Source organism: Dermochelys coriacea, chromosome 5 (genome assembly GCF_009764565.3).
Source record: "Dermochelys coriacea isolate rDerCor1 chromosome 5, rDerCor1.pri.v4, whole genome shotgun sequence".
Classification (NCBI taxonomy): domain Eukaryota; kingdom Metazoa; phylum Chordata; order Testudines; family Dermochelyidae; genus Dermochelys; species Dermochelys coriacea.
In genome coordinates, this window is record NC_050072.1 from 105,466,553 (window position 1) to 106,043,268 (window position 576,716).

The window sequence follows — 576,716 nt, forward strand, 5'->3', positions numbered from 1 at the left end:
TGCCATTTAAGTCCAGATGCTAATGAGCTGCTTGAAGCCCTTAGTGAAGCTGAAGCCCTGGTGGGATTCTTTGGCATTCCCCTCCGTTTCTCTCCAGTGGGGCCTGAGCCGTTCGGTATATGCAGGGAATACCTAACCTGCACAAAAGATAGCCAGGACTGAGTAGGTTGGGAATTTTTCAGGGGTGCATGCGTAAAGTGTGTGTATGTCCAACCCAGAATACCTCAATAGCTCAATCGTTAGTGCACTCACCTGGGTTGTGGATGACCCAGATTCAAATAATTGCTTTGTCTGATTCAGAGCAGAGACTTAGGTGCAAGCCCAACTTAGGCAGAGCAGGGATTCTGGTTCTCCTGCAGCCCTCGTGCACTAACCACTAGGCTATTGGCTAGAATGGGGTGGGGTCAGTCTCTCTCTCTCTTCCTCCTCTCCTCTCAGCCTAGACACCTAACTCCAGGAGAAGGTTCACACTTGAGAATCCCACACAGAGAGAGATGCCTAGCCTCCAGCCTGTCAAGTGCCTAAGGCCCAGATCAATGGGAGTTAGGTGCTTAATTACCTTTGAGGATCTGGCCTAAGCTCCACCCCTTTTTTCTGCATTTCACTTCTGGCTAGCTTAGGTGGCTCTGTGCTCAGTTTACTGGCTTTGGAGAATCCATTTCCTAGTGCCCTATCTCTCCCTGTACAATTAATGGGGAATCTGGGCACCTAACTAGGGTACAGAATTATTCTAATGAGCAGGGTGCCTACGAATTAGGCATTACAACACTAAATACTCTTGTGACTCTAGCTTTTAGGACCTCTAACATTTTGTTGTCATAAGCAACCTGCTATGACTACATTAAAGATGTTCTTGACTCCACTCCTGTTTTCTTATATTTTAACATGTACTGTATAAAACAAAAACCAAGGAACTTGTAGCAGGTCATGGAAAGGGATTTGGTGTCTGTACAAAGAAAAGCAGTACTTGTGGCACCTTAGAGACCAACAAATTTATTAGAGCATAAGCTTTCGTGAGCTACATCGTGAGCTCACGAAAGCTTATGCTCTAATAAATTTGTTAGTCTCTAAGGTGCCACAAGTACTGCTTTTCTTTTTGCGAATACAGACTAACACGGCTGCTACTCTGAAAGGTGTCTGTACAGAAATGCTCAAGGTAGCTGAATGTACTGTTGCACTTTCTCAGGCTGCAATTACAAACTTCCTCTTCCCTACTCCTATAGGAAGAAACAAAAGAATAACTTCAACCCCTTCCCTCCAGTTGAGCATTCACACATCCACTCATCATGGTCCTGATTATCTTGTCAGTTGTGCAGGTACAACTCCCAGTGAAGTCACTAGGAGTCACATGGATAGAACCAACAGAATAATCAGGTCCTATTGTTGCCAACCCATCAGCAACAACAGCCTCTTAATGGCAGTGCTCTTGTGAATGATATTTCTGTAGTTTAGTAAATAACTTACCTAAGAAGCTACACATAATTGAGTGAAAAAACCTACAGGAATGGAATACATTTTACTGATTTTAATAAATACTAGAGATGGACTCAAGCTGCAATTTACAGCTTTAGCATTAAGTAAAGGGTCTTTGAATGCAGAGTTTGACCTATTAACAAATAGAGGCTTTTTGCAAAAGTGAGAGTCAGATCTTGATTTGGATAATTTTAATGCCCTCAAAGTTTGGGGTGTTCTGAAGAAAGTTTTTGGTTTGGGATCAAGTCTTAATAAACCGCATGTAGATCAAACAGTTATATACAGAACTCTTGTTAGTAAGACAACAAAAAGGTTCTTGGTGGGTGATTTTTTTCACCCCACTATGCAGAATGTATATGTTAAAACAGAGTGAAAAGGAGAATAAATATATTTTACCTGCTTATTTTTCTTTTGTAAATTAATCAGGTCATTCCCAGTCTATTGGCCATGTCTGTGCCAATCACACACAGTTTTAATTTATATAATCCATTCAGTTTCAATCTATTTTGTGTCCATTGAGATATAAAATGCTTGTAGCTTTTAGTTTAGATCAATGTATTTTAATAATACTAGAATTCATTTTTAATAGGAAAAATACATACAAAGAACCAGTGTATCCCTGGCAATATTTTATTTTTATTGAAAATACAGGATCAAAGTTATAATTGGTATGAGCTGGCACCACTCATTACTTCAATGCACAGTTGAATTTGGCCTACAGAGCGCAGAGGGCATAAGCACATACCAATGGTGCCATATACTTCTGTTGGTTAAACATTGGCTTTGATCCATACACTTCATTCTCTAGGTTGCTATTTTTGTACTGGGACTTTCCAAATAGATACATTAGTTTTAGATGTGGAGGTTGACATACCTCAAAGAGACAATGCCTTGTGACAGCTTCCCCCCCTCTCTAGGGTTCCTTGAAAAGAACTAATATAGTTGTTGTACTACAGAAATTACTATTAATGAGAAATCATATTGTGCCATTGATTTATTAGTTAAAGCTGCTCACTGAAAGCAATTAATTCTGCATGGCACAGTATAGTCCCAGCTAGTCAGTGATATTCTCATTAACTGCTGTTGTTTCTGGGGTGAAGGAGAACGTATTTAGTGATGATTTCCAGTTACTGACCTCTTCCTTTGTCGATGTGGCAGCAGACAGACATGTGAAAGAAGCACCACTTCGAGCATTCTAGAAGACAGAGGTGGATACATCTCAGCTATTGCTTATTCATGTTAAATTTACATAAAGTTTTTTTAATCTTTAGTAATACAAAGAATTTGTTAGCTTGATTACATACACAAACCCCAACCGTTTTGCATGTACTGTTGCTATGTTATGCATGACCAAGAAGCATGCATACTGCGGGGTGGAGTGGAGGGGGAAACAGAGGGGGCAGGGGTAAAAAAGAAAAAGAAAGAAAAACTTGACGTCTGAGCATAACTACATGCCTATATTTGTGTGTGTAGCTGTTTGCATGCACAAATCGGCAGAATGCATGTGAAAATGCCTGTTTGGGTTAATGTCTTCTGTACCCAGTAAGTCTGATAAAAACAGCTGAACCCGAACAGTATCCAGATAGGTCGGGCTTTTTAAGTAAAACCCTGATGGTTACCATTTTGAGCCCACCTCTCGTCTCTTCTTCATGATTAAGGGGTTAAATGATAAATGACTATCAGAGCAATATTTAAAGGGTGCAAACAGCAACAGGGTAGATGATTTGATAGAACTGATCAAAAAAGATACTGTTGAGAATGATGTTATATTCAGTGAAGTGAAATTTAAGATGTATAGCTAGGGGAAAAAAGCATGTCTGAATGCTAATGGCTGTTTTTTCATAGATCTGCTGCATTGTTTGCTACCTCAGCACTGGCATCTGGTGTTTTCACATAATATGACAAGGAAATTCAACAGAGTGGAGTTCACCCTATGTTAAAAAGACGCCTCTCTTTATGTAAACCATTATATTGGTGAATCTGCTTAGTATAAATTAGGCATCCAAGTATTTACATTGGGAAGCTTCAGAAGGTCAAGCTTATGATGATGACAGATTAAGCAAATTGGTTTGGTAGTGTTTCTCAAGACATTCAATATAGCTGCACCCACCAGTTAATAGGCAGACTAAATATTTGACAGCCCTGTGCTATTGCCACAAGATACAGAAATCCCCTATAATCAAGAACAAAAATGAATTCTGGGACATATTAGGGCTAATCCCAAGTGTGAGAATGCAAGGTGCTACCATGTTGGGGTCTCATTTAGACTCCTGGGGAGGGCTTCAAACTTGCAGAAAAATTTATAACAGGCACAAGAAAGATATGAGTTATTGTAACAGATATTCCTAACCTCCAGACAAAGGGCACAGGGATTATTACAGGCCTGAAAGAGGGAAGGTGGGAACATTGTAGCAGAAAGGCTAATTTTATATCCTGTTACACTGGAGCATTTATCTGTTCTGGGTGGCACATGCAGTACTACTGAGCTGAAAACAGAGACCTGTGCTTTCACATCTGTCCAGCAAATCAGGTTTGCTGAGCCAGTAATCTCACTAAGGCCTTTACATTACACCAGCAAGGTAGAGGTATAGAGCCCGAGATTCCTCAGAAATCTTGGCCATTCCATAAACCCTATAAGTGAGAGGTGATGATTCAATAACCCCAGAGGCCTTGACATCAGACCAACACATTAGAATGCCTAAGCCAGTGAATTCGCAGATACACATGCTGAGAGCAACCCAGCAAGCTAGAGGTGCTGAGCCAGTGAGTTCAGAAAGCCCTGTGCCATAGTATCAGCCCACAAGCTAAACGTACTGATCCAATGACTCAGAGACCTGTGCCCTGAAATCAAGATTCGCTAATCCAGTATCCTCAAGAAGGCCTGTGCCCTGATGTCAGCTCAGCGAGCTAGAAGTGCTGAGCCAGTGACTTCATAGAAATCTGTACTTGGACATCATTAATCATCTCAGCAGGAAAGAAGTCCTGAATCAGTGAACTCAGTGCCCTTTCTCTTAATAATCAGCCAATCAAGCTAAAAGTGCTCAGCCAGTGACATCACAGAGCCATGTCCCTTCGCATCACCCTAGTATGCAAGAAGTGCTTATTCAATGACCTCCCAAGGCCTACGCCTTGACATAAACTCAGAACGCTGAGTGATAGACTCATGGAAAAGCAGGATTAGAGGGGATCTCGACAGGTCATCTAGTCCAGTTCCCTGCACTGAGTCAGTAACTTTCAAAGGTCTACAGCCTTGCCTTCAGTCCAGCAAGCTATAGTTGTTCAGCCTGTTAACCACAGAGAGAGCTGTCACTTGATATCAGTCCAGCAATCTAGAGTTGCAGAGTAGTGATCTCTTTTACCTTGGCATCACTCTAACAAGCTAGAAATGGTGAGCAGGGGTTAAATTAAGGGAGACATTGTTCCTCTTAAAGAAAAGGAGTACTTGTGGCACCTTAAAGACTAACAAATTTATTTGAGCATAAGCTTTCATGAGCTACTGCTCACTTCATTGGATGCATATTTCTTTTTGCGAATACAGACTAACACGGCTGCTACTCTGAAACCTGTCATTATTCCTCTTGTCTCTCTCTGCTCCCTTTCCTCCCAAGCTTGCGGGGTTGAGGGGAGGAGAAAGCTCCTGCCCCCTCCTTCACTGTTGGTGAAATTAGAACAAATCAGGAAGGAAAGTCCATTGTGGGAACAGCTGGAGGAGCTAGTGTTCAGCTAAACTGTTTTATGCAAGTGGATCCCTGTTTCCAGGATTGAGGCCTTAATTTATACCAGTACTGATCCACTATCCCTTATTGATCATAAATAATACTTTCCATAACTTCAGTCTTATGAGATAGTATTCCCAGTAATAATGTTTTACCATGACAGAAGTGAGAACCCAGTCTTTACATGGGAAGAGATAATTTTGTATCTAAAATAAGAGACATCTTTTGTGGTAAGGGATATATCTTATAGACCACTTCCAACAGGAGGCTTGTCTTTTGCTATCCAGCTCTAACAATGCTTCAGTCTCCATTTCCTTACTGAGGAAAAACAAAATTCAATAGACAAGCTTTACATTTAGTCCCAAGACTCAAATAGAGGTAGCACCAAAAGTGCTTCTCATTTGTTAGTAAGGAAACATTTGTCTCAGACAAATGACCAGGCCACGCTAGTAGATCATGTGTTCATCACAGTACTTCATCCTTTATAAGTATGGGCCTGACTTGCTAAGGGACTCAATCTTTTTCCAGGACCCACTTCATCAATTATAGTAATCTGGTACATGACCGGTACTGATTTACAAATTCAGATATTGGTTGGAGAGCCTTCTCAACAGCAGGCAGAAAGTTTTTGAAGAGTGCTACCCTTATTGTCAGGTTATGCTGCAAGACTCACCTCTTTGTCACAGGAGTCTCTAAAGAAGTATAATAGAAAATGACTCACTAACACACTAAAAGGCAGAAGTCTATATCACGAGAAAGATGTAGAGCAGTCCTCACTGTTTTCCATAATCCATGTATAGTGACTAGATAATACAAGGAAATACTACAGAAATGCCAGTTGATGTAGACAATGAATTCAGATAATAGGGCACATCACACATCGAGGAGGAAGAAAAGACTAATTACAGCAATGCCTTGAAAATAAAATTACATATTGTAGCAGTGCTTTAGAAGTTAAATCAAGAAGAGTAAAGCTAAATTAATAAAACTACACTATATGGCAGGGCTTAATAAGCGGAATAAAAAAAAAGTGGCACATACAACGTAACAAATTGTTTGCTCGAGATATATCAGAGATGAATTTCTCACTGTAACTGCACTGACCAGGGTGAAAGAAATATGTGGCAGAAAAATCAGTTTCCTTGGTGCACTTTCATTTTAGAGGCAAAGAAATGTTGCCTCATTCATACCACCATTTGGACTGTATAGAGCTGTCATAACATATTTTATGGCTTCCTGCCTAGATCTGGCAGTTCCCTGGGCCAAACTTCATAGGCATCCTCTACACAGGGGACAGGCCTATGGTTGTAACCTTATTGTATCAAAGTGGTTGACTGCCTGACTTAAGTTTGACTTAACAAAACCTTTCCAGTTATGTGTGATAAACATTTAAGCCGCATCAGATTAAAAAGATGTATTTGTTCTAACAGCAGGAAAGTGGAAACTGCCATCTGTTGCTACACCACACAAATTTTCAAGTAGTAGCTTCAGCAATAGACAAACCAGTAGCGTGACTGCGAGTGTGCACACCTGCACGAGTGCATGACGGAGAGCCATATTATTGTGGAAAGCCACAACAGAGAGACGACTTCTGCTTTTGGTTTCAACACTCAAATAAAGTCAGTCACCAATTTCAGCCAGGAGCCCTGTCTGGAGAACAAGTACGTGGATCCCAGACAGGTGGGCTCTCTCGCACGAAGATGCAGACAAGAAAAAACAAGGATTCTCACAAAAATAATTGGTTTCAGAGTAGCGGCCGCGTTCGTCTGTATTCGCAAAAAGAAAAGGAGTACTTGTGGCACCTTAGAGACTAACACATTTATTTGAGCATAAGCTTTCGTGAGCTACAGCTCACTTCATCGGATGCATACAAAGCATCCTTTTCTTTTTTACAAAAATAATTGCCGTATTTCTATTTCATCTCTTGCTGTGGACAGCAGCCGCGGCAGGGGGGTTGTCTGGGAGGCCACACCGTGGAACGGGTCGCACTTGCAAGGGTTTCTCCAGAAGCATAAGAACTTTTTATTTAAGACCCAGGCGCCTAGCTGGTGCAGAAATCCATGTGTGCAGCTAGCACAGCTCCTTCATCTGCCCTCAGCTACTGGGCTTGGTAAACTGGGCCCTGCCCACAGCGAGCGCCAGCCAGCTCTACCAGGGCTGCTGGCACAGTTTTTTTTTGGGGGGGGGGGGGCTGAGAGCCATTGGACCACACCATAAACCCTCTATCCAATGGAAACTCAGGGGGTGCTACAGGGTCCCCCCCGCCCCGCATCCCTAATTCCCGCATCTGTGATGAGCTCTACAGGCAGGGCCGGGCTCTGTTCGAGGTCCCGAGGTGCCCTGGGGGCGGGCGCAGCCTCACCTGCCCCTCCCGGAGAGGCCGGCGGCAGCAGGGCCAGGCACCTGGCCTGGCTGCCTACCCCCACTCGGGGCGCTGCGGCCCCAGGAGCCCGCGCGCGCGGCTTCTATTGGCCGAACAGAGACCCGCTAGCCGCTTCTCCCGCTCATTGCCCAGCAGCAGATCCGGCCTCACGTGACCTTCTCTAGGTGGTCCCACGGGCAGTTTCAGTTATTGTCCAGGGTCCCTTTATGTCACTCCTCACCCCCTCCCGTCAGAAACATTTTCTTACACATGCGCAGTGCTCTTCCCGGAAATACGGTGAAGAGGACTCGCGGGCGGGCTTCCCGTGTCACGTGACGCTCCCGGCTCGCCTCCGTTCTCGCCGTCCCTACAGGAGGGTCTGCGCATGCGCAGAAAACAGCTGTCATCCGCGCACGGAAGAAGCCCGGAAAGCAAAGCAAAGCAGGGAGCTAGCGAGCGAGTGAGGGGGAGGGCGGCCGCTCCCCTGACCCTGCCGGGCCGTTAACTTCCCCGTCCAGGTACAGTCCGTGGGGCCGGGCCGGAGCGCACAGACCCCCGCTGGGGGCCGAGGCTGAGGCCGGGCCCGGGGGTCCGGCTGGGGGGGGGGAGCCCGCAGGGGAGGCCCCTGAGGGGAGCAGGCAGGGGCTGGAGCCCGCTGCGGGAGCGCGGTGGCGCAGGGAGCAGCGGGGTTGCCTGGGGAGGGGAGGCCGGTGCACGCAGCACTTAGGTGGGGATGCCGCTGCCACCTGCTCGCGGGAGGGGCCGGGAGTATGTGTGACCAGGGCTGTGTTTGGTGAAGCAGGGATGAGTCCCCGGGGACCAGGGCACAGCTTGTGTGTGTGGGGAGGGGCCGGTGGTGGCTTCCTGTGAGCAGCCCTGGCCCCGCGGAGAGACGGGCCGGGGGGTGCGTGTGGGTCCCGGCTCTCTATGCCATGTTCACTGTCTGCACCCCAAACCGACAGGTGGTAGGGTGCTGCACGTGCCGAACAGGACGTGGGGGGGGGGGATCACACAGGAAACCAGCCCGCTTGCCCCAGCTGTCACTGTGGCTGCTGCCCTTGTGCACGCTGCAGCTGGGCTGGGTGCATCTGCTAGTTCGGCAGATAAATGGAAGGAAGCGAGGGGCAAATGCAGTTCCTGTGTCGCACGTTGAGTTGTTTGGATTTTGTATTCACAAACATGCCATTGTATTTTAAAACAAGTGTTTTCATAACATTAATGTGAAAAACAAATCAGACTGCATGTGTGACTTCTTGTGTGATTGCACTTCCGAGTTGGATATGGGCATGTGTGTAGACCTGGATAACCTACCGTTGGGAAAGATTCCATTTAAAAAAAGTAGTGAAATGAACACAGCAGGTGTATCACTTTGGCCCCAATTCTACAATGAGTTCAGCATGGGTTGGTCCCCTACTGAAGTCGGTGGTGCTACATGTGGACACAGATGTCTGTCCAAATAATATTAATCCTTACCTTTTATAGAGTGGTTTTCATTCGTAGATATCGAAGTGCTTTACAAAGGAAGTAAAATTCCCATTTTACAGATGGGGGAAACTGAGACACAGAGAGTTGAAATGACTTGCCCAAGGTCACCCTGCAGGCCAGTGTCTGAGCCAGGAATAGAATCTGGCTCTCTGAGTGCTAATTGGTTACTCTATCCACTGGGCCATACTGAATCCCTTACAGGACTGGAACCTTCAGGAAGTGTTTTGGATCCTCTATTCTGGGATGTATTGTGGATTCTATTGCTTTGCTTTGTGAAATAGCAATATTTTGTATAGAAAAAGATAATTTTTAAAATCAGGCTTGGTAAATGAAACTAGCAGGTGTCTGATAAAAATAATCAATTAATTTAACAGTGAATAGTATTAGATTAAGGAGGTGCTGTTTTGACTTGAATTGTGACACTTTTTAAAAAGCCATGTAATTTCACAGATTTTTCATGTATGGATTTGAATACAGTTTTCTGACTGTCCTATTCTCTCTATCATATTCTTGGGATTTTTTTTTTTCAAATGGTACATTTTTCTGTTCTTGCAGTTTCTGTAAACTATAGGTGCAATAGTACAATATATACATTTCTTCTTGTTGATATTTCAGTGAAAGTTAAACAATACAAGACCACAGTGACACCTATGTGATAGTACTAAGCTAAGTGGTTGACCAGAGATTGTAGTTCAGAGATAGGGTTCCTGTTTATCATTGTCAAAAAAAATCATAAGCAAACTTTCAACAGAATGTACCAAAGGATTTTTTTGTAATAACTGCAAAAACTAGGAAGAAAATGATTACCATATTCTGAATTAATTATCATTTTAGGCTCCAGTCCTACAACTGGCTCTGTGTGGGTACATGCATTCACCTATGCAGAGCAAATTGCAGGATTGGGACTTTAAATTCTACATTATCAATCTACTTGAAAGTCAGAAAATAAAGGTAAAATCTTCCTCTCCTCTCTTGTTCAAATAATCCTTTTAGGTTCATTTGGATTACTCACATGAGTGAAATGAGTGGGGTTTGATCCTAAATCAGTAAAAGCATCATTGACTTCAAGGTCTGGTTAAAATTAACATTTTTTACTTTGAACATTTCTGCTAGTTTGTAATGCATTTTAATGAAGAGAACTGATCTTATTTCTTTATATAAAGAAAAAATTCTTCCTGTTGATTGATTTTGAATGTTTATATCATTTCAGAGACTGAAGGATCCACCTTCGATGTTCTTAAATAAGTAGTTTTTAAAAGTGTAATTTCTGTCCCTACTTTTAAAAATTAGTTTCTTCCATTATTGCTGCTATCAGGTAGCTGACATAACTATAATTTGTAAGCTGATATATTTTATGCAAAGCAAAGGGGTGGTAGTGATAGTGTAGTGGCTTGATTTAAAAAAAAAAAGAGAGAAACAAAATGGCACAGTGCAATTTTTCTTGGCTGCATTTTTTACTAAGATATTGAGTATGATGATGTACATATTTGTAAAATTGTTTCTCTGTCAGTGTCTATACTTTGGTAACCAGTAAACTGTTTTACTGCAAAAACACAACTCCCAAATGTAGACAAAAGTGTGATTTGCAAAGTTTACTTTCCTTTGCTTGAAATTGGGGTAAACTGAACCGGTGTTATTCATGGCTACCCTTGTCTCCACTTGAATTTGTGCTGGGATAGCTATGCCAGGTGCTGGCCACTGGTGACTGAACTGTGGCCAATCCCTGGTAATAAAACCTATGCTACATAACCGGGATTTGCTTTTTTGGGATGTCTCCCAGGAAATGATTTTAGTTTAATAATAAAGAATGGTCATGATTAAGCCATAATCGGGTCAGATTTAGCATACATTGCACTTAATGGGGAAACATTTAGCCAGTATGAAAAGATGCTAAAATATGAAATTCTAAGATTTGGCCTTCTAATCGTAGATTGCAGTGTAAATATTAAAAGAAGAAAATGAAGTGTAGTGAATTAGTTTTTTGCTTGCGTCTCTGTTTAATACAGTATTTTTTCATTAAGGGTCTGACTTGTTTAAAATTCAGACCCTTAATGACAAAATACTGTATTAAACATAAATATACAAATACCACAGTTATACATTCAAATCAGTAAATTATGCAGGCAAATGCTAATTATTATTTTAGATTGTTTAAAATGTGTCCTCTTTCAACTGGAGCAGCTGCTTAATTGTACTGTTTCATGTTTCTTTAATGAATTAATTCAAGTTGTCTTCTATTGGGATTTGACTATATTTTCTGTATCTGATGGTGAACATAGCTTGGTTTTAGATACATGAGGTGGTGAACTGTTTTTAAATGTAGTTTAAATAAAAATGATGTTTGAAAATGATTTTTGGTTTTGGCTGAGGTGTGTGTGTATATATAGAACTTTAGAGTAGTTAACATTTTTTTATTATTTTCTTACTATTTGATTAAAATCTTTGAAGATCATTTCAATGATGATAGTGAATAAGAATTGTTCTTGGGACGACCATAACATATTTTCGAAAACAAAAATGTAAATAGTATAACAGTGAGGAACTTGTTGCTTTTTGGTATTTTTATGTTCGTTTCATGTCTACAACAAAACAGTAAACAACTGACAGAAAATAACTCTTTAGTATGCTGTTGCATTTTAAAAAAATGCCTCCCCCTTCCCTTCCGTAGAATCAGAAATTAGCAAGCTTAAATACTGGATATTCTAGAACAAGAACTTAATTAATTATTCTTGCATATTTCAGACATGCAATAAAGGGATTTTATAAGCAGTTTCATACTGATGGGTCTAAAGTGCACTATAAAACTATGCTGCTTTTTTGGAGCAGCAAATTGTTATGGAGCTCTGTAGGTTTCTTAGATGTATTGCATTTAGAACATAAGAACGGCCGTACTGGGTCAGACCAAAGGTCCATCCAGCCCAGTATCCTGTCTACCGACAGTGGCCAATGCCAGGTGCCCCAGAGGGAGTGAACCTAACAGGTAATGATCTAGTGATCTCTCTCCTGCCATCCATCTCCACCCTCTGACATACAGAGGCTAGGGACACTATTTGTTACCCATCCTGGCTAATAGCCATTAGTGGACTTAACCTCTGTGAATTTATCCAGTTCTTTTAAACCCTGATATAGTCTTAGCCTTCACAACCTCCTCAGACAAGGAGTTCCACAGCTTGACTGTGCGCAGAGTGAAGAAGAACTTCCTTTTCTTTGTTTTAAACCTGCTGCCATTAATTTCATTTGTGGCCCCTAGTTCTTATATTATGGGAACAAGTAAATAACTTTCTTTATTCACTTTCTCCACACCACTCATGATTTTATATACCTCTATCATATCCCCCCTAAATCTCCTCTTTTCCAAGCTGAAAAGTCCCAGCCTCTTTAATCTCTCCTCATATAGGACCCATTCCAAACCCCTAATTATTTTAGTTGCCTTTCTCTGAACCTTTTCTAATGCCAGTATATCTTTTTTTTGAGATGAGGAGATCACATCTATATGCAGTATTCAAGATGTGGGCGTACTGTGGATTTATGTAAGGGCAGTAAGATATTCTCCATCTTATTCTCTATCCCTTTTTTAATGATTCCTGACATCCTGTTTGCTTTTTTGACTGCCGCTGCACACTGCGTGGACGTCTTCAGAGAACTATCCATGATGACTCCAAGATCTTTTTCCTGATTAGTTGTAGCTAAATTAGCCCCCACCATATTGTATGTATAGTTGGGGCTATTTTTTCCAGTGTGCATTACTTTACATTTATCCACATTAAATTTCATTTTCCATTTTGTTGCCCAATCACTTAGTTTTGTGAGATCTTTTTGAAGTTCTTCACAGTCTGCTTTGGTCTTAACTATCTTGAGCAGTTTAATATCATCTGCAAACTTTGTCACCTTGCTGTTTACCCCTTTCTCCAGATCATTTATGAATAGGTAGAATAGGATTGGTCCTAGGACTGACCCCTGGGGAACATCACCAGTTACCGCTTTCCATTCTGAAAATGTACCATTTATTCCTGCCCTTCGTTCCGTGTCTTTTAACCAGTTCTCAATCCATGAAAGGATCTTCCCTCTTATCCCATGACAACTTAATTTACATAAGAGCCTTTGGTGAGGGACCTTTTCAAAGGCTTTCTGGAAATCTAAGTACACTATGTCTACTGGATCCCCCTTGTCCACGTGTTTTTTGACCCCCTCAAAGAACTCTAATAGATTAGTAAGACATGATCTCCCTTTACAGAAACTATGTTGACCTTTGCACAACAATTTTATGTTCTTCTATGTGTCTGACAATTTTATTCTTTACTATTGTTTCAACTAATCTGCCCAGTACTTACGTTAGACTTACTGGTCTGTAATTGCCAGGATCACCTTTTGAGCCCTTCCTAAATATTGGCGTTACATTAGCTATCTTCCAGTCATTGGGTATGGAAGCTGATTTAAAGGATGGGTTACAAACCATAGTTAATAGTTTCACAATTTCACATTTGAGTTCTTTCAGAAGTTTTGGGTGTGTGCCATCTGGTCCCAGTGACTTGTTACTGCTAAGTTTCTCAGTTAATTCCAAAAGCTCCTCTAGTGACAGTTCAGTCTGTGACAATTCCTCAGAACTGTCACCTACAAAATATGGCTCAGGTTGGGAATCTCCCTAACATCCTCAGGTGTGAAGACTGAAGCGAAGAATTCATTTAGTTTCTCTGTGATGACTTTATCGTCTTATGTGCTTCTTTTGTATCTCAATTGTCCAGGGAACCCCCCCTATCTCCCCCGGTTGTTTAGCCAGCTTCCTGCTTAGGATGTGCTTAAAAAAACATTTTGTTACTACCTTTTGAGTTTTTGGGTAGCTGTTCTTCAAACTCCTTTTTGGCTTTTCTTATTACATTTTTACATTTACTGTGGCAGTGTTTATGCTCCTTTCTATTTACCTCACTAGGATTTGACTTCCACTTTTTAAAATATGCCTTTTTATCTCTTACTGCTTCTTTTACATGGTTGTTAAGCCACAGTGGCTCTTTTTTACTTCTTTTACTGTGTTTTTGAATTTGGGGTATACATTTAAGTTGAGCTTCTATTATGGTGTCTTTGAAAAGCGTCCATACAGCTTGCTGGGATTTCACTCTTATCACTGTACCTTTTAATTTCTGTTTTACTAACCTCCTCGTTTTTTGCATAGTTCCCTTTTCTGAAATTAAATGCCACAATGTCGGGCTGTTGAGGTGTTCTTCCTACCACAGGAATGTTAAATGGTCACTATTTCCAAGCGGTCCTGTTATAGTTACCTCTTGGACCAGATCCTGCACTCCATTCAGTACTAAATTGAGAATTGTCTCTCCCCTTGTGGGTTCCTGTACCAGCTGCTCCAAGAAGCAGTCATATAAAGTATTGAGAAATTTTGTCTCTGCATTTCATCCAGACATGACATGTACCCAGTCAATATGGGGATATTGATATTGATATTTAATTGGTTAAAAGATGTGTAATTATAAATGCTAAAAGAGAAGGAGTACTTGTGGCACCTTAGAGACTAACAAATTTAGCTGTAGCTCACGGAAGCTTATGCTCAAATAAATTTGTTAGTCTCTAAGGTGCCACAAGTACTCCTTTTCTTTTTGCGAATACAGACTAACATGGCTGCTACTCTGAAACCTATAAATGCTAAATAAAGACCTGATGCTGCATACTTAAATGCTTAAATACATGAGTAGCTCCAATGACTTCAAAGGAACTTCTCATGTACTTAAAGATAAGGCATGGATAAGTTTTTTGCAGGACTTGAGACTAACTTTTGGGTAAAAATAAAGAAACATTCTCAGGTTAAAATAATATTTAAAGCAAATTTTCCTGTCAGTAATTTAAGAAGTTAAAATATGAGTTTGAATTTTGAATGTGTTTTGTTCAGGTTAAAACAACTGCATAATGCAAAAAGGAGAAAGTGAAAGTAAATTTACTTCTATCTATAGTTCTCATCAGTTTCACTTTCTGGTTCTCAAACAGTGGCAGAACACTACAATCGCAAATCCAAAACCAACTTTTTTTAAAAAAAGAAGAGAATGAAGTGTAAAAATATAATTAAGAAGGCCAAAAAAAGAATTTGAAGAACAGCTACCCAAAGACTCAAAATAATGGCAATTTTTTTTTTAAAGTACATCGGAAACAGGAAGCCTGCTAAACAACCAGTGGTGCCACTGGACAATTGAGATGCTAAAGGAGCACTCAAGGACAATAAGGCTGTTGCAGTGAAACTAAATGAATTCTTTGTGTCGGTCTTCACGGTTAAGGATGTGAGGGAGATTCCCAAACTATTTTTTTTTTTTTTAGGTGACAAATCTGAGAAACTGTCCCAGATTGAGGTGTCATTAGAGGAAGTTTTGGAACAAATTGATAAACTAAACAGTAATAAGTCACCAGGACCAGATGGTATTCACCCAAGAGTTCTGAAGGAACTCAAATGTGAAATTGCAGAGCTTCTAACTGTTGTCTGTAACCCATCATTTAAATCAGCTTCTGTACCAAATGACTGGAGGATAGCTAATGTGATGCCAATTTTTAAAAAAGGCTCCAGATAGGATTGCCAATTTTGGTTGGACATATTCCTGGAGACTTAATCACATGACATAATGTTTAATTAAAGATTAATCTTTAATTCCTGGAGACTCCAGGCCAATCCTGGAAATTTGGCAACCCTAGCTCCAGAGGTGATCCTGGCAATTACAGGCCAGTAAGCCCAAATTCAGTACCGGGCAAACTGGTTGAAACGATAGTAAAGAACAAAATTGTCGGACACATAGATGAACAAAATTTGTTGGGGAAGAGTCAACATGGTTTTAGTAAAGGGAAATCATGCCTCATGCATCTACTAGAATTCTTTGAGGGGATTAACAAGCAAGTGGACAAGGGGCATCCAGTGGATATAGTGCACTTAGATTTTCAGAAAGCCTTTGACAAGGTCCCTCACCAAAGGCTCTTCTGCAAAGTAAGCTGTCATGGGATAAGAGGGAAGGTCCTCTTATGTATTGGTAACTGGTTAAAAGATAGGAAACAAAGGGTAGGAATAAATTGTCAGTTTTCAGAATGGAGAGAGGTAAATAGTGGTGTCCCCCCAGGGCTTGTACTGGGACCAGTCCTATTCAACACATTCATAAATGATCTAGAAAAAGGGGTGAACAGTGAGGTGGCAAAATTTGCAGATGATACAAAACTACTCAAGATAGTTAAGTCCCAGGAAGACTGCAAATGAAATTCACTGTTGATAAATGCAAAATAATGCACATTGGAAAACATAATCCCAACTATACATATAAAATGATGGGGTCTAAATTAGCTATTACCACTCAAGAAAGAAATCTTGGTGTCATTGTGCATAGTTCTCTGAAAACATCCACTCAGTGTGCAACGGCAGTCAAAAAAGCAAACAATGTTGGGAATCATTAAGAAAGGGATAGATAATAAGACATAAAATATCATATTGGCTCTATAAATCGATGGTATGCTCCCATCTTGAATACTGCGTGCAGATATGGTCGCCCCATCTCACAAAAGATATATTGGAATTGGAAAAGTTTCAGAAAAAGGCAAAATAAATGATTAGGGGTATGGGATGGCTTCTGTATGAGGAGAGATTAGTAAGACTGGGACTTTTCAGCTTGGAAAAGATGACTAAGGGAGGATATGATAGAGGTCTATAAAATCATGACTGGTGTAGAAAAAGTAAATAAGGAAGTGTTGTTTACTCCTTCTCATTACATAAGAACTAGGGATCACCAAATGAAATGAATGGGCAGCAGATTTAAAACAAACAAAAGGAAGTATTTTTTTCATTCAATGGACAGTCAACCTGTGGAACTCCTTGCCAGAAGATATTGTGAAGGCGAAGGCTATAACAGGGTTCAAAAAAGAACTAGGTAAGTTCATGGAGGATAGATCTATCAATGTCGATAAGCCAGGATGGACAGGGATGGTATCCCTAGCCTCTGTTTGCAGAAGCTGGGAATGTCTCCTTCTCTAAAGTACATTACCTTTCAGCAAGAGTATGCCAAATCTGTGTGCATGGCTGGGCTGTAAAATGGTGCCCTTCTTGCATACAAAATGCTTTGAGACCCACTGAGAATTAGCAGTATGTAATTGCAAAGTATAATTAACCCAGGATTCCTAATTTTCAATCCTCTGCTTTAATCACTCCTTTCCCAGAGACAGGAATTCTGCTATCTAACCTTCTAACTGTTGTTTAGCAAAGACTTGCATATGATAGAACTATTTTCTCCATTTTTCTTTCAAAAAGTCCATTTAAAAGCTATGCTAAAAGCATATTAGGGTGTAAAATGACGGTCTCAAAATTTAGGAAATATCAGAATTAAGCTATACCATGCAACCCTAATTCTGCTCCTTTATGCATATGTATTATGACACAGTCTTTAACTTTAACTGTGATCATGTATAATTGTTTTCCCACTGCTTTGTTCAGTGCATGGGATGCACAGTGAGTGAGGCAGGGACTGAAGGAAGAGAAAGAAGAGTTTTGTGATCAAGATGCTGGCCTGGGATCTGTGATAACTGGGTTTTATCCCTGTCTCTGCTTACATTTCCTACATGATGAATGAAAACTTTTGGATATGATCATAGAATTATGTGATTCTCTTTTGTTGGGTGCCCTATTTGAGACTCCAGGGATTGATTTTTTTTGTTTGAAGTTCTCAACACTCTCTCAATTCCAGTTGAAATTAGTGGGACCTGTGAGATGATCACCTCTGAAAAAATCAAGAATTAAGTTCAGCATTCAGTTACTGAGTGTGACATTCCCCAAGATGCAGCTTGAACTGCTGTGTCCCTTTAGCTCTCCAGCCTAGGATCCCTTTTACACTGCTTTGCTAGTGATCAGCAAACCTCTCCAGGCTCTGCTCACTCACAACCACCAGCATGTAAAGTCACTCCCAGATGAATATATGAATGCTATGCCCAGCCATCCATGAATAGATACAAGGCAATATCCGCCCATCCCTCAGTCCCAACCTTGCCCCCCAGAAATTTGCATCTTGTATTGTTCAGTTGCCCCCTGGACCATACAAGATCATGAATTAGTCTGTCATTCCAACAAATGTAAAGAATATGTACCAGCCCTGTTGATCTGAGTATAGATTTTCCAAACACTTGAATCAAAGACACTGATTTAGATAAAACAGTAAAAACAAGTTTATTTACACGAGAGAGAGATTTTAAGTGATTTACAAGTGATAAGGAATAAAAGTCAAAGGTGGTTACAAAAGAAATAAAAAGGTAAACATGCAAGCTAATTCCTAAACTTTACTAAGACTAATAAGTTTAAAAACAAAAAGGTTTCTCTACAAAACTTGCAACAGTTTGTACCGGTGGGAAAAACCTCCACGCCAGGACCATTCCCCCAATTCAGTGGTGTCTTTCAAGCAATCTTGCTGCCATGTAGAAAAGAGGGAAGAGAGGTGATAAGGCGGTCACTGCCTCTCCTTTTTATACTGACCGTTTGTACTAGAAAAGTCTTTGATGGGTCATGGGATCAGGCAGTTCCATGGTGTACGTGAACTGCCAACTGTCCTTGAGATGAATTGTAAATTTCTTGTTTACAACTCCTCTGCTGGTGAATCTTCGATTAAGCAGGTAATGGACGTTTAGCACTTAGCTGGCGTGCTATTGTGCCTTTGTCTTTGAGAAAATGGTCCAAGGGCGTTACCCAGAATTACAATATATTTCAATAACAAACTTATAACAAGATATCACAATTTTATGTGCAGTGATGTTACACATTTCATCAGGATAATTTTAGGTTTCAGAGTAGCAGCCATGTTAGTCTGTTTTCGCAAAAAGAAAAGGAGTACTTGTGGCACCTTAGAGGCTAACAACTTTATTTGAGCATAAGCTTTCATGAGTTACAGCTCACTTCATCGGATAATAATATTTAGCAGATTTCAGTTTTCAAACGATACCCCACTTTTATATGGTTATGATATATTGTGTCCAAAGTATTCCTTGTGAGATGTGTGGGTGTACAAGGTGTCACAGTGAGGTACCCAAAATAGGTGGTCACTTACAAGTTTTGGCTTTAATCTCCCTGTGCCTTGGCTCCTTACTTGTAAAATGTGGTATTAATTCTCTCTAAAGAAGTATTTTGAAGATAAATTCATGAATGTTCCTGAGGCACTCTTATGTATAATGTGGTGGTGAGTGTTATAGAAAAGCTCATGAAGACATTCTTGAAAAAATCCTTATTCAATGAAAGGTTTAGATGGTGTGCAGTAAATAAGATGCGTCCCCTTTTGAATGAAGAGGATAAAAATAAATATTGAGCAGCGGCCTCATTCACTGCGCATTGCCCATCCTGTGTGGTGAGTGAAGTAAATGTCCATGCAGGGAAAAAAACATCATGTGATAATGTAAGGAAAGACTGTATCATAATGCATACTTACAAAAAGGCAGAATTAAGGTTGTGTGTGCTACCTGGATTCTGGCCTTTCCTAACTTTTGAATGGTTCATTCTGCAATGTTAAGAGTGCTTTTTAATATAGTTTTTTTGTGTGGAATTAATATTTATTTTGTTTTTCCCTTTTGGTAGGGCTTGAAAAATCCATTCACAATGGGCTAGGAGGCAACTTTTTCCTTAATGATGTGTAGGGAGTAGGATGTTTGCCAGCACTTAAAAAATGTATCAGGTACCTACTAGCTACAGGGAGATATAAAAGACAAAGTGTACATGTGTATGGAGTGTCTTTCCATTGGCAATGCTCAGGGCAGTGCCCTGGTGAAAAAGCCAGTCTCTGGGAGAACCATATGTAAGTGACTTAGCAGAAATAAGACAACAGTAATCAGCAAGAGCAAAACTTTTTCAGCATAAATTAAAGACAAACAACAAGAATTCTCCAATCTGGGGTTCACTGATCACTGGATCTAGACCTCTGCCTTTTTATAGGTACTTTTTTCCACATGGCTGACAAGCAGCCATTCTTATAGCTCCTTATCAAATCATGTGTGTAAGGGGAGAAGAAGATGACCTTTTGCATCCGATGAAGTGAGCTGTAGCTCACGAAAGCTTATGCTCAAATAAATTTGTTAGTCTCTAAGGTGCCACAAGTCCTCCTTTTCTAGAGGGAAATTCTACACCTCTCAAATTTTCATCCCAGTAATATTAATAGATTCATAAACTCCAAGGCTAGAGGGGACCATTGTGACCATCTAGTCTGACCTGCTGTATAACACAGGCACAGAACTTCCCCAAAAGAATTCTTTTTGAACTGTTATGGGTTTAGAGCTGCTCATAGTAAGTTCTGAATCCTATATGTTCTGTGTGTTTGTCTGATTGTTGTAAGGGATGTTACTGTATGAATGTCAGTTTAGTTTAATAGTAGGCTATTGGAAAAAGCAAGCAGGAAGACAAAAATAATGACTCAAGATAAGAAGACATCCCTCGACAAACCTTCCAGGAGGGTTAAGAGACAATGCTTGAACTTTTGACTATGAAGGGTCTACTTTTCAGGCTCCAGCCAAGTTACGCGGCTTGTTTTGGTAATGCTGGCAACCAAGAGATAGAAAGAACCATAAACAGTTAAAAGGACTCTCTCTGTCCAGAAGTGAGGAAGTTGTTTGGGAGCTGTTCACAGAGTACAGATTTATGCAAAAACACACCTGCTTGGTGCCTGCAGAAGCTGGCTCTTCCTAAGCTTCCAGGGTGCTGGTAACCTTTAGGTATGATGGACATGTGTGTAGACCAGGGGTGGGGAAACTTTTTGCCCTGAGGGCCACATCAGGGTTGCGAAACTGAATGAATGGAGGGCCAGGTAGGGAATGCTGTACCTCCCCAAACAGCCTGGCCCCTGCCCCCTATCTGCCCCTCCCACTTCCACTTCCTACCCCCTGACTGCCCCCCTCAGAACCTCCCAGCCCATCCAATCCTCCCTGCTCCTTGTCTCTTGACTACCCCCTTCTGGGACCCCAACCCCTATCCAATCCCCCCTGCTCCCTGTCCCCTGACTGCCCTGACCCCTATCCACACCCCTGCCCCCCGTCCCCGACCGCTTCTCCCCCCACAGAACCTCCACCCCATCCAACCACCCCCTGCTCTCCGTCCCCTGACTGCCCCCTGGGTCTTCCTGCCCCTTATCCCGTCCCCTTACCATGCTGCTTAGAGCAGCAGGAGCTTGCAGCCCCGCTGCACAGCTAGAGCCAGCCCCGCCACCACGTTGTCTGGCAGGACTGATGGGCCAGAGTGCTGCCTGCACGGCAAGCTGAGGCTGTGGGGGACAGAAGGGGAGGGGCCAGGGGCTAGCCTCACTGTCTGGGGGCTCAAGGGCTGGGCAGGACGGTCCCGCGGGCCATAGTTTGCCGACCACCTTTAATTGTGTTAAGAACCTTTTTTTTTTTTTTTTGTTATGCCTTGTTCCTACTGTTAAGAATAAACAATACTTTGGCTTAAAAAGGCTGTCTGGTCACTGTACTTACCATGGATAACAGGTCCCTAAGGAAAGTACTGCAGATGCTGAACCCAGTTGGATCTGCTGGGTAAGCACAGTGGGTAATGTAGCCTAGGACTCCTTCTAAGAGTGGGAAGATGGTATGATTCCATTCCAGAAAACATAAAGCCACAAGGTCTTTTACCTCGGGGTGTGTTCAAAGAGACCAGAGAAGGGTTAGAATTTACCTAGCCCTGTAACCATGACAGGGTCCACAGGGTCTTCTGTAGTACCAACCACAGAGGCCTTGGGCGGAGATAATGCCATTCTCTTTTTTCCCACCTTCCACAGACTCGCATGGATTTCCTTATGCCTAATCTATTTGAGTTTGATGGTAGATTTGCATTATAGCATCTGTTTGTGGAAAATCTTTTCTCTTGGTTACTGTCTAGCTGTGAAGAAAGTATATTAGGACCTTTAGAAAATCCTAAAACCCAACACATTGGAATTTATCATGCCTTTTGGGAGAAATATATTATAAAGTTGGCTCTTTTTAATTAGTAGTAATGGAGTAAAGGCACTTTGTGGAGAGGAAAGTCATGTCATTAAGGAGGAACCCGGGGGGGGGGGGGTTATATTAATTTTGCAGGAAAGCTTTCAGTTTTATTTTTACCCTGGTACTTTATTACATCAGTCAGCTGATGTACTAGATTTTTTGAAGGTATGGGAAACTCACAATATCTCCAGGTTGTCTAATAAATAAATAAGGCCTAATTTTGGAAATACTGTGTGTGGGGGGGGGAAAGTTCACATAATTGTTGGCCTTGTCAAAAAAGATCAAGTGCCATAAGTATGAAGTGCATCAGAGATGTACAGTGTGGTCACAACAAGGAAACAACATTTCTGAAAAATGTACTGTTGATGGTAATATACTTTTGAACACCCATGTTCTTTCATATAGTGTTAGCTACATCTTCATAGCAAGTTTCTTATGGCCATCTCCGCACATGAATCATAGAATATCAGGGTTGGAAGGGACTTCAGGAGGTCATCTAGTCCAACCCCCTGCTCAAAGCAGGACCAATCCCCAACTAAATCATGCCAGCCAGGGTTTTGTGAAGCCTGACCTTAAAAACTTCTAAGGAAGGAGATTCTACCACCTCCCTAGATAACACATTCCAGTGTTTTACCACCCTCCTAGTGAAAAAGTTTTTCCTAATATCCAACCTAAACCTCCCCCACTGCAACTTGAGACCATTACTCCTTGTTCTGTCATCTGCTACCACTGAGAACAGTCTAGATCCATCCTTTTTGGAATCCACTTTCAGGTAGTTGAAAGCAGCTATCAATTCCCCCCTCATTTCTTCTCTTCCGCAGACTAAACAATCCCAGTCCCCTCAGCCTCTCCTCATAAATCATGTGTTCCAGCCCCCTAATAGTTTTTGTTGCACTCCGCTGGACTCTTTCCAATTTTTCCACATCCTTCTTGTAGTGTGGGGCCCAAAACTGGACACAGTACTCCAGATGAGGCCTCACCAATGTCGAATAGAGGGGAACGATCAAGTCCCTCGATCTGCTGGCAATGCCCCTACTTATACATCCCAAAATGCCATTGGCCTTCTTGGCAACAAGGGCACACTGTTGACTCATATCCAGCTTCTCATCCACTGTAACCCCTAGGTCCTCTTCTGCAGAACTGCTGCCTAGCCATTGGTCCCTAGTCTTTAGCAGTGCATGGGATTCTTCCGTCCTAAGTGCAGGACTCTGTACTTGTCCTTGTTGAACCTCATCAGATTTCTTTTGGCCCAATCCTCTGATTTGTCTAGGGCCCCCTGTATCCTATCCCTACCCTCCAGCGTATCTACCTCTCCTCCCAGTTTAGTGTTTAGTGGTTTTACAAAAGGTAGATCGTGCCAAACCAACCTAATCTCCTTTTTTGAAAAAGTAACAGATTTTTTAGATAAAGGAAATGAGTGGATCTAATTTACCTAGATTTCTGTAAGGCATTTGATACCGTGCCACATGGGGAATTATTAGTTAAATTGGAGAAGATGGGGATCAATATGAACATCAAAAGGTGGATAAGAAATTCGTTAAAGGGGAGACTGCAACGAGTCCTACTGAAAGGCAAACTGTCAGATTGGAGGGAGGTTACCAGTGGAGTTCCTCAGGGATCGGTTTTGGGACCAATCCTTTTTATTACTGACCTTGGTACAAAAAGTGGGAGTGTGCTAATAAAGTTTGCAGATGATACAAAGCTGGGAGGTATTGCCAATTCAGAGAAGGATCGGGATATTATACAGGAGGATCTGGATGACCTTGTAAACTGGAGTAATAGTAATAGGATGAAATTTAATAGTGAGAAGTGTAAGGTTATGCATTTAGGGATTAATAACAAGAATTTTAGTTATAAATTGGGGGCACATCAATTAGAAGTAACAGAAGAGGAGAAAGACCTTGGAGTATTGGTTGATCATAGGATGACTATGAGCTGCCAATGTGATATGGCTGTGAAAAAAGCTAATGCAGTTTTGGGATGCATCAGGAGAGGCATTTCCAGTAGGGACAAGGAGGTTTTAGTACCGTTATACAAGGCACTGGTGAGACCTCACCTAGAATACTGTGTGCAGTTCTGGTCTCCCATGTTTAAAAAGGATGAATTCAAACTGGAGCAGGTACAGAGAAGGGCTACAAGGATGATCCGAGGAATGGAAAACTTGTCTTATGAAAGGAGACTTAAGGAGCTTGGCTTGTTTATCCTAACTAAAAGAAGGTTGAGGGGAGATATGATTGCTCTCTATAAATATATCAGAGGGATAAATTCAGGAGAGGGAGAGGAATTATTTCAGCTCAGCACCAATGTGGACACAAGAACAAATGGGTATAAACTGGCCACCAGGAAGTTTAGACTTGAAATCAGACAAAGGTTTCTAACCATCAGAGGAGTGAAGTTTTGGAATAGCCTTCCAACGGAAGCAGTGGGGGCAAAAGATCTATCTGGTTTTAAGATTCTACTTGATAAGTTTATGGAGGAGATGGTATGATGGGATAATGGGATTTTGGTAAGTAATTGATCTTTAAATATTCAGGGTAAATAGGCCTAATCCCCTGAGATGGGATATTAGATGGATGGGATCTGAGTTACCCAGGAAAGAATTTTCTGTAGTATGTGGCTGGTGAATCTTGCCCATATGCTCAGGGTTTAGCTGATTGCCATATTTGGGGTCGGGAAGGAATTTTCCTCCAGGGCAGATTGGAGAGGCCCTGGAGGTTTTTCGCCTTCCTCTGTAGCATGGGGCATGGGTGACTTGAGGGAGGCTTCTCTGCTCCTTGAAGTCTTTAAACCATGATTTAAGGACTTCAATAGCGCAGACATAGGTGAGGTTTTTCATAGGAGTGGGTGGGTGCGATTCTGTGGCCTGCACTGTGCAGGAGGTCGGACTAGATGATCAGAATGGTCCCTTCTGACCTTAGTATCTATGAATCTGCAAACTTGCTGAGGGTGCAATCCACACCATCCTCCAGCTCATTTATGAAGATCATTTATGGTCATGTGACATCCATATGCTAAATACAGCTATTTCTTACATACAAATTTTAGCAGTAGGGAAGTATTTTATTTGTCTTTTGATGTAGTTTAGCAGCTGGAAACAGGGAAAAGAAGATAGAACCTTGTGACCTGTCAGTTTCCCATGTAGCACTTAGAGTTAGAAGACTAATGTGACTGAAAGATACTGTTGTACTCGACCAGCTTGATATACTGAATCTGTCATTTAGTGGTATTTCATTTGTAAGAATAAAACATATAGGAGGATTGCCAGAAAGACTGTCATGTTAATGTCTAATAAATATAATATAATCATATTTTTAAGAGGGCTGTCAAACAATTAAAAATAATTGCAATTAATCATGAGATTAAAAAAATTAATTGCAGTTTTAATTCCACAAATGTTTATAATTTGATATTTATTATTATTTAACAGTGCAAGTTTTTCTACATTTTCAAAGATATTTATTTCAATTGCAACAAAGACGCACACTGTAGAGTGCTCACTTTATATTATTTTTGTTTACAAATATTTGCACTGTAAAAAGGGGCAGTCTACAAGCCCAAGCATACAAATGTTTAGCATATTTGGAATGTAAATACCTTGCAACATGGCTACAACATTGCCATGTGAATGCCTCTTCTCACTTTCAGGTGACATTGTAAATAAGAAGAGAGCAGGATTATCTCCTGTAAATGTAAACGAACTTGTTTGTCTTAGCGACTGGCTGAATAAGAAGTTGGACTGAATGGACTTATAGGCTCAACAGTTTTACATTGTTTTGTTTTTGAGTGCAATTATGTTTTAAAAAAAATTCTACATTTGTAAGTTGCACTTTCATGATAAAAAAAACTTTGCACTACAGCAGAGGCTCTCAACCTTTTTCTTGCTGAGGCCCCCCTCAACATACTATAAAAATGCCAGGGCCTAGTGGGGGGGACCTCTGGGCACAGGCATAGTTTTACTTCTATTCGTGGCCGGGGGGGGCCGGCGGCGGCAAGGGCTGGTGGGGCTCGAGCCAGCTCCACACAGCGGGGTCCAGGGAGGGAGCACCCCCCCAACTCACTCAGGAGGCCACCCAGCATGTCTGGGTTGTGGGGGAACACAACCAAAAATATAATTCAAAGTGGGGACTCGGGTAAGAAGTTTGAAAATCACTCAGGGTGTAGGGAGGAGGTAGCTAGGGGCTGTGTGCTGGTACAGGGGTAGCTCAGGGTGCAGGCAGGGGATAGATAGGGGCTGTGTGCAGGCAGAGGGGTAGCTCAGGATGCAGGGAGGGGATAGCTAAGAGCTGTGTGAAGTGAGGGGAGTAGCCCAGGGTGCAGGGGGTTAACTGGGGCTGTGTGTAGGCAGGGAAGTAGCTCAGGGTACAGGCAGTGGGAAGGTAGGGACTGTGTACAGGTTGGGGGGGAGGCTCCCGGTGCAGCTTTCAGCTTCGGGTCGGGAGTGGGGGAGGCTGGGGCTCCTAGCTTCAGTCCCCCGTTGCTCCTGGCTTGGTGGGGTGGGAGGAGGTTTGCCGGCTTCAGCCCCACGCCACTCCCGGCTTCAGGGAGGGGGTGCCCGCTGGCTTCAGCCCTGCATCGCTCCTGGCTTCAGCGCTGGGGCTCGAGGCACCGGGTTTCAGCCCTCTGGCTCCGCGGCCCCCCTGAACCATTGCACTACAGTATTTGTAAGAGGTGAATTGAAAAATACTATTTCTTTGTTTTATCTTTTTTACAGAGCAAATATATATACTTAAAAATAATAAAGTAAAGTGAACACTGTACACTTTGTATTCTGGATTGTAATTGAAAATCAGTGTATTTGAAAATGTAGAAAAACATCAAAATATTTATAATTTAATTTGGTAAATTCTATTATTGTTTTTAATAGTGTGATTAAAACTGCTATTAATCGCGATTAAGTTTTTTAATCAAGTTAATTTGTTTTGAGTTAAATGCTTGACATAACTGTGATTGACAGCCCTAATTTTTCAATAACATACTATTGATTTTTTTTTTTAACTGTTTGTATCCCAGAGTGCAATTTAGACCTAGTTCAGCATGCTATTTGTGCTACCAGCATTATGAGACTGTTAGCTCTGGCAATGAACCTTCTCTGAAATTTCAGGGGTGGGTTTGTTTGTTCTGAGCTAAAGTTTTCAGCAGTATTTGAGGTTGTAGCAGGGCACTCACAGTAAAGTTAATGAGTTCCACATGTAAGTCTGCATGGAAAAAAATCCCTCTTAAAGTTAGGGGTAGGAAGAAAAAATAAAAATGATTACTTTTGATTTTTTTTTCTTGCCCATTTCCAAAATCAACTGTTTTAAAATGTCTTTTCACACCATTAGTAAAAGGTGTAGAGGAATAATGTTTATGGGTTTAATTCTGCTCATGTTGAAATCAATTAACTTTTCATGGGTCATTGGTAAATTTTTTTAAAAATATTATTTTTCCAATCAAGATAAGGAAATCAAACCTGAAAATGAGTTTGCTGCCTATTCAAATTTTTACAAATAAAAATGGAGAAATGCATTTTATAGTCTAAAATGCATTTTTAAAGCAATTTTGCATCTGTATTTCTATTTAGCCATGTAGGTCAACCACTAAAACCCCATACATTCAGATTTTATATTAAAATTCCCAATTGAATCTTTATATATCAGAGAAGGGTAAAATAATTTTATATCTTAACATTTTTAGGAATGTGCAAACTTTTTAACTGACGGCCATTACATTTCTGATGGGTGTCAACCAAACCATGATGTTTATTTTAGAAGGATTGTACATTTTTTTTAAAAGAAAATATTTGAAGATTTAACAAGATCAAATATGTATGTGTGGCAGCCAAATACAATAAATAGTGACTTAAGAATTCCTAATCAGTTCATAAGTTCTGGTTTTGCTGTTTCAAAGTAAGGTGCACAGACTTCATCCACTTAATTTTCATGTGAGCATTTAGTTCCATAATTAAAAAGATATTTTTCAAAAAAATGTTGAAGTTGTTTACATTTTGCAGAGTTTAAGATGGACCCATTTTCCAATTTTTGGCAGAATTGTTCATGTTAATCAACATTTTAAATCAAAATCATTTGGACCAACTCAGTTAACAAATCTGTATTTATATGCCTCCCTCTGTGCATGGAAGAACTTCCTGTTTCTGTCTGCCAGTTCCAGTCCCACTTCTCTCCTTCCAATCCCTCCCCACCCCAAATTAATACTTTCTTGGGTTATGTCTACTCCATAGCGGCACAGCTGCACCAATGCTTCTGGGGAAGATGCTCTAAGCTGACAGGAGAGAGCTTTCTTGTCAACTTAATTTCTGCCTTCACGAGAGGTGGTACCCATATCAGTGAGAGAAGCTCTCCCCCCATCCCCCCATAGCGCTGTCCACACTGGTGCTTAGATTGGTATAATTTAGGTTGCTCAGGATTGTGGATTATTCACACCCCTGAGTGAAGTAAGTTATACCATAATTATTTGTGGTGTAAACGTAGCCTTTGTAAACTCCCAGCCATAATTGATGTTCTGTTGTCATATGTGCCCTGCAAATATCACTAATAAGGAGAAGATGGAAAGAAGATGGGGAAACTGCTACTAAATAACCTGAGAGCTATGTGAATTGAAGTGATGGTTTGCTAAGAGCCACTGTCTCTAAATTTGTCAGTCTCTAAGGTGCCACAAGTTACTCCTTTTCTTTTTTGCGAATACAGACTAACACGGCTGCTACTCTGAAACCTGTCTCTCTCTCATGCCTTCCTTCCTTTTCTCATCAACTCTGGAATTTACTGCTTTGTAGTAAGAAGAAAAGGAGTACTTGTGGCACCTTAGAGACTAACAAATTTATTTGAGCATAAGCTTTCATGAGCATCCAATGAAGTGAGCTGTAGCTCATGAAAGCTTATGCTCAAATAAATTTGTTAGTCTCTAAGGTGCCACAAGTACTCCTTTTCTCTTTGCGAATATAGACTTACACGGCTGCTACTCTGAAACCTGCTTTGTAGTGTGGCTAATTTAGATAGACCCTCCCATTTTGTGTGTCCGAGGGGTTAACTGCTGTGGATGTAGTAATGAAATCATCTGGATCTAATTAACAAAACTGTGGTGTCATGGTATTGCTATGAAACCTGCAGCTTAATCTTTGCCTCCCGGTACACTAGCTGATGGCTGTGTGTGTGGAGCATGGCAGCAGTCGTGGGACAGGTTCTCTCTATTTTTGCATGTCTTGCACAGCGCTCTCTCAAATCCAGAAGCCAAGCCCAGCCTCACGTACTCATGAAAGGAAAATTGCAACTGATGGCATTTTGGGAAGAGTGCTGACTTCCAGACTTGCATAGGGTAGGCAGCAAAATTCTACGGATGTACAGGTGGAAGCTGGGATCAGAGTAGCAATCAGTTCATTGTGCCTAAGAAGACAGAAGAGAAGTGATAGAACTTCCAAGCTCTCCCATTTCTTCTCTAGGGAAGTGTGGGAGAAGGAATATTGTGAGAGGTAATCCTATTCTGGAGTTCAAGATTATAGGTTTTGTGCAATTATAATTCCAGAATAAACTTGTCAGTGGTATCACTGGTTTCAGAGTAGCAGCCGTGTTAGTCTGTATTTGCAAAAAGAAAAGGAGTACTTGTGGCACCTTAGAGACTAACAAATTTATTTGAGCATAAGCTTTCGTGAGCTACAGAGGTATCACTGTTGTTCATTCAACTTAATAGGGCACACGACAGATGTTAGGTGACATTGGTGTCTGGGGCATTATGTGCAGTTTGTTTTAAAATGAGTGTCAAAATCAATTTCCAAATTTGAGTTTTACTAAGTTAACTTTTGAAGTCATATTATCCTGTTTTGGTTTTCCAAATGCAAAACAAGTTACCATGGGGAGAAGGGGAAAGCTGTGATTAGCAAAACAAAATGGTTGCACCAGTAGATGCTATTAAATAGCTTGACAGCTTTGAGTGTGTGGCAAAGGAGTGTGCGTAACAAAAGGTGATCCTCCTGGCTCCCTTTCTTAGAGAGAAATCACAGCTGGCTCACAGGAATTTGGACATGTGAGATTCAGGTAACTATGACTGAATGTAGAGGCCCTTTCTTTTTTTTTTTTATGATATTAAAAAAAGAAATGTAACTGTAGATTCTTCTCTTGGTCCGTTTTTCATGATTGATGAATGTATGTGTGTGTGATTAAATGCACAATATGGTACACTTCTGTTCTAAGATGTAAGTAATTACCCTCATTTAGCAGGCCAGACCCTGATTTTTGTCAAGAAACTCAGTTTACTGTGTTTCCCTTCCCTCTTTTTTCTTTGGCAGTTTCCCTTTAGTTTGGTATAGGCAGATTTCATCATCTGTTTAATTTGGTAATTAATATATGTATCAACATGAAGCAAATCACTTAAAAAAAACAAAAAGAAAAGGAGTACTTGTGGCACCTTAGAGACTAACAAATTTATTGGAGCATAAGCTTTTGTGAGCTACAGCTCACTTCATCGGATGCATTCAGTGGAAAATACAGTGGGGAGATTAAAATACACAAAGAACATGAAACAATGGGTGTTACCATACACACTGTAAGGTGAGCTATTACCAGCAGGAGGGGGACGGGATGGGACGGGGACCTTTTATAGTGATGATCAAGGTGGGCCATTTCTAGCAATTGACAAGAACCTCTGAGGAACGGTGGGGGGGAAATAAACATGGGGAAATAGTTTTACTTTGTGTAATGACACATCCGCTCCCAGTCTTTATTCAAGCCTGAGCTGATTGTATCCAGTTTGCAAATTAATTCCAATTCAGCAATCTCTTGTTGGAGTCTGTTTTTGAAGTTTTTTTGTTGAAGAATTGCCACTTTTAGGTCTGTAATCAAGTGACCGGAGAGATTGAAGTGTTCTCCGACTGGTTTTTGAACGTTATAATTCTTGATGTCTGATTTGTGTCCATTTATTCTTTTACGTAGAGACTGTCCGGTTTGGCCAATGTACATGGTAGAAGGGCATTGCTGGCACATGATGGCATATATCACATTGGTAGATGTGCAGGTGAACGAGCCTCTGAGAGTGTGGCTGATGTAATGGCTGATCTAAGGCCCTGTGATGGTGTCTCCTGAATAGATATGTGGACACAGTTGGCAACAGGCTCTGTTGCAAGGATAGGTTCCTGGGTCAGTGGTTCTGTTGTGTGGTGAGTATTTGCTTCAGATTGGGGGGCTGTCTGTAAGCAAGGACTGGCCTGTCTCCCAGGATCTGTGAGAGTGATGGGTCGTCCTTCAGGATAGGTTGTAGATCCTTGATGTTGCGTTGGAGAGGTTTTAGTTGGGGGCTGAAGGTGATGGCTGTGGCATTCTGTTATTTTCTTTGTTGGGCCTGTCCTGTAGTAGGTGACTTCTGGGTACTCTTCTGGCTCTGTCAATCTGTTTCTTCACTTCAGCAGGTGGGTATTGAAGTTGTAGGAATGCTTGATAGAGATCTTGTAGGTGTTTGTCTCTGTCTGAGGGGTTGGAGCAAATGCAGTTGTATTGTAGAGCTTGGCTGTAGACAATAGATCGTGTGGTGTGGTCTGGATGAAAGCTGGAGGCATGGAGGTAGGCATAGCAGTCAGTAAGTTTCCGGTACAGGGTGGTGTTTATGTGACCATCGCTTATTAGCACTGTAGTGTCCAGGAAGTGGATCTCTTGTGTGGACTGGTCCAGGCTGAGGATGATGGTGGGATGGAAATTGTTGAAATTATGGTGGAATTCCTTAAGGGCTTCTTTTCCATGGGTCCAGATGATGAAGATGTCATCAATGTAGTGCAAGTAGAGTAGGGGCATTAGGGGATGAGAGCTGAGGAAGTATTGTTCTAAGTCAGCCATAAAAATGTTGGCATACTGTGGGGCCATGTGGGTAGCCATCGCAGTGCGACTGATTTGAAGGTATACATTGTCCCCAAATGTGAAATAGTTATGGGTGAGGACAAAGTCACAAAGTTCAGCCACCAGGTTTGCCGTGACAGTATCGGGGATACTGTTCCTGACAGCTTGTAGTCCATCTTTGTGTGGAATGTTGGTGTAGAGGGCTTCTTCATCCACAGTGGCCAGGATGGTGTTTTCAGGAAGACCACCGATGGATTGTAGTTTCCTCAGGAAGTCAGTGGTGTCTCAAAGATAGCTGGGAGTGCTGGTAGCGTAGGACCTGAGGAGGGAGTCTACATAGCCAGACAATCCTGCTGTTAGGGTGCCAATGCATGAGATGATGGGGCATCCAGGTTTCCAGGTTTATGGATCTTGGGTAGCAGATAGAATACCCCAGGTCGAGATTCCAGGGATGGATCTGCGGATTTGTTCTTGTGCTTTTTCAAGGAGTTTCTTGAGCAAATGTTGTAGTTTCGTTTGTAACCCTTAGTGTGATCAGAGGGTAATGGCTTGTAGAAAGTGGTGTTGGAGAGCTGCCTAGCAGCCTCTTGTTCATATTCTGACCTATTCATGATTACGACAGCACCTCCTTTGTCAGCCTTTTTGATTATGATGTCAGAGTTGTTTCTGAGGCTGTGTATGGCGTTGTGTTCTGCACGGCTGAGGTTATGGGGCAAGTTATGCTGCTTTTCCACAATTTCAGCCGGTGCACGTTGGTGGAAGCATTCTATGTAGAAGACCAGTCTGTTGTTTCGACCTTCAGGAGGAGCCCACCCAGAATCCTTCTTTTTGTAGTGTTGGTAGGAAGATCTCTGTGGGTTAGTATGTTGTTCAGAGGTATGTTGGAAATATTCCTTGAGTCTGAGACGTCGAAAATAGGATTCTGGGTCACCACAGAACTGTATCATGTTCGTGGGGGTGGAGGGTCAGAAGGAGAGCCCCGAGATAGGACAGATTCTTCTGCTGGGCTAAGAGTATATAGTTGGATAGATTAACAATATTGCGGGGTGGGTTAAGGGAACCACTGTTGTGGCCCCTTGTGACATGTAGTAGTTTAGATAGTTTAGTGTCCTTTTTCTTTTGTAGAGAAGCGAAGTGTGTGTTGTAAATGGCTTGTCTAGTTTTTGTAAAATCCAGCCACGAGGAAGTTCGTGTGGAAGGTTGTTTTTTTTTTTTTTATGAGTATCCAGTTTTGAGAGCTCATTCTTAAACTTTCCCTGTTTGCTGTAGAGGATGTTCATCAGGTGGTTCCGCAGTTTCTTTGAGAGTGATCACCGATGGATTGTAGTTTCCTCAGGAAGTCAGTGGTGTCTGATTATCACTACAAAAGGTCCCCCCCCCCCGCTCTCCTGCTGGTAATAGCTCACCTTACCTGATTGCTCTCTTTACAGTGTGTATGGTAACACCCATTGTTTCATGTTCTCTGTGTATATAAATCTCCCCACTGTATTTTTCCACTGCATGCATCCGATGAAGTGAGCTGTAGCTCGCGAAAGCTTATGCTCAAATAAATTTGTTAGTCTCTAAGGTGCCACAAGTACTCCTTTTTCTTTTTGCGGATACAGACTAACACGGCTGCTACTCTGAAACCTAAAAAAACTCAGTTTGTCAGTCCTGTACACACCAGTTACTTCTGCACTCAAACAGGGAGACTTTTTGTAAAAGCGCACACACAAAAATTCCCACTGCCAGCAAAACAAGTGAAAGATCATTTTTGCATCTTAGATTATGTTAAAATGGGTAATATTCACCCTAAAATTTGTTTCTTTTTGCTTTGGGTAAATGAATGTTTCAAGTGCTGTAGTTAATTTCGACATTTTAAAATATTCATCATTAGGCTTCAGAGTCAACTTTTTGAGCTTAATGTGAGCAGCTCATACTTCCTTGAGCTATCATTTCAGGCTGTCCTTAGACAGGCAAACATTGCTTTATTGATTTACTCTTGGCTGTAGTTTTCAAGATTTCATTTGCAGCTACAAGGGCTAGAAAGTTTTTTAAGTTTAGGTTCTGGACCACAATTTTTCAGAAACTCAAAAATTATTTTGTTTTGCCAGACAAGAGTAAGCTATACTGTTATAGGCAGTTTCATAGTGGTATAAGTGCATCTATACTAGGGAGATTTTGACACGTTAACTGTGTTGGCAAGAAGTCACTCTGCCCTGGCTGTAAAGCAGTTAAATAATTCACAAATCATAAAAAGAGCATGTTAGGGGGCTTATTCCTTCACCCACTTACTTCCCTGGTCCTTCTCGCATGAACGGAGAGCAACAATACCCGAAGTCCAAAGGTGCAAACAAATTCGATGTTTATTGGGGTGAACTTCCAGCAAGCAAGATTCCAGTTCCTTTCCTTAGTGTCCCCCTTCCCAGCTTTGACACCACAGAGTCTTACACTTGTGTCCCTGTTCCCATTCCTGCCCTTAGCCAAACATGAATCTAGTTTCCCCACCCCCATTCCCTGTCCCCATTTCCCCCTTTAGCAAAACATGATTCCAATTTCCCCCCCATTCCCTGTTCCCATTTCATCCCCCCCACTTCCTGACTGACTGCAGACTATATAGTAAAACTTGAATTCTGCTTAGCTATACCTTAACCAATCATTTTACTGAAATTTAACTAACCAATATTTAACTAACATATTGTAACATGATCATGTAACCAATTATATCCCACCACCTTAATTAGTTTACACCCAGCAAAATTAATTATACAGCAGACAGGAACAATCACAGAACCAGACAGAGATTATACAGACAAACAGTCGCAAAATGGGAACTATAATGACAAAACAATACAGAAGTGAGGATTTCACATCCCAGCTATTGATAAGTGAGTTCTTGCCAGACAGATGCTATCAAACTAAGTTTCCTTTTACATTTTTCTAGGCACTTCCCTTTCTCTGGAGGCGATAGGCATTATCAGGATAGAATTGTATTCCTAACAGCCCAATAACACCTTATTTCAATGTAAAAAGAAAAGGAGTACTTGTGGCACCCTAGAGACTAACAAATTTATTTGAGCATAAGCTTTTGTGAGCTACAGCTCACTTCATCGGATGCTCATGAAAGCTTATGCTCAAATAAATTTGTTAGTCTCTAAGGTGCCACAAGTACTCCTTTTCTTTTTGTGAATACAGACTAACACGGCTGCTACTCTGAAACCTGTCATTATTTCAATGTGACTAGTTTGGAATGTGAGGATGTGACCAGTCGCTTCCCAGCTTATGGCTGCCTCTGCTGCTTAGCCAAAGGCCTTAGCCTAAGAACAGGGCTTCAGACTGTCACAGTAAGAGAAGGACCTTACACTGGCAGATAGCGACTTTGATTCTTTCTTTTATACCTCTATAACTAGCCAAGTGATAAGAATACACCTAAATTCTTAGAGTCTAGGCCTTTACAGACAGTCCTGAATATCTGTATCCTAACAGAGCAGATTGAAAATTTAAAACATAAAAAGCTAGTATATGAAACGTAATGATTTTACCATGTACTGCATGCTACTTTTAATCTGTCCTCCTTAAACTTCAGAGGAAATGCATTATAATCCACTTAAACATCTCCCTCATATATACTATGCCTATGCCTTACCTAATAACGGTAAGTAAATAGGAGAAATCTCTTTGGGTTGCTTTTCTGTGGAAGAGGGAAAAAAGGTAGGTTGGCAGTTCGTTTCCATCAGAACAAACTACCTGGGCTTGCCTCTTTGAGGACTGAACACTGGTCATTGAGTAGGAAACTAGGCAGTGGAAAGAGAGGCAATTGGGATACGGCAGGCTCTTTGAAAGGGGGATCTCATACTGTCAGCAAACCAAAAAAATTTGTTGAGCAACAAATTCTGATGTATGCATCCGACTGCTTGGCTGAAACTTAGCTGTCAATTATGGCTATAGGGTGGGTGTCTGGTACAAATCAGGTTCAGTGAAATGCAGTTTAGTGATGTGTTTGGGGCCTGATCCTGCTTCCACAGACTTTACTATAAATAGGATCAGACCCCTAGCATTAATTTTCTGTCCTATGTTATAACAGGAGGATTTTGAGTCTCATATAGTCCTTTTTAAATAAGATGCCAGTTGGCAAATTTATTCACAGTAGTTAAATTCTGTACTGTGCAATTCTGTTTACTTCAAGCTATTTCTTTATTATGGCTTGTTGTTAAGATTTAATTCATTAAATTGTTTAATGTTTTGATTGCTCTATATATGATTTATATTTGAAGAGGCTCATGAAATAAAAGTATGTATATCTTAGAAAAATTTATTGACTGGCTGACTGACAGGTATTTCGATAGTACTGTTTTATCTCTCTGAGATTTGGCTAATTAGGCCCAGACTTGAAACATTTATCTGACACTAATTAGCTGGAGGACTAAACTTGCTAGACAGTGTTAGTTACAAAAGACCATGATTAAACCCAACATAAGAATGGCCCTACTGGGTCAGACCAAAGGTCCATCTAGCCTAGTTTCCTGTCTTTTGACAGTGGCCAGTGCCAGTGCCCCAGAGGGAATGAACAGAACAGGTAATCATCATCACATGAATATTCAAGGCTGTAGGAGAAAATTATTGATATTAGGCCTGATTTTGTAAGCATTTGCACATGTAAATAACTTCAGTCATTTGAGTAGGCACACTGACGTCAATTGGACTATCCATGATGGTAAATTTATTCATGTCTAAGGGCTTGTGGGATTGGGCCAATATATTGAGTTATTTGTGGGATAAATTGAGATTATGTAAATAAGAACTGTAGGATTATGCGCACACTCAAGGAGGTAGTTATGTTTCCATTACCTGTCTTGAGTGCTTACTTGTGCAACTGAAACATCTTATTAACACATTTGTTTATGTGGAATACTGTATATAATTTAGCTGAAATAGATGCTCTACTCCAGTGGTTCTCAACTCTGGTCCACCGCTTGTTCAGGGAAAGTCCCTGGCGGGCTGGGTCGGTTTGTTTACCTGCCACATCCGCAGGTTCTGCTGATCATGGCTCCCATTGGCCACGGTTCGCTGCTCCAGGCCAGTGGGGGCTGCGGGAAGGGTGGCTAGCATGTCCCTCTTCCCGCGCTGCTTTCTGCAGCCTCCATTGGCCTGGAGCGGCGAACCATGGCCAGTGGGAGCCGCGATCAGCTGGACCTGCGGACATGGCAGGTAAACAAACCGACCCAGCCCACCAGGAGCTTACCCTGAACAAGCAGTGGATCAGAGTTGAGAACCACTGCTCCACTCACTAAGTGTACTTAGATGAAGTTGCGTAATTGACTACTCTGGAGTGAGACAGCAAATAATCACCTGGCAAACTCCAGCTCTTTTTAATTTAGTTTATTACAAAACTCATTTCAGGCTGATACCTCAGTAGGAGGGTTTGGGGCAATGCTTAGTCAACAGATAAATGAATAAGAACAAGATATACTTTATAGTATAGTAGCAGAAAAGTCTTTTTCCATATAGAAGGAAAAAATTGCAATGATTTTTAAAATGTATTGCTGTAAAATAACCTATGAAGTCATTTGTGCTTTTTTGTGTAAGTTGAAGGAAAACAACTGTTTAACAGTATACAGGAATGCTATACAAAAATCTAGGACAAGATATATAATGAATTTTATGGGTGTGGCTACACTGCAGTAAAACACCTGCGGCTGGCCCATGTCAGTTGACTCGGGCTTATGGAACTCTGGCTGTATGGCTATATAATTGCAGTGGAGACATTCAGGGCTCTCCCCTCTTGTGAGCCCAAACATCTACGCAATTTAAAACCGCATAGCCAGAGACCCACAAGCCTGAGTCAGCTGACAGGGCCCAGTTGCGGATGTTTCATTGCCTGTAGACGTGCCCTATATGTTACACTGAAGTTACTAGTTATTATTAGGGCTGTCGATTTAATCGCAGTTAACTCATGCAATTAATGCAAAAAAAGTAATCACAATTAATTGCAGTTTTAATCGCACTGTTAAACAATAGAATACCAATTGAAATTTATTAAATATTTTGGATGTTTTTCTACATTTTCATATATATATATATATTGTATTCTGTGTTGTAATTGAAATCAAAGTATATTTTTTTATTACAAATATTTGCACTGTAAAAATGATAAACAAAATAAATTAGTATTTTTCAGTTCACTTCATACAAGTACTGTAGTACAATCTCTTTGTCGTGAAAGTGCAATTTACAAATGTGGATTTTTTTTTTTTTTGGTAACATAACTGCACTCAAAAACAAAACAATGTAAAACTTCAGAGCCTACAAGTCCACTCAGTCCTCCCTACTTCTTCTTCATCCAATTGCTAAGACAAACAAGTTTGTGTACATTTACAGGAGATAATACTGCCCTCTTCTCATTTTCTGGTGACACTGTAAATAGGAACAGGCATTTTCATGGCACTTTTGTAGATGGCATTGCAAGGTATTTCCCTGCCAGATATGCTAAACATTTGTATGCCCCTTCACGCTTCGGCCACCATTCTAGAGGATGTGCTTCCATGCTGATGACGCTTGTAAAAAAAATAAAATAAAATAAAATGTGTTAATTAAATTTGTGATTGAACTTTTTGGGGGAGAGTTGTATGTCCCCTGCTCTGTTTTACCTGCATTCTGCCATATATTTCATGTTATAGCAGTCTTGGATGATGACTCAGCACATGTGGTTCGTTCTAAGAACACTTTCACTGCAGATTTGACAAAACACAAAAGATACCAAAGTGAGATTTCTAAAGATGGCTACAGCACTTGACCCAGGGTTTAAGAATCTGAAGTGCATTCCAAAATTTGACAGGGATGAGGTATGGCGCAGAAGTCTTAAAAGAGCAACACTCCGCAGCCAAAACTACAGAACCCGAACCACCAAAAAGAAAATCAACCTTCTGCTGGTGCTGTCTGACTCAGATAATGAAAATGAACATGCGTTGATCTGCACTGCTTTGGATTGTTATCGAGTAGAACCAATCATCAGCATGGATGCATGTCCCCTAGAGTGGTGATTGAAGCATGAGGGGACATAAGAATCTTTAGCAAGTCTGGCGAATAAATATCTTGAGATGCTAGCTATAACAGTGCCATGAAAACGCCAGTTCTCACTTTCAGGTGACATTGTAAACTAGAAGTGGGCAGCATTATCTCCTGCAAATGTATACAAACTTGTTTGTCAGAGGGATTGGCTGAACAAGAAGTAGGACTGAGTGGATTTGCAGGCTCTAAAATTTTAGAATGTTTTATTTTTGAATGCAGGTATTTTTGTACATAATTCTTCATTTGTAAGTTCAACTTTTGTGATAAAGAGATTGCGCTACAGTACTTGTGTTAGGTGAATTGAAAAATACTTTTTTTTTTTTTTTGGTGCAAATACTTGTAATCAAAAATATATATAAGGTGAGCACTGTATGCTTTGTATTCTGTGTTGTAATTGAAATCAATATATTTGAAAATATAGAAAACACCCAAATATTTAAATTAATGGTATTCTATTATTGTTTAACTGTGCGATTAAAAAAAATAATTGTTTGACAGTCCTCGTTATTATATGATGTCTCATAATTTGCCTGTAATGAAGCCACACCATTTTAATTCCCAGAGCTGTTCATAGGATCTCTTTGTATGTAGTACAGTTAGGTAGCATATGTACTCTTAGGTAGCGTATGCATTTACAATAGATTTCAGACTGTTTGAGAAAGTATAGAATGATGAGTAAGAAGGGAATATTAATTTTCCTGTGGGCTTGAGGGAATGAAGTAGAGTGGATCTGTATTCTGTAGAGGTAATCTGTAAGCCATGTTAATGAGACAATTTTTTTAAATTGTCTGAAGGTGAAGGCTTGAAAATCAAATGGATACACAGAGCTCAAATATCCAGTAAGACCTCTTTCCAGTGATACTTTGCTGCCAGTGCGGGCTTATAAATAGCAAATATCCACCATTATGTATATATTGCAATGGTGGGCACGAACACACATCAGGCCATATGTGCATGTCATTTAGCATAGTTGTATGTAGCTTTTTAAATTCAGTTATCTGCACTAGAATGTGGGTTTTTTATATACATGTTAATAATTGACACCAAATATAATTTCTTTTTTCCTTCAGCCACCTTCTACAACAGCTCTGACAAATGAACTTAATTTCTCCTATTGTTACTACTAGTAGCGGGAGATCAGAAGTCAGAATGGTGGGGCTGTTGCTCCTTATATGTTAACGATTTACAACGCCACTACTCACTTGTTTCTAATCTTCATTGGGTGGAAGCAACCTTTTTGCTGGTAATTAAATTTTTCCTGTTGAGATTGCAACAATGTGTACTGATGGTCAAAGAAATTGTGTTTGTCTGAATTTCTCTTGGATTCCACCATCTGAAAATCCACTTCTCCAAGAATCTCTCTTCCTCTTGTCTTTATCCATTTACCTCCACAGCCTCCCTTTAATGAGCTACAGTTTCATGTTTCACCTCGTCATTGTTTTAATTTTATTTTATGGAAGAATTGATCCTGAAAACTCTGGAGATTAAATGAAATGCTCATATGAGTAAAATAACTCATGCTTAAGTGCTTGCAGGATCAGGCCAGTAGATTGGAAACTTTTTGTATCTTATATCATTTGAGGCACTTTGTAAATGTCTGGTACTTTATAATTGATTTTAATCTCTTTTTCTCTTTCTCTTTTTCTCTTTTTGTCTACACTTGTTGGTAGGAGGAAGTAAAAGAAGGAATTGAAGATACAAATTCACAGGTAACAAATTGCCCTTTTTTTTTCCCTATAGTATTCTTTCTCTTGCCCTGCAATACAGAGATTTTTATTTTATGTGAAGCAATTGATTTTGCTGTCTGTCTGTCTCTGATTCTGAGTTAAGATACTGATTCTGAGGACAAATTCTGGTGCTGACTTTTTAGTAAATTTTCCCCTCATTGAGTAAATTGGGCATTAACCTTCTGGTCTTAGATGTCTATGTCCATCCTTTCACTAAAAGAAAAGAAAAGGAGTACTTGTGGCACCTTAGAGACTAACAAATTTATTTGAGCTTTTGTGAGCTATAGCTCACTTCATTGGATGCATGTAGCTCACGAAAGCTTATGCTCAAATAAATTTGTTAGTCTCTAAGATGCCACAAGTACTCCTTTTTCTTTTTGTGAATACAAACTAACACGGCTGCTACTCTGAATCCTTTCACTGTATTTGTTTGGCCAGTAAAGTTGGAAGATACCAGCAAACTAAAAGTTAATTCTTCAAGGCAGCCATAGGAACGTCTAGAAGGCAGTGCTCATTTGGGGCTTAACTTTTGAGTCCTTGACTTTGAAACCTTACTATGGTTTTAATGTGTTGTGGATTGGTTTTGGATGTAATTGTATGTACATGCTATTTTGCTTGGATAGCAGAGATTGCGGAGAATGAAATCCCATCTGCAGTATACTCACCAAGACACCATCTGGGGGGATAGAGGAAGTGCTGTGCCTGCAAACAACTGTAACAATGGCTGTTGCTACTGCTCTAGCTATAATATGCATCAACACGTGCATAGAACATGTGATCGTGCCGAGTGGTACAAAGACATCAGCGTAAGTTTGTAGGATAGGTACATTACCCATGAGTGATGAGTAGCCATCTCAAAGTGCAATTAGGACCTCTTACACTGAATCATTTGTTGCCTTGTTTATGCCACATTCTAAAACAGGCTTTCTGTAGAGAAAGTTTTTAGTGGTTTTAAAAGTTAGGTTGGTAGTATCTTTTTGTCGTCTTCTACTTGTAAAGCCACGCTGCCTTACTACCATGAATCCAACTGTATAGGCAGAGGAAGAGGATAGTATAAGTATAAAAAGGAAAATCACCTTTTTTCCCTCCCCAATGGTACACACGCATGCTGAATGAGGACAAAGCTTAAAGATAAATGAATTTGAAATATTTGCTGATTACAGGTGTGTTCTAACTATGTGAATGACCTGTAAACTGAAAATATCTCAAACATATAAAATCACAATAGAAGCAGAGTATAAGTTTGCAGAGTTCAGTTATTGAGAAATGTTTCTATCCCAGCAGTAAAGGACGAGTAAACACATTCTTAACATATCAAAATACTAGATTCTTTATATGTAGTATAATATGACATAACCAAGTATATATTTCTAGTCTCAATCTGCTCCTTGAAATATTTCCAAACTCTCAAAAATGTATAATTACTGCTTGATAAGTTATCATAGTGATTGCAATTAACGGATTAACATCTGCTCACTAGCTGAGACTTGAATATTGGTTTCCTTCCCATACAGAAGATAAACTTAGAAACAACTTCTGAAAGGGAGAGAAGCTGTTCTCAAGCCACAGACACTGAATAAAGATGAAAAAAATTAATGCATGAACTAGCTAGCAAGGGAAATGAATGAACAAAGCCCCCACAACTTTTGTATCATCTGAACTTTAGCAGCAATTTTCTCTTTACTACAGTCGTGGAAGAGGACATGAAAGAGATGCAGTCTTTAGCGCTAATGGTATAGGTCTGTTAATAGCTTTTAACAATTAACAGATAATCAATAAAGCTTTGTTCTGGTGTCACTTGTTAACATCTATATTTGTTTCAGGGATTTCTATTATCTTCTGCACTAAGATGATATCTGTGTAGGGAATTCATACTATGTAGGTAGTATTTATTTATTTTTTTACATAGCACCTCTCAAAAGTATCAGTGGGTCTGATCCCAATTTCCATTGACTTCAATTGGAATTGGACCAAGTCCAAGGTGCTGCACTATTTTATGGAGCTGTTGGTAATGACACCATACTTAAGGCTGACCTTGGTCTCCCATATTAAGCCCTGATTTTCTTTCCCCCCTCTCCCCTTTCTGACTTTTGTTTGCAGTAACAGATTTGTTTGCAAACTAGGATGCTGAAAATAAGGGTGAGAAGAATTTTTTCCAAAGATTGTGGAAATGCAGGATTAAAGATGTATTACTTTTGATTAAGCAACATATAAACAAGTCTTAAATTTATTCCCAGCGTCATGACTCTTTGGCCCATGTGCTCTCAATAGAGGCACCTGATTGCACAGCAGCTCTTCATGTGCAGAGCCCAGGATGACTCTTCCATATTGGGTATTTCCTAGGAGAAAACTCTTTAGGAATTTTCATTCTTACGGGCTGGCCAATGATCCAGCTGAGGAAGGGAATCTGCTGATCATGTTGAGCCAGTCTTGCCCCTGAACTACAAGCAAAGATAAGCACTGAGAATGGGCACAAATTGAGGAATGATAACATGGTCAGCTCTACTGGCTGACAAATAGGTTAAGGGACTTGCCTAAGGGCACAGACGAGGTTGCTGGAGCAGATGAGATTAAAAATTCAGAAGTTCTCACTCTCAACCACTATTTGCTGGGCCACAGTCCTTCCCAAGCAGCAGCCATAAAGAGAGATTTGTGGGGTGGAGAGGAGAGGATACCACAGCTGACAATGGAGAGGGCGAGGAAGGAAAAGCAAAGATGTCCCCAAGGTTTGCAATAAGCAGCAGGCATGAAGCCACTGTAGCAGTGGCAGCAAGACTGGAAAGAGTGGGATTATCCAAGGAGTGACTGTAGAGTACTAGGAGTATCTTACTGAGGTGGAGGGCAGAGCAGGGAAGGGCCTTCATGTGCTTTGCTTGCCAATACCAACTGCTCTGTGCCACCAGCCAGCCAGCTAACCTACCAGCTTGTTGAAGGCTCCAAGACTATCCAATAAGAGCCCTCCTCTTAGAGGTTCTGCCCCATTCTCTTAAACTTGCAACATGGTAACCGCAGAGTTCGTGGCCTGCCTTTGGGTCCTTGCCAACAATCCCATAATCGTGATTCTTAATTGCCTTAATTCCAATTAATTTCAATATTCATTATTTGTTTTTTCATGACAGATTCCAGTGCATGAGAACAGATATTTACTGCTCATGGAAGCCACACATTTAGCACAGCATGTTTAAAAATGCTAACAAATTGAGCTAAGATATTTTAATATGGAAACTGGATTAACTTTCTCTTTCATAGCTGTGATCACATATATTGTTACACTTTGAGCTAGAATTAGGATTATGTGGCTGGTGTTGAATGATGATGCTTTAAAATAGTATTTTACAGAGCAAAAAGGTGACAATCTTGAATTATAACATGATGTAATTTTTTTTCCTGGCTATGCTTTTGCATAGGGCAAAAGAGGAACGATGACCTACAGTGAACTGATCTTGCTAATAACAGTCCAGTTTCTTTTTGTGCTCTACAATGCAAATTCTCTAAAAAGTCAATCAAAGGTTGAATTATTTTATTACATTCTGCCATGAGGTATGCAACATGCCTCAGTTGCAAACCCACAAAGTATACCTTTGATCCCACAAGTGCTCTGTACAGGTGATGGAGTCTGTACTAGCCGATCTAATTGCAGGACTGGTGTTAGTTTCTGTAGCAGAAGCATAAATATATGAAAACCACATAAGTGGCTACTCATTTCATGAGTATTATATCTTTGTATGAGAGACAAGAATATATTTTTTGTTGCTTTTAATTAAATGAAATAAATTAATTCCTCTTTTTAGTGACAAAACATATGGGGGTAGGGAGAGAGGACTTGTCCTGTTTCTCTCTGCCTTTGATATATATATATATATATATATATATATATATATATATATATATATATATATATATATATATAATACTTTAAAACCTATTAAAAGAAACAAAGGGGAAGGAAAGTCTAGGGGTTAAGGAGTCAGACAATCTGGGTTCAGTTCTTGACTGTGCAATAAATTTCTGGTGTGACCTTGGACACGTCAATTAATCTGTCTGTGTCTCAATTCCCCATGTGTAAAATGGGAATAAGGAGACTTCACTGCCAAACAGGAGTATTGTGAGGTGTTTGGGGTCTGTGGTGATGGGGGTGCCATGTAAATACCTAAGAAAGAGAAAGTTACAGTGTACCAGAGATGAACCAGCACAAGCAGATGTTGCTATAATATTGAGGGATAAGTTTAGAAAGTATATTATTATAAAGACAAACAATGAGGGGCTAGATTGTGCAACTGTTAATCATGATTGGGTTCACCAGGGTGGATAATGGCTGAACAACCTAGTCCTACTTTTATATTATGTTCTTGTAACCAGCCTGGGAGATAGCATTTCAAAAGCATTCATTCCAGGTAGGAGTAGATATATTGATATATTTTTGGAAACTATTTTCATTGAAGGATTTTTCATTTCAATATACATTATACTTATTAATAACTTATTTAATTTTTAGCAGGACTGATATTGAGCCACAATGGCAGCTGTAGTCTCGGACAGTCCTCCAAACCCAAGCTGCAAAATTATGACTTTTAGGCCTTCAATGGATGAATTCAGGGAGTTCAACAAATACTTAGCATACATGGAATCAAAAGGCGCTCATCGTGCTGGACTTGCAAAGGTAAACATCTTTTACATAAAACAACTATTTTCTTAAACATTTGCCTTTTGCAAAACTGATGTGTTAAATTTTAATAATTTTTCAAATGGTTCTCCTGTGATAGCTATTAATATGTCCCTTTTTAACCAAAGTTAAATGGAATAGCTCACGTTGCATATAAACAAAGAAAAAAGAAAATGTATATTGTCCTCCACATACTCTCAAATTATCATCTATTTGCTATTATTATCACATGGAATGTGAAAAGAAAATCTCTGTTTGAGGCTGGCTAAGTTAGTGCTCAGCAGCACAGTCCAAAATAGAGAATTCATAATATATATCAGGGGATCCAGTATTCCAAATATAGGAATCCACCGTGCAAACACTTAAAGGTGTGTGTAACTTTACTGACATGAATTATTTCACTGAAGTCAGTGGGTCTACTTATGAATAAAATGAAGCACATTCTTAAGTGTTTATAGAATCTGGGCCATCATAGGATTTCAAATTGTTGATTTTTTAAATTGTAATCATTCTACCTCCTGGTTAACAAAAGTAAGGCATGGAAACCATGCAAAAGCTACTGTAGCATTGCCTCTTGGCTGAGCAATGGTTGATTCCGGCCCATGTAGCTAGTCAGTTTCCATTAATGGAGAGAAACTGTCACAACTTCAGTTTGGTGTAACTTACTTATTTACATGAGGAATATATTCTTATCTATGCTATATACATTAGTCCTGTTTACTCTTTATGTAGTCCTGCAGTCTGAGGATCATAGGGGAGGAAATACAACCATGCACATGCAGATCTGGGAACCTCAGCTCGGTCATTCGGATTAGTCACTAGGAACCCTGAGTTGCAAACCAAGAACACTCAAAAATCATCAGAATGGCTTAAAATGAGATTTATAAAGAAAAAATAACCAACTTTGGGTTCTTATTTGCTTTCTGTGTTTTGAGCCTTGAGGATGCACTTGGGTCACATCTCGAAACTTTTCTCTGCGAGAATGAAGGCTAGAAACTTTTCTTTTAAATGAAAATCCCAATGACTAGATTGGGCAACTCATTTGTTACAGACATAGATAAGCATATGATATAAAAGTACATATTGATGTTGTATTGTCCCCACCACCTTCTGTGCTCACTTTGTTTTGAAACAAATAGGGACCTACTCTGAGGGTTTGCTGCATGGTATTAATCACTGCAATTGGACTACTTATATGTTTAACATTAAGCATGTGCTTCAGTGTTTGCTGGACCAAAGCCAGAGCACTCAACACCTTGCCAGCATCAAGTCCTAAGATGGCTGGGGAACAGGAAGCTTTCTGATTAGCAATAATTGAGCTAGCAGAGAGTGAAGGGATAGTGCAACTTGTTTTGGATTGTTCAGTATATTGACTTGCCTCCTTGATCCCCAAAATCTTAGCATCTTAGGTTTGTGGGGGTATAAATGTCCAGGGGTATGATAAACTCTTCTTGGAGCCATGATGCCACCTGACTTTTTCCTACCATCAAAGGATCCACATTGTGGTGATCTTTCTTCCAGTCAGCATGGGCTAGATACAGTTTTCTGAGACCTTTCATTGCCTCTCTCACAGTGAAGGCAAGGCCTGGTTACTAGAGAGTAAAGGAAGATGCCCTCTTTCCTCAATGTGCTTTGTACTGCCTTGTCAATGCTTTCAGTCCCTGTCAGGGAGCAAGAAGATACTGGGGTTTAGGGGTGATTGCACTTCTCATTCAGTTTTTGGGCAGGCTGATTGGGATGGTTTTTCTACTGTCAGTGAAGAATTTCTAAAGAGTGAAAAAATATTTTAAAAACAAAAGGTCAAACTCGCTTTGCCTTTCAACTGTAAATAAAACTGAGCTGTTTTACAGTATGAGTTTCTGTTAAAATCCTGAATTAATATTCTTAAAGACATTAAATGAAAGTGTAAGCCACTTGCTAAAACCTATTAGGAGATAAGGACTTTTTCTGTTTTGATTGTGCTCTAAACATAATCCTTTCTTCCCTGAGTAAATCTTTTTCTCAGTGAACTATTTTACTCGATGTTACATTTAGATTAATGTTATGTCTGATAGCATGTTGTCTATTTAGTGACATTCGTTAGAGTAACATCTGTAGTGGCTCTCAGGAGGGAGGCTGTCACACAGGGAGATAGCAGACACTGAGGTTGTGGTGAGGCTGGAGGTGTGTAACGGGAGAAAGTTAATGAGATCTGGAACTGGTGAGCTAATTTAACAAACAAAGAAAATTAGCAGTTTAAAGACACCTGAGACCTGAGTGCTTTGTGTTTTTGGACTGGGTATCAGGGAGAATGTCAGTAATTTTATGACTTGCAATTCCAGGATCTGTTACAAAGATAGCAGCAACTGAGAGCATGCTGGGTACAGCAACTTTTCTCATGTCAGCTATAAGAAAAGAGTCACTTTGTGTTTCTGAAAATATTAACATTTTTCTTTCAAGACACACAAACTCAATATTAACTGTTTTTAATTTTGCACTGAAATTCCCAAAGGCATCAGACTTGCTGTTCTCTCATTTTCATTTCTTCGACCGCTTCAGGGAAGGGAGTGATGACACTGAGAACCTTTGTTAATTTTAATATGGTAGTGGCCCTCTGCGTTCAGGTGTTCTGCATTTAAGAAAACATCCTACCATAATAATGGAGAGATTGTGAGCTTTGATCAGTCAAGCACATTATGTGACAAGAAATATGGCCCCAGGCATCAATTCTTTGTTTCTTTCCAGATTCTTTCCTGGCCTTGTTTTTTCCACCAAATGCATCCAATGAAGTGAGCTGTAGCTCACGAAAGCTTATGCTCTAATAAATTTGTTAGTCTCTAAGGTGCCACAAGTACTCCTTTTCTTTTTGCGAATACAGACTAGCACGGCTGCTACTCTGAAACCTTTCCTGGCCTAATTTACTCCCATCCAGGCTTTGGATCTCACTCTGTAACCACAGTTGGAAATGCTGGTGACCCATCCTACATATGATATATTAAAATATCTTTCCCTGCTTGTCCAACTCTTTTTTTGAGGGGTGGAGAGAGAGTTCTGTCCTTTTCAACATTAAAATACCCTGTTGAAAAATAGAGGGAGCCCTGAGAAACAGGACTGACATAATTATATTATTATTATTATTAAATAATCATTTGTATATCCCTGAGGTAAGTGGGAAAGCGGGATACCGGGAGGAAGCACAGGCAGGAAGGTCTGTGAGGGGAGGGCTCCTGCCTCATACTGGGAATGAGGGGCGATCAACAGGTTATCTCAAGTGCTTATATACAAATGCACAAAGCCTTGGAAACAAGCAGGGAGAACTGGAGGTCCTGGTGATGTCAAGGAATTATGACGTGATTGGAATAACAGAGACTTGGTGGGATAACTCACATGACTGGAGTACAGTCATGGATGGTTATAAACTGTTCAGGAAGGACAGGCAGGGCAGAAAAGGTGGGGGAGTAGCACTGTATGTAAGGGAGCAGTATGACTGCTCAGAGCTCCGGTACGAAACTGTGGAAAAACCTGAGTGTCTCTGGATTAAGTTTAGAAGTGTGTGCAACAAGAGTGATGTCATGGTGGGAGTCTGCTATAGACCACCGGACCAGGGGGATGAGGTGGATGAGGCTTTCTTCCGGCAACTCACGGAAGCTACTAGATCGCATGCCCTGATTCTCATGGGTGACTTTAATTTTCCTGATATCTGCTGGGAGAGCAATACAGCGGTGCATAGACAATCCAGGAAGTTTTTGGAAAGCGTAGGGGACAATTTCCTGGTGCAAGTGCTAGGGGAGCCAACTAGGGGGAGCGCTTTTCTTGACCTGCTGCTCACAAACCAGGTAGAATTAGTGGGGGAAGCAAAAGTGGATGGGAATCTGGGAGGCAGTGACCATGAGTTGGTTGAATTCAGGATCCTGACGCAGGGAAGAAAGGTAAGCAGCAGGATACGGACCCTGGACTTCAGGAAAGCAGACTTTGACTCCCTCAGGGAACAGATGGCCAGGATCCCCTGGGGGACTAACATGAAAGGGAAGGGAGTCCAGGAGAGCTGGCTGTATTTCAAGGAATCCCTGTTGAGGTTACAGGGACAAACCATCCCGATGAGTCGAAAGAATAGTAAATATGGCAGGCGACCAGCTTGGCTTAATGGTGAAATCCTAGCGGATCTTAAACATAAAAAAGAAGCTTACAAGAAGTGGAAGGTTGGACATATGACCAGGGAAGAGTATAAAAATATTGCTCGGGCATGTAGGAAAGATATCAGGAGGGCCAAATCGCACCTGGAGCTGCAGCTAGCAAGAGATGTCAAGAGTAACAAGAAGGGTTTCTTCAGGTATGTTGGCAACAAGAAGAAAGCCAAGGAAAGTGTGGGCCCCTTACTGAATGAGGGAGGCAAGCTAGTGACAGAGGATGTGGAAAAAGCTAATGTACTCAATGCTTTTTTTGCCTCTGTTTTCACTAACAAGGTCAGCTCCCAGACTGCTGAGCTGGGCAACACAAAATGGGGAAGAGATGGCCAGCCCTCTGTAGAGATAGAGGTGGTTAGGGACTATTTAGAAAAGCTGGACGTGCACAAGTCCATGGGGCCGGACGAATTGCATCCGAGAGTGCTGAAGGAATTGGCGGCTGTGATTGCAGAGCCCTTGGCCATTATCTTTGAAAACTCGTGGCGAACGGGGGAAGTCCCGGATGACTGGAAAAAGGCTAATGTAGTGCCCATCTTTAAAAAAGGGAAGAAGGAGGATCCTGGGAACTACAGGCCAGTCAGCCTCACCTCAGTCCCTGGAAAAATCATGGAGCAGGTCCTCAAAGAATCAATCCTGAAGCACTTAGAGGAGAGGAAAGTGATCAGGAACAGTCAGCATGGATTCACCAAGGGAAGGTCATGCCTGACTAATCTAATCGCCTTTTATGATGAGATTACTGGTTCTGTGGATGAAGGGAAAGCAGTGGATGTATTGTTTCTTGACTTTAGCAAAGCTTTTGACACGGTCTCCCACAGCATTCTTGTCAGCAAGTTAAGGAAGTATGGGCTGGATGAATGCACTATAAGGTGGGTAGAAAGCTGGCTAGATTGTCGGGCTCAACGGGTAGTGATCAATGGCTCCATGTCTAGTTGGCAGCCGGTGTCAAGTGGAGTGCCCCAGGGGTCGGTCCTGGGGCCCGTTTTGTTCAATATCTTCATAAATGATCTGGAGGATGGTGTGGATTGCACTCTCAGCAAATTTGCGGATGATACTAAACTGGGAGGAGTGGTAGATACGCTGGAGGGGAGGGATAGGATACAGAAGGACCTAGACAAATTGGAGGATTGGGCCAAAAGAAATCTAATGAGGTTCAATAAGGATAAATGCAGGGTCCTGCACTTAGGATGGAAGAATCCAATGCACCGCTACAGACTAGGGACCGAATGGCTCGGCAGCAGTTCTGCGGAAAAGGACCTAGGGGTGACAGTGGACGAGAAGCTGGATATGAGTCAGCAGTGTGCCCTTGTTGCCAAGAAGGCCAATGGCATTTTGGGTTGTATAAGTAGGGGCATAGCGAGCAGATCGAGGGACGTGATCGTTCCCCTCTATTCGACACTGGTGAGGCCTCATCTGGAGTACTGTGTCCAGTTTTGGGCCCCACACTACAGGAAGGATGTGGATAAATTGGAAAGAGTACAACGAAGGGCAACGAAAATGATTAGGGGTCTAGAGCACATGACTTATGAGGAGAGGCTGAGGGAGCTGGGATTGTTTAGTCTGCAGAAGAGAAGAATGAGGGGGGATTTGATAGCTGCTTTCAACTACCTGAAAGGGGGTTTCAAAGAGGATGGCTCTAGACTGTTCTCAATGGTAGCAGATGACAGAACGAGGAGTAATGGTCTCAAGTTGCAATGGGGGAGGTTTAGATTGGATATTAGGAAAAACTTTTTCACTAAGAGGGTGGTGAAACACTGGAATGCGTTACCTAGGGAGGTGGTAGAATCTCCTTCCTTAGAGGTTTTTAAGGTCAGGCTTGACAAAGCCCTGGCTGGGATGATTTAACTGGGACTTGGTCCTGCTTTGAGGAGGGGGTTGGACTAGATGACCTTCTGGGGTCCCTTCCAACCCTGATATTCTATGATTCTATGAATTGAAATGAGCGGAGAGGGTGGAAGAACAGAGAGTAAGAACAAGCTGTGTCATTTTGTGTTCTTTCAAATGATTGTGCACATAATATATATTCTACTTCCGGGTTTTATGAACCCAGAGTATGCGAGTCAGAGACCTTCAGCTAGCAGTATCCATTGGGGTGGCGCATGTGCTCTGCACATCCTTGTGCCTTGAATTGAGGGCAGAAAGGGAAGGGCCACACTGATCCATCTCTCACTGCCTGTGATTACAAGTTTGAGCGCTCTGCCATACCTCAAGCTCATGGTCCCTTTTTCCAGCTTATCAGTGGGGAAGTTTTCTTTTGTTCTTGGGAGATGCCTAAGTACTGCATTAATGTACAGAAATCACTGGATTGAAGCATGAGACCTTGCTTATTTTGAACTATCAGGCACTCTTGTTGAAATACGACTTTATTAATTTGGACTCCAGGGCAAAATTCTTACAAAAGGTTCCTTGGGACTTGAGAAATGCGTTTAACTCTCTAGTTACAGAGGGCCTCCTGGTTGCTGGCATTTCTTTATGGCAGCTCTTGACTTGGTGGATACAGCTCCAGGTTGATTGCAACAGTCATCACTATGCGGTAAATTATTCTACCACCATGCGTCTGGCATCTCTAGGGAGGCACAAAACATGGTGGAAGACTTGCCACTTAAAGGCTGCAACTTATTCACAGACAAAATAGATGAGACATTACACTCACTTGAAGACTCCAGAGCAACACTTTGTTCCTGAGGATGTCCCCCAACCCCAAGAAGAAGTCATTATAGGCCTCAAATGCACATATATGGCACCAGCTGCTGAGTTTCCCAAGAGATGTTTTCACCTATACCCCCTGTGGGTTCTTGCCATCCAGGCCCCTGTACTTCAAAGCAGCAGTTTTGACGGGTTTGTCAAGAGCAGAGTGGCAATCATTGAGAATCTTTCAATCTTGTGCCCTGTCACAGGGTCTGTGCCGGCACTCCCACTTTTATGCCTCCACCCTGTGTTTAGGCTGGTATAATAAAGAGTCCCACCACCTTCTTCAGTGGTTTCACCTTTGTGTCTTTTTATTTACAGTGTTCTTGTGCAGTCCCAATTCCCCCAACAACATTTACACCTCAGACCCCTCCCAGGGTCTTCTGGCCCTTGAGGTTCCTTCCAGTAGGTAAGGAGACAGAGAAACAGCCCTCCCGTCTCCTCCCAGGCCACCCGCTCTGAGGTTTTCCCAGGGCTTTTATAGCCCTCCCAGTCTTTAGCCCAACTGTTCCCACTCGGCCCAGCTTGTTGCTCTGAGGTACCCCTCATTAGGGCTTACAGCTGGGCTCCCTGCTGCATACCCATGTCTCTCTACCTGGCCTTTTGACCACAAAGCTGTCTGCAGCCAGCATTTTGGCAGGGCTTTAAAGGGGTTTTACCCTTGCCCTGCCACATGTCCCCTCTTTGGCAACCAGCTGTTCCACTTCCTCAGTGTCTCCATAACTATAGTCCAGTGAGTTTGACGCTGTGAGACTGAGTTACAGCATTCAACTTTAGTCCTTGCCCTACCCTACCCATCTTCCCTGTCATTGTTCAGGAACTTCTTTCCTAAGACCATACTGCTTCAGGAGGTACAGTATCTTTTAAATCTTGGAGCTAGAGAGGAGGTCCTTTTATTGCACAGGAGAAGGGAGTTCTACTCCTCATATTTCATCATACCCAGAGGGAGGCCTATCTTGTGCTTAAGAAAGTTAAGCACTTTTATCAGGAAGATAAAATTCCGGGTGGTTTCTCTTGCTTCTGGTTTGGGGCCAGTTCAACCAACAGGTAATGGACCACATCCACCAGACTCAACCCTATTTGCTCAGCTGGGTCTAAAAATAAAACAGAGCAGTTGATTTTGTCACCAATGCAAAAAATCAAGTTCATTGAGGCCATTCTTGATTCTATGACTCCAGCAACCTACCTGCTTCAAGAAAAGTTCTGGTCCATTTTGAACCTCTGCACAAGACTAAAAACCAACCTCAAGACATCAGTGAGAGCTAATTTGAGGCTGTTGGGACACAAAGCATCCAGCATATATGTGACTCAGCCTGCCAGACTTCATCTTAGATGCATACAAAGCTGGTTGAAGTTTCTGTTGACGAAACAGACAGCTTCTGGACATGCTTGTTCATGCATCTGTTTAGGTTCTAGCATCCTTAGACTGGTGGATGAATCTGGACCAGATGGAATTTGTCCATCTTTGAGGGGATACACTAGTCTCTCAGTGGCCCCCCAAGCACTGGGCTTTGATATTGGCACTATATTTGATGGGGCAGTCAGTCAGTCTATCACAACCAGGACCAAGAACAGGCCAAGGACAACAAGCAAGAGAAAGCTGCTATCTAGACTATTTAGATATCACTGAAGAGATGCATCTTTGACACTGGTAAACTAGGTGTCAAATCTTGCCAAGGCTGTAGGCATCAGCTGAGCACTGACAAATTCATAACTGGAAACAGACCAGCTCATCTGTATGTTAATATTGTTCAAGATGGGTTTTAGGTCCCATCTGACCGATTTAAAGGCAGGCATGAGACATGGACACTAATCTGTAACACCTGCTTGTGAGGAGCCACATTTAGAAGTTCCCTCCAGGAGTGCCAAGCTGCCTGCTCAATCAGGGTCAACCCTGGGAGAACAATGGGATAGGGATAGGGTGAGCTCTGCTTGAGCATCTGTCCTATACATCAGTCGTCTGAAAAAGGTTCCTCAGGGAGATTCTAGTGCCATATTGTAACCAAATCTACCTTCAACAAAGAAGGATGCCCCCGAGGCCAGCACAGTGACCTGTTAACTCCTGTGGGCAGCAAGGACATATAAGAAAAGAATACCCCCGATGGAATCTCAATATGCCTGAAGCTGGACTGTAGAGAACATGCTCATGAATAAAACTCCCCACAAATTGACAGTACCAGTCTGAGTACCAGGGAAGGGAGTATAAGGACTTGTAGATTCTGGGTGCAGCCAGATAGTAGTTCAAACCTAGCTGGCTGGGTAAGATGGTGCTCCAAGAGAGGCAATCTGTGTACAGCTCATACTGGTGATGGTTACAGTGAACTGTGGGAGCGTACACTGAAATCCTCACAGTGGCTCAGGCTGGTGAATTGATGGAATAATAGGATGTAGTTTGCAAGTGTGTTTTATTTACTTTTACTTTTATTTATCAACATTAAATATATCTGAGCTGAATATTTACTCTTTGTCTGGAAGGCAAAAACTGGATAAATACCGTAAAATGTAGCATGCTGTGACTGTCATCTGAGAATGAGTGACAGTCAATGTATCCGTTAAGATGCCCTATTTCATAGATTTGTAACTTGTCTGTGAACACTGTTTTGGTGTTGAAAGAGCTTGGCCCACAGCAATATAATTTAAAAAAAAATCTGTGGTCTTTTTTAATGTGTATGAATGATTTAAAAATAAGACTTGGCTTTTTTTCCCCCCAGCTTCTGAATGTACCAAAGCATTATATCAATATGTAAATATCTGGGTAGAATATCAATATCTTGAAGAGTATGATACAGGTTAGAGGGTGTGTGTATACTGTATCCTCTAGTTTTTACATTAGCCTAAGGCGCATCTGTGGGTAAAAAGATGATGAATAAGGTGGAGGGGCAGGAGTTGGGCACTGGGTTGTCATCACTCTGTTTCTCTTATTTGCCATGATGTAATGAAGCATAGTTGCAGAGTGTCATTACACAGAAAGATTGAACATGGGTAGGAAGTCCACATTGCTATCTAATTTTTGTGGTTCAGTGCTACAGTGGTTTGCAGGGATTGGGAGAGAAGCACGCAGGCTTCAGGACCCCTCCACCCCCCCCCCGCGCGCGCGCGCGCGCACACACACACACACACTGTATAAGCTGTTAAAACTTCTAAATTGTCAAGCAAGACTCTCTTTTGAAGTTTACTTAAATACAAATCAAAACCAATTCCCTTCCACAGAAGGCCATTTATTCCTTCCCTCAGCAAGGAATGTCTCCATGCCAAAGTGCCATTTTCAAACTTCAGCCACTTACAGCCCTGCTCCAAAAAGTCAGATTTTTTTTTTAATGGGGGAAAGTGCATTTTTTTTCCTCACTCTCTTTTCACATAGCAGTGTTTGAACTGTTTTGAGAGAAAGGATGGTCTAGTGATTGGGACACTATCTTAGACTTTGGGAGATCTGTTCAATTTCCCAGCTCCTGTGTGATTTTGGGCAACTCATTTAGTCCATCTGTGTGCCCCAGTTCCCTATCTGTAAAAATGAGGATAATAATATTTCCATACCTCACAGAGGTATTGTGAGGATAAATACATTAAAAAGATTGTGAAGTATTTGGAGATCTACTCATGAAGAGTGCAATACAAGTGCTAGATATTATTATTATTTATTATTTTGCTCAATAATGGAACAGATACTAAGCATAGAGAATTTCAGATCCAAAGGGGTGGTTTAACATCATTATGCATATGAGCAAAGAATGGATTAGAATGGAAATGGTCCTGCAATCTTAATATAAAGATTATCAGGTACCTGCTAATGGTATTTGGGAGGGGGGTCTGATCTTGCTTCTGTTGAAGTCATTGGAAAAACTCTTGTGGCCTCCAGTGGCAGTAGGATTTTCTCTGATGGTAACACTAGTTCGTGACTGGGACATTTGCACGCTGTAAATTAGTTCATTTGAAGTTTAATGTTTCAGGGGTGTGTTTGTACCTCAATTGTTTGTTGGCAAGACAGCCCTGCTGCAATTTACTTACAGAAAAAACAATACACGTAGGATGAAGTGGAAGTACATTTATGTTCCCTGGCTTTTCCACTCTTGCATGTCACTCCTCCCTTGCGCACACATGCATGCATGCGCTCTCTTGCTTTCTCTCCCCCATTTAAAATAAGTTATAAGGATACATTTTCCAGCTCAACTTTGTTCATCTAATAGTTTCCAGAGTTTTTTTTTGAACACCCCTCAAATCTCTCTTTGTATATCATTCCAGAGCTGCTGCCAGCAGCAGTGCAGAAATAAGGATGGCACTGTATGGTATTGCCACCCTTACTTCTGCGCTGCTGCCTGGAGAGTTTGGGTCCTCAGTCACCACTCTTTGGCCACCCAGTTCTAAAGGCAGCAGCGCAGAAGTAAGGGTGGCAATACCATACCAGGCCATCCTTGCTTCTGCTGGCGGGGTGCTGCCTTCAGAGCTGGCGCTCCTGGCCAACAACTGCCGCTCTCCAGCCACCCGCTCTGAAAGCAGTGCAGAAGTAAGGACGGCAAAACCACTACCCTAAAATAACCTTGCGACCCTCCTGCAACTCCCTTTTAAGTCAGGACTCCCAGTTTGAGAAACACTGGTCTCCCCTATGAAATCTGTATAGTAAGGGTAAAAGCACACAAAAGGCCAGATTTCACGGTCCATGACATGTTTTTTATGGCCATGAATTTGGTAGAGCCTTCCGAATAACCAATATTCAGGGTTGGCCCCCTTCAGCTTAACATCCAGGATTCTGTCCACTTCCAAATATTCTCACGCTTCCCCACAAGAAGACATAAAAGGTACACTTGAAGGATATTTGAGAGTATGAAGACTTAAGGTCTCCCCTTCTTCCTGTAGGCTATTAGGGTTCATCAGTCACCTCCCAAGTCTCTCTAATTCCTGGCCCTTTTGAGTCTCTAGCCATAAATTGTGACAAAATTACAAACTCCTATAATACTCTCTTATAGAAATAGAAGGATTTATTGGAATATTGCAAGTAAGAACATCAGCACACACAGGCAGTATTTAACTTCCTTCTAGGTCCGTCAAACCAGGTCAACATAATATCAGAACAAATAACCACAATAAAATAAAGATTCAGCACCATCTGTTGGTGAAGGTGCTGTCAGCACTGATCATTACAACTTTCCCTCTTTTGGTTTAATAGGAGTTTGAAAACAATAACTAAAATTTTATCATCATTGTAACTCCTAGGAATCCAGGTAGTCTGCCATCCTCACAGGTTTCCCTGTTAGGCTGCCTCCTTGAGTCCTGTATTCAGTCATGGAGATGTCACTTGTAAAAGAATCTCTAGATTATCAGCAAGTATAGGGTTCATGTTCTCCAGGTTAGGCATATCTGGTGGGCATAGATAGTCTTTTGAAGACTGCAGTGTGGTGAAGTCGTGAGGACGTACTCCTCCACAACCAGTTTCCCATTACAAGTTATAGAAATCTGCTGGTGAATTTCTAAATCCTCCTCTGAGGTTGTTGAATAACCTCAGTGTTTGCCCTCCCCTTTCTTTCAATAAGTTGTGCTTCAATTCTCAGTGTACTAGAAAGGGGTAAGCTCTCACTTTTTGTATCGGCAAGGATAAACTGTTTTATTTTCTTAAGTGTTGTGTAAGGTCGTCCTGAAAAGGAGGACATTTGAGGGGTTTTTTTCCTGGCTGATTTTTCCTGGTGCATAGCCACATGTTTTTTCTTCCTGGATTGGCACATGGGAACTTTTTCCTGGCACCTTTCTTCTGGCTTATCCATTCCTCCACCTTCTGAAATGCTGTGTGCGCTCAGGTCACTGGTATAAGACTCTCTGCCTGTGTAGGTGCAGGAGGTCTTGCTGTTTCTTGCTGAACATCAAGTCATATGCAAGCATGGTTTTGCGAGTCCAAAAATAATCTGAGAGAGAGTGATGAACAGCTGAGTGTCAGCTAGTGGTGTATGCAAAGACCAGAAGTGTCTGTATATCCCAGTCTCATTGGTCTTCAGTAATAGTATGAGCATGGAACCAATGGTGCTGTTTACTCTCTCCATTCTTCCATTACCTGTAGAGCAGGCAACACCAGACCTCACTTCAGGTATGTTATCGGGAGTTGTCAGCAAACCTCATGTAATAACAGTGATTGAAATTCCTTCCCTGATCATTTGAAAGGCAGCTGACGGGTTGGGGTGGGGGCGGCAGGCAATCTGCAACATTATGTGTTTTATTAATGCAGCTGTAACTGCCTCAGGCCTTTTAGCCTTCAGTGGCTTTGCCACCACATATTTTTACATGATGTCATACGCTATCAGCAAATAATGATTTCAACTGGTGTGTTTCTGGTTGTAATCCTTCTAAGACAATCATTATGAACTCCCAGGGCTTACTAGATTGGGGCATATCCCCTAAAAGGAATTCTGCCTCTCCTTGCCGATGCTTACCTGTCACAGGTAAGCCAGGAAAGTACCAAATCCTTAACATCTGCAGACAAAAAAAAAAAATCTGTCGAATACCTGGTTCAGAGTTTTTTCTCACCCCAGGCAGCCTGCTGCTTTGATGTCGTGAAGACACTCCAGTACTGCTCTCTGCAAGCTTGCTGACAAGACAACACTGACAGGCCTGGAAAATCATACACCAGCAAGTGGGTAGCTGGATCAATGGAAAATTGTTCCTGAATTGCTTTGAACCTCTCCAGTCTGCATCTCATTTGGTAGATCTTTTAGCACACCAGAATAATTCAGGGTCCTTAGACTGTTCTTGCCAGATGTCATCACACAATCAGTCTGAGTCTATTCTCACTGTCCTCATTCAGCTTAGAGCATCCACAGCCATATATTTCTTTACATGTTTATGGTGTACTATATGAATTCTGAACCTAGTAAATATGGATGATTGGCCCAAAGGGCCTCCACAATAACCAGACATTCCAGTACTCACGGTGTCTGCTATGTGGAGAAGTGGTAGCTATCTTGGACTCTTTAGTTATGTCTCTTGTATTCAGTACATATTCTTAAGTCTCCATTGGGCTTTTTCATGATTATAATTGGGGATCTCAAGGTGATATAGATGGTCCAAGCAGGACATCCTCCAGCATGCAATTTAACATTCTTTAGGATTTGCCTCACAGGAACAGTCCCTTGCTTAAGGGATGTTGCACCTGATCATATCTCCCAAGCCTCCCATTATTCTTGGAGAACACACCAGCATACCTTAAGAATAGCTGTTTTAATTACTTCCTTCCATTGTCTTCTATGGATGCTTCTGTCAGCAACTTCTGGTTTCCCTGGTGTAGCTTCCCTCTGCTTGAGCAATTCTGTCTCCCATGGGCTTTGCCTCCTCATTACCTGCAAATGTCATATGGGAACTACTTGGGAGACTGTTGCTCTTATTTGACTCATGGGACTTCTGCAAATATCTTGCACTAGGACTCTTAAGTTTTTAGCCACTTCACTAGCAAGCATTTCTTGAAGCATAGCATTTGTTATAAAGGAATCACCCTGTGTCTGAGAATTAATAGCTGATACCTTTAAGGAGATCCCAGCTTCTGCTTCCACATTTGTAACTCTGCACATAATCTGGTCCATACATTTATCCAGTATGTTATCTTCCTTCACCAGCGGGTTATGAAATTCCTCTGTTAAACAATTTATAAACTGACTTTTCACACAGGATTCTCTCACGTTCTGTCACTGGACATAGGTCCTTCTCTGCTTTGCCAGTACCAGATCCGCTGTTGATGGTTCTGCTTTACTCAAGCTATCTCTCAGACTGTGAGGGGGCAGGGAAAGCCTATTAAACAGGCTCCTCAATGCAAATAAAGTATGCAGGGATTCCCCTTCCTCTTACTCCAATCTTGTCATTCCCTCCAGTATTTCAAAAACAGATCTCTCCTAGAAGTCATATAAGTGTTTGTGTAATTGTCTGTAAGATCCATGATTCACACTGGGAAGCTTCTGGTAAAAAGCTTTAGCATCATCATTCAAAAACACTGCTATGTTCTGTGGTGCTTTCTCATCAATCCACTCATTCACAGAGAGTAGCAGCTCAAAGTCTATCGAGTACTCACAGATTCCAGTTTCATCTGCATGACCACTGAGAAGAAACTTAGGCAAAAGTGTTTTTGCCATCTTGAAGCTGCTACCACTAATTGCAACACCAGCTTATAAAAATCAAAGGATTTTTTGGGAACACTGCAAGTAACAACTCCAGGCTTCCCAGCAGTCCCAGGTTTGACTGTCCTGCTTTGACCTCCAAAGCCCTCTGGTAGTTGAAGCAGAACATTTCTTGTATTCAAGGCCATCCAGAGAAGGGGAGTTCAAAGAGGCGGTTTGCTCTAGACTCACCTGTTTGAGAGTTTTCCCAAGCTGAGTGGTGTTGTGACTGGCACACAAGGTCGTAGCTCCACTGACATTTGGCCCCACTGCCTCTCTGTCTACACAGGGGCAGACAGGCCAAACCTGAATGGTCCCACTTTAGCCATTTGAAAGGTTGCGAGGTGTGCCACTCCGACACGTGGAGGCAGGACTTTACTTCTCTTAGCCCCCTCCCCCCGCCAAAAAGACAACAACTTAACCTAAATAAAGATACATGTGGAAGTGAGATACTGATCATTCTTTTTCTTTGATTCCTGTCCATCAGCCCAGCATTGTCGATGGGATCAGATGAAGTCTTTTCCATTCTTCATTCAGTTTCTATGCTCTGATGTTTTCCAAGAATTCAACCAGGAATCCTTGGCATGCACTTGGAGAGCCAGATGTATCCTTCACTAGTGGTTGCTGCCACTAGCTATCCTCACTAGATTTTGCGTGCCAGCTGAGGCCAGGTCCTGAAGTCTGGCCCTGTGGTACACATGCAGCTACTTGGAGCCTCTAATGAGAGTTAAGTAATGTGCCAGGACCATCTGTAAGCAAACTACCCTTTACAGGTGTGGCTATCTACTATGTAGAGGAGCTACCTGTTGAACTCACCCCATATACCTTGCACTTATCATTACAATCCACTCATATATACATACAGCTGTAACTTCCTGTTCTTACTCTTATTAACTCAAAATTGCACCTCCGGGAATGGGATGCTATGATGAATGTGAATTTCCCTCCCCATCCTAGATGCTTGGTCATTCTTGCCCCCAAGGGAAAAATCCTTCCCACTACCAAGAGGTAGTGATTGATCAGACCCACGGTATCTTAGGAACACTTTTTTTTGACTATATCTCCCTTCTAGGGCAGGCCAGCAACCACAGCAGAATGACTGCTGGATGCCACGAGGGCTTCATGTACAGTCAGATGCAGGGAGGAAGAGGGGCGGCAGCAGCATGAGAGACAATCCGCTTGTTCTTCCCCATCCCCTAAAATAGGTTCTTACCTCATTCAGTGAGATCCTCCTGCTGCCTCAGTTTCCTTCCTTCCTTCCTTCCTTTCCCAGGAAAAGAAAACTCCCCAAATCTTTTATGCTTTAGAATTTCTCTCCCTTTTTGGAGTCCGGTTTGTTAACATAAACGAACAGTTGAACTCAAAGACACAATTGCCTTGCCCTCTTCTCCAGGCTCACCAGTCCGTTATGCCTCTCCTGAGCTCCTAATTCCCACTTCAGGGTTTTGCTCCTCCCCTCTCTGCACATAGCTCCAGCAAAGCCTTTTTCTCTGGCTGCTAAGTAGAGTTGACGCCACCCCCCCCCCCATCCTCTCTGACCCTAGCTCTTTTCTGGATCCCCTGCAGGTGGGGCTTAATTTTTTCTCTCTGCTCTTTACTCTTTTATCAGGACATCAGGCCCTCTCCAGAGAGCCATCCCATGATTTTCCTCTCTTTGGGGGAGAAGACTCCCGCTTATAGATAGCCAACCCCAGCTACCCTTATGCAATGCCCAGTCACCTGACCTACCATCAATCCAAGCTCAAACCCATCACCTGAGAGTCAGGTAATTGGGCACCGCTCCCACTAATGGGGCAGCACACCCTGTAACATCCCTGCCCCATATCTTGGGAAAGCTGTACAGAATATTCTTAATCACGATGAGAACTCCTTTTTGGCTTTAACAAGTAATATCACATCAAACATCATAATAACCAACCCTTAGCTATCTCCTTGTTGTAACATCCCACCTTCTTGCTGCTTCAGTCATGTTCAGTAAAACAGGACTTTTACCAGAACATAGCAGGCGTAAGGGCTTTCTGTTCCTTAGAGAGCAGACTCTGGTACAAGCATACCCTTCAGAATCAAGCGTGCTCCTTACTGAAATCCAATTTTTTTCTCCCACATATACCAAAGTCTGCACCTTTGTGCTTATGGCCCCTAACAAATTCTGTAGACCAACATGCTTTTGTTCTTCAACCACCAACAGAATTTTTTCAAAGGCATTCTCCCTCTGGATTTCTTTCTCCTCTATCGTGGAATTTTGGTCCTTTGCCTTGACCCACTTATGCAGGTGTTCTATTTCTGGATCTCCTGACAGTCTAATGAAACATCCCTCCTGCAGAGGCATGTTTCACTTTAAATGTCAGCACTGTATTATTGCTGATCATTTTATCATATGCGATGAGGAAGTGGAAGGTAGTGATGCTCACAGAGAGGGGGAGCTGTGAGTTGCTTTAGGGAAAAAAATGCAGAGGGAAGGAGGAGAGAGTAAGAGGTAGGGGAGGGGGAGAGAAACTGTGAAAAGAAGAGACACAAAGGCCTGATAGTGTGATGATCCTAACAGTGAGCCTATTTTTCCAGTGAGTGATGCTGAATGTGATAAGTTTGTGAGGAAATAATACACAATGATAACTAAAAGTTTAATTACTAAATAAAGGCCATATTCTACCTTTGATCTTTTTGCAAACTGATTATTAAAATCAATGGGAGATTGAGGGGAATATGTAGTCCTAAATGTATACCTCTGTTATGATAGATAGCTACCCAAAAAAGGAGAGCCATACATATATATAGAAATGAGAACTCTGCTTTCAGAAAGTGCCAAATGAGAGAGCATAGTACATACTGAAGGAGGAATAAAGCCTGAATGTTGCACTGTCTTCGTTTTAGTCCAGTGTTTCTCAAATGCAGCCACCAAGGCCTTTTCTTGTGGCCACAGGCTCTTGGGCTGTGATTGGGGGTTGGGGGGCAGGCTGCATGACCTAGTGGAAAGGGTACTTTACTGAGAATCAAGAGACTTTTAGGTTCTGTCCTCAGGTCTGCCATTGAACTACTTACCTTAGGCAAGTCACTTAATTTCTGTCTCTGTTCCCTGTCTCCAGCCTTTGTCGATCATGTCTATTTAGATGATAGTCTTCAGAGCAGGGACTCTCTCACTACAGTGAGAGCGCATAGCACAGTGAGGTCCCAATCTCAGGTGGGCTCGCTAAGCACCACTGTAATACAATTAAACAATAAATGTGCTCCAGTTTGCTGAAGGAGGATACTTTGGACATTATTCACAAAAATATTTCATGCTGCATATTGCTAAAAACAAAACACTATTGACCTTGAATTAAACAAAAGAATGCAAATGCTGGTTTTTAATATTCATGTTGTGGAGCCAAACCTACAAGTTCATGCCTAATAGTAAGGAAAATGGAAATCTCTATGCACATACTTGATTTTTATGCATACATTTTGAATGCACGGCTTCTCTGCTTCCAAAGCAGTGTTTTGTGTATTTTGTGCATGTAACTTGTTAAGATTTTGTGTGAAAACATTAATGGAAACTACAAGACTAGACAGTTGAACACTCTTATTTCTTTAAGAAGAGGAAACATTGGGCCCAATGTTGCAGTCCCTAGATGGCCAAAGGTCACATGAAAGATAATAATAATAATAATAATAAATTTAAAAAAAAAAAGGAAAGAAAAGAAAATGTGAGTTTTAACCATGTAGGAAGTGCAGGATTAAACTATTACATTTTAATTAGAAATATTAACTATGCCTTTAACAAGAAATGGTTATTTGCTAAAAACATTTTCTTTGATTGTCTAAATTTGTATTTCCTACATGTTCTAGGTTTGTGCAGTTCAAGTGGGTTAGGTTTAAAATTTGACCATGTTGTTATGTGGAGACAATGAATGATCTTCAGATCTCAGATGCATTCTAAAATTCCATACTCTGACTAAGGTATTTTAAAGATAAACAAAAATCAATAGCCACTTTTATATATAACCCTAAAATGTTTGCATTTTGAAGAAACAGCCTGGTATCAGAGGGAATACAGATTAATTCTTAAACTCATCCAAGATTTTTGTTAGCTGATGCTAATGCACATAATGTAGAAATAACGAACAATGCCATGCTTGCTGTGTGCTGCTTACAAAAACTAAACAAATACTTTCAATGTTTGTAGCATATAAAAAGACAAAACTAAAAGTGAGGGGAAAGAGGTGGAAATGTCTTCAGTCTTTAAATAATAACAATACAAATATAAGAAGTTTATATATAAAGAACTCTACATAAACAATAGGTATTGCAGTGTTTTAAAAAATGTCTTGTTGACAAAGTAGTGAATTAAAAGATAAATAGACAATATTTGGAATGTAGAGATATTTCCATTTGGGCTGTAATAATATATAAAACATCTTTTCAAAACTACCTAATACCCTAAAACAAGACACTTGGATGAGACCATTTGGTGAACTCCAGCTTCTGTAAAATTCCTGATGACTGTGAATAGCATGGTGCATGCTTGAGAGTCATAGCAGAACTTGGAATCAGATGGTGTGAATCAAGGGAACCTGAAACGAAAAAAACCCAAAACTTTACAATCAATTGGGGCTTGTATACACACAGTTTTTGTACTTAGTTTTATTACATAAATTTATGGGAATAAACTCTGTTTAAGACAACCCAGTATATCTGCATCCACATGAGGGGTTGTACCAATTTAACAAATTTGGTTTTAAAAAAAAAATCATGCCCCTAAATGAAATAGTTTAATTGGAATAAAAATTGTGTAAGATTTACTGAATAACCCAGATAGGAAGATAGAGAGAGGCATTTAGCAAATAACTCTATACTTCTATTTAGTTTTAAAAAATATCGAAGAGGTTATGTTTAAATTTGATGGTACACAATGTTCATGGACAACAAGATTTTTTAACTTAATTAAATCTTTAAATCTTTTGGTCAGATCTGCTAAGTTTTCTGTATTAGATTTACTTGTTTCTTCATCCACTTCAAAAGTATTTTTAACATCAGCAGTAGCTATGCTGATTTGTGTATTGCTCTGACTTTTCAGGTGATCCCCCCCAAGGAGTGGAAGCCGAGAAAACATTACGATGACATTGATGATTTAGTGATTCCAGCTCCAATTCAGCAGATGGTCACTGGTCAGTCAGGACTTTTCACTCAGTACAACATTCAGAAAAAGCCAATGACTGTGAAAGAGTTCAGGCAACTGGCCAACAGTGACAAGTATGTATATTCAGTATTCTCTTTGGAAAGGAGAATGTGTAAACTTTTCCCCTCACTGTGTTTTTTTTTTTTTACCTTTTTAGGCACCAGGTGATTTTTATGTTTATACTTACTTACTGAAGGCCATCCTTGTCCATATTCTAGGAGTTGGTAGAAGGCACTACTCAGTGCTTAGAGTGGTCTGAAAAAAATGGAGAGTCGGTCATCACCCCAACATCTGTCCATCCCCCTGTCCTCAAATCAGTTTTTCTCCCACTCCTCACATCTGTTCTGTCCCATTTCTGCCAGACATTCTGCCCCCACCAGGCCCCAAGTCAGTTTTACCCCCATATTTCTACTGCCCCCTTTAATGCCCACATCAGTTCTGCCCCCTCTTGCAGCACCTGGAATTCTTCAGCCCCTCCCACAGGCCTAACGGAAGGGAGACTGCAACGGAGACCCTTCCCAGGCCAGGTGCTGCTGCTGCACGGAGGGAGAGCAGAGGGGGAAGGAGCAGAGGAGCTGTCTTTTTGCTCTTATGAGGGTGGGGAAGGAGGAGGTGGAACTGCCCTGAGTGAACTGCTCTGAGTGGGTGTGATCTTTCTGCTCACTCCTCCCCCACCACCATGAATGGTGCGGGCTCCTGAGGGAAAGGGAAATAACTGTCTGCCTCTTGCAGCATCCCTGATTGGCTGCTCTTCCCCAGGAGGCAGACAAGTGGGTAAAGTAGCCAACTAGAAGGCTTTTCCTCCAAGGCGATACTAAAAGAGTGCACTTCTGCAAGTGGGCTCACTTTTTAGAAATTTAATTTCCTGTGTCTGTGACCCCTTATGATGCAGCATACTTTAAATTCTGGTGATAATGACATCTGTTTAGATTGCTATGATCATTTGTTTTAAGTCCTCACATCTGCATAGGGGGATAGAAAATATAACGTGTACATATAAAAATTATAGAATATAAAATGCCATGTAGTGAAATAATAGGGTGACCAGATGTCCTGATTTTATAGGGACAGTCCCGATATTTGGGGCTTTGTCTTATATAGGCGTCTGTTATCCCCCACCCCCGTCCCGATTTTTCATACTTGCTGTCTGGTCACCTTATGAAATAATGAGTAACCATGCACTTACATAGGATATCCCACGAGTGCCAACAGAACCTTAATTCTGCACACACCATAATATTTCAGAAATATTTGTAGTTACAATTGTTTTATCCCGCTACCTATAAAATCGTATTGCTATGTTATATTTAATAAGGTATATGAGTTAGGAGTACTTAAGTTTCCTAGGTTGTTCCATTCTTCTTAAAACAATGTAATAGCAGAAGCTCCTAAGCTTTCTTTAAAGAAGATTTTCCCTCTCTTCAAAGAAGTCAGGTTTCTGTGGAGGCCAGCTTCCTTTCTATGGGCATATCTCTGTGACACTAAATTGCTTTCCCCTTCATTTGGGATACCAGATGAGCATACCCTGAACATTGGTGTCATCTTAACATGACTGAAGGGCTCTAGTCTGAGTGATGAACAGCATTTAAGAAAACCCCTGGTCTGTAGTCCTGGTTACTCATGGATTGCTGGGGTCCAACTCCTGTTTGCTGAGAGACAGTCAGCTCACCATGAGGCTCTTCTTCCATCCTTCTTAATAGAGGCTGCGTCAGTTGCATGGCCTCCTGCTTCCTGTACTTCCAAGTTTTCTTCCAAGCAATCTGAACAGAAAGAGCTTGCAGAGTTGATCTGAAACTCTCTCCCCTCTCCCAAGTTGTTGCATTTATGGAAGCAATTTTCCCTTCCTTAAGACTTTTTCTAAATAAGGGAGTACTGTGGCCAGACATCCTGAGGAAAAGGTTTTGGCAGAGTAGTCTGCATGGCAATAGTAATAGAAGCATGCTCCCTCTATGGGAAGTTAGAAGAATCTTCCCAGGCCACAGAAAAGGATGTTAAAATGTCCCATGCATCTGGGACAACCAAAGGGATGAAGACAAGATCCTCCAAAGATTTCTGACAACTGGAAGAACTGGTCCACTTCTCCCAAAAAAGCTTTATCTGGGAGAGGGAGAAAGGAAAGCAAGGTCCACAGGAGCATTGGGATTCCTCCCCTTTCTTCTGGCCAGGGATACTAAATGGCAGAACACTTGCCTTTTGACCTGTTGGGAATAATCTGCAGGACCCATTTCTGCTAGGACCAGCAGGTGTGTGCACACTCCTTGGTGTCTATGCTCCTGCAGTACAGGGGTAGGAACTGGTGACCATATTGCCTATTAACAGTAGTGCCTCTTCACCAGCCTAGGAAATGTGGTAGGCTAAAATGGAGGATGGGGTGGTGAAGAGAGACTGTGTGAGGACTACCAACTAATAATGGATTGACTCTTTCAAGAGCCTTGGGTGACAACAATCACACTTAATGGCCTAATCAGAACAGGCAGTAGAAGTTCCTTCCATCTGTTGAGACAGGAACAAATGATCTGGGTGGCACAGGACTAATAGCGACATAAATACTGTGAAAGAAATTACCCAGTGTTACTTTGAAAGCATTGCTACTATGAAACCTATGGGTTTAGGACTATTGAATATGAGAAAGGACTAAAGAGTGTGAAACTGATATATTTATCTAAAAGTAGTTGGTCTGCAAAATCAAGTATAAAGCACATCACGAACGAGGATGTTGGGAGACATCCAAACCGTGAAAGTGAAAGGACAACTTGTCAATTGAGATCCTTTGAAATGTTGCCTTTAATTTCATTCTCCCTCTGCAGATACTGCACTCCAAGGTATATAGATTATGAAGATCTGGAGCGTAAATACTGGAAGAATTTAACCTTTGTGGCACCGATCTATGGAGCAGATATCAATGGGAGCATTTATGATGAAGTATGTGTAGTTTTATACATGTCATTCCCCCTTCCCCAACCCTGGCCAAAAGGTTAGTTAATGTTGCACTCTTGTATTGCAGCTAGGAACCAGGTATCTCTTGACAATTGTCTCTCAAGAGCCCCACTTTTGAGTTGCGCATGCCCTTAGTATGATGTGCTTTAGACACACTTGGGAGGCAGTGTGCCCCCTTATGAACCTGAACACTGATAGAGGGGTATATGGTCTCATGGGCTCAACAACCCTTCGCTAAGCATTTCTGGTGTCTGTAAGGCCTTGCTGCAGCAGCGCTTTTTTTTTTTTTTTTTGGATAAACTAGTTTGTCTAGTTACAATCTTTAAAAAGTATAGTCCTATTTTTGTTTGTTTGTGCAGTGTCAGCTCCGTTACACATTCCCAGCCCCCTCAGCGCTTTTTGTTGTTGTTTCTGCCCTGTTGATTTCCAGTGAGTGGGATTGCGGGCATTCAAATCTAAATCCACCCTAATTGATAGTCTGCCAGATTTGGAGAAAAAAATCAGGTTGTAAGTGGCGCACATCATGCGATGGGATGGTGTCTAGGGCAGACCAGCACTCTGATGTTTTATGCCCCCGTCACTGTGGTATTTGAATGTCTGATATGTTGTTAAGATGGACATTCCCTGAAAAGGTGTTCTACATGTGCAAGCTTCTGCCATCTTCAAATATGAGTGCTACCTGAAACTCCTTCTCTGTGAGGAGGTATCAAAACTCACCTGAACTAGTCCTTCTCCACATCAGTGCTAAAGAAAATTATTTCCTGTAGTGATTCTGTTGCTGGTTTGTTTCCCCTTGACTTTGAGTTCTGAGATGAGTGTGGTGCTTTAGACTTGGTGGGCCTGGGATGATTATTAGTTCACATTTCATTCTTCTAGACTTCTTAATTCCTCTTCTGTCTTTCTCTTCTTGGCTCTGAGCTGCTTGGATTCGCTCACCTTGTCACTCAGAAGCAATCTTAGTCTGAGGAAGGGGCTTGGATCTGAGGACTGTCAAGGTCAACTTTGATTTCATCTGGAATGGGATCAGAGGTTCACCCCAAAGTCCTTTGGACTTGTGAGTTTCCCAGAAAGTTTGATTGACCTTAGGTCTGAGGAACCTGCACGAGTCAGATCGTTCTCTTCCGAGATGGCTATGTACCAATCCTCTTACTGGCCTCAGGAATCATTCTACCCTCTGGACATCTCCAGTTGTTGAGGTTCCTTCTTTTCATCCCCTCAGGTGTTATCCAACTCTGTGCTTCTCTTGTGAGGAACGTTAACATAGTTTTAACTAACATTCTTCAGTTTTGGATTATGGATTACTTGAAAAAGCTTCATTTTTTCCAAGTGCTTCACCTTAGTAGATTAGTTGCAATACTGTTTTCACAGCTGGATAGGTCTCTGGCTGCATAGAAGTGCCCTCAGAGTAACTACCTATTTCTGATTGAAATAGTGGAGAAAAGGAAATTTCTAGAGGAAGTAGGATTTTGCTGGTTGTTGACACAAGTGACTATGGGTAACAAGTGACAGTACAGCTCTCATTATACAGTAAGAGAATGTGAAATATCTATCCGAATCAATTTTGCTACTTAGAGAACCATCCAAGAAACTGCATAATAACCTAAGGGAGTAGTTAAGCAATGAGACTATCAAGAAAGGAGAAGCAAAATTATCTTTGTAAGAATACATGCGCTTCTCCAATTTACTGGATGAATCCTTCCTTCATAAGGGTCTGCTCTGAGAGAGGAGTGGAACCCTGGTCTTTCTTGTATGCCATGTGGGGAGCTTCCGGGAAACCGTTCTGTGTTCTCTCTACTTTTTGGTAGTTCTTCTTATTACTTCTTGCCATGTTCTCTGCTATCTTTGTAATCACTAGGAGAAGTAGTGTATAACTTGGGCCTTGTCTACACTAAAGGGAAAAGTCAATCTAAGCTACGCAATTTGAGTTACGTGAATAGGGTAACTCAAATCGACGTAGTTTAGATCTACTTACTGCGGGGTCCACATTATGCGGTGTCGACAGGAGATGCTCTCCCATTGACTCCCTTTACTCTTTTCGATCAGGTGGAGTACAGGAGTCGACGGGAGAGTGATTGGTGGTTGATTTAGCGCAGTGGTTCTCAAATTTTTGTACTGGGGACCGCTTTCACATAGCAAGCCTCTGAGTGCAACCCCCCCCTTATAAATTAAAAACATATTAACACCATTATAAATGCTGGAGGAAAAGTGGGGTTTAGGGTGGAGGCTGACAGCTTGCAACCCCCCAAGTAATAACCTTATGACCCCCTTAGAGGTCCCAACCCCCAGTTTGAGAATCCCTAATTTAACAGGCCTTCACTAGACCCACTAAATCGACCGCCGATGCATCAATCGCCACAATATTGATCCTCCGGAAAGTGTAGACAAGCCATGTGACAGAGGGTTTGTCAAAAAACAAATTGCTTAAGGGAGTTTAATGAGAGCCCTGACCAAAATTAGAATACAACCAGCCAAGATGGTCTGAAAGTCGGTATCTGAACTAGGGTAGTTAAGTCTTCGAAAGCTATTCATTATCAGTGAAAGATATTTGTATCCCCAGTGGTCCATCTCATGGAGAAAGCAGTGCATGTAAACCCTATTATGTATGCATGTAACTGGAGAAAACTGTTTTTGAAAGTTAGGATAGCAGCACTGGATCAGGGAGGATTTGATAAGAGAACTCTCTAGACACATAAAAAGTTTGTTGTTCTCTGGACAGCAAGAGATGCAGACAATCTGACCAAAAGGGGGCAGAGAGAAAGGATTGCTTTCAAAAGTTAGAAGCTTTCACTTTTCTTATTTTCCTCTCTAACTAAACTGGGAACGATTTCTCTAGTTTTTCTTTGAGAAGTGTGAATCTATTACATGAACCATTTTTTTTGTTTTTAATTCCATTTTCTCTGAGGTTTTAATATCGTTAAAATAACTGTCACATGGGTAACATCACACCAGCATCTCCAGAGTGAAATGAACCCCGTCATGTCTAAGGGAGAGGTGCAGAAGGGAAAAGAGTTTCTGGAACTTGTACCACCTCTCAGCTTTGGTCGAGACATGTGGACTAAGATTTCCTGTCCCAATGAGTTGTGTTTTCATTACACTGCAACAAGTGAATACAAGGGGAGAGGCCAGAAGACCAAGGAGGAGATGAGAATTATGAAAACACAGAAATAGAATTGGTGGAGACTGATAGTGGGAAGACAATAAACTGGGAGATGATTAGAAGTGGGGACAAATGGCCAGGGAGGAAAAGAAATAAAATAGCAGCCTGTGGAATAAAAGCAATACCATTTAAAAAAAAAAAAAGCAGGGGGAGGAATAGTGGTTGAAGGAATAGACGGGGGGGGGGGGGGGAACAGGAGAGAGAGGAAGGGCCAACACATGGTGTAATGGAGCAACCATGCCAGGACAAGGCGCAAGGGGATCTGGAGGAAAGTGAGAGGTGATGCCTGGCACCAAGTCATTGCTGGGAGGAGGTTCCAACTAGAAAAGCTGGGGAATCATTGATAAAAATGGAAATTATTTTTTTAGACAGAACTTTTATTTCCCAAATTACTCTTTGTCCGCCAGATGGTGCTCTTGGGCAACTAATGTGCTGAAGGCCGAGCTGGGGAGAAACCTCTTGACTAGATTTAGAATCTAGAGATTGCTTTTGCGTGTTTGTCCATTTCAGAGATTTTTATTTATGCAGAAAGAATGGATGTAGTATCCCTACCTACAATTGTGGGCAAACAGTGAAAGAAAGGGAAAGGTACGATTAATTTCTCATAACAAACTATTTGTGATAATGGAAACAAATGTTTGTATTTTGTAAAGTTAGGGAAACTATTGCAGACAACATGCTGCAAGCATTGAATTTACTGTAAAACAATAAGGCAAATATCTCAAAGCATTTCCATTTAAAAAAAATAAAGCCAGCTGAAGGCACATATTTATTCATGGATTTAGTGTTGCATCTTTGCTTTACTGATGTTTCCATGCCCTGTAAGCATGCACTCCGATCTTCAAAATTAGTGGCAAAAGCTGCAGCAATGCAGCCCCTTGCTCTTTTGTTTATAAAACAAAAAAATAAAAACAGTTGCCATCTAGCTGTCTGGTTTTGAATAGGATTTGTCTGTTTTGCACAATGACTTTCATATTCTATTAGCAAAGCTATCTCTCTGAAGCTGTGTACACCCCCAATTTTAACTTTTTTAAAATTAATTAAAAACTGACAATTTGTTGTATTTCTGAAATCCAAGACCTTGCTGGTGTTATGGGAGAGAGCAATTGAAATGACATTGCAGTATATTAACAAGTGGTGTTATTTTTTTCCTTTTTAAGTCAAAGGATAATGAGGATTTAGAAGAAGGGACACAACTGTAAACTCTGTTACATGGAATAAAAAATAGGAAAGGGAGCAAAGCGATAAACACATTTTTTTGAGTTCTGGCAACCAACCTAAAGGAAGCAAACTTTGCTCTCGTGATTTATTATATTACCAGAACCCCTTGAATGTATTTATAGCGTTGTATTTCATGGTTAACTGTCTCTGTTTTGTTCACAGATTCAATTATTTATAAATTAGGAAATATCCTAAAGTAGTAACTGTTGTGAAAACACACTGTGGGTTTATAGAAAAGAAATTCAACGTATATGGCTTAGTGTTAGGTCGAAGTATTATGCCATACTTACACATCTTTTATTGTTTTTATATTTAATTACAGGACTTTGTAAGATAAGGACAACCCAGCTGACTCAAGAAATAATTTAGGGAGGCATTCCACTAAAGGATAGATTACAAGGATTGTATTTATGTTAAGGTCACCACTGTCTGTACTTTTATAGGTGAATTGGGAAACCTTTTTACATTTCGTAGACAAGAGTTCAAGGTTCTGTTTTTCTGTGGCCACCATGTCATCTGACCTTGATAAAAGTGCTTGTGCCTGGTCTACACAAGAGTTTACACTGTTAATAATAATAATTAATATTAATAATTAATAAACAGCACCAATGTGGCTAGTTGCAGTGTTACTGAAAATTGAATAAGACATTTTCTACTGTGGACACACCTATGGGGAAAAAGAGGCATGGGAGAGAGGGAATCAACATCACCAATCATGCCTCTCCTGGGATTAAATTAGCTAAATATTTAGACTCTGTGATTGGCTGTCATGACTGTCACAAGTGCTTTACCAATTATTAGAGGGTGGGACAGAAAGAAATGCCTAAAACAAGAACAGAAAGGTAGATGAAAGACTGGGGCAGAGCATCACTGATTGGCTCATGGTCGAACATACTTCCAGCTGGTGTGTGTATTTATTTGTTATGGTAATCCTAAATCTTAATATTCAGGCTGTCACAATTTAGGGATTGTAAACAGTTAAAATATTTGTTTCAAAGGCTACATTTGAAGGGGCCTTTTGTTACGATTTACTGTTATTTCAAGGAGACTGGGACATAAACTTTTATTAATGGTTAGGGGATGCCAAGGGTATTACAGTAGTTCTGTAAACATGGTGTTAGTGGGTTCATAAATGAAACTGAAAGTTGGCTCTCTTTTTTTGGCCCAATCCAATAAAATTAAATCTTGGGATACCATGTAAGGTCCAACACCCTCCCTATTCATTACATCACCCTGCTTTCTCTTATCAGGAGAGTTGAGGCTGGCATTGTTGGGAGAGAAAAGTAAGTGTAGGACATCTCTAAAAGAAATGAAATCTGAGCTGGCCAGAGTCGAAGCTGAGACCAATCAATTCTTTCTCCCCAAAATTCCATCCAATCTCAGCCAGGCACACCTAGCCTCTTCAGAAATTCACAGACTGCAGAGAGTGAGTGTCTCTGCCCAAGTGCTTCTCATGCTCTGTGTGGGTGGCTGGGAAAGAGCCTTCTAACCCCCATTCATGGGAACTCTGTTCTCAAGATACAGAGACAGCAAGAATCCCAATTTCTTGCTTCAAAATGAGCCCCCTGAGAACTGTCTTCCCCCCACCCCGCCTCCCCACCCAGGAATGTTTCTTACATTTAACCCTACAGGACAGTTTCCATGCTATACTCCTTATAAAATAGTTTCCCTTCAAAAATAAAGCTTACATGAAGAGAAACTTCCAGTAAGTACCACACTGATCAGGTTTCAGAGTAGCAGCCGTGTTAGTCTGTAACCGCAAAAAGAAAAGGAGAACTTGTGGCACCTTAGAGACTAACAAATGTATCTGAGCATAAGCTTTCGTGAGCTACAGCTCACTTCATCAGATGCATGCAGCGGAAAATACCGTGGGGAGATTTTATATACACAGAGAACATGAAACAATGGGTATTACCATACACACTGTAACGAGAGATCAGGTAAGGTGAGCTATTACCAGTAGGAGAGGGAAAAAAAATCTTTTGTAGTGATACTCAAGGTGGGCCATTTCCAGCAATTGACAAGAACAACTGAGGAACAGGGGAGGTGGAGGGGGGGAGGAGACATGGGGAAATAGTTTTACTTTGTGTAATGACACATCCACTCTAGATTGGAACAGAATTGTGCAAGGCCTTGAAAATAAGAAGTTTGAATATGATACAGAGAGCAAGGTAGAGCCAGTGGATAGATTCGAAGGGGGAACTGACATGGTCAAACAATGGGTGAGGAAGACAATTTGTTCAATAGCATTTTGTAGGAAATTAAGAGACAGAAAAATGTACATCAAAGAGCGTAGATTGATTGATTGATTATTTATTTATTTATTTATTTGTATTATTGTAGCACCTAGGAGTAGCAGTCATGGATCAGAACTCAAATGTGTTAGGCACTGTACATACAGAGAACAAAAAAGACAGTCCCTGCCTAAAAGATCTTACAATTTAAGAAGAGGAAATTGTGTTGTCGTATACCCTGGGTCTGCAGGGTGTAAAGAAAGGGTTTCTTTGTTTGCATGATAGTGTTTGCAAAGACTTGCATGGTTCAACTGTTCTTAACAGTTGACAGTTTAGTGAATTCTTTCTGTCTCCGTTTAGTTAGTGAATTGAGTTATTCTTATTGTGAAGAATTTTCATGTTGCTTTCCATGCAAAATTTGCTCATATTGGGGCTGAGCACTCTGCTGTATTGAGGGGCCAAATGCTGTGTGATCTCTGTTTGATTTTCAGCCACTGTTGCATACTAAGGTAGTGGAGACGCGTGCCACAACCTGCAACTTAGACCTTTGTCCTTTCTGACTGTAGAAAGCTAGCAGGGATGTATTTGGTTAATTTTTAGTTGCATTCCTTAGCATTTCCCTGCGTGGGGAGAGGGAACGGTTTCAGTGTCTCTTAAAGACAGAACAAGGAGTAATGGTCTCAAGTTGCAGTGGAGAAGGTTTAGGTTGGATATTAGGAAAAACTTTTTCACTAGGAGGGTGGTGAAGCACTGGAATGCGTTACCTAGGGAGGTGGTGGACTTTCCTTCCTTTTGAGGTTTTTAAGGTCAGGCTTGACAAAAAGCCCTGGTTGGGATGATTTAGTTGGAGATTGGTCCTGCTTTAAGCAGGGGGTTGGACTAGATGCCCTCCTGAGGTCCCTTCCAACCCTGATATTCTGTGATAAAGAAGCGAGTGTGTGGCCCAGGCTCAAGATATCTACTCTTGATGCCAACAGTGTGGCTATCAACCTGTCCCATCTCTAGTTTTTGGGGAAGGTCACTGAAAAGATTATGGCAGGGCAAATGTAGCAGTTTGTTGATTCTACAGACTTCCTTGGCTCCCAGTCAATCTGGTTATAGGCCTGGATCTGGAGTAGAAATTGTGCTGATTGCAGTTTGTTGATGATCTCCTAGTAGTGGTCTATACTGTTTGTTCTAGATTAGTCAACAACCTTTAAACGCACTTAACCATGAGATTTTGTTGTTTTATTTGCAGACACAATCAGGGATGGATGCACCAGCTCTTCAATGGTTCCGTTCCTATCTTTTTGAGAGAACACAAAGTGTATTTATGGGTAATTGTTTCTCTACTTTGAGGGCTCTCCCTTGTCGAATGAGTGCCACAAGGGCTATGTTGTCAGCTCTCTTGTCAGCTAAATGCAAGATGGAACAGATTGTTTACATAAGTATAATATCATCCTGGGACTGAAGTGGCCACAACTACACTGCATGCAGCTAGCTGGCAACAATTCAGTCCACACTAAGATAATGTTGGAGGGTTAGGAGAAGCAGCTGGAACAATGATGGGCAACCGCCATGGCGAACTTCAGCCATTGGGAGCTGTGGGCAGCCGTGCCTGCGGAAGGTCAACGTAAACACTATCTCACGGCCTGCCAGCGGATTACCCTGACGGGCCGCAGGTTGCCCACCATTGAGCTGGAAGAACTGATAGAACTTATATCAGCACCCCTCTTTTAAGGGAGTGTAATTGCCATTTGTTAAGCAAGTGTGAAACTTGAGGGTCTTGTTAGATCCTGGGCTGCTCTTAGAAGCCTGAGTAGTGGTTTTAAACAAGAGTGCTGCTTCCATCTCTGTCTGGTAACACAGAAGCAACATTTTCTCACCAACACAGAGACCTTGCCACAGTTATTCATGTCTTTGTCATTTCAAGATTAGATTCCTGTAATAAACTCTACATTAGACTATTCAGAGGCTGAAACTCATGCAGAATGTAGCAGCCTGCATATCGACAGAGTTGTACAATGGGAGCACATTAAACCAGTGATCTGCATCGACTCCTAAAAAGCTTCCAGGTGGGATTCAGAAGTTTGCTTTCAACCTAGAAAGTCCTAAATGGTTTGGGATCTGGTTACATGAGAGAAGACTTTCTTCCTATGATATACCATATAACATTTGAAATCAGCAGAGACATTTGAGCAGGATGTTGGGCATGCCTGGAAGGATGAGAAATACTTGGAAGGATGTGGCAGATGAAGGATGGGAGCAATGTTCCCTCTAATTTTTGACAGGCCATGTGTGCAAAATATGTCTTCTGTGCAAATTTTTGTGCGCGTGATGTTTCGCCGTGAGCGCAGGGTTTAGGATCTGTGAAGAGTCATCTTCTTCGTATGGCTGATGTAAATGTAGAGCAACATCTACAATTTTATTTTTAGATGGTTAAGCCAGATAATTGCGTCTGGAGTAGTAGAGTGTATTGCTGTGATATCTCATTCATATTTGTAAATCAGGCATTAAGTTGTTATATGTTCCATGGTCTGCTCTGGGTGATCACCGTCGCACACTGGAGAGTCTTTAATTTTCCATTTGTGCAGCACGTATCCACATCTTCCATGGTTTGTGTGGATACGGTTTAGGGTTACCTATGAACTTTGTGGAAGATCGAAGTCATGAATCCTCTGCGTCAGGTCTTTCACGAGGTGCTTATTTGTGATTTCTTGTGGACTCCATTCAACTTTCCAAATTTCATCAGGGTTGAAGTTGCATTGTTGAAGGTTAAATGCGTGGGTTCAAAAGAGCTTACTTGACTTCAAGGTGGTGGTGAGGGATGTTGTTGATGTCCTGGTGGATGGGAAGACGTTCATTCTCCACAATCCTCTGAAATCCCAGAAGGTTGTGGCATCATGGCAAATGGATGGGGGAGCAATGTGTGACAGCATGGGCAGCCAGGGTGTTGGGGTCAACTTGAGGGTTCCAGTGATGCACCGCATTGTAGTGTTCAGTTGGACATCAACAAGTCGAATGTGGCTACTTCTGGTCCATACTGTTACACTGTTCTTGGCTATGGAGTACATGAGGGCCATTGCTGATGTCTGTGACTTTGCAGGTGCTTCCTAGCTTGTGCTTGCCGGGTTTTGGATCAGGCTGATCCTTGTCTTCATCTTGGCAGCTACCTTCTTCAGATGGTTATGGAAGGTTAGCATGCAATCCAGCTTCATTCCAAGATAGATCAGAGTGGGGTCATGTCACACAGTGGCTGCAGAAGGTCACTTTTAGGATGTGCTTAGCGTTCCTGTTATCAAGATGGAATGCAGTGACTGTTTTGTGAGGATTTTGCTTGAGCCTCCATTTCTGGAACTATTCCTTCCTGGTGTTTAGATCCCTGTTCAAGGTGGACTCAATATCACTGAAGGTGGCTGCTTATGTTGCCAGGCAAGGTCATCCGCCTATGCAAATTTGCATGACTTTGTTGGAGGCACATTGCTCGTGCAAACATTAAAGCATTGGCTCGAGTACTGAGCCTTGTGGCAGTTCACTGTTGAGGAACCAGGGCGAACTGACTTCGTTGCCCAAGTGGACACGTAGCCGCCTATTGCTCAGGATAGACCATAGCAGGCTTTGTGTCTTGAGGCAGGGGATGATCTTTGCGAGCTTCAGCATCAAGCCTTAAATCCAGACTCTATCATAGGCCAATGACAGGTCTACAAAGGCTGTATTGGTCTGAAAATTCCTCTGGAATCTGGCCTTGATGTTAAAAATAAATAAATAAATAAATAGATTCTTTGTTATGGAATAAGATAACCAGGGAGAAAAGAAATAATAAATAAATAAAATAAATATAAAAATAAAAATAAATAAAAAATAATCTGTTACTGCACATCTTTGTCCCTTAGGTCAGACTGCCTGATGTGTTTTCTGAAAAAAAAACACCCATTACATTTGACAAATATGCTCCTAAAATATATGTAGAGATTAGAAATATTTTCATATAAATAATTTTTATTGCCATTAAAGAACAGTTTTATAATCTAGGTTAGCTCCAGAAAGATGTTAAATAAAAATATTAACTCTCAGTTTTCCCCAAATGCCCAGAATAATTATTGATTGTATTCTCTCCACATGCTAAGGATGACGACTAAATGGATTCTAACTGCCTTTCTACAATCAAGTGGCTGTCTACTAAACATTACATATGAATGAGCCTGGGTACTGTTAATTTAATGTTGGATATTAAATATAAAATAGCTAGTTGAATTTTGAGAGGTATTCTTATTAAGAGTTGAGATGTTGGAGCTGAGTGACACTTTTAGAGCTCCTGTTTTCTTTGCTGTCAATGTTGCAGTTGTGAGCATTAAACACAGTTACATTGTTGTCAATGGTTTCAGAGTAGCAGCCGTGTTAGTCTGTATTCGCAAAAAGAAAAGGAGTACTGGTGGCACCTTAGAGACTAACAAATTTATTAGAGCATAAGCTTTCGAGTGAGCTGTAGCTCACGAAAGCTTATGCTCTAATAAATTTGTTAGTCTCTAAGGTGCCACCAGTACTCCTTCTATTGTTGTCAATGAGACTTGACTCCATATTATACTGAGCGAATGTTTTGCTTGGAAATGTTTGGAATACCAAAACAGTATTTTCCATTTTATAAAGTAACATCTTGCAACATTACAGTTGCAGAAATAAAACTGATTTTCTTGTATATTCAAAGAGCATTAAAAATAATTTAAAACTGGCCAAAATATTTTTAGATCATCATTAGCTAATAACCACCTAAATTGTTTTTGTCCAAACTCTATCAACATGTCCTCCCTGGCTGAGAACTTTCATGCTATGCATGAATTTATCTTGAATAAATGCAAATAGATCATATATAGGATGAAGGAGTTGTATATTTTGTATATTCCGCACTCATTGGTTTTCTATGTTCATATGGAAATTTGGCCTTGTATTTGGAAGAAACCTGGCAGTGTGTCGATTGGTAGTGGCGAGGAAAGTGCCAGAAAGCCACAGATACAGTAAATTAGTATCAGATAAATTGGTGACTCAGAATAGTATGAGGAATTAAGATAGGGCTATAAAAAGAATAAATCTTAATGCTTTGTTGGTTATTTGTAAGAGAACAACATTATGGAAGCACAATGGAATCTCCATGATTAAGGTTGTTTTCAGTTTTCCACTTAAAGCAGATATTCAGTGTCTTTGTTCCTTAGAAAGAACACAGTGCATCTTCCCTAAATTTACAGCATATAATCTGTGAACAAAGATTTTATTTTCTAGGGATTTTCAAGTAAATCTGTTAATTAATTTGAGTAAAAATTAATTACATTTGGTCCTTTAAGTTTATTTGAGTCTCATGATTTTTATATTCTGCATACAATTACTAATTTGAAATTGGCACTTTTTTTAGCAGCATCTAAGGGAAAAACTATTTCTTAAGTTTATAGCTAGGTTAATTTTTGCAATATTGACAATACTCCTTATAACTGTCTGTTTCTTCATCACATATATTTTTGTCACCTTTCTACACCAGAATCTGGGCTTTTATTTAAAATAATTTTATTTAAGCCTTTGTGGTTTTGAAGAAAATCTTGCAAACCTGAACTGAGAGAGTTTTATTTGCTGGTTGGTCCTGTAATTTATTTTTTAAATTTTTTTTTAATTTTCTGGCTGGCATAAACTCATTTCGTAAAAACCAGGATCTTTGTGAATGTGCACCTCCAGCTTAGTGGCCCACGTTGTTCTTTATTAAAGTAGCCATTATGGTCAGAGATCCTTCCTAAAGCTAAGAAGCTCAGAAGTTTATACACAGAATCACTACTTTGTGTATCAGTTAAGGTTGCTGCACATGTCACACACAACCTCCAAAGCAAGGGAATGAAAATGAAGATACTTAATGATTCATACCCTCTCCTCCTCTACTCAGAGATGCTGCCTCACCGACTGCATGACCACCAGACATCACAGACAATGTATCACAACCTTAATTCGGCACAGTAGGGATGCTGGTATTTCAGCACTCCTTTCCCCAAACTTGAGTGAGAGCTTCAGACTAAAAACGTGGTGTTGCTTAACTGTGAGCATGTGTTTAAGTCCTGTTATCGTCAGGATAAACGCATGTTTAAGTGCTGTTCTAAATAGGGATGCTTTCTTGAGTTGGGGCCTAAATTATTTTGCTTGAATGTCCTGGTGTTCTGTATCTCTATATATCTAGTAATTTCTACCTTACTGGTACTCCTGATTGCTGTTATAATAAAATGTGATTTCCTTCTCTTTACTTTTAGGGAATAGCTCTGATCTTAGTTAGTTATTTTACATCACACACAGTGATGTATCTTAGCATCTGAGATGAGAATTGCTCTTAATGGATAAATATAAAATACAGCAAAAACAACACGTAAGACTTTAAATACAGAATTCCTATGGATTATAATGATGGTAAAGTGACTGAAATTCCATGCAGTTCTTCAGAAGATTTCCCCTTTAGTATTTTATTGTCCAATATTTTATTGTAATTAAAAATGTTTCTGAAGTGACTTAGTGATTTTATTTTTTTCATCCTTTACAGAGCAATGTTAAACTTTCAGAGGTAAATAAAGTAATGTATGTTTTAAGTTACTGTTTGTTAAACACTTTCATATTGCATGATTTTACTTTGGAACTGAATAAAATGTGCATCCATATCTTTTTGAACAGGGTCCTAGCTTGTAGGTATATACCTACAAAAGAGTTTTATTCTCTTTGGCTATTATTTTTAATGTAGCTGCACTTATAGTCCCTGTCAGGATCGGGGTCCCAATGAATTAGATGTTGTACAAATCTCTAGGACAATGTTTTCTCTGCTCTGAAGATCTTGCAATCTTAGGGCCTGATCCAAAGCCCATTATATTCAATAGGAGTCTTTCAGTTGACTTCAGCAGGCCCCCTATGTGCTTATAATATTGTACTTGCGTATTAATATATTGCAGCATTAGATCAGGTTTATACCACTTAATTAGTAATATTAAGTGTATGTATTGTACCATTGAAATTTCTTGATAATTGATTGTGTTATTTTTCATTCCTCTCCAATTAAAATACCTTTTGGAATCATTTCAGCAGATTGTGTTTTCATTTGGTAGTCATATTATTTTTAGTATTTATTAATGTATTTTATGTCTTTGTTTCAGGATATTGATGAATGGAATATTGCCCATCTCAATACAATATTGGACGTTGTGGGTGAAGACTGTGGAATTTCTATTGAGGGTGTAAATACCCCCTATCTCTATTTTGGCATGTGGAAAACAACATTTGCATGGCACACTGAAGATATGGATCTCTACAGTATTAATTATCTCCACTTTGGAGAGCCGAAGTCATGGCAAGTTTAATTTTTTTTTATGAAAGGTCATTTTGAAAGATGTGGTAGAATTCCATTTAAACAACAAGATAAGAGCAATCTGGTGGGCAGCTCAGAAAGTAATGAAATTTGAGTCTTGTGATTGAAGGAGAATGGCCTTAATAATATAAACTTCTCCTTTTAAAGGAAATGGCTAAAAAGAAAAATAATCTGAGACTCAAAAGAAAAAACAATAGTTAAATAACAGGCATTACTTGAATCAGGAAACCCAGGATACTATTTGAGAGAACTCTTATTAGGGCCTCATTGAAATCATTGGGACAGATTTAGTGTCTTAAGCCCGTGTCAGCAAAGTAGGTAAGCATGTTGTTCATTTAAATGTATAACCAGACCTCTGAAGTCAATGAGATTGCTTAAGTGTTTTATTGAATTAGGTCTGTATTATCCACCTCTACACAGCAGAGTCCACATGAGTGGAGACTGATTGATCAAGGTGCATCTTAACTGTGATGCCCACAGCCAGAGAGATTCTCTCTCCTGGACTGTTAACTGGATAGTCTTTTGGTAGTGTGAGGAGACAACTAGGTGCGTGTGCGTGCGTGCTTGTATAAAGAGAGAGATTTTTCATTCTCATGATTTTAGTTGAAAATACTGGTGACCAGAAAGGTGGTGGAAATAATTCATATTATGGTATGTTGGTTGCTTTATCATATGCTAAAGCTGTACATAGTGCATGTCATCCCTATGTAGGTGCCGATTTATTTCTCGTCATCCAGTTATGATGATGGAATGTTTGCAGGTGATGTTCACTAATGGTGTTATTGAAATTATGTCCATGCATTCAGTCACTTCTGGATTAGGAGAAAGAACTGTGACATTTTAAATATATAAGCTGGCAAACTGATCAACATACTAAAAATATTGCAAAAGCACAGTAGGAAAAGCAATGTTTTCTAGATTCTAGTTCTAGTCTAAATGCTTTGCATTTAAATACAAGACAGTGGAGCTCTTGTTACTGAGAACGTAAAGAGGACCAGGACCATAACTTCAAATCATCTGCGTAGAATATTTCTGAGTTTTGCATCATTGAATAGTACATTTTGTTTGAAATGATTGGTTTAATAAATTCAAGTATACTATGACTTCATTGTAGAAAAGAAAGATGGACTTTTCAGATACAACATTGATGGATGGATATATGAAAAACTACCTAAATAGGCAACTCTCCTTTAAACACAAAGTTTTTATGTTCGATCCCAAGAAATATGAAAGTAATTCAGAAAGCAGTTTTGCAAAACACTTAATATTGAAAAATTCCAACCAGCAAAGACACTTACTTAATCCTTAATCCTAATAGAACATGGACATGTTCTGGCAAGAGTTTAGCAAAGTTCTGATTAGTGAGTTTTAAAATATTTTAAAGCAAGTTTTAAGATTTGTGCTGAATGCCCCTCTAGTCTACAAATAGGTTTTGAGTCTTCCAAATAACTAAATAAAATTTTAAAAGAAATGGGAGCTAGGCACTCAACTCCCATTGATTTTTTTTCAGTGAGAGTTGAGTACCTAACTGCCCTTTGTGACTTTGAAAATCTCCCCTCTAAAACACATTGTGTATTGCTATTATATGGTAAATGGAGACCGTTTATAAATAATAGAAAAATATTTAGTTTCTTTATCATTCTTTGAGCATAAGTACTTAATAGAGCCACGTTAATTTTATAAATGTATTTACATTAAATTTAAGTACAGTTGAGTTCAGTAAATATTAAAAGCTAAAGGCATTTTGACAGTCATAATTAGATGATGCTCAGCTGCATCAAAAGTACTACAAAATGAACTATAATGACAGTTGACTCATTTGGTTGCTGAGCAACTGGAGGCACAGATCATGACACTGACAAACGCCTGTGTTAGTGTAATGGTTTAGAATGAAAGCCATGAAATGGAGGAAGCAGATGGGCCTAGAATGAAGGGGTCAGAGTTTAGAGGGCCACTGTATTCCTCCCTGAGGTCCTTCAAGGGTATCCACTTAAAGGTTACTGGCTCCTAGCCATCTTCTCTCTTGGGCTGACACTCCTCTCTCTCTCTCTCTCTCTCTCTCTCTCTCTCTCTCTCTCTCTGCATTCTGACTGGAGGTTTTGAAGGCTGCTCAGAGTTTTGAACATAATTTTGAGGGTTCTGTTAAACCTCTGAAGAGCTGTTAAGTCTGGGGGTGATAAGAATCTGACCGAAATTGTTGAACTCCACATTTCTGTCACAGTCCTTCATGCAGATCTGAATAAAGTTTGCCCACTGATCAGTCAGAATCTCACAGGGAAACATCATCTGGCTGAATAATGCTGGCAAAGCCACTTTGTCTATCTCCATAAAGGATAGAACTACTAGTTCTGGGTATTGGGTGGCACAATCTGTTATTATCAGAATATACTTTATCCTGTCCAGGTAATTTTGCTAAGGATTTCCTCCTCCAGCCCACCACTTAATTCAGAGATCACTAGCAAATGCTACTTTGGTGAATCTAAGATTGAAAAATAATTTACTAAGATAAAGTATCTTGGCTTTTAATTGTGACGAGAGCCTTCTATCTCTTTTAAGGGCCAAGACTGACAGATTATGGAACTAGCATGCCTCAAATATGTTGACCACAATGGCAGCAATTGGGGAACGTGGAGCTAATTTCTGAAAGTATCCTGTGGATAAATTCTGCACCGTATTCATTATACAGTTCAATTCTCAATATTTATGTGAATAAGAGTCTGTGTAAATTGTATATCTTGATTCCACAACTGCAATTGACATACCCACATGTAGCCCAGTGGTGCTCTGTGCAGGAACAGGTGTGTGCTGCATCTAGTCAGTTGCAAGATCAGGGCCAAAATGAATATGTGTGTGAGTGTTTAAATGTATAATATTTCTTTATGGAGTTATTTTTTTGCTTTAGGATCTGTAATGCCTGAAAATTGTCTAACGCAGAAAATAATTTGAAGGGGAACGGGGAAAGAATGGAAAATTAAAGAAAACATGGGAAACAGTGCAGGAGCTGGGGGAAAGAGAAAAAGAAACAGTGAGGGGACAGTTACTAGATTTGAGGGTACGATTTATTATTGTAATAGATTTTTTTTTTTGCTAGTAGTTGTCATTTTTATTACCATAAGTTTTCCTTTGCAGTCTTTTCTGAAAAAATGTGGAATTCTATAAAATAGTTATTTTACTATAAATTTATATTCATGACAATTATTTAAATGGTGCTTTATATTCTTTGATTTCCTTATAGAACATTCTTAGTTACCTAGCAAAGTTGTTTGAATGATTAATGGTTTACTTAGCCCATATATTTAAGGGAGTGGCTTGGTGACTTGGAGTTCACAACAGTTTGTGTTGGATACTTGTTCACATTACAAAAGGCCTTTTCTGCTGGCTGTTGTAAGGTGTTTTTATCTCTTCCCCTCCCGCCCCCCCACCCCATGTGGTTAATATTTTTAGGTCACAGGATAAAGCTGATCCACAGGATGGTATGCTGGGAGAATTTGTGTCTAGACTAATAAATTGAGAACTTTTGCTTATGGCCTAAGTATTGAACTGCACTTGGAGCTAAACCCAAGTTTTGGAAAACATTCCTACAGAGCAGACATTAGCATCTGTATAATGTGATTCTGTGTGTCACTCTGAAGCCTAAACCATCTCTTGAGTTAGTATGATGTGATGGAAACAGCTACACGCATGGTTGAGAATTCTTTTTGTTCAGAATATCACCAAGTTCAATCACTGGGCTTCATGGTCTGTTCTGGTCCAGTTTTTAAGTTTCAGAACATTTTGACTTCACAAATTACCCTTGTATGGTGTACAGCTGCAGAAATGCATGTATCTGTACAGTGCCATGAGTCCTAAGCCATTGTGATATCAGAGGTAACTCAAGCAATCACTCATACTTTGTATGCAACAGTTTAATTGGTTGTATGAGGGATACTGCACAGAGGGTGGACTACTTGGCCCAGCTGCCACACTTGTGCACCTAATTGCCACCTGCACAAATCAACATACAAAAACACAAGCAGCATACAGAACCCCAAACATACATAGCTCCTACTGCAGCACTGCCCTGTTTGCCACCTGCACAAATCCATACAACTCTCCCAGCACAACACAACCAGCATGCACAATAACCCCAAACACAAACAGCCTCCTCACTGCAGCGTACACTCCTCGTTTGCTACTTGCACTAATCTTCTAACACAACCCTGCCCCAAACAGATCAACAGTACCACCCACACAACTGCACAATCAACACACACTAAACCCAAACATCACTCTGAAGCTTAGAATGTCTGCTGAATCAGTGTGAAGCAATGGAAACAGTTACCTGCATGGTTTAGAGCTCTTTTTGTTCAGAAAATCACCAGGTTCAATCATCACTGGTATTCATTGTCTGTCACTGTCCAGTTTTTAAATTCTCTGCCATTTTTGGCTTTTTTACACACATGCCAGTGTGACAGCTTGGGATGCCAGTTACTAGACTAGTATAAAGGCAGAATACTGAACAGCATATGAAGATTGGAGCCATGTAGAAGATGCATATGATGCTCCAAGGTATAATATATGTTCATAAATCCAAAAAATTTGAATAGGGCCTTTAAATTTTGGAAAACATTCTAGGCACATTAAGTATCTGAAATCAGTTTATTCTTGCTGCTGTTATCTGACTCATGTAAAATAGTGGTGAAGGTAGATACTTCTCAGATCTGGAAGGACTAAAATGATATAAATCTCACTGAAGAATATTAGTGAAGGATACATGAAAGTGTTGATTAAACAGGAGCAAAGCAATTATTTTCATGGCAGTTTGGATATTTTGAATTCTGTTGTAGCAAGACTACTTTCATTTTTATTTGTTAGAGAAAAGCCTGTGTGTAAGGTATATTTAAGATTGTTGTTTAGACAGGACTATTTTTGGAATTGTACTCATTTTGTCTGTTTGTGTTTGACTATTGGGATTTGGAATTTTTGTCATATATGGAGTTAAATCCTTTATTTTCTGTTAAAAAGAACATGGCATAAACTAACATGACAATGTACTTAGATAAATACAGAATGAATGGGTCCTCAATTTGTAGCAAGGCATTTTCAGTGGCAGTCCTACTGGTCTTCACACTGTAACTCCTGTGAATGAACTGGGAATGGCAGGATAATACATTACTATATGATTTGTTCTATATATCACAAAATACTCTGGAGAGAGGCTCAGTCATAAGATAAAGAGAAGAGTAAGCGTCAGAAAGGGAAAGTGACTCCATAACTTTGAGAGAGCAGGGAAAATAGACCAGAGAGCTGAATGGAGGGAACATAGGAAGCCAGGATTGGAGGAGCAGGGTGAATGAGTCTTAGCTCAGGAGTAAATGCATGGGAGGTCAGAGGAATTGAATGAAGCAAGTCCACAGGGAAGTCTGAAAGAAAGAATTTGAATTGGATTCTTAGATGACTAAAAGCCAATAAAGATGACCAAGAACTTGGAGATATTGGGCAGCTCTTCTTTCTGGAGCAAGAGAGTATTCTGATTGCAAGTGTTCTGATCCTCTGAAGATAGCATGAGATTCTGCTATGCACACAAGAGGAGGGTGCAGAGGGACTGGGTTGTGGCTGGAGCCACACACTTTTTCCTGCTGCCCCTCTTCTCACACAGCTAGAATCAGCATCTTCTAATAGGAACTGTGATTGCAACCCAAGTGATTGCAGGTGTCCCAGACAATTGCTGGCCAGCCCCTGTTAGGGTGATAAGGTGAGGGAAGCTCCTCTGCCCTTGTGGATTAGGGAAGGCTTCAGATTTAAGGTATCGATTTCGGGGGAAGCATTGTTCAGATCATCGTTCTGGAATTGGTGATTCTTACAAAGAAGAAGTAGGAGAGAGAAAGCTCATTCAAGATGATGCCTAAGATTTCTGGCCTAGGGAGCAAAGTTGTCTGAGTTAAGGAGAAAGATGACAGAGTTAGGCATAGAGGAGCAGATGTGGGCATGTCTCAGAAAGAGAGTAAAAGTCCCTGAAGGACATTTCAGTCCTTCAGGAATAGGATGCTTTGGTGTAACCGGCAGCTGACAAAGTCAAGGCAAGAAAGCGGGGAATCCTCCTCCTCATCATCATCATCATAAAACCTCTCTTTTACGTAGTGCTTTTCATCAGTAGATCTCAAAGGACTTCACAAAGGAGGTAAGTAACGTTATTCCTATTTTACACATGGGGTAACTGAGAGACAGAAAGGTGACATGGGTAGGAGCTGGGAGTCATCCATACAGAATTGATATACACAACTGATAGCAATGACGTGTCAAATGGAGAAAAGACAGATGTGGCATCTGTTCATTAGTCAACTTTTATAGCTAGCAAAAAAATGTACGTGGGAGCCAATAGAGCGAAGAAGGATAGAGCCCTGAGACACTCTTTAGCATGTAGAGTGGAAGTAACATGTACATCTTTCATGAATGAAGGAAATGGTTGAATTCAAATTAGAGAAAGAGATTATTAGACATACTGGTTTCTTGTTAGAATTTTTAGGAAGGTGTGTGATAACTAACACCAAAAGTCACAGCCATCAAGTGGGAAGGGAACCATCATAAGCAAAAGTGTTGGTTTACTAATGTATCTGGAGAAGGGCAGTCTCAATATGAAAGGGTCAACGCCCAGTTTGAAGTCAGTCAGACATGTTGTGCTAGAGAAGGTGGCTGGAATGGTGAAAGAAGGTCACCTTCTCCCAAACTTTGCTGAGGAATTGAGTTTGGAAACTGGATATCTTTTGATGAGCAAGAAATGATCAAATAAGGTATTTTTGTTTAAAGAGCTAATAGCAGTTTTGAAAAAGACCTGGCAAGTTACAGAAAGTGTAGTGCTTTTTAAGCACAGTGATTATAAGGAGTCAGAAGACAAAACTTGAGGTTGGAAGGGAGTCCAGGTAGGCTAGCGAGGTAGGCTTTTGCTCATGGATCAGATTTTGTTGAGGACAATATTGGGATTGATGGGAAAAGATACATGAAATGAAAGGATGTCTCTTTGTAGGTGAATCAAGAGACAATGAGGTGCTTGGGCTCAAAGCAGTAGGATGGGTGATATTGATTTTCTAAAGGAATAGCATAGCAAACGGTTCATATTGCTCAGTGGACAGAGAGAGGTTGGGAGGGGGGATTGGGCCAGTGATTTAGAATTAGGCTGAATCAACTGCTTTGATAAAATGTGGAGGACGATGAACTAAGCTAATAATCAACCAATGACTTTAAAGTTAATTTAATAAATTTTTACTGGCTTAAAGCTTTGGAATTTTTTAATGCTAATCATACCAAGGAAATCCTCAGCTGTTTTATTCCCCCAACCCTCCATCATCACATAAACTAGTATTACAGTGCAGTAGCTTGGTAAAATGTCACATTGAATTAGCTTGAATCTAATGGCATTTTCCACTATCTGTGGAAATATCTGCTTTAGTAACCATGGAACCATACTGTTTATATCCAGTTTCTTGTTACAAAGATAAGAATAATTGGGTGAATACAAAAGGCTGTTTCACATCAGCCTGATGCCTATATTGTCATTTAGTTGTTACATTTTTTATGTAGTAAAGCACATTTTGAAAATTTGATCATTCTTTGTTTCATCTGTTTGTTTGCATTATTACTATAAATTGTTCTATTTTTAAAAACTGTGTTATGCTTAAACCTGATGGACAGCTTCTCTGTAGTTTTTATTTAAAACCATTACAATTATCTGGGCACTCTGCACAGATCAACAATTTTCCATCCATATATATATATAGTCACCAGATGGTGGTATGCAATATGTTGACATTTGTTTTAATACTAAATCGATACAAATTTAATTTCCAATGTAATGACCGCCTACACTTGTATAACTTTCAGTGCTAAATAAAGTACTTATCACACATCACAAAAATTAAATCAGTGACATCCCTCCATTTTGTTAATTACTTGGGTATAATTTGTAAAATGGAAGTAATGAAGAACACTGTCGAATAAATGAAAATTCACTATAAAGATATTTAATGTTAAGACTATTTTAACATTTTTAATTGCATAAAAACCATCCATGCAAGGTATTCTATTTTCTCATTTCCTACATAGGGACTTACCAAAGTGTCCTGGATTCCTACAAAATGTTTAACCTGCATTTGTAGGTTTATTATTACCAGTACATAAGATTGCCCAATTATTATTATTAGGATCTGGGTTAAAACTTGTAATACAAAAGTACTTCGCTGATATCCCTCTTCTCTGGCTTAGAGTGACTTAAACGGGTAGTGCAGTCTATGTTGCTCATTCAGCTCATGGCTTTTTTGGTGAGAGTGCCAAACAAACTGCTGGCTAAAGTTGTTTAATATAATAAATATCTTATACGGACTCTTTTTGGGTTCTGCCAAATCACAAGTGAAGTTAAGTTCATCATTTGTTTTTGTTAGGAACTGCATAATCTTTGGAATTTGCTGTTTTTAAAAAACTTTCCTCAAAATACACTGCTAAAACAGCAGTCTCCTCTTAGTTTAGTATAGAATTAAGTATTGGGGCCTGAGTAGTTTACATATGACTTTGTTCTTCTTATCATGGATAACTTCAGCAAGTTCATTTATTGTAGTTTATATAATACCTTTCAGCCTTTGCGATATAGTTTTATAAAGATTCTTTCATGCTAGTGCCCATATAATTAATTTGAGTGGGTGGTGCAAAATATATGATGGTGATGCAGATCCCATACAGAAGCCCCATACATACTTAAATCTTTTTTTTAGTGTTGCATACTGCGTAAACAGCTAACATTGCTTTGAATTCCTTCTCTGGGACTTTCCCAACCCTATGGAATACTCTCCTGAGGACTGATCTACTTTTTTGGGATGTCAAAACTTTCTCCTTTTAAATTTTTCATGCTGAACTTAATTCTTGTAAAAACAGAAAAGGTAACAATACTGACAAGCACAGAATGATGCTTATGCTAAGCACAGGCAAGCTGCAGGCAAAGGAATGAAAATTCTGTACACTGGCCTTAAGGACAAATCATCTGCGACTTGGAAAAGCAAGCTTTTGATCAGCTGATAGTTACATGCACACAGTAGTTGGCTTCTGAGTTTCCATAAAGGTTACTAAAGGTATGGGTTCTGAATTGAAAATAAAGTGTTAACACTGAAATTTTGTTAGTTGCGCAATGTGTAGAATTCTGAACCGTTTCAAGAATACATTTTATAGCAAGGTTAAGACAACTATGTGGAAACCTTTACTTTCTAGAAGATTAAGGACTGGGCTCCCTATTTGTTTATGATTCAGCAGCTATTAACTACACTGCCATTTATGACAGTTCCTAGAGTCTAGAATTTATGAGTAGAGTCTAAAACTCCACAATTTCAGCCAGCTGTTTTCCTCCTCCATATACTTGTCAAAATGTAATGCCCATGAAAATGCTGTATTGGCAGTACTGAAGAGTGAAGTCCTTATTTTATCCATAAAACAGATACAGCGCAGACAGTAGCAATTGAAGTTTTCTCTCCATCCTGAAACAGACCTCAGTGCTGAGCTTGAGGGGCAAGAGGTTTTCCAGTCTCCATGAAAAGTCATTCTTTGGCTATTCTGTTGATAATCCTAATAATATGGACCAGTTGGTGGTGGCTCTTTGGTTGTTTGGAGAAGTAATGAAATCCCCCTCTCATTTTACATAGGCCTCTAGACACACCTCATGTGTGAACAACTCTCCCTCTCTAAGCATGACTACATTGGAAATGATGAACTAGCCTCTAATACTAATTACCAGTCCCCTGAGCAATCATGTTCGCTGATCAGTGGGCTATGGAAAAATTTAATGCAAGGTTCTGAACAAACATAGTGCCTCCAAAATAATCAGTTTTAGAGTTACAGTAGCACTACAAGTTAAGGTAAAAAAATGGTACTAGTAATATTCAATATATATTACGAAAGTACATTCTTTGGCTATAATATCTGGATCAATTAAAGCTCATTTCTTTGGGTGTTAGTGCATATAATTACATCCCAAAACATAAAGAAAAATTAACCTTAAATTGCAAAAATCTGCCTAGCTTCTTACACTGTCACCCACCATTCCTATAAAAATATTTAATGGTCTCTGTTAGTTTTGGCATTTTAAAAATAAAACTTATCTTACAAGCTGAACTTCTCTGCTATTTTTTTCCTTTTTCATGTAATAACTTTGTACTTTTCAGTGCAAAACCCCATCTGTTTATTCTAACTGCCTGAGCTGTCTTACCTTATTTGAGTTGCAGCCTAGTTAAACTGCATTCCTGATGTCTTGGTTTTCTGCCTGTGGTGTCTGGGACAAAGGAGAGGTAAGCAAGTGTGGAAGCCAGTTCAGTACATGGAAATGAAAGGATGCACCAGTCTCATGTTCTCAGAAACTGTTTTGAATTTTGCACTTGTTTGCCTCTTCTTTTGTTTGTTGCTGAAGATCTCTGGGTTCCTCAGTACAGTAGAATCTCAGAGTTATGAACACCTCGGGAATGGAGGTTGTCCATAACTCTAAAATGGTCCATAACTCTGAACAAGACTGTAGGTACTTCAGCCACAGGGGAATTGGTGCTACAGCTGCAGGGGTCAGGGCTCCCGGCGGGGGCCTCAGGGCTTCTGTCCCCTGGGAGCACGAGAGCTCAGAGCTTTTAGATCTGGGGGGAGTGCTGGGGCTTGGGGCTTCAGCCCCATGGCTCCGTTCCCAGCTTCTGCCCCACGGGAGGTACTGGGGATCAGGACTTGAGTTACAGGGGGAGCACTGGGGCTGAAAACAGTGCTCTCCTTATAGCTAAAGTCCCGGTGACCCCCGTGGGGTTGAAGCTGGAACGGATCCATGGGGCTGAATCCCTGAGCCTGGGCACCCCCCATGGGACTGAAGCCCAAGCCCCAGTGCTCCCCCCGGTCTTGCTCCCAAGGGTTAGAAGTCCCCAGCTGCACTCCTCCCCACCCCGAACACTGACACCCCCCTCCCGCGGCTGCAGCCCCATCCACCCCATGGCTGAAGCCATGAGCCCCAGGGCTAAAGCCCTGAGGCAGTACAGTATTGCTGGGGGTGGGGGTGGGGAGGAGATTTGTCTCCACTGCTGCCTGATTGATGACTTCTGGTTTTTACAGCATGTCTGGTTGTACATTGTTAGTTTGTAGAATACTGCAAGTGGTCAGCTCAAAATTCATGGGAAGCATGTTTTCCTAACTAAACTGCTATATTTTTAAAACCTCTGTATTTGAAACTACAGCTCGTATCTTTGTGCATGAAAATGAGGGACTTGCCATCATAGAGCTGTGGCTTTGAGGAGAGGTAAAATATACTGCAAGTTTCCTTCTTGGGGGACACAGACTAAAGATCTGTTGGAAAATTTGGCCTAAATCTCAGTGATGTTGATACATCTGTCCATTACGTGGTATTGGCAGCATGGCTTAGCTGGTTGCTTTGCTGCCATTGGCTCCTTGTTTGCAGCTGCAGTCTGACAGCTGTCATTGGGTTTACAGATAATGTAGGGGAAAGTAAATGATTTCCATGCTATGGAAGTGAAACAGGCCAGTTTTTCAAGGGCAGCATGCAGCGTAGATATACCTCACTATCACATGCACCTCATGATTGCTACAGCAGGAGCTACCAGTGGTTAAGCAGTGGCCAGAGCAGTTTGTGGAACCATCTTTGCCCTCTGCTCTGACTTCTGGGATGATTTTCGTTCAATTAGTGAATGTTTACTGCCCTACATGTCACTGTTCCTCTGAGTAAACTAACTCTCTGATGGGATTTCTCCTCACTTTTTCTTTTTAATCAGAATTTTCAAATTGGAGCAAACTTGGATATAGAAACTTTATACAAACAGTGTCTTGGAGAGTAGATTTTCCAGCCGATTTTTTGCTATTATCAAATAACTTTTCTCTAGTTTCTTTTAGCACTTTCACTTTTTCTAAGGGTCTTATCTTCAACACGTTTTAACATATTCTAAAATTCTAGTGTAGACAAGGCAGTGTAATCTTTAATGTGTGCTAAACTGGACAGGCTGAAGCCTGCTAGTATTCCACTACACTACAATTTTAGAAAGTATTAGTTAGAATGTGTTAAATAACATACTCTAACAACATACCTCTAAATCTTTCTCCAGACCGAACCCTAATGGATGCTGACTAAGGTTTCTGCAGACTCATCTTGGTGCCTTTGTTTAATAAAAGCTAGAACAGGAATATAGTAAATGTCATAGGCATTATGGAAAGCTAAGGAGCCTAGGTTTGATCTATACAAAAATAGCACCACTAATTTTTAACCTAAATATTGCTGAATATATAGGGCATTAATTATGCTGCAAAATAGAATACAAGTGTCATCGCAGAAAGTAAAAATGTATATTACACTTTATTTCCCCAAATCAATATTTTCATTTTATAACCTTTAACATAAGTTAGAAAGCGACATGCCTTCAAGTTAAGAAGAAATTAAAGTAACTTTTATGTTATATAATTACAAACATTAATGGTTGGGCTGAATAAAAGTATTCAATTTAAAGCAAATTGATTTTATGGCAGAAAATATTAGGACTTGTTAATCAACATCCAAAATAATGGGAAGATGTATTTTAAAAACATAGATGACATCTACATTTGCATTGCTTTATAGATAAATTTAATTTTATTCTGTGGAAAAGCTAAAAATGGATGAAAAGGAGTGTGATGTAATGCAAGGCAAGGTAAAGTTGCTGAAGATGCTGCCTTCTGACCTAACTGTCCTTATTAAATAAATAATGTAACCTAGAGCTAAAGATCAAATGGAACACAGGAAAATTTACTTCAGTGTCTGGAGCATGTCCAGAATTTGAAAAGAGCACACAAAAGGGATTGTGAGAGGATTGTGATATTCTTTTTTGGCCTAGTCAGCATTGCAGTTGGCTTGGGTAGGCAGTGGTGTTCCTTCTCCTTGTATTCCCTGATGGGTTCTGGGGAGAACAGCAGGGAAAAGAAAATTGACAAAATCCAAGAGTCACAAGCAAATGCATAAGCATTTCTATAAAGCATCTATTACTATAAACTAAACAGGGACTGGAGATCTGATGTCAGACCCTTAAGAAACCCAGAAATTAAGTGAAAGAGCCCAAGATTTTTTGCCTTCCTCTCTCATGAATGGTAGACTGCACGCAAAGGTAATTTACAGAAAGCTGAGGGCTGTGGTTCCAGTGGTCTATCCCCATTTCTGTTCTATTTTTTTCCCCCTCAATGCAGTCTTGCTTCCTGATTAATCAGTTCTTCTAAATGTTGCAGTGTGATCCTTACTCCATTATTAGGCATTCTACAAAAGGGAGAGACTACCTCAGGAGCCAGGCACCTGGTGTCCCTGGCTCCTAAACACAGTGGCACAACTATGGATTGCCTCTTACACATAAAGTCTCAGTTTTACCATATGATATTGCACTGGCTATCAATGCATTTTTAGTTCATTTTGAAAAAAATCTATATACCTTTAATTTGAGAGCTTCCTCAGATACTTTCCCAGCTTTCTTTGAAAGACTGAATATTCCCAACACTAGATCCTGGACTCCAGGCTGAGATGAATGAGCCAGATCTTGGATTACATAACACACAAGGTATTTTTCTCTTCCGTAAGGGGATGACTTAAGTCTTAACAAACAGGCATAGCAGAAATATTATAATTGTTTATTGCAAAGTAGAATTCAGACTTGTATTGGGCAGAGGGTTGTGTGGGCAGAGGGCAAAGTTATAAATTCACTCATATAAAAGAAAAACAATCTAGAAGGGGACACTCTGAAACATTTTCAGGGTTACCCCGGTTATCCTGGGTGAATTACTGCCACCTGTTTACAGTGGGAGGGAGCTCTGTTTGTACACCACCAGGGTTACCAGGGTCCCCATTTACTAGGACCACAGGCACTTCACTCCAGGCTCTGCGAGCCCTATTCTTTCCCTGTGGAAGCTAGCAATTTACACACTCCATTGGGTTACATTTAAGTGTCCAGTTCCCTACCTTCTGGGCACCTGCAATATACACATATTTGTTGTCTCTGTGGCAACAGTGCACTTTGGGTCATTGGTTTAGTAAAGGAATGTTTAACTGTATTATGCTGTTAAGAACACAAGAACGGTCATACTGGGTCAGACCAAAGGTCCATGTAGCCCAGTATCCTGTCTTCTAAGAGTAGCCAATGTCAGGTGCCCCAGAGGGAATAAACAGAACAGGTAATCAAGTGATCCATCCCCTGTTGCCCATTCCCAGCTTCTGGCAAACAGAAGCTAGGGACATCCCTGCCCATGCTGGCTAATAGCTATTGATGGACCTATCCTCCATGAATTTATCTAGTTCTTTTTTTGAATGCTTGGCCTTCACAACATCCTCTGGCAAAGAGTTCCATAAGTTGATTGTGCGTTGTGTGAAAAAATACTTCCTTTTGTTTGTTTTAAACCTGCTGCCTATTAATCTCATATAGTGGCCTCTAATCCTTATGTTATGAGAAGGAGTAAACAACACTTCCTTATCTACTTTCTCTACACCAGTCATGATTTTATAGACCTCAATCATATGTCCCCTTAGCCGTCTTTTTTTCCAAGCTGAAAAGTCCCAGTTTTATTAATCTCTGCTCATATGGAAGCCATTCCATACCCCTAATAATTTTTGTTGCCCTTTTCTGAACCTTTTCCAATTCCAATATATCTTTTTTGAGATGGGGCAACCACATCTGCACGCAGTATTAAAGATGCGGATGTACCATGGATTTATATACAGGCAATATGATATTATCTGTCTTGTTTATCCTTTTCTTAATGATTCCCAACATTCTGTTTGCTTTTTTGACCGCCACTGCACATTGAGTGGATGTTTTTAGAGGACTATCCACAATGACTCCAAGATCTTTCTTTAGTGGTAACAGCTAATTTAGACGCCATCATTTTATATGTATAGTTGGGATTCTGTTTTCCAACGTGGATTACTTTGCATTTATCAACAATGAATTTCATGTGCCATTTTGTTGCCCAGTCACCCAATTTTGAGAGATCCTTTTGTATCTCTTCGCAGTCTGCCTTGGATTTAACTATCTTGAGTAGTTTTGGATCATCTTCAAATTTTGCCACCTCACTGTTTACCCCTTTTTCCAGATCATTTATGAATATGTTGAATAGGACTGGGCCCAGTACAGATTCCTGGGGGACACCACAATTTACTTCACTCCATTCTGAAAACTGACTATTTATTCCTACCCTTTTGTTTCCTATCTTTTAACCAGTTACCAATCCATGAGAGAACCTTCCCTCTTATCCCACAATAGCTTACTTTGCTTAAGAGCCTTTGGTGAGGGACCTCATCAAAGGCTTTCTGAAAATCTAAATACACTATATCCACTGGATCCCCCTTGTCCACATGCTTGTTGACCCCCTCAAAGAATTCTAGTAGATGGGTGAGGCATGATTTCCCTTTATAAAAACCATGTTGACTATTCCCCAACAAATTATGTTCATCTATTTGACAATTTTGTTCTTTACTGTAGTTTGCCCGGTACTGAAGTCAGGCGTGTACGGTCTGTAATTGCCAGGGTCCTCTCTGGAGCCCTTTTTAAAAAATTGGCGTCACATTAGCTATCCTCCAGTCATTTGGTACAGAAACTGATTTAAATGATAGGTTACAGACTAGTTGTTAGTCCTGTAATTTCACATCTGAATTTCTTCGACTCTTGGGTGAATACGATCTGGTCTGTTGACTGTTTAGTTTATCAATTTATTCCAAAACCTCCTCTAATGACACCTCAATCTGGGACAGTTTCTCAGATTTGTCACCTAAAAAGAATAGCTTAGGTTTGGGAATATTCCTCACATCGTCAACTAGGAAGACTGATGCAAAGAATTCATTTAATTTCTCTGCAATAGCCTTATCCTTTAACATCTCAATTGTCCAGTGGCCCCACTGGTTGTTTAGCAGGCTTCCTGCTTCCGATGTCCTTAAATTTTTTTTTTTTTTTGCTATTATTTTGTGTCTTTGGCTAGCTGTACTTCACATTCTTTTTTGGCCTTCCAAATTATATTTTTACACAATTATATTTTATATTTGGTGGCAGTGTGTATAAAATACTTTATTTAAATGAATATATACCAGACTTTACAAATCATTAAAGGATCTTGTGATTAAAACATCTGGGGACTAGTCCATGTCTTGGACAGAAGTATGTGGTATGGTGTGAGGAGTAACCTAGAGAACAGAAACAGAAGGAACAAAGCAATAAAAATTGCAGGATGTCATCAAAATGCTGTTTTTCAGTGCCCCAGAGAACGTCAGCTTTGACAAGCCTTCAGAATGGATAGATTGAAAAAAATATTTTGCAAGATTTTGCATTGCTACCAAGCACCATAAAGAAAGTGGAAATATACAGGTATCTTCTTTATGCTATGAGGAAGCAAGCGGAGCTGTCTTTAAATCCTTTGACTGTACTGCAGATAGTCAAAAAGATTACTATGAAAGGATTCTGGCTATGTTTGATGCTTACTTTATACCTGAGAGAAATGTGGTTTATGAAAGAGCATGTTTACACCAGAGAATTCAAGAACCAGGGGCAAATGGTGAATGTGTTATAAGAGCTCTGCATACATTGGCTGAAAACTGTGATTTTTGGGAATGCAAAACATGAGTATATCGGAGACAGGCTGATTGTTGGGTTAACAGATAAAACATTTTCACAGCAACCACCGTTGTAAAGAGATTTAACCTTAGCCACAGCTATACAGAGCAAAGCAGCCTGAGCTGATGAAACTGCAGAACCTAGAGCAACTTAACAAGCTTGTAAAACCTGACACTAGCTTAGAAACTATAAACAGACACTTGAGTGTTAAAAATCATTACTACAAAACCCCTGAGGCAAGGAGAGAGAATTCCTAGGCTAAAAGGGACAAATTCCAGCCTACATGCAGATGGTATAGGAAAAAGTCATATTCCAAGGGCAATGTTCCCTCTAAATTTTTCCATCCATGTGTGGAATAAATTTTGTTATGTGCACAGTGCAGATGTGCGCCACCAGTAGAAACAAAAAACCTAGATATAATATATATGTTTAAAAAGTTATCATAGGGCTACTTGCTCCAGCCAGGACAGGTTAGGTATTTTAGAACTCACTACTCAAAGAATTAAATTCAAGTGTAAGAGAAATAAAAATCATGAAATGCATAGACCAGTCAAAACACTAAAGTAACACACTTCGAAAGAATAAAATTACAGAGAATATATGTGCATTGCAGGAAGTACCAAGAAGTAACAACAATAATACAGGTATGTGTTGCGAGGTGAATGTGACTGTGTGTGTGTGTGTGTGTGTGTGTGTGAGAGAGAGAGACTGACTCTGTGTGTGCTGGCTGCTGGGGAAGTTTCTGAGAGATGTTGTGCACCGTCTCTTTAAGGCTGTCCTTAAGCTCTCCTGCTCTGTCCTGAGCCCTGTTGTCTCCCCTCCCCTCCCCTGCTCTGTGGTACATGAGCAGAAGGAAGAGGGTGGGAGGAGAAGAGAGAGAGAGGGAGAGAGAGAGTGTGTGTATGTGAGTGAGAGCTGGCTGCTGGGGAAAGCTCAGAAACAGTGCACTGTCTCTTTAAGAAAGGCATTCAGTCACTCTCACCATTCACTGCAGCAGCTCCTAGTCTTCTTGAGCCAGGCTGTGTCCCCTCTCCCCTGCTCTGTGGAGATGGGATACAGGCACAGGGGGAGGTGGACACCCTGACAATCAGCACCCTTCTCCCCACTCCTGCACAGTCTACAGGAGGGTCCGAGAGCAGCTGCAGGATGAAGGGAGGGGGGAGGGCACCTGAACACATGCTGCTGGCTGTGCGGACTCTGCTAATCAGCTGGACAGCATTTGAATCTCTCCTGGGCAGCTGCCCAAGCAGGCAGCTTACAGGGAACACAGCCCAAGAGATAATGCATGTCCAGTCAGAGGTGTATGGTGTAATAATTGCACGAAATATGGACATTCTGCTGCTATTTGCCGCACCAAAGCGGTCAGGGAATTGACTCATATTACAGACAATGAAGAGCCATTTCTTCTGGGATCTATCACTTGTGATGACGTGGAGTCTGCCTGGAGAGTGAAATTGAATATTCATGGCAAGACTTAACTTAAAACTGACTTAGGTGCTGAAGGGATTAGAAGGGACTGAAAATCACCTTCAATGCTTTCTAGAGCTGAGGTCACCTGATACAGCTCCAACTAGCTCTGGAGGTTTTCTGATCTATATGGGCCAGTTCACCACAGAAAAAATTTACAAAGTCAAAAGCTATGTATTCAGTGTGTATGTGATCAAAGGACCACAGAACAGCAGCCTTCTCAGCTGCAGCTTGGCACCTATGATGGGCCTAGTGAGAAAGGTGGAAGAACTCGATGGAATATTTGATGATACTGGAGTTTTGAAAGGAGATCCAGTACAAATAACTTTAAGAGACAATGCTGAACGATCTAGTGTACATACACCTTGCAGAATTTATATCTCATTACTTCATAAAGTGGAAACTGAGTTAGAGAATGGAGTGGATTGGTTTAATAGAGAAAATCTCTGAGCCAACAGCGTGGTGTGCCCAAATGGTACCAGTAATAAAGAAAAATGATTAAAAATATGAATCTGTGTGGATCTTAAAAGACTTAATGAAGCTGTTGTGAGAGAAAAATATATCCTTTCAGTATGGGATGATTTCCTCTCCGAAGTGAAAGAAGCTACAGTATTTTCCAAGTTGGATGCCTTGAGATGATTCTAGCAGATTCCTTTAGAATTTGGTTTCAAAGATTACCTTTTGGGGCACGTGAAATGTTCCAAAGAAACATGGCAGAACTGCTAACAAACACAAATGGAGTTGTAGTTTTCATATATGATATTCTGATATATCTGATTCAATGGAAGAACATAACAAAATCCTCAATGAAGTCCTATACCTAATTAGTCCATCTTGAAAAATAACACAAATCGAGTTTTGGGGACACACAAACAAAAATGGAACCAGCCATAATCCTGAGAAAGTAAAAGCAATTTGAGAATTGAAGACACCAACTAATATATCAGAATTGAGACATATATTGGGGATGTTAATTACCTTGGTCAATACCCAGAAGACCTTTCTACTATGACAGAACTACCGAATTAATTGTTAAAGTCCAGCATATCTTGTCTGTGCGGGCAACAGCTCCCACCTTTTCACCACTAGAATAAGAGTATGGTTGGGTGTTTTGAGGGGCCTCTGTGGGTATTGTGCGAGCCACCTCTTGGGGAATGGAAAAGAATTTTTCTTTCACTGGCATATTGGCCTGGGCTGGATGTTTTTCTTTTAACCTTCCCCACAACAACCCAATGATTGGCTAGGACATAAAGTTCATGTCATCTCAATTTTGCAGGTATCCAGTGCAAATACTCATTCAGTAGGGGGCCTGATTCCCTGATATACCAGAATTTAGGGAAAGGCATCCCCTAAAGAAGCTGGGGCAAAGGGCTGTGGCTCCTGTGACGAGACAACCCCATTTCCCCTGCCTTTTAGCTTTCATATGAAGGGAGGATGGTAGGGTCCCAGCAATGGTGCTAAGACAACGTTATCAGGGTGGAGGAATGGGGAGCTGATGGTAGCCCTCTGCCAGGTGGAAGAGATTATGGAAGGAAGGCTGACTTGCTCTGGAAAATTTTATTGTTGGATAGATCTCTCATGCATTTAAGTTAATAAAGTTACAGCCTAGTTAACCACTTCCCTTGTCTTTCTTTCTGAATGTCTGGGACAATTGACTTCAGGTCAATGAGCAAATACAGTTTTGCAGTAATGATGTGTTTCTGATATGCACCTAACATTATCCACATGCTAATGTAAGTGGTTAGATGCTGTGTTTCATGTTGTACACCAGTCACTTCACAAATATGATCTTCCTGTCTGAGTATACTATATGGGTGAATGGATTTTCCAGGAATGGTCTTAATCTAAGTAGAGAATCTCTTCTTTAATAGGGGCTTTAGTTTTCTGTAGAGTACCAACACTTTTGGTTGTACTTTATGGAGTTGTGTAGTTTAATGATTTACAGTACACTACACAGCACTATATACAGTAATTTGTATGCTTTGGGCTGTGAAAGATGTGAGTATATATTTTAAATTATAGTGTACACACTGCTGTATGTGTAATATGGGATAGAGGACAGAGAGACATATAAGCAGTTTGTAAGGACAAACATTGAGAGAAAGAGATTCAATTTTAGGAAGGTAATGAGATGCTACTAAAGCTGCAGTAAGTGAGCAGAATAAAGTTGGAAGTCTCCCCATTGTCATTTCCATTTACAGTACTTCTGAAGTGGGCATGAGCTCTGTTACAATTGTTGTAACTTGAGGATGCTGGCTATCTTGATGGAAGAATCATCTTATATTTGAATGGGGCCCACTGAGTAGTGGTTAAGTGTGTATGTGAATGAGGGGTTGTGGTTGGGAGAAGTCAGGAATAGGCCTCTTATAGCTTGTGGTTAGGAGAAGTCAGGAATTGAACCTCTTGTTATAGCTTGTTCACTTACTGTGCTTTTTCAATTAAACTATAATAGTTTTCAATTCCTTAACATTTAGAAATAGAAATTAAACTGTTAAAATATGGTGTAGAGGTGAATGTGGCTAGGATGGGGCTTAAAGGATTTTAAGACCTCCAAACTGGAAAAAAACCATTAGTTTCGCAGATAGGCGGACTGTGGGGAGGGGAGAAGAATCCTAGATGTGAGTCACATTTACCATGTGCAGAATAGTAAAATGTTTTTTTCTATGCTTACCACTTGGCATTTGAAACCAAAAACAATTCAAGGTGCACTGATCATTTCAGTGGTGATATTTGTGCATGAATGAGCAGAGATTGAAAATTACATAGGTCATTGGTCTAGTACTCTATATTTAGTCTGAGAACATCACCAAAAAGGAACTTCTGGCCTAAGAGACCAATGATTGATTCCAGATCCAGTATCTTGTGAACCACTGGGGATAGAAATGAATACTGTGTCCCAGAGTGTACTCTGCTTCCCAGTAGTCAACCTCATTATTTTCTTGTCCTGGCAGGTCATGAGAAACTGAATCATAAATTCACACAATTCTGATTACATCTTGATTTTAGGCATTCAGGCCAATTCTGACTTGATTTTAGTGATTGCCATTTGAGAAATGTCCCATAGTGTCACAGGGGCACTGATTTGAGTCACCTGCGGAGGACTGTCTGGTCTCATGGCTGACTGGACAGTTATGGGCCACTGTCTTAAAGTAAGCCTTTTGACTGGTTGATTATACTACTGCTGCACAGACCACTTACTGGACCTCTGTCTGTGGGGATGCTACTTGATACCCCAATTTAGCAAAGCACTTAAGTATAGTTTAAATTTACCATGAGAACTTGAGTCATTTCATTGAGTTTGTGGAATTGAGAGAGGTAATTTTAAATTGGACTCCATGTAATTTTATTTGAAAAATTACTATATATATTTGGTTTAGAGAAACAGATGCTATGAGCTGAGAGCTGATTTAGTCTTTGATATTGAAATCAGATGATTTATGTTTAATTCGGTTTAGGGGTCACCTGCGGTCAGGTGAGCAATGCTTTTCCCTCTTTGCTATGGGCTGCTGAATTTTTTGTTTTATGGTGGCTGTTTCCAATAAAGTTGAAGCCACTGTGCCATATTCTCTGGAATTGTTGTCGTTCTACTTAAAAGACATACCCATAGCTGAATTATTTTATGGAAGTAAGTGACGCCCACATTTTATGATCCAATATATTAACTGGTCGTGGCTAGGAAAGCTTAAGTGAACAATTGTGTGTACTTTCATGGTTAATTAACTTTTCCAAGCGATGATCTTGGACCAGTGATCAGAAAGTCAACTGCCAGTTCAAAATTTTTTCTATTATTTGCCAGTTTAACTCCTACTTTCAAAGTACTTCTTATATAATTTGGCTGTTGGACCAATCTGAAAACATTTGTATATGGAATAGGTTGATAAATACATACTTGATGATTTTCACCTGATCAAAGCCACATGTTTATTCTGTATAGAGGATATCAAACACAGCCAAACTCTGCCGTAAAAATGTAAAGTGAAATAGAAGCTGATTGTGCACACACCTCAGATATGCTATTGAATTCAAAAATTACAAGCTAATTAACATCTATGGTAAATCTGTGAAGTAAATAACAAGATGCTAATTCATTTTTATATTATACCGTGAGCTGCTAAATTAAGAAAGGAAGAATAATCTTCCTGCATTAAAGTAATCTTAAATTTTCAAGTTGCAATAAACACTAAAAAAGAATGGGATACTACCAGTGCTTTTTCTTCTCACAGATCTGTTGTGACTAGACTTTAATAAAATTTTTAAAAAAATTTTCTTGAAATCAAAGATTGAAATATTTCCAAATACAGTATTTTCATAAATGTAATAAATATTGCATTTATGAATGCATATTTCTTTGAATTATAAACTGATTTAAATGTAATGATTTATGACTAAAATAAACTCTCATTCCTGCAACTCAACTACAAAGAACAAACATGAAAAGTGCATCTTAAATTCATATTTTTCAGTTGAACTCTTATTTTGTGAAACAATCAAAGAAAATAATCCTAGATGAAAGTTATGTTGCTTTGGTGTATGTGTTAGTCTTATTTGGAAATAAAAGTAAAAATATATATCTGTATTTCTTTCAACTGGAATAACTGTATACAGATATAATTGCATACAAGTATTGCCAAACTCTAGAGATTCAAAAAAGTATTGGTGACTAAAACATTCTTAAACTACAATTTATATTATATTAATCAGTTTTTAAAACTGAGTAAAATAAAGTAAAATAAAGCACCTTCTTTTCTTAAAAGTAAATCAACTCCTAGTTTTTCCTCATGTTGTTTTACTGTGTACTTTATATTAATAACCATATTTAGTCTCTTTTCTTTCAGATATTTTATCCATGCAGAATTATTATTGTTTCATAATTGTAGCACTAAACATTTAATCCTTTTCTTTGTGTACATTTTAGGTATGCTATCCCTCCAGAACATGGAAAACGGCTTGAAAGACTAGCTCAAGGTAATATTTTCAACATTTCTAATTAAAGATGTTTGTTTCAAAGGTCCTTGATTTTCAGGAGTTTCTTTGATTTTAGGTAAAATAATTTTACAATCTCAGCTCTCCTGATTTAATATGGTTTCATCCTCCTTAAAATGGTGGCATCTAAAATGCCTGAAACATGGTAGATGAATATTATGCAAAACATTTGTGTGTGTGTGTGCGTGCATGTGTGCGTGTGAAGGGGGGTGGGGCGGAATTTAAAAGCAATTGAAGCTTGGTTTTTAAAACTTAATCTTTTTCTTGACTTATTTTTTTTTTACTATATTATAGATACTGGTTTTGTCTCCAGATTAAAATTGAGAATTATGGATAAACAAATAATTTTACCCATTTCTGGGACTGGTACCACATGAGCTGTAGCTCTTTGAGATGATATTTTCACCAATTACATTTGAAATAGAGTTGAGCATGTTTTAGTCCGGTGCTGTAGGCCAAAGATATTTGTTTATAGGTTTAAATATTTGGTTTAAAGAGCATGATCAGATGCAAATTTCCAAAAGTATATGTACGTTTTTGTTTATACACAAATTGTGTGTGCAAAAGAATCTGATGCTTATGTGCAAGTAAGGCATTTGCGTGCACACATACAATTATGCATACATTTGGGTTTTATTCTCCCTTGAGTTAATTCTACACTAGCCCCTGAGAACAGTAATATGTGGCATAGGTGAACTGAATTATTGACACATAATACCAATGTCCTGTGTATTTGTGATCATTAAACCATGGTACCGTGGCCAAATTCCATCTTGGCTAATTACTTTCTACCTACTTAAATTCCCTTTGTAGTTCCAGTTGAGAGAGCTTTCCTCATTTTCTCCTTTTCAGATTCCATTTAGCCTTATTGCTGGTGCAGGAGGCCTGCTATTTACCACCTTAGAGTTCACTGCAGTTCATTTGTGAAGTGAGTGATCCTTAGTATAGGAAGGACTGGCAGAGTCTCCTATTATTGAGGTTGCCTGACACTTCCCATTATAAGACATTGTGTTCAGTTACTTATAACTTGGCAAAACTTTTACCATTTGGTCTGAATTTTTCCATTTTTGTAGTCTGCCTCAGGCTGGTTGTAGGGTTTTTGTTGTTTTGAAATTAAAAAAACAAAACAAGCAAAAAGGTTGAGCCATTTGCAAGAACGAGACTAGGGAATTATATGTTGTTTTGCCCATGTTTAAAAAAGTCCTGAGACTTTTTTTTTTTAAATTCTCTAGTGCATCCAGATGGTTGAGCAGAGACAGGAAATTTATTAGGGTGTGGGGGAGTGGCCTTTGTGACAGGGATATGCCTTTTGCAGTCCCTGTGAAAATTTGCCCAAGTTATAAACTTTTATAAAAAAAAAATATATATATAAAATAAAATTGCTGCTTGCACATGCTCAGTAGAGGCTTCTTCAATTTAAACAGGTAAAATCTTAGAAGATTCCATCCACATGAGAGACAAGCTTTCAAGCTACGCAGATTATGACTGGAGAGTCAATCTCACTCTCTTTCCCTGGCCCAATGACTATTCATTGCCATGAATGTAAATAATTATTGTTTGCTGTGTGATAGCTGTGCTGGTGTCAGGATATTGGAGAGACGAGGTGGGTGTGGTAATATATTTTATTGAACCAACTGGTCTCTTCACCAACAGAAATTGGTTCCATAAAAGATGTTAGTTCACCCACCTTGTCTCTCTAATAGTCATTGAGCCAGGAAAAGAGAACGAGAATGATTCTGTAGTTGGTTATTGGGGCACTTACGTAGGAGGTTGGAGACACAGGTTCAGGCTCCAATGATTATTAAATTACTTGTACACAGCGGAACAGCTTCAATAGGAGAGATTGAGAATGACTGATACCGGAATATTCTATAGACCTGTGGTTAGGGCACTCACCTGAGAGATGAGACCCATGTTCAAATCCCGTTTTTCTCATCAGGCAGAGGAAGGAATTGAACCCAGGTCTTCCACTTGGCTAAAGGTTATAAGGGAGTTATAACTCTGTTATAACATGCTGTTATATGTTATAACATGCTGTTATAACATGCTGTTGCTGCCTCCTCCTGTTCAACATGAATTCACAAATAGTTTTGGGTTGCCAAAACTGCATTTTTCAGTGAATAGTTTATTCACTGAAAAAATTTCGCTCAGCTCTGCTTCTGTCAGGATTATCCTTTAAAAATGGAAAATGCAGCTTTTTGAATGAATGAAATAGGGCAGGTAAAGACTTTGCACTTTTTCTCTCTTGTGTTGGGCTTTCTTTTAAGGCTTGAGCCAAAGCCTATTGAAGATGCTGGGAAGACTCTTGTTGACTTCAGTGGTCTTTGGAATAGGTCCTAAGAGATACCAGTTCTGTAGATTACATAAGAAGTTTATTCACCCCAACATAATATTTGGTTTTGGCTGTTAGTTTAACAGACATTAAAGGTGACTATCCCACCACATTTTTTCACTTGTTTCAGTTTGTTCAATTCTCCATCAAATTTTAAAAATGAACTCCAAGAATTACTTTCACTTAAAATCATATGGACAATTATAGAGACTAGTTAAACGTTTGTAGTTTTATTATGAAAGTTTTGGCATACTAATAACTATAAAGCTGGTATGTTATAGTAGTCCAATACATTACATTAATAATACCAACATAATTGTAATCTTGAATTTCTGGCAGGAACGAACTATTCTCGTGAATGTTAAAGTGGATGAGTCCCTGGGTCTGGATAGTAGATTAGAATAGGACCTGGAAGGTGATTACATGTGTATGTAAGGATTATAGTAATGAACTTTTTACTCCCTCTGACTATATATTCCCATATTTTCTTTAATAATTGCTCCATAATTCCTTATTATTTTGTTGCTAGTAGAATTTGAGAAGGAGACATCTGTGATCTTCATGATGTAGTTACTATCCATTAAAACATGATCAAAGTTTTAAAGTAAGCTGTTTTAAAATGATGTAAAAGTCATGTCAGCCACATGGCTGCAATTTATCTAACCAGTAAAGGTTAATAAACTTAGAGGATGATGAGGACTTCAGTCTTAATTATATGTTTATTCAAAACTCTTTTTGTGGCATAATTTTTGTGGAAATGCAATAGCTAAAAAGCTGCATGATTCAGACGTTTAGTCTTCCTGACCAGATGCTTACTGAATTAATTGAATTCTCTTAAATAATTAAAATAAAATAATGCATTAAATGTGATGAAGCATTACAGGTTGTCTAGGTCAAGGCAGTACAGGATACATAAGGTTGAAGAAAGGCTAGGATATTTTCCATTATCTTGTCTGCACATCATAATTATCACACTTGCCTTTTATGCATGAATGCTTTCCTCTTTGGTTTCCATTGATACCTTGATTGACTGTGGCACCTACAAATATTTTATCTGAAAGACTTTAGACTTGCATCTAATAAAGGCAGCAGTTGATTTCGCCCTTCGGCTGCTTTCTCATTTATGTAGTTTTTTTTTTCAATTTTATCTAGACCTAAATGTAACAAAAATCTCAAGTGAGCTGTTACTGCAATTTTTAAACTTGTTGTTATGTTCATCAGTAATACCATAGCATTCATAAGGATTTTTGGTTGACAAAGTTGGTTGGAAAATAGAGGCAGAGCAGCAAATCATAAATGACAGTTTGGAAAATTTTCAGGTTCTTTAAATAGATTCCTTAATTGTATAGGCTATTTTAGAAAAGAGATGAGATCTATCTGTGATGTTCAATTATGTTATGCAAAGGTACTAAAGCAGAATGCAGTATACTGTAAGTAATTTGTGAAGAATGTTTCAAAACTACAGTGTATATAGTATAAGCTGATCTATTTAATACAGAAGTTCATAGCTATCATTTATGAATAAAATTATAAATAGTTCTTGACATGCAACTTAATGCAGAACTTGATATATCTGTATCTGTCCATGTCTATCTGTTTGTCACCTCAGGCTTGCAAAAACTGAAAATTTGTGGCTGCTGAAGAGTTAAAGCTTTTGTCAAACGACAATTTTATTTTAGTCAAAGTTAGTAAAGATGGAAATGAATAGATAACAAACTTTAGATTATTACATATGCATCTGTGTATAACAACACTCATTTCATTGCAAGCAGCACTTTCTATCTTCTGTGATTGAAATAGTCTGTACTTATACAGAGCGTTACTGTCTTCCAGAGGTCACTATGACCATATATGCTTATCCTCCTAATGCTTCATTTTTTCTTGTAGTCTGGAAAATATCAACCTTCAAAGGGTTAATACATTACAAATTGATTATATGTTAACATTTTAATTTAAACCCACCAAGAAAAAATAATCATAGCTATGTCTGTCTTTCCTTCCTTAACTGACATTGACAAAGGAGCACTAGATGGGGGAATGCAGACCATAAGTGAAGTTAGTTGAGCTAAAGATGGGGAGACAATCTTTATTCTGAATTTTTTTTCTTTAGTCACTTTAAATTTTGAACTTTGCCACTATGATGATATAATTTTTGTATTTCTAATTTAAATCAATAAACTAATCACAGAAATACTGCAAGTCCATATAAAGTATCAGGCTAAAGCAGAATATATGCGTATTAATGTGTAGTAAGGATCCTAAGTGTCTGTTAATTAATGCACAGGTCAGAATAGTTAAAAAATTGACCTGATTACAGGGAAAGTCAAGACAGCTATATAAAATTAAAAAATAATATATAGATGCTCCCCCCACTTATGCAATCATTCCGTTCCGGAAAGCCTTGCGTAACTTGAATTTTGCGTAAGTCGGAAATGTATACCTGTACGTTACGCAAAAATTTCCGTGACTCGAAAATCCTATTTCTGGTTTATGGAGATTTTTCCATAAGTGTGAATTTGTGTAAGTCGGGTCTTGTGTAACCCGGGGAGCATCTGTATAATAAATGAGAGAAAGGGGAAGTTTATAGTAAAGAATACAAATCAGAAATTAGGCATTGTAGAAAATTGATGAGGGAAGCAAAGAGACACGTGGAGAAATCTATGTTCAACAGGGTTAAGAACAATAAGGAACAAAAAGAATCCTGACAATGGCATTGGTCCATTGCTTGTTGGAAATGGTAGAATTATCAATAATAAAGCAGAAAAGGCAGAGATGTTGAATAAATATTTTGTGTTTGGGTAAAAACAGATGATATAGTCTCATCATATAGTAATGATAACACTCCTTCCATTCCACTATTATCTATGGAGGATGTTAAACAGAAGCTACTAAAGTTGGACACTTTTAAACCAGCAGGTCCAGATAACTGGCATCCAGGAGTTTTAAAAAAGCTGGCTGAAGAGCTAACTGGACCGTTAATGTTGATTTTTTCAGTAAGTCTGAGGAAGTTCCAGAAGACTGGAAGAAAACTAATGTGCCATTTTTTAAAAATGGCAAACAGGAAGACCTGAGTAATTATAGGCTTGTCAGTCTATCATCTATCCTGGGCAAGATAGGGGAGTGGCTGATATGGGACTTCTTTAATAAAGAATTCAAGGAGAATAACATAATTAATTCAAATCAACATGGGTTTATGGAAGATAACCAACATCTTGTTTTGATGAGATTACGAGTGTGGTTGCTAAAGGTAATAGTGTTGACATAATATACGTAGACTTTTGTAAGGCATTTGACATTAGATTAAAAATTAACATGACATAAATTAAATGGATTAAAAGCTAGCTAAAATTGTAAATGGGGAAATGGCATCGAGTAGGTGTATTTCCAGGCAGTGGCACTGGGACTGAGGGGGCCATGGGCCCAGGGCCCTCCCATTTTTTGGAAGTGGTGGGGCCTATCCTGTCCACTTTTTGCCAGGGCGGACCCTGCCCTCTTCCCCTCCTCCTCACTTTAGGCCCCACCCTCCCCGGCCAGGCCTCTGTGGAGCCCAGGCAGCTGTGAGGAGCCGTGCGGACCCTCCAACTCCCCAGTATGCGGGGGGCTGAGAGCAGCCACTGTCCCATGTCCTTGCTCCCCGGGCTCTGCTCCTGGCCAAGGGCAGGTGGAGGTGGAGGGTCCATGTCTCCATGCCGGCTCCCCACAACTGCCTGCATGGCTCTCCCCAATCCAGCTCCGGGTTGAGGGAGGGGCAGGGGCTTGGAGCTGTAGCCCAGCCACAGTAAGTGCTGCATGGGCAGCTGTGAGGAGCCATAGACCCTCCACCTTCCTTGGGCTGGGAACCTGGGGGGCAGGAACATGGGCCAGGGGCTGCTTGGGCCCCTCACATCATGGGCAAGTGGAGGGTCTGCTGTGGCTCTCCACAGTTGCCCACGTGGCTCTTATCATGGCTGGGCTGTGGCTCTGAGCCCTGCCCCCCCCGGCCAGAGTTGGGTTGGGGAGAGCTACGCAGGCAGTTGTGGGGAGCCTACGTCCCTCCACCTGCCATGGGCAGGGGACCTAGGATGGGTAGGGGGCCATTTTTGGCCCCACGCTGGGTGAGAGGGGTGGGCTTTCTGGCCCCTGCTTAGGCGTGGCCTGGGGGGCAGGGCCTTGTGGCTGTGGGGCCCCCTGGCCCCCCACTTTTGGGAGGGCTCCAGTGTCCTTGTTTCCACTATGGTTCCACACGGATTGGTTCTTGCCCCAATGCTATTCAACTCATGGGTCATTACATAAAGTAAAACTATTTCCCCATGTTATTTCTCCCCCCCCCCATTGTTCCTCAGACGTTCTTGTTAACTGCTGGAAATGGTCCACCTTGATTATCACCACAAAAGGTTTTCCTCCTTTCCCCCCCTCCTTCCTGCTGGTAATAGCTCATCTTAAGTGATCACTCTCCTTACAGTGTGTATGATAAAACCCATTGTTTCATGTTGTGTGTGTGTGTGTGTGTGTGCATATATAAATCTCCCCACTATATTTTCCACCGAATGCATCCGATGAAGTGAGCTGAATCAATCAATGTAGCACAAGTAGAGTAGGGGCATTAGGGGACGAGAGTTGAGGAAGTGTTGTTCTAAGTCAGCCATAAAAATGTTGGCATACTGTGGGGCCATGCAGGTACCCATCGCAGTGCCGCTGATTTGAAGGTATACATTGTCCCCAAATGTGAAATAGTTATGGGTGAGGACAAAGTCACAAAGTTCAGCCACCAGGTTAGCCGTGACATTATCGGGGATACTGTTCCTGACGGCTTGTAGCCCATCTTTGTGTGGAATGTTGGTGTAGAGGGCTTCTACATCCACGGTGACTAGGATGGTGATTTTAGGAAGATCACCAATGGATTGTAGTTTCCTCAGGAAGTCAGTGGTGTCTCAAAGATAGCTTGGAGTGCTGGTAGCATAGGGCCTGAGGAGGGAGTCTACATAGCCAGACAATCCTGCTGTCATGGTGCCAATGCCTGAGATGATGGGGCGTCCAGGATTTCCAGGTTTATGGATCTTGGGTAGCAGATAGAATACCCCAGGTTGGGGTTCCAGGGGTGTGTCTGTGCGGATTTGTTCTTGTGCTTTTTCAGGGAGTTTCTTGAGCAAATGTTGTAGTTTCTTTTGGTAACCCTCAGTGGGATCAGAGGGTAATGGCTTGTAGAAAGTGGCGTTGGAGAGCTGCCTTGAAGCCTCTTGTTCATATTCCTACCAATTCATGATGATGACAGCACCTCCTTTGTCAGCCTTTTTGATTATGATGTCAGAGTTGTTTCTGAGGCTGTGTATGGCATTGTGTTCTGCACGGCTGAGGTTATGGGGTAAGTGATGCTGCTTTTCCACAATTTCAGCCGGTGCACGTTGGTGGAAGCACTCTATGTAGAAGACCAGTCTGTTGTTTCGACCTTCAGGAGGAGTCCACCCAGAATCCTTCTTTTTGTAGTGTTGGTAGGAAGGTCCCTGTGAGTTAATACGTTGGTTAGAGGTGTGTTGGAAATATTCCTTGAGTCGGAGATGTCGAAAATAGGATTCTAGGTCACCACAGAACTGTGTCATGTTCGTGGGGGTGGAGGGGCAAAGGGAGAGGCCCTGAGATAGGACAGAGTCTTCTGCTGGGCTAAGAGTATATAGTTGGATAGATTAACAATATTGCGGGGTGGGTTAAGGGAACCACTGTTGTGGCCCCTTGTGACATGTAGTAGTTTAGATAGTTTAGTGTCCTTTTTCTTTTGTAGAGAAGCAAAGTGTGTGTTGTAGATGGCTTGTCTAGTTTTTGTAAAGTCCAGCCACGAGTAAGTTTGTGTGGAAGGTTGATTCTTTGAGAGTATCCAGTTTTGAGAGCTCATTCTTGATGTTGGAGAGATGCAGTCCATCCAAATAAAACAGCCCTAACTTGTGGGGAATCCAGTCATACCCGAAGGTCTGGCCACCAACAGTGCAAGTGAAATTCTTGTCTAATGGGCAATATTACTCCCGCTCTGGTACATCTTACTGTGGATGTTGGTGTCCCTTTACCCCTGCCATTAGAGAAGTTTTGAATACACCAGTCTGGTTCTTGGGAACATAGGAAACAATGCAACTCAATCCTGTTGCACTCTAACTTTCAATTATACGCTTAGCCATTCCACCAAATGATTGTGCTAAATTTGTCTGTCCTTGATGCGTTAACCTCTTTAGGTATGTGCTCTCAGTCACTGCCCACTGTTGTTGTTGTTTTTTTTCCCCACCCTTGTGTCTTGAGTTGATTATGCTTTTACTATAGTGGGTCTCGGTGTAGAGTTTACTTTTTTTTAATTTTTATTATTCCCAAGAGTTTTTGATTTGATCACTCTCGGTCCCAATTGATTTCTTCTCCCCCGCCAAACCTTAACATCACCTTTTGACAGTTTTGTTACTCTTTTACGGGGTTCATGTCAATGTATTGTAAATTACTTTATTATGTTGTACAACACCCTGGGCATTATAGCACGTAGTAAGTGGGGCTTTTAAAATCAGGATTATTATGCTTGTATTATATTGTCATGATTGCAACATGACAACTGAAATGCATGTGCTGAGGCTCATTGGTATTTATCTGAGTAGCTCACCAGTAGTTTGCTAGGCAGCGTGGCCAAATAAATTGGTGAAACTGCATTGTAAGGGCTGCTGTTTTAATTAAAAAAAAAAAGTCTTTGGGTTTTACTTACAATTCCAAAAGGGAGAAAAATTATACGGTTGTTGGAAAAAAATTAGTCAGCACTAAATTTTAATAAAATGTGACACAATAATTAGTCCCTTCAAATTCAAAGGAATCTTAATAGATTTCCTAGTTCTTGTGTAGTGAAAGATCTGTATGACAACTTCACATCTTAATTGAACCTCATATCCTTTATCTAAGAAACTTTTTGTTGTTGGGGTTGGGGAGTCAGCTAGAAAGGAATGCACAATTGATATGCTTACTGGAACATGCCCAGGCAGACATGTTAAGGTGATTGTTCTGTAGTCTTTAAGAGACCCTAATAGTCATAGAATCATAGAATCATAGAATATCAGGGTTGGAAGGGACCCCAGAAGGTCATCTAGTCCAACCCCCTGCTCAAAGCAGGACCAAGTCCCAGTTAAATCATCCCAGCTAGGGCTTTGTCAAGCCTGACCTTAAAAACCTCTAAGGAAGGAGATTCTACCACCTCCCTAGGTAACGCATTCCAGTGGTTCACCACCCTCTTAGTGAAAAAGTTTTTCCTAATATCCAATCTAAACCTCCCCCATTGCAACTTGAGACCATTACTCCTCGTTCTGTCATCTGCTACCATTGAGAACAGTCTAGAGCCATCCTCTTTGAAACCCCCTTTCAGGTAGTTGAAAGCAGCTATCAAATCCCCCCTCATTCTTCTCTTCTGCAGACTAAACAATCCCAGCTCCCTCAGCCTCTCCTCATAAGTCATGTGCTCTAGACCCCTAATCATTTTCGTTGCCCTTCGTTGTACTCTTTCCAATTTATCCACATCCTTCCTGTAGTGTGGGGCCCAAAACTGGACACAGTACTCCAGATGAGGCCTCACCAGTGTCGAATAGAGGGGAACGATCACGTCCCTCGATCTGCTCGCTATGCCCCTACTTATACAACCCAAAATGCCATTGGCCTTCTTGGCAACAAGGGCACACTGCTGACTCATATCCAGCTTCTCGTCCACTGTCACCCCTAGGTCCTTTTCCGCAGAACTGCTGCCGAGCCATTCGGTCCCTAGTCTGTAGCGGTGCATTGGATTCTTCCATCCTAAGTGCAGGACCCTGCATTTATCCTTATTGAACCTCATTAGATTTCTTTTGGCCCAATCCTCCAATTTGTCTAGGTCCTTCTGTATCCTATCCCTCCCCTCCAGCGTATCTACCACTCCTCCCAGTTTAGTATCATCCGCAAATTTGCTGAGAGTGCAATCCACACCATCCTCCAGATCATTTATGAAGATATTGAACAAAACGGGCCCCAGGACCGACCCCTGGGGCACTCCACTTGACACCGGCTGCCAACTAGACATGGAGCCATTGATCACTACCCGTTGAGCCCAACAATCTAGCCAGCTTTCTACCCACCTTATAGTGCATTCATCCAGCCCATACTTCCTTAACTTGCTGACAAGAATGCTGTGGGAGACCGTGTCAAAAGCTTTGCTAAAGTCAAGAAACAATACATCCACTGCTTTCCCTTCATCCACAGAACCAGTAATCTCATCATAAAAGGCGATTAGATTAGTCAGGCATGACCTTCCCTTGGTGAATCCATGCTGACTGTTCCTGATCACTTTCCTCTCCTCTAAGTGCTTCAGGATTGATTCTTTGAGGACCTGCTCCATGATTTTTCCAGGGACTGAGGTGAGGCTGACCGGCCTGTAGTTCCCAGGATCCTCCTTCTTCCCTTTTTTAAAGATGGGCACTACATTAGCCTTTTTCCAGTCATCCGGGACTTCCCCCGTTCGCCACGAGTTTTCAAAGATAATGGCCAAGGGCTCTGCAATCACAGCCGCCAATTCCTTCAGCACTCTCGGATGCAATTCGTCCGGCCCCATGGACTTGTGCACGTCCAGCTTTTCTAAATAGTCCCTAACCACCTCTATCTCTACAGAGGGCTGGCCATCTCTTCCCCATTTTGTGTTGCCCAGCACAGCAGTCTGGGAGCTGACCTTGTTAGTGAAAACAGAGGCAAAAAAAGCATTGAGTACATTAGCTTTTTCCACATCCTCTGTCACTAGCTTGCCTCCCTCATTCAGTAAGGGGCCCACACTTTCCTTGGCTTTCTTCTTGTTGCCAACATACCTGAAGAAACCCTTCTTGTTACTCTTGACATCTCTTGCTAGCTGCAGCTCCAGGTGCGATTTGGCCCTCCTGATATCTTTCCTACATGCCCGAGCAATATTTTTATACTCTTCCCTGGTCATATGTCCAACCTTCCACTTCTTGTAAGCTTCTTTTTTATGTTTAAGATCCGCTAGGATTTCACCATTAAGCCAAGCTGGTCGCCTGCCATATTTACTATTCTTTCGACTCATCGGGATGGTTTGTCCCTGTAACCTCAACAGGGATTCCTTGAAATACAGCCAGCTCTCCTGGACTCCCTTCCCTTTCATGTTAGTCCCCCAGGGGATCCTGGCCATCTGTTCCCTGAGGGAGTCAAAGTCTGCTTTCCTGAAGTCCAGGGTCCGTATCCTGCTGCTTACCTTTCTTCCCTGCGTCAGGATCCTGAACTCAACCAACTCATGGTCACTGCCTCCCAGATTCCCATCCACTTTTGCTTCCCCCACTAATTCTACCCGGTTTGTGAGCAGCAGGTCAAGAAAAGCGCTCCCCCTAGTTGGCTCCCCTAGCACTTGCACCAGGAAATTGTCCCCTACGCTTTCCAAAAACTTCCTGGATTGTCTATGCACCGCTGTATTGCTCTCCCAGCAGATATCAGGAAAATTAAAGTCACCCATGAGAATCAGGGCATGCGATCTAGTAGCTTCCGTGAGTTGCCGGAAGAAAGCCTCATCCACCTCATCCCCCTGGTCCGGTGGTCTATAGCAGACTCCCACCATGACATCACTCTTGTTGCACACACTTCTAAACTTAATCCAGAGACACTCAGGTTTTTCCACAGTTTCGTACCGGAGCTCTGAGCAGTCATACTGCTCCCTTACATACAGTGCTACTCCCCCACCTTTTCTGCCCTGCCTGTCCTTCTTGAACAGTTTATAACCATCCATGACTGTACTCCAGTCATGTGAGTTATCCCACCAAGTCTCTGTTATTCCAATCACGTCATAATTCCTTGACATCACCAGGACCTCCAGTTCTCCCTGCTTGTTTCCAAGGCTTTGTGCATTTGTATATAAGCACTTGAGATAACCTGTTGATCGCCCCTCATTCCCAGTATGAGGCAGGAGCCCTCCCCTCACAGACCTTCCTGCCTGTGCTTCCTCCCGGTATCCCGCTTTCCCACTTACCTCAGGGCTTTGGTCTCCTTCCCCCGGTGAACCTAGTTTAAAGCCCTCCTCACTAGGTTAGCCAGCCTGCTGGCAAAGATGTTCTTCCCTCTCTTCGTAAGATGGAGCCCGTCTCTGCCCAGCACTCCTCCTTCATGGAACACCATCCCATGGTCAAAGAATCCAAAGCCTTCTCTCCGACACCACCTGCGTAGCCATTCGTTGACCTCCACGATTCGACGGTCCCTACCCAGGCCTTTTCCTTCCACGGGGAGGATGGACGAGAACACCACTTGCACCTCCAACTCCTTTATCCTTCTTCCCAGAGCCACATAGTCCGCAGTGATCCGCTCAAGGTCATTCTTGGCAGTATCATTGGTGCCCACGTGGAGAAGCAGGAAGTCCTTCATTTGAGAATAGACATGGAGACTAAAACAGGTTGAGGGTGTAGATTGGGGGTGGACTGGTTATTCTGAGAGAATGTTGCCCTAAATTTGTTCATTATTTTTAAGACATGAAGAGTATTAAGATAGCTGAATTGGATGATTGGAAATGTCTTGTTAAAGAGTGAACATGCTCCAAGGAAATAACCATCTTTTTGAATGGCAAAAGAATCTCTGCATGTGCTCTCTCTCTCTCTCATATAGAGTTGACAGAAGAGTCCAGATATTTCAATGTCTTGTACCTAAGTTTAGTGCCGGTCCAGTAATGCTTTCTATAGTATTTTTAAGCATGTATGTTTATTTTTACCTATCCTTTCATTTAATGACTTTTTCGTTCTTTTTTTATGCAGTTGCCAATAAAACATTATTTTGCTCAAGACAAATGGAATTCAGTTTGGACATTTTGTAATTTTTGGGCAGTTTTTGGTTGGTGACCCACAGAGGGCAAAAGTTCTCTAACTTCTCAAGAGGCCTGGAGTATAGAGCTCTAAGCCTACTCATTTGAATCCCCATGATTTTTCCAACTCCCCATATTTTCCCCATAGATTCCTAAGGTTGTGCAGACATAAAGTGTCACACTCTATATAAACAAAATCTAGTAGCTGTTCTGAATCGCTATCGTTTGTTATAAAGACTTGTTTTTACTCTGTAAATTAATATTGTGGATGTACTCTTGTACATTGAAAACAAGACTTTGTTTTCAAATGGCTTTACATTTAACATGTGACTGGAAATTATTTTGGAGGACCTATTAGGAGTCCGTGATGGAGCAGAATAGCAATTGAGGAGAAGATTTAAAGAAATAAGAGTCTGAAGTTAATAATCTAAATTTATTTTTAGATACCTAAACAGTGCTGGGCATCTTGGTCCCATTCACTACTCAGCAATTTTTTTTTTAATTGGGTCTCATATTTAGATGCCCAAATATGGATATATCCTATTTATGAAAATATTGCCTTTAGTTTCCAACCCATTTAAATTTGAACTATTTTACATTGTACACAATGATTTTGGTGAAATGATAGAGGGCATAATTTTAGAGGTTCATTATAAATATAACTTATAAACTGATACAGAGTATGTAATACACTGCACATTACCTTCCTTCAGTGGTTTTCCAATTTAAGTTAACTTATGGCCAGTCACCACATTTGTTTGGGCCCTGATTACAAATCCATATAGAAAGAGAATTAAATAGATTCTTCTTTCATCATTGATTTTAATTTAAAATGTAATTCATGTAATGTAGTACAAACCTACAGATTTTAAAAGTTTGATGGGTTCATTTAAAATGAACTGCTAAGAAATATCTTTTAGTATTGGCATATCTGTTGACAATCTTCTCATTCATGATATAGTCCCTTAAAGAAAAATGTGGAGTGTTACATAGGAGTTTAGTGGATGAATAAAATGGACTTTTATTGACATTCATTTTCCTTTCTCTTTCATGCACTGGTGTGATGAGCAGATTTTTGTAATTAAATGGTAACTTGTCCTAACTCATTTATCTATCGTTTCCTTTGTGTTAGTATACGAGAGAAAACTGATCAGAATGTGGTTATCAGTGGGGGAAAATGACAATTACTTTTGTTATGTGAATATGACAAAGGGAAAATGTGTTTTGTCCCTGTAAGCCAGTTATATCATAAAATACAGATTTGGTTTTTATTCATTTATGTAAGTACCACATTATGACAAAATTTACAAACTGTAATATTTTACCAACCCCTTCCATCCTGTTTCATGGTCATATACTTTTTTCTTTGCAGTAGTGCCTTCCTAATTCATGATTCCCCAGTTAACAAACCCATTAATTTTCATAAAACAGCAAACATTTCACCTTATATCTAATAGCAGGGTGCTTAGTGAAATCTTCTATACTTAACATGAGACGGAACGGTCTCTTGGTTAAAGCAGATGTGTGGAAGGTAGGACTTCTAGATTCTGCTCCTGAATTGGCCCCAAAATTTGCTGTGTGACCATTGGAAAGTCATGTAACTTTTCTGTGCCTGTTTCCCTTTCTGCAGAAACAGGGAGATCTTTATAAAGTGCTTTGGGATAGTTGTATGATAGATGCTATATAAGTGCAATTAATTATTGTTGCTAAGATATCAATAATTTTGCAAAACATACTCTATTATGAAGGTAGTATAAATAATAAACTAAATTGAAATGGCCGAAATGAATTATTTTGAAATGATCTGCCTTGGGTATTTTAAAATATAAGTTGTTGTTTTTTTGATTGCTAACCATGTGAATTTCAGTGATCCTCAGTAGATCTCTGTCATTAGTGCCATGTACTTTTCTGCTGTAAAGACTTTCTCATAATTGCTGATCATTGAGTAACTAAGGGGTAAACAGAATTGTCGTCTTTATAATTTGCTTACTCCTCTCACCTGGTTCATTTGGTGGTAATGTTACAATCCAGTCTTTGTAGCGCTATATTTTATTTCCATTATGTCACATTTTGATGTCACAAACCAGTTTCTACCATCGCCGAATGAACTGAGCTAGAGGACTAGACTGATTATAAACAATTAAGATAGTATTTAACATTTAAATAGCTCTCTCTGTCTGTAGAACTCAAAGAACTTTCCATTTTACATGTGGGGAAAGTGAGGTGCAGAGAGATGAGTGACTTGCCTAAGATTAAAGAGGAAGTAGGTAGAGAGTCTTGGAACAAAACCCAGACCTTCAGAAAGGAGGGTGACTTTGTTTTTAGTGATGGAAACCAACTTCTTTCTCCTCCCGCTAGAGCAGGGGTGGGCAAACTTTTTAGTCCAAGGGCCACATCTGGGTATGGAAATTGTATGGCTGTGGTTCCCAGCCAATGGGAGCTGCGGGGATGGCGCTTGGGGTGCGGGGAATGTGTGGGGCCCCCTGGCTTCCCCAGTGCATAAGAGCCAGAGGGGGGACATGCCGTTGCTTCTGGGAGCTGTGCAGAGCCCTGGAACACGTGGAGCGGGGCAAGCCCCAGACCCTGCTCTCCAGTGGGAGCTCAAGGACCAGATTAAAATGTCTGAAGGGCCGGATATGGCGTCTGGGCCATAGCGTGCCCACCCTGCTCTAGAGCAACATTGCTATCTGATCTATATACATTTCGTATTTGGGGGTGAGGTTTGAATTAACCTTAATTTTTAAACAAAATACTGCTATGTGCTGAGCCAACATATTACGTCAGTTGTTTGCTGATGACATTTACCCTATCAGGAGGCATGTGGCACAAATATTCAGTGCTGGCTGTCAGTCAGATTGGTAGGAAACACTTCAGCTAGCCATTGAGCATCAACCATTATCACGGTAAAGAAATGGCTTGAACTACTGCTTCCATAACCTCCAAGCTGTATATAAATATAGTTGAAAAATTAGGGTTAGCCTTGAAGAAAGCAACATCAGGGAGTAAGAATTGAAGATTCAAGAAATGATGCGTCAACTTGTTTGAGATGGAAAAATATTTTATTTTAATATTTTAATTCCTTGGAGTAATTGTGTTTCCTCAATAAACTGGAAACACTGTAAACACATAAAATCCAACAAGTGAGGCCCAAATTATTATTGAAGTATTTCTTTCTCTCATTTTAAACCTAAATTCTAGCAAAATATAAGATCTGAAAACCAGGCTAATTTATATAGCTTTGTTTTTCATGTAGATATCACTGTTAATTGACAATGATGAGAAAGGAATTTCAACAAAAGTATGCAACTATATAGTTTATTGTGCTTTAAACAAAATACTGTTAAAGTGTCCTGTTCTTGTTTTAATTGAAGAAAACTGACTTTGCTTATTTTGTCTTATTAGGATTCTTCCCAAGCAGCTCTCAAGGGTGTGATGCTTTTCTTCGCCACAAGATGACACTGATTTCTCCCTCAATATTGAAAAAATATGGAATTCCTTTTGACAAGGTACAGTAGAATTTATTTTAATGATGTGCCTCTGTGCGTAGTATCCAGATATGTGTAGATACAAAGGCAAAGCAAAACAGTAACTTTTTATTCAGGCCCAGATTCCAAATTACTGTTGTTAAAACAAGCTTCTGGGCGGTTGGGTTGTTTCCTTGGTTTGGTCAGGGATTTTCAAAGAAGCCTAAGGGGGAGTTAGGTTGCCAAATCCCGTTGAAATGCAATATAATTATATTAATATGAAACAGCTTGGAAAAATTAAAAGCTTTTCTGTTCCAAACTCATTTAGTAATATCTTAATTTTTGAAGCCATCAACAGTCCATTATGTAATATTTTTTGATATTTGGTAAATACAAATTTATTTAGATTGGTACTACTACATTAATTCATACCACTTTTAAATAGTGGTATTAAATCATGTTGTGTTGGGACAAAACTTCTTAAAGAAATGTTTATATGGACCATGCTTTATTGTTTTCTTTGTATGTAATGCAGTATTATTTTTATTGGCATTTTGTGGTAATAAATTTCAGATGAAAATACACGATGGAATAAATGTTTGAAAATTTATTTATTATGAAACTTTTTAATGCAACTTAGTAGAGGTAGTTAGAAATACCGAAAAAAAAATCAGATGCTCCTTTTCTGGGTGACAGATTATTTTCAACAAAATTTAGTGCATATATTATTCTTTTGCTTTGTGCTGTTGATAGTGACTGAGTGAAAAAGGGTATACAGCATGAACATTTTATATAAAGCAGGAGAAATGAAAGAAGAACTTTGGCTTGATTAAAAAAAAAAAATCTCCTTTTGGGTTTGAGAAGGATTAAGTACTTAGCTGCTTGAAAAACATTTAAAATACTCTGTGTATCCTCCTCTCCACTTGATTTTTCTTCCCATGATCCTAGCTCTTCTCTACCTAAAAGCTTTTTTACTTGTGACTAGGTGTGTACTTCTATGGGTGTGAGGCAGTGAAAGTGTATTGTTTTTTTTAAAGCGGCATCAACTTATGCCAAGATTCATTCAGCAGCTTGGTGAGCCTGACTTAGCTCCCGTTGCTGGACATTTGTTTGTCTGATATTTAAATTTAGCAGCCTCTGATCATTATACAGTTATGATCATTGTATAGATTCTAGATTTCCCACCTCCAGACTTTTCTAAAGTATATAGAGGAGTCCAACAATAAGCCTGTATATTTTTCTGTCTCAAAATCCACTTGCAGAATAAGCCCATCCGTTTTTGTTTATGATTGTTATCTCTATTTATTTTTACATATGTGATTTATTTACGTATAGGTAGCAGGAGGATTTATGTATATATGCTCAGCTGCTCAATTTTACACTCTCTAGATCAGGGGTAGGCAAACGTTTTGGGCCAAGGGCCACATCTGGATGGGGAAATGGTATGCAGGGCCGGGGGAGGGGGTTGGGGTGCAGGAGGGTGTGTGGGGTGTGGGAGGGGGTGCGGTGTGCAGGAACAGACTCAGGGCAAAGGATTGGGGCAGAGGAGGGGTGTGGGGTATTTGAGGGGGCTCAGGGCAGGGGGTTGGGATGCAGGAGGGGTGCGGGGTGTGACGGGGGCTCAGGGCAGGTAATTGGGGTGCAGGAGAGGTGCGAGGTGCAGGCAGGGGGCTTAGGGCAGGGAATTTGGGGGGCAGGGTGCAGGAGTGGTTCGGGCTTCAGCCCGGCACTGCTTACCTAAAGCAGCTCCGGGGTGTCTGGCCCTGGCCCCACGCCGCACCGCTCCAGGAAGTGACCAGAACCATTTCCCTGCGCAGCCCCTGGGGGAGGAGGGGGCACGGGGCTCCACGCGCTGCCCTTGCCACGCCTCCAGGTCCCTCCACCGAAGCTCCCATTGGCCACGGTTCCCTGTTCCCAGCCAGTGGTAGCTGCAGGGGGCGGTGCCTGGAGGCAAAGGCAATGCATGAAGTCCTCTGCCCCTGGGGCCCCAGGGACGTGGTGCCAGCCTCTTCTGAGAGCGGCATGGGGCCTGCTGTACCACGGGGGGCAATCTCACAGGCTGAATCCAAAGCCCTGAGGGGCCCGATCTGGCCCGCGAGCCGTAGTTTGCCCACCCCTGCTCTAGATTGTATGGCTACGTAGGGCCTCCTATCTCATTCAGTTTAGATTTATGGGATATTATTAAGTGAGGTCATGAGAAATAATGTAACTACTGATTCTTTTCATATCCTTGTAATTTATCACTAATGGGTCAAATAAAATCATGGAATTTAGATCTATTGTTTTGGATTTAATGAACATTAATTTAAGCAGTATATTTTTCAGCATATGGAAATGGTAAAAGCATAAAGTTTAATAACTTGCTGGCAGATTTGTTTTTAACATTGTCAGGCTTGTGTCTGGGTTAGGTAGGCGAGTCCAGAGCAATAAGGTCGGTTGCTTTATTTCAGTGTCTTGGACTTTCTCATTTTCTATTTTTAAAAATGTGTTAGAAATAGTTAAATAGAATAAATTTAGTTCTGTCACCTACTGCTAGGAAGAAGCAGCCTGTACCAGAGTGCAGTTTTAATTAATGGGAATCAGTGAGAATGTGAATAGAAAGAATCAGGCTGTGATCTCTCGTGGCTTGCTGTGATAGAACTGGAAACGTGCTGAACACTGATAAGCCAGCCTACGCCTACCAGGTGACAGCTGAACTGTCGCTTATTGCAATAGAACACCTGCTAAACTGTCATCAGTAGGGGGGTGCATGACAAGATACATTTGGGAATTGCTGGCACTGAGAATGTTCTTTCTTATACATCCATGCAACACGATCTGAAAACTCCAATCACAGCCATTGTGTGCGTTTGTGTGCTATATATTTACACACATGCTTATGTGTATATAAAGCATCCAATTGCTTCACATTTATGCTGGAATCGTAAGATGGTTTATATATTTGTATATAAAGTATGACTTTTTTCATTCTTTAATCTTATCTCAATGTAGTTTTTTTACTATCTTCTCCCTCCCCCCCCCCCCATTCTGGCCCAAAAGATGATATCAAGAACATGCCAATATCTGGAGTGCCATTCCTTTCGGTTTCTTGTTGCATACAAACAGAGAATGCACACACAACATTTATATGATTGTGAGAACAGAGTTTTGTGTATATGTAGGGTCAAAATGAGGAAATTAAATACAAAAACTGTTAGTATTATGCTTGAAAGTTTAAGATATTAAAGGTAATATACATTTCTACAGAAGTGTAGTGTGACCTCTAGTTATGGTGCTATGTAAAAGTTAACTAACTTTGAACTTTGTCTTTTACTGTATTTAAAAGCACAACCACAATGTTGCCTTAATATAGTGTCTTTTCATTTTTGTGAGTTTCTCATCTGAGTATTGTTTAGGCAAAGCATTATTAGACCCACAGAAGACGTCCTTCTAATGACTAAGGTCTCCTTGTCTTCCATTAACCAATAACCACTGCTTGATGCCCAAACATCTGCCCTTAAGTTCACAACACATAGCTTCTTTCCACTGGGCCTATTTTCTGACCTAAATTTAGTGTCAAGGGGCATGTCAAATGGAGTATATAGATTTTTTGTTCACTGCTTTGCTCACTAATGCCATGAAGTAGCGCCTGTCAGCCAGTTGGAGAGGATGTGGCTGGGCCATCTGTTCAGCAGCCTCCAGTGAGCTCATCCTTGCTGCAGCCTTTGATGGCTGGGGTCTAGTGGAGCTCCCAGTGGAAAGTAAAACTAATTGGTGGGAACTCTTGGGGATTGCAAGCAGTGGTTCTGCTGCCCGTCCTCCGTTGATAAATCTCCCCATGAGTGTAGCAGACCCAAACAGCACATAGAGGTGCACATTACTCCACTAGCAAAAGAGAATCCTGCCCAGTATCACTAACTTTATTCCACTGTTTTCTGTAAATTTATATTGCTTGCTGTTCACATCTGGTATTCAACTTTAACTGTTCATATGAAAATAACTATACTGTACAAAATATAGTTTTCAGAGTAGCAGCCGTGTTAGTCTGTATTCGCAAAAAGAAAAGGAGTACTTGTGGCACCTTAGAGACTAACAAATTGACAAATTAACAAAATGAATTTGTTAGTCTCTAAGGTGCCACAAGTACTCCTTTTCTTTTTGCAAAATATAGTTGTATCTTTTGTGGTGTCATTGTTTTTTCCCTAGCTATAACTTAATCTACTGAATCACTGGACTGCAGTCTCTTTCCACTGACTCACTCTTCATTGTATTTTGTAAGGAAAAGTGATCCTTTGGATAAATCCTTGTTTACTGCATAAAGTGGTGTTAAAGCTTCACTGCCCAGTACTATTTGAATACCTTTTCCCAGACCTGAGGCTTTCCATGTTAAGCCATTCCCCACACCTTCTAAGTAGAGTTCTAGTAGTGTGCTGTAGCAACATCCTTTCAATATCCTTAATACCTTTCAAACCCCCTCAGTAAAATAAGTGTTAATGGAGCGTTAGGAAGGAGATTTTAATGGCACAAAGTTTAGGACATTCATTACATCATTTAGAATACAAAGAGTCTTCAGCATGATTAGTTATTGTAAAGTTGTAGCAGTGATGTTTCACAAAAAGTGTGGTTCTTCTTCCTTGAAAAAGATTTTGAAGAAATGGCACCTATTCTTTTATTATTCAGTAATAGAAGGTGTGAAAACTAAATTAGCTCCTCATTTATACATGTATAGTCTCACTGTTTTCAGAATAGGTTGTCAGTGACACCTGTGAAACCTAATTAGCATTAAATGGGTCAGGCACTGAAAAGTTGTGTGGGAATGGGAAAGGGAGGGGGAAAAATCCCCCTCTATCCTAGCTCAATAACATGGAGCATCTGTGGCACCATTCCAGAGAAGATACTTAAGGCCTGTGGATGAAGTAGCCTTCCCAGCCATTGCAGTATGCCCCCTCTATTGGGGAAGGTAGCAGCAGATCTTTGACCCACACCTTCCCCTACTGGCTGCCACCGTGCCTTGTCTGGCCACTTCAAATCTTATGCTCTCTACTCATTGCCCCCCATGTATTGTTAATAGGGGTCGTCTGGTTTTGTAGAAGAGGGAACATGATTTGCTCCCTTGTGAACACTTTCTGAATTTGTGGCCTACTCTAATGTGGGGATACTGATGGGTCAGAAGTTTATTTCAAAATGTAGTTAGTAACGTTTCCTCAGGTCTGCCTGTATTTAATCCAAATTGAATGCTATGTGCAAATGTCTGTTTTGACATCAGCAAATATAATTTTCATTTCTTTAATAAGAGAAGGTCTTTTTTTAAATAGGTTATTTGTGGTTTTTTCTTGTTATGTAGATCACACAGGAGGCAGGGGAATTTATGATAACCTTCCCATATGGATACCATGCAGGATTTAACCATGGTTTCAACTGTGCAGAATCAACAAACTTTGCCACAATCAGATGGATTGATTATGGAAAAGTAGCTAAATTGGTAAGTAATACTACAAAAATAATGCCTGAATTCAATGTCTCCTTTGGTTATTCCTTAATGATAAGCTTAGGAAACAGAGAAGATGAAGAGGGAGAAGAACAATTAAGTCATTTTGTACATATCCTGTCAATGCAGTAATATTCCATATTGTGCATTTACTAGCATATTATAACACTTGCAGTACATGTATTTGTTATTGTAGTAGATTTTATATATGACTTAATGTGTATATTGTATGTTAAAAATCTTTATTTTTCAGGAGATATTTTTATGTAGGTTTATACAAGGCCATATAAATTGAGAATTATGTTTGGAAGGGAGACACAGAATTCATTTCTGTTCTTCTGAAACCCTATACATTTTAGTCTGAGGCAGCTTGGAAATCCCCTTATTCAAGTCACATACAGCAATTCTGCTCCCTTATAGAATTTTATATGCATCTTGGAAAACATGCCACAGACTTGAGGGGTAATGTGCCTGTTCAAAAGAAGACAAAGATCAATAAGAGGGCTGAACTAAATGAGCAAATTAAACTTCAATCTGTAAATTTTAATTTTTTTTTAAATGTTGGCAATATTTTGTGATAAATTAAATATGCTCCTAGAGTGGGAATGTTTCATAATTTAAAATCACTAATATATTTTACAAAAAAGCAGTTTCGAGTCACTGTTTTAGTCTATGCAGCTATAGTATTGTAGCTATGTCAACCCAAGGATATTATAGAGACAAGGTGGGAGAGATAATATCTTTTATTGGACCAAGTTCTGTTTGTGAGAGAGACAAACTTTTGAGCTATGCAGTGTAGCTCAAAAGCCTTTCTCTGATCAACAGAAATTGGTCCAATAAAAGATATTGCCTCACCCAACTTGTTCCTACTATTTTAATCTGAAATTTTGCATATGCTGCATATATTTTACATTCTGTTCACATATAGCATTTGGGTAATGTACTGAATCAGACATGTATGTTTTGTTCAGCAAAAGATCATTAATGTTGTACAGTATTTTATATGATCTCTCTACTATTAAAAAGTATGTATTATAAGAGCATTGTTTAGGATGCTTTGATAGATATGTAATATGGAGCCACTTTCCAGACTGAGATATTCTGTACCGACAACAACAGCATCTACAAATTGTGTACGTGTTACATTAGCTAATGAGATGACAAGTGAATTCACTTCAAAAGCAAACATGGGAGGAGGCGGGGTTGCAACAATGTATTCCAGGAAGAGTACGGAGTTAAATACTTGGAATTGGAAGAAGACCTTGAGAATATTTTCTACTAGCAGAACTTCTTGATTTTAGGCACTATTGACTATAATTGTGAATGAGATTGATGAGTGGGTTTCAAGAGGTAAAAGGCCTGAAAATGATCCAGTGTTTCACGTAGTCTATACATAGACATTTACTGTGATGAAAGTAATAAAAACATCAATAAGAATTTAAAATGTTCAGCTAGGTCTTCACTTTTAATGCACAACTTACATTCATGATAGGTAATTAATAAGGCACTGATTTTTAATACTGATTTTTAAGAATCTATATATTTAGTAGCTCGGTGGTTCAAAAGATAGTAAAATGAACCACCGTGTAGAAGACTTGAGTTTAACATAACTCTGGGAGTCAAATTCAAATGTGGGGTAAGATGATGCGTTGAAAAGTTAGTGGAGTTTCTCTCTTAGTCCGGAATTTGGTTCTAATTTTTGGCTAGGAGGTCTTGGTTCATTCGGTCCATTTTGAGTATTCTTTGTCCATGGAAAAAGCAGTCATTGAAATACACTGACTTCCATGCTGTGTACTGAAGCTGTAATACCATGTTCATGTATTGTATAAGAAGGTAAAATGGCTTCAGGGTGTTTGTAATCAATTCAAAGTGTCTGAAATCTTCCAAATACTATTTGAATCAATAATAATAAGAATATTTGCTATGGAGAAATCTTAGGGATTGTAGTTGAGTGTGAATCCCAGTTCCTGTGACTAGAGGCCACAGTCATGAATTGCACTCTTCGTTTTACTATAGATAATAAAAAATGTCAGAATTAAAGCCTGGCTCATTGAACATTTTGCTTCATTTTTTAATTAATCAGGAAAGACTTGGAAGCAGTATTAGCCAAATAAAACATATCTCAGGGTATTGCAAACCTTTCAACAGAAGTTACATAATTATACAAAGCTAATGAAAACAAAACAATTAGATAATTATTTATAATGACATTTATTGGTATTTGTTCATGCCATACAAATAAGATAGAAGTTGATGGAATGTTTCAGAGTTGATGGAATGTTAAGGAAATGCATGTTACTGTTTTTAATGTTCCAATATTAATTGTAAAACAAGATACATTAGGGAAATATCAAGTTACAACTTTACCTGTTATATCTGATATTTAAAGTCATCATATTTGAAACAAAGGCATGTGGGAAACAGGTGTGGAGGAGCACACCATTTATTAAAAGGGATACTCTATGTCCTAGTAAAGAGGAGAGGATAGAAGTTGATGAAGTACAGGTTGTAACTGAAGAGAAACAGCGAAATAGAGTCCCATTCAATGAAGGGAGAGAACTAAATATTGACAAATTTTCATATACAAATGCTAGAAGACTAATCCTAAGATGGGAGGAGTTGAGCTCCTGGTATTAAATGAGGATATTGATATAATAGGTATCATAGAAATTTGGTGGAATGATGATAATCAATGGGACACAGTAATATCAGGGTACAAAATATATAGGAATGACAGAGTAGGTTGTGCTAGTGGGGGAATGGCACTATATATGAAAGAAAGCGTAGAGTAAAAATCTTAAATGAATCAAACTGTACCATAAAGTCTCTCTGAATAGAAATTACATGCTTGAACAATAAAACTATAGCAGCATGACAGTGATTGTGAAATGCTCACGGAGATTAGAGAGGCTACAAAAACAGATTTCAGAATAGCAGCCGTGTTAGTCTGAATTTGCAAAAAGAAAAGGAGTACTTGTGGCACCTTTGAGACTAACAAATTTATTTGAGCATAAGCTTTCATGAGCTACAGCTCACTTCATCGGATGCATTTGGTGGAAAATACAGTGGGGAGATTTATATATACACACACACAGAGAAATCTCCCCACTGTATTTTCCACCAAATGCATCCGATGAAGTGAGCTGTAGCTCACAAAAGCTTATGCTCAAATAAATTAGTTAGTCTCTAAGGTGCCACAAGTACTCCTTTTCTTTTTACAAAAACAGAAAACCCAATAATAAAAAGGGAAGAGGGAAGGTCCTCTCATAGATTGGTAACTGATTAAAAGATAGGAAGCAAAGGGTAGGAATATATTGTAAGTTTTCACAATGTAAGGAGGTAAATAGTGGGGTCTCCTAAGGATCTGTACTGAAACCTGTGCTGTTGGATGTATTCATAAATGATCTTGAAAAAGTTATACAGTGAGGTGGTAAAATTTACAGATGATACAAATTTACTCAAATAGTTAAGTGCAAAGCTGACTGCAAAGAGTTACAAAGGGATCTCACAAAACTGGACAACAAAATGGCAGATGAAATTCAGTGTTGATAAGTGCAAAGTAATACACATTGGGAAAAATAATTCCAACTATCTATAAAAAATGGATGGGGTCTAAATTAGCTGTTATCACTCAAGAAAGGAATCTTGGGGTCATTCATGGATAGTTCTCAGAAAACTTCTCCTCAATGTGCAGCTCCAGTCAAAAAAAGCTAACAGAACGTTAGGAACCATTAGGAAAGGTATAGTTAATGAGAGAGAATATATTACCACTATATAAATCTCTGGTTTGCCCACACCTTGAATGCTGTGTGCAGTTCTGGTTGCCCCATCTCAAAAAAGACATATTAGAATTGGAAAAGGTACAGAGAAGGGCAACAAAAATGATTTTAGGGGTACGGAACAGCTTCCGGACATGGATAGATTAAAAAGACTGGGACTGTTCTTCTTAGAAAAGAGATGAGTGTACGTTGGGGGGTGGGGTGGGTATGATAGAAATCTATAAAATCATGACTGGTGTGGAGAAAGTGAATAGGGAAGTGTTATTTACCCCTTCACATAACACAAGAACCGAGATCATTCAATGAAATTAATAGGCGGCAGGTTTAAAACAAACATAAGAAAGTACTTATTTGCACAATATACAGTCAACGTGTGAAACTCATTGCCATGTGTTGTGAAGACCAAAAGTATAAATGGTTTTAAAAAAGACTTAGATAAGCTCATAGAGGATAGGTCTGAATGACCTGAATAATAGGTCTGAATGGCTATTAGCCAAGGTGGTCAGGGAAGCAACCCCCTGCTCCAGGTTTCTCTAAACCTCGGACTGCCAGAAGCTGGAACTAGATGACAGAGGATGGATCTCTTGGTTTGTTGTTGTCTTTGCTTCATTCTCTCTGTAGCATCTGGCACTGTCCACTGTCAGAAGACCCTGTGTGGCCATTCTTATGTTCTTATATAAATAAAAATAGAGAAAACAGTGCATTTTGTTAACTGTTCTTGCATTATATTTGTATAACAGTTTTAAAGCATGCATGAAATACCAGAGCCTTTGCAAACTGAAAAATACTGTTTCTTGGTCTTCTGTTAGGCAGGAAATGGAAAATGGGAAAATCTATAGTTGCTTGTACTGGAATTCCAGAGAAATTTTCCAAAAATGTCAATTAATTTAAAAAGAATAAGAAATCCTCTCTGCTTCAGAAGGCTATTGTCATGTTAGTAGGTTATAACCACTATTATAATATTATTACAGCATTTAATAAAACAAGCCACACAGTTCTATGTTGCAATTTATGGTTCTCCAGGCTGGCGTGGCTCACTGATGTTGAAGTTTAATCTGTTGCTTCTTCTCTGTCTGTACGTGATACGTTCATGATTTTTAATTGGGGGGAAAAAAGTTTTGGATCTAAATACAATTTCCAGACTACTGTTACATTTTTCTCTTTAATATGTATTATATTGGAGATGCCTTTCTGGTGTCAGTGAAACACGGTAATCTAGGTCAGTAGAATATAGTGTTCACCTGCAAGGCTTTTGTGTACTGAAGACTTATTTTCCCAACAAGGCAGTTCTGAGTTACTTACAGCTATATTATTGTCTATGCCACTTCCCCTCCAAAAAACCCAAATGAAACAAAAAGCAAACAAAAAAAACCAGAGCTACAGCCTTCCTCCTTTTTTTGTCTGAACGATAGCTAGATATGTAATAGCATACAGTTTTTTTTTTAATTGAAGCTATAGTAAATACTAAAGTTAAAGAACAGTATTATTGTCCAAAAGAAAATGCCATGAGGTGGAGGGCCCAATGAAATAAATTGCTTACATAAATTGAAGTTTTAAATGGGTCATGCCTTTAAAGAGGGAGGCATGTTTTGAACACAGAACTAGAGGAGACAAACTCCTAAATTCCAGTTCTTGCTCTGAAACAGACTGATTCTGTGGCCTTGGGGAAATCCCTGAACTCACTGTCTCAGTTTCCTCATATGTACATCTACCTCCAACAACCCTGTTTTAGCTGGGGCTGTCTTTATTAAAGTCCTGGGGAATATGATAACTGCACCTCCTTCCCAAAGGCTGTAGTGCTGCACGAGGACTGCATGTGAGAAGGCAGGAGGCCAGGTGGAGAGGCTGCACCCTTTGTCTGCTGTCTCAGGTATTTCTTTCTACTGTAGTCTCAGTGCAGTGAACAGAGTGGTTATATCTGTGGAGGCAGGTATGGCGTCTGGCACAGGTGAGAGAGACAAGTGGTTTGAGGGGCACAGTTGACACATGGTAGATTGCACAGATTTGGACAGGGGACAGAAGAGATGGTTAAAGGGGATAAAGGAAAATAGATAGAGATAGAGAAAAGGGTGGAGCATTCCAAACCTCCCCCTGCCCTAGAAGAGAGAGGACAGAAATCACATTAACCTCTCCCCACTGATCCTCTGGGAGGAGAGAGAGATGCCAGAGACGGAAGTGGGCCTGGCATCCATCCTGATGGTGCTTGGAGGAGTGGGAGGGGAGCAGGTTGTTTGTGAAATGGGTTTAAGTGTTCAGATACTATAATGACAGGAGCTAGAGAAAACCCTAAGATTAGATAAAACTTACTGTATTTATCTCATGGTAGGTCATGTAAGTTAGTTAGTTATGTTTGTAATGTGCTGTGAAGATGAGAAGTGTACCATACATTTTAAGTATTACTAATATAGTCATCCTATAGCTTCAGTTTCTGGAATTTAAATATTTATACCAAAATTTAAAGGGTATGAAAGAAGGCAGGTGCGACATTTCTTCAGACTAATGTCTTATTATTTACCTAATGGAGCTTACGTTTATCTGAGTAGGCTGGAACTCCTTGCTGTTCTGCAAACAACATTTTAAGCTAACGTACTCCAGTGCATTTTGTTAATGTTGGTAAAACAGATGAACCAGTGTCAATTAGTTTGTATGTTTTGCTGGGATCTACTTTAATTTGTGCTGAGTAGGCAACTTGTGTGCTGAAGTAAGGGCAATGTTCAAGTGTTAAAGTTGCTGAATATAAACGTTTACACACCATTTTGATTAATTTTTTTGTATTCTACAAAATAAAATCCCTTCTGGGGTGATTGGATAAAAGATATTCACTTTAATCCAAGAATGAATTTGTATGTCTCTCTTTTAGCCAAGATTTAATGATATATAGCTGTGTGGGGGAAACAATTCTAGGTAATCCATATGCAATCAACTAACATTCAAATCTTTTTCAGTCTTGACCATCACATATTTTGATTTTCCTTGTTTATCACAGTTTAAAGATATTTGAATTTTTTTTCTGACTCCTGCAAGTGAGGGATCGCTTTTCCCCAAAACAGTTATTAATTATAGGCAACTATTTTCAGGACTGTTGTGGAAAACAATTACTTAAAACACCTTTTACCTATTTAAGTATTTATTCCATGCTCATCACTGTGGTATTTGAGAACCTTATCTATATAATTCATTCATGATTCTCTTGTGTGCCTGTCAGTGTTAGTTGCACTCACCTCTGGACATGTTAGAATTTTTATAACCCTTTCTATGTATTAGTTTTTGAGCTGTCATGTTACTCATGTGACCTTGGGTATGAGAGGATAACTTGGAATTAAACAGAAAGAGCTCAGATGGCAAATTGAGTGACATCTTCTGGAATTACATACTGTAGTTTGACTTGTCTTGCACTAAGGCTGGTTTGGGAGTTTGTATAATGATCTGGCACTGATAGTATGTTACTGAAATATATTTATAAGAAGCTGTCTTGGCTTGTATTGATCCCATCATTTTTTCCGTATTACTTCCCCATTAAATAATGTATTGAAAAATGGACTTTTTTATCAGAATTAATTGACTTTTAGAGTGAATTCCATGGTTGCCCTCAGGAAAAAAAAATTACAGATGGAGTCCTTTCATTTTCTTTGTGTACTTTAGGAAATTTATGTAAAATTTACCCAGAAAAATGCATCATCCATTTAATTGTAATGGAAAGGTGATTAGGTGATATGCTAAAATCTGGAGAATCAGTCATGATTTCCACCTTCTCTCCAAATGAAAATACTCATGGAGAAGACCAGTAAATGCTACCTCTCATACTGAGGTGCTAGAGTTTAGAAGCAGACTGAAAAAATGTTCAAAACAAGATTGTGTACTTTTATCTACTGATGTATTTTCTCTACATTGCATTTCTCGTCTCTGCTGTTTATTAGGGTTGTTAATTGAAAAACGAGCCCAGGAACAAAAACTCTTTTCCCTTTCTTTTTCCTGTTTGCAGAGCCGGGGGGGGGGGTGAGCTAAGCTTGGGAACTCTCTAGACCTTGCAGGGAGGACTCTCTTAAGGAGAAAAGGTTCCGTGTAGCTCCTCCTTAACTCAACCACATGGGTTAAGATAGAAGGAAGGTCACAGGACAGAGCCAGTCCTGGGATAAAAGGACTCTGGCCTTCTCCCTGGCAAGAGCAGAGAGAGATGGAGAGTAAAAACCTTTGTTGTATTGCTTCTGAATACAGGTGATTTCATCAGACTTTCCTTTCTTCAGTTTGGACATTTTTTCTTCTCCGCTGTTTACTCCAATTTCTTCCTCCACTGTCCTTCCACTGCAGCTTCATTCTCTATGGCCTCCATGCACCTCTTCATCTCTTCTCAACCCTTTCCTCTGTCGTTCCATCCCCTCAACTTCCCAAATCAACATCTCGACCACCAACCCCTCCCCCCCAAAGGTGGAGAAAATATGACATTTGCTAACCATTACCCATATCATGCTGCTTGGTGCATCCCTTTCCCTTACCCCTCCTCTATCTAGCCTATTTAAATTATATAGTCCTTGTGGCAGGATGATCTCTTTCTATTTTATAGCACGGTGGGAACCCAATTTAAGTGGGACCTTCAGTTGTCACTATGATACAAAAATAATAATAACTATGTGTAAAATGCAAGGATTTGTCATGGTCCTTCCTTAGGGCCCAGTCCTGCAAACAAAGAAGCCAGTGGGACTACTCATGTGAATAGTGTGTTTGCAGGACTGAGTGCTTAAGTGTGAAATCCCATATAAAGGTAATTTGAAACTGGGGTCAGTGCATGCCCGTGATTGAATGGATCAGAACTATTGAAAAAGAGAAATATAGGGTCATTGGCTTCAGTGGAGATTCATTGTCTTACATCTGGTCTCATTTTGGTTCTTAGTGATGGTGGGTTTTTTTTAAAGAGCATATCTGGAACATAAATTGTTTTTAGGAAAACAAAATGCCTATTTTAAATTCCCAGCTGGAGATATTCATAGCTCTTACCTTGGAAATTTCCTCCTCCTGAGAGCAAGTGCCTGCAGCCACCTTTGAAGCTTAGTTTACTGTTTAAAAATTATATTTGAACACAGCCAAAGTGCAAATGAATTAATTCCAAAATGGTGGATTTGAGCATTTCTGAACCAAACGTGGAAAATAAGTGTTTTGAGGGAAGAAAACACTTGGTAACAAATCAACATACAGTTTTTATATAATAGTCATTATAGCCTGTGTATAAATGTACTGTCAAACACTTATGACTTTAAAGAAAGAAAACAGCATACTTTGCCAGTACCTTTCTTCATTGCTTTTGCTATTGAAGTAGGTATTTTGAAAAAAAAATTGTTTCTGTCACTTCCGAATACTACCCCCTCCTCCTCAATCAAGAAGCGAGAACCTAGTTTGTTTATTTATGATCTCAGTGTTTTGCTATGAAAATGATTGTGCTGGCACAAATTCAACATTCTGACTTTGTAGTGAGGTGCTGGAGTAGGCTGTAAAAGAGAAACACCTTAGCTGAATTAAATCTTTTTTAATCAGCAAAAGGGGAAGGAAAAGTGTAAAAATATGTAACAGATGACTGTCCTGTGTGATTTTATTTTCAAGGTTGTCCCCAGCATGAAAGTTGTCCTTTAAAATTTACTCCCCTTTTTAATGCCTTCATATTGGCAGAAATGCTTCTTGGCACCTTATAGGAAGAACAGACGTAGCTAGATATCTAGCTTTTGTGATGTGTTATCCCATGGTAGTTATAGGTGTACTATGTTTTTTAAAAGCACAACTCTGTCTCTCTGTTAATGTGAACTTTCTCTTTTACAGTTCTACAATTCTTATTTGATCTTATAACAAATGCCATAATAGAAAAGGAGTACTTGTGGCGCCTTAGAGACTAACAAATTTATTGGAGCATAAGCTTTCGTGAGCTACAGCTCACTTCGTCGGATTCATTCAGTGGAAAACATTCCAGTATTTTCCACTGAATGCATCCGATGAAGTGAGCTGTAGCTCACAAAAGCTTATGCTCCAATAAATTTGTTAGTCTCTAAGGTGCCACAAATACTCCTTTTCTTTTGGCGAATACAGACTAACACGGCTGCTACTCTGAAAAATGCCATAATATTCCATAATGGCGTCACAACTCATCAGCATGGAAATGTAACTGGTCTCATTTTGGTAAAATAAGATCCAGCCCCAAAACTCACCCATTCTTCAACCTGAAACAAACCTGAAAGCATTTTTTTCAGTTCTGAAGACACATTACAGGAGCATAGGAATTGTAATGTTTAGCGTAGACCAGTGGTTCTCAATCTGTGGTTCTCAGCATGCAGCTGCAGCCCATGTGACATCCTCACGGCCACATATATTCTGTGGATGTGGGCCACATAACCCATAGAGAGCTTCATATGTGGCCCACAATGGTAAATAGGTTGAGAACCACTGTCATAGACAGTACTTCCGCCAGTAGATGGTGTCATATCCTTATCTTAGCGGTAAGTTATCTTCCCTGTCATGTTGTTGTTGTTGTTGTTTGTTGTTGATCTTACCTAGGGGATAATTGGAAGGTCAATCCTGCCTTTGTGTTCTGGAGTTGGTTCTTGCAGTAAATGTCTGTGGTTCTTATAGTGAGAGTTACAAAATCCTATGAGGGCACATCAGTGGGGTATCATGAGAGAATTTGCACTATAGCTGCTGTGCTGTACCTCTTCAGTTGGAGGAAAGATAATGCCATTTTCCAGGGCTGTCAGTTCCACAGTTTTCCATCATTAAACTCTCTTTAAACAAGAATTGGAAGAACTTTACTAAAGATATGAAAAGAAGTTAAAGGGACATCATCATGGCGGATGTCCTAAATTTCACCTTACATCAATCCACCTACCCAAAAATACATTGTTCCTTTAAAACATACTGTTGAACAAAGTGTGCTTTACACTTAAAAGTTCGGTCAGCATAGGCTTCAGCTACACTATGAGCTAAGGGTGTGAGTCCCAGGTTACATATACATACTTGCGCTAGTTCTCATCAAGCTAACATGAGTATAAAAAGCAGTATGGCCATGGTAGCATGGGCAATGTCAGCATGCACAAACCTGCCTGAAATCAACGGTACGTAATCGGCACAGCTAAACTGCCAATGCTACCGTGATTAAGTTAACATTTATACTTGTGCTAGCAAAGTGAAAACTAGCACGAGTACGTGTACATGAGCTGGGAATCTTGCCCCTTGCTCATGGTGTAGACATAGATATAGATAGCTACATTGGTCAGGGGTTTAAAAATCCACACCCTGACTGACATAGCAATGCTGGCCCAACCCCCATGTAGGTGCTGGTGTGTCAATGGAAGAATGCTGCCATCAATGTATCTAACTTTGTTCTAGAAAGTGGTGTTCCTGCAATCATGGAAAAACCCCTTTCATTGCTGTAGGCTGCATCTGCACTATGGGGTTATGCCGACATAGCTGTGTCAACAGAGGTATGCCAGACTAGTCCCTGGAGAGTAGATACAGCCTATCTCTGACATAGTTTTGTGTAAACTTCATATCACTTTTCTTTGTTTCAAAGTAACATGAGGAAAAATGTTAAGGTCACTATAGTTCATCTTTATATTTAGTGTCTTTTGAGTATATGTTGAAAGGGTCAGTGTAGGGGTCTTTTGTATTTTTTTTTAATTGACTGTAGCACATCAAAGAAAAACTCTGCAAACCTTTTCTACTGGAGTCACAGACTCCTTAAATACTATTCCTTCATTTCCTGAAATTAAGTTCATCATTACTCATGCATATTCTGCAGCAGTCGCTGTTTAGAGCCCTGTTTTCTGTGGATAGATTGGATCAAAGTGCTGGCCTGCAGGTTGTATTTCATTTTTTCCCTTTGGTGGGATGAAGTGCAGTTGTTTTGATGTTAGGTTTGATGGATTTGTTTGCCACTGCATTCATTAGCTTCACATCAAAAAACTGACAGGCTGTTAAATGAAACTTTGGCTTAGATTTTCAGCTTGACTGTTTGGAGACATTTGTGAAGATATTTTTGTTTTTGTGTTGCAGCAGCCTCAAGCACTTATGAGTGTCTCAAAGGGAAGAAAAGTTATTTACTATACTGATTTCATTGAGTAAAAAAATCATTGTCTTGAGGACAGTTATATCTAGCGTACGCTATCCAAAATATTATATGATTGTTACATAAATTGAGAGATGTATATGTATGAATAAATATATCTATACATTTGTAAGAAAGGGCGTAATCACTACCACACAATAGGCATTTTTCTAGCCCTAACATTATTATTTTTTATCCTGTGACATTAAGGCAAAAGATGCAATGGTTCAGTGTAGTTTTAAAAAAAAAAATTTACATACAGATCACTCAAAACTGATGCAGTTCTAATATTTGACAGTCAATATTCTCTACTGAAGCAGGTTCATGAATGATTAATCTGTCATCTACTTTTTATAGTTTGAGTAGTTACCTAGCTCAGATGTCTGTAACTTTTCTTTTTTGTTTAGTATTTTTTTTTTTGGTTTGGTGCTGGATCTTGGTACATTTAATACTCATAACAGTGGTGTCAGGGATAATTTAGGATTTATACAATTTAAGATGTCCGCTTTTCCAAAAATCAGAGTTAGGCTCTGTATGACTTGGTTTTTGTGGAACGTGATGAAGATTCAGGAACCACTGACATGGGGAAGGCTCTAGGGAGCCCCCATGCATTCCTCTATGGCAGTATTTAGATATTTTGCCTTAGAATGAATAATGTTTCCACGAATATATGGTTAGCTGGCACTAATGTTGCATTGCTGGCACAGAGCAAGAAAATATACATAGTATTTAACCCTACTATGGGGGCAACTGTGTTTTAGTGAAACTAGCATGCCACCTTATGCTAACTTGGTATTGTGCTTGCTCATAAGTGCCTGCAGCTAAGACATCATATGTGTGCATCAGTTATGTGTCATAGGACCACTAAGTGCAGAATTTCAAGCAGGAAACATTGAAATTAATGGCTTACATTGGTTGCCTAACAGTTTCGCAGGAAGTGCTGTTGCTGTATCTTCTTAATTCAGGATTAGCATTGAAAAGTACCTTCACTTTTTCTGCTATCTAAAGCAAGTTGAGCATGGATGGAGATATTGTAGTAAGGTCTCCAGTCCTTTCTCTCTCCATCTGACAACTAAGCAGTACTTTGGGATAGCTGACTTCCTGATGGACAATGTGAAATGGTGGGAAGGTTCCTTTCATAGGGTTCCTTTCACAGGTAAAACATTAAACATTTATTTATCATTTCTACATCAGTACAGTGCTGGTCCATACAAAACAATTACGTAATATAACCTCCTCTCCACTCTCCCACAATATGAATAAAAATATGGGTAGCTTAGGTTTGAAAAAAATTGAGAAAGTAAGTATGAGTGAGTGAAAAGTATTATGCCTGCCTAGTTTAAGGAAACACCATGTAGACTCATCCATAGTTGTGGATATCTACATACTGAAATAAATGCACCTGTTTTTATTGTAACAACTGATCCTAGAAATAAAAAATGTGACTCTATACATAGGGAACAGTCAAATAAATGTTTTTACACCATATATTCAAATAAATACCCTATATATACAAGTAAAGAAAGATGGGAAAGTGAAAAGAACTAGCATTGCTAGATTGCTCATGTAATTGTACATAATTTAGCCTGATTTTATGCATGAACATGGGAATGCACATGTATATGACAAGTGAAAGTGATATTTCTATGATACACTGGTGAGTGATTAATTTATCATGCACCTTTGACCACCTCCATTGCTGTCTGCTTTCTAATCCACCTTCCCTTTTTCATCCTCACCACAAACTTGGATTTCCTTCCAAAATTTGCACCTGTCCAAGGCCCATGATGGGTAAGACTGGAGAATATTTTCTCTATATACAAATATCATGACTTAAAGTCTGTTACCTTGTTACCCTGCAGGGCTAGAAACAGGAGTGTTATACCACTGAAAAGTGGAGACAGACAATTTCCCAATGGGACACACTTCACTCACTTCTAGCTCTGGAATGGCTTGATATATTTCACTTCAAAATTATTATAATTTTAGGTACAAAAAAGCTGTTTTAGGTCATTTATATGGGATTTTATGACTCCTTCTGGTTCCTGTATAGTTTAGCTCATGATAACTAAGGCACTTGTCTTTATAAATAGAGGGATTTAAAGAAATAGTCTCCATAATTTTTTTTAAAAACACCATAGATTTCCAAAATAGATTTTCTCTAACATATGAGGCATATACTGAATACATGACAGAATGGTGTGATATAAATGTTTTATCTCCACTCTTTGGGATGATCTGTCTTGCTTGTCACTGCCATTCGTGGTTTAATTCCTTAAAGAGGCTTATGAAGGGAAACATTAACATATGCCTTTATAAAATACAGATTTTTTTGTGTGTAAATCTGAATAATAAATAATGAGAGAGTATACACTTCAAAGTGGATTTTACATTTTGGAGTACATTCACAGAACTATGAATGAGCAGAAGTGATAGAATCTGGTTTTTTGTTTTGGTTTTGGTTTTTTTAGCTGGTTCTAAGTGTAAAATACTGTAGAAGTTTCATTTATCGATGTAACAAATGCACTGAGCTGACAGATTTTGTGCAAAACTAACAGACTTTCAGGAGCTATTGTTTTATGGCAGTACTAAGCAAAGAATAGAGGGGTTTTTTTCTTACAATAAGTCAATAGTTTGCAATAAACTTGTCTTTTCAGAATACCATTTGTATGAAATGTTGGGAAAAGTCAATGTAATTTTTCTCTTCTTCCACTCCTACAGCATGTAAATTGTAGTTATCCTTGACTTCGTTGAGAGAAACTATTTTGAATGACTGGTCTTTTCTCCATACATTGATGTCACAGCTGTAAAGAAATATTCTTCCTAGCCTACTATTTTTCAAAGAAATAGAATTAGAGCTCCAAAAATTCTTCTTTGATAAATTTATTTGAACTTGGCAAAAAAGGTGTGACAGTGCAATTAGAGTGTATATCTACATCCATTGCTTTGGAGTGAAAGTTGTTTTAATACCTATTGACTACACTCTTCTGTCTTAAGGGTTAGAGAAATTTCCATCCCTGTTAGAGTTACTCCATATTAATCATTTCCATTATGTGATCATCTGTTCTAAAGGACAAAAATGGACTTTGCAATCTTAATGTTCTTCTAACTATTTTGGTTCTGATTTCCTAACTATATTAAAAAAAACAACAACAATCCCCAAAACAAACCAAAAAACCCTGACCACCACCCCCCAAAAGCTAGAAATTCCCATCATGTGGAATCATGTTGACTGAACCCTCAACTTCAGTCATCGGCAGAGTTGAGATCTTTAGATTCATAGTACAGACATCTGTCACTTGAGCTAACTCAGTAATTGGTAGTAGGAGTAGGCTGCTTTTCTTATTTTTATTCACCAGACACACTAGAGGAAAATGAGACATGCACTTTGCCATGGGCTCACCAGGAATTTTCTGACAGCAGAGGAATGTTAGAGACTCTGTGTTAGACGACTCCATGTCCATGGGGACTGTTATGCCTCTGTGCCTCCTGAAGACCTCAGTTGCTCTTTGTGCCTGTCCTCTCCAACCCTACCTCCTGTCTCTATCACTCTCTCCTCCCATTCACCCTCCTTCTCTACTGAAATCCTCTGCAACCATCCAATCACTGCCCCCATCCCTCTCTGCTCTTGTCCAACCTCCCACAGCCTAGGTTTGCCCCCTCGCATTTTGCTTCTATCCACCATCTTCAGGTTTGGGTACAGGCGCCCTCCTCTTCTGTTCTTCCCAACCTCCAACTCCTGTAACTCACTCAAGTCCCTGTCCCCCTGAATTTCCCATCTCTTTGCACACTATCTAGACTGCTGCTTCCTTCTCTTTCTCGCTGTCTGTGGACCAGCCGGGGGAGCACTGAAAGCACAGATGAGATAGTCTTCGTGCTCTCAATTCACGGGACTAATGCCACAGCACCCCTTCCTGTCTGGAGGAGCAATTGTAAGGAATGTTCTGCTCACCCCTGCAGCCCTGGGCTGGAGCATGCCCAGTTCGGACAGCATCTGTGGAGAAGTTAGCTATCAAACTCTAACAAATCTCTACTGAGCATCAACAAACAGATTTTTTTGAGGCTAATAAATTGGCAAAGCAAAAGGCACCCCAGGTGAGTCTCTGCCAAATACCAAGCCATTGCTCCAGAGCATGGAGGCTTTAGAGCTTCTGAACCAAATGGCTGTAAAAAAAATTTTTAACATGAGCAAAACAATGTATTTTCCCCTGCTCTTGTTCTGTAAAACAGGTGAGTTCTTTTAGCTGAAACTTTCACTCCCCACAAAAAACAAACAAAAAAATCTCAAACTTCAGCATAAGGCAGACACCTGCCATGAGAAGTTTCAGCTGGAAGAGCTAAAGTTTGGCAAAGTTATAAGGAACTGAAATCAGGATCTTATAGTGGAAAGTGTCAGGCAACCTTAACTGTAAGGTGTGCTCCCGCTCTGCCTATAAAAAAAAAAAATTCACTAATTTATTCAAAAATCTCTTCTCACTTTTGTCTGATCAGGATTTTTGAATAGTCCTTAGTCCTCCTTGCATTACAGATCCCCTCACACCCTTAACATAAACACAAGCCTTCTGGTCTATTGGGAGAAATGAGGTTCTGTTTTATTATCTGATAATGTTAATGTACAATGATTACTTTAGTCCAGAAGCTTGAATTGCTTCTCATTTATACTACTATGAATCTGAACTAACTAAATCCTTTGGAGTCACTGGAGTTGTACCAACGTAAAACTGGTGTATCTGAAAGAAGCTTCAGGTGCAAGATTAATTTCCAGTTTCCATTTTATCTCTTCTTTCTACTTTATAGTTCATAATTTTTCAAATTATAGCAAATTTTTCCATGCTTGAAATAAGAGAGGCAAATTGTTTGGGGTTGAAGGGCAAAGGGATTTGAACACTAATCATAAAGCCCTTTTAATTTTTTTTTAAACATGGAAAAAATTCCCTTATGTTCATAACTACAAGCATCAAACTTTAAGCTTGGCTTGTTTTATAGCACAATCAATTTGGAATGATATAAATCTGAAAAAACAAAAAACTTTACATGATATTTGAAAGGTGGCACATTTGTGTACATGAGTTAGAATGCGTTTTATTCCTTTACCTCAAACAGTTCAGAATTGTGGTCGCACAGTTAGGCTCTGATCGAGCAAAGCACTTAAGGATGTATAACTTTAGGCATCTGAGTAAGCCCATTTACTTCACTCAGATAAAGACTAACCACAAAAGTCCTAACCCACATGAATGAATATAGTTTCTTAAAACTTGATGGGTTTTTCTCCTAAAAAATTATATCCTTTGTTGTTTTTGAATCATTGATTTTGATGTGAATACTTAAGTGCTTTTCTCGATTGGAAATTTAATGCTACCTTTTTCTGTGGTCTCCTGATATCAGATATCTGTTTCATTTCCTTTTCCTTTTTTTTTTCTCTAAGGGGAGATGTCTTTTCCATTAAGATTATTTTCATTACCAATATGTAAGGAACAGAAATGATCAGAAATAGTATGTCAAGGGAAGTGTTAAAAGGTAGTTTCAGTATCACTAAAGAATAACTCAGATGGCAAACAGAATTTTAATGTGAAGAAAGTGATTTATAAAAATAGGAGAATTCACTCCTTTTTCTTAGGGGAAACGCTTTGGCTGAAATTACAAAACAATTTTCAATTAGCAGTAGACTGGGTAAAGTTAGAGAGGACTCAAAAGAAAGGCAGTGTACAAATGTATCTACTGTGTAGTCCTGAGTAGTGCTAATGATCAGATTTTTCACCCTAATGTATTAAATGATGGACAGTTGAACTTTGCTTTCGCTCTATGTTAGTGGAGAAAATAGTGTTTACATCGAAGTCTTTTTTAGTTCTTCAGTACATCCTGCATGGTCAGAAATTGCCATGAAATGACAGGAAAAGTCAAAGTAGAAAATAATGTGGAAAATCATTTGTTTGTATTGCTGTAAAAAGCAGAATATTTTGCTTCAAAATTTCCAGTATTTCTTGAAAATAAAAGGTAGTAGAAAAGGAAAAACTGTTGGTGCTTTGGAAACATTTACTTTTCTTTGCCAAAAAAAAAAAGTGTGTGTTGCTTGGAGTGCATTTGTGAAAGTTTATGGTTTATTCCCTTAGGAATTTCACCAGTTTTGCTGCATAAATGGTGAAACTTCAGTCTTGACCAAATTAAAAGATCTCAGTTTTTTCTTTGTGAGAATCGATAGTTTGCATAATTCGAGGTCCAGAAACTAGAGCATTTCATGTGGTGCAAAATAGCCAACCTATTAAATGCTGAGACAATATTCAGATGATCATTTTATGTTAGGAACAATTTAATGATCACTCAGCCCCACCCCAGAAGATTATCTTGTTGATAATGTCTTCATAAAGTCGGTCTCACTTCTACTTATGGATGTTATAAATATTCTTGTTTTGGAATCTGAGGACCAACATTTGGATTCTCTTTAAATCTCTTGATTTAAATGAAGCATTTAAATCAAGATTGGATGCCTTTTTCCAAAAGACATACTTCAGCCAGAAGTTACAGGCTTGATACAGGACTTACTGGGTGAAACTTTTTGGATTTGTTTATGCAGGAGGTTAGACTAGATAATCATTGTGGTCCTTTATCACCTAAAAATCATGGAATGTATTTCCTGCTTTGTTTAATCTGATAGTGAGAATGGAACTGGATAGCCAGTAACTCCTTAGTTTGCATTACTTATCAACAGTTTGTGCTATGCAATTCCTCATGCAGAGCATTAAGGGGAGGAGTATTTTTTGTTAGCTTGGAGTAATTTTTCTTACCAATTGGGTGAAATTCTGTTGTTACACTGGTGCAGTAGTGGTGTCAAATTTATTCCAATGTGGTCTTTGTGTGCGCCTCCTAATCTTCAGTGGAAGCAGGTTGTGGCCTTCTATTTCTAATATATATTCTTCAAATTTTATTTTAGCTATGTTTATTATATCTTGTAGACAACAATAAAAACATTAAATATAGCTTAAAATGATGTGTGTGTGGGAGGAGGGCGGGGGGTGTCATAGCTGAGAAACTGTTACTGGAAGTTGAAAGGCAAATATTGTCTTTTTATTGGGTTTTTATTTTGTACTGATACACACTGTAGAAACCAGGACTCTCAATTTTGCAGCTGGGAATGAGGTATAGTACAGAAGCAGAATATGATTTCTTAGACTTATAACTTTTAAAATCTGCTGGCAGCACTTTGGTGGAGAGTTGGAGAGGAAATATTTTGAGGTATTATTGAAGTAAGCGTATTTTAAATAACAGCAAGTACTTTAAAGTTTTCCATTAGGCTTGTAAGCTTGGAAGGAGAGAGAGAAGGAACTCAATTGCCAGGTGTGTTACTCTAACCCTGTGGTTCTCAAACTTCATTGCAATGCAGCCCCCCTTCTGACAACAAAAATTACTACATGACCCCAGGAGAGGGCCTGAAATCTGAGCCCATCCGAGCCCTGCTGCCCCAGGTGGGGTGGGGTCAAAACCAAAGCCCTGCTACCCCATGCTCAGGGGCCAAAGCCAAAACCCAAGGGCTTCAGCTCTGGGTGGTGGGGCTCAGGCTTCAGCTTCAGCCCTGGGTGCCAGCGAGTCTAACGCCAGCCCTGGTGACTCCATTAAGATGGGGTCGGGGGACACAGTTTGAGAACCGGTGGTCTAACCTCTCCTGTTTTTAGTGAAGATCTAAATTTGACATGGTCAAATGGAAGGTAATTGCAATCAAGTAAATAAATAGCTATACATCTATGTTTTATTGCTAATAACAATTATCAATCGCATAGGGCCGTAGCTTGTATCTGTTATTGAAGTGACTAGTTCTCATCCCAGTAGTACCTTTGATTGTAATAGATTCCTTACCTGAATAAGGATTGCAGGGTCGGGCTCTTTGTATATAAAATCAGAAATGTATCAAACATTCCAGTTGCATGGTGGATTTACCTGGGTCTCACATTATGCCCTATGATTAGACTGGGAGAGTTGTATATGCTGTCCGCCCCCCCCCCCCAGGTATTTTCCTGGAAATTTCTTCTGCTTTTCAGGTTGCAATGCTGCTAGCAATATTGCTTGAATGTATGCATGTAGGCACAGGGAGAATTCACTGGGATCAGATTTGTGTGCTTTTCAGGTTTGGAACAAATCATACCTTCATTTCAGTTTATTTTCTGATTTCTAGCTCTTGTGTTGTTCAGATTATTCTGTGTCACTGCTCTGCTATCCCCAGCTAGTTTTGATGAGAGCTGATGCAAACATACAATGCTTCTTGATTACCAGATTCAGACCCATTTAATTGGCATTCATTTGAGAACTGAGTTACTCTGAGCCTCTCTATTGATAATTGGCATCCTCTCCATCATGTTCTGGTTTCCCAAAGTCTGAAGTGCAACCTCTACAGTGTTGGCCAGCATCTAAAATGCAGTTTTAGCTGGAGTATAGCTCTGTTTAAGCTCTTTGTTCTGCAAACCTTTTTTAGCATTGTAGAGCTGTTCTTTGGCCTTGGGGATCCCAGAGCACAGTCAGGAAACCAACTCTGCAGATTCTGAAGTCTGCACCCAGGAATTGGGGGTTTCTGAATGCAGACCTCAAAGCCCACAGGGCCTCTTTCCTAGCGCTTTTAAATGCAAGCCTTTTGGAAAATTGGATGTGTACTGTATGTAATTTGTACCTGTAATTCTTTAAAGCTTGTAAATTTATTTGTGAGCTTTCTAGATGAAATCCCCTGTGTTAATATAAGATCATTACCATTTAGCTTATTTGTAAATACCAACAATGTTTTGGTTGACATAATGATTGTACTTGTTATGCTTTTTCTAGATCTTTATATTCTCAAAACAATAACATTTCTCTAAAGGAAAATAATTGCATATCTGTGTCTTTGGTGGAAATGTTTATAGTGAAAATCCAATGATATCTTGCCATTTGTTACCAACATTTTCCATCATCTGCTTAATGAAAATTAAATGCTGTATGTGACTATAACAATGGTTAGGAGTAGGTGTACACACAGAGGAAGGGAAGGAGGAGAAGGAAGGCTGTGAGCCATTCATCAATAGTAATATTGCACAAATATCTGTAATGAGTGATAAGTGAAATCTTGACAGCATTTTGAAAGCAGGGCAGATTCACAGCTCTAAATCCAGAGCATTCTGCAAAGGAGATAAAATATGGTATGGTATCTGGTAAGGAAATTTTTGTTTATGGATGTTCTACACCAGTTTTCCGGCTTAAGACCTATTACTACAATTCACATTACTAGCATATATGTCAGGGAGAGGCCAATTTTATATTCAGAAATGGAGAAGTCTTAGCACTAAATTGATTTTAAAATCTTGAGAAAAGTGGTAATGCATTAATCCATACATTGAGGTTCCTGGCAGAAGCAGCTATAGTTGTAAAAATAAAAGAGCTAACAGCAGGATGGGCAGATGGATTGCTTTACATATTTCCTTGGATCCCTCACATTCATTCAGTCTTAACTCCAACAAAAACAGAGGCTGCAAGAATAAAAGGAGGGAAGCTAATTTACAACATTCAGCAGTTCCTTCTGGCCAGATTGCTGAGAGGAGGATTCTAAGGAGTTGTTGCTTATCTATAACGATGCATATTGTCACACTTGGGTTTCTCCAAAGAAAGATACCACTACACCATATGTTGCAGCAGAGAGCCAAATTTGCAAACTTCTGAACAGAAAGCAATCAGTAGTGTGGCACATGTAGATGATTTCTTTTAAAGGTCAACTAGTGTCTCATTTTTCACTCTGATAAACAGTTCAAAATAGTCAAAGAGCATATTTCAGACATTTCAGAATTTTTTCCACTGGTGTACATTAGAATCTGGTGATCATGCTAGTTTCAGTATGAATATTTGCCATTATTTGTAAGTTCTGTTAGGGGGATCCGGCTGATTCTCTGGTAACCTTATTGTTTTGCAGATTCACCATGTTGTAAGTTGACCTTCTGTTGCTCTGATTTTATTAAAAAATAAAATAAGTCAACCAACTGTTACCTACAGTATAAACATTGGTGATATCTGACACAGTGTGAAAATGCTTCTTTTGCGATGTATATTTGAGACATTCAGAGGGTACAGTTTCTCAAAATAGTGTTGGTTTATTTACTAGAGAGCTTTTCAAGGGATGTTGCCTACATCACCACAATGGGTCCTGTGCCTGGAGCAGAAAAAAACTGGTATTCTGGGGCTCTTCTGTACTGTGGCATTACATACTGTTTCAGGCAGGTTCTCCCCTTTTTCCTCCTTTCCCCTTTGGCCATGACATGTTTGTGTATGTTTGTGGGCTGCCTAGCGACTGATAGATCCTATAACTCTGGCCCCTGGGAGTTCATATAGGAAGCTGCTGCTGGATGTTGTCATGGTTTACCAGTATCCCATCCTTACCCTAATTGTCACGTTTTGAGTGTGGTCAATTTATATGGGGCTGTTGCATGTTATGAGGGCTGCTGTTTTGTTTTGTATCTAAGCAGGTCACCTGTTGGGTTGGGAAGGAATTTTCTCCTACTGAAGATTGGTCAATCAGTTGTGTTTTGGTTTTTTGCTTTGTGCAAAGCATTTCATAGTACTGGCTGGGAGTTTAATGCGTTTTGCATGTTGTGTGGTGGGTGGCCAGTGTGTTCAAGGTAGTTGCGGAAGCTATTTCCTAATCCTGAGGATATCTTTGGGGACTAGATTTTGATTGCATTTGTGGTTGGTTGGGCACAAGGGTGGAGGGCTTCAAAGGCAATTGCATACTGGCCCATCCCTTAAATAGTCCTCAACTATCATACAGGAAAAAGGTGGGTGGTAAAGATTATGGCGTCAGTCATAATTCCATGATATTGTTAAGGGGTTGGCTGTAATGGTAGTCTCTCCTGTTTGTGGTGGCCATGGGTGCCATTAGGTTATGCTGTTCTAGGCCAGTTGATTGACAAATTGAATGCTTATTAACCCTATTTTTTCTTCACAGTATATATTCTGTAGAACATTAACAAAATTGTGGTGTTCGCTATAATCATGCTAATTGTGTCTGCTTCTTATTCCCAGCAGTGTCTAGGCAATCTAGTTATTCTTGGCAGCTTGTTTAGAATGGGTTTCTGTCCCAGGGTAGCCCATGATCATTCTGGTGTTTGAGTTCAGTGAACGGATGCTATTAACAAAGGGCAACTTGGAGAATGATCTACTGGTTTTACTGCTTATTTATTCTTCTATGCATCACATGTGTCCAGGTGAATTACATCCACTATCCTCTAATTGGCATTATTTCTTCATTACAGAGAAGTAATAGCTATTTCTGTGTTCTTGTCTGAAAGCAATTGGGAACAGATCATACAGAAATGTTAAAAGAAATTATGTACCCTAAGTTCCACAGCAACTGGGACAAATGAGAGAAGTGTATTTGCAATGCTGGGGGAAATATTCAGATTTACCAAGTCTGGGTGGATTTATTAGTTAACATAAAGTTGGAACTAGCTCACATTTTTTTCAAGGTTAGTGGGCCATATTTTCTTTAATCACATGCCTCTGGGTTTCCTGGATCAGCTGGGACAAGAAGCAAAAATACCACGAGAGAATCTATTCCTGCAGCCTTTCTGACCTGGCCAAAACAAAATCCTAATATTCCAATGTGAGAGTTTGTTTTTTCAAGATACTTTAGAGAAAACGTATTTTGATAAGCATCCAAACTTAACCAAACCCAGATCGTAAGCTTAGCCCTGCTTTTCAAAGATACTGAGCATTCACAATTGCTACTGAATTCATAGGGACCTGTGAGTGCTTCAGGTTCAGACAGTGGTTTTTTTAATATCCTAAGCATTAGTTTGCTGATAACTAACTGAAATACACTTCTTCTAAAATCTGTACAGTACATTTAATTGTTCAAGGAAAGTGCCAAATATATTTTTGTAGGCAAGTCGGTAATTTCCGTGAGATATATTTTTCTGTCATGTACACCCCAAAAGAGCTTGTCTCTGTAAGTGGAGAGAAGTAATATCTTCAGTAGAGCCATTCAGTCACTTTGAACAGCATGGCACACAATAATGAGATGTGCTATAGATAAGCTGATGCATTTGTACAGAACCAGCACTTAGACCAAACTTCACTTGATTTTTCCTTGTGTTGTAAGTGGACTACATGCAACAGAAGCTATACTTTATTCTATAAAGATAATGTAGCTAACATAAAATTGCTCATTTGGAATAATGTGAAATTATATTTCACAGCTGTGCTGCTCATAAAATTTGTTACAAAACATTTTGAGTTTGGAAAACTTTGAATTCACAGAAAACAAATGTAATGTGAAATCTTTCATTAAATCTTGCCATATTTAAATCATGTATTGATTATACTGCTGCAGTGCAGTTGGGTTTTTATATTTAATTAGGATTTGGTAATTTTGTTTTACCTTCTAGAGCTATTCAGAAAATGACTGTGGAGAAAATTCATGTTAATTAAATTAGCATTTTATGTATATTTATTAAAAACAAAATCAGACCATAATTTTATTTTTTTTTTGGGAGGGGTAGGGTGAAGGGTAAATAAAATAAACATTCCTTACAAACAAGACAATATAGTTTCCGTCTCACTGGAAGGATCTTTGGAGCAGCCTGCTGCCCAGCTAGACCCCTCATGCTGCAGGGATCATCCTGGGTGTGACTGCCTCTATAGTAGTGGTGAGCAGCCACCACTGCTCTACAGTCTAGCAACACTTGCTTCCAAAATGGCTCCAGTGATTAGCATTACACATGAGTCGCATCATACGCGCATTTAACTTACGCGAATTCAACTATATGCGCTTGGCAAAAAAAAGAAAAATAACAAGATACCTGTAAATAGGGCAGGCGATGCCGCCCACCATTCCACTCCTCTGGAGAGAGCACGAGATGGGGGATGTGAATCTGCTGTTCCCTCAGTCCGTCTCAGTTCCCGCTTGCCTCTCACAGTGTGAGCATCTCACTGCGCTGAGTGTGATTCTAGAGTTTAAAGATACTGTACGTATTTTTCGTACAACATGGCCCCTAAACACAAGCCAACTACTTCATCTGGTGCTCAACCGAAGAAACAGAGATCTGTTCCAACGCTGGAGGAAAAACTGGCTGTGTTGGACTTAATGAGCGATGGTATGTCGGTCTCCAATGTGGCGCGTAAATATGGCCTCAACAAAACTAGCATCTGTGCCATCAAGATTCAGGAGAGAGAAATTCGTCAAGCTGTGGCATCAAGTGCTCCAGTAACTGCTAAGGTGACAAGCCAGGTGCATGATAAGACTTTAGTGAAGACTAAAAAGGCATTACACTTATGGCTGGAAGACGTGAACCGTAAATGTGTGCCTATTGATGGCAATACGTTGTGAGAAAAGGCTCTTAGCCTCTCCGTGCTGTTCAAACCTCCCGCTGAAGGGGGATAGGCTTCTAATGAGAAGGAATTCAAAGCCAGCCAAGGTTGGCCTAACAGTTTTAGGAACAGCTTCAACCTCAAAAACATGCAGACAACTGGTGAAGCTGCATCTGTCAATAAAGAGGCTGCAAAAGCCTACCCCGAACAATTAAAGAAAATCATAGAAGAAAAGGGCTATCTTCCGGAACAAGTTTTTAATGCTGACCGAGACTGGGCTCTTCTGGAAAAAAAATGCCCAACTACTCTTACACTTCAAAATCAGAAAGACAAGCCTCTGGCTTCAAAGCAGCTAAAGACCATGTGACTGTGTTGTTTTGTGGCAATGCGTCTGGGCATTTAATAAAACCGGGCTTGCTCTACAGAGCTGCAAATCCCCGTGCCCTAAAAGGCAAGAACACAAATCTCCTGCCTGCATTCTGGCAATCAAATAAAAAGGCTTGGGTGACGGCAGCATTATTTCTGGATTGGTTCCACAAGTGTTTCATTCCAGAGGTCAAGTGGTACCTCGAAGAGAAAGGACTTGACTTTAAAGTGTTGCTGATCATAGACAATGCTCCTGGCCACCCTGCTGCACTACAGTTTGTGCATAACGACATTGAAGTCATCTTTCTCCCCCCCCCCATACCACCTCCAACCTCTCGACCAAGGCGTGATTCGATGTTTCAAGGCCATGTACACGAAGGTTACATTCTCACGGATACGTAGCGCTATGGATGCTGATCCCAATCTTAATGTGATGGAGTGTTGGAAGTCCTTTAACTCTGCCGATTGCATCACTTTTATATTAAACAGACAATGGATGCAATCAAGCCTGAAACAGTCAATGCATGTTGGCGAAACCTATGGAAAGAATGTGTGAATGATTTTAAGGGTTTTCCGACCATTGACAAAGAAGTGAAACACATTGTTCAGGTGGCTAGGCAAGTGGGTGGTGATGGCTTTGTTGACATCCTTGAGGAAGAAATTGAAGAATTAATTGAGAGCCACAGAGAAACATTGACTAACGAAGAGTGAGAGGAACTAATAAAATTGTCTACAAACGATGAAGATGATGACGACGGACAGGAAGAATCAGCAAGTTGGAATCTTCATAAATTTGCTGCAGTGTTCCAAGCAGTGAAACACTTGAATGATTTAATTTCTGAATACAGTCCGTTGTATGGAATGAAGCCTCAAAATCGCACGTAGTATTACGGACGATTTGAGACTGTATCAAGAAATGTTTGAGCAGCTCAAGAGACAACAGATACAGTTGCCGATCACAATGTTTTTCCAGGAAAAACAACCAGCAGCAGATGAGCCTACGCAATCAACTTCTTGAGCTGAACCAGAGCCAACCACTTCGTCTACAACTCGCTCTCCGTCACCTCCGTCTCCTGGATCGACATCAAGCCCTGATGGCCCCCTGTATTTACCCCCTGTAATTAAAAATACAGTATTGTAAAATTATATTTTGCAGATGTACTCTATTAGATACTGTACATTACTGTATACATATTACTGTACAGGGTTGTATACACCAAACCATGTACAGTATACTGTATTTTATGGGCAATTTAAGGGATTTTCAAGGGTAATTTTGACTATACGCGATTTTCGCCTTACACACTGACTTTAGAACCTAACCCCTGCGTAAGATGCAACTCCACTGTACATTGCCCTTAGAAATCTTTCCCTGTCTCTCCCAGGGGCTGAGTGTGCTAGAGCTCTAGAGCTCTTAGTCATTGTCTTTCAGGGCAGAGTTGAAGGCTGGAATTCAGCCTTGGACTTGGTTGCCCTCATAAGAGTTTCTCTGACTAATACTAGGCCACCTCATAATACTATAGTCATAGTACTATAGCATGCAGAAAACCATTCCAGAATGAAAAATTCATTGTATTATGTCAAACTCACCAAGTAACATTTGTATTACATAATCTTTGGACCTTTTAGAGTTTATAAACGATTATAGCTTTTTTCTTTTGTAGTTGACACGTCTGTAGTTGTATTATTAGCTGGTAAACTATTATAATTGATTAAGAAAAATTAAGTACATATATCTATGCACAGATATAGGTAGGTGGACCGAGGGTAGACTCCTGGGTCTGTTTGGGGGTGGGGGATGGGAAGAGGGAATAAAGTGAGGTTGGTTACATTTATGGACCTCTGTAGAAAGAAGGGCTGCTGAAGGGAATTGAGCTACTAACTTGACAGATAGATGCAATGCCATTAGCACAGCAAGCTACAGATGCTGAATAAATGACCTTACAGAAGCCTGTGCCTAGGCATCATCCCAGCAAGACAGAAGTGTTGAGGCATTTGCCTCAAAGGGTTTGGGTAAAATCTGGTCCCACTGAAGTCAATGGGAGTTTTGCCATTGACTTCAAGCGAGGCCAGGATTTCACCCCGTGTAGCTTGACATCAGTCCAGCCAGATAGAAATGCTGAGACAGGAACTTCAAGGCAGCCTCTGTTCTGACATGATTAGTGCAAGCTGGTGGTACTCAGCCAGTAATTTAGAAAGGCCCATGACTTGACATCAACCCATCAATGTAGAGATGCTGAGCCAGTGAGGCCTTGGTTTTATTGTTGAAAATTATTTACATTGGAATGGTCCTGTCCGTTCTCTCTGTGCTCATGGCACTCTGTGCAATATATGGGTGAGGAAGATGGTTAGTAGCAAAAGACTGTTCATCTCCACAGGTCTGTACTCTGTGTGCTTGTTCACATGCATACTTATTTGGCTGGCTACGAGTCTGCTTGGGTCCATCAGCTCCCTTCAGACACATTCATGTCTAACTTATGCCATGTATCATCTTACAAAGTAATATTTCACCATGTGACACGTCTGTGATGACGTGCTCACAGGAAGTGGTGAACTCCCTCTGTTATTTTGATCTTCATTAAGCACTGCCTAAGATAGGTCAATCTAAATGCGGGTGTTATGCTACTGCCCATTACTATAGTATCTGAGTGCCTGCCACATACAATCAATAGTAGTAGCGACAGCATGCTCAAATACTGCAGTGATCTGGGCCATATCAGTCTCTAGATTGATTAGATTTAGGAGCACAGTATTGTAGTGAGGATTTGTATTATTAAGATGTTGTTTTTACTAATATACTACAGTGTATTTAGTTGCATGTTATAAAATATTAACATAAATAAAACTAAATTACCATACAATTCTCAAAATAAATGAGCGAAGTACCTGTCATGCATTATTCTTGCTTATTTGCTGCTTTTGTTCACTTATTTATTAATGCCTCCCAAAAAACTAATTCACAATGGGTCTTCCAATCATTAGTGTGAATTAATGATGATCTAATGTATTTTTCATCCAGTGTAGACATTAACTGTGGTACTACCATTTGAAACAGCTAAAAATTATATTACAAATATAGTCTGTACACAATTTTTAAAAAAGTTACTAAGGCTCTTACATTTTTTTTAATTCTGAAAGAGCATTAACAGCCTGCACATTTTCATGTTAAAAATATAATTCATAGTGCAAACAAAGAATGTTCCCCTTTACCTGCTTTTCACTCTTTTATCATTTATAAATGGAATAAGAGATGGTTTTGAATATTTTAAAAGAAATTTGGCCTTGGATTACAACTTCTGTGTCAGGTTTTAGCCCCAAGCAAATTGTTACAGCCAAGTTACAAACTCTTGACAACAGAAGTGTATGATGAAAAGACTGATGGATTCCTTTTTATTTTTTTGCACTTTTTATGTGACACCATTTTTGAGCTTTGTTGATCCACAAAGAAAGAAAATACTATATTTAAAGTTGACAAGGTTAAACATATTGCAATATAGGACATTAAAAATCTTCTAAAGTAAGTTACGAGAGGGACACAGCCACCATAAGAACTTTCTCATAGCAGGAGGCATTCCTGAACAAGTTTAAAATAGGTGTATGTGCTGCTGTCTTCTTACAAGTTGTTGCATCTGAGCATGTTAATGTTAATAATTTGTCAGTTAATTTAATGGGATTTTTTTAATACTTCTCTTATTTTAATTTCCTCCACGAAGAGTCTGATCATTGATGTTTTGCAGTTGAACAAAGCAGATGTACAGAGATCTGCTGACAGTACTGTATATGCGCCAATAAATCTAATGGCAGGAAGAGTCTGCATCAGCCTGAGTGTTTGTATCTATCATGTTCCCTAGTTGCTTGGTAAATTTACAGCAAGCAAAAAGATAAATATGGCCATTTCAAGTCATTTCTTACATCACCGTTTTAGTTCACATGTAGATTAATCACTGGAGTTGAATTTAGTATAGTGGAAAGTCTGAAGGCTTTTGACAAATAGCTTTGAAGAAGGAAGAGCACAAGGTCAGGCTACATACATAATTGTTATTTCTCAAGGGCTCTCCAGTATGTAAGGCCTCATATGATTTCTTGTCATTTGGAATTGTAACTGAAGTAGAATGAGAGATGTTGGATTCTAAGTTTTACTTTTGTTCAGTGTGTTCTAAGTTTCTTACAGCACCATTGTTTAACTTATGTCACTGTCTTATAAACTTTATTTCTACTTCATGGTAATCTATTTCAGACAAAAACTTTGCATACAAGACTTCTGCTGGGTTTGGCTGGACCATTTTTAAATTACAAAAAGTGGGACTAAAAACTGCTTTGACTCAACTGGTTTTTTTTTCCTATATAAAAATACATTCATTTTGAAGCTAATATTTTATAATCTATTTGGTTCTCCGTTTGCTAATGTGTCCCAGAGCACATGCGATTTGTATTCCTTGGTCACCAGGGCCAAGCAGAGTTGATGTCAGGTGTGCTGAGGCAGCAGTCTTTCACTCTTAAAGAAAGTGATTTGGGAGTCAGAATAACAGGTGATCTGTGTAGCTGAGCAAGTCCTTTAATTGTATCCACCTTTATAAAGTTGGTTGAGATCATCAGTTAAAATGTGCTATATACCTGCAAATTATAATTAACACACAGTCTTTGAGGAAGGACAGTTCGGGCATTGTGGGGAGGAGAACCTGTTCAAAGATGCAGGGAAGGTGCTAAGATCATGAAAGAGGGAGGGAGGAGTTTTGGGTCTGTATTCAGCCTAATCTGAAACTAAAAAATGATTTGAGGATGGGTGAATGGTCAGTTTGATTTTTATTTTTTATGAACTAGGATGGCTTATTATAAATTTGTGTTGGTGGCCTGCTGTGGAAGTATCTTCTTGCAATGTTGACAATTTTAAAAATAAGAGGTTGCTGTTAGGACAGGAAAACCTGTGGCAAGCTTTGTGATGGGGTGTTTACCCCACACCAGAAAGGAAGGGGTTAAAAGCAGCCCAAGGAGGCTCTGTAGGGAACAGCCAATCAGGCTGCTGGGAGCTCAAGGAGTGGGCACTGTCTCTTGAACGCTGAGAGACCTGCAGCACCTTGGACAGAGCAACTGCTGGCAGAGACAGGGGAGCCAAAGGAGTTCCTGGCTGGCTTCTGGGACTGTGTAATTGCATACCTTGAGGAAAGACAAAGCAGGTGCTGGGGGCCACGGGGAAGTGGCCCAGGGAGACATAGCAGCAGTGAGAGGAATAAGCGGCAGGAGGAGGCTGCTATTTACAGGATCCCTGGGCCAGAACTCACAGTAGTGGATGGACCTGGGTCCATCCCCCCCACCTCCATTTGCCAACTGGGGAAGTGGCTGGACTATAAAACTGGGAGATACGTCCCCCAGAAGGGGGAAAACATGGATGGTGCCACAGCCAAGAGGGCCAAGTCATGAAGAAGACACTGTGGGACTTAAACTGAGGCGGGTCTGCAGGTGGAGAGGACAATGGGAGAGGTACCACCAGGAAAGGGAGCACTGGCTGAGAGAGCTAATCCCCGAGAAGGCCAGTAGGAGGAACCGTTCTGGTGAGTGGACTCTATAACAGGCAATTCATAGTATGCCTTAGACTGGACACCATGGAATTTTCAAACTACAGGAAGTTATCTTGCGTTGTTTTCTTTCTTATGCACCAGCTTACAGGTAAATGGCTTTGTGTTATGCACTGTCAACAGTATAATCTTTAACAGTGTCCATGGTGCTCACACACCCAGTGTGCCAAGCTCTGCCAAGACAGACCTTCACAAACAGCAATATGACAGGTCTCCCCTTTCTTTCTGACTAATTTTGTGAAGCATTCTGACTTTGTGACAGTAAAAAACCTCAAAGATGCAAACACCCGAGTTACAGCTTGACCAGTCAACCGGACACCAAGTGACACCTGAAGTAACCAATCAGGCAGCAGCAGAGACAAAAAAAAAATACTGTGCATGTATTGCATCTTAAAGATGGGCACATCTGGGCTGCCTGTCCCCACCTCCACACGTAGGGCAGCCACTTACTGCTCCCAGCACAAGGCAGGCAGAGCCAGCCAGCTGAGCAGGAGCAGTGCTGCGGTCTGCACTGCTTTCACACCTCCCCACCACTGGGAGGGGGCTATGCTGTTTTTAGGGGAGGGTGATGCACTGTTCTCTCACACTCGCGCACACACACACTCCTCTGCGGGGAGGGGGACAAGCTTGCAAACTCATGCCTGAACTGAGTAGGGAGGTCAGCTGCTGCTGAAGCCTGGCCTGGAGTGTCAGCTGCTGGATCTGTGCTTTGTTCAGCGTTACGAACATTTCAGAGTTACGGACATCCTCCATTCCCGAGGAGTCCGTAACTCTGAGGTTCTACTGTAATTATCAGGAGAAATTCATGGTCTCTTGGTCAGTGTTGGTTTTGACTTCTCTACTCACTTCCTATTGTTGAATACTAAAGACAGCTGCTTCAAACACAAAGAAGAGACCATTGACAACTATGTTGGATCTTACTGTTTTATAAAGGCCTCCAGCCAAGAAATATTTAAGCAAAGTTGGATCGTTTAAAATAATGAAGAGAAGATTAACAGTGATTGATTTAAGACACAATTGAAACTGGCACCATCTGACTAAGAACTATTGAAAGTTAGGTATGAAATGACTAATTCACTTAAGTGTTAACAACATGCTCAAGACTCTAGCTGAGGATATTCTTAATCTTTTGATTTATCATATCAGCTTTGGACTAGCTGGATGCCCTGCTATAGAGACTTTAAATGTAGGGAGTCCCTATCTTTACTTAACAATTGAAATGTGTTTATATGGTCTGGGACACTTTTCCAGGTAAGTTCCCTGATTGCAATTTGTAGCAAAATGAATAAGTTTCATTTTTAAGTCATTTATTTGAAAATATTTTTCTGGAGTGTCCTCCATATGTTTCTACAGAAAGGAGGACCATTACCACACTCCAGTCTCCACCCAGTTACCTCCCACCCATACCCTCACGCTTCAAGTCCCTACATTGAGGCAATCTTATTTCTCTTTTGAGTCTCATTTAGAGCCTTCAAATATCACAGTTAGCTAGAGGGATCACTTTAGACCAACTGGAGGCACATCATGCCCAGCCACTTCTTCACTTGGGGGATGAGTGTGGTAACTTTGTTGTTTCCTCATATAGATAACTAAATAGTTTTAACCAGGCCCATCTGCAACATGTCCAGAATTTTGCCTTGGTGATTATTTGTAATTTCTGAACTCATTTTGCTCTGACAACTAGTAAATACTGCTGGGTCCTGGGAAAGATAGGTTTTCAGTATCTTGGGATAAAAGCTGCATGGATATGTATGATGAGAAGCTGTCTCTTTTAGGTCTACAGTTGTTCATTATGGGAGGAAAATGAGGTTAACGATAGTCTGTCTCCTTTCTAGTAAATAGGAAGGTTTTATTATTTAAAGGTATGAAGTGATATTAGAAAAGACTTCTGGAAATGGCTTAAAAATAGAGATCTGAAATCCTTAAATTCACTGATGCCGGAGGGTGCTGTAACTGCTTGTTAGTAATTTTCTCATTGTTATTGATTAACATGTAACTTTGGTTTGTTGGGTTGAAGGCCTTGGAAGCCAGTTGTCTAGGTGTAGAACTTGGCACTGGAAGCCAGATAACTTTATCTAATATCACACTTCAGGATCTCAGAATTTCCTGATTGACTGACTGTGTAGATTACAGATCTCTTTCACTTACCTCTAAAGATTCAGATGTTGGCCAGTTTGGGAAACTGGATATTAGATTAGATGGATCTGCTGTCTAATCCAGTATGAAATATATTTTGTTCCCAAGCCAGTGCCTTCTCGTAACTCATCTCTGAGGCCTAGGGGAAAAGGAGTAGGTTTAGGTAGGGGACTGCTTCCCATTTTTATCTAGTATATATTTGGTTTAAATTGGGTGAAGTGATTGAAGTGATGCTGGTTGGCAGAGAGAAGAGTTTAGTAGGGTTTCTCGTACTAAACTCTTCTCTGCTCTTCTTCTGGTGAGCAGGAGTGGTCAGGAATCCCCTAATTCATTTTAGACTATAGCTAAAAGATTGTGCCCACTCTTCTCAAATATAGACTTTTACTATAGTCATTTATGCGATTGTCTTGAGACTAGATTACTGTAATGCACACTACTTGGGACTACTTGTGAAGGGTATTTGGAAGCTTCAACTAGTGTAAAAGGCAGCTGTCTACCACATAATTAGTATGCTCTGTACTCTGTGCTGGCCAGCCACTTTGCTCCTTGGTGAAATTCAAGGTGGTGTTTTCTATTGACAAAGCCCTAACTACTCTAGATCTCTGTTCTTTCAAAGTTCAACTCTTCCCTTACACCTTGCCACAACAGAGGCATTTGAAAGAAATGCTGTGGCTATCTGTTACAAAGGCACAGTTCATGAAAGCTGTCACTGCATCATTTTCAGTGATATGCCTTTGTCTCTAGAATTGGATATCACTGGATGTATCAATGCTCAAACTAACTTTTGAGTGAAATGTACATCTCTTACTTCAGACTTTCCACTTAGGGCAGGTCTTTGGAATCACTTGATACGTATCCAGCTGGATGCTATTTTCCATTTCTGGTCCTCTGAGGACATCAGAGATTTGCTAAATAAATGCTCCTCATTGGTGGGAAGATGTAGTTTGTTACAGCTATTGTTATTCTATCCAACTATACTCTTAGCCCAGCAGAAGAATCTGTCCTATCTCGGGGCCTCTCCTTTTGCCCCTCCACCCCCACAAACATGATACAGTTCTGTGGTGACCTAGAATCCTATTTTCGACGTCTCAGACTCAAGGAATATTTCCAACACACCTCTGACCAACATATTAACCCACAGAGACCTTCCTGCCAACACTACAAAAAGGAGGATTCTGGGTGGACTCCTCCTGAAGGTCGAAACAGCAGCCTGGATTTCTACATAGACTGCTTCCGCCGACGTGCACGAGCTGAAATTGTGGAAAAGCAGCATCGCTTACCCCATAACCTCAGCCATGCAGAACACAGTGCCATCCACAGCCTCAGAAACAACTCTGACATCATAATCAAAAAGGCTGACAAAGGAGGTGCTGTCGTCATCATGAATAAGTCGGAGTATGAACAAGAGGCTACTAGGCAGCTCTCCAACACCACTTTCTACAAGCCATTACCCTCTGATCCCACTGAGAGTTACCAAAAGAAACTACAGCATTTGCTCAAGAAACTCCCTGAAAAAGCACAAGAACAAATCCGCACAGACACACCCCTGGAGCCCCGACCTGGGGTATTCTATCTGCTACCCAAGATCTCAGGATCTCATCTCAGACATTGGCACCCTGACAGCAGGATTGTCTGGCTATGTAGACTCCCTCCTCAGGCCCTTCGTTACCAGCACTCCCAGCTATCTTCGAGACACCACTGACTTCCTGAGGAAACTACAGTCCATTGGTGATCTTCCTAAAAACACCACCATCCTAGCCACTATGGATGTAGAAGCCCTCTACACCAACATTCCACACAAAGATGGACTACAAGCCGTCAGGAACAGTATCCCTGATACTGTCACGACTACCCTGGTGGCTGAACTTTGTGACTTTGTCCTGACCCATAACTATTTCACATTTGGGGACAATGTATACCTTCAAATCAGCGGCACTGCGATGGGTACCCGCATGACCCCACAGTATGCCAACATTTTTATGGCTGACTTAGAACAACGCTTCCTCAGCTCTCGTCCCCTAATGCCCCTACTCTACTTGCGCTACATTGATGACATCTTCATCATCTGGACCCATGGAAAAGAAGCTCTTGAGGAATTCCACCAGGATTTCAACAATTTCCATCCCACCATCAACCTCAGCCTGGACCAGTCCACACAAGAGATCCACTTCCTGGACACTACGGTGCTAATAAGCAATGGTCACATAAACACCACCCTATATCGGAAACCTACTGACCGCTATTCCTACCTACATGCCTCTAGCTTTCATCCAGATCATACCACTCGATCCATTGTCTACAGCCAAGCGCTACGATATAACCGCATTTGCTCCAACCCCTCAGACAGAGACAAACACCTACAAGATCTCTATCATTCATTCCTACAACTACAATACCCACCTGCTGAAGTGAAGAAACAGATTGACAGAGCCAGAAGAGTACCCAGAAGTCACCTACTACAGGACAGGCCCAACAAAGAAAACAACAGAACGCCACTAGCCATCACCTTCAGCCCCCAACTAAAACCTCTCCAACGCATCATCAAGGATCTACAACCTATCCTGAAGGACGACCCATCACTCTCACAGATCTTGGGAGACAGACCAGTCCTTGCTTACAGACAGCCCCCCAATCTGAAGCAAATACTCACCAGCAACCACACACCACACAACAGAACCACTAACCCAGGAACCTATCCTTGCAACAAAGCCTGTTGCCAACTCTGTCCACATATCTATTCAGGGGACACCATCATAGGGCCTAATCATATCAGCCACACTATCAGAGGCTCATTCACCTGCGCATCTACCAATGTGATATATGCCATCATGTTCCAGCAATGCCCCTCTGCCATGTACATTGGCCAAACTGGACAGTCTCTACGTAAAAGAATGAATGGACACAAATCAGACGTCAAGAATTATAACATTCAAAAACCAGTTGGAGAACACTTCAATCGCTCTGGTCACTCGATCACAGACCTAAGAGTGGCTATACTTCAACAGAAAAGCTTCAAAAACAGACTCCAACGAGAGACTGCTGAATTGGAATTAATTTGCAAACTGGATACAATTAACTTAGGCTTGAATAGAGACTGGGAATGGATGAGTCATTACACAAAGTAAAACTATTTCCCCATGGTATTTCTCCCTCCCACCCCACCCCCCACTGTTCCTCTGATATTCTTGTTAACTGCTGGAATTAGCCTACCTTGCTTGGTTTCAGAGTAGCAGCCGTGTTAGTCTGTATTCGCAAAAAGAAAAGGAGTACTTGTGGCACCTTAGAGACTAACAAATTTATTAGAGCATAAGCTTTCGTGAGCTGCATCCGATGAAGTGAGCTGTAGCTCACGAAAGCTTATGCTCTAATAAATTTGTTAGTCTCTAAGGTGCCACAAGTACTCCTTTTCTTCCTACCTTGCTTGTCACCATGAAAGGTTTTCCTCCTTCCCCCCCTGCTGCTGGTGATGGCTTATCTTAAGTGATCACTCTCCTTACAGTGTGTATGATAAACCCATTGTTTCATGTTCTCTGTGTGTGTGTATATAAATCTCTCCTCTGTTTTTTCCACCAAATGCATCCGATGAAGTGAGCTGTAGCTCACGAAAGCTTATGCTCTAATAAATTTGTTAGTCTCTAAGGTGCCACAAGTACTCCTTTTCTTTTTGTTACAGCTGTGGCTTGTACAAGTGCATCCAGATAACTGCTTACCACCATGGCATCTGAGTTGATAAGTTCTAGGAACATCACAGAAAGTATTATTATTGCCATTATTTATTTTATAGTTCCCACAAGCATGGTAAGTGCTTCAGAGAAACCCATAGACACCCATTGGTACCTGCCCAGAAAAGCCTGCAATCTAAATGATGCACTTGACAATCAAAAGAGGATAAAACCACTAGAGAGGGGAGGTAAGGGACAAGGAAGGACATAGGTTTTGGAAATATGATTACGCTGCCATGCAGCTTAGGCAAACGTGTATTTTGGTGGTTCTAAAAATAGTTTGCTTTAAATTTAAAGTGTAGAGATGATCATGGTTTGTAGGTGATACTACAGAAGTGAACTTTTAGTAGTGATTTGAAAGATGCAATTGCAGAGGCTTGATTATTGTTTAGAAGAGCATTAAAAGCATAAGGACAGCATGGAGGAAAGAACTGGAGACATTTGAGGGAGAAGATAGTAAAAGGGTTACTGAGACTTGTATTGACAATGGAGCAGAGACGTCCAACTGTGAGGAATCTAGGTCAGAGATAAACAGGGACTATATGATGTAGGGCCTGAAGCCCTCCTCCTGCAACTGGACTTATGCAGATGCAAGGATCTGTCCATGTGGATCTAATTGTGGGGTTGCAATCTTAATTAGGTTTTTTCCATATTTAGGATAATAACAAAGAACATTTTTGTTGCAAACTGTGGCATGGGACCTAGCACGTAGGGCACGACTACAGACAAAGCTGATATCGGAAAGATTGCTGGTGGTGGTGGTTGTTTTTTTTTTTTTTTCCTGGGGATTAAGTAGTGTGTGCATATTATCCCAGGTAAAATACAAAGATGAAACATTGAGTTCTAGGTTCAGGCAATTATTGTCCCCCTCTCCTAGATCATAATGGCAGAGACCCTATGCTCTTGTTCATTGTGTAGAATTCCCTTAAAAGAGAAACATTGACAGACAATTTAAAAAGAAATAAAATAAAATATGCTTCTCCCTCTGTAAACCATTCCTCTCTTCTTGTATAGTAACTGCTTGTTTACTCCAACCTCTAGTTTTAGCAGTGCCACTTATCTCAAATTTTAGTGGGTATGTTACGATAATTGTCCACATTGAAAGATAATAGTGTATGTGCCAAAGAAGTTCAGTTACAGTGTGTCATGCTGCAGCATTGCAAACGGGCAAAAAGTCCAATTCTCTAGTGACAATCCTTGCCACAAATACTGCCAGAGTAAGGCACAGGGCCAGAAGATGAAGCTGATGCACTACTAGCTCTTGTGGCCTGCTGCACTTTGTTCTCTTCACCTTTCTCTCAGCCATTTCTCTTCCCTGTTTTGACTCCTTGGCACAGTGCAGCCCTCCAGTGTGGTCTGTTGCTAGTTGCATCTTCCCAGCTTGCAGTGTCGATGCTGAAAGTTTTTAAGTCCTTCTTGCAAATGTCCTTGAGTAGTGCAGTTTAATCCCTCCACCAGTACACGTTGATTGATTTGCTGTCTGCTATTTTAAAAAATAAAATAAAGTTAATGCAGGCTCCATGCTTTCTCTTGCCTTCTGACATAGTTCTTGCTTTACACATGAATGTCGCACACAAAAAATACTTGTGTCCTCAGTTAAATAAAAACCTCACATACTTTTCAGGCATTAGCAAGATGAAAATAATAAAAAATTATGATACTAAGTGACCATGCTTATTTCAGCATATTTAACTTGTTGACTCAGTGTGAATAACTTTTAAAATAAAATGATCATTGAATTTGGTTACAGTAGGGCACATTAGTTTAGATGAGTGGTGGGCAATTTGTGGCCCACGGGCCGCATGCGATCCATCAGGGTAAGCTGATTGTGGGCCGCAAGACATTTTATGGACGTTGACTGTCCGCAGGCACGGCCCCCCCGCAGCTCCCAGTGGCTGTGTTTGCCCACCACTGGTTTAGACCATCCTATAGATATTGCTTCCTTTCGTTTGTTGCTTTAAATCAGACGCCAAATGTTACTTTAATGTAGCCTTTTGTGATTGAAGAATATTACAGAAGAATACTGTGGTGAAAAGCAAAATTACAAAAACTTGAACTCTTATAGTTTTGTGTCGAACAATAGGGACAATGTATTGTTTTGTTTAGACAGTATTATTATTTTCTCTATACCGTACTTACATTTCTAGAAGAGGGTAGATAAATTACAAAGACCTTGTCTAGACTAGGATTTAAGATGTGATGTTAACTCTTAGCTCAATCTAATGAACATGTTCTTGAACTCTAGTCAGAACAAAACAATTGTACTTTAGCATGTAAGGAGTTTAGGGTACAACTGCTAAAGTCAGGATAAAGGTTTTAACCTGATCTAACATCCATGTAGATACAGTTTTTCAATTGAGTTAAACTAGTTGCATTCAGATAACCTTACTGAAAAAAACCTCTAGCAGTAGTCTAGACCAGGGGTTCTTGAGCTTTTTCTTTATAAGCCCGCCTCCCCAACATGCTATAAAAACTCCATTGCCCAGCTGTGCTACAACAGCTGTTTTTCTGCATATAAAAGCTAGGGCTGGTGTTACGGCGTAGTACGCAGGACAGTTGCCTGGGACCCCACACCACAGGGGGCATCGTGAAGCTAAATTGCTTAGGCTTTGACTTCAGCCTTAGGTGGTAGGACTCGGGGCCCCAGAGTGCAGTGCTGTGTGGCAGGCTTTGGCTTTCTGGCCTGGACCCTAGCGAGTCTTAGCCTGGCCATGCTTGGCGGATCCCCTGAAACCTGCTGACAGCCCCCCAGGGGGCCCTGGACCTTTAGTTGAGAACCACTGGTCTAGACAAGGCCAAAAAGAATCACATAATCTGTAATCCTCCAAAATACAAGGGGTCAGGCCAGATGATCCAAGTGGGCTTTCTGGCACCACGATTTAGTAGGAGTAGTAGTAGTAAATAATAATAATATACATTATTTGTTCACCACCATCTACATTTTGTTGCTGCTATATGAAATACAAGTATAAAAACAGAGGGCCTAAATCACTCTCACTGACACTTAGATCAAATGAGTTACATGAGTGCAAATCTAACTCAGAGATTATCTGAAGAAATAATATATAATTTATCAACTATAAATGTCTTTTTATCATAGTATTATTCTGCATAGATCTTTGAACATACTTTCTTAACCTCTCCTAAACATTTCTCCCTAAAAATTGCCCATTAAAAGTTGTATTCTATTTTATTTATTGTGTTCTAACTGTAGTAACATGCTGGATTCACTTGAAAGAGAAAACAACTATAATAAAATGCAATTTAAAATAATTTGAATGGCCCAACATTTTTTGTGGTAAGTAATTTCAGGTGGGATTCTGCAGATAAATTGTATTTTAGACTAGAATGAAGTTAGCTAAATATATTTTCTAACCCACGGAGCAGAAAAGTCTAAAATTGGATGTCCTCTTTCTTTATGTTTGTTCATATTGTTCTGTTTGTTGATGATCCTCTGCAAAGCAGAACTAACATTTGTGGTCTGTTGGAATTATATCATGGAAAAGCAAATACTTTAATTTCAGTACAACACATTGTTTTTAAAATATTTATTCAAAACAATCAATTGGGACCTAAACTTTAGTTTTCTATCTAATTATAGTAATTCATCAGCAGAGGGCAATATAACCTCATATATTTGTCTGGCAAAATTTAATTACTTGTTTTTTTTAATTTATTATTTCCAACTTTAAACTAAAAGAGCACCTTCAAGTAAATGCTAAGAAAAGATTATATGAACTTGATGAAAAAGCAATGAGCTGTAGCATTAGTATTCCTTATGCACTTTCACAAGGCTATGTAAGGTGTTCATTAGTTATTTACTATGGGAGATGCGCTTCAAATTCAGAGAGAGGCTGATAACTGAGCCCAGACTTCTGTGAAAATGGGGAAGTTTACTACCACTTGTTTGTCAAAAATGTAAGTTGCAGTTAGCTCTCCCATGTATTCTCTATTACTGATGTGTTCATTCATCAAGCAGTTCTGAGATAGATTTATGCCGTATTTCGGAGGTGTTTGGCTATCTCCTGTTATGTCTGCTTAGATTGTGCTGTAGAGTTCTCCCCCCCGCCCTTGAGAAGAGGCATAGAATTTATAACTTTGTGAATGGTTATACTAAATCACATATGATATCACTAAGACGGATTAAAAGAATTGCTGGGCTTACCTCAGCACAGAGGAGTCAAGTCTTCATTCCAGTGCATCGGCTCTATCATGGGTACTGTGGAAAAGACAACTTCGTTTACACACCTTTAGTAATAAAATGGACTTATGCAGGCTACAACCCTCCGAAAACATCCATCAGTTTACCAGTGTCTCTTAGCCCATGTTTATGAGCTAAAGTGTGTCATGCAAATATTATTTTGTTAGGCTAGATCTTTGATTCCTATCTTGCCTTTTAAACCTTCATTCCTCCAGCAAATGTCTGAAGTCAGAAAGTGGATGCGTACATGCAACAGTGATACCCGCCTCCCCCAACACTTACCTATTTCTGATGCTCCTGAGGGATATTCCGAAAGGCTTCAGACATATGGTTTCCTTGTTGTTCAACTGTCCTTTGAGCATCACATATTCAAAGTGTCTATTTTACTGTCCATATGTACACACATTTCCCATTAACAGCTTGAGAGAGACAGCATGGTATGTTGGTTTCAACATAGGATTAGGATCAGAAGACCTGAATTCTATTTCCAGCTGTGCCACTGACTTGGTGAGTGACCTTGGGCAATCACTCTCCCCTCCTCTATTTCCTCTTCTTTAAAACAGAGATAATGATGACCTATTTTTTTCAGAAGTGTTGTGAAGCTTAATCATTACTTGTAAAATGCTTTGGCAAGTAAAGTACAATACAAATTCTTATTATTGTTAACCGAAATTACAGTTACTCACATGTATCAATGGCAGAATAAATTATGAAGAAGTGTGTAGGTTCTGAGAGTGGTCTAATGTTTACAGTATAGGACATACACTTAGGAGATCCATGGTCTAGTCCCAGGTCTGTCATTGACTAGCTGTGTGACACTGGCCAAGTCAGTTCATCAGTTTTACCCACTGTAACATAGGAATAATCATTCTTCTTCACCTTTGCAAAGGACTTTGAGATGTTTAGAAAGCAAAGTTATTATTTATTATTATAATTTCCAAAATTGCATGCCTACAGCCATTCATAAGTTACTTGGAGAAATTTGAGTGTTTGTAGACAAAAATGGTGAATTATGAGTCTAGATTGCCAGTGTCATGCAAATTATAGTGACCACATGCACAAATTAGGGGAACAGTTTTTGAAATCCGGTCTTCTGCATCTAATTACTATGACCACATCTAATACAAAGATAGTTTTGTGGACACCTCACTCCAGTTCATTATTTTATAAGACCATAAAAATGGCCATACTGGGTCAGACCAAAGGTCCAACCAGCCCAGTGTCCTGGCTACCGACAAACAGAGGCTAGGGACACCATTCCTTACTCATCCTAGCTAATAGCCATTAATGGACTTAACCTTCATGAATGTATCTAGTTCTCTTTTAAACCCTGTTATAGTCCTAGCCTTCACAACCTCCTCGGGCAAGGAGTTCCAGAGGTGGACTGTGTGCAGAGTGAAGAAGAACTTCCTTTTATTTGTTTTAAACCTGCTACCCATTAATTTCATTTGGTGGCCCCTAGTTCTTGTATTATGGGAACAAGTAAATAACTTTTCCTTATTCACTTTCTCCACGCCACTCATGATTTTATATACCTCTATCATATCCCCCCCTTAGTCTCCTCTTTTCCAAGCTGAAAAGTCCTAGCCTCTTTAATTTCCCCTCATATGGGACCCATTCCAAACCCCTAATCATTTTAGTTGCCCTTTTCCAAACCTTTTCTAGTGCCAGTATATCTTTTTTGAGATGAGGGGACCACATCTGTACGCAGTATTCAAGATGTGGGCGTACCGTGGATTTATATGAGGGCAATAAGATATTCTCCATCTTATTCTCTATCCCTTTTTTAATGATTCCTAACATCCTGTTTGCTTTTTGACTGCTGCTGCACACTGCATAGATGTCTTCAGAGAACTATCCATGATGATGCCAAGTTCTTTCTCCTGATTAGTTGTCGCTAAATTAGCCCACACCATATTGTATGTATAGTTGGGGTTATTTTTTCCAATGTGCATTACTTTACATTTATCCACATTAAATTTCATTTTCCATTTTGTTGCCCAATCACTTAGTTTTGTGAGATCTTTTTGAAGTTCTTCACAGTCTGCTTTGGTCTTAACTGTCTTGAGCAGTTTAATATCATCTGCAAACTTTGCCACCTCACTGTTTACCCTTTTCTCCAGATCATTTATGAATAGGTTGAATAGGATTGGTCCATTTTAACACAGTTTAGCGGAGGGAAATAGGGAGAAGCCAGCACAATGGGTCAGATTCATGTCCACTGATTCAGTAGGCTTTAGATCAAGTCCTGTAGCAATCAATAGACCACCAGTTATTCATAGTGTGTTATTGAGGATATCCTTAATTCCTCAACACACAACTTCCATGTTTATAATTCTTGTAACTGATAAAATTTATGTATGCAGATTAAAGAAGGGCTAACTCTGCATCTTATCAGGTATTGCTAAGGCAAACACAGTGCAAGATTCTTTTCCTATTCTGAAAAAAAGCTTGTCTTTATTTAATAAAAGCATCTCCTGATTTATGTAAAGTTAGTCTAGTGAGAGCTCCCATGTTTGTAAGTGTATGATTATTAAAAATCAATGCTGTAACAGCCACGATTTCAGGATATGATATCTATAGCATCTTATCCTTTTCATATTTGATAAAGTTTAGCATGGAAAGGTGAAAAATGGCAACCTAAAAGAAAAGACTGGGAGAAGGAATAAAACTGAGTAGAGACTGGGAGCAATGAAAGCGGAGAAGGAAATGATGAGTAAGGGAGGGGAGAAAAAGCACATAAGATGTTAGAGTACTCATGATATGGGATTCCCCTTTCAAAATGTTTTCAGTTTGATCACTATTGAAGATTACATATATCACACAGAGAACTGTAACTTTCAAATACAATATAGAAATTGGGGGTCTGAAGTGAGCCACACTATGAAACCCTGTTGTTTAAAAGGAATATTAATCCCAAATGACCGCTGTGTGCTGATAGTGTTTCTGGTATAAGGCCACGTTAATATTACTAACTGATATCAGGTAAGTGTTACACTTGTCTGTATGTATTCATTGTGGTAGAAATAGGCTCTTGTGGCACTGGATCCTGTGGTGATGGACTTATTGAAATTGTGTAACAGTGCTTAGATTGAGGGATTTGAAGGATTATAAAGTTTTTGGCTGCTCTCAGGTAACTTCTCTTGGGGCTGAGTTTAGCCACTTGTAAAATAGGGATAATAATACCTACCTTACAAGGATTGTTGAGAAGCTTTAATATTTGTAAAACACTTTGCGATCTTTGGAAACCAAATTATGCATAAAGTGTTACCTGATATTACAACTTTCTTGGTCAAAATAAAGTTGAATTTCTAGTCATTCAGTGTCCTAAAACAATCTTATTAATAAAATGTGTTTATATCTGCACATATGAATATGTATGTACTGTTCCTTACTTAGTGTATCTGTGATATCGAACTAATGGCAGGAAATCTTTAAGCTGAAGAACTTGGGACAACTTTTGTTTCATTAAGCAACGTGTCATTGAAATATAAAAACTTGACAAATATGCGTACATAATTGCTTACTAATGAATTAAAGGAGATGTACTTATGTTTAAGTGTAGTCAATAAGTTTTCAACAAACATTGCTTGTAGCTTTTTAAGAAAGAGTGGAAATACAATGTGAAAAAGAACTTTGTAAATGGTTACTTCAGAGATGTTGAAGAACCTGATAGCCTTTCACTTTGCTTATCCTTTAGAACCTATTTGAAAACCAAAATAATGATGTCTAGTAGGGTTGCCAACAGTCCCTTATTACAATGGACATCCCTTATCTTTTCATCTCTAAACAACAAGTTTGGGATTTGCTGAGTGCTGTAAAAATCAGCGAGAAATACCCCTGGGGTATTGCTTGTTGTTGTTATGTTATTTTATTGTATGATATTATTTATTAATAATGGGAAGAGGTGTGGGGTGGGGGTGATAAGAAAACAGTCCCTTATTTTTGAAATACAATGTTGGCAACCCTAGCTTAGTAAACTCATCCATGAGAAATATGATGATATTTTGATCTGGGTCTCTCCTGTTATTTGGCAGACACAATGGTTAAACGGCATGAGCAAAGAACAAGCACAAAAAATCAGTGTCAAAGTCAAATGATGGACAGTCATATTTTTATTGTGAGCAGATTATCTAATTCAGACTGATTTTTATTTGTTAAATCTGGATCTCAGACTTCATTAAAGTGGTATAAGTATTAGGATAATATGATTATAATCTTATTTTAAGTTAAGGAATATAATGCTAATAGCTACAGGTGTGCTTTTTTTCTTAAATAGAAGCTCACAAGTTCATTTCTGTCATTATGTGATTTCTTTTTAATAAAAACTATTTTATCAATTTAGATGCATATTTTGAAATGTTAAGAGAATTTATTTGTAAAACTGTAAATCCTGAAATTTGATTTTTTCATTCTACAAGTTCATTTAAACTGGACAGGAACAGAACAAAGCAAGCCTACCTAACATTAAGATTGGACTTAAAATAAAAAATCAAAGCTCTTGCTCTGTCCGTAGCTCATCCTCTTGTTTATCTATTGCTGAAGTCTTAGAACAGTGTGTGTTATGTGTTACCTATAACTGAGTTAGAGTGAGAACTTAAGTCATTGATATGTACAGTATTATGTTAGGCCCACTCCTTCAAAACCTTGCTCAAATCAGTAATATTTACACAAGTGTCCCCCTTGTGGACAATGAGAATTATTCACATGTGTAGATGTTAATTGCCCTTGTATGCAAAAGTAAACAAACAAATTCCCAGACCTTCAATCTGTCTGTTCCAACAGCAGCAGAGGTTAGATCGGGGTTTTAGCGGGGACTGTCTTTTTGTTATGTCAGGTTTCAGAGTAGCAGCCCTGTTGGTCTGTATTTGCAAAAAGAAAACGAGTACTTGGGGCACCTTAGAGACTAACATTTATTTGAGCATAAGCTTTCGTGAGCTACAGCTCACTTAATCGGATGCATTCCTGCAAAATGCATCCGATGAAGTGAGCTGTAGCTCACGAAAGCTTATGCTCAAATAAATTTTAGTCTCTAAGGTGCCACAAGTACTCGTTTTCTTTTTTGTTATGTCTGCATAGTGCCTAGCACATTGGTGCCCTGGTCCATGACTCGGGCTCCTAAATGTTACCATAGTACAAATAGTAAATAATAATAATTAATACAAAGAGTGAATATTTAAATGCTTGCAAATGGCATAACGAGACAGGATGACTATATGTTCTTTTTATAAGAACAATCCCAGTAGATATTACTGATGGTTTTTTGTTGTTTTGTTTTTGCTATCATGGAACTGTAGATGGCAAAGAAAATACTTTCTTTCTATCCCATTGCTGATTGTTTTAGGAAATCCCTGAGAATAGGGTTTCTGAAAGGAAGGATCAGAATATAGAAACTAGGTTTAGTTCTCTGCACACTTTGTTGTTGCATATCTACTGCACCCCACCATCTTTACTAATATTAATATTGTATATGGATCTTTGACATATACCTGATAGAAAGGAAAGGCTACTGCAGAGCCATGAATTTGTACTGTGCAAATCTGTGGAAAGGGGACATTCTGCTGACCTGTGACAGAAATACAATAATACACAAGCTAATATAGCACCTCGATATTGTGGATGGACATGAAATTAATATAGATGGATAATCCAGACTGCATATTAAAGTTACACACTGACATATGCCTCATATGGGACCAATTGTGGCCCCTTATGCAAAGCCTAGTTAAATGGGCTTTGCATGTGGGAACACCTTCAGTGATATGGCTTAATGGATTTACCTGCATCTCCAAGGCCATTGAAGAAGTAGCTGCACTGGTTCTCCGTCTGTACGCTGTAGTGAGAGTTGCTACCTGTGTGTGCATCCTACTTAGCAATTTTTGGCCTGTAAATCCTGAGGAGTGCAGACTCCTTAGCCGTGCTCTCTTCCCTGCTTTCAGAATGTTTTTGGCAATCTCTGTTTTGTATGGGGTGAAAAGTATTGGGTTTGTTGTAAAAAGAACAGTGTGAAAAACAATTGCTTAGGATCTTCTAAAATTTCTTACGATTTGTCTGTCACTGACAAAATTGGCGATGGGAATCACAGGTGCAAAATGAACCCACACTTCAATTATGAATGTATCAAATTGTATAGCAGACATTTAAAAAAAGGATTCTGTTAGAACGGGGGTCGGCAACCTTTCAGAAGTGGTGTGCCAAGTCTTCACTGATTCACTCTGATTTAAGATTTCGTGTGCCAGTAATACATTTAAATGTTTTTAGAAGGTCTCTCTCTATATTATGTAACTAAACTATTGTTGTATGTAAAGTAAACAAGGTTTTTAAAATGTTTAAGAAGCTTCATTTAAAATTAAATTAAAATGCAGATCTTATCAGTTTAGTGCAGTGGTTCTTAACCTGGGGTGTACGCACCCCCTGGGGGTCAGAGATGTCCTTTCTGGGGGTGGTTGGATGGGTCAGGGGTTATGAGGGGGCAGTCAAGGGGCAGGAAGTGGGCCGGCTGTTTGGGGAGGCACAGGCTTCCCTACCCAGTGTATTACAGTGTAGTGTATTACATTTCTCCCCGTAGGAATGTGCTACTTATGGTGTACTACTTCTGGCTACCAGTCTTGGTGCTCCGCAAATAGCACATTCCTACGGGGAGAAATTTAATACACTACACTGCCGGACAGAACCCCAGACTGGCGGTGGGGTTCCGTCTGCCGGCTCCTGCCAGCCAGGGTCCTGGCAGCGGGCTGAGCAGGGGCAGTGGCCAGGACCCCAGCTGGCAGCAGCATGCCAGTAAAAATTGGCTCGCGTGCCGCCTTTGGTATGCGTGCCGCCGGTTGCTAACCCCTGTATTAGAGCTTTACCTTTAGATACTTTAAATATTGGATTAATATTAGTTTGGTATTACTTCAGACTAAAGTTTATAAAAAGGATTAAATTGTATCATGTTTGTCATACTTTCTAATTTTAATGTCCGCATTTTGTGACAGCTGATAACGAATTAATTTCCAATTCAAATTGTCTTCTGTGCCTGAATCTATTAGAGCATGTTAAGGAAATGTTATTTGGTGCATGTTCTCTAAGGCTATAGTCAGATGTTGGTGTGTTTTTTTTGCTTTGCTGTCTTAATGGAAAAAATCTCAACTTTTGCCGGGTTCCCTTACATTTTTTCATCAAATCATTATGCTCTTACAGAGGAAGCAGGTACCTGGGGGGAAATGGACAGCCTTTTACTCTATTTTGATAATATACAGAAGCAGAAGGAAGAACTCCTCCTAGTTGCAAGTTCAGAACAGTTACAGAAGAAAAAATGTGAACCAAACTTGACACTCCCTGGAGCCAGGCCACTCTGTGGTAGTTCCTGGTAGTTTATTCAATTTTATTATAAAACATAGTCCTTGTTATTGTAGAGGGGAAAATATGAATATGACAATTGAATGTACGCAATAAATTAAAGGTCATTGCAGTGAAGACTCTTTAAAGAGCAAACAAATGAAGTAATCTTATTATTCCACTTTTGCGGTTCCAATATGAGTCATTCAGGTTCAGTTCCAGATTTTGTATTCATTACCTTTTGTTTTCTTAATTCAACAGAAACTTGTAGGAGATTATTGAAATAAGAATTTCCAAGCCGACAAATACTTGTGATTATGTACTTAAGTGAGATCAGATTTTGTATACAACAAATATAGACCAAACAAGAACATAAACCTTCCACATATGTGGCTCTTAAAAAATTTATCATTGGGTAAGAGAGAAGGAAATAAAACAATCCTACCCCCCGAAACAGAATGTTGAAAATCTTCCAGAAATCAGTTAAATATGGGAATCTTGTTAGTACCACAGTATTTCTTCCGTGTCACAGAAACATTTTATTGAGCATCTGCTTTTTAATCAAAGATTAATTTCACTCCAAACAGTAATTTTCATCTAAAACATGTCTTGCTATAAAAAACATTATATATTGTGGTCCATTAACTAACTGCCTACTGCTATAAAGTAGATAAGAATTTTATCTTTTATAAAAGACTGTTTTTTGTTGTGTTTATATATTTTTTTTAAATTTGGCAGTAAAATGCTTTTGCGGGTTCGGCCGATCATGGCTCCCACTGGCCGCGGTTCGCTGCTCCAGGCCAATGGGGGCTGCAGGAAGCGGTGTGGGCCGAGGAATGTGCTGGCCGCCGCTTCCCACAGACCCCATTGGCCTGGAGTGGTGAACCGCGGCAAGTGAGAGCCGCGATCAGCCGAACCTGCGGAAGCGGCAAGTAAACAAACCGGCCCAGCTTGTCGGGGGCTTACCCTGGTGAGCCAGGTGCCAAAGGTTGCCGATTCCTGCATTAAACTAATATAACATATTAAATAAAATGAAAATTGAAATGTCGTCATTTCAAAATGAAATGTCCATTTCACTTCCAGTTCACGGTTCCACCCTTTGGCCTAGCATCTGTGCCAAGGGTTTTCACCAAATGCAAGGTATTGGTAGCAGCCTACCTCCACTGCTGGGATGTCCAGGTATACTTCTACCTGGATGACTGGTTGGTGTGGGGTTGTTTTCGTTAGCAAGTGGAGGAAAATATCCATTGAATGTTCCATCTGTTTTCATGCCTAGGCCTGGAAGTGAACAAGGAGAAATTGATCCTCACACACCTACAGAGAGTACAGTTTATCAGGGTAGTCTTGGATTCAACCTTATCCAGGGTTTTCTTTCCTGCTGCTACCAAGGTATCTAGCTATATGAGACCTCTTTAGGTCTTATGGGGTGGGGAATGCATCTGGGAGACCTGCAAGCTAAGGCTTGTGGTCCACGCTGGATGCCAGGCTGCACATCAACATTTTAGAATTACAGGCTATTGCCAGAGCATGCCACCAGTTTCTGTTTCATACAGAGCAGGACTATCCAAGTATTTACCAATAACAACACAATAGTGTCCTGCATCAACAAGGGGAAGGGGTGGGGGTCATCAGTTCAAACAGCCTGTGCCAGGAGACAGTAAGGTGCTAGAGATCCTGTATATGGAATTCCCTGACTCCCATAGTATCACACCAACAGGGGGTTCAGGATGGCTTGGTGGACTGACTGAGGTAGGATTCAGAGTAGCAGCGTGTTAGTCTGTATTCACAAAAAGAAAAGGAGTACTTGTGGCACCTTAGAGACTAACAAATTTATTTGAGCATAGGCTTTTGTGAGCTACAGCTCACTTCATCGGATGCAGTGAGCTGTAGCTCACGAAAGCTTATGCTCAAATAAATTTGTTAGTCTCTAAGGTGCCACAAGTACTCCTTTTCTTTTTTTGACTGAGGTAGGTCGTTCATCTTGGATCATAAACGGCCTCTCAATGTGATCATTTTAAGATCAGTATTTCAAATAGGAATATTATATCGGTGGACTTATTCACAATCTGTCAGTACAGGAAATGCTCCCTTTTTCTGTTTAAGGGCATGCCACAGCACCAGGTCCATCTGGGACATGCTTCTTTTCCCTGCTCTACACTTGCCCTTCCAGTGCTGCTGATTCCAAAGGTCATTTTCAAGCTTAAACAAGAGTGAGGCAAAATGATGATCATTGTACCAGCCTGGGCAAGGCAGCCAGAGTACATGGACGTGCAGAAGCTGTCTGTCAGAGAGCCCTTACCCTGCCTTTAATCAAGGACTTAATATCGGGTTAGTGTTGCACCTGAATCTTCAGTCATTACACCTCACAGCCTGATTACTCTGTGGCTAAATCTAGAGGAGGAACACTGTTCAGAAGCAGTCCAGAATGTCCTACTTACTAGTAGGAAACCATCTACAAGGTTTTAATGGGCAGTAGGTTTAAAACAAATAAAAGGAAGTTTTTCTTCCCATAGCGCACAGTAAACCTGTGGAACTCCTTGCCTGAGGAGGTTGTGAAGGCTAGGACTATAATGGGTTAAAAGAGAACTGGATAAATTCATGAAGGTTAAGTCCATTAATGGCTATTAGCCAGGATGGGTAAGGAATGGTGTCCCTAACCTCTGTCTGTCAGAGGGTGGAGATGGATGGCAGGAGAGCGATCACTTGATTATTACCTGTTAGGTTCACTCCCTCTGGGGCACCTGGCATTGCCCATTGTTGGCAGACAGGATACTGGGCTGGATGGACCTTTGATCTGACCCAGTATGGCCATTCTTATGTTCTTATGGTTACTTACTTTAGTAATGGAGTAAATTTAGTAAATGGAAGCATTTCTCTATCTGATGCATCTATGCAATCTATGATTCAAAGGATCTTGGACTATTTGTTATTCTAAAAGAGTCAGGTTTGGCGGTCAGCTCCATCAAAGTTCACCAAATTCAGCATTTCACCCCTGCTTTATCGATAGGATTGTGTGCTCTAACCCTAAGTGTGCCATGTCCCAAAAGGCCTAAAAAGATAGTTTCCACTTGTCAGAGACTCTACTCCACAGTGGGATTTGAATCTAGTGTTATCAGTCCTTATGGGTTCCCTTTTGTAGTGTTAGCCTTCTGTTCATTGTTGCACCTCCCAGTGACAGTGGCATTTCTAATAGCCATCACCTCAGCGAGGAGAGTAGGGAAGCTACATGACCTGGTAATGGAGCCTCCATGCATTGTTTTTTACAAGGACAAGTTATAGCTTAGGCCACACCCTAATTTTCTCTCCCAAGTAGTATTGGATTTCAGTCTCAATCAGTATATTTACATGACTTCTTGCCAAACCACATGCTAAAGCTTCACACTTTGGATATTCACCAACTGCTGACATTTTCTTTGGATAGATCAGTGTCCTTCTAGGTCTCTTGGCAGCTGTTCATCTCCTACAGAGAATGAAAGAGAGGGCATTCTCTAACAGTACAATGACTGTTCAAGTGGATCAGCAGTTGTATTTTCATGTGCTGCAAGATCAAAAGCATTGTGCCTCCAGAAAAGGTCTCGGAGCATTTAGTGAGAGCACGCTGTGGTCTGGTCTACACGACTGTGGTAAATTGATCTAACTTAAGCAACTTCAGTTATACTCAGAATTACGTGAATAACCTAACTGAAGTCGATGTAGTTAGATCCACTTACTGCAGGGGCTACACTGCGCTGTGTCAACGGGAGAGCGTTTCCCATTGACTTCCCTTATCCTTCTCAGGGAGATGGAGTACACAAATCGATGGGAGAGTGCTCTCCCATCAATTTAGCATGTCTTCACCAGACCCACTAAATTGACACTCGTTGCATCGATTGCAGCAGTGTTGATCTTCCAATAAGTGTAGACATGCCCTCAGTCTCCACTGTGTTGGTGAGAAATGTCCCTGTCATGGACATCTGTAGAATGACAATGTTCTCTTCAGGCCACATTTTTGCTAGACATTATGAGATTACTACTGCATCAAGATAAGATAAATCCCTCTTCTGATGAGACTCTTAGCCCTGGTCTACACTACGAGTTTAGATTGAATCAATTTAACCCTGCACCCATCCACACGACAAAGCCATTTTTGTCGACTTAAAGGGCTCTTAAAATCGATTTCTGTATTCCTCCCCAACAAGGGGATTAGCGCTGAAATTGACATCACCAGTCGAATTTGAGGTAGTGTGGATGCAATACGACAATACTGGCCTCCGGGAGCTATCCCAGAGTGCTCCATTGTGACTGCTCTGGACAGCACTTTCAACTCAGACGCTCTAGCCGGGTACACAGGAAAAGTCCGTGGAACTTTTGAATTTCATTCCTGTTTGGCCAGCGTGGCAGGCTCATTGGCATAGGTGACCATGCAGTCCCAGAATCATAAAAGAGCTTCCAGCATGGACCGAACAGGGCGTACTGGATCTGATCAAAGTATGGGGAGACAAATCCGTGCTATCAGAACTCAATTCCAAAAGACGAAATGCCAAAATATTTGCAAAAATCTCCAAGGGCATGAAGGACAGAGGCTACAACAGGGACCTACAGCAATGCCGCCTGAAAATTAAGGAGTTCAGGCAAGCCTACCAAAGAGGCAAACGGCCGCTCTGGGTCAGAGCCCCAGACATACTGTTTCTATGATGAGCTGCATGCAATTCTAGGGGGGACCCCATCACTACCCCCCCCGTCCGTGGACACCTGCAAGGGGGGAGTTTCATGCAACAGGGATGAGGATTTTGGGGATGAGGAAGATGAGGAGGAGGAGGAGGAGGAGGATAGCGCACAGCAGGCAAATGGAGAAACCATTCTCCCCGGCAGCCAGGAACTGTTTGTCACCCTGGAGCCAATATCCTCCCAACCTTCCCAAGGCGGGCTCCTGGACCATGAAGCTGGAGAAGGTACCTTTGTAAATATAATACATTCCACCCCAGAGGACTGCCCAAGCAACAGAAGGCTGGCATTCAATAAGTTTTGAAGTGCAGTGAGGCCTTGTCCTTCCCTCCTTCCCATCCTCCACCACCCCACCCGGTGCTTCCCTCCTCCCCCACCCCTCCCAGGCTACCTTGGCAGTTATCCCCCTATTTATGTGATGAATTAATAAAGAATGCATGATTTTGCAACAACAATGACTTTATTGCCTCTACAAGTGGTGATCGAAGTGGGGAGGGCGGTTGGCTTACAGGAAAATAGAGTGAACCAAGGGGGCAGGTTTTCATCAAGGAGAAATAAACAGAACTGTCACACTGTAGCCTGGCCAGTCATGAAACTGATTTTCAAAGCTTCCCTGATGCACAGCACACCCTGCTGTGCTGTTCTAATCACCCTGGTGTCTGGCTGTGCCTAATCAGCGGCCAGGCAATTTGCCTCAACCTCCCACCTTGCCATAAATGTCTCCCCTTTACTCTCACAGATTTTGTGGAGCACACGGCAAGCAACAATAACGATGGGAATATTGGTTTCGCTGAGGTCTAACAGTCAGTGAATTGCGCCAGCGCACTTTTAAATGTCCAAATGCACATTCTACCACCATTCTGCACTTGCTCAGCTTGTAGTTGAACAGCTCTTTACTACTGTTCAGGGTGCCTCTGTATGGCTTCATGAGCCATGGCATTAAGGGGTAGACTGGGTCCCCAAGGATAACTATAGGCATTTCAACATCCCCAACAGTTATTTTCTGGTCTGGGAAGAAAGTCCCTTCCTGCAGCATTTGTAACAGACCAGAGTTCCTGAAGATGCGAGTGTCATGTACCTTTCCCGGCCATCCCACGTTGATGTTGGTGGAATGTCTATTGTGATCCACCAGTACTTGCAGCACCATTGAAAAGTGCCCCTTTCAGTTTATGTACTGGCTGCCAAAGTGGTCCGGTCCCAAGATAGGTATATGCGTTCCGTCTATCGCCCCACCACAATTAGGGAATCCCATTGCAGCAAAGCCATCCACTATGACCTGCACATTTCCCAGAGTCATTACCCTTGATAGTAGCAGCTCAGTGATTGCATTGGCTACTTGGATCACAGCAGCCCCCACATTAGATTTGCCCACTCCAAATTGATTCCAGACTTTCCGGTAGCTGTCTGATGTTGCAAACATCCAGAGGGCTATCGCCACTTTCTTGTGAACTGTAGAGTTGCTCTCATCTTGGTATTCTTGTGCTTCAGGGTAGGGGAAAGCAAGTCGCAAAGTTCCATGAAAGTGCCCTTACGCCTGCGAAAGTTTTGCAGCCACTGGGAATCATCCCAGACCTTCCACACTATGCGGTCCCATCAGTCTGTGCTTGTTTCCCTGGCCCAGAATCGGCGTTCCACCGCATGAGCCTGCTCCTTTGCCACCAGGATGTCCAAATTGCCGGGGCCCGTGCTTTGAGAGAAGTCTGTGTCCATGTCCTCATCACTCTCATCACCGCGCTGCCATCGCTTCCTTGCCTGCTTTTGCAGGTTCTGGTTCTGCACATATTGCAAGATAATGTGCGAGGTGTTTACAATGCTCATAACTGCTGCGGTGATCTGAGCAGGCTCCATGCTTGTCGTGGTATGGAGTCTACAGGAGAGCAGAGTTGCAGCGGAAGCGGTGGAGGGCATCAGTTACTACCGCGCACATTTCCCGAGGAAGAACACACATCCCGGGAGCCCATGACAGACAACATGGAGAAATTCGCTATTGAGACAATAGCAAGCATTGGGAGCTTAACCCAGAATTCCAATGGGCGGCAGAGACTGCGGGAACTATGGGATAGCTACCCACAGTGCACCGCTCCGTAAGTTGATTGCTAGCTATGGTAGTGAGGACGCACTCTGCCAACTTAATGTGTTTAGTGTGGACATACGCAATCAACTATAAAATCAATTTCTAAAAATTGACTTCTATAAAATTGACCTAACTTCGTAGTGTAGACATATCCTTAGACCTGCCTCTGTTGGAAACTGCTTGGGAGTCACCTAGTGCAATGGACATATGCAATCACTCGAAGAAGAAAAAATGGTTATTCTTAGAGATGTGTTGCATGTGTCCATGATATGCCCCACCTACCTTCCCAACACATCATAGTCTTTCATCTGAGTCCAGTACAAAGGAACCAAAGGATGAGTTGAGCGACTCTGCCCATTATACTCTTGACTCAGAGTATAGAGAACACCAGGGTGCAGGTTTGGCCAGCTCTACAGATACCACTAGGGAAAACTCTAAATCATATGAATCTCAGGATCCTCATCTGTTACTGTTAGCGGGAGCTCATATTAAAAAGTGGGTGGGAAACAAGTGAAAAGGAATTGACCCTTCCTCTGAAGCAATGAAATGTATTCCTTTCTCTTCTACAAAGCAAGCAATTTTAAAATTCTTGTCCAAGCACCTGTAATGGAATAAGGAGTCTTTTTTTTTCTCTACCTCATTAGTTGAAATACACTCCAAATACTAAAAAGAAAAGGAGTACTTGTGGCACCTTGGAGACTAACAAATTTATTTGAGCATAAGCTTTACAGAGCTACAGCTCACTTTGAGAGAGAATACTGTAGTTATTGAATTCTAATGGCTGCTTGGTGATTTATATGAAGTGAGTTTGGTCTCAATCACATTTTTAATACACGGTTGTTGACACCATAAAACCATCATTCCAATAGGTGCCTTTGCTGGCAGTGTCAAAGGTTAGGTCTACTGTGCATCTGGGAATGTGAATTACAGTTCGGGTGGACAGACCTGTACTAGCTCTGCATGAGCTAGTGTGTTAAAAATATCAGTGTAGCTGGGGTAGTGTGGCAGCAGCTCGCGCTATCTGTTTGAGTATAAATTCACCCAGACCATTGGGTACATAGGCAGGTAGCCCAAACTCCTGTCCATGCTATACCCAACTGCAGTGCTCTTTTTGGTTTAATATGAGCACAGCTAGCCCAGTTGGGAAGCATGTTCCCAGCTGTAGTGTAGACCTAAAGAGGCCAAGGAGTAATATGGACTTGGGGGCTGGTACTCTCCTGTATACAAGTGTTCCCCCCAGAAGAGAATTGTTGCTTATAGCCAGAATGGGATAGGAAACTCTACACTTCCTCTGGCTGTCTTGTTCCTATTCTGTAAAGAGAGGTCTGGAATGTTGTCAGCCTAGTTCCTTTCACGAGCACAAAATTCACTTAAGGCTGAAATGTGTACTATGGGTTAAAGTGAACTTGAGCTACCTTTAGATGATATGCTGAGCCTGGACCTCGTTCATGCCCTTGTCACATAACGTATGTGTTATCTGTTATAATCATAAACTCCTGACCAATACCTAAGGGGGAGCTTAATAAAAACAGACCCTCTTTTTCTTGATTACAGATGTTAAATAAGCTAGGATTCAGTTGTGGCTTTTAGTCACAGCCCCAGGGAAATAGAGGGAGGTGTTTTGCCTCAGGGAGTCTGAATACCTGTCAGACTTGCTGGCCATGCAGAAGCTGCAATCAAACTGCTATACTCCTTTATGATGGTGCAACTTGCTTTCCCTTTTGTGTGTTCAGCCAGGTCTGCAGGCTGTTATTTGGGGTAGGAGGAGTAGGGGGATATGACTTCCTCATCCCCTTTTCTAAGAGCAAAAGGGCGTGAGAGAGAGAGAATACGAGACAAAAAGGGGGAACATAGTAAAGATAAAAAGAAAAGGAGTACTTGTGGCACCTTAGAGACTAACAAATTTATTAGAGCATAAGCTTTCGTGACCTACAGCTCACTTCATCGGATGCATTTGGATTTGTGGAAAAAACAGAGGGGAGATTTATATACACACACAGAGAACATGAAACAATGGGTTTATCATACACACTGTAAGGAGTGATCACTTAAGATAAGCCATCACCAGCAGCAGGGAGGGGAAAGAAGGAAAACCTTTCATGGTGACAAGCAAGGTAGGCTAATTCCAGCAGTTAACAAGAATATCTGAGGAACAGTGGGGGGTGGGGTGGGGGGGAGAAATACCATGGGGAAATAGTTTTACTTTGTGTAATGACTCATCCATTCCCAGTCTCTCTTCAAGCCTAAGTTAATTGTATCCAGTTTGCAAATTAATTCCAATTCAGCAGTCTCTCGTTGGAGCCTGTTTTTGAAGCTTTTTTGTCGAAGGATAGCCACTCTTAGGTCTGTAATCGAGTGACCAGAGAGATTGAAGTGTTCTCCGACTGGTTTTTGAATGTTATAATTCTTGACGTCTGATTTGTGTCCATTTATTCTTTTACGTAGAGACTGTCCGGTTTGGCCAATGTACATGGCAGAGGGGCATTGCTGGCACATGATGGCATATATCACATTGGTAGATGCGCAGGTGAACGAGCCTCTGATAGTGTGGCTGATGTGATTAGGCCCTATGATGGTATCCCCTGAATAGATATGTGGACAGAGTTGGCAATGCGCTTTGTTGCAAGGATAGGTTCCTGGGTTAGTGGTTCTGTTGTGTGGTGTGTGGTTGCTGGTGAGTATTTGCTTCAGATTGGGGGGCTGTCTGTAAGCAAGGACTGGCCTGTCTCCCAAGATCTGTGAGAGTGATGGGTCGTCCTTCAGGATAGGTTGTAGATCCTTGATGATGCGTTGGAGAGGTTTTAGTTGGGGGCTGAAGGTGATGGCTAGTGGTGTTCTGTTATTTTCTTAGTTGGGCCTGTCCTGTAGTAGGTGACTTCTGGGTACACTTCTGGCTCTGTCAATCTGGCTCACAAATCAGACGTCAAGAATTATAACATTCAAAAACCAGTTGGAGAACACTTCAATCTCTCTGGTCACTCGATTACAGACCTAAGAGTGGCTATCCTTCAACAAAAAAGCTTCAAAAACAGGCTCCAACGAGAGACTGCTGAATTGGAATTAATTTGCAAACTGGATACAATTAACTTAGGCTTGAATAGAGACTGGGAATGGATGAGTCATTACACAAAGTAAAACTATTTCCCCATGTTATTTCTCCCCCCCACCCCACCCCCCACTGTTCCTCAGATATTCTTGTTAACTGCTGGAATTAGCCTACCTTGCTTGTCACCATGAAAGGTTTTCCTCCTTTCCCCCCCCGCTGCTGGTGATGGCTTATCTTAAGTGATCACTCTCCTTACAGTGTGTATGATAAATCCATTGTTTCATGTTCTCTGTGTGTGTATATAAATCTCCCCTCTGTTTTTTTCACCAAATGCATGCGATGAAGTGAGCTGTAGTTCACGAAAGCTTATGCTCAAATAAATGTGTTAGTCTCTAAGGTGCCACAAGTACTCCTTTTCTTTTTGCGAATACAGACTAACACGGCTGCTACTCTGAAACCTGTCATTATAGTAAAGATAGAAAGGAGAGATAGGGAAGAGAAAAAATGGGCAGGAAAAGCAGCAACATCAATTGTACAGATGAATGGCATGAGGCAGTATGGGGGAGATACAGCCTTGATTTGTTCTTTTCTTTTCTTTTTTTTTTTTGGCTGTTTCACTCAGATTAAACAGATGTTAATACAATCTGCAGAGTTTGTTTGAATAACACCAGTGAGACTGGCTTTGGATAGAATGCATCTCTTATGCTTTTCCTTTTCATTCTGTTTTTTTGCACTGTTTCTTTTTCCTCAGCTCGCTTAACTTCATTGCCTAGTCAAAATCTGAAGTCTTGCTCTTTTGCTTTCTCCATGACTGCTTTTAGATTGTAAGGAAACAAATTACGTCTCCAAGAACAGCAGAAGCACTTGCATGTTGTTCTGGTGGTCTGTTTTCCTCCTTTCTCCCTTCTCTGTTCATGTCTGTTTTTTGGTCTTTCAATCATGCGTCTGATTTTGGGTTTGTCAGAAGAAAACCTTTCAAAATTCTTATTTCTAACCACATAGGAACAAACTGACTGTTTTTTTGTTTCATGCACACTGTTAGTTTTCACAATTTCCAATGTTTAATATTTAGAATGGAGCCTAATAATTATTTAGTCATTTTGCTTGGACTTCTTACTTAAGAGGAAATTAAGTTCCACAAATCTAAGGAAACATCCAAGCAATATTTGAGGGGCTTCTTTACCAGAGCTCATAAAGAGGGAGAAAAGTTTGCTACACATTTAATTATCACTGTATTATGAACTGTGTTTTACCAAAATGAAATTTGCAATAATTAGAATGAAAATGTAATTGAACCACATTCATTTTCAGTTACATGTAGCATGCGCTATTACATGTATAATTCTGCTAATATACATGTACTATAAACCACATATAATAGCTTCAGTTTATCATTCTTTTCTGAAGGAAGACCTGCATGGTGTAGCAGGGTGCGCAGGCCAGCACAGGTCCAGCATGCTCCTGTTGGACCTTCCAGCCCAAGACATGTTGTTCCAGGAGAGACTGGAGAACTGTAGACTAGTAGTAAAGAATGGTGGGAAAGGGGGTGTAAAGCATGCTGCTTAGTGTTGAGAGAGACCTCTGGGAAGTAGCAGTTTGTGAGGGAGGCCTCCAGTGACTGAGTTCTGGACATGGTCAGTAATGCTGTTCTTGGAGGGGGAGCTTGGTGAATTGCTTGGAAGGCCTATATTGTAGAAGCCTGAGAAATGGGATGGGAAGGAGGCCTAAGAGCCGGGAGGCAGAGTAGAGGTGGGGGAGCTGTAGAAACAAAGCACTGCATAACTGAGTTTGGAGTGAACAGCTGCTTCTCTTCACAAGGTTTCTAGGATGGAGCCCATGGTGAAGAGAAGGCATGAGCTCTCCATGGCCCTGTGGCAACATATAAAGGTGATATGGTTATACATCTGCAGTCAAGGGGAAGGAATTGTTAAACACATGTAACCAAGGGGAGATGGTCACAGAGCCATGGCCAAAGGAGGGTGAAGGATAGGGTTTGTGGATGTTTTGTTCCACTGGATTTTTCTTTACTGTGGAAGAGGAGGACTTTCTGTTGGTTTGTCAGAGTGCTGAACTGAATTAAACACATTAGCAAGGAAGAAAGGCTGAGGCAAGAGCCACACCCGCTGATGGAATGATGAGATGCTCTCGTTTGTAGATGTACCTGTGTGGCTCTTTGTCATCATTATTGTAAAGGCAAAAACTTAGAACAGTTGATTTGTATTTTAAAGATGTAAGTGTCACACCAGAAAGAAAGCACTTTTAACATTGGCTCTCATGGGAGACTTCAGTCACCCTGATATCTGCTGGGAAAGCAATACAGCGGTGCACAGACAATCCAGGAAGTTTTTGGGAAGTGTAGGGGACAATTTCCTGGTGCAAGTGCTGGAGGAACCAACTAGGGGCAGAGCTCTTCTTGACCTGCTGCTCACAAACCGGAAAGAATTTGTAAGGGAAGCAAAAGTGGATGGGAACCTGGGAGGCAGTGATCATGAGATGGTCGAGTTCAGGATCCTGACACAAGGAAGAAAGGAGAGCAGCAGAATATGGACCCTGGACTTCAGAAAAGCAGACTTTGACAACCACAGGGAACTGATGGGCAGGATCCCCTGGGAGAATAACATGAGGGGGAAAGGAGTCCAGGAGAACTGGCTGTATTTTAAAGAATCCTTATTGAGGTTACAGGGAAAACCATCCCGATGTTAAAAAGAATAGTAAATATGGCAGGCGACCAGCTTGGCTTAACAGTAAAAATCCTTGCTGATCTTAAACATAAAAAAACTTACAAGAAGTGGAAGATTGGACAAATGACTAGAGAAGAGTATAAAAATATTGCTTGGGCATGCAGGAGTGAAATCAGGAGGGCCAAATCACACCTGGAGTTGCAGCTAGCAAGAGATGTTAAGAGTAACAAGAAGGGTTTCTACAGGTATGTTAGCAACAAGAAGAAAGTCAAGGAAAGTGTGGGCCTCTTACTGAATGAGGGAGGCAACCTAGTGACAGAGGATGTGGAAAAAGCTAATGTACTCAATGCTTTTTTTGTCTCTGTCTTGACGAACAAGGTCAGCTCCCAGACTACTGCACTGGGCAGCACAGCATGGGGAGGAGGTGACCAGCCCTCTGTGGAGAAAGAAGTGGTTTGGGACTATTTAGAAAAGCTGGATGAGCACAAGTCCATGGGGCTGGATGCGCTGCATCCAAGAGTGCTAAAGGAGTTGGCGGATGTGATTGCAGAGCCATTGGCCATTATCTTTGAAAACTCATGGCGATCGGGGGAGGTCCCGGATGACTGGAAAAAGACTAATGTACTGCCCATCTTTAAAAAAGGGAAGAAGCAGGATCTTGGTAACTACAGACCAGTCAGCCTCACCTCAGTCCCTGGAAAAATCATGGAGCAGGTCCTCAAGGAATCAATTCTGAAGCACTTAGAGGAGAGGAAAGTGATCAGGAACAGTCAGCATGGATTCACCAAGGGCAAGTCATGCCTGATTGATCTAATTGCCTTCTATGATGAGATAACTGGCTCTGAGGATGAGGGGAAAGCAATGGACATGTTGTTCCTTGACTTTAGCAAAGCTTTTGACACGGTCTCCCACAGTATTCTTGCCAGCAAGTTAAAGTATGGGCTGGATGAATGGACTATAAGGTGGATAGAAAGCTGGCTAGATTGTCGGACTCAACGGATAGTGATCAATAGCTCCATGTCTAGTGGGCAGCTGGTATCAAGTGGAGTGCCCCAAGGGTCGATCCTGGGGTCAGTTTTGTTCAATATCTTCGTTAATGATCTGGAGGATGGCGTGGACTGCACCCTCAGCAAGTTTGCAGATGACACTAAACTGGGAGGAGAGGTAGATACACAGGAGGGTAGGGAATAGGATACAGAGGGACCTAGACAAGTTAGAGGATTGGGCCAAAAGATATCTGATGAGGTTCAACAAGGACAAGTACAGAGTCCTGCACTTAGGATGGAAGAATCCCATGCACCGCTAAAGACTAGGGACCGAATGGCTACGCAGCAGTTCTGCAGAAAAGGACATAGGGGTTACAGTGGACAAGAAGCTGGATATGAGTCAACTGTGTGGCCTTGTTGCCAACAAGGCCAATGGTATTTTGGGCTGTATAAGTAGGAGCATTGCCAGCAGACCGAGGGACGTAATTATTCCCCTCTACTTGACATTGGTGAGGCCTCATCTGGAGTACTGTGTTCAGTTTGGGCCCCACACTACAAGAAGGATGTGGAAAAATTGGAAAACGTCCAGCGGAGTGCAACAAAAATGATTAGGGGGCTGGAACACATGACTTATGAGGAGAGGCTGAGGGAACTGGGATTGTTTAGTCTGCAGAAGAGAAGAAATGAGGGGGGATTTGATAGCTGCTTTCAACTACCTGAAAGGGGATTCCAAAGAGGATGGATCTAGACTGTTCTCAGTGGTAGCAGATGACAGAATGAGGTGTAATGGTCTCAAGTTGCAGTGGGGGACGTTTAGGTTGGATATTAGGAAACTTTTTCACTAGGAGGGTGGTAAAACACTGGAATGCGTTATCTAGGGAGGTGGTGGAATCTCCTTCCTTAGAAGTTTTTAAGGTCAGACTTGACGAAGCCCTGGCTGGGATGATTTAGTTGGGGATTGTTCCTGCTTTGAGCAGGGGGTTGGACTAGATGACCTCTTGAGGTCCCTTCCAACCCTGATATTCTATGATTCTATGATTGCAGTATTGCTATTTGTATGACTTCACTGTTATGTTGAAATCCAGAGGCTATTTGTTACTTGCTTCTGCAGCCCTTAGCAATGGATGAAGACAACTCTTTATTTTTTATTTATAACCAAAAGTGCTGTAAATCATCACAACTTCATGCCTAAATTCCAGGAATAGCCCTCAAGTAGCCTTTGAATTGGTGGCTGGAGAAGCCTGAGAAAACAAAATTTCAGGTAAGAAAAATGATCGGAGTCTGACTATTGTACAGCCAAAATCTTCTTATCACATTTCATGTGTCGAAAGGGCAGAATGCCAGGCAGAGTATACATCCCTTTAACAACATTAAAAATGCAGTATTTTGCAGAAAGGATCAGGGTACATCAATCAGCAAGTTCAGAATACCGGCCCTTTTGATTTTTAATTGCACAGAAATAGTCTCCTTTGTGTTGTAATGGCTTACTGATAGGATTGAATATAGGACTTGTGGATTTTTGTGAAGACTAATTTATACAAAAATATAGCAGTGCTAAAGATATTCTGCATTTTTAAAGAATTCTCATTGTTATCTTCAGTACTAGAGAGTGAAAGAAAAAAGAATCCCTGATGCTTGATGGCATATTCTATAGGAGGAAATCATCTTGTTTGTGATATTTAGAAATTTCTTGATAATATCTTTTTAAATTATCAACATGTTTCCTTAGGTGCCTTGGGGAAGCCAGTGTTTACTTCATACAAAGCTCTCATATGGTAATTGAGAATTATCTTTCACATGGCTGTGGCCTTTGCCATTCAAATAAAATGTTCCATCGCTCATAGTAGGGAAAGTGTCATTAACTGGCAGTATGATGGTGTCTGCTTTGGACCAGTGGTAGTGAAGGGACAAGGGCACAAATATGTAAAGGTATTTAGGTTCTTAAAGTTACAGATAGACACATCATAGAATTTTCAAAAGTACTGAGGTACCTAACTCCCAATGGATTAGTTTCAGTGGGAGTTAACTAGCTTCTTGGATTTTCAAAAGCACCTATGTATGTAACTCCCATTGTAACTAATTCATTCGGAGTTAGGTGCCTAGGTGCTTTTGAAAATTCCACTGGGCATTTATCTGCATCTTTAGGCACCTAATACCTTTAAAAACCCTGGCCCAAAGTGAATTCATCCTTCAGACTGGGTAGGGCACACAGTTGCTTTTAAATTTTACACATCTCACTTGCTGAACAATATTATACTATAATGAACAATGTTATTTGGGAATGGAAAAGTTATTCATCATCTTAAAAATTAAATTGACACTGAAAACACATTTACACTAGTAATGTCTGTTAAAGATGTCTTTATTCACATGGCCAGAATGTGGTATAATTGTCAATTTTGTAAATGTTAAGATATAGGTCAGACCGAGCAAGTTTACAAGTCTTGTATCTTCTGTAGTTTCTGATTCACACAGGTGAGTAGCTGAAGTGTTTTGTTTGACGGTAAAAATGGCCTTTAACTGTTAAATTCTTCCACTATTTTTTTAAAGAAGTAATATGCTACTAAAACTACACTAGGCGTCAATTTTTGCCCAAAAATTTATTCATCAGCTATGACTGTAGTCCTAAGATTCTAAATTGACTAATGAATGGAGAGTTAAAGGTTACTTAGTATGATCGTTATCATTTGCGGCTTTAGTACATATCTGAACATGCATAAATTAAAACATCACAGTATGTGCATTTTATATTGGAACAAATGTCACTACCAGTTCCCCCATTATTAGGCTGTTTAATACTTCCCATTACGAAAGAGTCTTACAGCCTATTCTGAGAAGCTCTCTTACGTCCATCGTTCGCAGCAGGCTGTTGATATTCTGACTGGAGAGTGCCTTTGAGCTGTTGAACTTCCTTTTCTTTACCCTATAGAATTCCTTTCAGATTCGACAGATATACAAACTGATTAAAAATTGCCATTTCCCTCTCTCATTTGTGTTCCTCAGGACATTTTTGGCAGCCTGCCAGCAGCAACACATGCTGTGTTGAGAATGCCAGTGAGTAGGGAGGCAGGGGCATATAGGATAGAAGGGAGCTGTGCTGGGCATCCCCCTACCTGGAGGTTAGACATTTCTCACATGTGGGTGAACCTTTGAGATTGCTAGGCCTAGAGTTCAGGAATTTTTTGTGCCAGTAGATTTGGTTCCTTGTGCAGCATAATATAATTAAGATAATATGAAATCAAAGCACAAACATGTTTCTCCATACATTTTAGTTTTGTGTACTACACAGTGTTAAGTCTGTAGCTGTTTTCAGTCAGTGGCAGCTATTTCTATGATCAATGTGCTGATCACAAATGGTAGAAAAGAGCTAATTACATGAAAAAAGATTAAGATTGTTTGTTTTATTTTTCCAGAATCAGTGCTTCCAGTTCACTTATTCAAAAATGTCTCCAGCTTATATACCATATTTGGAAGTGTTTCCTTCCACACAAGAAGCTCAGTGTAGCAGTTGTAATACATTAGTGATTGTACCTGTTTATGGAAATGCTTTGAACTAAGATTAGCAATTAATTTGAATTTCCATTTTAGTTGTTGGAATGAAAAAGACTTGTCACAAGAACGTATACTGAGAAAAACAAATCAAATGTCTCTCTGTGCAGAGTATTTCACAGAAAGGTGCTTGTATGATGTTTGTCAAGGTTCCTTCCCCACTCTGAACAGATGTGGGGACCTGCATGAAAACCTCTGAAGCTTACTTGTACTAGCTTAGGTTAAAACTTGCCCAAGGTACAAACTATTTTACCCTTTGCCCTTGAACTTTCGCTGCCACCACCAAATGTCTAGCACCGGTTACTGGGAAAGAGTTGGTTTGGAACTGTCTTTTCCCCCCCCAAAATCCTCCCAAATCTTACCCCCCCCCCTTTTTCTGGGGAAGGTTTGATAAAAATCCTCACCAATTTGCATAGGTGACCACAGACCCAAACCCTTGGATCTTAAGAACAATGAAAAAAAGGATTCAGTTTCTTAAAAGAAAAATGTTAATAGAAGAAAAAGTAAAAAGAATTACCTCTGTAAAATCAGGGTGGTAAATACCTTATAGCCTTACTTACCTTACCTTATAGGGTAAGTAGATTCAAAACATAAAGAATCCCTCTAGGCAAAACCTTAAGTTACAAAAAGACACAAAGACAGGAATATCCATTCCACTCAGCACAGCTTATTTTCTCAGCCATTTAAAGAAATCATAATCTAACGCATATCTAGCTAGATTACTTACTAAATTCTAAGACTCCATTCCTGTTCTGTCCCCAGCAAAAAGCATTACCCAGACAGACCCAGACCCTTTGTTTCTCCCCACCCTCCAGCTTTGAAAGTATCTTGTCTCCTCATTGGTCATTGTGGTCAGGTGCCAACAAGGTTATCCTAGCTTCTAAACCCTTTACAGGTGAAAGGGGTTTTCATCTGGCCAGGAGGGATTTTAAAGGTGTTTACCCTTCCCTTTATATTGACGACAATGTTTGTCTTGAATTTTGAAACAATCCATGTATTTTGACTAGTCTGCATATCAATTAAATGATTCTCCATATTTTTTGTGATTTAGTTAAATTGGCTTCATATTAGGGAGACTAAAATGATATAGGTTGCAAATTCAAGCTCTCAAAGGTTAGGAAACGTTAGAATTAAGGTTGTCTGTGCAAACTGATCTGGCCCCTTTTTGCACATGCATTATGATACTATCTTTAATTACAGGATCACATATGGTTTTTTCCACAGTATCCGAGACTCACTCAGTAAATGCACAGATGTTCAATATTTCTTTTAGTCTCCTCATTTAATATATGGCTACCGACCTTATTGTACACTATCCAAACCCTGCAGTGAGTTAAAATATATTAATTTCATCCTGACTGTTCTTGTGGTGATCTCACCAGAACATCTCGATGCTTCACAAACATTAATTAATCTATTTTCACAACACTCTTGTGAAATGGGGGAGGGAAGGGGCATTATCTCCATTTTACAGCTGGGGAAGTGAGACACAACGAGATTATCGCCAAAGGTGTCTACTAATTTTGGGTGCCCAATTGGAGACACTTAGGGCCTGATATTTAAAGCTTCTTAGCAATTTGTAGTACTTTCATGTTCAAAGCAGAGCTCCAGTTGTATTCTGTTGCAGTTGTAAGTGCTCACCTCTTCTGCAAATCTGGCCTCAGATGTCTCATGATGAGCACTCAGAAATCGAGAAACATACGCTTAGTGGCCACCTGTGAAAACTTTGGCTTTATTGACTTGCTCAGCAATAAATAGGAACTCTGGAAGAGGCAGTATTCAGCTTCCTTAACCATGAGACCATCCTCATGGCTCCCTGCCTCATTCACTACACAGCTTTCAACAGCAAGTGGCAGGACCTGCTGCCACTTGTGGAGGGCAAGGAGCCGCAGTCTGTACTCCACTCTGGTTCCGTGGCCCATCAGGCATATTTGTTGGAGGCTCCTCCATGGATCCAAGAGCACAATTGTGTACCTGGAGCAGTTCATAAACTCCCCTGAGGAGACCTGTCTTTTCTGCAGTGAGAGGGAGACCCTGGCACACGTCTACATAAAGTGCATAAAGGGTTGCAGCCCCTTTCTGGCTCCTCCAGAATCTCTTACTGAGGTTCTGGCTACGCTTTTCCCCACACTTCCTGATTTATGTACACCTCACCCATGACCCCACAAAGTCATGAGACCTCCTCATCAACTTCCTCTTCCTGGCACTGGCCAAGTTGGCCATGCATCATACGAGGGAGAGCCGGTGCTAGCCCACTGGAGCCCTAAGCAGGAATATTTTTGGGCCCATTCCCACCACAATTCTAAAACAGGCAAGTTCTTATAATACAAAGCAAATAGGTGGCATCCTTCAGCTGCTTTGGGGCCCTACGGAAGATACCAGCAGAAGGAAGCTAGTTGGGGGATGCGGTGGTCTGTCACTGTGGGGCCTTTTTCTAATCCCTTCTCAGATCATGTCTCCAGGCAGAGGTCCTCTGGGCAGTGCCCACTGACTTATTAGATGCCTTTGAGGAGCAGTGAATGCTTTCAGAGGTTATATGTTTGGTGTTTCCTTCTGGTTCTCTGAATCTTGCCCTATGACCTTCATTCCCATCCCTGTTTTTTTCATTTGTTGTCTCCGGTAATTACTGGTGGCCTGGCTAAGGGGGAGGGCCTTTAGCTATGGGTGGGTGTAGGCCCACCATTCTCCCCCCCCAACCTACAGTAGGTACACAACTTCCAACATGAAGTGTTGTTAGTCTCTAAGGTGCCACAAGTACTCCTTTTCTTTTGACATGAAGTGGTGGGACTTGCTGCCAGTGCCAGAGGGCAAGGAGACCTGTAGGCCAGTCTGTACTCCACTCTGGTTCCACAGGCCACCAGGGATGTTTGTTGGAGTCTCCTCTGTGGAGCCATGATTATGGGCATGTACCTGGCACAATTCACAAACTCTCCTGAGACCTGTTCCATCTGCGACCAGAGGGAGACCCTGGCACACATCTGTGTAGAGTGCGTCAGGTTGCAGCACCTTTTCTGGCTCTTCCAGAACCTCTTATTCAGGTTTTGTCTGTATTTTTCCTTGCACCTCCTCACTCATGCTCATTCCAGCTGTGGCCCCACAAAGTCATGGGACCTCCTCATCAACCTCTTTCTGGCATTGGCCAAGCTGGCCATGTATCAATCCAGGAGAAGAGGACTGGACGAGGTGGGGGGTCCTTGTGACTGTGGGGCCCATTTTTGCACATTTGTCTAGTCGTGTCTCCAGGTGGAGTTCTTCTCAATGGTGTCCACTAGCTCCCTGGGTTCTTTTGAGGAACAGTGGGCACTTTCTGGGGTCCTCTGTTCAGTGTGCCCTTCTGGAACCCTGATTTTAAACCTATGATCCTCACTCCCATTTGTTGTCCCCTGGAATTAGTTGATCCCTGTGATTTTTTTTTCTGGTACTTTCCCCCAGTAGAGGGGGAAGCCCTTTTGGTTTACTAGATGGATCCCCTTTGGGGATCAATCATATACATGTGGACTAAATAGGCCTGGGCACTGAATGAGGCAGGATTTTCTTTGTTTTTTAAACAGATCAGAGAAACCCTGATTCTCTTTTCATGTTCATTAGGAAGTCGCATACAAAGTCCGGAGCTACATTAGTGCAACTTCACTGAAGTCAGAGGAGTTACTCCTGACTTACACTAAGGTATGTGAGAGAAGAATCAGGCCCATTGTTTCCAGTTATGTTTGAAAGCTTAAAACTGTTCCATAGTTTAGAATACAACATATCTTAAAGTGTTTGTCCACTTCATGGACACTATGGTGCTAATAAGCGATGGTCACATAAACACCACCCTATACCGGAAACCTACTGACGGCTATTCCTACCTACATGCCTCCAGCTTTCACCCAGATCACACCACACGATCCATTGTCTACAGTCAAGCTCTACGATACAACCGCATTTGTTCCAACCCCTCAGACAGAGACAAATGCCTACAAGATCTCTATCAAGCATTCTTACAACTATAATACCCACCTGCTGAAGTGAAGAAACAGATTGACAGAGCCAGAAGAGTACCCAGAAGTCACCTACTACAGGACAGGCCCAAAAAAGAACATAACAGAACGCCACTAGCCATCACCTTCAGCCCCCAACTAAAACCTCTCCAACGCATCATCAAGGATCTACAACCTATCCTGAAGGACGACCCATCACTCTCACAGATCTTGGGAGATAGGCCAGTCCTTGCTTACAGACAGCCCCCCAACCTGAAGCAAATACTCACCAGCAACCACACACCACAAAACAGAACTACTAACCCAGGAATCTGTCCTTGCAACAAAGCCCGTTGCCAACTCTGTCCACATATCTATTCGGGGACACCATCAGAGGGCCTAATCACATCAGCCACACTCTCAGAGGCTCGTTCACCTGCACATCTACCAATGTGATATATGCCAACATGTGCCAGCAATGCCCCTCTGCCATGTACATTGGTCAAACTGGACAGTCTCAATGTAAAAGAATAAATGGACACAAATCAGACATCAAGAATTATAACATTCAAAAACCAGTCGGAGAACACTTCAGTCTCTCTGGTTACTCGATTACAGACCTAAAAGTGGCAATTCTTCAACAAAAAACTTCAAAAACAGATGCAATGAGAGACTGCTGAATTGGAATTAATTTTCAAACTGGATACAATTAACTTAGGCTTGAATAGAGATTGGGAGTGGATGGGTCATTACACAAAATAAAACTATTTCCCCATGTTTATTTCCCCCTCCCCACCCCCAACTGTTCCTCAGACATTCTTGTCAACTGCTGGAAATGGCCCACCTTGATTATCACTACAAAAGGTTTTCTCCCCCCCCCCCCACTCTCCTGCTGATAATAGCTCATCTTAAGTGATCACTCTCCTTACAGTGTGTATGGTAACACCCATTGTTTCATATTCTCTGTGTATATAAAGCTCCCCACTGTGTTTTCCACTGAATGCATCCGATGAAGTAAGCTGTAGCTCACGAAAGCTTATGCTCAAATAAATTTGTTAGTCTCTAAGATGCCACAAGTACTCCTTTTCTTTGTGCACTTACTGTACATGTTTATTTCCTGGATTAGATTGTTCAGCCCCCATGTATAAGAATAGTCTTGCATCAGCATGTGAGCTTTGATATAAAAAAGCAATGAACATTAATAATTGTAATTACCCAGAAGCAGAAATAAGTAATGAAAATGTGCTCCAGGTAAGACTTGTAGATTCCTCTGGTCTGTTTAAAAACAAAGCACATCCTCACCACAATCCATGCTGAGTTTCTACAGTGTGATGTATCTTACTTTTTACCTATGTTTTCTTATCACCACCAATATTAGATATTTGTCAATTTAATTTTCTCCTGTGAAACACAACATAATCTTGATAAGTCCTAAGTATCTACAGTAATTTGTCTTCCATTTAGACTCCCTCGCTTGAAAGCATTTCAGGGAACTCTTTGCAAAGAGAAGTTGGATGATGCTCTCTTTGGAGCCACTTATTGTAACTTTGTAGCTAAATATCTGATAGGAGTCTCAAGAGAACATTCTATATAGAACTCCCTGCACAGGCTTTGCTGTGGCTAATTGTAATTTCTGTAGCAATTCCCAGACTCTGACAGCTTGAGGAGTACAAGACTAAATTTGGGAATAAACCCTTTACTGCTTTTTTGTTTTTTCTGTAGAACGGTTAGAACAAAATGATCATAATTCTTTATCTGACTTATGATAATATTCTGTTAGCTGGGGTGAAAATATTGTAGATCAACCAGACATACTATATTTAGCAGACATGCTGCTCAAAAAGAGCCCAGCAAAATTGAAAACTCAGAAATTAATTGACTATGCAAAATGTCAAATGGATCATTCCTGGTATTTGCAACAGCCTATAATCATTATTGCTAGTGCTGACTGCAGTGTCATATTCAGAGCAGCACCTATAAAAGAATTGCATATCATACTATAGCAGTAAGGGAGGGATACTAGAAATGAAAGAGGAAATGGATAGCTAGGTAAATACGTATGCCAATACCTAGCAACTGGGACGTAAATAGAGTCACAAGACAAAATGCATTTTGACAATAAATATAGGAACTATATTTTTTTCAAAAGGATTTGTTTTCTAGTAAAGCCAACCATTAATGATCTTATAAAATAAGAACTAACAATTTGTTTTCACTTGTTAAAGTACTTTATATTAACTGTTTATTATGTAAATTACTTACTAACAGACATTTATTTTAAAGAGAAATGGATTGAAGTATTTAATGGAGAAATTGTTGAGTAGATCTGGTTCCATACATTTCAGTTTATAATGGAAATTGTATTTTTTTTCTTTCTGATGTGTGGTTTACTCACTGTTGTTTGCACATCTGTATGATTAAAGAAAGCATTTTTTAATAATATCTGGGTTTTAATAATACCATCCTGGTTTATGTCTCTTGCGGTTGCATTTAAAAAGTCAGCAGTTGCCCACAGTCAACACAGTGTTATCTGAATTACCACAGTTGTTCTGCTGTTGGAAGTGTTGAATTTTTAATGGTAACCACAGTGTATTGCATACAGAAAACCTAATCGTGGTCTTGATTTTTTTTTTTTAAATTATCAGTTTAAATTTCAGTTTAGCATCTCAGGATACATCTGTATGGGAAAAGCACAAGCAAAAGAGTTAATTTCAATGTGCTTATCTCCTCTAAATTAGGAATTGGTGAAGATTTAAGATGACCAGTATATTATTTATGTATAGGAAATTTCTCACTCTCCCAACCAGATGCACTGATCAACTTAAAAGTGATCAGTGGAATGAGTTTCTGGTTTCAGAAATTATCATAAATTGATGGATTTTGCCAAAATGCCTTGTTTCCTTTGAATATCTATTGGATTTTTTAAAGTTTCTGAATATGAAAAAGTAATGGGATAAATAAAACATTAAATTTAAAATAAAATATAAGACATTACAAAAGTAAAAATACTATTGGATTTATTTAAGTTATTCATTTCAGTAGAAACTTTCTGGTTTATGTATACATCTGTTGGTTTCAGTAGCTGATATTGTGAAAATATTTTCAATCAGAATGTCTTGGCTCAAAAAATGAATAGATAACAATCAGGCAGCTTACGGTTCCTTGAATTAAAACTGTAAAGTTTAAATTATGGATATATAAATATTTATGTACTGTAATAATCTCATCATATATTTCAAAGTCAGATAAAGCATAAGATGATTAGTAGTCAAATGCAGGCATATCTGAAAAGTTTTGTTAATAATAAATAGTTTAGTGAGAGACTAGACCTCAAAAAATTTGGGAAAATCTGAACTAAGACCCCATTGCATGTATTCAGTACTATGGGGTTTCTTTTTACATGAGCACACAAAGATCTACAATTTGACATAATATCTGAGAAACAATAGAATGAATAAAAAGTACAGTTTGTCATTATAAAAACAACGAGGAGTCCTTGTGGCACCTTAGAGACAAACAAATTTATTTGGGCATAAGCTTTCATCGGCTAAAACCCACTTCAACAGATGCATGGAGTGGAAAATACAGTAGGCAGGTATAAATACATGGCATATGAAAAGATGGGAGTTGCCTTAGCAAGTGGGGGGTCAGTGCTAACGAGCCAATTCAATTAAGGGGAAGTGGCCTGTTGAATTGGCTCATTAGCACTGACCCCGCACTTGGTACGGCAACTCCCAACTTTTCATGTGCTGTTTATTTATACCTGCCTACTGTATTTTCCACTCCATGCATCTGTTGAAGTGGGTTTTAGCCGATGAAAGCTTATGCCCAAATAAATTAGTTAGTCTCTAAGGTGCCTCAAGGACTCCTCGTTTTTGCTGATACAGACTAACATGGCTACCACTCTGAAGTTTGTCGTTATGTAACTTTAGATATGCATATTTGTGTAGAGTATGTAAAATTTAATATTATTGTGTGTGCTCTTAAAAAGCTAATTTTGACTGCTATTTCAGCAAGGTTTTTAATAACTTCAACTGTTGTCCATTTATGATTTTACTGTATTTTTAAAATAATGTTAGATGCATATAAGCAGCATTTTCTACCTCATACTGTATATTAGATTTGTATTGCATATAGTGTATATGTTTGCTTGTATATTAGCAGACCCTATTGTAATGTGGTAATCCACAAGTTGTTAGTGTTTTGGATGCTGCAAGAATCCTCACTGAATTTCCAGACCACCTCCGAACTCAATCTCTCTTAGGTCTTCCCTGTGGCCTCTTCCTGAGGTCACTGTGTATTGGCATCTCTCTCTTTAGGTCTCTTCTCCAGGATCACTATCGAGCTTAGCATTTTCTTCCACCCAGCTGGTTCTGTTGCAGGAGAGTTTTCTTCATGCCCTCGCAGGGGCATTTCTGACCCTGCAAGAGCCTTCCTGCTCCTTTTATGACTGCTTAGGGCTCCCTTCCTTCAGGGAGGCTCTGTCTGCCAGCAGGCCAGCCCTGTTCTCTGGCTCCAGCTAAGCTTTCTCCCGGAGTGAGAGTCAGCAATCTGCTCTCCTTCCCAGTCAGCCCCAAACTGAGCCAGATTCAACCCTTTTAGGTCCTTCCTCCAGCCTTGATACTTACTGCATGTGTAGCTGAGTGGGGCTGATAGAGCCACAGGCTCTAATTAACCCCTTCTGGCCCAGTGAGGGGTTTGGATATCCCATCACAACGTTGAGTGAAGAACATCCACTTCCACCTCCACCCCCTTGGTGGAATCTCTTATTAGTCTTCATAGTCTTCTAAATTGCCCTTTAATAATTTGCCTCCAACATTAATTTAGAAATTATTGGACATGTAAACTGTGCTCTTGATTTATGTATAAATTTCAGCTTTTTCTATAGTCCTGGAATATATGTAAACGTTCTGGTTTCTCTCTTCAGACCTGAAGAAGAGCTCTTTGAAGCTTGAAAGCTTGTCCTTCCACTAGCAGAAGTTGGTCCAATAAAATATATTATTTCATCTGCCTTGTTTCTCTTAAAATGTATATAGACATTTATATTAACTGAATAGGTATTGTGTGACCTAATCCTTATGTCTGAGGGGACAGAATGAAGTCAGTCATGCTATAAGTTTTAAAATTTCATATGCAGGTCACAAAGTGAAAATATAAGAAGGGTTTTCAGTTAGGGAAAATAACTGAGCAGCAATCAACTGGAGAAACAGCTGTAAACTCTGTGGAAGCTACATACAAAGTCCTTGTGGACACATAGTAAGATGCAGTATAAATGCCTTCATACTCTGTCATCTCTTGCCTTCTTCCTTTCCATTTTCTTTTTCTCTCTTTTTCAACTTATTTGAATAAGTATGTACTCAAACATATTGCACTATTTCCCATCAGAATGTGTGATGGTTCAGATAAATACCAGTGGCTTATCCAAGTGTGCATATCTATATATTTAGTCTTACTTGAAAGTCAAGGAGAGCAATGTACTGTGCATCCTTAGTTCACAATTTTGAAACATTCAGAATGTTATCTTTTCAAAACAAAATTGCTTCAGACAAGGGAAGCTTGTGTTCTAACTGTGTTGCACTAACTATGTGTCACGTATGACATTTTCTAAGATAGCTATTTTGGGTTAAGGACAAAGTGCCTCTGAAAAAGTTAACTACAGAGATAAAAGTTAAAGATCTTCTTTCAGGAGACGCTAATACATGAATAGTACTCCTTCTTGGAAGAAAAGAAAAGAATGAAGAAAAAAAGATGAAAGGTGTGGGACACATTTGAAATAGATGAATTTGGATTCCATGTCAGAGTTCTTCTAGAACAGCGGTCTCAAACTCAAATGACCATGAGGGCTACGTGAGGACTAGTACATTAGCCCAAGGGCTGCACCACTGACCACCCTCCCCCCACCCCCACTCCACCCTTCTGCGAGGCCTCACTCCTGCCCTGCCTCTTCCCATCCCTTCCCTGCCCCCATTCCAACCCCTTCCCTGAAATCCCCACGTCAACTCCGCCCCCTCGCTGCCCCCAGGGGGTGCAGGATGGGTGCAGGGTGCGTCAGGGGGCTCAGGGCAGGGGATTGTGGTGCAGGAGTGGTGTGGGGTGCGTCAGGGGGCTCAGGGCAGGGGGTCAGGATGCAGGGTGGGGCAGAGGGTCAGAATGCAGGGTGCGTCAGGGGGCTCAGGGCAGGGGGTTGGGGTGCAGGAGGGGTGTGGGGTGCAGCAGGGGGTTTGGCTGCAGGAGGGGTTGGGGGGGCGGGTCTGGCGTGGCGCACACCGGGGGCAGGGCAGGCTCCCTGCCCCTGCGCCACTCCGGGAAGCTGCTGGGACCTGGGGGGGGATGCTGGAATGGGGAACCACAGCCAATGGGAGCTTAGGGGAGGTACCTGGAGGAGCAGCCGGGGCAACTCACAGACCCCCGCCCCCCAGGTCCCCGCCCCCCAGGTCCCGTCTGCTTCGCGGAGCGGTGTGGGGTCAGGGCAGGCAGGCAGGGAGCTGCTCTAGGTAAATGCTGGGGGGGGTGCTGCAGGGAGCTGGCGGGCCGCAGAAAATAACCCCACGGGCCGTGTGTTTGAGACTCCTGTTCTAGAAGAAGATTGGATGATTTAGTTGGGGATTGGTCCTGCTTTGAGCAGGGGGGGTGGACTAGACCTCCTGAGGTCCCTTCTAAGCCTGATATTCTATGATTCTAAATCTGTGTCTATTCTAGGACCCAGTTACACACACAACATTTGTGCCACTTGAGCTGGACCAAGAAGACAGGTATTACTGAACATCTTTAATAAATAAATTAATTCTTTGAATTGGGTGGTTTTAAAAATATACTTTAAGAAATCATTTTTCTTATTCTCCCACCAATGACTTCTGCTGAGTTTTTTGTTGGTCACAAAAGTTTTTGACCCATATATAATACAAAATGTAGCCTCATAATAAAACAGTTGTATTCTTACATGATCATGGTCTAATAAAGGTGTTGTATATCTAGTTCATAATAAACATGATGTCAGTGCATAACTGGAATCCATTTTAAGTGAGGTACATAGACTCCAGTATTTAAACAGTTGACAATTATAGATGAATAGTGTTAGCAAATGGGATCCACAATGGCGTGAGATGAATACCTGTAAATGACTAACTTTTTTCCAAGCAATTCCCTTTGAGTATTTAATTAACAGATGCTTTTTACCATGGGTAAATCCTAGTATTGTCTTCCTATAGAAAATCAACTCTTAATTATCCCACTGAGTGGTAGAGTTCATTATAAGACATGAGAACTGGCTGGATAAGAGAGATTTTGTTCGGGCCATGCTTGGACTTCTCACTGGAGACAAATTTATACTCTGTGGCTATGTTTGCTTTTTGAAAATGAGACAATTGTAATCATGATTGTAAACAGTAGCTCAGCTGGGGACTACTGCTGAAAATCATTTCTAGGTCAGATGCTTAGCTCAAGCATTCTTTAAATATGTTTTTCTTAATAGTTAAAGGAGTTTTTAAGGTTTATAAATATAATACATTTCCTACAGCTGTGGAGAATAATCTTGTTTGTAACTTTTTTTTGTAACTGGACTTATGTATTTTAATTTACTCTTTAAAAACCTCTTGACAGATTTTCCATGTTTTAGCTGTATCATATGAGAAAATTTAGATCCGTAGTCCTAACAAGATAGTCTTCCAACATGACAGGTTTCAGAGTAGCAGCCGTGTTAGTCTGTATTCGCAAAAAGAAAAGCAGTACTTGTGGCACCTTAGAGACTAACAAATTTATTAGAGCATAAGCTTTCGTGAGCTACAGCTCACTTCATCGGATGCATTTGGTGGAAAAAAAAATGCATCCGATGAAGTGAGCTGTAGCTCACGAAAGCTTATGCTCTAATAAATTTGTTAGTCTCTAAGGTGCCACAAGTACTGCTTTTCTTCCAACATGTTATACATTTCAAAGAAACATGATGAAATGACAATAGTACAGTATAGTCGGGATGGTAACAGTCTGCAAAGAGATGTTTGAGTGGCAGCCATGTTAGTCTGTATCAGCAAAAACAACGAGGAGTCCTTGTGGTACCTTAAAGAGTAACAAATTTATTTGGACTTAAGCTGTTGTGGGCTAAAACCCACTTCATCAGATGCATGGAGTGGAAAATACAGTAAGGAGGTATAAATACATGGCATATAAAAAGATGGGACTTGCCTTACCAAGTGGGAGGTCAGTGCTAACGAGCCAATTCAATTAAGGTGGAAGTAGGCTATTCACAACAGTTGACAAGAAGGGGTAGAAATCACTTCTGTAGTGGTAATGAGGCAAATGTAATCAAGGTGGCCCATTTCAAACAGTTGACAAGAAGGTTTGAGTATCAGCAGGGGGAAATTAGTTTTTGTAGTGACCCATCCGCTCCCAGTCTTTATTCAGGCCTAATTTGATGGTGTCTAGTTTGCAAATTAATTCCAGTTCTGCAGTTTCTCGTTGGAGTCTGTTTTTGAATTTTTTTTGTTGAAGAATTGCCACTCTTAAGTCTGTTATTGAGTGTCCAGGGAGATTGAAGTGTTCTCCTACTGGTTTTTGAATGTTATAATTCTTGATGTCAGATTTGTGTCCATTTTTTCTTTTGCATAGAGACTGTCCAGTTTGGCCAATGTACATGGCAGAGGGGCATTGCTGGCAGATGATGGCATATATCACATTGGTAGATGTGCAGGTGAACGAGCCCCTGATGGTGTGGCTGATGTGGTTAGGTCCTATGATGGTGTCCCATGTATAAATAGTCTGCAAAGAGCAGATGTAGAGTAAAACTCTGCCTTCAGATTTCCATAATGGCCCTGAGTCAATATCAATGAGTCGTATGATTTTTTTTTTTTTTTTTTTTTTTTTTACAGGGGATGGTGGTGTCCATTTGCATTCCTTCCATACTGAGTTTTAGTCAATGGCTCTGTGTAGTTGCATGAATGTTTCTGGCCAACTCCATTCCCAGAACTGTACAGTGTGATGCCATGGATTGAGCTCCCCGTCATGGAGCCACAGAGCATCTAGTCCTCTGTGTGGACTCTCCACAATTCTGAAGAACATTGGTTCCATTACCTTAGTGGAACCTTTCAGGGAGGGGCTCAGCATTGGCTCAGTAATAGGGTTTTGTATGTGGAGAATAATGTAGGGCTAGATCATGAAACTACAGCATATGACCATTGTAACACTGCACTGGTCATTTGCACATAGTACTTCATCTGGAGAGGAGGGTAATCTTTGCATTATTACCCTTTGCTACAAGTTGCCTGTTGGAAATGAGAGAGGCCAGTTATATTCCTGAGAAGTAATAGGGAAGGAAGTTTTGGAATTGGCTACCAACAAGTTGTAGAATGGTCAACCACAGTAGCCGGCTGAAGTGATTCTTGCCATCACTCTGTCACTGCTGGTCCACTCCAGAGGTATCTCCATTCCATCTGATGCTGGCTGACCGCATCAGCCCTGTCTGCAGTACCAGATGCTGTGTAGCCAAGTAAGTATGTACCCGAGCAAGACAAAGATCGGTGCCAGTCACATATCCTCCGACATGCAGGGAAGCAGAATCCATTGGCAAACATCAGGAGTGTGCTATGCGCCCTGGTGAAAGGTGTCATTGAAAGGAGCCCGACATGGAGCATTCATATGTTTCCTCCCTATAGAAATAGCACAACTTGGGCAGAGCAGGATTGTATACAAGTGCCACATTGTTCAGCTACTGCATTTGCTAACCTGACTCCAGTGCATATCTTGTGGCAATGGGAGGTGTGGTTAGCCAGAACTGTGGTGAGTGAAAGACTGATTTAACTGTCCAGGACTTGGGGGAACTAGTCACCGATGCCTGCCTCATGGGGAGCTGGCTGGGTTTTTTAGTGATGAGAGCAGCAAGTGGATGTAGTGAACAGCTGATCTGTATTGTCTGCTCTTTGGGCTTGTATGCTCCTCAGTGGGTAAGCCACTTTAACTGAGATGGTTGTGTTCTCACACCTGTCCAGGCCCTGCTCTTTACAGCTACCTCAACTGATTTGTGTTGACTCATTGCTTAGATGGCAAATTCTGCCCACATGTGCATACTGCTTGCTGCTCTGTTGCATAGGCTGCGGCTGGGAGCTAGGCATCACTATTCCTGTTGAGCATGCAATTTTTGCGTAATATCACACTGTTGGGTGCGCTGTCATCAGTAGGGTTTGAACTTAGGACTTAGGACTGGATGTGAAAATATGAGCCTCTCCTGCTTGAGTTAAAAGATCCTGCTCTGTATTTAAAAGCCAGTAGCAGACTGAAGTCTCTGTGGTCTAGCTGCTAGAAGGAAACAACAAAGCCCCACACTGAGTAAGTGTGTGTTCCACTGCCCCTGGCTTTTCCTGAGCTGCAGAGGTCCATCCAATTCATATCCCTGTACAGGCCACCACTGTAGTGCTGCACCTCTGGGTGGGTTGTCAGCAGCAGGAATTGAAACATTCAATTCAAACACTGCATTACTATGTTAAGGCGTGCAACTCAGAAAGTTCCTAGAAACCAAATAAGGCTGATTAGACTATTTTTGTCCCAGATGAATGTGCAAAAATTAACAGTAATAATTAAAAATTAAAAGTAATTAATGAATACCAAACTAAAACTGATTAGACAATTTAAGTTTAGCCATTGGTGGATGGTTTTTCTAAATCATAGAATCAGCAGCATTTGGCAACAATCAAAATGTTCTGCAATCAGTATTCCGGAGAATGTGAAAAATGAACCAGTGAAGTTGTAGATAAGGACTAAGGCATATTAGCAGGGCTATATCAAAAAGTAATATATCTGACCGTATCCAGCCCTACTGGCCCTAATGCATGGGGAGGTAGGTAGATAACTCCCATTAATTCTAATCAACTTCAATGTGTCTTTTAGTTTTCCAGTGCTTTGCAGTCTCTTTCAATGACAGAGCTGACTGTGCTTCTGCTTAATTCTTTAAGTATCTTCTTGTAAATATTTGCCTGAGAAATAGAGTAGGCCTTTTTAGTGTATGTTTAGTGCAGTGTTTGAAAGAAGCTAAACATACTATTAATTGAGATAAAATATTGGTTTAAGATATTATAAATACATATATTTTAGATAAGACAGATGTATGTCATTATTTTGCCCCCCCTTCCTATTTTGTAGTAGGACATGAAAACACAAGAACAAGGAAATTCTACCAGAAAATGAAATCTAAACTTCATCCTTTGGATATAAATCTTACAGTAGGAAACAATTATGTGAATGTGTTCTGCCTATTCTAGCAATGACAGTAACAAACCTATACACTTCTCTGCCCCTAAAAGTGCTCAATTACTACCCAATGATGTCATCCATGCTGAAGTACGAGATAAGTACATCACGTGAAATTAGTGACAGAAATCGTGACCGCATCAGTTCCACCTCCACATGAATTGGATTTAAATGTGGCTGGATTATTACTGTAGTTTTGAAAAAGATTCAGAAACTTAGAGACTGACTTAAATTCATCAACAAACCTGAAGAAGGCTGGTGGGGAAAAAAACAAACAATCAGGGAGCGACAAGTAAGAGACATCAGATTTTAGTATATATACTTTTCTTATGTTGTCACAGGTTCCATGCATATATTTTTGATATACACACACAAAAAGCTGAGTTAAAATAAGGTGGAAAGTAACCCTCCTCTTCTTGAGTTGGAGGAGCAGTGTTCCCCTCCCTCTCTTTCTTATCTGATCCAGTGAGCACTCCTCTCTTTTTTCAGTTTACTTTAACAACTGTAAACATGTATATACTGCGGACTTAAATGACTATTGACATGTTACGCTTTTAGCATTTTATTTTGTACTGGAATATTTTTTCTCTGTTTTCTTATATATGTTATGTTCTGGGCCATGTTCAAAGTACTAGTTTTAGAATTGAGAGATTTATTATTTTAGTGCATAGAGAATTTATAATCCTAATTACAAAGTATTTCTCTCTTTCTCCAGTAAAGACAAGTGCCATAAATCATATCCTGTTACAACTCATGAACAAATGTGGAGTGGATTTTGGATTTAGATCTTACCCTTGTCATATAAATGGACTGTTCTCCTGAAAACTCATAAAATAGATGTTTTGCTCAAACACATTTTCAGTTCAGAAAAAGAAGGAAGATTTTCTTGTCAAAGAATCTTAATTTAAATAGTTCTGACTAATGTCCTCTTTGTCCCTAAAACTTCTGAAGAAGAGTCACACTGAAAAGTTTGCTTCACAGAGGCACTTCTTGCTTACAGAGTTGCCTCTTGTTTTTGTTTACTTCAGGGTTTTTGTTTTATATTTAACATTGAAATTCAGTTCTTTAAAAATGATTTTCTTTTATGGTGGTTAATGTTGCCTGCTTTTCCATCTGTGCTGATATATATCTCCTGCTGATTCAGAATAGCTTTTTTTGTAATATACTGTATATATACATCTGCCCCTTGCATGGATATAGCTTTCAAAATAATGCACAGCTTCTTATTTAAAAACAAAAGCAGTATTTCAGTAAGGTAAAGTGCAGGGACTTCTGAAAATAAACCTGTTGTTATTTTTGAGGCCTTGAAATATGATAGTACATATGACATTTACTGTGAGCCCTCAATATTTTTGGACTATTTCTAAAATCAGACCCTTTTGTGTAATATGGGGAAAAGGCTCATTCCCATACTGGATCTCTAGCTGAGGAAGTTCTACTTTCAAAGATTTTATGGGCTCGAATGTTGAGGCCGTGGTGGTCCTTTTTAAGCATTTTTTACGACTTGAGAGCATCTTTCTGGGAATTCACAGCAATGCAAGGATTATGAGGATTTCCAGAGTTCGTGTTGCTGAGGCTTGCATATTTAAATAATTGAATGCAATATAGAGGGGGCTTCTCTGTGTGTGGAATTCTCATTGTGACATTATTCTGCTTCCTGCTGAGGAGGAATGTCTTAACATAGAAATCATTAGCATGGATTCTCCCTTTTTGCATTTCCAAGAAGTTTGTGAGTGGGAGCAGGTGCAGCGAGTTTCCTATCTGATTTTTTTTTTTTTTACGTTTGACAGATCAGATTAGTTTAGCTTTTTTGTTCAGGAAGTTTATTTCTGATACGTGTCATTAGTTGAAGACATTTGTCAGATGGATTTCAGGTTGTCGTTAGAGAACCTGAGGTTGGAATCTAGATTTTATAGTGATGACCACATAAGGAGTCATATATAACAATAAAGCATTTCTTCATTGTAGATATTTATAACAACATACAACTGATATTGATCAGATAGGGAGCAATCGTTTCTGCCACCTTTGTACTCCCTCATTCCTTGTAAATCATGGCAGTGGTGTTCTGGCGAAAGTTACAGAGAAATGGCCTCTTCTCTGGTTGATGTTGTCTGAGCTTCACTAGTTTAAGAATCAAGAGAACTGAGGAGGTGCATTTGAATTCATGTGTCTAGTGCTGGCCCAGAGAGCTGGCCCATTGGCTTGCAGTTCTGCCCTGGATTTGTGCTCATCGGTAGCAGTAAACGAAATTTACTCAGTTTTGTTTAGTAATTTTTTAAATTGCCTAATGAATGCAGTAAAATAAATATTTGAACTCCCCTCCTCTCCCCCCAATAAAAATGTGAAATTGCCTACATGAAAACAATGGGTGGGATTTTCAAAAGTGCTCTAATTCTTCTCCCATTGAAGTCAACAGAAGTTTTACCATTGACTTAAATTAAGAGTGGATTTATGCCAACGCTGAGCACTTTTGAAAATACTGTACATTATTTTCATACAAGGTTTAGTGAGTGTTTTATATTTGTGATGACTGCTTGGTGTTAAATAATTAATGTATAGAACCAAATTTTCAAATATGGGCAGATAAGTTGTGAATGTAAGTGGGTAATGATCTACATCAGGATTTTTTCCATTTATAGCTTTAAAAACATAGCCCATAATAACTATAAACTGTGTGTCTCAAATGCCTTAATTGTTCTTTCCTTTAGTTGGCAGTAAAGCTTGTGGAATGTAGGGAGATGAGATAATTAGGGAATTAAACTCTGGCACTATTGAAATACAGTGAATTTATATTTTTCTGTTGATTTTTGTGTATTCGTTATTGATACTGGAATCAATTCTGGTTATCCTCACATGACTTTTCAATTGGCTGCCATACAATACTACTTTCAGAAAATGTTTACCTTTAAACTAACAAAACGTTGCTAGAATTTAAAAAAAAAACACATGCTCTTGTGTACTTTAACTTTTGTACTTTTATTTAGTAGAAATAATGTTGATACTATGTTTATTAAAGATGATGATTCAAGTAAAAATGTGTATTCAATTTATTTAAAATACAGTTCAACAGTAACTCAAGCAGTAAATAAGGGCAGATTAGCAACAACGAATGAACTATAACCATTAAAGCCCCCAATTCAAATGTAATATCACTGTTTAGAGGGTTTTGTAACCTTTGATGTACTGAAAAATAAATACATTCCCATGGTATTTATAAGCCTGAGGAACACTTTCTCACCTTATTGCATGCATGCAACTTTTATTACATTTTATAGGAGCTATGCTTAATATTGAAGGTAGGAGTCTCTGAATTGATTGAACAACTGTCCAGATTAGGAACCGAGGTCTGTCTTTTGGAGATTTTCTTTTAAAGCTCAAAAAGGCTTAAAAAATAAAATAAAAATCTTATACCAACTAAAATTACAAAAGTGAACTTTGTATTCATTAAATATATATTCTTATTTTTTAATTTTTATTTGGGAATTTCTGAACTAAAATAAGTGTTTTCTGCTTTTTACTCTCTTAGTCTGGCAGCCAACATATTTAAGAGAGAATGAGATGAATTATTTTCTTTCTTATGTATCATCCACAGAATTGTTTGTAAAGGTCCATCAGTTACACCGGTGAAACCCCACAGGAGGTAGTGGAATGGCACAGGTTTTAGTGAGGACCTGATTTGTCCAACAGGACCTTTTCTTTCTGATGGTGCGTGAGATACTAAAAATTTGCTTGATTCTTGGATCCCAGATTGTGGTTGTAGACATGGAGTGAGAAATAATATTTTTACTTATAAACTGAGCATGTTGAATCTAGAACTCATGGAGATACAACAGATGTGGATCCCAAAATGCTACTTTTAGAGACTCACTTTTCAGGGTGAAACTACACTTTGAGTGGAAGTTTTAATAATACTATCCCAGTCCAGCAGCAATCATTACTGTTGTCATTAGGGTAAATCTATTCTATTATGTGTGTCTTGATTAAGAATTCATTATACCGCCCTTAAATCTTAATTCCTCATAGTTGTGAAGAAAAACCTTTCTAGGGGAGGGTATGTGTTCCTGTCACATTGTGGACATGCATCTTTGGGAGAACATCCCTCCATATGTGTATATCTTTTATGTTGAATGGAGTTAGAACTCAGTCCTGCAGTTGAATAACTCAGTGGGAGCTGAAGACACTTAGCACCTTCTGGAGTTGCTGCTAACCTTGCAGGATCAAGCCCTAACTGAGCATCAGTCATCTTTTTTGCAAATACAGTACACAATGCAGCATGACATTCCAGCTATGTGCTTCCTAAAAGGGAATGTTCTTATCTCGATGTAAAATAGCAACTAACTGTTTTAAAACTAAGTTTAACTCAAATATTATAGCAGATGCATTTATGTTATTATCTTGACACTCGTGAGTACAGAACTTATTTTAAAGCAACATTTTTTGTTTCTGTTTAAAAATTAAATTAGCAAAGTAGACAAAGCTATTGATTTTGATCAGTATTCTGATTCATGCTTAGTGCCTCTGATTTATTACCTCTATTGATTGAACATTACTGCCTCTGAACTTGTGCCAGATCCAATAGGATTGGGTAGTGCTGGAAGTAGTTGGTATTACAGGATTAGACACACACTTAAGCTGCTCAAAACTAGACTGCTAAAGTCAATTCTGAAGATTGATTTAGCTTTGGAGGATTTAATACACATCAGTGACAGAAAATGGTGCTTTGTGACAGTTTGGAATGGTGTAACAGAAGACTTTCAGTAAATATAGGGCCTCAGGAGTCTAACCAGTTTCATGGTACCTTTCTGTAAACATTTCTGTTAGTAAATAACTTACCAGCATAGTCATTGTTCACAAATTTTCTTGATTCCTCTTTTTTTGTAAGTTGCAAACTACAGTCTGGCTCTGTTTCTAAAATCTTTTATTTTTGTAAGTGTACATAGATTTAAATATCACTTATTTTCAAAAAATATATTTCTGTTCAGGGATTGACACAATATATTCACATATAGAATGTACCCTCAGATTTTAAAAATAAGATAATGGGCCAGATTCTTGATTGTCCTGTGGCCACACTGCACTATTCAGGTGGCAGACCTAAATTGGGTGCCTATCCCTTGCATAGGGGAATTTTTAGGTGTTATAGAGGCACTATACTGGCTCCTATGTCACAATAGGCCTGGCCTCTACTGTTGAGATTGTGGCTAGGAACAAGGGGCTATGGCAGGGACATCCCCATGTCTTGCAGGTCCCTGATACCTGGAATGGCCCAACAGGCAATATGGTTCATGATGCAAAGTAGAGCAGCCTCAAGGTTGAAGTATTTTATACTAGGGTCTGGATCAGCACAGAATTAGACCCATGATAAGTGTCAGGCTGAGGCACAAAGATGGTTTGAAACCACCTTACCCCACTGTTTTCTTTTGAAAGCTGTGCCAAGCACAGCTCAGACTCTGGGCCAGCATATTAGCATTAACTTTTACTTGCCTATTTAACCTGTTTCATATAACTGTATGACTGTTTTTCCAACTTAAAAAACAATTTACTGAAGTAGTATAGGAAGAATCTGTGTTATGCATTCTGTGGGTTAGAGAGCCAGATAATTTAGCCAGGTTTTATTTACTGGAATTTGCAGTGGAAATCAGCTTTTGGAGTGCATACCCCTCAATTAGGAGTCATGTTAGGGAACCACTGAATATGCTTCCTTACGAGCACTATATATATAAGACAAAAGAACTGCAATAAAAGAATATTATGTAGGTTTCATTATGCTAGATTTATTGTTACCCATCTGACCTTAATTGTGTCTCCTGGTGAGTTCATCCTACACACTGAATGAGGCCAGGGGTCCTCTAGGAAAAATAGTATGGGAGATCATGTAATTAGAGGCTGTATCATAATAGATGCGCACAAGGGGGCTGAATTAAAGCTGCTCAGGCAAGCATAAATATGGCATTTTGTAACTTCCAAGTGCTTGACTTTGCAACCTAATGAATGTTCTTTAATAGAATTTTATTTGTATGTAATTTCCTAGGTGTTTTCAAAGGGAAACTGGAAAAACTAATTCTATTGTATGCAACTTTAACAACCCCCTGCATGCATCATCAGGGTTTGAACTGTCACTCTTCAGCATTGCAATTTATACTGAGTTACAGGATTAACTAAATTACCTCGGATTAGGAGAAAGCTGTTGTCTTGGAGGGGGGAATGGACCGTGCTGGGAATTTGGTCAAGTTGGGGTGGGGTGCACGTCCTGGCTTGTTTGTCTCTTTCTCCTCACCCAGAAACTGGGGTAGGTTCCCCCTGAGGAGGGGTTGTCTGTGAAGATTAAGGAGTGGTTGAGGGGACCATAGCCTAGCTGTCGTTCCTACAATCTGGCATATGGGAGAGCTCCAGCCACATGTGGTGCTCCAAGAGCGAGGCGGGGGAAGACATGGACAGCTGGGGACAGATGCTGGTCTGTAGGTGGAAAGGGGAAGCCTGACCTGACTCTGCAACCCCACCACCCCTACCACAGCTGCTCCAGGGACTCCTAGGTGTTGCAGGTACATGGATGTGTGGTAGTGCTGCTACTTTGACATCAGCTGGCATTAGAATGATTGTTTGTTGAGTTATTATTTTGGCAGGCTACCAGCATTTTCTTGAAGAATACAAGCAGCAGAATGGAAGTTGTGATGTTTAATACTTTATATCTCAACAAAAGCTGAACAGAATGTCATGGGACAACGTCCCTACTTAGAAGGTATTCCCTCTGCCAAAGTCCTGCTGCAAACAGAAGAGATGTGAGAGCTTACAAAAAAAAAAGTCACAAGGATCTTTTATAATGAAAGATAGTAGGCTATCTAAATATAGTAGTTACTACCAGCCTCCCCTGTAATGTGATAAATATATATATTATAATTTCTCCAAACAAGCTTTCACGTGGCCAGGAGAACATGAAATTATCACTTAAACTATACAGTATTACATTTTTCTGTATTTTCTGAGCCAGTTAAAAACAAACAAACAAACAAGTTTTAAAAACCCAAACAAACAAACCCTCCCATTATATGCAAGTTTTTTTGTTTATAAAACAAATTAAGGTATATTTATGATTGGTGGTATTAAGCTGAGACCAAATAAAATTGACATTTGTAATACAGTAGTGAAAATACATAATTGAAGTGACATTTTCTAAAATTCACATAATTTTAATATGTGCATTTGTCACACGTAACCAATGTGAAACCAATTGAATTTGTTAAAGTGAGTTAAGGGTTTGACTCAATAATGAGTTTGTTCTAGTTACCCCCATTTGTAAGGAGAGCATAACAGCACCAAACAGAGCAAATTTTTTGCTCTTACTGCTCATTTAAGTGTCTTACTCCACCTTTGTGAATAAATTGCTAAAGCCTGCACAAGCCAAAATATGGCAAAGTCATACCCAGCAAATTGATGATTTGTGGCCATCCCATGATGTACACAAGTAACCCCTCCTGTAGTGTTAATGTGATTTCTGCTTGCTTATGAATGGGAGTCTATTCCCCTGTGGATGTACTGGACTGTATGCAAACTCAGCAAACATGGTTTCCATGGATAGATATATGGGTACAAATGCGTAACATCTTGTCCCAGTTGCTCTTTGGTACGTTGCTTTTCTGCCTTTTGCACAGCAAAGAATGTAAGTGCTCTGCTGTGGTTTGGGAACAATCACAAATATTTCTTTATTATTTCCTGTACTGTAGGTACTACAAAGGGTAGAAGGCAGTGGGTTCATTGTATCCACCTTTGGTTTAAACTATCATGTTTTATTGCTGTTAATGTTGAACATATCTTGATTTACATTTGATGTTCGGATATTACTTAGTGTTACTGAGTCATATGTGATGGCTTCTGCTGAATTGACACAATGTTTTTGTTTGCAAACTTGATAGCAAAACTAAATATAGTTCGAATTGATGTGTTTCTGGGTTGAAAACAGATATGAAAAGTCATCAGAGAAGTGGTAGGTAGATCTGTACTTGGAGTCCTTCACCGCTGAGGGTAAGGAAGCCCTGGATCTTGTGAGCTTCACAATAGCATGTACCAAAAGTTGAAAAGCAGTAGCAGGGATGCAGCAATTCTCTATTTTGCATGTGGTGCTTTTATACATCTAATGCTACCAGCCCTCCAGGACTCTTTCAGTGGACTTTAAACGTCCACAGACTGGTCAATACTTTCGTACCTCCACGTGTTTTTCTTCTTAAAAAAAATCGAAAGTTCTATTCTGTTTTGTCTAGGTTCTTACACTGTGCAGATTACTGTAGTAACTGAATGCCTTCCATTAGTGCAGTAAGCAACGTGACTACACATCTATCACATGTCATTTAAAGGAGCACAGAGCCACAGGACTTTGTGGAGCTTGGAAAGTCTTGTATGCTGCTGTGGAACTCCTGCCTTATGGAGCTTCTAAGACTGATGAGAAACAGGGCTGCATTCCAGTAGAGCTTAGCAGCTCTGTAAGGGAGCTGCTTTTTGCATCAAGCCTCCCTTCACAGCTGCTGCATTATCTTTAGTCTCTTAGATTACTGCAGGTCCCCTCATCTCTCCTTGCACCCCCAGCCAGCCACACACTGCTTTTCTGCAGGCTCCTAAGATCTACAGGAAGGGAACTGTGTTTCTGTATGAAGATGACAGGGAGTTGAAGTCTTGGAGACCTTACCCTGTGTGGCGATGTATGTTGGTGGCTGGAGAGGGACATTACAGTTGAACCTCCTGTCTGGGAAAACTTTGTAAAACTTCTCAGCCCCCTGGTGAATCTCTTTAGGACAATGACTCCTGATCATCCATAGAAAGTTTGCTAGATTCATGTGTTCCTAAGTCATCATTGAATAACTTCAAAGTTACATTGGCTCAGTTCATCTCAAATTTACTCCTGGGTAATAAATCTCAACAAGATTCTTCAGTAATACTATACATGGAGTTTCTGTGGCAGAAAAATTTTAGAATTTGCCAACTGTGATTAACATCCATATTTACTCTCTCTCCCATCTGGAGTAAATTACCTCAAATTTGGTAAAACAAATCATCGTCAGCTATCCACATGTGTTACATGCTAAGCTGAAAGGACTTCTATTGGGATACTAGAAGTGGGCCAAAATTGGAATGATGATGATATTAATTATGACATTTGGGGGGTTACCCAGACCAGTGAGGGGATTCTGTTACATTGGAGATGGGTAGATAGCTTCCTTTCTGGGAAGAAACCAGTTCCTCCCTTTTGCTTGGTCATAGACTTTAAAGCAGTGGTCACCAACCGGTCGATGGCGATGAATTGGTCAATCCTAGAGGATCTCCCAGTTGATCGCGATCTCTGGCGGTGCAGTGTGGCTGCCACTGAGGCATACTTCCTGCCTACCCTGGCCCTATGCCACTCCTAGAAGCGACCAGCATGGCCCCGAGGGAGGGGAGGCAGGGGGCTGGGAGAGCTGCGGGAGTGGTGGTTGCAGGGAGAGGCAGTGTGCGGAGCCACGTGCTCCCCCCAAGGGCCGCAGGAGTGCATTGGCCTCTCCTGGGAGCAGTGTGGGGCCAGGGTAAGCAGGGAGCCTGCCCTAGCCTCGCTGCGCTCGCTGCTGACCAGGAGCCGCTGGAGGTAAGTGCTGCCTGACAGGAGGCCGCACCACAACACCCCCAGCCCTGAGCCCCCTCCTGGAGCCAGCACCCATATCCCTTTCTGCACCCCGAACCCCTTCCTGCACCCCAAAACTCTGTCCCAGCCCTGACCTCCCCTCCCAGAGCCAGGCACCCCATGTCCCCTCCTGCACTCCAGCACTCTGCCCCAGCCTGGAGCCCCCTCTTGCCCCCAAACTCCCTCCTAGAGCTTGCACCCCTCACCTCCTCCTACACCCCTGCCCCAGGCTCAACCCAGAGCCCCCTCCTACACTGTGAACCCCTTGGCCTCAGCCCAGAGACCCCACTCCCTCCTGAACCCCAACCCCGCCTGTGAAAGTGAGTGTGGGTCGGGGAGAGTGAGTGACGGAGGGGGGGAATGGAGTGAGCGGGGCTGGGCTTTGGGAAAGGGACAGGGTGGATCTTGGGTTGCCTTAGATTCAAAAATTGATCTTGGGCATAAAAAGGTTGGAGATCACTGCTTTAAAGCATGGTATGCGTGAGTATCCATAATTCGTCATGTAGTGTTAATACATAGATTTCACAATGATATTAATTACCAGTGTGACACTGGCTTTCATAACAGACCTTATTTGACACACTTTTATAGTACAGAAATATTATGTACAATTAGTCGATTCAAATGCTTATTTTCTGAGGTTCAGAATCCCTGTTCTCGCCCGGATCCCGATCATCACAATAATACCTAGCTCTTGTACAGCACTTTTCATCAGTAGATCTCAAAGTGCTTTACTAAGGAGGTCAGTATCATTCTCTGTTTTAACAATAGATAATAGTGGATGTCTGTGGAGGGCTACTGCCACTCTCCTGAAGGAGGAGCCCTAGATTAATGTAACATAAAGTAAATAAAGGAGACTTAAACATATTGGACTAAACTCAGTCCTGGTGCAGGCAAGTGCAATTCCGAGGTAAATCAATGGATACTGAGCTTGATTATGGCAGGACGGATAATGGCCTCCTTTTCTGTAGCGCCAAAGGATGACACTTTATTTTCTAGCAAATAAGATTGATATTTTTTTACCTTTCAAAGAGATTTAAGAAAAGCCTTAACAACTTTCCTTTGTCAAGTGGCTCAAGCTGGATTTAGTCCTTTCTCTTCAACTCAGCAGTTTTTGAGGAGAGAATAGGTATCTACTATGAAACGTATTAAAAATATTAAAAATATCTTTTTCATTGAAAGAAGAAAATTGGAGTTTGTCAACTTGATTTGCTGACTTACAGTACTCCATTTCATAGCTTTTGCTTATAAAGCGATACTAATTATGAACAATGTAAATGCTTCTTTTTACTTTTCTGAAAATATTGTAATTAAGACACTTCAAAATGCATTAATCTCTGTTCTAACATTACCAGTGGATTAATGCAATGATTTGCTTTCACTTTCATGAGAAGTATTTGCAATACTTATGAATCTGAAATCATTCAATCCATCCTCTTTTCTAGAACTGTATTTCCATCTTATGCAATTAAATAAGTTACTGTATTTTATTACAGTATGATTTTTTAAAAAATTATTTGGACTCTATATTTAAAAGATAGCTACTTGAAATGGAAAAGAACTCTAGAAATGGGCCTTTACAGGAAAATGTGACAGAGAAAAAAAATTTTAATTTGCCAATGGAGGTAGTATTTTTATCATAATTGTTTTGTTTTGATGTGTGGAAGATATTAAAAATGATTTAATATTATCAAACTATCTAGCTATGAATTGAGAAGAAATCCAAAATACTCAGGGCCGGTTTAACCTGGAATCTATCCAATCATGCTGATCAGTTCTTGGTGATGCACTTCTCAGCATTCTCACCACCATACTTATTTTTTTGACAATTTCTGGCACAAGAATTCAAACTCTTAGGGTAGAATTTGGTGATCCTTTCTTCTTTTTTTTTTTAAAGAAGTTTCTGATCTTTGTTTGTTTGTTCTTTCTTTTCCATAATAGACTTTGTTACACCTGCCACAGGTTGGCTTGACATATGCCTGAGAATAATAATATGGCACCAGTAAATAATGGTATTATACCTTTGGAGATAAACCTTCAGAACTCTTTTCAGATACTGCTGTTCACACCCTCATAGTCTGACTGTGAGGCACTGTAGATATGCCCTTAGTGTCTCTCACTGGGGCCACTCTGCACTGACTCGCTGCCTAGCCGCCACTGCTGCTCCCCTGTAAATCCCACTCAGACCCGCACCCATCTGTAGCATCCAGCAGTCACATCCTGTTCCACAAGCCATCCTGCATATGGTTCCTGGGGATTGAACTCTGAATTCAGCTTCTCGCCAGCTCCCTGCTTGCCATGCAGCTGCTGCTTCTGCCTTCCTTCAGGAAGATCTGGATAACCCATGTGGCCACTGCCTCCAAACAGAATCCGGCCACTTCCTAGTTCAGGACCTTTCCTCTGACAAGGCCAGGAGGAAGGGGATGTGTAGTGGGGAGGGAACTGATGGAAGTTGTAGTCCTTTGCTTTAGCAGATTTATCACAATATTCTGCTGTAGTGATCTGGATTTGTTCTGCATCCACCTTGCTGTTAAAAATGATGTAACCAACTCTGGTGACTGGAGAGAATGCTGTTGTTTCATCAGCTTCTCTCATAATGTGATGTAAATGAGCAAGAACCTAAGTTCAAACACATTGACACTTCTGCTTGGTACAAAGTTACTCTTAAACTTTGTAATGCAGGAAATAGGATGTCTCCAGTGCAAACCGAAACAATTTTGTATGAACTGCATTGAGTGACTTTGGGTTGGAATGACTGTTTATGTATTATGTGATGAATTAATATTTTGCAACTCCAGTGATAATCACTATTCCTTTTTCTTTAATGGCATTTTACTGAACAATAATAGAAGGGAAACAACCTGTTTAGTCGCCTAATCTACCTTCCTTCTCACAATGAAAGATTGTTTCCTACAGGACATTTACCAGTGCATTATCCATTATATTTTTCAATGTCCCAGGGGCTTTTACAACTTCCATAAGAGACAATTGCATAGCCCAATGATTCTCACTGTTAAAACAGTTTTCCTAATATTTATTCTAAAGTTTATTCTTTCTTAATTTCACCCTATTATTTCTAGAGTAGTTATACCCCTTTGTACCGCCACAAATCATTTTATCTGCTCGTTGGTGTTTATAACTTTCGAATATTTGTAAAGTGTTGATATGTATTTCTTCCTTTGCCACCTCTTAGCTAAGTTACATTTAACTCCTTTACTTTTTCTTCACAAGCGATTCTCTCCTGTCTACTAATTATATTGGTTATGCTTCTGTGAACTCTCCTCTATCAGTGTACTACTTTTTGATTACAAAGTGCCCAGAACTGCATACAGTACTTCCGGTTGTAGTATGGTTACATAGAGAAGGGACTGTTAACTTCTCTGCTACATTAGGTGATATCACTGCATATCAAGTGCAGAACTGCATTGTGTGTGGGAGGATGCGGTGAGAGGAAGTGCGGTGTATTGTTAAACAACATTGCAAACTCGTATCTAAGTTGCTGCCACCACCAACCCAACCATTACTGTCTTGCTGTTTCCTCCTTCCCTTTGAATATGTGTTTCCAGTTACTTCTCCAGTTTGGAATACTTCATTTTCTCCCCATGTTTCAAACCTCTTCAGGACTGGTATCAGGCTTGACCCCTGGACTTTGACAATTAGATTTGAAGTGTGTTTGGAAAGTTATAGATGCATATAATCCAGATTAGTTAATTTGTATGTATTTAAATATACCCCCAAATTTTATGTTCTTCATCATTTTTACAAGATCTTCATTACATCCTAAATACTCAAACTTCTTTTAGTTTTCTTTTTAAAGACAGATTTAAAAGAGAAATCCATTGTTTCAGCCATTTTTGAGTCATGAATTCCTCATCTTTCTTACTTATTAATATTAATAGGCCTACTTGATATACCTCTGAGATATTTATCAAAACTTTTTCTTCTTTAGCTACTGTTACCTCACTCTGCTTTTTTTTTGTTTCCCTTAATTTTTCTCTACTAAATGTAAAGGACTGTGTGTTCTTGTTTAGTTGTCTATCCCATTTTCCATTTCCAGGACATTATTTTCTTTAACATCAGATCTTTGAGCTGTCCCTGAGAATCCATGCTGGCATTTGTTGTTATAGAAAGACAAAAACAAAAAAAAGTCTGTGAAAATATCCTCCTTTACTCTGTTTTTAGCTCTGATTCCTGAGAATCAAACTGGTACACCCCTGCCATAGCAAATGCTTGCATTGATAAACCTTTTTTTTATCATGACTTATGAAATCTACATATGTTATTTTTCACATAGAGACAGTGAGTTGATTCCATTTGCCTCTGCTCTTCATGGCCAGCTGTGTGTGTGTGTAAAAAAAAAAAAAAGTCTGGACTGATGGTATCTGCTCATCTATATTAAAATGAATAAAAGATTGTTTTCTAATAATGCTAGTAACGAGATTTTTTTAAAAGTGTATCTTTTCACACTAATGGCAGCATGGTTCTGAAGGTTCCTTGCAAGGTGCGGTAGTAAAAGCTGAAATACTATCCACGGTTGCATCCTTTTTATTAGGCAAATGTGCTTAATACCAAAATGGATCTGTTGTTATGCTGATCTGTTTCACATTGGTGTTGATAGCATGAAGTGTAACTGCCTGTGCCTGATATTCTCAAGCGAAAGCTTCTAGGGGTGGAAGATAATGACTTTGGCACTAACTCTTTATTTGTAGTGCCTTGAAAACACATGTGTGAAGGCTGCCTGGCACATAGCCACTTATGAACATTATGTCCTGCCTAATGCGTTCAGTAGTGTCTTCACAGATTTATTGTGACCATGAATCCTTTACAGCTCTTTATGTCAAATTCAACCTACCAGCATATTTTTCTACAGCACAGTTAGATAGATTAACAGAAGTTTAGTTCATTTTTTTCCCCTTCGGGGGCTTTGCCTATAGTAGTCTGTTTTCTCTTAAAAAGTCCAGCCATTGCTAGGTTCAGTTCCACTGCAGGCAAGAACAGTTGGGGCTGCGGCATGAATAAGGGTGCCAGAAGCCCCCAGCATCTTTACCATCATGTCATCTAAATCTGCTATGAGCAAGGTTGGTGACCATGATGGTAAAAATGATGGCAGCTGCAGGAACTTTGTCTATACCAGTGCCCACACCATTACTACCTCTGGTAGAGTTGGACTGGTGGTAACAGTGTTAGGAAAACTCAATGATAAAAGACTAGTGTAGACATAGCCCAGTTTTCTGCATTCCTTTTGGCGCCTGAAAGATAATCTCCCCAGAGGCTGTCATGAATGCTGCGGAGGACCATATAGGGCTTGCTTCATAGCTTGTCAGAGTTTCTCCTTAATTAGATAAAGAGCTGTCTGAAGAGCTATGTGAGACACTCCATCTCTACCAGAGCTCACTCCCATTTCTATTAAATGAATTTACTATTAAGTGTTGAAGTTCTAGTATCTTTAAAAAAAATCATATTTTGAGCCAACAGCCTGAAGGTTTTTTGGGAGATGAAGAATTTGCGCGGCATAAATTGTGGGCAGGTAAGATCTTGGTCAAAAACTTACTGTTCTGGCTTGCTGCCTGACGTTCATAGGTTTATATCATGGAAAGCTGCAGTTGGATTTCCAGTCAGATTGGCTCTCAAATATGGGAAATGAACCATTGCATTTTGGAAATTTGCAGGGTTTTTTTTCCTTCATTTTGTTTAGTTTTCTGTTTATTAAAAAAAAACCTTACAAAATTAATTGTAAAAAATCGTAATTCAGTAGTAAGATAGCAATCTAAAAAGGCAGGTAATGTAAAAGGTAAGGATTTCATAGCAATATTAACTTGCCCATATTGCAAGGATTTTTGACATAATTAAGTTAAATATATACTTTTAATTTGTAGTATATGCAGTGAATGCAAGTTGGGTTGAAATTATTTTGAAAGGCTGGGGTCTGATTAATCAGAAATCATTTTAATTTGTAGAGATGTGAACCACAAAATTAAAAATTTAATTTAATTTCTAAATAACTGCTTCTATATAATCCTTTTTTCTCTCGAGTTACTTGTATACAACCTTTACATAGCTATGTACCAATGACACTTGTGTTGCTGTATGATAGATTGTGTTTTAAGTAAGGACAATAACATATAATAACATACCTTACAGTGGGTGAGCAGTAGGCCAGTGTCCATCTCAAAAGTCACTTTTAAAATATAATTATTATTCCCCTGTCTGAGAACATAACAATAAAGTCCATAGCTCCTGTAGTCTTGGAGGAAATCTGCTGAACTTCTTATTGATTGACACCATTGCAGCCTGTGTTGCATTAAATATTTGTTAATACTGTATCTGCCACATTTCTAAGTAGCATTTGACAAGTAAAAGAGTAATTGTGAAGACAGACAACTGATTTGGAATGGTGCCTAGATGGCTATACTTAAGGCCCTACCAAATTCATGACCACAAAAAATGCATCACAGACTGAAATCTCGTCTCCGCCACGAAATCTGTTTTTTGTGAACTTTTACCATATACTATATAGATTTCATGGGGGAAGACCACCGTTTCTCAAATTGGGGGTCCTGACCCAAAAAGAAATTGTGTAAGATTATTGAAAAGGGATTGCAGTATTGCCACCCTTACTTCTGCCCTGCCTTCAGAGTGGGAAGGCTGGAGGGTGGCGGCTGCTTGCCTGGGCACCTAACTCTGAAAGCAGTGCCACTGCCAGCAGCAGCGCGGAAGTAAGGGTGGCAATACCATACCATGCCATCCTAACTTCTCCATTGCTGCTGGTGGCAGTGCTGCCTTAAGAGCTGTGCTCCTGGCCAACAGCTGCTCCTCTCCGGCCACCCAGCTCTGAAGTCAGCACAGAAGTAAGGGTGGCAATACCGTGAATCCCCTACAATAACTTTGCGAAATGCCACTCTCTTTTGGGTCAGGATCCCCACAGTTACAGCACTGTGGAATTTCAGATTTAAATATATGAAATTGTGAAATTTACAATTTTTAAAATCCTATGACCATGAAATTGACCAAAATAGACCATGAATTTGATAGGGCACTAGCCTATACTATATATTCCCCACTTCTCAACCTACATCATTTGTTCTGTTTTTAACAGTATTCAGTCTTGGAAGAAGCTCCTCATTTGATATTTATTTTATCTTAAAATAAGAAGTTTATCTTCTAGAAAGTAATGTTAAGAATTGTAAAGATGATGATTTAGTAGCATGCATCTTGTTGCTGTAGTGCTTAAAAATCTGAGTCCATGATTTCAGCTTTTACTGTATTATGTTGCTGCTAAGATTCAGATAAGCTTGAACCCTTTGAGAATTCACTGGTATTCGGATCATAGCAGATCCAATAATCTCGTTCCTATATTTCATTTTGGAATCTGCCTTTTTTTAAATGCTTGCGTAGCATTTATGTTGAAAAATATTACACTACAATTATGCTGTTTTCTATTTTGGGTCTTACTAATATTATATAGGGGGATAGAAGATATTTTTCCCTTTCATAATGGTAATAGAACAGTATGTCAGCATTGATTATGGTTCTCAATATAGTAAAGCTGACCAATAAGATACAAGAAACTGTGTGTGTGTGTGGTAGTATAGATTAACGGACACACTGACTGGACAGTGAGCCACTAGGTGAAATAGAATCCTCCCTTGCTCACCTGAAGTGTGCATTAACATTTAAAAAAGTATGGCCACATAGTCTAAAGTTCCTTATTGCAGTCATAAAAATCTTCTGTTTCAAAGTAATAACAGTTTTAGTGTTAACAGCAATTTTATAAAATGCCAGTATGCCTTGTGAATTAGTAGCAGGTAGCTGTAATGGAGGAGTGAGGGGAATGATTTGTTTGGAAAGGTTATGGCAATGTATATAAAACTAAACAATTCAATAATTTTGAATTATAGCACTGATTCCATGAAGGGGTTCTTATGACTACACCAATTTCTGGTGGTTGGACATCACCAGAATTATTTTAGAATTAAAGTCTCATAGAATCATAGAATATCAGGGTTGGAAGGGTCCTCAGGAGGTCATTTAGTCCAATCCCCTGCTCAAAGCAGGACCTAATCCCCAACTAAATCATCCCAGCCAGTGCTTTGTCAAGCCTGACCTTAAAAACCTCAGAGGAAGCAGATTCTAACGCATTCCAGTGCTGCACCACCCTCCTGGTGAAAACGTTTTTCCTAATATCCAACCTAAACCTCCCCCACTGCAACTTGAGACCATAACACCTCATTCTGTCATCTGCTACCACTGAGAACAGTCTAGATCCATCCTTTTTGGAATCCCCTTTCAGGTAGTTGAAAGCAGCTATCAAATCCCCCCTCATTCTTCTCTTCTGCAGACTAAATAATCCCAGTTCCCTCAGCTCTCCTCATAAATCATGTGCTCCAGCCCCCTAATCATTTTTGTTGCCCTCCGCTGGACTCTTTCCAATTTTTCCACATCCTCCTTGTAGTGTGGGGCCCAAAACTGGACATACTACTCCAGATGAGGCCTCACCAATGTCAAGTAGAGGGGAATGATCACGTCCCTTGGTCTGCTGGCAATGCTCCTACTTATACAGCCCAAAATACCATTGGCCTTCTTGGCAACAAGGCCACACAGTTAACTCATTTCCAGCTTCTTGTCCACTGTAACGCCTATGTCCTTTTCTGCAGAACTGCTGCGTAGCCATTCGGTCCCTAGTCTTTAGCGGTGCATGGGATTCTTCCATCCTAAGTGCAGGACTCTGCACTTGTCCTTGTTGAACCTCATCAGATTTCTTTTGGCCCAATCCTCTAACTTGTCTAGGTCCCTCTGTATGCTATCCCTACCCTCCAGCGTATCTGCCATTCCTCCCAGTTTAATGTCATCTGCAAACTTGCTGAGGGTGCAGTCCACGCCATCCTCCAGCTCATTAATGAAGATTTTGAACAAAACTGGCCCCAGGATTGACCCTTGGGGCACTCCACTTGATACCAGCTGCCCACTAGACATGGAGCCATTGATCACTACCCATTGAGCCCGATGATCTAGCCAGCTTTCTATCCACCTCATAATTCTCCTATATGTATTTGTATATGATCAAATACACTTTTTGGAATAAGCATATAATTATTTTTGCACACTGATTAAGGGACTTATTTAAATAGATACATATTAATTGCTCTTAATAGCCATAAAGTCCAATGACTAGTACAGATTGTATTAATTGTAAGTTTTCCAGGAAAAATATTATTTGATCAATAGGCAGACTGCTTCTGGTATACTACTCACGATTGAATTTGAAAGAATTGTTTCACCAATGTATAAAAAGGATCATTAAAAAGTGTTAGCCAACTAAATTGCAATACTATTTGTATATACTGTGAGAAAAGGAAAGTACTAAGTTGTCAGTCTATTTAGGAGAAAATGTGACTAAAATTACATTACACCTCTTGTTAGTATATCCTCAGTCACACATGTTAACCAATTCACTTAACCAGGTATAGTTTCCTTATGTTCAGCGCTGATATGGTTTAAATTAATCCTCCTATATCAAGAAACCCTAACTCCTGTCACAGAAAAGTGAAGGGAAATCTTTTGGCTAGGACTGCAAAGCTAAAAACTTCGTAGCTCTACTACCCTATTTAGCACCTGTGATCATGATGGGAAATAGTATTTTTCCCCACCCCCCAAGAATATGCAAGTCATGAGCTTTATGGATTTATTAAATAAATATTTTTGAGTTTTACCTTTGAGTGTAATAAATCTCTGTCATATGTCTTCAACTTTGGAAACTATGCTTGGTCCCCAAATGTTAACCAGTGGCATTTTGAAATTAAATATATATCATAAGCAAGGAGCATCAACAATCATCAGCCCCTCTTAAACCATAAGCCTACTGCTGGGCTGACTTTATTGACCTGTAAACCTATGAAAGCAGTCTTTCTCATGATATTTTACTCGTTCTTTGAGCCATGCTAGAACCAGGATAAGGAGAGTTCTTAGGGTGGGGTAGACTCAACCATTTTGTCATAAAAAGATCAGTTCAAGTTTCAGGGGAAGATTTGTGCTAGTTCTTACGTTATTTGAACTAGCTTATCCTTCATTAGTGAGATTATTCACAAAAATGAACGTTGTCATAGGATAATGGTTTCCTGCAGCAAGAAATATGTTCAGGCATGCAAAAAACAAAACAAAAACAAACAACCAACCCCCACCCCCCCAAAAAACCCCACACATACAAAAAATCCACCAACAGCAAAACAGTTGTTTGAAAACACTGTAATTTTTCATCAGCATATTCACAGTGAGAGAGTGATCATTTGATAACATTTTGTACAATGAGTTTATTTTAAAAGCTGTTGCAATTTTGTCTGGGTCATTGGTATAGTATAATGATAGTTTATCAAAAGAAAATCAGTGTATTTGCTAGTATATGGTTTGTGGAGTAGAGTAACTGTTAATTACTGTATTTCAATAACTGCAGGTTGATTAGTTTAGATTTAAAAAATAAGGTGTTTGAAAAATTTACCTGACATGTCCTAACCAGAGGGTTAAACCTACTATCCAGAGATAGATATAAAAGAGGGTGACCTCCAATGATGAGAAGTCTTGAATTCCATTGTGTCACCACGCTATCCCACTTTGGCTATTGGAAATGTTGAGAGCATTAGGTACTTCTTATCAGAGCACTGTTCCTGAAAGAGGGTATTTGCAAACTTCCGTTTCTCCAACCTCTCCTTCATTCTCTGGATTTCTGCTGCTGCTCTCAACTTTCCTGAGAAACTGAGTGTAATTGATGACTGTTTGATTAGTTTCATTGCTGCTTCTGTGTGAATAACACATTTTTGGGATAGCTGGCAATTCTAAAAATTGGGAAAAATAATTAGTTTGGGTTGAACCAAAAAATGAAAATTTTCAGTGAATCAAGAAGTTTTAAAAATGGTTTCTAATCAAAGTACTGTATTTTGTTTAAAACAATTTTTTTCATTTTGAGCATGTAACTTTTTTATTCTTTAAAATGTAATTAAAGAAAATTTCTAAAAGAAAAATTTCAAATGGAAAAGTCAATGTTTTGAAAATGACAAAATGTAGCATTTTGGGGTTTTTTGGAATATTTTTACTTTTTATTTTAACTGAAACAATTTGATGAAATTGATATGAACTTGTGGAATGTTTTGGTGTTGCCAAATTTGTGTTTTTATTGGGGGGGAAAAAGGTTTTGGTCAAAGAATTTCACCCAGCTTTGCTTCTTAGCTGCCAATATGATACTTATGAATTTCATGGAGCTAATCTGAAGGCAAGAATAGAAAAGTTAGACATTCCTTTGCTGACATATGGGTAGGACGTAGACAGTCTCTCCAGGTCTCTGTTCTCCTGGGTCCTTGACTCTCCTGCTGGGCGAGCTTTCATTGTTTACTTGAGACAATTCCTAATTTGCAGTATCAAACATGTTTAGTCTTAGTAAATGAACACTTGTGCCTTTATGACCATTAAAGGAGATCTGACCAAGTAAAGCAGCTTAAAAAAAAAAGGTGAATGGAGCAGCTTCTGATTAACTGAGCATTTATTTGAAGTTTGATCAGAAATCAGTGTAATCAGGACACACCCACCTTTATTTTTGAAATGCTTCTAATTCATTTTAGAAACTGGCTGGACCATTCAGATTCTTCATCCTTTTTTTTTAAAAGAAATGCTTACGTTGTTATTTATTATTATTCACTGCACTAGAACTTCAGTTTTCCAAGCCCCTCTTTTTTTTCTTCTTTTGTAAATTGTATTACATCCCCTGACATGAATGATTTGCATTGATTAATCCTTTTTTTCCTCCAAATAAATCCAGTGTTCCCTGGCATTGTCTTATCGTATAGTATTAAAATCTAGTTCTTTAAAATATTAAGTTACTAATTTCTTTAAAATAGTGCCTTTATAACAGTAGGCCTCCTTAGCACAGGCTTTCCTTGAAAGTTGTGGGCCTTGATGTCAAAACATACTATCCCTAATAATGGAATACAAGACCGAAAGCTGAGGGAATTTATTTTTAGTGCTAGTCCTATCCCAATTTATAATACACCTACAGATAGTGTCCCAGTACTGTACACTGAGTGGTGTGCAGGAGAAAGGCATGTCTTCATGATTCCTGCAGGTGGATCAACTTTATTGCACATCCTAGTTCAAAGCTGACTGCAAAGAATTGGAAAGGGATCTCGCAAAGGTGTGTGACTGGGCAACAAAATGGCAGATGAAATTCAGTGTTGATAAATGCAAAGTAATACACATAGGAAAAAATAATCCCAAATATGCATACAAATGGATTGGGGTCGACATGAGCTGTTACTGCTCAAGAAATAGATCTTGGAGTCATTGTGGATAGTTCTCTGAAAACACCTGCTTGATGTGCAGCAGCAGTAGTCAAAAATAACAGACTATTAGGAACCATTAGGAAAGGGATGGATAGAGAAGACAGAAAATATCATAATACCACTATATAAATCCATGGTATACCCACAACTTGAATGCCATGTGCAGTTCTGTTCATCTCAAAAAAAGATGTATTAGAATTAGAAAAAGAGAAGGGCAACAAAAATGATTAGGGATATGGAACAGTTTCCAAACATGGAGAGATTGAAAAGCTCAGAAAAGAGATAAGTAAGGGGAGATATTATAGAAGTCTATAAAATCATGAATGGTGTGGAGAAAGTGAACAGGGAAGTGTTATTTACTCCTTCACATAACAGAAGAACCAGGGGTCACCAAATGAAATTAATAGGCAGTAGGTTTAAAACAAACATACGAAAGTACTTCACACAATGCAGTCAACCAAGGGCCATTGTGAGGGCCAAAAGTATAACTGGGTTTAAAAAAGAATTAGATAAGTTCCTGGAGGATAGGTCCATCAGTGGCTGTTAGCCAATATGGTCACTGTCAGAAGACAGGCTACTGGGCTAGATGGAGCATTGGTCTGGCCCAATATGGCCGTTCTTAAATGTTGTTCATAATGAGAAAAAATGTTGCAGTCTCTGAGCAGCACCATTCATTTTCATTATACAAATAGGATGGTAGGTTCCTCGTACAATATTAGTAGAAGGGGGGATTTACCACATGTCTGTATGATATGGCTTCTCTCGATAATGTTCTGAGAGGCATTAATGGCCTCCTGAAACAGAAATTATTAATGGAGAATTCCTTACTGATTTTCAATAATAAATCTGAACATCAAAGGCTAAAAGGAACTTGAATGCTCTTGCTGCACTCTGTAGATGATATAGGTTACTTTTTATGGGTGAAATTCATCCAGCATTCACGGGCTGCGGAGGGCCCCCCACATAGCAGAACTGACATGGTTCTGGTGCATATATAGAAGTTAAAATTGGAGAAGGGCACTTTGCCTCCCTTTTTCCCAGGTGTTGTAGGGCAACATTACCTATCACCGCCATGCAGAGCACCATACTGGAAGATTAAGTGAAAAACTGGATTATAGCCAAGAAACCTGAGATTTGCGGGGATCAAAAGACCACAAACTTCTGCACAAGGGAGTGCATGTGGGTTATGGCCCTATGTTAGCATGCAATTTAGAGAGGATGTTATGGGACTGTCCAATTGTGCTTTCAAAATTGGGGGTGAATCACAGGCTCACACACACCACCTCTGCACAGTTTCTTTCCACAAAGCTCATTTACTTTGGTTTTGTTAAGAGTCAGGGTGAATTTCACTTTCAACAGTATTTTTCACTCCTTTAAAAATGTTTATTATGTAATTACAGCTTAAACTAGTCCACCAGTCACACTTTCTGCCAAGCTGGCTGTCTTTGGAAAAGCATTTCCTGTCAGTGATTGGCAGGAGGTGCTACTTTTAGTGATGCCAAGTTACAATTTAAAAAAATGTCTCTGAATATTTAATAGTTGCAAGAGTGTAAAAGACAAAAAAGATTGAAATCTCTCTAAGGAAAACCTGACTTTCTGGGGGGCAAAAAAAATAAAATAAAAAAATAATCAAACTACAATTGAGAAAAAGCCAGAATGAAAAATGACTTTTTCTGAATTGGAATTTGGCTTATAGTTTCCTTTCTGGCTCAATACAAGTAACTTACTGTTATCTTTTAATAGATGATACTCATTTGTGTGACTAGTGGTAATTTTCAATAATATAGTATCTCTTAGTGCAGGTTGCCACATTTCTGAATATTATTTTTTTTCCTACAAATAAGGCTTGGATCTAGATATTAAAGTAATGTGGTATTGTAGATTAGTTTCTTAGAAAGTATATTGATTCTGGTACATTAGAATACATTATCTTCTCTTGGATCGATCAGTAGTTAATTGATCTTTTGATGTTACTTTACTGACCTTGTAGAGAATGTAATGCATTTAAACACACATCGTCTATTCCCTATTCTCCCCTCCGCCCCCCCAATTTATGACTTGGATTTAAAATCATGGCTAAATTTAAATCTCCCTAGGAAATAAACAGCCTATATAGGGAAATAACTGTTGGGGTAGTCTAATCTTCAGGACTATAAATTCAAGAATTTGTTGGCTTAGTATACTATATTAAAAATAAACAAATTGAATTTAGTTGTATTTAGAGCAAGCTGAGAAAAAGGAGTTCTTTACAGGATGCCGTATGGACAATATTATGCCGTATGGACAATGACTGGCTGTTCCAATAATCTAGAATTGGTAATTTATCCATAATCCATACTACCCAGTAAACTGTGGTGTTGTATATCTTGTACCCAACTGTGGCTCTTATATGAAGAGGAAAGATGATAGTCAGATTAAAACACAGGACTTGGAGTCAGATGTGAGTTCCATTCCCTATTCTTCCACAGACATCCTGTGTGAATTTGGGCCTGTGGATGTTGGGGTGATCTGTATTAATTTATGAATACTGTATGTGACTGGTCATGGGAAATGGTTACCGTATGACTATATTGGACCATGTACTGTATGCATAGGTGGTTAGTTTAATAATAGGGCTTTTAAAAAAATAGCAGGAAGGCAATATCATAGATAAGTAACTTCCTGGTAAGCATTTCAAGGGCAACCAAGAAAGAAAACCTGAGCTATTTAGCTCTGAAGATACTAATTCCAAGCTCTGGCCAAAGTGACAGAGCTGTTTTGCCAAGGCTGGGAACAGACAGATCTAAAGGACTATCCCCTTTGGCATATACATTTGGATACAGTCTTTAATTACATCATCACTTACTATTTTTTCCACAGGACCTTGGTCTCATTCAGTGCACAAGGTGGATGGTGGTCACTTAATGAGCAGCAGTTCAGTATTTTGTTTCATCCTTATTGCTCAATGTGTGGCCTTGGCCTTGTTTACTGCACACTATTCAAACCCTGCTCTGAATATAGAATTATTAATTTCTTCATGGGCTTTTCTGTAGTGCTCATCATTATAGAATCTGAATGCTTCACAAACTACTAATTTATTTTCACAACATGTAAGGGGAGGTGGTGATATTATCTCCATTTTACAGTCAGGAAACTGAAGCAAAGAGAAATTAAAGCCATGAATATTCACTAATTTTGGGTGTTCAACTTAAGATACCTAGAGAATTGAGCGTTATATACCACTTTATATGTTCAAAGCACAGCTACCACTAGTTTAGGTTGCATCAGTAAGTGCTGAGCTCCTGGGTCTCAGTTTAGGCAGCTATTAAATGAGGAGGAACACACAATTAGCGCCACGTATGAAAAGTTCGGTTTAGGTGACTTGCCCAGTATCGCACAGGAACTCTGCAGAAGAGGCAGGGATAGAATTCAGATATTTAGGGCAACATTCAACTGCATTAACCATGAGACCATATTTCTGTTCTTTTAATCCTCTGCTTCATTCACTACAGATCTTCCAACTTCTCCAACAGATGAGGCAGGGATCCTACAGAATCCTGTGTACTGAATGAGGAAGGGTCCTGTGGGAAAAAATAATATGTGATGATGCAATTAAAGACTGTATCATAATGCAGATGCACAAGGGGGCTGAATTAAGGGTGCACAGGCAACCATAATTCTGGCATTTCCCAACTTTTGAATGCTTTACTTTGCAATCGTAATAGTGTTATAAACTGGTGGAAAATTGCAGTTCACACAAATTCTTTTTCATCCTTTCTCTTATCTATTTAAATTGTAAGTTGTTTGGAGATGGGGCCTTTTTCTTAGTCTTTATACAGTTCCTAGCATTATTAGGCACTACTGTAATACAAATAATAGTAACATAGATAGATGTTAATACTGATACAAATTCAGAAAAGTATCCCTATTGAGGAAAACACATCCCACTGAAGTCAATGGGTCTTAAGGACTTGCTTGAGTGCTTTTCTGAATCATCGCCACCTTATTAAATTTCTGACACTCTATAGTCCTGCCTGTTTTAGAAAGTTGTTCTTATAAAAAGAAAACAGATTTCAAATTATACTTTAAAAAATAGCAGGCTGAAAAGGTAGCAGGTTGTGTATATGGTTTTGTGTGTGATTTGAGATTGTTAAATTTGGAAATAAATTATGCTTAAATGATTTAAATATTCCCGGACTAGAAGGTGATTTAACAGTTAGCACTTTTGAGTCCTCCTTAAATACTAAATAATTTAAAAACATTAATCTCAGTGTTTGTGTTTGTGAGACATGCTGAGTTACGTCAGTCAGTAGGCCAATCCTGAAAAAAAATCAGCAGTCTTCTGGGTAGCTATGAGGCTACATTCAGTCCTGGCATAAGGAGGTGTAACTTCCTTTGGCATGAATGGGAGTTGCACAATATGACATGGATGAATTTGGCATTTTTTCACCCACAGCTATGTACTGAGGAGTCGCAGAACAACTGAAGAAGAAAGGTCACAAAAATTAGCTCTTTGCTTCTCATGCTATGCAAATCTCCATCTTAGTCCTGACCTCTTTTCTCTCTTTAGAATCAGGCTGTGGAGTTCCTGTCGCCTTTGGACTTGAGTAATTTCTGTGTGCAATCCCCATAAGTGGGTGAGGCACAAGTCTGAGCTGGCCTGTGAGTCATCTTTAAAAATAAATTAATTGAATAGAAAATAAAGAGTACTTAAACCAGTATCATGTAGTTCCTACTAACTGGGAAGTCTCAACTCAGAAGAGTTGCCTCCGGCTCCATTGCCAAAGAGACCAGCAGAACTTTCATTGGTGGTTAAGTTGCTGCCTGTTGGATAGGGTCCTGCTGGATAAGTTGCTTCCTTTGCTTAGAGCCCTGTTGGTTAGAGGTCATTTTTGAGATCAGTTTTCATTCCTATATTATGAAAGCTGCATTTATTCAAACATCCCTAATCTTGGGTCACGCATAAAAGATCAAATGTTGGGCCCAATCCTGCAAAACCGCACTGATACGAACAGTCCTTATTCATCTGAGTAGTCCCCATTGGCTTCCAACTACTTGCACAAATAAAGACTACTCATATGAGTGAGGGGTCGGCAGGATCAGACCCTTTATCAGCTCCTTACAAAAATTGTCTGAAGTAAAATAATTTTACATTATACTTTATGTACTGTGTGATAGAGAAATTACATTGGAATAATATAACACAGCTGGCTGATCTCTGTAATTTGGCTCTGTGAAGTTTTGTATGCATAGTTGCACACACATACAATATTTGTATATACAAATTTTCACCAACAACTCCCTTACGTGTAGGCAGGTGTGTACACCAAGGTTGGTTCTTTTAATTTCCAAGGCAAGAAGACATTTTAAAAGTTCTGGTGCTCCTGCCTTCTTCTAGTGGATTGTGATTTCCCAAGTCCTGCTGTTTATGTAGGAAACCTCAACTTCTTTATGGGTTATTAGTTTCCTAAATTGTGCTTGTGGTTGGTGGTGTGCCCAAGAGCAAGTGCTCTTGACAGAGTTTTGTAGTACTTCAACATTTTGCAATTGACCTCCTCCAAAAGAGCATTCCCCTGTGAAGCACTGGCTTTATTGAAGCCATGGAATACAATAGATCGATTGAATATTGTGTTTAATCTTTCACACATGATGATGAAAAACGTTTGACGAGTTTTTTATGTATTTAGAGGATAAGAAAGGAGAATGGTTCATCCTTGGAAAGTTTTGTACTCATACAATGTTACAGAAAAAATGATTTTAATCCAAAAGGATGTGCATCTCATTAAAATATTTAGAATGTTTTCCTATTTTTTTAAACAAGAAATGCTTATGCTTGTGATAACTTGTCCTGTGATAAAACAAAAGATAATATTGGTGGCCCAAGATTAATTCTGAATTTTGTAATGTATATATTGTATTTCCAGTAGTAAATAATCTTCCATTTCTCCCACCATTAAAACCACAGATATACTGGTCTCTAAAGGCAGTGGAGAGGTAGTTTGTCCTAATGGATGGAGCACTGGACTGGGACTCAGAAGGCATGTGTCCTATTCCTGGCTTAGTCACTGGCCTGTCGGATGACTATGACAAGTCAATTCAACCCTCTGGGCCTCAGTTTCCCCATCTATAAAATGGGGATAATGATCCTGATCTCCTTTGTAAAGTGCTGTGAGATTTACTGATGAAAATAACTATATAAGAGCGGGGTATTACTGTTTTTAGTAATAGTGTTATTGTCATCTGTATTCACTAAGGCCTGATCCTGCCAGGTACTGAGCTCCCTCAGCTTCCATTGAGGCCACTGGAATTTGACGGTACTTGGCATTGTCTAGCAGGCACTCAGGATCAGGTCCCATAGTAACTAATCAAAAAAGTGTATGTCATAGTCTGTTCATCTTCCTCACTGAAATTTCTTGTTATCAAGTCAAATTACTGCTCCTTTGACAAGAGGAGTGGCTATGCTCAAAACCAGTGTCAAGTAAATCTTTTCTGCCTTGTGTCATTTCATCTTGTGAGGCAGCTAGTTTAATATTCATTGCATGCTCTCTTCAGCATTAATTCTTTAACTAATTTTAGTGGGAGAGAGCAATGTGGTAAGTTCAGATACAAAAATCTTGATTCCTACACAGACATATGGCATAGAATTATCTATGTAAAGATGGAACAAAGTGATAATAACTTAGTGGAGTGACATCTGCACCATAAAATAACATGCTGATTCCATTGGAAAAGTGAATGCAAAAGTTTTATTTGCACTATTCTGACATCATCAGAAAACCATTATGCTTCCATGGAATGTTAAAATTTAATGATCTAATTTAGCCTTATCACGTGTAGTATAAATAAAAAATAACCCTATTAAGTATTCAATTCTCAAGCTGAACACAAACCTTTTAAATATTATACTTTAATATTAGAACAAGTTTAGTGAAAGATGGATAAAATATTATTTTAAAAAAAATCCTTTGTCATTTTCTTGGCTCCATTGATACTTATGGAGGATATTTGAATTCAAACAGTTCAGCTTCTATTCCTGCTGGTCTTAGTGTTTAGTAATTAGCAAACATGAAAAAAAATTATATGAAAAAAGGAAATTAATAGGGTATGAAAGTATGTTTGATTCTGATGTACTTGAAACTCTCTATCATGAAAGTTCTTTTAATGTTTTTGTTGATACATTAGAAAAAATAGCCTTTGATAGGGAAAAATTTAATTACTCCATGACATAAAAGGAAAGCTTATCATTTGAAGTGTAAGTGTTAAAGTGGGGGCAGGGTTGACAACAATATTTCAGCTTCAGAATACTGAATCTATATCAAATATATTTCATGTACAATTAGAACAGTCAAGTCTATTTCACATTGATTTTTTGTTCTTTATGTCTAACTTTAATTTTCCCACTTTAATTTACTCTGTCAAATGGCTGAAGAGAATGGCTTTTGCATTTGTTTTAATGGACAGCTGCTCCTGTTTGCATTTGTTCTTTTTGGTTTTTTGGAAGGAGAACACATTTCTGTACATTTTTCTTGACAGTTAATAGATCACAATAGGCCACCACATTTTAAGGCACTAAAAAAAACAACTGCCATGTATTATTTTATTTTTACACAACTATATTAATAGCCTTTCTGTTTTGTTACTTTGTAAAACATACAGATTTCATTTTTGGAATATGAAATTCAACTGGACAGGGTGCGATAGAATTGTCTTCGATTTGGTCTATAGTGCCTGCCAGAATACTGAACTGATATTAGCGTCATTATTATTACTATTGTTGATTTCAGGATAACTGCAAATGTGTATAAAATATCCCATAGAAATATATAAGAGCACAGGAAATGAATACACTATTGAAATTTTAATCTTTTTTTTACTTTGACATGTACTGCATGATTAATAGACTCATAAAGATTAAAAAATAACTTGTATACAATACAGTACCATTTGCTAGGTCTTATCAATTATCTCTGTGCCAGATAAGGAACAACTGTATAATCCTGTGCAAAGATAAAGGCGATAATTTTATGAAAAGCAAAAATATTGGAATATTGCCTTGCATTAAATGTAAGAAGAAGGTTTTTCTAAAGCTAATACCTTTAAATACCTAAACATTTTGTGGATAACAAATAAAAATCACAATAGTATCAACTCCAACCTGTTACGTATAAAACTCTGAGTCTTTTTGGGTATATTGCCCCAAACATACCCATGAAGGTTATTTTAGAAGTTCAGAAGTATAATCCAAAAGGGTAAATCTTGTACTTATGGCTAGCTACCCATCATAGCCACCAAGCAAATCCGTGAGTTTTTGAAAACATGCAGGAGCTCTGTAGTAACTCCAGTTTGTGGCAGTAGGAGAAGGTTAGAAGATTCCATGTATTGGGATTGTAGGAGAGAAAGAGAGGTAATGTGTATTAGCTTTCCTCCTTCAAGTAAGGACTGCAGTTTTTGACTGTCAGTTTTTTTGAATGTCCGGTATTAACTAATAGATATCAGTTTAATACCGTGTAGTTGCAAACACATCCTGTTTTTATTTTGTATTTTAAATTGTGTTGAATAAAATCCCATTTTACTTAAAGTGCCACAAATTCAGTAAAGAAAGTTAAGACAAATGAAAATAATGGACCTTCTCACGTCTTGATTTTTTTTAATGCCATATGAGCAAGTCTTTGGTACCTCCACACATTTGTTATATCAAGACTTGGTAACCAAAATACTTCCTCTGAATTGGCTAATGTGGTATCAACGGCATTATTCTAAATTCTAAGTAACACTGTTATTCAAAGGTAACATATATACCTAGGGATTGTGTAATCTGTGACACAATAGGACTATTATGAATGATTGATCTCACTGGAGTTACAAGAGGGCTGAGTTTGATTTAGTATGTTCAACCAATGATGTGTGATGGGAGGCAGCATTGCTTTGTGGAGAGAGCACTGGACTGGAACTCAGAAGACCTGGGTTCTATTCCCAACTCTGTCACTGGTTTGTTGGTCGACCTTGGGCATGTCGCTTCACCTCACAGTGTCTTTGGTTCCCCATCTGTAAAATGAGGCTAATGACACTCAACTCTTTTGCAAAAAGAAAAGGAGTACTCGTGGCACCTTAGATCGTGCATCTGATGAAGTGAGCTGTAGCTCACGAAAGCTTATGCTCAAATAAATTTGTTAGTCTCGAAGGTGCCACAAGTACTCCTTTTCTTTTTGCGAATACAGACTAACACTGCTGCTACTCTGAAACCTGTCAACTCTTTTGGAAAGTGCTATGAGATTTATTTACAAAAAGTGCTATATGAGAGCTAGGTATTTTATTTTTATTTTATTTTATTTTATTTTATTAATACTGGTACACTCAGGCTTTTGTGAGTGATACTCCAGGCTCCTCTTTCTGGCATTAATAATGATGAGCCACTCTGTTGGAACCTGAATTACTGCCTCTGCATAATTCCCATTCAGTCTTACGTGTTTTAATGCTCGAGGAGCTTAGGTTTCTCCAAACCCCAGTCTGACTTGTGAGTGAACACACAATTAAATGAGGTGGACATAGCTGATACAACTCAGGACTTAGTCTGGACAACTGGTACCATTGCCTGAAAAATTTAGTCACCACTGGACTACAACCAAAAACGTAATGGGTCTTTTCAATCTCTGTGCATGATTTTGTATTCATTGTGGATAACTCAGATAGTATGATTACGAGAGCCATCTAAGCACCTAGTGAGATGCATAATGGTTTACTGTTAATCTGATGTATTTTATACATTGTAGATAAAGTAAGAGTGGACAAGAAGAGAATGTAAATCATCTTGTGGGTACGTGGTACAAAAGGCTTTTGCAGAGAACTGTACGTGGTAGCCCCTACCACCCAAATCTTACTGTTAGTTATTTTTCTTTTTTAAAAATTTAATCTGATTAAGAGAAAAGACTGAGCAACTAATGCCTTCACGTTATGTGTTTTTTCCTTCACTTTAGCTGAAGAAATTGCAGTTGCTTTTCATTGGCCTGCCATTTCTGTTTAGTAGGAGTTTAAACAGAAAGTGAGCCCTCCTTCTTACCATTTGCTGAACCACTGTCTCTGTCTATAATATTTGTTAGCTGGAGACTCATTATTTCCAGCAATAGGTTCAATTTTCCAAGACATTTGGCAGATATTTCTTTAGGGTCTTTAATGGTACCGATTTATTTGTTGACATCCCTCTATTTGCTGGAGGGTTCTCTCACTGCACATCGGTGAATCTATTTCTTTTTGTAGAAGTATCCGTTAACAGAAAAATACCTCTCCTTCTTCTAGAGAAGATGGTGATAATCCCACTAGATTTTGGCCGTAGAATTGATTTTGCTTTGGTTCTGCTACACTTTCTTCCTTGCTACTGATCAACAACATTATGCTCTTGCCACCAAGTTACATCCACAGTCTTGGCACCAGTAGCTGCGCCAGTGGTATGTTAGTATAACTTCAACAGTAGCATCCTCATGCTCAACTGAGATGTTAGCCATAAACAATTGGGATTTGGATAGATTTCATTCTTTTATTATTACTGTTTTAGAGCTCAACCTTTCTCTAAAATATTCTAGAGCACATATCTGAGAGAATTAGCTCCCATGCCTGGAAGGCTGTTTACATTATTAGTACTGTATCTGTGTCAGTATCTGAATCAGTAAAAGGAAAGTTTCCAATTTGCACTATTTCCATACAATTTTTTATGGGAGGGTGAAGAGAGGCCTACAGGATTCTACAATTTCTCTCTCTCTCCTCTACCCCCACACCCCCCACTCTAAAGGAAAAAAAAACCTTGCATAGAAGCTATGTCACAAATGCTGTTCCCTTTGGCAAGGGACTAGTATATTTCTCATCCAGTAACATGTTGACACAACTCTTTCATGCAGTCAGCCTGAGTGACTCGGAAATGACACAAAATGTTCCTCTGCCTCTACTTGGAAATAAGCATTTTTCTCTTTCGTCTTTGATTAAGAATTTTGTCATTTTTGTAAATAATAACAGAGGGGAGAGAGAGAGAGTGCAATATACAATCCTGCTACTGATGATACAGACAGTTCCTGACTAGATAATAGCAGTGGCAGACAAGCACACATACACAATCAGTGAGGCTGTTGTAAAAAAAATGATGTAAGATGCTGAATTATTTTCATTTGGTTTTACTCTAGAATCGTGTAAGGATGTGTGTGTGTGTGTGTGTGTGTGTGTGTGTGTGTGAGTGAGAGAGAGAGAGAGAGAGAGAGAGAGAGAGTATTTCCTAAGAAGTTAAGAGGTTTATTTTTACTTCGTGTCAAAATTCTGAGTTCCATATTATTAACAACAAAAAATCTTGTAGTAAATTATACTTCTCTTCCTGAAGGCATACTTTGTCTACTTAACTTTAATCAAATTATACGTTGCTTCACATTCTAGTAACATTACTCAGAGAATTTCAAGTAGCAAGGGACTAAGTTAATCAAAAACATACATCAGGCAACATTGTTTATGACATGGTGTTCTTAATAAATAAGGTTTTCAGTATTGTTAGGGGTTTGAGTTCTAAAAGCTCCATAAACAGAGCACACTTATGGAAAATATTATATTCACATCCATTTTTATATTGGAAAACTGAGACGATCTCCTTTGTTCCAAAGCAAAGCACAGCTATATTTAACTCTTACAGAATCTCCATAGGAATTTTCTGCATTAAACTGTGGTTGTAGTCAGATTCTATATTAAAATTACACCTTGTTGCTCAGCAGATCTACTCCCACTTTATATTCCAAATTGTATGTGGTGTATTTTACTGACTAAAATAAGTTTTCATTATTTTTAACTACTGGAGAACTAAAACATTGAAGAAGGGGTGAGCTGGCTTGTGCTCTCACTTATGTATCATTAACAGAACAGCTAATTAAGTTTCTCATGGCAGCATATTTATTACTGGTAGTAAAAGTGTAAGCTATAGAGAAGATAACTGACTTTGAGTTCTCAGGTTGAATTTGATTGTTGGCAGTTAAAAAAAAAATAAAAATAAAAATCAGTTGTGACATAGAAGCAAGCGTGCGCAAAAACTGAGGAAATGTGACTCAGAAATTCCCGAGGGCCCAATCCAACACACGCTGAAGTCAACTGAAAGATTCACATTGATCTCAGTGGGAGTTGACTGATTGTGAGGGACATATACATAAGTGTCTACATTGGCATGTTCAGAGTTGCTTTTCAAAGTGTAACCACACTTTACATTCTGGAAGTTTATTTGCATTTTGTTGTATTCTTTCTGAATAGTTTGCTACAATTTTTTTCTGAGTTAAGAGGCAAAGTTTTGTATCTGGTTTCTCTGTCCCTTATTTTCTTGACCCAAGGAAATGCAGTACAAATGTGCTAAGAGAACTGGCATATTAGAAAGAGAAAAGGAGCTCCTATAATTTTGTTTCTGTGGTCTGAAAATAATTTTAATTTTAAAAATTCTACAGCAAATTAGTTTAGAATTTCCACTTTTCATTGTCTAGTTTTATGAATGAATGAAAAAGCCTAAGTGGTATAGATTTATATATTAAACAGTAGGATCCTGATGTGTTATGCACATTTTTGTAGAGCAGGTGAATTTCAGTTCAATTATTTAATACAAAAGGGTTTTTACTACAGTATGTCATTTTGTTATTTCTGAAATATAAATAAATAAATCTGAAAAATAAATCTCTGCATAAGTTTACAGACTGAACCTTGCAGAAGAGTATGACTAGAAATGCTGTACTTGGCTAACAGCAGAGTATACAGTTCAAATATTATGTTGAATAGATTATTTAACAGCATAAATTTGCATGATGCATTACAGGGACCAATAAAATACACTGTCCATGCCCGATAGAGTTTATAATCTAATTTAGATAAAGGTAGAACATGAAGGTAAGAGACAAAGGAAAGGGACAGAGAAAGGAGTGCAGAATATTAAAATAAATAAAAATAATCGGAGTCAATATAGGTTGTCATTTTTCTTCTATGCTGGAGTGAGAAGTAGTACGTAGCTTTGCCACCCCATGAGTGGGCAAGGATAGGATTTTAAGAATCATAACTTCTTTTTTTAGCTCCCCCTTGCTCCAAGGCGGGAAAGCAGTCTCTTACTCACCCACACTAGTATCAGATTGCTTACTGCTCCTCATTGGTTCATCTGTGCTGGCTGGCACATTGGGGGTCTCCTCTCCTCTCCTTCTCAACTCTTCTTTGCCCCCTGCTCATCTGTGTGTGTGGAGTTAGGAACAGAGTGGCCCTGTGGAGCCTGCTCCTGTTTGGGACCAGCCATGTGGACAGCCCATGCACAAGAGTAAATGTAGGCTCGTGACCCCTTCTTGCCTGCACAGGTGCACAGGCCAAGTGATCATCTTGTCCATAGTGAACAAATATCATAAACTCCAATGTTTTAAAAACAGAGAATGAAGTCAGGCAGAAGAGGAGAAGAGAGCAAAGAAGTGGAAATCATTACTGGAAAACAAGGTGAAAGATGCATATTTTGAGGAGGGATCTGAAAGAAGAGTGTAAGGGCACTTGGCACTTATGAAGAAGGATACCCATTCCAGGCATAGGACATCCATGAAGAAATATTAGAGAGACAGGAAGAGATGTGAGCCTGAACAGAGGAGATGAAGTCAGGGTTGGAGAGACTGGTGTAAGAGTAACTAGAATAGAGATATAAAAGATCCTGGGCAAGGGTGAAGTCATTTAGGAGGTAAGTGTGGTAGGCAGTATGGATGGATGCTTGGGGGCCACAAATAGAGAGGTTTAACCAGGTAGGAGAACCAGGACTGGGCAGTGTCATGGAAACCCAAAAAGAGGATTTCAAAATGTGGTTGGTTGTTGGCAGAGACCGCAGAGAGATTGAGGAATGTGTCCATGAAGTACAGACCCTTATACTATGAGCTTAGAAAAAAATTTCACTCGGAAGTGGAAGAGCTGTTTTTTTGCAGAGTTTAAAAAAAATTCCTTTGAGGCCAGACACTGAACGTGGAGCATTTCATCCAGAAACACTAAAATTTTAGAAAGCAACTGAAAGGGGGGGTCAGAATGGAAGTAGTGCATCTTTTACCATAGCTATTTCCGAAACTCTGGCTATTGTAATTTCAATTAAATAAATTCAGTGTTTAATAATAATAATCCCTTTTAATTGCTTAAAACCACTTGCTAGATGAATGACATTGTTTGTAAAACAGACTGCAGTAGAGTACTGTCGTATGTTTCAGGTATCTTACTCTGAAGTGACAAATTGAATGTATTGGGCACAAGTTGAGATGTACATATTGCTTCTCATGGGCTTAAAGTCCCCTTCTCTCACCCTGTTTCCCACAGATTAAATCTGTTCCCATTTTTACCTGTCTCCAATATGGGTCCACACCTGGATGCTGTTCTTCCTAATGCTGACTAGCTTCACTCTTGTAACACCTTACCACATGGGTGATATTATATGTAACTGGGCACAGACAGTAGGATCAAAGAAAAACATATATTTGTTCTGGTTATACATTAGCATATTGGAGAGACTGCAACCCACTTGCTCATATATTTATGCTGCAAATCAATATAACATGCTAGTTTCATTCTAATGCACAAGTAAAACATTAAGATAGTTTAAAAAATGCGACAACAAAGAGTGGCATACTGGAAGTTTCTGTTTTTGCTTTGTTTGACTGGATCTGAGTGTCCTCTTCAAGACTCTTATCAAAGGAACACTTGCTTTACTGAAGCTTGTACAGATGGATAACTGATATCAAAGGTCTGTGCAGCAGAGCCTACAAGTTGCCAGAAGGTCAATGTAAAAATATATCACTCCCTGATTCTAGCAGCAACGAATAGTTATTGTTGCTATGGTTCTCTAAATCCTCTCCTCCTGAGAAGCAGTACCTATTAAACGCTTGTTCTGTAGGTAAGCTGTGCCCACTGAAAGGCAAACTACAGCCACCTTGTACACTTCTCAGATACAGGGACTGACATTGCCTATGGGATTGCATTTGGCAGGAAATAGATACTAGGCACTTTGGAGGGTGTGTGTGTGTGTGTGTGTGTGTACACAATTAAGCTAATTGCTAGTTCTCCCAGTGGCTGGTATCAGTGTAGATAAAAGCTAAAAAGGGCCATCTCCCAGGTGGAAATGATATCCAGGATTTTACAGATGTACTTTGTGCCTGTAAGAAGGGGAAGTCTTTTCAGAATGAGGTCCTTCTTGGTACCCTCTACCCTCCTGGTGGTGGGTAGGGTAAGAGAATTCAGACTGAGTCTAGTTTTAGGAGCAGGCTGAAGAAGGTATATCTTGAGTTAATGATTATATGTTGGGAGCTGTGTAACCCCATAGTGGACCAGTTAAATGCCAGGTATGTAAGAGGAGGTGTATAGTGCCTGCCCCATTATTAAATTAATAAAGTTTTGGTCTGCCACTTAAATCCACTGCTGTATCTGTCTTTCAGTTGTGCGTGTCCACGTCAATGGGACTATTCACATTCTTAAAATAATGCATATCCTTAAGTGATTTGCTGACATTGGGTGTAAGACCTCAATTAAGGAAGGCATGTAAACACATGTCTAACTGTAAGCACATGAATAATCCCATTGTTTTAAATGGAGCTATACAATGCTTACAGTTTGGCACATACTTAATTACCTTTTTGAATCAGAGCCTAAAAGGGGAGGAATGTATGGCTTAGACAGGCAAAACCAGTCAAAATATTTAGTCTTTGCCAATATTCATTTTGTTTAATGATAGGTTTCAGAGTAGCAGCCATGTTAGTCTGTATTCGCAAAAAGAAAAGGAGTACTTGTGGCACCTTAGAGACTAACAAATTTATTTGAGCATAAGCTTTCGTGAGCTACAGCTCACTTCATCGGAGCTTATACCAAATAAATTTAAGTTATTCAGAAATGGCATTCTTTGCAATTCAAAAAAAAGATTTCTCAAGTAGGCAGTTTTCTCCATTACAAATACATTTCACAGTCTGTTATACCAATTTAATAAAGTGGATAAAACCGATTTCTTTCACCTCACTCCTATCACCTCACTGCTACTTGCGGCCACTAATAAATGTTTCCTTCAAGCTGTTTTCTTTATACTAGTAGAACTAATAATAAACTCAATAATAATAATAATACCAAAGGATCATGAAGGAGGTCTAGTCCCATAATCATTTTGATCGCCATGATGATCTTTGCTTGTAATCCCATATAAGAAGCCAATTATACTATATGTGGATAGGGGATTCCTTTTACTTCTCCTGCTACAACATTTATCACCTCCAACATGAACTATTCTTTTAATTTTATTGGGCGTAAATTGCCATTGATATAACAGCTTATCCTCAGAGTTGGGTATGTTACACAGGCAGCAGCAAATACAATTCTCTCCCGTTTCTATCAATGTTTCAATCCTGACCAGGAGTCCCTATGCTTATTCAGTTTGTGGTTCTCTGCTGAAGTACCTAACAAGGATGCCAATTTGGGGGATGGGGAAGGATGGTAGTTTTCTGTAGTATGGACACTTGTCTGCTAGGGCATGGGCTGAGCACAACTCATTTCACTTAGGCCAAAGAATATCCATCAGAGTCACCCATCAGATGACTTTCTATTTTTTGTCAGTTTATCAAAAAAAAAAAAGTAATTTTTAATTTTTATTCCAGGTGAAAATATTTTTTACCTTTAAAAATATGATGAATTTTTTCTAAGTTTCTTGTGAACAATGAACATGACACCCTGAGTATTTTGTTGGGGAGTTGCATGTACTATGGAGCTCTTCAAGAGAATGACATTCGAGTTAGCTTCAGAAAAAGATGTTCTCACTCACTCTTCTGTCTTGGAAGCAGGAAGCCATGGAACTGTCAACTATAAGTAAGTCAGATGGGAAATGAGGAAAGAACACTTTAAAAACCCCAAACCTTCCAGATTATTTATATTTGTATTTCTTTCTTGGCACATTTTAAAATAGAAATGTTTTGCAGTGTATATCTGCTTTCACTGTCTAATATGATGCTTTCACATGTTTCTAGCCTCCAGTATCTAGAGCCTTAAGTCTTCAGGATTTCCCAGCAAATGATGAAGGCTTTAATTAGCATATTGATAATCCTGCAAATATTATTAAAATTCTGCTGTTTTCTCATTTTAGATAGTGATAAACTTTTTTACTTTAACACAAATGTAATGCACTTCAGTAGTAGTATAAAAACAGCATCAAATATTCAAAGATTATTAAAGGGGAGATTTTTGTACCTCATTTAGGCATAATTTATTATAAAACTTTTCTTTTAGAACATTATCATCCTATCATTGGATATTTTTCTTGATGAATTTTTTCTTTCAATAAATCAATGCTGATTTAAATATTGGCCCTTTTCCAAATTGCTTGAAGACTTGATGCCTAACAGCAAAGACAGTAATCTTTTAAAACTGTTCCTTAAGCAACCATTTGTCATCTCTGCATACCAGTGTAGCTTGCATTCAAAGGGATTTTGTGTGTAAACTAGGGGATTAATTCAGTGTCACTTGTCCTTATGTAATGCATTTAGCTCTTAATGATGAAGGCTATTCCAGTGGACAGTCTTTTGCACCTATCCAATATCCAGAAGGACTATTGTAATTACTCAGTGTTCTTGATCTGTGACTCTCTGAATGAGGTAAGCTGGCCACAGCAGAATAAGAGTTTAGTACAAAAATAATACAGTGCTTTCCCTGGAAAAAGAAAAATCACATCAGATAATTTTATTTCTAGGCATCAAACATCATGAAGTGCTGTCACTCTAGCACTTTTGATGTGATTGTGACCTCGGGACCTCCTCCTTTAATACTCTGAATGATTTTCTCCTCTGTATATTAGCTCCGCTAAATGGGGAGAATTATGAATAGCATCACGGGGTAGGTATTTGGGTGTTATACAGCAGCACCTTCTATACGGAAGTAGGGAATTCAGTTAAACTGCAAACTTTAAAAATAGCTATTAAGGAAATTGTACTTTTAAATGTGTAAGGATTGTTCATTTTTGGGAGGTTTCAGAAAATAATTTAAAACTGAGAATGACTGATTTAAAAAAATATATGCTTAAAAGAAGTTTCCCTAAAATAATGCATTTAATATAACCTGTCCTTACCTATCTATATATATGAAACTGGTAATCATGCCTCTCCAGCCAAAGTTTCAGACAGAAACAGCTGCAATGACTGCATCCCAGTGTATGAGGGAAATGAGATACTGTGTTGCCTAGTAGATTGTGCACTGCACTGGGACTCAGGAGTCTTGGCTTCTAATCCCAGCTCTGCCTCTGGCCTTCTGTTACCTTGTGCAAGACACTTTACCTCTCAATTCCTCCATCTCTTTTGTAAAGGGCTTTGAGATCTGCTGCTGAAAAGCACTTTATAAGAGCTTAGTATTAATATATAGCAATGTTATGTGTAGAATAATGCTGCAGTACTAGCAATGAAAACTAGTATCATGGAAGCGTGGGGTATGACATGTCTTCTCTTCTACTCTTTTGAGAGCAGTGCTGAATTCTTGCATTGTGAGCTGCCATGATTCTAGTCCCAGTCTTTCTTCTGATTCAAATTGTGTTAAAAATTTAATTGGAAAATGTAGCAGAGCATAATGTAAATTCAGAAATCTTTCCTGGAGTTGTTTACTTGAGACAAAACTAGTATGACATTTATAAGGCTAGCAGTCATCAAAAGATCCAAGGAATTGCATTAAAAGATAACATCCCTGAGTCATAACAACTTCAACTGTTGAAATATCACATAATTTCCACACTCTGGATCTGGGATTTGGTCAATAAGAGAATTTTCCTTTGGGTTAGGCTTTGGTTGACGTACCTCAAACAAAAAGTATTGGCAAAAACATTTTCTTCATGGGAGGATAATTTCTACAAAACCAGTTTTTAACTTGATTTTTCATGTTTGCAGCAATTTGCCACTACTGTATAAATGTCTGATTTCAATGAAGTTCTGGCTGCTGCCTGAAGTAGTTTCCTTTCAGCTTTTTTATGTTACGCTGGATGTGTGTTTTTAAAGTATTGAAAGGAAAGCAGGATGTTTTATGACATTTCTAATCCCCTTTTCCATTATAGATTTTATTATTTTCAAGGAAAAGAAGGATGGGGTATTAGTGGCTGGTGGAGGAGAGAGAAAATATATCTGCCGTACACACAGGCTGTGTGCCTATTTAGCAGTCAGTTACAAGCAAATTTAATTCCATCGGTGGTTAGACATCCTGTTCAGTTAAAAAGACATGATAAAACGAATCATAGAGGACTAGAAGGTCAGGCCATACGGTGTTAATTTGTTTTCGTTCTTTCATTCACCTGAAAGGTTACATTAGCTATATGGCTTAGTATCGCTTATCAATTGAGATATTTTATTAGATACAACATTAAGACATTTCATGGTTTTTTCAATTTTGGAGAATCATTTTTTTAGCTAAAAAGCTTGTTCTTAACATGAATGGTTTATGTGCTGCAGGCTTGTTGATTCACATATAGTCTCCTAATATAAAGATCTTTTTGAGTTTCAGGTACAGTAAATTTGCTTTGAAGATAATATTTTAGTATCTGTTGTTTTAAGTGAGAGAGAATCTTACTTGCAAATTCATTACTATTTATTTATTTCAGTGTTTTTAAAATATAAGTTCAGTTCAGATCTCTGTGGGCACATAGAGACTTTATCAAGAAAAGCAATACATTAAACAATTTGGACCAATGACCAAACTAAAGTCATTGGGTTTGATAGAATTATGAAGTAAAATGCCTTGGCCTTTGTTACTCAGGAGGTCAGACTAGATGACGATAACACTCCTTTCTGGCCTTAAAATTTAAGGGTATGTCTACATAGCAAAAGCTGTACATAGGCTAGTCTACCTGAACTAATTTGAATTTGGATAGTGCAGGTAACAGTAGCAGTGAAGACAGCACAGCATGAGCTTTAGTGTGGGCTTAGTGAGCTGAGAACATAGCGTCCATCCTTTTACTATCTGGGCTGCAGCCCATGCTCTGCTGTCTTCACTCCTATTGTTGCCCATGCTAGCTGGATTCAAACTAGCTCAGGTAGGCTAGGCTGTGCATAACTTCTGTTGTGTAGACATACTCTAAGAATCTAAAAACTGCTCTCCACTCTTTTCAAAACAAGCATCCTCACACATCTCGCTCAATCCTTTCCAATTGTGTAAAAGCTTGGGAGAATAGGTAGATCTTGATATGGTCTTTTTCTTCCTTCCCTAAGGGTCTGACATTCGTGTTCAAAAGGACTGGTGATGGAACAGAAAGCTATAATCCCCACCCCAACTAAAAACCCTTGGGGCAGATGAGCAACCACTCAAAATTACTCATTGAGTCCCCTCAGAGAGAGAGAAAATGATGCAAAAAGAAAAGGAGTACTTGTGGTGCCTTAGAGACTAACAAATTTATTTGAGCATAAGCTTTTGTAAGCTATAGCTCATTTCATCGGATGCTACTCTGAAACCAGAGAAAATAAGGGAACCATTCAAGGGTAATCCAGTCTATCTATTGGGTTCAACAGTACCCTCGTGCTTAATAATAACAAATGCAGATAATGGACCTAAAAGAATCAACATAGATGCTTGCTTTTTGTCTATTATTAGTAGGAGTTCATCAACCAATGAAATTTCCATACTATGTATATGCTAAATGGACTGTCCTCACAGAACTGTGAGGAATCCAGGTATGGCTGTAGTTGTCCAGGTAATATTTTCTGTATGACCATTCCTCCCAAAAAAGGAATTTCATATTCAAGGCTTTTTCTACTACAAACTACAGCAACTCATTTAGTTTGTGACATGCAGTATATATTTCTGATTTCTCCCCCAGTGCACCTGCAGGAAAGACATGGTAACAATATCAATGGATATCTTTGTGAGGAAGTTTCAACCAGACAGATATCAACTGTGGAAACAAGGAAAGGATTTATATACCATTGATCACACGAAACCCACGCCTGAAACAACACCTGAGGTAAAGGCCTGGTTGCAGAGAAGAAGGAAAACAAAGAAACCTCCCAAATGGTAATTGGAGTTGTTCACCTTCCATTTAATTAAAGTTAAATATGTTATATATTTCCATTTTTTTTCAGTGGCCTTTTCTCTGACATTCTATTACCGTTGTTGATTTATTCTAGTCACAGCTAATTTAGCTCTTCTTATAATTTAACCATGAGCGGGAGGCCAAGAAAGTCATAATTCATAGTGATTGTTTAAATGAAAAATACATTCATTTTGCAATATGAAAGGAAAATGCATAGCTGAAGTTTGTGCACATGGAGAGGTGACCATTGCTTCTAATGCAATATTTAAATCTATTCCTTTGGTGAGGGTGTGTTCACTAGCACTTACACTATATGTAACAATATCTCCAGCTAGGAGATCAGGAAAACATTTGTAGGGAGTGGGCTAAATGCTATTCATTAGCTAGAAAAGAGGGATATAAAACAGGTGCAGAACTGTAGCAGCTGTGCACAACCTCTAACAATAGACTTAACGTTCACTAGCTTGTAGCCTAGGAGCTCTATAGAGAGATACCTATTTGGCAGACTCTCACAATACCACTGCCAATACCTGCTATATCTGCTATGGATTGTATACGTGAGCGGCAGCCTGTAAGACCCCCTCCCCAACAGTCCACACAGCTGGACTCTTGTAATGGTGGTTGCGGGTTCTGGCAAGCTGGGGTAATAAATTAGTGTTAGGATATAGATATTTAGGCCTGTTTTTAAAGTATAGGCCTTTGGAAACAGGTCTAAATATCTATATCCTAACATGGATTAACAGGTTGGAATTTGGCATAATGAAAACCTTAATCCAATTGTCAATGCAGACTTCACTGACATACCTGAAAAGTTAACTTTTTGAGTTATCATTGACGCTATCGAAGTTTTGACTTTTGATATTTTTACAGCTGGATCTAGTGTCATCATGCAGATAGTGTATTTTGGGGGAAAGTTTTCTTTACATGCAGCATTTCTCTTCTCTTTGTTAACAGAATTCCAACTGATTTTCCTATTCATTATTGCTTTGAGTTTTAACTGCTAAAATTATGAGATGAGCTTTGCTTGTGTCTTGTCACAGCAGGGCACAATTGGATCAAGTTAAGGATAATACTTAGTCCTTTAATAGCACTTTTAATCTTCAAATCATTTTGCAAACATTAAATAATTAAGGATGATGCCCCATTGTGACTACATATTGGCAAGTGAACACTAAACTGTGAATTTCCTTCTTTACTTTTTAAATTAATTTACTTCTCTTAAAAGGTGATGTGATAGCACAGGAGACAAACATTCTCTGCTTATCCACTGGATGAGTAAAACACTGGCAATGGCATTGTGTGGTGGGGTACCCTAGTTTGTTGTGTAGCCCCCACCCAAGGCTTAAATGTTCAAACTAATACCACCTTACTCGGTCCAGGGTCCAACAGCCACCAGTGTCTTAGTGCCCAAGCAGGTTCCTTTCTGGCCCTTGTAGTGGTTGCTGGTGCTTGGGCACAGTGCAAGCTTGGAGTGATGAATCCCAGTCTCTGCTGCCTTGCCTGGTGTCCATGTCCGCAGTCATTATGCTAGTCAAGGCTTCTTTGCTGGGTCGAGGCTGCTCCTTCAGCCCAGCTGTAACCTGGTTCCTGGGCCTCTTCACTACCCCCGGATTCTGGAGTGGCATTCCTCTCCTCCAGTGACAGGTGGGATGGTGGGAGGAAGCCAGTTATGAGATTTCTTTCCAGCCCTCTATCCAGTCAGGGTTCTGAGGCCAGTACCCCTCTCTCTGCTTTCCCCTTAATGAATCGGTGTTCATGGGGGTAGGGTCTTCAGTTCTCGTGGAGAGTGGAGTTACTCTCCACATGAGTTTCCCCATATTGTTCCACAAATGTGCCTCACCCTAAAGTAAAGGTTCACATCTAGGGGTGAGATGTTTATTTTCCATGTTGACTCAACCCTTAGTCTGTTTCCTGAGACTCCCAATAAATATGCCACTTAATGTCTATGGAGTGAAGAGTTGCCCCTGACCTTCCTTGGTCCCTACCCAAAGGGCTGAGGGATGCACACATACTCCAAGCAGACTTTTCATGTGTGAATCTGTGTGTGAGAGAAGACGTAATAGAACATTTTCAAATCTTTATTGTAGTTTGATTTGTGGGATATTCAGGAGTGTATGAATGTGTTAGCTTATCCAAGCTGGTTTTCCAGTCTATAGTCTTCTATGAAAGTCCTTTTAAAAACCAACCATACAAAATCCCAGCAATTCAAAGTTAAGTTTGATATTCTTCCGTTAACAAAAAGTAAATTAGGCCCTGATTCCTCAAATTACTACATGCTTTAGTGCATCCTTATTCATCAAAGCACCTAACCACATGTTTAATCTGTTTGCTGAATTGGATTCTTAGTTTGGGGACTTTGGTCTAATTCTTCTTCTTCTTCTTTGAGTGCTTGCTTATATCCATTCAACTTAGGTGTGTGTGCTCACCACATGCACTAATGCCAGAATTTTTTCCCTCAGCAATATCCGTAGGGGACCGGCTCCGGTGCTCCCTGGAGTGGCACGCACATGCCACGGTATATAGGGCGCTGCTGGTTCCCCCCACCCTCTTGCTGCCAGTGATGGCTGGAACTGTTGCTGCTTCAGTTAGTGTTGTTGCTGCTCATTCGTACAAACTAGTTATCACCTGTATTATACTGTATATAATTTTCTATTAGTGTTTATAAATCCCTTAGCTATAGTTAGAGATTTCATAGGTCCCAAATGGGACTTTGCCTTGGGACGGGGCATGTCCCTAGGCTTTAAGCCCTGTAATTGCTGCAAGAGGCCCATGCCCGTTAGTGATCCACACAGCAACTGTCTGCATTGCTTGGGGCGAAGACTACATTAGTGAGAAGTGCAAAATTTGCAAGTCCTTCAAGCCAAGGACTAAGAAGGAGTGTGATATTCGTTTAAGAGCGCTGCTTATGGAGTTGGCCCTCACCCTGGCACTGGAGCAATGCTCCGACTCAGCACCGAGCACCATGACCTTGGTATGCAGTGCCCCACTGGGACCGTCCCCGGGCCAGCACCTGTCCCCATCCGTAGCTCCAACCAAGAAGGTGGGGCAAGGCCGGTCTCCAACCTCCCACAAAGGAAAGGATAAGACTGGATGTGAGCCAGGTCCCAGGCCGGGCAACTCTTCACCCACATCAGGATCTTGGGTCCAAGCTCCAGTGGAGCGATGTAGCCCAGCCCACGCCCCACCAGCTACCCTGGATAGCAGCAGAGGCCTCCATCAGTTCCGGGTGCATCCACGCCAGAGGCGCTGCAGGCAGCGCAGGAGATCATGTCCCTCTGGTGCTGCCCACACCGGCTCCTGTGGTTCCCCAGTCACGAGGTAAACCCACATTTGGACTGCTTCGGTCCCCACCTCAGCAGCACCATTCCCCATTGTGGGGGACATCCTGCCAGCACTCACCTTCCCGTAGCCGCCACGCAACTGAGTGTGAAAGGCAGACGCAGCGCAGCCCCATTTGGTCCCCGGACCTTGGACCTGGGCAGAGAGGCTGAAGGCGCAGCTTGCTGGCCACTAGGTGCAGATCTTTGGAGGCACATACCCCCCGGGAGGAGTACCTTTCCCAGCACCCAGTATCTCCGAGACCACAGTACCACTCCAGGGACCTGTCGAGTGACTGATCTTACCATGCCTCAGACCGTCGCCAATCCCTTAGGAGGGCATCACTGTGTGCGAGTGCTTCCCAGCGCGGGCTTGTTCCGACTTCAGGTCCCGCTCCTCATCCCGGTACCGCTCATCAAGTGCAAGACATAGATTGCTGACTCCAAGCTGTCGCTGATCCATCGAGCATCACCAGTCCCTAAGATCCAGCTCCAGATCAGACTCCAGGTGGAGTGACCAGCACCAGTTGGGACAGAGCCATCCCAGTTCCTCTCCATCCTGGTCACCTGGGAGCGACCACTCAGGATCCAGCTCTGGTTCGGAGCGAGGTTCCCTGACAGTGGGACAAGCTCCAGTACTGGCTACATTGTCAGCCCCAAAATCGGCCCCGTGGTCTCAGGCACAGTGGCCAGCGCCGTGGAACCCATGGGGAGTCACCCAGCCCTCCCAGGCTGCCCACTTGGTGTCCAGAGCCTTGGAGAGACCAGCTGCCTCTCTCTTTCGCCCTCCTCTAGTGCACAAAGCCTTGGGCGCAAGTACCCTGCAGGTCCAAGAGGGAGCAGAAGAACAAGCCATTGGGCCACCAATGGTTGTGGAGGACCCTACCGCACCGGCATCTTCCTTATTGTCGCCAGACGAGGCTATAATGGGGCCTCCTCTCTCAGTTCCTCCGGATGACACTAAAGTGCACCAGGAACTATGTAAGAGAGTCGCTGCCAACCTGGGTCTTCAGGTGAAGCAGCTAGAGGAGCCCTCGGACTCTCTCTTCGATGTCCTCTGCTCCATAGTACCAGCCAGGGTGGCTCTGCCCCTTCATGATGGGGTCTCTAAGATCACTAATGCCCTCTGGCAAACTCCTTCCTCCCTGCCACCCATCTCCAAGAGGGCTGAGCGCAAGTACTTTGTGCCATCCAAAGGCCACAAGTACCTATACACCCACCATGCTCTCAACTCCCGAGTGGTGGAAGTGGTTAACCATAGGGAGCAACAAGGTCAACCCAGGGCTTCCCCTAAGAACAAAGGGACTAGATTTGTTTGAGTGTAAGTTTTATTCGTCCTCTAGTCTCCAGCTGAGGGTGGCCAACCATCAAGCCCTCCTGGGACGCTGTGATTTTAACATGTGGCAAGCCAGGGCCAAGTTCAAAGGCTCTCTTCCTGAGTCTTCTAGGAAGGAGTTCTGGGCTACTGTGGAGAAGGGCATGACTGCAGCCAAGGTGACACTCCAGGCGGAGGTAGATGTGACAGACGCAGCCGCCCAAACCATGGCCTCGCCGTCGCCATGCACCGGGCTTCCTGGCTGCTCCTTTCTGGCTTGTCCACGGAGGCTCAGCAGTCAATGCAAGACCTTCCCTTTGATGGGCAAGCCCTGTCAGCGGAACAGACGGACAATAAGCTCCATGGCCTCAAGGACTCCCGCACAACCCTTAAAATGCTGGGCCTGTATGTTCCTGGCCATGCCCACAAGCAGTTTAAGCCGCAGCAGGCTCAGGACCAGGGGAGACGCCCTCACTAGAAGCCTTCCCATAAGAAATCCAGAGCCTACTAGAGGCGTCTTAGCCAATAGCCTTCACAGGCCTCTCAGTCGAGCTCAACTCACAATAAGAAGGCGAGCAAATGCTCATTTTGAGGGTATGCTTGAGGGTGACCTATCAGACTGTTTCCAGGATCTTCCCTCCCCTATTTTTGCCAACCGCCTTTCCTCCTTTCCTCCCTGTGTGGACATCTATAACATGGGACCGATGGATCCTCAGTACAGTGGTGTGGGGTTATACCCTTCAGTTATTTTCTACCCCTCCACCACTCCCTCTCCCCGTCCCTCTTCATGAGAGTCCTCGTGCAGGAGGTAGAGGGGTTACTACAGCTAGGTGCAGTGGAGGTCGTTCCTCCAGAGTACAGGAACAAGGGGTTCTATTCCCACTATTTTTTAATCCCAAAGGCCAAGGATGGTCTGCGACCTATCCTGGACCTGCGAGTCTTGAACCACTTCCTAGCGAAGTTGAAGTTCTGCATGGACTCCTGGGCCTCCATTGTCCCCTCCCTGGATCTGGGAGACTGGTATGCTGCCCTCAATCTGAAAGATGCGTACTTTCACATTGCCATCTTCGAGGGACACAGATGATTCCTCCGGTTTATTGTAGGTCCCAACCACTATCAATTTCTGGTCCTCCCATTTGGCCTAGCGACAGCACCGTGGGTATTTACCAAGTGCGTGTCGGTGGTGGTTGCTTACCTCAGACATCAGGGTTTCCAGATTTACCCATACCCTTGACGACTGGCTAGTCAAGGGCAGCTCCAGTTCCAAAGGCATGTTGCAATGCTGTTAGCCACCTGCCATCGCCTCAGTTGGTAAATGACAAAAAATCCACATTAGTTCCAGTACAGAGGATAGAGTTCATTGGAGCAGTGCTCGATTTGACCTGTGCCCAGGCATTCCTGACACTGGAGAGATTCAGGGTACTGACGGACCTCATCGTGGAGGTCTTTCATTTTCCCCTGACCACAGCCAGGGTTTCCCTGCACCTACTAGGTCACATAGCAGCGTGTACCTATCTGGTGTGCCCCGCCAGGCTCTGGATGCAACCCCTGCAGCAACGGCTGGCGATGGTCTACTCCCAGTCCAGGGACCACCTGGAGAAGGTTGTTACCATTCCTGCAACAATACTTTCCTCGCTGCGATGGTGGACTGATCCCGAGAAAGTCCTGAAAGGAGTTCCCTTCATCAGCCCTCCTCACTCAGTCGAGTTGGTTTTGGATGCCTTGGACCTCGGCTGGGGGGTGCACCTTGGTACCCTCCAGACCCCAGGTATGTGGTCCCCAGAGAAAACAATGCTACACATAAATGTCAAAGAGCTCAGGGTGGTGCGAGGTCTTACTACCTCACCTGTTGGGCAAAGTGGTCAGACTCCTGACAGACAACACAGCCTCAATGTTCTACATCAACAGACAGGCAGGAGCGCGATCCTGGGCCCTCTGCCAAGAGGCACTCTGTCTTTGGGGCTTCTGAATCGACCACAGAATCCACCTACAAGCGTGTCACCTTCGCCAAAAACACGCTAGCAGATCACCTAAGCAGGGACTTCTCCTCTCATCGCAAGTGAGTGCTATCCAGCATGATTTTCCAGAGGTAGGGAACTCCCCAAGTGGATTTGTTCGCCATCAGGCAGAACAGGAGGTGCCACAGGTTTTGCTCCAGATAGGGTCTGGGCAAGGGCTTCCTCTCCGACCTCTTCCTCCTACCATGGGCAGGAAGCCTGATGTACGCATTCCCTCCAATTCCTCTCATCAGCAAAGTCCTAGTGAAAATCAAGAGGGGCAAGGCATAGGTTATCATGATCACCCCAGCGTGGCCTCACAGACACTGGTTTGGGATGCTATCAAGCCTGTCAGCGATTCCTAAGTGGCCCCTGCCAAACTGGTCAACTCTTGCACCACGACCTCTTGTCCCTCCACCTCATGGTGTGGATGTTGTGTTGCTGAACCCTGAGGAACAGGCCTGTTCGGAAGAGGTCCAGAAGGTCCTCCTTGAGAGTAGAAAGCCCTCAACTAGACAGACTTACCTGGCAAAGTGGTTGAGGTTCTCCTGCTGGGTGGCAGAACAGGGCATCTCCCCTTCGCATTCTTCAGTGCAGTTGATCTTAGACTACCTGCTTCATTTGAGGAACCAGGGCCTGGCACACTCCTCTATCAGGGTACATCTGGTGGCCATTTCTGCCTTTCATCCACCCATCCGGGGCAGACGGTGTTCTCCCATGACATGACGGTCAGGTTCCTCAGAGGTCTCAAGAGACTTTTTCCTCAAGTTTGGCCCCAGTCCCTCAGTGGGATCTCAGCTTGGTTCTGCCCAGAATCATGGGCCCGTCCTTTGAGCCTGTGGCCTCATGCTCCCTGTCTCACTTATAGTGGAAGGTAGGCTTTCTTGGTGGCTGTGATGTCAACAAGGTGAGTGTCTGAGCTGCGAGCCCTGATCTCAGAACCGCCATACATGGCCTTCTGTAAGGGCAAGGTCCAGCTCCAGCCCAACTAGACCTTCCTTCCCAAAGTGGTGTCTACTTTCCACATGAGCCAGGACATCTTTCTTCTGGTCTTCTGCCCTAAGCCCCATGAGACTAGTGAAGAGAGGCGCCTTCATGCTTTGGATGTAAGAAGGGCCCTGGCTTTCTACCTAGATCGAACAAAGCCTTTCTGTAAGTCGACTCAGCTTTTCATCTCTACAGCTGATAGGATGAAGGGCCTCCTGGTGTCCACACAGAGGATTTCTAACTGGATCACCTCTGGCATTTTGACCTGCTATGAGTTGGCAGGAGTCCCTCTGCCGCCAATCGTCAGAGCCCATTCGACCAGAGCGCAGGCAACTTCGGTGGCCTTCCTGGCACACTTCCTGATCCAGGACATCTGTGGAGTTGCAACGTGGTCCTTGGTGCACATTTTCATGGCCTACTACACCATCACTCAGCAGACCAGGGATGACACTGGGTTCGGCAGAGCGGTGTTGCAATCTGCACGTCCGTGAACTCCTACCCGCCTCCGAGGGGTACTGCTTGGGAGTCACCTAAGTTGTATGGACATGAGCAAGCACTCGAAGAAAAGACAGTTACCTTTTCCATAACTGATGTTCTTCGAGATGTGTTTCTCATGTCCATTCCACAACCTGCCCTTCTTCCTTACTGTCGGAGTTTCCAGCAAGAAGGAACTGAGGGTGGGGGGCACCGGCGGCACCCTATATACCACATCATGTGCGCGCCACTCCAGGAGGCGCCAGAGCTGATCCCTACGGATACTGCTGAGGGAAAAACTTCCAGCACCCGTGCATGTGGCGAGCACACACACATCTAACTATAGGAAAACCAACGAGCTTGGGGTCTAGGCAAATGTGCTAAATGTCAAGAATCAGATGCATTGTTGGAGCTTTGTGTATAGAGCTTGCAAAGTCCTTGTCTTGCCCTGTGCTTGACTCTGGTCAGTGCTGATAGTTCATCATGTCGATCAGTGCTAAATTCACACGAAATAATAATGAACAAAATCAGACAGAGGGAGGAGGCGGAAACCTAAACAAAAAATAAATTGCGAGTTTCTCTTCTCCCTTGCTTATAATTTTTCTGCACAGGTATTTTTTTAGAAAATTATTGATCTGATCTTTGGTCTCCTTTCTTCTGCCCCCTACACCCGACATAAATAGCTATGTGGGGATTTCTTTTAGGATATGTCTACAGTCAAAGATGTGATTGAAACTTGAGTAGGCATATCTGCATTAGCTTTAATCTAGCAACCATGGCTAAAAAAAACAGTGAAGATGCAGTGGCATGTGTTTCAATGCTGGCTGTACCAGCCCACCGCAGAACCCTGAGTGCACACTCAAGTTGCTAGTCTGTGCTGGTGTCTGTGCTTCCACATCTTTGCTGCTATTTTTGGTCTGCTAGCTAGATTATAGCTAGTGCATGTATGCCTACATGAAGTGCAGTCATACCTCTGATTATAGTGTAGACAGCATAAGAGGAATGACTGGGTGCCTTAGTGACAATGTTACCTGCCCTCTGACCACCCTTTTGCGTAGCGGTTGTGATTAAGGGAAGGAGAATACAGTCAAGTTGTGATTACTCTTTTGTGATCCCTCGCTGTCCGAAAGGCCTCTTGGATGCTGTTGCACCTAGGTATATCCCTGAGGCGCTGCTATAAGTTGTGGCAGGGGCCCAGCATCAGGTCAGCATCAGGAGCATGAAGGTACCTTTTTCCACGCCCCCTCACCACATCAGTTGGGTTGGGCACAGCAATAGTACAGCTGAGGATCCTGCCTGTATGTTAGCATGAGATTTGTGTGTTAAATTTATTATTTATACTATTTTTGTAATTAAAGAAGATAATGAAACAAATGTGGAAGAAGGCCCAAGAATAAAGCTGTTCAGAATGACATCTGGGATCTCCTTTCTTGAGTGATGGCAGATCAGCAGCTTTATTAAAGTTGATGGACACTATTGCACAGCTCCAGCTTCTATATGCTTTGACAGTAGATGAAGCTCCTGGTTGCAGGGCCAGCTGCAAGTTATGAAAGAGAAAGGAGGTTAAGTTTCCAAACAGAACAAGAGAGGAACTTATTATAGGGGATGGGTCTCACTTCAAAAAATGTTTTTGAAATCTTTAGTGATCAGAAGAATTTATCAACCATAACTTTTGATACTTTTGTTCCCTATTGTTTCCTCAACTACATAAATGTACTGAAGAACAATGTATTACTTTTGAAGTTACAAAAGAAGACTGTCAAAAGGGATTCTTTAACTCCCTTAACCGTCATAAGAAGGGCTTTCTAATACTGAATTCTCTCTCATGTAAGGCTTAGAACTTTTGCTTCCCAACTTGTTAGATCTCTTTTTTAATTTTTATTAGGATACCTTATTCATTTTGTGAAATAGTTCAGCACATTATTAAAAAAAGAAACCAAAACTCAAAACCAACAATCCTCACCAGCATTTACCAACTTGAGGTGTGTGTGTGTGTGTGTGTGTGTGTGTGTGTAATGTTTGTGTGCATACACAAATATAGAATTGTATTATATTGTGTTTAGTGTCTCAGATGCCACTCCTCCATTGTTATAGTGTAGATTTGCACTTGGGACAGCAATGATTTACTTGTCAGCATAACTCTATTGATCTGGGTAGCCAATTTCGGTTAAAAGTAGAGATACTATAATTTTTTATCCAATTGAGTACATGTTCTAAATATAATCACTTAGCTAAACTGGTGAACACACTCCTGTGCTATTTAATTGCCAGATTGGCTGTGGTGCAGACACACAGGGATGCATGTCGTGAAAATGAAGATAAAATGTGTGTTCTGTTTCATCTCTGCTATAATGTATTGATGAAAAACATGATAATTTTGATTCCCAGGAGTTGTAAAGCAATGCCAACCAATCAGCATTTCCAGCATTGCAACACAATTTCTAGAAGTATCACTAGATAGAAGGAAATTCAGGGGATATTAGTGGAGGTAAAATATGGCTCCTTAAAAGGTTGGTGAAAAAGATTATCAACATATTCCTAGTTCACTGGCTACATCTGCACTTCAAAATACACAACCCTTTGATATAAACTAGTGATGTCCACTACAGGACACTTCTCATGAAAGTCTCATCAGGATGGAAATTGGCAACACCTGACTTGTGATGAAGTAATGTGTACAGTACTGCCCTGCTATACTAGAAATTTGAATCTGGGACTTGGGACTCTCACTCCCTGTATCTTGGACATATAGATTACAACCCATTCAGTCTTTGAGAGCAGTTGCCAGCATTCTTGCTCCATGTTTGCCCTTCTGTTGGTGGTACAGAATACGCATAAGATGGGCTGGAGGTTGCACTTTATCTATATACTTAAATGTAGTACAATAACATTTTCTTCTAGCCTCAGAAATTTTCCCTAATTCAGATTCTAGTAGCTGATGTTAAAGATGTGTATACAGTTGCCAAAAATAATTATCTTTGTAAAAGCTATGTGAATGTGCAAGAGTGATCAGGCAAACTGTCTAGTGCACTCTGGGATTGGGACAATATTATCTAATTTTAGTGCAGCTGAGCATATTTTTTTCTCTATTGTTATGTTGCTCCGCTTAGTCACTTTCAGGTTCCGAAGAATGATTCATCAAAAACTAGTTTTGGACCTTGATTAAGAAAGACTTGATATTGTTTCAGGTTTATAGTTTAATACCGTGTTCTAAGGAATTGTGATAAAACATTAGAAGGTTAAATCCAATCAATTGTTAATCTATCACTTAAATTGTAAACACTATCTTGGTACAAAACGTTGGGAAATTGTCAGTTTTTTACCACTTTAAGCAGGTGAAAGGGACATTTATGTTGGTAGACATTTTATCTTATCCAAGACAGACTTTCTACTTTGACAGCAATATCTCTTATAACAGCTTCCAGCATACCAGATCTCGATCTAAAAAGCTTAAAACTCCAGAGGACGAGAGAGAATCAGCTATGATCGTTGGTGCAGAAATCATAGCCACTGAAGCAGCTACAGATGGCTTCAAGGTCAGTGAAGAGCCAGCAGAAAAAGTGAAGCTGGTAAATTCAGAAGTGCCTTCTGGGGAAGAGAAAAACATTAGCAGAATGCAGCTGGATCAGCATTTATTGGATAATATTGAGGTCTCAGGTGAGATAAGGACTGATTATGTTTCACTTGTAAATTTTAGGCTATTGATATTATGATGCCTTAAATCTGTGAATGATAAGGGAAATGTGTTGCTCCAAGTGGCATAACTAAAAATACCTATTCATAAAGTTTTTATGCAGGGAAATCATGCAGGCAGGAGCGTCATATGGTATTTGTATGTGATAGGAGCAAGAGCACAACCAGTTTAAAATATTGAACTGAGAGCAAAACAGGTAAAATTATTTTTACTCCTTTATTTTTAAAAGAAAGGAACACCCCCCTCTCCCCCCGCAAAAAAAAGCAGGTTTTTTTAAAAAAAATTAACTCCTTCCATAGATTGGCACATTGTAGTGAATGAAAAACTTGTCTGGAAAATGATATGAAGTATCTTATCCACTGAGAGATACTGTACATAATATATACACTTGAGATGTACTTCTTACATTTACAATTTACAGAAAACGAATTGTGTATAGTGTTATGGAAAGTCTTAGTTTCCTTGTGCACAAAATCCCCCACTTCCAAGTGTGCAAGTTCTATTACCTAAGCTACACTAGTAGTGTCTGTTAGAGGGCATGCTCCCTGTGCACACGTTACATATGCCTGTGCCAGCATATTTTTACTTACCCTGCTTTGATGCTGATACCTTTTCTGAGATTCATTCTTTTGCTGACTCTGAATTTCACTGTGGGCAAGACATAGTCTCACACTCCTGTCTAGAAGGGAGTTTAGGCCCCAATTAAGCAAAATACTTGAGCACATGCCTCACTTTAAGCACACGATGAGTCCCATTGTTTTCAGTTTGGCACTAAAACAGTTTTCAGGAATGAAGGATATTACCCTTACTGGAAATACCATCCTTGTTCAAATGTACCAACCAGAAGCTGTAGGCATTGTACAGTTCCCAGCACCAGGCAGACGACAAGGTGAATTGTCCAGATGTGACCTCAGTAGGACTACTCGTGCTTAGAAGTAAGCATGTGCATATTTTGCCGAGTTGGCACTTGACAATATCCACATCTTTGCCTGATTTTCAGAGGTATGGATCATTTGCAACTCCCAATGACTTAAATAGAAGTTGTGAGTATTCGTCACTGTGGAAAAAATAAGTCCTACTTAAGTGCCAAGGTGAAATACAAGCTTTGTAAAGTAGAGCTCAGTCCATTCTACTTTTCATAATTAAAAGATGGAAGATTGGACCTCCTGTAGAGGGAGCCTTGTGTATGTGACAGCTGGACTACGTTGTTACGTGTACGGTGCTGGCAATTGGTGCCTGCAACATCCCAACAATTAATTAAAGAAAATATTCTTTATATCTGGAATTTCTGCATTGACATCAGATGGGACTACTTATTGGTAAATTCTGCAACCAGATAGATGATTTTAATATTCATTGTATACTACACATGAAATTAATCTTCAGCAGCACTGAAGTACAAAATTACTCACTGTAATTTTTTGTGATTTTTATGTCAGTGCCTCTATTTGCCGACAATTCTTGATATTTCTTGTAAATATATTTTCCTTATTTTAAGTCATTATTTCTTGTTTACTGACAGATTTTCACACAGGCATAATAGGTGTAAATTCAGAGTATAAAGTTCAATATGCCAACCTTTTACAATGGTTATTTCAAGTAGTTAAATTGCCTGTAGGCTGTCAGAATAATCATGCCGAGTGCATATTGATAATTTCAAGTGATACAAAAATACTTTGTCTAGTTGTTCAAATTGAAAATGCCAATAGAAAGAAAAACAAGACATAAAAAAGGTTTACACTCTAAACTCAATATGCTATTACTTATGTTTTATCAAAGAATAATTTATCATTCTACTTTTTAGTCTGGCCTTTTGCTGATGGAATGCTAGACAGGATTTCTAAATGACAAGCAGAGTTATGAAACTGATATTCAATTCAGACTGCTGTGAGAATGGTATAGAATAATAATAATACAATATGAAGTTTATTAACAAATCCATATTTTTGATACCTAGGGAACATCTGTTCAAACTCACTTTTCAGTCCTACTCCTGTAACGCAGAAAATAAAAACAGAAGATGAGGACAAGGAAGATTCCAGTATTGCTTCCTTTACACCTAAGGATTCTACACTCCCGAGACCCACGTCTATCAGTTGTATAAATGAAGAAGACGACTCTTTAAAATCTCAGAACCAGGCTTTCCTGGTTGAATCATGCCAAAAGTCACCTGGATATGCTTCCTTTGAATCAGAGTGCCTGGAAAAAGGGGAAACGAATAGTGTGTCCACAGAGGATGATGTCAGCGACCTAGAAAGCAGTGAAAGTAGTGAAAGTGGCTTGGAACCTGGAGAAATACCTGCCGTAAGAAAAAAAAATGCTTTGAAAATACCCATTGTATATGAAACATATTGCATGGTGGTTTTAATTTATTCATAATCAAGGGCACAGACAGATGTTGAACAACAGCAGGCTACTAATGAAAACCTGCGGAACTTTGTGTGTTTTAAGTCCCATTGACTTTGGTGAGACTTGAGCACATGCTTAAAATGAAGCATGTGCTTAAGGGCTTTCCTGAATAGGGATGATTTCCTGAATTAGGACAGAATTTTATTGCAGCTCACTTGATGATTTTTTTCTTTTCCTGTTTTGGATATTTGGTAATCTGACAATAGGCAGGCAAGTCTGAATTGTCAGAAGGTATAGCTAATCCCCTCCCCTTTTCACTAACTGCCAGAGTGGAGGACTCCCCATGCTATAATGATACTAGGAAACTTAGCGCTTATGAAATAAAATAAAATTCGGGGGGGGGTGGCATCCCATGAGAGCAGAAATGGCCACTACTATAAGATATTCAAATGTGAGGAAAGAAACTTTTACATATTCAAAGAACTGAGGAAAAATGCCAATCATTTACCATGAGTCAATACCCCTAAAATGTGTTAGGAGGATTGCTAGTTATAAAAGAGTTATCTTTATCCCTCTCTAGTGGATGGACCACATAAAAAGAATAGGAGGAAGGAAACTCTCAGGGATACCACAATCAAATTTTTCTTTCTCCTCCTATTGGAAAGTCTGGCAATCTGACATGGGGATATGAACAGCAGTAAATAATCTCATGCTAAGATAAGTGATTTGAACTTGTCTGCCTTTGGCACACAATAGCTTAGTCTCCTGAGGGCTGTAATACTGTCATCTGTTTTCAGTTGTTAGGTTTAGTGTGTGGATTCTGGTTGGTGTTGGTGGCCTGTGATATATAGAGGCTTAGACTGGATGATCTTGTGATCCCTTCTGGCCTTAGACTTTGTGTAACTATACACTGTATTTACAACCACAAGTAAGGATGCTCAGGGAGGCACTACAGATTGTAACACCCTCCTACCAAATGTTGAGTGTTGGCAGATGACTAAAGATAGACCATATAGTAGCTGGCAAAAGTATGTTTTAAAGACCAGATTCACAACCTTGCAGATCTCTTCATAGAGGCTTGTGCTCTTACCACTCCAGAGACTGCGTGTGACGTAGTAGAATAAGCCATGACATTGTTTGGTGGAAACCTGTGGCTTTATGTGCTTTGGTAAAACATGCTTTGATCTATATGGCAGTTGAAGTATTTGAGGCCTTCTCACCGTTAACATCTGGATAATAGCGGTTGAAAACAGAACCTAACTTCCGGAAGGGTTTAATACCTTAGATGTAAATCTTAATGGCCCTATATTCATCTAATGTATGCTCTCCCCCCCCCCCAGGTGAAATGGATTTAACAGAAGGAAGGTAGTGCAGTTTCATGAGCTCTGTGGAATTTAATGTTTTACTTAGGGATAAGAGGAGGGAGAGAGAGATTAATACTCTGAATACTAATTTAAAGGCCAGACAGGAAATCTGTGTAACAGAGGAAGTTGAAGGATTTCAGCAGTATGTAGAAAATGTGTAACATTGGGGTGAAAAGGTAAAGATCTTGGTTTGTCCATGGTGTTAATATGGACAGCTAGAAATGGCTGAATCTTGAACTAAAGAACAGATCTGTTTAGCTCAGATTCAGGAAAACCTCTTGCTTTTAGAACTAGAACCTGAGTTCATTCCCCGGAAATGAACTGACCAGACAAGTCATTGCAACTGGTGGGCCATTCAGGGATTTAAAGTTGTGATGAGCTTCCCCACATTCATCAAGTACATCTTTACCCTTCTCTAGTGGATGGACCACATAAAAAGTGTTAATGAGTTTGCTATTGCCTCTGAGCTAATGGACTGGGTCCTTTAGCTCAGGCAATAGTGGTTCATGCATTCAAATTGAGCGATCTTGGTTTCAGTCCTCACAGATGAGCAGACCATGGGTGTTATTACAGAAACAATATTGGACCCATTAATAGTGATAGAAACTTGGAAAACCATGCACTCTTTGGAAAGAACAGCAGGGTGCTTTAGGCTCCCTGTAGAGAGCCAATTACTTTGCATTTACTTTATCATTTCTGTATTGAATCTGAATTTCCTTCTGAACTACTTGGGGGCCTTCAAATCCAGTGTTGCTCTGTGACTCCTGTCCTCTTGAGAACATTGGAGAATATTGAGTAAATTTATCTTTTAGCATTTGAAAGATAGAACAGGTTCCGTTGCCCTTATTTGGAGACAATGACAGATGACTTCTTGTGTAATCTGGCATATCAGTTGATCTTTGGATGTTGGGGGCTTGATGAATCTGTCCCTGGGAAGAGTTCAGTTCAGCTGGGTATCCATTCAGAATTAATTCCATAACCTAACCTGTTTAAGGTAGATCAATAGTGTGCAAATTTTTTGGGATCTTCCTCCTATATCGTCCTGTGCCTTATACATGTGGACCAAAGAGTCTGGTCATTATTCTTAGAGGTGGAAGAAGACGTAGAGGTAAATTCAGATCTGCATCTCCTGATATGTCTCTTATCAGCTACTGTCCATCATCTACCTCTATTATCATCTATCTCTATAGAAGTCAGAATCTCTTCTTTGATAGCAGGATGACCAGCCCTTTGGGCTGCCTGTTTCTACTATTAGGTCAAAATTCTGTCTCATAGAAGGAAGAGATTTCTTACCTTTACCAGAAGTTTCCACCGTTACTTTATCACCGCTCCCCAAAGAGCTTCTCTTTGAAAATATTGAGATAACCAGTTATCGGTTGCTGGTGCCAAGGAAGGACTCTGCTAGAGACTCTCAGCACCACCATGGCTCCGCCCACACCCAGACATCGGTGAGGCACTGATCGCATGCCCCAGTGCCCCCAAAACAGAAAAAGGCCAACAGAGGGCACTCCCCGGCCAGGTCTAAAGACCAGTTGGCCAATAGCCCCCATCCAGTTCCCATTCAGTAGGGATTCCGTTGACTTTTGCCCCGAGATGGATCCAGTCAAGTCCAGACCCGCAGCACTCCCCGGCACGCCACCATGAAGACTTACAGCTCCCTTCCACCCAGGAGGCGTTCCAGGCAGCAGTGGACCTTTTGATGCTTACAGCACCACCCTCACCTCCTAGGTGAGACAGATCGCAAGCACCAGTTCTGGGCCTAGTTCATTCCATGAGCAAACCGGCGATGATGTTGGCCATAAGACCACCATCCCTGTTGCATCGGCCTGCGGCCCCAGTGGCCCGTATGGGTGAACCGCACCAGTCCCCCAGTTGGCACCATTCTCCGGCACCAAGCGGCTCTGCTCCTCCGTGGTCATCGCAGTCTGAGACCGACAACCCTACCCAGCACTGTGGCCGGGCTAACGGCAGGTTCCTCAGTGGCCCTTCTGGATACCCTGGGCCTATCACCAGAGCAGCATCGGTGGCCTCAACTTCTTTTGGGCAGCTGCATACGCCGACATAAATGGTCTCTCTCACCACTCCTTCCTTTGTAATAATATTAAGCACTATAAGCATCTTTTCAGTGTTGTAATCATGCTGTGTTACAGGTTATATTTAGGTTTAGTGTATCTGTTTTGGGTACCTCTCAGACATTCCCAAGTGGCTTTTCAAATACTTTCCAATACACCTCCATGCTCTGTCTGTGTTACTGTTATACAGAATTATATTACAGAGATGCTGTTAGGAAGGCCAATCTGCTTTACTTTTTTGCTCAGCTAGTTGCATCTTTTGATGTCATAAACCCATCCTGTGCGTTAGCCACAACGTCCTCCTCCCTCCACTTATTTTAGTAAACGATATGTTGCTCTGTACTGTAGCTGCTGACAACCTTGATTTGCTGTTTTCTTGCTCTTGAGGATGTGCATTGTTTTGTCAGTCATCTCGAGGATGTGCATTGTTTTGTCAGTCATCTCCTTTATCTTTCCTCCTTACCTAGACTGGCAAACTGCAGAAGTGATCTCTGGTACTGATCCTTGATAAACGAGGCTATTGTGACCTGATTTTCCCTTTTTTCAAAAGTACCCATATGATGATAATTAGACAACTGCATGAAGCCACCACAGGGAGAATAGCATGGCTGTGCAGATAAATGAAATGGCACACACATTTCCATTTAATACCGTATGAGTCAGTGTGATAAAATGTTTTGAAATATACAAAAAGAACAGGAGTACTTGCGGCACTTTAGAGACTAACAAATTTATTTGAGCATAAGCTTTAGTGACTTTATCAGATGCATAGAATGGAACATATAGTCAGAGGATATATATACATACAGAAAATATGAAAAGGTAGAGTTGGTCTGCCAACTTCCACCTTTTCATATTTTCTGTATGTATATATATCCTCTGACTATATGTTCCATTCTGTGCATCTGATTAAGTGAGCTGTAGCCCATGAAAGCTTATGCTCAAATAAATTTGTTAGTCTCTAAGGTGCCACAAGTACTCCTTTTCTTCTTGCAGTTACAGACTAACATGGCTGCTACTCTGAAACTTGAAATATACAGAAGTATTCTAGTGTACATTACATTTTCAGACAGTGTTAATATTTATTCAGTAAATTTAGCATTTATTTATTGTAATTGTTTGTTAATGGTTGCTTTGTGTTTTTTTTTTTAGACAAACTTAAATGTTGCATTTTAACTTTTAGTTACTAAATGAATGGGTGAAAAGTTATGAAGAAAAACTGTGCATGTTTTTTAAATATGTTGTTGTCCTAATACCAAGTTGTTTTCCACACCTTTTTCTGAAGTAAAGGGAGAGATTGTCCCATCTCCTAGATCTAACAAAATAACTAATGTCAGACAAATTTTTGAACCATCGATGAGAGGTTTTTTACATGCCTGATGTGAGAATATATCTAACAAAGTGGATTCTTTACACCAGTGGTTCTCAAACTTTTGACCCCTTTCACATAGCAAACCTCCGAGTGCCATCCCTCTTATAAATTAAAAGCATATTAACACCATTATAAATGCTGGAGGAAAAGTGGGGTTTAGTGTGGAGACTGACAGGTCACGACCCCGCAAGTAATAACCTTGTGACTCCCTGAGGGGTCCTGACCCCCACTTTGAGAACCCCTGCTTTACACCATTAGCAGAAGAATGCTCTTGCTTATCAACGTTAGTTTTGTTCAGCTTCCAACTAAACTAAATATGGTCTCTCCCTTTCAGTTAGCAGAAATTGAAAGAAAGAAAACATGTAAGAGTTGGCGTCATCCACTAAGTAAACCCCCGGCCAGATCTCCTATGACACTGGTTAAACAGCAGGCAGTAAGTGATGAAGGTGAGCATGCTTTTAATGTGTTTTTCTAATTACGTCTTTCTTTATAAACCTGTACACACATATCTTTTAACTATTACAAAAGTACTGAAGATGAAAGAGTATTTTGACTGTGTGGGAAATCTTCTAAAGTTGCAGAATAATTCCATTAAAAAGCTTTCAGCATGCTTGCTGAATTCATGAGTTCTTTCTTTCCCCCGTTTCACTTAAATTCTCCTAAACATATTAGAACAGTCTTGTAAGAAGATCAGAACAGTATGAAGTCATTTAAAGTGCTGCATGTGGGATGAAGACACTTTCTGTAACCAGATCTCTTTTGTTGGATTTCACAACAATTGGATTCAGCAGCAAACTTTATATTTTATTTTAGGAAGGCAAGTATAGCTATGACATGCCATTTCTAGATCTTCAGAACATCAATCCTGCTTGTAAACTGTACCTCGTTGGATTATTTTAAAAAAAAACTTTGCATTGTGATTCTGTTGTTTTAGATATCCAGTTGGAGGCTTGAAAAGTGGTTCTGGTAAAAGACATCTGTAGTCTTGATTCATAAAAGAGACCACAGATATTCCAAAACATCAGAAAGGTTACCAACAGTCTTTATTATACCTTGGATTCTGGTCCCACAATTAGTTAAAAATATAAAGGGAAACAATTAAATAGACTGGTCTCTCTCTCTAGGTTTGACAAAGCCATTTTACTATATCTATTGAAAATGGAGAGCTACTGAGCATATCCCACATACATTCCTCATTTTACTCCTGAGGGCATTCTGCGCCAATAAAATAAAAATTCTACACACAATATTTTAAAATTCTGCATGTTTTATTTGCTAAACTGTAGCTCACGAAAGCTTATGCTCAAATAAATTTGTTAGTCTCTAAGGTGCCACAAGTACTCCTTTTCTTTTTGTGGATACAGACTAACACCGCTGCTACTCTGAAACCTAAATAAATAGAGAGGATCCAGCATGACAGTGGGGAGCATAGGCCACTGGCTACATGAAGGTGGGAGATCACCTTGTAGCCCCCTCCCCCAGGACATGGACTCAGCAGTGAGGCTGCACCCGAACCTGACACTGCACAAGGCCTGGGCCTGCCCCAGAAACACCCTGGGCCCTGCCCCTCTGTACCAGGCTCACCAAGTGTAGGGTAGGCAGGCTCAACCAGGCAGAATCCAAGTGTGGAGGGGCTGTGTGGGGGGATCCAGGTGTGGGATGAGAGAATTCTATGTGGGACAGTCTGAGTGCAGGCAGCTCAGTGAGGGGATCTGGATGCAGAGAGGCTTGTTGGGGGGGGCAGTTTCCACGTGCAGGGGCAATGGGACTCTGCAGGGGCTTCCAGATGAAGGTGGTTGCAGTTCAGCGGAGGGGTCTGGGTGTAGGGGTCTCAGCGAGGGGATCTCTGTGCTGGAGGATTGGGGCTTGGTGGGGTGGGAGTCTGGGTGCAGCTAGTTGAGGGTCAGTGGCATGGGGGTCTGGAAGTGTGAGCTCAGGGTGGTGCAGGAGTTGAGGCATCAGCATGGGGGTTTGAGTGCAGGGAGCTCTGGGGGGTGATCTGGATGCAGGGGTGGGGGTCTGGAGGCAATGGGGTCTGTGGGCAAGGGTCTCCAGGTTGCAGAGGTTGAGGTTCAGTGGGGTGGGGTTCAGGTATGGAGGGCTAGGAGGGTTCTGGATGTACTGGGTGAGGCTTGGCAGGGATGGGTATGGGAGGTCTGGATGCACGGGAGTAGGGTGGATTGGGAGCAGCTCCCCATACAGTGACCCCTCTCCCCACAGCTGAGGAGTGATGAGGGCAGGAAGCAGGGGAGGATGATGAGCTTCCTGCAGCTGTGGAAGGTTTCTGGGGATGGGTCTGACACAGCTGCAGCCACTCCTTGCAGGGGAGGAAGAAGCCTCGTCCTCTCCTGCCTCCAGCCCAGCTGGGACTAGCAGCTGATCCTGGCTCAGGTAGGAGCCACTGGCTGGGGTGTCCTCAGCCCCACTGTGATTTACCTCTCCTCCGGCTGTTCTGGATGCCTGAAACAATGTACCTGTGCTGCTGGAGAATGGTGTGGTGTGACTGCTCTTGCAGCTTCTTTTTGCTTCCCTGCCAGAAAGTCATTTTTCTGTGGGGAAGCAAAGAAATCTGCAGAAGACATGAATTCTGTAGATGTGCAGTTTTGCAGTATTTCCCCAGGAATATCATTTATACCATTTTTATAGTTATACCAGTAAGTTTCTATAACAAGCAAAGTTCAAGATTTTAAAAACCAGGAATCAGATTCTTAGCATAGCTGAAGAGAGCTGGCATAAATATAGGCCAACTAAAAGGAAAAATAGCCCTGAATGAAATTTTAAAGCTACGCAGGACTGCCTACCTATCCTCATTTCTGACACAATTCCTACCCTGTGGGGGGAATCAGCAGCAGCATTAAGGTAGCTTTCTGCTTGCTTTGGTGGTGCACAAAACAGATGGTGTCAGGGCAAAGAATCTGGCTCCTAAATTCACATTTAAGCAGTTAAATAATTTTCAAAAACACTGAGCACAGAGCAGCTCCCATTGACTTCCAGGAGTGCTGCTATGTACTCAGCACTTCTGAAAGGTAGTCCAATAAGGAGTCTAATATTATGCACCAATCTTTTGTAATATTAAAACTCTGCACCTCAAAGCTAGATACCACCATAGATTGGACAGTTTTTCAATAGATCCAAATAGAATTGGGCTTCTCCCATAATATTTCAGTCTGATGGGGTTGTGAGAAAATAGTAAGATCAAAATGATATAGTACAGCCATCAAGCTATACAGTATGCCAGCTGCACTTATGTATAAGGTGCTTTTGCTTTCCTTAACTGGTATAAGCAATGGGGGGGTGTTTATGTGTATAAATATATTAAAAAAAACAACTCTCATCCCCCAATAAAAAAATCCAAACACCAGCACCCAAGGGTACTTCTTCTTATTTCCACAACTCCTGGGTCACTGCACTTTCCCTTTCTTAAAGCCTGCTAACTGTAGCGTACATTTCACTTTTGTAGTTTAAACCTTGTGGCACATTCAAATTCAGTTTTTCACTCAAGCCTCAAGCAGTATTTTGCATCCTTTCAGGAGATGTAATTTATGTAATTAGGGAATAGTTTAGATCTGACATTCATACAGTGTGTGATGACCTCCATTTAAAATATTTAAAAAACGGCAAAAGTTCTCTCTTCTGCTAAATGGAGAATAGAGGCCTTAGTTTTTATCCCATCATAATTTTAAGTTTTACTGTGTTTTTTTTTTTTTAAATTTAGGATTAATATTTATGTTAAAGCCGTAAGTTACAAAGGAAATTTGATCTTTCATATTTGGTAAGTAGTGCTAAAAGAAGCCTCTTTTACCCTCAGCTACTATAGATTCATCCATATACAGTTCCCATAGCTAACTTGATGGTACTTTTGATTTGAATGATTTATCAGACATCTCTTATTAAAATGTTGATCATGTTTCAGAGTTGACATGCAAACATGCTAATAAGGTATATAACAGTTGTTGAAAGCAGTTTTTATTTCAGGTTTGCAAGCACCAGCTATTAACAGTTGGGAAAATAAAAAATCCTCTATCCTTGTCACATTCCTTTGTGTGCGTTTCCAATAACAAAACATTCCTTTTAAGGGAAAATACTTTGAGAAAAAGTGCACAGCAATTCTGTTGTATTTTAATAGATAGGAATATGGAATGTATATTGTCTTTTAACATATACCGATAATAGTTTTTTTTAAACAGCATATTTTGATGATAGATTTAAAAAAAAACTAGTTAAGGGAGATGGAAAACAACCATGTACTTTATTTTAAACAATGTAATTAGCATAGTTAAATTAACATAAGCCCTTCTTTATTTAAATCATTCACCTCCATTACAACAATAATTTTTTGGACAATAACAAACAGAAATGACAAACTCACAATAGAAACTGATGCAAAGCAAGCAAGCAATATGGTTAGTGTTCTGCTTCCATCACATTTCATTTCTTTTTCTGCCTTCTTTTTGGCATTCATCTAGGAGGGTGCTCTTAGAGGAGCTGGGACTGGCAAATACAGTTCACTTCTGAGCTTGCTGACACTGATGGGCTTGAATTTCAGTGCTCATACCTCCAGTGAAGTCTGTGTGGGTGCTGAGCATCTCTAAAATATCAGGTCTCATGTTTTCAACCCAGCGGTGCCAGTTGCTTATTAAATGAGGCTCCATTTTTTTTGTTTATGAAAAGTTACTACACTCAAGTATAGTTGTTTAAGTGTAAATTCAGCAGAGACATGAATTGGTATGTTAAATTTATGTCTACAAAACACTTTGTAAAGGAATGCAAAAGGTTGGCCCCTCCTGAAGGTGTAACTTGCACAGCTTTTGTCTATGAACAATGGAAGGCTTACCTCCAGATATAAGCTGCAACCTGACAGGCAGCTTAAAAAACCCTTCTGCAGCTGTTTTTGTTCTGTTGGATAACACAAATTTAACAGGGCTGGCATGTCTCTTCCAATGTTATGCTTTCAGTCAGCTTCAGCTAAGGGTATGTCTGCACTACAAAATTAAGTCGAATTTATAGAAGTCGGTTTTGTAGAAAGCGTTTTTATACAGTCGATTGTGTGTGTCCCCTCACAAATGCTCTAAGTGCATGTAGTCGGCGGAGTGTGTCCGCAGTACCGAGGCAACCGTCGACTTCTGGGTCGTTGCACTGTGGGTAGCTATCCCGCAGTCTCCACCGCCCATTTGAATTCTGGGTAGAAATCCCAGTGCCTGATGGGGCTAAAACATTGTCGCGCGTGGTTCTGGGTACATATCATCAGGCCCCCATTCCCTCCCTCCCTCCATGAAAGCAAGGGCAGACAATCGTTTTGCGCCTTTTTTCTTGAGTTACCTGTACAGACGCCATACCACGGCAAGCATGGAGCCTGCTCAGTTAACCGTCACTGTATGTCTCCTGGGTGCTGGCAGACGTGGTACTGCATTGCTACAAAGCAGCAGTTTATTTCCTTTTGGCAGCAGACAGTGCAGTATGACTGGTAGCCATCGTCGACGTAGTCCTGGGTGCTCTTTTAACCGACCTCGATGAGGTCAGGGGCGCCTGGGCAAACATGGGAGTGACTCAGCCAGGTCATTTCCCTTTTAAGTTTCGTCTCATGGCAATTCAGTCCTACCGGTAGTGCACTGTCGTTTAATCAGCAGCCAGCAGAAGATGATGGCCAGCAGTCATACTGCACCGTCTTCTGCCGAGCACCCAGGAGATGACTATGGCTAGCGGTCGCACTGCACAGTCTGCTGCCAGCAAGATGTATAAAGATAGATGAAGTGGCTCAAAACAAGAAATAGACCAGATTTGTTTTGTATTCATTTTCTCCTCCCTCCCTCTGTGAAATCAACGGCCTGCTAAACCCAGTTTTGAGTTCTATCCTTGAGGTTTTGAGCTCTATCGTTAAGGGGGCCATTCTGTTTCTCGCAAAGCCACCCCCTTTGTTGATTTTAATTCCCTGTAAGCCAACCTTGTAAGCCATGTCGTCAGTCGCCCCTCCCTCTGTCAGGGCAATGGCAGACAATCGTTCCGTGTCTTTTTTCTGTGCAGACACCATACCATGGCAAGCATGGAGCCCGCTCAGATCACCTTGGCAATTAGGAGCACATTAAACAGGGGGGGGAGGGATAGCTCAGTGGTTTGAGCATTAGCTTACTAAACCCAGAGTTGTGAGTTCAATCCCTGAGGGGGCCATTTGGGGCAAAAATTGGGGATTGGTCCTGCTTTGAGCAGGGGGTTGGACTAGATGATCTCCTGAGGTCCCTTCCAACCCTGATATTCTGTGAAACACCACACGCATTATCCAGCAGTATATGCAGCACCAGAACCTGGCAAAGCGAAACCAGGTGAATAGGCGACGTCAGCGTGGTGACAAGAGTGATGAGGACATGGACACAGATTTCTCTCAAAGCATGGGCCCTGGCAGTGTGGGCATCATGGTGCTAATGGAGCAGGTTCATGCGGTGGAATGCCAATTCTGGGCTCGGGAAACAAGCACAGACTGGTGGTACCACATAGTGTTGCAGGTCTGGGATGATTCCCAGTGGCTGTGAAACTTTCGCATGCGTAAGGGCACTTTCATGGAACTTTGTGACTTGCTTTCCCCTGCCCTGAGGCGCAAGAATACCAAGATGAGAGCAGCCCTCACAGTTGAGAAGTGAGTGGCAGTAGCCCTGTGGAAGCTTGCAATGCCAGACAGCTACCGGTCATTCGGGAATCAATTTGGAGTGGGCAAATCTACTGTGGGGGCTGCTGTGATGCAAGTAGCCAACACAATCAGAGATCTGCTGATATCAAGGGTAGTAACCCTGGGAAATGTGCAGGTCATAGTGGATGGCTTTGCTGCAATGGGATTCCCTAACTGTGGTGGGGCCGTGGATAGAACCCATATCCCTATCTTGGCACCGGAGCAACAAGCCGGCAAGTACATAAACCTCAAGGGGTACTTTTCAGTAGTGTTGCAAGCAATGGTGAATCACAAGGGATGTTTCACCAACATCAACGTGGGATGGCTGGGAAAGGTACAAGACGCTTGCATCTTCAGGAACTCTGGTCTGTTACAAAAGCTGCAGGAAGGGACTTTCTTCCCAGATCAGAAAATAACTGTTGGGGATGTTGAAATGCCTATAATTATCCTTGGGGACCCAGCTTACCCCTTAATGCCATGTCTCATGAAGCCATACACAGGAGGCCTGGAGAGTAGTCAGGAGTTGTTCAACTACAGGCTGAGCAAGTGCAGAATGGTGGTAGAATGTGCATTTGGATGTTTAAAGCACGCTGGCCCAGTTTACTGACTCGGTTAGACCTCAGCGAAACCAATGTTCCCACTGTTATTACTGCTTGTGTGCACTCCACAATATCTGTGAGAGTAAGGGGGAGACATTTATGGCAGTGTGGGAGGTTGAGGCAAATTGCCTGGCTGCTGGTTACGCACAGCCAGACAACAGGGCGGTTAGAAGAGCACAGGAGGGCGCTGTGTGCATCAGAGAAGCTTTGAAAACCAGTTTCATGACTGGCCAGGCTATGGTGTGAAAGTTCTGTTTGTTTCTCCTTGATGAAACCCCCTCCCCCTTGGTTCACTCTACTTTCCTATAAGCTAACCACCCTCCCCACCTCCCTTCAATCACTGCCTGCATAGGCAATACAATCATTGTTGCTTCACATTCATGCATTCTTTATTAATTCATCACACAAATAGGGGGATAACTACCAAGGTAGCCCAGGAAGGGTGGTGGAGGAGAGAAGCACCAGCAGGGGTGGTGGAGGAGAGAAGGACAAGGCCACACAGCACTTTAAAAGTTTAAAACTTTAAAACTTATTGAATGCCAGCTTTCTGTTGCTTGGGCTATCCTCTGGGATGGAGTGGCTGGGTGGCCGGAGGCCCCCTCACTGTGTTCTTGCACGAGGAGGCTATGGAACTTGGGGAGGAGGACGGTTGGTTACACAGGGGCTGTAGTGGTGGTCTGTGCTCCTGCTGCCTTTCCTGCAGCTCAACCATACGCTGGAGCATATTAGTTTGATTCTCCAGCAGCCTCAGCATTGAATCCTGCCTCCTCTCATCACGCTGCCGCCACCTTTCAGCTTCAGCCCTCTCTTCAGCCCGCCACCTCTTCTCCCGGTCATTTTGTGCTTTCCTGCACTCTGACATTGTCTGCCTCCATGCATTCGTCTGTGCTCTGTCAGTGTGGGAGGACAGCATGAGCTCAGAGAACATTTCATCGCGAGTGCGTTTTTTTTTCGCCTTCTAATCTTCACTAGCCTCTGGGAAGGAGAAGATCCTGTGATCCTTGAAACACATGCAGCTGGTGAAAGAAAAAAAAAAGGGACAGTGGTATTTAAAAAGACACATTTTATAGAACAATGGGTACACTCTTTCACGGTAAACCTTGCTGTTAACATTATATACATAGCACATGTGCTTTCGTTCCAAGATCGCATTTTGCTTCCCCCCAGCGCGTGGCTAGCCCCTCTCCCCTCCCCGTGGCTAACAGCGGAGAACGTTTCTGTCAGCCACAGGCAAACAGCCCAGCAGGAATGGGCACCTCTGAATGTCCCCTTAAGAAAAGCACCCTATTTCAACCCGGTGACCATGAATGATATCACTCTCCTGAGGATAACAGAGAGATAAAGAACGGATGTTGTTTGAACGCCAGCAAACATACACTGCAATGCTTTGTTCTACAATGATTCCCGAGTACGTGCTACTGGCCTGGAGTGGTAAAGTGTCCTACCATGGTGGACGGAATAAGGCTGCCCTCCCCAGAAACCTTTTTCAAAGGCTTTGGGAGTACCTCCAGGAGAGCCGCTAATGCCAGCGCAAATTAATCATTAAACATGCTTGCTTTTAAACCATGTATACTATTTTAAAAGGTACACTCACTAGAGGTCCCTTCTCTGCCTGGCGGGTCCGTGAGGCAGCCTTGGGTGGGTTCGGGGGGTAGTGGCTCCAGGTCCAGGGTGAGAAACAGTTCCTGGCTGTCGGGAAAACCGGTTTCTCTGCTTGCTTGCTGGCTGTGAGCTATCTACAACCTCCTCCTCATCGTCTTCCTCGTCCCCAAAACTTGCTTCCGTGTTGCCTCCATCTCTATTGAAGGAGTCAAACAACATGGCTGAGGTAGTGGTGGCTGAACCCCCTAAAATGGCATGCAGCTCCTCATAGAAGCGGCATGTTTTGGGCTCTGACCCAGAGCGTCCGTTTGCCTCTCTGGTTTTCTGGTAGACTTACCTCAGCTGCTTAAGTTTCACACAGCACTGCTTTGGGTCCCTGTTATGGCCTCTGTCCTTCATGCCCTGGGAGATTTTGACAAATGTTTTGGCATTTCAAAAACTGGAACGTAGTTCTGATAGCACGGATTCCTCTCCCCATACAGTGATCAGATCCCGTACCGCCCGTTCAGTCCATGCTGGAGATCTTTTGTGATTCTGGGACTCCATCATGGTCACCTCTGCTGCTGAGCTCTGCATGGTCACCTGCAGCTTGCCACGCTGGCCAAACAGGAAATTGAAATTCAAAAGTTTGTGGGCCTTTTCCTGTCTACCTGGCCAGTGCATCTCAGTTGAGAGTGCTATCCAGAGCGGACACAATGGAGCACTCTGGGATAGCTCCCGGAGGCCAATACCATCTAATTGTGTTCACAGTATCCTAAATTGGACCTGGCAAGGCCGATTTCAGCACTAATCTCCTTGCGGGGGGTGGAGTAAGGAAATCGATTTTAAAAGCCCTTTAAGTCGAAAAAAAGGGCTTCATCGTGTGGATGGGTGCAGGGTTAAATCGATTTAACGCTGCTAAATTCAACCTCAACTCCTTGTGTAGACCAGGGCTAAGTGTCACTGAATTGCATGTGGTAATTATAATTGTTTCCTTGTCCATAAGTCTCCCACCTTGTTCTAAGCCTAAAATCTCTCATTGGTTGTTCTTCCCTTTACGTCCGAAAATGTCTGAACAGATCTGTAATTTTTGATCTGGGCCTCAAATTCACCAAATTCAGTACTTCAATTAGCTGTTAAGCATCTTTCTGAACATTAGTGACAGCTTAGACACATGATCCATATCTCTGTAATGTTTGCATGCCTTGAGGGGCTAGATTGAGCAGATTTCAGACAGTGTTACAGTAATTTACACAAATAGGGCTTTATTAATTTTATAATTAATCTGGTAAAGTAATTAAAGATTTAAATATGTGGTGGGTTGGAGTGAAGTTGCTCTTTTTAAATGAGAGATTATAGTGGTTGTGGCGGATGATGGCTCTTTAACCTGGGCTAGAGCTAAAATAAAGTATCAGAAATGAGGATCTCCACTTGAGTGTGGATTATTCTTGCCATAAACTGGTCAGATGGCACAAACCTGGCAGTGAGTCGCAAGGGATTCTATTGTCTCCATGCTGTCTTCTGCAGCGGGCTGTCAGCCTTCTAGCATCCCTATATCTATTGTCACAGAAGCAGCAGCCTAACAGCAGGTCATGTGTCTCCTAGCATTTAGCTCCCTTCCATTTCTCCCTTGCATGGGAAGATTATCCTTCTGGTGACATAGTTTTTGTGTGTGTGTGTGTATTGGGGATGGGTGTGAATTGGTACTGGGGACATGTGGCCCTCTTGTTGTGAGAAGGGTAAAACAGTCAGTGGAAATGGTAGGTATTGCTAACAGTCTGAAGAAGTCTCTCTGTTGTCCCCCAACCCTCCTCTCTCTCAAGATTGTAATCTTGTATGCTAGATTTCCAAACTTGGATAAGATAGAGCGTTTGTACTTCGGTACCACTCTCATTTCTCTCGGCTCCTTCCAGTTGTCTTGTTTCCCGAGATCGTCCTTTTCACTCTGACTTCTCATCATGCACCAATTACAGGCCAGCAGCCATCCAATTCCTAGCTTCTGTGGGCAGCACTGCAACAGAGAGTATAGACTTTGGTGGGCAGAGCTTGCATACAAGATGGAGAATGAATGAGCCACTAAAAGGAAGAGCAATGCTTGCCCCTTTAGCAAAATGAGGCCTCATCAAGTGGTAGCTGGAGTTAGGGGACCTGAATCACAGACACCAAGGCAATGCCAAGTTCACATATATTTAGTGGGAGGACAAGAGCTCTGTTTACAAGGATGCCAGTTTGCCGCCTTCTGTCAGGAGGCTCCAGTTGCTTGCTATGCTTCACCATCCTCCTGTCATTCCTCTCGCCACTCACATGGTCTCTCACTTTCCTCCAGTCTCTCTTGTGGTGTGGAAATGCTGCACATTGTCCTCACAGTGAGGACACAGCTTGTCCTCTCATCTCTCTGTGTGAATCCAGTCAGCAGCGTTCCTTTCTCTTCCTGACACACCAGCTGGAGAGCAGAGGTTAGATGAGTATTAATCAAAGGGAGCATCTGTTTGTTAACCAGAACAAGAATGCCAGCATCTGGGCAGAGGTTTTTCTGAACACATACTTGAACATCGATTGTCAAATATCAAAGATGGTAATAGCAAGTGTTACTGGGGGCAAAATACTCCATGGTCTAGAGCATCTCTGTTGGGATATTCATCTATCCTATAGTGATGTATTATAACCAGGATTAGCTTGGCATGTGTCATATAAGAGCGCTACCCCAAGAAAGACTGCTCCTGTTGCAGCATCTGCTGATCCCCTTGTTTCTGAGCAACTGCTGCTTTTACTGTCCAAAAAGCTGCTGCAGTGTTACCTGCTGTTAGTATTAATTCTGTCTCATCTAATCTGTTCTATCTAGGCCTTTCTACTCATTTGCTCTGGTATGTGTGTCTTCCTTGAGTTTGTTGAGTCATGGGTCTGATCCAGGTAGGGGTAAGGGGCATTTCCACAACCTTTTTATTAAGTTGTGCTTATATCCAGGTGTATTATAATAGGCGATAACTATCTGAAGTGTTCAAAAACCATAATGTGAGCTCTGAAATAAGGGTTTGATTTACTCTGAAAACACCTATTTATACTGATTTAGCAGTTCCTCTTGGTCTTTCTAGCTGGCAGCGCTAATATTTTCTTACACCGTTTCATCTGGACTCTATTGTTGCCAGATGATTACTTATATTTCTAATCTTTTGGGGTTGACCAGTCTGCTATCTTTTCAGGTATTCAGGGAGATGAGTGTTCTCCTGGCAAGGAAATGTTAGTATAATAGGAGTATTCCTAAAGCTACATAACTGGTAAAACTGTAGGCTAGGCACTTCATAGCCTGTTAACATATGTGGTGTGAGACCCAACTGTCTCACACTATCTATACTTTTGCTGGGTATATTCCTTGGGATTGCATAAATTTCCAGTTTGTTTAATTTTTGAGGGGTTCTTTGAGACTGATGAATGATCATCTGCATGTGGCATGAGAATATTAGGTTCCCAGTGGATTATGATGCATGGAATTCAATTCTTTCTCCATGAGCAGCAACCTAAAATGAATTAAAACTTAAAATCATGCAAGCTTTAGTGATACTTGGTGATGTGCTTCTTTCCAAGTATTGTCAGAAATACAAAATAGATTAGGCTAAATGGAGTTAATGAACTGGCCCTTTTCTGTAAATCTTTAAGCGAAATTAGTGCTCATAGAAGGAGCTGTATTGAGAGCCCTGGAGACTGAAGTATTTTATTTGCTGCAAGCCAGCATCAGCAGTGTGAGTTTCTCAGATCTGCCTTCAACCTTATTCTGGTGGTAACACCTATTGGGTGAGAGAAGAGTTCAGTCTCTACACCCATTCAGTCCTTGTCCTGTGTGTTGATACTACCCACTAGGGTGTCAGATACTATTAGGATTTTGTGATTTGGACACCAGTCCACTTGAAAATGGATTGGTTTATTTACTTCACATATGAAGTTACCATTTACCTTTGGAGTCCTACTTAGATTCAAATTCTGTGTTTGATCAGGGTCATCTTAGTTCCTAGGAGATGTGTATTCACATAATCAAATCAATACTAATTTTGACAAAAATCTGTATGATTGGCAGCCTTTGTTCAGAAGTTGGGAGGTATTGTTAATATGGAGGAGGACCGGATAGATCTGGATGACACTGAATACTGGAATAATAGAAATGGAATGAAATGTAATAGTGCAAAGTGCAAGGTCATGCATTTAGGGACTAACAACAAGAATTTTTGCTGTAAACTGGGGACTTATCCGTTGGAAGCAACAGAGGAGGAGAAAGACCAATGTGTATTAGTTGATCACAGGATGACTATGAGATGCCAATGTGAAGCAGCCATGAAAAAGACTAATGCAGTCCTAAGGTGCATCAGGCAGGTATTTCCAGTAGAGACAGGAAGTGTTAGTTCCATTATACAAGGCACTGGTGAGACATCATCTGGAATACCGTGTGCAATTCTAGTCTCTCATGTTTAAGAATGATGAATTCAAACTGGAACTGGTGCAGAGAAGGGCTACTAGGATGATCAGAGGAATGGAAAATCTACCTTATGAGAGGAGACTCAAAGAACTTGGTTTATTTAGCCTAACCAACAGAAGGCTGAGGGAATATAGATTGCTCTCTATAAATACATCAGAGGGATAAATGCCAGGGAATGGGGAGGAGTTATTTAAGTTAAGCGCCAATGTTGACACAAGAACAAATAGACGTAAACTGGCCATCAATAAATTTAGGCTTGAAATTAGATGATGGTTTCTAACCATCAGAGGAATGAAGTTCTGGAACAGCCTTTCCAGAGGAGGAGCAGGGGCAAAAAACTTAACTGGCTTCAAGACTGAACTTGCTACGTGTATGGAGGAGATGGTATGATGAGACTGCCTACAGTGGCGTTGGCTAGTAGCAAATATCTCCAACGGCTGGTGATGGGACACTAGATGGGAGAGGGCTCTAAGTTATTACAGAGAATTCTTTCCCATGTGTCTCGCTGTTGGGCCTTGCCTGCATGCTCAGGGCCTAAGTGATCGCCATATTTGGAGCCAGGAAGGAATTTTCTCCTGGGTCAGATTGGCAGAGACCCTGTGAGTTTTTCGCCTTCCTCTGCAGCATGGGGCACAGGTCACGTTCAGGTTTAAACAAGTGTAAATGGTGGATTTTCTGTAACTTGAAGTCTTTAAATAACGATTTGAGGACTTGAATAACTCAGCCAGGGGCTATGCGTCTATTACAGGAGTGGGTGGGTAAGGGTCTGTTCCCTGCAATGTGGAGGAGGTCAGACTAGATGATCATGGTGGTCCATTCTGGCGTTTAAGGTCTGAGTGTGTGTCTAAGAACCACCTCTGAACTGGAATTGCAGGTGCGCTTCTGGTGTGAACTGAGAGAGCTATCAGCAGATCTATGTGGGAAAGCTTGCCCATGCCTGAACTAGGTTTTTTTTTTAGTTGTCTAGTATTAATAGTCATTTGGTACTGTAACTCCTGAATTCACCTATCATTTTTAAAAGAGGCAGTGCATGCTAGATGTGTGGTTTATATCTTAATTTTTCTGTCTCCAACAAAATTACATACGGAAATAAACTCACAATACAGGGGAACAGAGACAAAGATATCTTATATTCACTTTAACACATCTGGAAGACCCTCTGATTCTATGGTGATGAGCAGTCTAAGAACCTACAGTAGTTAGGGATGAAGGGGGAGAAAAAATTATCTTCAAGAGCTAATGGCAAAATTAATACATTATCTGACACTTAAGCAGCTATTCATTGGATTTTCACCATATTTACTAAGATGCATAAGACTGGAGGAAGACTTGTCCCATCTGCCCCTAGCAGAATTTCAGCTTTTTGTTCATAGGATTACTTGTAAATTGTGTTTTAAATGAGACTTTTGAATTTTGTTTTTACTACTGTAAATACTAACTCTGATTTCATTATGACCTGGGGCATTTTCTCCAATAAGTTATCTGCAGCATCAGGGCTGGCTTAGGTATTTTTAGGGATTCCATTATTCTAACAGTTGTTCTTTCATGAGTTCTCTTCATCCTTGGTTTCCTTGCAGAAATGTTGGTACACATTTCAATGTAAATCCATTTTTTAAAAGAAAATCTGTCTCTGTATTTCTGTCTTTCCTTTTTATGCTTATTTTGATGGAATTAATGCCTAAAGGAAGAATAGCAATGAAGAATAGACGGGACTGGGGAATCAAAAACAGAAAATGCTGCTCACGCTGCCAGATATGAAAAATAAGTGGAGCAGTATAGTATGAACTGCATGTCACACTTCAAGTGTTAATAATTTTTGCATAATGATTCCTAGTCTTATGTTCAATTCAGGCTTATTAGCCTGTGGTAATATACTTTTATATTGAATGCAGTCATATTTCTCAAAAAGAAAAGGAGTACTTGTGGCACCTTAGAGACTAACAAATTTATTTGAGCATAAGCTTTCGTGAGCTACCGCTCACTTCATCGGATGCATTCAGTGGAAAATACAGTGGGGAGATTTATATAGACAGAGAACATGAAACAATGGGTGTTTTCATACACACTGTAAGGAGAGCGATCACTTAAGATGAGCTATTACGGGCGGGGGGGAGGAGGAAGAAAACCTTTTGTAGTGATAATAAAGGTGGGCCATTTCCAGCAGTTGACAAGAATGTCTGAGGAACAATGGAGGGTAGGCGAGGGGGGAAATAACATGGGGAAATAGTTTTACTTTGTGTAATGACCCATCCACTCCCAGTCTCTATTCAAGCCTAAGTTAATTGTATCCAGTTTGCAAATTAATTCCAATTCAGCAGTCTATCGTTGGAGTTGCATCAGCCACGCTATCAGAGGCTCGTTCACCTGCGTATCTACCAATGTGATATATGCCATCATGTGCCAGCAATGCCCCTCTGCCATGTACATTGGTCAAACTGGACAGTCTCTACATAAAAGAATGAATGGACACAAATCAGACGTCAAGAATTATAACATTGAAAAACCAGTCGGAGAACACTTCAATCTCTCTGGTCACTTGATTACAGACCTAAGAGTGGCTATTCTTCAACAAAAAAACTTCAAAAACAGATTCCAACGAGAGACTGCTGAATTGGAATTAATTTGCAAATTGGATTCAATTAACTTAGGCTTGAATAGAGACTGGGAGTGGATGGGTCATTACCCAAAGTAAAACTATTTCCCCATGTTATTTCCCCCCTCGCCCATCCCCCACTGTTCCTCAGACATTCTTGTCAACGGCTGGAAATGGCCCACCTTGATTATCACTACAAAAGGTTTTCTTTCCCCCCCCCCCCCCGCCGGTAATAGCTCATCTTAAGTGATCACTCTCCTTACAGTGTGTATGATAACACCCATTGTTTCATGTTCTCTATGTATATAAATCATCTCCCCACTGTATTTTCCATTGAAATGCATGCGATGAAGTGAGCTGTAGCTCACGAAAGCTTATGCTCAAATAAATTTGTTAGTCTCTAAGATGCCACAAGTAGTCCTTTTCTTTTTGCGAATACAGACTAACACGGCTACTACTCTGAAACCAGTCATATTTCTGCTCATTTAAGCAATAAAATGCAAATTCAGTGGAAATAGTAAGTAGATTAACTATGGATGCTTATTGGTTGGCCCCAGAGATTGTTTTCCTGCATTATTTGGACATAAAGCATTAGAATCTGTTTTTGACTAAATTTTGCATTGCGCTAATAGTTTACAGTTTAAGTTAGCATGTTTCTTCTATAATGTTTCTAACATTTTCAATAGCATTTGTGAATCCAAATTTAGTTTGCTGACTTTGACTGTAAGATATGAGGACAGAAGGGGAAAAAGGCTATTGTGACTAGAAGGAGCAGCTTGAACAAGGGTTTGATATAATTAGGGGAAAATTGCTAGTTGTATAGCTATAGTATTTATATAATATAGCAATATAAATCAAAGCTTCCTTTGTCTTTTTTTATATTCAGTCACAACAGCATGTGAAATGTACTGAACAGCAGCTGGTATTCAAGTCATATAATATATATTCATTCATATCATAAGCAGGTTAAGCAAGTTGAATGGAAGGTAAAATCATATGTGAAGATGCCCCTATAGATTGTCTGACCATGAAACCTAAACTGCTAAATTCTAGTTCAAAATCCTTATTCCTTGTTTGGTCTATGAAAGTACCACTTAACTCTGCTCTTCCATGCATTACTTTGGCGGGGGAGAGGGGGAAGCCATTAATCTTTTGACACAGGCTGATCTATTTTTGCCACCATTAGCATTAATATATTTTGTATTAGCATATTGTATTGCAGAGTGGTAGGGTCTTGGTTTTAAACAACTGATTATGGCATTTTGTTTTTGTTTCATTTTTGCTATTCTGTAGTTTGAGTACTCAAATATAGAGCAGGTATTTTGCACACTTCTGCATGCTGCTTTGACAGTACAGTAACTCCTCGCTTAACGTCATCCCAGCTAACGTTGTTTCGTTGTTACATTGCTGATCAATTAGAGAACATGCTCATTTAAAGTTGTGCAATGCTCCCTTATAGCGTAGTTTGGCAGCCACCTGCTTTGTCCACTGCTTGTAGAAAGAACTGCCCGTTGGAGCTAGCTGGTAGGGGCTTGCAACCAGGGCAGACCGGCAGCCCCCCATCAGCTCCCTACTCCCCTAAATTCCCTGTGCGGCAGCAGCCCAGCGGACTGTCAATTGCCAGTAGTTCAGCTGTCCCACCCCCCACTGCCATGTGCTGCTCCTGCCCTCTGCCTTGGAGCTGCTCCCAGGAGCCTCCTGCTTTCTGTGCAGAGGGGAAGAGAGGTGCTAATATCAGGGTGTCCCGTTTCCCTGCTCCTGCCACCCGCTCCTTTACCCCATCTCCACAGAGTGAGGTGAGGGAAGATGATGACACGACAGGGCTCAGGACGGAGGGAGCTTGCTGGTAGCAGTTGCTGTCTCACCTTGCTGATCTAAAAGGCAGCATACTTAGAGTGGGGTCAGCATTCTTAAAGGTGCAATTCCTCTCTCTCACACACAATGTGTGTCTCTGTCTCTCTCTGCCATGCTGTCTCCCCTTCCTCCATTCCTGCTGCCTTGTAGAGTATGAGGCTACCTTAACAACAATGTGTTAACCCTTGAGGGCTCAGCTGAATGCTAGTTCATCATTTAGCAGTAAGGCATTCCCTGGGAAATATCCCACCCTCTTCCACCCTGACTTCACCACCTCAACCAAGCTTCACAATCATCATTGCTGTGTATAGTATTAAATTTTGTTTAAAACTTATACTGTGTGTGTGTGTGTGTGTGTGTGTGTGTGTAAAGAGTTAGTCTTTTATCTGATAAAAAAATTTTTCCTGGAGCCTAATCCTCTCTATTTACATTAATTCTTATGGGGAAATTGGATTTGCTTAACATTGTTTCGCTTAAAGTAAAATTTTCAGGAACATTACTACATTAAGCAAGGAGTTACTGTATATTTAAGCACCACAATCCTAGCTATATATTATTGCTCTATATAGTTACAACTATAGCTGTATATCATTAAGGTAGGTGGAAAATATGCTGCCCATTCTTATGTAGTCTAAAGTTTTTCTGATACATTTTAACTTAATTTTAAAGGACTAAGAAAAATTAGCCTAACTCTTTTATATGGCACATTTCATCATGTGAACTCAAAGCACTTTACAAAGTTGAGTAAAAATAAACGGTGATTTGGAATACTGAGGCAGAGAGAGCTCAAGGCCAAATTTTTCCAAAATTTGATCAATATTTGACACCTAGAGTCTGATCTTCAGAGATAAGACCTGATCATTCTGACTGAAGTCATTTGGGAGCTGTGGTGATCATATAGGAAGGTTTTGGCATAAGTGGCTAGACCCAATGTCACTCACTGAGTGAGTAGCAAATTTGGGAATAGAACCCAGATCTTCTGACTCCCCATGTGGTGCCCTGTCCACTAGATCATGCTTAAGGCTGTGATTTAGTCATGGGTATTTTTTAGTAAAAATCATGTACAGATTATGGACAATAAACAAAAATTCATGCCCATGACCTGTCCATGACCTTTACTGTAAACACTCCTGACTAAGTCTTAGCTGGGGGAGGCCTCTGAGGGGCCTCTGCAGCGCTGGCTGCTCTGGGGGACCCCCAGGGCCAGCCCACTGGCCACTGTTCAGGCAGTCCCTGGGGCCAGCCGCACCTGCCACTGCTCATGCGCTTTCCTGGGGCCAGCTGTCCGGGGCCGCCCAAGCAGCAGTTGGTGTGGCTGGCTGTATGGCTGCTCCCTGCCTGAGTAGCTGGCTCTGGGGTCAGCCACACTGGCTGCTGCAGAAGTCACAGCGGTCGCAGAAAATCACAGAATCCATTATTTCCATGACCTCCGTAACAGACGTGCAGCCTTAATATCCTAGCTTTTTGTGTTCATTAAAACTCATTAACCACTAATAAAACCTGTTTTGTTGCAATTTTCATAGATCCTTTGAAAATTTGTATAGAGAAGATATATTTTGTCTCACAACACAGTGATACAGAACCATTGTCTCAGATATACAGTCATGTGCAAATTCCCTATGATTAAAAGTAGGCCAAAATGAAAATGGCATTCCTGCTGTATTAGCACTACTTATCAGCAGCCTTCCCAGGAGTAGCTACAGAGTCACCAGGCAAATTGGATATGAAGTTTGCCAAGGAGCCAGATGTCTCCTCTGTAAGATTGTCTTCCACAGACTAGTTTCTGGTTTTGTAATTACAGTCCAAAGAGAAAATGGAAAATGTATGACTTACTTTTATGAAGGATTAGTTTACTGGAGTATGGATACACAATATCCCACGGTATATGATCATTAAAAGGTATCCTAGTAATTATTGTTTTTAAATTAAAGAGTGAATTTCTTGAATTGTCATTCTTTGTCTGCCAAAATCTGTAACTGCTATACAGACCATCTGCACTGTAAGACACTCAATTATAACACTGATGTTATTGTACCAAAATGTTCTCTTAATTAAGTATCATTCTGTTTCTGATACTATCTCTCTGATAATGCACAAAAGGTTAAACTCCAAAAGTTGATTACTTAAAAAAGTTGAGTGCAGTTGTTGTCCAGTACTTGTACAGTATTAATGAAGCATTTAAGAGATACAGATTCTAGTGATCTGTGCAGGGAACTGGGAGCATGAAACTTCTGAGTTACAATCCCAATAGCCCCTGACTCACCATGTGAATTTAGGCAAGCCACTTGAATTTCTCTACTTCTGTTTTCCCATCTATAAAATGATTATAATACTTAGCTACCCAAGGCCCTGATTCAGCAAAGCACTTATGCACATTATTGACTGTAAGCATGAGAGTACTGCCAGCCCTTAAAATTGAATATGTATTTTGCCCAACATTGGTTATGTAGAGATTGATTATTTACTTAGAGCAGGTTTCAGAGTAGCAGCCGTGTTAGTTGGTATTCGCAAAAAGAAAAGGAGTACTTGTGGCACCTTAGAGACTAACAAATTTATTTGAGCATAAGCTTTCGTGAGCTACAGCTTCATCAGCTTCATCGGATGAAGTGAGCTGTAGCTCACGAAAGCTTATGCTCAAATAAATTTGTTAGTCTCTAAGGTGCCACAAGTACTCCTTTTCTTTTTACTTAGAGCAGATTCACTGCTGTTGTTCAGATGCTTTGTGCTGCTCTGGGGATGGAAAGCAGCCATAAACTCAGTTTACTAGGCTTAGAACTGCTTTGCATCACTGGAATGGCAACAAAGCAGCTGCAGTATGCTGGTGAATTTGGTCTGTAATGTTTTTAAAGCAATTTAAAGGTTAAAATGATGCTATATAAATATTTATTTTATTGGATAGTACATTAGACAGTTTCATCAGTGAGAATGCATTTTAATTTCTGGAGTAAATAGGATATACACTGTAACAGCTAAGCCTGACATATCTCAGAGTTCCTTTTTGTTGCTAGGTGAGAAATGCTAGGTTTCTACAAGATTTCACTGTTTTTCACTATTGCTAAGCCTCCATATGTACATTTGTGGTCATAGGTTGGACAAACTGTAGAGTGGCTTAGAAAATCATAATAATTACAATGTTCATTAATATGTAACATTTCTTGAAATCAGAAAGACATTTGAAAAAAAATAACCGTAGACATCATCTAAATAGATTATACCTACTAATCTTACACTAAAAATATAAGCCCTGTCTGCTGTCTCCAGTGGGCGTGGTAATTGGGCTCTCTCCATAGTGAATTGTATATGTTTTATTACTTTGTTTTTGTGCCCAGAACTTCAGATTATCTTAATGTGGAAGAAATAAAAAAAATAAGTAAATGAAATCTTGCTTATTCCCCTCTGTATGGAATAGGTCACATATCTTGCTGAAACTTAAAAGGCCTTATTTACCACTTCTATACATCAATTTTACACCATGAAATCACATTGGTGTAATGAAATGAGGAGTCAGGCCTCAAACCTGTAGTATCTCGTTTCTATGTATGTTTAGTAAATGTACATACAAAAATATATTACACATTCAGTATTTTAATAGTCCAGTTTCTGCTTCTTTATACTTATGCAACCCTATTAAAGTCATAGGGTCTATCTGGAGAGTTAGTGTGGCAAGCTATTAAGCTACTTTGATTTACTCATGTTTCAAATGGGAGTAGTTCAAAGAGCACTACAGAACTTTTAGTGCATGGTACCCAGGACCACACAACCAGTTTGTCAACGGCAAATTAGTGTGCTATAGATTTACATTCCATCTTGCTGCGGACTAGTTCTTTGTATAGACAAGCCCATAGATGTTGCATAAGTATAACGGTGAGTGGAATTTGATTGTGTGTGTAAAAATAGTAAAAATGAATTTGAATGGCTGTCTATTTAATTTAATTTTTAACTATGGACCAAATCTTCAAAATATGTGTATAATTTCAATGACTGGGAGCAATTTATGGTAGCATGCAGTTTTGGCCTGTAAGTAGTAAAAGGTTATAGACGTGCATGAGGAGTGCAAGAAGCAGCTGATAATTAGTAAATGGAGGGCATTACCTCTGTGAATTAAAGCTTTTAGAAATAAGAACAAATCAGCCTATTTAGCTTGCTGATCTGTCCTGTCATGTCTTTTTTTTTCTCTTTTTTGCCCGTCTGCTGAATTTTTCTTAAATGTCTGTTTGAGCATTCAGTAATTTCTTTTGTTTTAATTCTCATCTCCTTTGAGTTAAATACAGTGGGTGGTCTTAAAAAAAATTGTACTATTTTGAAATGTCCCACATTTTACAGGGGCAATCCACCTTGTAAAGACAGAGTATATCACGGGAATTGATACAGTTTCTATCTCTTTTGAAAGACTCTAACATTTGCCCACAGTTTCATGGTTCCTGTGGACAGTGATAGCAAATATGAGGGGATACACTGGTGCATTGTCTTCCATTGTAAACCACTGAGCGTTTAGGCCCACATTTGAAATGTGGGTGCTTCAGGATATGGGCATCCAACTGGAGACATCTTGGGCCTGATTTTCAGAAGCGATGATTCAACTTCAGTTGAAATCAGTGGGAGCTGCAGGTACATAATACTACTGAAACTCGGGTAATTATTGGGTTGGGTACCCAAAAATAGTGAACATTTCTGAAATTTTTGTCTTAACTTTTTGAGCCCAGTCCTGTATTCCTTGTACATACAAAACTCCTACTGGCTTTTGTTGGGAATTCAAAGAATTAAGGATTGGGCCCTAAATCTGTGTCTTTAGCTGGGATTTTTGCCATTCATGTTATGAAATAGAAATATGCTTTTTTAATGAGTCATTAAGCACAGTAAAACAGAGGTTTAGAATGTCAACATTCTCTATGCCTATTAGATTAGTCTGTAACATAAATGCTTATGCGTGCTTTGAGCCCTCAGTTCTCTTTCTGGGAGTTTCTGAGTGTATAAGGTATACAGTCCTGCAGCCAAGCCACATAGGGTATAATTAACTTACCCTTATCTGAATAAATGTTAAAATGATGGAAAATTGTTCTTTACTAATTTTTTGTGTCATTTAAGTGAAACTCTAGTTATTTACACAATCTTTTAAATGTCATTAAAATATTTTGAGATAGGACTGATGTGTCATGTGTTTGGTGATATTTTACTAATCTTCATAAATGGACCTAGTTAGTTTCCCTTCTAATCTAAAACTAATTTGTTCCAAGAGCTCTTAGGTTTAGACTTTAATACCCTGATTCAGTTTGTCTCTCCTCATGTCCAACTTTTATGAGAACCGTGGAACTTAATTATACTTCAGTAATCAGACTTACTCACCAAATAAATTACCCAGACTTTACAGAACTGTTATTATGAGATATTTACAAAATTAACCTTTTTTATCCTATGCATTTTATCCTATGCATTTTTATCCTATTGCATTCTTCGCTGAGAAAATGAAACAATTTCTGAAATCTAGTTTGTAGAAATAATTCAGGAACAGCGAAGTTTCAAAGTTGCAACTTTTTTTCTAACTGAGTGAATCGATTTTTTTTTTAAATTCCTTTCAGGACATTTGAAACTACATGTAATGCCTCCCAGGGCTGAGATTATGCTCAAGTACCTGAAAAATAACAGATGCTGCTATGCTCTTCATAGCAGAGAATGGTGCTGTACACAGCCAGAAAACATCAGTGGAACATAACCCCAAGCAGCAAAATCATTGTTGAGATTGGCAAAAGAAAATTGTACTGTATTAGAGTCTATGGCTTTTCACATCTGCTAGGTTAGATCAGCAAGTACTGGCAACAGCCCATTCTGTAAATGGCCCAAATGTTTTCCTTCTGAGAATTTCACTTTAACTTAGTAAGCAAAATTTGTTCAAAACAGATAATATTGAGTGTTGAAATAAGTTACCACAAACTTTTAAACAAAAAGCACTTGTGAAAACAAGGATTGCTTTCATTAATGTATTATTCACTTTTTAGTTATTTGGACTGCAGCACAGTAACTGTTTATATGTTGTTTGTTTTAAAAGAGATTTTCCTTTTTCCTAAAAGTAGTCCTGGTGCTTATTTTTCCTATTTTGTCTAGGTAGTAAAGAAAAAAAAATTTCTTCCTCCCTGAGACAAGTAAGATGATAGAGCATCAAGTATGTATTTGTAAAAGTCAAAGCTGGTATGTCATTAATTATATTATATACATTAATTTATCCTATCTGAGGTTCAGTTTCTGGCTTGAGTGTATTATCTAGCAAATGGTATGGAGTTTTGGCACTGTTAATGCTAGTATAGTATCAGTACCAGTAAGCCTGAACTCTTATACAACAGGATGTATCCTTTGGTAATATTTATTAATTTATATGAAGTTATTAATTATTTCATGGCATGTTAATACTTCTCTTTTGGAAATAAATTGTACATGCCATGTTTCCCTGGGAAACAAAATACTTAACCTTGCCATAACCTGTACCAGTTTCCAGGCAGGACAGATAATGAGATGTCACTTACAGCAACATAAAAGTGCCTCCGAATATTGGGAATCCAGTCCTCTGTCTGGCTTGTGGGATGTAATGAAGGATTTATTAAATGAATAAAAGATTCATTAATAAAGAAAAATCTCCTTTAATGCCCACATAATCCAATTAATAAATGTTTTGGAAGATAGTGGTCCATTCATTTTACTGTTTCGTGAGGAAATGTTGTGCAATACACAGCCAGAAATGTAGGTGGAATTACAAGAAGCATACAATGTACTCATGAAAGCACAAACAAAAAGACCAGCTGCTCAGAGACAGAAAACGTACTTCCTAAAGTGCTGAGCTGTTAAGCTCACAGTAGCATTAGAAAACTGTAATGACCAGAAATGATACTCCATTAATACTAAGATGATATCAATTTATCATCTAAGCATTTCACAACCATGTTAATTCTGGAACTATTACTGTTAGTATTATAGTTTTTCTTTCGCTAACACTAGTTGAATGTAAGTAGTAAACATTGTATCATAACTTGCCCATTACAGCTCAGTAAAAGTTCTTCCAGCATTCCGGTGTAAACGCCAATTTCGAAGGTTTAAAACTCAATCAGGAAATTTTTCTCTGATTTGGAATGCAAGTTCTCAACTTCAGAGCAAATTTTTTTTTCTCAAATTAAGGCAACCATTTCAGATGTCTGGTATATGGTCACTCTCAGACCACTTAATGTATGTTTCACACAAACATCTCGTACGCAGACTAGAACAACTCCTTGAGAGTTACACAATTACTCCACTGAACACTCAGCTAGGGTCAAACCCCTAACCAGGTGTCGAACCAGCTTCTTAAGTTGTGTGTGCACATTTTGAGATATGTACATGCAAAACCCAAATTTGTGTGCATAAACAGGAACTTAAACTTGAAAATTAGAAGGACAGCTCTCCAGTTAACATAGGAAATGTACTTCCTATCTGAAAGGCCTGCCAAGAGAGTGTAGAGGAGTGATGTCAGGGTTCCCTCCTCACTCTGAACTCTGGGGTACAGATGTGGGGACCACATGAAAGACCCCCTAAGCTTATTTCTACCAGCTTAGGTTAAAAACTTCCCCAAGGCACAAATTCTTTCTTGTCCTTGGGTGGTATTGCTGCAACCACCAAGTGAGTAAGACAAAGATTCAGGAAAAGGACCACTTGGAGTTCCTGTTTCCCCAAAATATCCCCCTTCACCCCCTTTCCTGGGGAGGCTTGAGAATAATATACCAACCAAATAGGTAAACAAGGTGAGCAGAGACCAGACCCTTGGGTTTTTAGGATACTAAAAACCAATCAGGTTATTAAAGGCAGAAAATTATTATAAAGAAAAGAGTAAAAGAAGCACCTCTGTAAAATCAGGATGGAAGGTAATTTTACAGGGTAATAAGATTTAAAACACAGAGGATTCCCCTCTAGGCAAAACTTTAAAGTAACAAAACACAGGAATAAACCTCCCTCTTAGCATAGGGAAAATTCACAAGCTAAAACAAAAGATAATCTAACGCATTTCCTTGCTTTTCTTACAATTTTTGTAATCTTAGATGCTTATTTCAGGTAGGGTTTTAGGAGAGGTTTTTTTTCCTGCCTGGTCCCTCTCTCTGTCCTGAGAGAGCACAACAAAGAGAGCACAACCAAAACCTCCCCCCACAGATTTGAAAGGATCTTCTTCCCTTATTGGTCCTTTTGGTCAGGTGCCAACCAGGTTATTTGAGCTTTTTAACCCCTTACTGGTAAAGGAGGGATTTTATGCTACCCTTAGCGGTATGTTTATGACAAATGAGTTAAGGCACAGCAGTTCTTGGAAGCATGCTGAGCTTTCCCTGCCCACTAGACCTCTTGGGAGCCTCAGAGCTGACACATTAAGCCTTACTGCCTCCAGAATAGTAAGCTGCATCCTCCCATCAGTAGGCGCTCAGGCTGGATGAGAGGGATGCCACCTAGCTGAAGACAACATCTCTGCTTCTGCTTTCTTCCTCAGTCTCTCTGAGAAACTCTGAACTTGAGTTGATGGCGCCTCCATTTCCTACAGAACCCTCTAGAGTTCTATTTTCTAGGAGGGCTGTGATCTCCCGCCCATTTCAAGCTATGTCCTGGCTGGCTGGAGTCTGTTCTGAATTTATCCACCTAGGTGAAATGCCTCTGACAGGTTGTCAATGTGCAAGGCTAGGGCCCCATTGGGGTAAGTGCTTCAGTGATTTCTTTGGTAGGAACGTCTTCCCCACTGTAACTGCATTTCCTTCAGGTGGTGGTGTCTTTCATTGGGGCAGCTATGGACCAACCTAACTCAGCTTTAAGGGTCTCACCTCAGTCTTCTATTGCTCCAAGTTCAGTAAAGATTTGTTCACTAGGAGATCTGCCTCTAAGACACATCAATGTTCTGTCAGGTGCCCTCCAAATTATGATATGGCTGCACTCTGTTACCTGTTTAGGCTTGGTCAATTTCCAGCTGTTCCTGTCATACTTATCCCTACCCATACTTGGCTGCACATATAGTCTATGTGCTGCAGTCAGATTTCAGTGAATAAAGAGTTCTGTGAATAACTAGGGGAGCTGGTCTTTATTTGGGGTTCTGGGAATAATTGAGGGTGAGGGTCTATTTCTCAAACAGACTATGAGAAAAGGAGGTTCACCAGCTGCATGAACCATCTCGGCCGTGTTCACCAGCGTGGGATAAAGTTTGTGAAAACTCTGAACCTTGAACTCATAGCCCGGTTCAAGTTGGCTGAATTTCAAAACTTTCTTCTTCTTTTTTTCCCTGAGATAAGAGACTTGAACTGCTTCATTCTAATTTCCTGCGATTAAAACTTTGGAGTTCACTTAGTAAACCAAACTTTGTAAGAGATGCACAGCACTACTAGTGCTTAGCCATTTTATAGCGGTGTTCTGAGCTTAATTAATGTTTGTAAAGGCTTTTGAGATCCATGGATGAAAGGCTGTTATATAAGTGGCTGTTGCTATTGCACTTGGAAAGCATATAAAGGGAAGTGCTGGCTTGATATGAGGCTACTCTGTGCCTGCTCCTTACAATCATATTTTGAACTTGGCAAGGATGTTAGTGTAAAACGTTCAGTTTGTAGAAATCGTGTGATGTTTAATTTTGTTCAGTTAATTTCCTGGCTGTGCTCGTTCGGTACTAGCTGACTTCTTCTAGGCCTTATCAACATGCAAACTTGCACTGGCTTAACTAAAGGTTTGTTTTAAAAGCAGCTTAGTTAAGCCGGTGCAAGGTTGTGTGTAGACATTCTTCGGTTTAAGAATGACTTCTTTTTGTTTAGCTTAATTTTTTAATTGCACCCCAGGAATTAGTAGTTTTTTTTTACCAACATTGATACAGTACTGGCAACTAGTTAAGGTACTTAATGTTCACTTACCTTAGTGACAGCTCATGGAAATTAAAAAAAAAAAATCCACAATTGAACTTTGCTTATCTGAGCATCAGATAAGTGAAACTCTTCCTTATTAGAAGGTCAGATTCATTATCCCAAGATTTGTCTTCACATAACTACTTTCTGTACTGCAGTCATGTTCCAATAAATGAAGACTTCAACGCACAGTCAGGGGAGCCAGCCCAGGAAATACTTTCTGCAATCGGAGTGAGGAAACATTATACTATATTTCCCAGATCAGAGGACTTTGAACACGATCTTAAGTCTGCTGGCCAGTTCCCCTTGCATAGCTTCCTCCCCATATCAGGATGTGGGCACATACGACTTTATATGCTGTTAGACTCCATCCATAGAATCATAGAATCATAGAATCATAGAATATCAGGGTTGGAAGGGACCCCAGAAGGTCATCTAGTCCAACCCCCTGCTCAAAGCAGGACCAAGTCCCAGTTAAATCATCCTAGCCAGGGCTTTGTCAAGCCTGACCTTAAAAACCTCTAAGGAAGGAGATTCTACCACCTCCCTAGGTAACGCATTCCAGTGTTTCACCACCCTCTTAGTGAAAAAGTTTTTCCTAATATCCAATCTAAACCTCCCCCATTGCAACTTGAGACCATTACTCCTCGTTCTGTCATCTGCTACCATTGAGAACAGTCTAGAGCCATCCTCTTTGAAACCCCCTTTCAGGTAGTTGAAAGCATCTATCAAATCCCCCCTCATTCTTCTCTTCTGCAGACTAAACAATCCCAGCTCCCTCAGCCTCTCCTCATAAGTCATGTGCTCTAGACCCCTAATCATTTTTGTTGCCCTTCGCTGTACTCTTTCCAATTTATCCACATCCTTCTTGTAGTGTGGGGCCCAAAACTGGACACAGTACTCCAGATGAGGCCTCACCAGTGTCGAATAGAGGGGAACGATCACGTCCCTCGATCTGCTCGCTATGCCCCTACTTATACATCCCAAAATGCCATTGGCCTTCTTGGCAACAAGGGCACACTGCTGACTCATATCCAGCTTCTCGTCCACTGTCACCCCTAGGTCCTTTTCCGCAGAACTGCTGCCGAGCCATTCGGTCCCTAGTCTGTAGCGGTGCATTGGATTCTTCCATCCTAAGTGCAGGACCCTGCACTTATCCTTATTGAACCTCATTAGATTTCTTTTGGCCCAATCCTCCAATTTGTCTAGGTCCTTCTGTATCCTATCCCTCCCCTCCAGCGTATCTACCACTCCTCCCAGTTTAGTATCATCCGCAAATTTGCTGAGAGTGCAATCCACACCATCCTCCAGATCATTTATGAAGATATTGAACAAAACGGGCCCCAGGACCGACCCCTGGGGCACTCCACTTGACACCGGCTGCCAACTAGACATGGAGCCATTGATCACTACCCGTTGAGCCCGACAATCTAGCCAGCTTTCTACCCACCTTATAGTGCATTCATCCGGCCCATACTTCCTTAACTTGCTGACAAGAATGCTGTGGGAGACCGTGTCAAAAGCTTTGCTAAAGTCAAGAAACAATACATCCACTGCTTTCCCTTCATCCACAGAACCAGTAATCTCATCATAAAAGGCGATTAGATTAGTCAGGCATGACCTTCCCTTGGTGAATCCATGCTGACTGTTCCTGATCACTTTCCTCTCCTCTAAGTGCTTCAGGATTGATTCTTTGAGGACCTGCTCCATGATTTTTCCAGGGACTGAGGTGAGGCTGACTGGCCTGTAGTTCCCAGGATCCTCCTTCTTCCCTTTTTTAAAGATGGGCACTACATTAGCCTTTTTCCAGTCATCCGGGACTTCCCCCGTTCGCCACGAGTTTTCAAAGATAATGGCCAAGGGCTCTGCAATCACAGCCGCCAATTCCTTCAGCACTCTCGGATGCAATTCGTCCGGCCCCATGGACTTGTGCACGTCCAGCTTTTCTAAATAGTCCCTAACCACCTCTATCTCTACAGAGGGCTGGCCATCTCTTCCCCATTTTGTGATGCCCAGCACAGCAGTCTGGGAGCTGACCTTGTTAGTGAAAACAGAGGCAAAAAAAGCATTGAGTACATTAGCTTTTTCCACATCCTCTGTCACTAGCTTGCCTCCCTCATTCAGTAAGGGGCCCACACTTTCCTTGGCTTTCTTCTTGTTGCCAACATACCTGAAGAAACCCTTCTTGTTACTCTTGACATCTCTTGCTAGCTGCAGCTCCAGGTGCGATTTGGCCCTCCTGATATCTTTCCTACATGCCCGAGCAATATTTTTATACTCTTCCCTGGTCATATGTCCAACCTTCCACTTCTTGTAAGCTTCTTTTTTATGTTTAAGATCCGCTAGGATTTCACCATTAAGCCAAGCTGGTCGCCTGCCATATTTACTATTCTTTCGACTCATCGGGATGGTTTGTCCCTGTAACCTCAACAGGGATTCCTTGAAATACAGCCAGCTCTCCTGGACTCCCTTCCCTTTCATGTTAGTCCCCCAGGGGATCCTGGCCATCTGTTCCCTGAGGGAGTCAAAGTCTGCTTTCCTGAAGTCCAGTGATAGTTGGACTGGAGAATAGCACTGTCACCAGGAAGAGGCAGATCTATGTGATCGGGGACTCTTTATTGAGAAGAATAGACAGGCCTGTAACTAGAGCTGATCCTGAGAATAGAAGGGTGTGCTGTCTTCCGGGTGCTAAGATACGGGATGTAGACCTGAGGTTGAAAAGGATCCTAAAGGGAGCGGGAAAGAATCCCCTAATTATCCTTCATGTGGGAACAAATGATACGGCTAGATTCTCGCTGGAAAGTATTAAGGGAGACTATGCTAGGCTGGGGAAGACGCTTAAGGAAATTGAGGCTCAGGTGATCTTTAGCGGGATCCTTCCTGTTCCTAGAGAAGGGCAACAAAGGTCTGACAAGATTATGACTGTCAACAGATGGCTTAGGCAGTGGTGCTATAAGGAGGACAGTGATAGCAAATATGAGGGGATACACTGGTGCATTGTCTTCCATTGTAAACCACTGAGCGTTTAGGCCCACATTTGAAATGTGGGTGCTTCAGGATATGGGCATCCAACTGGAGACATCTTGGGCCTGATTTTCAGAAGCGATGATTCAACTTCAGTTGAAATCAGTGGGAGCTGCAGGTACATAATACTACTGAAACTCGGGTAATTATTGGGTTGGGTACCCAAAAATAGTGAACATTTCTGAAATTTTTGTCTTAACTTTTTGAGCCCAGTCCTGTATTCCTTGTACATACAAAACTCCTACTGGCTTTTGTTGGGAATTCAAAGAATTAAGGATTGGGCCCTAAATCTGTGTCTTTAGCTGGGATTTTTGCCATTCATGTTATGAAATAGAAATATGCTTTTTTAATGAGTCATTAAGCACAGTAAAACAGAGGTTTAGAATGTCAACATTCTCTATGCCTATTAGATTAGTCTGTAACATAAATGCTTATAGAGTTTTATCTGCTGATGTTCTGCTGAGCCAACCAGGACTGGGAGAACAGAAAGCTGTAAATAAGAATGTGAACCAGATAACCGAGTTTCTGTTGTTAAAAAATCTGGATATCACTGTATAATGTCAGGTTTCAGAGTAGCAGCCGTATTAGTCTGTATTCGCAAAAAGAAAAGGAGTACTTGTGGCACCTTAGAGACTAACAAATTTATTTGAGCATAAGCTTTCATGAGCTACAGCTCACTTCATCGGATGAAGTGAGCTGTAGCTCATGAAAGTTTATGCTCAAATAAATTTGTTAGTCTCTAAGGTGCCACAAGTACTCCTTTTCTTTTAGTGTATAATGTGTATTTTTGAAGTGAAGCATTCAGGTCTACTCCCGAGCAGATTTTTGTGTGAAAGTATTTTTCCATTAAAGAATCATCTGTTCCTGCAGCTCATTTGCTTTGTAAGTGGAGCCTCACTTGGTGACATCATCATTAGTTGCTATGGAAATAATTACAGTGTCTGAAATAGAGTATTATGATATCGGATGGGGAATAAGCAACAAGAACAGATGAACTGTTACAAAATAGAGAGGTTCTTTGTTGATGTAGTCGGTAATCAAAAAATGGATCACTAAAGAATTGAGCAAGAAGTCTGATACACTGGGTAAATTGCAGAAATACTTTTCAAAGTTTTCCATGAGGCACCATTAGTGGGTCAATCTTGCAATCCTTACACAGGTAATCAGTTGACATCAGTAAGAGTTTTGACTGTATCAGAACTACGGGATTTGCTGCGTCAAATTATCGTATCTGAGGGAAGAAAGAAACATCTCAGGGTTTCTAAATGCCATCAAGAAATGTGAAAAAAAATTCCTTAATAGCCAATTTTTTTGTGGGATTTTCTCAAGAACAATATTTTTTTTCTATGCTGAGCTGGTGTAAATGGGCAAAACTCCATTGACTTAAATGGAACTATCTCCTTTTATGCTAGCTGAGAAATTGGTCAACAGTTCCCAGCACTGTGCCCATTTCCGGAAGATATAGATTGTAAACTCCTCAGGGCAGGGATTGTGTCTACCTCTAAGTTTGTAGAATGCTTAGCTCAATGGTGCTCTAATTCTGTCTGAAAGTGCAATTTTAATATAAATATTAAAAATAATGACAATATAGGTTGAAAAGTGAGTTAGGGATGAAGTTTAGTTCTGGAGATAAATTAGCAAGAACATAAGAATGGCCATACTAGGTCATACCAAAGGTCCATCTAGCCCAGTATCCTGTCTTCCAACAGTGGCCAATGCAAGTTGCCCCAGAGGGAATGAACAGAACAGGTAATCATCAAGTGATCCATCTCCTGTTGCTCATTCCCAGCTTCGGGCAAACAGAAGCTAGGAACACCATCTCTGCCCATCCTGGCTAATAGCCATTGAACATAAGGATGAAGCTAGCAATGAGGTTGTTTTATAAGGAAAAGGTCAATAAAGAAGAGAAAGGGGCCAAGAACAGAGGTTTGAGAAACTTCATGACAGAGTATGTAAAAGGGGGTAGATGTAAATCCTCCACCAGAAAATGAGTGAGGGAATTGCCAGAGAGCATAGTGCAGGAGACATTAACTCATTGACTTCTGCTATATTGGCAATATAAGAAATAATAATCTATGCCTGTCATATTAAAAATGACAACACTGAGAGGTGATGTCATGGCCGGGAACAATATATTTTATTTCAAGATTCTTGGGTATTGCAAATATGCTCAACAGAACTCTTTCAATGTAAAAAAATTATGGTGGAACTTTTGGTACAAGGTAGATTCTATATTCTGGAAATCTTAATTTGTCTAACTATTGCGACATTGTTAACTGTACACTTTGTACCTGCATGTCACCCAATAGCCATCTGCAAACTGAATTAGGTTTGGAAACTGCTGTTCACATGCATTTCCTGTTTTTCTCAAGTCTGCTGTATGTACATGTTCCTTGAAGAGCTGTTTTTTAATAGTAGTGTATAACATTGTAAATAAATTTACATGTAGTATATGTCAGTTTATTAATTCCTCTATCCAATATGTGGCCCCATACTATGTTTATATGAAAATAATTCATTTCTTTACTCATCACCAATACAACTGTTATGCTTTATAATATTTTATGGTCATTCAGGATAGTTTTATCAGAGGAAGAGATATAAAGCCTTCTTTGTAAACTGGTGAAGGCAGTCATGAGCTGAAGGAATGTGATAATCCAGCTTACTTAAACTCTTCTATATTGTTGAAGTTTTCTTCTGAAAGAAACTAATCTTCATAAATACATTGTTAAAAATGAACACCACACTGTAGAACTGTCTATTCTCTTCCTCATTAAATTGTGTTCAATGACTTTTCAAAGGTCTCTGCTCTTTCCTCTCTCCCCATTCCCAGGGTTTTCAGTATCCGTTATGGATACCTACCTATCCTCCCATTTTTCTAAAAATTCCCATCTCAGAGACCTCACAGTCACGATTCATATGACTGCACAGAAATTTCATGTCCTCAGGAACCACTGAGATAATTTTTAATCGTGGATATATGCGTGTGTGTATGTGGAAGGGGATCACTTCAGAGAGAAACTTTGCCACAGGGTAAAATATTCTTCCCAGCAGCCATCTTTCCTGATTTTTTTGCTCTTTGCACCTGGGGTGATTTACTAGTAATAACTAGTTTGACTGATGTGTTCTTCTGCACAGAAACCTGCAGGAGGAAGCAACAAAAACCCACAAAATGATCTTTCCAGAGTTTTCTAGCAAATTTTTACTAAGGCTGGGAAAAAGGTTCCCCTTCACAGACTGAACAGGGAGTTCTACCCGCCATACCTATGCCATCCAGCGATCCTAAAGAGATCATTGCCATCCATGTGGAAGGTCACATGGTGTGTCTCCACCAATTTAGTATTGGAGGACTCATTAAATCAACAGCAGGGTGAATTCCTGGCCCTGTTGAAGTCAGCGGGAGTCTTGCTATTGACTTCAGTGGGGACAGGATTTTACTCCAAGTCTCCTGTCCCAGGACCCCATTTTCTACATCATTCCTGACAGACACCTATTAGTAAGCAGTTTCTTGAAGGGAGTTAGACTAGTTTGCCATGCTGCCCAAGGAATTATTTCTCTCCTGCAGTCTCAGTCTGGCTTGAAAAGGGTTCGTCATCATCTTTTCAACCCACTAAATCCTGTTGCTTTGTGATTGGTTAAAGGATGTTCCTGATAGCCAGAACTGGTGGCTGTGCCTTGCAAGTCTCCATTGAGAAGAGGGCACTCTTTTTCCTTCTTTCCATCCCAGTTAAGAAATCCTCTAAAAGATTCATAGATTCATAGATACTAAGGTCAGAAGGGACCATTCTGATCATCTAGTCCGACCTCCTGCACAGCGCAGGCCACAGAATCTCACCCACCCACTCCTATGAAAAACCTCACCCATGTCTGAGCTATTGAAGTCCTTAAATCATGGTTCAAAGACTTGAAGGAGCAGAGAAGCTTCCCTCAAGTCAACCATGCCCCATGCTACAGAGGAAGGCGAAAAACCTCCAGGGCCTCTCCAATCTGCCCTGGAGGAAAATTCCTTCCCGACCCCAAATATGACAATCAGCTAAACCCTGAGCGTATGGGCAAGATTCACCAGCCAGATACCCAGGAAAGAATTTTCTATAGTAACTCAGATCCCATCCATCTAATATCCCATCTCAGGGGATTAGTCCTATTTACCCTGAATATTTAAAGATCAATTACTTACCAAAATCCCATTATCCCATCATACCATCTCCTCCATAAACTTATCGAGTAGAATCTTAAAGCCAGATAGATCTTTTGCCCCCACTGCTTCCCTTGGAAGGCTATTCCAAAACTTCACTCCTCTGATGGTTAAAAACCTTCGTCTGATTTCAAGTCTAAACTTCCTGGTGGCCAGTTTATACCCATTTGTTCTTGTGTCCACATTGGTGCTGAGCTGAAATAATTCCTCTCCCTCTCCTGTATTTATCCCTCTGATATATTTATAGAGAGCAATCATAGTTCCCCTCAACCTTCTTTTAGTTAGGCTAAACAAGCCAAGCTCCTTAAGTCTCCTTTCATAAGACAAGTTTTCCATTCCTCGGATCATCCTAGTAGCCCTTCTCTGTACCTGCTCCAGTTTGAATTTATCCTTTTTAAACATGGGAGACCAGAACTGCACACAGTATTCTAGGTGAGGTCTCACCAGTGCCTTGTATAACGGTACTAAAACCTCCTTATCCCTACTGGAAATGCCTCTCCTGATGCATCCCAAAACTGCATTAGCTTTTTTCACAGCCATATCACATTGGCAGCTCATAGTCATCCTATGATCAACCAATACTCCAAGGTCCTTCTCCTCTTCCGTTACTTCTAATTGATGCGTCCCCAATTTATAACTAAAATTCTTGTTATTAATCCCTAAATGCATAACCTTACACTTCTCACTATTAAATTTCATCCTATTACTATTACTCCAGTTTACAAGGTCATCCAGATCCTCCTGTATAATATCCCGATCCTTCTCCGAATTGGCAATACCTCCCAGCTTTGTATCATCTGCAAACTTTATTATACACTCCCACTTTTTGTGCCAAGGTCAGTAATAAAAAGATTAAATAAGATTGGTCCCAAAACCGATCCCTGAGGAACTCCACTGGTAACCTCCCTCCAACCTGACAGTTCGCCTTTCAGTAGGACCCGTTGCAGTCTCCCCTTTAACCAATTCCTTATCCACCTTTTGATGTTCATATTGATCCCCATCTTCTCCAATTTAACTAATAATTCCCCATGTGGCACAGTATCAAATGCCTTACTGAAATCTAGGTAAATTAGATCCACTGCATTTCCTTTATCTAAAAAATCTGTTACTTTTTCAAAAAAGGAGATTAGGTTGGTTTGGCACGATCTACCTTTTGTAAAACCATGTTGTATTTTGTCCCATTTACCATTGACTTCAATGTCCTTAACTAATTTCTCCTTCAAAATTTTTTCCAGGACCTTGCATACTACAGATGTCAAACTAACTGGCCTGTAGTTACCTGGATCACTTTTTTTTTCCTTTCTTAAAAATAGGAACTATATTAGCAATTCTCCAATCATTCGGTACTATTCCTGAGTTTACAGATGCATGAAAAATTCTTGCTAATGGGCTTGCAATTTCAGGTGCCAATTCCTTTAATATTCTTGGATGAAGATTATCTGGGCCTCCCGATTTAGTCCCATTAAGCTGTTTCAGTTTCGCTTCTACCTCTGATATGGTAATATCTACCTCTATATCCTCCTTCCCATTTGTCATGCTACCATTATCCCCAAGATCCTCTTTAGCCTTATTAAAGACTGAGGCAAAGTATTTGTTTAGATATTGGGCCATGCCTAGATTATCTTTAACCTCCACTCCATCCTCAGTGTTAAGCGGCCCCACTTCTTCCTTCTTAGTTTTCTTCTTATTTATATGGCTATAGAACCTTTTACTATTGGTTTTAATTCCCTTTGCAAGGTCCAACTCTACTCGACTTTTAGCCTGTCTAACTTGAACCCTACATGTTCTGACCTCAATTAGGTAGCTTTCCTTGCTGATCCCTCCCATCTTCCACTCCCTGTATGCTTTCTGCTTCTTCTTAATTGCCTCTCTAAGATGCTTGCTCATCCAGCTTGGTCTACAACTCCTTCCTATGAATTTTTTCCCCTTTCTTGGGATACAGGCTTCCGATAGCTTCTGCAGTTTTGATTTAAAGTAATCCCAGGCCTCCTCTACCTTTAGATCCATAAGTTCTTCAGTCCAATCCACTTCCCTAACTAATTTCCTTAATTTTTGAAAGTCAGCCCTTTTGAAATCAAAAACCCTAGTTGCAGATTTATTTTTGTTAATCCTTCCATTTAGTTTGCAACTGAATTAGCTCATGATCACTTGAGCCAAGATTGTCCCCTACAACCATTTCTTCTATGAGGTCCTCGCTACTCACCAAAATTAAATCTAAAATGGCATCCCTCTAGTCGGTTCAGCAACTACTTGATGAAGGAATCCATCAGCTATCGCATCTAGGAAAATCTGAGCCCTATTATTATTACTAGCACTGGTCCTCCAGTCTATATCTGGGAAGTTAAAGTCTCCCATGATCATGCAGTTTCCATTAGTATTTACTTTATTAAAGACATTAAAAAGGGCTTTATCCATATCCAAATTAGATCCCGGAGGTCTATAGCACACCCCAAGCACTATCGTAGGAGAGGCTTTACTAGTTTTCTTCCCCAATGTAATTTTTGCCCAGACAGACTCTGTCTTATCCATTGCATCGCTTCTTATTTCTTTACATTCTACCTCATCATTGATATACAATGCTATTCCACCCCCTTTACCTTTGTTTCTGTCTTTCCTGAAGAGCACATACCCTTCAATACCTGTAGTCCAGTCATGACTACTATTCCACCATGTTTCTGTTATCCCTATAATATCTGGTTCACTTCCTGCACCAGTAGCTCTAGTTCCTCCATTTTGTTACCTAGACTCCTCGCATTGGTGTACAAACATCTTAATTTTTGCCGTTTGGCCTCGCTCATATTTTGTACCCTATTAGGCACAGTCATTCTACATCCAGTATAACCTATTAGACTAGTATCCACACCGCCCTCACTCCTTATATACATTCTCCTACCCATGGCTGTATCCATTCTTACTTCATCTTCTTCCCTCTCAATGCTAAAATCTGGCGTGGAGATTTTCTGGACATCTCCCATCCATCTCCCCCCAATTCCTAGTTTAAAGCTCTCTTTATCAGTTGTGCCAGCCTCGATCCTAGAAGTCTATTTCCTTCCCTACTCAGATGAAGTCCATCCCGAGAGAACTGACCTCTGTCCGTGAATGCCTCCCAGTGGCCATACATCCCAAAGCCCTCCTTATAGCACCACTGCCTAAGCCATCTGTTGACAGTCATAATCTTGTCAGACCTTTGTTGCCCTTCTCTAGGAACAGGAAGGATCCCGCTAAAGATCACCTGAGCCTCAATTTCCTTAAGCGTCTTCCCCAGCCTAGCATAGTCTCCCTTAATACTTTCCAGCGAGAATCTAGCCGTATCATTTGTTCCCACATGAAGGATAATTAGGGGATTCTTTCCCGCTCCCTTTAGGATCCTTTTCAACCTCAGGTCTACATCCCGTATCTTAGCACCCGGAAGACAGCACACCCTTCTATTCTCAGGATCAGCTCTAGTTACAGGCCTGTCTATTCTTCTCAATAAAGAGTCCCCGATCACATAGATCTGCCTCTTCCTGGTGACAGTGCTATTCTCCAGTCTCTCCCCTGTTCCCTCTGGCTGCAAGTTCTTTCCATTCCTGTTTTCCCTTACAATCTTCTTCAACCCATCCTGTATCCTCCTGGGGCTCATATTTGGTGTAGTCTCCCTTGACTCTTCCCCTTTTTCTATAGGACTAGCCTCTCTTTAGACTATCCTCTGTATGTATTTATGCCTGAAGTTCTTTGTCCTAGAACTCAGGAGAGTAAAATTCAGCTAATAGAACTAGTATTAAAGAATCATGCAGAGGTTCTTTGTCCTATGAATAACTACTTGCTTTACTTGAGGGCTAGCTGCCTCCTGGGCAGAAAGGGCATCATCCTCTGTCCTAGAGATATGCCATGTCCTACTCAGTGTTCTCTTCACACATTTCCCAGGTGCTACTCAGTAGAAATGAATGCCTCCTGGGAGGATGCCTCTGGATGCCTTGGAGGTCCTTAGTTCAGTGATGTGAGTCAAGGTTGTTTTAATCCTCTCACATTTTATCTTGGGTCTTCCATGTGCAGGAGAGCTACAATTAGACAGATCCCATTAGTACCAAATCTGGGGAGACTTAAACAGAAATTAATTGGATGTTACCTCTAAACTTTGCTTCTGTGAGAGTTCCAGCTCCTTGTAATGAGGACTGGACATTTCTAGCATGTGTGTAGTTTATTTAATAGGGTAAAATTAGTCATTTTCTATGGAATTCCCAGCTAATTTCGTGCAGAGGTTTCTCATAGGGTGAGGTGGCAAAAATCCACCGTGGAGGAAAGGATCTATCTACCTTTGTGGAGAAAAGGAGAAGGAGTAACCTATTAGTCTCAGACACTGTGTGGGTTTTCAGAGGGACACAATGTACAAGTAAGACAAACTTACTTTCAGGTCTGAAAAGGCAGATCCCTGAGAACACCGGATCCTTCTTCATGTGGTGGCCCAGCAGGCTCTCAGCAGGAGGCATCACAGCCACCACTGAACGTCACCTGAGCCTGATCATAGGCAAGGTCTGATTGTCTCTCAGTATTGCATATTTTTAAAGTCCAAAATATTTGTGCATTATACACTGCAGAAAATGAATATAAAGATATTTTTAAAAGCAAATTGAAATGCACCATATTGGGAAAACCAACTGACTTGCTTGGTGCTGGTTGACAGGCTCTAGCACGGTTCAGTGATGGGAGTTAAAGCAGAGTGCACATTAGGAAGGAGGCAGAGGTTGGAGGAAGTAAGAGATGGGGGATATAGGTGTTCACTCTGCAGATCTGAGTATAAACACAAATTGTAAGGAATATAAGTGTTGCAATGTTCCCTGATGCTCTTTATGTGGAGAAGTAAGCATGTAGCACAGGGGCAAAGCTCTCCTCTCTGCCTTGCACTGTGGACCTCTTCACTGCACTGCATAATTGTATTGTTATTTTGCATTTGTTCTCACATGCTGAAGTTCTTTTGACACTGTTTGCTATTCATTGCTAGTACAGATGGATACTTCTGTATTGTTTGCCTTCATCTCAAGAATACAGTATTACCAGGTATTTGTTTTCTTTAAGAATTGCTTGAGACTCCCTTAATCGAAGAGGAAGTGCAAGAAACAGAGTCATGGGCCAAGCCTCTTGTCCACCTTTGGCAGAAAAGAGCACACAATTTCATTGCTGAAAAAGAATATAATGCAGCTGCGGCCAAAATGGAACCCCATTGTGCCATTTGCACTCTCCTTATGCCCTACTACAAGGTAAGCCGGATTCAAATAATTCAATAGTTATTTGGAAAGGAGTCTTTAATGTCTCTTTTATAGCTATGCGTGACAATAAAATTAAATGATGCAAACACTAATCATTTTAGAAGGTTAATTTGTGACATGAAAAGGAAAGGAAAAATTCATTTCTAGCTGAGACTCATTAGTACAGAAAGTGAAGTATTAATCACTACATAAGGGGTAAATGATCCACCAGCCACAGTAAATAAATTTTTCAAGAAGGATTTACTGGCAGGCCTCCTTCCAATTTTCTCTCACAGCCTGTGGGTAGAAGATGGAGTAGCAGAGTGGCTTCTTCGTGGCTTTTACCACAGTCCACGGGCTTGCAATAAGTGCTGTATGTTCATTCCTTGCAGGGGAGACAGATTTGAAGATAGCAGAACCACGTAGTTGCAAATCCACTAGTCACTTCCTCTCCCACCCTCAAAATGTCTCTCTTCATTACTGTGGAAAGAAAATTATTCAAGGGAGGACAGAGTCTTGCTGTTTGACCTTTTCCTGGTCTGCAGCACTGCAGAACCCCTGTGGTTTAATGGTAGTTGGGCATCTAGTCTACAGTACTGTTTGATATACTTTTGTGGAAATACCAATAATGAATGTCAGGTGAAAATTCTGACATAGAATCGTTGAGTTTAAGATCAGAGGGGACCACCAAATCATTTAGTCTGACTTTTGTGATATCACACTGACGAGCAGACTGTTGTCATAATAAACTCCTTAATATGAACAGGACGTAGGTACAGAAATGAGATGATAAACTTTCTACTACTGTGTAGCTGCAGCCTGCAACTGCCTTATCCTGGGCTTCTTTGAGACTGCCCCCCAAACTAAACACTGTATTCAGAGTGTACTGGAAGTTTGGCATCTCTACATTTCCTGGAGAACTTACTGTACAGCACATCTTCCCATTTTTAGATCCCTTTTTGAAATTTCCTGCCTGAACTAAAACACTGTTAAATTAAATACACTAACTGACCTAACTCTTCAGGTTGCTAAACACAACCTTAACGTGTCTCGATCAGTCTTGTGGGACATTTCAGCAATCTTTCCAATCTGCTGTGTTGCAAACCCTCTTTAGTCAAATCTTTCTCTAAGGTTCTGTCTCATGATCAATAACAGGGTCAGTTTGGGAATGGTTTTCAACTTGTATGTGTGTTCTCACTTCACTTGTCCCAACCAAGTTGCCAGGTACCTTGAGCAGATGCTTATTCCTTCATAAGACTGTGCTTTCATCTGTGGTCATTGAATCCAGAGCGAGGTAACTCCTTTTTGATCATTGTAGCTTTGACTGATCAAATTCTTACTATGTCTTTGTTTTTAACTATGGAAGAGGTCTTGCTTCTTTGTCATAATATTTTGTCTGATTGTACTTTCCTAGACTTTTTTCTCTCACTATCACAAGCTCTTTAGACATCCTTCATTTGTATCCCATATTTGGTAATCGAATATTTCTACATCTGCTCTAAAGGAGTTCAGTAGGTGACTTTCCACATTGTAGTGATGTAGCTCTATAATTGGAGTGGTGATAGATATGGATCTTCTCTTGCATCCATTTCTTTTTTCTGCAAGTTCTTCACTATACAAACTCCACATTAAGGTACTTCATTGGCTTGAGGGTATATGGGACTTAATGTCTCATGCTGAAAGTCGTACATTTTAGCAAAGTCCAAGAATTCTCTGTTCTTGAATTGTAGTCCATGGTCCGTTATTACTATTCTGAGAATAACGTGCCAAGCAAATACAGATTTAATATGCCTGACAATAGTTGCAGATGTGGTATCTTCAAGTGTGACTACTTCTCAGAAATTGGTTATAACCAGGTGATCATGTCTTCCCAAGTTGAACACATCAATTCCAATTTTGTCCCATGGAATTGCAAGTGATTAATTTTGCTGGGTTGTTTCGGCTGGGAATGTTTGTATTTCTGATGTTGCACACATGGCCCATCATTTCTTCGGTGTTATTATTAATCTGTGGCCAGAATACATCTTCTCTAGTTCTTCCTTTGGATTTGGTCATTTCCAGGTACCCTTCATGTATTCATTCCAATACTTTTCTTATCACTATTGGAACTATTATTTGTGTTCCCTTCAAGAGCACTCCTGCAATCACTGAAAACTGTTTTATAATGGGACTAGGCAGGTGGGAAGTTTTGATTTTTTTTCCTCTATTACTTATTGTTTGTATCATTGCTTGCAGCTTTCATCTTTAGCTGTGGTTTCTCCAGTTCTTCTCATATGCCTGGAGATACAGCATGTGACACTTACCGTGTTCACAGGTATGTTTACTGCTTGTTCCAGGTCATCAAGCTGTGTATTGACACTTGAAGCATAAGTTCTTGATAGTGTGTCTGCCATTACTAAATGGCATCCAGGTTGAAAATCCAGGGTCATCTCATGCTTTTCTATTTTCGAAAGTAGTCATTATATCCAAGATGGTGCTTCTCCAAATCCCTTTTTGTGTATGGCAGTCAGTGGTTTTGATCAGTTTATGCTTTGAAGCTAAACCATAGAGAAAGCTGTGAAATCTTGTACATCCATACACCAGACCTAATGTCTTTTTTCAGTTTATGCATACATCTTCTCTGTGGCATATAAGAGTGGCAACCAATCAGTTCCAAGACACTGGTCTAGTACTGCTCCCAGCCCTTCTTTCAAAGTATCTGTGCAGAGCTTGATGTCCTGCAATGAGTCAAAAAACTGCAGCACTGGAGGTTATGTCACAACCTGCTTTAAATCACTGAATTCCCTTTTATGCTCTGGCATCCATGCCCATTTGGTGACCAGGTGGAGCACAAGTCTTAGGGAGTTGTGCAAGCTGTATAGTTAGATATGAACTTGCTAAAATAATTCAACATGCCTAGAAGTCTTTGAATTCTCTTTTTATCTTAAGGTCTCAGCATGTTCAATATTGCCTGAACCTTTGATTCATTGGGCAAGATTCCCTTCGAGGTCAGTCTCTTTCCCAACTATGTTGTTTTTCTTGTTTGAAATTGACATTTGGCCATATTGAGTTTAATGTTGTTAGCTCTCACAATTTCCAGTACTCTCCTTGGTTATTCCTGATGGTCAGTGGCAGTGCTGCCCTATATTATTAGGTCATCCACAAACACTTTCATATGTGCTACACCCTCTAGGATCTGGCTCATTGTATTGTGAAATATTTTTGGAGCTGAACATGTTCCAAAAGGCAGTCTGAGGAAGCAGTATCTGCCAAAATGGTCTGTTTGAAGTCAGATCTTGGAGCTCTCAGTGTCCCAGGGAATCTGCCAAAATCCAGTGATACATTTAATTAGTTGAAGAATTTGGTTCCTACCACCTGATAGCAGTTCACTTCTTGTGAGCAAGTGGAAGTGTTCTCTTTTTATGGTTTTGTTCAGCTCCTTAGGGTCCATATGCAGTCAGTGTCCCCTCCTTTTTTTCTCTACGGTTCCTAAGGAGTGAACCCAATCTGTCAGTTCTTTTATTCTCTGAAGGATACTATTTGCTGTCATGTTTTGAAGCTTTTAAGGCTTGCTGAACTTTTTGTGTAGTGTTTACCACAGGTTCTTCTTCATCTGTTTACTGTATCTTGCATGTTACTGGGAGACACCCATTTCTTGTGAATACATCTTTACATGATGCTATTAATACTTTCATATCTGAGTCTAGGTTGTTGTTCTGTCTCTCTATGTCAGGGGTAGGCAACTTATGGCACACGTGCCAAAGGCGGCATGCAAACTGATTTTCAGTAGCACTCACACTGCCCAAGTCCTGGCCACTGGTCGGGGGGTGGAGGGGGATTCTGCATTTTAATTTAATTTTAAATGAAGCTTCTTAAACATTTTAAAAACCTTATTTACTTTACATACAACAATAGTTTAGTTATATATTAAAGACTTATAGAAAGAGACCTTCTAAAACTGTTAAAATGTATTATTGGCATGTGAAACCTTAACTTAGAGTGAATAAATGAAAACTCGGCACACTACTTCTGAAAGGTTGCCGACCCCTGCTCTTATGTCATACATCCTTCTATGAGACCAAGCATCTCACACCTGTGTAGGTCCAAGACTGGTTGTTTGCCTCTGCCACAATCTCCTGTCCACAAACTCTTTTTTTTAATTGTGTTCACTTTGTATTTAAGTGTCAGCATGCACTCTCCCATCACTGAAATTGTTCCCTATTATAGTCTTTCAGACACTTTTTACTCCTGCACAGTTATTTTCCTTCCATATATCTCTTTCAGTGTTTGTTATTACATTTACTTGTGCCCTGGTGTCTATATTGTATGTCACATGAGTGCCATTTGTGCATGTCAAGAGGTGGCTCCTCCTCAAGTGCCCTCTTATAACAGGCTGCAGCATGATAGGAATGTCTGCCTCAGTTTCCCCTCTGAGGCAAACCAGGGACTCTGTGCCAAGCTCTCTTGCCTCAGTATTACCCCTTCTTGGGGCGGGTTTTTTGTTTGTTTGTTTGTTTGTTTTTACAAAACAAACTGCAAATAGTCTGCAACAAAAGTTCCAAAACGTAGTCTATTTATCACCCAGTGAAAGTAGTCATTAAAAACCCATTCCATTTTGTCCCTTGACACCCCACATACCATACAACAGAACCTTTTGCCACTCCTGGACTCTTTGTCAGTCTTCTTCCATCCCTTGTTGCCAGGACAGCCTGGAGTGCAACCCTGTTCTTCCTAACTGAAAAGGAGTACTTGTGGCACCTTAGAGACTAACAAATTTATTAGAGCATAAGCTTTCGTGAGCTACAGCTCACTTCATCGGATGCATTTGGTGGAAAAAACAGCCTCTGTTTTTTCCACCAAATGCATCCGATGAAGTGAGCTGTAGCTCACGAAAGCTTATGCTCTAATAAATTTGTTAGTCTCTCAGGTGCCACAAGTACTCCTTTTCTTTTTGCGAATACAGACTAACACGGCTGCTACTCTGAAACCTGCTTCCTAACTGAGAATTCCCACAGCCTCTCTGCTGAGAGATTATCCTCTCTAGGGGAGCAGCCTCACTCCCCCTGGTCCATTTGCCTTCTCACTATTCCCCTGGGTCCAGCTCTCTGTTGCAGACACATCAGTGGGTCCAGCTTTCAATGGTGGAGATGTCCACAGGTAACTTCCTCCAATACTCCCCGGCCTTCAGCCTTTTCTGGTTCTTGGCTTCGGCTCTCCGGCTTAGAGCCAGCAGGTCACCTCCCTCTTTTGCTCCTCCTATCTTCAGCCCTCTCCAGGCCTCTGATGCTGGCGAGCTCAGCCAGTAAACCCCTCTTGCTGTTCTTCTTGCCTTCCGCCTTGCCCCAGAAAACATCTTCTTCCTTTGGTAGCTCTCATCTCATGCAGATTTCTTCCTTCCAGGCAACCCTGACTCATCAGATCTCTCTCACTGTGTCTCTCTGGTCCTTTATAGCTCCCAGGAGCTGCTCCACCCTCTTAACTGGCCAAATGGGAGCACCTTTACTGGCTTAGGGGAGAGGTGGCCTGACTTCATTTACTGGAGCCAGCCACCTAGTGATAGTGCACATTTTAATTAATCAGTCTGTTGCATTTTCATATTCCTTCTTCTCTTTAAGAACAGCTCTTCCTCTTTGTGTGAATAATCCATTTTTGCACTTAATACATGAAACCTGCACTGTCTCTGCACTTTTAGAGTAATGGTTGGATTTATTACAGTTTCCACATATTTGCCCGAAGGCTGGACATTTACTATACTCTTGTTGATTGCCACATCACTGGCTTGTTTCCTGCTTTCCATTTTCCTGTCACTGGTCAGTTTAATTTCTGTGAACTTTCCCTTTGCTGGCTTAATTATAATACTGAGTCATGTGCTCTGTGCCTTTCTCTAGGTTTTTTTATTTGTGCTTCTGTTTGTTCTGCTGCTTGGCATATACATATTGCCCTTTCTAGTGTCAGATCCATCTCCCTTAGTAACTGTTCACAGATTCTTTATTGTTACACCCCAGGACAATCTGGTCTTTAATGAGAGTCTTTTAATATTCCATACTCATAGGACTGACTTTTTAGTTTTAAGTCTGTGACAAACTCCTCTATTGTTTCCCCTTCATTTTGTGTTCTCATCCTAAATACATCTCTCTCATACGTGACACTTTTAGAGAGACAATGATTTTCAAACAATGTAGTTATTTCTGAACATTTTCTCTCTTTCCCCACCACCATCTGTATGGAATGCATCGTATACATCTAGGGCTTCTGTGCCTGGTACTGTTAAACTGGAGGATGAGCAAAAGATTTTGTCCCAGTGGCTTTCATATGCAGCTCAACTTGCTGTTTGAATGTTTTCCATGCCAATTCAGCATTTCCCCTCATTCTTAGTGCTGGTGTGGGGGAGTTATGTGCAGTTGCACAGACTGTATAGCAGCCACTGGGTCTCACTGAGTTATGCTGTGCCTTCCACTCTTGGTACCATGGATTATCTCACTGCCAAGGAGACTGGTGTCACAATAAACCCTTTATTATGAATAGGAGTATGTACAGCAATGAGGTAACAAAATTCTCATTACTCCGGAGCTGCAGCCCACAGCTTCTGCTTTTAGAGTATGCAAGAAGTGCGGCATCCCTGGAGGACTTACTCTACAGCACACCCTCCTGTCTATCACAGGCTGCTAACACCACGCAGCCATCTCCACACATTTGCTCTGTCATACTGAATGCTTGCAACTTGCAACAATATTAAAGCTGAATCTTGCCCATCAAAATATTTTAAAAATAACATGCTTGGAATGGGACACACATAAGTGCAATACATCTCTTCATATTTAAGACAATAATCCATACATGGTTTTAGTCCTGGCTTGGAAATCACTGTTTTGGTACCCTTTCCAAATGAAGTGAAATTGTCTTTAAAGAAAGAGGCATCGGGAAGGTGCAAAGGATTTTATTGACTCCTTTGTTTGTTTCAACTATTGGGGCTTTGCATTTTCGTAAATGAATGGATCCAATGTAAAAGTGAGACATAGAGTACCAAGTACAAATCATGCTAATCTGAGCACAATAAAAAGAAAAATAGTGTTTGCTATCATCTTAGCCATTCCCACTTCTAGCAGAGCTGCCAGCAAAAAATGATGTTTACAGCTGTGTATCATAGCAAATATAAAAACTTTCATGAGTCAGGCCATTCTTACCATTTTTGTGAATTAATTTCATTTTGAAAGAAGTAAGCACAGTAGAAAATAGCAGTAGTTTACTGGTTTGATAAGCTCTAGAAAGCTGCAGATGTTTGGCTGCACAGCAGACTGATCTATAGTTTCGAGAGCAGTGGTGCTCAAACTTTTTCAGTCACGCCGACCCCTTACCAGTAATGGAGGTTATCCGTGCCCTCCCTCCCCCATTACTGCATAGCCAAGGCATTCTCAGCAGAGGAACTTGAGCTGAAGGTGGAGGTGGGGATGGAACTGGGGATGGGGTATCATCTGGAGCTAGAGGCAGAGCTGGTCTGGGGGCGGAGAGGGGATAAGGGCAGAGCTGGGCTAGGGATGGAGCAGGGGGTAGAGTGAAGCTGAGGCTGTGGGTGGAGCTGGTCTGAAGGTGCACAGGGAGTGAGGGCAGAGCTGGGCTGGGGGCTGACTGGGGTTGAGGGAGGAGTGAGGTTGGGGGCCGAGCTGGTCTGAGGGAAGAGCGGGGCTGGGAAAGTGTGCACTGCCTCCCTGCCCCTCATGGAGGTTGGCCCCAGCCCCAGTGTCTGCCCCTCCCCCAAACGTTCCTTTTTGCCACCTCTAAGGTGGCACACTCCACAGTTTGGGGACCAGTGGCGTAGAGGGGCAAGGTCTGTTGAGTTAGGTATGGCAAGCCTTTCCTAATGCAGAAATGCTGCAGTTCAGTGTCTGAGAACTGTAAAGCTTCTCATGAGATGAGAACTCAACACCTCAGATGCTCCCCAGAACTATATATACCAGACCTGAGCCGTCACTCCCACCAACACTGCACAGGGTATAGAATTTCTGGAAGTCCTTGAACTAGAATAATTCCTTTGTGTGAGCACTGGTCAGAAGAGGGGTAAAATAGTCTGTGTACCAAATGGGAGTCAGGGAGTAGCTGTAGCTGTGGGGTGGTAATTTGGTTTTTCCCATGCTGCTGGCCAGGAGATTCTACACTGGATCTTCCTGCTGCCAGTGAGGGAGCTCCTGCCCCGGGACAGTTAATGGCAGGACTCCCTTCTTTCCCAACTGCAGGTTGTATGTGGCAAAGGAAGGGATACTCAGACATACATTGCTACTTTATATCTGGCTGTGCAGAAAGAGGCTGCTTTGTTGAATTATCCTACCTGGTTGACAGGAAAAGCGCCTACTACACTCGTATTAACAGGGCACACCAACCTACTCCTGGAGTTTGAGGTGCAGCAGCTTCATAGTTGAACATCAGCTGGATCGGGCCCAGAGGTCTCAAAATTGTAGTGATAGCAAGGGTACAATAAAGTGAGCATAATTGCAGCAGCACTAACTTTCAGACTGCCAGAGTGCTATTTTTAACCTAAGACTGACCAAAATAATCAAGTAACTAAAGAAAATGTTGGTGGTGGATGCTTTGGAAGCAGCTAATTTTCTTTTGAAACTGTTAAACCATTAGTGTAAGAACTGAAGGGAAAAGTGTGTACACCCAAGTCAAAGTAACAAATAAGCTTTTTGTGTCTTAGTTAAATATAAATATTGTGTATTTCCAGCCAGACAACCATAATGAAGAAAATTATACTTGCTGGGAAACAAAATCAGATGAAACATTTACGGCTGGTGAAAAGACTAAACCACTTATTCCAGAGATGTGTTTTATTTATAGCGAAGAAAACACTGAAAACTATCCATCAAATGCCTTTATTGAAGAGGATGGAACAAGTCTTCTAATATCCTGTGCAAAGTGTTGTGTACAGGTTCATGCAAGTAAATAAACTAATCACTCAATCTAAAGAAGTTTTGATTTACAATTTTGCCTTCTTTGCTTTATTATGGTTTTTGAATAGGAAGCAACATATACTGAGTCTATTCAGAACAGTTTTATATATAGTCCTCAGAATTGTTAGGGTAGATCTTTATATCAGAACATCAAATATTGCAGGAATTGTTAACTTTGTCTGTGAAAACAGCAAATAATTGGAACCCTGTAAATATTAGTTAACCTCATTATGGAACAGACTAAAGCTTTATATCTACAATTTGCAGTCTCATCTGCTGGAATCAATCAAACTTAGCATAATAAAATACCTTTGCTACCATATCACCTTCTGTGATCCCACTAGATTTCAAAAGTCAGGGCCCAGGTCAGTACTTAGATGGGAGACCTCCAAGGAATACTTTCATTATTAAATAGATGGTGCCCTCCTTCTAAGTCAGTATTGAACCAATGGCCCAGCATAAAAATAGGGGAAGACATGATGCTAGAGGTGCCATCTTTCAGTTTAGAAGTAAAACCAAGGTTCTTGACTACTTGTGATCAATAATTGTCCCATAGCACTTTAATTAACTATATGGGCATTAGCACCAATGCCCAGTCTTTCTCCAGTTACTAATGTGTGCCTACCTGCAATTCCTGTATGCATTCCTTTGTGTAAAATTCACCCTGAACTTTTGTTAGAATAACATGTTCTCTTCCTATTCTAAACTGTTGTTTAGTGTTGTGTTGCCTTGTTAAATAACTAGGGTGAAGCCCTGTCCCCATTGAAGTCAATGGAAGTTTTGCTATTAACTTCAGTGGGGCCATAATTTCACCCTTGATATAGTCTTCCCCTTTTCAGAAGTGTCAGGTGGAGTGATTTCCTATTTTACTTCAGAGAGGTGCTGGGACTTAATTAGTTAATGTTGGTATAGCACATTGTGATCCTTCTATATAAGTGCCATATAGTTGGAAAGATTTAGTGTTTCTTCATTTATCTGATTTTTAATTTTTTTCATATGGAAAAATATAGTGCCTATTACTGGACTAGCAGAAACTAATAAAATTGAAAGTTCTCAGAGTTGAGAACTAGATGAATTGCTACCTGTGTCCCATAAGTTGATTATGCAGTAGCATTAGACTTAACCTAGGAAGGGGCTCATTATTTAGTCATTTTGGTCACAAGGCATATGTTATTTTAGTGTTTTGAATTGTGTAGAGCTATAGACGCCCAGAAGGTCAGAATATATTAATCAACCCAACTCTCTTATTATAGGTTGTTACGGTGTTCCTTCTCATGAAATCCATGATGGATGGCTGTGTTCTCGATGCAAAAAAGGAGCCTGGACAGCTGTAAGTTGCATAGTTTATTTAGGTTTCAGAGTAGCAGCCGTGTTAGTCTGTATTCGCAAAAAGAAAAGGAGTACTTGTGGCACCTTAGAGACTAACAAATTTATTTGAGTATAAGCTTTCGTGAGCTACAGCTCACTTCATCAGATGCATAGTTTATTTAGTTATCCTACTCCCTACAGACCAACAAAAAAAAGCACACAAGGTATTGTATCTGGAATGCAGTATATAGGGCTGGGTTCTTCTAAATACACCACTTATTGCTGGTAACGTGGCGGGGGGGCGGGGGTTGGGTCTCTTTTAACAATATTATCAGATTTAAATGCAAAATTTCATTGTTTTGAGCAAGAGAGCCTTGAAAGAATTTTACATTGTCAAGAAAATTGCTAGCAAGTAGATTATATTCTTTGTAGAAAATTGTCCAAGAAAGCAACCCAAACTTTGACTAGACAAAGTCAGAGCATTTAAGGATTTACACCAGTGGACAGTCATAAAATATTTCACATCTCAAACCATATATGCATATTGTATGATCAAAAAAGAAAATAACACAGGAACTAAATGTTATTGGAAATAGATGGATCCTGTCCTTTCGGGAAAATTGTATTGTTTCATCATCTTTTTTTCAGGAATAGTATTTGGTAAAGTGTAAACAATAATAAATTTGGTTAAGAAAATAGGTTATTTTAAAATAATAAAAAATTCTACAGAATGTTAACATTTTTCCCCATGGATCAAGCAGATCTCTGACTCGATTAGTTTGCATTAACTCAAACAATGGGATTCAAAAAGTGGTTTTATAACCCATGTCTCCTGTATAGGCTCATAGGATATTTTTCAATGTCTCCTATTTTTCATTGTAACTGATGGAAGAAATGTAGTGTTCACTATTAAAAAGTTAGCAATCACTATGCCTTGGTATCTAAAACACTGCAGTATTTCTCTGTACTCAGAATATGCTATAGTTGCTGGATTTCTGATGCCCGTAATGGCAACTTTGGGTAAATGCTGACTTTTTAGTAACAACCACTCTACTACTAAGGAATGGCCATTTATTTTTTCATTTAGCCATCCCATGTCCAGAATTTAGCCAATCTGCCTTCCCCCAACAAACTTCTGTTACATTTTATGGCAGTTGTGTTCTCTGGGAAAGCATTTAATTTCATCACCCAGTTAAGAAATGCAAAGCTATAAGTGACAAAATTGATTAATGAACACTAACCTCCTGATTTAATGTGGTACAATCATTTCATTATTAATAAATACTTACTAAGTGTGATTTATATGAATCTAATGGATGGGATAACTGAATTGTAAAGCTATCTACTAAGCATTAACTAAACTTGATAAAGAAATATTGGCCCCTTTAGGCATTAGAAAATTAAAGGCCAAACTTTGCAAATTGGCTGTCTACATTGGGCCTGGGAAATTTGCACATGTACCTATTGCACAAACAAACATTCCAAGCAGGTTGCTACATACACACGATAAGCACTAATGCAGATTTTATTTTTGTGTATTCAGTGAGTGTCCACAGTGTAGACATTACCAACTGACCATGAATTCCAGAGGTTTAAATAGGGATCCATCTAAAAAAGGGACATTAAGAGCATGCTTGAGGCATGGAGACAGTGTGGTTTGGAAAAGAGAGCACTGGCCTGGGACTCAGGATACTATTATTCTATTCCTAGCTCTGGCCTTCTGGGTGACCTTGGGCAAGTCACTGCCCTTCTCTGTGCCTCAGTTTTTCTATTTGTAAAATGGGGATAATGATACTGATCTCCTTTGTAAAGTGCTTTGAGATCTACTGGTGAAGAGCAGGTATTATTATTATTTATTTATTTATTATGGTGTTGCCTCAACAAGATATGCACTACTATGTCATTGTTCAAATAACTCCCTGTCTTGACAGCTGGTGAGAGATATTATCCCTAGATCATTTCTCTTAGAGAGGCTTTTCCCCCAATACCTCCTGCCATGTTGGTTGTGGTCAGTTGGGACACTGCAGTTGTTTGTGCTTGTGTATTAACTCAGTGTAGGGCTAGAGTTAAGGCATTTTCAGTAGCAAGGCCTACACTCTGAAATTAACTTCTGGTGCAGTTCTGTCGGAGCACAAATCCTATTTTAGGGTGCGATGCAAGACACATCTCTAAGTTCAGTCTTTCCCTGGTAATACATATTGGATTCCCTAAGGCAGCTGGTCATCTCTTATCTGACTATAAAGAAAACTTAGTCATGTGCCTTAGAAAAGTGAGTAATAGGAATCAGGGGGTGAAATTTTCAGATACTTTGAAGAAGACACAAGTGTCCACCCTACTGGAAAATGTGACATTGCTCACTGTGCTGGGGTAGCTTCCTGCCCCGGTCAAGAAGGGGTTAAAGAGCTCCTCTCAATTCAGTCAGCTCCAATCCCCTACTTCCATAAGGCCTATCAGTCCTGGAGGTCCACAGAAGGGAGGATCCTGGCTCAGGGGGTGGCATTTGGGCAGTGCACAGAGCTCCCTGGTCCCAGGGAGTTGTCTGCTGGGGAAACTGTTTGAGAGCATCACCGCCTGAACCCCCTGAGTAGTAGGTGTGATGTACATATTGACTAAGCTGAGTGGAACAAGAGGGGAAATAATGATTTAAAACTGACAAAAATACTGTCTGATTTATAAGGATGTAGTCCAATGTTTGTTCAGTGCATAGTTATTAAAATGTATGTACTGAATCGATTATTATTTCTGTAAAATGTTTTCATGTTTCTTTTGCTGGTCAATGGAAAAACTTGTTAAATGCTTTTTATCAAACAATCAGGAATTTCAGGACTTCGTAAACTGCTTTTGTAATGTTTTTTCCAGAGTCGTGGTGGGTGCGGGGAAAGGCAAAAGTCAATGCTACCAAGTGAGAGGCCTTTAACTGAGAATCTAATTATCAGTTAAGTGAACAGGGTTAGATAGCCCAGCTGCTCTAACAAAAAGTTTGTCAATTTCCTTTCAGGAAAGGGACAGCTATGGCATTTCTAAGTGTTGGGGTTGTAAGGCGAACATTCATGAAAATTCCCTGGGTGACTGCAATAGGGATGGAAAGCCACATTGTTGTATTCAAAATACTGAGACCCTTCAGAACATTTGCTTGAAGTCTGATAGTAAAAACATCCTATATCTCTTACTATTATATACAGCAGTGTGACTTAAGGGAAAAAGCAGCAAGAGTTTACATTTTTTTGTTTGTAATAAGCATGTTTAATTACAAAACAGTGAGGAAAAAGTATAAAAGAATATGAAATCCCATATTTTGTTAGTTTCATGATGAAGGAAGATAAGAAGTGAAGATCCTGAAACAGCTCCAGTGTTGGAGATTATTTAAGAAATGCTCCTATTTAAAAGCACTGGAGTGTCAAATAACAGGGTGATAGGTGCAATATAAGAACATAAATAGTTAGATAATATGTGGTATTGTCATTTATTTCATATGAATGGCAGGTTGAGGAGGAATCCTAGGTCTCAGTAGGAAGTTGAGGAGGTGGAGAAGAGGGGTAGGGTTGGAGAGGTGTCTGGAAGCTGAGGAAAAGAGGGCTTGGAACTGGAGAAGAGGAAGCAAAAGGACTTCAAGGTTTCTGTGTTTTCAGGAGTACATGAGAATAGTGATGTTTCTAGGAGACTGGGTGGTAAACCAGGGTCCATCTAGGAGACCAGTGTTATATTTTGCATTTGAAACCCTGTGTAAAATAAGTAAGTGAACTTTTGTAGTTTTAGGTGTGTGTCGATAAAAGTGTTGCAAGATTATTACTGGTGACCACTTCATATTAATCTAAATAGTTTGGTGACCTGAGGAGTTGGCCTCAGTGCAATTTTTTTTACGGATTTGTCTACATAACAGAAATCACTGTCTTGGTGGCAAAAGTTGATGTTTTGGTTGGGAGTATCACTGGGGATATCAAAGATTGAATGGACATATTAACTGCCTTCTAATTTTTAGAAGTGGTCCCTTGGTGCTCTAGCAGCACATTAATAGGATAACTTTTGGAAATATATATTAGTGCTGCCTATTTATTTTAGCTGTTCTATGTTTACCTAGAAAATTTTCAGGGCTATAAATCTGGCATCTTTTATTAGCGTTAAATTTACTTTAAACGTTTTCTCTTTAATCTAGCATTCAGTAGCCTTTATTACCACATTTAGCTTAGTTATGCCAGTACAAACAATTTATTTTATTAGTGTGAGCTGTGGGCCTTGAGAGAGGATAGATACTGAGGTGAAATCCTGGCTCTGCTGAAATCAGTGGCAAATAGGATTGCCAATTTTGGTTGGACGTATTCTTGGAAGTTACATCACATAGCATAATCTTTAATTAAAGATTAATATTTCATTCCTCTGGACTCCAGGACAGTCCTGGAGGGTTGGCAAACCTAAGTGGCAAAACTCCCATTGATTTGGTTGTGTGATTGAATGGCATTCTTAATTCAGTAAGGGGAAACATCTGTAATTTTACTTGGAGAAAAATAAACAAATACTTATCAATTTCAAATGCAACTTTAATAAATTACCATATTTAAAATTTTATTAATATGGAACCACATTGCAGCCATCCACATGATTCAAAGTTTTGAAATTATTTTTGAATCCTATTTGTCATTTTAGAGTCATGTTTCTCCTCTAAAGATTATGACACTAACATAAAATCTCATAGTTTGCTAGTTTCATTTACTGTTGTTCCCTTTTAATTGATGCTCCTCTTAAAAGACTACAGTTAATTAAAATGCTACTGCCAGGGTTATTGCTTTACCTTTTAAAAATGTGCTACTCACATTATTCACCACAACCTCTTCCTGAAAGCTTTGTTCTGTCTTTGGGTTCCACATATTTTACTTTCCACATATTTATTCAAGTGACACCGTCATAGGACCTAATCACATTAGCCACGCCATCGGGGCTCGTTCACCTGCACATCTACCAATGTGATATATGCCATCATGTGCCAGCAATGCCCCTCTGCCATATACATTAGCCAAACTGGACAGTCTGTACGCAAAAGAATAAATGGACACAAATCTGACATCAGGAATCATAACATTCAAAAACCAGAAGGATAACACTTCAACCTCTCTGGTCACTCAGTAACAGACTTAAAGGTGGCAATTTTGCAACAGAAAAGCTTCAAAAACACACTCCAACGAGAAACTGCTGAGCTTAAATTAATATGCAAGCTAGATACCATTAACTTGGGTTTGAACAGGAGTGGCTTGGGAGTGGCTGAGTCATTACACATATTGAATCTATTCTCCCATGTTAAGTATCCTCACGCCTTCTTGTCAACTGTCTAAATGGGCCATCTTGATTATCTCTACAAAAGTTTTTTTTTCTCTCCTGCTGATAATAGCTCATCTTAATTAATTAGCCTCTTACAGTTGGTATGGCTACTTCCACCTTTTCATGTTATCTGTATTTATATCTATATCTTCTTACTATATGTTCCATTCTATGCATCCGATGAAGTGGGCTGTAGCCCACGAAAGCTTATGCTCAAATACATTTGTTAGTCTCTAAGGTGCCACAAGTACTCCTGTTCTTTTTGCGGACACAGATTAACACGGCTGCTACTCTGAAATGTTTCCAGTTTATGCTATTCTGGATCCAGTTTTCTATAATAAACCATGAATATAGGTTATTCATGTAAATACCCCATTATCTGAGGGGAGTTAGCACCAAAAGCCTGATGGGAGAATTATATTCTGAGAAGAGATGTGAATGCAGAGGAAGATGACAGGGTGATGATAAACAACAAGATGACAGGGTGTTCCATCCATAAGGGGACAGCGTGGGAGGATACAAAAAGGGTGGTCAGGTGGGATGGTTGGAAGGAGTGGAAGCAATGGCAGGGATGTTAACCCCAGTGTCCTGGCCAAATTCCAACTTGGTGACTGTTAGCTTTGAGTGGAAAAGGCATTTTTCACTTTCTTTCTGAAACTATTGTGTACTAGTGTTGTCCTGTTAAATAGTTGCTGTTTTCTCTACAGCATTTTATATTTAATTCACAGGAGAATTCGTCTCTGTGTGTAATTTAATTTTGTATATCTGTTTAAGTTTGTAAAACACTTTGGGATGGAAGGCACTATAGAAATGAAAGTCCAGAAAGCTGTTTTTCATTCAAGTCCCTACTAGGAATATGACAGAGATTATAACAGATTCTAAGTGTACTAAAAATTACAGAGTCCAAGCTGTTTGCTTTGGTTGGAAATTCCTTGTATTTATTAGCTGGGCGAACGGTGTCCTCTGAAATATTCAGACACACATTATTTTCTTTGGTTAGCAGCTTTTCCTTCTGTAGTAGTTTAGGATAGGTTCTGTTATTTGTATACTTCATGATACTGTTCTTGGATAGCTTCAAAGATGAAGTCTGCCTTTGATCTAGGTGATTGAAGCTGAAGTAGTCTTAAAGGGATTGTCTTACTGAAACACTGAAGTAAGCCAAATACACCTAATGATTCTAGTATTTACTGAGAAATTTTACAGATGTGAGAGCTCCCTACGATCAAGAGCCCAAAGAAATGTCTGAATTAGCACTAACTTCTTGGAGACTTAAATTGTGCTTGTCCTACAGGGTGAATGCCATTGCTCATACTGAGTTCCTATAAATAAGGCGTTCCTGTCCTGTCGGTCAGGTAGAGTGTTACTGCTTTTAGGAGTTTACAGGAATACACCATATTAAGCTGTTTCATTATGTATCTATAGAACCCAATATTTTTAAGAAGTGATTAGTGATTTAGAATGCCTCTGTTTTTTGGACCCCATTTTGAAACACTTTAAAGCACCATTTTAAAGCTCAGCACTTTCTGAAAATCAGAGCCCTTTAAGGTACTTCAAGTTGAGCACTGAAAATCACTAATCAGTTATGAAAATTTATGCTCCTGTATTTATATAGGTTTACATACCTTTCAGTTTATGGAGCATATCCTCAGCTGGGTTCATTGTTATGGAGGGTAATTTACACTAGCGGAAGACCTGCTCCTATATGCTTATGATAATAGACTTCTGACTATTGTGCTCATCTAATTAGCCATGCCAGTATTTAGGCTTATTCCTGCTTTCACAATAGTTAGTTTGCAAAAACTTTTAAATAATATGAAAATATATTTTTACTTTTTGAAATGTATATATTGCAATTTATGTATGCATTAAATTTTGAAGTATATTAATTGTTTAGTATAGGCCCCAAGCCTGCTTCTCCTGAAAACAGTGGAACTTTTGCCACGTTGGGTCTCATGTATTCTCTGCAAGAGTCATGCAACAGAAATATTCTTGTATATAAACAAAGTAGTAATCATAGTGCAAAACAGTAAATTGTATAATGAAAAATATAATGGAATATAAGTTAGTATCCTTATTCTTTATAATGAAATGCATAAATCAGATAATTGCAAATATTTATTACTTCGCTGCATAATAAGGCAGGTTTTGTATAATATGGTGGAACTCCTACATTGCAGCAGCAGCCATATTTTGTGTGAACAATACATAATTATGGAATGATTGCCACCCTGCACCTCTTCAAGTCCATTGAAGAGCAGCATGCTGATAAGCAGATTCATTATGGAACATATTAGTACTTTGAGTTCCACTGCTTTATGTTTAACTTTTCTCTCCAGAAAATTCTAATTTAAACGAAATGATGAAAATATTATATGCAAAAACATTTTGTAAGTTTCCATATAGTAAATTGTGGGATGGCTATTTAGTTTTATTACCAGTAACTATCACCCCGGGAACCTCCTCTAGCACAGCTCACAACATGTCAACTCTTGCATCATTCCGCGTTGGCATGCACCCACATGTAAGATGATGCACATTTATATTTTACTGTGCAGTTGTTATTGTTTGGCTGATGATTATTTTTGAGACAGAGGAAAAGTGACATTGAATCCATCTATGTTAGAGTACTGCTCACAAAAAATTAGCCACAAATCATCTCAAAAAATAAAAAGACCAAATGTTTAAATGATTCATCTGTGTAGTTCTTGAAAATGAAACTGTATTCATACCTAGCTTCTTGATTGAGAACAAATGCCTCATTAATCTTAAATACCTCAGCCGGAGAACACTAGTAAAGTCAGGAAGAATAATGACCGACATTTCAGGGAACACAGCATACCATACCCTGTGCAGGAGTGCCGTCACCCCTTAGGCACTCTGCACAAACATACATATCTTTATTTAAAAAAAAAATTGGGGAAGGAGAAAATGGGGAGGAGAAAGAAAAGAAATGTGCTCATAGATACTTACTCTAAATGATGAAAATAAATCCATTCAATGAAAATGAAAGAAACACTTTTAAGTTATCTTCACTTGGACACACATGCTTTACACCTTAGCTGCTTTAATCATGCTGAGAACAAAGAATAAAGAAACAAAATAAAGCATCTCTAGATCCTGAGTACATATTATATATTACCCCTCATGGCTTGGTGAATGAGAAGTAATATCTCACTATTCAGTTTACTGAGCAGGGCCACACTTTCAAAGGTGCTGAAGTTGCATCTGCAAAATATGTATATATGTGTACAGTCATATAGTACATGTGTATTTGTGAATGCACAAGCATGTTTCCTGGGCTCAAGCCACTGTTTTCACACTAACTTGTAGGTAGTCTTTCCCAAGGGTAATAGTCATTTTTTAAGACTCCTTCAAGAAACATTAAATACAGAGAGTGAAATCCTGGCCCTATTGTGAGGTTTGCTAATGATTTCAATTGGGTCAAGATTCTACTGTCTCTCATTCTCTGCGTGGGAGAAGGAAGTGCTCAAGATCATTTTAGCTAATTTAAAAGCACTGTATTCTGTTATCAAGTTACAGCAGATTTTTGCAGTAGAAAACAAGCTACTACATTTCTGTGATTTCTTTGATTCTTTAAGTGGCCACAGGCACTCAGTCTTTACATGGAATATACCGAAGGTGGAAGCTGCAAACTGGTCTGATTGGCTTTTGTATGTTAGACTTGTCCCTGCTGCATTTCTAAAGTGAGGAGACTGCGTACATGTACACAATCAAAACTAGCTCTCTGAAATTCTGCTGCTGACTGTAGTTTTAGAGAGAAAGGGAGGTACGAATTTACTATCACAGAAATACTGCAGACCTTAATCTGCTTCAGAATTTAAAATCTCTTGCCTCAGAAGTGACAACTGAAAGATCAGAGATTTTTTTGAGCCCTGGACATGTTTCAAGGATGCTGCATGGAGTGTTAATAGTAACCATGCAATAGTTCTTTATTTAGTTGTTCAATTATTTGTGTACAAATGTGCTTTAAGTAGGTTAGTTTTTGATTTCCAAATTCAGATTTAGTGAGAGTGGATTTGTGTTTTATTATATTTCCTGTTAGAAGAGCCTAATACATGGATTAAGGAGGGCAATTCTTAAAGCTCATTTTATTTTGGTTTGGGCCAGGTATTATAAATGTGACTTGCTGAGGCATATTTGGCAAATCAGCTAAAACAAGGACATTTCAGACAGCAACTGGAGACTATTTTGTATTGGTATTTCTTTAAATGATGTCTTCTAAAAGAACCATTGGACCATCATTTAATTCTACAAAAAATAATGAATTGGGACAGTCTTATTATAATGATGCACTGCAGTAGATGAGGTTGTGTCAGCACATCCATAATAAGCCCTGATTTTCAAGATTTGATAATTCAGCCATAAAAATTTGCTTCATGTTGTAACTTGGCACACAAAGTCGTAATCTCCAGCGAGGTATTTTTGTTACCAAATTTTAAAAGAATTTGGTCATTTTTAAAGCGAAATTATCAGAATTGGTGTGGCTCCAGTAGGAAAGGCTTAACCTTCCTGATACTTTCTCCGTATTTCTTTTTCACCGATCCATGCTGCTGTCAGAAAAATCAATAAGAATAAGAATAATAAAAGGACAAATGACTTACTGTGAGAATCGCATGCAAGGATTGATACTGGCAATGTGCGTACCTTGGTTTGTGTTTACTGTTAGAATAATAATCTGTCAGGCAGTGTTTATTAACACTCTTTAGAGGCAATATGGTTGGAAAGGATCCGAACTGTGAGACCTTCCTAACAGGATTGTTTAAATAGTAAATCAAGGTTTAGACTATCAATCTGGATATTGTCATTTTAACCTAGGAATATAGAAACTACCATAATGGATTGGACCCAAGGTCCATCTAGTCCATTGTTCTGTCTCCGACAGGGGTCAGTACCAGGTGCTTCAGAGGAAAGTGTAAGAACCATGCAGTAGGCAGATGTGAGACAATCTTGCCCCCCACCTTAGATACCATGCTGGTTACTAGTACTTAAAGATTGGCTTAAACCAGGGGTGGGAAAACTACGGCCCGCAGGCCGGATCCGGCCCCTCAGGGCTGTAGATCCGGCCCACAGGATTGCCAGCACTGTGGCGCTGAAGGTCCTGCTCTGCTCCGGAAAGCGGCCGGCACCATGTCCCTGTGGCCACTAGGGTAGGTGGGGCAGAGGGCTCTGTGTGCTGCTTTTGCCTGTGGGTATCTCCCCGAAGCTCCCATTGGCTGGGAACAGGGAATCACAGCCAATGGGAGCTTCAGGGGAGGTACCCACAGGCAAGGGCAGGCGTGCTCAGGGAGCCTGCTCTGCCCTGGTGCGCACCGCTGCCACCCTGGAGCCGCTCCAGGTAAGCGGTGCTGGGCTGGAGCCCGCACCCCAAACCCCTCCGCCCCAACTCCCTGCTCTGAGCTCCCTGCCTGCACCCTAATCCTGAGCCCCCTGCCACACCCCGCACCCCTCCTGCACCCCTGCCCTAAGCCCCTTTCGAAACCCAGCACCCCTCCTGCACCCCAAGTCCCTACCCCAAGCCCCCTGCTGCACCCCAAGCTCCTGCCTTGAGCCCCTTTCTGCACCCCGCGCTCCCTCCCACACCCGGACCCCCTGCCCTACATTCATGGCCCTGCATGCAATTTCCCCACCCATATGTGGCCCTCGGGTCAAAAGGTTTGCCCACCCCGGCTTAAATACTGAAATATGAGGCTTACTCTCACTTCCAAAATGTTTGTTATTAATTATAAGAACTCTGGATATTTTTGTTATCCATGTGAATGTCCAATCCCTTTTAGAATCTTGCTAATTTCTTGGCCTCAACAACATCCTGTGGCAATGAGTTCCACAGTCTTATCGCATTTTGTATGGAAAGCATTTTCAGTTTTGAATTTGACACCTTTTAATTTAATTGAATGTCCCATTGTTTTTGTGTTATGAGACAGGGAGAACAGAGCTACCCCATCTCTCTTCTCTATACCATTCCTTATTTTATATACCTTTATCATGTCTCCTCTTTAAGATAACAATCCCAATCTTTTCAATCTCTCTTACTATGAGAATTTGTTCATGCCCTTAATGTGGTTACCCTTCTCTGAATGTGCTCTAGTTCTACAATATCTTTTCTGAGATGGGTTGGTCTCAACTGCACACACTATTCCAGAGGAGGCTTGGTTTATGTAAAAGCATAATATTCTCTTGATTACTCTCCATCCCATTCCTTATGCATCCTAACATCTTGTTAGCATTTTTGACCACAGCTGCACATTAAGCAAAAGACTTCAGGTTCCTTTCTTGAGTTGATGCATTTAATTTTGAACCCTGTAAGGTACAAAAGTAGTTTAAATTTGTCCTTCCAAGGTCTCAGTATGGGGCCCTTGGACTGTATACTTTTCAGGGCAATGAAAGTAGTTTACTTTGTTTTGTAAAGAGTTGTAGCATCATAAAAATGTTCTGTAATGTTGTCTGTTGTATTAGGTAAATGATATGCATATGAAAATATATAGCATATTACACACAAAAAACTATACTAATAGAACATTTTGAAGGTTGCAATGCCAAGCACACAAAAATTAGGAAATGCTAGAATTCAGATTGCCTGTGCAACCTTAATTCTGCCCCCTTGTCCGTGTGCATTATGACACAGTCTTTAATTACATAATCACATACTGTTTTTTCCACAGGATCCCTATTTTCCCTCCCTAGCTGCCTTCTCAGAAATAGCTGAACTACTTTGGCTGAAATTATTCCCCCCCCCCCCCCCCAAAAAAAAAACCAGGAGGTAGACAGCCAACATGACAAATTTTTAGCTGAAGCAGTACAATTTTTGCAGTTATAAGCAACTGAAAACGGGGCCTTATCACGGGCAGTGTCGGGCAACCTTAATAATAGGTGGTGCTACCAGCCCTGACAATGCACACCTGTGACAGATTTTAATCTGCTGAAAATTAATTTTATATTTTGTATAAACGTTAAGTTTTTCTAAAAAAATAGAAGCTATGTCTCTTTAAAGAGTTGGTGTTAAGGTATCACCACAAGTCAGAGACAGTAAATATTTGAAAGGAGGTTAATTGGGATCCCAAAAGGCTGTTTTCCAGCTGCAGTCCATCATCTTGGAGTGAAATGAAAATACACCCTAAGAGAAAGCCCCTTTTAAAGAACACTTCCAGAAGAATGTTGTAAAAAAAGGGGTAGAAAACCAAACTGCTTATCCAAAGCAATGAACACAAATCTGAATGGCTTTGGGAAGTATATAATGGACATAATGTGAGACAGAAGGGGTATCTGTGTTAATACCTTGTGGGTGACCAGACTGTGAGACTGCGAGAAGAGGGAGGGAGAGCCAGGGACACTTATTTTGAGTTCAGAGGGGATGCTTTGTAGAAGAGAACAGGGTGAGCTGGGGAAAGTGTAAGCCTTTGTTTCTGCATTGCAACTACAGAAATTGCACTACACAGCTTAGCTTTGGCAGAGTTCAAGATTAGAGGCTTATTTATATTTATGATTTTTCTCTAAATGTCATAAACTTGTTTTTAACGAGACCATATGAGTCCAAGATTATTTTGAGATAATGTCACTCAGTATATGCATGAAGGGGAATCAACTGTCCTCTTCTCAGTGGCAGTGGGGGAGAAAACTGCCTATCCTTTGGCAGTTGGCTGAGACAACATCTTAAGAAATGCTTTCCAGTCACAGGTTGCAGTAAGTAGAGGCATGGGAAAAGCCCGTTGACCATGAGGAGTAGCAGAAAAAGGAAATCTAAGATTACAGTACTAAATGTATAATTAACTGGGCAAATAGTGAGCTACTTAAAATGCTGCAAACATATTATCAATATTTGCCATGCATTAACCACCAGCCAAAATACATATTTACCTGAAATGATCCATTCTGGTACCTCTGTTAAATAAAGTTCATTTTCTAAGCTTCCATGAGGCCATTTTGTTTGTTTTTCAAAATCAAGGATCTTATTAACAAACACAAAAATGATAGTGAGAGTAGGATATGCTCTGAGGATTAAATGATGATTCAAAGTCAAGCTGACATCATTTAATTGTTCTGTATCATTTTTACCAGTCACCATACACCCAATCTAGTATTTATGTATTTTTTCTTTACAATGTATGCTTAGAACTGCAGAACAACTATGCATTTTTCCTAGACTGGTTTGCTGTAAAATTTAAATATGGGTTCTGTATCATATTAAAAACATAGTTATCTCCTGTCCCAAATGTAACTTTTTTTATGAAGCTGCTGATATGATGCTAATCAAAATCTAATGTGCCACTCTTGCATTTTTACAGTTTTGTGACAAATTAATATTACTAAAAGTTTCTATAAAATATAACCATTTAGAAGACAAACATATGATGAGTAATAATTATAGTCAGACAAATAATTCCCAGCAAATAATTTGTTTGATGAATTTAGCTCTTTATTCTGCTTGCAGAATATCCTTGACAAATCACGAGTTGCTTGGATTCCTTTGTTGTTCATATGCATTCAGGGCATTTTTTAAACTTAATTGATAGTTATATAGTTTACTCTGAATATTTGATGCTTGAAATTCACCTGGGTTAGTTAAATTTGATTGGTCACATACATAATATTTTTTTCTGTTTCCTGATTGACAAACTTATGATCTGAGTTTGAAGAAGCCACTGGGGCTTTCACTGTCTCAGGGAGAGAGAGAGCAATTTAATCAGAAAGCAGTATTTGAAAAGGGCATAGCCTAGTTGTCAGTAAGAGTATTGTCAAATCTTTTTTTGGCTTGTTTATACGCGTCTGTGCCAAGGCTGTGCTGACGGGTTTGGGGAATCTTGATTCCTTGCTGTGTCAAACAGACTCCTATCCCATATAAAATACTACTACTTCTGAAGAGAGTACTCAAGCATGAGTTCAAAAACCATTTTCTGTAAGCATTGGTGTCAACAAAATACGATAGCTTGAATGTTGGAAGAAAGTGAAAAAAAGTACTCAGACACAACCAAAGGATATTTTTGCGATATTTACCCTCATCTAATAATAACTAATAACTAATTTTGAATTGATAAATGACATTCATTCGAACAAACCTGGTCCCCATCTTGGGTATAATTGCAGAAAGACAAAGAAAAGGGAAGTTCACTCATTTTATTTATATGTCAGGCTTTCAGGACAGTTCCTTGTAGAAATAGTAGCAAAGAAATGAAAAAGATGATGTACATGTGTAAGAATACCATAGGGTGGTTACAAACCTTGCCATACCATTGTAAACAAGAGTAATTCTACAATATCAAATTGAAGAGTACTGACAATCTGGATACCACAGGGTGATCGGTACTGGCAATTATACTATTTATTATCTTCAATAAGGATCTGGAAGATAAAGTAAGCTGTAGCTTCAATATGTTCTCAAGCCATATGAAACTAGGCAAGACTGCATGCTCACTAACGGAAAGATTTTTTACAAAATACTGTGTAGAATGTTCTGGAGATCTTTAAACAGATGAGCAATTTAAAATGGTCTGAGATTTAATTTAGATAAATGTGAAATAATAGACTAGGGGAGAAATTAACATTCAGTCAAAGTACAAAATGGGAGAAAGTTTCTGTGTAAAGCAAGTGATGAATTTTGGGAGTGATGGTAGATAACAGATTGGACATACAATGTCTTCTAATACAATGCACCTGCAACAAAGACCAGTGCTATCCTGAGATATGTATATCTTCTGAAGGGCATGAGGAAGAGCTAGTAGTACATACATAATTTCACTAATACTTCTTCTGTCCATAATAGATGTAATTGTCCAAGCTCAGTGCTTCTTAGCACTTAAAGGATTTCTTCCAGCTTCTTTTTTAAATAATCACCCCTTCCACCAAATTCCCCCCCTCCCCCCAAAAAAAAACAACCGAACTCCAAAATGTTCATTGTCAGCAATATGGCTAAGGTAGCTGCACAGCACTTGCCATATCAGATCACACCAGATGCATATACTCCAATAGTCCATGTGAGATTCTGTGCTGTGCTTCTTAGACATACAGCATAGAACTCAGAGCCCATGGTGAAGAGGAGATGAGGTGGCTTTAAGCCACCTCTGCACCCTCCCATTTATGAGCTGCTCCATGCCCCACCAATGACATTTAGACATCTCTGGGGGGCTGTCCAAGATATGACAGCCTCTCCCCAGCTGCCTATGGGTCACATCACTGCCCAGAGTCTCTGCAATGCTATGTGCTGTAGGGACCTTCTCTCTCCAGTATGCCCGCTACACCAGGGCTTGTCTTTGGAAGACAGCCATAAAGCAGTCTTCTGCAGTCATGCACTGGGGTAATCCTCCCCTACCAGGAATTACAGTTTTTACAATCCTTTACATCACTTTGACACTTTTACCTGGTGTAAAAGTGCTAGAGTGGAGGTGAGAGTCCCACCTTCTGTCTCTGCTCAGGACAGTGCTCCAGAAGAAGTTGCAAGAAACCCTGTAGGTAACTATGGAGTGGTTTCTTACTAACAACTGGACAGAGAGAAATTTTTATAAGAAAAAACTGAATTTTTACCCTCTGCTGCTTGAATAATCTTTATTGTATTCATAGGAAGTTTTCAGGGCTCTGAGCCTTGCCTAGATGCAATAGCAGAATATTGTGCAGATGGTCACTTTAGGCTCTTCCTTCTAATTACAAACACTTGTCACAGGTGAGGGACATTAAAACAAGTTTATTCTTATCCCAGGATTAATTTTTAGAACAAAGTATGAACAACAACATCAGGGGATTATAAAGTAGGAGTGAAAATACTGATGGTTATTTTTCAGACAGAAAAAAGCCACTTCATTTTTAAAGTGAGAATGGAAGAAGAAATGTGCTCCTATAAGGTTTAGGTTTCAGAGTAGCAGCCGTGTTAGTCTGTATGCGCAAAAAGAAAAGGAGTACTTGTGGCACCTTAGAGACTAACAAATTTATTAGAGCATAAGCTTTCGTGAGCTACTGAGCTGTAGCTCACGAAAGCTTATGCTCAAATAAATTTGTTAGTCTCTAAGGTGCCACAAGTACTCCTTTTCTTTATAAGGTTTAGAAACCATTGAACTGTGTGAGGGGTGGGGAGGAAGTGTGGGAAAGTGAGTTCGTACAAATGAGCTTTTTGTCCCAAGGAGGCATCCCTTGAGCCAGATTTTCTCTCTTTCTTCCCCTATCTGGGGTGATTATTCTAGCTTTTCCTTTCAGTAATCCCTACCAAACTGCTGCAGAACTGAGAATGAGTCATGAATGGGTTCCTTTAGGAAATGCTGTTGTCTCTCTTCCCCTCTTATTGATCACTACAGAGGTGGGAAGATCATTGGCTTGATGGTCCTTTCGTCTCTTTGGGTAACAGAGATCCATTTTGGATCTCTCCCTATGTGCTTCTTGTCCCATTCTTTTTTCTCACTGACTGTGAGATATGTTTGAAGCTGCAGAGCACAGATTTGACTGAGCCAGGATTTGGGCCTATAACCTTAATGTCTACTTGGACCAAACTTCTCTTTTCCCTCACGTTCCCTTTTCTCTGTCTTGAGATGACACCAAGAGACAGATTCATCTGCTATTAATTTGACTTATTTACATTTTATTTTTATGCTCTTTTAAATGGAAAGAATTTTCTGTGTGACATGATTACAAAATTATGTTTCCTCATGGTTTTATTGTTGTCATTATTGGAAACTGTCCTGTGCCTGTTAGCTTCTTAAAGGCACTCTTGTCATGTTATTTCAGTCAGCTGAGAGTGAAGTGAACTAAAGTGTACAAAGCCTTAATGTTTTGGGTACTTGGCAGCTAGTTTAGGAAAATCCTCACCAAATCCGTTCTTGGCTCAGTAGTTCTCCACCAGTGTGTTGCTCATGACAGGGGTAACATATGCAGGGTAAGGATGGTAATATGCTTGTTTACACAGCCTTGTTATGGCCACTCTTGAGAATATATGGATTTCAGCATTTCATTATGTTAATGACAGATAAATGAGAGAAGAGCAACAAACATGGTAAAAGGATTAGAAGATCTGACCTTGATGAGAGGTGATGGGAATTTAACATGTACAGCTTGAGAAAAGGAGACCGAGTAGAGGATATGATAAGAGTCTACAAATATTTGAGAGGTAATAAGATAAAGGAAGAATGCGGATTATCTCCGGTGCTTGAAGCAGCATAACAAGGAACAGTGCTTGAAATAGTAAGAATGTAGGTTAGACCAGTTCTGTTTGGCATGTGGATCTAGAAAGGCAAAAAATCCCTGGGGCAGACCAGAGTTTCTCTCGCTCTGCCTGCTGCCATACAACGTAGTTGGAAGTATATGGACTAGAAACACCAGGCTTCGTCTCCATTTCTCCAAGCAGCCGGGAAATTGAAATCCCAAGAGAGAAAGGACAAACAGCCCAGTTCAGTGGGAGTGTGTCACACTGATGGGGTGTCAGACCAGTGCAGGGAGCATAGGCTCAGAAGAAGAGCTTTGAGCTGTGGGACAAATGAAAGGTTCTGGGTGATAGGGCCCAGTTCCAGAACCCCACTTACAACTCTAGGAGACTCCTGAGTTTGGGGCAAAATACCTGTTCTAGGAAAAGAGGTCAGTTTATTCTCAGAGAGCCAACAACCAGTACAGTCTCCTGGAAAAAATGCCCTTAGCCTTTTGGGCTACTTACTCAGAAAACAAGGCTTACAACGGTAAACAAAATAATACAGTTTGGGGACCTCTCATGGAGGAAGCAGACCATTATTTCTCTCTAAAGCAGCAGCCATTTTCTGTCCAGTTTTCCCATTTACATCTATTCCTAGTAATTGGGTCTAGTTCCCATCCTTTGAACACTTGATGGAGCTACTCTGGGTCATAAGGTTCTACTCACTGAGGCAGGCATTGCTTGCTTCTATAAAGGATAGTGGAATGTGGGGGAACAGTGACCTTGAGAGCACATTTTTGGGTTCCAAATGGTCCATCCAACCAACACACCCTGGATCCCCTCTGACTGTCCAGTGCAAACAAGCTACTGTGGGTAAAGCAATGAGCAGCTCCTGTAATACCATCTTCCCTCCCTGCTTCCTTATACAATTGGTGATCCATAATACATGAGAACTATAAGATCAGGAGGCGGCTTCTTGGCTCAAGATTTGGATCTCTGCTCTTTCAACACACAACTCAGCTACAAAGCTCCTTGGGGAAAGGGCCATCTTTTTGTTGTGTATTTGTACAGTGCCCAGCACAATGGGGTCCAAGTCCATGATAGGCTCATAGGTGCTACGGTAATATAAATAATCATAATAATAGTGTGCATATGTCCCAGGCCCACAGAGCTACCAGCTCTCCACCCTGTGTCATGTAGCATGGGGAGAACAGTATTAGGAAGCAATGTAGAGAGGAGAACAAAACCCAACAATGAATAAAAAAAAAATTGGGGGAGAGAAGAAGATAAGAAGACAGACAGAAAGAAAGCAAGAAAGAGAAAGGAGGAGGGCTGAAGAGAGATAGGGAATCATCAAAAAGGAGTAGGCAGAGCATTTGTACCACAATGTGGTGTGAGGCGGTGGAGTGGGAGAGCCTATTTACCAAACTATTTCTCTGACCAAAAATATTTTGGGAACCACTGAAGCAGGCCTTGCCATGTACCCTGAAAATCAGCAAACTTGTGCTCTGTTGGATCAAGGGGACAATACAGTTCCAGAGTCACAGGCCCCCCACTAACTTTATTATTAGCTTTCAATCTGCACTTTTCATCAGTAGAGCTCAAAGCACTTTACAAAGGAGGTCACTATCATCCCCATTTGAAAGTGGGAAACTGAGCCAAAGGGAAGTAAGTGGTTTGCCCAGGGTCACTCAACAGGCCAGTAGTAGAGCCAGGAATAGAACTTAGGTCTCCTGAATCCCAATCTAGTGCTCTATCTGCTAGATCACACTGCCTCTCACAGTGTTCAGATTTCGGAATTATCGACATGAGTGTCCTAGCTGACATGAGTGTCTATTATTGTGCAATCGCACGACAAAAAAGCTGGTCTCCAAAGTACACAGTTGAACCAGCCAGGTTGAAGTCTATGATTCCATAGTAATTTTTACTAATTTAATTATGTGCAATTTTAATTTAATTTTAATTTAAGTTAATTTGGTTTAACTTGATGGGCTCTGTATTAATTCCAGATAAAGAACTTTATATTCAAGCGTTAGGGGAATGCCCTTCCATTTGACATCTATTCAAATGATTTGGGGGGAGGGATAGCTTAGTGGTTTGAGTATTGGCCTGCTAAACTCAGGGTTGTGAGTTCAATCCTTGAGGAGGCTGTTTAGGGATCTGGGGCAAAAATTGGGGATTGGTCCTGCTTTGAGCAGGGGGTTGGACTAGATGATCTCCTGAGGTCCCTTCCAACCCTAATATTCTATGATTTGTCAGTTTTTTCAAGGGTTATATTCAAAACTCATTTTTTTCTGTGGGTCTTTTGGCTTGTTGTTCTATTATTACATTTTTATATTTTTCTTGTGTGGCACTGTGATGTTTGTGAATGTCATGTTATAAGTCAGTCAATAATATTAATGACAGGTTTCAGAGTAGCAGCCGTGTTAGTCTGTATTCGCAAAAAGTACATTGGTCAAACTGGACAGTCTCTACGTAAAAGAATAAATGGACACAAATCAGACGTCAAGAATTATAACATTCAAAAACCAGTCGGAGAACACTTCAATCTCTCCAGTCACTCGATTACAGACCTGAGAGTGGCTATCCTTCAAGAAAAAAACTTCAAAAACAGACTCCGAGAGACTGCTGAATTGGAATTAATTTGCAAACTGGATACAATTAACTGAGGCTTGAATAGAGACTGGGAATGGATGAGTCATTACACAAAGTAAAACTATTTCCCCATGGTATTTCTCCCCCCCATCCCTCCCCCCACTGTTCCTCAGATGTTCTTGTTAACTGCTGGAAATAACCTACCTTGCTTGTCACCATGAAAGGTTTTCCTCCTTCCCCCCCCCTGCTGCTGGTGATGGCTCATCTTAAGTGATCACTCTCCTCACAGTGTGTATGATAAAACCCATTTCTTTTTTTGATAAAACCCATTGTTTCATGTTCTCTGTGTGTATATATAAATCTCCCCACTGTATTTTCCACCAAATGCATCCAATGAAGTGAGCTGTAGCTCACGAAAGCTTATGCTCAAATAAATTTGTTAGTCTCTAAGGTGCCACAAGTACTCCTTTTCTTTTTGCAAATAATATTAATAGTTTGCAAATCCTTTAAAACATTAAATGAATAAAATTGGCATTGCTAGTAGTCAGTATAACTTATTTGTTTTTACTTTTTTTCTTTAGGAATGTTGTCTCTGCAATTTGAGAGGTGGTGCACTCAAGCAAACTACTGACAAGAAGTAAGTGATGGATACACTGAGATCAGTCTCATTAGTTTTAAACTTCATTCACATACGTACTTACACAAAAAGAACTTCCAAATATAATTACTTTACAGTTTCCCCTTAAGTGGAATAGCTTAATGTCCAGGGTCCATTGAAGACAATGAATCGTGCCTCTGGCATTCTGTGAACACACTTATGTGCTTACAAATACAAATTGTTTTATTATTTGAACATTCTTAACTATTCTAAACTCTGCTCTGCTGATCACTGTATAAAGGAAGCAAATGAAAGCTCATTTGTCATTGTTTGCATGGGGAAGCCTTATCAGACATTCAAACGTATTTTCTTCTTTAGTACTGGAATTTTGTGATTACAGAAGTTAATATGGCATCTGTGAGCTTTTGACAGATATAAGTATGTCATTAACAAATTAATCAATCTAAATCCTTTTAGAATGGCTCTGGATCTTGAGGTGATTTGCTTTATTCCACTTACATTTTATAATGGACTCCCAAAAAAGGTACTGTAGCTGACATTATGCCATTAATACAACTAATTTATTTTACATGGTGATGATAAAATGAAGCACAATGCATCAGATATTCTTGGGAGATGAAATGGAAAAAGTTGTGCTTTAATATTTGTTCTTGTCCAGTTGTAGACGAATCTAGTATTCATTTTGAATCTTTGCTTGGCATAATTCATGCCGCATTTCGTTAGTTACACCTGACTTTTTTCATTAAAACCGTTCTATGGTCAAAGAGAATTTAGCACAGCGGTGGCCAACCTGTGGCTCTGGAGCCACATATGGCTTTTCGGAAGTTAATATGCGGCTCCCTGCATAGGCACCGACTCTGGGGCTGGAGCTATAGGCACCAACTTTCCAATGCACTGCGGGGTCTCACTGCTCAACCCCTGACTCTGCCACAGGCCCTGCCCCCACTCCACCCTTTTCCCACCCCCTCCCCTGAGCCTGCAGTGCCCTCACTCTTCCCTCTCCCCCTCCCACTTCAAGCCTCCTGCACACTACAAAACAGCTGATTGGGAGGTGCGGGGAGGGAGGGGGAAGCACTGATCGGCGGGGCTGCCAGTGGGTGGGAGGTGCTAGGACCATGTGGGGGAGCTGATGGGGGGGCTGCTGACATATTACTGTGGCTCTTTGGCAATGTATATTGGTAAATCCTGGCTCCTTCTCAGGCTCAGGTTGGCCACCCCGATCTAGCTGAATGATACAAGATCATCTAACCCAATTTACTTTATCCTGGCTCCAGTCCTATTCAACATTTTTATTAATAACTTGGACAATGGAGTGAAGAGTAAGCTTATAAAATTTGCAGATGACACCAAACTGGGAGGGAGGATTGCAACCACTTTGGAGGATTATAATTCAAAACAACCTTGACAAATAGGAGAATTGGTCTAAAATCAACAAGATGAAATTCAATAAAGACAAAGTGAAAAGTATTACCCTTAGGGAGGAAAAATCAAATGCAGAACTACAACCTGGGGAATATCTGGCATCAGGGGTTCTCAGAACAATTTTTTTGGTGGCCTCAGAGTGTGGCCACCAACTCTCGCAGTCGGCCACTCTGACAATTTTCCCTATAATACTTAATTAACTTTAGAAAAAAACAAATAAATATACACATATACATGTCCAAATCATTGTAATTTATTTATGTAGGGGTTTTGTAGACTCAATAATAAAAATAATGTACAGTTGTTTCTATTCTTTACTGGACCTAAACAGATTAGAAACACAAATAAGGTGCTTTGCATGTTCTTGTCTTTTTTTTTTTGTTTTTTCTTTTGCTTTTTTGGTTGCTTTTTTTTAGACTTGCTAGCTAGTAAGTCTGTTGCTGTGAAAAGTGATACTCGTATGTTAATATCACTTTTCACAGCCTCCTAGACAGCTACTAAGGCTATGTCTACACTACAGACCTTACAGCAGCATAGTTGTACAGCTGCAGTTTCACTGCTATCAGGTCTCCCATGTAGCTGCTCTATGCCGGTGGGAGAAGCTCTCCTGCTGGCATAATTAAACCATCCACAATGAGCGGTGGAAGCTACGGGGGCGGGAGAGCGTCTCCCGCTGACATACTGCTGTCCACACCAGCTATTCTGTCTGAGAAACTTTTGTCGGTCGTGAGAGTGTTTTGTTCACACCTCTGACCAACAAAAGTGCTAGTGCAGACATAGCCTTAGTCTGCTGTGAAAAGTAATATTAACACACATACAAATATATCTTTTCACAGCAGACTTACTCAGCCCTGGCAAGCCCGGGGGAAAATTAAGCCCTGAATGGAGAGGCGGGTAGGGAGGCAGGAGGCCAGGGGTGATGGTGGGGGATAAGCACAAGGCCAGAGCACACGGCCACATAGCCAGGAGCTGGGGCTGGAGCCCACCACTGTGTGGTTGGAGGACAGAGCCCAAAGCCCTGAGCCTGGAGACAGACACCAGAGCCTTGAGATGAAGCCTGAAGTCCTGTAGCTGGAGACTGCCACCCGCCACCCCAGAGCTGAAGCCTGATCCCACCACCCCCGGGCAGGTGGGGAACTCACGGGCTGCTTGCTTCTCCAGTGTTTGTCTCTCCACAGGGGACAAGTCTCACCCCCTGCTGGAGGCCCCGAGTGAGGGGCCGCTGCTTTCCGTTTCTTCCCTCCCTACCCCGCAATCATCACCCAGGAGGCTGTGGCCACAAGAAAAGCCCCCAGTGGCTGCATTTGAGAAAAACTGGGCTAGGTGGTAGTACTTCTAAAAGTGCCCTGGGATTTGTAGTGGGTCACAAATTAAATATGAGTCAACAATATAATGCAGCTGCAAAAAAGGCTAATGTAATTCTGGGATGTATTAACAGGAGTGTCATATGTCAGACATGGGGGGGGGGTAATTGTCCCACACTGGTGAGGCCTCTTCTAGAGTACTGTGTCCAGTTCTGGATACCACACTTTAGGAAAGATGATGTCAACTTGGAGAGAGTACATAGGAGAGCAACAAGGATTTTGAAAACCTGACCCATGAGGAAAGATTAAAACTGGGCATGTTTAGTCTTGAGAAAAGAAGGTTGAAGGTGGGCAACTGATAACAGTCTTCAAAGATGTTAAGGGCTGTTATTGAGAGGATGGTGATCCATTGTTCTACACGTCCACTGAAGGTAGGACAAGAAGTAATGGGCTTAGTCTGCAGCAAGGGAAATTTAGGTTAGATATTAGGAAGAACTTTCTAACTCTAAGGAGTAGTTAAGCTCTGGAACAGGCTTCCAAGGGAGGTTGTGGAATCCCCCTCTTGGGAGGTTTTTAAGAACAGTTTGGACAGTCCTGTCAGGGCTGTTCTAGGTTTTCTTGGTCCTGCCTCGGTGCAGGGGGCTGGACTAGATGACTTCTCAAGGTCCCTTCAAGCTCTACATTTCTATGAGTCTTTTTCTATAATTTTAGATCTGGTTTAAACTGTCTCCCTAAATTTTCATTTATCACTTGCCTTTCTTATTAAGGTGTTGACATGTGTAAACAGATAAACAAACCAACAAAAAACAGGAAGATGATGTCACCTAAATAGAATGCAACATTGTCTTTGTCTCAGGCACGGGGGAGGAAAGACAAGGTACAAGGATGTGGTTTAAAAAGGCCACAACTTTATTAACTTAATTCATCTGGGAAATATATATTGCAGTAACTCATACATTGCAGGTCATGATTCCTTCTTTAATCATTTCCAGTGATGGAAAGCTGCAGTCAGCTTCTCACCCCTGCCCAGCTAGTTCCCAGTGCATTGGTGGGACCCACCCCACTACCTTCACCTCATATCAGGGTTAAGGGGTTGGGGAAAGAAGGTTGTCTCTGTTGTACCAGACATAGGGAGCTCCAGTTCCAGTCCCCAGACAACCTGCTAGATTGTGACAACATGAGCTGAACCTCCTGTACCTACTCCACCAGGTTCCTGAGCTGCTGTGTGGAAGATGGAAAAAAAACCATCCTGCCCCTGCTAATCTGTCAGTGAGAGAAAAAATCTTTTCCAATCACCAAAAAGGCAACTAACTGAAGCCCACAGCAGACCAAAAAAACCCAGTCCTATGTTAATCCCCTGGGAGGGAAGGAGGCTCAAGCTAGAAGGACAGAGTTTATAAACCCTCCTCCAGCCACTCAGAGGCCAATGGCTTACCTGAGTCCCACCAGCCTGCCCATTAGCTCAGGTGATGCTTTCTTCCCCTCTTGGCTAGCCCATTCCCTTGTGGGAGGGGAGACCCTAAATAGAACCATTAACCATTTTTCCCTGCCAGTCCAGAAAAAGCCTCACCTGACTTTGGGACTGCGGGAGTTACATTTGATGTCTGATGCTGAGAGTTCATACACAGCAGGTTTGAAAACACCAAGATATCTCTTTTGTGCACATTTCCTTAAAAGTCTTTTAAAAATTCATATGTTGGTGGTTTTAGTTTGTTGGAGGAAACTGCCACCATGCATGCTGCAAAAAGGGTAGATAATCATGCCCATAATCGGAAACTTTGCATTCTATCCCACTGTTGGTCCATTAAAAACTGTGAAATAATAGCTCTCTACTTCTGTCTCCTTGTCCATATAATAAAATTACATTTGCTATGGACCTTTGACCACCTCAACTCCAATCTGTCCATAGATTTATCTTCTCCTGGACATGACTTACCATTCTAAACCTCTAAGCAGTTTCAAAACAATCTGCTCCAGCCAATCTGGCAGTGTGTATATTTTTCCTACTTAATATAGAATCTACCCCCCACCCATATATACTGATTTGAGGTGCAGATTGGGCACTATATGGTTGTGACGGACTGAAGGACTAACGAACCATGAGTACCAGGGGTGTGAGAGCTTTACCCCATCAGGGAGCTGTGAATCTCTTTGTTCAGTAGAGTACCACACTTGTTTTGAGCCCCTTGTAGATTACGAGAGGTTAGACCATAAAGTTCTGACATGATGATTTATAGAAGAGCTACTTTATTTATAACTTTTCTCTCTCCCCCAGGCTTGTATAGTTAGATACCTGATATTAAGGCACTCTGGCTTTACAGGCAGGTGGTTATGAAAGAAAGTTTTAATAAAAAGATTAAAACTCTAAAACAATACTTCCGTAAACTGTGGCATAAACAAACTGTTATCCAGGAGGGTGTGGGTAGCCTAAAGTCTTTATTGAGCCTCATTTGGGATGGCCTGCATAAATCTCTCATCTCTACATCCCATCGAGTACTGCTCTCATCTCATACTCATAGCCAATCACACTTTCATGCCACACAACACTTTTATTATCTTATATTTATACTGTACTTTTATGGATATTTTTCTTAAATCTGAATGATTGAAATAGCATTCCATCATGGTGCAGGAGGGAGGATTGATTCCTTGTTTGGTCTCTCCCCCTAAGTCCCTGCTGGCCCCAGGCCCCGCCCTTGTGGACCATCTCAGGTCTTCATTTCCTGCATACCTCAAGGAGATCTGCAAGAATTGGGGTGGAGTAAGTGCATGGAACTGGAAGGAGCAGTGAAGAAAGACAGAGTCATAGAAATGTAGGGCTGGAAGGGACCTCTAGTGGTCCTTCCTGTGCTAAGGCAGGATTATCCCTGGACTATCGCTGACAGGTGTTTGTCTAACCCCCAGTTACGGGGCTTCCACAACCTCCCTTAACAACCCATTCCAGTGCTTAACAATCCTTATAGTTAGAAAAAATTTCTTAATATCTACCCTAAATTTCCCTTGCTGCAAACTAACCTGATTACCCTTGGTGGACATGGAGAACAATTCATCACCATCCTCTTTAGAACAGTCTTTTACATATTTATCATATACCCCCTCAATTTTCTCATTTCTAGACTATATAACAATACATAGTGAGGGGCAACTGATTGGAGGATGGTGGAGAAGAGCAGACATCAGAATCGAGGCGTGGAGGTATTCTCCCTCCTTCAAATTGTAGAAGGTTCATTACTTTCTTCCCTCCTGCTCTAACTGCAAGTTTTAGGGAAGTCACCAAGGACTTCACCAAACCCAGTGAACCTTATTCGACTCTTTGAATATGCTGAAGTAGATCTGTTAGCCAACTGTGAATTTCCAGACAGACACATATTTAAATTTAACACAGTTTCCTGGGTTTTATGGTTTGTTTTTTTGCTAGTTATGATGTTCTTTTCTGGGTTTTTACCCGTTAGTTGCTAACATATACTCTCAATCTTAATGTCATCATAACAAAGGTTATGGAGTTTTTTGTTTGGCTGTCTATTTGTATTTTGAACCACTACTAGGAGAATCTGGCAGTAACTTGTATTGGCAGCTATTATGTTCAGATGCAGCATACTCTTGTCCCACTCAGCTGACTTCCTGCAGTTGCAGTGAGGTGTGTTTTGGTGAGTCCTTAGTCATGAGGTGCAGTGATCCCAGATGTTGCTTTCTCCAATCACAAGGATCCAACTCACAGATGATGGCAAGGACATCCCCAAGAGCATTCCATCCCTCTATTTGTGCAGTTGTGCCAAATTCTGAGAGGGTAATAATGCTGCTGCTTCATTCTGTTCTAACTCTGTGTCTGTTTGCCTGGCAACACAGAATCCCGACAGTGTAGCTGGGTACTGGGCTTTGGTAGTTGAGTGTGAGTGTGAATATGGGGGTTGACTAAAAATACCCACTTAGATCTAATTAGGGTTAATCTAAAGTGCTATATTTAAACTGTAAATTTTACAAATGACATATTGCGTAGGCTATATGTACAAACATTCCTGGCACCACTACAAAAGCTTTGCACTCTGTAAAACAAGTGAAAATACTTGAAAGGGCATTTACAATAGATCTGTGTTAACATAAGGATTTTTCTCTAATGTTGAAACATACATTTCTGGCAAATATTTTCAAAACTAGATTGCAACATCTTATTAAAAAAATGTCTTGACTGGTTTGCCTCATATGTGCAAGTGGTATTGGTGTGGCATATTGTATTGCCATCACTTTTCCAGCATAATCCATTTATTTTGTTGTGCTGATCTTTCCATCTCTGAAATAAACCAATTTTTTACTGTCTAGTGCTACTTAAAATTAAATCTTAAAGATAAACACTGTGAATTGACCTTGCATTTTGACCTTTTTGTTATTGTTGCAGCTCATAAAATAAAGCAAAGAAATGCAATAGGGAAGGACTAAATGGTGGATGGTTTGGTTTTATTTGAGGGGTGCATTGTTTTTAATGATCACATTTCTGTACAATTTTTTGGTGTTATTGACTTGCCACTTTTTGCAGGTGGGCACATGTGATGTGCGCAATCGCAATTCCAGAAGTAAGATTTGGTAATGTCACAGAGAGGACACCAGTAGACACTAGCAGAATACCTTTGCAGAGATTAAAATTGGTGAGTAGTAAAGCTCCATACATTCCTTTCCATTTAAAAATGTGCTGGTGTTTTGAAATGTATACAAAATCTCATCTCTGGTTAGGTACATTCACATACATTTCAGGGTGAAATTTAAATGTCAGTTAAAAGAGAAAAGGAGTACTTGTGGCACCTTAGAGACTAACAAATTTATTTGAGCATAAGCTTTTGTGAGCTACAGCTCACTTCATCGGTTGCATCCGATGAAGTGAGCTGAGCTCACGAAAGCTTATGCTCAAATAAATTTTAGTCTCTAAGGTGCCACAAGTACTCCTTTTCTTTTTGCGAATGCAGACTAACATGGCTGCTACTCTGAAACCAGTTAAGAGAGAATTTGCCAAGGATTGGCATGTTGTTTTTCATGTATAATGATAATTTAGGTATTTTAATTCTTCAGCCTAGTTCTGGGTTATAACCTTGTGTAAGGGGCCTTTGCCATAGAGTAAAGGAAGGAAAAACAATGAGCATTTGCAACCACTATCCTAATACTGCTGTGAGTGCTCATTAAGGATCCTGCTGAAACTAAATAAATTAGAATATCTCAGAAATGAGGGCTGTGTGTTCCCTCCCCCCGGGAGCCATTTATGAAGTTAAAATGATGAGACATGGTGGTCTGATGGTATTTTTACCATCCAGGAATTGAGGAATGCGCACAGACCAGATTGCACATTATATTGGATAATGGCTAATAAATGGCTCCTTGGGGACTTGAAAAAGCAGTGAGAAACACTAACACAAAAGCTTCAATTACAAATGCTCAAACCCATGCATAGCCCCAGATAATCCTTCCATCCAGCAGAAAGTCCCATGCACTAGTGAGAAACATATAGAAGCATTTGTTAAATCAAAGAGAATTTTCCCTGTGGGGTTAGACCTAAATTACATAATTTATCAGACTATGCATCAATATTACACAGACTTCCTCTGACAAAAGGAAAGTGATCCCGTCCAGTGTAAAAGAAAAGAAAAGTTTGGGAAACAACCCCATCTGTTCTGTTTATCCACACCAAATGTTATGGAAAAAATGCTTATTGATATATTTAACCTTGAGCTACCCTTTCCTTGCTGTAACATTGTGAACTATCAATTGTTAATTTTAATTCATTATGCTTTATATTTTGTAACTATTTTTAATTTTGAACTGCAGCTTTAGCCATTCTTAAAACGGAGGCATGTCTGACAGTTGGTCTTTGTTCATTGAGATTTCTCAAGTCTTCGTAGGCTTTATAGACTAACTCTGTAATGAATATTGAACGTTTTCCTAAACCTTTTTGGCTCCCTTATACAATCTGTTATAGAGAAACTCTAAAACTCCCTATCTAATGTATGAAATATTCCCAAACGCTGTTTCAGCCTGTCCTTACTTCTAGTATATTTTTTGGAAAACCAGAAATATGGACAATGCCCTGTTGTCCTCCCCTTCCCCATTTTCCTGCAGCTGAAGTCAGACTTTCTTATTTCAATACATAGCAATGTAGCCCTATTGTATATGGGTTCTCACTGTGTGAGAGAAGGCTCTCAAAATTTCATTTTTAAGCTACAGTGACTGTTTAATTTGCTTGAGTCAGCCTCAAATTCTCATTAATCTGAATATATGAACACAGGAAGCACTGTATATGAACGTAATGCTTGCATACTTTTGAGGAACCTAAACAGTCACAGATATGATGACAATAATTTGGTTGGTGAGGGTTTGTTTTCTTGAGACTCTAGAAATGTTAAATTTGCCAAGTATTGTGGGGATAAATAACCCCTATATATGAAGTTCCCTCCTCTGATGGGCTGCCTGTGGCTTAAACCACAGAAGAATAAAAAATTGCTTTGGGAGGAAGGCTTGAATTAATTTTAAATTGGTTAGTGTGTTCACAAAGCCAAAATGTATGAACTTTTGTGACGTTACATTACTTGCAAGTCAATAGGTCATTTCTGATTATTATAGACCATCTACAGAGCCTTAAACACCTTTCTATAATCTATAAAATTATTTTTCTTCTTCCATTAATTTAAGTTTGATCAAGTTTCTCAGTTTTTTTAATTGTCAAAACCTCCTTTAATATTTACGCTGCTTTTTGACCTCCCAGAAATTGCTTAAAGTTTTGAAACATGGTGCATACTTTCCTTAATGCTGTTCTTGAAAACAAAGGGCTTTGCATTTTTGAGTGAGATGGATGTTATAATGAAAGAACTCAACTGAATACAATGAAGATGGGAGCCAGTATTTTTTATAGCTGCCATAAATGTAGTATTATTTTAGACAGCCTTATTGTGAGGGAGGACTGTACTGTAATCTTGTTTTAGAGCATTAAATCATATCTTTCCCGGTCTTGGTTAATTACATTTAAATTTAATGAATGAGCATTGTTTGTACATCTAATTTGTAAAGTAGTGTATCACACTGTTCACCCTCTTGAAAGATTCTATAATGATTTAACGTCAGTGAATTGATACACTGTTACTTGAGAGGTCTGCAGTAAGGGATTTTCATGGATCTCCATCTTGGAAACCCCCTTGTGGTGTAGGGCAGCCTTTCCGGTGTGGTGGCCAGCTCGTTTTTCCCTTCTCAGGGCTCATCAAGAACACTTCTCCAACACAGACTGGAATATGCGATGGGTTATTTTATTAATATGGGTGAGATTCTGTGGCCTGTGTTGTGCAGGAGGTCAGACTAGATGATCATAATGGTCCCTTCTGACCTTAGTATCTATAAATCTATAAAATAAAGTTCAGTACCATAGCTGAAAGGGTTCTGGCACTGCTCCCTTCTGTGAATCCAGGCTCCTCATCTGTGTCAATTGACTTTCAGATTGGAGGGCTCTTAGACTTACCTTCAGAGTCCCTACTAAAGTTCTAAAGCTCAAATGAAAGAATAATACAAACAATGTCTACCTGTGCTGGCTTAATGAAAGTCTCACATCTCTCTTGATCTATTCCCAGATCCCTGCCCCTTGTACAGGACAGTAGCTACAGGGATGCTCCCCTGGGCCTTCCTCTTGCTCCAGGTTTCTTGGCAGTGAGAGCCCCATGTCTGATCTCTCAGTTTCTTTTTTACCAGCTCTCCATCATGACTTACCCAGTCTCCCATTTAGGCCCAGGTGCCTTCTTTCAGGCCCTCACTATCATAGGTGCAGAGACCTCTTCCCCCTGAAAGGGGCAGTGCCACCCTGTATTGGGGGTAGATGACAACAAAAGGAGTAAATTACTTTGAACCCCAACAATCTGTTACTGTTGTTGTTTTTCTTTGACAACTGGAGTTGTCCATCCCTTTTCTCCACCCAATTTGACACAAACACAGTCACCAGGTTCTAGACCTGGCATTTCTTTGAGTGATGTCTGTTGTAAAAGTGTTCATAAAGCTGTTTTTAGTCTTTTTATCTAATCTATTCTCTTGATGCCTGGCCACTTTGGAGATAGTTCTTTTCCAAAGTTAGAACAGTAATTCTGAGTTATCTGTCCATTAGGAGTTGTGCTGGACTATATCCAATAGCTGCTATTGGTGTTGATCTGTAACTCAGAAGAGCAAGGAATGGATCTTCCTGCTACTGGATTTTCTTGGCTGTCTCTCAGCCTCTCCATGCACTTGTGGGTAACGGGCTTCTACAAATATGATCAAAACCATATTTTGTTCAGAACGACTTAAATTTTTTCCGCAGTGAATTGTGGTCTGTTGTCAGTCGTAGTTGTCCTGGAATACTGACGTGAGGAAAAAATGCCCTTCAGTTTCTTGACCCTGCAACATGTTTTGTCTTTCAAGTACCTGGAAAAATAGTCCACGATGATGTGGTAGTGATGTCCTCTGAATATGCATACATTTGTAGCTAATCTCTTCCTATCTCTCCTGTAGAGGTGTTTATACACTATATGGTTCAGCATTGTCTCTTAAATTAAGATGTACTGGATCACGTTTCAAAAGTCCAGTATCATCAAATCCTCTGAGTTTTCACCTTCTCACTAGGCCCACTCCTGCTGCCACGGTGTGACTTAGAAAGTTGTTTGTCTTTGATCCTTTGGTCTCATGCACACTGAATGCAAATTTTTGTCTTTGTAAATTGTTTCTATGGCGAACTGGCCCATGCAGTTCAGAATACCTCCAGCACTAGTCAGAGCTGTGTCAGGTGACTTCAGCTCTGGGAGGGGTTGAAGGGGATTATAAGTCCCTTCTGAGATGATTGTGACCTCAGTGCCTGAGTCAGTTTTAAAGTTAATAGTCTTGCCTTTAATATTCAGTTTCACTCTCCAGGCAGGCTCAATGTCATCTCAAGTGATAGATACCAGAAACAATGGCTCTTGATTGTCTGTAATATGAGCCCACTCCCTGACTGCCTTGGTGCAGCAAACTACTGGAAAATGTCTATATTTCATGCATTTATTATACCATGTGCCTCTGGCTGGATTGTCATCTCTTGGGATATGACTTTTTCACACTTTGTGCATGTAGGCTGGAATTTGTCCCTCTTAGCCTAGTAGTTCTCTCTCCTTGCCTCAGGGGTTTTATGATAACGACTTTTAAGACTCAAGGGTCAATTTAGAGCTTCTGAGCTAGTTTCAGGTTTTTCAAATTGCTTCTGCCTTTGGTTCTGTCATTTGACTTATTCTGACTGCTTTGCTCTCTGTATAGCTAGGGCTAGGGTTAAATCTCTCTTCAGTTGTAATTGCTGTGAAAAGTTTCTCTGTTAAGCCAATAACCAGCCTATCTCTGATATATTCATCTTTTGCATTCCCAAAATGACAGTTTTCAGCCAATGTATGCATAGCTCTTATAAAACATTCATCATTTCCCTCTGGTTCTTGATTTCTCTGGTGAAAACATGCTCATTCATAAACCACATTTCTCTGGGGTATAAAGAATGCATCAAACATAGCCAGAACCCTTTCATAGTCGTCTTTGTGACTGTTTTCAGTGAAGTCCAAGGATTTAAAGATATACCCTGCTTGATTCCCCAAAACATAAATTAAAGAAGAAACCTATATATGTCCAATATCTTTCTGGAGTTTGTTTGCAATTTGAAATATTACAAAATACTGCTTCTAGTCTGTCCATTCTGAAGATCTGTCAAAACTGAAGTCCTCTGGGGCATTGCAGAGTGACATGTTGATGAGATTCTGTAAGTTTTGTTGCTGGTTTCCTTCTGTTTCTGTTCTTTCTTAGGTGTATGGAAGGCTCAGATTGTGGCTGGCCCTTTTGTAAGGTAGGAGGATGTTTATGCCTCCTCCCTGCCTTTCATACCCCCATAGGGCCAAGGCATGTTCTGGCCCAAAAACCATAAAACAGGCATTTGAACTACCAAATGTCTCTGTCAAGTTATAGTTTGTGATCTTCCCCACTATCATAAAATAGGCAGCATCAGGCCTGGTCAATACCTAGGTGTTGCAGGCAGTGGCTAAAAATATGTGAGACTTATAATGAAACTGTCACAATCTCACCTTGTTAAAGATTTCATTACTAATCCCAAAACTTATTACTACTATTCATTTGTGGTAGTGCCTGCGATATATATTTTGGGTGCTTTCCAAAAACTTCAGAGGGATAGTCAAAGGACAAATAAGTAGACAAAGGTCTAGGGGAATAATTGTAATAGGCAGTTTCAAATGCTATTTATATACAAGTGACCTTGTCTCACTATAGGTAGCATGGCAGAAGTGGGTCTTCAAGAGGGACTTAAATGTGGACAAGGTAAAAGCCTTACAGATGAGCTCAGGGATGTTATATAATACATAGAATGCTTCATAGAAGAAGGCACAAAAGTGAACATGGGAGAATTTGACAGATGGGAGACCGAGGTTGGGAGCTTTGGAAAAGGGGATTGGGAGTGGGGGGAACATGAGGTTTGACAAAAGAAGGGGGGGCAGATTTATTTAGCGCTTTGAAGATGGTGTCAGCTTGGACCAGGTTAGTGAGCTGGGGTGAAGTCTATAGCAGAACTGGGCCTATTTGTGGATCTCATGGTTTCAGCCCAAAAAGGTAAAACCTGAAGGTTTTGCCTCAGTTTAGCTTTGGGTTTGGGTCCATTTGAACGCTAAATCACAGAGTGAAACTAAGGTGAAAACTCCTGCCAACTGTACTACAAAGGATATTTTCCTTGGCTGCTTAATTTTACGCAGCTCTATGTGATAGAAACAGATAGTGAATTCCTGACCCCATTGAAGTCAATGGCAAAACTCCCATTTACTTTAATGGGGCCAGGATTTCACTCAGAGTAACTTGAATACACTCTTTAGTTTCAAAAGAATGTTATTACTTTGTTTTGGCATGAAATAAAAAATACAGTCACATTCCATAGCAGAGTGAAGAAATCCTTGGATATATCAAGAAAAACTTACCTCTCAAATACACACACACACACACACACACACACACACACACACACACACACACACACACTTCCCATGGATATCCAGGGATTTGGCCCATAAATGTAAACCAGCAGGAATACTGGACCTGATTCTCATTTACACTAAGGCCTGTTTACCCTGCCAGAGTGATGTCTTAATGTAAATGAGAATCAGGCTCACTGTGTTTAAATGTTTCATCTGAAATCAGAGTACCAGTTAAAATGTAATCATTAGCTCTCCTTTACTAAGATGCTATATTCAAAACATCTTCTCTAAAATCATCTCTGAATAGTACACGATGAATTCATTAGCCAAAAAAACAAGGAGTACTTGTGTCACCTTAAAGACTAACAAATGTATTTGGGCATAAGCTTTCATGAGCTACAGCTCACTTCATCGGATGCATCAAATAAATTTGTTAGTCTCTAAGGTGCCACAAGTACTCCTTTTCTTTTTTGCGAATACAGACTAACACGGCTGCTACTCTGAAAGAAGGTATGAGTAATGGGGGGGGGGGAATTAGCATGGGGAAATAGGTTTTACTTTGTGTAATGACCCATCCACTCCCAGTCCTTATTCAAGCCTAAGTTAGTGGTGTCCAGTTTGCAAATTAATTTCAATTCAGTTTCTCGTTGGAGTCTGTTTTTGAAGTTTTTTTGTTGGAGAATTGCAACTTTTAAGTCTGAAATTGAGTGACCAGGGAGGTTGAAGTGTTCTCCTACTGGTTTTTGAATGTTATAATTCTTGATGTCTGATTTGTGTCCATTTATTCTTTTCCATAGAGATTGTCCAGTTTGGCCAATGTACATGGCAAAGGGACATTGTTGGCACACGATGGCATATATCACATTGGTAGATGTACAGGTGAACGAGCCTCTTATGGTGTGGCTGATGTGATTAGGTCCTATGATGGTATCCCTTGAATAGATATGGGGACAGAGTTGGCAACAGGCTTTGTTGCAAGGATAGGTTCCTGGGTTAGTGTTTTTGGTGTGTGGTTGCTGGTGAGTATTTGCTTCAGGTTAGGGGGCTGTCTGTAAGCAAGGACTGGCCTGTCTTCCAAGATCTGTGAGAGTGAGGGATCGTCCTTCAGGATAGGTTGTAGATCCTTAATGATGCACTGGAGAGGTTTTAGTTGGGGGCTGAAGGTGATGGCTAGTGGCGTTCTGTTGTTTTCTTTGTTGGGCCTGTCCTGTAGTAGGTGACTTCTGGGTATTCTTCTGGCTCTGTCAATCTGTTTCTTCACTTCAGCAGGTGAGTATTGTAGTTTTAAAAACGCTTGCTAGAGATCTCGTAGGTGTTTATCTCTGTCTGAGGGATGGGAGCAAATGTGGTAGTATCTTAGAGCTTGGCTGTAGACAATGGATTGTGTGATGTGGTCTGGATGAAAACTGGAGGCATGTAGGTAAGTATAGCGGTCAGTAGGTTTCCGGTACAGGTGATGTTTATGTGGCCATCGCTTATTAGCACTGTAGTGTCCAGGAAGTGGATCTCTTGTGTGGACTGGTCCAGGCTGAGGTTGATGATAGGATAGAAATTGTTGAAATCATGGTGGAATTCCTCAAGGGCTTCTTTTCCATGGGTCCAGATGATGCAGATGTCATCAATGTAGCGTAAGTAGAGTAGAGGTGTTAAGGGCCGAGAGCTGAGGAAGCATTGTTCTAAGTCCTCCATAAAAATGTTGGTATACTGTGGGGCCATACGGGTACCCATAGTAGTGCCACTGTCCCCAAATGTGAAATACTTGTGGGTGAGGACCATTAAATTAGGCTTGAATAAAGATTGGGAGTGGATGGGTCATTACACAAAGTAAAAACTATTTCCCATGCTAATTTTTTTCCCCTACTGTTACTCACTCATCGGTTTTTTTTTGCTGATACAGACTAACATGGCTACCACTCTGAAACCTGTCATTAGCAAAATGTATTATCTACCTTTGTTACTATTTAAGCTTTAAAATGCTTGGATAATATAGATTGAGTTTGCCCCAACAGGCAGTCGCTGCAATGCTGTACCGAAACATGTACATCATATGCCTTTGTTTCTTTATCTGTAGCGCTTCCTATTATTTTTACATTTGAAATTCTATTTCCCCAACAAAATAGACGTAGAAAATGAGTTTTGCAATAGTTGAAGTTGCCCTTGGGCTTTCAGTGACCTCAAATTTGTATTTGACAAGTGAACTGAGAATAAGCGCAAGTGTACTCTTAGTGAGGAACATTATTTTGAAAAGAAATTTATACAGCGATGATGACTGATCTACAAGCCCTTCAGTATCTGGCTGATGTTGTAGTATTTTGTTTAGAAGCCTATGCACTTTAAAATTTTCACCTGAAGGCAAATAATAGTGAGCTTGAAAGCCAAAGATTATAGTTTTGAAAGGTACATCAATTCTGAAAATAGAGAGGTTTCACTGTGGTAAGCCAAATGAAGAGTGGAATCAATGGAAAAATGCATTTGAGGTTTTAAAAGAATGGGCAAGCGTTCTCTTACCTATCCTTCTGTTTTAATAAGAAAATCTAAAAATAGAATTAAATACATTTGCAGATATTGCTTATCTTCTTTGTTCTTGTTTTGCAATAAAATTCATTTGTTAAACTGAAATGGAACTGTGGAACTACTGCAACTGTATTTCAGAAAGACTAAAGAAATATTTGACAGTGATGTATACCACTGTTGTCATGTAAAGAACTATTAATTACCTCACAGCATTTCTAAATATATTGCTAGAGAGGCAATCAAGGAAAATCATTATACTATACTTTAACTTATACATTGACTGGTTCACGTGCTCACATTTTTGAAGAAAGAAAGAGGAAAATAGGCAAAGAGATAGAGACTTGAGCTTGTTTAATCACATGTCCAAATCATTTTAACATTGTTATTGAAATAGCTTTAAATAGCACAGACACTTTTTCTAATTAAAACAATGTTAAAATACAGATGATACAATAATTGATCAACCTACTACAATTTCTAATGCCAATTAAAATGCACAGACTCATTAAAATCATGTACAAAACACAATTTAGTACATTCTTATGTTACTACCATTGTAAGATTTTTAATGTGTGGTACAAAAATGGCATTACCAGCTGTATAGTACTTACTGTCAGAATGATTTGATACAATGAATAGATCCTATTGCAAACTGTCAAATTTGTACATTGCTGTAATACTGAACCATAAAAACCCTTTGAATGAAATGGAAAATGTTAGTTGGGCATGACTACATATAATACTTTTTGAAGACTGGAGATATCTGTAAGAGTGAAAGCAGAATGCTTAAAATGTTAACTAGTTACTGTGCATTTCCCTTTAATACAAAGAGAATAACCTCTTTGCAAAAGGAAATTGATTTTCAGTTTTAAAAGGTTTTTTTAAAAACTATTTTAGATTTTGAATCATTAAAAAAATATTCATGGCATGACCCAGCCACTCCCAGTCTCTATTCAAGACCAAGTTAATGGTATCTAGTTTGCAAATTAATTCCAGTTCAGCAGTTTTATGTTAAAGCTTGGCTGTAGACAATGGATCATGTGGTGTGTCCTGGATAGAAGCTGAAGGCATGTAGGTAAGTAAAGTGATTAGTAGGTTTCTGGTATAGGGTGGTGTTTATGTGACCATCGCTTATTAGAACAATAGTGTCCAGGAAATGGACCGCTTGTGTGGATTGGTCCAGGCTGAGGTTGATGGTGGGATGGAAATTATTGAAATCATGGTGGAATTCCTCAATGGCTTCTTTTCCATGGGTCCAGATGATGAAGAGGTCATCAATGTAGCGCAAGTAGAGTAGGGGCGTTTGGGGACGAGAGCTAAGGAAGCTTTGTTCTAAGTCCGCCATAAAAATGTTGGCATACTGTGGGGCCATGCTGGTACCCATAGCAGTGCCGCTGACTTGAAGATTGACCGAGCCAGAAGAGTACCCAGAAGTCACCTACTACATGACAGGCCCAACAAACAAAATAACAGAACGCCACTAGCCTTCACCTTCAGCCCCCAAAATCTCTTCAGCGCATCATCAAAGATCTACAACCTATTCTGAAAGATGATCCCTCACTCTCACAGATCTTGGGAGACAGACCAGTCCTCACTTACAGACAGCCCCCCAACCTGAAGCAAATACTCACCAGCAACCACACACCCCACAACGAAAACACTAACCCAGAAACATATCCTTGCAACAAAGCCCGATGCCAACTCTGTCCACATATCTATTCAAGGGACACCATCATAGGACTTAATCACATCAGCCACACCATAAGAGGCTCGTTCACCTGCACATCTACCAATGTGATATGTGCCAGCAATGCCCCTCTGCCGTGTACATTGGCCAAACCATACAGTCTCTATGCAAAAGAATAAATGGACACAAATCTGACATCAAGAATCATTACATTCAAAAACCTGTCGGAGAACACTTCAACCTCTCTGGTCACTCAGTAAGAGACTTAAAGGTGTGAATAGGGACTGGGAGTGGCTGAGTTATTACACAAATTGAATCTATTTCCCCATGTTAAGTATCCTCCCACCTTCTTGTCAACTGTCTGAAACAGGCCATCTTGATTATCACTACAAAAGTTTTTTTCTCCTGTTGATAATAGCCCATCTTAATTAATTAGCCTCTTAGAGTTGGTATGGCAACTTCCACCTTTTCATGTTCTCTGTATGTATATATATCCTCTTATTATATGTTCTATTCTATGCATCTGATGAAGTGGGCTGTAGCCCACAAAAGCTTATGCTCAAATTTGTTAGTCTCTAAGGTGCCATAAAATATTGTTTATATGCCAGGTGGCCAAATTAGGATTGTTGGAGCATTCTTAACACTTGGAACTTCCTGCCTTTTGAGTGACTGATAACTCAACCTTTTCATTTCATTTCATTGCATTATCACTCCTTTTTTATTTTATATTTTTTTAAATAAATTTCTCCTGTTTATTTTTTGAAGGAAAAAAAGAAAAATTCTAAACTATTTCAGTTGCAGAGCATACAGATTCCACTGACTTTGAACAAATTTCACTAAGCTATACTTGGTCTGGTGATGGACTGTGGACTTAACAGACTGAATGTACTGTTGCTGGGGAATTCTAGTCCTAGTTACTAGGATTCTGGAAGAGGGAAATCAAAGGAGGGGCTGCTTGCAGGTCCATCCTGAGCCAACCAAGGGGTGTCCTGGAGGTGGTGGTTGTATGACAGAAATGTTTCCAAATCATTTCCAAATCAGCATTTTTAAAGCTTTTCATTCCATTATAAGTTATGATATTTTCAATTTTTATACTGATTTGGGATGAAAACGGATTTGGTTGAAATATCAGGATTTCCAATTTCCAGTACTATCCTCAAAGGGAAGTGTCCAACCTGATTAAACTGCTGAATCCTCTTTAAACTGTAACAGTACTTTAGTGGAGCTGTAGTGTAAGCAATTTCTTAATGCCCAGTGGTCTGAGTTGCTTTCTGTTGAACAGTGTGAATGACATATAAACTTGGTAATTTTAACATGTTAATGGCTTCAAAACTACTGAACTAATTTTCTTCAGACTTCACTTATTTTTTAAGTTCCAGTCAGATCTACAGAAAAGCTTCTGTAAGTTTGAAGTTCTTAGCTTATGGGTAAAGTTTTTGAAAGCACATTAGTAACTTAGGAGCACAAGTCCCATTTTCAAAAGTGACATAGGCACTTGGGCTTGTAAGTGCCTAAGGGGCACATTTTTAGACTTTTGTAGGTGTCTAACTACATTGAAAATAATGGGAATTAGCTGCCTAAATACTTGTAAAAAAAATCTGGCCCTAAGTCACTTTTGAAAATGGGACTTGGGCTCTTAAGTCTCTTAAGCACACTTGAAAATTTAGGTAAGTAGGGCCATATCTGCACTGCCCTGCAGTTTGAACTACAGGAGTGTGAATAGCAGTTTGCACTAAAGTGCTGCGCTGTAACTTCCCCAGGTGGAGGCTGTGGGCAGTCATTTTTGAGTTATGGAACAAAATTTCTGACTGGAATGTGAGGCAATAGGGTCTGGATGAATGGGAACAGAATTCAGACCCTAGCTCTAACCCTGGCTATGCCAGTAATTTTCTGTGTTTCATTTAAGTAAGGCACTTTGTAACTACACCTCAATTTCCCCATAGGCGATAACACCTGTCTTGATTGGGTGTTGTAAAGGTTAGTTGGTTAATGGCTGTGTAGTATTTTGAACATGTATTGTGCTATGGATTATTGTAAGTGCTTAGATACAGAACCCATCACTGCAGTATAAATCTGTAAAATAGAGAGTTGTGGGTTGTTCATGCCCTAGTAACTTAAAATGAGTAAATTATGTTTGTTTCAAACTTCCAAACAGAAAATCCTCTTTTGGTTTGAAATGAAACTTGGAAGGTTTCAGTCCAAAGGAATTTGACTGAGAAAACTATGAGCAATTTACAGAGGGTTATTTAAAATGGATAACTGTGTGTGTCTATGTGTGTGTGCGTTTGCACACATGCACAATGACATACATATAGTAAGTAATAGGAACCAAAAGACCCTGACCTCTGCTGTAAACAGAGATGTTCAACTCATGCCCAGGATGAGAGAGAAGGAGAGAGAGATTACACTAGGACTACATTTATAATGAGGTTATCTAATGATAACATAAACCATGAGAGAAAAGCTTGAATACATGTCACCACAAATGCTAGATAAAAATGCAACTTCTTAATGCAGTATCGAGAAGAGGGGTTTATTTTATAGTAGTTGAGTACATATGAAAACTAGAGATGTTTAAAGTCAATTTTAAAAAAATTCATCCATCATCTTACATCACTTATTGTCCCATGGGTCATTTCTTCTATCTGTACCGGAGCATATGTCAATTTAAGTTACAAGAATACATCTCATAAATGTATTGTTTAATCTTGTAGAAATTTCCCTTTTTATTCTTGGTAAGTCGTAAGTTCTTGTGAAGATATCTTCTTGGGATGTTGGATATACTTACATGAAATACATTTTAAAGAGACCAACACTCTCCACACACTTAGGTATCTTTGTTTCATACCTTTATCCCTGTGAGTCAGTCATTCCAAGTGTTTGTGGACTTCTGCCTGCTTTGGGCAGAGAAAAATAGATAACTGGAAACTGAACACACAGAGGATTTTTACATTTTAAACATTTAGGGTTGGGCTGTTAAACATTTGCAGCCAAATTTTTCTGTCTCCACTTTCTGTTAGATGGCACATGCCACAGGGTACTGCATTGGTGATTCCTGAAGGGTGGGCACAGTTTAGATTGCAAGCTTGAGAATCAGCCTTCAGGAACAGAAATCAGTCTTTCATTTCCTCCCATAAGATGCTGTAGAGTCTGACCGCTGCTTGCAATGGCAGTTGCATGAGACTCCTGGAGCTGGAAGAGGGGGCCTGAGGTGAGCAGAAGAATGCAGAAGCAAATGGAGTGGCTTCAAAGGTAGTGCTGATTTTAAAGAGAAAAGAATGGGAGAATCTCTGTTGCAGGTCCTGGATTCCTGCCAGGAGGTACCTTATTTCCAAACTGGCAGTAGGTCTCAGCAGGTTCCCCTCATCTGCAGCTGCCAGGAAAAGGAAGTGGAGGTCTGCTGAGAACCTCTATTCTGAAGGGAAGAGACTGGCTCAAGAGAACACAGTTCTCCCTATGTTTGCAGTGTGGCTCTTTAAAAGCAGTTCACTCCCTCCCTCTGTTCAGCTCACTCTTGCATCCCACCCCATCTTAGAGAGAGATGTGGTCTTTTAGGTAGACCACATATCTCTCTAAGGTATGGGATGTGTACCATAGATCAATGTCAGTACCTTGAATTGTACCCAGAACTGAATAGTAGAATTCTCTACTTTGGAAACATGGTATAATTGCCTCCGTATAGATAACACCAGATTAGTGGGTAGCCACATTCTGTATTTTTAGATTTAGGTTCTGTGTAGTTTTCAGGAATAGCCTAGATTATTTTCATTACCTACCAGCATCACCTCTGACTTGTGTGGACTGAACTCTAAGCAGATTACCTTTTTCATGCCCCTTATCTGTACCACGCAGTTGGAAAGCCAAGAAATACACTCTCTGGATCTGACGAATATAAGGCAGATAGTTACATGTCAACATCATATAGGTGGCACTGCAATCTTTATCATTTTATTGTCTGCCCCAGTGGCCTCACCTATATGTGGAGCGGCAAAGGTGACAGCATGTATGACAGGGGTCCCTCTTGGCAGATGGTGATTGCCCAACACTACCCTCTGTTACTTCTGAGAGGAAAGTGGAGTGTGATTTGTTTATTTTTTTGTTCACCCCACCAGGGTCCATGAGTGAGACGACAAAATCTCATGGTCAAACACAGAAAAGAGAAAATTATAAATGTCTTCTCATTAAATAAACATCTGTTGTGAGATATTGCAAATATTTAAGCAGTAAAGAACAAAAGATATAAAAAAAACCTAGGGAAATACAAACCAAATGGAGCTACTATAAGGTGAGTGCATAACTGGTTGGAAAACATCCGATGAAGTGAGCTGTAGCTCACGAAAGCTTATGATCTAATAAATTTGTTAGTCTCTAAGGTGCCACAAGTACTCCTTTTCTTGTTTCCAGAGAGTAATCATCAGTGGTTCACAGTCAAGCTGGAAGGGCATATCAAGTGGGGTCTGGCAGGGATCCGTTCTGGGTCTGGTTCTGTTCAATATCTTCATCAATTATTTAGATAATGGCATAGAGAGTAGTACACTTATAAAATTTGTGGACAATACCACGCTGGGAGGGGTTGCAAGTGCTTTGGAGGATAGGATGAAAATTCAAAATTATTTGGACAAACTGGAGAAATCATCTGCCTAGGAAAGAGTACTACAGAAAAGGATCTGGGGGTCAAAGTGGCTAACAAGCTAAATATGAGTCAACAATGTAACACTGTTGCAAAAAAAAGAGCAAACATCATTCCGGGATGTATTAGCAGGAGTGTTGTAAGCAAGACATGCAAAGTAATTCTTCTGCTGTACACCACGCTGATTACGCCTCAGTTGGAGTGTTGTGTCCAGTTCTGAGCACCACATTTCAGGAAAAATGTGGACAAATTGGAGAAAGTCCAGAGAAGAGCAACAAAAATTCTTGAAGTTCTAGAAAACATGACCTGTGAGAGAAAATTGGGTTTGTTTAGTATGGAAAAGAGAAGACTGAGAGGGGACATGATGACAATTTTCAAGTACATAAAAGGTTGTTACAAGGAGGAGGGAGAAGAATTGTTCTTCTTAACCTCTGAGAATAGGACAAGAAGCAGTGGGCTTAAATTGCAGCAAGGGAGGTTTACATTGGACATTAGGAAAAACTTCCTAACTGTCAGAGTGGTTAAGTGCTGGAATAAATTGCCTAGGGAGATTGTAGGATTTTTAAGAGCGGGTTATACAAACACCAGTCAGGGATGATCTAGATAATACTTAGTCCTGCCGTGAGTGCAGGAGACTGGACTAGATGATCTCTCGAGGTCCCTTCCAGTCCTACAAATCTACAGTACTCTATCAAGGAGAAGACTGTGACCAGTGCCTTGAAAAGAACTTGCCAAATTATACAATCATTTGCTTTGGACCTCATACTCGTAGTAGGAGATCTGTTGTCCAGCTATACCGAAAGGAGGACAGGAGATGCCTGATATGGATTTAATCAGGCTGCAACTTTACTTCAGATGTCTGGGTGTACAGTGTACAGTGCAGGTAAACCCTGTTTATTTTGTAATTATCAGGGCGGGGGAGGCTTCCACCAGCTCCCCCTCCTTTTCCATTCATGTCCCTCCAGCACATCCATTGCTGGGACTTTACCATCCACACTCCTCCCCCCATAGGAGGAGTAAGTTGGGCTATAAGAAGGGGGGTTGGCTCCCTGCCATTCCAACCATAGGAGTCCCAAACCCCGCACCATTCCGTTCCTTTAACCAGCACCTCCTTTTTAAGTCCTTTACCAGGCCATTTATCTGGGCACTGGATGCCTTCCCTATGGAGTATCTGCACTGGACATCTGCCACAAGGAGGCACCAGCAGTTAGGTTGGCTGCCTTCCCCTTCCCTTTTCCATCCCCCATCCCCCGCTGCTGCCTTGCCTGTTGTGTGGAGAAAGGGGTTTCCTTTAAAGCCTTTCACCCTTACATTCCAAGAGGGTGAGTCCATGCTGCAAAGCTGACCACCACCTTTTTTGCAGCAGTTTCTGACCTTGTCCCCCCTCTCCCCCCGCCCCGCCATAAACCACTACTGTCTTCCTCCGCAAGACTGGACAACGGCCCCCCTGCTTTTAGTGCAGGGCGGTCATTCTCATTCAAGTGTAGTTAAACAATAAAAGGTTACAAAACACCACAGTTGACATTACATTCTAAAGACCTGATCCTGTAAGCCCTTATTCTCCTACTGATGTCATTCCCTTAACAGAATTGAGGATTTAGTTACCTACATCATCCATTTGAATCATAGAATATCAGGGTTGGAAGGGACCTCAGGAGGTCATCCAGTCCAACCCCCTGCTCAAAGCAGGACCAATCCCCAGTTTTTGCCCCAGATCCCTAAATGGCCCCTTGAGGATTGAACACACAACCCTGGGTTTAGCAGGCCAATGCTCGAACCACTGAGCTATCACTCCCCCTCAATTGTGGGGAAAATAAAATACCATTATTACATTTTTCAAACTGCTCTTCCGCTGAGACTACCGTCTGATATTATTCCTTTTTAATCTCCTTCAGAAATGTGTTGGGTAATTCTTTGTCCCAAAGTAGGTATTGTTTTTTCTGCATACCTCACACAAACTTTAACTGGATTTAATACTGCTCTTTCAACTCAACATTTATAAAACTGTGTTTAACTTTAGACAAATTTCTCTCTCTTATTTTTAGTACTTGAGCTAACATCAGAAAGCAAAAGCAGGTCAAGGCCTTTGAATTTCACATCTTTAATTTTACAGGCCACAGCATGGATATCTGATAAAGTGAAGTACTCCACATCTGCAGATGTGGACAGAGTACTCCACATCTGCAGATTTCTCCACTGCCTTTCACATGGGGACCCTGAAACTTTTCTTCCTATAAATGAGGTAATCTGTTGGACCCCATTCTAAAGCATTTGCAGTTAATTCTTCTATGTCCATAGAAAGCCAAACAGCTGTGCTGTTGCTGTCAAGAAACCCCTCAAGGGAGTTGGTATCAAGCAAGTTGACTACTTCCTGCCTCAACCCATGGCTCTCCATGAATTTTCTCAAGTCTCTGCTATGCAAAAAATACCTAGAAAAGAACTTAAGAATCTGCCCAAGGGTCCTGACCTAAAAGAGAGCCAAATTTAAACTCTGATTTCCTTTCCTAAAACTCCAGATGGAGGCCTCCTCTGCTGAGAGTATACTAACAGCCATGTTGAGTGAAAGATCAGAGAGAGAGCTGACCACTCCTCACTAAGTGAGACTTAGGAGATTTGGGTTTCACAAGAAATATTGATAGCGGATATGGGAACCGTTAAACCTGCTAACATTAGCACCGACACTAAGAATGGCCATTGCCAAAAGAAGGTAAAAACTTGAAACCAGACTTATGAACTAGACTAAGATAAACTTGACATTGACGCATATCTTCATATAATCAAGCAGATTTTGTGTTAAACTGAACATAACATAAGAACATCCATACTGGGTCAGACCAAAGGTCCATCTAGCCCAGTATCCTGTCTTCTGACAGTTTCCAATGCCAGGTGCCCCAGAGGGAATGAACAGAACAGGTAATCATCAAATGATCCAACCTGTCATCCATTCCCAGCTTCTGGCAAAGAGAGGCTAGGAACACCATCCCTGCCCTTCCTGGCTAGTAGCCATTCATGGACCTATCCTCCATGAATTTATCTAGTTCTTTTTTGAACCCGGTTATATTCTTGGTCTTCACAATATCCTCTGGCAAGGAGTTCCACAGGTTGACTGTAAGTTGTGTGGAAAAAATACTTTTTTGTTCATTTTAAACCTGCTGCCTTTTAATCTCATTTGGTGGCCCCCTAGTTCTTGTGTTATGAGAAGGAGTAAATAACACTTATTTACTTTCTCCACATGAGTCGTGATTTTATAGACCTCTATCATATCCCCCCTTAGTCGTCTCTTTTCCAAGATGAAAAGTCCCAGTCTTGTTAATCTCTCCTCATACGGCAGCTATTCCATACCCCTAATCATTTTCGTTGCCTTTTTCTGAACATTTTTCAAGTCCAATATATCTTTCGTGAGAATACTGCCCACACTATTCAAGATGTGGGCTTACCATGGGTTTATATACTAGCAATATCATATTTTCTGTCTTATTATCTATCCCTTTCTTAATGATTCCCAACATTCTGTTCGCTTATTTGACTGCAGCTGCACATTTGAGTGAATGTTTTCAGAGAACTATCCAAAATGACTACAAGATTTCTTTCTCATGTGGTAACGGCTAATTTAGACGGCATCATTTTATATGTATAGTTGGGATTATGTTTTCCAATGGGCATTACTTTGCATTCATCTGCCATTTTGTTGCCCAGTCACCCAGTTTTGAAAGATACTTTTGTTACTGAAATCCAAAATGGAAGATCTAGAAAATCAGAGCTGCTGTTCCAACTGATGTATTGTTGGGATCTCAGAGGATTTAGAAAGATCAGATATAGTCTCCTTTACAAACTGCCTTCTGCAGTCAGCTTGTTAACAGCAAGCTCCCATCCCTGACCCTCAGATAAAATGAAAAGGAGTACTTGTGGCACCTTAGAGACTAACAAATTTATTAGAGCATAAGCTTTCGTGAGCTACAGCTCACTTCATCGGATGCATTTGGTGGAAAAAACAAAGGAGAGATTTATATACACACACACACAGAGAACATGAAACAATGGGTTTATCATACACACTGTAAGGAGAGTGATCACTTAAGATAAGCCATCGCCAGCAGCGGGGGGGGGGGGAGGAGGAAAACCTTTCATGGTGACAAGCAAGGTAGGCTAATTCCAGCAGTTAACAAGAATATCAGAGGAACAGTGGGGGGTGGGGTGGGAGGGAGAAATACCATGGGGAAATAGTTTTACTTTGTGTAATGACTCATCCATTCCCAGTCTCTATTCAAGCCTAAGTTAATTGTATCCAGTTTGCAAATTAATTCCAATTCAGCAGTCTCTCGTTGGAGTCTGTTTTTGAAGCTTTTTTGTTGAAGTATAGCCACTCTTAGGTCTGTGATCGAGTGACCAGAGAGATTGAAGTGTTCTCCAACTGGTTTTTGAATGTTATAATTCTTGACGTCTGATTTGTGTCCATTCATTCTTTTACGTAGAGACTGTCCAGTTTGGCCAATGTACATGGCAGAGGGGCATTGCTGGCACATGATGGCATATATCACATTGGTAGATGCGCAGGTGAACGAGCCTCTGATAGTGTGGCTGATGTGATTAGGCCCTATGATGGTATCCCCTGAATAGATATGTGGACAGAGTTGGCAACGGGCTTTGTTGCAAGGATAGGTTCCTGGGTTAGTGGTTCTGTTGTGTGGTGTGTGGTTGCTGGTGAGTATTTGCTTCAGATTGGGGGGCTGTCTGTAAGCAAGGACTGGTCTGTCTCCCAAGATCTGAGAGAGCGATGGCTCGTCCTTCAGGATAGGTTGTAGATCCTTGATGACGCGTTGGAGAGGTTTTAGTTGGGGGCTGAAGGTGATGGCTAGTGGCGTTCTGTTGTTTTCTTTGTTGGGTCTGTCCTGTAGTAGGTGACTTCTGGGTACTCTTCTGGCTCTGTCAATCTGTTTCTTCACTTCAGCAGGTGGGTATTGTAGTTGTAGGAATGCATGATAGAGATCTTGTAGGTGTTTGTCTCTGTCTGAGGGGTTGGAGCAAATGCGGTTATATCGTAGCGCTTGGCTGTAGACAATGGATCGAGTGGTATGATCTGGATGAAAGCTAGAGGCATGTAGGTAGGAATAGCAGTCAGTAGGTTTCCGATATAGGGTGGTGTTTATGTGACCATCGCTTATTAGCACCGTAGTGTCCAGGAAGTGGATCTTTTGTGTGGACTGGTCCAGGCTGAGGTTGATGGTGGGATGGAAATTGTTGAAATCATGGTGGAATTCCTCAAGAGCTTCTTTTCCATGGGTCCAGATGATGAAGATGTCATCAATGTAGCGCAAGTAGAGTAGGGGCATTAGGGGACGAGAGCTGAGGAAGCGTTGTTCTAAGTCAGCCATAAAAATGTTGGCATACTGTGGGGCCATGCGGGTACCCATCGCAGTGCCGCTGATTTGAAGGTATACATTGTCACCAAATGTGAAATAGTTATGGGTCAGGACAAAGTCACAAAGTTCAGTCACCAGGTTAGCCGTGACAGTATCGGGGATACTGTTCCTGACGGCTTGTAGTCCATCTTTGTGTGGAATGTTGGTGTAGAGGGCTTCTACATCCATAGTGGCTAGGATGGTGGTGTTTTTAGGAAGATCACCAATGGACTGTAGTTTCCTCAGGAAGTCAGTGGTGTCTCGAAGATAGCTGGGAGTGCTGGTAACGAAGGGCCTGAGGAGGGAGTCTACATAGCCAGACAATCCTGCTGTCAGGGTGCCAATGCCTGAGATGATGGGGCGTCCAGGATTTCCAGGTTTATGGATCTTGGGTAGCAGATAGAATACCCCAGGTCGCGACTCCAGGGGTGTGTCTGTGCGGATTTGTTCTTGTGCTTTTTCAGGGAGTTTCTTGAGCAAATGCTGTAGTTTCTTTTGGTAACTCTCAGTGGGATCAGAGGGTAATGGCTTGTAGAAAGTGGTGTTGGAGAGCTGCCTAGTAGCCTCTTGTTCATACTCTGATCTATTCATGATGACGACAGCACCTCCTTTGTCAGCCTTTTTGATTATGATGTCAGAGTTGTTTCTGAGGCTGTGGATGGCACTGTGTTCTGCATGGCTGAGGTTATGGAGTAAGCGATGCTGCTTTTCCACAATTTCAGCTCGTGCACGTCGGCGGAAGCAGTCTATGTAGGAATCCAGGCTGCTGTTTCGACCTTCAGGAGGTCGAAACTCTCCTTACAGTGTGTATGATAAACCCATTGTTTCATGTTCTCTGTGTGTGTGTATATAAATCTCTCCTCTGTTTTTTCCACCAAATGCATCCGATGAAGTGAGCTGTAGCTCACGAAAGCTTATGCTCTAATACATTTGTTAGTCTCTAAGGTGCCACAAGTACTCCTTTTCTTTTTGCGAATACAGACTAACACGGCTGCTACTCTGAAACATCAGATAAAATGAACTCATCAGCCCTTTAGGCCAAAACCTATGGGTAAGTCAGGCAAAAAACCATGAACAATCATACAAACATTTCTAAGATTTGCAGATAAAGAAGAATCCTGCAAGTATCTCAGAAAGTTTTAAAAAAGAGATGTTCATAAAATGTATCTTTATATGTATGCCAGCATAGAAATGATGGTCAAATATCAATCCTCCCTGATCACATGTGCTATTCAGCTGACCTGGTCAACTGATTTTATTCCATGATGATAAACATCAATTCTTTAAAGACACAGAGGAACTAGAGGCATTTCTTCTGTTCCTGGAGTCTTTCCTGATCTCATTGAAGTAACGATCCTGACTTACATTGAAGGTCTCATCAAGTTATGAAGACTTTTTGTTTTATGCCATTATGGATGGTTATTTCTGCATCCTGGTTACAGATCTTTTCTGTGAGTCACCTCTTTCCATTACAAAGTACTGTTTTTGTTTAGGGTTTGCCTTTTGCATCTTTTGTGGTGAACAATAGGCATAAATTAATTTTGTCCTAACTAGTTACCTCTTTGGATGTCATAATTTATTATTTTCTGTAAATCAATGTGTGAATGTGTTCTGTATTGTAGATAAAGAATACGTTTTCCTTTGAGGAAGTAAAAAATAGCCTACTGCAATATTTCCTATGTCCACTCAGAGATCTCTGATCTCTTTGGCTACAAAAGAGACAACTCTTACTCCTGCCTGTTTTGTTTGTGGATTCCTTCTTGTCTGGTATGGTCCTCAATTGTGATATTGTGACATTAGTTATTTTGTGGCCTTAATTCTTTTAGATTTGGATTTCTTACTGTTTACCTGCAAACCAAAAAAGTAGAAGGTAATGGGCTTGAGAATGCTATAAAGGAATTATACTACCAACATTGACACTCCTGATGTAGGTTCAAGAACTTTCTGTGATGACACAAAAGAAGTTCTCCATGGAATATTAATTATAATTATTAAGGGATATAAGAAAGTTCCTGTGAGCTCAATAGCTGACCTTACTTCATCCTAAGAAATACAGAGTCAAAACAGAAAAAACTCACCAAGAAGTATCTTTCTGAACCTGCCTTCATGAAGATAATTAAAATCAGAGCTGTAATCAGTACACAAGAAACCAGCCGAATTGAACATGTTCATAGGATCATAACTATTTGTATTTTTGATAAATCCAACAAATCTGGGAAAGTGTTGGCTTGGAAACTGTGCAAACAAAAATTAAACTTTGAACACAGTAGGTTAAAGATCGAAATTTGATAGGAGCTGCCTACTTTCTATAATCTCTACATTACTATGAAGGGGAAAGCAGACACCTTGCCATTTCTAGCATTTTGCTTCCCAAGTTCTACCATGCAAAGGTAGAAAGCCTCAGGGCTGCCACTTTTCCTAAAGAGAGAGAGAGTACGATCTGAGACTTGGCTAATGAGGATCCCTCAGGACCTTATGGCTTTGCAGAGGCATTTTATTAATCAGTGGCAGATCACTTAATTCCTAGCCTCAGTAGAGTTTTAAAGAGACTCTCCTCTCAGGGCTTCTCCCAGACAGTTGGTACCAGGTGACAATTACTCTGTGCTGAAAGTAAGGCTACTCACTAGTTACAATCCTATTACACTCCTCAAAGCAGAGGTCAGGATTGTCTAAATTGCCCAGACTAATGTCCTAATTATTTAAATTTTATCAGATGGAATTTATCAATGACCAGTGCAGTCTTGACAATGTTTTGCTGACTGGTAAATATTCCCCAGTAGGTACAATTGAAGGCTGATCACACCTTAATTGTATTTCTGAATCCAGAAAAGACTTTGACTGGGTCGAGCGGTCACTTCTGTTCAACCTTATGAGGCCTCTGGGCTCAGGGGTAAGTGTTAAATACCTTGATCTTCTGATAACTATTGACCCTTCCCAACTATAGACTGTAAAGGATATTTTGTCCAAATTATCAGTAAGTCTGTGTCTGTCTGTCTGGGTGGACATTTCTAACATTTGGCTGGGCTTTATTAATATCGCCAACATGATAACTTTTTTCCTTTTTTTATGTACCATACCTCCAAGTCATATCCCTTATTATTTTTTTACTTTTTCTGCAGAGTGATTAATAAATTTTAAGGCAGAATAAGAAACCTAAGATAGGATGGAATAATACTTGTAGTTTTAGCAAAGTGGGGATACTTGCCCTACCTTCTTAATTTTGAGTTGCTATGCTTAGGAGAGTAACCCTCTTGAATGTTTGACTGCTTCACGTTTCATATACACTCGATATTAATGGAAAATGACCTAATAAGAGCACCTAATATAACCTACAAGTTGCCAGGATTGAGCATCTGTTAGACACTGGAATTATCAGGATTACACCCTCTGTCTTGTTCATCATGGAAGCTTGGGTAAAAGACCAAAATGAAAGCAGAATTTCCCAATGTTTTTTCCCATTCACACCCCTTAAAAGGTGGTATGTCAGAAGATCTTATCTTGAAAAATCTCATTGCTGATCTTTCTGAATGTAGCAAAATGAAATTTTCTTGGTCACCATAAAGGGAAAACCTTTCAGAATATGGAAGAAAGTGTGAAAATAACCTGTAAAGCTGGTCCTCTTTTTCAATATTTGGAAAACTGAGATGAAAAACAAAATTGCCCCTTTTCATGCAAAGGTAAAAGCCGGTATTCTTGAACATGGTACAACCAGGAGTTTTATATCATAAACGTATAGCTGCTCAGTCACTTTATATCACATGAGAAATCAATTGTATTTGACCACATTGGAGACAGACTTCAGAATTAAATGGACATAGGCAGATAAAATTGCTATTAAAAGATTTATGAAGGCATACTCTATTTCTAATTCTATTAGAGAATCCCAGATCTGTATAAGATTTACATCTCCTCAGCTCTGCTTCATACAATTAACCCAGTCGTGTCTCATCTTTGTTGGAAGGGGCTGGTGTCAGTTTAGATCGTTGGCTCGCTTGTGATGGCTCTACCTGAAGGTTTAGTCATTTTTGTCAGCAATTCAATAATGTACCTTGGAGATAACTGGCATACAACTATCCCTTACCCTAAAGATTTCCGCTAGGAATACCCTCTCTGGTCCTTTAACGAGTATCTATGCACATTATTTCATGACAGTAATTAGAAATCAGATTGCATGTAAGTAGAATCTTGCAACTCTCACCTCCATATTGGATATGTCTGGTTATATTAGAAATATTATGGTAATGGAGAAATTTGGAATTGATTTCACAGTAAGAAGGCTCAGCTGTCTCTAAGCACCACAATCTCCATACATTTTTGGCATTAACTTAAAACTTAATCAGTTCAGTTCACTCCATAGCCCTCACACATACACTCACATTTTACAAACTTTTATCCTCTGTAATCCAACTCAGTTACAGTGTTTTGAATTTATTTTAAAAATTTTGTGCTACTATATATCATTAATATTAACTCTTTGTGTAGACTGAACTTTTATTAAAATCACATTACTCTGGTCATTAAAATAATAGTGCTGAACCATATGCCTTACACTAATGTAGCAATTATCACTTGAGGTATAAATATATGTACATATTTCTTTTCTAACCATTAACCCCCTCCCCCCATAAACTAACAAGAATGGGCTTATCCACTCCGTTGTGTATGAAGAGATCAAGGATGTGAATGATTTTCAGTGACTTCCTGTTGCCTCTTCACCATAGTGCAGATTTTTTCAGTCTTTGAAACTCTGGCTTCCTGCTCCTTCAGCTCAATTTCAGTATCTTCCATCTTTCATTGTCTGCCCAGATTATTGGTTTGAGGTGACTTTCTCTCCATGTTATCTTCCTCAAGTCCTTTTGCTATTGATATATTGGATGATTTTAAACATATTTATCCAAAATGTATTTGAGGGAGATGGAAAATCACAAATCCGAAGGTCATGAGCCCTAGGATACGTTATGGAGGAGGAGTAGAAAGAGGAAGGATGATTGGATAGAGCAAAAGACTGAGTCAGGAGAGTGTTTCTATACCCATTACAGATTTTTTTTTATCTAACTGTGGGGAAAATCCATAAAGATGCTATATGAAGTCATATAGTATACATTTTAATATACACAGCACTAGGACAGTACTTATTTCACCAATATGTCGTGTTTTGTGCCCCAGCTCTACAACAATATTACAAATTTTATGTGAGAAACCAGATAGTAATGCTGTTTTGCATATTCTAGTATTATGCATTTTTTTTCTCTTTAGTCAACCAGTGGCCATGCACATCATGTATTAAAAAAACAGACATTTATTTGATCATCCGTTTCCAAAGCATATGACAGATAAGTGAGTGTGACAGCCACTAATTTGACCATTGTTATCATATTATCATTTACTTCTTGATGTAACTGAGTGGCAGTATTAATTGCATGTGTCTAATAATGCAACTTCAACACATCTTTTGCCGCAGATAGAATGGTCCAGATGTTTGGCATGTTTCAGCTAGTCTGGACCAGGGGAGACAAACACTTTTAATATCTTAGAAGAGCCTCTACATTATTCAAAATAGTAATGAATACAGATTATATTGCTGGGTGATTTCTTGTGTGTTAGTTTGCTGACAGATTTGTTCCACACCTATGCAGTTGAATAACTGTGACTAACATATAATCAAGTGTCAGAGAAACAGCTGCTGGCTGTACATTTTTACAAAATACAGTTATATTCCATCCTACATATCTCCTAGTAAATTATAATTATCCAATCAAGTAGTGCCAAATACAGGTATGTGACTCCGATCTGTCTCTTTCATACTCCCCTTCAAAGTAAAGAGAACAAAATAAAAGCTCAAAGATCACAAGATCAGAGGTATTAGATATTCTTACATTCAAACAGAGGACATAAAAAGTGTGTGTGTGCGGGGGAACTATAGTTCAAGACTCTGATAAAGGATAATGGTGATTAAGTGATTAGACAGCAGACTATAACAATATTTATGAAAAATAATAAACTTTTGATACTTCTCATCCACATGAAAGGAAATTTGAAATAGCAAACAGGTTTTTTAAGTTGAAGGTCTGAAAAAAAGGATTGAAGCATCTTTCAGTACATAAATCTTAAGAATCTGCAGACATCTTAGTTTATAAACTGTATGTACTATCAGTAAGCAAAACTGCAAATGGTTCAATATCCTATTCATTTTATCCTAAATGGCGAAAAGAGAGAAAGATAACTAAAAAGTAACAGAACCCAAAGCAAAAAAGATTAAATAGTTTAAACTAAAACTAATAAGAAGTATGATTGCAATTCATAGGTTAGGCATAGATAAAAGATACATAACTTAGGAGTTGTTGTGGGCCTTTCTCTATGGTATGAAAAATTTATAGGCAAATAACTACACTGGATATATTTCAGTTTTATTTCAAGCAGACATCCTTACAAACATTTCCCGCCCCCAATAACAAGTTTGGATTTTTGCTCTAACCATGAGAATAACCATAGAGTAGGCAATATTATGAAAAAGGAGTTTTATTTTTCCCCATTCTATGTCATCAGAGATTATCTGGTTCAGGTTTTTTCCTCTAGTTTTTTCATTGTACAGACCTCTTGTAAGAGAGAGAGATTCTCTTCTTGGCCATCTCCCCTTCTCATTTCACTAGAGGTCTCCAGATGTTTGGTTGTTAAAACATTTCAAACTGGGAACCCCCATGTTGTCTCCTGACCACTTTCTGAGAACCAGTCATCTAGTTCCTCTGTTGAACTAATTTTTTTCTTTGCTTAGTTTTACTGTGGTTATCTGTTATTTAAAGCAAGTTAGGCAGATAAAATGTAGTTGCTGTTTTCCTGCAGATCTTGTTATTAAATAGTGTTTGTACGTTAAGGACTGTTCAGGTAGACACAGACAGAAGAAACTTTTCCAGGATTTTTGCACTGTACTATGTTCATGTTATTGCTAAGTGGAATGCATTACTGGTGCGGTAGCAAAAGATTGTATTGGAGATAGGCTTTACAGTAACATTTTTTTTGGGCACACGAATAGAATTTGGTGTATATAAAGTATCTTTCATATCCCAAAGATCACTGCAAATCTGTGTTCTACTCTATATCAGTTCTTATGCTGCACATGTCACTGTAGTATTATGAACCTTCCAGTACTGTAGTCAATGATGTGACTAATGTCTGCTACATGTGGTTTATTCTTTCTGTCATTGTATCCCTGAGGGGAGAATTCGTGAATGTTAGTGTTGTGTTTTATTTTGTTAGGGTTTTGTTTTTGTTTGTTTGTTTTAAATGTACATTACAAGAAATATTTAGCATGGGTTCATGGGCTTAATTGCACTGTGACGAGGTATACGAACCCCACACTGGTGAGGCAAGGGTTAAGGAGTTGTTCTGGATCCAGGAAGCCACATCCTCTCACTCTGCTGGGCATGCTCACAGTGAGGGAGAGTTCAAGAGAGAGCAACTCAGCTCAATCAGAGGCTGAGGCTACCGAGAGATGGGGACTAGACCTCGCAGTCAAGCTGTCACAGGCCTTCCAACCGCAGGGCCCAAGGATAACAAGTCGCTGCAGAGAGGGGAAGAGGCTCTGGAAAGCAACCTAAGAGGACTCCAAGGAAGACCCGAGGACAGACCCGTGGCACAGACAGAGGAACGGAAGCAGGGATAGGAAATGACCCAAGGAACAGGTGTATGGGCACCAGTCCCTAGGCCATGTAGCTGAACCATTAATTTGAAGGGCCCTGGGTTTGAACCCGATGGAGCAGACTCTCGCTGTTGGGCGATATTACCACTCAGTCTAGCCACTAGGCAAGGTGCCCATGGACTGTCGCTGTTAGGTGACATTACCATTGACTCCAGTCACTAGGTAAGGAGGCCATGGACTCTGGCCATTGGGTGACGTAGACCAGAATATCTCCACTAGGAGATATTGTGGGCCTTGGACACAAAACCCCCCTGACATGCAGCCACAGAACTCATGAAATCAAGGGTGCAAAAGCAGGTAAACAAACTCTTTTCCCAACCCAGTGTGGTGGGAAGGACTCTGAGGAGCTGGTATTGGAAAGCAAGCTCACCCCTCACTCACTTAGCAGCAGTGGCTTCTGTCTTGGAGGGCTGGGCCCAGCTCTCCACTTCGGTCATTGTGACCCAGCGTGTGGGGTCCCAGCACCACTCAGGTTTGGCACAGCCACCCTTCTGCTTTCCAGCCCTCCCACCCCTGAGATCACCCTTCTACATAAACCTGGTATTAGGATTGCAGTGCCAGCGCAGAGGGTGCTGCTGTGGGTGGTCAGTGTCCCATCTGCAATTTAGTCTAGTATCACCCATTGAATCGGGAATTACGTCTGCTCCGCACCACTATTTGTTTGTTAGAGAAGGCAAAGTCAAAGAAACACACCTTGGACTTGGAGTGGAAGATAAGATTTGTGGTAGTCCTTAGTTCCTGTGGGAGGTTGTTCCACAGTCTTGGCCTGGCCCTCAAGAAAGTTCCATCTCCTGCACTGATGGGATTTACCTTATGGTAAAAATTTCTATTGTGTTTGAGGAATAGAGTGGTCAACCACAGTCATCAACCTGGTCTTCATCTCAGAGCTTCAGGTGATCTTTTAGATATGATAAACCCAGACCATTGAGCACCTTTGAAGATAAGGACTGAGACCTTAAACTTGATTCAGTATTTTATGGGAAGAAAATGTAGAGAGTGGAGGAGTAATCACTATAGTTTCTGTAGGCACATTTGGAACCTTTGGGTCCTTTACTAACAGCTCACACATAGTTTTGGACCTCAGAAGCTGTTTTACTGAGAAAACCGTTTACTAGGGAACTAAGGTTATCATCCTTTAAAAAAAAAAACTCTATGGGGATCTTTAAGTTTCATTTGGATGATGAACAGAGACATGCAGATAGGTCACATGTGGTGAGATCTTTCAGAGGGATGTGTCCTTATATTTCCTTGCCTGTGGGTCTCTGTGTACTAGAAAGTCTGAAGATCTCATTTGGAACCCATAGGTACAGTTCTAGCTCTTTTTAATTCACCCTTTCCTATATGAGATTCACTCTGCAAGTCAGAAAATCCCATTGAATAACACTGAATTCTTTTAAAAAAGACAATCCCATCATTCAGAACAGATGGAATTTTAAAGGTCTAGGTCTGTAATTGGGTATAAGGGAGTCCAAACAGATGTAATCTACAGACAAATGGAACAGGTAGGGTGGTGTAAACAGCTAATAAAGACATATAAGATTATCTAAATTAAAGAATTAAAATAGCCTCCGCCTACTCTAACTTGCACCTTCTTCCATCCCTCCATCAGGAAATTACACTATCTTAGATGCTACAGTACTCAATTATCAAAATGTAAATTACATCATCTCTGAATTTGGCCAACCGTTTCTATTGTACTTTCTGGGAAAGCCCTTATCTGTTTTAATCTGTTTTAAAACTTGAGGCAACAGCATACAACCATCTCGTTTAAAATTCAGACAGAAAGCACAGAACACGGTGTTTCAAATTTAAGTGTTAATGTAGCTTCTGGGGCTGTACTTCATACTCAGGTTATCCTATTTCTGTATTTCATAGTGATAGTTTTAAAGAACATGATTTTCTTCACTGTAATTCTCAGTAGATCATTACTCTAAAATAGTTTGGGAATAAATATAATTCTTCATAATAAGTTTTAACTTGTTAGGAAAGGTTTAGTTCGTAGCACTCAGACCTACTGGTGAATTGTTTGAATTGTACATTTCTTATCAAAACACATCACAGATATTTGATATATTTGCAGCTAAATGTCAAATACTGAACAGCCATTTTGGAAGGGGAAAGACAAAGTGAGATGAAAAGGAGTACTTGTGGCACCTTAGAGACTAACAAATTTATTAGAGCATAAGCTTTCGTGAGCTACAGCTCACTTCATCGGATGCATTTGGTGGAAAAAACAGAGGAGAGATTTATATACACACACACACAGAGAACATGAAACAATGGGTTTATCATACACACTGTAAGGAGAGTGATCACTTAAGATAAGCCATCACCAACAGCAGGGGGGGGAAGGAGGAAAACCTTTCATGGTGACAAGCAGGTAGGCTAATTCCAGCAGTTAACAAGAATATCAGAGGAACAGTGGGGGGTGGGGTGGGAGGGAGAAATACCATGGGGAAATAGTTTTACTTTGTGTAATGACTCATCCATTCCCAGTCTCTATTCAAGCCTAAGTTAATTGTATCCAGTTTGCAAATTAATTCCAATTCAGCAGTCTCTCGTTGGAGTCTGTTTTTGAAGCTTTTTTGTTGAAGTATAGCCACTCTTAGGTCTGTGATCGAGTGACCAGAGAGATTGAAGTGTTCTCCAACTGGTTTTTGAATGTTATAATTCTTGACGTCTGATTTGTGTCCATTCATTCTTTTACGTAGAGACTGTCCAGTTTGGCCAATGTACATGGCAGAGGGGCATTGCTGGCACATGATGGCATATATCACATTGGTAGATGCGCAGGTGAACGAGCCTCTGATAGTGTGGCTGATGTGATTAGGCCCTATGATGGTATCCCCTGAATAGATATGTGGACAGAGTTGGCAACGGGCTTTGTTGCAAGGATAGGTTCCTGGGTTAGTGGTTCTGTTGTGTGGTGTGTGGTTGCTGGTGAGTATTTGCTTCAGATTGGGGGGCTGTCTGTAAGCAAGGACTGGTCTGTCTCCCAAGATCTGAGAGAGCGATGGCTCGTCCTTCAGGATAGGTTGTAGATCCTTGATGATGCGTTGGAGAGGTTTTAGTTGGGGGCTGAAGGTGATGGCTAGTGGCGTTCTGTTGTTTTCTTTGTTGGGCCTGTCCTGTAGTAGGTGACTTCTGGGTACTCTTCTGGCTCTGTCAATCTGTTTCTTCACTTCAGCAGGTGGGTATTGTAGTTGTAGGAATGCATGATAGAGATCTTGTAGGTGTTTGTCTCTGTCTGAGGGGTTGGAGCAAATGCGGTTATATCGTAGCGCTTGGCTGTAGACAATGGATCGAGTGGTATGATCTGGATGAAAGCTAGAGGCATGTAGGTAGGAATAGCGGTCAGTAGGTTTCCGATATAGGGTGGTGTTTATGTGACCATCGCTTATTAACACCGTAGTGTCCAGGAAGTGGATCTCTTGTGTGGACTGGTCCAGGCTGAGGTTGATGGTGGGATGGAAATTGTTGAAATCATGGTGGAATTCCTCAAGAGCTTCTTTTCCATGGGTCCAGATGATGAAGATGTCATCAATGTAGCGCAAGTAGAGTAGGGGCATTAGGGGACGAGAGCTGAGGAAGCGTTGTTCTAAGTCAGCCATAAAAATGTTGGCATACTGTGGGGCCATGCGGGTACCCATCGCAGTGCCGCTGATTTGAAGGTATACATTGTGACCAAATGTGAAATAGTTATGGGTCAGGACAAAGTCACAAAGTTCTGCCACCAGGTTAGCCGTGACAGTATCGGGGATACTGTTCCTGACGGCTTGTAGTCCATCTTTGTGTGGAATGTTGGTGTAGAGGGCTTCTACATCCATAGTGGCTAGGATGGTGTTTTTAGGAAGATCACCAATGGACTGTAGTTTCCTCAGGAAATCGGTGGTGTCTCGAAGATAGCTGGGAGTGCTGGTAACGAAGGGCCTGAGGAGGGAGTCTACATAGCCAGACAATCCTGCTGTCAGGGTGCCAATGCCTGAGATGATGGGGCGTCCAGGATGGATCTTGGGTAGCAGATAGAATACCCCAGGTCGGGGTTCTAGGGGTGTGTCTGTGCGGATTTGTTCTTGTGCTTTTTCAGGGAGTTTCTTGAGCAAATGCTGTAGTTTCTTTTGGTAACTCTCAGTGGGATCAGAGGGTAATGGCTCGTAGAAAGCGGTGTTGGAGAGCTGCCTAGTAGCCTCTTGTTCATACTCCGACCTATTCATGATGACGACAGCACCTCCTTTGTCAGCCTTTTTGATTATGATGTCAGAGTTGTTTCTGAGGCTGTGGATGGCACTGTGTTCTGCATGGCTGAGGTTATGGGGTAAGCGATGCTGCTTTTCCACAATTTCAGCTCGTGCACGTCGGCGGAAGCAGTCTATGTAGAAATCCAGGCTGCTGTTTCGACCTTCAGGAGGAGTCCACCCAGAATCCTTCTTTTTGTAGTGTTGGCAGGAAGGTCTCTGTGGGTTAATATGTTGGTCAGAGGTGTGTTGGAAATATTCCTTGAGTCTGAGACGTCGAAAATAGGATTCTAGATCACCGATTTCCTGAGGAAACTACTAAGTGAGATGTTAGTGTTCTTACATGCAAAATAAAATAATAAAAAACAATCTGGTTAATATAGGCCCGATGTTTGATTACATTGTAAGCATAATATCTCATGTACTGTTAAAATATTTGTTTAGTATCTTAAACTCACTCAAATAGATAAAACTTTAAACTTTTATAATACAAGTAGAAGTGAATGGAGTGGCAATGAAAGATGCTAGATTGAATTTAAAGTGCTGTATTTATCCACAAATCCTATACTGTCCCGCTGTTGAGAATGCATGCTACTTTGGTAATGTGCATCGACCTCCCCCTGGAGGGACCACCTCACAGAGTGAGAGGTTAACTAAGTCTTCAGATACAGTACTTCGGTACTGAACATCGTCAATCATTTAATCTATTTTGTACTATATATTTTGTACAGACAGATATCTAGCTCCTAAAAATTGGATTTGGTTCAGTAACTCACTTTGCATAGGTAATTTTTGGTCCCTACAGACTTAGGCTTGGATCCTTCGTGGAGATCCATATGGGTCGAACTCTGTGTGTCTACATGTAGGCCTATTGAAGTTGTTGGGGGTCTTTGTGAGCACAGAGGTCTGCCTTCATGGAGTCACAAAAACATTGTGTAAGAAAATTCCCAGCTAGCTCTATCAGGTACTTGGAGTTGCTCTGGAATAGTGAACTAATCATAAAATATTCCTTTTAGCCATCCAGCTCCCTCTCTTTGTCCATTCAGACCTATACAACTTTATTGCCTTGACTACTTTTTGCTTTTCATCCCTTGACTTAAATGCAGGTCGAAAATTTTAGTGGAAGAGGCTGACTATTACCGTTCACCTTCTTGGTGATTATTTTTAATAAAAAGATCAGTGGAGTCATAGGTTTAATGTAATTTTTAATGAAATAATGAGCTTCCTGACTACAGAAGACTGAGCCTTGTCTGATTTCTGGAATGATGAATTGACTCTGTCAACATTTGCAATCTAGTCTTGTGAAATATTTAGCTATGAAAGTTTAATTCTCATTCTTTATTTATGAAAGCAGTGGTAGTGTCACAACATGTTATAATACAAGTGCTATTTTGTGTGATTTATTTTAATGAGTGTCACTTTGTTGATGTGTTTAGTAATTGTTGACCCATATTTAATGCTAAAATCTCTACGTGTTCTGAAATGTAATAAATCAGTCATTGTATTTAAAAATCAAAATCAACAAACCATACCTCTTTGCAGTTGTCTTCTACCTAGGAAAGTACAGTGATCTCACAGCTGCCAATAGACAGCTGTTAATAGTAGGGCAAGGCAATAGGAGTGGTTTAACCCTGCTGCTTTGCGATCATTTTTTAAAGATGCTTTTATATGTTTGTTTAAAATGTGAATATAAACTTCTGTAAAATACTTACTCTCTATAGAGCTACTCTAGAGATGTTAAGAAATCTCTGTATCATACTGACTCACATACATTTGGGAATAAATGAGACAATGCATTGCTTCTGTAGAGCAAGTGTAACCTTAAAGGATGTGTCTTTTGTGCTTATTATTCAGTATGTTAGTGGGTAATGCAAAAGGTTTGGTGAGATAAAAACTAGGATTTAGTAGTATTCTTAGAGAGCCATTTAGTTAGGATTCATAGCATAAACCATATCTCTTTCAACTCACTTGTGTAGACAGTTAAAAGATAAATCAGAAAACTTACCAAAATAGCATATACGTACTACTTTTTTGTTAATTACAAAATCAGGGTTTATTGTAACAGTTTTAGGTCTGGTAATAAATTGAATAATAAACATCAAGCCACAAGGCTGTAGTTCCTTTTGTAGTTCTGCTAACTCTATAAACTCCGAAAGTGTTCACAGCTCATAGAAAACTAACTTCTTATATCTCAGTCAATATTCTCTTATTATATTTAATATATACTATTTGAAAGTCAATAGACATGCTTCTGTACCTGGAAAAAAGACTGGGGATTTTATAGATTGTATATGTGATAGTAAAGATAATATATTCTGCTCAGTAAGCTACTGTATGAGCCCTGAAATGAAGGAGACCTTCAAAAATAAAAGCCTAGGATACTAATCAAATGATAGTCTGTAGTTAAAGCACAGAACTTGGAGTTAAGAACTCTTGGATTTCCACTTTATGGTGGATGGAATCAGCTGATATTTTGTTTTTATAAAACAGACGTTCTTTGAAAATCCTAACCAAAAACAAATCTTCACACCTCTCAACTATCCAAAAGAAATCCCAAGAAGATGGGCTTTATAGTATGCCCAGAAGGTTACTTCTGGGGGAAAAGATCAACCCCCAAAAACTTCCCCTGGCTGCAGGAAGCTCTGCACCATGGGGGAAGGGGGGCTTTGACGCAGGAGAGTCTGGGTGCAAGGGATGAGGCTTGGTGGGGGGGGGGTTGGGTGTGGCGGGGTCCAGATGCATGGAGGTTGAGTGTACAGGGTGAGCAGCTCCCTGTACAGAAATCCCTCCCCCAATTCGAACACCTGGAACTCCCCCCCCACATCAAGAGCCCCCTGCACCCAGAACACCACACCAATCCCCCAAACCCTCACCCCACTGAGCCCTACCCCCTGCATCAGATGCCTCCCATACTTGGACCCCACCCCACTGAGCCCCAATCAGTTGCACCCTGACCCCCCACCCCACCAAGACCCACTCCCGCAGCCCACCTGCCACTGAGCCCTAACCACCTTCACCTGTACTACCCTGCAGAATTCCATTCCCCCTGAACCCAGAACTCCGCACTGAGCCCCTGTGCATCCAGATTCCCCTCTACACCCAGACCCCACACCGAGCTGCCTGCATCCAGATTATGCCACATAGAACCTGGTACCCTTGAGGGAATTCTGTGCAATAAAATTCAAAATTTTAAAATTCTGCAAAGTACTTCATATTTTATTTGTCAAAATAACACCAAACCACAACAACAATATAATCACGGCATTTTCAATTATTTCTGGTCATTTTTAATTAAGATATATGGACAAAGCCCGTTGCCAACTCTGTCCACTTATCTATTCAGGGGACACTATCATAGGGCCTAATCACATCAGCCACACTATCAGAGGCTTGTTCACCTGCGCATCTACCAATGTGATATATGCCATCATGTGCCAGCAATGCCCCTCTGCCATGTACATTGGTCAAACTGGACAGCCTCTATGTAAAAGAATAAATGGACACAAATCAGACGTCAAGAATTATAACATTCAAAAACCAGTCGGAGAACACTTCAATCTCTCCGGTCACACGATTACAGACCTGAGAGTGGCTATCCTTCAACAAAAAAACTTCAAAAACAGACTCCAACGAGAGACTGCTGAATTGGAATTAATTCGCAAACTGGATACAATTAACTTAGGCTTGAATAGAGACTGAGAGTGGATGAGTCATTACATAAAGTAAAACTATTTCCCCATGTTATTTCTCCCCTACCCCACCCCCCACTGTTCCTCAGACGTTCTTGTTAACTGCTGGAAATGGCCCACCTTGATTATCACCACAAAAGGTTTTCCTCCTTCCCCCCCTCCTTCCCGCTGGTAATTGCTCATCTTAAGTGATCACTCTCCTTACAGTGTGTATGATAAAACCCATTGTTTCATGTTCTCTGTGTGTGTATATAAATATCCACACTGTATTTTCCACCGAATGCATGCGATGAAGTGAGCTGTAGCTCACAAAAGCTTATGCTCAAATAAATTTGTTAGTCTCTAAGGTGCGACAAGTACTTCTTTTCTTTTTTGCGAATACAGACTAACACTGCTGCTACTCTGAAAGATGTAAAATAGCCACCCAAGTCACACTAATCTCAATGCAGTTCCCAATTTATGAACTTTGATTAAAAAAAAAAAGTATTGCAGTACTCCCTCAATCAGGAGATGTAATCTCAGCCATGTCCTCCTGTGGCTTCCTCTAGCTCACTATAATCTCCTCAGCCTTGAGTATCAACCAGCTCACTCTCATCCAGGTTGCAATCTCACTCAAATGTGGTGGCAAGAAGCATTTGGCCTGGAAAAAGAGAAGATCTGTAAGATTCTTTTCACGGATTGTTATTAGAGTGATCGTCTCCATTTGGAATTAGTATTTATGTAGGATATTACAACACTAATTTAACCGTAAATTCCTTTTCTAAATCCAAAGGCTGAATGGTAATTATACAATGGCTCTAAACATTCCTGAAAAACCTAAATAACCAATTTAATCCATTGAAACAGTAACAAAAGATATATAAGCGTTTGATCAAGATACTTACAAATAGGTAAAACCTGGAGGTGCCTAGACCTATATTGGTTGCTCCAATGTGGACCAGCAAGTATTAGCAATGAAGCCTTTAAGAGTTTACTGTTTTATACCCTTTAACAAACAAGAGATGTATTTGTCAATTACTGACTTCAGCTAAAAAATAATTTGAGAGAGTTTACTCTTATTTCCAGTCTTAATCCAGATAGGATTTACAACCTTCTTTCTCCCCAAGGCCTTTCCTCCCTATATCTTTCCCTCCTTCTTTCTGACCAACAGTTTTACCTTTGTGTCTGGGTTTACATAGGCCCTAATTTTTTTAGATAACACTGGTATATGGATGGGAAGGTCCATGTATGTTGGCTATTTAAAAAAAGAAAAGAGTACTTGTGGCACCTTAGAGACTAACAAATTTATTTGAGCATAAGCTTTCGTGAGCTACAGCTCACTTCATCTGATGCATTCAGTGGAAAATACAGTGGGGAGATTTATATACACAGAGAACATGAAACAATGGGTTTTATCATACACACTGTATGTATGTGTATGGTAACACCCATTGTTTCATGTTCTCTGTGTATATAAATCTCCCCAGTGTATTTTCCACTGAATGCATCAGATCAAGTGTGCTGTAGCTCACGAAAGTTTATGCTCAAATAAATTTGTTAGTCTCTAAGGTGCCACAAGTACTCCTTTTCTTTTTGCGAATATGGACTAACATGGCTGCTACTCTGAAACCCAGCTCTTTTTATGACATTCTCTTTGTCTTATTTAAAACCATCTGCAGTCACCCCTATTGGTCAAAGGCCTTCTTTTTAGAAACTTCCCCTTATTTTATTGTTGTTCTTTGAACCAGACATCTTTCCTACTTCATTCCTTCTACTCTTATAACTCATTACAGTCATGGCCTTTCTTTTACTTGCTAGTTAGGGCTTTTCTTTACAACATATATTTCTCTAACTAAATTTAAGCTAACCTTAATTATCTAATTTTATATTTATTCTACATCTCTCCTACTACTACTTTCCCCTCCTTTATGACTGCAGCTACCAAGATCCCCCTTGGATGTCACTCCATCTACCAAACCATCTCTACACATGGGAGAGAGGGAGCCTTACTCCCTGAACTAGCATGTACTCAGAGGAGATGGGGAAAAGTGTAACGGATACTGCAATCCCATGCAGTATCTTTGGGGACCATGTTGTATTTAAGTTTATATACTACCGTGGGCCAGGGATTGTGTGCAACTCCAGAGGGGAGGATTATCGCAGCTACTCCAGGAGCCCAAGCCAGTGGGTGGTGATTAAGGTGAATCAATTAGGTTGTAAATGCTTCCTGACAGGTATCGCCACCTGGGGAGGCTTGTATATTCTGCTTCAAACTGGGTTTTCCAAAGACCAACAAAGAAAGGGCTTCTTACATGAAAAGGCTGTGTTTAAGTTGACTCAGGGCCTTGTTTCTGATCCAACAAATGGATAGGACCTTCTCTCCAATGGGAGTCCCAACCCTTGTGGAAAGGTTAGAGTCTTCAGCCTACTAGGGCCCCAAAAGACTGAAGGGTGACTCCTAGTATGTTTAGTGTGTGTTGTTGTTATGTGTTTTCTCTGTAATGCTTTTACCTTAAGAATAAATGTGCTTGCTTGGAAAGAGTAGTGTGGTAACTTGTAACTGTTGGCAATGCTCTGTTCATAGCCCTTGGAGGGAAAGCAAAGTACAGGCACTGGCCTTTAGGCAGACTGGCTTGCTGGGAACATCACAGTGTAAGGCAGAAAGAAAAGGAGTACATGTGGCACCTTAGAGACTAACAAATTTATTTGAGCATAAGCTTTAACCATCCAGAGGGGGAGAGATGTGGGTCTCCACCCAAGAGAGGTGATGGCTAAGAGCTGGGAACCTTAAGTAGGTACACCCAATATTGAGCCCAGTTAGAATTCTCACAAATGCAGACTCGAACATCTCTCATAGTCAACCAACGAATAAAGTGTGCTGGATGGGACAGGCATCTCAGTTTTATAGGACAGTTACTGTATCATTCTAATACACTGTTCAGTTGTCTTGATGAGCTATGTGGAGATGCTGAAGTGTTCCAGAATATTGTCATGTTTGTGGTGCTTCCTTCTGTAGTGTGACATGCTGAATTTGGGAGTCCCTGTGTTCTCCTGTTTCTGACATACCGTGTAATGTATACTCTGTGTAGATAAGGCAAAACAGTCTTTCAACTTCAGCAGGCTATATAGCCCAACTGCAGAAAAGATTACTGAATTATGAGAATAAATGTCTTCCCTATCGCTACTGGTAATTTTGCATCTTGAGTTATCAATTCCCCAAGAGAATTATCATACCTTGCAGATTCAATTAGCAGACTAGGACATACGAAGCCTAACTGTTCTCCAAATAGCTGATATGTATGACTCCTGACTTCTGATTTGTTAGAGTTCAGGGGTTACATTTATGAAATCTACTGTACTCTTCCAGTTTCTTTATCTGGTTACAGTCAGTTTTACTTTTTTTCTTCCTGCTTGTATATCTGGAAGAACTCAGCAAATGATTGAAACTATCATACTCTCTGACTGTCCCTCTCCACCTTTTTTCAACTTTTAAGAGAAATTCATAAAGCAAAATTCTTAGAGGTAAATTTTCAGCTTGATGGTTTTACTTCTAGCACTCATATGAATATTAATGGAAGTCATGCTGCTAAGTTTCACACCTCAGTATGAAAATGTATCCCTTAGTATGCTCTTATTTTCACCGTTATTGTTGTTTACTCATTTTTTATTAATACTTTATAGAGTAAGATTCAAATACGAGCAAACAGAATACATGGAAATGCACCATGGAGAAGCAATATTTAGAAATAATAGATGCCAACCAGAATAACAGAGAAATAGCAGTCTAGAGGCCTAATTCTGCATACAGTTCCTACCAGGCATAATCTTTACTATGATGAAGAATTATAATAAAAAAGCCCAAGACTCCCATTGACTTCCGTGAACATTGGATGAGGCTCTATGTCTGTGTCCTGCACAGAAAGAAGGTTCCTGTCCCCTTGGTATAGCCATGCAAAATAGGGCAGAATTTCCCATTAGATCCCATTTCCCAATCTTACCTGGTGGACTGTTGGGGAGCCAGGCGTTCCAGGGTGTATATCTCTGACACCCCTTGTCAGGTTGGTTCATTCCCTTTCACAGAGAATTTCAAAATTTGGGGCTTTCATTCCTAATCAGAAGGAACCAAATTTTGAAATATTAAAATCCTCTGTAACATGGAATTGCCTTTTCCTCCACACAGCTCTAATTATAATTCTTACTTAAATCAGATAGGTATCAGGATTCTCAATAAGATCAATATTCTTTTGCCATCAATGCACTCTTACATTCCTTCCACAGTGTCTTCTTTCTCCTTTGTGTTGTCTCCCTTTGTGTTCATTCTTTCCCTTTTACTTAGTTTCTCCTCTGCTGTTTTATTCTTTGGTGTCCTCCATCCTCCCCATATTATGTAGTTTCTTTCCATCCAGGCATTTCCATTTTTTTCTTCTTCTTCTTCACACCTGTCCAATTCATTCCTTTGTGTAGAAATTACTATTGTACTAAACTGAAATTTACAAGAACTCTGCTCTTTGAAACACTAGCATTCAGCGATTCAAAGATAAGCGTCTCCTCACGTGTGTATTTCACATACTCATTGAATTTTTATTGTAGAGCTGCTCTTAAGTGTTGCCACTGAGTTTTCTTCAAAACTATTCATGTTGAATTGCTTATTTCATTTTAAAAAATCCCAACCTTTATGGGCATTGTAAGAAAATAAAAGACGGGTCAATTATTCAGTGTGATAGTCCTTTAAAAATAAATTATAAAACTATAGCTGTATTTTTAGATGTATTCCTAGGTATTGTTTAGGGATTTGGAAATGAAATCAAACACTACTAACAACAACAACAAAAGGTACCTCATTAAACAAGTTTCCTCAGAACTCTTGTCTAACTATGTAGATTTCTGATCTCATGAGACTTATCTCTCTTGCAGTGGCAAACTAAGAACAGAAAGAAAAATGTTACTTTCAAAGGTAAAACTATGTCTCTGGATTTTATAGTGAACCTGAAGCAGCTATATAACGTGCTGTGTCACTACAGGTTGCAGATGCACAGTATGTACAGAATATACTATACTAAAGAGAAAAATTCTCATCACTTCAAAACTTACTGGGTGAAAAGGCCTGGATGTTACAGAAGATCAGATTAGATAATCATACTGGTCCCTTTTGGCCTTAAAATCTGTGAAAATTATTACATTATAAACTATTTATTTATTGTGTTACAGTAGCACCTAGAGAGGCCCTAATCCTTGTGCTAGGCACTGCACAAACACAATCTAATTAGAAAAGAGACAAATGGTAGGAGGGGAAACAAGCACAGAGGTGAAGTGACTTCCACAGGGTCACCCAGCAAGTCAGCATCAGGGAAGAGAACCCAAGTCTCCTGGATCATAGCTTTTCTTATTAGTCATAGAGTTTAAGGTCCGAAGGGACCACCACATGATCTAGTCAGATCTCCTGTATACCACAGGCCACCAACACCACTCAGCACCTACACACTAAACCCAGCAATGAACATTTGACCAAAGTATTACAGCCCATATGAGACTAAAGAGGTATGTGCCAAAGGCAGAGAATAGGAGGAAGTGAGCTGCACCAATGCCTGAGGCTCCTGCAAGAACAACATAAGAACGGTCATATAAGGTCAGACCAGTGGTCCATCTAGCCCATTATCCTTTCTTCTGACAGTGGCCAATGCCAGATGCTTTATAAGCAATGCACAGAACAGGGCAATTATTCAGTGATCTCCTGGCAATGGCAGGGTATTGATTAAATGAGATATATCCAGAAAATCTCAACAAGTTACCTGGACTCCATGCTGCGGAGGAAGGCAAAAACAAAACCCCCCAATGTCACTGCCAATATGACCTGGAGAAAATTCCTTCCTGTCTTTACTTCTGATGATCTGTTAGACCCTGAGGATGTGAGCAAGAGCCAGCCAGCCATGCACATGAGAGAGAGAATACTCAGTGACACCTCAGTGCTCTGGCCCACCCTGTCCAATGTCCCATCTCCAGCCATGGCCATCTTTGATGCTTCAGAAGAAGGAAACCAAAAAAACCCTATGGTACATTGGGTATGGGGGGAAGGGTGGGAAATCCCCTGCAAGTGACTGGCTAAAGCCCTGAAGCATGAGCTTTAGAAACATGACACAACACAGAAGAGACCACCCTCCCACAGGCAGCTGAGCCCTGCCCCCCAGGATCACAAGCAATTCTGTCATACAATATAACTCATACATTTATTCAGTTCTCTCTTAAAACTAAAAAAAACTGTTCGCCTCACAACTCCTATTGGAAGACTGTTCCAATCCCTCTGGTGGTCAGAAACCTTCTTCTAATTTCCAGCATGAAATTGTTCATGGCCAGTTTGTACCATTTGTTCTTGTGCCAATAAGGACATTAGCTTAAATAGCTATTCACCCTACCTAGTGTTTAGCCCTTGGTGTATTTATTTTAAGTAATCATATCCCTCTCAGCCTTCTTTTTGATAAGATAAACAAGCCAAGCTCTCTGTCTCCTCATAATGTAAACCCTCCATTGTTCTGATATCATAGTATCTCTTCTCTTACTTGTTCCAGTTTGAATTTATCTTTCTTAAACATGGTGACCATGAGGTCTCTACCATTGCATTGTACAACTACATCAATACTTCCCTATCTGGACTGGGAATGCCACTCCTGATGCATCCTAGGATCACATTTGCCTTTTTCACAGTTGCGTCACATTAGTGACTCATAGTCATCCTATGATAGGCCAACATACCATGGTCTCTCTCTTCCTCTGTCCCTCCCAACTGATGATCTCCCAGCTTGTAGCAGAAATTCTTATACTTATACCCTAAGTGTGTGACCTTACACTTTGTACTACTGAATTTCATTTCATTTCTGTCATTCCAGTCTTCAAGGTCATCCAGATGTACCTTTCTTATATTTCAATCCTCTATATTAATGATGCCTCCCAATTTTGTATCATCAGCAAATTTTATTGATACACTCCTACTTTTTGTATGAAGGTCATTAATAAATATACTGAATAAGATTGGTTCCAAGACCAATCATTGAGGAACTCCGAGCAGTCCAGTAGTAATGTCCCTGCAGTCCAGTAGTTCACCTTTCAGCACAACCCATTGCCTTCTCCCCTTTAGCTGGTTCCTTGCCCATGTTACAATTTTACTAATCCTCATCTTTAGTTTAACTAATAATTTACCATGTGCTACCATCAAATGCTGTACAGATCTACTGCATTTCCCTCATCTAAAAAAGGTGTTATTTTCTCAAGAAAGAGATCAGGTTAAACTGGCATGATCTACCTTTTGTAAACCCATGTTGCATTACATCCCCTTTTACATTTACCTCCATAAATTTAATTATTCTTTCCTTCACAATTTGTTACAAAGTCATACAACCTCATATGTAGTAGTTTCCATTTCCATATACTCAATTCTGTCATCCATCCTGCCTCCATGCCAATGTTCCATGTTATCATCCATGTTGAAAACTGAAGGAAAATATTAATTTAGTTTTTGGACCATACCTAGATAATCTTTAATCTTCTCGGCATCCACTCTGCGTTGTGGCCAACTTCATACTTCCTTATTGTCTCTTTATTTATGTAACTAAAAAAACTTGTATGGTTTATTTTAATGTCATTGGCAAGAGCTAATGCAGGTTGACTTTTAGCAATTCTCATTGTATTGCCATATTCCTAATCTCCAAGACGTAGCTTCCTCTGCTGATCAGTCCCCCTTTCCATTCCCTTAAGGCTCTTTGCTTACTTCTAATATCCTTTTTGAGGTGGTTATTCATCCAGCTGAGTCTGGAGCCTTTTCTTACAAGTTTTTTTCCCCCTGACTTGGGATGAAAATTGCAGATAGTTTTTGTATAGTTGTTTTAAAGAAATCCCAAGACGCCTCCCACATTTGAATTCTTGAGCTCTTCAGTCCAGTTAACTTCTTTAATTAATTTCCTTAATTTCCCCAAGTCAGCCCTTTTGAAATAAAAAACATAGTTGATGATCTGGTTTTAATTAGCCTTCCATTTAATTTAAACTGACTCAACTTTTGATCACTTGATCCAAGGTTTTTCCTACAACCAGCTCTTCTAGGATGTTCTAATTACTTACAAAAGCAAGTCTAAAACTGCATCGTCTCTTGTTGGTTTACAGTTTCATCTGTCATCTACCACATCCAGAAATAACTAGGCTCTACCAGTATTAGTAGCATTCATTCTCTCAGCCATTTCTGGGAGGTTAAAGTCTCCCACTACGACACAACTTCCAGGAGTATTTATCTCTCTAATAATTTTAAAAAGATCTCTTTCTATATTTAGGATCATCCCTGGGGATCTGTAGTAGAACTCTAACACTATCCCAGTAGAACCTCTTTTACAATCCTTCCCCAAAATAATTTTGATCCAAACAGACTCTGTGGTGTCCATACTATTACTTCTTATTTCTTTACAGTTTACAGCATCATTGATATATAATGTCGCCCCTCCACCTTTACCTTTATGTCCTAAACAGCACATACCATTAAATACTTGTATTCCAGTCGAGTGCTATTTCATCTTGTTTCCGTAATCCCAATAATATTTGGTTTGACCTCCTAGTAGTTCCAGTTTCTCCATTTTAGGTCATCAAGTTTGTATTTGAGGCTTCTCAGTAAAAGTAGCCTGACTTTCATCTTCAGATCCCACCAACTTTATTTCCTTGAAACTTTTGTTTTACTACATGGATGCACTGAGGAATTTTGAGAAAATTCTCTTGTCTCACAAAAGCATCAAAAGTTCTATTTTAACATTTTTATTTGGTGTAAAATCAGTGGGAAAGATTCTGATGGTTCCAGTCTACATGGCCAAATTGTGAGGGTTCCAGTCCACATAGCCAAAACATCTTGAGGCAGAATTTGTCCCATGTGACTTGTGAGATATTATTTATGAACAGACTCAGCTGTTTTCTGTCATTCCTGTGAAATACTAATATGTTTCCTTACATTAAAAACATTTAAATTTTGAGAACAAATTATTTTCCTATTCAATAAATGTGAAAACATATGTCCCATAGAGTAGTTCCATTATGGAAAGATTCATGGATGAGCATGCATAATTGCATCAGTGAAAAAGAACCCCGTGTATTGTACTTTACAAGTTTTTGGTATATTTTCTCTCTTTATTTTTAAATTCTTTTAAGAAAAATACAGTAGAATGATCTTGTTTTCTGGGCTCAGTAACAAAAGAAATGCATGTGTCTTAGCTGTCACTCTGTCTGCTCCGGAACAGAGTGATGAAGTCACAACATTCAGGAACAAGTGGTCATAGCCGAAGTGTTCAGTTTAGCTGGGGATAAGTCAACTAATAATGGCAGCCCTGCACAGCTGGTGGTGTGGATGAAGTACATCATGCAATCAATAAACAAACCCAGGACATATATTATTTATTTCCAGTGCATGGATAGTTTGTAAGGGAAAGCTTGCATAATACATTAAAAATTGCTTGGGATGGTTAACTCTGATATTTTTTCCTATGATTGGACCTGAAAGTTTCATGTAAAACTGAAACTTTACATCCCTAAACTTTTGTAACACTGCTGCATTTTACAGTACATCAATCACGTCAGGATTCTAGGCTAAAATATTGGAGGCCTTCATGGTGTCATGCAGTTAATAGTGAAAATTAAAAATTTCTTGCATGAAAAATCAGAACCAGTGACTTTTCAAGTCTTTCCTTGAGGAGACCAAAGCTCAGTTTGGACACTTCATGTTCACTTACCAAATGAAATCTGGTGGCTGAGAAAAGAAAATGTGCTTTACAGATTTGTTGTTCTGCTTCAAAAAGTTAAACAAGCCCTGGGTTCGCATAATGCCCTCTTTTAAAGTTGACTATGTAAACTATACTTTGAGATATTGCATCTCATTTAAATAAACTGAATCTCTCATTCTAAGATGGGAATTAACTGCTTCCAACAATGGGTAGATGCTGCCATTATTCAAAGACTGGATCCATAATCACAACTTGACATAGTTCCTACATGTAAGAACTCAGTTACTCTGTCATCTTGATATTCTGCTGAAAATTTACTTTCAGTGGATACTTAGATGGACTTTTATAATCCAAAGTATGTTTAACTTTTTTTTTCAAATTTGAATGAAAGTGAACATATTAATGTTTATTATTGAAGAAAACAAACAAGAGACCCATAAACACATGAAAATAGCTTGATCCTTAAAAAAATGGTATCAAACCAAGATATACTTTATTCAGATGTTCTGCTCTAAGGTAAAGCTAAAAGCACTAATGTTTCAGTAGGGTGGTTGTTTCTTTAGGAATCTACTCTGGCAGAAAACAAGTCTATACATTTAAAATGAGGTGCAAGCACTCTGGGTCAATGATGGGCACAGCATGTGGCCCTGCAAAAACTCACAGATGGATTTGCATGGATTAGGAAAATACTGTATGTGGAAATGTGGGTTACATGCAAAATGGATGAGTGTGCTTTTGCAGGTGCACCCATTGGCAAGACCTTTGAAAATGTTTTCTCTGTATGTGTCAGTAATGGCAGTAGGTTCTTTTCCCATTTTCTGAGTAACAGATTAGAAGGTAGAGATTCTTCTGGCTTTCATTTAACACCCTTAATAGACAATCAAAATACAGTGTAAATCCCAGGTTATAGTTGAGACCTTTTCTGAGGGATAGTGGATTAATGAGGTTGCTGGACTACATAAGGCAAAAAGGATTATTAAGATTTTAGTTCGGGGGTTGGAATAGGAGCCTTTAGACTTGTAGCACAGCATAGGCCTTAGAAGGTATCATCCACAATTACCTGCTTTGTATCTTTGTGAAGTTTATACCTAACTGTAGATAGTTTCCTTGTTCTCTGTTTTTGATTATGGTTGATATTGAATACATTTGGTGTCATCCTATTCATCAGTGACTGCACTGAGCTGCATTTATCAAACTGCTATTTCTAGGTATTGTCAGGTTGTTGAGTGTAATAGTTCAGGCTGCTCTCATTTTTTTGGATCCCAAGACAGTTAATGTTGTGCCCTTTTTCTATGTGGATTTATTGTTTTCTTTGCTTATGATCTGAAGTAACTGGTGGCAAAATCAACCTTCAGAATGTGGATAAAGGTGTATGCTGATTAGCCAGTAGTCTGAATCATTTTTATTACAAATTAGTAACTCTCACATTCCAGGATGCAATCCAGACCAGTGAGGGGTTGTATCATTGCCTGCCCTGCAATGCTTTGCTGTTGTAGCTCCCAACCTGGGCCGCTCCCAAACAGCCTACCAGACACACACCCCGAGTGTCTGTGTATAGCCACAGCCCTGGTACAGCAGCTCTGACCCCAGCAGCCTGGCAGCAACACACCAGTCAAACTCTGGCTTCCACCAGCCTTGGTTAGTACTTGCAGTGTGACCCCTAACACCCTCCCAATCCCAAATTTCCCCCAAAAACGTGTTGTGCACAGTCCAGCCCTCTCCTGGACAGTTCAGATATTAAAGGTCTATTGCCTCTTCAGAAGGTCAATATTCAATAGTTTGTTACTAACAAACAGTTCAGTTTAAATACAGCATTGGTTTAGATAAAGAAATAAAACAAGTACTTTAACAAAAGAAGATAGGATTTTAAGTGAATTCAAATATCAGATATTAAAGTCAGAAATGATTAAAAGAGAAATAAAGGTAAAATGCTTTCTAGTAGCTAAAACTTAACAAGCTGGACTTGGATTCAAAGTAAAATCCTTATCACATGTTTCCAGCAACTTGGCTGACCAAATTCTCAGGTCAGGATCTCCCCCCAAAGTCAAAGGGCTGATTCCTTTATCGTCTTTGGTGTAAGAGAGAGAGCAAGCTTGGTCTTTTCTCCCCCTTTCTTTTAATAGTCCAATTAACCTTTGAAGTGCATTCTTTTGAGGGTTACCCGTAAAAGCAAAGTTTATTCAAACAGTAAAGAAGGCAACATGGCGTCTACAAGAGCACAGAGCCTCCTTCACCACCTTCTCAGCTGGGTTTGCTGAAATGCAAATTTGCTTTATCTCCTGCCATTTCCTCTCCCGGCTGTCTCGAGGGCCCTGTTTACTACTTATATGTAAATTGAGGTAAACACATTTCTTCACTCAGCATACTTCTACCTGGGTAGGGCTGTGTGGTTTTGAACATATACCAAGAATATCATACAGGAGAACTTTACATATAACGTTGCTACATACATTTCACCATGACATTATTAACCAATGAGTTATTAATTTTCAAATTATACCTCACAAAGCATATTTTGTGCAAAGATTATTACAATAGTGTATAGGATGTCAATACAAGGGTGCTTTTAGTCACAGTAGCCACTCTTGACATGTCTTTCACCCTAGTCTTAACACCTGAGCAGTTTGAGCAGGACCCAGAGAGAGACCTGACAACATCTTAACAGGGAAAAATACCTGTGGGAGGAATAGTTACTTGCATTATAGAGAGCCCCTGCCAGGATACCACATACACTCAGATTTTTTTTAAATGTAGCTATCATGTTATTGTTGAAGAAAGCTTTTCTTGATCAAACCCTCTTTCCCTGCCAACTGACCACTACAATGCCATTACCAAAAGGGGGACAGGATGTAAAAATTCTAAACAAACCGGAAGTTGGTCCAGTAAAAGATATTACCTCACCTACCTTGTCTCAAACAAACAAATTAGCTGAGCATTAGTGGGTCCTTTATAATGTGTGAAAATGTACTGCTGTACAATCACAACACATATCTTTCCACATACTGGATGAAAAAATTAAGATAAATACCCAAGGATCTATTTAAAACCAATGCTGTTGACTACTGTGTCTGAAATCGAATAAGCCCTTCCATCAAACTGGAAGTATTTGCTTTGTTAGTTTTCCTCATATTTTCTGAACTGAAAACTCAGCAAAAATTTGATGTGAAGTAATTATTTCTAGCAACAGAGAAGTCACAGCACTCATTTGCAAAGGACAGCAAGAAGCATAAAAGTAATTGACAGCAAGTATATGACCAATTTCCTTTTTTTCTAAAACAGATATTTCCACTGTATTTAAATTAATAATCTTTAATCAGAACAGTGGAAGACATACCTTCTTACTTTCACCAACAGTAGTAGCTCATAGTATTCCCTTTATTATAATGGGTGCTTAACTGCACCTGGTACGTTGGTAGTGAATGTCGCAATATCAAGACAGCAAGAGATTATTAGAGTTCTGAAATAGCTTGGCCATGCATGGATATTATCCAAGCAACTATGACCAACTGAAAATGGAGTTTAATAAACTGTATTAAACATCATAAAACAAATACAGGGTATGCATCTTAGTGTCCAATTATGTTTTTAAGTTATGGATGTCTCATACCAAAAAGGCTTTCCTCTGCAATTCTGATAATATAAGATAGGGTCCTTAAAACTGTGTTAGTAAACAGCAATCAATGAGTGAATGGGAAGCTTAAAATAAAGAATACTCAGTCAACTTTTGTTGGACTATATGTACTTGCATCACATCACCTAGTGTTGACATGCATCTACTGCTCAGGGGAAAAGTGGCTGTTGTGTGCTAACAGTTCCAAAGTGTTTTTAGGAGGGAATTTGTAGGATTCAACTGAACTGTACAGGAGAAAATTTAATTAAGCAGAAAGTAAATACTTAAGTTAGAATTTGGGAACTTTATACACTGTAGAGTTTGAAATAAAGGGTTAGTGCTCACACACAAATATATATCATATGTATTAATTTTTAAACAGCATAAAAAGTGCTTTTCAAAAAATTAATGAAGACAGTAGCTTTGATATTACTGCTCTTTTAAAAGCCTGTTAAAATGACATTGAAAAATATCACGTCTTGCCATGTTGTTCTGCACTGTGAGACTAAAATGTCTCCAATGTTTTTACAGTTGCCTCTTCATTTGGCTCTTCCTTCAAAGTGCTTGTGTCCTGTACGCACTTTGGTGGTTTGTATGTCTGTGACAAAACATGGAACCCAATCAGTAGTGCTAGTGATGTTGAAAAGGCTAGATGGCTAAGTCTTTACAGAGCATTGTTAATGTCTGAGAGAAAAGAGAGAGGAAAAAAAGAGGAACTTTTTATACAGAAAGAGCTCCTCTCAAACTATAGAAGTAGTTGGCTATTACAATTGGGTGTGCTTGTGGATAGATAGAGTGCAAAAGATACAGGTTGAAAGGTAAATTAAAACACATTGCAGACAAAAATTACTGAAGGATCCATGGAAATCTTCACATCAGGTGTGGTAACCTTAGAATATGCTACATCAAAAATGTGTTGAACAAGACGAAAGGAGCTGATGAGTTCTTTGAACTCATTTGCAAACTATTTAGCAACTTCTTCAGTGTGTGCAAATTGAAGTTTATTTGTAGTGGAAATCTGGAAAGGATAGGCACTGCCGTAAAAGGCACTATTAAAATTCAGGGATAAAACATACATGCTTTTAGGATAACTCCTCTATATAAATGATGAACACTGAAAAGACAGAGAAAAAATGAGTATTTCAGAAGATAGAAAGCTCAAAAAAGAGCAAATCCACTACCCGCTCTGTAAAGGTGCGAGGTTAAACTGAAGAATAAAGTGGCGAGCAAACATCACACTGCTTCCTACCACAGTATCACTGCAGTATGAGATTATCACCACAGTGTCATCATGCAGTCTTGTTGTGGGCAAGACACAGCAAGTATGTTCTGAAGAAGCACCCATTTATTCTGTCCACTTTCAGAATAAGTAAACACAGTTAATCAAATTGACAGAGCAGTTCAGTCAATAGTGATTCTTGACACTGGAAATGGTGGTGACAACAGCAGTAGAGGTTTTCATGCCACCTCCAGCTCTAGATTCTCAGTACTTTGTATTCAGTATGTTAAAATGATCCAAGAATGCACCTTCTGGGGTCACTAGAAAATTTTTCAATGAAATAACTACCTCCAGAACAGACATTTGACAGATTTCTGATGGCTCAACTCATCACCACTCACTTGTCATTCTCAGTTCCTGATCACTCAGTGCTTTAGATGCAATAGCTCTAGGGCCTATTGGGAACATACTAAGGTTGGCAGTTTTGTTGAGAAGTTGCAAAAGGAAAACATACAGCCAACAAAGTGAAAATACTACTACTGCTTTAAAGAATGATTGAACAAAGCTGAACAGACTAAAGCAAGCACAAAAAGTTCAAGTACGAACACATGGCACAAAACATTGAAAGCCCCCCCCCCACCTCTTTTAACTTTTTATGTTAGTAATTTCTTGTTGAAAAATTGTGTAAGAAATTGTCAGTAGTGTTGTTCTGTTCTCTGTTTTTATGAACAAACTTTCCAAGACCTTAAAAACTGATTGTTAAAAGAAAAAGAAAGGGCTCCTTATGTGGAAGGCATTGAAGGTAACAAAATATCCTTTGTACCCTAAATATTAGAAGTCCATTTCCCAAATATTATATACTCCAGCATCTTTGCCTTGTTATTAGGAATAGATCTGGTAAAAAGTTGATTTTAGTAAGTGTGACAAAGCTCTGTCCTTGTCTCCGTGGGTCCTGCATTTCCTGGTGGATTTCGCTAGCCTCAGAGGCTCACTGTGATTCTCCATGTAGCCCTTCTCTCTCTAGAGACAAGGGTCACAGCCTACTGAGCCATTTTCATCATAAGGCAACAAGGGGTGTGAGGAGAAGCTACCCTCCCTTGCACAGTCTCTGTTGTCTCCCAGTCTCAGTGATAATAGTATCAGCTATGCTAGCTGACTTTTTAAAAACAGGACGCATACAAATCCCTGGGCCACTTCCCCACAGCAGCCCCCACTTCATCAAGATCCACTTCACCTTTACCTCAGGGCCTCCTTCCTTGTGCCTAATATGGTTTGTACTGCTCAGTCTTTCCAACAGCACGGCTTCCTCCTACAGCTCCTGACACACACACACATAACTGGGAGGCTTTTAACTAGTTTCAGCCAGCTCCTGATTAGCTTCAGGTGTCTCAATCAACCTAGCTGTCTTCCCTGACTTCTGGAAAGATCTTAATTGGCCCCAGGTATCTTAATTGACCTGGAGCAGCTGCCATTTGCTTATCCTGATAACGGGAATTTGTTTAGCATGTGGCTAATATATCTGTCCCCACTGTTTAACTACAGCCATCTGGCCTTGCCCCGTCACATAAGTATTTAAATATTTTTTTACCAATATGTCATTCCTATTATTGCAGCATGTTTGTTTCCAAAAAGTAATTTTAAATACACAGCTATCTTCCTGGAGATTTCTCTCTATTCTGTCCTGGGGGTTGAGGTTGTCCCAGCCTTCCTGTGTATCAAGCCAATCTACAAACCACCTGGATCCACAGAACCATTGTCATATAATTAGGATATTTTTTGTACAAAGTATCATTCTAAAAGTTTTGACCTGCTAGACATTAACATCTCATTGGATTGTATGTGCTATCATTGTATGTGAAGTTTGGCTATGTATGTTCTACTGAAACATGTTATAAGTTTGAGAACACCCACAAGCAGGTACAGATACAACAATAAAAAGGCCAAACAATGTTAATGGCTTATTGAGGAAATGCACACAAGCACAAGAATTACCCCAGGAACTTTGTACAATAGAAACCTCTCAGAGATAGCACTACTCAATGGGAACTGTTTGACCCAGGACACCGCAAAAGAGCTTTCTAGCAAGGTGGAAGAAGATATAAAGGGGGGAAATGACATCATGACAGCACCTCACTCTTCCTACAACAACACACCTGAAAGTACCAGCGGAAAAGGACTGAACTGGGTTGGGGGAGGGGAGTGCTGGTCCCAAGCTAAAGGGATTTCTAGCCTGTGTATGGAAACTTGGTGGATTGTTTGCATCATCAGTCAGGGTGAGAGATTACTGATTCAGATCCTATCTAATATTGTAGGCTTAGTTTGCATTTTGTTTTATTTCTAATGGTAATGTACTTTGATCTGTTTGCTATCACTTATGATCACTTAAAATCTGTCTTTTTGTAATTAATACATTTATTTTTTGTTTTAATCTAAACTAGTAAATTATTCACGTAACTGAAGTTGTGTAAATTAGATGGATTTACCTCGGTAGTGTAGACCAGCCCTTATAGTTAGAAAGATTTTCCTCATATCTAATCTAAATCTCTCTTGTTGTAGATTTAGCTGCTGCTTCATGTTTTACCTTCAGTGGTCATGGAAAACAATTGATCACTATCCTCTCTATAACAGCCCTGAATGTGGTCTCATGAAATTCTATTCTGTTATGAATCCAGTTTTACATGTGATAAAACTGATTCACACATACCTCTGAAAATCAGTTCCTTAAAGTATCTAACACATGCTGCTCCCACTGACTTCAGTCAGAATTGTGGATACTCAGCACTTCCAAAAATCAGCTCTACATGATTTCCCGAAAATCAGTGTGGGCCTGATTGTGCCACCTTTACTCGTGTTATGTAGCACCTTACTCTGCATTCTAATGGGGCTAAATTGCAGAGGAAGGTGCTACTCAGTGTGAGTAAGGGTGGCAGAATCATGCTGTCAAAAGTCAACGGGAGAGCCAAGAAAAGAATTCAGGTCTCCAGACTCTCAGTCCATTCCTCTATTCATTGGACTGTGCTCTCTACAATATCAGACAGCTGCAGCGGCACAGGAGCTAGCAAACAGAGCTCTAAACAGGAGAGTTTGAGTGGGAGTTCTGTTGGAGGAGAAGGTAGTTGTACTTGGTTTTGTATTTTTAGTATTTGTATTTGTGTGTGCGTAGGGGTTTTGTGCTGGGAGAGCAGCTGAGCCTGATTAGGGGGTGGGGCTTTGTGCTGAGAGAGCAGCTGAGCCCTGCCTAGGGGGTGGGGCTTCTGACTAGGGGCCCTATAAAGGTAGCCAGCCAGTCGTGCAGCGGCACAGACAGCTGCAGCGGCACAGGAGCTAGAAAACAGAGCTCTGAACAGGGGAGTTTGAGTGGGAGTTTGCAAGGGGAGTTTGGCTTGTGGTGCTTGTTTGGGGTTTGCTTTTGCTGGGGGGGTGTGGTCTTTTTGGTGTGGCTTGTGTTTCCCAGATTAACAGGATTTAGGTGGGAAGGAGATGACAGATACAGAGGCAGCTGTGGGAGTGACTCCTGCAGTGAAAGACACATTGAGGATGACTGGATGTGGAAGCTGTGGTATGTACATGATCCTGGAGGGGGGAACCGGTAAGAGTTTTTTCTGCATGAAATGCCGTCTGATAGAGCTGATGGAGGAAAAGATCCGAGGTTTGGAGATGCAGGTGGAAAGTCTGGTTGAGTTTAGGAAGGGGTTTGAGCAGATGATGGAGCAAAGATATGAGGTATCTGAAGGGAAAAGCTCAGACTCACAGATGGAACCAGGGCTGGGGAATTTTGAGGAGAGACTGGATGAGGAAAGTGGTCAGTGGAAACATGTGACTCAAAGAACCAGGCAGAGAAAAAGATGGGCTAGTGAAGGAGAAATAGAGCTTAGGAACAGGTTTGCAGAGTTGGAAAATGAAGAAGGGGCTCAGCAGGTACTTGTTGAAGGTGGAAGGGTAAGGAAGAAGAGAAGAGAGGCTAGCCCTATAGAAAAAGGGGAAGAGTCAAGGGAGACTACACCAAATATGAGCCCCAGGAGGATACAGGATGGGTTGAAGAAGATTGTAAGGGAAAATAGGAATGGAAAGAACTTGCAGCCAGAGGGAACAAGGGAGACACTGGAGAATAGCACTGTCACCAGGAAAAGGCAGGTCTATGTGATCGGGGACTCTTTATTGAGAAGAATAGACAGGCCTGTAACTAGAGCTGATCCTGAGAATAGAAGGGTGTGCTGTCTTCCGGGTGCTAAGATACGGGATGTAGACCTGAGGTTGAAAAGGATCCTAAAGGGAGCGGGAAAGAATCCCCTAATTATCCTTCATGTGGGAACAAATGATACGGCTAGATTCTCGCTGGAAAGTATTAAGGGAGACTATGCTAGGCTGGGGAAGACGCTTAAGGAAATTGAGGCTCAGGTGATCTTTAGCGGGATCCTTCCTGTTCCTAGAGAAGGGCAACAAAGGTCTGACAAGATTATGACTGTCAACAGATGGCTTAGGCAGTGGTGCTATAAGGAGGGCTTTGGGATGTATGACCACTGGGAGGCATTCACGGACAGAGGTCAGTTCTCTCGGAATGGACTTCATCTCAGTAGGGAAGGAAATAGACTTCTAGGATCGAGGCTGGCACAACTGATAAAGAGAGCTTTAAACTAGGAATTGGGGGGGAGATGGATGGGAGATGTCCAGAAAATCTCCACGCCAGATTTTAGCATTGAGAGGGAAGCAGGTGAAGTAAGAATGGATACAGCCGTGGGTAGGAGAATGTATATAAGGAGTGAGGGCGGTGTGGATACTAGTCTAATAGGTTATACTGGATGTAGAATGACTGTGCCTAATAAGGTACAAAATGTGAGCGAGGCCAAACAGCAAAAATTAAGATGTTTGTACACCAATGCGAGGAGTCTAGGTAACAAAATGGAGGAACTAGAGCTACTGGTGCAGGAAGTGAAACCAGATATCATACGGATAACAGAAATATGGTGGAATAGTAGTCATGACTGGACTACAGGTATTGAAGGGTATGTGCTCTTCCGGAAAGACAGAAACAAAGGTAAAGGGGGTGGAGTAGCATTGTATATCAATGATGAGGTAGAATGTAAAGAAATAAGAAGCGATGCAATGGATAAGACAGAGTCTGTCTGGGCAAAAATTACATTGGGGAAGAAAACTAGTAAAGCCTCTCCTACGATAGTGCTTGGGGTGTGCTATAGACCTCCGGGATCTAATTTGGATATGGATAGAGCCCTTTTTAATGTCTTTAATAAAGTAAATACTAATGGAAACTGCGTGATCATGGGAGACTTTAACTTCCCAGATATAGACTGGAGGACCAGTGCTAGTAATAATAATAGGGCTCAGATTTTCCTAGATGCGATAGCTGATGGATTCCTTCATCAAGTAGTTGCTGAACCGACTAGAGGGGATGCCATTTTAGATTTAATTTTGGTGAGTAGCAGTAGCGAGGACCTCATAGAAGAAACGGTTGTAGGGGACAATCTTGGCTCAAGTGATCATGAGCTAATTCAGTTCAAACTAAATGGAAGGATTAACAAAAATAAATCTGCAACTAGGGTTTTTTGATTTCAAAAGGCTGACTTTCAAAAATTAAGGAAATTAGTTAGGGAAGTGGATTGGACTGAAGAACTTATGGATCTAAAGGTAGAGGAGGCCTGGGATTACTTTAAATCAAAACTGCAGAAGCTATCGGAAGCCTGTATCCCAAGAAAGGGGAAAAAATTCATAGGAAGGAGTTGTAGACCAAGCTGGATGAGCAAGCATCTTAGAGAGGTGATTAAGAAGAAGCAGAAAGCATACAGGGAGTGGAAGATGGGAGGGATCAGCAAGGAAAGCTACCTAATTGAGGTCAGAACATGTAGGGATCAAGTGAGACAGGCTAAAAGTCGAGTAGAGTTGGACCTTGCAAAGGGAATTAAAACCAATAGTAAAAGGTTCTATAGCCATATAAATCAGAAGAAAACTAAGAAGGAAGAAGTGGGGCCGCTTAACACTGAGGATGGAGTGGAGGTTAAAGATAATCTAGGCATGGCCCAATATCTAAACAAATACTTTGCCTCAGCCTTTAATAAGGCTAAAGAGGATCTTGGGGATAATGGTAGCATGACAAATGGGAAGGAGGATATAGAGGTAGATATTAGCATATCAGAGGTAGAAGCGAAACTGAAACAGCTTAATGGGACTAAATCGGGGGGCCCAGATAATCTTCATCCAAGAATATTAAAGGAATTGGCACCTGAAATTGCAAGCCCATTAGCAAGAATTTTTCATGCATCTGTAAACTCAGGAATAGTACCGAATGATTGGAGAATTGCTAATATAGTTCCTATTTTTAAGAAAGGAAAAAAAAGTGATCCCGGTAACTACAGGCCAGTTAGTTTGACATCTGTAGTATGCAAGGTCCTGGAAAAAATTTTGAAGGAGAAATTAGTTAAGGACATTGAAGTCAATGGTAAATGGGACAAAATACAACATGGTTTTACAAAAGGTAGATCGTGCCAAACCAACCTAATCTCCTTTTTTGAAAAAGTAACAGATTTTTTAGATAAAGGAAATGCAGTGGATCTAATTTACCTAGATTTCAGTAAGGCATTTGATACCGTGCCACATGGGGAACTATTAGTTAAATTGGAGAAGATGGGGATCAATATGAACATCAAAAGGTGGATAAGGAATTGGTTAAAGGAGAGACTGCAACGGGTCCTACTGAAAGGCGAACTGTCAGGTTGGAGGGAGGTTACCAGTGGAGTTCCTCAGGGATCGGTTTTGGGACCAATCTTATTTAATCTTTTTATTACTGACCTTGGCACAAAAAGTGGGAGTGTGCTAATAAAGTTTGCAGATGATACAAAGCTGGGAGGTATTGCCAATTCGGAGAAGGATCGGGATATTATACAGGAGGATCTGGATTACCTTGTAAACTGGAGTAATAGTAATAGGATGAAATTTAATAGTGAGAAGTGTAAGGTTATGCATTTAGGGATTAATAACAAGAATTTTAGCTATAAGTTGGGGACGCATCAATTAGAAGTAACGGAAGAGGAGAAGGACCTTGGAGTATTGGTTGATCATAGGATGACTATGAGCTGCCAATGTGATATGGCTGTGAAAAAAGCTAATGCGGTTTTGGGATGCATCAGGAGAGGCATTTCCAGTAGGGATAAGGAGGTTTTAGTACCGTTATACAAGGCACTGGTGAGACCTCACCTAGAATACTGTGTGCAGTTCTGGTCTCCCATGTTTAAAAAGGATGAATTCAAACTGGAGCAGGTACAGAGAAGGGCTACTAGGATGATCCGAGGAATGGAAAACTTGTCTTATGAAAGGAGACTTAAGGAGCTTGGCTTGTTTAGCCTAACTAAAAGAAGGTTGAGGGGAGATATGATTGCTCTCTATAAATATATCAGAGGGATAAATACAGGAGAGGGAGAGGAATTATTTCAGCTCAGCACCAATGTGGACACAAGAACAAATGGGTATAAACTGGCCACCAGGAAGTTTAGACTTGAAATCAGACGAAGGTTTTTAACCATCAGAGGAGTGAAGTTTTGGAATAGCCTTCCAAGGGAAGCAGTGGGGGCAAAAGATCTATCTGGCTTTAAGATTCTACTCAATAAGTTTATGGAGGAGATGGTATGATGGGATAATGGGATTTTGGTAAGTAATTGATCTTTAAATATTCAGGGTAAATAGGACTAATCCCCTGAGATGGGATTTTAGATGGATGGGATCTGAGTTACCCAGGAAAGAAATTTCTGTAGTATCTGACTGGTGAATCTTGCCCATATGCTCAGGGTTTAGCTGATTGCCATATTTGGGGTCGGGAAGGAATTTTCCTCCAGGGCAGATTGGAGAGGCCCTGGAGGTTTTTCGCCTTCCTCTGTAGCATGGGGCATGGTTGACTTGAGGGAGGCTTCTCTGCTCCTTGAAGTCTTTGAACCATGATTTAAGGACTTCAATAGTTCAGACATGGGTGAGGTTTTTCATAGGAGTGGGTGGGTGAGATTCTGTGGCCTGCGCTGTGCAGGAGGTCGGACTAGATGATCAGAATGGTCCCTTCTGACCTTAGTATCTATGAATCTATGAATCTTGGGCTCCATTAACACTTGTAGAATTGTGTCAGTTTATCTTATCTGAGGATCTAGCCCATCAAGTTTGTCATCCTACAAGTTCAAGATACAACCTCTGATGGAAGTTGTGTCCAATATTTAGATAGTATTTAGCTTAATTTTACCCAGGAATTGCTTTTATCCTGATAAACCATCAGCCATTAATTTAAAACCTGGGTGTACTTAACAAAAATGTTTATTTCCAGAAAACAAAGTACTATTTAAACAAAACGAAAGACAATTAAAAATATTTGCTGAATGTTGCCTACTTTTGGCTCTTTTCTTCATAAAATCTTTCAAATTAAAAGGTATGTATAATAATAGAATGAAAATGTATTCCATGCAGTACAGTCTGAAGGATTCAGTTTAACTTGAATAATTTGAACCTGGTTCTTTAGCTCAAGTTGTAGCATCTCATGCTTTCAGCTCTGGAGGTTCCCAGTTCAGTTCCTAGGGTCAATCAAGATGGCAACTGTCATACATGTGCATTTTGGGGGAGGGATAGCTCAGTGGTTTGAGCATTGGCCTGCTAAACCGAGGGTTGTGAGTTCAATCCTTGAGGGGGCCATTTAGGGATCTGGGGCAAAAATTGGGGATTGGTCCTGCTTTGAGCAGAGGGTTGGACTAGATGACCTCCTGAGGTCCCTTCCAACCCTGACATTCTGTGACTTTTTTTTCTTTTCTTCTAATTTTATATAAACAATTGCTGTCTCTCTCCCTCTCTTCCTTTCTTTTCTATAAATGTGAGAAATTCGTAGTCTCTTCCTATGTCTCAACATGATAAATGAACTAATTTAAAATATTTTCCATGCCTCATCTGTCCACTCCACAACCTGTCAATGAGCTTGGATTGGGAGCTTTCATGTCAGTAGTCCACAGCGAGCACTTGTATTATTTTGAAATAAGAATGTTGTTTCCATGACAAATTTAGAACTTTTTGGAACTGTGCTGATATCCACATACTTTCAGATTTATGTAAGACAAATGATGCTTTTATTAAATTTCTAAGGCAAGGGGTCCTTTGTTTGCTTGACCATAATAAAACCCTTGTATTGTTCTTTTTCCTTTTTTGGTCTTTCAGGTAGATAGCAATTAGGGAAAAGCAAAAGATGGAGAGACACATTAGAAATATTGAACTTTATTTTAAACATTAAGCTTTTATTATTATTATTATTATTTATTATTATTTTTAGTGTCATTTTTTTACTGTAAAAGAACAGTTAATGTATTTAAATTTACGGAGCGAAGTGATTTGGCAAATGTTTATAATGGCTTAGAACTGTAAGATATACATCACCTTGTTCTGCAACAGGCTCAGATTTTTCTGTGTATTTACTTAGTGGAGTTAATACAGGAGTGTGGGATGGGAGAAAAGACTTGGAAAACACTTACTGTTTTTGAGATGCTACAGGCTGGTCATTTTGGATTTGTTGAACTTTTTACACTTAATAAAGTATGTTAATGTGCCTTTAGGGGATGCCATAACTTTGCTATTCTGCCTTATCACCCTGACCTGCTTAAATAACACAATGCTCCGGTGAGGTATCACATTAAAGTTGATTCTAGTTAAAAGTGGATTTTGACTTTTTGCCAAACACTGCACAATTGTCAGTAAGTTAAATGGTCCCATAAGCTTTTTAACACTCAAGGTTTCCAAACAGGCTGAAATACGAAGCTTGTTTAAATATTTTCCCAAAGAATCTTTTTTGTTTTTATATAACTCTTTCCCTCTTGGAACTGGAATAGCCCTTTCCTCCCTGGATTTGACATCTGTACTCATATGGACATTGTTATTAGCATAGGTGTGACTTACATTGGCCCCCTCTACAGTAAGTTGAGCCAGGTGATTCTTGGCTAGTGGCACAACCTCACTAAACCGTGGCTATCCCTCTCGTATATTATAATGTTCTGCCCACAATAGCCCCCCTTCAACAGAGAATACGCCATCAAGCAGCTGCGTCCCAGTCATTGCCAATGTACTTCACATACGTAACATTTTCCTTCCCAGAGGCAGAGTGCATTCACCTACGTAATTGGCCATGACCTCTTCTTGCCCAGAGCACAGGGACTCAAGTCCATGCCCATTTCCAAATGTTTTAAGACACAAGGCAGCACATTGCTGTCATGCCAGTGGGCAAGCCTCAAGGTAGATGAAATTTTGATACAAGTACTTGTATCATCATTAGAGGTTTCTGTTCGAGCTTGACAAGATTCCTGTTTCTAAATATTTGAACGTGCAGGTCTTAAATGCTACTTTGTCTGTCTCAGGACTGTTTCCATCTGTGCTGGTGGGTGTATTTTTTTTTAATTTAAATTATCTCTTTTGAGTTTTTGTAGGGAAAAAAAAGAAAATGTTTATCTTTTTAGCTTATTGATATCAGCCTGCAGGCTAGCTGTTCTCAGAAGGATGGAAAGTATATTGGTTAAGAGATGCAGGCACCTATTTTGTGATAAAGAATTTCTTTGCATTTTTTCCCAGTAAAGTAAATTGCTTGCAGGATATTGCTAAGAATGTAATCCTTTCAGTGCTGCATCTCAGTAGATATAGTTTAAACTGCTTTCTCTTATTACAGAGTTAAGTTTTGTGGGTGTATGTGGGTGTTTTTCTGCAACTATATCATCTGCAGAAACATTGACTTCCCATGTAACAAATATAAGTAACTAGATTTCTTGTCTGACCAGTGCTTTATATTAAAATGCAGTTGAAGTCCAAAAATGGCCTGGAAAAACAATGGCACTCCATACCAAATTTTACAAGTCCTAGAAGATCCCAGGATCCCTTCTCTACAGGAATTATTCATACCCAAAAGTCATAAGTAGTATTTCCACCACCCTTGAGAGGTGTTAGGAATCGCCCCTTTAATTTCCAACATTTTAATTTCCAACAGGCTACATAGGAGTCCTTCTGGAGAGAGGGCAACTTTAAATTTAGCACTGCACTCCACAGCCACCACACTGGTGGTGACTGCATCAGAGATGCACTGAACAGATGCATAATCTGGTTGCTTCGGCATAACCCCCACCCAGTCAGTACAAAAATGGCCTGGCCCCCTGGTTGCTTTACCCCTGCAGTCTCCCTTTATATAAAATTTATCACACATGGAGCTTCTGTGTTGAGTAAGAAGAAGCACTTTAATAAATAAAATTTCTTCCTGAAGGATGTTAAAAGGAAATTATATCCAGCCTCCCTTATTTGCCTTGTTACGAATGTGCTCTTTTGGCACCAATGTCAATCATGTTTGGCTTTCATTTCATAATGCTGCAAGTTTCACCTAAAACAGGCATGATGCTACTTTTAAATGTCACCTTTTAGTGTTGTGTTTAATTCATTTCTATGGTGTGATGCTGAAATGAAAGGAGAAAAATGACAAGGAAATAATGAAGCAAGAAAGGCAAATGTAATATTTCAAAGCCACATCTGGCAAAGAGATGTAGTTTGTCCTGTAGTAAAAATATATTTGAAAATATATAAAAGGAGACTATAGTTAAGCTGAAATCATAACCCTTTCCTTTTAAAGTAATAGCTCACAGCCACATATTCATATTTCAGTAAGCAAACTGAATAGGAAGTGGGCAAGGGAAGCAGTTGGTAGTGACCGAGTTCTTACAGAAGCACCTGATATAGATTGCATTTGGAGAAAACTGTGTTCGTTGACTGGCTACTAGGAACAAATAAATTATAAATGTTGTGATTCTACTTTTAGAAAAGGAGTTTTAGTGATTTATCAATTTATATTTTCCTTTTGGTATTTGGTGGTGCTTCAACATAAACTATTTATGCAGAAAGTTGTGTAGATGTCTGTGCGTACGATGAACTTATCAAAGGTTTTGTCCACTCCTATATAAGGAATATAAAACACTGGTGTACTTGCTGAGTATGCTGGGCAGATTATGTAAATGAAGGTTAACAGTACTGATCTCTGCCTATTTTGGGGGTCCTGGGGAAGCTCACACAAGCCCCCTTGTTAAAATTCTGGCAGTAGTGTTGGGGAATTTCTCCATTTTGGATGGTGTTGCTTTCTAAATCATCCCTGCCAGGGACAACTTAAAAAATACTTCCGGAAGGAACAGTTTATTGTTTTTGGAATTCATCAAATTGTACCAAACTGCAAGAATATTTTTTAAAATCCACAGAAGTTTACTTCCATTGATCTGAGAGGATCTCAGCTAGAATAGTGATTGGCACCAAAATAAGACAACCTGGATTGATTGTTGGACAGAGAGAGCATCCTACAAAGTTTCTTTCTTTCCCCACTCCTCTATTTCCAGTTACAAAAGTTGATCAGTATGTGATGTATATTTTTAGGAAGATTCCCTTAGCATAGATTATTTTTGCTTATTTTATAATATGTAGTAAATTCCATTTCACAAATTGCTGCTTCTTGCCAAAGCATAGAAATGTTTGGAAAAAATTAATAATCCAAATCATTATTTAAAAAAAAAACACGTTAACCTCCACTTAGTCTGTTTAAGTCCCTGCCCTCAGAGAGCATGTTACTGTTTAATTCATGATCCTGCTAGAGACTGGGATTTTGTTTTGTAAATATTAATCTCTTTGGGGAAAGCAATATCAAATTGTTTATATAAGGATGCACAAAATTCAATATGTAAACTATGAGCAAGTTTTGGTCTGAAAAATACTGGCATCTTTCCCTCCCCCTCCCCCTCCCTCCCCCGGCCATTCTTTTAAATCCATTCTATCTCTCTGCATTTGGAGTCTACTGATATTAAAGAACTGTTCTGTGATTATGAAATCCATTTACCTCAGAACACTTTTTTTTATTTGGGGGGCAAAGAGAAGCATCTACAAAATCTCAGTCAAATATCAATGCATTATTCTGTCCCATATTCTTAATCTACAGTTATATAAACAATTTTATTTATTCTCTATTTGATATTGCATCTGGATCTGTGATTAAAATTGATCCTCAGCCACTTTTCCCCATGCTTTTTACTTTGTAAAAATATCTAGCAAACATTAAATCATAATGATATTCTTCAGAGGTATCTAAGAAACTGAATGTGCTTTACCAGATAAGAACAGTCTTACTTTACCCTTACGGGAACATTACAATAGTGAATTACTATAGCTATCCAATGAATGTTGAGTCAGCATGAATGCATTTCAATAAATGTGTTATTATTTCTGGCAAACTGAAAATGCAGAGGTTTACTGTGTTGATGAGGAATCTGAATTTGAAATACCTGGTGCAAATCCATTATTTTGTTACCTTTTGTCATTTTTCATCATCTCCATATTCATATGCTCAGGTTAATTTAAATTTGGTTTAAATTCCTTAATTTTCTTACAACTTTGGAGTATACAACTATGCACTCTAAAATATGTTAGATCTTATTTTCTCAGGTGTATCTTTAACCAGATGTAATCTCTGATTTATCACTCTAGCAAACCTTGAGACTATCCCTTGAACCCACCAGTTCCAAAAGGTAGGAAACATCAGACCTGTAATACAATCAATCTTAAGGAGAATTTTCAAAACCCTGCACAGTGAGGGCAAGATTGTTGGTTGCCCTGTATGCTCATGCAGAGAAATATGGGAATGTACGGCATTCCCTTACTCCCTACACTGGCTACCCACACTGTACACTATGTGCCAGCTGAAGCAGCTGAGCCAGCACAGAGGTGGCAGAAATCTGTGCCAGGTATAGGGCTGGAATAGACTACTTCCCCGCTAGTGAGGTGAAACAAGAGACTGAATTGTGACCAAGGCCAGATTTACACCTTACGCGCCCCGAGGCACAGCATCTTCAGTGCCACCCCTGCCTACAGCTGACCTTTGTGTTTTCTGTAAAAATAAAAAATGAAACTTTTAGCCCACTTTTAACTTTTAGGTGCCCCTTGGCACATGCTTACTGTGCCTAACTGGAAATCTGGCCCTGATTGTGACTCTGAGTCAGAGAGAATCTTCGCAGGAAAAATACTACTAGGCTTTGAAGGATTAGCTTTTTGGGGTAAATGTCAGTTACACTGTACACACACAATCCAACAAAAAATTTTCTTCCATCAATGATGATCTAAATTGACAAAATAAGCAAAATAATAAAAATGCGTCCTGAAAACCATTTAGAGTTTGATTTAAGGATATTACTTCATATATTTTGAAATGTGATGCTATCAATATGTGTTTTAATGATTACAAAGCTTTAACTTTTTGAATCTCAGTGCCTACTGTCGTTAAGTAATTATTGTACGACCTCCCCCTGGTCTCTCCCCCATGATTTCCCACAGCTATGAAAATTTAATTTGATAAAAATACTTAAAATAAACATCAATATTATCTGTCAAGATTATATTTTTAAAAATGAATTCTGTTAAACTTAATTATTATCATCATTGGTTACACTCAGGTTGGTTAATATCACGCTCAGGTATTAGGTTTGTGCACACAAATATGGGGGAAGCCCAGGCAGTGGGAGTATGCATCTTGGGCCTTGTCCTGTGGGGTGCCAAGGGTATTTCTGCAGCATGCAAGATAAGGCCCAATTTGTGTAATGCACGTATTTTACAGAAAATCTCGCCCTCAAAGAATAAATAAGCAATCTCAGTCTTTGCATTCTTGTGATCCACCTCTTCCTTCCTAGCAGTTCTGGTTTCCTTTCTCTGTTTTTCTCTGCCGATCATCCTGTTTTTTTTCTCTGAAAGAATTTCTGTCTTTTTTAAATTCTATTTTCTTATAATTCTTTTGAAATATAGAATAATACGAAAATACACACTCTATGTAATGAACATACAGTGGGAAAAGGTTACTTGTAGGAAAGAAAAAAACACACTGCAGCCACCATCCACTAAAGCCCAGAGTTTATAAGTGCTTATAAGGAATAAATTATCAGGAAGAGTTTTGGGGAGGAAGCTATTACCAACAGGTGTCACAGAGAGCACTGTTCAGTTTATAACTAACATCTAATATGTACCAGTTCACTATTAACTTCTTGTATAAGGTTCCAAATCACTAAGGGGAGAAAATTATCATTTTCTCTACTTTTTTTGTTAGCTAAATATGGAGTATTAAATAGCTCTTAGGGCCTACATTTTTTAAATTGCATGCACATTTTCTCCTGTCCAGAACTGTGGACACGCTGCCTGATACACATGTGTAAATCAGGGATTTTCTCATGCCCATGCCTGTTCACTTGCATTACCTCAACTTGTATTTGTGCCTTTTTCAAAATGTATGCTTCAGTGTGTGTCTGCCATCTTGAGCTGAGCAGTATCAGAAATATCCAAAAGTTACTACAATATAAAGGACATAGCATCTTCAAAATCATAAGAAATTTATCTTATGTTATATATCAGCCTTAGTACCTTTCAATTATGCCTTCTGAGAGAGATCTAATCCTTAGACTATGAATTGTTTTTGTATGTCGTAGGTTCAGGAAAAAAGATAGATCTTCTCTCCCTAAGTATACAGTAACTCTCCCATCTCTTTCTAATCTTATCCATGATTCCTTTTCATACCTGAAGGAAAAATAATAATAAACCATCAGAGATAAGTGTGTCCTTGGAGTTAATTGGTATAATACATGCCTTCTCTTGATTCAGCAATAAAGTGGACACACCTCATTGTTAGGAATACAATAAGCTTTTTTTTTTTTCAATTTGTTCATATAATTCTAAATCTGCACTACCCACTTACTTAGGGCCAGATTTTTGTCTCAGTTACACTAGTGTAAATCCTGACTAACTTCACTTAAATTAGTAGTTACTAAGATTTACACCAGTATAACTGAGATCAGAATCTGCTCCTTAATACTTTGCAAGTTTATTTTCTTAAGGCCTTCCCCTTACTTGCAATGACCAAGCATAGCATATGCACTGTAGTTTCCAGCATTTTTGAATGATGAAGGGAAGAGTTTTCTTAAAAAAGCTTTTGAAATTGTTCCTGGAACTCTCGTATGAATGGGCTTTTTCACCAGTTTTCTAGTATTCTCTAGTCGGAGCTAAGTAAATAATACTGTGAGAAATAGCCCCCCCCCCCTTTTTTCAGTATTTCAGTGTGTCCACATTAGTATATTAAGGGATCAAAAACAGGGGAAGAGGTGAACCTCAGTGAATTTTTAAACCTAAAAAATAGTTTGGGTAAAGTTCTTAATTTAATCTGTATTGATTTGGCCATGTCTACTGATATCTCAGCCTCTACACCCTTCTTTTGGATCTCTTTTGACTTTATCATTTGGCTATTATCCTGTCCCAATGTCTCTGTTTTCCAAAGCACGTTTCCAAATCCTCCTGAACTTGTGGGGTCAGAGTTCTCCCATGTCTTTCATTTCATGTTTCTCAACTCTTCCACTTCTTGAAGCAGAGAGAGTTTGGCAAACCATGTGACTCATGTTACGTAGAATAGCTAATTTTAATTCAACCCTTTTTTGATGCATGAACCAATTAATTACAGTAACTCCTCACTTAACATTGTAGTTATGTTCTTGAAAAATGCAACTTTAAGTGAAATGATGTTAAGCGAATCCAATTTCCCCATAAGAATGAATGTAAATGGGGGGGGGTTAGGTTCCAGGGAAATAGTTTTTTGCCATACAGTACAGTATAGTGCTATAGTTGGGAGGTGCCCTCGCCTTACTCCACACAGGCACAGCCCACTGGCACTGGAGACAATCAGGCAGGCAAGGAGGCTGAAGGTGTTGTAAGCTAGGAGAAGAACATTGCACAGCAGCAGCGGCAGCTTCCCCTACTCTACAAGCACCAGGGGTGGGGGGGGGGCCTCAACCCTTGGCCTGCCCACTCCACCCCTTCCCCCAAGTCCCCGCCCTTAACCCGCCTCTTCTCCCCCCCCATACTCGGCATGCCGCATCCTCACTCCTTTCCCTTCCCTCCTGTCTGCAGCAATCGGCTGGCTTGCGGCATTCAGGGGGCAAGAGAGAGGAGGGAGGAGCGAGGACTCAGCGTGCAGCCTCCCCCCTCCCTCCCCTGCCTCCTGCCCATGGCAATCAGCTGGTTTGCAGCATTTGGGAGGCTGGGGAGAGGGGGGGAGCCTGCGCGCTGAGTCCTCGCTCCTCCCCCCTCCTTCCTGAATGCTGCAAGCCAGCTGATTGCCCTCGGCAGCAGGCAGCGGGAGGAGGGGGAAGGTGCTGATCCACGGGGTCTGCCGGCAGGCATGAGGTGCTGTGGGGGGAGCTGATAGGAGAGCTGCCAGCTGTGGACAAAGCAGGCAGCCAAACGACATTATAGCGAAGCATTGCACAACTTTAAATGGAGCATGTTATGTAATTGAGCAGGGATGTAAGATTGAAACAACGTTAAGCGAGAGGACGTTAAGTGGGGAGTTACTGTATAACACTATGTACTTTCTGAGTTAATTATTTTCTTTGTTTTGCATAGGACATTTTTACAAACATATACAATAGTTCATCTTATAATTTCTTAGTGTCTTGGTTCTTGTTACCTTCCTCAAATGCTGACATTTGGTGTGGATGGTATAGGTGAGGCAGGTAGTGCTGCTTATACGTACAGTTGCCCAACACTTCAAATTATAAGACCCTTTATTCAATTAGTTAGAACTTGCCAAATTTTAACCATTTGGGCACAAATGCCAGATTTCTAATTGAGCTGCTGCTGCTTTTTTTAAGTTTCAGCAATAATGGTGTAGCCATTTCAGAGAACAAGATGAAGGAAAATACATTGTTATGCTCATGTTTAAAATATTCTTACAGCCACTCTGTTGAAAAGCTCTAGCACTTCCATGCTTACTAACAAGGATTTGAAATTTTTCAGGGTGACCTCCCTGTGTCAGGTGACCTTTTGCCATCCCCGTGAAAATCTGCCCATGTTTGGCTAAGTTGTAGGCCTCTGACAAATTCCACTTCACACATTCTCAGTAAAGGCTTAGTAGAGTTTGGCAGCTAAATTCTCTGGAGCATTTGCCATCCTCTCATACTTCTTACATGCCAACCAGACACTGGATGCATCATAGTCACAGAACAACTGAGCATGTTCCATTTCATATCAGCCAGGGGCTGAACAGGACTTTCCCTGCAATTGCTCCTCAAAGCTGGGGTTTGCTTAGATACTGGGCACCAGAACTGAGAGCAAGGAGACTGTCTCTCCTTTGCTCTCACTGCAACCCTTGCTGGTGCCCAGAGGGACAGGAGCAGAGTGATGGGATAGAAAGGCAAGAGCCGATGATGGGAGAAGATAGGAGCAAGTGGCAAGGACAGGAACTGTTGAGTGGGGTAGCATAGGAACAAAGGGGGCATGGGCAAAAGCTAGAGACTGGGCAGGAGCAGGAGTTGATTTTAGAGGCAGGCAGGTGCCAGAGAGGATAACAGTGGGAAGGAAGGGACAAGAGCAGTGACTTGGCAGGAGAATATAAGAGTGGAAAGGGACATAGATAGGCTTGAGGCACAGGGGGCAGAAGGCTCTGAAATTATTATAACACAGTCCCCTACTGAACATGTATCTCACCCCTGCTGCTGACCCTGTGGGGAGTCAGTACGATTACATAGCATGAAATTTTTGTTTTTCAATTTTTAAGTTTTTTAAGATTTGGGAAATTACATTAAAAGGGGTCTAATGAATTAAATAAGTAACTGGGGAGCATACTTGGGAGGTAGAAAATCCTGAGTGCTGATCCCATCACTATGCAGGCTTGGGAAAGTCATTAAAACTTTCTGTATCTGTTTCCCTCTCCATTTAATGTGAATAATAATACTTTCCTTGAAGGGGGAGTTAAATATTTGTAAAGCCTTTTGAAATCTTTGGATGAAAGGCTTATAAGACCAATGTATTAATTTTTCAGTGTTTTAGTCCTATGAGGCACTGAACATTATGGGTTCACTTCCTTATTCTGCTCATGCTTTGTATTCTAACTTTACTTGAGAGGATGACTTGAACCAACAAATTCACCACTCTGGCAGCCTTTGCTGTGACAGTTGCATAAGTTCAAGGCAATCCATCATACCATGCTGAGTTGGTGAAATCCACTGATGACACTTCAGTGAGTTGCTTTGTAAAAACTATTGGTAAAATTAGAGCAAAAGGAATCAGTACTTCAACACTATATAGTCAGATTGTGGAATTCACTACTGCTAAGGCCGTTGGGTAAAATAGTGTGAGTGATTTTAAAATATTATAATCATCAATAACATATTTCTTGTTTTATAAGCTATGATGAGGATAAGCAAGAAAGAGCTATATCCCCATGTGCAGTATTACACAATTGGCAATACATAGTAATGGAGTATTTCTCCATCTGACATATTGGTTATTGGCTATTTCTGGCAGTAGGATACCAGACTTCATGAACAAATTGTTTTATTCAGCGAGGCAGAGCCTGTGTCTCATTTCTCCCATCCCCCAATGCCTATTTTGAACACACAGGAACATAAAATGGTGTACGGAGTTTAGTTTTATTGTCACACATAATGGTTATTTTTGAAGAATTATATTAGCAGATTCTCAATTTGCTCACTTTGGGAGTAAGGGTTGATTTGTAGGGCAGTGCATGGGATTTAGAATCAAAATGATTAATAATGATCAACTACATATCCGATTCCCCACTATGGCATCAAAACCATTAACTCTTTGTATGTCCATAAAGAAGGACAAAAATGCTGACTTAAAGTTACAGCATATTGCAAGCTTAATTTGCAATTCAGAAAAGTTTGTTCTTTTTCAATACAGCTTAGCTGTAAAATGTAGTCAATAAAACGTGGAAATTAGCTAAATCACAGTAGTTTAGTTGACATTCTGTTCTATTTTGTTCATACAGAAATGTATCTTCTGCAGACAGAGAATGAAGAAGTTTTCCGGTGCCTGCATACAATGTTCTTATGGGCGTTGTCCAGCTTCCTTCCATGTTACCTGTGCCCATGCTGCAGGGGTGTTGATGGAGCCTGATGACTGGCCTTATGTTGTCTACATCACATGTTTCAGACACAAGATCAATCAGAATGTGGTAAGGAATTTTATCCTTTCTTTCTTTCTTTCTTCCTTTCTTTTTCTTTTTTTTTTTTTAAACAAAAAATAAAATATGCTGTGGATAGTCTTTGCGTTCTAAAAGTGTAATTAAGGCAGGAATTTACTTAGCTGTCTAGGGAAAATGAAGGAAGAAATCTATAAATGGCTTATGTTTAAAAGATTGCTTCATCTATATTCTTTTCATATACAGCAGGTCATTATATTTTGACAGTTTTTCCTTATGTCTGGAGCTTGGAGAAATGTTCGTACTCAAATGGTGGTTGATAGGCCTGGCATACTTTTCCATTAGGACCATTACAGTATGTATGGATTCACCACCACAATAAATCAATATAGTCTCCTTTTTTAAATTTTCAGGGTAGTACAAATACCCATATTTATTACAAAAATCCAGATTAAATATTATGAATATCCAATATAAAAATATTGCACATATAACATACTTATTCAGCATTCCCAATAAAACCTTGCAAATGTCCTTCCAAAATTTCAGTACTGACTGACAATAGTTATACAAAGTATGAGTAGAACTCCATATTCTTTGCGACAATGCCAGAAGTTTCCATCAATGCTGAGAAAGAACCTTTAATGTTAGCTGTGATGTATACTCCATTCACAATATTGTCATTAACTGTCTTGTAGATCTTAATGCATTTTGTTCCACTTTATTTCTGTCACTTCTAGTGGAGATGCTTAATCATTCTGTATTTTTTAAATTATATTTGAATTATTCCTTAACATTGTTCAGACAGAAGGAATACATAATAGAATCTAGGGATGGAAAACACGTATTTGATCATTTAATCCAGTGTTTTTCAACCTTTTCTTGTTGGTAACCCCCCATTCAAAGTCAAATTTTTTTCAGCCCTTCCTCCTTAGGTTTACTATGAACATAAATGTGTAATTGATAGCAATGATAAATCTATATAATCTGTTTATTTTGTGTTTTGAGAAGTTGACCGAGAATACTTGACCTCAAAGCAGACGGGTGTCCAGGAAGTGGATGAGCAAGATTTTGTTTGCTTTAGATTGTAATAACATTTTCAACACCAGAGAACCTCTCCGAATGCTTTCCTTGACACTCTTGGGGTTCGTGATCCACTAGTTTAGTCCATCCACAGCGAGTACAAGACTGGCCTTACAAAACATTTTCTGGCATTTTCTCCAGTATAGTTTTCAGTGTCTCAACCAATGGGACTGCCATCATTTTCCATGAAAGACTATTCTTCAGTCAAATAGAACTCTCTGTCAGGAAGATTTTTCTGTGGTCTAGGCTGAATATTCCTTTTATCAATTTCATCCTATTACTCCCAGTTATACCTCTTGTACCATGCTTATCAGTTCCTTTCCTTAAATGGTGTACAACTCTTTGAACAGACAGTCTATTCCTATCACCATCTCTTTGTAATTGCATAGTTTTTCTATAACTATTTTGTTGTCCAGCTGTACCGAAAGAAGGACAGGAGACACTTGATATGGATTTAATCAGACTGCAACGTTATTATTAGATGTTTGGGACTACCCGGCAGATAAAAGTGTACACTGCAGGTAAACCCTGTTTATTTTTTAATTACCTGGGTAGGCTTTCCCCAACTTCCCCTCTTTTTCCATCCAGGTCCCTCCAGCAAATCCATTCCTGGGACCTTACCATCCACTCCACCTCGTAGGAGGGATAAGGTGAGCTATAAGAAAGGGGGGTTGGCTCCTTGCTGTTCCAACCACAGGAGCCCCAAATCCCACACCGTTCTATTCCTTTAATCAGCACCTCCTTTTTAAGTCCTTTACCAGGCCATTTATCTGGGCCCTGGATGCCTTCCCTATGGAGTACCTGCACTAGACATCTGCCCCACGCTTACCAAATAATTTGCAACATACAGTCTACCACACCTTTTGTGCTCACCATAATAGGTCTTCCCTAACACCCGCTATGGGGAAGGCGAAAAAACCCCTCTCCACCGAAGCCAATATTGTGGTGAGGGAAAAAAATTCTTCCCAGCCCCCCTAAAATGTAGTGACTAGCACAATGCCCACAGCAGGTTCAAACCCACCTGATAATCAGACCTCAAGGGGAGGGAGAGTGGGTGCTGCCTGGCCTGCTGCGTGGAGAAAGGGGTTTGCAACAACAGAGCTTGCACCTTTAAAGCCTTTTGCCCTTACATTGCAAGGGGATGAGTCAGTTCTGCGAAGCTGACCAACGCCACCTTTTTGCAGCTGTGTCTGCCCTCCAGTTTTTGCACTGGCTGAGGTCTCCTTTTTTTTGGCAGCTTCAGTTGTTTGGTGGTTTTATACTTAGAAAAAATAAGTCAATCCTTGCTGCTCCTTACTCATATTTTGTTTTTTTTCTGAACTCCATCTTATTTGTCTGTGCCTTTCTGTTACTGAGGCATCTAGAGTAAACAGCCACACTAACAAAGCACATCGTTCTCTTATGCCTTTTTTCGATTGTAAGCCTGTCAGGGCACGGATAATTTTTTTTCTAAGTTTGTACAGCACCCAGCACAATGACCCCTCCCCCCCATCCTGACTTGGGTCTTTTGCTTGCTTCCATAATATAAATATTTATTAATAATGCTAATAATAATGCCTATAAATTGTTAGTAAAGTAAGGTGGAACATGTAGCATTCACATTTTCTATCTGTCTGTCTTGTCTATCTAATATACACAGCACAGATTATATAACATCTGCAATTTATCAGTATAGTTTATTGGCATACATTTAAACTACAGGGCGCTGTAAACAATTGTTAAATGATAATTATTTTGTGCTCTAGAAACCAAAACAAATATTAGTCTGATACAACACTATTATGATAAAACTGACTCCCACAAAAATCATTCATTTTCCCCCCGATGATTTTCTTGATCTATATTTGGTGTTATTAAAGGAAAAATAAAAATGACATTGAGAAACAGCATCTTGCACAAGCACTTATGATGTGTATGGGATGCATGGTCAGACTGGCTTGGAAAAAAAATAAAAATCAATCCAATCTCTCCCAAAACTCAGAGCCTACAATATACCTTTACAGGAGGAATTTGGGTTGGTTGGCTTATTTTTTGTGGCCGAACCAAAAAACAGCAGGGAAAGTTAGGCTAGTCTTGTGTGTGCTTTATTGGACAAAATCTTGGAAATATCAAAAATACTATGAGAGCCTTTTCTTATGTAATTTTAACATGATTTTGAGACAAAGGAGGTTGACATAAGTTTGTATATGCTTTGGTTTAATATCCTATCTTTGGATAATTAATCTAATCAAATCTCCAAACTTTCAGAAGTTTGTTCACCATTAATTTTCTTATTAGACCTTTATCCTTTGTATTAGCTATCCTTTCATGCGGAGATTACACTGCCTTTTGCCATTTGGCATAACAGCACTTCTCTGTTCGTAATGAACCTTTCTCGTTTGTCCATCACTTTAACTTACATTGTATTGTTTGAAAGCAAAATAATTAAACAATGAGCACTGACTTTTTAAACTAATTTTGCAATTTTAAACAGAATAGAATAGAGATTAAAAAATAGAATATGTCAGTAAGAGCAAATCTGTACAGATATTCAGCTATTGAATAAACCACACATATGACAGGATGCCACTATCCCTGCTCCTGGAGAAAGCAAAACAATAATTAGCTGGTGTTATCTTAATAAAGTTGTCGCAAAATGCATTATGAGAGGAGTTTGTTATTACCTAGGTCGAGGTTGAAAGAAAAGTAAGAGTTCGTTTTTTATTTAGGTTGGAGGAGGGTATGTGACAATTATCTAACATAGTATTGTAATATGTAAATTAGGGAGGTTGTTTGACCAAAAGCCTATTCCCTCCTACACACACACACACACACACACACACACACACACACACACTTTACTGCATAATGTTAATATATCCCTAAACCTGAGGTATCAAGCCTCCACCCACTGCAATGCTGAAATTTTGTTTTGAGTCTGAATTATTTAGCACTGTAGTCGCCAACAAATTATGTCCAGATTATTTATCACAGTGGTCTCATAAACTTTTCTGACTGGGGATCACAGTCTTTCTGAATCATCATTGTTATTTCTTCCTAGATTAGAGTTTTAATATCAACCACTGGAAAATTTGGCTTGTATTTTATGCTAAATAGAGATGGAGAAGGTAGGTAGGGAAGTAATACCAGTACCTATATAGTGTTTCAAAATGTAGTAAAAATAAATTGACTTTGGACTTTTAAATGTTGTGCTGCATTTTCAAAATCTTTTGCTTTGTGGGCCAAATTTTCAAATATGAGCATTAATACTGTGCCTGCCAAAATTGTAAGCATGCTCCTTTTAGGTGTGCAAGCAGGTATTTCATCATGTAGACTGGGTAATTGCAGGTTGAAAGGAACACACATCTGTGCTGTAACCCATTTTGCACACACAAATACTGGTTTGCTTGCAATAAATTTTGTGTGCAAAATTGGTCGTTTCATATTTTTTCATAGAAACAATGTATTATTTTGCATATGTAAATTTGAAAATATCATTGCATGGGCAGTTCTCATCACAGCTGTGAAAGTTTAGATGACTGAACAATTGACTTAATAATGTTTTATATTATTTATGTGCATATATAAAAGCAGAAAAGCCTCAACTGACTCATTTTTCCTGTTAAGATTCCTTTAGGAATTTGGATTAGAATAAATACCCTTATAAGGATTAGCAGGCCATATTTTTGAGGGACAAACTGGAAAATAGTAGCTATTCCTTTTCGGATCTCAAAGATTAATATGTTTTAAATAAAGATAACCACCTTTTGGGATTATTTTAAGACCATGTTTTTCAGCCAGAGGTATGTGTGCCTCCGGGGGCAGGCAGAAGTCTCAGCTCAACTCATCCGGATCAGTGTTTCTCAACCTGGAGGTTGCGAGCCTCAGAGGGGGTCACAGGAAGGTTTAGGGGGGTTGCACGTGCAGGGCTGGCATTAGGGGTGGCAAGCGTGGCAGTTGCCTGGGGCCTTGCACCACAGGGAACCCAGTGAAGCTAAGTTACATGTTTCAGCTCTGGGCAGTGGGGCTCAAACTGTAGCCCCATTGCCTGGAACTCTGACTTCAGACAAGGCTCACAAGTGAAAAATAGGCTCAAGTATCACACTGAAATGCAAGTCCAATAGTTATATTCCAATCAATGTATTTTATAATTATATGGTAAAATGAGAAAGTAAGCAATATTTCAGTAACAGTGTGCTGTGACACTTTTGTATTTTTATGCCTGATTTTGTAAGCAAGTAGTTTTTAAGTGAGGTGAAAATTGGGGTACACAAGACAAATCAGACTCCTGAAAGGGGCACATTCGTTTCTAACAGAATCCTGTAGCTCATGCTCTAAGGAGAGCTAGTCATTGTGGGCAAGATCTCCATATGTTGCATAACTAAAGATCCCATTGAAATCAGTGACTGTTAAGTGGGCTTGGAATGCAGGATCAGGCCATAAAAATGTAGAGGCAGGAAGGGAAGTTTACTATGCAGCTGCAATAGTGACCCATATGTGAATTTTTATGTTGTTGTGATTGCTCCTGGTCCTTCTGTGGATGTGCAAGAAGAGAGGAAAGGGGATAAGGAGCCTGATATATGTATATGGTTGCCCAGAAAAAAAACCTTTATGTACAAAAATCCACACAGTGTGTGTAAGGTAAGATTGCTCTGTACTATAACATACCTAATCCAAAACCACAAAAGCAAGGAAATGAAAAGCATCTAACAGTACATACCCTCTACTCCTCCATTCAGAGAGACGCACCTGATCACTAGAACAACCACCAGACACCTCGGATGACACAGCACAACGTTTCTGCCCTTATAAAGATACTAGTAGACCTAAGCAGAAATTTTTCATTCAAATTCTTTTTAATGATAAATGGCTTTTTTGTCAAAATGGAAATTTCTGTGGGAAACGTTGATTTTTACAAAATTAGGGGAGTGGTAAATAAATATAAAAACTGGTTCTGTTGTTTTCAACAACAAAAAATTAAAAAATTCATCCATTTGAGCAACACTTTTCAGTAAATCCAAAAGATTTTTACCTGACTGGTTGAAATGTTTCGATTTTTGATTGAAAATTTTTCAGTTTTTAGCAAAAACTTGTGGTTTTCAGTTACCAAAACCATAACATTTTGTTTTTCAATGTTTGGAATGTTATAGAAAAACTTCGGAAAAATAATTTTTTGTTTTTGTCAAAAATGTTGTTGGGAAATAACATTTTCCTACTGGTTGTAGATTTCGGTCTTCTAGCACCTCTTCACCCAAATACCCCACCACTGAAAACAGACCAGACTTTTTCTGCTATCCGTTCTCCAAATTCACACTTGATCTTGCACTGGCTGATCATCTTCATGAAAAGCAGGATCTTCAACATTAGCATCAGTTACTGTCATGAAAACCAGGAGCTCCTGAGCTGGCTGGACAGTGCCAGGAAGAAAAGGATCCAGAATAAGATCCTCAGAAAAGTAGCTGTTCCTATGCTGAAGATACAGTTCTTCATAAAACAGTCTCAAAGAGCTCTTGGTCTTTGACAAACAAGCAGCTACTGCTTCTAGAAGATCTTAGTCATCCAAACTTTTGTTGTACATTAGCTAAGTGCCGCACTTAAGGATTCGTTTATGACAAAGAACTGTAACATTTTTATTATTTTTGTTAATTAACACAATAAATACATAACTCAACCAAATTCTCCTTATCTCCTAGGGTTTCAGCTAGGGGAACCCCAAAAATCAGGAGATACAAACTAAGATTTTTTTAGGTGAGGGATGGAATTTTTAATTGATTAGAACTTTGAAAAAAATCAGTTAATTAGTTTTAAACTCCTCAGAAAATTCAGGTTTTGCTCAGACGTGCTAAAATTTACAGCACGTACACTGTATTTTTTCCTATAAAATGAACAAGTTGAACTTCCACTTAAAGTACAAAACAGAATACAAACTTAGCAACAGGTCCACCATAACTGATCCTCTGTTCTGTGTCTCTTGTGATGCTCCTGCAGCACAAATGTAATGGAGAGCTGTTGTAACAGGATTGCTGGGGATTTTCTTTGTGTAGAAGAATCCCTGGGTGACAAAAAGCCAATGTAGCCAACTCTGTGCTGCCTGCACCTGGCCCCCGGCACTCTAGGTGGTCGAGGGGCATACCTTGGGGGAGGCGCAGAGACCAAAGGGGAAAAATCCTGAGCAGGCATACTGTTCAAATATCACTTTCACATTAGGACTATCGTTCTAGGGGTAAAATTGGCAGGGTGGAATAAAACTTAATTTCCATATCAAACTGGATACATCTTAGAGCTTTGATGATCCTCGACTATAAATATGATCTGGAACTTTTTAGACCAAGGGTTTTTTGTCTACTTGTCAAGCTGTTCTGCAGTGACTGAAGGCGGTGGGTGCCAACCTCAGGGCAAACTCTTAGGAAACAGGACACAAACCCCAAATTATTATGAGTTCTATACTTAGATTCCACCTATCAATTATCAAGTGTAAACTCATCAGAAAATATAACAGCCTTAACGTGAAATTACGGACAGTCCCCTTGGGTACTCTGATCTCTCTTTCCTCCCAGGTAAACCCACCTTACACTGAAGATCACAGCAATATTCAGATTACTCTCAGTTAGAAAGAGGACCAGTCACTTACCCCAGATCAATTGCATCTTAGATTTCACACGAAAGACAACACTACACCCAAATGAGTTTCAATCTTAAATTTCAAAAAGTAACAGAAACTTCTGTGATAAGCAAGCTCAATATGTCCTTCAGGACTAACCCAGGCTAAGTACTGAGGATCTTTTGCTTATGCTTAGTAATCCTTGCTCCTTAGATTCCAAGCAGCAGAAAGATACAGTTCCTCCTTGTTAGGGCTTTTTATTCCTTCCCCACTTCTGCTTCGAGTTGCAAACTCAGCTGATGAAAGGAACTCACTTGCACATCTCCTCTTCATGGTGGGGGAGAAAGCAATCAACAAAGTCTTTTGTCCTCTGATTTCCACAATACTTCATCTTGTGTTTATGTGCCTTTTATGTCAGGCAGGACATAATACCTGTTGGAGACTAGTATTTCACACTAGCTAATGCTTCTCTCCTGTCTGGTGAATTATACAGTTACAGAGAATTATAGTGCAAGTGCTCAAATAATACTTTACAATATGAGATACAGATGTGAAAGTGAGATTAATTCAAGTAGCAATTTACAAGTGTTCAATAAAGCATAAACACTAAGCACATTTTTATAACTCTCATTATTTTACCAGTACTAACACACAGGTGAACCAGACTGATTCCAGCTATGTGTTTTCAGTATCCAAGTGAGGCATGGGGACCTTGGCATAAAATGGCATCTGGTTTACTAGCAATACATCAGTCACACAAATAAAGAGCAAGGACTTCTACCATAATGTATCCCATTTTTTCAAGTTCACATATGGAAGGCCAAGATGGCTTTTTTGTTTGTTTGTCTGTTTATTTGATTTTCTCTGTTTCTACTGCTATCTTAGTTCATCCTTGGCTTGGGTTATATTGAGGAAAAATCACACTTTCTGAACCACAATTTGCACCATAATCCGAAACCACAGTTGTTTCTTCAATTTGATAGAGCCCCTTACATAACAGCTGTCCTTTCTGCTCAAAAATGACATTCTTAACATCAATAAGTTCTTCTGCTTTTCTGACGGGAAATATTTTCTGGGACAGGCAATCAATTATACAGTGTGCTTGTCAATATGTTCTTCTGCAAAATAAATCAAGAATCCTACCAAAATAACATACTGAAAGCCAAACTCCGTCCCCTTGAGCTGGAATGCAGTAGGGTTTTCTATGGTTTGTTTTTTTATTTTTTTGTTCATTTATTTGGTTTTCTGCCTGGAGGTAGGGGGGTTGAGTTGTGGAGTTTATTTTGTGAAAATTTTACCAGTAAACCAATCTGTATACTTTTTAATAACAAAAAAATCGTGTTTTTTTGTTTTGTGAAGCTCAATCTTTATACTTGTAATACATTTTGTACTTTTAATACATTTACTTCCTGTTGGATTTATATATACACCAGAAACTTCTGCTCAACTCATATGGGTAATTCAATGACTACTTTCAATTTCTGTTTCTGAACATATTTGGATAAATGGAGTCTGGAATTTTTCAAGAAACAAACGCCTGGATTTTTACATTATTCAAGATTTGGTGTAACAGTGATAACTGATGTTACCAGTAGAGGGACCTATGTGACAATAACTTATAGTGGTAAACTAGTTCTTGGCATTTCACCATTTTGTGTTTAGGCTTAGTGATATTGTTATATACAGAACTAGTAATGGCTGTTTAAACAGGTAAACAGCCATTAAATAATATGTATAATTATGAAAGAAAGATTATTTCCAGGTGATCTTGAAAATGCTGTAGAAATATAATTGGGTATAACTTCATCAGTAGGCCTCAGTCCAATCCTCTGTTTTCATGTTTTCAATTTTACTCAGAGAAATCACTTGCAAACACAAGCTTAGTGCACTAGCCCCAGAAAATGTGTTGTGTGCATTTCAAGTCTATAATTTTTTGGTGATAGACTTGAAATGCACACAACACATTTGTACTTGCTTTGCCCTCAGTTTTTAGAAACACAAAAGTTTGAGATGTGTAAATTCTGTAATGTGGTGCAAGAAAGTGGTAGGGTGCCAAAAATTACAAAGCAAAAGAAGTATTTCAAAATTTGGCCCAAGTTTGTTTAAAAAAAGTTGCAGGAATTACTTTAAAATAAAATGTAAAAATCTAACAAAGAGCATGGGTGCTGACCATAACTCAGCTTCTAATAATCATGCTGACAATTCTATAGTCACATCATTTTGCAGACTTTCACAGGTACTTTTTTTTTTTTTAGATTATTACATTTATTGAAGAACTTTACTGCTTGAAAGGTTACAGACAGTTGAAAAATTGGTAGGAAATTGGGTAATTAACTTAGCATATGTCATACAGTATTTCAAGCTGGTTAGTAAATATTTCTAATTCAAAACATTTTCACTAATACAGATATGCTATTTGAATCATGCCGTGCTTTTTAGCACCTCCTGTTGTCAGAAAAGTTCAGATGCCCGGCTGTTGTCAGAGACAGTACAGTTTACCACACAAACACAGCAACCAATATGAAATTACTTACAGATAATAAACAGCCATAAGATGTCTTATTAGGATGAGAAACTCTTGATTTTACTTCTCCAGATGGTGAAGCTCACTGTGCAAGTGGGAGGCACACTGGGATGCATTAGTTGGGAAGTGGTGTGCACAATTTTCTGCATCATGTACATCTCTGAGCATTTGCTGAGTTATAGAGTTTGGTTTGGGGGTTTTGTTTTGGTTTTTTTTTTTTTTTTTGATAATAGGAGTATAACACATATAGTTGTTGAGGTAGAATTTTTGCATAATTTGACCTTTGAGTATATCCTGGCTACTCTTGTCAAGGTGATAGCTGATTTTAGGGAAGTTAGAGAGGAAACATGAAAATAAACAGTGGTTATGACTGACCTGCTACATCATAAAGGTGAGTGATAAAATAAACAATCATTATAACTGCACAATACCATCTGCAGTTTTAAAGTGAGTGTTCTGCATGGTATTGTTTCTGAGTTACTGAAGCATCCTGTTGTATCACAGTTAACTACTTCTACAAAAATGAGATGTGTAGCTATTGATGTCATCCCTGTGAGCAAAATATGAAGTACATCATTATGAAAATCCAAAGCTTGAGAAGTGCCTTTCAATAAAATTCTACAGTATAAGCTTGGTCCACCATGTCTGATCTCTACCAGTGCTGGATATAAGGGTTTTAAGATAGTGGCAAACAATATTTCTGAATGGTTCCAGAATTGTTATGCTTAAATTGTTCTTCTGTGTTGTAAGATGAGCCAAAACACCATAATAGTAGATATATTTTTAATTATGTGCTGCAATCTTGTTGGCTGTAATTCTTTTGTTAATAAAATGTAAATGTATATGCTTCACAGAAAGTTTGATTGTTGTAGTAAGGAAAGATTTTGCATTTCAAGATTTCTTGCTAAATTGAGAGCCATGATTGATCACTGCAGTACTTTATCATGTGACATGGTTTTGATAAACTAAGTGGTGACTATTTTTAATGACTGTTCCTTAATTCTTGCTTTCAAGAGAACCAAAGCATGTGAGAAGGCCATCACAGTGGGGCAGACTGTCATCACAAAACACAGGAACACACGATATTATAGTTGCAGAGTGATAGGAGTGACATCTCAAGTCTTCTATGAAGTCATGTTTGATGATGGCTCCTTCAGTCGGGACACTTTCCCTGAAGATATTGTAGTAAGTATTTTTTAAGATACTTGCTCTTTTTGGATAATAGGAGTATAACACCCATAGCTAAACAGACTGAATCTTTGGGAATATTTCCTTTCACCTTTAAAGGAGATAACTGACTTAATATTCATTTCATGTTTGTTGTTTTCACTGCAGAGACTTATCATTTTCTAATGGGCTTCCCAACCTTGGTTGTTCTAATTAGTATTCACCATTTGACCAAATTAATCAAAACTAATCTTCCAAAGTCTTTTAATTAAATAAGAAATATGTGTTTAATAAAGGATATTAGAATGGGAATTCCACATATTCTGATCTGTCTCTGAGAGATAATACAATGACATTCCTTGCTGAATTGAAAAATCCTGTTTTCAAATATGAATGGGAAGAATGGCTCTCAGGAATCTGTTTGACAATGTGTTTACATCTTTTGATGTTTAGTTGTAAGATTACGTTATTAATGATAAAAATCAACGGGGAAAAGAATATGTAGTTTAGTCCTAAAAGCAATGCAGATTTTGATTTCCCCTATGCACTTAAACCTCCATGTTTTTCAGGAATATTACTGAACACATGATGTGCTTATTTGAGGAACATGCACATTTTCCTTAGACATTCTGGATTACATTCGCCACTGCCTTGCACCTTGTGTAATCATTTACAAAAGTGGGTGCAGAGTGGGTGCAAACCATTACCATTCTGATTTGGTACCATTTTACACCCTCTTCATACTTTTTGGCCCTGATCCTTGGCTTCAATCAAGCCACCTTTGCGTTCTCCTGATCCTGAGGCTTCTCTGGGCTGTGCTGATTTGTTGGTTTAAGTGTTATAACTTGCACCTGTTGCCAACAACCCCCAGGGGCTGTTAGAGCAGCCAGGGATTGCCAGGATGCACATCCCCTTTCCCTTAGCTGTGTTCTCTGCTGGCTGCAGGGAGGTAGGATAGCATAAGACACTAGCATAAGAGTTAGAATGTTGTGGTTCAAGAAGCTGCACCCCCCAGAATACTCAGCCTTCCTATCTTATAAAGATGTTGGGGAGCTTTAATGTTTTCCACAGACCAAGTCGTCTCTGGAAGCAGTTATCTGTCAACTACTGTCAATGGAAATAATACTGCTTTTCTTGTCAACTGTTTAGTTATTGAAAAGTCTAATGCATTTTGGAAATAAGATATTTAAAGGGGTACATTTTTGAAGCAGTGAGTGGGGATTTAGCTGTTCACCTTCCACTGGTGTTAATGGAAGTCATGCAGCTAAATCCCTGTTACATCGCTTTGAAAAATTCACCCCTTTGTTTGAAATATTCTGAAAGGCTCCAGTAATGATCAAGGGCCTTTTGATTTAGGATCATCAAGATACATTGATGATGTATTGATTGTATCAAGATACATTGATGATGTGGCTGCATTGTTATCACAAACCTCTCTTTTGTGTGCATCTGCATCAAAGTATCAAAGGGAGAGATGAGAAGCTGCTCACCACCCTACTGGGATAGCTTGTTCTGGAGCTAAGAAGGAATGTAATCAGGTCTGGATATGCCTCAGTGCTTCTCAGATACTAGATGAACAATATATAATTGTTTGATGGAAATACCAAACAAATTTCACATTCCTTAGAGAAATCTTGTTGTATTTTCCTTCAATAATATACCTGTAGCAGTAACTGGGAGGAAAGTATATTTTTTCTTCTGCCTGGCCTAAAACTTGCTAATCCACGCAATGTGCATATCAGGTGTTAGTGCCACTGGGAGGACTTATTAATCAAATCTGGTGTGAAAGCAATGTTACTGCCTATTGAGGAACTTATTTCTCTAATCTGTTTTCACTTTTCAGATAGCTCACAAAGATAGAGCTTTCTGCTTTTGCAGTATGTTTTGAGCACAATTTCAGTTCAACTCACACTTGTGTTTATTGCAAGGCAGGCCACCATTTCAGTGTTTGGGCACAGTAATTTATTTGTAAGGAGGAAGATGGGGAGCCTCATCTCTAAAACTCTGTCTTCTCTAGCTCTAGATATTCAACAGTTGCCAAGGCAGGGAATCCATTGTTCCCATCCCCTGTATATTTTTCTTTGCTTTGCGTTAGCATTTGCTAAATATATTAGGACATGCTTTTTACTTACTTTTTACTGTGCATTTGGGAGCTCTGGTTTCAACCTTGTAAGACTGTCACAAACAAATGACTCTTCAGTTAGACCATTTAAACTAATTAAATTGCAAATTAGTAAGCCTCGGTGCATTTGCTAACCTGTGGGCTCAGTCCTACCCTCTGCTGTGCTGGTGTGTAAAAGATGTAAGTGCAACTTTTTATCCTACACACGCAGCAGGTAAGGATCTCCCCATAGCTCAGTGACAAATGGTAGAAAACAGCTGGCGAATTGTACTGAACCATATCCCAAAGGAGATGAAATCTGCAGGTTAAATAGGCTGTTTAGGATCGTCATGCCCCTGCCCCCCAAAAAACCCTGGCCAGTACATATGCTGCATTCTCTAGCAAGTACTGCCAACAGTGGGTTGCTGCTGCTTAGAGGAGCATTACATAATGCTCTATGGCTTGTCCCCCATCTCCAGCTCTGCACACCATAATGAATCCTGCCCTGGTGTGTGGGGCCGACGTCAATTAGCAGACTCTGCACTGGACAGTGTAACTATTCTCCCTGTTGTTCCAGTCAGGGTTTCCTTCGGTAAACACAACATGCTGTGAAACTTGGTATTTTATACCTGTCAGACACATCTCTACATGAAAATTCTGGCAGCTTGCTAAATATGGAACATGCTGGTTCAGGTTTATTTATATAGTTTTTCCTATGTATATATTGTATCTGTCAAAAATGCCTTAGCTTTTGTGTCAGGTTCAATTTATTTTAGAAAATGTGTTTATATCACAAATTGTATCACAAATGCTAAGACATGACCCATTCCTATTCCTCATGAAAGCCCGATATGCCTTGTTGTAGGTTTTGGGGGTCATCACGTTCTTACTATCTCAGACCAAGGAGGGAAACACATTCCGGAGTCACGGACACTCCACTGGGAATTCCCCACCACTAGCCACCACATGTACAAATCTAGGGGTTGTCAGTTTGTTGCCTGAGCTGATCTTAAGTGCCACAGGATAACATATCCAGGACTCAAAGTGTAATGGTCTTTATAGATTAAAACTAGCAATCTAAATTGCTCCTAGAAATGAATTGGATGTCACCGCAGCATGCAGAATACCAGTGTAAAATGCTCCCTGAAAGGAAGGGCTCCTACAGGAGAAAAAGGAGACATTTATCTGTCAGTGGAGAGTAATTGGAGCAGCATTAGTGTGATATTTTCATGAGTCCCAGATACTGTGGTTCTGGGCAGTTCTGAAAATGTCTATGAAATTTCTGCTTAACAATATATTCCTGAAGAATGTGTATATCAGCTTAGTTAAACTCAGCATGCAAACTGCTGCTGTCAAGAACCATAATAAAAGATGTATTGCTACATGATTCAAAGTCTGTCAATCCAAGCAAATGTGACAGTCACTGATGAATTTTTTTTGTCTACAACTCTTTTTTTTAAAACCTACAGTGATACATAGAGCCCTTAACAGAGTTATGCTGACGCTAATGTAACCACCTTCTTTTACCAGTGGACCCAAAAGAGCCTTCAGAGTGATGAGATTAGTGAAGATTAAGGTCCATCATTCTATGTCTATCAGTATTTTAAATTCACTACTGGCCATGAAAAGCGGAACAGGACCATTTAGAAGTGTGAAAGTACATCACTGAAATTTTCAAGATGGCTACTGTTGCTTTCAGCACACACCTAAATTTCACAAAGCACCAAAATTATGATCATCCGCTTTCTTTGTAATAGAATGCATCACTTTTTAGTTACTGTGCATTTGAGCAAAAGCTGTCACTGTAATAGCAAAGCAATTGCAGAGGCTGCTTTTTTGTTCGTTTGTTGTGGGGAGGGATTTAAAGGTTTTTCCCTGCCAGGGACCACCTTCACAGCTCTCCAGCGCTGTCAATGTCCGTGAATAACTCCCTTGTGATGCTGTCAGAGTTTGAAATGAAAGTTTTAACAACTCCTGATCCCACACTCTAATATACATAATGTGATGGTATTAGCTTCCCCACAGTTTAATTTTTTCTTTCTGTCTCTGGAACCTTTGAGATCTTAAATTATTACCCCAATTTTTTGGGTCTAGCAGATTGTTTCTGCTAGGAAAAGAAATTGGTGATGGAGTCAGGTATTTGATGCAATCCTATTTATTTACAAAGAATGTACAAACTCCTTTTTCCCAAACACAGTAGAAATCAAACAGGGGGTAACTTCTTTGCTTACACTTCCAAGCCCCCTTCAGTTAGCACTTTGACCAAAAGCTCTCCCTTAGCTTTTTTCAAAAGAACACACCACCATGACTTTTCTGACCTTATCTGGGGCTTCATTGCTCCTTCTTTGTGTCCTTCTATCTTTTTCTGCTGCTTGAACTTCTCTCTCACACACAGCTTCGCTAACGAATGTGCCAACCCCTGTGTAACAGCATTGGCACCCAGCTCTGGCGAGTGCCCCCCTCTGATTGGGCGTGTCTGCATTCTTCAGTTCTGGTGGCCCCTTTTGGTGGTTCTCTGGTGCATTTGTCAGTGACACTGCTCCAGCCAAGTCACTCTCTGCATTTTAACAAGCACAAACCCCTTTCAGGGTATACGGTCCACTGGGGTATATCTCAGTACCCCTCTCTAGCCCTCCCTGGGTTTTGGTGGTGTCTCTCTCTAGCCCTCCCTGTGCTTTGGTCTTTATGTAGTCCTGCCTTGGTATGCCCTCCCTGGGCATCTTCCTGCAGCCCTCCACAGGGTCAGTCCCTACTCAGTTCTAGCAACCAGTCAGGAGCTCCCTCAATGCTCCCCCGGTCCCTGCTGCTCTTCCAGGCAGCTAGGCCTGCAGTCCTCCTTTTCCTGCTCCAAGCAGCAACTGACTAATGCTTTGCTCTGCAGCTCCTTTTATATGACCCTCCTGTGCCCTGAATGGCTGCTTCCCCTGCAGCCACTCTAGCCTGCTTGGAGGACCTCTCTACTGCTCCTTCCCTGGGATGGATGTGGCAGAACCCAGGGGACTTGGTCCACTCCATCACACTCTGCATTTAGTATATCAGTTCACAAAGAAACCCCTTGGGCCACATAGTTCAGTCTCTACTCAAGCCTTGCCATGTCTTTATTTTTTGCGTGGTGGCTGCTGTTTTAACTTACTTGGTTCCATTGTTTGTTTCTTGCATTTATACTAAACAGAGGGCGGTGGTTTTGCCCAATTTCTTAACATTACATTATCATTCTTGGCCTGGACATTTGATGGCTATTTGAAGTTGCTCATGTGTTTGCAATCTCAGAAGTTGTCCAGCCTGAGGTAGATTACCAGGCAGAGTGCAGGTCAAAGATGCATGATAAGTACAGTTTATTAAATGGATATCTCCATCACACGTGTGTGTGGGGGGGGTGTGTGTGTGTGTGTGTGTGTGTGTGTGTGTGTGTGTGTGTGTGAGAGGGAGAGAGAGAATAGGATTCACTTTATCCTCCACTGCGGAGTGAAACATGGCAATTCTTTAAAAGTGACCATTAGTATAACATATTTTGGACGGGAAGTGAAGAAGAATGTTGTGTCCAGTTTGAAACTGCAGGGAGAATTTAGGTAGGCAGATAGGACGTTGAGATTAAATGCCCCTACTTTTATAGAATTTAATATGGAAATGCTTATTGAACATAGTTGAAGAGGACATTAGATTTTTTTTTCATAGCTGAAAAAGGCACCTCCAGCCATAGTGCAGTGCTCTTAACATCATGATGGATCATTAGTTTAATACTGATTCTGATAGAAGTGTGTCCCCTACTGAGCACCCTCACATCGCTTCCCATAGCACCTTTGTCCAGGTTCTCACCAGGCCAACCCTACTTAGCTTACTGGGGTCACAACAATTCCACCAGTGGACCTTCCAGGATGGTGTTTGCAATACCACTCAATAATGGCTTTATTAATCCACCTCTCTCTCCTCCTGTATTCTTCTATAAACCCCCAAGAAAACTGAACAGTACAGCAGATGATGATAGTAGGGAGTACAGCACATAGCTTTTCTGTTAAAGATTACTTATTGCCATGATATGTCAATATGCTCAAACGATGGAGAGTTATTTTCCCAAGCCAGTAATTGAGTTTTTCATCTAATTGGACATATATGTAAACTCAGGGCATAGTGTAGTACACTACCCATTGAAAATGACCTTTTCCCTGTAAAATTAGACATAAAGTTTTCACCATACCTCACAGATAAATGATCCACAGCAAAATCTCAGACTCTCTGCTTCAGAATTTTTAATTAGTTGGGCCAGCTGATTGCTATATAGAGAAGCATTTAGTGACTGGGTAAAGCAGTAACATACATTGATTTGTGTGAATCAAATATGTACAAGACAAGGAATGACAAAGATGGCAATGGCAGTATATTTTAAGTTTCCTTTAGCCGTCTCTCAAGTCTGTTATTTCATCAAAGATTTATGGACAGTGTAATTCAGCATAATAGTGTGACTGAGGTCAGACCAGCTGGGGCTTCAGAGCTCAGCCAAGTTAGGTCCTATCTCTCAATGCACGTATGGTCTCAGAGGTTGCTATTATTGTTTATTATTTAACTGCTAACAACATGCTCTGTGCTATGCAGGAAGCAAATTAATAAAGAGAGCCTCTGCCCCAAGGAGATGAAAAACAGACCCACACATAAAAAACACAGTGGGTAACCATAGTAACCTGGAACATTACATGGCTTCTCCCCAACCAAATGTGGAAGTTTGACGTACATGGGTTAATGTTTGTGGACCTTACGGAAACAGCAAGTCTTTGTGGGCGATTTAAATAGGAGAGGGTCGGAGCCTGCCATGCTTGGTCTGGGAAGTCATTCCATGCATACGCCACAACAAGAAAGAAGGCCTAAAGAGTTGGGCCACTGAGGCTGGCTAAAATGAACAATATTAGGCTCATCCTACAGTTGGATATGAATAGGTAGATCCTTGTACCTGTGCAGACCCATATTGACTTCAGTGTAGCTTTTCAGGGGCACAAGGATTTGCCTGCATGGATCCAGTTTTTTTTATTAACAAGAACCTACCTGTCATGATCTTCATTAAAAAAATCTGCTCTTCTGTACAATCTGTATGACCCCACTGACTGAAGTGATGGTAAGAAGATTGAGGGAAAGTCAGGGCAGAATTTGCCTCTTTATTTCTAAAATTGGTGGAGTGATAGGATTAAAAAAGAAAAAGAAAACAGGAAAATACTTAATAAAATTAGCTTTAAAGAATCTGAGCACAATTCTGTCTGCTTGACACTGTCTGTCTTCTTAATTACATTTACTCAAAGGAGTGTGAGAAGGATTTGGCCCACTGATTCTGCATAATGAGTGAAAGATGTATGTATTTTTTTAACAAATTAAATTAACCTTAAGGGACACATTTAATAATTATTTGTAAAATTTCTATAAGCACCTTATTGCACTTGCAAATTTTGTATTGACACTTACAAATCTGGCACACAGAATGTCGTTCTTTACACACTCAAGTCCCTGTTTACACGCATAGAAGAGTACAGACATGAATTTCTGAGATACTTTAAAAGTTTGGACTTAAATTTATTTAAAAAACCTAAACAAGCAGAGTCAGGTTGAAGGCTGCCACTTCATCCGTAACTCCATGGGCCCAGGCAGTGCTGCTCATGCAATTCAAGGGGCTTGAGTCTGATCTCACACTGATTTAAAACAGTGGAACTTTATTAACTTCCACAGAATCATTCTTGATTTACCCAAGGTGTAGGTGAAAGCAGAATCAGACTTTTTTGTTTGTATGTTTGTTTGTTGGTTCCCTGATACACTACAAATACAGGAGAATCAGTAGTTAAGCATAAACAATGAATATTGGGTAGATTACAGCCAGCTTTAACTTTGAATCTATCTACATTTGAGGCTTTATAAACCTCAATATCATCTTATCACAGTTTCCTGTCTATAACTTCCTCTTGTTTCTAACAGTAGTCTAACTTGATAATGGAAAGGCTGATAGAACCGACTTCAGGTGAGATGTTAAATTAAGATAATCTATAAAATCATCTTTTAAAGACAAGATAAATCTTCCTAATATTTAGCAAATGCTGCTGGAGAGAATTATAAAAGTGAAAACAAGCTTTTGTGCTTTATTTTTTTTCCACTCATGGCACAATTTGAACTTTAATTGCCTTTAAGATTTAAAATTTGGCAGCTTATATACAGCAAGCATGTACCCTGGTTCACTATATGAAAGCCTTGCTTATGAAATAAAAGTACAATGTTTATATCACACCTATATTAAAGGTTGGGCTCAGAAGGACAGTGTTTGTGATCTATTTTCAGAGTAGCAGCCGTGTTAGTCTGTATTCACAAAAAGAAAAGGAGTACTTGTGGCACCTTAGAGACTAACAAATTTATTAGAGCATAAGCTTTCGTGAGCTACAGCTCACTTCATCGGATGCATTTGCATTAGTCTCTAAGGTGCCACACATACTCCTTTTCTTTTTGTTTGTGATCTAGTGATTGATCCATGTTTGTCAACAATAGAGGCTTGTCCTATCAGTCTCTTGTTTGGCAGTCAGAGTTGCTTATGGTCATGGGGATCGTGAAGAGTATAGTGGAACCTATGGAGAGCATGAGGGATGCAACGGAAAATATGGGGGTTATAGTGGGAGCCAATATAATAGAGTGGAGAAGGGGGAACCATGACAAAAGCAGAATTTTTTCCCAGTAATCCAGGAGTTGCTGGAGAGTTGTGGTGCATTTTAGGATGATAGTTCCTGGGGTTTTTCTCTAACCTAGCTAAGAAAAAAAATCTAAAATTATTCTGGATCCAAAAATGCTGCCCAGGCCTCAGGCTTGTTTTTAGAAATGTCCCTGCAAAATTCTTGGCAGGTTGGCAGCTACGATTGAAGAAGAGACTGGGAGACAGAAGACCCATGTTCTGTTCATGTACTGACTTGCTGTATGACCTTGGACAGGTCACTTTCTGTTCCTCAGTTTCCACATTTGTAAAATGGGGATAATAGTACTTCCTTTCCTCTTAGGAATTTAGAGACTAAATGAATATATGTAAAAGTTTCAGCTCTTTGGGTGAAAGATACTGCTGATGTGGAGAGTATTATTTTTTAAACTGATATGCAGAGAAAGAATAAAGGAGTGACTGTACCATCCATGTCTTTCTGGTTAAGAGAACAAGTTATATGATTTCATCACGAGGAGCAAGGGTGTAGGAGGATAGCTTTGGCAACTAGTCCATCAGATTGAGTGAACTTGTTAGTGTGGGATTGGAAGCTAGGAATGGTGAGTCAAGTTGGCAGCACTTGTAACTGGGAAGGGATGAGTCTTGCTTATGATCATCCCTGACCATTTATTGATTTTACATTCTCTTAGACCTGTCACGCATCCTCTGCAATCCAGGGAGTCTCATATAGCAGTCCCATCCAGAGGGCCCTCTTCTGTCCTTGTACCAGGACAGTCACCCCAGTCCTTCCAACAGGAGTGCAACCCCACTCTTCCCAGCAGGAACCTGCACAGACTCGCTGCTGGGAGCATCTTTGCCATGGCAGTGTCACTTTTTCCCCTGGTTCTCTCACTGTTCTCTGGGTCCAGCTCTCCAGCCCTGGAGATGTTAGCAGGTAAACCTTTTCACTGCTCTCCTCCCTTCAGCCCTCTCCAGCCCTTGACTCTAGCTTTCTGGCCTAAAACCAGCAGGCAACTCCCTCTGCTTCCACGCTTCTCCTCCTGCCTTCAGCCTTCTCCCAAGTCCCAAACCTACAGTCTTGTAGGCAATTCCTCCCTCTTCCTAGGCAGGGCCCGCAGAGAGCTTTCTGCTCTCTGCATCTTTCGCCAGAAACCTCCCCCCAGTCTCTTGACTTTTCCGGACTGACTCTTACTACTATTCTTGACTCTCAGTCCTTGGGTCTCTCCCTGACCTTTTATAGCTCCCAGGTGCTGTCCTTTTCATTGGCCACATTGGGGGCACCTAGTTCATTTTCTGGGGCCAACCACTGGTGTGCTGGAAATTGTGTCTTGACACATGTATGTGTGAAAGGTGGAGGGAGTCAGAGGCTTTCCCCCTTGCACATATGCATCCATGTACAGTGGCTGGGCATAAACTGGTGCTAACACTCTCTTGAGTACAAGAGAACTGCAGCAACATTAGCCTCTCCATAATAGATGGGGAAGGGGTGGGACAAGTGGCACTGTGTGCCAAAAATGGTGATGCAGCCATTAGGCTCCCCTTCACTTGTGGCATTGTGCCTAAATCAGGCACAATGTATTCTAGTGTCTCTGAGATGCAGTGCACCTCTGTACTAACTACAATGAGAGTCTGTGTTTTCAGGACATAGTGTAGCCAAAATTTAGGCCCCATCTATCTCTGTGCTAGCCCCTAGTGTGGCACCTACCACAGGTGCTTAGTAGTGGGGTGTTCCAAATGGCATTCTCCAATTCCAATTAGAATAGTCACCACTCCATGCAGAGTTGTCAGTCCGCACCTATCAGTTAACACTAATTTAAACATCTATTGGTGCTATTAATGGGTGGTCAATGAAAGATTATATTGCAACTGAAATATTAATTGTTTAAACTGAACAGATACCAAGAGAATCATTAGAAAGCATTCATGATTGCTTAATCCAGTCTTTCATTTTCTCTCTAAGGAAAACATAACAGCTAGTGTGTAGAAGAAGATTCATTAACATTTTAAGGACAAGAGTTTAAGCTTAAATATAGTTTTCATACTGTGCATTCTGATTGTCCTTGTGATGCATACAGCTAATTCACTGGACTATAGTCACCCGTCTGTTACTCCAGTTTTAAGCCAATATGGCGTCACTGATTTCAGTGAAGTCACACCAGTCTAAAAGCACAGTAACACTATGGGGTGAATCAGGCCTACTGTCTTGGATGCTAACATGCTTTCTTGTGGTATGAATAGCAGTTCCTGTTTAGATAAATTCTGGCTGTCGCATATTAACTGCCAGTCTTTTTCATTCAACATGATGTGGAACATATGAAAAGCTAGTTTTTGGATTTTAGAAATTTGCATAAGAATTGTACATGATGAATTTTCCAAAGCAAAATATTGTTTGACTGCATTTTAACATCATGAGATGTATAAAGAGAGTTTCCAAAATTTACTTCCCTTCCTTTTAATGGCATGAGTAAATAATATATATTCAGTCTTCTCAACTATGATATCTTACCTGTCTATATGACAAGCTAGTCTAAATCAGAGGTGTTAGTAGTAAATACATTTATCGTATTCTTTATAAAACAATTGCTTGTAAGCTTAATCACTTACACCAAAGCTGAAAGCAAGTGCACACTAAACTAAAATAAGCAGAAGAGAGAGCTTGTATTAAGTGCATTAACAGAATGGGCTTGCTGATGTTTCAGTTCAATCCTTGCTGATGCTCTGTCTACCCAGGGAACCCCAGTTGAGTCATCTTTGCAGCTTCGCCACATGAGCCCTGTTCTCCCCTGTATTTTATACAGTAAGAGCTGACTTGTCATGACAGCTCTCACACCATGTGTTCAGTTCTTTATTTCCCCCTTCCCCATACTTTATACTGTATTAAGACCCTGTTTGAAACAATCTGCAGATAATTTCCATTACTACAGAGAGCAGTCTGCTAATGAGAGCATTTTGATAGCTGCATGGTGGGATACTACATTAAGCTAAATTTCTAAATTCAGGAGAGAAAAATTATAGCTATAACTTAATACCATTCAACTAAAGACAGCTGGAAGACCATTTGTATGCAGAAGTCCAGCAGCTATACATGTTGGTCTAATTTTCACACCTTCCATAATGATGTTATTTCTATAGATTTTTATAGAGCTTCCACGCTGATATTTTGCTGCTGAGCATTTTCCTGGAGAAGGTTTGTAAATTTGCTTGAAAACCTTTCAGTGAGAACAAGAGACCTCAGTCTCCAAATAATTTTCTGCATGTTATTTAGGCTTTTTCTGAAGTAGCCATTCCCAGTCAAGGTGTATTTAATTAATTTCTGTGAGTGCTGTGGCATCCTCAGAGTATCCTCCTGTTAAATTGACTTCACTGCTCCAGAATAAAAGGGAGGGTTGATTGGGTTTTAGGCATTATGAAAACTTTATGGGTTGTGTTTCAGAAACTTCACCACTTAGTACCTAAAATCAAAGGCTTTGATGAGTTAGTGCCATGGCTTGATCAATTCTTCGAAGTAAAGGTTAGGTGGACTGCAGCTTACATTGAACAGTCATTCTGGACTTAAACAGCATTTCCGGGAGCACCATATAGATAAGGGGAACATGAGAGTTTATCTTTAATAGTTTGATTTTAGTAGCTTTTACTTTTAATTTATTTAGTACTGTAAAAGGGCATGTAGTACTGTAAAAGGGCATATAAGAGGCAAGGCAAGGAGTTTGTAGAGGAGAGGTGAAGATTTAGAAGGCATGTGGACGGGAGGGTCTGATCAATATAGCAAGAGAGGCATAAAGAAGAGATGTAAAAAGAGTGAGAGGTAAGTGAGGAGAGGGAGGGGAAGGACCTAGTGGAAAAGACTGAAGCCAGCAAATGGAAAGCAGGAGGGTCTGATACCTGGTGACAGGATGGAGAGATTTAAGAAGGCAGAGGGATGGTACATGAGGAGAAAGTTGGTGGTGGTAGAAATAAATGATTCCAGGATCGGTGGTGAGAAAAGTTCACACATATTTTGGTCTGCTATCATCACAAGACTATGAGGCTTTGCAGGCCTGTGCCTGCTGCTAGTGGTGATAGTGCCTTCTGGAATAGTGGGATGTGTTCTAAACACTGCCCCAGAAGACTGTGGGGTCCTAGTGAGGGTGAGAAGAGGGAGCTGGGGCATTGAGGCACAACTGGTATCTGGTATACTAACCCACTCATTGAAGAACTAACTCCAGTTTCTATGTTCATAATTTATTATTGTTGGGTTTTTTTCTAATTATAACAACACTTCATAATGGGTCCAGCTTTAAAATTTAGTTACCTAAAGTTAAGCCCTAAATTATGATTTAGGAGCCCAGTTCAACTGATTCATAATTAAAATACATAAATCAATTGCTAGCATACTGATTTAGGTGCCTGTCTGTACGCATCCAGATTTTGAAAACTGGACCCAATGTTCTCCTGTTGTGTTTCTGTGTAGAACTCTTTATTATCTACTGCTCCACAGCAGCTGAGTGGGCTGTATATTGTGATGTTTCCCTTACTTCCTCTCACATTTCAGTGGGGACTTGCACAACTTTGGCTAAGGATAAGTTAGTAGAGGTAATACGGTGTTGCATGTATAGGTATATATACCTATCATAGTTGACAGGGCTGATTTGTAAAACCTCTTTAGTACATGGTGCAACATGTGGTAACGCAGAGATATGCAGCAGATAAGCTTGGGTTATGCCAAATATACAGACTGTATTCGAGATGAGTCTGAGCTGTTGAAGTACACATTAGAGGTGAGTCTGAGCTGTTGAAGTACACATCTAGATATTAACAAAAAGAAAAGGAGTACTTGTGGCACCTTAGAGATTAACAAATTTATTTGAGCATAAACTTTGATGAGCTACAGCTCACTGCAGAAGAAGATGAAAGTTTATGCTCAAATAAATTTGTTAGTCTCTAAGGTGCCACAAGTACTCCTTTTCTTTTTGTGGATACAGACTAACATGGTTGCTACTCTGAAACCTGTCATCTAGATATTAATTATTCCAAAGTTGGGGCCCATATCTGTTCAGTGCCTCTTCGTGATCTTTATTTGCATTCTATTTTAGCCAAGTTGTAAAAAGTCAGAAAATCTGTCAGAAGATTAAGTTCTGCATAGTCGAGTACATCTGAAAAGAGAATCTAACACCGTAGATGATCATATCAATGCAGTTAACAACAAAAGAAAGAAAAACAAAAAGATTGAGGGGGACATCAGGGCCACCAGTTATCAACATCATTTTTCTAACTGGAGAGGTGGATATGTGTCCCCTTCACTCCAATCCCTGTGGTTATGCCTGTGCATTACCACAATTAAAATCCCTTAATCCATAGTATAAACATTTCTAGAATCCTTTCACTTCACATTGAAGTGGAGATATTCCAAGGAGACCTCCTCAGGCAAGTGGTCTGAGCTAGGCTGAGTCAGGCAAGGTGTTGTCAAGTGAAATTCTTGTACTTTTTATTGTCTTAAAATGATGCAGCTCAATAAAATAAATATTTACCTCAACAAAAACTGTGCATGAATCAAAATGCTAAATTAGATGGCTAAAATGTATTTAAATGGCTAAAACGAATTTAGTCAAATTAATTAGTAGAAGTAATTTCCACTGTCAAGATTGGGCCCAAAATTTGACCTATCTTTAAATGGTTAGGCTCCAAGGGAAATGAATTTCATACAGATTCTAAATAGCTACTTTAAAACACTGCACCAGCAAATAACTCTCCTCCACCTCCATATACACAGGACCTTCCCATGTTTTTATTCTGCTGTTGTATCATAGACCCACATAGCTAACTAGCATTAGAAGCATGAGTTAACGACCTCTTTCCAGGACCATTGTTCATATCTATTGTATTGGTGAAAAACAAGGATGTGAATAAGCCAGAAATGTACTGGTTCTTCCCCCCCCCCCCATAACAGGGTGAAGGGATAGCAGGGGCAGTGATGGGACATCAGTTTTTGCCTGGTGACAAATATATTTGACACAGGAAGAAATGTTTTTAAGAGTTTCAGTACAGCATAACACAAAACTATTTTTAAAAAAATGGGTCCCAGCACTACAGCCTTACACAGGTGAGTAGTCCAACTGACTGTTTAAAATGAGATTGGCATCAGTGGGTATACTCATGTGAGTAAAGGCTGCTAGCTTGGGCCCTCTGTTAATATAATGAGGAACCTGATTTCTTACAGATGTCACTGTCTCTATTAATACCATATTCTCAAATGGGATGCATATAGTGAGTAATGCAGAGTCATTTTTTATGTAAACTACAAAGAAGGTCTGTAATATGGCCCTTCTCTGTAGTGTACATAAAAACTGGCCTGTAGTGAATATGGAAAGAAAATATTACCTATGCCCTCAAAAGATCAGAGAAAAGAGTCAGTTTAGAAAGATAGATCCACTTGTGCCAGTTCATGAATACAAATTTAGAAATCTCAACTAAGTCAGGTGTTGGAACCTGTGTGACAGAGAGACGGACAAACAACCAATGCTTATTCAGACCTTGGCAGCATTACAGAGGCAACCTTGCGGAGTGATAAACATGAACAATATTTCCAGTGTGCTCTCTTCTGTGTACCTGAGACTTTTCTTCAGTATCTGAAGTACATTTCTTCTCTTTCTGTTTTTTCCTAATCTATTTTTGTGGCAATTGCAACGAAAATTGCAATCTCCGTTTACTGTTATAGATACCTGAATGTTATAGTGCTCTGTTCAAGAAATTCCGGGCGTTTTTGAAAAAAGGCACTCTCTCCTAGCAGGCAGTAACATTCTGGTCACTATGGAAGTCAGTCTGAGTCCTGAAAGCATGACCATCTTTATGTATCTTTTACAATGTAACATTTCACCCTCCTCTTCCCTTCAAAGCCCCCTGTGTGAGAGCAGCTGGTAGAACTGGATTTAGCAATCTTCTGCAGAAACATCTTGATCTTATTGAGATGGAAACTGATTTCTTTCTTCTTGCTATAAGTAGTTGCATAGGGTGCATATGCAGCAGTATGAGTGGGAGCAAGGGCGCAAACTGAATTTTCCTAAGGAGGGGGCCCAGAGCTGTCCCTACCCTGGTCTGCACCCACTTCCAAGCTCTCTCCCACTACACCCAGCTCCAAACACACTCCCCTCATGCTGCTCACACTCATCTCCATGTTCTTCCCACCTCATTGCCCCTCAGCCAGGTCCATGTTCTTCCCCACACATTCATCCCTGTGGCCTCCCCGCCCCACACCCGACTCCATGCTCTCCTTCCTGCACCCAGCCATGCAGTCTCCCTGCCCCACATTCAGTTCTGAGCTCTAACTCAGAGAGGAGGCCAGGCTGAAGAGCACCATCCCCAGCAGGGGCCAGGCAGTTCTGGGAGGCCTAGACCCCATCTTCATGCATCTCCACTTACTCAGGAAGTGCCAAAAGCCCAGATCTAATCCTCCCACCATTCTGGGGACTGGGAGGTTCCTGGAGCCCTCTGCTCAGCCTCTCCCCAGGAGCTGGGGTATCCCTGGGCGCTAAAGGACTGGAAAGGTGTGGGAGCTGCATGGGGTCACATTGCCACTCCATTTAGTCTAGCTGCCCCTCCAGTATGATAGAGGATTTCAGATCCAATTTTCAGATCCGTTCAAGGGCAAGGCCCCACACCATTGCATGCTTAAGTGGGAGGTAAAATACAGCTCTTCAGGCAAGATGTTCTAGTCCAACAAACCTGTGGCTGCTTACATACAGACAATAAGATTGCCAGGAGTGAGGCTCAAATCTGCGGCCATCACCAAAACCACTTTATCGTCACTTGAGTCAGCAACCCATGGGTGATATGATCACACATACTGAGACAGTTTATAACAGTTGCATCAAAACAATTAACAAAATCCAGCTCTGCTAAGGCAGTTCTCTGACAGTTAGAATAACTGATGGTTGGCATTTTCCCCATTTTGAATGGGAGGGTTTTCTAGTAGCATTTACAGGTCTTGCTGCAGTACATAAACTTGGGACAAGCATTGATCCATTTTCCCCTGAAAAATGCCATGTGAGCTTGCAGCTTCCCCCTGTTTACAAAAAAAAAAAAAATTCTAATGGACCATTGTCATTCCTACTATATTAAGTGTAAACAATGGTTCCATGGCCTCCCTGTCTTTGATTGACTAATGCATTTTTACACACCAATCACAGAAAGAGAAGCAAATTTGAAAGAACAGGAACTCATTTAATCCCAAGGATCAAGCCTCTTAAGTTTTAAACTGAACTTGAAAGTTGAAAAGCAGAAAATTACCCAGCCTAATGATGGGCTTTTCCTGCTGGTAAATTCAGTAGGAATGTATCTGTGGTATTTGTTGCTAGTTAAGACTATTCACAGGTATTTCTTGGAAAGCTTTTTTCTTTTCATTTATTTAAGATGAATGTACAATCTTAAAGCATTGATTTATTGAACTGTTACAGCTTTTAGATCCTTTGCAATGTATTCCCTTATCTACAACAGCTGACTTCCCTCTCTTGCTGAAAAAATGCTAAACACACATTTTCTTTTTTTTAATAAAATACCTAACTTGGACTCTATCAGTGTTTTCCTTTGTTAGCTTTTTTTTGGTATCCTTCAGGTAAAATTTTCTTTAAATTAATCTTTTCTATTATTCTTAGCCATAAAATAATTTCTTCCTTACTCACAAGACAATATAGCACAATACAAACATTAAAGAGCACAGTATTTTTTCTTCCCCTTCCACTTTATCTTGCGGCTTCTTTTAGCCACTCCCTTCAAATATGAACCACATCTACAGAAGATGCTCTCGTGGGCATTGAACTTTAGTCCCATTGATTTTGATGACCACATCACAGAATGTTCTTTTTAATATGACTTCACTGAAGATGTGGCAGAGGAATGTATTCATTTTTAAATCTGTGCTGCTTTGGGTGAAGCCCAGAAGTACCCAGTGGCTCTTATAAGTGTATCATTCCCAAAATAATTATTAATATATTCATTCCAAATTCTGTAATGATATTGCCAGGCAAAACAGTTAAAACGGAACTTGAAATATCCAAAAAGCAGCTGTCTTTGGCATACTTTGAGAATGGTGTACATACTAATCCTTCTGTTCAGGAGTCCTCTTCTCCATCTCATCTAAGATCGGAAGAGCTATACTTAGGTATTGCAAGGCAAAGCAGGAAAGCACATGTGTGTTTTCCTGCCGAGGGATGCTTTCCTGAATTGGGCCTAAAGGAGATGTGAGAATAATCTGTGCTTGGTGAAGGGTTTTCCATTGTAGTACAAGCTCCTAGAGATGGACAGGCTTTTCCAAAGCCCAACCAAATTTAGGGCATGTTGCAAGATCTTGCTCTTTGATAGAGCTATTGCAGCATCACTGAAATAAAAATTTTTTTAAGTAATGATTTATATGTACCAAATAGAGTGTTCTGTGAGGCCTGATTCAATCCCAGTTGAAGCCTTTCATTGACTTTAATTGGTTTTGTATTATTGTACCAATAAACAGAGCAAGAAGAACTAAAAACTGCATGTGAAGGAGAAGAGATTGCACTACAATAATTTACAGATACTATATGTTCTGTATGTTCATCTCTTTGTTGTAAATGGATTTACAGTATGAAAATAGGGTTAATTCAACAAAAGGCTGAATGCAAACAGGCAGGAAAGAGAACAGAGGTAAAGACAGTGACCAGACAGACTTCTTGAACCAAAGTATTGTTTCATTTCAACAGTAGGAACAAAGTACGTAACATAAGAGAAAAAGGATGTTGAAAACGCATGTTGGCCAATGAACCTTTATTCTCTTTAGTACCTACATGCAGTCAAACTCTTCCTGAATTAACCCCATGTTTTCATATAGTAAACCCACTTACAACAGCCAAACACACACATAGAACATGTAGTATTCATGAGTCCTTCACACTCCATGAAGTTCACTAGGATTTTGCCATGCAGATTTAATTTATCTGTATAGCACTTTGATACTAAGACTGAGGGGCACTAAAGAAAATTTTAGAAAAGTCCCCTGACTTGCTGCCCAGTATATTGTAATGAAAAGTAGTCATTCTCATCATAGAATTAGGCTCACAAGTGTTTGAACAAGCAATTCTATTGTCAGTCATTGTATTCAGAGGCAAATACGATATTTCAGTAAATATTTCTCTGATATTTATTGTTAAAGCAATACTTACTATTTTCTCTTATTGGAAAAGCAGTTAATGAACCCAAAATTGAATGCTGCCTACAACAGGTTAGATTAACCTTAATACAGCCACACAAAAAAGCTTTAAAATTTTTACAGTTCTGTGATTTAAGATAATAAAGAAATTTTCATAACACCATAAACAGCTGGACTCCGATATTCCACAGCTGATTGGTGCTTTATGTACCAGCAGGTTGGATCCACTAATGTGGCATAAGATGAGCTGTGTAACAATTTCAGTAACTGCACAGAATATATGAAACTCTAGAGCAAATGTATGTGATTTACACTTCAAACCCAGAAATTATTGAGTCTGGAGATTATTTACATCTGGTACAGGGAGAGCTAGAAGGATCCCATTTTTCTGGTGCCTTGCTGTTAATTATACATCTGACAGATTAGATGTTTCAAATTAACAGTATCCAGTTTGGTCTGTCTAAGAAATGTGTGTAACCTTCCCCCAGAAGAAAATGTGTGAATCAATTTTTCAATAGTAAGATAATACAGTATGTTAATACAAGAGATGATATTAAAAACACACCAGTGATAGAATAGACAGAAGTAATGAACTCCATGGTGGAATGGAATACAGGATATCTAGTACAGTAGCTCCCGGAAATTGTTCCATGGACCACTGAAATCCTCAAAAGCATTTGCTAGTGGTCTCTGGACAGCTGGCTGGTCATAGAGCTGCCTCTCCTTAGTTTTAGCTAGTAAATTGGACTAAAAGTAAAATCCTTTCCTCTGTTACATTTCCATATGAGCAGTTATGGAATTCTTTATCCCAGGAATGTTATACAATCATAGGCTGCAAGCTTGTCTTTTGGAAAGTGGAGCGGGAGAGAAGCAATCAAGGCTAGTATTTGTAATTACATTGAGGTACTTTTTGGTTTGATACCACAAGTAGATCGTTTGTTTTTTAGAGAAGCTAATAATTCTGTATAGTAGTTTTAAAATTATGTCCAAGGCACACAGGCAGGCTTTGTTTTTCTTTTTATGTTATAATTCTAAATAAATAAAGGTAAGGGAGGGAAAATAAAAGCATGGTAGCTGGTGTTTTCAGCGTCATCATAAATGGGAGGTGAGAGTGTTTCTCACAGTTGTGAGAGTGTTTCTTTTATTATGTGGTTCATGCTATTAATGAGTTTAAGAATCCCTGAACTAGTCTGGTACACCTGAAACCTCAATAACTCCACTGCTGGAACCCAGGCTGTGGATCTTCAGTTTGACCAAGAACAACTTAGTGTAACAAGGAAGGTTGCATACTACCCTGTTGATACTGGAAGCCTGAAACTGGCTAGCACAACCGGGAAAGTGGGTGGAGCCAGCTGGGAGGGACTGGGGTCAGAAAACACACATATTTCAGCATATCTCATCAAACTGCACGAGCCAAGCTCCTGTGCGACACTGAGCACGGTTTAAAGCTGTCACTCTGAGAGACCCCCTTAGGGATGGCAGTGGCTGTACTGCCATCTGTCCTCCTGTGAGGATATCTCTGCCCACAGAAGCACAGCTACCTCAACAAGCTCAGTGGGATGCAGTGTGCACTTTCTTGGGCTCATGGGTTGAATCAAATTTGTGGACTATGTCTGGGGATTAGAAGACATGGCTAGTAACAAAATAAGTTTATAGTTCATGGATATAAATAACAGGTGATAAGTAGGGCTGTCAAGCAATTTAAAAAAATTAATTACGCAATTAAACAGTAATAGAATACCATTTATTTAAATATTTTTGGATGTTTTCTACTTTTTCAAATATATTGATTTCAATTACAACACAGAATACAAAGTTTAAGTGCTCACTTTATTTATTTTTGATTACAAATATTGGCACTGTAAAAAACAAAAGAAATAGTATATTTCAATTCACCTAATACAAGTACTGTAGTTCAATCTCTTTATCGTGAAAGTTGAACTTACAAATGTAGAATTATGTGCAAAAAATAACTGCATTCAAAAAAAACGATGTAAAATTTTAGAACCTACAAGTCCACTTAGTCCTACTTCAGCCAATCGCTCAGACAAACAATTAGCAAGAGATAATGCTGTCCACGTCTTGTTTACAGTGTCACCTGAATGTGAGAACAGGCGTTCACATGGCACTGTTGTAGCCAGAATTGCAAGATATTTACGTGCCAGATGCTCTAAAGATTCATATGTCCCTTCATACTTCAACCACCATTCCAGAAGACATGCGTCCATGCTGATGACTGGTTCTGCTTGATAATGATCTAAAGCAGAGCAGACCAATGTCTGTTCATTTTCATCATCTGAGTCAGATGCCACCAGCAGAAGGTTGATTTTCTTTTTTGGTAGTTCGGGTTCTGTAGTTTCCACATCAGAGTGTTGCTCTTTTAAGACATCTGAAAGCATTCTCCACACCTCGTCCCTCTCAGATTTTGGAAGGCACTTCAGATTCTTAAACCTTGAGTTGAGTGCTGTATCTACCTTAGAAATCTCACATTGGTATCTTCTTTGCATATTGTCAAATCTACTGTGAAAGTGTTCTTAAAATGAAAATGTGCTGGATCATCAGCCAAGACTGCTGTAACATGAAATATATGGCAGAATGCAGGTAAAACAGAACAGGAGACATACAATTCTCCCCCAAGGAGTTCAGTCACACATTTAATTAACACATTATTTTTTTAATGAATATCATCAGCATGGAAGCATATCCTCTGGAATGGTGGCCGAAGCATGAAGGGGCATATGAATATTTAGCATATCTGGCATGTAAATATCTTGCAACGCCGGCTACAAAAGTGCCATGCAAACATCTGTTCTCATATTCAGGTCACATTGTAAAAAAGAAGCTGTCAACAGTATCTCCCATAAATGTAAGCAAAGTTGTTTGTCTTAGCAATTGGCTGAACAAGAAGTAGGACTGAGTGGACTTGTAGGTTCTAAAGTTTTTACATTGTTTTGTTTTTGAGTCCAGTTATGTAACAAAAAAAAATCTACAATTGTAAATTGCTCTTTCACAATAAAGAGATTGCACTACAGTACTTGTATGAGGTGAATTGAAAAATACTATTTATTTTGTTTATCATTTTACAGTGCAAATATTTGTAATAAAAATAATATAAAGTACACTTTGTATTCTGTGTTGTAATAGAAATCAATATATAGGAAAATGTAGGAAAACATTCAAAAATATTTAATAAATTTCAATTGGTATTCCATTGTTTAAAAGTGCGATTAATAACAATTAATTTTTTAATCACAGTTAATTTTTTTGAGTTAATTGCGTGAGTTAACTGCAATTAATCAACAGTCCTAGTGATAAGATAACATTCAGGTAAGAGTCAAATGAGTTATTCTCCATGTAAATGCTATTGCAGTCTGCTCGCTCTCACTTCACTGTCGTTAGTCATTATGATTAGGCGTTTAGGTGCCTAAAGGCCCTTGGCTATGAGAGAGGCTAATTTTCATCTCTCAGTCTGATATGTTCTCTAGTGTAAATGCACAATGAAGGGTGAGATGTGTTGTGAAATAATTAATATTTTCAAAATATGTGGTGTGAATTTGTTGATCTCAAAATGGCAAGCTTACTTCAGTAACTAGACTAACAACTAGGTGCTGGGCAAACTACAAACAGTTGTCAATGTACCTTGATCCTATTTTGCAACAGCACTGCTATTCCAGTTCTAGGTCTGCCATTAATGCTGAACAATTTGCTGACTGACAGGGAGCCAATACAGATTAGGATGTTCCCACTACATTCACTTTCATTTGTCACTGGAGTCATAATTTGAACCTGAGGGCTGCTTTACGTGGGTGGATAGCTGGCTGAGATGGCCCTGGAGGAAAAGTGCCTGCACAAGGTTTCCCTCTCAGCTAATACAGAGCTGACATAAAGATTCTTCTCTGGTGCTTCACACAATTCCGAGTGTGGAAATGTGGGTGGGGGTGTGAATGGTGTGCTCTGTTCTCTGGATATATTAGTCTGGCAGAGCATCACACAGAGTGAGTGGTTCAAAGCCAGCATGTGTTATACCAGGAGCCAAGCCCAGAGTTCAGGTGATACAAAGGTGACAGTAAACTTTTAAATTCTTTTTGTGTATATATACAAGCTAAGCAAAGAACCTGCTGATGCTCTCGACATTTATAGTTTGATCAGTCGTGTATATTGCAATCAGTAAACATCCAGCAGGAATGCACTGGTGTTGGCAAAGTATAAATTGCTTAAGTATATAAACAAACAACCTCCATAAACCTCTGGCAAATATGCAGCTGCACTTTGTTAAACTTCATCTTCACTATGTGACAAAAATGAAGCTGGGGAAAAGTAGCACCATTGCTGATAACTATCTGATTCATACACATTGCTTTGACATCGTGACATCAAACTATTAGGAGTGTTTCTTTGGTCACTAGTTCTTTCTCAGAAAGACAAACAATGTGTTTTGTTGGCCCATTAGCAAGACTATAATGCTTGAAAAACACATGATAACTCCCCTCTACCTATCAAGTTGTAAGAAGCATTTTACTGCTAATTTCAAAATTTAATTGCTTAATCACTGATTTGAGAAACATTCCTTTGTTTGTAAATAGAGCAGAGACTGCCGGAAGCTGGGTCCACCTGCAGAGGGAGAGATGGTCCAAGTGAAGTGGCCTGATGGAAAACTGTATGGGGCAAAATATCTGGGAGCAAATGTAGCTCACATGTATCAGGTGAGTGCCCATATTTCTTATTACGTGCATATTAGGAACTTTCTTTCAAATGTCTTCATGTGTATTACAAACAACTCATTCCACAACAAAGTTGGACTGGCCATACCATAGTTTTAAAGTTCTGGAAGATAAGGGTATTTAAGTACTGACTCTTAAACAGTAATGCCTTTACCTTATCAAATGGAGTTGTCCCCAATTGTTTACAATTGCTGAGCTGCTGTTGTAGCTAATTATTGCTATGTACAATCCTAACTTTACAATTCTAAAGGAAGAGAGTGTATAATTTTATAGGAATTCAGGGTTATTCGATGGACTACATCCTATAAAACAAGACTTCAGTATGATATTATGTTCTCTCCATGTTATTTGCTTTTATTAAGCATTGGTAGCCATTTAATTAATGATATAACTGGGCACCTGACAGCTAGCAAAGTTTCACAAAAAGGGATGAGAGAAAGGGCAATGAAAAATATAGCTTAAATAAACACATTTTCAGCTGTTCAATGAGGCAATCTTATATTAACTAACATGTACATTAAGGCATGTTATAAACTTTGGAGAGAGAGGAGAACTCAGTACTGTGGACAAGACTAAAGAGCTCAGTCCTGATTTCAGAGGCAGAATACAAACAACAATTGTTTGTTTTCAGTGCATGCATGCAAAAATCAGTCAGCAACGTTGAGTACCCAAGTGCATGGTAGAAACTACAATAAAACAACCACAATAACAACACTTAGGGAAGAATAAGAATACAACTTTTTGTTATTTTGATAGAGAGAGAGACATATTTGGTATTTATATACATTTATATATATACAAATCTTTTCACTTATATAACTCTTTCCATCTGCCGATCTCAAATTGTTTTACAAAAGTGGGCAAGTACTATAATATCCATGGATAAATTAATGCAGAGAGGATAAGTGACTTGCTATGTCATGTTGCAAGTCTGTGGCAGATGTGGGAATCAAACTCGGGTCTCCAAATGTCTGGTCCCTTATGCTGAACCCTACGCCTTACTGCCTCCCTTATATTTAATATCTGCCTTATGCTTTGAATATAAGTTTTATATAAAACTTTAAGGATTATTGTTTTATAGTACTATTCATGTTCAAAGTTGTGACGGTTGGATCACAGAAACCCCCTTGGGACTGTCAACTGATGTGCTGAGACTACCTCTGAGTCTGTTTTCCCTGGCAGCTTGGGATTTCAGTGCCCTGCCTGGTTTGAGCTAGACACGCTTGCCTGCTACAAAACACAGACCCAGGTCTGAACCACATCCCCTAACAGCTGCAGGCTTAACTGAAAGCAACTTAAGAAGTGTTCCTGTCTCCAACACGCAGATACCCAGCTCCCAATGGGGTCCAAACCCCAAATAAATCCGTTTTACCCTGTATAAAGCATATACAAGGTAAATTCATAAATTGTTCGCCCTCTATAACACTGATAGAGAGATATGCACAGCTGTTTGCCCCCCAAGTATTAATACATACTCTGGGTTAATTAATAGGTAAAAAGTGATTTTATTAAATACAAAAAGTAGGATTTAAGAGCTTCCAAGTGATAGTAGACAGAACAAAGTAAATTACCAGACAAAATAAAATAAAATAGAACATGCAAGTCTATGCCTAATACAGTAAGAAAGTTACAGATGAAATCTCACCCTCAGAGATGTTCCAGTAAGCTTCTTTTACAGACTAGCCTCCTTCTAGTCTGAATCCAGCAATCACTCACACCCCTGTGGTTACTGTCCTTTGTTCCAGTTTCTTTCGGGTATCCTTTGGGGGTGGAGAGGCTATCTCTTGAGCCAGCTGAAGACAAAATGGAGGTGTCTCCCAGGACTTAGACTTTTTCTTGTGGGTGGAGACCTCCTCCTCTCTCCGATGCAGAATCCACCTGCAAGTTGGAGTTCTGGAGTCACATGGGCAAGTCCATGTGTCCATGCATGACTCAGAACTTTACAGGTGGCAGCCATTGTTCACATGTTACCTTGAATGTCCCCAGGGAGACTTCTTATGTGGATTAGAGTCTTCCAAGGATCCGTTGTCCGTTAAGTGTTTCTTGTGGGGCACTTAACTTGCAAATTCCTTTCTTAAGAAGTTGACCAAATGCCTTACTAAGGCTACTTAAAATCAAACAAGTACACAGCCAATATTCATAACTTCATATACAAAAATGATACATACATACAAATAGGATGAATATATTCAGTAGATCATAACCTTTACAGAGATATTCTACATGGCATATGTAGCATAAAACATATTCCAGTTATATCATGTATACATTCATAAGCATATTTCCATAAAGCATTATGGGGTGCAACATCACAAAAGCATTTTACAGAAAAACTATGCTCATGACAACCCTGTGAGGTAAGTAAGGTGAGTCGTATTATCTTTTTTTCAGGAGCAGAAAGAGTGAGAGGTTAAGTAACCTTTCCAAGACCACATAGTAAGTCAGTCAGAATTAGAGTCTGGGTGAAACCCTGAGCCCCACTTTGGACCTTTTATGTTGGGTAATAGGACAGGAGCAGCATAAAGGGGCTCTCAGTGCACCATATCTAGCTGTGGGAGAATTCCCCTGGAACAGGAATTATGGAAACAGCCGAAAAGCTACCTTTCAGGGACTCCCTAGCAAGCCCTGGCACAGAGGACATACCAAGGTGAGGAGGGGTGTTTCACAGCACATAGTACTGCAGAGATTCTGGGAAGTGCTGCAGCCCAGATTGCAGCCTGGGGATACTGCTGTAACATCTGCCCCCACCCCCCTCCAGGGCTGTCTAAATTAAGCTAAGGGCTACAGAACCGCCCAGGATTGAGAGGGTGCAAAAGTGGTTTAAAGCCACCTTTGCCCCCCTTCTTCCTCTGTTGTGAGTTCTCTGTTGTGCCTTTTAGAGGCACAGTACAGAATCTTGCCCAAGGTCTTCTGTGCCAAGTCCTCTAGCAATTAGACCAACCACTCTCTATGAAAGGAGAAACTAGAAAGGGGTGTGCGTGTGCTGGGACAAAGTTATATGGTCATATAAAACTTCAACAAATCTATTTTACTCTGAATCAGGAATTCATGTGTGAAAATTCTCTCACATTCATGTGGAATTTGCACAGGGAGCAATGAGAACTAGGCATGCAGTAACCATGACCATGTGCACAAATATCTGTGTCAGTATCGCACGGGATATATTCAAGCCTAGTTATGCTGTGCGAATCCTAGTCATAATTGTGCATGCAAAATCAAGTTTGTATTTTTAAGTGCCACTCTGCAAATCTGCCACGTAAGTGTTTGGCATCTTGGTCAGTTTGTTTGTTTGTATGTTCCTTCATAGTAACCATTTGTAACTTTCTGTAGATGACTAAATTATCCATGCACACAATTAAATGCTTTTTGGCAATTTCATTTACACAATTAATTTCTGTTATCCTCATACAAGAAAACTACATGGAGAGAATAACAGAATACACAGACTGATACAGTACAGGTGCAGTTTATCATTTTTATCCCACTGTCTGAATGTACAATATATATCTTTGGTTTCCCATATGTAGTAAGGGCCCTTATTCTCTGTGATGAATATCTGCATTTACAAGGCATTCAAAATAAAATATACCATACTTAACATAATGAGTAGTTTGAAATTCGGCATCTGCAACCTGGTTAAAATTTGGATTTAGCAGTAGTCTGACATTCTGTGTAAATAATTACACTACTGAAAGACTTGGAGGAACTCTTATTAGTGTTAGCCCTTAGCAACATCAGGGTGCATTTCTAGTGCACCATGCTAGAATTTAAGCAAGAAACTCCAATTAACATTTATGGCAGTTGAACGGCTAGAGCAGTGGCTCTCAACCTTTCCAGACTGCTGTACTCCTTTCAGGTGTTTGATTTGTCTTGCGCACCCCCTCTTTTCACCTCACTTAAAAACTATTTGCTTACAAAATCAGATATAAAAATACAAAAGTGTCACAGCCACACTTACTGAAAAATTGCTTACTCTCCCATTTTACAGTATCATTATAAAATAAATCAATTGGAATATAAATATTGTACTTACGCTTTAGTGTATAGTATATAGAACAGTATAAACAAGTAGTTGTCTGTATGAAATTTTAGTTTGTAATGACTTTGCTAGTGCTTTTTATGTAGCCTGTTGTAAAACTAGGCAAATATCTAGCTGAGTTGATGTATCCTGTGGAAGACCTCTGCATATCCCCTGGGGTACGTGCACCCCTGGTTGAGAACCACTGGGCTAGATCCTCCATACCTCAAACTGGACATACGGGATTTAGGTTCTCTTGTGTGGTATGGCTGCTCAGTGCCACACTATCAATGTAATCTGGTCCTAAAGCCCATTTAACAGAGCCAGGGAAGATCACCCCAACATCGGGGTGATTCTTTGGTGGGCTACAGTGAATGAAGACCATTCACCTCTCTCCTCTGTGCTACCACAGTGGTTTGGAAAAAGAGGCATTGCCAAAGGGAGCAGGGGCAGGGGTAGTGATAGCAATGCCCCAACACCATATCCGTATATTTTTGATTCCTTGTCACTATTTACAGCATGGGTTATATTCAAGCAGGCTTCAGGCTGCTCTAACGTGCCTGGAGACCAGTCCTGCACATGTTAGCACTAGGATCAGGGAGTGTGAAGATGTACTCTAAGACATCTTTGCACCCCATCCTCTAACCTGGGCTTTGTGCAGTTCAGCAGCATATCAGGATGTGGCCCAGGTCCTTTATGATGGACTTAAAATTACTTCTCTTAAGGATTTTAAAAGTTCCCAGCTCTGTATCTTGGCTGTTGTTACTGTATGTACTCTAGGACAGTCCCTGAAAGCTTTTCAACTGTGCACAGTTAATCTGACAGATTCCGTTTGAATGTTTTGATTTGACCTACAGGGCAACATTTTAATTTGAACCAGCAAACCATTTATTTTTGTACGTGCATTGTGCTATGTGGAGCTCCTTGTAAAGGTTCTTTTAGAAATATATGTATTTCAGTGTAATATTTTCACATATTTTATGCCTAATCCTGGAACCCTTACTCCTACATATAGCTGTTACTCGGGTAGTTCCACTGAAGTCATAGGAGCTTGCAGGATTGGACCCTTTGTAAGTTTTCTGAAAACTAGTTTTAAATTAAAGTTTCTGAAGGAACTCAAAGTACAATTGTAGATAGTAGCAGACATTCATCTCTTATGGGCGAAGGATTCCAGGGATGGATAGTAGTGTGGGGGGAAAAAAAGGGGAGAAGCATCTCAAAAAGCATAAATGGTTCGAAGGCTGAGTATTTTAGCATTCCCTGCACCTAGCTACATTTCCTTTCTCATTTTCTGCCAAAGGGGTTCATGTTGGATTAAATCTAAACCTACACATGATAAAGCTTTTCATCTTCTGAACAGAGCATTTTGAAGAAATTCCATCAGATTCAATATAATTCTGTTAACTGGCATTTCCCTCAGTGTCACTCATACCTCCTGTCTTTTGACGTGGTCTTCCACAACCTTGAAACATAGCATGGTGAAATTAATTTTTACCACTTGGGAAATTAGAAGCAAATGTAAACAACATAATGACATCTTAATGTGCGATAAAGTGATGTTGTATATGTCGGTATTGTGTAGCATTCCTAATCAAATACATTTGGACTTTTATATACAAATTTCAGTGTTGATAGTGCAGTCCTTTTGCATGTTCCTCTAAAGCTGTGTCTATGCTTATGACCGTGCATGGTTAGATGTACATTGTTTTACACTGATGTGTCATGGCTCCCTTATTGTCCCCATCTGAAGCCCTAAAGCAGGTTCTGGAAGGACAGAGTAGTCTGAGACAGCTGGCATGCCTGAGGGATGTGGGCATGTTCATGCCTTCATGATGGCGGTGCAATGTAGATAGGGAGAAAGAGCATGCACAAGATCATGGTAACAATAGTCCTCCAAGGCCATTCTCCCAAAGGATTGATCCTTTTGCTGTCTGACCCTTACCAAAATCTATAAAGGTAATAGCAACCTGTGCTGAGCATTTAAGGTCAGTTCTCCCGTGAACTAGATTGATCAGCACTGGGGATGACAAATCTTGTTCCAAGAGCTGCCTCCTGGTCTCTGAAGCACATCCGCGTGCTGATTAATATGTGGTCAGACCATGCCATCCTCCACAACTTCACCCTGTTCACTACTGGCAGGAACATATACCTCTACTGGGAGATTTTACGGAGGCTGGAGGAGGCAGGCATTCACTGTACCCCATTCCTGTGCTGGGAGCACATGGAGCACCTCAAGTTCCTGTACCAGAGTGTGAAGGAATCCAATGTTCGCTGTAGGAGAGGAACATCACACATGCCCATACTATGATGAGCTGGAGTAGGTGCTCTCCAAGGCTGCAAGTACTGAGCCTGAAGTGACTCATGATTCTATCCTCAATCCCACTGGCCTCATCGTATGATGGGACACCAATGAGAGGCAGGGTGAGGAGGCAGCAAGGACCTCAGAGGAAGTCCTGGAGGAAGCCCTGGGAGACCTGGAGAAAGAGGAACACAGTAGTCAACACCTCTACCTGATTGAGGAGGTTCCTAAGCCATTGCAGGAACTGGAATCCAAGGCTGGTAAGTTACAGTACACCTCCACGTTCCCTGTAAACAGCCCCTCCTGCGCTAGTAATACACGCCTGATGCTGACCCACACACCTCGTCCCCACTCCACCCCTACATAGTCCCCAAGCAAAACACAGCTGTAAATCAATTATTTAATTGAAATCTTATGAACTACTATAAAGCATTTAATGGAAGCTATAGCAAATTATTAATAAGCAGTCACTGTGCCCCTGTGTCTGTGCACTTCTCAGCCAGGACTCCGAATAGCAATAGGCTGGGCTGTGTAGATCAGAGGGAAAGGCAGGGAGGGAGGAAGGGCACATGTTATGAAGGGACCCAGATTGGGAAAGAACAGTTTTATGACATTTATGTTTGCTCAAAGACCCAAACTGCCCTCCCCCTGTGAAAGGGAGACAGTGGCAGGGGTTTGGGTATGCATGGTATCTGGGGTGTAGGCCCACTTATGTCCAGGAAGAGAATGGGGAAATCAGAGCGGTCCATTCTCCCTGTGACCATTGCAAATGTTTATTACCCTTCTCTGTCCCTGGTGAGTGGTATCTCTCCATGCTGACCCTCTCTGCAGAAGCTGGGAGAAGTGGGGGTGGATGAAGCATCCCCTCCAGCAGTTCCACAAAAACAATGCTGTGTCCCTTACTGACAGGAAGAATATACATTTATAGTGCTATTCTCTGTTTTCCAGTCCCTTTCAGTGTTGTTTGCTGGACACGGGCCAGACTTTCTGGCAATGCATAGGGAATTAGGGGCTGGATGGATATTTTCTATGGTTCTCTGTTCCTTTTCTATGGGAACTCCATCTGCTAGCTGAGAATACAGTAAATTTCCTTCTAATTGCCTTCAAGTTTTGTAAGCATAATTCCATAAACTTTTGATGTAGCAGAAATTCACGCTGGTTCTTCAGGTCTTATGGCAGGGCAAATGTGGTCCACCTCTCTACTCAGCAATGAAGGGGGTCATCATCATCAGAAACATTTCTTTGGCATAGGTGGCTGGGTGTTTCCACAGGTCTGGAAAGCCATTTCTCTGCTCCATTCTGGCACCTTAAATACTGCCATGTTCTCCAAATGATGGCCAGACTTTAAAGAAGATATAGTTAACTAGTAACGTAAATCCTGAAAGGACTCAAACCACACTGCGACTGGCCCCTCGATGCCCTACAGTGCAACATTTTCATAGCAGTACTGCAGGGTATCTTCCTGTTTTTACCCTCATCTCCTTCCTTTTGGGAGGCAAAAGTAGTCAGAAGGAAGGAGGCTATAACAATAGCATTTCTGGGATGCTAAAATGTGTCAATATTGTGGCTTTTGGAAGCACAGTTACTTTGGGTGGGTTGGGATTTCTTAGGTTCCTGCAAAGGAGAAATGAAATATAATGCTAGCCTTGTCTTTGACTTGTCAGGACATTCCTGATGCTGGCAGGGAACCCGTTCCATCAGGAGGGAAGGAAGAGCACCTCACATATAGCAGACGCAAATGGAGAAGGACCATGCTCGCTGGCATTGACAGGAGAAGTCAGGAGCAGTAGAGTTCCTTGGGGCGAGGGAGGATCGGGCTTTTAGGCAGGAGGAGGCACTCATGAACCAGTTCATGGAGTGGGAGCATGCCCATAGGGAATTGGACCATTCACTTACGCAGTCCCTGGTACAGCTGGTGGCGGAATACTTTTGGGGCCTGTCTGCCATTGGACTGCTGCTTTCCTCCAGAACAGGCAGCACGTTCTCCTCCTGCTGTTTCTCCTCCTCCTCTAGCTGTTGTCCAGGCTGCTCCTGAGGTGGTGAACTCCAGCACCACCCCTGCAGAGAGGAGCATGCTGGACACCTGACACAACATACTCTGTTAGCACCCAAAACTCTGCACAGGGGAACCCCCGCAAAGCCTGCTTGTGGGGAAAAATAAACCCCATCCAGTCCCTATAGCCCAGTCTTTGTTTATCCCCCAAGCTCCATGCAGGATACCTCTCCATTTGTCCACCTGCACAATATTCCTCAGTCTTTTCCCCTCTTCTTGGGGAGGGGAAGGACAAGAAGACATGTCTACAAACACTAATGTTTTCCCACTTTAAGGGAATTGTACAATTTTTATTTTTATTAATTTGTCTCTATTTTTGTTTTTATTTTATTTTTGTTAATTTGTTTTAGTCCTTTGTTTGATGTACGTTTGTAAATAAAAGTTACCATTCACTTCACTTGTGTGTGCAGCTCGCTTTCTGAGTGTGATCAATGCGATATTTTTCACGTTAGGAATGGGTCAGCAGATTCACGACATATGACTGTGATTTCTGTAAATGTGTTGTGCCAAAGAAATGCAATGAATTCTGTCCCTCCCATGTCACCTTCAGCCCTTAGCCATGAATTTCCTAGGGTTAAAAAAAACAACAAGGTTCATTACAGTGAACTAAACTGTGAAGTAACTGTTGCTGTCCAAAGCACCAGAATGAAAAACAGAAAAGAAGTTAACTGAACCGTCTTTATGGCGTTGTTAATGACTTAATTGACAATACAGACAAAGGAAACAAAAGTAAATTAAGAGTAGAGATATCTGACAGTGAACTGTGCTTTTACAGTGCCTCTTCTCTCAACCTCACCAAATAGTCACCGCTTGCAGCACAAAAGTACTCATGCATAGCACCTGATTAGTGCTGTGAGCAAGGGTGTCAGAAAACGCTGTGAAGAAGGCATGTGTGAAGCCCATCCCAAAACCTTACAGAACTGTTTTTAAATTACTTTAACAATGCTTAATTACTCCCCATAAAGCAGCCTGAAACAGAGTTGTCAACATGCAACACCAGCATTGCTCAATGATGGCATTATAGTGCCGATACATTCTCCACAGCACAAAACCACAGCCAAAGGTGTTAAACTTAAGTGCACTCAGCCAGTTGTCTGCTTTCAGTTACTACATTACCATCAGCTGTAGAGGATTAAAACTCACTGAAGTATGTTGCTGGACAATCATATAGCAATGATCTATTGAGCTTTTTCAACAGCACCATAACATCAAAATAGTGTCCCTTGGCACTTTCCCAGGTCATTTTCTGGCTCCACACTGCTCCACAATGTATGAGAAAATAGCATCACAAAATGAACCAGGAGCAGCGTTCACATGGGTGGGATCTAGCTGCCTGTACAGGCTTTGTAAACCAGATCTGCCCTGTGCCCAGTAGCTCTGGGAGTATTCTCTTTTAGCCTCACATATGTTGTACAAGGTACGGCATGCCATGATAATGCGAACTGTGTTTTGGCTACCTTGGTATCCAGTTGTGTTTGCAGGCATTGCCAATGAGCTGTCAGATTCCCAAAGGCATTCCCCTACCATACTGCAGCTACTCAGGCTATAGATTAATTCCTTTTTACTTGTGTCAGTGATGTTGGAAAGAGCTTCACAAGGCAAGTTAGGAGTGCATATGCAGGGTCCCCCAACATAACTGTGGGAACAGAAACTCTATGCAGAACCATGGCATTTCTGGGGAATAAAATTCCTTCCCTCCCCCCCATGCCCCGCTGTACAATCCTGACCCCCTGAGCACCCTGGCATCATGGACCTTTCCCCATGTGTCCAACGTTAGTCTCATGAACTGACTTCGGTGGTCCACTGAGTCTTGGAGAAGAAGTGAATAGTAAACGTTTTGGTTCACATATTCACTCACCCCTTTCAGTGGGCAAAGTATTGGGATGTGTGTTCTGTCAATGTTCCCTGCACCATTCAGAAACCCCATCTTCTGATATCCTACTATAATTTAAGGGACTTTGGATATGGCAACCACACCTGAGTAGATTCCAGTATTGGTAGTGTGGCAAACCTGTACAACCCCCTCTCTGACAGTTGACTTCCCAACCTGGGTTGTAACTGACCAATAGTTATCAGATGTTGCCACCTTCCAAAGGGCAGTAATCATCTGCTTCTGTACTGCTATGGGTTTCTGAGAACAAGTGATCTGGTGCTGGAGGATTGGTGCAAGCTGCTTGCACAACTCCATGAAGGTCTGCTTCCGTAATCTGAATTCTGCAGCCACTGGTCATCATTCCAGCTTTCCAAGATGAGGTAGTTCCACCACAGTATGCTGGTTGTCCAGGACCAGAAGTGGCAGTCTACCTCTGGCCCTATGAACATTTGTCCAAGGACCAGAACTACATCATCATGGACTTGCTCCATTTCTTCAATGCATTTAGGCAGAAGGGAGACATAATTGAGAACTGCCATCACCAAATGTGGCACACAGTACCAGCAACACATGACAAGGCAGTGTCTCCTTGGACACACAGGACTCTGTGATATTGCCACTGAAATGGCAGCGCTATCATCACGTCCTGAAAAGGGCAGTGTAGGCGTGGGGTATATATGCACATCATATCCCATAGCTCAGCACACTGTATCTGGACACTCAGCAGGACTATGGGGTACATATACTAGCAATGCACGGACAGGTACCCAGGAAACGCACAAGTGTAGACTAATTGGTGATTATTTTCTGAAGTATGGCTATAACTCTTAACTGTTCATGGTGTTTCTTGGTGGTGGTTCTTTATTTTCTTTCCTAAAAATAAATAACAATAGATAACTATTTAACTCAAATGTTTATCTCTGTAAATAATCTATCTATTGTTGGAGAGTGCCCGAGGATTGCAAACAATGAGTTTATATTTTTCTAAAATTCCCATGTGTCAAATTAGGTTGAATTTGAAGATGGTTCTCAAATAGCAATGAAGAGGGAAGAGATCTACACATTAGATGAAGAGCTGCCTAAACGAGTGAAAGCCCGTTTTGTAAGTATTTACAAATACAAAAGTTCTAATATTAATTTACTCTAAAGGACTTTAAACCAAGCTGTGACTTTATTCTGAATTAACCTTTTATACTAAACAAGGATTTTTGTGAAGAGTCAGTGCTAGTGTGGCTATCCAAATTCATCCAAGTAGCAAAAGTGTGCACTGGCCAGTGATACTGGTTTACTTTTCTGTCAACACAGCCAAATACTGTAATCAAACACACATCTTGACTGCTGACAGGGACATCTTGGTAGAACATCTGTCAGAGCGTGAAGGATTAAGTAAGAACATCTCGTGTTGACAGATGAACTGTTCTTTCCATACTCATATCGAATATATGCAATATTTACGTACACTTTCCAAGTTCTCAAAGTTTAGAATTCTAAAAGCAAAAAGTTTAACAAAAAACAACAAAGAACCTGATCCAAATCCCATTAAAGTCAATGGCAAGACTCCCATTGACTAGAGTGGATTTTTAATTGGACTCTAAGCTTTCAAATACTTCCCCAGCTCCTGCATAAATTCCAGCTGGTATGCAGCAATCAGTTATTCCAACACAGTACTGTATGTAAAATTCACACAGCCCCATAAGGAACAGAACTCCTTTAAGATTAAGAAATTCTGCGTTCCAACATGTAGGTATTGGAAGAGACAGAAGGTTTGTATTACCTAAGTTTGGCATGAATTTTAAATGTTGTACAGTCCTATATCAGTTACTTAGAGGGTCAGATACTCAGGCTGAGAGACACCATGTTCTTCCTCTCATTTGCATATAACACACACTGCTCTTTCTCAGCAGTCCACTCAAAATCATACATTGCTAGTTAACTGTTTAGTCATTTTTTAACATGTAAAACGGAAGCATACGGACTAAAAAAATCTTACAATGTTTAAATTCTAAAGCTAATGAATAAAATATCCATATTGTATTTAAAGATAATCTGAAAATATCTGTAAACGAGAACAGCAGCACCGTGTGGTTTCTTATTGCTATAAAGATGTGTACTTGCACATACTGTCCCTACTCTCCAATGTATTGTATGAGATTAACCATATGGAAACTAGGTGATTCCCAGGGGATGAGAGGTAGAGGTCACCTGCAGAATGTCTGTTTAAGTGAGGTTGGGGCAATCAGAGCACTCTGGGATGTACCTGAGAGAGGGTATCTTGCAGCTGGAAGATGGAGGCAGGCCAGGATTCTTTGGAGAAGCAAACCCTGACCTTATATTCACCTCGACTACTTCCTCAGCATGCCCACCTGACATGAGCTGCTTCTCCATGTTGCCAGTTCCCAGCTGCAGCCTGAAGCATGCGCATAACATGTATTGGAAGGTGCAGTTGAAGTAAGAAGTGACTGGAGGTGGGACTGGCAGCTGGGGAGAGCCAGAGAAGGATGAGGCTCATCCTTTCTTTGCTAAGAAGTGCTTTTTCAGGAAGGTGGCTTATCTCACTCAGGAGAGCAAGAGCTGAGCAAGAAGGGCAATAAGAATGGGGAGGTAGAGCTCCTTCTGGCAGGGATGTTCAGAAGTCAAATATTCTAGACTGTCACACCTCAGGACCAATTTACTTCAGATAAGTATACTCGTCCTTCAGTGTCCTAAGGGTTAAGATAGATGGTTCTTGAAAAAAATAACAAACAAGTCACCTGGGTGAGTACAATTGGTTGTTTTTAATTTTTTTCAGAAAAGGGCCATTACTTCTTGTTGTTTTGTTTTATAGAGTATATGTAACGAGTTTAGAATTAACTAATGTACTGTAAATCTGTTTTATTGTTGCACTTGACTAAGAACAACAATAAAGATGTGGCTGGTTTTTGCTATTCTTTTAAAATAATAGCATTTTGATAGATCAATATTTTACTTTTGCACGTGACACCATTAACTTTTTAGTGAAAATAAGTATTATTTTAAAACACGTAATTAAAGTATTAAATAAAACAAAATGATTGCTATTGATGAGAAGTGCAGTTTTCCCCCCAGTGATGCTGATGCTGTTTCCCTGTTATTAACTTGGACTTCACAAACATACAGCCCAGTATTCGAGGTGCTGAGTGCATCTTCAATGTACAAGTCAATAGAACTCAGTCAGAACTCATTCAGAACTCATCTGAGTACCCTCAAGTCAGAGGGTACTCAGCTCCTTGCAGGACTAGCCCCATGGTTTATAATGCTGGCTCCACCCTTTCTTTTAAACAGCTAGGGATATATGGTATCTCTTCATCTGAAAGGGTTTCATCCTATGCCATTGACGTTCTTGAGAATTTTGCTACTGGCCTCAGCAGTGGGAGTGGGCTGGGCCCTAAAATTCCTGTCATTTGTCACTTTCGTTATTTTTTCAGTAGCTTGTCATTTGCCGTTTCAGTTTTTGCCCTGTTTTTTCTTTTACATTTTCCAGCACCAGCTGAACTCATGACTCCCTCTCCACACAAGCCATGCAATTGTACAGGGCACCTTTTTAATAGTCTGCATCATGCAATCCCTTACATTTAAAACTAGACTGGATAAAATGCTAGATAATTACATTATGTTGGGAATAAACCTGCATGGGCAGACGGCTGAACTGAATCCAATATGATCTTTCCCATCTCTCATTTCTGTGATTCTGTGATCTTTTGACACAATGACAGGTTTCAGAGTAGCAGCCGTATTAGTCTGTGTCGGCAAAAAAAAAAAAAGTAGTACTTGTGGCACCTTAGAGACTAACAAATTTATTTGAGCATAAGCTTTCTTGAGCTACAGCTCATTTCATCGGATGCATGCAGTGGAAATGAGCTGTAGCTCATGAAAACTTATGCTCAAATAAATTTGTTAGTCTCTAAGGTGCCACAAGTACTCCTTTTCTTTTGACACAATGAAATCCAACAGCTAGAATCAGTCAAATGAATTTTAAGAAACCCCACAAATATGTGGAACTAAACATTGTGAAGTATTTATTAAAAAATAAATTCAACATTTATTTAACATGAATAGATCTTTTCAAGAAACACTATCATAAAACTGCGTGTTCTGAAGCACTGATGGCTTCATAATGGTGTAATTTTCTGGGTTAGTCACTGACATAGTCTTCGGTTTGTCTAAACCAAAGGTACCTGTGCTTTCATGTGCCTGCCCTGGAGAGAGTCGGAATGTGATATCTACTGTGAAACTGAAGGGGTAATTAATGTCTGTTTTTAGTCAACAGCCTCCGATATGAGGTTTGAAGACACATTTTATGGAGCAGACATTATCCAGGGAGAAAAGAAGAGACAGAGAGTACTGAGTTCCCGGTTTAAGAATGAATATGTGGATGACCCTGGGTACCGTACCTTTTTGAAAAGCTCATTCCAGAAGAAATGCCAGAAGGGACTATAAACGAAGCAGCAAAGGGAATAAACCCATACACACTACAGGGAAGTAAACAGATTAAATTTTGGTGGAAAACATACAGAATTCACCAGTGCTTGGTTGAAGATTGTATCCCTTCATTACATTAAATCACTTTTGGCTAAAATAAATACTCTGAGTTTTTCAGTGAATTTACCAGTAAACATTTAAAACAATCCCCTACAATTATCCATGTCAATTTCAAATTGCTCCAGATTTGTTTTTTCTTGTTAATATATTAAAGGCTGTGTATTAATTTTGCATAACGGAGTGGAGGAAACTGAGATTAAGAGACACTGCAAAATGACATGCCAAAGAAAACTTGGAATACAGTCCCATTTCCATTTAAGTCGGTGGTAAAACTCCCATTGACTTCTGTGAGAAAAGCCTCAGCTCCTAGGAACATCTTAATATATGGCATCCAATAAAGATGACAAAAATTCTCACCACAATATCTGCCCCATCACACTGGAAAACCATAAAGTTTTAATAACAAGATAGGATTTCAATGGCTTGTATATTTTCCACAGCCAGGGAAGGACATTCAATTTTTTGTTTTAAAAATAGGAGTTTTTATAAAACATTTTAAAAACAAATGCAAGCGTGTACAGTATTAAGACCTATAAATGCTGTACTTGCATACTTTGTACAGTGCTTTTTACCTTTTTATATCACTACTGCTGTCAGTAGGATTTGATGAAGACTCAGTGTGACTTAGATATTTTTTGGCTTCTAAGGAAGAAATCTTCAGAATAGCAAGGGGAGTTTGTATATTTAAAGAGGGAGATTTTGGCAATTATTTTTAAAACATGTTTTTCATAATAATTATTAAAATAGCTGTTTGTAAAATAAAAGTTATTTCATTATGTGTTTGTAAAATTAGAGTTTAAATATATATGCTTAACAAGATAGTTTTGAACTAATATAATATGGTCTTCCTTTTTAAATAATAGTTGGCAAATGTAATAGCGTTTAAAAAATAAATAAATGCCCTTTTGCTTACTAATGTTTGTGTCTGCTAATGTGATTACCCATCTATATAGCTGTGTGAATGAAACAAATCAGTGTCAATACGCTTGTAAATTCATGAACAGAGCAGACTATAGCTACACAAAGCTCAGTACTGATGTAATAATTGATTTAACACTGTATCATGATCTCATATCTTTTTATTTTCCCCTCTGTCTTGTGATGGTGATCTTATCGGAGGTTGTAGAGACAGGCTGGAAATGCATTCGGGTTTTCTGCTATTTGCCAGAAACACAGGGGTGTATAAAGCCAAAAGGAAGCATTATCAAAATGACATAGTCTGTTCTGTGTAAGTTGCCCATTAGCAGGATTTCTGACTGGCTGCCGCAGGAAGAAAACTCTCAGAACCCAATTTAATCTTGAGTGCTGCTGTTTTTCATTGTGCCACTTACAAATGTTCTTATAACTGGGTACCTGGGCATGGAAAAACACTTTTTGTGACAAACCTGCTCCTTGCTATTGAAAAGCACATATCTTAATTTCACTGCATCCTTTGCAAAGTTATTCTTAGTTATATGACTGGACAGCTAAATCTTTTCACTTACTGCATGACACCTCCATTGGAATTTTAATTTCTTTGTGTTACATTGACTGCTTTTTTTATACTATGAAATCACTAAAAATCCCTTTAGTCTCTAAGAAATTGCTTAGCTGTGACAATCATAATGTATTTCTAATTGAGAATGCTTTCTCTTGAGGTTGGAGGGTTTAGTGAGTGCTGCCTGGCATATTTCAAAACATCAGAGCTCTTTTTGGCAGATCTGAAGGAAAAGCAAAACTACTGGTACATGGGTCTTATTTGCCACACAGAGCAGGCTTCTATTCAACTTGTCAAGAGCTAAATGCATGCGACAAGCCATTAATTATGTACAGTCTTGTCATATAATTAGAAGATAAGAATGATTTTATTAGCCCTCGTGAAATGTCATGAGATAATAAAATCCTAAAATGCATAAGTATATTATGAAATTACAGCTACTAGAAAGGCCAGTGTGAGGCAGTTTGGGTGGATAGAAGTCACATGTGGGTTCCATGCCTAGCTCTGCATTAATCTGCTGTGTGACTTCGGTCAATTCACCCCACTTCTGTAAAATGGGGGTCATGATACATCTCTTCCTTTGTAAAGGAGATCCGCAGATTAAAACTGATCTGCGGGAACTAACTATTATTATTTTTAAAAGACATCATTTGCCTGTTTTTCTCCATTGCGCTCTAGGATTGTACCAGATTTTACTCTAAAAGTCCTGGAAGTTTTATGAATAATTATCGGGCCTCCTAAACTATATAAAATGTCTTGTCCTCCTTGTTCTTGCTTTAAAGAAAGTGAATCTGAAATGTAATTATCTTAACTTCAGAAAGCATAAATCAACATTGTAACTTTAAAGAAAGAATAGCATGATGATAACCCAGAGATCCTGGGACTTCCTCATTATACAATAATGGATAATTTGAAGATTCTGCAATGAAAAAATAATGTCGTATGGGAATTTTGGATAGAGATGGTACGTGTTAAATGTTCTTCAGATCTGGAAATCAGACCATTTCACCAGACTAGCTTTATTATAATGATACTGCGTTGCACAGATAGGAAAGAAGATTGTATTAAAAACAATGGACTGGAAGTCAGGAGATATGGGTTCCGGTGTGACACTGGCCAAGGCACTTAAGTTGACTCAGCACTTCTGAACCTTTTTATTTAGCTTCCTAAATATGGATTTAGATGCTGTCTTTAGGCATCCAAATTTGAAAATGTTGGCATTAATCTTTGTTTCCCCAGCTGTAAAATTGAGATGATAATAATTATCTCAGATCTTCTGAGACTTCACTCATTTACAAACCTCAGATGGAAGGTGTTATATAAATGCACAGGATGATGATGATAATATATTGCCTCCCATCTGAGGATTTCAAAGCACTTTGCAAGCTAATGTAGCCTCACTGCACCTGTGTGAGCTACATTAGAGAGAGTAAGTATTATGTTAGTACTAACGATGAGTAAACTGAGGAGAGGTGATTGTCTTCCCTGTGTTATACCTTTGTACCAGTGGCAGAGCCATCTGTATAGCCTAAGCGCCGATGCACCCAGTCCTCTGTTTTAAACACTAGTCCCCACTGTCTTTTTATTCTCTCAATAGATGAGACATAGACCAATTGCTGCACATGTTCAAGAATCCTGACTACTGTATGAGACATATATTTACATAAGCAGCAGTGTTTTGACAGACAGTGATAAAAGTACTGCACTTTTACTCATGATTGTGTTCACATCCATCTTATGAATAACAGGGAAGTGTGCTGTACTTGGATTTATGCTGGTATGCAAAAGAAAATGTTATAGTAGCAAGATGGTGATTCCCCAAATTATACTCAAGGCTTGATCAAATTAAGCATTTCATTTATTAATTTTAGAAGATTTTGGTTTAATCCAATTTGCATTATATCATCATGATAGGGCAATTCAACCAACGCTTTTTAGGAACAATATGATATAGTACCATGCTGTGCTACAACACTGAAAATTACAATTAAAAGAAAAAAAAATATATATAGCCCTCTGAAGTTATTAATATTTTGAAGCCTGTATATAATTCCTATCTTGTGTTCTAAAACACAGAAAAGTTAGTACAATGACCTCATATGAATTTATAAACAATATTTTAAAACGTAACGGGACAAATTCTGCCCTCATTTTCACAAACGCAACCCTCCTGATTTCATGTGCTGCGATACTCTCCACGAAAGAGAAAGTGAGAAAAAAATACTGATAAACCAAGTATTGCTTGAATGATCAGCTGTCATGGTACTAAATATTCTGCAAAAGTTCTGATTGATTAGTCAATCCTTACTTAATGGATCTATCACAACTTTTAAATTAGATATAGTATGAAAGCACATATGATAATTCCCCTGGGAATTCCAATAAATACAGTATTCTTCCTGCCCCAGCTCTTAAATGGTGGTGTTCTATTTGGTTAAACAGCTGTTGTGTTCCATTCCAGTGAAGGCTGTATTTTAAGCATAGTCGTGTGTGTGTGTGTATTTGAGTATGTGGTCAATGTGTGCGTGTGATATCTCACACACATACAGAGGGAGAGGTGACATCTGTATGAAAAATTGCAGAGCCATGAAATAAATACATTTATCATGCACTTTTGAACATTACCAATCCATCTCCCCAAAATCTATTCTAAATCCCTTATAAGGGGTTTCTATGACATGTAGCATACACAGAATATGTGATGCTAGGGTGTGGTTTAAAGATTTTATTGGCACTTATTTGGGATGATACATACCAGCAACTTAATTATAGCTTTGCCATCTATATGTAGAATGCCATCCCCAATTCAGACTGATGAAACTCTATACCACATGACACTTTCAAGGATTCCCCATACAGCTAGATATTATAGGCAGAGCTGGTAGCTACCTACAGTTCAGATTAAAAATATTATTTCATAGTGGAAAGTGTTGACAGTTACTTTTAACTTTGCCCAAATCTCTATGCTGGGTGTTTGCCTCAGGCATATATTTTTGTAACATTTAACCTAAAACAGTTCAGCCTTTTCCAAGATTAGGGAAAAAATACATTGTTTTCTCCCTGTTAAAATCTTGCCACGATTTAACTGAGAGGCTCTAGAGCATTTGTGCTTTAAAAGAGGGACTTGAATTATGGGGTAGGTGAGGATTGTCATGGGATCAAGGATGTGCTTGTTGCTGTCCCCATAAAAATCTGCCCAAATTTGGCCAAGCTATAACCCTATGAAAAACTACAATTCAAACATGATCAGCAGAGGTTTGTTAGTGGCTGGCAGCTCAAGTCTCAGAAGATTCCATTTGCAATGAGCATGCTCCTTCCTCACACAGCTATTTCTCACTGGGACTACACATACGCCATCCCAACAGAGTGGCGGTGTGCCATGCAAGGGCTGAACAGGACTTTTCCAACAATTGCTCTTCATATCTGCTAGTGTTACACCAGGCACTGGAACTGACAGCAAGGAGACTGTCTCGTCTGTGTTCTCAGTGCCCACTCTGCTGGTGCCCAGGCATCATGGAAGAGGGGGAAATCCAGTCAGCCTTGAATGCAAAGAAGGGAAGGGAGCCAGAGGTAGGACAAGCAGCTGTAGGGAGGAGGGGGGCAGAGGCTGGGGTGGATAGTGACATATAGATCTAGAACCACTCTAGGCCATACTCCCCTCCAGAGCCTGGAATTGAATCTGGGATTCCTCAGTCTCAACATCCTTTGCCATAAGCAAACAGCTGAGAAACCCACTGGTGAATTGTCTCTCCTCCCCTTCTAGTGTCTGGTTCACCTAAAGGATAAATACTACTGTGATCAGGTGCTCTGATAGCTCAAATGGCAGACACCTGTGCTGTGGAGCTAAAATTTCCAGTGCTACTTGTTGACCCACAGGTGGTCAGTATGGTTCCATGTGATTGGCTCTGTGTAATCAGTTTGCTTTTTTAAAAATTTAGGAAATTAACCCTCCTCCAGTTGCCCCCCTCCCCCAACTGTGTTAAAAGAACATTAAAGTTGCAAAGTCCTTGAAAGGTAGAGAACTCAGGTTGCCCTTGAGCATATAATGCAGTCTTTAATTAAGTCTTTTAGGCCACCCCCTCTAACTGTCCCACTGCTCCAGGGAACCTGGAGGGTGAAATCAGCAACTTTCTCAGGGGGAAGAAATATCACTCTTCAAGCTGTGCAAAATTTGGCAGTGATGTATCTAGGCACTAGGCCAGAAGATGTAGGAGAGGGTTAGCAAGAGGATTCTTTGGGAAACACAATAGTTCAAATAGACAGAATGGAGCAGGAGTGCAACAGTTCCAGTGGCTGTCTATTGTCGTGAATGTTGACATCATGCGGTGAAGTGATGCTGCATCATCTGTGTAACGGGACAAGGCTCCATGGAGAAGCGGGGACAAGGGAATAAATTATCTGGGAGGATTCCATGTCACTAAACAGAGCCTTGATTTATGGTGTTTCCCATAACCTACATATCAGTAGGCATTTATAGAAAATATACATAAAATACCTTGTGAGTGAGCTCATTGTAAAATATCTCTTATATTAACTGCCGAGATAGAGATAGAAGGGAATACATGGTCATTATTACTGTTTTTAAAGTCACAGAAAGCAATTGAGAGAGACCCAGGAGGGCAGTTACTAGCCATCAGAGCTATTCACTAATTGATATGTTTTAAAGGAAAAGACACTGGCCATTCAGAGAGGCCCCTGGAAAAGGATAGTATTGGCACACAATCCCATGTGTTTTCTCAGGGCTTGATAATAACTAATTTACACCACTAACTAATTTTTTCCTTTAGTTTAAAAGGGATGGATCACTTTAGTTTATAGACCTATCCCACACCACTATATGCCATGAAAGGAGACACACAGAGATTTGTACAGCTTCCTTATTGTGTACAGAGACATTGTAAGTGCAATCACTTGGTCCACACTTGGAGAATTCTCCATGTGTCTGTCTCTATCCCCATGCCAGGCTTCTGCCCTCCCAGACACGCACACGTTGGAGACACCTGTGGGGCAGAAAAAGCTCTCCTGCGGCTCCCTAGGAGAAGTAAGTGCAAGCTCTCACCTGATACAGCAGGCCAGATGCAGGATAGGATGCAGTGTTTCCTCTGAGACACTGAGGTTTTCTCTTCTGCACCCAGCTAGCAGCTCCAATTTTTTTCAAGTGCAGGATTAGAGCCGCATTCCCTCTGTCCAAAACTCGGCTTAGCATCAATGGGAGCTCTGACTGACTAAAAACTACTGATTTTGGCCCAGCGGAAGTTGTAATAACATGGCAATTATGGTTTAGTTCTGCTATGAGAATATTTTCAGACATGTCCTTGCTGTTGTCAAAGCATATAATCCATTTTCTCTAGTGAATTATGTGGTATTCCCTTTAGCAGAGAAACTGTTTTGCACTTTGGAACATCTCTTTTTATCAAGATTTTATGCTTTATACTTTTTGTACGGCTCTGTTAGCCAGTATAATTTCTTTCCTAGGATCCCTTTATTTCTGTGTCTGTCGGTCTCCTTCCCCATTTGTGCATAACCTACGACTGTCCAGATAGAGCAGACAGCTGAAGACATTCTTATCTTGGCATAGTTCTGTAGGCTGCAATATCTGTGACAAATCAAAGATGAGCTTCAGCTGTGTCGCTGAATTTCTTTTCTTTTATTGTGGATTGCACCAAGATCACTAATGCTCATCTAATATATTTTTTGTCTTTCACCAAGGGCTCTGATGCCTTCAGAATTCATTAGGACACAAGCCCTTGCACCGGGGGCTTGGATAAGAGTTAAAAACCGCACAGGTTTGCTGGCCCGTAATATGCTAATTTGAGGCAGAGTCTGTACATGTCCCTCTCATGGTGGCCCTACCTCGCATGCGCCCCAAACTCTCATGTTATCACATGAGGAAATCCGTCCCTAGCTGCTTTGGAACTAAAGTTTTGTTCAATTTTTAAAACAGTTAAAAATATTAAACAAATTATATAACTAAAAACCAATTCTTCCAGCTGGAGTTCAGGACTAGCTGAGAGTGAGTTCTTAAGGGGGTTTCCTAGCCCCAGCTGGGCCATAGGAAATAGACACCAGCTCCCTCCCCTCATCTGTCCCATGCTGTAGCTGCATCAGAGGGTTATGAGAGAAAGTTTCACTTGCAGAGGGACAGTAGGGGAGAGTAGCACCATGTTAACAGGTGGCAAATGCCGGTTACAGAGCAGGCATGGGGATCAGGGTGCTAGCCAGGGCTGGCTCTAGGCACCAGCAAATCAAGCACATGCTTGGGGCGGCACTTTTCAAGGGGCGGCACTCCGGCCTTTTTTTCTTTTCTTTTTTTTTTTGCTTTGGCGGCATTCCGCTTGGGGCGGCAAAAAACCTAGAGCCGGCCCTGGTGCTAGCAACCAATGCTGATCGCACCATCTTACTATGGCAATGGACACTGCCTATCTGTATTGATTTCAGTATTGTGCAAGTCTCTATTTTTTGATCTACTTAGATTTATGAACACACCAAAAAGTGACCTTCTCCAAATAGCTGTGGGTGTGGTTTACAAAACAAACATGCCTCCACCATGCAAAACAGCAAAATAACAATAACAAAGCAATGATGGTTCCAGACCTACTTCCAGCAATCCGATTCCCCCAAATCCTCATGGCACACACCCTGCCTGATGCAGAACCCCAAGATTCTGTTAAAAGCTAAAGAGCCACCTGCCTCCACTGAAATGCTGGAGAGAAAAGATAAGCTTTGTGGTGTGCCTGGAAGGGTAACAAATCTGAGCGCTATCGGCCAAGGGGAGAAAGCAAATTCTAAAGCCAAGGCATGATCTGCTGGCAGCTCACTCCTGTTTACATCCAGGAAGCTCCAGCTCTCTAGCTGCAGCAGGTTGGCATTGTGACAGAGCCAGCAACTTCACAAACCAATAGGGCTTTGCAGGTTAAAACCAGCACCTTGAATTCCACTTGGGAACTCACCACCTGTTCTGGTCCCAGAGCCATGGACTGAAGAGGCTGCTGCCCTGTGGACTCCTTTCAGATTCTAGGTGGGCTCAAGGCGAAGCCCTATGGAGAATGCATTACAGCAGCCTACTCCTGGGATGACATGGTCAGCCTATGAAAGAGGATGCACAGCTTCATCCAGGGAAAGGGGCACAAAGTTCTTAGCTGCCACTAGTTGGGCATCGGGCCGGAACAGGCAAGCCCCCTACCTTGTACTACAAACAGCAGTCATGGGCCCTCCCTCAAGGATGCTGATATAATTCCCACAAAATCTTCCAGATGGTTCCCCTAGCTTAGCAACATTAGACTGAGTCCCAGCCAGGCCTCACCCATTCATCTGTGGGCCTGGCATTCAAATAGGGGAGGCTGAGAAGGAGGTCCAAATCGTGTATTTGGGTACTCAGCTCAGTACTTTGGGGGTGTAAAACGTATGGGCATAGATAGTGGCTGCCATCTTATTAATGGCCCCGTATTTGGAGCTTGAACTCCCATATCAATTTCCCCAGGAAGAACTAGTGTAAATCTGTAAGAAGTATTCTGCTGTCAGCTCTTTTGTTAAGGACAATGGGTTACATTTAGACTCAAATGCTCACTCTTCCTGGAAAGTGGACAGTAATGTAACCATAATTTCCAATCTTTGCCAATATTTTAAGTGCAAAATACAGTAAATTATGCTATAAATGTTTGCCCTGTCATTCTGCTGCTGAACTTTTAATCAAGCATTTTCGGTAACAACACGTACATCCTCCACTCAGGTCCCGTGTTCTTAATTTTTTATGTTCAAAAATCTAACTCAGTTGACTAGGTACAGTATCTTTTCTCTAAGAAGAATCTGGCTGCTGTGGAAATGATGAAACTAAAAGGGACTAGGAAGTAGACACCAGGACATATAACGCACCTAGTTAGTAGAACATTTCCTCTGCTTCTGCTCCGGAGAGTACTAGCAACAGTAAAAATGGAAAGGTAAAAGGTGCGACTATGAGTGGGATAAGATACCAGCCGACTACGTGGCCTTGCAGCAATGGGAAGATTATGTAGCACATAAAAGGGCAGCAAGAGGTGGAAAATGTAGATTGGCTGTGTTTTACTTGGAGCTGCTGGACTTGTCAAAGCCTCTCAGTTCTGCAGCAAAATGAATACAGGTTGTCAAAAGTTGGATCTAAGTGAAATAGGGAAATTAACATCTCTTTTGCTGCTGCTTGTCTCTTTTATTTATATTCAACACTGACTTTATTTCAAGCACAGACAACCTAATGTATTATGCACTCGCTTTAGTGGTGCGTTGGTCCCATTCAGTAGCGAAAAGGTTGCAGTTTTCCTCTGCCCTATATCTCTCCCTTATGCTCCTTATTTTCCCTTTCCTCTACTACACTGCTGCTCCTGCCCTCTTTGAGTTGCCACCTCTACTTGTCTGGCCTTCCTCCTCCCACCCCATTGCCATTACAAACACAATCCTCTCCCTTGTTTGTGTCAACTACTCAATTCCTACGCCCAGCCTCTGAACTGTCAGAAAACATTCCAGGAGCACATTTAAAATGAAAAGCAGTGATAACAGTTCATAATGTTATTATAAAGATAATAGATTTAGCTGCATGATTGTGTGACAATTCAGTAAACATAATTAAAATAAATACTTGAGTGAATTAGTGCCTTTCAACGCAGCTGGCTGATGAACCCTACAGCCCAAAGCTCTGCAGCTATTCCCCAGCATCAGCATGGCTAGGAAAAACCTCCCTGTACTCCACGTGAGGAGTTACATCACTCTCTAGTCCCAATCAGTCCTTGGTTTCTCTGCTGAAACTTCCAACAAGGATCACTGTATCAGAGAATTTAAAGATAGAAAAGACATTTAGCCTGATTCTCCACTGCTTTGCACTGTGTGTGCTCATTTACATTTGTGTTAAATGGATGTGCCATACAGCCATTCTGATTGGGCAGTCTTCTTACACTCATGCTATCCAGCTGCAAGTTACTGTGCAATGCTCAAGTCAATTGAGAATCAGCCCCCTGGATTCCATCTTCCTTCACTACTCCCAGATCAGTATGATCTCCGCCCAATAAAAACACACAGCCATCTGTGTATAAACTGAGCCTCCCTCCCACCCTAAGTTAGAAATTCAAATCAATTACAGGGAGCATTTAAAAGCAGCTTGGAGCTATGGTTAGAAAATGAGCTCCAGCTTGGAAACCAACCTCAGCTGAACTGTAATAAGCAGCTTTCTGGCTGTGGCATTAATAAAGCCTCCAGCAGGAGGGCACAATTAGTGTGCAGCTTTTAAGCTAGGCACCCTTGAAGGCTGAGTTAGGACTGCTAGAACAAGGGTCACTTGGGAGTTCCAGAAGAAAAATTCATTAGCACTGTAGGGGAGTCTTTGCGCTCTCCTAATGTTTGCCACTATGGAGAGAGATGTGGTAAGTCCTACTTAGGCTGTTTAGGCTACTGGTGAGTAGAGAGAACTAGGGCTTCACCAAGCAGCAGAATGAAATACCTCCCACTTGGGGTGCTGGTGAAAAAGAGAGAGAGATAATGTGGTACTGACTCACATGCAGGGTGGATCTTAAAACTACTCTGCTATTTCTTGGTGAGAGAAGTAACCATATACTCAAACATGTATATGGTACATCCTCTATCATGGAACTATCAAATATTAAACTGATGCTATACTTGCTTTTAGCCTGAAGTACTAATTGATGTGACTTCTATAATGTGGCTGCTTGCCCATGGGGAATTAGACCGAATTCTTTTTATATGGGTTACCAAATTGTCAGACACCAAAAATTTTGTTACCTATTGGCTGTCTTCATTGGCCAGGGATCTTTGTTTAATAATGCATCCAAATATGTCTCTCATTCTGCTACTGCAACCAGTAGTATGTGGTTTGACTGACTTGGGCAGATAGGGGTGGCTATATTGACTGACTGGCTCAAATCTGTCATGCCATTTTTTTTGCTCAGTTTTGAAACGCTTTTAATTTGGCTTTTAAATATGCAGCTCTAGACACCAATTAGTGGGCTCAGTTCCTGTGCTGGTTTTGAACAACTGACTTAGAGGTACAATATGTATATTCCATTCCCACTGTCCTGATCCTGGTCTCCCTTAGGAAAAACACTTCTCAACTGTGTGTGTGTTGTTGAAGGGTTAAAATCCATTGCTGATGTAATAACCTGCTATATGGCTTTGCATACAGGCCCAAAGTCCAGAGTTTGGTCAAGAGGTCAGAGGCCTAGCAAACAGTGATTAGCTAAGAGAAAGCAGAATAACCAAAGATAACATTACTTTTGCTAAGATATGCCTGGTCAACAAAATGCCAGATGTTGGGGGCAATAGTTGTGTCTTATTCAAAGTTGCAAATAGAACCAAGAAGCCCTGTTTCTGTTGTTAGTTTGTTCTGTAGGGAGATGTTCTTCCCACTAATCCAGCCTTGGGCTTATGAAAGGTTCAAGCATGTCAGTATAATATATGGCCTCCCTCCTCCCTTTCCCAGGGACCAATGCCTGCCTTAAAACATAAATGAACAACTTGAAAGATAATCTTTATTGCCATATACTTTCACTGCTTCTTTGCTTTTACCCCTAGATATATATCTGTTGGACAATCAAAGGAGCTACTTCATGCCTATGGACCCCAAATCAGAATTCAACATATTGTATTTTATAGTAATACATTTATTAAAGTACTAGTTAAATGTTAGTTTGTTAACTTGAGACCATGGGCGGAGACATTATGTAACCTTTGACCATTGGCTACTGTGCTAGCATGTTGTGCTGCTAGACCTATCTGGGGAAGTGGGACTGCCTACCCTGTCACTTTCCCCGCCCATGGGAAATCCATATATTCCATTGTAATCAATAGATTGACAGTGTCTCTGAGCCTAATAAGCAAGGTGACACTCCGTCAGTGCTGTGTATGTAATAAGCTCCTGTACTTGACCTCTACACGGTGAGGATTTATGTCCTTCAGGCATCAAAAAAGCATGAAACCTGCTAATGTTTAATTAGAGGCAGTACCAATAGATAGAGGTGATCTCCTACCTTGGATTGGGGCAATGTAAAACATAAGAGGAAACTAACACAGGTTTCTGAAACAGTTTCTGATTAGCAACTCTATAGAATTGACTAATTCTGTCCCAGTGTCTCCTGTGCAAGATGTAGTGATTATGATTTATGTGTGTGTGTGGTTGTTCCCCCCCCCCCCCTTGTAGGAGACGCCTGAAGGCAACAGCTACTACTTGTGTTCAGTTTAGATTTGACTTCTTACAAAGGAGAGTCACACTGTACTCTCTCATGGAGGATTTTGTTCTCTTAATATAAAATGTTCTAGATTTAAATTGTTTTCTTTATATAGAAAAACTAAGGACAATTTAAAACTGATGTACGTTGTGATATTGAATAATAATGTCTAGATTTCCACTCATTCTAAGTGGAATCCATACCACCTGATCCCCAAAGTAAAAATTCTGTAGAATTTTAACAGAGAATGATCTTTCTACAGCAATGTTAAATAAACCCATAGAACATTAAAGAAGGGGTATAATTCCCTAACCAATTATATTGAATGGCAATTATTCTCCATTTAAAAGTCAATGTTTTAGAGCCCGTTCTATACAACAGTTTTTTCTTTTCTTCCCCCCCCCCCATTTGGTTCTGTTGGGTTGTCCCATAACACATGCCTTGGGAAGAGGCCCATGCCTAGAAAACATGAGGACCATACACAGGCTGCATATATGGAAACAGGAGGTGGCCTAGAAATCTTGCCCCCAGGGCATTCTGTGTTCCAGGCAGATATTTAATTTCCAGCTCAATGGGGAATTCATTTCACTTCCTGAAATGAGACGGTTCTGCTCCCCAAGGACAGCCCAACTGAGCTCGAAATTAAATATCTGCCTGGAACACAGAATGCCTTGGAGTGAGACTTCCAGGCCACCTCCTGTTGCCTATCAAAGACTTCAAACAAAGTAATATGATTAAGAAGCTATTAACTGTCTTCCCCCCCCCCCCCCCAACATACAAAAGATCCATGATCAAGTCTAGTTATTTTGGTAACCAAGGAAATGGCTGTTTGTTATAATAAAAATAAGCCTGCTGTTCCTAAATCTGCAATCTTCATTGCTCTGTGGTAAAAGATGCCTTGCTTCTTGGCTCATTAGAAGCAAAACTTTATTTCCTCAAAGGAAAACAGTCAGAGAGTGTTTCATCTTTTAATATGGCTGCACTACAACAATGCCATTATCCTGAATTCAGATGAATTTAATTGAACTCTAATGAACAAAATTAGTAATTTTATGCAATTACAATCCCATTTAAATAGGTTAGAAAATGGATGCAATGGTAATTGTGGCTGACTTCATTTTCCTACAGCTGAATCTCTCAGACACTTCCTTCTGTCTCCCCTGCTGTGCAGAAGATAGTTAGCCACTGGGGTCAGGGAGGACATTGGCACTATTCCTTAATGCTGCTTTCTGAAGTTGGCTCCTCTGCAGTAGCAAATGTGCATTCTGGCTAAATGAGTGATCTAGAATAATTAAAGAATGTCTATACAGCCTAAATGAATAGAGGAAATGGGCCTAGTAGTATGAGATGAGCTGAGACTGAACTGCCAACTTCTATAATGGTATGATGCTGGGTATCCCACGACACTATGTGCAGGGGGTGTGATGGTCTGAAACACTTAGTACCTCAACAAATGCAGGGGGTAGGGGAGCACTGGCTGCAGGAGTAAGATCTGACCCTAAAGAATAAATCCTAAGAACCCCTGAGGGCTTGTATACACTTACAGTACTGCAGCTGTGCCACTGTAGTGCTTAGTGAAGATAGTACCTACCAGTACTAGATTCTCTGACAGATTCTCCTGTCAGTGTAGATGCTCCACTGCCCTGAGAGGCCATAGCTAGGTTGACTGGATAAGTCGTTTCGTCGACATACTGACAGAGATTCTGGTGCAGACCGAGCTAGAACTGCGTCGCTCAGGGATGTGGGGTTTTCATGCTCCTGGCAACGCAGTTATACTAACATAAGTTTGTAGTGAGACAAGGGCCCAGCTTTGGAACCTATGCGTTTTGGATTTGGATTTCTCACTGTCCCTGATTCCCTGCCAGCTGGGAAGACTTCTACAATTCTTCTTTTCTTCCCTATCTGAGGGCAGTCAGCCTGACTGAAATCGTATGAACATAGGTGGCTCTGGATCTGAAAGCAAATTTGAAGCTGAATGCAAGTAGCCATGCATATCTTTTGCTGGAGTTTGAAGTGTTGTCTTCTCTGCATTTAATAATTACAGCCATCTGATAAAGGAGGGGGGAAATCAGAGAAATGGGCAGAGAGAAAATAAAAACAGAATGGGGAGGAGGGGATACTTATTAACTGTGCTGTGGGTCTCCTGTCCCCTTTCCTCTTCTGTTTCCATTTTCATATACTATACATCTCTCCCTTTATTCTCTAATATCTCTTCTAACTCCACCCAAGTAAGGATAATGGCAGTTACTTAGCCAACTGTTTATCGTGTATCTAGCCCTTGGTGTTTTGACCTTGTGTTTGCTGGCAGCCAGTGAGTTATGAGGGAGTTGCCTTCCCTTGTTGCACAGATGGAGAAAACACTTCATTAACCCTCCTTGCTGGCTCCATGGAGGGATGCATTAGACCTGAGGCTTTACATATCAGTTTGTTTGGGTTTTTTTCAATTCAATTTTTGAGGAAGTTGGCTCTCTGAAGCACCTGAGCTGTACTGGAGTCATGGAGGGACTCGGCAGGGCGTCACTGGAGAGACATCAATGGACAGAACAGAATAAGGAGTAGGTAAAGCAATGGGATTTGTTTTGCTGTATTTGCCGCCTCCTTCTAAGTCCTTAAAGAACCTAAATAAAAGACCCAGGAAGCACTGTAACCCTTCTGCCAGGGGGAGTTGGCAGTAACAAAGACTGCATTCAATATCTAGGAGTTCCTCTTAACAAAACAACACAGACCCAGCTCACGGCCTTACCCAATAATCTGGGAAAACTAAACACTATCCTGGGTCCCTCAAAGAGGCAACACTTCCTCAATTGCATGTATTGAGTCTACATATAATAAACTTTTATTGGAAAGGGAACCCAGCATTAATTTGGGACACTATGACCACATTCAAATGTATGTAGCCAAAAGCAAACACCGAACCCACACTACATTGGACTGTGTCCTTTGCCTCAGTTTCCCACTTTGTGGTGTAAAAAGCTGAACAAATGTCCCCTTAAATATGTCACTCCTCTCTCCCTCGGCTGCACTCCACTCTTGGGTGTCTTTAGTCAGCAAAGACCCAGTGTTCACAGGTACGTTCACAGGGGTCCACCCCCCACCCCTGAGCAGAGTGTTGAGACCTTTCCTGCTGCCCCTGCACCTGGCTCACTGTTGCTATGGTTATTGCTGCTGCCTCTCATCGCTGCAGCTGGTCGGTGCTCCCTGCCCCTTCTGTAATGGAGCTTTCTGAACTTCCCCCTGCTTAGCTCAGCTCTTCGTGATTTCACTGGGTAGCAGGGAACCCTTGGGGTGCTGCCTCTCTGTTGTCTTTCATTCTAGTGCTGTCCTGCTACCAAGTCTAAGGCTTAGCTCCTAGACCATGATACAGTTTATCAATGATACAGTTTAAATATTAGCATCCAAATAGTCAGGTATATCACTCATAAAAAAGAAAAGGAGTACCTGTGGCACCTTAGAGACTAACAAATTTATTTGAGCATAAGCTTTCGTGAGCTACAGCTCCCTTCATCGGATGCATTCAGTGGAAAATACAGTGGGGAGATTTATGTACACAGAGAACATGAAACAATGGGTTTTATCATACACACTGTAAGGAAAGTGATCACTTAAGATAAGCTATTACCAGCAGGAGGGGAGGGGAGGAAGAAAACCTTTAGTAGTGATAATCAAGGTGGGCCATTTCCAGCAGTTGACAAGAATGTCTGAGGAACAGTGGGGGGTGGTAGGTGACTTCTGGGTACTCTTCTGGCTCTGTCAACCCCTTAGACAGAGACAAACACCTACAAGATCTCTACCAAGCATTCTTACAACTACAATACCCAGCTGCTGAAGTGAAGAAACAGATTGACAGAGCTAGAAGAGTACCTAGAAGTTACCTACTACAGGACAGGCCCAACAAAGAAAACGCCACTAGCCATCACCTTCAGCCCCCAACTAAAACCTCGCCAATGCATCATCAAGGATCTACAACCTAGTCTGAAGGATGACCCATCACTCTCACAGATCTTGGGAGACAGGCCAGTCCTTACTTACAGACAGCCCCCCAACCTGAAGAAAATACTCACCAGCAACCGCACAACAGAACCACTAACCCAGGAACCTATCCTTGCAACAAAGCCCGTTGCCAACTCTGTCCACATATCTATTCAGAGGACACCATCATAGGGCCTAATCACATCAGCCACACTATCAGAGGCTCGTTCACCTGCGCATCTACCAATGTGATATATGCCATCATGTGCCAGCAATGCCCCTCTGCCATGTACATTGGTGAAACTGGACAGTCTCTATGTAAAAGAATAAATGGACACAAACCAGACATCAAGAATTATAACATTCAAAAACCAGTCAGAGAACACTTCAATCTCTCTGGTCACTCAATTACAGACCTAAGAGTGAAAAGAAAAGGAGTACTTGTGGCACCTTAGAGACTAACAAATTTATTAGAGCATAAGCTTTCGTGAGCTACAGCTCACTTCACATTTGCTCCAACCCCTCAGACAGAGACAAACACCTACAAGATCTCTATCATGCATTCCTACAACTACAATACCCACCTGCTGAAGTGAAGAAACAGATTGACAGAGCCAGAAGAGTACCCAGAAGTCACCTACTACAGGACAGGCCCAACAAAGAAAACAACAGAACGCCACTAGCCATCACCTTCAGCCCCCAACTAAAACCTCTCCAACGCATCATCAAGGATCTACAACCTATCCTGAAGGACGAGCCATCGCTCTCACAGATCTTGGGAGACAGACCAGTCCTTGCTTACAGACAGCCCCCCAATCTGAAGCAAATACTCACCAGCAACCACACAACAGAACCACTAACCCAGGAACCTATCCTTGCAACAAAGCCCGTTGCCAACTCTGTCCACATATCTATTCAGGGGATACCATCATAGGGCCTAATCATATCAGCCACACTATCAGAGGCTCGTTCACCTGCGCATCTACCAATGTGATATATGCCATCATGTGCCAGCAATGCCCCTCTGCCATGTACATTGGCCAAACTGGACAGTCTCTACGTAAAAGAATGAATGGACACAAATCAGACGTCAAGAATTATAACATTCAAAAACCAGTTGGAGAACACTTCAATCTCTCTGGTCACTCGATCACAGACCTAAGAGTGGCTATACTTCAACAAAAAAGCTTCAAAAACCGACTCCAACGAGAGACTGCTGAATTGGAATTAATTTGCAAACTGGATACAATTAATTTAGGCTTGAATAGAGACTGGGAATGGATGAGTCATTACACAAAGTAAAACTATTTCCCCATGGTATTTCTCCCTCCCACCCCACCCCCCACTGTTCCTCTGATATTCTTGTTAACTGCTGGAATTAGCCTACCTGCTTGTCACCATGAAAGGTTTTCCTCCTTTTCCCCCCCTGCTGTTGGTGATGGCTTACCTTAAGTGATCACTCTCCTTACAGTGTGCATGATAAACCCATTGTTTCATGTTCTCTGTGCGTGTGTATATAAATCTCCCCACTGTATTTTCCACTGAATGCATCTGAAGAAGGGAGCTGTAGCTCACGAAAGCTTATGCTCTAATAAATTTGTTAGTCTCTAAGGTGCCACAAGTACTCCTTTTCTTTTTGCGAATACAGACTAACACGGCTGCTACTCTGAGACCTAAGAGTGGTTATTCTTCAACAAAAACATTTCAAAAACAGACTCCAGCGAGAGAATTCTGAATTGGAATTAATTTGCAAACTGGATACAATTAACTTAGGCTTGAATAGAGACTGGGAGTGGATGGGTCATTACACAAAGTAAACCTATTTCCCCATGTTATTCCCCCCCCACCTCCTACTGTTCCTCAGAAGTTCTTGTCAACTGCTGGAAATGGCCCACCTTGACTATCACTACTAAAGGTTTTCTCACCCCCCCGCCCCGCTGGTAATAGCTCACCTTAAGTGATCACTCTCCTTACAGTGTGCATGATAAACCCATTGTTTCATGTTCTCTGTGCATGTGTATATAAATCTCTCCTCTGTTTTTTCCACCAAATGCATCCGATGAAGTGAGCTGTAGCTCACGAAAGCTTATGCTCTAATAAATTTGTTAGTCTCTAAGGTGCCACAAGTACTCCTTTTCTTTTTGCGAATACAGACTAACACGGCTGCTACTCTGAGACCTAAGAGTGGTTATTCTTCAACAAAAACATTTCAAAAACAGACTCCAGCGAGAGAATTCTGAATTGGAATTAATTTGCAAACTGGATACAATTAACTTAGGCTTGAATAGAGACTGGGAGTGGATGGGTCATTACACAAAGTAAACCTATTTCCCCATGTTATTCCCCCCCCACCTCCTACTGTTCCTCAGATGTTCTTGTCAACTGCTGGAAATGGCCCACCTTGACTATCACTACTAAAGGTTTTCTCACCCCCCCGCCCCGCTGGTAATAGCTCATCTTAAGTGATCACTCTCCTTACAGTGTGTATGATAAAACCCATTGTTTCATGTTCTCTGTGTATATAAATCTCCCCACTGTATTTTCCACTGAATGCATCTGAAGAAGGGAGCTGTAGCTCACGAAAGCTTATGCTCAAATAAATTTGTTAGTCTCTAAGGTGCCACAAGTACTCCTTTTCTTTTTGCGAATACAGACTAACATGGCTGCTACTCTGAAACCACTCATAAAAAGTTATACTGAAAGTAGCTTATGTAATGTAAATATAGTAATGAGTGTAGGTTGTCCCTCTGTAATTGAAAATATAGGATAGGTTATCCCTCAGGAAATGCAATCCCTCAGAGAAGCATTTGAGTTACTTTCCCGACATTGCTTCTCAATGACACTCTACGTCATTTTCCCCGGTATTGCCGATGTCTGGTGATATGTTCTAAATAGATGTCTCTTGACTAACTTTTATCGTCTGATACCATGAGTGATGTGTAACCCAAAACTAGGCAAAATTGATAACTTTGGCAAAGCTGCTCTGTCTGTAGAAGGCAGGTGGGATAGAGCCTCCGAGCATTAATGTAGGCAAGTAGGAGCAGCATGTTTTTTTTTCCTCAGGGTTTCACTGCTTCTGTAGAGAGGTCTGCTGCCAAGGCATAGAGTTGAGGGGAAAGTACTGGCTTGTGAAAACCAGAGAAGCTGCAGGCTGTACAGAGACAATGACTATTGCCATACAATGCCCCTAGTACAGTGGTGGGCAACCTGTGGCCTGCTGGGGTAATCTGCTGGCGGGCTGCAAGGTTTGTTTACATTGACTGTTCATAGGCACAGCTGCCCACAGCTCCCAGTGGCTGTGGTTTGCTGTTCACTGTTATAAGTGCAACTGTGAAAACTTTAATTAAAAATAAAAATGCTTAAAACTCTTTGTTCAACTGGAAATTTGTATTGAAAAAGCTTCAAAATAAACCTCAATATTGCCCATTGAAATTATACAAAAAAGCAAATTTTGCAAGTTTTTTATTACTATATAATTTTGTACTATAATGAAAACAAAAAAAATTAAAAAGAGTAAAGAAGGGAATGCTCATTTCTGGATTTCTGTATGGCTGGCGTGATGTATGGTAGCATGGGCTGCCATTGAGTTAAACGCTGACAACAAAGATCCTGGAATGAACCCCACTGTAGTCTGTAGCAATCCATCTTGTCCCTGAATTCCAGCAGATGATTTGTACATTTCACAAGTTCTAAAGCATTTATCTAGGCTTCCACACATGGAATCGACCTGCTTTTCCAATTCGTCAGTATTATCATTCTGGCAGGCAATATCGCTCTTAAGAAAAACTATCCCTCTTCCAACAGCTCACAGTGTATAGAGAAGCAGTGTACTTAAAAGGAGTGCCAGTGAATTAATTCCTGTAACAATTCCAAGCAGCATAGTCATTCATCTCACTATTGCATTACAAAAGGGGTTTTTATGTGAGAATTCAAAAACATACGTGGGAGTGTGGCTTTGTTTCCCATGAACTTCTAACATCTTGGCTTTGGAACTTCAAGAAATCCAGTTAAGCATTAGTATTGAATTACCCTGATCCAATGGCCCATGGAACAATTCTAGACTATGGGCCTGGTCCACAATTCACTGACATCAATGGGAGTCTTTCCGTTGACTTCACTGGGCTTTGGATCTAGCTTGTTATGATCAAACATAACCCAGGTAGAGTCATAAAGCATTGTCCATCCAGGAAGAAAGGAAGAGGATTTGTGCGTTTTTTCCAAAATCCACTAAGTAGCATTTCTTTGTTTGGAGAAATGTTCAAAATTAAATCTGTGGTAAGTGAAATTCCTACTGGAACGACTTAACCCTCACCATTTATCAGTATATCAGCAAGAGAGTTAACACATATGCTTGCCAATCGTGCCAGAAATGAGGGAAATTTACCAATATGCAGAAGAGGATTTATCAAAAGAGGCTTCCTGGTGCCAGAATGTATTTATTTTCACTATTCCTGCAGCTTGTGTCTACAGACTTTGGCAATCCTATGAAAGAGGATTGGTCTTATCTTTTCTGCATGGACATGAGGTTAGGAGGTGTTCCAAAACTATGAGTTTTGAATGTTTGGTGCTGATAAAGCTACATCATTGATGTTCAAGTAGTACTGTGTCATTATATGACTCACTCAATGTGGGAGAGGGGCGGGGTGCGTATATGAGTTTTTGGTAGATTAAATCCCTTAAAACATTGTAGCTTATTTAACAAAATTCATCTTCGCCCTCCTTCCCTCCCTCTCCCCCCGCCCCCAGCATCTTGGAGGAATTCCATTAATTGTCTGTCAATTCTTTTGAGTAGCTACTCAGAAATATTCACGGGTAGCATGCTAAGCAAATAGTTCAGTTTGGCATGATGTTCATTGTTGTGATAATCCTCTCACATAATGAGGAAAGAAGCAAGTTTATCTTTCTGTGTCAGCCTGAATTTTACTGAGAGGAAGTTACTTGAGCTACTGGAAATAGTGGCAGTAGTTAACCATACTTGTGAGATATTTCAATGTCTCCTTTTGCCCTCCCTTCCCCGCCCCAAAACAGCACTATTAAAGTAAAGCTTGTGGACAAAATCAAGACAATGGCATTGCACCTGATTTCTTCCAGGTGATTCTAACTGCCTTCCCAAGAAACCTTCCATAACCCTAAAAAGAGACTGAGCTAAAAAAAGTTAAAGCAGGATATTCCTGTGCTTTATTTATCTAGAAACCAGACTGTGTGGACATTCCCTCAGAGCAAGCTACAATGGTGCAGGATGTCCATATTAACAATCCTAGATGGTTATCTTTGATTGTTAGTTATGCTAAACTTCCTGAGCAGATCTTTAATGGAGCTATAACTGTGTACACTAGCTATGGATCTGCCCTCTGAGATCCAAGAGTTGCCTGGCCAATAGCTGCACCTATCTTACAATTTCCAACACAGCTCTGGTTCCTGTTAATGTGGTTCAGAAAACTGAGGTAGGACTACAGGACATTCATCCATTACTTCATTCCTCTGGGTTTCCAAATTCTCTTCACCCTGGTTGTGTGCACGTCTATCTTATGTAAGCAGAGTCAGGATAAGCTTTACCCTGACATGTGGTGGCGGGTTGTGGAAAAGAACTTCAGGGGCTGATCTCATTTGCATAGACACACCCACCCCGCCTAGATGGTCACTTTGGCTGCTGTAGGAGTTTCTCTGTTATTGGGGCAGGAAGAATAAACTGTTGTTATCCTGATTATGTGAATCAAGAACAGTGGAACTGTACTTGACCTTTTGTTATGATTGAGGGACTTGACATCAACTAAGCAGCACTCGCTAGGCAAGGGTCATGGGTTCCAAAACCCAGTGCATTGAGAGAGGCTGGGGATAGGTATTAGTATCTGGTGTTATGGGCCTCCTGGTGAGGGCCTGAAACACCAATTGCATTGTCTTCTCTCTCGCGCACTCTCTCTCTCCACTGTGGAATATCAGAGCTAATTTTGATTCTATTTGGAGTCTAGTTACAGGCTGCTGAGCTGAATTCATAGTGGGCCAGCACTGAGGCTCCCCTACTACAAGCTGAAATCACTAAAGAGCTAAATTACAAAGAGCTGAAGTCACTGAGTGCTGTGTTAAGCAGTGTGAGGATCTGAAGATGTATATTGTGGGATGGCTGGAAGAGCGGACCAGTTTGCAGGATGGCTGGAGTGGCTCATGGGACAACTGGCAGAGTGAAGCCCCACGGAGAGGTGGGGCAGTTGGCTTCGGACCACGTAAGGTGCCCCTTAATCCCCCCCCCCCGCATTTCCACCCAGGCTGGGAGATAAAACTCTGCAGATGAACTTTTGAACTCTGGAGCTACACTGACCAGGGACAGAGACTTGCTTGGGGTGGTTTGTGTTATGAATCCTGTTGGTGGTGTTTCCCCAACATAATGCCACATTGTTTCTCTCTGTTATTAAAAGGGTTTTGCTACACACAGACTCTGTGCTTGCGAGAGGAGAAGTATTGCCTCTTAGAAGCGCCGATGGGGGAGGTGGTATATATTTGTCCCAGGTCACTAGGTGGGGGCTTGAGCCGGTTTTGCATTGTGTTATTGGAATGGAAACCCTAGATACTGAACCCAGCCCTTGTTGCTGCCAACTCTGACAGGCAGAAGGGTTACACTTGCATAAAACTAACCTCTTTCAAAATATTTGCAATTCTCTAACAATTTGTTTTACAGATCAGTAAGTCAATCTTCTAGTGTCTGTTGAAATATTCTGTATAGGGCATTTCTCTTCCACTAAGTAAGATTGTGGTCTGTACATAATCGTATTCAAACTCATCCCCCTTTTCTCCCCATTTAGTTCTAGATGCTGATGCTAAAATCAGAGTGAGACTTTAACTTGAACCTTGGATCTGAGGCTCATTTGTGAATGAGGTGAGTGTTTGGATATAAGTCTGTGAATTCAAACTCATTCCTGTGGTTCAGGTTCAGGTTCTGGGTTGGCTCTAAAGCCACAAGAGGACTTTTTCTAGTTCATGATGGAATACAGATGAAATTTAGCAAGAACAGCTGAATTCATGAGATTTCTGGGTGGGCAAAAAACCTCCCAAGAGCCGTTTGATATTTTGGAGCTGTCTAATCTGGATCTGAGCCATGGACAACCTTGCTCCCTAGCCCTAGCATAAACTAATCCAGATCCACATTTGAGCATTACTTTCATGGTCCATCTCTAGCTAAAAGGATTTCAGTTAGGATCAAAATGTTGAGGTTCTTTGATTTGCTGAAACTTGGCCTGACTAAGATGAGGATTTCAGTTTTTACATCCGCTCCTCCAGGCTTTTTCTTTTTTTATTTAGTCATTTACCTGTGTACTGTCACCAGAAGGGAGTTGTGATGCTGTGATGAATTTCTCCACATTCTAAATCAAATGAAAACCTGTGACTGAATCGTCTTCAATTAAACATGTCACATGTACTCTAAAGAGAACAAGTGAGTTAGCAATTGTATTATTCCCCCACCCCCAAATAAAATTGTACACAAGATTTATTGCAAACTTGTATGTCTACAACTCATTAACTATCATAAGCGGTTGATTTAAGAAACTGGCAATAGATATAAACTGGACTGCATTTTAGGTTAATGGTTTGAATCTGAATGGCCCAAAAGTTGTTCTGGCCAGTAGCCAGTCAGAATTGCTGGGGCTTAAATATTCCTGTGGAATATTCTGCCTCCTTCCTGACAGCCACATCTCTGTCAACATGGACTGAGGCTGAGGCACTTCTGAGAGCTTGTCCTCGGTTTGGTTTTCTCATACTTGCACTGTTGTCTGTGTACTATCAATAATTGATCTTATTATATCAGATCACTTAGTGATTATATTTTACTGGGATTTAACATTGATCATCCACAATATCTCCAAGCATTTAATTATTTTTTTTTATTCTTTTAAGCAATTACAGCTTATCTTCCAAGGGTATATTCTCTCTCTTGATGTGTATGCATAATACTCGTTAATGGTAATAAGCATTACTTGTACACAATGTGAAGAGATTATTACCCTCAAATGCTATATTTAGATTTACATCAGTTCTATCTGGTTGTAAAATCCTTCAGATTCAAAATATCTGGGTATAGTGTGTATTTATCACTCTCAACTAATTTTAAAGAAATCAAACCAAGAAGAACCATGGTTTTTGTAAGACCTACAAGTTTTTGTGCCCTATTGTTAGAGGCTGGAGAGGCAGAACAATTAACTGTATTCCTGGTACTGTTGTGAAGACACTGATACCAGCAAACTACCATCAATGATGCTAGTGCACAATTAATGTAAAACTCCAAATCTAATGACTGAATTTTAGACTAATGTATTCATTTTGGTTCCACTGACAATTGGAGAAAAACATGGCAGTTTAGCAGGGAGATGACATTTGCACCTTTCTAAGGGAATTGTATAATAAAGAATTTTAAAACATAAAATCCTATTTTTAGACAGATAGGAGCAGGGAGTGGTCCTTTTATATCGATATGCAAAATGTTTTAAAAAATATACATCGAGGAAGATTTTCAAAGGCATTTGTGCCAGACACCAGCTCCCATTGACATTCATTGGGGTTGGCCTCCTAACAGCTCTTACTGCCTATGAGAACTGTCCCCACAGAGCTCCCATGTGGTCTCCATACCTGGGCAGGGGAGTAATATGCCCCTTACTTCTCTGCACTGGCTACCAGCGCAGCAAGTTGTAATGTGGAGGGGAGGTCATCTACTTCCACTTTTGTGCAGGTGACTGGGCAGTGGGGGGAGCCCATGCTCTGATTCCCATCTCCTCCCCTGCAACACACAAGCCCGCAAGGTAGAGTCAGCAGGGAGGGGTAAGTAAGCGGCACCGGGTAAAAGGTTGGCATCACTTTCCTCCCCCTGTAGCAAAAAGAAAATAGGGACTGACTTGTGGCTCGCAATCAGTTTGGTCTCTGCTCTGCTCTTGAGGCAGTCCAGCTACCCAAGCCCCCTACTCCTAGCAGACCGCTCACAAGTAAACAAGAATTACTCTAGTATGGGGAAACCTGTGGATAGCCTGTTACACAGGGAATCTCATGCTCTGAGTGTTGCAAATGATATACAGAGGGCACCAGCAGCCCAGCAATAAGATGAGAAATAATGTAAGAAATAGCTATTAAATTCTATAGACCTAATTCTGGCCTCCAGTATTCATGTCAGATCACACTGAAATCAGTTAGATTTGTGCATTAAACCATAAACTGATCCTTAGTACCAAAATACATTTCACAGTTTATATGTGGCAAGACCTGTGCTGAGGAAAATGAGTAGTTTTCCTTTAAGTAATAGAAGCATTTCAAATTGCTCTACTAGTGTCTTTAAAAACTACTTGAAAGGACGGTGGGTTTTTTTTTTCAGTTGCATCTGTACACAAAGGAAAATCAGTCTTTCCTCAAGCTTCATAAAAGTTTAAAACAAACCTTGCTGTTTGCATTTATTTGTTTAGTAGAACTCTTTGGAGCCTTGAAATTGAATTGTTTTCTTACCAACCTTCAATTAACAGCAAATCATAGAGCATCAAACTGATCCGTTATGTTTTTCTTACACCAACAAGCAAATCTAATTTTCAACAGTTTTTGACTTGAAACTCTCACTTGCTCATGTTTCATTCTCTTGGTGTAGGTGATGACAATATTTCACTAGTTCTCCAGTTACCGTAGAGTCCACCAGGCTAGACAAGACCTAAATTTCTATAAATTAAAAAAATCAAAACAGAGAAGTCCCCTTTGTATTAAAAACAAACAGAAAACCTTTAAATCTTCTTTATATATTAAAGACAGTCAACAATGGCTCGAGCCAAATATAATATAGATCATTTGCAAGATATCTTTAAGAATGCTCTCCATTGCCCAGCTAAAATTTCCAACTGTGTGGCCTAATTCAGTGCCCTGGGGTGCAGAACCATCCGAGACACTGTTTTTGCAGTTTGAGACTCAATCTCAGGGATTCCCTTTGCAGAGCTATTTTGCACACTTCAATCTCTGTAAGGCCCAGTCTTGACTAGGATTTAAAGGTGTGATATCTCATGTGAGCTAGCTTGACCTAACAAACACCTAGGACTTTAGTCAACACGAGGGAATTTGTACTTTTAGCATGTGCTAAACTGATTGAGTAACCCAACCAACTTAAGTACACACTAAAGTACAACTTGCCTTGTGTTGACTGGAATACTTGTGGCACCTTAGAGACTAACAAATTTATTTGAGCATAAGCTTTCGTGAGCTACAGCTCACTTCACCGGATGCATCCGATGAAATGAGCTGTAGCTCACGAAAGCTTATGCTCAAATAAATTTGTTAGTCTCTAAGGTGCCACAAGTACTCCTTTTCTTTTTGCGAATACAGACTAACACAGCTGCTACTCTGAAACTTGTGTTGACTATATCCTATTCCACAAAAGGCTTAAAGGCCTCCACAAGGTGGGAGGCAGCGGAGATTAGGGAGTGTATGTGCGCACACACACATGCAGTAGCAAACATGTTAAGAATATACAACTATAACTTTACTGAAACCAATATCTGCAATGGGAGCCCGCAGGAGGAAGTAACAGCCACTGCACACACGCCTGCCAGTGATTTCTTTGATTGAACCAATGATTGCAGACACTTGAGCCCCTGTATTCAAGAGGGTGGTCACTAGAGACTGAATTCAGCTCGGCTTCCTTTTGTTTTGCAAAATAGCCACAGCCACGGAAGAATGATAACTTTGAGAGATGGAACAGGCTCATGTTCTTAACAAGGGATTTTAATGCATTTTAGTAAAAGAATTGGGCCACACAGGACATGATTTTCATAAACGTGAGCACAGAATTGCACACCATGGTTGCAAATTGTGTTTGCACAGTAACTGGCTATTTAGATGTAAACAACCCCCCCTTTTTTTTGTGCACAGTCATTGTATCTTCATGCACAAATCTGTGCTTACATTTTTTTTCAAAGCCAAAAACAAACCAAAAAACCTCAGAAGCCCACAGGTTTACATAGTAATAGAAACAGTTTGTGGGTTTAGAGTAAAACAATAGTTTGGATACATTTATGTTTAACAAAGCAGATACCTTCTCCATCTTAAACTTCTGCACCTGTCCTGGTGGGAAGATCCCTGGGTTTAACACATTTCTATCTGGCCCACTGCACAGGGTGTTCAAGCTGTAGAACAAACATCTATTTGCAAAGCTTCTCCTTTTTACTTATTTGCAACAGAAAATCTGTTGTGAAGTCCTGTTGTTACCCAGGGTTCTTTCAACCCAAAGCTCTTGGTAACTTTTACTCTGTGCGAGGTGGTGTCAGGAAATAAATCAGGGGAGACACGTCCGACCGATAGATGGCTGGCACAAACAGGACAACACGAGTGCTTTCACTTAAAGCTAAACTTTACTTAGTCTCAAGCAGTAACACACTGTCCGCAAAAGGTTAGTAAAACACCCACATCCCTTGATAATTACGAAAGCTGATGTGGCTCTTGAGTGGCACAGCAGCAGGCTTCCGGTGGCCAAATCTTCTGTCTGCTGGTGGGGACTGCAAGATGTATCCAGAGGGAGAGTTCAAAAACAAGTTCAACTACCTGAAATTTTTCCCTCTTATTCATACATTAGTAATAGAATGACATGTCCTTTTAAAGAAAACTTAAGTAAGTAGTTTCAATAGTCAAGCAAGAGGTTCCTTCTGATTATCAATTAACCAGGTGCAGGTTTTTCCAGAGTTTGCAGCCTTGAGGCCCCAATAGACATTCCTGGGGCACATCCTGCTCTTTGAAAATGGATGGATCAGCCACTTTAACACAATTCTTATCAGGAAGAACGTGGGTCAAGCTGCCCTTTCTGTGGCACCCAAAACTCCCCCCCCCACTCCTGCCTTGGTCAAACTGAGAGTGCTGAATGGCCAATTTACAGCCTGCTGACTTGGCTGCTTTTAGCAATAAGCCATAGTAGTTTCAGGCACTTTACTGGTTTGCCAAAGTCTCCCCGTACACTGTATCTTAACATGCTGTGTAAAAGGGGGTCATAAACTGGACAGAAAGTCATCTGACCCAACATGTTTTGACTTTTTTAGTTGATCTCTATCCCACCTTTCTTACTGTATCCTTGAATCAACTCCTTTCCTAGAGAAATCTCGGCATCATGTGTACTCGTTGGTTCAGGTGCCTTCCTCAATGCATTATTATCTTTGGTATGAAACAGCTCAGTCTTTAGCAGGAAAAAAATTACAGGACCAAAGAGGCAGTGAGTACTGTGCTGATTTTTGCATCATTGTGTTTGTGCATACGGGTAAAGCAATATCAGACTGTGGCAAAAGTCCAGTGAGCCAATATCCTGCTTGCGCTGCTTATTACAGCTTTTTGTCAGGAAAGCAGAGAGCTTTCTCCACAGGGGCAAAATGTTCAGTAAAGAGGAAATGTAATGAGACGGGAAGGAAGCCAGATGACTAGGGAAAAGACAAGGGAACCAGTAACTAAACAGATAAGTATCACATATTGTAAGTGGTCACAACTACAGAAGGAGCTGGTGTACAAGCTCTTTCCCTTTCATGCTGTGCCATGTTTCTACAGAAGATCTGGCTGGTGAATCTTGCCCATATGCTCAGGGTTTAGCTGACTGCCATATTTGGAGTCGGGAAGGAATTTTCCTCCAGGGCACATTGGAGAGGTCCTGGAGGTTTTTCGCCTTCCTCTGTAGCATGGGGCATGGTTGACTTGAGGGAGGCTTCTCTGCTCCTTGAAGTCTTTAAACCATGATTTAAGGATTCAGTAGCTCAGACATAGGTGAGGTTTTTCATAGGAGTGGGTGGGTGAGATTCTGTGGCCTGCGCTGTGCAGGAGGTCAGACTAGATGATCAGAATGGTCCCTTCTGACTTAGTATCTATGAATCTATGAATCTATGTTGAGAGTTACCATTCTTTCCCATTTCAGCATGTCTATAGTGTCAACCTTCCTGCCCAATGTATATGAGAGACAGTTGCTATGAGTTACAGACAGACATCATCTTCCTCTCCAAATGCAAACAGATGGACATCATACCGAAAGGACTGAAGGTAAAAAATCCATTACAATCTACATACCACACAGACTATGCTGACAGCTTGTGCCACACACTCTCAAAGAAACTGCGGAACCACCTGATCAACATCCTCTACAGCAAACAGGGAAAGATTAAGAATGAGCTCTCAAAACTGGATACTCTCATAAAGAACCAACCTTCCACACAAACTTCCTCGTGGCTGGACTTTACAAAAACTAGACAAGCCATTTACAAAACACACTTTGCTTCTCCACAAAAGAAAAAGGACACTAAGCTATCTAAACTACTATATGCCACAAGGGGCCACAACAATGGTTCCCGTAACCCACCCAGCAATATTGTTAATCTATCCAACTATGCTCTTAGGACAGATTCTTCTGCTGGGCTATCTCGGGGCCTCTCCTTTTGCCCCTCCACCCCCACGAACATGATACAGTTCTGTGGTGACCTAGAATCCTATTTTCGACGTTTCAGACTCAAGGAATATTTCCAACACACCTCTGACCAACATACTAACCCACAGAGACCTTCCTGCCAACACTACAAAAAGAAGGATTCTGGGTGGACTCCTCCTGAAGGTCGAAACAGCAGCCTGGATTTCTACATAGAGTGCTTCCGCCGACATGCACGAGCTGAAATTGTGGAAAAGCAGCATCGCTTACCCCATAACCTCAGCCATGCAGAACACAGTGCCATCCACAGCCTCAGAAACAACTCTGACATCATAATCAAAAAGGCTGACAAAGGAGGTGCTGTCGTCATCATGAATAGGTCGGAGTATGAACAAGAGGCTACTAGGCAGCTCTCCAACACCACTTTCTACAAACCATTACCCTCTGATCCCACTGAGAGTTACCAAAAGAAACTACAGCATTTGCTCAAGAAACTCCCTGAAAAAGCACAAGAACAAATCCGCACAGACACACCCCTGGAGCCCCGACCTGGGGTATTCTATCTGCTACCCAAGATCCATAAACCTGGAAATCCTGGACGCCCCATCATCTCAGGCATTGGCACCCTGACAGCAGGATTGTCTGGCTATGTAGACTCCCTCCTCAGGCCCTTCGTTACCAGCACTCCCAGCTATCTTCGAGACACCACTGACTTCCTGAGGAAACTACAGTCCATTGGTGATCTTCCTAAAAACACCACCATCCTAGCCACTATGGATGTAGAAGCCCTCTACACCAACATTCCACACAAAGATGGACTACAAGCCGTCAGGAACAGTATCCCCGATACTGTCACGGCTAACCTGGTGGCTGAACTTTGTGACTTTGTCCTGACCCATAACTATTTCACATTTGGTGACAATGTATACCTTCAAATCAGCGGCACTGCGATGGGTACCCGCATGGCCCCACAGTATGCCAACATTTTTATGCTTAGAACAACGCTTCCTCAGCTCTCGTCCCCTAATGCCCCTACTCTACTTGCGCTACATTGATGACATCTTCATCATCTGGACCCATGGAAAAGAAGCTCTTGAGGAATTCCACCATGATTTCAACAATTTCCATCCCACCATCAACCTCAGCCTGGACCAGTCCACACAAGAGATCCACTTCCTGGACACTACGGTGCTAATAAGCGATGGTCACATAAACACCACCCTATATCGGAAACCTACTGACCGCTATTCCTACCTACATGCCTCTAGCTTTCATCCAGATCATACCACTCGATCCATTGTCTACAGCCAAGCTCTACGATATAACCGCATTTGCTCCAACCCCTCAGACAGAGACAAATACCTACAAGATCTCTATCATGCATTCCTACAACTACAAAACCCACCTGCTGAAGTGAAGAAACAGATTGACAGAGCCAGAAGAGTACCCAGAAGTCACCTACTACAGGACAGGCCCAACAAAGAAAATAACAGAACGCCACTAGCCATCACCTTCAGCCCCCAACTAAAACCTCTCCAATGCATCATCAAGGATCTACAACGTATCCTGAAGGACGACCCATCACTCTCACAGATCTTGGGAGACAGACCAGTCCTTGCTTACAGACAGCCCCCCAATCTGAAGCAAATACTCACCAGCAACCACACACCACACAACAGAACCACTAACCCAGGAACCTATCCTTGCAACAAAGCCCGTTGCCAACTCTGTCCACATATCTATTCAGGGGATACCATCATAGGGCCTAATCACATCAGCCACACTATCAGAGGCTCGTTCACCTGCGCATCTACCAATGTGATATATGCCATCATGTGCCAGCAATGCCCCTCTGCCATGTACATTGGCCAAACTGGACAGTCTCTATGTAAAAGAATGAATGGACACAAATCAGACGTCAAGAATTATAACATTCAAAAACCAGTTGGAGAACACTTCAATCTCTCTGGTCACTCGATCACAGACCTAAGAGTGGCTATACTTCAACAAAAAAGCTTCAAAAACAGACTCCAATGAGAGACTGCTGAATTGGAATTAATTTGCAAACTGGATACAATTAACTTAGGCTTGAATAGAGACTGGGAATGGATGAGTCATTACACAAAGTAAAACTATTTCCCCATGGTATTTCTCCCTCCCACCCCACCCCCCACTGTTCCTCTGATATTCTTGTTAACTGCTGGAATTAGCCTACCTTGCTTGTCACCATGAAAGGTTTTCCTCCTTTTCCCCCCCTGCTGCTGGTGATGGCTTATCTTAAGTGATCACTCTCCTTACAGTGTGTATGATAAACCCATTGTTTCATGTTCTCTGTGTGTGTGTGTGTGTGTGTATATATAAATCTCTCCTCTGTTTTTTCCACCAAATGCATCCGATGAAGTGAGCTGTAGCTCACGAATGCTTATGCTCTAATAAATTTGTTAGTCGCTAAGGTGCCACAAGTACTCCTTTTCTTTTTGCTATGAGTTAGTGAGCGAATGAGGGCTGTGATGTATTCAGTTTGCTGATGGTACCTAGTCCCACTTCTCCACCATATCTTACCTGGCAGGAGCAATGGATCGAATAACCCAGCATTTAGGTAACTTAGGGCTTAGAGGAGACCTAGCTGGCTGCAACTTAATTTGGACAAGACCAAGATAGCATTGGGTTGTTGGAAGCAGCTGGAGATGTTAAAACTTACAATGGTCCCCCTGCTTGAGGAAGCGGGCCCGCATTTTCTAACATAATTAGATCTTGGCTTACTCCTGGATACCCAGGCATCAACAGTGGCTAAGAATATTTTGGTTTTCTTTTCTTATCTGTACCAAGTGAGAAGAATTTTGATCTTTGAGATATGAGATTTTGCCACACCTACCGATGTATTAGATAACGGGTAATGCCCTTTACAAGTGGCTGCACATTGAGACCGCATGAAGAGGGAGGTTGTGTAGAAGACTTCTGTCTGCTAATTACGTGGAATTTAACACCAGGAACACACTATGCTTTACTTGATCTCTTGGACCTGTTTTAATTCCCCCTAGAAACTTACTGGAAATTTGTATTGGTGTTAATCTATGAAGTCCTAAATGATTTAGGACTGAGTTACCTGAGAGAGGTCACTTCTCTTCATGTACAATATACTGCTGAGATCTGCAGAGGCTCTCAAACTGAAATCCCCTCAACAGAGATGAGGAATTTGTCATTATGGCATTCTCTGGGAGAACATTGGAACTTTGGTCTGGATAGGTTATCCCACTGGACATGCTGCAAAGGGCCAAAAAGTTGTGAGGTTTGGGCTTATTTTATCTTCATTAGCTAGTGGATATCTGTCTCAAGATGCGGGACAGAGGCCCTATATAAGTTTCCTATCTTAGAAGGATAAACTGAGAATGGGATGGACACCTGTAGTTTTATTTTTTATACTTATAAATAACAGGAAAAAAAAGTTTTCAGAAGCAGGTAAAGTTCCTCCTAAATACTCTCAGGAGGGCAAAGCAGATGTTTACCAAGCAGGGTGTGCACAATGCGCACACCCTCTTCCATGCGCCCCCCCTCTTTTTTTTTCAGTGGGGCTCTAAGCTGCTTCCTGATGGTGAGGTACTGTGGAATTGTAAGGCCTCTGCTTGACTTCTGGAAACCAACCCTGCTTTTCATCTCACTACAGTGGTGTAAATCCAGTGTAACTTCACTGAAGTTGGTGGAGTTGCACCAGCATAAAAGTATGTGAAAAGATAACCAAGAATCTACCTTTGCAATGGGACCTGACTCTTATGGGGTGTCAGAGCTGTAGCTGACAGCAAGCTTGCTACTTGGTCTAGTGGGCTCATGCTAAAAATAGCAGTGTGGACATTGAGGCACCAGTTGAGGCTTTGGCTGGCTGGCTGAGCTTGGGTGACCAACTTGACTTTCTGCTGGTACTGCAACATCCATACTGCTATTCTCAGAGTGGTAGCACAAGCCCTGCTAGTGCAAGTTTCTCTGCCTGGGCTGGGAGGCTCACTCCTAGTTACAGTGTAGACGCACCCCAAGGGGCTTGTTATAGACTCACAGAGATGCCTAACTTTTAATTTGTTAAACTGGTGTTCCTCTCCCCCCACCCCCTCCGATGTACCTACTTGTGCTATTTTATATTAACTCACAGTGATTCGGGCAAAAACAAGCCCTGGAAAAGTCAAGAAAATTCCCTGCAATTTTCTCCAATATTTTGATCAAATGTCAGACATTTTCTCCTTCATTTTCCCACTGGCCTTGATTATTGGCTGGGGGAATGGAGTGATGGAGCAGGGAGAAGGAAGTAGCAGCAACTTTCTCTGAAAAAGATTTAACCCAAGCAATCTCCAGCTGGATTTATAAACAGAAGCAATATGTTGAATGTAGCATTTATTTTAGAATAACCAGCCTGGCAGGGTAATGTGCAGTTTGATCTGAAAACAAGAAAAGTGGCAGATAAGAATAGGAGAGTGAAATAAGATTTTCCGAGATACAGGGAAGCACACACAGAATAGCAAAACTCATGAAATGGAATCACACATACAAGTTGGGGGTCCTGGTTCCTTTTTTTCCTTCTCAAGAAAAGAAGTGTCTGGATTGATTGATTGATTTATTAAACCAGAAAGTTCCACAGTACTTGATGTTTGGATTCAATATCTGTGCAATGTGTTCAAAATGAAAGCGACATCATTAAGTGTCAAAAATGTTAACACATTTTACTCCTTACCAGCATAAAACTGGCATTATCTCACCAGGTATGACAAACCCCACTTGCAATTCAGTATCTTGATTTTGTGGTTACTTTGCCTCCAGAAGGCAGCAGACAATGCCTCTAACTGTAATGTCCGCATGGATCCTAGTGCTCAGCCCTACCATATGCACTCATACATACTTAACCAGAGTTCCAGGAAAATGTGAAACATGCTTGTTATGCAGAGAACCTTCTAGCTGATTATATAAACATGCATTCTGAAGCCATGACTTTATACCACTTATGAAATCAAATGGCATAAATTTTTCCCCTTTTTATCCAAATCACAATGAAGTGAATTTGAGGACCTGTTTGGAGAGAGCAAGCACTGGCTTGTAACCCTATTCAACAATGGACTGTTCTAACCTTCATCTCCTAGAATTGTCCTATCAGTTACATGCCTGGAGCTACTACCCACTAAAGGACTTCACATGTTTGAATATTTAAATTGAAAGAAACAGATTTGGGAGAAACTACATAAATCTATTATTGTAGCTAGAATATCTTTCTGCTTTAGGCAGAGAAGATAAATTGCCACAAAAAGTGATATCAAGTTGGTTTGATTATTTCACGGGATCAAATACATCATGCTCTCTTAATCTCTCTGCTTTCAAGTCAAAAGTAAAGAATTTTACTATAACCATAATAGACATTATCATTTGCATATATTTCATCTCAAGAGACTTTTGAAGTTATGTAATGCTTAAGTATATAATTGTTCTTCACATCACTGAAATATCAAATTATATTCAGAAACCAAAAGGATTCTCCTTGTAGATAGCAGTGACTGGCCAATTATCTGACAAGGACAGAATCAACAAGTGGATGACTTTACACCAGGCAAGGAAAAAACAATTGTAAGAAACTGAGTGACACTGTGAGCATCAGGCAGCAGTTCCTAATTTGTTCATTACAGGAATTTGGGGGTTCTTCTCTGCTGAGTGTTGATTTGAAGAATTGCAATGTTTTACATTGACACTAAAAACAACCATTGAGCTAATACTTATTAATTTATTATTGTTGATGTTAACATCACAAGCGTGGCAAACTCATTCCAAAATGGTGAGAGCTGGGTTTTGTATGGACTTCTTTAGTATACATTGTTGGTGAGCATTCTTATTTTGGCCACATTTTCTAACTCAGGGTGTGGGAGGAAGTGAGCAATAATTGGAATTCTTCATAATAGGATTTACTATGTACATTTTCTTACCACTGATGAATTGCATAATAAGCCACTTGAAAACTTTCTTTCTAACACTCTTGTTGCTGTCACAATTAAGCTTTCTCTGCTTACCTTCCCTTTTTATGCCTCGCTGTAGCCCATATAGACAAGCTACAACCTGGCAATCAGTAAGTGTAGGCATTTCATTTGCAGTTAATTCAGCCCTTTCTCGCCATTTCCCTCAGGATACTATGGCTGTGAATATAAATGGTGAATTTTTATGTGTGCTAGAACTCAGTGAGATGCAAGCACCAAGAAGATATTATCTGATACCACTGGTTTCAGAGTAGCAGCCGTGTTAGTCTGTATTCTCAAAAAGAAAAGGAGTACTTGTGGCACCTTAGAGACTAACAAATTTATTAGAGCATAAGCTTTCGTGAGCTACAGCTCACTTCATCGGATGCATTTGGTGGAAAAAAAACACTGTGTCAGTAAGAGTTAAATCTTTTTGACAATTCAATGGTTCCCTTTGGGTTTGCACAAATGGCACCTGTTGTTGAAGTCAATAGAGCTTACAATTTAATTTCATCTGCCTGCAAACAATCTCTCTCATTAGGGGGTGAAATGATGATAGAATTCATTGAGGCATGCAGGTTCACTTTCTACAGGGCAATACATAAGTACAGTCATCATTTTCAGCAAAGGGAGGCATGATTATCCTGGAAACTGATGGTAAAGAAGAAGAGAGAATCTTCAGAAAAGCATTGTAAAAAAGCCAAGCTCTGCAATTTCACTACATTTGTCATTTGGTGCCAATTTGCGGTCTAATTACTGTGTTTAACAGGATCTGAAAATGTAGTAGTCCAAATGACCGGTAAATGGCTTTTTCCATACATTAGAAATGAACTCATCAGCTTTCGGCAGTAAGTATATGTAAGACTGAAGACTGTCTGTTCCTTTGCCTCCCAACTTTTCATTCGATTTGGTTCATTGTTTGTAAAAGGAAAATACCGGCGCATTTATATCAAAAGGTGGGTGGCTGGATGGATGGACAGGCAAATAAATATGTATAAAATAACCTGGGTTATGCTCATTCCTGGGAGAAACTAGTTGAAGTTGATGGGTTTACATCAAAATGAAGTTTAACCTTTGATCATGACAATTCCCAGACAAAAAGCTTTGTTCAGCTGGATTCAAGGTTGAGAGAATGGATATTTTAAAGTTTTTATTTTCAAGATATAGTAGATATTAAAAAAACAACCAGTAGGAATGCAGGAGCAAGGTTAAACGTAACCCCTCCTGCTTTAAACATTCAAATGTCAGAAAATGCAGTTAGGGCTCCTCGGATAACCTTAACTCTACCCCTTTAGCAATTTCATCATCTTATCTCTTTCCCCTTATAACTACTTTGAGATAAATTATTTCTGTATCAGGTCATTTTTCTAAGGGCTTTAAGAAGTATTTAGTCATAAGGGCTAGATGATAAATTTGGACAAGAAATGACTAATACTTTCATATAAGGGCATAGTGTAAAATTACACCATAGTCCTTTGTTTCTCCTCTGTACCAAATATGAATTACTGACAAATTAGCAGGTTTGTCTTATACCCACAACATGAAGCCCTCCCCCAAAAAGCAAAAATTGTGGAATTTCACTGTTCAGTGACAGTACTTCTGTTGCAGCCCATCCCTCTTCCAGCGTTTTGCATTGTCTAGTTAGATTATAATCCCTTCACGAGAGTGTCTCTATCTTCATTTCTGACTGTCAAGCACCTACCTATGGGTGGCTGGCACTATATACAGATAATAGATAATATGTTAATGACAATCACATGTATTCTAGTTTCAGTCAGAATTCCCCATTCATCTCATTGGGGCATACTGCTTAAGCCCTGGTAGCATCAGCTGGTAGAGTTGGTCAAAAAATTCATTCAGAGATTGGTGGGTTATTTTTTGTGTGTGGAAAATGGCTTTTTTTAAACAAATTTGTGTGGAAAATACCTGTTTTGATTAAATAGTTAAATATGAAATTACAAAACCCCAACCCCCCTAAATTGATCAGTTATTGGCTACCAAACATTTTTCTGAAAACATTCTTTTTGTTGGGAACTGACCAAAATATTTTGGCCAGTTGGCCAAGAGTTTTGAGTTTTACTGAAAATTGTCATCCAACTAACCTGTTTCAGTTTTTGGTTGCTGAAAATTGAGAAACATTTTGTTTTTTAATCAAAACGTTTTATAGAGAAATTGTAACAAACTTAGTTTTGTTAAAAATGTTTGTGGAGGAGGGAATTTCCCTCCCAGCTGGCTCATAGTTATGATTGTTTAAGATGCTGTTAGCTGATTCAAATTCCCTGTATTGCCATACAGTGTTTCACAACACATGGTATTAATCATATGAGTGGTACTCACTATAAAAGGTGCATGTCATAGATTAAAGGGGACAGCTTCCCACATTTTAGACCTCAGCTTTGATCTACCTTAAAATGGTTGAATCAAGTGAATGATATACTGTTTCTTTGTAAACATGTCACTTTATCACAGAATAACTTTTTGAAAAGCTAATGGCCACTATGAATGCATGTAAAATTTGTTTTGTTTCATGGTGTAAGCCAGTAAGGAACAATAGAAGTTATTTAACAAACTTCTCTTCTAGAATTGTCCTGATATTGTTGTGATACCATGGCTAATGGTTTTGACAAGCAGGAAAATAAACAATTCTTGCCCTCCCAGACTTCTTTTCCATAAGAGATAAAATGGGGAAATCAATGCTGGACGAAGACAATCAGAAAAATTAGAGGGGAATTGTTTTTATTCTCAAGCTCTTAGCAAGGTATTAAAAACTCTGGAAAGCAATGAGTTAAAAGAACAAATACAATACAAATAGGATTTGACAGAGTTTGTTTGATTGTGAAGCAGATCTGCCCACAAAGGTGTAGAAGCCCTTCTACAAATACAAGTGGACTAGCTGTAGCTAACCCTGGAGGAGTATGTTGAATGGATATGGCACATGATAGGGATTTATTACTGGGCCTGCCTCTGATTCACTGTGTGATTGTAGATAAGTCACTTAACTGCCTTGTTCCCCATTTTACAGGTGGAGAGATTTGAGGCACAATTTATTATAACAATATATATTACAATAGTGTCCAGATGCTCAAATCGAGATTGGGGCTGTATGATGCTAGGGCTGCATTACGAAAACACACAGTTAAAGACAGTCCCTGCCCTGAAATGCTTGCATTCTAAATGGACACTTCACACACGGGGTGGGAGGATGAACTAAGCCACAGAGATGAAGTGACTTGCCTAAGGTTAAACAGCAAGTTATTGTCAGAGCTAGGACTAGCACCCAGGTCTTTGGACTTTCAGCCTAGTGCCCTATCCACAATGCAGCTCAGCTTTTTAAAGGTCGTTGGGATCTAGGAGTGGAAAAAGTACTATATAGTTGTACGAAGCTATTATTCACAAATTCTGATCACAGATTACTGACATTTGTGGAGATCCTGTGCAGAATAGGCAGTAGGGATCTGCATTGCACATAAGAAATCTGCAGTGCTAATGTGAGAGCAACATTTTCCCCATTGTCATTATCAAACCACCATGTGTTACTAGGAAAGTGGACGGATAGTGGCGGTGATATAGAAGCTCAAATTTTCCCAATAAATTTGTGGATCATACTAATGGAAAGGACACCTAAAGGAGGTAGTTAATAATTGCTTGTTAGATTATAAAACTTTAAGATTATTTAGCTATGTAATTATGCTTTTTCTAGGCATTAAATATAATACTGCACACATCAGTCAAACTTTAATAATATTTGTTTCGGATTTCTCCCTACTCTGGCTAACTATCTCCCACCCCCCAGGCCCTCCTTGTCTGTCTATTAAATTAGTACAGACAGCAGGTGGGCCCTAAAGAAATTGGAAAACAACAGCTGAGCTGAGTTAGAGCAGACTGTGGAATCCTGCTATGGAACATGAGTTACCATCCCTATTATACTGCCTGCTCAGTGAGGAGCTGCCATAGCCCCACCCCCATCACCACTAGATCAGTCCCTTAATAACAAGAAGCTTTTCAAATCTAACTCAGAATGTGCTATCAAGTTCATTTTAACTCCTTCATTGACCTCTGCATACAAAGCATGTGGGGGGGGCCTTGTGTGGCTGGCTTCTTGGGATGTATAGTTGACATCCAGGTAGGTGTTCCTGTTGTGTCCATTAAAATAGCCAGAAAAGAATATTTTAGGTGTAGTTTGAAGGGGTGAGTAAAGGGTACTTTTATTATAGTCTCTTCCCTTACTGACCAAAGTTATTCTAGGAGGTGGGCTGGGTATCTGTGAGAGGGATGAGAAAAAACTAAGAGCGCTTGTGTGCAGTGACAAGATTCAGAAGGTTTCAGAGTAGCAGCCATGTTAGTCTGTATTCGCAAAAAGAAAAGGAGAACTTTTGGCACCTTAGAGACTAACAAATTTATTTGAGCATAAGCTTTCGTGAGCTACAGCTCACAAATGCATCCGATGAAGTGAGCTGTAGCTCATGAAAGCTTATGCTCAAATAAATTTGTTAGTCTCTAAGGTGCCACAAGTTCTCCTTTCCCTTTTTAAGATTCAGAAGGGAGACAAAGGTAAGGACCAGTCTTGGGGTCTGAAGATTTCAGCCAAAGCAGATTTATTGTTTCCATATGCATTTGGACATGGGAAAGCAGGTTTTTCACTCCTGCAAAAAACAGAAAACACTTTTGCATCACTATTACAGGAAAAAACACGCATCCTGCTACCTGGTATTGAATCTTCTGGAGGAAATTCATATCTGGTGTAACTCCCATTACCTTCAGGTTACCCCAGGGTCAAATTAGACCCCATAGCCCCACTGGATGTGACAAAATACCAATTTTTCTGTTATAAAATTACATGATATTCTATAGTAATAGTACCAAACAATGTACAGCAGTAGTGGCTGTATAGTAGTGATTTAGACCATTACTGTCGTGTTTTTTTTGGTTTTTTTTGTAAAGACCTTTTAATTGTTTCTTAGTAAACCACTAATCACTTGGAGTTGCAATGTTTGCTTCTAAACCAAAATACTCTTATTCTCTAGAAAGAAAAATCTATTCCTAGCTAGCACTTATACTGAAATACTCAATACTATCAGCAAATCCAGATTTGGAATTACTTTTTTATTTTCAAAAGGAGTCAAATTCTATTGCAGGTATTTTAAATCTTTTATGTAGGATCAGATTGTAAAGGAGTAATCAACTCATCAACAAATTGTCAGGGAGAAGGTTAAATCAGGCCTTGTCCACATGGGAAAAATGTACTGGTAAAACTTTTTTTGTTTTTCCAGCACATCTCAAATTGAAACAGTTAAAAAAGATTTGGAGCTGATTTAACTTTTATTTTGGTAGAGGTTATACCAGGTTTATGTGGATAACTCGCCATTCTGATACAATTACCTACAATCTTTGAGTGAAGGCAAGGCCACAGGGGCTGTGCCAGGCATGGTGAATACAGTCTTTCTGATCCACTGAAACTTGGGTGGGGGGGCAAAGCCCTTTTCTATTGTTAACTTCATTTATAAACTAGGCTGAAGGGAGCCTTTTAGAATTCAATTTAAAAATCTGTTTGTGGGAAGATACTTGCTTGGGCTGGACTCAGAGAAGCCTAACTTCACTTATTTGAGCTCCCTGGTTTACAGATACTCCTCCTCTTAATCTTACAGTTTATATGTATCTTACTTTGAGATGGTCCTGAATGAAAACCTGGGTTCAAACAATTGAAGTGCTGGAGGGTTGACGTTTGGGTCTGAATCGTGTGGCTTAGACAGGTCTCTATTTTCAACACTATGAACTTTCTGGATTTTGAAAAAGAGGCATATAAACTTTCCCTGAAATCCACTGACCAGCTTCTGTGAAGTTACTGCTAGGATTCCTACAGGAAAATCTCAGTTCACAATGGGTTAACAGAACTTTCTAGGGCAAACTGGTAGCAATCAGGGTGAGGTAGATTAGTGAAGCAGTGTGCCAGGAGCAGACAGCTGATCAGTGGCAGAGGTCAGACTGAATATTGACCATTTCTGTGTAATAAGCTACTGAAACTCCTAGAAGAAACACCTGTCCAATCTACCAAGAACACATTGTACCTATGTCTTATCCTAATTTTAGGATTCATTGTTCTGAGTTGAGTTGAGTTGCGGCTGCTTTTAAAAACTCTGCTTCAGTCAATGCTAAAGAGGGCAACTATCCTCAGAGGATAAAGGTGCCATAAATTCTACCAATTAAGGAGCCACAATGCTTTCCTCGGAGGTGCTGTATAATCAGGCAAGTGAAAATGCCATGGTACTATCAAATGCAGAGCCAGTCTGAGTCATCCTAAACTCCTGTTCATCTGCTCACATGGGAATTTCTCACAAGGCAATTGCCTTAAAAACTGGTTCAATTTTCAATAATCCCAAATTCGCCGGGGGAAAAGAATCTCCATGGGGGGGGGGAATGCTGTATCTTACAGCTACCAAATGGAAGTAAATAAGGCAATATGAAATGGGAGAATTTGAAGGTGGCTGAGTAAGATTGCTTTAAATTCATCAGTTAGATTACATAACCTCTGCCTCAATCAGAGATGGTGTGTTTTTTCTCTCACTCTGTTGGTGCATCTCTTGCAAATTACAATACCTGTAAATGCAATTTCCTTGGCTTAGCTTCCTTTACAGTAGGAAGGTCACAATCTTGGTAGGTTTTCATCATGAGGCAGTATGCCTTCCACTTGAAATCCTTTATACTTTCCAGAGGTTTGTGCTTCCTGTTCAGGAAAGAAGTCTGATTGCAGTGATTGAGTGTATGCATGCATGTGTGTACATATATCTTTGGTTTAAATTGTTGCTCTGATGCACTTTTTAATTTCCCATAGTCACTTTTCACTTCAGGGTGTAAGTAAACTGTTATATACTGCTCTTTCTTGTCTTTGAGTAACAGAATCAGGAAACTTAGACTCTCATTCCATTACTTTACTGGAGTAGCTCTTTTAAATCGTTCTGGTCATGCAATCCAGTCACTCTCTGCTCTGTTGAATAACCCCAGTAGTAAGACAGGGTGCTATCCCAAGCCCCAGCATCTTGAACAACCTATTCATCAGCTATTTCAAAGTTGCTATTTCTTCAATGGGTTTCCTTATGTGTATATAGATCTCATTAGGTGCCAACAATTTGTCCCATTTCTCCTATTGTAGGAGTTAGCAGTAGTGCTCATATTCTTTGTTAATAATAATAATAATAATAATATAATATAATAATAAAAAAGTCCATAACTAATTCTGCACCCTAAAGTTGAAATGTAATAATTGGAACAGAGCTAAAAGAAAAAAAATCTAATTATACACAGTTCAAGATATTTCCCCTTGGAATAGAGCTGAACTTGTCCAGATATCAAAAATTCCTCTAGTGACACGTACAGTTCTCTTTTCCAGTGTCTGATTCGCAGGAAAAGATATTAATTCTTAATATTCTGAAACCATATCAGGACAAAAACACAGCCCATGATATTCCAGTTCATAGCCTCTTAAAAATGTCTTCACTTTCCATCACAGTCTAAAACTGTGGCTAGATTCTTCCAGTTCTTTCAACTCCAAACCATGGATGCTTTGTAACCATTATGTATTTGGCTGGGGATTATGATGGTCTGATGAACAGTTATTTGTATTTCTTTCATGCTGAAATAGCTCAGAAGATGCCTTTTAGTTCAGTTATGCTTAACGATGACCCACAAAGGGGCAAGGAAAGTTTTGTGCCTTTCCCCTCTGCTTTTTAATGATAAATAGGGAGAGTCTGAATTTTGAAAACCAAAACCAAACAAACCACTTTCCCCCTCTTATCTTTTATTTCCCTAATGTAAACAAAAGTAATCAAGTTTGGCCTTTCCCATCTTTGCTAGAAATCTCTTTGGAGGACCAGAGAGGTGGAGTGGCAGCGTTTTCAGTTCATGATGAATGGAGCATTAGTGTTGAATTTTATTTCTGAAGTGTATGTCAAGTTTTGGCTCAAACAAGTGTTTAAAAAAAAACAAAAACAAAAATAGTGTTTATACAGTCTGACTAAAAATTCCTTCCCCTCTCAATTGCTCTTCTTTCGCTTCTTTGGCATTTATAATATCATATTCCTAGTAAGTTTCCAGGCATCCATATAGTGTGTTCCTGGAAAAACAAGGTAGACCACACCTTTATTTCTAATGTAAAACAGCAAACAAGAAAAGAAAACAAAGCAAAAACATGCAGTCCTCTTTTTGTGCATCTTAAAGAAACAAGATAGGACACAAGCCTATTTATTTTCTTTTTCAGATAATCTTAAAACACTGAGTGAGAAAACTAAAACCAAAATCATTGGAGAGAGAACATCATAAACTGTTATACCACAAATATAATAATCTTAAACAACTACACAAGGTAATATTGTTACTAACCCAAAGGAAAACTAATCTGGAAATGCTGATAGGTGTACATAAAACAAAGCTTTCAGAGCTTTTACAGTAACTGTTACAAAGCATTTACCCTAGGGCATAGGAATAGAGCTGGGTGAGGAATATGTTTTTTGGTTCACTGGCAATTCCAAAAAAATTGAAGAAAAATTGTTTCAGGCCCTGAGGAAAACTAATTTTTCAGCAAATAGGGAGGGGGACGGGGGGAACTGTTAGAACTGTGTGATCTGAACTGAAACATTTCAGTTCAATTTGGAGCATTTGTTTTTAGTTTTGTAATTCAATAAAAGGAAATTTTAAAACTAAGTTGTTTTAAATCAAAATGTTTCACATAGAAAATGTTGAAACACCATATTTTAATTTTTTGGTTGTGTGTGTTTGTTTCAATATTTTTAGATATATATAAAAGGTGAAATTGACATGAAGTCACAATATGTTTGTCACCAAATCTGCATTTTTCACCAAAAAAAGTTTCCACTGGAAAATTTTTCCCCAGCTCTATGTAGGAAACAATGGGCTTGATTCTCATTTACATTAAGGCCGTTGTATACCACTCTCTGTGTAAAGAGGCACTAATAGAGTGGTGAATGGGGCATTATTGTAACTGAAAATTGGGACTAGTTTAAAGTTGCAGCCTGCATAGTACTGACATGTCCATAATGTCTTCTGCAAAAAGGCCCTGCTTTGGGTCCTTCTACTTTCTGATCAGAGGCCAGATTCCACTCTGTTACCTCTTTACTATGCCATTATTTCAGTGGAATTGCACTAGTGACCAAATAGAAGCATTTGGCCCAATGTAGGTGTAAGCAAAATTGAAGAGAAATATCTGAACAGTTGAGGAAATGAGGGCATAGGGTTCACAGACTCCTTCTGGCTATGACTGGGACAGATTGCATTGCAGCTTCCATATGGGAAATTCATAAAGTTTACTTAGGGCACTAAAAATGATGTAACGAAGTACTGCACTGCCCCTTGGCATTGTTAGTGTAGGCAGTAACATATCAGACAAGGATTCTGAAGAAGCATAACCACACACAGAGGTGATGACAAAATAGCTCAAGGCACCTGAACCATCACCTGTCTTATGAAATAGACAATCAACCTAAGAAAGGAAGTCCAGAGAATAAAGTGTAAACCAAAGGCAAACAATAGTCTTTGTACATTTCTTGTGCCTGGAAAGCATCCCTGATGCACGTACACACAAAAAATCATCTACCTGTTACTCGGAGCTATACCCTCTCTAGGGATTGTTGGAGGCCCAAGAGCTAATTATATTTTTGTTAGCTATGGCTGTAGAATAGTACCATGTGTGTTCTGAATTCTTCAGGGGTATTATGGCTTGTCTTGTTTCTCTGCCACTGTTCTCGCTAAGCAAGCTTACATCAATTATTCTGGTATCACCTTGGTGGAACATCTTCCGTGGATTGAAGGATGAGCTCAGAACTTTGGGAGCACAGCGCTGACTCAGGCTTTGGCTGCCATCCTGCTGAGAGGAGGAAACCCTGCTGAAGCTCCCTCATCACCACATCTGTGGAAAGGGAAATCATGCCTCACTGATCTATTAAAATTATTTGAGGGAGTTAACAACTATGTGGACGAAGGTCATCCAGTCCATATAGTGTACTTAGATTTTCAGAAAGCCTTTGGCAAGGTTCCTCACCAAAGGCATTTTAAGCCTGAGCTTCCGCGGGATAAGAGGGAAGGTCCTCTCTTGGAGCAATAACTGGCTAAAAGAAAAAAATAAATTGGTTATTTCTACCCTTTGTTTTCTAACAATGGAGAGAGGTAAATAGCAAGGTCTTCGAAGGATCTGTACTGGGACCACTGTGGTTCAACATATTCTGGAAAGGGGAATAAGCAGCAAGGTGGCAAAATTTGTAAATGATATGAAATTACTCAACATAGTTAAGTCCAAAGTTGACAGTGAACAGTTTCAAAGGGATCTCACTAAACTGGGTGATTGAACAAAAAAATGGCAGATGGAATTCAGGGTTGACAAGTGCAAAGTAATGCACATTGGAAAATTTAGTCCCACATACAAAATGATGGTCTAAATGAACTGTTGCAACTCAAGGAAGAAATTGTGGCAGCATCATGTATAGCTCTCTGAAAATATTTGTTCAATGTGCAGTGAAAAAAGCCAACACTGTTAGGAACCATTAGAAAAGGGATCAATAAAACAGACAATATAATGCTGCTCTATAAATCCATAGTATGCCCACACTTTGAATACTATGTGCAGTTCTAGTTGCTGCATCTAAAAAAAGATGTAGAGAAGCACAATGAAAATGATTAAAGGAATGGAACAGCTTTCATAGGAGGAGAGATTAAAAAGACTGAGTCTGGTCATTAAAGAGATGACTAAGGGAGTAGGTCTATAAAATGACTTATACAGAGAAAGTGAATAGGAAAACTTATTTACCCCTTCCATGACAAGAATTAGGGGTCACCCAATGAAAGTAATAGGCAGCAGGTTTAAAACAAAAGGAAGTATTTCTTCACATAACACATAGTCAACCTGTAGAACTTGTTGCCAGGGAATATTGTGAAGGCCAAAAGTAAGAACTGGGTTTAAAAAAATTAGACAAGTTTATGGAAGATATGTACACATCAATGGCTATTAGTCAAGATGGTCAGGGATACAGCCCCATGATTTGGGAGTCCCTAAACCTCCAACTGCCTGGCTACTGCCAGAGCCAGGATACTGGGCTAGGTTGCCATTGTTTTGACCTACTATAGCCATTCCTATATTTAAACCAAGTCAATGGAGCCTTCTTTTCATCTTCAGCCTAAAGTCCATCAGCTTTGATTGTTGTTAGGCAATAGCTAACAGATATATCAATCAAGTTAATATTTTCCTAGTATCTAAATGTGTACAATGCTTAAATAAAGATATTCTCAATCCCTGGCTAAGATGGGTTTTCAGTAATTAAAGAAAATAGGAATTTTATTCAGATTCAACATATCCCATTTGTAATTATCTTCTTGAAGTCCCTTTGTAATTATTCTTTTTTTATGATCCTTTGCATTAGCATATTCAATCTAAATTGTTTAATTAGATGATAGTTTACTCAAATTACAGAGGCATAAGTTTTTTGTGTAACATTCCAGTCAACATAGAGCTTTTGAGCTGTGATACATTAAGGAATGAAAGGAAAAAGTGTTCTGCTATTGCAAACAATGATGCAAATACATTACTTTAAAGTCCCCACTCTATTTACATTACATGGACAAAAACAAATTCTGGGCTATGCTTTACAAAGCCTGCTGATGCCCATGGGCTGAGTCTTTTTTTTTTTTTTTTTAAAAAGAGCTACTCCCTGCAGAGCCCTGCACAATCCACATTTTTTTGTATAAAAGCAAGGAAAGGTTGAGCATACAGAGGGCTCTGTGTGTGTGTCTCTCTCTCTCTCTCTCATATACAGACACCATTTCCCCACATACAGCTGTCCCTCATTAAAGGTATTAGGCTCTGCAGTATAGATTTTATACTCTAATCATTTCAAATCAGGATTAGAGCAAGGAAGTTTATGTGAGCTAAGACTTGCTCAGCTTGCATGCCATAAATGATTATTTGGTTGTGGATATCACAATGTCTTTCCAGTCATCATTTTCACCACCCTGTACTCCATAAACCTCCAGCCCTGTCTCTTATCCTTTACCGCATCATAGGCATGTAATACTGCTTGAAGCTATTCTTAATTCATTCAGGGCACCATTCATCTTAACTGTTGCTTACATGCAATTTCCTCAGAAGTTTATGTTGAAGACAATGGGACTTCCTGTGAACAACTGATGAAATGAATAAGGCCTGATTCTGCTCCCAATAAAATCAATGGGAGTTTTGTCACTAAATTCAGTGCAAGTGTCTTCCTAATGAATAGTGAACACTCTGGAACAACAAAATGGAGGCACAACTCTTCCCTGCTAAGGTCTTCAGGCTTTAGTTACCATGCTGCTGAGATGAGGAAATGGAGCCTGCCAAAGCTCACTCTACCACCAAATCTGTGGAAACCAAAAGATGTTGGAGCTTTAACATCATAGAGCCCAATATGGAGTCCCTTTAGCTGCATTCTCGTACTATATATGTATGTACAGTGATATTCTGCTAATTTTATATGACAGGAGCCCTACATTAGTGAGCTCAAGTTGGTAATTGTCAGGTGTGAGATAGTCTCCAAAAATCTATCTTGTGTGTGATGTTACCACAAGATAAAACACCCATATTCAAAACATTGTACCAATACATTTTTCTCATTGAAAAACTCTGCAACAGCAATTATAAGACTTCACACATAGTAGTAATAAATACACATAGATCAGCATAAAACACATGGAACTCAGCTTTTATATCCCAAACTTTAAACTATATAGCAAGGCACATCCAAAGAACATCTGTAGTTTGTCAAAAAACCTATTGGCAGCACATATAAAATACTGTTTTTATAACAATATTCTCTACAAACTTCAAATAAGGGCAGGATTCACTGGTGTGCTGCAGCTTCTTTTGGGTCACTCCACAAAAACAATTAAGGTGACTGATTAGACCATGCTGACACTGGTTTTCCACTATCTTCTACTTATCTTCTACCCCATCCCCAATCCCGCAGCCCTGACACACATCCTACTTAGTACAGCCCCCAACACTTCAGTCCAGCTGCTCACAGCCTCCAACATCCCTCTTCCATCCTGCTCCCCAACATAACCCACTTGGCCTCCAACAATCCCCACTCATATCACAGCCCCTCACCACTGTCCCCAGGACTTTCCTGTCCACTCAATGAAGCTCCCACCCCGACTCCCCACTCTGCTCCTTTCCTGGGCTAGGCTGGCTCCTTCTGGTTCTGGGCACCCAGCTGCTGTGCTCACTCACATGTTGCAGGTCAAATTTGGAAGAGGAGTGGCATTATGGCCTGGTGCATGGGGTCACGGCCCCACTCAGGTTTGCCTGGGTGATTGCCCATCATCAGATGATGGGGTAGCCATGCAAATGTGAGTGATGTTGCAACCTTGTGTATCACACAAAAATGCCAGAGCACGGCTCTGTCCTGGATTTCAGGTGCCGGAGCAATGCTCCAGACCACTCCGGCAGCACTACGTGTGTGTGTGTGTGTGTGTGTGTGTGTGTGTGTGTTCATTCTACAAAATATGTGAGAAGGACACTAAACAGAGCCATCACCAAGCTCTTATCCAATCACAGGTCAACTGTTAAAGTTTGACTTGGGTCTGATTCTCTTGCCATATGATATGAATAACTTCCATTGACTTCAATGGCAGAATACAACCCTTGGGCCATATATGTTCCTCTCTTGCTAGCTCTTGTGTACTGAGTTTTAAAATGTCAAGTTTTGAACTATATTAATTTTCTTCCTGGAGTCCTGTGTTTCTTTTTTACTTCAGAGGGGTTATATTTTTAATTTTAGTTGAGATGCAATTTAACAAGAGGAGCTGTGATGCTCAAGAGACTAGTATTGGGGTAAAGAATCTTTTACCACTACGGGCTCAGGTCAGTAGATAGTCACATGTAATGGCTTTGGATATTATTCAGTGACTTACTGTGTATGTGACCTAAGTTGGTGGTCTTGGCCCAGTTCCTCACGGACAAGCAACCACATCCTAAAAACACATAATAAAATTGGCACTAACTAGTGTTTAGTTGCCATTTTTGTCAGAGAGGCCTAGTAGTGGATGGGCATGTAAGTGAAATGTTCTCTGACAGCTGACGATGGTCCCTCTGGAGCAGGGCAAGGCTTATTGGTATGGCAGTGTGTGAAAATGTGAACTGTTAGTCTGAGTTCTGTATACATTGTCTGTGGATAAGATGAAGGTGTCAGTGTCTAAAATTGTCAGTTTGCCACTCACCAGCATCACTAAGCTGGGATTTTCAAATTTGCCTAAGGATGCTAGTGGCCAAAATCCCATTTAATTTCAATGGGATTTTGGGTATCTATCATGCTTGTGCTCTTGGAAACACCCCTCCCTCCCCAATGCCTTTGGGAAGAGAACCACCCCCACACAATCCCTTTGGGAGGAGAATGGAAAGATAAAAAGTCAATGGAATGACAATGACTTCAGTAGATATTTTGGAAGAAGCGCAAGACCTGTTTTCTGTATCTTCGCCTAGGATGGACCATTATCCGTTTCTATGACATAGTTGCAGATGCTTCTTAAAGCCCTGTGAGCTGGTTTGCTAAGGTTACTTGATATGAAGTAATTTGTATTCTATAGTCCTCTTCTGTTGTTTCTTCCTAAATGGTATGTTGTGGAGAACGTCTCACAATCTGTCCCAAAAGCCTAGTTTTATTTTTTCATCAATAGACTGAGCCAATATAAAGCAAAATAGATGGTTCTATAAGGTAAGAAAGAGAGACAACAAGGCTTAGCAAATTTCTTTTTCCTAAAGGTTAGCAAAGGCAGTATGTGATACTGTGGGGGATTCACCGGGACCAGTGTGGGGTTGTCACTTGTAACTTGGGTGTTTATGTGCTGTGCAGCTTTGGCTCAAAGCCCTGACACCAACAGCCCTTCTAGTCCCTAGTCTCCCCAAAACTGTCTTCCCTGCAGTGTCCAGTCCTCCTCACTGGATCATCACAGCAATTATTACAGTCGCTGCCCCCAAAGAGACAGAATGCATACCAGTGTGATAGTTTAGCTGAGGATTTTACCCTTCAATTTTCTACCCAGCACTGACATGGTTAGGTTATAAAACAAAAATAAGTGTATTAACAAAACAGATATTTAAGTGATAATAAATAGGCAAAGATGACAAAGGTCTGGTTAAAAGTAAAACAAAACAAAACATGCTTCCTAATGACTAAAACTTAATTTCAGCAAGTTACAATCTTTATTGAAGCAGGTTTTTCACCTATAGTCAATTTACTGCTACTCTTGCCTCCTGGGCCAGATTGCCTGTATATGGCACTTTCATGAATGCAGTGGGTGCTGCTTCCCATTGTCCCCTAGGTGCGGGGTACCCACAAGCCTTATATTCCTTATATTATCCAAGTTTATCATCATTTTCAAAGTCAGGAAGCCCTCCTGGGGGCTCAGCTTGCTGTGTCCACCAGGGAGCCAACGCCAGGTTCATTTTTGCAGTCTCCTGTGATTTTTGCAAAGCAAATGGTCTTCCTGTGACCCCTGCTGCAAATGAATGGTCCATTGTTCTTGGCCACATCTGGCTTGATTTTTCAATTGAGCCCAAGAGGGGCTGGCTATTCTCCTTCATGTGGTAAAAACCTGTTTTACCTCCCTGGTCTGTTTACAGACTCCAAAACATACTAGCAGAGAGCATCCATAATTTTGCATACAGCAGTGTTACATTCATTTTACAGTGACATTAAAGACTAGTGTGGTGTTAGTTTTCACACGATCTGTTACATGACTCCTTTTTAAATAAATATCAGGGTAGAAAAGAAAAGGAGTACTTGTGGCACCTTAGAGACTAACAAATTTATTTGAGCATAAGCTTTCGTGAGCTACAGCTCACTTCATCGGATGCATTTGGTGGAAATTTTTTTCCACCAAATGCATCCGATGAAGTGAGCTGTAGCTCACGAAAGCTTATGCTCAAATAAATTTGTTAGTCTCTAAGGTGCCACAAGTACTCCTTTTCTTTTGCAAATACAGACTAACACGGCTGCTACTCTGAAACCTGTCAGGGTAGAAAAGGAGGTTTATTGAGCAGGTCAGGCCATACATGTAGTAGGGAGCCCCTTGCCAACTGGCACTGGGGTGCTCTTAGGTTCACACAGTTTATCAGACAATAAATTACAAGAGGGAGCAAGAACATTGTTATTGCTGCCATCTGAGATTTAAGCCCCATTGTTGCGATAGGTATAACAAAAGGGAGACCTGTAAGACAAGAAAATATGTGCGAAAAAAAATGAACTTGAAATTTAACACACATTGGGGTAGATCCTCAGCTCTGACTAAGGATCATGCAGTACAAGGTGGGGCTGTGGTGTGTGTGTGTGTAAGTTCAACTTTGCACTCCACCAGTTCTGAGACACAGAACTCGCCGACAAGTTCCCCTGATCCTGAGGCAGTGTAAGCAAGGTCAGTCCCCTTATGTAGGTTAAAACAGCCCTTAAACTACTTTAGCTCAAACTTCTCTACCTGTTAACATCCCTGTAGTGCCAACACTACAGCCAGGGATTGGTGCATCTTGGTAATATCTTAGCCTTGTCCCTGGTCCTATGGTCCCTTTGCTGGCAGCTGTGTGGAGAGGGTGGCATCGGTATCTCTACAACTCTACTGCACTGCAGGATCCCCCTGGCACTTAGGAGAGCCTCCCTGGTTCAGATATGCTGGCTCTACAGCCAGAATCAGACAGTGGGATGGCACAAAGTGGCCACTTAATAACAATGGTTCAAAAAAGACAATTGTTCACAGCACTCCCTATTTTCAAAGCACAGTAAAAACATTAGCTAATTAAAGTAAATATCTTTACCGTGCAATAGCTTTAGCCCCATAAAAGGCATTTTGAGGCTGGATAAAATACCTTTACTTCTTTATCAATAACAGACTATTTCAGTTTATACAGTGCATCAATCCACATGGTGAGATAGCAATGTTCCTGTTTCCTGCCCCAGACCCACTTAAACTAAATATATATCTTTAAAAAGATATTTATCTGTGTTGGCTATAGGATGTTCTTGCCTTACACGCAATACAACTTTATTTTGTACAGTATCAGATTGTCTCTCTGAATGTTTTACAGTTAGAGTGAAATAATAAAGAGCAGAGGCAAGGAGGGCTGCAGAAAAAGCACCAACATATTTTCAGATGCTTTTGTAGATAGAGCACTGAACTAGGACTCAGGGGATCTGGCTCTATCCCTAGTCTGCTGGGTGACTTTGGGCAAGTCACTTCACCTTTCTGTACCTCAGTTTCCCTATCTATAACATGGAGATAATGATACTGACCTTCTTTTGGAAAGTGCTTTGAAATCTCTGGATGAAAAGAGCTATATAAGAGCTAGGTGGTATTATGATGTGGGTGAGATTATATACAGGCAATCTGACCCAGGAGCTGTAATAACTATGGTGAGATTGTGGGAAGAAGCTAAAAGGAGGTCGATGCTAGATGAGAAGAGGGAGGGAAATAGAAAGGAACAAGTTTCATGAGGCAGGTTGGACCAAGACCCTGAAGAGTTTTTAAAATCAAAGTGCAATTTAGAGCTGTATCTTGATCCTGTCTGGGGAGGCAGTGGGATTGGCTAAGGAGAGAGTATGACCCAGGGACCCCCTTGTGGCTTTTACTGGGATCCCTTGGGTCAGATATATGTATCATAGTTCGCCAAAGGGTGGCATGTGGGGATCTCTACCAATAGCCAATAGTGTGCTAGTCGGCATAATCATTGTGGAATGTATGTATGGATAATATCTAAGGAGTTATGTATCTCTACCAAAAATTATGTTCTTCAGGTCTTGGATTTCAGGCACCAGGAGGTGATATATCTCCTGCCTGAAACGAACATTTCCCAGGTAACAGACATCTATCTCCCTGTCTGGCCATTTGGTATTGTATGCCTCACGCTGCAGGCCTATTTGCATACTGAGCCAGTTGCTAAATGAGAAATTGCAAAATCTATGAGAAAGGAAATCTGCAAGCTGTATATGGCACTTTCATGCCCTGTTTATGACAAAGGATATATATTTTGGGGGACAAAGAATCCTTCACCTAGCGGGCAAGCTGGCAGCATGTCTGTCTCATGAAAGGCAGGTTACAGCCACCAGGCTGTAAAATGCTGCAAGGATTTTGGGTGAGTAACACTTAGTTAGACATGAGAGTACCTTGTTGATCACAGCGAGGCTCCAGAAAGCGTGTCATGGTTTTATGTTATGCGGAACCATTTGTTTCCAATGCTTCTGCTTACTATTACTTGAATCTCTGTGCTTTATCTGTAGCTTTTACTAGATTTCACTATAAACTTAAGTACTGGGTGATAAGCAGCACAGTCATCTGAGATGAAACTGGTAAGCGGGACACAGTGAATCTGTGAATAATGAGAGTGTCCAGTGGACCAGGGGCTGGCCACTACAGAAAGACAGTTCAGATGGAAAGGGTTGGAGAGCTGACCCCTGGCAGGAACAGACAAGCCTTCCTCATGCTAAGGGCAGGTGGTTCCGAGGTGCCTCACAACCCTGGGTACCCCCAGGCAATGTCACAAGGAGATGACAGTTGTTCTTCTTACATAATTTCTTTTCTGGACTTTCTGTGGATGATTTATTTAGGGTATGGATACAGAAAGAAGTTGCCCACTACTCCCCTTCCCTGGGTGCTGTTTGGTACAGTTAGGCACAGTGGTGAAGTGCAGAAGTAAGCAAGTACACTGCAGAGACAGCTCTTCCATCATGCATTGCAACATTAATCCTGCTCCCTTATAGGCCTCGCCCATACCTGGCGAGGCAAGTCATTCTCTTCAAGAGTCTGCCACATCACAAGTGCTGCTATGTTATATTCTGTTCACCAGAGGGCTTGTTCTCCTCTCCATACATGTGCCTATAGTGGACTTCCATTAATTTGAATGAGAGCCATGCTGGGTATGGGCACTGAAGGAAGGACAGACTTCACAGCTTGGACATCTGGAAAAGTACAGGTTGTTGGGCTAGCAGATTCCATTCCCTAATTTGAGCTCTGTGCAGACCTCTCCAATACACACACATTTTGAATCAAGACTTGCCCTCCAAGACCTGTCCCACACTGTTCCCCACACAATGGCTTGTATGGACAGGAAGTGTGTGTGTACATTTTTAATTGTTCGTTCATCCAACCAGTGATTTGACCAGATCACTCATGGTGGCTGTCAGATCACTTGCATTTGACACATAAAATCCACAAATTGAATCTTCTACCTGCTCACCTTTAACAAAACTCTTGTCAGCTGCATTCAGAGGGGGAATGACTCATGCTTCATTCCAGGCCTAAAGAAAAGGATATGGGCCAACCTACTTTACCAGAAAAGCTCTATGCCATGACAAGTGACCTGGCTGATTCTCACCTTCATTTGGCACCAGTATCACCTGGGGAAAAAATGGTGGCACTGATCCAGATGCTCTAGGATTTCCTCCCCCATGGTGGTGGTGCTGTATGAAACAGAGAAGGTTTCATGTTATGTGGTACAGAATATTATGGCCAAGATTTTCAAGTGAATAGTGACTTTGGGTGTTCTAATGGGGTATATAAACCTCACAATGGTGACAAAGGGGTTAAAGAGCTGCTGTGGGCAAGGATGGCCCTGCCCCTCTGGCCCTGTTAATCATGTCGGGGTGGAATAAGGGTTTAAAGGCAGGAAGCATAGGACAGTAGGTGAGCAGTTCTGGACGGGAGTAGACAGCAGTTCTGCAGCTCCTGAGAGAGACTCCTGGAAGGCTTCAGGGAACCGGTCCTCAGGAAGGACAATCACCAATCTCCCCCATACTTACAAGGAGACAACAGACTCCAGTATATTGACCAGGTAGCATAGATTTGGCAAGCCCCAAGGTGAGCTGTTATGTGGTCAGTACAGCTATCCTGTACTCCTTCTGGGGTTAGGGACACTGGGACTGAAAGGACTTTGGCAGCGAGTACTAGGAGCTCCCCATCCCTTTCAAATGCAGTTGTACTACTTGGCTCAATTTTGTATTGGAGGGACTCTTGTTTATGCAGATGGGTGCACCCCCTGGGTTTTGCAGCACCCAGAGAGCAGGAGGTGCCTGTCACTATCCTGAGAACTAGGACAATGTCCAGCTTCAGTCACTGTATAGGTCCTGATTATTTAGTTATTTTGTTCAGAAAGTACAGAGAAGTTACTCTCTGAAAAGCAAGACCTCTTCAAAGGGTCTTAAACTGGGCATCCTAAAATCACCCATGATGTTTTAAAACTTTGACCTATATGTTTAATTGGACCATATGGATTTCTTCCACTACGCACCCTGGATACTGATGGTTGAGGAAGTTCAAATATTTTGGAGTAGTGATTTGTTTCCAGAGTTGAAAATGAGCTTGGAGGCATTCAGACCTAAGACCTAAACATCTAACTCACATTAGATGAAAAGACCATGTGCAAGGTTCAGATTCCAAAAATATTACCGCCTCAAAAGTTTGGGGTATGTCCAGTTTGGGCCCATACGTGGTGCAGAGGTTCAGAGAAAGTGTGAATGCTTATCCAAATTATCCAGTTCTCTTGATCTCCCAAACAGAGCTGGAAATCTCAGTGGAACTGGCTGCCTAGCGAGCTTTCCACTATTTCCATTATTTTGAATCTTCTACCTCTGATCCTAAATAGAACCCAGAAGTGCACAAAAATGGGAGTAAGAGGGGAAAATCACTAGTTTTGGGAAACCTTAAAGTTTGTGTTTTGCTGAGGTTCTGAGTGAAGATTTTTATTTTAATCCAATTGATTTGCCCATAGCTCATCCAGGGGCTTTTAACCTATTACAACCCAGTGTTCCATGAGACTGACAGCATAGAGAAATATTGTGGAGTTCTTTCTCTATTCTGACAATGCCATCTTTCTAAAACAAAGGTTCCTCTCTGCTCAAACAACTTGCAAAACAAAAACATGTAAGGTTCCACTGAGTGTTATTATTTCCTACATTGGAGGGTTGTGGTGTGGATTCATTAGCAAATGTTTGCAAAGCACTTTGAAAATGTAAACTGAAATGTATGGGAAATGCTTAGAGTCAATGAAGCAGCATGATCTAGTGGACTGAGCACAGGACCAGAAGCACAGGTGTTCCTGAGTTTTAAACATTGCTCTTGTTGAAAGAAGTCATTGGACCACCCTTATCCTCAGTTTCCCCCGAAAAAATGGGAATAATAATTCTTCCCTACTTGACAGAAATGGTGTGAGAATTAATTAGTTAAGTTTGTAAAGCACTTCGAATATGAAAAGCAAACAAAAATGCCTTTGATTTACTAATTTTACATTTGCTTTTCTTGTTAGGCATTTCAGTGGGAGTTAAAAAGAAATCAGATAAAGGTAAAGGTAAGCTATCCATTAAAAAAAGTATTCTTTTGAAGTATCCATTTGTGTCTTTACTATGCAAGATAAATAGCTCCAAAAACTAAGTATGCAAATAACAAAACAGTAGATTTCTGTTCAGGTAGTAGTAGAAGTTAAATTTATGCGGGAGAAAAAATGAGCAATTTGTTGTTATATGTTTTTACTTTAACTTGATCCTGCATCAGGAAACTTCCTTACAGGATTCTCTTTAGAAACTTTGTGCACAGTTCATTCTTAACTGTAGGGAATCCCTGATAGCACCAGTAAATAAGCAACTCAGGAATTAAATTAGCCCCTAGCTATCTTAAGCAAATAACCTACAAGGGAAATTGTGTTATCTAACTGGCCAGTTGATGCTTGACATTTTCCAGCTTTAAGAAAGAAATTAAATGGGAGAGTAGTGTATTACTCTCATTTCAAATCCTCTGGAGCAGATAAACATTATCATGAAACTGGCCAAGGATGAAATTTAAATAAGTAGTGATTGGAAAGGATGACAGCAAGAGTTTCCAACCCACAAAAACAAAAAAACAAAAAAACAAAAAAAACAGACAAATCAGTTTAATTAACTGCAAATTTTGGAGTACAAAGATGGGGTGAATTATTGAGTTTGATGTGTAATGCATGCTCAATATTTCTGTAAACAGATTAGTGTAAAGAAATCCTGCCATATAATTATCCTTTAAAATAAATAAAATAAATCCTGGAGCTTTCTACACACTTTTCTACTTGTAAATCACTGTCCCTTTACAATTCCAGTGTGGATTACAGATTCATTCAATTTCTTCTGTGTTCTCTAACAAAACAGAACCCTTCTCCAGTGCACTTCTGTACAGAACAGTTTGGTTTGTGGAATAACCACCATGTGTGTCTGCCATGCACAAAGGATTATGAATCCTCATGTCATGGTCATATGTTTATACTGCTCATTTCTTTTCTGAGAGCTCTGCATTGTGCAAACATAATATCATCTGTAAATACAGTAGTGGGAGAATTAAACAAATGTTACATCACAGTCCCAGAATAGAACAGCAATCCTCTCTCCTTTTTTTAATTTTTGGTTGCTCAAAAAGCAAAACTCCTGGGTCTGTGGCTCTTCATTTGATCTCTGTTATAATCCCACAGATGCTGTGAGGATACCTGGGTTTAGCAGAGCTCTAAAACAACTCACTCGACTTTGGACTTTTTCCATTTTTAGCAATCACACTGTCATTCATAATCCATGAAGTGGGATGGAAACAAATGATTCATGTTTTTAAAAAGGATAATGGGGAGAGCAGCATGCACCCATTGATTAAACAAATGAGTAAGCAGTCAGAACTCATAAATTCTTATCCCAACACTGACTGCTTCTGTGTTTTTGGGCAAATGATTTATACTCTCGGTGCCCCAGTTTTCCCATCTATAAAATGAGAATGGTGTAAGGATCAGGTAACTAAATGATTGCATAGTGCTTTGAAGATGCAGAAGTGCCAAGTATTATGGTTTACCTGTGGCCTGCTTTCTCTTTACAGTTGCAGTATATATTACTGCATGGTGAAAAACTCCTGCTGTACTATGAACATTTTATTGTATTGTCTCAGTTGTATCCATCATACTCCCATATCTTAATCGCTAGTCTGCTGCAACCCAGAGCCAGGGGTTGCAGCAATCTCTAGCTGCTAAACTTCTTCCCTTCCATGCCTTAATCTCTCTCCTCTTGAGTTTGTTTTCTCTGTATCTCTATGGCAGGGCTACAGTGATGACTATTATGCCTAATTCCATTGCATTTTGTGCCTTTGGGAATAGTTTCCAACAAGGCAGAAATATGTTGAGAAGTGCAAAAAGCAAACCGATTTCTCCAGCTGCAGACTGAGATTGCTCTGGTGTTGCAGGCTGCCAGGGTTCCTTCCCCACTCTGAACTCTAGGGTACAGATGTGGGGACCTGCATGAAAGACCCCCTAAGCTTATTCTTACCAGTTTAGGTTAAAAACTTCCTCAAGATACAAACTTTGCTTTGTCCTTGAACTCTATGCTGCCACCACCAAGTGTGTTAAACAAAGAACAGAAGAAGAGCCCACTTGGAGACATCTTCCTCCCCCCCAAATATCCCCCAAGCCCTATACCCCCTTTCCTGGGGAAGGCCTGATAAAAATCCTCACCAATTTGCATAGGTGAGCACAGACCCAAACCCTTGGATCTTAAGAACAAAGAAAAAGCAATCAGGTTCTTAAAAGAAGAATTTTAATTAAAGAAAAAGTAAAAGAATCACCTCTGTAAAATCAGGATGGTAAATACCTTACCGGGTAATCAGATTCAAAACAGAGAATCCCTCTAGGCAAAACTTTAAGTTACAAAAAGACACAAAACCAGAAATATATATTCCATTCAGCACAACCTATTTTGCCAGCCATTTAACAAAAGAAAATCTAACGCATTTCTAGCTAGATTACTTACTAACTTAACAGAAGTTCTGAGGAGTTATGAAGAATATTCCTGATCTGTTCCCAGCAAAAGCATCCCACAGACAGAATGCCTTTATTCCCCCACCCCACTCCAGCTTTGAAAGTATCTTGGCTCCTCATTGGTCATTTTGGTCAGGTGCCAGCGAGTTTATCTTAGCTTCTTAACCCTTTACAGGTGAAAGGGTTTTGCTTCTGGCTAGGAGGGATTTTTTAGTTCTGTATACAGAAAGGTGGTTACCCTTCCCTTTATATTTATGACACAGGCCTTAGTACTTACACCTCAAAGGAGATCAAACTACCTGATGAGGGGGTAGGTTAAAAACAGGCAAGTTTTCGGCATCAAGGTAATGCAGGAATGGGGCCATTAGAAAGGCCAAAGATAGCATACTTTTTACATTGCTTTTTGTTTCTAATATGGAAGGTTTAGGGCTTCAGCAAAGATACCCGAGGAGCCAGTCCTGTAAGAGCAGGCATGTGAACATCCCTGATTAATAGTGTGCTCGATTCACAGGTGGATTCTATTTAAAATGGAGTAGTAATTTGCGGGGGGGAATAAGCACACATAATTCAACCCTGGCACTCTGTGTGGTAACTTGCTCTGAGTGCCTCATAGGCCTGCTGTCTCCTGTAAGTGCTGCAGTTTGGGCTTGAGGCATCTACGTGTCACTTCAGATGCTTACAGGCAAAATTTAGATCCTCCAAATACCATCTCAAGTGCCACCTAACCCTGTAGGTACCTGAAGTCCCTAGAGCACCTACATTTCTGTTGGTAGGCAGATGCACAGCCACCAAAGTCCTGATGCAAGCCCACCAACTCATGCCTAAATCACAGCAGGATAGTCAAGCTAGGTGCCCTGTCCCTGCTAGCCACAGGTCCTGATTCAGGAGGTGTGATTAGAGCCCACCTACTAGACAGGGCCTCGGCAAAGCATGGGCCGAGGGAGGTGGTTCCACATTCCCCTGTAGCCCAATGGTTAGGGCACTCACCCAGGATGTCACAGGCCGGTGTTCAAATCCCACCTCTGCCTGAGGTAGAGTGGGTTTTCAGTGCAGGGCTCTTACCTCTGAGGTGCACTGGGCTATGGAGCCTTCTGAAGCGGGTTTCTCTCACTCTCTCCTGTGGAAGCTGTTCCACTTCATATGAATTGCTTAACAGTCATTGGGCCAGGGAGAGCATGAGGATGTCTCTAGCCCAGTCATTAAGGTGCTCACCTCGCACTTGGGAGACCAAGTGCCAGTCTCTGTTTCAATGACCAGTTATATAGAGTGGAACATCTCCAAGAAGAGAGATGGGGGGGGGAACTCCAGTCCAGAATGCTGGGTTGCCCAATGGTCAGGGCACTCAGCTAAGAGACCTGGGTTCAAAACCCTGCTGACATGGCAGAGCAGGTATTTGAGACTGGGTTTCTCCCATGTGGGTGAGTGTTCTTGACTGGACCAAAGGTTATGGGGAGGGGGCCATTCCCCTAGCTGTGTCTTATGCAAGACAAGGCTTAGGTGCCTAACTCCAGGAGAGGTTTCATGGCTGTGAATCTCAAGGAGAGGGAGGCACCTCTCTCCAGCACAGACTTAGGTGCCCATGTCCCTTCAAGGAGCAAGGCTTAGACCCTACCCCTCTCCTTGGCATTAGCTAGTTTAGGCTGCTCCCAGCTCAGCATGCTGTGAAGCCATTTTGTAGGCACCTAACTCTCCCCATGCATTGTATAGGGAGGCTAGGCACCTAACACAGGGCTGTGGATTCTATTAGGCATCAGGGCTTCTACATATTAGGCATTGCAACACTTAGCCTAACTTCCTTTTGTAGATCTAGCCCTTTGTCCCTTGGCTGGTTTTTCCACACTGTTTCTTTAGAAAGAGAACCCCATTTTACACTCTGAGCCTTATCTCAGGAAGTCAGGCTTGTGTGAGGTCTCTGATTTTTATAATACCAAATGACTGTGACTAGTTTTACACACCTGCTCTTCCCCAAGTAAAATCTGCTGTGGGGGAGGAGGTTTCTGGCAATATGGATCAGCTGTTTAGCATTAATTGTGGCAGCCTAGGGGATGAGTAGAATAGTTGCTTTAAGCCCATGATTGGCCTTGAGGAAAGTGTGTTCTTCTCCATCAGGTTAAATTTGGTGAAGGAGGAGCAAGTACTTGTGGGACGGTTGTGTGTGTTCTGGTTGAGAGGTTCAGGGACTGTCTAAATAAGCAGCATTGTGATAGTCTGAGTATCTAGGAGCAGATGACTCTTGTGGCTAAAGATTAGCTTAAAGGTATGGGAAGATCTGGTGTATCCCTAAATACGCTGAGGGTCAATAGGGGTCCAACGGCCCAGAATGAAGAACATTAAAACAAATAACAGTAGAGGAAGTTCAATGTGAGGGAATAACTTTAATATAACCAACAAGTTGTGAAACTCTAATTTCATGAGATGGCACTTTGGAATAGCACTAAAAATGTTAAAATGGGATAATAATAACAGTGTCTCTGTGGGAGACAGACAAATAAAATGAGTATATTTCTTCAGGAGGATCAAGTGAAAAATTTGCATTAACAAGGAAACTGTGACCCAAGACCTTGGCAATGGAGAACTGTGTATCATTTTTTCATATAGCATTCTTCCTAATGAACTCAATAAATGTTTTGGACTTCTGTGTGAACTCCTGCTACTTTTGCATAGGTTTAATTCCATTGATTTCCTTGAGTTACTCTTTATATAGTGCTGCCAGGAAGAGCTGAGTCAGGCTCCTTGGAGGGGTGAGAGCTGGATTGCTGAGAAACCTTTTCCTTCTACAGTTGATGAATTTGGAGATAGTGAATTTGTTTGTAATGAAGTGAAGTGAAATGTTCAAATATGTTCAGTACACTGAAACCATGTGCAAAATTACAGCTCTGCCTGTAATAGACCTCAGAGTGGGGCTGTTCTTAGAAGAAAATCAGAGAGTTCCACTGGCTACAGAGGCTTCTTTTCACTGAAGAGATACCTCTAATGTTGTCCCTGACTTAAGTCCTGTCCACACACACAAATCCTTGAGTGCAGTGGTGCTTTCCCTTCAGTTGTCTGGCTTGAGAAGAGGAGTATGGCTAAAACTCAAGTGAGCACAAGAAGCAAACTCTGCTGCAAGTTATGCAGGCTTCCACCACTCGAGTACTACAAATCTTCCAATGCCTTTCCATGATTCTCCCCATGTGGCCAGCAAGCACAAAGAAATTACCCTACAATTCACTGGGAAAGAATTCATGCAGTGGCTCAAAAGTCTTAGGGCCACAATAAGCAAGTGCAGCACCAGCATGGATACATCAACTCAAGTTATTTTTGCAGTATGGCTGCTCTCACTCAAGCTAGGCTAACTGAAAAGGAGTAACTCAAGTTAACACTGCAGTGAAGATGTACAAAGGGAGTCCTGCTCTGAGAAGGTAAGGCTGCTTATAAATACTTCTGGTGTAGAGGGTGAATCCTGTTGAGTAGTTTCCACAACCATTCTTACAATCTAGAAATACAAACTGGTTCTTTTCTGACCCGAGTTTAAAAGTACCCTCCACTTGCTACAATTATACAGCTACTTCATCTACATGAAAGGTTTTCTACACTTACTCCCTGCTCTCTAGTCTGAGAGAAATGTGAATCCAGGTCCTTTTAAAAAAAAATAAAAAAAATCACCATCTCTTTGTTCACTACAAATGTTGATGAATCAACTGATCAAAGAGCTCCAGGTTTGATCTTCTCTGTTTCAGTCAGTTTTTCTCCTGACCATTGATACAGTTTATTCAAGCCTCTGGATTTTTCAGACATGGTGGGGGGAGGAGGCAGGGGGACAAAGGTTTCTAACCATCAGAGGAGTGAAGTTCTGGAACAGCCTTCCAAGGGAAGAAGTGGAGGCAAAAGACCTATCTGGCTTCAAGATTAAACTCGATAAGTTTATGGAGGAGATGGTATGATGGGATAACATGATTTTGGCAATTAATTGATATTTAACTATTCATGCTAAATAGGCCCAATGGCCTGTGATGGAATGTTAGATGGGGTGGGATCTGAGTTACTACAGAGAATTCTTTCCTGGATATCTAGCTGTTGAATCTTGCCCACATGCTCAGGGTTCAGCTGATCGCCATATTTGGGGCCCTCCATAGGCAGATTGGAAGAGGCCCTGGAAGTTTTTCACCTTTGTCTGCAGCATGGGGCATGGGTCACTTGCTGGAGGATTCTCTGCACCTTGAAGTCTTTAAACTTGATTTGAGGACTTCAATAGCTCAGACATAGGTGAGAGATTTATTGCAGGAGTGGGTGGGTGAGATTCGGTGGCCTGCATTGTGCAGGAGGTCAGACTAGATGATCATAATGGTCCCTTCTGACCTTAATATCTATGAGGCTATGAGACTCAGGACCAAAAAACAAAATAGTTTAGACCACTTGGTGCTCTTTTGGTCATGTATTATCTCAAAGCATGCATATGTTTTTACACTACCTTTGAAAATATTATAATATTTTTGTTTCTTATATTTTGGAATGGGAAAAGAGGCCAGAAGTTCCTTGGACAGTTCACTTGCAATTTGGAATATGAATATTTCATGTTTAATGCATTTGATCCTATATCAAAGCGAGAAAATTCCATTAAATTAAAGGTATAGGGTTTTTAAAAAATATATGGTGCATTATTTCAGCATCTCAAGGAATTCAAAAGACTTTTTCAATAGTGTTAAAATGCAAATTTACTTAATGTATTTGTAGTATGTGTGTTTAGTCCAGCTATGGTATTAAAATGTGTTTGCTTCAATGGTGGTTTGTCTGAGTGAACACCTCAGGGTATGACCCCTTAGTGCAATTTATGTTTGAATTCAGGAAAATAAAATATTTGTGGTAGTACTGGCCAAAGAACAGGGAATGGAGGTATGAAAAGCATCACAACAGTAGGAAGCGAAATGGATACAATGAAGGGTTGGGTTTGTGTGCTTTGTTAGGAAAGATGGACTCTAATCTGTCAATTCATAGCTATTACAGTATAGGTAATGTTAACATAGAATTACTGACAAATAGGAGCATTTTGTTTTTTTTAAAGCACTGGTTTGAGGTGTTACCTTGAAAGCAGTTACATTAGCCTCCTCCTTTAAAAATATGTAATTATCATACCAAAATGGAGTTCTTCTAACTTCCTCAGCGTAGACTGGGAGTGGGTGGATGGGATATGGATATGGGCTGAGACATGGTTATAGTGTACATACACCTTCAAGTGAACTTTTGAAGAAATAATCTGTAAAAGGAGTGCAGGAAAAACAGGAACCCAGAACTATTTATCCAGAATGGAATTGGGAAACAACTAGTGGATAGTCATAACCCTACAGAGGGGTTCCCTAGAATATGCCTGGGATTATAATGAACAGGCTAAAACCTTAAACATCCAAAGGATCATGCACTGGGAGGATACAATACACTAGTAGTACAAGACACTCATTGATTGATAAAAAGAAAAGGAGTACTTGTGGCACCTTAGAGACTAACAAATTTATTAGAGCATAAGCTTTTGTGAGCTACAGCTCACTTCATCGGATGCATTTGGTGGAAAAAACAGAGGAGAGATTTATATACACACACACAGAGAACATGAAACAATGGGTTTATCATACACACTGTAAGGAGAGTGATCACTTAAGATAAGCCATCACCCACAGCAGGGGGGGGAAAGGAGGAAAACCTTCCATGGTGACAAGCAGGTAGGCTAATTCCAGCAGTTAACAAGAATATCAGAGGAACAGTGGGGGGTGGGGTGGGGGGGAGAAATACCATGGGGAAATAGTTTTACTTTGTGTAATGACTCATCCATTCCCAGTCTCTATTCAAGCCTAAGTTAATTGTATCCAGTTTGCAAATTAATTCCAATTCAGCAGTCTCTCGTTGGAGTCTGTTTTTGAAGCTTTTTTGTTGAAGTATAGCCACATAAATCTCTCCTCTGTTTTTTCCACCAAATGCATCCGATGAAGTGAGCTGTAGCTCACGAAAGCTTATGCTCTAATAAATTTGTTAGTCTCTAAGGTGCCACAAGTACTCCTTTTCTTTTTGCGAATACAGACTAACACGGCTGCTACTCTGAAACCTGTCATTGATTGATGTTACTCTCTGTTGGTTAGTATGTATATAACACTTATATGTTATGTTGGGGTTAGCTGCTCATGGCTTCTCCCTTCTTGCACAATTTTGGGGATGGAAATTGTGGTTGGTCTTCTGAGAGTGTGTGGGTGGTTTTTTTGTTGTTGGTTTTTTTTTTTTTTTTTTTTTTTTCAAACCCCCTACAAGTACCCATGCAGTACAAAAAGCTTTCTTATGGAACCATGTGACTACTTTACTATACCCTGCTCAAGATAAATGGACAACTTATCCTCCATTACAAACAATTAACCTGGGTGAGAAAGTTGCATTAAGTTAAGATAGCATAATGTTATCCATGAGAAAGGGATTGACTATGTATATGGATATCAAAAATTTATTGAGTTTGTCATAGTTAATGATTACAAACATTTTGGATGGGATATTAAACCTTGTGTGTAGTGCTTAAGCCAATCCCTACAATTTAGAGATCAGGCTGAGATCTATGTAGCTAGTTGACTGTCCCACATTGACCTACTGTGGGCTTCTTAAATCTTCCACTTGAAGCATCTGGCACTGACCACTATCAGAGACAGGATACTGGACTAGATGGACTCTGGGTCTGATCCAACATGGCAATTCCTATGTTCCTAGAACCAGGGTTGGCACTGGTAATAAAATACCAACTGGCAGACTGTCTAAGGAGGACAGCTGTAGGAAAAATATGGTATAAAGTTTATTTTTAAGAGGCAACACAACAGTATGCATTATGTCTCACAATCACACGGTTGCAGTATACAATACTTTCAATGATTATTGCTTGAAAATTATAACTTTTTACCTGACGAAATACTTCATAGTAGTAACTGTTTATTGGATATGGGGAGTGGTTGACACAGGGATCTGCTTAATTAGTTCTGTAAAGCATCAGTCTCTTGCTAGGAAAGATCTAATGGTTTGGAGGTAATTTCAGGGCTCTCACTTAAGCCATGTATTTGTCTTGTCTTATAAAGATGAAACCAAATACCCAAGTTGCAGTTAACAAATTAATATTAATGTCTAAGATCTTTGCCTAAGTTAAATGTCTTATACTGGGATAAAAACAGCCATACTGAAGTAGGATTTGGGGAATCCGATCTCAACATCATCTTAAGTTTCTTGGCCTAGCAAAGTTTCTCTATCTTCTCTGAGTTCTGGTTCTGGGATTGGAATGTTCCGTGAGCCAGAGAAGGGTCACAGCACTAGGTTCCCATATGGTTTACCAGTAGGTTTAGCCAGAATTACAGTTTGGAGGGGTCCCACAGCTTCTTAGCTGGGCTTGCTATTCAAAGACTATTGCAATTTCTCAGCTATTCTCAGTCTAACCAGATTCATGACTCTACTCTTTAGTTTCTGGTTTCAAATCTGAACTGTGCTAATGACTTCATTGGCTAAGTGATAACATTTCTATGCAGGTTCATAGAATAAGTTCCCTAAAACAGTAAGTGAACTTCATCAGATCCTGGTTTCATTTACGGAACAATCTGTTGACTCCCAGGCTGGAAGGCATATGAAACTACAACAACTCTGCTGGGCTCAGATGAAAGGCATCTTTTATGAAGTATCAGGCTTTCAGAGATGAGGAAGGAGCAACTCTTGTTGGTCTGATAGTCATATTGTGTGGTTCTCAAATTTCTGAACTTTGTTCCTTTTGGCATACAGTGAATTTCATTGATGTACTGCAAATATGTTAATCAATACAAAGTAGGAAAAAGAGGCAGTTCTGATTCCAAATGGAGCAGAATTTCCCATGTTCAGTTAAAATTACTTTCAGACTATTCTTTTTACTCTTGGTATTTCTCAAGCTTCAGTGATTTTTGTGTGGGTGTCTAACATTTACTTTTTACAGAGTTTTATCTTTTTCATACACTTCATGTTGCTAAAACATATTTCAAATGTTTAACTTCTCATATGAAACATTTTTTTTTAAATTACCTAGATTTAGGAGATAAATGGTACAAGCTGTCACAGTTCAAGGTGACTGAAAGTCTGTATTTCCCCCTTAGTGGTTCAGCAAGAGCACATGTTCTTAGGCTTTTGGCCTCCCCAACTGTTGCTTCTCTTGAGTGGAGACCTGTATATCTCTCCCTTCTAGCCAGGGTACATCAAGGCTGCATAGTTCCCTGAGCGTACTGTGACTTCCTGGCAAAAGGCAGTCTGCCTAAGCAGGCCTGCTTCACTTCTCTCCTCAGAGACCATACACAGTGTGATTGCTAAAGTTATAAGTTACCACATAGCTATTTCTAAGCAAGTACATTCTTAAGGTAGAGACCAATACAGAGAAAACATATTAAAAAACAACAAAAGAACCTATATGCATGCAAATAAGCTTACCAGACCAGAGATCAACCCGCTAACTCTGTCAAGGGCTCTGGTTGGCATTTAGTTCTGCCAACCCTTTCCTAAAGATTAGGCCTTTCCTAAAAATTGGACCAGAAGTCCTGTCCATGTACTGGATCAGAAAGGAGGCCCTAAGTCATCTTAAATTCAGGCTACTTATTAAAAAATCCTTTCTTCATCTGTTGGCTCCTGGAGAATCCAGATTGGGTCTTTGAATTGTTCTCATGTAACAGGTGATTGGCAGATAGGTTTCCCCCACCCCTCAGGGTGAAGCTTCAAAGGATGAGTTCTTAGGTGGGGGTTTGGAATTCTCTCAACCTAAGTATTTTCTCAGAAATCAACTTCAAACACATTGTCCACCAAAGTCCTTTGAAGTTCCTAATCCTTCCCAGAGCTTGCATTAGTCTGTCTCTTAGGGAAGTTGCATACAATTCCACAAGAACACATACACAATTTTGTCTTTCATACAAAAGATCCCATAGGTATTAAACATAATTAAATAATGTTTAGCTTAATTCCATAAGGTTTGTCCAGGATATTGTCATGTCTGTGACACACAAGCACATCATAATCAATATCTCCAACTTACTCTTTATGACATCTTTATACACTCATTCTTATATAAAATATTCAGTTCTATGCCTGTTCACAAAAAGCATCAAGGAACTGATGATTAAAATGTAAGAGAAACAAACAGGCTACAAATATAAGGGGTATGTAATATATATTGTTTGTAAACATTAATTCATACAAATGTAAAAGATTCCAGTCTTAGAAATAGCAGTTTGTGTTTATAAATGTTAACAAGTCAAACAGCAACATCTTGACTTGCTAGGTTTGAGCTGCTTAACAGTTGTTCAAACCATTTAGGGTTCAAAAAGTTTTAAAAATCTCTTTTTAAAAGAACCTGAACCCGGGTGAGTTAATTACCATTTCTTTTGTGTCCGAGCTCCCATATGCAAGCTGAGGGTAAGCTCTGCTGTGGGTTGGCTTAACCTGAGTGGTCAGGATGTCTAATGGGGCAGTTTGGGTGAAACTCAAACCTTTCAAAATACCAGCGTGTGCTTTGATGAATTGTATTTATCGCACAACAGGGTACTTTAGTGAGAGAGGTAACACAGCGTGAAAAGCAGCTTCCTAATTTCAACTGGTTATTGTGTTGGGTTACTTTGAAAGGTCACAAAAGACATAGCAGCAAGTTCAACTTTCTCTTGTATTGGTGTCCTAGTCTTACATTTCACCCTTGCAAGCATAAGTAAGATCAAGGACTAGGCATAGTTCTTGATGTTGAGCTGCAGTAGCTCTCAACCTCTTGTGTGCATGCTCCCTTAGCCTCGAGCACAGGGTACAGAAGAACAAGTTGACTAGGAACAATCTTCATCATTCTACTGAGGTGCTTAGTTATGTACTCCCCTCTTTGACCGTTCTCCCACTACTATGCAGGAGAAACATGGCAGTTGCACAGCAACACCATCATTATTCTAGAATCAAATTCCCCTACACTCATCATTTTCCATCTTGTGCCTCTCACCTAGCCCTCCACACCAGTGGTGTGCACACTCAGTTTTGCCTTCTTGAGGAGCAGGCAGAAATTCAGGCTGAAAAACTCCAACTTAATCTGCGAAAGCTGCATTCAGTCAATTTATGGCCTAATTTTATGCCAAAGTGGGATGCTGGGTGAAAATCTGAGAATCTTTAGTGCACTGTAAATCCCATGCATGCTAAGCCATCAGGTGATTGCATTGTTTATTCTTCTAGAACATAACAACATGCCATAAAAATAAATGTTGATCTGGATATTATGGAAAAGGCAATTGAGCCCAACACTGGCTAAAGCATTTTGAACGTATTGAAGCTGCTAATAATAGTCTGGAATACTGTACGTGTAATTAAATAGCTTGTGAGGAAAAACCTTGTTTTAGTACTGAGGGTGACTGCTGTGATTTGACTGCAGCTCTTTGTCAATAACGTTTGCTAATCTAATACCACATAAAGCGTTTTATGTGGATTTCAATGCAATTCACAATCAGAGAGAGAAACATTTGTGGGGAAAAGCAGTTAAATGACTCATTTAACACGCGCAAAATCCCTGTCGTCCTAAAGCATGTTTTGTTTATCCAGGTTTGTGTGTGCCTTCCAAACAAACAAAAAAATACATCTAGAGGGGTTGGGGCCTCATAAAAGCTTATTTTACTATTTTCACAAATACTGTTGAATAGCGAACTGTTTAAATGCCAAAGCCAGCATTAGAGAGCTGTAGACCTTGGATCTAAATTGAATTCTGGTTCAAAGTTCAAAGTAAAGCAAGCTTAGTATTAGAATAATTTGTGTGTTTCACTCCCCCTTGCAATTTGTTTTCCACACAGTGATGTGAAACCAGGCCATAAGCCTGCCTGGCTGATGTAGCCGGTTCCAGTTTGTCAGCTTTGATGGGTGCACTTAAAACATTTTGATAACACGACATTCCCCGATGTCCAAATACAGCTCAAGCAGAGTGCACCAGCTGTTGCTTCGACTGCTAATCCAAAATCTCCCAGATAAAGACAATCTCATGCAAATCTGCCATGAAAACGAAAACCCTCTCGTGAAGTTATATTTTTCCAATTACTCTGTCTGCATTCATGTGAAGGAAACTTCCAAGAGCAACCCTGAAAACATCCTGGGACATGAGAGATTCTACTCCATTGCAAAGCAGTCCTTCCATTACAACAGGAGGTTCCCTCTCTGCCTTAATTGTGCTGCTGGTTGAATGAACAGTTTCCCCACAATACTGATGATGACCAATTTTGGTTAGCTTGTGGTTTTCTCCCACCTATTAAGTTAATGGGGAGGTTCATTTCTATCCTGGGAAAAATAAACAGTTTTTTCCCACCTTGCTACAAACTGCTATCTCCTCCCTCCTCTCCTTAGTTGTATAATGTTTATGTGGGCAGATGTTCCCAGAATTCCATACCCTTCTTGGAACCTCTTTAGACTCTCAGCATGCAGCAGGATTCTGTACTTAAACCCAAATACTGAGACTTAAACTGCAATCAGCCTGCTAAACTCTAGCCAAGAAGATAAAAGTTCTGCAACTGTCAAGAAGAGATGTATTAGTCTGGCCATGCCTACAGTGCTTTGGAGGTTTTCTAAAAATGAACATGTTAGTCTTGCTCTGCTGTAAGAGGAGACTCGAAAATGTAAGGCCTTCATTTCCAAATTTCACACAGCCAACAGGTAGAACCAATTCAAAAGGATGTTTTTTCTTTCCTGAGGGTCTTGGTAGTTCGTTAGAAATAATTGCAAATATGATCTGCTGGAGTTAACAAATGTTCCGCAAGCTCTTAAATTGTACAGCAGCAGACTGTACAGTTCAAAATACTGCAGTAATTTAGTACTACTTTTGAATGTCTGAAAACTAACCAGGTAGTCTGATCTTGAATGCCCAAATCTCCACATACTTTCTCAAAATATTCATAGGCAAGTCAACCTCCACACTGAACTATTCAGCTCCTTGTGGTATTTTTGGTGATGTAAGAGAAGATCTAGAAGTAGTGGAGGAATCCGAACAACCTTTATGAGGAAGCTACTAGGCATCTCCTTTTAGACGAGTACTTTATCTTGCCACTATGGTCTCAAACCGCCCTGGAGATGAATATTTGGTTTCAATTCTGTGTCCAGCAAGTAAGAGGAATCCAGGATCCGCCAAGGCAATATCAAAATTTTCCATCATGCATTGCTTATCGTGAGGTCACATTTTCAGCTAAGTCATGGCTTTGAGCGCCGTGCAGTATAGAGGGAGGGAAAGCCCTTAGCTCCCCAGTGATAGTGAAGGGAGGCACCGTTACTGTAGAAACAGTAATGCTTCCAGGGGAGCAGCAGATCTCATTATGTATGTAGGAAAAAAGTAGCCTGTGTTTTCCTCTCAGTCCTTTGCAGCCCTGCCAGGGCTTGATCAGGGGTAGTGAGGCCATCAGGCATGCTAAGAACAATTCCAGTAATATGCTAGCTGAAGGACCCAGGCCTACACATCCGGTAGTGCCAGCTAATGCAATGTGGTTACAAATAGTTATTTCGCAAATAAAACATGAATATCATGAAATATTTTTGGAAAATAAGCCTCAAGAATAAATATACTCTTTCCTTTTTACAATTGGCTTAGTTATGCTAAGTAAGTACAGCGTTTGTTTTTTCCTTCACTCCTCCTGAAGAGCCAAAGGGTATTTGCAGGATTAGAGCTAGTTATAAATAGTTACATTCCATTCTCTGCAATTTCTTCTGAAATTCTTTTTTTGGGGTCAGAATAATACTTGATCAAGTATTAGTTCCTTCCCTTCACTTGCTCTGGCTGATGCCTATACATTTGGTGACACTTTCTCTCTATTCCACCGACTGGATCCATTCTCATTCTTTTCTTCAGTCTTCTTGTAAGAGGATCTGTTTTGAGAAACTTGCTTCATTTCTTTTCTTTTGTCAGTAGCTTTGGGAAATTAGCACAGAAGTCCAGTTAAGAGCATCTTTCTCCTGTTTCTCCAGTAAACATGTATTTGGTTTCTGCTAGAATGCTCACGGGAAATGAATTTACAAGTTCTTTTTCTCTAATCAGTTCCATTACTACTCTCTCAGGTACAGTCCTCATGCAGCAGATTTGCAAAGAAATGAATTTATGTGGCAATCCACAATGCTAGCCCATTGTCCTCGTGGGAGGAAGGTGGGGAGAACACTGTACCTTCAAGAAATTTCTGCCTCAGAAATCTTCCCCCCGTTCCTCCATCCTTTAAAGATATATTCCTTTTTCTTTCTTAGACAGGACTGCTTCCTTTAGATTTCTTAATTAATGTTTCTCTTTCCAACTCCAATGTACTTCCTATTACTCCAGTCTACTCCAAACTGAAAACCTGGCCTAGTGTCACTGTTGATAAAGTCACCAGGAGGGGAAGATTCCTTTGTTCCCAGATAAAGTACTACGTGAAAGGTTTAGTAGTTTTTAAAGATACCTAAAGATGCAGATAAGCTCCCAATGAGATTTTTTCAAACATGCTTAGACTCCTAACTGCCACTGAAGTCAATGGGGGTTAAGCACCAAACCTGCTGAAGGGCTTTTGAAAATCCTACTAGGTTTTATGTGCATCTTTAGGTGCCTAAATACCTTTGAAAATCTGGCACATTTTAACTAACTTCTTTGACGTTTACAAGTACATCCGTATAGCACCCCTTAAAGTAATTTACCCTTGCAGCTGTCCTCAGTTGTTAATCTCAGCTTTACTGAGCAGTTTTTAACAGGATGAACACCTTTTGTTTAGGAGCCACAACAAGGGAAGAACTCCACCACCTAGGCAAGTATGGCACTCTCTTTTAAAAATTATGATTAAGAATCAGTTGCTACTGCCATGGGTGGATCAAGACTAAACAGGGCCAGGATCTAATACACCAATAGAGGTGGCATTTGTTTTTCAGCCTCCACATGGCACCTTTATTTCTATTTTTTTCTGAGCTGACTCATCCCATGATAGATTTTTTTTTCATCAATTTAATTTGTCTTTTCCTTGAGCCTTTCAATTACCTAGTTCTTACCAAATTTAAATGACCCTGCAACTAACTTCCTTTTCTGCTCTTTGTATATCTGTAAATTTAAATTCTAAACTAAATGGTTTGGATTTAGCAAGCTAACAAAAAGGCAGCTGTCCATTTTTTGGAGATTTTTTTTTTTTAAAGCCATCCTCATTTTGAAGCCACCCTTGATTTAAAGCCACAGGAGAAAGTAATTAGAAGATACATCGTCTAATTAACTTCTAATTAGAAAATTTAATAGCAACTGCTAAATAAAGATAGATGGCAACTTTAAATTGCTTTTTCTTCAATGGTTTAATCTGGTATAAAAATACTCACTAGATGGTGCTGCCAACGCAAGTCCTCCAGGGCAGTAGAGATTGATGCATTAGCTGGAAATTCAGAAAAAGAAGCAACAATTTAAGAGGAGCTCTAAACATTAACTTGACATGCCCAGATGCCACTTGATTGGTTGTGTCATGCTGCACAATGTGATGATGCACAGCAGGGACCCCTTTGCCCTTTATAAGATAGGCTTCTGTTGGGACCCACGCATTTGCAGATGCTTAGGACTAGCCCTGATAAACTGACCTGCATTTGGGCATTCCCATTACTCTGGCCCTCACTTCACTGTCTGGATTTTCCTTTTCTGTGTCAAAGCAATTAGTGCTTCGGAAGCAAGATTTAGCTAGAGTTCAATAAGCCTTTCAAAAGCAAACCCTTCTACTCAGAAGCCACTTTGCTGGCACATGATGGCATATATCATATTAGTAGATGCGCAAGTGAACGAGCCTCTAATAGTGTGGCTGATGTGAATAGGCCCTATGATGTTGTCCCAGGAACCTATCCTTGCAACAAAGCCCGTTGCCAACTCTGTCCACATATCTATTCAGGGGACACCATCATAGGGCCTAATCACATCAGCCACACTATCAGAGGCTCGTTCACCTGCGCATCTACCAATGTGATATATGCCATCATGTGCCAGCAATGCCCCTCTGCCATGTACATTGGTCAAACTGGACAGTCTCTACATAAAAGAATAAATGGACACAAATCAGACGTCAAGAATTATAACATTCAAAAAACAGTCGGAGAACACTTCAATATCTCTGGTCACTCGATTACAGACCTAAGAGTGGCTATCCTTCAACAAAAAAACTTCAAAAACAGATTCCAACGAGAGACTGCTGAATTGGAATTAATTCGCAAACTGGATACAATTAACTTAGGCTTGAATAGAGACTGAGAATGGATGAGTCATTACATAAAGTAAAACTATTTCCCCATGTTATTTCTCTCCCCACACCACCCCCTACTGTTCCTCAGATGTTCTTATTAACTGCTGGAAATGGCCCACCTTGATTATCACCACAAAAGGTTTTCCTCCTTCCCCCCCCCCCTCCTGCTGGTAATAGCTCATCTTAAGTGATCACTCTCCTCACAGTGTGTATGATAAAACCCATTGTTTCTTGTTCTCTGTGTATATAAATCTCCACACTGTATTTTCCACTGAATGCATCCGACGAAGTAAGCTGTAGCTCACGAAAGCTTGTGCTCAAATAAATTTGTTAGTCTCTAAGGTGCCACAAGTACTCCTTTTCTTTTTTGCGAATACAGACTAACACGGCTGCTACTCTGAAACATGATGTGGAAGAAAGTTAGTTTGAGAGAGAAGCATTTATAGAGTGGAAGACAGAGAAGTCTTGCAATCACAGACTTGGACACACAGATTGAGGTTACAACAGATTTTAGCCATAAGAGGGTTGGGTAAATTCTGCTACTGGCCTCCATTCCCCTTGATTTGTGCAGGTGGAGCTAGTGTTCTCAGAGCTTGCCTACTGGATCAGGCCCCGCAGCCAAATTAGGTGAAGCAATGCCTATCTTCGCCTGGTTGGGGATTGCGCTGGAGCTTAGATGTCAGATATCTGGACATCTGCCCAAGGCAGCAGTGCATATGCGAGGAGGCGGAAACTTAGATGCCTAGAGAACTTTTATAGTGAAAAATTAGGTGCCAGCTAAGTGGGGGTTTTGTACTGTAGCACCGAAATCTGGGATGTAGGTTGCCTAAATTCTGTTTTTGGGCCCAAGTGATTTCCTTATACTCATACAGGAAGTCTGTGGCAGAGCAGGGAACTGAACCTAAGGCCTAGTCTGTTACCCAAACTACTGGGCCATCTTTCTCTAACTTTAGCAGTCAGGGAGCTCAATCCTACAAGGTATTGAGCATTCCAGTCCTGATGCAGCAAAGAGTTACCTTTAAGCATTTGAATGGTTCTGCTGACTCCATAAATCAAAGCATGCCTTTAAAGTTAAACACATATTTAAGTTCTTTGTTGGATTGGTACCAGAATGCTTAGCACTTTGCAGGATCAAGCCCACATTCAGTAATCTTATACTTCCAGTGGTAAGATGATCATCACAGGCTCAGGAAAAAATTTTCCCCCTCTGTTTGTACAACTACCTATCTGTGTTGTGTGGTGGACATTTGTCTTCTTTAAAGGAGCAAGCATAAGTCACTTTCATAGGCAGAATACCATCTCTGACAGACGAATGTTAGGATTTGCCATACTGGATCATATGTTACTACGTACTAGCCTGTATTTCTGTTGAAGCAGTTTATTAATTCATTCATTTCTTGCACTCTGTAATAATTTGGCTTTTACTTCTAAGCATTGCTTTTTGTGCCCTATTTATTTAAGTCAGTGGGAGTTTGCTTGAGAGAGGACTGATGATTTGGTCCAGTAGCACTAGGGCAGAAGGAATCTAACTGGCTAAATACAGGAACAGCACATTTACAGAGTGGACTACAAGTTGTTAAATCTTTTCTGAGTCCCAAGCTATCTCTGAGGCTGCAGACAAACTTTATGCAGCCAATACATGTTTTTGCTTTCAGGGTGCAGCTAATTCTTTTTAAATGGATGTTGGTAAATTCCCTATGTATATCAGCATGATGTGATGGAGTAAGCACTAGTGATGGTGGGTTGGTATCCTGTGGGATGATATGTGAAGGGGCCTTACCAACAGGAATCTGTTGACAGCTCCAAAAAGCATATGTTTTTCTGGTGCTTTTTGTTTGGCTCCTGAGCTCTGTTTTCTATATCAAGAGTAACAAACCACTTGACTTCCTTTAAGTAATGGGTTTCAATCAGACTCTTCATATGCCACCAACTTTTCCCGCATTTGTTACCAGCTCCATTTTGACTTTCTACACACTGTTCTCTCTCTCTCTCCTCTTTCACACCTTAGCCCTGGTCTACACTAGACGTTGAGGTCGAATTTAGCAGCCTTAAATCGATGTAACCCTGCACCCATCCACATGACGAAGCCCTTTTTTTTTTACTTAAAGGGCTCTTAAAATAGATTTCCTTACTCCACCCCCAACAAGGTGATTAGCGCTGAAATCGGTTTTGCTGGGTCGAATTTGGCCATGCAGAGCTCATCAGCAGAGGTGACCATGATGGAGTCCCAAAATCGCAGGGCAGGAGAAAGCAAGTCACAAAGTTCCATGAAAGTGCCTTTATGCATGCGAAAGTTTCGCAGCCAGGGGAATCGTCCCAGACCTGAACCACCAGTCTGTGCTTGTTTCCTGAGCCCAGAATCAGCGTTCCACCGCATGAACCTGCCCCATTAGCACCATGATGCCCACATTGGCAGGGCCCGTCCTTTGAGAGAAGTCTGTGTCCATGTCCTCATCACTCTCGTCACCGCGCTGATGTCGCCTACTTGCCTGGTTTCGCTTTGCCAGGTTCTGGTGCTGCATATACTGCTGGATAATGCGTGTGGTGTTTAATGTGCTCCTAATTGCCAAAGTGATCTGAGCGGGCTCCATGCTTGCTGTGGTATGGCGTCTGCACAGAAAAAAGGCGTGGAACGATTGTCTGCTGTTGCCCTGACAGAGGGAGGGGCAACTGACAACATGGCTTACAGGGTTGGCTTACAGGGAATTAAAATCAACAAAGGGGGTGGCTTTGCGAGAAACTGAATGGCCCCCTCAAGGATAGAACTCAAAACTGGGTTTAGCAGGCCATTGATTTCACAGAGGGAGGGAGGAGAAAACGAATACAAAACAAATCTGGTTTATTTCTTGTTTTGAGCCACTTCATCTATCTTTATACATCATGCTGGCAGCAGACTGTGCAGTATGACCACTAGCCATCATCACCTCCTGGGTGCTCGGCAGAAGATGGTGCAGTAGGACTACTGGCCATCATCTTCTGCTGGCTGCAAATTAAAAGACAGTGCACTGCCGGTAGGACTCAATCGCCATGAGACGAAACAAGGGAAATGACCTGGCTGAGTCACTCCCATGTTTGCCCAGGCACCCGGTTAAAAGAGCACCCAGGACTATGTTGACGATGGCTACCAGTCATACTGCACTGTTTGCTGCCAAAAGGCAATACACTGCTGCTGTGTAGCAATGCAGTATTACGTCTGCCAACACCCAGGAGACATACGGTGACAGTTAGCTGAGCGGGCTCCATGCTTGCCATGGTATGGCGTCTGCACAGGTAACGCAAGAAAAAAGGTGCAAAACGACTGTTTGCCCTTGCTTTTACGGAGGGAGGGAGGGAGGGAACGGGGGCCTGACGATATGTACCCAGAACCACCCACGACAATGTTTTAGCCCCATCAGGCACTGGGATTTCTACCCAGAATTCAAATGGGTGGTGGAGACTGCGGGAACTGTGGGATAGTTACCCACAGTGCAAAGCTCCGGAAGTCGACGGTTGCCTCGGTACTGTGGACACAGTCCGCTGACTACATGCACTTAGAGCATTTGTGTGGGGACACACACACTTGACTGTATAAAAACGCTTTCTACAAAACTGACTTCTATAAATTCAACCTAATTTCGTAGTGTAGACATACCCTTAGAATGAATGTGTATTCATTGATTTGCGCAGAGAAATATTCAACATGACAGAAAAATATAAACTAATGATGGGTGAATGTTGAAGTCTGACAATTCAGCTCACTTGTGTATCCAAAATTTTGCATGATTCTCTGACCTTTAATGGGAGTTTTAAAACCTCTTGGGTCTGCAAAATGGAGCTGTTAATCTTATGAGAGCAAGTTTTCCTGTGGCATTTCAACTTTTCTTCTTCTTCTGGCCCTGTCTAGAATGAGGGAGTGCACAGGGTCATGACAATGGAACATAATGTGGAGAAAGGGCAAGTTACTCAAAAATTGCAGGTAGCTAGAAAGTTTTGGTTGAAGCTTTGGGTAATGGTTTGGCTTGATTCTCATTTTATTCAAAGTACAGCATTGGCTCCATTGTGGGTACCGCTGAAATGGCTCCTCTCAAGTTGAGTACATTTTAATTCTTCCCTTTCATATAGAACAGCTCTAATTTTATAAATTACTCCTTTTATTCTCTGTGTGAAAATGTAGTACATTTTCCAGCTTTTATCACTGTGGAGCAACTCTTCTGATGTGGTTTAATATGTCTAATTACCTGATCTACTTTGCTTTGACTGACCACTAAATAAACCTAGACAAATCCCATCCATACTAGAGCTAGACAGTTCTGCATCATTAATCAGTCTGTTTTTTGTCACCATTTTCTTGCTTACCTCTACTATTAACTTGTCTATTGGGTTATTTTATGTTTTCACATATTGTGTGATTGATTAAATTAGTTAGCTTGCTAGATAGTTTATATGCATTAACACTTAATGGTTTTGCTCAAGCACTGGGCAAAATAAAAGGCGTTCTTTTACACAAAGCAATTAAGCATGCTATTTCCTGTTTTTCTTTACTTTTTGGGTCCCACTTTCCTAGTGGTTAGTAATGGCAATGTAATCATTTTTGAACTGAACATTTAATTCTTTTCTTTTTCAGGAGGATCATACTGCAGTTTAATAGTCAGTATCGCTGAATCAGGTTTCTCTCTTTTTCGACTTGTCAAGTTCCTATTTTTGTCAAAACAAACTTAGAAATTCCTGAAGCAAACTAATTCCATTTAGGCTTTTTTTTGGTTTTGTTTCTAGGAAATGGGAAATCTTTTCTCTGTTCCGATGCCTAAAGTGTGATTCTTCAGCTCATGTTGTTTAATTTACCATGTTCCTGCTGAAGTGATTTTTTTTTAATTAAAGGCATAAAAGTCTCTATCCTCTATAGTTGTAGGACCAGCTAGGTAATACTGATCACCCCTCTGTCTTATCACCCCAGGAACTGATCATACAGGCCATGCTAGCTTATTCAGCATCAGCCCGCCTACATGATTCGCCTGGAATTATAAATCCAGACAATGTACCAGTATGTTTTACCTTTATTCCTATCCTTCACAAAACAAAAATCCTCAAGTAAAATTGAAGTCTTGGGTTTATTCCATCTTGTAGTGTCTGGGCTAAGCATCTTAATGGACTCATTTTATAAACGTAGTTTGGCTTCCCATTCTTCTTTTCCTAAATGCTGCATGCCCCCCACTTTCTTTGTGAAAACGTTCCCTTAGGCTGAAGTATTTCCTGTTTAGCCTCATTCTTTCTCAGCTTTATAAGTTTTCATTTTAAAATGTTTGTCTTGTCCTGGTGTTTATCTGATAATGTTTTCTTTCTTTGGCAGTCGCTCCTATACTTTGGCTTGTCTATTAGAGTTGTCACTTCCATCATTTTGGGGCAGCCATTCACACATTGCTCTGAAAGCTGCAGCACACATTTTTCCTAATCTTTCTCAGGAATAATGGGATGCTGCTATTGCTAATATTAGTTCTTTCCGTCCAACAGATATGCTGTTGAGCACCAAGATTGCACAAATCACTGGGTGTCTTTGGGAGGTGGGTTGGTGGGGAAGGGGAAGAATGCAGAGAGGTTAAGTAGTAACAGTTCAAACATGCTGTTAGTAACAGATATTTGGAGAGATGTAAAGTATTTCTGGAAATGCACCTTTTATCAATTGATATGACTGGAGGGAGGCATTGTGTGCACCATCTGAGATGCATTTGTTACTTTGCTCAGAGTCAAAGTGCTGTTGCTACCACTGAAAGGTGAAATATCAAAATAAGCAAAATTACCCCAATGTAGTCCATGTTCAATGAATAATAGATACCACTGCTGGATGTAGGAGAAGAGCCTGACTTTGCTAGGTACTATATACATACATATGATGAAAAGGTGGTCCCTTTCTCAAAGAACTCATGATCTAGGTGTGAGAGGAGACACAACATCTCCTGAGACAGACAGGAGAACAGTGTAACCAGGAGACAATTATGGTTAGTGTAAGAAGCAGCAATCTCACATGCTAGCTGCTTGACCAGGGTGAAATGTTTTGTAGGCATCATGAAAGAGATGGGTTTAAAGAAAGATTTAAAGGAGGACAGTGTCTAGTGACTTAGTTGATTTTTACATGGCGTTCCTCCCATGCTTCAGCAGCAGGATGGAAGAGAGCATACAGGTCGGAAAACTTGAGAAACTGGTAATCAGGATTGGTGTTGCTGGCAGAGCAGAGATGGGGGTCAATGGCTCCATAGTGTTTAGGGAAGGATAGGCCCTTAATAGTGATGACAAAGAGTATGTGGTGGAGAAGAGAGAGCCAGGGGAGAGCTGCACAGTGAGGGAGTGACCTAGCTGGAATAACAAACCGGAAGATAGCTTTTGTGTGGTGGTTTAGTGGAGGCTAATGAAAATGAGCAGCTAACATCGAGTAATGATATTGGGCTCAGGTGCTGTGCAAGCTTTATACAAATAGTAATGACAATGCACCTCATTTCTGTCCAGCAATACTCTCCACTCTAACAGCTGTGGGGGGTTCCTTTGAACAGAGACTGAACCTATTCTGGCAAATCGTCTGACGGTTATGTGATGTGGATAAGTGTCCGCTAGAGGCTAGGATGAGACCATAGAACTCATGTTCACTTGTTCCCTGAGCCAGATTTTCTAGCTCTGTCTCCTGAGGTGGAAGGCCTAAGCACTGAATGTATTAACCTGCTGCATCCCCTGGAGCCCATATACGATTTTCCTGTGGCAGTTGTTAATGTTGCCATAATGATTGCTACATTTTGCCTGTCTTATGTGGCAAAAGAAAGCAAATGAAAGCAAGACAAAGCATGGCATTGACTCATTAAACCCCTAGACTCATAGGCCTTGTTTTAAGGTCAGAAGAGACCATCATGATCACCTACTCTGACCTCCTGCACATTGCAGGACACAGAACCTCACCCATCCACTCCTGTAATAGACTCTTAACCTCTGGCTGAGTTACTGAAGTGCTCAAATCATTGACAACTAATAGCCGTAGAAAAAAAGGCATCCCTTATGAAAGGACTGGCATAAAACATGCTGGAAATCCTTTAAATGAAACTTTTTTTGCAGTGAACATAAAGGGAACCCGTTATGGTCCCTCCTGCTTGAGTCCCTTAGTTTGTAGTGCGTGTTCTGTTTTCAATTATTTGTAAACAGGCATATGATTGAATGTTCTTTCCTGGGGAATCATGTGACCGATTTCATTCCTCTACCACTTAATTCATTATCTCTTAAGGTTCCTTGGCAAAGCCAGTCATTTTCATCACAAAAAATAACAAGTAGAGCAGCACATTCAGTTATGTCACACTGACAAAATGTCAAGAAAATGAAAACAAATGTTTTGAATTGTCCTCAGGGGGATCTAGAGTTCAGTTATTAAGCTCCCATACCAGAAACAGTGTGATTTATTCATCAAGGATGATCTTATTCCATTTTCTGTTTAAAAGTTGCATCACATAAATTTGTGTTCTATTTCTGGAGTGAGATGCCAGTGAATTTTGAGATTACTTTTAGCATTATCAGAGTTTGTGGACTGCTGTGTGGACAAGTGCTTGTGGAAGGGGAGAAGCAACAGTATTAATTGTCATCTTGTTTGTTCAGGTTTTGTGTGTTTAGTCAGACACCCAGAGAGAATATGTGATCAATAATCTACTTGGTGACATTTATGAACCTGCTGTAACTAATACAGTGTGTCTCTAACATCCCTTCTTCACATCCAGTTATATATCTCACAACTTGAATCCTTTCCTTCAGGGCTACAGTTGCTAAAGATTTTTTTTTAAATAGATTGGAAGGGTTATGTGCCAGGATATGAAAACCTGGGTGGGTATACTGGGAGTTTGAAGATCAGAGCATTCCGCTACAAGAAGCAGGCAGCTCAGAGACCACTGCTTCTCTTCTTTTAACCAGCATAAAGATAGCAATTTGTTGACAGTTTGTTGGGACTCAGACCAAGGTAATCACATTTAGCTGTCTTAAATTAAAAACCTTGGCCAAAATTTTCAGACTTAGATTGCCTAAAGTTAGGCACCCAAATCTGCATTTAGGCACCTACATAAGAGACCTGATTTTCAGAGGGGTGTTGAACACCCGCAAATCTAGTTTGATTCAATGGGAACTGCAGGCGTTCGGCAGCTTTCAGTATCAGGCCACATCTATTTAGGTGCCTCAGTATGGAGTTAGGTACCTAACTGTAAGCTACTAAATTTGAAAATTTGAGCCAGGGTGTTAGAACTGTGAGTGAAGGAACTGAGGATCCGATCAGTTCCAGAGTTGTGGAATAAATGCACTCACATCTTTTTAAAAGCATGAGCAGCAAAAAATCCATTCATTCATTCACCATACAGTGGCTTCCTCAGATCGGCAGGATTCGAATTGCTGGGGGCTGCATAAAACATTCATCACAAAAGCCCAAACTGCAAGAGACTTGCGTTTTTTCATTACAGAAGCTTTTGCTAAAGGTCATAACACCTTTCAGTAAACCTGTGTCCAGTTTCAATAAAACCTTCTCCAAGTTATTGGTTTTTACATTGACATCATGTGACCTTTATGAGTTTATTGCCTGGTATCACAACAAAGCCAGATGAAATCCAGCCATTTCAGATGAGTTTCACTTTCAGATTTTGTTTGCCTGGCCCCTGTGGAAGTGAAACTAATGGGTTTTGAATGGTGTTGTACTCTACTGGTCCATTCACAGCACCTTTTGGTTAGGGACATATTGTCCCCATTTTAAAACTGGGAAAACTGAGGCCAAGAGAGTTTTTTAAAATGATTGCCCAAGGCACACACAGTGATTGGTGGCAGGCTGGGGATCACAGATCATAAATCCTGACCTTCTGTCTCCAGTGCTAACCATGACAATTGAAAAGGAACCTCTGCACTAGATTCTGTTTCTGGGTTAATGTTGTTTCGGATATTTGTAGCTCATCCTGTGAAGCCAGACTAAACTCATTACTAGAAGGGCAATTGCTATATTTATCCTTTTACACAAACTCTGCTGCCAGCTTTCCAAGATACAGAACTCTTATTTTTTGCTAGATTTCATTAAACTGGGTTGCAGTCAACTTTGGTGTATTTCCTTTCCATATTCAAATCCGTGCCACTGAGTGATGAGGAAAAACAACACCCTGGATCATAGCATTCTGTAATGGCAACTAGATTACTACTTCTCTGATTAATTAAGAGTTTGAGCTATGGTCCTAAGTTCATATAGTATAATGCCTTTGTGTGGTGTGATTTTCATCTAAAATAGGTTTCTTTTTACAGACAAGGAGACGCTTAGGAAACTTTTTTAAAAAATTGCTTCTAAGTTGAGGTCATGTACAGAAATTTCAGTTCAAAGGGTTTTTTTTTTCCCAGAAAATTACAAGCATCTGAAAATAGTCTTGTAATGGAAGTGCACTTTAGCCATGGTAGTACAGCAAACTCATATGACACAATATTATTTTGGATTTTTACAAAACATTTTTCTTTTTAAAACTAATTTTTTTCTTGCCAGTTCTCAGTTTGCCCTAAAGAAGCTGAAGACCTAGTTTAAACTATCTTGTCCCCTGGCCCTCTGTGATGGAGTATACAAACCCCACACTGGCCAGAAAGAGTTTAAAGAGCTGCTGTGGCCCCAGTCGGCCCCACTGTGCTGTACCTGCAATAGGTATTAGGCTAGGCAGGAGGAGTTAAAAGGGCTAGCCCAGGTCAGTGGGGAGAGCACACCTCCAGCTTTCACTAGGCCAGGAAGTGACTAGTGACTTGAGGCCTGCCAGAGGGAAGATAGGCCTCAGGTGGAACTCCTTGATTTGCTACCAGTGCCTATTGCTGCTGAGTAAGACTGCTGCAGGCGGTCCCCTGCCTGAATGAAGCAACGGCCAAATAAAACTCTTACGTCTTTTGCACCTGACCAGAGCCCAAGCAGTTCAGGAGCAACTCTGTAACTCTTCCTCAAAGTGAAAAATACCACGTACAGCGAATGGTTATTCATGTATGACATGTTCAGACCCTACCAGGTCACTGAGTCTCTGGGGGATATTTACCAGCCACTGGACTGCAGCATATTAGAGCATTCAGATGAGTTAAGCTTCAGGGACGTGACCGTGGAAGCAAATGTCTCCCCAGCCCAATTGCTTTGGTTCAGTAAGAGGCAGTTGATCCTCTACATAAAGCAACCTTGGGCCTTGAGTAAAATAGAGGCACATGAGTAAGGAGAGGGCTGGGGTATGTGGCCACAGCTACAATATTTTTTCCCATCACTTAGCATTAGCAAGGAGAGAGGGGCCTGTTCTAAGGTTATATGGAGACTAAAATGGAAGCCACCAAGTTTATATATTCTTTAAAAATAACTCCCATGACAATAAAATCAAAGGTCTAACATCATTATTACTGGCGGGGTACTATTTACAACCTTTGGGGTCAGGGCATGTTTGCTTAATACTTTTTATTCTGTGAGATTCAGGACCCTTTATTTTCTGCCAAGGCAGGCCTTTTATATAAAGCTGTTTTGTGACAGCTTGTAAGGCATTCTCTTGATCCAAATATTGTGAGCAAATCCCCAGGTTTCTCTTCATCTCACTGAATAGTCAACTCTGAGTTCCCCAGTACAAGGAATTCTGATTGCTCAAGATTTCTTCATCAAGACTGGTGTCTTTCTATAAAATACGTGTACTGTAGCCCCCACCAGAAGTCGTAAGTATGATGCAAGAATTACCGAGTAAAATTTTACGGCCTGTATTTATGCAGGAAGTCATATCAGACTTCTGGCCTTAAAATCTAGGAATCTTCCCTGTTAGGTGAGGGTTAGCAATTTTCTCAGGTGATTTCTATGAACTGATATAGCTCAGTGGTGTTCTTAGGCTTACTCATCTGAATTGACTGTCTTTAGCCTTTCAGTGTCTGCTTTGACATCCTGTCTCCCTGGGGTAATTTGTTTTAGAAATTTAATTTGACCCTTTGTAAATTTGCCCTTAGCCTCAAGCTTTAAGCCTGGCTTTTCCAGCAGTTTTCGGACAGCAAAAAAATGCTGGTTGTGTTTTGTGTCATACACCGTTATTTTCCATTTAGCAGAGGATCCTTTGTTAGCCCTCCAAGGTTTGCGACTTCTTCATTTGGAAGTGCTTAAACACAGAAGAGTTGCCATAGAGGAGGACTTGTAAAAATTCCAATAGGATGTGATCAAGATTGCCAGCAATGATGATGCTGGAACCAGGGGCGGATTTAGAGTTAGTGAGGCCCTGTGCACAGCCTCATTTTTGCCTCGCCCTTGGGACCCAGCCAAGAAAAAGAACATTCTCTCCTCCCCTCCCCCTCCCGTTTTTCATTCTTATTTTCTTTATCCTCTTCCTATATTTTGAGTAATAGGAAGTAAATGAAAATAAAGTGAAGTACCTTGACTGGGGCAGAGGTGTGGGGTGTGGGAGGAGGGGTGAGGGATGCGGGCTCTGGGAGGAAGTTTAGGTGCGGGCTCTGGGCTGGGGCAGGGGGTTAGGATGTGGGAGGGGGTGAGGGGTGCGGGCTGTGGGCTGGGGCAGGGGTAGGGGGTGGGGGTGCGGGAGCGGGGGAGGAGGGTGACACTTACCTTGGGCAGCACAGCTCCCAAAGCAACCGGCCCACACCCCCCTCTGGCAGTGGTTTCTAGTTGGGGGGTGCACAGAGATGTGCCAGCAGCTGCTGCTTCCAGGAGTGGCCATAGGGCCACTGGTCATGGTATGCAGGCAGCCTGCCTTCCTGATCCCTGCTGCACTGCCAAACTGGGACTCGGGGGCGGTGTCAGATATTTGTCCTGCATTTTGGGGGCCCCCTGTCTTTGGGGGCCCATGCCACCACTTGTTGTTTCATGTAATCCACTTCTGGCTGGAATCCTTGTAAACCCCCATAATACAATTCTAGATTAGAATCCTTTGAGATACAAACATGTATTCAAAATTGGATGCACAAAGTGCATTCTAATCATGGAAGTAAATGTCTTTCCCTGCAGACATTCTCTTGAGCATGGTGAGAGCTAAATGGCTCTGAACCTGCCCTATCAAAAGATTCTACCATGGATGGTTCAATCCTACTAATCAGACATAGGACTCTGATTGCTGGATGGCTAGAAGGGGCAGTACAAAAGCACATATTGAACCATATGGACCTTCTGAATACCACTTGCACTTCCTAAATCTAAGGTGGTGGAAAATCTTCCTCTCATCTGCAGTGGGTAAAGTCATGGGCCCTGTAGTATCATCCTTGCCCCAAGGAATGGCACTACTTTAATCTTGTAATAAACAGAATGCATCTTGCTATTGATTTGTTTCATCTTATATGTGTACTGTGTACAGAAATAGTTACCATAGCCTCTAGTGACTGCAATCACCATTACACATGCTGTAGAGTCTCTTCAAAGCCATGGAGGTTCCCTGTCTGTTTCCTTCTGTGGTCTTGCAGTCAGTATCTTTGTGGGTTTGTTTTGTAAAGATCTCTCTTGTCAAAATTAGATCTCCAGAGGAAATCAGTGGGAGTTAGGCACCTAGCCTACTTAGGCTCTTTTGAAATCCCACTAGGCTTCTAGCTGCATTTTAAGGCACCTTTGAAAATCTGGTCCTAAATACTTTATAAAAGGGTGGTATTGGAAGGAAATACTGTGTTACAAAAAGGCCCCTTGGCTTCTTTATGGCAGTGGGTCTAAATCAGCCCCACATCAGAACAGTTTATATGAATGAAGAAAAAATATAAAGGGGCATATCAGTGAGACTCGGACTTCTACATAAACTGTTTCATAAAGGGGGTGGTTTGCCCTTCCCCCCCAAAACCCCCACCCCCACCCCTCATTGGAACAAGCTTGTGCATTCTCTTGTGTGTTCCCAGGGCTGCATTTGAGGGAAGACCCAGGACCATCTGTGTGGAGGCTCTGAGCTCTGCAACTAGCTCATAGGCTTCCCCACATCTTAAGCTCCCTGCAGCACAGTTTCCACAGGGGCCTCTGCTGTCCTGGCTTCCCCAGCCTGTCATTTTCTGCTGCCACCTCCCATACCAAGAAGCACGTCTCAGCATGCAGTGGGCTCTGTACCAAAGCTAATGCAGCCTGACTCTGCATTTGCTGTTTGGCTGACTAATCACTTGTCACTGTGGGAGGAGTATGGCGTTCTGGGTGTGGCCCACAACCTGCTCCCCAAGACCCATGAAATATCCTCAGACAGGTTTTGGGCAGGGGAGGATAGTGCAGCCAAAAAGACTGATCCCCAGCATGAAGGGAGAGATCTAGATACAGTGAGAGTCCCCTGGGCATGGATCCTGCGCTTAATCCTCAGCTACAAGTTGTCTGTGTGACATATCGTAGCTAGTAGACTGAACCCTGTATTTTAATACAGCTTTATTTCTCCAGTATGACACACTGGGTTGATTTGGTAACTGTCTCTTGATACTGCAGTTGATTGTAGCTCATTCATGCTTTTCAGTAAAACATGTTTTGCTCTGAAACTTTTACTTACTGGTGTAAGATGGAACCTTTGGACGTTGGGCTCTTAAATTCCAATTTGACATTCCCAGCTCTTTTTTCCTGCTAGGATACGTATTTGCTTACAGCTTTCAATAATGTCTGTAGGTTCCACAACTTGTGCAAGGTAGGCCCTTATATACTATGCTACAATTGTGATGTACAAGGCAATGACCCTTCCAACTATATTTCTGAATTTGTTTGAATGTATGACCCTGTATTGCACTTCTGAAGTGTTGTTCACATATCACAACAGAGAAATGTGCAACTAAGACTTCCGTTCATATCTCTGATTTCAGGCATGATACAAGACGTGTTGCTGTAGGCACATGGAATGATCTGTAATGCAGATATGAACTGTCCTACAGATCCCAACTTTCCTATAAAGCTGTACTGGGAACAGTTGTGGGATGTATTGAATGCATATAATGCATATCTGTTTATAATATTTACTGGCCCCAGATGCCTTTTTGGGGTTTTACTGTTACAAATCTCCTCACTGGAGCTAATGGAGGATTTTCAAGTAAATAGTGAAACATCTGCAAACCAAACTATGTAAAAACACTGATGACTATTTTTTGGAGATACCAGAAGCAGTGAAAGAATCATCCAACACGTCACTTCATTAGAATTACACCAGGGATGAATCTAGGCCAGAGTTTTTTTCTTTACTGTTCATATTTTTTGTGGTGGGGGGAGAAGCGTTGTCTAAACAGCTCTATCAACTTCAGACGTGAACAGACTCCCCCCCCCACTTATATATAGGAAGGCCAAAAAAGGAATTTGAAGAACAGCTAGCCAAAGACTCAAAAGTAATAATTTTTTTTATATGTACATCAGGAACAGAAAGCCTGCTAACAACCAGTGGGTCCCTGGATGATCAAGAATGCTAAAGGAGCACTCAAGAAAGATAAGGTCATTGCGGAGAAACAAAATTAATTCTTTGCATCGGTCTTCACGGCTGAGGATGTGAGTGAGATTCCCAAACCTGAGCTAATCTTTTAGGTGACAAATCTGAGGAACTGTCCCAGATTGAGTTGTTATTAGGGAGGTTTTTGGAACAAATTGATAAGCTAAACAGTAATAAGTCACCAGGACCAGATGGTATTCACCCAAGAGCTCTGAAGGAACTCAAATGTGAAATTGCAGAACTACTACTGTAGTCTGTGACCTATCAATTTAAATAAGCTTCTTTACTAAATGACTGGAAGATAGCTAATGTGACAGCAAGTTTTTAAAAAGGGCTGTAGAGAGAATCCCGGCAATTACAGGCTTGTAAGCCTGACTTCAGTACCGGTACTAGTTGAAACAATAGTAAAGAACAAAATTGTCAGACACATAGATGAACATAAATTGTTGGGGAAGAGTCAGTATGGTTTTAGTAAAGGAAATCATGCCTCACCAATCTACTAGAATTCTTTGAGGGGGTCACAAGCATGTGGACAAAAGGGAAGCCAGTGCATATAGTGTACTTAGATTTTCAGAAAGCCTTTGACAAGGTCCTTCAACAAAGGCTCTTAAGCAAAGTAAGCTGTCATGGGATAAGAGGGAAGGTGCTTTCATGGATTGGTAACTGGTTAAAATATAGGAAACAAAGGGTAGGAATAAATGGTCAGTTTTCAGAGTAAATAGTGGTGTCCCCCAGGGACCAGTCCCTATTCAGCAGCATATTCATAAATGGTCTGTGAAAAGGAGTAAACAGTGGGTGCAACATTTTGCAGATGATCCAAAACTACTCAAGATAGTTAAGTCCAGGCAGACTGCAAAGAGCTACATAGGATCTCTGAAACTGGGTGACTGGGCACAAAATGGAGGATGAAATTCACTGTTGATAAATGCAAATAATGCACATTGGAAACAATAATCCTAACCATACATATAACATGATGGGGGTCTAAATTAGCTGTTACCACCCAGGAAAGAAATCTTGGCGTCATTGTGCATAGTTCTCTGAAACATCCACTCAATGTTCAGCGGCAGTCAAAAAAGCAAACAGATGTTGGGACTCATTAAGAAAGGGATAGATAAGAGACAGAAAATATCATGTTGCCTTTATATAAATCCCATGGTATGTCCACATCTTGAATATTGCATGCAGACGTGGTTTGCCCCATCTCAAAAAAGATACATTGGAATTGGAAAATGTTCAGAAAAGGGCAACAAAAATGATTGGGGTATGGAACGGCTTCCATATGTGGAGAGATTAATAAGACTGGGACTTTTCAGCTTGGAAAAGAGACGACTAAGGGGGGATATGATTTCAGGTCTATAAGTTATGACTGGTGTGGAGAATGTAAATAAGGAAGTGTTATTACCTCCTTCTCATAACAGCAAGATTAGGGGTCACCAAATTAAATTAATAGGCAGCGGGTTTAAAACAAACAAAAGGAAGTATTCTTCAACAACACACAGTCAACTTGTGGAACTCTGTGCCAGAGGATGTTGTGAAGGCCAAGACTATAACAGGGTTCAAAAAAAGAACTACCGTATATACTTGTTCATAAGCCGAATATTTTTGGTAAAAAAAAGTGATGCATCAAGGAGCGGGGTCGTCTAAATAACGGGTTTACCCAAAATTTGATGATTTTAAACTCTATGAAATCATTGAATTGAATACTATACATTGTCATTTTGTTTACTCAGAGCATCTGCAGGCATGGAGCCCTCAGTTCCCTGTGGCCACGGTTTGCCGTTCCAGCCCTGGGAGCTGCAGGGAGTGGCACCACTTCCCGCAGCTCCTATTGGCTGGGAAAGCAAGCCACGGCCACTGGGAGCTCAGGGACCTCCATGCCTGTGAAAGCTCCAGGTAAACAAAATGTACCGACCGCCAGCTGCTTACCCTGATGGGCCAGGAGCCAACGTTTGCCAACTCCTGAAATATAGGGTTATTGAAAGGGTCATACAGTTTTTACGTATTTTAACCTATTCCATCTTGGGGGGGTGGCTTATAAACGAACGGGCTAATGAACAAGTATATAGACGGTAGATAAATTCATGGAGGATAGGTCCATCAATGGCTATTAGCCAGGTGGGCAGGGATGGTTTGCCAGAAGCTGGGTATGAGCGACAGGGAATGGATCACTTGATGATTTCCTGTTCTGTTTATTCCCTCTGGGGCACCTGCCATTGGCCACCGTCGAAAACAGGATACTGAGTTAGATGGACCTTTGGTCGGACCCAGTATTGCAGTTCTTATAATACTAGGAAGAAAAAATGCATATTCTCTTCAGAGCAGAAGCACACAGCCCACTTGGATACCAAGATTCAGTTCCAATTTTACAGGATTCTTTCACCAGATCTTGTATTTACTGAAGCAGTTACTGAAGTAGTTTTTATTATTTGCACATGAGTTGCCTTGGCAGTGATTTCACAAATATTAGAGAACTCTGCTGATTTCAATGGCCTAACACCAGGGATCAAAAGCCCTGTCTGCTCCAATACTTGTAAGTAGCATGACTTGCCTTTGCAGAACACAGCTTTGAAACTGTGTTGCAACATACTTGACCCTGTTAAGCTAGGTTCATTAAATACTTATCCATTACTCCTTCAAAGCTGGAATGTAGTCAAGCTGGTTGAGATAGTAGTTTTGATAACACCATTACTGTGTCTCAGTATGAAGACTGTATGAAATAATTATATTGTTTTCTTTTCCACATCTAGTATACTCCTTGTTTATTTCTCCTCAGATCCTGGGGAATAGAGGCACTGAGTGTATTTTCCAAAGTTGGAGGGAATTTTTCTAGTTTCCTTTGCAAGTCCTGTTTTAGCAAAATTAGTGCTTCTAGGAGTCCTTTATTTATCCATAGACACATACTTCATGGGGAGTGGCAGTAAAAGCTTCCAGTAAAAAGTAATGAGTTTTCACACCTGATTGGGAGGGATCCCTTAAGTGTCAGGGACGAATTCAGTCTCTCTGCTCCTTCAGTGCATATCCTCTTGGTTGAGATTGTGATTGGGGGAGAGGGGGTTGTGTGTGAATTGACAACTGTCTGTTAGGAACTGAGCCCACCAAGTGACGTTGGCCAGTGGTTCTAACCAGGTGTCTGGGGATCCCATGGGGGACCACGAGCAGGTTTTCAGAGGGTCTGCCAAGCAGGGCCAGTGTTAGATTCTCTGGGCCCAGGGCAGAAAGCTGAAGCCCCGTTATGTGGGGCTGAAGCCTGGGGCTGAACTCAAAGCCTGAGCAACTTAGCTTTATGAGGCCTCCTGTGGTGTGGGGCGCAGGGCAAAAGCCCTGCTTGCTCCTCCCTAATGCCAGTTCTGGAGAACAAAGTTGTTGTGGCACAGGTGGGCAGTGGAGTTTTTATAACATGTTGTCAAGGCTGAATCCCCACTCTGTCACTTTGAGTACAGAAGGTGGGGTCTGCAAAGATTTTAAAAGCCATTCCAGGCTTGTATTAAACTCCCACGGTGACCTTGGCTTGGTAAACACTGCCACCACCAAAATGCAAAAAAACCCCTTGGACCCAGGAATGAGCACTTGGGAATTCCTCCCTGTGGGGTACCCTCAAGTCCTTTCACCTCTGGGGAAGGAGCTGAGAAAGAAAACAAAGGAAATTAGCTGTTGCTACAAGCTAATCAAACAACATGCACAAACCTCTTAGGACACCAAAAATTCAGTCCCGTTCTTAAAGGTAAATTTTATTAAAAACAAAAAGGAAGAAAATACATCTGGAACTTAAGCTTTTGCTAGATTTTAAAAGAGCAATTCCAAAAATTAAGCACCCAAAATAGCTTTCTTGGAGGTTCAGCTTAAAAGTTACAAGCAAACAAAAGCATCTGGCAGTAGCACAGAGGAGTCCGCAAGCTTTAAAAAATAAATAGAAATAAACCTAATCGCACCTTCCTAAACACTCCAAATTTACTTACATATTTGGATTGTTAAAAGTAGTTCTAGGTATGATCTGATGGTTTTCATATCTGGTTCAAACTTTACACAGCATTCCTGCTGCCCATCTCTTCAGCCCAGAGAGAACAACAGACAAGGGGAAAGTTTCTTTCCCAATTTTAAAAAGTTCTAGCCTTCCCATTGGCTCTTTTGGTCAGGGGCCCATTTTTTTTTCTTTACCTGGTGGACTTTTTAACCCTTTACATGTAAAGCAAGTAGAGAACAGCTACCAAGAGAGATTTTACAGCTAACTGGCTGGCTGGGTGTCCATCAAAGGGAGCTACCCCCTGCCCCCACTTCATTTATCACACATGTTGGGCGGGGGATGGGGGAGGGGAAGAAGCTCAGAAAGAAGAAGACTGAGAAGTAGGCTATAGAATAGCCATCAGTTGTTTTGGTAATTAGCATCTGGGATTGAACTTGAATCATGGCTCTGAGATGATAAACTCCCTGTCCCATTATCTCTCTTTTCCTATTTCTTGATACATCCACTCACCCAACTGTGTTTCCACTGTAAAAGTAATATTAAAAAGTTTACCAAAAAACTGTGAAACAATACATGATTGAGTGCTATGATGTTAGACCATAACTTGCATCCATCCTAGCACAGTGGAAAGATTTAGGAAATTGATTTAGCAAGAGAGATTTCTGCAACTTTAACTTTAAGCAGCCTTCTAAGTGCTCTTTAGAGCCTTTGCTCTAATTTAGGAAGCAGGTGTAAAGACAGCAATGAGTATTTATTGACTGAGAATACAGGGAGTTATGAGAGTAATGTAAGCAGACAATGCATTGTGATATTATTATTGCCTCAATATTACTTTCTGAAAAGGTGATTGATGGGATTATCCCTTTTATCCTTTTTTGATTCCTTTTCTGCAATCATTTGGCTGGTTACAATGCAAATTGTAACATTACTATTCCATTCTGCAGCCCATTTTCTTTCCACATGTGAAGCATGTAACACTTTAAATACTAGCCAGTGACATTCAGGTTAGAGAAGTAAATAAGAAGCTGCTTTCTCTTTTTATTTAGTGAGCAATTTCCCAATACAACCATTAAGGTAATCCCTTCTGGCGATTTCCCAGTATACAGGCTTCACTGTTCCTTTCCTGCCATTGTTGGATGTGCTACAAAACCAGCTTTTGTAAAGGGGAATGGTTAACGAGGTGCAATCTGATTAGGAAACTTCAAGTCTCTTGTAACTCTTTAATATTTGCCCTCTGCTAATGGAGGGGTATATAGGCTATATTATGTCCTAGCAGGAGGATGTACTCAATATATTATAGACCTTTTTCATGTTTAACTGACACAATCTGAACTTTCTTCACTTGGAAGTCTCAGAGGAAATTCCCAATATTTATTAGTTTTCCTGTGCCAGATGTATGACATGAGTAGGCTTTCTTTTGTTCCTTTTTAGTTACCTCTAGTGTGAACAGGAAGTACAGGGAATACAAGAATTAAAAAAAAATATCCCAAGGTTTTTGAGGCTCAAAGTTTTATCTTCAGTTTGAGTTTTGTGCAAAGGAGTTAGAGGATTTTTATTTTATTTATTTTTGTGTTCGCACCTCCTGATTCATCCATGATGTTTCATCTAAGGCAATCCTCTAATTCCACACCGGACCGGATGGATCTTGTATGTTCAAATTCTAACACTTGAGAATGTGCACAAGCAAGTGCTTGTGCCTGCCGACCTCAAGTGCATTACATGTATAAGTGGTTGCAAAGTCTCTTTTGAAAACTTACATCTCTCTGAAACCAAGCAACGGGCTGGATCCAAATTTGGATCTGGCATCTGAAATGAAATTGTGGAAACCTAGCATGAGCAGTTCTTCTCAGGAACTTTCTATGATTTCTGCATCTTTCTCCCAAAATCCCTGCTGACTATTGCCTTCTGGGAAGTATGTCCACCGACCTATACTCATTTCTAATCTTGTAATCTTTTCAAACGTTGCCAACTCTCAGACTTCATTGTGAGTCTCATGTTATTTGATGTATTACTTTAAAGCCTCAACTTCCAATTTGTTGTGATTTTTTTACACTAGAATCTCAGCTTCCATTTAAAAAAAAAGTTTCTAGTCCTCCTGGTTGCAGAGAAAAGCTTGAAAATATGACCTGAGCTTACCTGAAAGGTTCAAACACTAGACGGTCAACAACATTTTTTTTTAAATAAAATCTCATAATTTTAAAGATAATTTTTTGATTTGTGCTCTCCAGGGGAGTTTGCTGGCTGCTCCCCATGCCGTATCTTCAAACGAAGCTGTCAGGTTAGCTGGTAGCTTTGCTGTTCCTCAAATATATGCGGGAGCAGAACAGTTTACTGCTCACTGGAACTAAACCTCCCAGAATCCCATGCACAGTTCAATTTAAAGCCAGCACCCCTTTGAAGAATTAAGGAATGGGATGCAGACCTCTGGGCCTGGCTCATAGAAAACTGTAATGGTTAATATGGGCACCAAGGCAGGCTATGATCTTTGCTTCTGAAGGCAAAATTGGCTTTTTTCCTCCTTTTGTATTTAAAAGCTGGTGCTGTGAATGATTGCATAGAGCATTGTTTATGCTTGGATCCAGAGTCCTGGCTTGGGCCCAGCTGTATTACTTTGAATATGTGGACTGTGTTTGCTTAACAGACATTTAACATTGGTATGTATTGTGTACAATACATAAGGTACCATTTCCCCCACACAAAATTTAAGTTTAAAATAAATAGCACATCGGTATATTCAGCAGGCTTCTCCCCTTTTTACAATCCAGTACACATCTTTAAATAACCTTCTCCTCCACCCCCGCACCCTAGAAGAAACAGTCAGTATGTGTGCAATTCTAGATATACTTATTTAGGATTAGAATGAAATCGTTTTTCAGTCTCTGGTGTTTGCAAGTACACCTGGTGCTTAGGATTGACAGTGTCAGACACAAGTCAATTTGAGGATGATGGAGGATTAGAAGTAGTTTCTGCCACTCTAATTTGAGAAGTGCAATATGCTTCATGCTCGGTATCCTTAGACGGCATGTGGATTTATGGCAGGAACCAGGATCGGAAGAGAAGTGCTCAGCTTTTGGTAAATGTCAGATGAAGTTTTTAAAGCATTTCCAGACAGGTTTTCCTTTGCCCTGGGTGGTCTTTTAATTTCACCAATTTGAATTTTCAGAAAATTAGAAGCAGGATGATTGTGGGATTAAATCAATGAAAATGGAAGAGCTAAATTGTTAGCCAAATGCTAACATTTTGGCTTCCTTCCTAATATTTATCTTAAAAAGGCTCTAGTTGCCTAGAGGCCAAACATTTGCCGGAGGAGTCTCGTATTTAGGTCAGACTAAATGATCACAATAGTCCCTTCTGGCTTTATAATCTCTGAATATTTTCTGAAACCTAGCTGGTAACAGCCTATAAATAGAAAATTCTTCTTAATTGTTTTAGAAATAAAAAATAAATGCTTTCCAGTCTCTGGAGGAATCCCTCCTGGGCAGTGAAACAGGCTCAATAAGCTATGTTCCTTTTCACTATGGGAGCCATCCATGGCCATTTTATTACAGAGAGCAGGAGAGCTTGTTTTTCAGTAGCTGTTTGACACATGAGGTTTGTGTATTCTGTTTTTCAGAGCTGCCTTAAGATTTCCTTCGGGCAAATAAAGACAGACAATGTGTTCTTCAGAAGTCAATATTTAATTAGTGCAGCTGAAGGCACTGTGTGAAAGACATATGCACTAGAATTAAAAAGAAACTAGCGGTAACCATCAGCTTAAAGATGGGGGGCAGGGGAAAGAAAACCCTCTATGTTGTCTGATCTATATGGAATGAGTGGTGGATAGGGTTTCTAGTGGACATGACAAAGACCAAAGATATGAATACACTCATTGTATTGGAAGTGGACTCATTGGGCCTGAATCTGTCACTTAAACTGGAGTCACTCTAGAATAAACTCCATGGAAGGCAATGGATTACCCAGGCAAACAAGAATGTTCAGAGTCCTTAAGCTCTTGTGTGGATAAACAAGGGAAGCATAAAATGGAATAAATTAATACTAGCTAGAGGATAAGAAGTGCATTTCTTATTGTTTCTAAACAACATGCAGGTGAGGAGGGTTGAAATACTAGATTCGTGGTCTCTGGACCATTGATAGTCCTAGAAGTGTTCCATGCAGTCTGCTGAGCTATTGTCTAAGGATAATGGTGGGCTGTTGGACTTTGAGCAATGATGCTTTATCCTATTGTTTGTATAGCCCAGGATTTTTTTAAAGGATTTCCAACAAATTTTGACCAAGTAAATTAAAAAATTCCCACAGTTACTTTCCTGCAGGCTTTTCAGCTACTTCATGTCCACACCAATCACAGTCATGTGAATACACTTCAGTTTGATTTCCTTAATGCTAGCCTAACCTTATTTTCTTATGTAACTAAGCAGTGTAATTGCTGTAAGGAAACGAGGACTCTATGCTTGGGAGGCTACGTAGAGGGGAGGTCTCTGAGAGGATGTCTACCTGAAAAAGTGGGCCACAATATTAAAAAGTTTGAGAAATGCCATCCCAGAGAGTAAAAATTAGAACCATTAATAAAGAGGGTGAAATTAATGCCTCAGAGCTGAGATACTGAATTCATGTCTAACATTGCCTTTCACACGAAAAATAAAGAGAAGACTTGGGGACAAGCACAATCACGCATAAGGGACCACTTGGAAAACAAGTATATTTAAAGAAGCCTGTCAGGATTGTGTGCAGAATCTGTGGCTTGTCTACAGTGCTAGTTAGTACATGACATCGATAGTGTGCAGCAAACCAGAATGAAAATGTACAGTGCACTAGTCTGCCACGCACTTAGCGGCCCTATGGACCCTGCTACCGGGCACCAAAAGTTCCACAGTTGCTGTATGTACTCCAATTTGAAACTGAATTTTAGCGCATGGTAGGAGGGTTCACATGGCTGATTAGTGTGCTGTACGTTCACATCCATGGCTTGCCACATGTTAACTGTCAGTGTAGACAAGCCCTGCCCCTATTATGGAAGGATGTGCATGTGGCTCCAGAGAGCAGTGGTCACCCTCGATTCTGGAAAGCATGGCTGTGGAGGATAAGAAGCTGCAGTCAACACCAAATTCTGTTGATTCAGAGTTCTGCAATATTTAAATGAATACAATGTAAGTGTTTCATACAAGCTCTCTGTGCCATAAAAGGAAGAACGTAGAGATTAGGAAGCACCCTCGAATGTTAAGAGAACAAGTTAATTAACAAATTTTACCCTACCACTGAAATTTTTTTTTCTCATATATGGGGCAATTTGTACTGGAAGAATAAGGAAAAGTAAACGTGGTTCCAATAGTCAAATAAGGCTGGAAGAAAGATTCTGGCAATTACCATCCAGTAAATCCAATTTCTATTCCTAGAAAAATAATGGAGCTAATATTTTGTAAAGAAAATAAGAGCACCTAGGGGGTAAATGAGCCAAGAACAGTAAATGGGATATTTTATAAAGAAAAAATCTTACCAGACAAGTTTGTCACTAATTTTTTGTTATGTAATGGTTTTTAGGAGGCATTTGATAGTCTCTCTCAATCTTTCTTTCAAAGCTAATTCCAATTGGCTTTGATATGGATCCTGCTTTGTGAAATGTGAACTGGTGAATGATCATATAGGAAGAATAATGGGTAAACAGCACGGCATCAAATTAAGGAGGTAAGTTGTTAGGTGTCATCTTATTTATCATATAATAATTTGACAGAACGGGGAAAGCAACATATAATGATCCTGGCAAATGTTGCTGAACTGTGAGGTGTTTCAAACCCCAGTAAGAAAACAGAAATAATATGAAGGGACCTAGAAAGCCTAGAGAGTTGGGCCAATTGGAAAGAATTAGAGAAAAGCCACACAAATGATCAGAGGGCTGGAGGACTGGTTAATGAGGAAAGATTATAAGAGTAAATATGCATAGCTTGGCTAGGAGACAACAAAAAAAGGGAAACCTAGTAAGCCTACAAATATTTGAAGACTGTAAACATCAAGGATGGAGAAGATTTATTTAGTGAGATACAGGGGTTCACTAGAAGTACTGGAATGAAATTAAGACAAGGACACTTAGACTGACTACCAAGGGAGACTTTCTAGCAGTAAAACACTATAGGCCATGATCCTGCAACATGCTCTTGTATGGGTGCAGAGGTATGCCCATGTGGAGTACGTTGCAGGGCCTTAGTGGGAGAATCTCCCAAATGAAGTAGTGGAAGCCCTGTCACTTGGAGATTAAACATTTAAAACTATAAGGGATAATCTTGTCTAGATTAAGAGATAGTCATTATTGACCTGAGTTTATGACCTCAGCTGCAGCAGTTGCATGATTACAGCAGAATTTCAGCTTTCTTGAAAACAAACAGCCAAACAAAACCCCCCTAAGTATCTGGCCCTCATGGTTGCGAAGACAAGCTTGAAAACATGGCCCAAGCGTAACAGATGCACTGTTTGCAGGGACCCTGAAACAATAATTCTAGAGGGGTAAACTGTCTCATGTATCTCATTGGATTGTTAATTCCAAGATCCCCCTACTCCAGGAGGTTTCACCAACAGAGGTCTCTGGATGCAGCAGGAGGGATGGAATGCTATTGGGGTAAATAATGGGGACCCCTCCAACTGCCACCCTTGCATCTCTGGAGGAGAGGAAGGCTTCTGCCACAACTCCTGGGATAACAGGCCCTGTGATGCTGTCTCTGCCTCTCTGAGAGTGAAGGGGGGCCCCCTTCCATTGCCCATCCGAAGTGGGTCAGGGTCATGGTGGTGGGGGTAGGGCCATGGGGGGCCTTGTGTCATGATGCACATAGGGTTCTGGCTTGCCTTAATCCAGCACTGTGAATAATGCACTAGTAATGAAATGTATGGCAGGGAACAATCCTGTGACAGCCTGAGGACAGAGTGATTATTTAGCAGGTCCGTTCCATCTCCTTTTGCTAGAATTTCACTTTAGATATTTAACACCTTTTATCACCTTAAAAATAATTTTTAAGCTGGTTTCTTGTTGCCCTCACTCTTGGAAAATTCATTAGCAAGTGACAAGCTGAATTTGTATGTCTTTAAGTCCATTGGCAAAAGGATTCAGTGCATCAATTCAGGGCTGATTTTTCAAGTGTCACAGAGTAGCTGGGTTTCTACTTGCAGGAACTGGAGAGTGCCAGATTGCATCAGATTGATGAATTATGTAAAAGCTGATTTCCTTGTGCATTATTAGCACCCCAAACAAATGAAGGCATTCCAATTAATTAGATTATTTTTACCTGTAATGCTAGAAGGGAAAAAGAGGGGTTTTTAATTGGGATAAGTTGCTTTAAAGACTTGTGGCTTGAAAGTGCTGTTAAAATGGAGGGAGGAGGCTACATAGCTATCTATCTTTGAAGACCATGATATGGAAACTTAATGGAAATCTATGGTGGTTTACAACATAGAGCTACATTTTTGAAACATAGGCAACTAAGTTGCACAAATACAAATATTTGAGTGCAGATACAAATAAGTAGTCAATTGCACAAGTTATGATTTGTACAAGAAAAAAATATGCATTTACAAATGAATAGTTTGCATACAGTTACTGGTGCATCTGAGGCACCTGTGTCTGAACATGTAGCCCTCAGTGTCTCTTATTGAAAGTGACAGAAAAGTACAGATAACAATCTGTGATTTACTTTACAATCCTAAATGAATGCATTATAGACATTTCTTCAAATGGAAATCTGACCTCTCTGTGCTCTGTTTTTTTGCAATGCTACTTTAATTCACTTTGACAATAATGAAAATATCAGTGACCATGGGGTCATTCGTTTGTCAGATAAGCAATGTTTAATATACCTCTGCAGCCAAGAAATCCCTGAGCATCACATCAGGACTTGAAGGAAGGCTGTCCTGAGTGCAAACAGCAAAACATAATAGACAGGTTGATGTTTTCTCTTAGCCAGATGCACAGATCTAATGCCTGAGGCTCTTTTAATGCTGGGATCATTACTTAATCACTTTTCTCCACTGTCCCTCACCTCCAGGCCCAGTAGAACGTATGGCTAAAATACAAGATATACTTTGGAGATGTGTGTGTTTATCACCTCTCATCTCTTCTCCTTAACAGGTAAATAGAAAGAGCTTTAGTATGTTATAGGCAAAGCTATAGAAATACCAAGCATTCTGTCTTAGGCTTTCTGGTGTTGTATTGTACAGATAGGGTCAGTTATTCTGTGTTAGTGGGCTTCAAAAACATGGAAATTACAATGTCATTCCACTTTCTCCATAAAGATATAGGTGTAAATGGTCTAACCTCACTGCCAAGAATTAGGATCCCAAATCCATATTTAAGCACCTCAATAAGTAGCCTGACTTTTTTTTTCAAGTAGATCAGTGTGAAATCAATGGGCATGATTTGCCTCTAACATAAACGGGTGTAAATCAGGAGTAACTTCATTGAATTACACTAGTATAAACTCCAGTGCACGTGAGAGTGAAATCAGGCTTATCGACTTCAGTGAGAGATGCATATACTCGTCTGTCTCTGAAAATCAGTCCACTTTATTTAAGAATCTTAGGAATTGCCATTTAAAATTCTGGTCTTGGTATTCTTGTTCCAGGGATGAATGTGGGCCCTGATTTGCAGCTCCACTGAAGTCATCAATGGGAGTTGCATCAATGTGAGATCAAAATCTGGCCCTCAGTATTTTTGTTCCTCCAGGCTTCTTCCCTCTTTCAAAAGCTCTGAAGACTGCAAGTCTGATGTAGTGTAACTCCCTTTTCCACCAGAACTACTCCCATGGCTATGAACTTAGCAGTTAACAATTCTGGAGGAAAACAAGGTGTTCTCTGCAGACACACAGTCTGTGTGTTTTACTTGGTTTCTCTAAGATACACCTCTCCCTCAAGAGATTTCCATTTTACAAACAAAAACCTATCTCCATATAAATGCTTTGAATATGTCCTTGGTAGTTCTTTAACTGAAGGTTACAAATAACATTGATGTATTTGATGCTGTGAGGAATATAGACTTGGATCAGCAGCTTATTACAAAAACAAAACAACAATTATTCCTTTTTTAAAGGTTCCCTCCACCGTTTAAATTACTTTATTGCTATAGTACTGCAGAGAAGAGAGAAGCTGGCTTTGGTCTTCTGGTTTTCTTCCTTTTGTCAATTATAACAACGACTTCAGGACACTACATAGCACAAGAGAGAGATTCTTGAGTCACCTAAAAACTACATTTGTGGAACATGCAAGCTTATGAATTTTTTACACAAATACTAACTTCACCATGCATTTCAAAAATGCCTTCTCTCTCCCCTCCCACACCCCAATGTACGCTGTATCACAACGGACATGTTACATTGCATTAGGTTTATGTCAAGTTACTCTGTATGCATCACAAGATGTGATTAAACCTGATGTGACTTGACACAATGGAATGTGTGTTGCATAGCAGTGCAAATTTTAAAGCATTCTCCCTTTTTATGCGAGGTAGATGGTGTTCCCAAAACAGGGAACAGAAGCAGCAGTGAGTTGGATGTTAGTGCATTGTCGAACACCATGTTGTTGTTTTTACTGTGTTTTGGGGACAAATGGGCAGGTATTTTCTGAGGCTGTGTTATATTTAAAGATAGTACTTGGCAAACTGGTATAGAAAAAAACCAAATTAGTCTCAAATTTCTTTCCCGTGTGCTCAAAATAAACCCACATCTATGATCAAATTAAAAATATTATGAAAACGCCTTGCAAAAATGTCTGTCCTCTACTTGCCAGAGATGAAGAATTCTTTTGTTACTCAATACAACATCATCTGCTTCACAGCCATCTCTATTACAATTGCTCTTATGGTAAACCAGAAGTTGGTAAATGTTTCTGGCAAATTTTCAGAAGTTTAGCAAGTCTGCTCTTAATGCTATTTACTCCTTTCACAGAGCTTTGGAGAACACGTCTTTATGACGTAGGGGTGGTCTGCAAGATAGAAAAGCAGCTCTTTCCTCCTTTCTACTGCAGGGCTGCCTCTTTTCCTAAACATATTTCCCAGCATGCCTTCCTGGGGCTGATCCTTTAAATTTGCAACAGCCAAATAGCTCAGGCCTTAAAGTGGCCCTTTGCAGCAGGCTACCCCTTGCTTTATCTTCCTCTCTGCCAGTTGGTAAGAATGAATTCTTGTTATGCTTTCTGAAGTTCTTTCAAAAAAGCATCCAACCCGTTCCTTCTCTCTTCCTTCACCTAGCTCTTCACCAGCCCAACTCAGTCCCTCAGGAGTCCATGTCCCATTGCAATTCTTACAATCATTCTAAATTCCTGTGCTTTATGGCCTGCCTTCTCGATCCCCTTACATCTTTGCCACCATCTAGCTTGCAAAGGATGGCTGGGCAGCCAGGACTCTCTAGAGCCTTGTTGATGCTGCTCCTTAGTAAGGCATAGGAATCGCTGCTGAGAGATGAGGTACTCCATTTCCATGGGTTGCATCCACTGCATTCAAAAAACTTAGTCCCTGTCTTCCCTGGAGCTTATAGCTTTGGAATGGAAATCCATTCCGTCTGTCACCCGCATCGCAGTTCAGAATAGGGACAGTAGGCCATCAGGTTGCCATTTAGTTCCTCACTTGTTAATCGATGCTCCCCAAAGATACAGGCAGGCAGCAAGGCAGCAAAGGATCAGTGTAGATTTTGTGGAGTTTATTTTCTTACTCTGAACTCTGATACCTAGCTCAACATGTTTAGCTGCCCAGATCATACCTGAGCAGGGCACAAAAAATATCTGGAGGCTGCAAAGAATGTTTATTACATAAAGGAAAAACAATGGGAACTTGACTCTTTGGAATCTTTTGAGACAATTCCAGCTGTTTTGATTTTTTTTTAAAGTTGTTGAATGTTTGGCTAATTCCTACATATGTCATCTATTCCAAAGGCATATGCATTTCCCCCTTAGTTCTTTAAAGACTTCTGGTTTATAAATTAAAAAATCCAGGTGGATTCTGTTTTCCCAGTGTTGTCAGTTCTCACAATTTCAGCTGCTGCCAGCCTGGTAATGACACCAGATGCTCCAGCTCTCCACAAATTTCAGTCTTGTAGCAGGAAAGATCAGTGAGAGGGAAACTCCCTTTGATTGGCTGCCTTCCCCATTTGCCTGCCTTCTGGGAAGAGCTGACAATTGTGGCTGCTGCAGGAGGCAGGCATGGCTCTTAATCCTCAATTCTCAGGAGTCAAGAGAATGCTATGGGTAGGGGAAGGGAAGGAGCAGTCAATGACATCCTCACAAGAAGGGAGGATGGAACAGGCCACTGTAGTTTCTGGAGATCCCACTGCTTGCCAGAAGTCACAACTGGATGCAGCCAGATCACTTCCTGGTGTGTACTACTACTAGGTCTCTTAAAGCACAGTTCCACAACACTTGTGATTTCTAGTATTTTAGAAGACACAGGAAAATTGGGTGTCTATTGGATGCTTGGCTGACAGGCATTGTCCTGAAAGAATAATATACTGAAAGAATAATCAAAAGAATAATTAAGTTGTTTAGGTTCTCAGAATAGATCGTTTTCTTTAAATGTGAACTGCCATGGGATAGAATGTTGTGTTGCATTTTGAAATGTGACTACTCCCACCCACTCTGGCTTCAAGGCTGCTCAAAAAAATGTGTTGGTTTAAAAATATTATGCGTGTACGTATACACACACACACACACACACACACACACACACACACACACACACACACACACACACACACACAGAGGAAGTGTATTTCTTCCCCAGTCTCCAAATACTTGGAAGCAACTGAAATGTTTTAACTCAAACTTCCAAAATAAATTGGGCTCCAACTACTCCCACACTTCAACTTCTTTGAAAAGACGTAGTTCTGTCTTAATTTCTTAACCAAAATCCCTGAACCTGACAACTCAAGGCTTTCTTAAAGTTTGTATCCAGAGACAATCTCTAGTCTGCTCTTTATCTCACTGTTATGATAAAGGCAAGAGCGACCATTAATGATTTTAATTGAGGATGATACTTTCTTTTATAAATCATTTAGAGATAATGATTACATAGCATACTCTGTTTTGAGTCATCCTCAGAAACAGTGCGATATAGTTTGCTGTCAAGATAATTTAAATGAGCACCAATGGGGTCTATGAGATATAGAAAGTGCCTGGAAAAAAATGGATCACACAAGTGCCCAAAGCAGAAAACACCTGGCTTGGGCACTCAGCAAAGTCCCTTTCTGAACCCTTCAGTTCAGGGGGATTATTTTCAGTTCCTAACACCCTGACAGCTACAAGTGCTTCATGAGCCTTCTAAGTAGTGTAATAGCCCATCAGTGCTTCAATGCTAAATGTTTAACAATGGTCTATACCAGTGCATTTCCATTGGCTTTTTTTCATGTCCTTGTATGAAACTGTGTATATCAATATGGGGAATGTCCTTCTTTGATGTGACAGGGCAGTGCCTAAGACAAGCAAGTGAAGCTCAGTTATGAGATGCTGTTCATTTTGCTATGATGAGGGGATGTATCCTATAGCTGCTGTACTGGTGTAAACCTTTCTTTTTAATTGCATACATTTATACAATTTGTAATTCAAAACTATAGTTGCTTAAGTCCAGTTCTTAGTGGACCAGGTGGCAACAACATCACCACAGTTATTTATTGACACCTTAGATTATATTTTCAGCAAAGAGTTTAAGGACTAGAGGAGCAAGTAACTAGAACTTCCCTTCCTGCTCTGGAAAGTAGCCCCTTCAAATTAGGAATGAAGCATATAAAAGGGGCGTGGCAAGGAAATTTGCATTGCTGCTGCCTGTACTGGATCTTTTTGAGGTCAGCAAGAGGAATTATAATAGTCTTTTATGATAAAACTGCCCAGCTTTTAATGATGAGATCATTTAGAAAAGTGGAAGGTACTTATTTATTTCTATATTTGTTTAGTAGTTTGCTAGTACCCACTGATTGCTATGTGGGGGTTTCAGAGATCTAAAATGTTTTGTGTGTGTATTTTGGTTTTATGTGTATATATTATTTCAGAAGCAAAAGTGGTAGAAATTGTATTTCATGATGCTTAATCATTTCTATTTTAATTGCTTTTTCAGCTGCCTTAGATTCTGAAATTTGTTCCTAATGGGCTGAAATTGTTCATGGTTGGCTAGTTGGAGCCGAATTTATTTTGGAAATTTGAGTTAAAACTGTTCAGTTGCTTCCAGGTATTCGGAGACTCGGGGACATATACACTTCCCGTGTGTGTGTGTGTGTGTGTGTGTGTGTGTGTGTGTGAGCGCGCGCACGCACACACATTTTTAAAGCAACACATTTTTTTGAGCTGCCTTGAAGCCAAAGTGGGTGGGAGCTGAAAGCTGAAATTTGGTATGGAAGTGTCATCTGAGTATTTTGGTGGCATTTAATTTTTTTAGTTCATTGAGTTATTGGCCTTTCAAAATCACATTTGTCATGTGCTGCAGAATGGATTTGATTATTCTTATCACCAGAACATGTAAGTGTCATATCTGTATATAACTTTCCATAAGACTCTAACCAGGGCACTATATAAGAAGGGGAGGAGAAAAGTAAGTTATGCTAACAGAAAATGTTAGCAAAAACACAGGAATAACAAAAACCCAAATTCAGATGGATTTAGATGAGATATATGTGGTCCACATAACTGAAAGCAGAGAAGCAAAAGGAATAAGATTAGAGACCAAAACCTAACCATGCATGAAGCCTCAAATGGAAGCACAAAATATTACACAGAACTGGAAAAATCTTGGGTTGGAAAGGTGATCATAAATAATACACTAAAACTGTTTGTACGTTATTTGGCAGCAGTGAAAAGGCAGCCTCAAATAGTTTGGGAATATAAATTGGTAAATGTTAGTCTGATACTGTGCAGGGCATTAATGGGACTGGGGCAGTAGTTGGAACAGTACAATGTGTACAGTTTTTTAGGGGCCCATATTGTAGGAAGGACATTATGGAAGATGAAAGGTCAACATGAATCAAAGTTTGAGATATTAATTATAAAGGTCAGCCAGACTTGGCCTCTGATACACTGATTAGAATAAAAGGAATATTCTAGAAATATTGTTTGAAGGACCCTAAAAGAGAAAAATTACTTCTGAGCAAAGGTTAAAAATAGTTACTGCTGTGGGACAGCATAGTGTTTCTGTTCTGCGCTGCCAGCCAAACCCAAGCCCCTCACCTCCACCACTTGCCAGGCCAAAAAGGGCTTGAACTGTTTTGGCGACAACAAATTCAGTTTCTGGATGAAGGGAGTTCCTCACATTGCTCAAAGTGACCCCTCCTGCTGACTAGGAGCCATGTTGACAAACTCTTTCAAAATAGCCCCATTCTGTCATCCTCAACTGGAAGGATGGGAGAAGGATGGTTGGAACCCTGATAGGGACACAAGACTTTCAACCCTAAGCAACAATAGAGAGAGTTAGTGCTTCAAAAAATTTTAAAAAATGGGAACTTGAGTATAAGGTAACTATTT

The 576,716-nt window shown here is 40.4% G+C and overlaps 1 protein-coding gene and 1 long non-coding RNA gene across 17 annotated transcripts; both read left to right on the forward strand.

Annotated features, from left to right (window-relative positions):
* Positions 1 to 7,890: 7,890 nt before the first annotated feature.
* On the forward strand, positions 7,891 to 469,776 carry KDM4C (lysine demethylase 4C). 16 transcript variants are annotated; one of them, XM_043514911.1, is made up of 25 exons: positions 7,921 to 8,069; positions 40,526 to 40,564; positions 42,097 to 42,321; positions 45,078 to 45,242; positions 65,270 to 65,445; positions 68,179 to 68,293; positions 81,462 to 81,482; positions 82,063 to 82,256; positions 105,258 to 105,307; positions 121,858 to 121,961; positions 127,243 to 127,380; positions 250,872 to 251,065; positions 262,593 to 262,831; positions 264,826 to 265,172; positions 270,360 to 270,471; positions 309,925 to 310,106; positions 318,793 to 319,006; positions 320,272 to 320,348; positions 340,928 to 340,983; positions 348,223 to 348,331; positions 418,915 to 419,100; positions 430,269 to 430,439; positions 453,923 to 454,042; positions 465,313 to 465,405; positions 468,582 to 469,776. In XM_043514911.1, exons 4-25 carry the CDS (start codon positions 45,099 to 45,101, stop codon positions 468,756 to 468,758), a joined length of 3,219 nt encoding a protein of 1,072 aa, XP_043370846.1. In that variant the 5' UTR covers positions 7,921 to 8,069; positions 40,526 to 40,564; positions 42,097 to 42,321; positions 45,078 to 45,098; the 3' UTR covers positions 468,759 to 469,776. The 16 variants fall into 16 exon arrangements, 14 of the variants coding, with proteins under 14 accessions (XP_038257737.1, XP_043370854.1, XP_043370853.1 ...); XM_043514910.1 differs by lacking the exon at positions 42,097 to 42,321; XM_043514912.1 differs by lacking the exon at positions 42,097 to 42,321 and having other exon boundaries at positions 45,081 to 45,242.
* LOC122460302 lies at positions 381,091 to 401,259 on the forward strand. The gene is made up of 3 exons (XR_006281541.1): positions 381,091 to 381,103; positions 395,801 to 395,805; positions 401,096 to 401,259. It is a non-coding gene; the product is annotated as an uncharacterized LOC122460302 (long non-coding RNA).
* Positions 469,777 to 576,716: the final 106,940 nt, after the last annotated feature.

What these genes read in the sequence shown, in the direction of transcription:
- KDM4C (XM_043514911.1), top strand. Translation starts at nt 45,099, where the DNA reads ATGGCAGCTGTAGTCTCGGACAGTCCTCCAAACCCAAGCTGCAAAATT. An exon ending in ATGGAAAAGTAGCTAAATTG is followed by an intron (nt 127,381 to 250,871) that starts GTAAGTAATACT and finishes TTTCTCCCCCAG; the next exon opens with TGCACCTGCAGGAAAGACAT. An exon ending in GGATAATATTGAGGTCTCAG is followed by an intron (nt 262,832 to 264,825) that starts GTGAGATAAGGA and finishes TTTGATACCTAG; the next exon opens with GGAACATCTGTTCAAACTCA.